The 576716-nt window shown below is 43.6% G+C and overlaps 8 protein-coding genes and 1 non-coding gene across 15 annotated transcripts; 4 read left to right on the top strand and 5 right to left on the bottom strand.

Annotated features, from left to right (window-relative positions):
- Positions 1 to 109429: 109429 nt before the first annotated feature.
- CAAP1 (caspase activity and apoptosis inhibitor 1) lies at positions 109430 to 174271 on the bottom strand. Of its 2 annotated transcripts, none has more exons than XM_040417184.1 (6): positions 173995 to 174271; positions 167222 to 167425; positions 153312 to 153396; positions 141142 to 141193; positions 132859 to 132929; positions 109430 to 109863 (listed from the first exon to the last, which is right to left on the bottom strand). In XM_040417184.1, exons 1-6 carry the CDS (start codon positions 174115 to 174117, stop codon positions 109526 to 109528), a joined length of 873 nt encoding a protein of 290 aa, XP_040273118.1. In that variant the 5' UTR covers positions 174118 to 174271; the 3' UTR covers positions 109430 to 109525. The 2 variants fall into 2 exon arrangements, with proteins under 2 accessions (XP_040273118.1, XP_040273119.1); XM_040417185.1 differs by having other exon boundaries at positions 174004 to 174271.
- On the bottom strand, positions 113366 to 113438 carry TRNAF-GAA. The gene has a single exon. It is a non-coding gene; the product is annotated as a tRNA-Phe (tRNA).
- A 61-nt stretch (positions 174272 to 174332) lies between the features above and the next one.
- Positions 174333 to 177880, top strand: GEMIN7 (gem nuclear organelle associated protein 7). 2 transcript variants are annotated; one of them, XM_040417188.1, is made up of 2 exons: positions 174333 to 174528; positions 177440 to 177880. In XM_040417188.1, the coding sequence occupies exons 1-2, from the start codon at positions 174496 to 174498 to the stop codon at positions 177791 to 177793; spliced, it is 387 nt and encodes a 128-aa protein (XP_040273122.1). In that variant the 5' UTR covers positions 174333 to 174495; the 3' UTR covers positions 177794 to 177880. The 2 variants fall into 2 exon arrangements, with proteins under 2 accessions (XP_040273122.1, XP_040273121.1); XM_040417187.1 differs by having other exon boundaries at positions 174334 to 174534.
- A 2289-nt stretch (positions 177881 to 180169) lies between these two features.
- PLAA (phospholipase A2 activating protein) lies at positions 180170 to 228135 on the bottom strand. Of its 2 annotated transcripts, none has more exons than XM_040417180.1 (14): positions 227984 to 228135; positions 220505 to 220698; positions 218754 to 218854; positions 216640 to 216760; positions 212693 to 212860; positions 203919 to 204054; positions 201967 to 202136; positions 201421 to 201578; positions 200217 to 200436; positions 199215 to 199277; positions 186047 to 186115; positions 184718 to 184819; positions 183199 to 183363; positions 180170 to 180875 (listed from the first exon to the last, which is right to left on the bottom strand). In XM_040417180.1, exons 1-14 carry the CDS (start codon positions 227998 to 228000, stop codon positions 180310 to 180312), a joined length of 2250 nt encoding a protein of 749 aa, XP_040273114.1. In that variant the 5' UTR covers positions 228001 to 228135; the 3' UTR covers positions 180170 to 180309. The 2 variants fall into 2 exon arrangements, with proteins under 2 accessions (XP_040273114.1, XP_040273113.1); XM_040417179.1 differs by having other exon boundaries at positions 227926 to 228126.
- A 204-nt stretch (positions 228136 to 228339) lies between these two features.
- Positions 228340 to 353879, top strand: IFT74 (intraflagellar transport 74). 2 transcript variants are annotated; one of them, XM_040417182.1, is made up of 20 exons: positions 228340 to 228359; positions 250468 to 250604; positions 252846 to 252981; positions 253736 to 253784; positions 255848 to 255946; positions 258409 to 258469; positions 261151 to 261210; positions 262497 to 262558; positions 295159 to 295297; positions 299179 to 299241; positions 311804 to 311947; positions 315889 to 315929; positions 319257 to 319336; positions 337689 to 337742; positions 339808 to 339905; positions 340132 to 340258; positions 346903 to 347066; positions 348797 to 348922; positions 350448 to 350508; positions 353490 to 353879. In XM_040417182.1, the coding sequence occupies exons 2-20, from the start codon at positions 250482 to 250484 to the stop codon at positions 353603 to 353605; spliced, it is 1803 nt and encodes a 600-aa protein (XP_040273116.1). In that variant the 5' UTR covers positions 228340 to 228359; positions 250468 to 250481; the 3' UTR covers positions 353606 to 353879. The 2 variants fall into 2 exon arrangements, with proteins under 2 accessions (XP_040273116.1, XP_040273115.1); XM_040417181.1 differs by lacking the exon at positions 228340 to 228359 and adding an exon at positions 247270 to 247328.
- LRRC19 (leucine rich repeat containing 19) lies at positions 264627 to 284617 on the bottom strand. 2 transcript variants are annotated; one of them, XR_005776242.1, is made up of 6 exons: positions 284379 to 284617; positions 282108 to 282182; positions 275646 to 276165; positions 274521 to 274715; positions 266938 to 268554; positions 264627 to 265917 (listed from the first exon to the last, which is right to left on the bottom strand). XR_005776242.1 is itself a non-coding variant. In XM_040417183.1 (5 exons), exons 1-5 carry the CDS (start codon positions 284544 to 284546, stop codon positions 268241 to 268243), a joined length of 1272 nt encoding a protein of 423 aa, XP_040273117.1. In that variant the 5' UTR covers positions 284547 to 284617; the 3' UTR covers positions 264627 to 268240. The 2 variants fall into 2 exon arrangements, 1 of the variants encoding a protein (XP_040273117.1); XM_040417183.1 differs by having other exon boundaries at positions 264627 to 268554.
- Positions 353880 to 362966: 9087 nt separating the features above from the next.
- On the top strand, positions 362967 to 490664 carry TEK (TEK receptor tyrosine kinase). Of its 2 annotated transcripts, XM_040417176.1 has the most exons (23): positions 362967 to 363142; positions 422419 to 422730; positions 424647 to 424757; positions 427565 to 427717; positions 439266 to 439397; positions 441962 to 442102; positions 442222 to 442347; positions 446141 to 446295; positions 447844 to 447988; positions 451892 to 452053; positions 452265 to 452405; positions 455321 to 455608; positions 456597 to 456893; positions 458687 to 458841; positions 463205 to 463415; positions 464302 to 464412; positions 466221 to 466411; positions 468592 to 468705; positions 469785 to 469855; positions 473534 to 473574; positions 474964 to 475060; positions 476601 to 476700; positions 490208 to 490664. In XM_040417176.1, exons 1-23 carry the CDS (start codon positions 363091 to 363093, stop codon positions 490280 to 490282), a joined length of 3381 nt encoding a protein of 1126 aa, XP_040273110.1. In that variant the 5' UTR covers positions 362967 to 363090; the 3' UTR covers positions 490283 to 490664. The 2 variants fall into 2 exon arrangements, with proteins under 2 accessions (XP_040273110.1, XP_040273111.1); XM_040417177.1 differs by lacking the exons at positions 446141 to 446295; positions 447844 to 447988.
- A 5231-nt stretch (positions 490665 to 495895) lies between these two features.
- Positions 495896 to 549009, bottom strand: LOC120990884 (RNA exonuclease 1 homolog). Its single transcript, XM_040419770.1, has 16 exons — positions 548868 to 549009; positions 539794 to 540971; positions 537888 to 537986; positions 536421 to 536619; positions 533178 to 533308; positions 531415 to 531552; positions 527142 to 527253; positions 526748 to 526810; positions 518356 to 518505; positions 518050 to 518163; positions 517893 to 517966; positions 513132 to 513242; positions 512937 to 513052; positions 510154 to 510292; positions 508609 to 508729; positions 495896 to 495984 (listed from the first exon to the last, which is right to left on the bottom strand). The coding sequence occupies exons 1-16, from the start codon at positions 549007 to 549009 to the stop codon at positions 495896 to 495898; spliced, it is 2976 nt and encodes a 991-aa protein (XP_040275704.1).
- A 73-nt stretch (positions 549010 to 549082) lies between these two features.
- On the top strand, positions 549083 to 575904 carry LOC120990883 (opsin-3-like). The gene is given in 4 exon segments (XM_040419768.1): positions 549083 to 549110; positions 566156 to 566332; positions 566335 to 566447; positions 575800 to 575904. Coding segments are annotated over 4 exon segments (423 nt in total).
- Positions 575905 to 576716: the final 812 nt, after the last annotated feature.

Below are 576716 nucleotides of genomic sequence, written 5' to 3'. Positions count from 1 at the left end.
CAATTAGAGTGAAGTGAAATGCCACCACAGAGAAGAGCCTTCTCTGCAGCAGCAGCGCAAGATCATGCTGCATCATGAGGCTGTGTGGCGAAAATCGTCACAGCGGGGAGAAACCTCCCATAGCAAAGAAGAGACTGACTAGCCACACCTCTGTGGCTAGTCACTTCAGATTGACATGTGTGGTGCCAAAAATCCTATTCATAAATTAAACTATGCGTTGCTCAGAGACACATGGCCAAGTAGAATGGCATGTACTTACCTAACTTTCGGCAGTAGCACGACCGGCGTCACTCATTTTCGATAGCAACCAGTCCTGCTGTCAGGGAACAAAGACACTGGGCCAATCAGGCTCAGCACCAGCTTCAGGTGCTTCCTGTCAGAGGGCTATTTAAACAGGCAACTGATCTTCACTTATTTCTATCTACCACCCTACCCATGCTCTTCATTCTGCCAATGACAACTAGCATCCTACATAATCTGAACTTCTCAGTCTTGTCTCCAACTCTCGAGCTGCACCAATTCTCTAGAATGTGCTACCTCAAACAATCAGGTTAATTCCTAATTTCCATGGATTTAGGCACTAAAATCCCATCTTTTAAGGTGGCCTTCTACACTCCCTATTCTAACTCTTCTCTATTCACCCCCATTCAACATTCTTTCTCAGAATCTGATCTTTCATCAATCATCCAACAGTATCCAACACACCCTATGCACTCTAAAGCACTATAAATATTGTCTGGTGACTGACTAATGCAGCTTTATATGTACCCCCCCCCCCCTTCCTATTTAATTAAGATGGCTGAATCATTGTAAAAAATACAAGCACTTTTACCATTTGTGCCACCGCTATCTCCTCATAGATTGTAAGCTCTTGCGAGAATGCACCTATTGTTTGAATTGTTGATTAGTTTGCTACACTGTAATGCCTTATTTTGTTTGTACTTTTACCCTCTGATTGTAGAATTCTATCAGTTTGTATATTTAAAAAAACAAAGCTATAATTTAAAAACTATTCTGTAATTTTTTGCAGTGTTAACAAAATAAAACTAAAAAAACAAAAGAAATAATCTCAAAAACAATAATAAGCTCTAAATGTCATGTGAAAAAATTGCAAAAAAAAGATTTTTACAATTCCCCAAAAAAATTTGTACCATTAAACCACTAAATGAGCTAAATCACATGAAAGTGTCTGGTCATTATAGGGTTAACCAGTGAGTGCGTTCCAGGCTAGTAAGCGAAAGTGGTTACTGGTTATTGCATAGCTCATGTCACACCTATAACCTATAACTGTGGATAAGAGGTGGTAATAATCAATGAGCACTGTCCTCTGCAGTGAAGGAGAGCGCTCATTTATGAATAGGAGGTAGGATGGCAGGGAAGGAAATGTCACCTCTTAAGCCGCTATTACACTGCACGGTTTTCGGGCCAATTATTGGGAACAAGTGTTCATAGGAATGCTCATTCCTCATAATTGGCCTGTATAATTGTGCGTCCAATCAGCCGATAAATGAGCAAAGGCTTGTTTGTTCTCTCACTTGCATCTTTCTACCGGATGAAAGTTTTACGATTATTGGCAGCACATCTACCTGTGTAATCAGGAATGTGCTGCTGATAATCAGTAGAACTGAATAAGGGAGGAACAATTGATGTAGCCCTCATTCCTCCCCCATTTTCTTTACATTGGCTTGTGTAATTATAGACCAATGCAAACGAGCACCAATCAACATAATTTTTGTGGCTCGTTCAAATAGATCAATGTGACTATGCGGTCCTGAGACCTAAAAAAGGTTTTTCACCCCGTGATCTAAGTATACTGCTTCTCAGATCCTTTACTGTTAAGTTGAAAGAGGTTCTATTGCATCAGTGACAGGAAACAAGGTCTGTTTGAAGCTGTTATCAGTAGACAAAATTTTTTATATATTTTTAACAGTATTTTTTGATATTTAAGTGACATGTTTAGATTGTATTCTTCTTTGTGCTTTATCTTTCATGTGCGTCTCAAGAAATGGAATACATACCGTCACTTCTTTTTTACTGATCACATCATTATATATTGGCTTATGTAGGTGGACTATTTAGTAATAAACAATAAAATGAGCAATTGTATCTAGTTTGCATTGAGATACAAGCCTTTGACCATTCTTTTTTATAAAAAGATTAATTACTTTGGAAATTAGTGTTTCTATTTTTATTTGCAGCTCATACTTTATACATAGCTTTCATTTTACAAGTGCAATTTCCATGAAACTGTATTATATGTTCAACATTATTTTTTTTTATTTCACAATTAATATCATTTCGAAAGCGAGATTATGATTCACCAACTGGCCAAGAGGTGGCACTGTGGCATACCAAATATATTATCTATTTATAATACAAATTTTTTAAGCACTAACAAAATCAGCATTTTAGGTTTAGTTTTGTATTTCCACGGGGTCCAATTATTTTACATTTCCAAACTTTATGAGTAATACAAATAAGACTTTTTGTCAGTTACTGAGATGAGCAAAGCATGGCATTTCAGTGTTTTTACAATGAGTGTAATATTTAACAGAATCTTCAAAGATTATCTTAGAGCCAATGCAAGAATTTAACAAATGGTCCATGTGAGGGTTTGGTAGTGTCTGGATCATTCATGAAATATGCAGGGAGCACACACAATGAATAATAGCTTCAGAATGGTCAGCTGCAATATGTGGCAATAACAAATGACTCTGACAATTGGGGACTAGTTGTTCAATTAGATCTAAAATCCCAGGGCTAAATACAAAATAAGGATTAATGGTATAACAGTGTGGACTGCTGGAAGACAACCACAGGTCTCTTTATTTTCCCCAGGAAAACAAGAACACACTATTCTACCAATACTGATATATGTTTTAGAAACTCTGATATTCATATAACTTTAATCATTTGTAACCAAGTCATGCATCATCTATCACTTTAGTTACAATACTATTACTGAACAATCCAATGAATGTCCAGAAAATAACAAAAAGTTAGATTTATTTCTAATAATAACCACAATATTTGTTGTAATACTTTAATTAATACACACTGCACAGACAATAGTATTGGGATCTTAATCAATAAAGTCAGATGTTTCATTCAGTCCCATTGCCACAGGTGTATAAAATCCAGCAACTAGCCATGCAGTCTGCCTTTCCAAATATATGTTAAAGAATGGGTCATTCTAAAGAGCAAACGGACTTCCAACATGGTACTGTAATAGGATGTCACCATTGTAACAAGTCAGTTCTTTAAATTTCTTCCCTTATAGATATTCCATGATAAATGGTGAGTGGTATTATTGCATAGTGGAAATGTTTAGGAACCACAGCAAGTCAGCCATGAAATGGAGACCACATAAACACAGCACAGTAGCCAAGTGCTGAGGAGCAGAGTACATAGGAGTCACCAAGAACTACAGAGTTCCAAATCACCTCTGCTATTAACTTCAGCACAAAAACTGTGGGCCGCAAGAGTCATCGCATAAGTTTCCGTGGCCATGCAGTTGCATGTAAGCCTTACATCACCAAGCACAATGCCAAGCATCAGATAGATAGTGGCCCCACTGAACTCTGGAGAACTGGAGACATGCTCTGTGGAGTGACAAATCATGCTTCTCTGTCTGGAAGTCTGATGAATGATCTGACTGCATTGTAACAACTGTACAGTTTAGTGAAGGTGGGATAATCTTACAGTGTTGTTGTTCAGGGGTAGGACTAGGCCCTTCAGTCCCAGTGATGGTAAATCTTAATGCTTCAACATACCAAGATATTTTGCATATAGGTATGCTTGGGCATGTGTAAGACCCTCTTCTGTTCCAACATGACTGTGTTCCAGTGCACAAAGGAAGGTCCATATAAGCATGGTTGGGTGAGTTTCGTGTGGAAACACTTCCCTGACTCACACAGAGCCCTGATCTTAACCCCACTGAATACCTTTGAGATGAACTAGAATGGAGCTTGTGAGCTGGGCCCTCTCATCCAATATCAGTATCTGACCTCACAAATGCTCTTCTGGATAAATGGGGAAAAATTCCCTCACACATTCTAGACACACACCAGATATTCCATACACTCCAGATACACACAAAAATCTTAAAGCCTTTCCAGAAGAGTGGAAGCTGTTTAAGATGCAATGGGGGACCAGCTCCATATTAATTTCTATGGATTAAGAATGAGATTAGGCAAGATAGTGAGATAGTCGGTTTCAGATATGGATCACATGAGGAAAAAATTGCTTTTTTACGCCGATGATATTATGCTGTTTGTGGGTTCACACGGTTTACTCCCGAGAATTTTCCAGATATTTGAAGAGTACAGTAAATATGCTGGACTTCGAATAAACTGGGACAAATCGGCCTGTTACCCGATTGAGCACCTAAAAAATCTAATACCAGGTCAGCTGGAAATTAAGAAAATAGATGAACCAGTAAAATATTTGGGGATCCAAATTACCCCCAATTCCAAGGACTTTATACATTGATATGTGCTCCGCAAAATAAAGAAAATAAAGAAAAAAATACAAATTTGGAAAAATTGCACGTATCAATGGCCGGTCCTATCTCCCTGGGGAAAATGTGTATTTTACCTATTGTGAACTATATCATGTGGAATGCGTCGGTAATAATTCCCAAGACAATACTTAAAAGGATAGTTTCTTTATTGACGGATCTGATATGGCGTGGTAAAAAACCTAGAATAAGAGCTCAAATGTTGTATATCCGTGAGAAAGAGGGCGGCTTATCCACCCCGGATTTGGAACTATATATATTTTTCTGGCCATATTAGAAATATGATAAATTGGAGTAACTCACAAAGATACAAGGCGATGCTAGAAGGGATTAATAAAAAATTACTTAACTGCAATATTTTTCAATTATTGGAAGCCGATATATTGATACAACAGCAAATAAATAAAATACCAATATTCTTGTTATGGACTAAAATCTGGAAGGAGGTTAGAGCTACCGTATGTGGTCTTATACGGGAGTGCACAAAGATACTTTATTGTGGGATAATAGTTATCTTGGAGAACTAAGGTCAATCCAACAAGAAGTCTGGTGGAAAAATGGAATCTTCAGATTAGGAGAGATGTGGAAGGAGGGAGATATAATGGGTTATTCAGTCCTTGGGAAAAGAAACATATATACATACCCTCCCACAACCTTTAGCCAAAATATCTAAACTAACTGCGAGCAAGAAGCTGATATCAAGGATATATCAACTTCTGCTAAAGCAGAGATCTGAAAAGAAAGCAGTTAATTGTTTGATGCATAAATGGCAGAAATCTTTCCCTCAGCAGACAGAGTTCTGGGAAAAGGTGATGCTGGCAAAAAATGGGGTTTCACGTAATTTTTATCACAGGGTTACCCAATTTAACATCTTATACCGATTATATTACTCCCCCAAGGACTTGATGAAATTCTACAAATATGAAGAATTTAGTTGTAAAAAATGTGGACAGATAGGTGCTGATGATGTTCACATTATTTGGTCATGTGGAGTAATTCAAGAATTTTGGGGGAATGTAAGTGAAAGGATAGAGGTATACCATGGGTTTAGAGTTCTGGCAGATTTTGAAATACCGTATGTATTTTGGGGGTAATGGAAGGTATAGGCAACTTAAAACATCAAGCAATAGCAACCAAACTTTTATTCTATGATAGGAAATCTATTACTGGTCGTTGGGGTAGCAGGGTGTCACCTACAATTAAGGAATGGGAGAATTTGGCCAGAATTTTGATCGCCAGTGAAAGATTCCATCTGTCATCGGTAAGCAATATAACTAGATTTAACGGACTATGGCAGGAATGGTTGAAATGAAGGGTCCGGGGGATGATTGGGGGAGGGTGGAAATTGGGGGACGGTGGAGCGGATTGTGGGAGATTTATTTATTTTATTTTATTTTTATTTTTTTCTCTTTTCTTCCCCTGCCATGGGATCGGCAGGTTTTGGGACAAACTGGGTGGTTACTATTAAGCTGTACAATTTTTGTTCACAATGTAAAAAAAGAAAAAATTAGTAATTGTTGATATTATAATATTGAAATAATAAAAATTTAATAAAATTAAAAAAATTGAGATTTTATAAAAGTTCATATAGTTGTAATGTGTAGGTGTCACAATACTTTTTATTTGATATAGTGCATATCTCCACATAAGAACCAATATTCCTAAATACTAAAATGGGCATTCTATTTTAAGTGGTACACCACAATTGTGCCATTCTGCACATTTTCTATAACATACCAGTACTAGATATGAAGCACAATGGGGAAGACTTATTAAGTGTGGGATTTCGTACTCCAGTCTTAACCCCTTCATGTATAGATGAATGCAACTATACTTTCTCCTGGGCATTTAACTCCTCGATAACGACCATGACATCTTAGCTGAGATAGAGCGTTCCATCTGTCCTGCGAAAATAGAAGCAATGATGTTACACAGCAAGCTTTCAAGACCACTCAGGAATAGCGACATGGTGTAATAAATGGACATTTGACAAACAACAGAATATAAAAAAAAGCTTGGAATATGAGTCCTTAATTAGCTTAGGCCTATTTCACACATGCGTTGTTAATTCCAATATTGAGATCTGGCAGAGGATCTCAAAACCGGAATTACACGGATCAGTTTTGATTTTGCACATAAGGATGCATCTGTTCCGTTAGGATACAGTTGTGTGAAATCAAAACCAATAAAAAGGATCCGTCACCATTGACTTACATTGTTTTTAGTAATGAATCAGTTTTTTCTATTTTTATGACTGGGTACAAAACCGCAGCTTGCAGCGGTTTTGTGTCCAGTCACAAAACAGAATGCTTAAAGACAAGAGTTGAACAGCACTCCTCATTTAGTATGGACGGTGCTCAGTGGTAAATATAATACCAATGTTAATAGGAAGACCACAGCACTCAAATAGAATGTTGCATAAATATCTTATTTATTTTCTTATATTTTTTTGTATATATACTATATATATATATATATATATATATATATATATATAATCCAGAAAATGAGCAGCACTCCGGTAAGTTAAGAGCAAATGATTCCTTTAATCACCCATGCGGTGCAACGTTTCGGCTCACAACTAGAGCCTTTTTCAAGCTTGAAAAAGGCTCTAGTTGTGAGCCGAAACGTTGCACCGCACAGGTGATTAAAGGAATCATTTGCTCTAAACTTACCGGAGGGCTGCTCATTTTCTGGATTATTTACTGGGGTAAGAAGTCTATTCCCTTGGAACGTGCACCCGATTTTTTCCATTTATTGCCAGTGCCGCCATTTTTCTCTGATCTATATATATATATATATATATATATATATATATATATATATATACAGTACAGACCAAAAGTTTGGACACACCTTCTCATTCAGAGAGTTTTCTTTATTTTCATGACTATGAAAATTGTAGATTCACACTGAAGGCATCAAAACTATGAATTAACACATGTGGAATTATATACATAACAAACAAGTGTGAAACAACTGAAAATATGTCATATTCTAGGTTCTTCAAAGTAGCCACCTTTTGCTTTGATTACTGCTTTGCACACTCTTGGCATTCTCTTGATGAGCTTCAAGAGGTAGTCCCCTGAAATGGTTTTCACTTCACAGGTGTGCCCTGTCAGGTTTAATAAGTGGGATTTCTTGCCTTATAAATGGGGTTGGGACCATCAGTGGCGTTGAGGAGAAGTCAGGTGGATACACAGCTGATAGTCCTACTGAATAGACTGTTAGAATTTGTATTATGGCAAGAAAAAAGCAGCTAAGTAAAGAAAAACGAGTGGCCATCATTACTTTAAGAAATGAAGGTCAGTCAGTCAGCCGAAAAATTGGGAAAACTTTGAAAGTAAGGGCTATTTGAACATGAAGGAGAGTGATGGGGTGCTGCGCCAGATGACCTGGCCTCCACAGTCACCGGACCTGAACCCAATCGAGATGGTTTGGGGTGAGCTGGACCGCAGAGTGAAGGCAAAAGGGCCAACAAGTGCTAAGCATCTCTGGGAACTCCTTCAAGACTGTTGGAAGACCATTTCAGGGGACTACCTCTTGAAGCTCATCAAGAGTGTGCAAAGCAGTAATCAAAGCAAAAGGTGGCTACTTTGAAGAACCTAGAATATGACATATTTTCAGTTGTTTCACACTTGTTTGTTATGTATATAATTCCACATGTGTTAATTCATAGTTTTGATGCCTTCATAGTCATGAAAATAAAGAAAACTCTTTGAATGAGAAGGTGTGTCCAAATTTTGGTCTGTACTGTATATATATATATATATCCATCCAAAAAAATTCATTCATAGTGGTATACTGGCCAATGTTTCGGTCTTATCCAAGACCTTGTTCACGGCCTGAGAGTTATGAGTAGTGGAGGCATAGGAGATAAGAAAAAAATATATTTATGCAACATTCTCTTTTGAGTGCCGCGATCTTCCTATTAACAAAACTGAATGCTGACGGAATGGAAGACATCCTGAACGGATCTCTTTCCATTCAGAATGCAAATTTTTTTTCCGGTATTGCAATGCTCTGCCTTATCTCAATATCGGAAAACAACTACTAAAATGCTGAGCCACAGGAAAATGTACCTTTTTCTCATTAATTGTGTGTAGTAGCCCAGGACACAATTAAGAGCAAATAAAAGTTGTAAATTAAAAGGCAATTTCAAATCTCAAAGAGCCAGAAGAATTTGGGAATCTAAATTTATGACACTGTTTGACACACTGAAAAAGGGGGTCTGCTATAGAGAGAGTGGAGGGCACCAGGTCTCTGAGATAACATCAATTTAGACATGTGAGAAATGGATAACATTTAGCATAACTGTTTAGCTGTGTATGTTTTTATATCTGTTGTGTGACTCTATATGTTTTCATGCCACTTTGTATAATGCCGTTCCATCTGGATCAGTAGGAGCTAATACACATTTACCTTTAATTCGAGTTAGCATGCTCCTGCTAACAAAGGTAGTGGTAATGAGGTTTCCTGTATGAAACACTAGAGACTCCTGGAAATGCATACACTCAGCAATGGCGTACATAGAGAAGTAAGGGCCCCATAGCAAGGATCAAACCAGGCCCCCCACACAGGACAGAAGGGTTTCTGCTTAAATCCTTTTTAATGACCCTTGGGCAATTTTCCCACTGCTTCATTTGCTAAAAGTTGTTCCTTTAGAGGGTAGAGTCCTGACCAAGTTTTCACCTCCAGTAGAAGAGATAATCCCAACTAAGACTGGGCCCCGTCTTGCCCTGGGCCCCATAGCATTTGCATGGTCTGCCGCTATGGTAGTTACGCCCCTGACTCTCAGACAGAATGGAACCTCCCCAGAGGGGTCTAGAAGCTACAGTGCCAGAGGATGAAGAAAATATTTCATAAACAATAACTCATCTGTGGTACAACTCACATAGTAATTATTGCAATCAATGCATTCTGTGTACTGTGGGCATCGTAGGAAGTCCAAACGTTGCACCCCCTGACAGCCAGCATTCCCACATAACCAGTATCTCACCTTCTGGGACAACCACACCAGTCATGTGTGGTATCAAAATGATCAGCCTGATAATATATATATTATTAAAACATGTCGGATACCGAATATCCATTAGTGTGGACGGGAAGTCATGTTTTATTAATATTTCATGTCTGCCAGCTGAGTAAGAGAGGTGGAACATGTGCAGTATCCCACTTATGTGTGTATAAGTGTTATCGCAATTCATGCGATTCTCTTCTTCTTGGTGTGGTGCCAAATCAATTAGAAGTATAAGTATGAGTGCACCATACTGCTTTCATAATGAGACCAGACACACAAGTTGGTTTCATCAAAGCATCTTCTCATCCCCCTGAACAAGAGAGCAAGAGACCTTTATTTAAGATACATTCACTTAAATAGCAGACATGACATCACAAAAGGGGTGTTCCTTAAGAAAAGGCTATTGACTCCCTAACGTGATAGGAGTGGTTTCAATAAATTCAACTTTGAGTTTCATTGGCACATTCAAAAATGGTAACCTAACTCCCCCTCCCCCAGTGACCTTAAGACAAAGAAATGCACATGAGGCTTACACATCTGGTGTGCTGCCATCTTGTGGACAGAAAAGAGTAATACAGTACATATATATAGAGAAATTAAACCTATCTCTCACAATAAGTGGTACCCTTAAATTTCTGTATATGTGTTTAATGTATTGTAATTCCTAAGTTCAGGCTGGCATTGTCATTGCATTTATTTGCCCCTAGGTGGTGCTGGTGCCACATACTATATATAGCTTGGGGTTTGCTGACTCAGTGTGGAGGAAGTGGTGAAGTAAAAGGGAGTCATGTAGGAAGCAGAGAGGAGAAGGAAGTGTATGGAGGAGCACAGGAGGCTCAGTCCAATATGTAGCTGCCTTTTCACCCTCTGGGCCTTGATCAAGCCTGGAGAGGACCAACCACGTAGTCACAGCAGCCCAGCAGAGACAAGTGAGTCTATGTACGAATATAGAGAAAGACTAGTGAAGATTAGAGCAAAAGTTAGCAAATGGACTTCATAAGCACAAGTGACCAGGTGAGACTTAAAAGTACCTGGACACAGCCTTCTGGGACATAAACCTAAATACTTCAGAAGAGCATCCTGCATAAAATAATGTAGCAGAGAGTTTGCCTGCCACAAGGGAGAATACCTTTATTGGATTGCTCAATATAAAGTAAGGAAACCATTATATTCCGTACCTGAGTGCTAGAGATTGGCCTTAAAGTAGGACTATCTACATAGAGAACTTTTGTTCTACCTGTAAAGTAGCAGCATTAGGAAACCTCCTCAACTGATAATTGCCAGACCTGTTGTAAGGATTATAGCTAAACTAATTTCTGAATCCTCCTTTATGCCATATAAGTGCACTGTATTGATGAACTGTACCAACGGTCCTGAGACATTTGATTTAAGTGAACGTTCAACTGCTTTATTACCACCGACTCCTTGTCTTTTCCATCACCAACATTTGCACCTTACGGTGCTGGTGTCACAAACACCACACTGCCCCAGCCACCAAAGCACCCTAAGCATATCTACTACCATCAAGTGGACCTCAACGAACATCTGGCTGGTGTTCCCTGCAATAGAGAGGAATTAGTGCTGACCTCCCTTCCACTGCACGCCGACTCAGGGAGCTGCAGAAAAGTGAGTACGACTACTACCCCCATTCGGCACACCACCGTAACACTCACTGTACCCTGTGGCCCGGACGTCGCACATGCACAGGTAATGAGGGCCATCCCAGAAGGCTGGGACAGAATAGGAGGGAAACTCCTCTCAGCTCTACCCTCTGCCAAATGGGGATAAAAATGAACGATTGGGAACATTTCAAAGACACAATTTGGGGATCCGATCAACATTGGGTTGTGTTCCACTTTCCTCCTGTCCCTGGAAACCAGAATGGACTCTGACCACACAGTAAGAACCATTCTGCTTTTTATCCTTTTATTTTTATAACTGTTTTGTGCATGGTTTGTATGTCTCTTATTTCTTAAATTTTTTGTAACTAAGTACTGTACCTTTTAAGTACATTAAAGCACATCTTTAATGGTTTTGCCTTGTGCTCTGAATGAACCCAGTAACCTCAATTTTTTTGTGTATCAGTGCGGTTTGCATTACCATGTATTGATAAAAGTGTGGCCTGTGCTACTGTAAGCCTGCTTGCGAGTGGGGCACTGTGGAGTTTTCTAATTAATTGGTGTAATTTAAATGTTTAATTTAAATGTTATATATGGTGGCAGTGTGTTGGAATGCATGAAAGGCTGTGTCAGGGTGTGATCGAGGCTCAATCTGATGCCTGTGTGTAGGGGGCGCAAGAGATTGAGTGCATGAAATAGATCGACCCTTGGCAGTCGCACCCTGGTCACATGACAGGGCGGTTCCTGTACGTGACAAGACACAATAAAACTTTCACATCACTTATCCGTCAGTTAATTAAGAACTCATTTTCCAAGCTTTATTTTATATTCTGTTGTTTTTCAAATGTCCATTAATTACACCATGTCGCTGTTCTTTTTGTATATATAGTATACAGTCAGGTCCATAAATATTGGGACATCGACACAATTCTAACATTTTTGGCTTTATATAACACCACAATGGATTGGAAATGAAACAAACAAGATGTGCTTTAACTGCAGACTGTCAGCTTTAATTTGAGGGTATTTACATCCAAATCAGGTGAACGGTGTAGGAATTACAACAGTTTGCATATGTGCCTCCCACTTGTTAAGGAACCAAAAGTAATGGGACAATTGGCTTCTCAGCTGTTCCATGGCCATGTGTGTGTTATTCCCTCATTATCCCAATTACAATGAGATAAAGATAAAAGGTCCAGAGTTCATTTCAAGTGCACTATTTGCATTTATAATCTGTTGCTGTCAACTCTCAAGATGACATCCAAAGAGCTGTCACTATCAGTGAAGCAAGCCATCATTAGGCTGAAAAAACAAAACAAACCTATCAGAGAGATAGCAAAAACATTAGGCGTGGCCAAAACAACTGTTTGGAACATTCTTAAAAAGAATGAACAAACCGTGGAGCTCAGCAACACCAAAAGACCAGGAAGACAACGGAAAACAACTGTGGTGGATAACTGAAGAATTCTTTGCCTGGTGAAGAAAACACCCTTCACAACAGTTAGCCAGATCAAGAACACTCTCCAGGAGGTAGGTGTATGTGTGTCAAAGTCAACAATCAAGAGAATACTTCACCAGAAGGAATGCAGAGGGTTCACCACAAGATGTAAACCATTGGTGAGCCTCAAAAACAGGAAGGCCAGATTAGAGATTGCCAAACAACATAAAAAAAAGCCTTAACAGTTCTGGAACAACATCCTATGGACAGATGAGACCAAGATCAACTTGTACCAGAGTGATGGGAAGAGAAGAGTATGGAGAAGGAAAGGAACTGTTCATGATCCTAAGCATACCACCTCATCAGTGAAGCATGGTGGTGGTAGTGTCGTGGCGTGGGCATGTGTGGCTGACAATGGAACTGGTTCTCTTGTATTTATTGATGATGTGACTGCTGACAAAAGCAGCAGGATGAATTCTGAAGTGTTTCAGGCAATATTATCTGCTCATATTCAGCCAAATGCTTCAGAACTCATTGGACGGCGCTTCACAGTGCAGATGGACAATGACCCAAAGCATACTGCAAAAGCAACCAAAGAGTTTTTTAAGGGAAAGAAATGGAATGTTATGCAATGGCCAAGTCAATCACCTGACCTGAATCCGATTGATCATGCATTTCACTTGCTGAAGACAAAACTGAAGGGTAAATGCTCTAAGAACAAGCAGGAACTGAAGACAGTTGCAGTAGAGGCCTGGCAGAGCATCACCAGGGATGAAACATAGCCTCTGGTGATGTCTATGCGTTCCAAACTTCAGGCTGTAATTGACTGCAAAGGATTTGCAACCAAGTATTAAAAAGTGAAAGTTTTATTTATGATTATTATTATGTCCCATTACTTTTGGTTCCTTAACAAGTGGGAGGTACATATGCAAACTGTTGTAATTCCTACACCGTTCACCTGATTTGGATGTAAATACCCTCAAATTAAAGCTGACAGTCTGCAGTTAAAGCACATCTTGTTCGTTTCATTTCAAATCCATTGTGGTGGTGTATAGAGACAAAAATGTTAGAATTGTGTTGATGTCCCAATATTTATTGACCTGACTGTATATGAATAAATGCAATAAACAAAGTGTTCTCTAAATCTGTTAAATAATTGTCAAATCTTCTTGCCCACAGTGCTTTTGGAAAGTCTTCAGACTCTTTCACATTTTTCACATTTTGTTATGTTGCAGCCTTGCGCTAAAATAAAAAAAATCATAATTGAGTCATTCTGCACTCAATATCCCATAATGACAAAGTAAAACAGAATTTTCAAAATATTTTTTAACCCCTTAAGTACTTAGGGCGTACCGGTACGCCCTGTTTCCCAAGTCCTTAAGGACTCAGGGCGTACCGGTACGTCCTAACTTTAACTCGCGATTGCGGCGCGGCGGGGGTTAATCGCAACAGGATGTCCGCTGAAATCATTCAGAGGGCATCCTGTCACAACGCCGGGGGGGGTCCCCGTCCCGTCAATTCAGACCTGCGGTTTGCGGCTTTTACCTTATCCGGCGGGCGGCGGTGCCATCGGGTCCCATGTGGCTGTAGGGGGGAACCGATGGCATGGAAGGCAGCGCGATGTCTAAGGAAGGCATCGCGCTGCCTTGCGGTGACGAGCCTGTGAGATCCAGCCCCCTGGACCTCACAGGCAGGAAGCTGTATGAGTAATACACACAGTATTACTCATACAGCCAATGCATTCCAATACAGAAGTATTGGAATGCATTGTAAGAGGGTTTAGACCCCCAAAAGTTGAAGTCCCAAAGTGGGACAAAAAAGAAATATACATATTAGGTATCGCCGCGTCCGTATCGACCGGCTCTATAAACATATCACATGACCTAACCCCTTAGATGAACACCGTAAAAAAAAAAAAAAAAACTTTGCTAAATAAACAATTTTTTTGTCACCTTACATCACAAAAAGTACAACAGCAAGCGATCAAAAAGGCGTTTGCCCACCAAAATAGTACCAATCTAACCGTCACCTCATCCCGCAAAAAATGAGCTCCTACCTGAGACAATCTCCAAAAAATAAAAAAACTATGGCTCAGAATATGGAGACACTAAAACATAATTTTTTTTGTTTCAAAAATGATATTATTGTGTAAAACTTACATAAATAAAAAAAAAGTATACATATTAGGAATCGCCGCGTCCGTATCTACCGGCTCTATAAAAATATCACATGACCTAACCCCTCAGATGAACACCGTAAAAAAAAAAAAAAAAACTGTGCTAAATAAACCATTTTTTGTCACCTTACATCACAAAAAGTGTAATAACAACCGATCAAAAAGTCATATGCACCCCGAAATAGTGCCAATAAAACCGTCATCTCATCCCGCAAAAATCATACCCTACCCAAAGTAATTGCCCAAAAACTGCAAAAATTAGGGCTCTCAGACTATGGAAACACTAAAACATGATTTTTTCTGCTTCAAAAATGAAATCATTGTGTAAAACTTACATAAATAAAAATTTTTTTATACATATTAGGTATCGCAGCGTCCGTAATAACTTGCTCTATAAAAATATCACATGACCTAACCCTTCAGGTGAATACCGTAAAAAAATTAAGATAAAAACGGTGTAAAAAAAGCCATTTTTTCTCACCTTACATCACAAAAAGTGTAATAGCAAGCGATCAAAAGGTCACCCGCACCCCAAAATAGTGCCAATAAAAAAGTATACATATTAGGTATCGCCGCATCCGTGACAACCTGGAATATAAAAATATCACATGATCTAACCTGTCAGATGAATGTTGTAAATAACAAAAAATAAAAACGGTGCCAAACAGCTATAGTACCAACAAAACTGCCACCCTATCCCGTAGTTTCTAAAATGGGGTCACTTTTTTGGAGTTTCTACAGTAGGGGTGCATCAGGGGGGCTTCAAATGGGACATGATGTAAAAAAAAAACAGTCCAGCAAAATCTGCCTTCCAAAGTCCGTATGGCATTCCTTTCCTTCTGCGCCCTGCCGTGTGCCCGTACAGCGGTTTACGACCACATATGGGGTGTTTCTGTAAACTACAGAATCAGGGCCATAAATATTGAGTTTTGTTTGGCTGTTAACCCTTGCTTTGTTACTGGGAAAAATGGATTTAAATGGAAAATTTGCCCAAAAATTGAAATTCTGAAATTTCATCTCCATTTGCCAATAACTCTTGTGGGAAACTTAAAGGGTTAACGACGTTTGTAAAAATCTGTTTTGAATACCTTGAGGGGTGTAGTTTCTTAGATGGGGTCACTTTTTTGGAGTTTCTACACTAGGGGGTGCATCAGGGGGGCTTCAAATGGGACATGATGTAAAAAAAAAACAGTCCAGCAAAATCTGCCTTCCAAAAACCGTATGGCATTCCTTTCCTTCTGCGCCCTGCCGTGTGCCCGTACAGCGGTTTACGACCACATATGGGGTGTTTCTGTAAACTACAGAATCAGGGCCATAAATATTGAGTTTTGTTTGGCTGTTAACCCTTGCTTTGTTACTGGGAAAAATGGATTAAAATTGAAAATTTGCCCAAAAATTTAAATTCTGAAATTTCATCTCCATTTGCCAATAACTCTTGTGGGAAACTTAAAGGGTTAACGACGTTTGTAAAAATCTGTTTTGAATACCTTGAGGGGTGTAGTTTCTTAGATGGGGTCACTTTTTTGGAGTTTCTACACTAGGGGTGCATCAGGGGGGCTTCAAATGGGACATGATGTAAAAAAAAAACAGTCCAGCAAAATCTGCCTTCCAAAAACCGTATGGCATTCCTTTCCTTCTGCGCCCTGCCGTGTGCCCGTACAGCGGTTTACGACCACATATGGGGTGTTTCTGTAAACTACAGAATCAGGGCCATAAATATTGAGTTTTGTTTGGCTGTTAACCCTTGCTTTGTTACTGGGAAAAATGGATTTAAATGGAAAATTTGCCCAAAAATTGAAATTCTGAAATTTCATCTCCATTTGCCAATAACTCTTGTGGGAAACTTAAAGGGTTAACGACGTTTGTAAAAATCTGTTTTGAATACCTTGAGGGGTGTAGTTTCTTAGATGGGGTCACTTTTATGGAGTTTCTACTCTAGGGGTGCATCAGGGGGGCTTCAAATGGGACATGGTGTCAAAAAAACCAGTCCAGCAAAACCTGCCTTCCAAAAACCGTATGGCATTCCTTTCCTTCTGCGACCAGCCGTGTGCTTGTACAGCGGTTTACGACCACATATGGGGTGTTTCTGTAAACTACCGAATCAGGGCTATAAATATTGAGTTTGGTTTGGCTGTTAACCCTTGCTTTGTAACTGGAAAACCATTATTAAAATTGAAAATCTGCCAAAAAAGTGAAATTTTGAAATTGTATCTCTATTTTCCATTAATTCTTGTGGAACACCTAAAGGGTTAACAATGTTTGTAAAATCAGTTTTGAATACCTTGAGGGGTGTAGTTTCTTAGATGGGGTCACTTTTATGGAGTTTCCACTCTAGGAGTGCATCACGGGGGCTTCAAATGGGACATGGTGTCAAAAAAAACTGTCCAGCAAAACCTGCCTTCCAAAAACCGTATGGCATTCCTTTCCTTCTGCGCCCTGCCGTGTGCCCGTACAGCGGTTTACGACCACATATGGGGTGTTTCTGTAAACTACAGAATCAGGGCCATAAATATTGAGTTTGGTTTGGCTGTTAACCCTTGCTTTGTAACTGGAAAAAATTATTAAAATGGAAAATCTTCCAAAAAAGTGAAATTTTTAAATTGTATCTCTATTTTCCATTAATTCTTGTGGAACACCTAAAGGGTTAACAAAGTTTGTAAAATCAGTTTTGAATACCTTGAGGGGTGTAGTTTATAGAATGGGGTCATTTTTGCGTGGTTTCTATTATGTAAGCCTCGCAAAGTGACTTCAGACCTGAACTGGTCCCTAAAAATTGGGGTTTTTTAAATTTCTGAACAATTTCAAGATTTGCTTCTAAACTTCTAAGCCTTGTAACATCCCCAAAAAATTAAATATCATTCCCAAAATGATCCAAACATGAAGTAGACATATGGGGAATGTAAAGTAGTAACTAATTTTGGAGGTATTACTATGTATTATAAAAGAAGAGAAATTGAAACTTGGAAATTTACAAATTTTTGGTAAATTTGGTATTTTTTTATAAATAAAAATGATTTTTTTTTTTAACTTCATTTTACCAGTGTCATGAAGTACAATATGTGACGAAAAAACAATCTCAGAATGGCCTGGATAAGTCACAGCGTTTTAAAGTTATCAGCACTTAAAGTGACACTGGTCAGATTTGCAAAAAATGGCTAAGTCCTTAAGGTGAAATAGGGCTGAGTCCTTAAGGGGTTAAGCTAATTTATTGAAAAGGAAAAGCTAAAATATTGCATTGATGTAAGTATTCAAAACCTTTACTCAATACTTAGTTGAAGCACCTTTGGCAGCGATTAGAGCCAAAGAGCCATAAGAGAGAACAAAAAATGTCAGTCTCAAAAACTTGTTATGTGGCCTTGAGCATCAATTACAGCTTGACAACAACGTCTCATGCTGTTCACAAGTTGAAACATGTCTGCTGAGGCATGGCATCCCACTCTTCTTATAGGGCGCCCCTTAGGTCATTGAGGTTCTGGGGTACAGATTTACAAGCCTCTACACGGCGACTCAGCTGATCCCATAGGTTTTCAATGGGATTCAGGTCTGGAGAAAGTGCAGGCTACTCCATTTGAGGTACCCTAGTCTCCAGAAGCCATTCCCTAATGATGTAACCTAGATGAGCTGGCGCATTGTCATCCATGAAGATGAAATTAGGCCTGTGTTTTACATGCAGAGGCACAATGACTGGATTAATGATGTTATTCTAGTATGGGCTTGTCACTGTACCGTTCACAGTGTAGGGCAGTTCTGTATTGGCTAGACACACCTGCCCACACTGTAACACCACCACCACCAAAGGCTCATCTGTGGCTGATGCATAGTGCTCTCCTTGACATCTCCAACATTGTTGGCAGCCATCATTTCTGCTCAGCGTGAATCGACTTTTATCAGTGAACAGCACTGAGGCCCACTGGTCCCTCGTCCAGCGTAGATGCTCCCTGGCCTATACAAGATGATGATGCCTATGTATGGTGGTGTGGTCAGGTACCCTTACAGGTCTTCTAGCACACAGAACACCCTGATGTAAATGGTTTCAAATGGTCTAAGGTGATACTTGGGTGCCTCTCGTCCCTCTTAAATGTAACTTAAGTTGTGTGGCATTCATCATCCAGTTCTGCCTCCACTGCCCACATAGTGTCATTCATACAAGAAAAGCTGTCAATCACTGTGTGTGGATGGGCGAATCAGATAGGGTGGCATTGGATCGATCTGCCGTAGAAAAAACATGTGGAAATAATTGATGCACTGATAAAAAAAAAGCAGTCTGCAATGGTAAGAATCCATTCAACACATAACCTGTTGGATGTACTTGAGGATCTGAGAGAAATTCTAAAGTATAGCAACTTTAAAATGTCTGTAGATATACTGTATACATATATAAATATTATATAAACCTAAAAATGTTGCTAGAAGAACAACCATAGAATGCCCAATAAAAATATAAATATTTTATTAAATCATCAATTGATCAAAAATTATTTAAAGACATTTTCACAGAATTACTATGGAGAAAAATCAGCAAAACAACCTGGATACAGTAGTCCCCCCTGTCGGTGCCTCAAAAGCCCGCCAAATAGATGATATACATGTCCATGCAATATGCAGTGAGGTAATTCACAAGCAGCAAATATCAGGTAAATACCTGCTACAAGTGACTGTGATATTCACCTCACTGCACAGCCCAGTAGAGAGTAGTGTGTACTGATGAGGCCCTAAATGGTAGTATTCTAGAGCACATAATCACATACCATCCGTTAAATAATTTCAAATGAATATACCCCTAAACAACAGGTCATGGATAGCAGACTACAAAATAACAAGCTATTACACAGAAGTACCCACTGGGAACGTGAACATACCCATAGACATGATGAAGGGCTGAGACACCGAACACAGGGCAGGCAAGAACTCCGACGCGCGTTTCGCCTCAGCTTCGTCATATAAATATTATACATGATGTTCAAACATTGCCATTTAATTGATCTAGCAATGGAGGATATTTAAACAGGTCTTTCTCATGGTTACAGCCAGAGCCCTTATGAAGAGCTATTTACAAAACCTATATGAAGTGTACCCGTAGATGTGAGCAGGAAGGATAAATCTTTCTGTTTAAATTAAATGCGAAAATTTAGATCTTAGGGTTTCTATGCAATTGTTACCTGCATGGCTGTTGGGAATAATTGGTGGAATTCTTTGATGGTGTTCCAGTGGATTTACAGTTTACAGATGTCTATACATGAATCTCCAGCGATGTGATTTTCCCTCTGCATTTCAGATGAAGAAATTCCTGGGGAGCTAACACCATAAACCATACTACACAATCTACCAATTAGAATGCATGTTCAGCTTTAAAATGTTATACTATCCAATAAGTTATCCCCCACATGTCAGAGGGGACAAATGGCATAACAAAGGAAGGAATGACAATGGGGTGGTGAAGAAATGGGATGCAAGAAGAAAGACCGATGAAGAGGTTACATGATGAATAAATTGAGGCAACATCACTCTGGGCATTAGGTACATTCATCCATATCTCACTGGGGCAACAGTTGGTGGGTACAAACGCAGGGAAGGTAGAGAGTAGAAACCTATAAGGATAGTTTCACATTTGCGGCACAGTCCAGAAGAGAAAAGCCTGCCAAAGTTCACCAGATCTGGCATTGTCGGATAGTGCCGCCTGCCTGCTAGACCATATTGACTATAATAGGATCCAGCGCAACTCTTTGTTCAAGAGCAACCATTTTTTTTTTATAAAACTCTTGACATGACAGATGTTTTGATCACTGGGCTATGGGTGCTCAGACCCCCACCGATTGATGAAATAAAGGGATATAAGCACTCAGTCAAGCCCTGTGCCCTTTAGACTGTGATTATATCTCCTCTACTATATGAGTCATCTTCAATTAATGAGGTAAGCTGATCACAACAGAATGGACACAAAGCATAGTTTAGTGCTTCTGCTTCTTTGTTTCAGTGATAGGTGAGGGTCTCTGCACCCCCACTGATCAAAATTTCAGAAATGTTACCAAGATATTACAAATGTTTTGTGAAAGTGCAATCATTACTTTAAATATATTTCTTCAAGAAAATTGAAAAATCTGTTCTTATAGCCCTAACTTCTATCTGGGCAAAATATCTGATATATATATATAGCTGGAGGACATGGAAAACAGCCACCTCCAACACGGCTACAAATGCAATGACATGTGCAAATTGTTTTGCAAAATAGCTAATGTATAGTTACAGTATACAAACAAAAGGGATATAATATAATAAACCATAATACTAAAACATAATTTTTGTGAAAAATGAAAACAAATATTAACATTACAAAGAGCATTCCCGATATTACAAACAACGAAATTACGGTAAACAAAGGCAATGTCAAAAGATAATGATGAGTAATTGAGTTTGTGTTTTCCGTCTTGTTTTGTGTTATGTATGATGGGCAGAAGGAATGGGAGAAAAAATAAAAAGAAATAGGCTTTTTACATTTAATTGAACTAACAGCATGTAATGACAGTAATAAATAACACAGCACTGGCAAAGCGACTAAATAAATTGGCTTGGAACAGCAATGATTCATCTTGTGTCTTTCATTGCCATCAGCATCTTCAATGCTATCCCATACTGAAGAGGGTGACAATTCAAAGTGATCTCATCTCCATGCAGACCCCTATTAATTTACTGCGTTATGTTGGATAATATATAATGAGAGTGAATAGGGAATGTCAGTGCAGACGAGCATTAATATCAGTCTTGTGCCTTCCTGAAAAATAGGGCAATGTGGTAGATTAAGAATTGAAAACAATGTGTAATTGATATGGATGTCTCTTTATTTGTGCTATATGATATACAGATTATCTTCTATCACACTCATACCTAATTACAAACCCTGTTGGTTACATGGTAATTTACTACATATAAGGCATATTGGTTGCTGTGTGCTTGTTAAAGGGCATCTATCAGCAGATTTGTACCTATGACACTGGCTGACCTCTTACATGTGCACTTGGCAGCTGAAGGCATCTGTGTTGGTCCAATGTTCATATGTGTCCGCATTGCTGAGAAAAATGATGTTTTTATATATGTAAATTAGCCTCTAGGAGCAACGGGGCATTGCCATTACTCCCAGAGGCTTTGCTCTCTCTGGAACTGTCATGCCCCCTGCACTTTGATTGACAGGATTAGGCAGTGTAAACATGATCACACCTGGTCCTGACTTCTAAAGTCAATCACAGTGCAGAGGGTGTGGCAGTTGCAGAGAGAACAGAGCTTGAAGTTGTAACAGCAACGCCTCCATTCAGACTCGGACTGGGCCACAGGGGAATCCCCCGGTGGGCCCCTGAGCAAGGTGGTCCCCTAGTCTCCCACCCCCTGCAAAAGTGGCACATAACACAGTAGACTTACTGCACCACATACATATATTCAATGTACAGCACCTCCACTAGCCTATGTTCATATAAAAAAAACTTGATAGATTATTAAAGAAACTCCCCAGTTTATTATTATAGACATGATCAGAGCTAAGATGACTTCTAGGTATAGAGGAAAGCTCGCCAGTATCCTCTTTTCCTCAAAGATGCTGCAGGGACCCCCATATTCAATCATCTGGTAGCATCTTGCTGCTATGTGAGCAGGTAATATTTGAATGTATCCGTACGGTGGGCTCCCAAAATACATTTTACTGGTGGGCCCTATGCACCCCAGTCCGACACTGCCTCCATTGCTCCTAGAGGCTCATTTGCATATACAGTTGTTTTCACAATAATAGCAGTCAGACATCACTAACCTGATCAATCACTGTTTTTGGTAGAAATGATATTTATACATGGCAAATCATTTACTAGCAGGTGTAGTAGAGTAAGGCTCCATTCACACGTCCGCAAAATGTGTCCGCATCCTTTCCGCAATTTTGCGGAAAGGGTGCGGACCCATTCATTCTCTATGGGGACGGAATGTGCTGTCCGCATCCACATTTGCGGATCCGCACTTCCGCATCCGTGCTTCCGTTTCCGGAAAAAAATAGAACATGTCCTATTCTTGTCCGCAATTGCGGACAAGAACAGGCATATTCTATTATGTCGGCAATGTGCGGTCCGCAAAATGCGGAACGCACATTGCCGCTTTCCGTGTTTTGCGGATCCGTGACTCCGTGTATCCGCAAAACACATTGCGGACGTGTGAATGGAGCCTAATAGAAACCCAACAGACCCAACAGTCATGACATGCATGCTGCTGTAATTCAATCACTTATTGAAAGGGGCATGTTCAAAATAATAGCAGCGTGGAGTTCAATGAGCGAGGTCATTCATTCTTTGAAAAACAGGTGGCAATTATTGCCCTTATTTAAGGAAGGAAGCCAGCAAATGTTGTACATGCTGGTTACAGTGCATTTATCTCTGAAAGTCTGAGGAAAATGGGTCGTTCCAGACATTGTTCAGAAGAAAAGCATACCTTGATTAAAAAGTTGATTGGAGAAGGGAAAACATGTAAAGAAGTGCAGAAAATGATAGGCTGCTCAGCTAAAATGATCGCAAATGCTTTAAAATGGCAACCGAAACCTGAAAGACGTGGAAGAAAGTTAAAAACTACCATTCGAATGGATAGAAGAATAGACAAAATGGCAAGGACTCAGCCAACAATCAGCTCCAGGAAGATCAAAGAAGGTCTATAGTTACCTGTGAGCACTGTTACAATTAGAAGCTGCCTATGTGAAGCCAAGCTATCTGTGAAGCCCCCACAAAGTCCCACTGTTGAAAAAAGACATGTGCTCAAGAGGTTACAATTTGCCAAAGATATCTGTGGAGGTTCTCATTTATCCAGGTCATGGTATATCTGTAAAGAATAAATCAAGGCAACTGGACTTACTGTAGATTTCTTGAAAACGTTTCACTCGTTCTTCCAACGAGCTTTCTCAATTCTGAGTGACTGTACAAGAATTCTCTGGGAATAAATATGTAACTAAATCAACATCTGGTAATTATACCCAGCATGGGGTCAGAGGTCATTATACCCAGCATGGGGTCAAAGGTGTCGAATCCATTATCCTAATTGGAGTCAGTAGGTGGCAATGACCTCTCAGAAAAAAGTGTCAAGACAGCATTTTATGTGGCAGACAATAGATGTCTAACCCCACCTCTGGTCAAGATTTAGCCGTGTACTTACATCTAAAAGAAACAGGTCACACCTTTGAAGACAGTCAAGTATGTGTGTTGGATAAGGAAGCCGATTGGTACAAACGAGGTGTGAAGGAGGCCATGATTTATTATTTGCCTTGATTTATTATTTACAGATAATTTGCCAAAGAGCAAAAAGAGACATTTTGTGGACTGATGAAAGTAAGATTGTTCTTTTTGGGTCTAGTGGCCGGAGACAGTTTGTCAGACGACCCCCAAACACTGAATTCATGCCACAGTACACTGTGAAGATAGTAAAGCATGGTGGCACAAGCATCATGATATGGTGATGTTTCTCCTACTACGGTGTTGGGCCTATTTTTCGCATACCAAGGATCATGGATCAGTTTGAATACATCAGAATACTTGAAGAGGTCATGCTGCCTTATGCTGAAGAGGAAATGCCCTTGAAATGGGTGTTCCAACAAGACAACGACCCCAAACACACCAGTAAACGTGCAACATCTTGTTTCCAGACCAACAAGATTAACGTTATGGAGTGGCCAGCCCAATCCCCGGATCTTAATCCAATAGAAAACTTGTGGCTGGAATACCTGTTCACAGGTGCCAGAAGTTGGTTGACTCCATGCAACACAGATGTACAGCAATTCTCAGAAACAGTGGTTAGACAACTAAATATTAGTTAAGTGATTCAAAGGAAAGCAAAATCTTCAAACATTTTTCAGTTTATATAGTGAATGTTTGAGTTTGTAAAGAAGAATACAAACACTGCTATATTTTGAACAGTCTAATATTCACTTTTCTTCAAATTTGTATTAGGAAAAACACAAATTTTATATATTTTTCTTCATGTTTTAATTTGGAATAGAATGTGTAGTGTTCCCAATGCATTTGTGTGTATGGAAATATAAGCTATTAGAAGGATTTTGAGCTTTATTCACTTTTTTAAACACACTGCTATTGTTTTGAACACAACTGTATTAAAAACATTTTTCTCATCAATGCACACATATAACATGAGACCAACACAGATGTCTTCAGCTGCCAAGTACACCTGCAACAGGTAAGCCTGTTTAATAAGTATAAATCTGCTGACAGATGCCCTTTAAGGCTTCTTTGCACAAACTGATGACAGTAGAAATTTTTGGAAGAAGCATTTCTAGGAATACTCTTTCCCAATAATTGTCCCATGTAAAGTTGCTTCCGATCAGCAGATTCATTCATCGGGTGAAAGCATTGTAGATGTGGACACCAAAATCGTTGTTTCTGGGAAGCAAAAAACAGGGATCTGCAGCTCAGAAGCAATAACTCTGTAGAGGGATGAACGATCACAGTAGTGATTATTTGTCCCCATACAGTGGAGGTGATTTCTGCATGTACAGCGCATTCAAACAGTCTTCAGACCCTTTCACTTTATTCACATTTTGTTATGTTGCAGCCTTGTGCTAAAATAAAAAGAAAGTACATTTTTTTCCCAATCATTCTGCACTCAATACCCCATTATTACAAAGTGAAAACAGAATGTTTAAAATCTTTGCTAATTTATTGATAAGGGAAAACTAAAATATTGCATTGACATAAGTATTCAGACCCTTTACTCAGACTTGGTTGAAGCACCTTTAGCAGCAATTACAGCCTTCAGTCTTCTTGGTTATGATACCACAAGGGTTGAACACATGGATTTAGGGATTTTCTGCAGAACGTCTCAAGCTCTGTTAGGGTGGATGGTGACCATCAGTGGAAATCCATTTTCAGGTCACTCCACAGATGATTAGGTTCAAGTCAGGGCTCTGACTGGAGCACTTAAGGACTGTTCTGTCTTCATACACGTTCACACAGTGTGCAGTCTGACATTCAGTATAAACCATTCCTGTCTTCCTGTTTTCTGTAGTCTAGCTTGTTTATTGGTCAGCAGGATTGTGAATTGGTAAAACTGATAGAATACAAATGGCTTGTATAAGTAAGGGTACTTTCACACTAGCGTTTTTCTTTTCCGGCGCTGAGTTCCATCCTAGGGGCTCAAATCCGGAAAATAACTGATCAGTTTTATCCCCATGCATTCTGAATGGAGAGTAATCTGTTCAGGATGCATCAGGATGTCTTCAGTTCAGTCTTTTTTACTGATCAGTCTTTTCAGAAAACCGTAGCATGTTGTATTTTTACCTCCGGCCAAAAATCCGGAACACTTTAACTGAACGCCGGATCCGGCATTTTTCCCATTGACTTGCATTATTGCCGGATCCGGCTCCGTGTGTTCCTTCAAACTGAATACGGCTTTTGCATGTTAAACCCGAAAAATGTGCAAAAAAAGTTAAAGGGCTTCTGTCACCCCCACTTTTTTTTTTTCGGGCTAGTTAAATTACTTATACTGCGATATATGAAAATATAATGGTCTTACTTACTTTGCTTCAGCAGTTTCTTATAAAAACGAACTTTTATAATATGTAAATTAGGTCTCTACCAGCAAGTAGGGCGTCTCCGCAAAAAAACGCACCCTCGTCGTGTTGATTGACAGGGCCAGCCGCGATCTCAGTGCGCCTGCGCCGATGACATCACCGAAATAGAAGACGTCATCAGCACAGGCGCACTGAGGGAGTGCTGAGGAGGCGAGCTGAACTGCTGAAGCAAAGTAAGTAAGACCATTATATTTTCATATATCGCAGTATAAGTAATTTAACTAGCCCAAGAAAAAAAAAAAGACTTTAGTGGGGTGACAGAAGCCCTTTAAAGTCCATAAATGGCGGATCCGTTTTTTCCAATGCATTCCTGATCAGGATTCAAATGTAATCCGCTTTCACATGTTTTTCCAGATCCGGCGGGCAGTTCCGGCGGCTAAATTGCCCGCCGGATTCAAACAACGCTAGTGTGAAAGTACCCTTAAACATATACAATAGCATGTACAGTAATACATTGACAGAGAAAGCATATGTCCAAAATGGCTGCCTATACATAGAATTGCATGTCTAGCTAAGAGAAATAACTCCCAGAGTGACTCCTATACCTTGCTAAACATTTTTGCATAACACAATGTCCCTGAAACAAAGGTAGAAGTCTTACCAGATATACTTGCACAAAGATGGTGGAGTTTAAGAAGGAGAACTGCATGGAACAGCTCTGCTGATGTCCTGTATTCTGTATGTAGACTAAAGACTGGGCTTCTCCTTCCCAAAATGCCTCGCACTACCCACAATGCCTAGCACCTCCCACAAAGCAATAATCTTTATTAACAAGAAAACAAGGTGCAATAAATTTTTACCACCGCTAGATGGTGCTGTTACCTAACTAATAACTACAGGAATACAGAAATTGCAGCAGAATGAATTAGAAATGAAATAGACGTGAACTGAAATGAATCTCCCTCTGCAGGAGGCAGAACAAGGACATTCACAGAGTTGTCCCTAACTCACTCCTGTGTTGTATCTCACTATATGCTTAGCATCATTGTCTTGTTGGAAGGTAAATCTTCATTCCAGTTTGAGGTCCAGACTGGATCAGGTTTTCATTAAGAATATTTCTGTACTTTGCTCTATTCCGCTTTCCTTCAACTCTGACCAGGCTCCATATCCCAGCCAGTGAAAAACACAAAGACAGCATGATGCTGCCACCACCATTTTTCACTGAAGTGATAGTATTTTGGGAGTGTCTGGTTTCCTCCAAACATGATGCTTAGAATTGAGGCCAAAAAGTTCAATGTTGGCTTCATCAGACCAGAGGATCTTCATTCTTACAGTCTGAGAGTCCTTTAGGTGCTTTTTTGCAAACTTTCATGTGTCTTTTAATGAGGAGATACTTCTATCTGGCCACTATGCAATAAAGCTCAGATTGATGGAATTCTGAAGTGATGGCAGACTTTCTGGAAGTTTCTTCCATCAGCACACAGGATCTTTGGTGTTCAGCCAGAGTGACTATTGGGTTTGAGGTTACCTCTCTTACCAAGGTCCTTTTGCTCCAATTCCTTAGTTTGATGGGGCAGCGAGCTCTAAGAAGAATCGTGGTCATTCCAAACTTTTTAAGAATTATGCAGGCAACTGTGTTCTGTATTCTCCAGTGCAGCAGACTTTTTTTGTATCCTTCCTTAGATCTGTGCCTCCACACAACTCTGGCCTCCACAGGCAGTTATTTCCTCAAGGCATGGTTTTTGCTATGAAATGCATTTTCAGCTGTGAGACCTTATAGACAGGGATTTGTCTTTCCAAATTCTGTCCAATCAACTGAATTAAACACAGATGGACTCCATTCAAGGTGTATGAACATCTCAAAGATGATCAAGATAAATGGGAGGTTCCCAGAGTTAAATGTCAAGTGTCATACCAAAGGGTCTAAAATACTTATGTCCATGCAAAAGTTTATTTCTTAATTATTTATAAATTTGCAAACATTTCTGAAATTTTCACTTTAAGGAGGATTGAGTGCAGATTGATAGGGGAAAAGTCGATATTTTTTTATTTTAGCAGAAGGATGCAACATAACAAAATGTGAAAAAAGTAAACGGGTCTGAAGACTTTCTGAATGCACTGTAAATGCAGCTCCCAACTCCACTTACGATCAGGCACGTATTAGGAACAAACAGTTCATTCCCAATTTTCTTAATAGTCAGCCCATGTAAAGGGGCATTTATACAATTTATGCAAAAAAAATATTTCTTTGATGTGGGTCTATTGAATTATTTTAGTTAATTAGTGGAATACCCCTTTAAGATATAGCCAGATAGTTTTTTTTAAGGGATAAAGGGGTATTGTTATTCACCATACATATTCACTGTTTATTTTATTAATAATACAACCTTCAGTCTATAAGTATGAGTATTATAGACAACAACTGAGACTGCTCAAGCCCCGATACACAACCAAAGCAAAAACACTGTATCTTGATAATAATCTAACATCAGTTTATTACATTATTAATACTAATTGAAAATAATTAATAATAATACATCATTAATTAATACAACATGAATTCATATGATCACACAAATATCGGTCTCTGGTGCCCCAATGCACATTTCAGCCTGCTTTGTCAGGAAACATTCTATGGATAAGTGGTGTTAAAGGGGTTGTCTGAGTTTATATGTACTTATGGTAATGTGGCTTATAACTTAATTAAAAATACTTTTATAATTTACTGTCTTCATTTACTATGTGGTGTTCCTGCAGGGCCGATGCGGGTCACCTGACCCCCAAAGTCATCCACCAGGCTCCTGTGCTAACATTTCGTGTACAGACTTATCCCTGCCCTAGGGAGTGGCCCGGCTGTGTACACGAAATATCAGAGCCTGTGGCCCGCCCCTCTCTCTGATCTGGCTGCCGGACGGCTCCTGTGAGGGATCGCACATGCGCGATGCTTACCAGTGCTGGAAGCCCTGTGAAACCAACAGCGCATTGAGACACTGGCGATCGGACCCAAAAGCCACTCGCCAAGACCATACACACAAGTAAATCCATGCCCATGATTTTATATATATATATATATATATATATATATACACACACAGTGGATATAAAAAGTCTACACACCCCTGGTAAAATGTCAGGTTTCTGTGATGTAAAAAAATCAGACAAAGATAAATAATTTCAGAAGCTTTTCCACCTTTAATGTCACATTATAGGTGGAAAAACTTCTGAAATGATTTATCTTTGTCTCATTTTATATTAACTGTACCAGTCAATTGAAAAACAAATTGAAATCTGTGGAACATGGCTTTTGTTGTGGGATGCGACTAAGAAAATTTCAGGAAAGACCAACTAGAGCAGCTGAACTTTATTTGGGGTTAATCAGAGGCACTTTACATGATGGCAGGTGTATGCTGACTTGTATGTATTTAACATGATTTTGAATGTGATTGCTTAATTCTGAACACAGCTAATCCCCAGTTATAAGTTGTAAGTTATGCAACCATATTATTTTATATTTCTATTTTTTCTTCCCTCTTCCTAAAAGATTTCAGTTTGTTTTTCTATTGCGTTGTACAGTTTATCGGTCACATTAAAGGTGAAAAAAGTTCTGAAATTATTTATCTTTGTCTCATTATTTTACATCACAGAAACCTGACATTTTAACAGGGGTGTGTAGACTTTTTATATTCACTGTATATATATATGATTATCGTGGGGATTCGCTCTGGTAGTTAGGACTAGCGGATGCAGTATAGAGGCAAAGTACACAGATCTTGAATCAAACAGCGGTGTTTATTCACACATTGGTGTATAACAAAATGCAGATAAGGTGTATCACAAAACGCAGGTGGCTTGGTGTTTGTTCACACACAAGGAAAGTCCATAAACAATAAAAGTCACCTTTTCTCCTGGGTGTTAATTCACACCCTGTTAGCAGTTCAGCCTCATGAAGTCCATAGGCGGCCGGTTCGCCTTTACAGGGGCCTGAGTCCTCCAGCCCGGCTCAAACCACAAATCCCAGCACAACCCTCAGTTCATAGCACACAGACTCCTGAACTCCACTGTCAGAGGGAGGTAAATCCACACACCTGGCAGTGCTGGCTGGTTTTTATGCCTGGCAAAACCCAACCTGGAACATGGGGAGTAGTCACCCACCCAGAACTTTGACTACTCACAGTAAGAGCCGTCCATGATCAGCTATGACAGCCATGCTAAATCTTAAGGTGTCAATTAGCAATAGCTGCTGCTGACACATAAAATACCGGCTCTTACTTCACTGAGGCCAGGAACCTCGGTGATACATATCTTCCATCCACGATGATTTCAGGTACCTTCTTACAATATATACAGTACAGACCAAAAGTTTGGACACACCTTCTCATTCAAAGAGTTTTCTTTATTTTCATGACTATGAAAATTGTAGATTCACACTGAAGGCATCAAAACTATGAATTAACACATGTGGAATTATATACATAACGAACAAGTGTGAAACAACTGAAAATATATCATATTCTAGGTTCTTCAAAGTAGCCACCTTTTGCTTTGATTACTGCTTTGCACACTCTTGGCATTCTCTTGATGAGCTTCAAGAGGTAGACCCCTGAAATGGTTTTCACTTCACAGGTGTGCCCTGTCAAGTTTAACCACTTGCCATCTGGGCCATTTGCCCCCTTCCTGACCAGACCTAATTTTGCAAAACTGACATATCTCACTTTATGTGGTAATAACTTTGGAACGCCTTTACTTATCTAAGTCATTCAGAGATTGTTTTCTCGTGACACATTGTACTTCATGACAGTCATAAATTTGAGTCAAAATATTTCACCTTTATTTATGAAAAAATCCCAAATTTACCCAAAATTTTGAAAAATTTGCAATTTTCAAAATTTCAATTTCTCTGCTTTTAAAACAGAAAGTGATACCTCATAAAATATTTATTACTTAACATTCCCCATATGTCTACTTTATGTTGGCATCATTTTGGAAATGTGATTTTATTTTTTTAGGACGTTAGAAGGCTTAGAAGTTTAGAAGCAATTCTTAAAATTTTTAAGAAAATTGCCAAAACCCACTTTTTAAGGACCAGTTCAGGTCTGAAGTCACTTTGTGGGGCCTACATAGTGGATACCCCCATAAATGACCCCATTGTAGAAACTACACCCCTTTAAGGTATTCAAAACCGATTTTACAAACTTTGTTAACCCTTTAGGCGTTCCACAAGAATTGAAGGAAAATGGAGATCAAATTTTAAAATTTCACTTTTTTGGCAGATTTTCCATTTTAATCAATTATTTTCTTTAACACATCGATGGTTAACAGCCAAACAAAACTCAATATTTATTACCCATATTCTGCGGTTTACAGAAACACCCCACATGTGGTCATAAACTGCTGTATGGGCACATGGCAGGGCACAGAAGAAAAGGAACTCCACATGGTTTTTAGATGCCATGTCCCATTTGAAGCCCCCTGATGCACTAGGGGATAAGGTGCCAGTTTAATTGCTACTATTTTTGGGTACATATGATTTTTTGATCATTCATTATAACACTTTATGGGGCAAGGTGACCAAAAAATTTGTTGTTTTAGCACAGTTTCTATTTATTTATTTTTACAGCGTTCACCTGAGGGGTTCAGTCAAGTGACATTTTTATAGAGCAGATTGTTACGGACGTGGCGATACCTAATATGTATACTTTTTTTTATTTATTAAAGTTTTACACAATAATAGCATTTTTGAAACAAAAAAATTATGTTTTAATGTGTCCATGTTCTGAGAGCTATAGTTTTTTTATTTTTTTAAAGATTTTCTTATGTAGGGGCTCATTTTTTGCGGGATGAGATGACAGTTTTATTGGTACCATTTTGTGGGACATACGCGTTTTTGATCACTTGGTGTTGCACCTTTTGTGATGTAAGGTGACAAAAATTGCTTGCTTTGACACAGTTTTTTTTTTTTTTTTTTACGGTGTTCACCTGAGGGGTAAGCTCATGTGATATTTTTATAGAGCTGGTTTTTACGGACGTGGCAATACCTAATATGTATACTTTTTTTTATTTGTTTCACTTTAATACAATAATAGCATTTTTGAATCCAAAAAAATGATGTTTTAGTGTCTCCATGTTCTAAGAGCTATATTTTTTTTTTTGAGAGATTTTCTTATGTAGGGGCTCATTTTTTGCGGGATGAGGTGACGGTTTTATTGGTACCATTTTGTGGAACATACGCATTTTTGATCATTTGGTGTTGCACCTTTTGTGATGTAAGGTGACAAAAATTGCTTGTTTTGACACTATTTTTTTTTTGTTTTTTTTACGGTGTTCACCCGAGGGGTTAGGTCATGTGATATTTTTATAGAGCTGGTTTTTACGGACGTGGAAATACCAAATATGTCTATTTTATTTTATTTTTTATATTTTATAAAAAAAAAAAAATATTTCTTACTTGGGGAATTTTTTTTTTTACATGTGAAACCTTTTTTCTATTTTATTTTTTCAACCCTTTATTTTTTTTTCTTTTATTTTACACTTTTCGTCCCCCATAAGGTCATACAAGACCTCTGGGGGACATTTGCTTCACTTTTTCTTTTTTTTTTCACTGTTGATTTCTCCTGTAACTGGGGATGACATAGTAGCCCCAGTTACAGAAGAAATGCACCCCCCAGAGAGGTTGTACAGCATAATTCTGCACTGTACAGCCTCAGAGCAGGGCTGATTGAGGTCTGTGAAAGACCTCACACAGCTCCTGCACTCTCTGGTCACGGCGGTCACATGACCGCCGGGCCGGAACAGGAAGCGCATAGCGCTTCCTGCTCTGCATACACAGCGCTCGGTGAGCGCTGTGTATGCAGCGATCCAGAAGGCAGGGACACCTGGGAACTGTCCCTGCCTTCTCTCTGGGTTGCCCTGATGTCACTGACAGCGGGCAACACGATCAGCATCTGCACGATTAGCGTGCAGCTGCACTTTCTGAACGGACGTTCTGGAACGTCCGTTCAGAAATAGAGAACCACCTCCCGGACGTTTATAGTCTATGGGCGGACGGGAGGTGGTTAATAAGTGGGATTTCTTGCCTCATAAATGGGGTTCGGATCATCAGTTGCGTTGAGGAGAAGTCTGGTGGATACATAGCTGATAGTCCTACTGAATAGACTGTTAGAATTTGTATTATGGAAAGAAAAAAGCAGCTAAGTAAAGAAAACGAGTGGCCATCATTACTTTAAGAAATGAAGGTCAGTCAGTCAGCCGAAAAATTGGGAAAACTTTGAAAGTAAGGGCTATTTGACCATGAAAGAGAGTTATGGGGTGCTGCGCCAGATGACCTGGCCTCCACAGTCACCGGACTTGAACCCAATCGAGATGGTTTGGGGTGAGCTGAACCGCAGAGTGAAGGCAAAAGGGCCAACAAGTGCTAAGCATCTCTGGGAACTCCTTCAAGACTGTTGGAAGACCATTTCAGGGGACTACCTCTTGAAGCTAATCAAGAGAATGTCAAGAGTGTGCAAAGCAGTAATCAAAGCAAAAGGTGGCTACTTTGAAGAACCTAGAATATGACATATTTTCAGTTGTTTCACACTTGTTTGTTATGTATATAATTCCACATGTGTTAATTCATAGTTTTGATGCCTTCATAGTCATGAAAATAAAGAAAACTCTTTGAATGAGAAGGTGTGTCCAAACTTTTGGTCTGTACTGTACATATATACAGTATATATATTGATCTATATCACTATAGATGGTATGTATAAATATATATGTATATAGAGATATAGATCAGTAAATCTCTCTCTCTCACTCTATATATATATATATATATAGATGATATATATAGATATGTACTGTATATAGAGATATGCTGATCTATATCTCTATGTACATATATATCTATATATATCATCTATATATATATATATATATATATATATTTACTGATTGATGTCTCTATATACATATACACTCACCTAAAGAATTATTAGGAACACCATACTAATACGGTGTTGGAACCCCTTTTGCCTTCAGAACTGCCTTAATTCTACGTGGCATTGATTCAACAAGGTGCTGATAGTATTCTTTAGAAATGTTGGCCCATATTGATAGGATAGCATCTTGCAGTTGATGGAGATTTGAGGGATGCACATCCAGGGCACAAAGCTCCCGTTCCACCACATCCCAAATATGCTCTATTGGGTTGAGATCTGGTGACTGTGGGGGCCATTTTAGTACAGTGAACTCATTGTCATGTTCAAGAAACCAATTTGAAATGATTCGAGCTTTGTGACATGGTGCATTATCCTGCTGGAAGTAGCCATCGTGCAAATTGTAGCCTCGTGCAAATTGTAGCCTCTTTTTCCTATTTGTAGTGGAGATGAGTGGTACCCGGTGGGGTCTTCTGCTGTTGTAGCCCATCCGCCTCAAGGTTGTGCGTGTTGTGGCTTCACAAATGCTTTGCTGCATACCTTGGTTGTAACAAGTGGTTATTTCAGTCAACGTTGCTCTTCTATCAGCTTGAATCAGTCGGCCCATTCTCCTCTGACCTCTAGCATCCACAAGGCATTTTTGCCCACAGGACTGCCGCATACTGGATGTTTTTCCCTTTTCACACCATTCTTTGTAAACCCTAGAAATGGTTGTGCGTGAAAATCCCAGTAACTGAGCAGATTGTGAAATACTCAGACCGGCCCGTCTAGCACCAACAACCATGCCACGCTCAAAATTGCTTAAATCACCTTTCTTTCCCATTCTGACATTCAGTTTGGAGTTCAGGAGATTGTCTTGACCAGGACCACACCCCTAAATGCATTGAAGCAACTGCCATGTGATTGGTTGACTAGATAATTGCATTAATGAGAAATAGAACAGGTGTTCCTAATAATTCTTTAGGTGAGTGTATATAGATGGTATGTATAGATATATATGTATATAGACATATCGATCAGTAAATAAATATCTCTATATACAGTACAGACCAAAAGTTTGGACACACCTTCTCATTCAAAGAGTTTTCTTTATTTTCATGACTATGAAAATTGTAGATTCACACTGAAGTCATCAAAACTATGAATTAACACATGTGGAATTATATACATAGCAAACAAGTGTGAAACAACTGAAAATATGTCATATTCTAGGTTCTTCAAAGTAGCCACCTTTTGCTTTGATTACTGTTTTGCACACTCTTGGCATTCTCTTGATGAGCTTCAGGAGGTAGTCCCCTGAAATGGTTTTCACGTCACAGGTGTGCCCTGTCAGGTTTAATAAGTGGGATTTCTTGCCTTATAAATGGGGTTGGGACCATCAGTTGCGTTGAGGAGAAGTCAGGTGGATACACAGCTGATAGTCCTACTGAATAGACTGTTAGAATTTGTATTATGGCAAGAAAAAAGCAGCTAAGAAAAACGAGTGGCCATCATTACTTTAAGAAATGAAGGTCAGTCAGTCAGCCGAAAAAATTGGGAAAACTTTGAAAGTAAGGGCTATTTGACCATGAAGGAGAGTGATGGGGTGCTGCGCCAGATGACCTGGCCTCCACAGTCACCGGACCTGAACCCAATCGAGATGGTTTGGGGTGAGCTGGACCGCAGAGTGAAGGCAAAAGGGCCAACAAGTGCTAAGCATCTCTGGGAACTCCTTCAAGACTGTTGGAAGACCATTTCAGGGGACTACCTCTTGAAGCTCATCAAGAGAATGCCATGAGTGTGCAAAGCAGTAATCAAAGCAAAAGGTGGCTACTTTGAAGAACCTAGAATATGACATATTTTCAGTTGTTTCACACTTGTTTGTTATGTATATAATTCCACATGTGTTAATTCATAGTTTTGATGCCTTCATAGTCATGAAAATAAAGAAAACTCTTTGAATGAGAAGGTGTGTCCAAACTTTTGCTCTGTACTGTACATATAGATATATACATAGATATCTATTTATATCATCTATATATATGTATATTGAGATATATATTTACTGATCGATATCTTTATATACATATATATCTATATATATATCATGTATATATACAGTATATGTATATGGAGATATATATCTACTCTCTCTCTCTATATATATAGTTCATCGATATATGTATATAAATATAGATCAGTAAATATATATCTCCATATATATATATAAAGGGAATGTGGGCAGCACCACTGTCTGTAAGGTGCAGTTGGAGTGCCAGCGGCTGAGGAGGCGATCCACCTCCAAAGTATAAAAATAAAGAAATTCCGCAGCACATCCAGGTAGTAGAGAAATAAAAAAAGGCTTTATTCACCAGGCATGCGACGTTTCAATCCTCTCAATGGGATTTTTCTCAAGCAGTGACTCAGTAGGCAGTGCAGAGTACATATTTAAACAACTTCACATCATTAAACAATCAATGAATAAAATACATTCAATAAAGATAATAAATTCAAAAAATACAAAACATAATGATATAGACAGTGCTGTCGATATGTTGATACAATCACATCCTGTCACGGATCTAAATGCAGTGATATAATGTTGATCATTCCCATAACCAATTCAACATAAACATATATAAAACAAAAATGCTTTAATTGTGACCATAATCCACACAGGTGTAAATCTTCTAGAAAACTAGAGTGTACAGGTGTACCTTCAGTGTAATGATGAACTGGATCACAGGAGTGGGTGATGGAGTCAATACACGTGGGTCCCAGCGTCTCAGACATGTCAATGCGCATGTCAAAGGACCTTCCTAAGGGTTCCGATCACATGATCACCTATTCAGGCCGATCGTTGAAATGCGCTTGTCCAAGGACCTTAAAGCATGTGATCATGACATGTGATCACTCATCCGATCATGTGACTAGATGTGTCACATGATCGGAGTTACCAATATAGGAATCCAGGTACTCAAAAAATATGCGGACACATATAGAGTATAGTTACACATTCGATCTTGTTCTTAAATGTATATATATCTCATGTCTGGAGCGTTGTCACACTCCTAGGGTACATCACACATAAAGAAAAGTAAAATCATCAAAAATAAAGGCCATAGACATCAGCATGAAAATGACAGAATATACATGCTTGCAATGGCCCTTGGTAGCGTCTCATTGCACTAAACACCGCACCGTTTCACACATGGAAGGCAATATCAGTGGGTCAACGATCAATCTGAGAGATAAAGGTGACTAAATATAGATGGAAGTACCATTACTATAAAAAGAGAAACAATAAGTATTAAGCGTTAGTGCTGCCGCTTCTCTTGTTGAATATTGAACTCGGTGTAATAATTATTAAGAGGCCCCCTAGTCTAAACGAGGAGTTCAGTTCATGTGGCTCATGCTGTCATCATGGAGCCACAAGCTGAATTATCCCCCCTGTCTGTGGGATACCATTCCTGGAAACCCCACATGGCAGACGCGGGATCATCCTCTAGATTCCGGGGGCAAACCTGTGAATGTCCATTAAAAGATCAAAGTGTCACCTATCTCCCTGAGATCGATGGCTCCAAAGGCCTATCCATATGTGAAACCAGAGTACGTAGACAGAGCAACCAGACACTCCCAGTATCCCACAGTTTTGTCACATATAGTCATATTCATGCATGAGGTACAGAATAGATAATACATAGTGCTTTTATAATAAATCAAATTGTTTTAAATTATTTTTAATTAATTTTGTATCCGCAAGAGAGTCTTCCTATGTATGGAATACAAAAACCTATGAAGTAAAAATTTGGGTCCCATCGTGATCCAGTAGATAAACCTTCCATCGCTCACTCCTAATGTGAACAAACACAATGTTCACCATAATCCTGAGGGTAATAAAAACAATGTATAAGATCACCCTGTTATATAAACAAGGGACACTACCACACATAACTCCATATAGAAACAGACGAACAGAATCATAAGCACACACATTCAGAACAATAACCAGGGCCTATAGTCCACATTTAATCCCTGTGGTCTTAGTGTGTTTAATTTGGCAATCCATTGCATCTCACATTTTTTAAGTAGGGCATGTCTATTGCCACCCCTACGTGGGGTGGGAATATGGTCAACCAGCATACATTTGAGGTCCCCTTCTCTGTGGCCCATGTCAGTAAAGTGTTTTGGGACCGGAAGGTCCATAAGTTTTTTGCGAATAGTATATCGGTGCTGGTTAATTCTACTTTTAAAATCTAAAGAAGTCTCACCAATGTATAACAACTGACATGGGCACCAGAGAATGTATACGACAAATGAGGATTCACATGTCAAAAAGTGCTTGATGTAGTATTTTTTCTGTGTCAATGGATGCAGAAAGAAGCTACCCCTATGCATATACCGGCAGTTAATACAATTTAAACAAGGAAAACTCCCCAATTTGGGACTACGTAAAAAGGTCTGGCCAGACTCTTTTTGTGTACCTATGTCAGTATGTGTTAATTTATCTTTAAGGTTCCTGGCTCTCTTGTATGACATGAGGGGAGGAAGAAGAAACTCTTCAATCCCCCCATGTCATATTTTCAAGACAGACCAGTGTTTCAACACAATGTCTCGAACATGTGTACTGTCCTCAGTATACACAGTGACTAGAGGAATTCTCTTCATCTGTTTATTGTCGGTTTTATCCCTCTTAGTAAGGAGGTCACTCCGTGATTTGTCTTGTATAGAAGTGAGATGTTGATCCAGTAAGGCTACAGGATAATCTCTATCTATAAAAGACTGTGTCATACATTTTAAGGTCCCTGACAATTCATCATTGTTACTCACTATACGCTTTGCGCGGTAAAATTGGCTCAACGGAAGGGATTTAACCATAGCCCTAGGATGTGCACTGTTGTAACTTAATAGCATGTTACGATCAGTGGGCTTGGCATACAAGCCCGTCGATAGCACACGATTACTCAAAGTCACAACAGTGTCCAAAAAATGTATTTGCTGGCAAGAATGTTCCAGTGTAAATTTAATGTCTGCATCAATAGTATTCAAAAATTGGAAGAACTCCATGAGTGCATCCTCCGATCCTGTCCAAATCAAAAAAATGTCATCTATGTATCGCCACCACTTCAGAACATGTCGGAAGTGGGGCGATACATAGATGTACGTCTCCTCGAGGAAGGTGACCGCCATGTTGGCGTAAGTGGGGGCCACATTGGACCCCATGGCGGTCCCCTTCCTCTGGAGGTAAAAGTAGTCCCCAAACAAAAAATAATTGCATGTCAGCACCAGATGTAGAAGTTGCCTTCCATGTGTGAACCGGTGTTTAGTGCAATGAGACGCTACCAAGGGCCATTGCAAGCATGTATATTCTGTCATTTTCATGCTGATGTCTATGGCCTTTATTTTTGATGATTTTACTTTTCTTTATGTGTGATGTACCCTAGGAGTGTGACAACGCTCCAGGCATGAGATATATATACATTTGAGAACAAGATCGAATGTGTAACTATACTCTATATGTGTCCGCATATTTTTTGAGTATCTGGATTCCTATATTGGTAACTCCGATCATGTGACACATCTAGTCACATGATCGGATGAGTGATCACATGTCATGATCACATGCTTTAAGGTCCTTGGACATGCGCATTTCAACGATCGGCCTGAATAGGTGATCATGTGATCGGAACCCTTAGGAATGTCCTTTGACATGCGCATTGACATGTCTGAGACGCTGGGACCCACGTGTATTGACTCCATCACCCACTCCTGTGATCCAGTTCATCATTACACTGAAGGTACACCTGTACACTCTAGTTTTCTAGAAGATTTACACCTGTGTGGATTATGGTCACAATTAAAGCATTTTTGTTTTATATATGTTTATGTTAAATTGGTTATGGGAATGATCAACATTATATCACTGCATTTAGATCCGTGACAGGATGTGATTGTATCAACATATCGACAGCACTGTCTATATCATTATGTTTTGTATTTTTTTGAATTTATTATCTTTATTGAATGTATTTTATTCATTGATTGTTTAATGATGTGAAGTTGTTTTAATATGTACTCTGCACTGCCTACTGAGTCACTGCTTGAGAAAAATCCCATTGAGAGGATTGAAACGTCGCATGCCTGGTGAATAAAGCCTTTTTTTATTTCTCTACTACCTGGATGTGCTGCGGAATTTCTTTATTTCCATATATATATATATATATATGTTACTGATCTATATCTCTATATACATATATTATATATATATTTATATACATATACCGTATTTTTCGCTTTATAAGATGCACTTTTTCCCCCCCAAAAGTGGGGGGGAAATGGCCGTGCATCTTATAAAGCGAATACTTCGCTGGCCGCTATGCTGCACAGCGCGGCCAGCGAAGTATCAGTGTGGAGGGAGGAGGCGGGGACACTCATGGCGGGGCCCGGTGCAGTGACTCTACTCTAATACACCGGGCCCCGCAACTGTTAAACATTCAATCTGATCTATATCTAATTGTATATGCTCTGTACGGTACTTACTGTAGTACCGTAAGTATAGCATTAAGACGGCGCAGACCGGCATCTCCCTCGGTCATGCGCCGCCTGCCGCAGTTCCCTCCTCATGCGCTGCCTGCTCCAGCTCCCTCTGTCATGCGCCGCCTGCCCCAGCTCCCTCTGTCATGCGCCGCCTGCCTGTTCATTTATAAAGTGAGATAAGCAGGCAGGCGGCGCATGAGGAGGGAGCTGGGGCAGGCGGAGCATGACTGAAGGAGCTGGGGCAGGCGGTGCATGAGGAGGGAGCTGTGGCAGGCGGCGCATGACCGAGGGAGATGCCAGTCTGCACCGTCTTACTGCTATACTTATGGTACTACAGTAAGTACCGTACAGAGCATATACAATTAGATATAGATCAGATTGAATGTTTAACAGTTGCGGGGCCCGGTGTATTAGAGTAGAGTCACTGCACCGGGCCCCGCCATGAGTATCCCCACCTCCTCCCTCCACACTGATGCATCTGATGGGGGATCTGTAGATGACACTTATGGGGATCTGTGGATGACATAAGTGTCATCCACAGAGCCCCATAAGTGTCATCCACAGATCCCCCATCAGTGAAATGCACAGATCCCCCCTTAGTGTCATTCACAGATCCCCCCTCAGTGTCATTCACAGATCCCCCCTCAGTGTCATTCACAAATCCCCCCTCAGTGTCATTCACAGATCCCCCCATCAGTGTCATCCACAGATCCCCCATCAGTGTCATCCACAGATCCCCATCAGTGTCATCCACAGATCCCCCATCAGTGTCATCCACAGATCCCCCATCAGTGTCATCATCCACAGATTCCCCATAACAGTGCGTCATCCACAGATCCCCCCATAACAGTGCGTCATCCACAGATCCCCCCATAACAGTGCGTCATCCACAGATCCCCATAACAGTGTGTCATCCACAGATCCCCATAACAGTGCATCATCCACAGACCACCATTAGTTCAAAAGCTACCAAAAGCACACCTTTTGGTTCAAAATATTTTTTTCTTATTTTCCTCCTCAAAAACCTAGGTGCGTCTTATCATCAGGTGCGTCTTATAAAGCGAAAAATACGGTATGTGTGTGTGTGTATATATATATATATATATATAGAGAGAGATCTACACATATAGTACATACAGTATATATATATATATATTTTTTATTTAATCCAATAAAGTACAAAAAGAACAATAATAGAACATTTAACAGTTACATAATAAAAAAAATAAAAAAAACATCAGGTATCAACCAAGAGGAAGTAAGCGTGCTTAATACAATTGCACCGATAAAATGTAGTAGGGTATTCGTTCCCCTACCACTAAAACATCCCCTACATGGAGATACTTAACCTATCCAATACATTACAGTAAATGCACACCACTTATATTGCCTTTAAACCTCATTTCCCCCCTCCCCCATCCCCCCCCCTCCCAAACCCATATCCCCCCCCTCCCAAACCCATATCCCCCCACCCTATATCCACCGGGAAAATTGGGGGGGGGGGGGAAGGACAAAAAAAACAAATAAGTAAAAAAAAAAAAAAAAAAAAAAAAAAATATAAAAAGAAGAAAAAAAAAAGAAAAAGAAAAAGAAAAAAAAAGAAAAAAAAATAAATAATGGCGGCACTGGAAACAGGTAGTATGGGTGCTACGTCCAGGGATATAGCTGCTTACCCCAAATAGACAAAGTAGAAACACGGACAGCACTCCAAGTAGAAAAGTGGTATTTAATCACCCATGCAGATGGCAACGTTTCAGCTCAAACAAGAGCCTTTTTCAAGCGCTTCTAGGACATAATCCGGGCGTTTTAGCTGAAACTTTCTTGAGCCATTTTGGTGTTATATATAAACGGTGTAATATCATAAACTGAGTTACCCTATGAGAGGGGTTCCTCAGATATGGTTTAAAACACCAGAATTTCCCCCACTGATCGTCTGTTATTATCCCTATATCATTCTCCCATTTTAATTTACTATTACAAATAAATCCCTCACTTCTAGTTTTTCGTATCTTTTTATACAAGCTTGACACCAATTTGTGCTTACCTTTCCAGCCTAATATATAATTCATCACCTTGTGTGATTTTATCACTATATCTTCCTTTTTTATAACCGTTTTAACAATATCCACCATCTGAATATATCTAAAATAACTTTGTCTATTTTCCCTTACATTCATTAATAATGTGTCCCTATCCTTCAGTGTTTCATTTTGAAAATATTGTGAAATATACCATAAACCCTTATCAGTCCAGTATTTGGCCTCTTTCAAAAAGGTAGCATTACTTAACCTCCTATTATACCATAGTGATGTGACTTTAATCTGCCCCTCTAAATTCAGTGATTTTTTGACTTTACTCCATACCTTCATCAATGATTTTACCAATGGGATTTTATATAGGTGCGTACTTTCCAGTTGTCCTGATTCGAGTAATGTAAATATATCTTGTAAGCCACCCTCACTCTTATATACCAAATGGCTCAGAAAGTCCACCTGTGTCCAATTCATCATTGTTGCAATATTAGCTACCATATAGTACAATCTGATGTCTGGGACCTCTAGTCCTCCTTGTTCGTAAGATCTTGTAAGCCAATACATCTTTTTCCTTACCCTTTTGTTTGACCAGATTAATACATTGAATAATTTCTCTATGTCATGAAAAACCGATTCCCCCAGGTAAATGGGACTGTTTCTAATGACGTAGAGCAACTGGGGTAACAGTATCATTTTAATTAGTCCAATTCGGTCTGCTTTGTTTATTGGTAGTTTATTCCAGACTTTAATCCTCTCCTTCATCTTATCAAGTAATGGTTTAATGTTCAGTGCTATAAATTTATTAGGGTCCTTAGATATTTCCAGGCCTAAGTATTTGAAGCTGTCTTGGGGGCTAAGAATCTTTAATTTTGCCTCTGAGATCACATTCTTGTCATTCAGAGGAAGCAGAATCGATTTATCCCAGTTAATTAGAATACCCGATTGTCTACCAAACTCCTCCACCAGCGACATGACACGTTGCAGATCCTTATTTGTATCATCCAGGAAGAAGAGCAGATCATCTGCATATAGAGAGATTTTGTCCTCACTCCCCCTTAGTCCATAGCCCCGCAGATCCACGTCCTGCCTGACCTTTATAGCCAGGATTTCTATTGTCAGGGCAAAAACCAAGGGGGAGAGAGGACAACCCTGTCTCACCCCTCGTTCTATTCGAAAGCTATCAGATAATATACCATTAACTGATATTCTGGCTTTGGAGTCTTTATATATAATCTTCATCCAGTCTATAAATCCTGAGCCAATACCAAATTTTGTCATAGCTTCCCATACAAAGTCCCAGTTCACAGAGTCAAATGCTTTATGCGCATCTAATGATAGAATAGAGCACGATTCTTTATTATTCTCTGTAAACTGGATATTTGCAAAGACCCTAAGCAAGCCCATTGTTGTAGACCTATCCGGAATGAATCCGTTTTGGTCCACATGGATCAGCTGTACTATGACCTTCCTCAACCTTTTCGCCAAAATCCTAGCCAGAATTTTACAATCATTATTCATAAGTGAAATTGGGCGATACGATATGGGATCCAATCGGTCCTTATCTTTTTTTGGGATTAAAATAATCGTCGCGTCTCCCATAGACTCTGGGAGGGATTTTGTACCTTTTGAGTATTCAAATACTTCCATAAGTCTATTTGCCCAGAATTCTTTATCTCTTTTATATAATTCATTTGGAATACCGTCCGGGCCTGATGTTTTACCAGTGGTGCTTCATTTATTGCTACTAATATCTCGTTTATGGATATAGGGCGGTCTAATGCTGTCTGTTGATCATCATTGAGTTTTGGGGTTCTTATTTCTCGCACATATTTTATCATCTCTTCTCCATGTATCTGGGTTTTTACTGAGTACAGTTCTTTATAAAAGGTCTTGAATATATCCCGTATTTTTTCCTGATCATTATATAGTAGGCCATCTTTTCCTCTAATTGCAGCGATATTCTCAACCGCCTCCATGTTCTTAATTATTTTGGCTAGGACTTTACCCGATTTACCTCCCTCCCAGTAATTTCTAGTTTTGACAAATAATTCTTTATTCTGCACCCTTTCCTTGATGTAGTTATCATAATTATTAACCGCTTTTATCCACTCGTCTTTGGTTTCCTGTGTTTTTTCCCTTGTCATCTGTGCCTCCTTATTTATCACCTTAGTTCTTAGGTCTTCCCAGGGCTTTTTTTCTCAGAGAAAAGGTGGTGGAACTCAGCCCCCCTCCCCTGGCCACGCCCTTACCCACCCCTAGGACCGCCCCCTAAAACCGCCCCTTTAGAGAACAGGGATGCAAGTAAAATTTGGGGGGACTATAAAAGTCCAGCCCAGCAAAGAAACCCCCCAGATGGGGATGGCACTGTTAATGGGGGATCTGGGGATGGCACTGTTAATGGGGGATCTGGGGATGGCACTGTTAATGGGGGATCTGGGGATGGCATCCGCAGAGCCCCCATCCTATAACAGTGTCATCCACAGACCCCCCCATCCTATAACAGTGCAATCCACAGACACCCCCACCCCATAACAGTGCCATCCACAGACCCCCCCATCCTATAACAGTGCAATCCACAGACCCCCCACACCATAACAGTGCCATCCACAGACCCCCCCACCCCATAACAGTGCCATCCACAGACCCCCTCTTAACAGTGCCATCCACAGACCCCCCCCCTTAACAGTGCTATCCACAGACCCCCCCCACCCCATAACAGTGCCATCCACAGACCCCCCCCCCCACCCCATAACAGTGCCATCCACAGACCCCCCCCCCACCCCATAACAGTGCCATCCACAGACCCCCCCTTAACAGTGCCATCCACAGACCCCCCCTCAACAGTGCTTTCCACAGACCCCCCCCACCCCATAACAGTGCCATTCACAGACCCCCCCACCCCATAACAGTGCCATCCACAGACCCCCCCCCCACCCCTTAACAGTGCCATCCACAGACCCCCCCACCCCATAACAGTGCCATCCACAGACCCCCCCCACCCCTTAACAGTGCCATCCACAGACCCCCCCACCCCATAACAGTGCCATCCACAGACACCCCCCCACCCCATAACAGTGCCATCCACAGACCCCCCCCCCCCCCCTTAATAGAATCATTATTCATTTTACACATTCTATAACAGTTACTGGAGCTGCGGGGCCAGAGCACAGTGAACGCACCGGTCCCCAGCTCCTCCTCCCAGTCCCTCCCCGCTGATACATCGCAGCCTGCGATGCTGGAGCATGGCAGGCTGCGATGTCAAAAGGTGGCGGAACGCCGTTCCGGTGCGTTCCACCAGAAAAAAAGCCCTGCGTCTTCCTCTTTTTTGTTATATCCTTTTTTAAGCTCAATGATCTTTTTATTTATCAATCCTCTCATGTAGGCCTTAGCAGTGTCCCAAACCACATTCACTCCAGCTGTATCCTTATTAATCTGGAAAATGAAAGTCAAGTCCTTTAATATTTGATTTTCTTTGCCTATTAAATTAAGCCATATGGGATTTATCATTGTCACGACCGCTACCCCAGCAGCAGTCGTGTCGCACCAGACGGAGGGGAAGGGGGACCCTTATCTATGGATGGGAATAGTATGGCCACCCCTGACTAACCCTAAGCTGGCACCTGTCTGCCCTGATACCCTAGACGGGGTGTGAACCCGTGCGGCGAGCAGGATGCCTAAACCCTCAGTCGCCCTAACAAGCCTAGAGTGGGGAAAGGCCGATGGGAGCACTAGTCACCATCACTCATGTCTAGGAGAACAGCAGGGGAAGACAGCAACAAACAAACTATATCAAAGATAGACTTATCCAGTCACGAGCAGAGAAGGCGATCCCAATCACGACAGTCCACGCTGGACAAGAGCTCCACAGCAACACCATCAAACGATCTCCTTCAAAGGTCAGAATAGAACTGGAAGTAAGGACTATATCTGGCAATGACTGCAAGTGAAAGTGAAACTAATATAGTAGCTGGGAGTGGCAGACAGGACTCACCTGAGAAGGATGCCTACAAACTCCCAGTCAGGACAAAAAGGTTCACAAGGCAAAACCCAGATGACATACCCTGAACCACGGAGCAAACTCATAAGCTATCGCGAGTAGCAAGTCGCTGCGACCTTCTCCTCCCAGACCTGTCTGGATCAGTCACAGTCGTGACAATCATGTAGTTTTTACGCTTCCCTTTCAGATTCTCAACCTTCAAACCCACCTTTACCAATACTGGAGAGTGATCTGAGATACATCTCGGTTCATACAAGACCTTTATATTTTTTTGTAATGTTAACTGATTACCAAATATCAAGTCTATTCTTGACAAAGAATCATAGCTCTTACTATAACATGAGTACTGTTTTGCTTCTGGATTCTGAATCCTCCATATGTCCCCCCACCCAAATTCTTGCATTAGTTTTTTCAGCGGGGTAACTACCGTTTTTTTGGGGGGGTTTTGACTTTTTGTTACTCTATCTAAGTCGTTATTCATTGTGCAGTTGAAATCACCCATTAATATTAATAAAGAGTCACCTTTATCTAGCAGAAACTCATATAGTTTTAAGAGCACCTGGTGTCTATAAGGTGGGGGAATGTATACCCCAGCCAGTACACATTTTACATTTTCAAAGTATCCGTATAAAAATATATACCGTCCCTCCACATCAATGTTCGTCGAGATTATAGAGCACATAATATCCTTATGAATAATAATGCTAACCCCCCTGCTATACCCATTGAACACAGAGTGGAATTGGTGAGCTATCCATTTTCTTTTAAACAAGTTTAGTCTGTCTCTAACCATATGAGTCTCTACCAGACAAACAAGCGCTGGAAGATATCTCCCAATAATATCAAATACTGCAAAGTTTTTTAATTTCTCCCCAAGGCCTCTCACATTCCAACATAAAAGTTTAGTATAAATCATATTTTTTACTTCTTATAGTATATATCCAAGGACCAGTGGTAGAAAAAAATAAAAAAAACATATACACTGCGTGCAGAATTATTAGGCAAATGAGTATTTTGACCACATCATCCTCTTTATGCATGTTGTCTTACTCCAAGCTGTATAGGCTCGAAAGCCTACTACCAATTAAGCATATTAGGTGATGTGCATCTCTGTAATGAGAAGGGGTGTGGTCTAATGACATAAACACCCTATATTAGGTGTGCATAATTATTAGGCAACTTCCTTTCCTTTGGCAAAATGGGTCAAAAGAAGGACTTGACAGGCTCAGAAAAGTCAAAAATAGTGAGATATCTTGCAGAGGGATGCAGCACTCTTAAAATTGCAAAGCTTCTGAAACGTGAACATCGAACAATCAAGCGTTTCATTCAAAATAGTCAACAGGGTCGCAAGAAGCGTGTGGAAAAACCAAGGCGCAAAATAACTGCCCATGAACTGAGAAAAGTCAAGCGTGCAGCTGCCAAGATGCCACTTGCCACCAGTTTGGCCATATTTCAGAGCTGCAACATCACTGGAGTGCCCAAAAGCACAAGGTGTGCAATACTCAGAGACATGGCCAAGGTAAGAAAGGCTGAAAGACGACCACCACTGAACAAGACACACAAGCTGAAACGTCAAGACTGGGCCAAGAAATATCTCAAGACTGATTTTTCTAAGGTTTTATGGACTGATGAAATGAGAGTGAGTCTTGATGGGCCAGATGGATGGGCCCGTGGCTGGATTGGTAAAGGGCAGAGAGCTCCAGTCCGACTCAGACGCCAGCAAGGTGGAGGTGGAGTACTGGTTTGGGCTGGTATCATCAAAGATGAGCTTGTGGGGCCTTTTCGGGTTGAGGATGGAGTCAAGCTCAACTCCCAGTCCTACTGCCAGTTTCTGGAAGACACCTTCTTCAAGCAGTGGTACAGGAAGAAGTCTGCATCCTTCAAGAAAAACATGATTTTCATGCAGGACAATGCTCCATCACACGCGTCCAAGTACTCCACAGCGTGGCTGGCAAGAAAGGGTATAAAAGAAGAAAATCTAATGACATGGCCTCCTTGTTCACCTGATCTGAACCCCATTGAGAACCTGTGGTCCATCATCAAATGTGAGATTTACAAGGAGGGAAAACAGTACACCTCTCTGAACAGTGTCTGGGAGGCTGTGGTTGCTACTGCACGCAATGTTGATGGTGAACAGATCAAAACACTGACAGAATCCATGGATGGCAGGCTTTTGAGTATCCTTGCAAAGAAAGGTGGCTATATTGGTCACTGATTTGTTTTTGTTTTGTTTTTGAATGTCAGAAATGTATATTTGTGAATGTTGAGATGTTATATTGGTTTCACTGGTAAAAATAAATAATTGAAATGGGTATATATTTGTTTTTTGTTAAGTTGCCTAATAATTATGCACAGTAATAGTCACCTGCACACACAGATATCCCCCTAAAATAGCTAAAACTAAAAACAAACTAAAAACTACTTCCAAAAATATTCAGCTTTGATATTAATGAGTTTTTTGGGTTCATTGAGAACATGGTTGTTGTTCAATAATAAAATTAATCCTCAAAAATACAACTTGCCTAATAATTCTGCACTCCCTGTATATGTTCCTTGGAATTCTATGTGCTCTCTCAATTGTGAATTGACTGGACAAGTTTTCCCTTCCTACCACTTCAGTAATCCAGTTCTGGATATATTGTACACAGTTCGTACCCTCCTCTTTTTCTGGTATACCGATAAGCCAGATATTACTTCTCCTATCCCTGTCTTCTAAGTCAGTGATCTTCTTGATTAAATCTGTGTTTACCGTTCTCAGAATTCTAAGTTCTTTTGATAATTCAGAAACTTGATCTTCTACATCACTAATTCTTTCTTCTGCCTGTTTTACTCTCTCGCCTAACTTTCTGGTTCCGGCTACCGATGTCTATGCTAGTCGCCTTGTGAAGGCCTTTAACAGGGCACACCCGGATAAGGTTGGTCCTGGGTGCCCGGAGGTCACCCGTAGAAGGGGGGTACTGTAACGCCCTGCCCTGTGATACGCCTGAGAAGATCTGACAGACTTGTAGCACGTGAGTCTATCTGACAGATTGTTCTGTTTCTCTTTGTTGTGGTTTTGGGCAGGATCCCACCTCCCAACATGTTCTGCTCATTAGCTATTTAGTGGTGCTATTTATACCCACCTCTCACTATAGACCTTGTGGTTTATATTTGCTTCTGGAATTCTCAGCTGGTGTTTGGTGGATCTCCTGCTCCCCGTCCATCTTAAGCTAAGTCCTACTCCTTCTCTTTTGTTGTGCGTTCTGGCTAGGCCTCAGGAAGATGCTGGTTCCTGCACCTAGCGCTAGGAACTGGTCATCTTATCTTCAGCTCCCTAGCTGAGGTTTTGTTACAGTTTCAGTTTACTACTTCCACCTTAAGGATTTGCTCATGTTGTCAGCAGTCAGGGAAAGGCTCAGGGATTGTCAGGTGGTGACCTTTCCCTGTTCCCTAGCTTTGGGGCCTAGCCTGGTGTTTTGTTGCTTTTGTTGTAGTTGGTTTGCTTCCCTTCCCTCACCTACCTGGTGCAAGAGTTCAGCTTGGGTCCCCCTTGCATTGTGGCCATGGCCTTTGTGTTGCCTGAGGCAGAAATTGAAACGGCACCCCCCCATGTCAAATTCTTGACCTAACCCCTTCCCTCCAGCCAGAGGTATCCTGCATGCACTTTCTATAATACTAGTGTCTTCTTATGTTGCCCAAGGGTCTTTGGGCCACCTCAGGCTTCTGGTTTAGGCCCCCTCAGGCTCCTGGGCCCAGTAGCTACTGCTGCCTCTGTACCCCCTATAGCTACGCCCCTGGCAGTTCACATGTATGGTGACCGTGTTTTGTGGACCACTATTTGGGTTACGCAATACGGGCGCCACAGCCATACCTTTGTGTGAAGGGGCCCTTAGGATGGGTTCACATCACAAGTTTGTCATCCGTTTAACCTCTTCCAGGCCAGAGCCATACGTGTACGGCACAGCAGGACGTAACTTGCCGCCCAACGCAGTAGGGGGCGCTGTGATCGGGTGGTTGCAGAAGTTGCGCCCATGTCGATCCGCGGCAGCTGACATAACAAAATGTATTTCTATTGTAAAAAATAGGAAAATAATAAAAAAAAATTATTGTCACGTCCGTAACAACCAACTGTTTAAAAATATCACATGATGTACCTCATCAGGTGAACTAAAAAAAACTAGATAAAATCCGCCCGATTTGGAAGAAAATATAGTGAGATAATGAGGATTACACCCAGTATACAGGACAGGAGATCAGTAATGTGTAGTGTCCATATATACAGGATAAGAGCAGATACTGAGAATTAAATCCAGTGCACAGGACAGTTGAAGTGGTACTGTGCAGTGTCCATATACACAGAATAAGAGCAGATACAGAGAATTTCACCCAGTATACAGGACAGGAGAAGTGGTACTGTGCCGAGTCCATATATGCAGATTAAGAGTACATAGTGAAAATTACACCCAGTATACAGGAGAAGTGGTACTGTGCAGTGTCCATATACACAGAATAAGAGCAGATAGTGAGAATTACACCCAGTACACAGGACAGGAGAAGTGGTACTGTGCAATGTCCGTATATACAGAATAAGATTAGATAGTTAGAATTACACCCAGTATACAGGACAGGAGAAGCAGTACTGTGCAGTATCCGTATAAGGGTTGTTGCAATACCAAAATTTTGATTCGATTTCGATACCATAAAAAAGTATTGCGATACTCGATACCATTCAATACCACGCGAAAAAAAAACACCAAAAAAGCAGCGTGCATTCCGCCCATAATCGAACAGTCCGATCCTATTTTTGGGGGGACAAGGTGACTAAAAAATGGCGAATCACAGTTTTTTTTTTTTCTGTTATGGCGTTCACCGCATAGGAGATTTTTTTTAAAATATTTTAATAGTTCGCACTTTTTTGAGCGTGGCGATATGTAATACGGTATGTCTATTTATTTATTGTTTATATATTTTATATGTAAAATTGGGAAAGGGGGTGATTTAAACTTAATATTTTGGTGTTTGTTTTTTAACTTTTTTTTTTTTACTTTTTATGTAATAACTATTAGCCCCCTTAGGGGCTAGAACCTGTGATCTTTTCATCCCTTGTCCTATTCAACCTAATAGAAATCTATCAGAGTGAATAGGACTCACACTCTCCCTGCTGCCTGTGCATAGTACAAACAGCAGCAGGGAGATTACCATGCTGGGGCTTCGATCAGAAGCTGCCACTGCACCACCAATGAGGCACCTGAGGGTTTAACTGCCGCGGTTCGCAGCGGCAGTAGCGCAGCCTAGTATCGGTAAATGTCAAATCCCGGTATCGAATCGATACCGGTACAAAAGTATCAATTGGGTATTGATAATTCGATACCCGCTACAACCCTAGTCCGTATATACAGAATAAGAGCAGATACTGAGAATTACACCCAGTATACAGGACAAGAGAAGTGGTACTGTGCAGTGTCTATATATGCAGAATAAGATCAGATACTGAGAATTACACCCAGTATACTCAGCTCATGTTTTGTATACTGTGTGTGTGACATATTCATTGTCTGTGTACGCTAGATGTATGATCATTTATTCGCTCTTGTCCACAACCATAGTTACACAGCAAGCACAATACTGATATGGGCTTGCTGTGTCTATCTGTCTCACTAAGAAGATATATATGTATAGTCTAGGAGTATACATGACACTAGACCATAAGAAGTGCTTTTGTACAGTGGTGGTACAGTATTTACCATAAATGTATATAATTTAGACAATATATATATATATTCTGTGTATCTGCAATGTGACAGAAAGATCTTCGGCCTGTGTGAGCTAGGAGAAGATAATGTGACTGTGTTTGTATGCAAGGTCAGGTTGTGCAGAGCAAGCAGTGCATGGGGCGGGGAAGGGCAGATTATTCACACCCACAAAGCTCAGGCATTGTTGTTACACGCCCCCACAGCTTTGCTGCAGCATGTAAACAAAGCAAGAATAACAGAACCATTCAAAGGTGTAAGTATGTGGTTTTTTTTTTTTTTAAAGAGATCAATCTTAACAAATGTATATGTAAGTCCTGATTAGTTTTATGTTTATTTTATTAATTTTTTCATTACTCGGACAACCCCTTTAATGGTTGGGTTTTACTAATGGCTTTAAGATCTAGCCAGATAGCTTTTTATTCAAGGGGTATTTTCACCATAGATACTCACAGTTTCTTTCATTAGTCATGTTTTTAACATGACATGTGCATGATGGAAACTTTGCTGCTGACTGGATTCTTTAATGAAATGTTCCCTGTCCGCACCTGAAGAAGCGGGGCAGGTGGCCCCCGATATGCCTTCTGAAGTGCACGCAGCTGATAATAGGGCGCCTGCCGCTACGGCAGCATCAAGCCTGATGCCACTGACCATGCCATATTATTTTGGGGACCCTGGTTCCCATGATATTCCGGGGAAGCCCATAAATTGAAGGACTTTAGAGACCAGATCCTGGCCTTATTCCGGCTCTACCCTATCTCTGCTGAGCAACAAATGGAGATCCTCTTAGCACAGTTAGAAGGGGCCGCCCGCAGGCCCCGTTCTGAAAAGAGTAGCCTGGAACAGATCTTTGATCGCCTCGGCACCACGTTTGAGGCCAGAACGGTGTCCGAAGTTAAGATGCGATTTTTCAGCAGGAAGCAACAGCATGATGAGTCACTCCGTGATTTTGCTTTGTCCCTGCAAGAGACTCTGAGGGCCGTGGTCCAGGTGGACCCCAGGGAGGCTGAGGACCAGGACCGGACTCTGAGAGAGCAGTTCATAGCGGGTGTAAACACTGAGCACTTAAAGGGCCTGCTGAGGATGCTGTCGGCCCAACACCCCAATTGTGCATTTTTGGACTTTAAAGAGCTGGCCATCAGTATCTGAGGCCAAAACCCGCCCACGGGGCCAGCGGCCTCCCTTGAACCTCAGGTCTGTCAGTCAAAGACTATTAATGTGAGGCGGAGCCAGGCTTGACGTGCGGAGCCAGTCAAGCCACCCAGGCTCCAGTAACAGATGTGCTGGCGGCATTAATGGAGCAAGTTAACCATCTCACTAAGAGCCTGGAAAAGGTGTGCAGGAAAATAGAAGAATGGGAAAGACCATTGTTATTGGAAGACGAGAGCCCCTTACCTCAAAGACTCCTCCCACCTGCATATAAAGAGGTATACTCCAAAGAACCGGGTGGACGGCCGAATTACCGGTCTAAGAACCGCAAGCAGCCTGTCTGCCACTATTGTAAAAAATATGGACATACTTAATCAATGTGTTGGCAGTTAAACGGGCCACCCCCGAGGCCGAGGACCGCCCCTCGGGAGGTAGAACAGTAGGTCCAAAGGATACAAGTTGGATGCCTAGATACGTAGGATCTCGTCCAAAGATTAACATAAGCATCAACGGGATACCTTTTGAAGCCCTGCTGGATACTGGGTCTCAGGTCACCACCATCCAACGACCCGCCTTTGATAAATTCTGGGATTCAAGTCTCCTCACCCAGCCACCAGAATCCTGGCTGGATATCATTGCCAGCAACGGCAAGCCGGTGAAAGTTCATGGGTACTGGGAACCTACCCTTCAGGTGGGAGAAGCCACCTTACCACAGCAAGGTGTGATTGTGGTGCAAGCCGGAGATAAAGGGGGACACCCCATGATCCTAGGGACTAATGTCTTTAAAAATTATTACTCCAAGGTTCTGGAGGCATTGAACCAATCCATACCTTCAGCTTCACCTGCTTCCAAAAGAGTCATTCAAAAGACTATCAGTGTGCTGAGTGCTCAGCAAAGATTCGCAAATGGAAAAGGAGAAATTTGTACTGCCCGGATCCGGGATAACCGACCGGTAATCCTGCCCCTGAATTCCCAGATCATCCTTTGGTGCCGCGCTGTACTAGAGATCCAGGGCCTGGACTATCAAGCCCTAGTGGAGCCTATCCAAATTGAGAATCATCCCTTCGTGCGAGCAGCCAAGAGCCTGGTGACCGTATCCCAAGGTAAAGTGCCTGTCCATTTGATTAATTTTGGTGATCACCCTGTTACTCTCTCTAAGCACTGCCCGGTTGCTCAGCTTTTCCAGGTATCCTTCCAGGATGTTATCCGTCTGCCTGCCACAGAGACGTTCCAGACAGCACAGAGCAGCAGCGCACCTGCCAGCGCCTCTTCAGTAACCTGGTGGGAGGAACTTCATGTGGGGAACGAATCCACCCCGAAGAAGCAAATAGAGGGAGTCCTGAATTTGGTGAAAGAGCACCACAAGGCTTTCAGCAAGCAATCCACAGACTACAGAGAGGTCAATGTAATCAAACACACCATACCCACTGGCTCTCATACTCCTATTAAGGAGAGATACAGACCCATACCGCCTACTACCTTTCAGTCCGTGAAAAAGATGATACAGGAAATGAAAGACTCTAATATAATCCGGGACAGTCATAGTCCCTGGGCTGCGCCCCTAGTTCTTGTTCGAAAAAAAGATGTCAGCATTAGGTTCTGCATGGACTATAGAAAAATTTATCAAATCACCCATAAAGACGCTTATCCGTTGCCACGCATTGAAGAGTCCTTGACTGCCCTGGGGTCATCAGCCTACTTCTCCACTCTGGACTTAACCAGTGGGTACTGGCAGGTACCTATGGCCCCAGAAGATCGGGAGAAGACCGCTTTCACTATGCCTATGGGTCTGTTTGAATTTAATTATATGCCTTTCGGACTGTGTAACGCTCCAGGGACGTTCCAGCGGTTGATGGAGCGTTGTTTAGGCCATAAGAACTTTGAGATTGTACTGCTATACTTGGATGACGTCATTATCTACTCCAAGACGTATGAGGATCATTTAAAACACCTGGCTGAAGTGTTTCATAATAATAATGCTGATGCCCTGTCTCGGCTCCCCACTACAGAAGCACCAGATGAACCTAAGGATGCCTGGGAAGAGGTAGAGATGCCGGCGTTTTACAACAAATTTGCTCAGCAGGATAATGTTCGCACTGAAAATCACTCAGCTGCTGATTCCTCTTCATCAAATATTCCTGAGTCCAGGGGCAAACAAGAAAGGTGGATTAAGCTCCAGTCAGAAAGTAGAGTCCTCGGTGAACTGCTCGACTTCCTTACTAGTGGGAGAACTCCTGAGAGAGTCCGCAGGAAGAGTGCAGACCCAGAACTATTGAGACTGTGGAGACATCGCCACCAACTCTTCCTTAAAAAAGGCCTGTTGCTTAGAAGGAGCCTGGATCCAGTGTCCTGCGATAGGGTGTACCAGATCCTCATACCACATCGAGACGCCAGTCTGGTGTTGGAGATGTATCATAACCAGTCCAGACAGTTCGGCGTGCAGAAAACTGAGGCCACCATTCGCAGCAGGTTCTATTGGATCGGGATGAGAGAAGACATTGAAAAATGGTGCCGGGAATGTACTGCCTGTGCCGTTGGGAGAAGTGAACGCCATGACCAGAGAGCGCCTCTCCATAATTGTCCGTAATTGGCCTACTCCCACCACCGTGAAAGAGGTGAGAAGTTTCCTCAGCTTTGCAGGATATTATAGACGCTTCATCCCGCATTTTGCACAAATTGCGGATCCGATCCAGGAACTCCTAAGGGGGCATCCCAAGAGAAGTCCAAAGACTCCTATCCCTGTTGAATGGAATGAAGAACGGGAGATTGCCTTCCAGCTCCTAAAGAAGAAGCTGACTGAACCCCCTGCCCTGGGTTACCCGGATTATCAGAAGCCGTTTCACCTCTACACGGATGCCAGTAAACGAGGCCTGGGAGCCGTGTTGGCTCAGGTGCAAGACAACAAAGAGAGGGTGATTGCCTACGCCAGCCGATCCCTGAGGGGAGCTGAGAAAAACGATCAGAATTATAGTTACTTCAAGCTGGAGTTCCTTGCCTTAGTGTGGGCTGTGACTGAAAAGTTCAAGGACTACCTTGCTGCCACTCCGTTTGTCGCCTTCGCGGACAACAATCCCCTGGCACATCTGAATACAGCCAAGTTGGGAGCTCTGGAGCAAAGATGGGCCTCCCGCCTTGCCAACTATGACTTCACTGTGAAATACCGGGCAGGCCGCTCCAATGATAATGCTGATGCCCTGTCTCAGCTCCCCACTACAGAAGCACCAGATGAACCTAAGGATGCCTGGTAAGAGGTAGAGATGCCGGCGTTTTACAACAAATTTGCTCAGCAGGATAATGTTCGCACTGAAAATCACTCAGCTGCTGATTCCTCTTCATCAAATATTCCTGAGTCCAGGGGCGAACAAGAAAGGTGGATTAAGCTCCAGTCAGAAAGTAGAGTCCTCGGTGAACTGCTCGACTTCCTTACTAGTGGGAGAACTCCTGAGAGAGTCCGCAGGAAGAGTGCAGACCCAGAACTATTGAGACTGTGGAGACATCGCCACCAACTCTTCCTTCAAAAAGGCCTGTTGCTTAGAAGGAGCTTGGATCCAGTGTCCTGCGATAGGGTGTACCAGATCCTCATACCACATCGAGACGCCAGTCTGGTGTTGGAGCTGTATCATAACCAGTCCGGACACTTCGGCGTGCAGAAAACTGAGGCCACCATTCGCAGGAGGTTCTATTGGATCGGGATGAGAGAAGACATTGAAAAATGGTGCCGGGAATGTACTGCCTGTGCCGTTGGGAGAAGTGAACGCCATGACCAGAGAGCGCCTCTCCATCCTATCGTGAGTAAAACTCCCTTAGAACTTGTTGCCATTGATCATGTGAAGTTGGAGCCACGTCGCTCAGGGTATACTTATGCCATGACCATTATTGATCACTTCACTAAGTTTGTCGTAGCAGTGCCTGTGAAAGACCTGACAGCCAAGACTGCGGCGGAGGCATTCTGGAAGCATTTCCTCCTACCCTACGGCTGCCCAGAGAGGATCCTCACCGACCAGGGGTCTGTGTTTGAATCACAGTTGTTCCAGGAGATGTGCCTGCTACATAATTGCCAGAAGGTCCGGACCACAGCTTATCATCCGCAAGGTAACGGACTCTGCGAAAAAATGAATCAAACTCTCATTGAAATGTTGAGAGCAGTGCCCCCTGAGACAAGGGGTAATTGGCCTACTCTGCTGCCACATTTCATGTATACATATAACAATACAATTCACTGCTCCACCGGGTACACACCCTTCTATCTGATGTTCGGCCGTCAAGGGAGGCTACCTGCTGACCACTCCCTGGATGTACAGGTGCCTGATGTCATCAATCCACTACCAAAGACTGATTGGGTGGTGGAGCATCAAAGACGTCTCCTTAATGCTAAGGAGATTATTCAGGAGCGCATGGAAAGTGCCCGAGAGCGACAGCAGAGAGACTATGACCTGGTTGCTCATGCGGAACCTCTAGCTTTAGGAGACATGGTGTGGTTGAAAAATAACCACCGAACCAGTAAATTGGACAGTAAGTGGGAAAGGACTCCCTACGTCATTTCTGCTATCCCTAATGCTGAGGCCCACATTTATCAAATTTCCAGAGAAGATAAAGGATCCCAAATTGTACACAGGAATCGTTTAAAACCCTGCATAGAAGGAGAAATTGCAGCAGGGGATATTGAGCCAGAGTCTCCTGAGCCCGAGTTGCCAGCCCAACCTGCTGATCCTATGCAGGCTGTTGAGAACCTGATACATGATAAAGAGCCACTTCATTGGTTCCTCACACCCTGGTTGAACTTGGTGGTACCAGCTCCAGTTCCTGCTAGTCCTCAACCCCAGGATGACCTGTCCCAGAGTGTACCTGAAAGAGCTCCTGTGGACTCCTCTGACCCTCCTGAACCAAGGCAGGAAGAACCTCTGCCAGTAAGAAGGTCCACACGGTCTACGCGGGGCACCCACCTGTGAGATTCGGAGACTACATTGTGGGCCAGAGTAGCCCCTCCCAGGAAACCCCTGTTTAACTATTTACAAGACCCGGGTACGGACTCATTTTGTTCTTTTGAGCCTCCAGGAACTTATGTTATATTTGCATTTTCTATCATTATCATTATGGACTATCCTGGTTATTCCTGATATGCTGTACCAGGTCAGCACCCCTGTTCCCTATTCTATCCTGTATGAAGAGAACAACGCCCCTTTTCACCGCACTTGTTCTTTTGCCAGCGGAGCTGCCTGATATATTTATACTGCAAAAGTTGTGTTCGTAGTATATGCCTGTTTCTCATTTTGTCTTTCAGGTTGCAGTTTCCAGCTGGGCGGGCCCCTTGTGTTGCGCCGAGGACGGGTAACGTCAAAGCAACGGGGTATGTAGTGTCCCACTAGGTAAATGTGGGCACTACACAAGGGTCAATATGGTCATTGTATTTTATATGATGTTTTATGTGATTTTCCTGTGTATTACCTGTATCAGGCCTGTTAGGGATTAGTTCCACCTCCTAGACAGTAGAGGGAGCTAGGGAACCCCTAATATATATAGTTAGGCCCAGACAGGAAGGAGGCACGGCAATGTAGTCCAGGAGGCTAGTGAGTGCAGTCTAGCCTGCCTGAGGTGCCTGAGTAAAGCAAGCTCAGAAGTTGCCCCACCAGGAGAAGGGTTTACCTCCTGAGAAACTAGTTTCCATCACAGAGCAAAGCAGAGCCAGCATTCCAGCTAGACAAGAGAGCTGAAGGGCAGAAGAATTTATATTGAAGCAAGGATATATACCTGAGGAAGTTTCCCTAACCAAGGATAAAGCCAACAATAGGGCGTACGGGCCTTGGGATTAAGACAGACAGGATTTCTGAGTCAAAGTATGGCCTGATCTGTAAGTGTGTTAAACCTCTGAGTATCTTGCAAGAACATTGTGCCTGCCATTTGCAGAACATGCTGCTGACATGTGGAGCTGAACAAAAGACTGTAAATAGTTAATTGTTTCTAGTAAAAGGAAGTTCTGGTTCACCACAACATCGTGTTCCTCAATTATTCCTATTATAAATCGGTGTGCCACCGTTACCGGCACTGGCGTCACGAACTTAAAGGGACCTTGCCACCGACACATTAAACCTGCAACACCCAGGGCACCTCATCTACCATCGGCCTGGTCCCTATATACAGAGAGTGCCCCAGAGGACTTCTGTGCCAGCCTCTCCATCACTGCTGTATGCTTGCCCAGGGTCCCATAAACTGTGAGTAACCAAGAGCAACCCTCGTTTGCCTATTAACCGTGACCTCACCATCGCAACACCCTGCAGGGCTGCGTACTGCATGAGATTCCCCTTCTTTTAAAGATGTTGGTTGCTCATATCTGGCACATAAGTCTAATACATAAAAATAAAAAAAAGTACAAGTAGTTATCTCATTGGGCTAAAATTTATGTTTGTAATTAGTCTTTATTAAAACTTTTCAGCAGTTTTTGTGATACTATTCTATATGGAGAATCTGAGTTCTATTAAAAGACTGTTCATGTAGAACTCTTATCTCTGATCTTGTGACCTCACTGATTTTAGCTACATTTTTATCAAACCAACAAGAATATGACTTTATGAGTGTTTATGAGGTCAGGAGGTCAGAGATAACAGCTATACATGTCATCTGACCAGACTCAGAGTAAACAGAAAGGGACAAGTAGTCTGCAAATAGACTAAAATGTATCACTGTATCACAAAAACCTCTGAAAACTTTTAATAAAGACCAAATGTAAACATCATTTGTAGCCCAAAATGAGTAGAATGCAATAATAAAAAAATATATCCCTAAAGGTGTTCATAGCCTTTAACACCCCCAACAGCTGCCCTACATGTATAGTGAACATTGGAAAGGATAATAATATTTTATCACAAATTTAATTGGATTGGTTCCCGAACTTTTTTTTTATCATAGTGTAAATAGACTAATCATTTCATACATTCCAGAACTAGGGTGGGGTGGGAGAGCTGGCAGGACAATCCCTTCCTCGCTAAATCAGCCCACTAGGAGAGTACTTCATTGACGCACAATGATACATACCCCTTTCAGACAGCGATTCTTAAATGTTATAGAACATAACTCCAACCAGATATGGAAGAGGTTACAGGGACAAACATTGTTTCATAAGTCACATCCTGAAAGCTTCAGACGTATACACCAAGGTTCTGGTAATTGCATTGACTAAACGTACATATATAATTGCCACAGCATAAAATTCTGCTATTTTCTGAGTTGTCGTTGTTTTTACAGCATTCACTATGTGGAATAATTGAAATATTAACTTTATTCTGTAGGGCAGCATGATTACTGCAATAGCAAATGTACTTGATATAACGAGAGGTACTGAGGGCACCGTCCTCCCACCTGAAATATCAGGGAACACAGTCCTGGCCTCCTCCGACCATCCAGGAAAGCGGGGTGCGAGGCTTGAACAGAATATATGACAAGATACGAGAAGAAAAGATAAGCCGCACTCACCATCCATGTTCACGCTTTTATTGCAGAGTATATTCCAAGGGCAGACTCACATAGAGCATCCGGCTGTTTAATCCACTCTGAGGATCGTGCGTGCGCTGACTTATAGCGTCATATGGGGGAGGGTTCACCGACCCATCACTCAATGACCCTTAACGCTGCAACAGCAGTGCACGCACAAGACACAGGTGCATAGACACATTAGTGCAGAATTTAAAAACAATAATAACATAGATGAAACAAAAGTTACAAAGAAGTGACACAAAGCTGACATATATGTCAGGAATGATATCTATGTCCACAAAGGGTGAGCTAAGTGCAAAATTTGCTGCTAATTCCCTACAGTAAATAATATATTTCAAAAGGAGACACATTCATATAACACCCTATTCAATGAATACTGATAAATCATTACGCTCGTTCAGACCCAAATAACCGGTAGTATCGGTTTTAATAATAAACCGAGCTTCCTTCTGGAGCAGGGTACGGTGTCTATCACCTCCCTGAATTAATGGGGGAACATGCTCCAAACCCGCAAATCGCAGGGCGCTCGCATCCCCTCCATGTTGGCACCGTATATGCTCGAGTAGGCGAGTACGTCCCTTGCCTGTTTTAATTGAGTTACGGTGTTCCCGTACCCGCTCCATTAGGGATCTTTTGGTCTTTCCTACATAAAAGGATCCACACACACAGATCAATACATAAACTACATATGTTGTTCTACAATTGATGAATTGGTGCACGCAATGTTCAATGCCTCCAAAGAAGAGATGGTGGCCTTGAAACATATAGCCGCACAGGGAACAGTCACCGCAGCGATAGTTGCCAACCGGCTTACCGAGTGACAACCAATCGCGCGGTTTCCGCTCGCTGTAACGGCTACGCACCAAAATGTCCCTAAATGTGCGACATCTTTTAAAAGCTAATATAGGTTTTTGATCTACAAGTTTACCCAGATCTCCTTCTGCTTTTAAAATCTCCCAGTTGTTCAATATGGTTCTCATTATACAGTTTGCCATAGGACTATGTTTGAACACAAACACAAATCTGTCCTTTTTCTCTGCATCATATTCCACATTTTCTGCGTTTCATCAATGATCATTGTGTGTGGGTTCTCGCCCTTTCCAAAGCTGTATCCAGTTGTTCTGGCGGGTACCCGCGTTGGATCAGTCTATCCCTCAGTTCATTCGCCTGTCTCAGGAATACTGTATCCTGACTGTTGATTCGTCTGAGTCTTAAAAATTGTCCATAAGGGACTGACTCTGTTACGCTACGTGGATGATAGCTCTCATGGTGCAGTAGGGTGTTGGTAGCAGTGGGTTTGCGATACCCTTCGGTATGTAGGGCACCATCTTCCACAACGACGCGAACGTCCAAGAACTCGATGGTCGACCCCCCAAAATTGAGGGTGAACATCATGTTCATATCGTTCGCGCAATTGAGATGGGCCACAAATTGCTCGCACTGCTCCTGTGTCCCCGACCACACCATGAAGATATCATCCACGTAGCGCAAAAATAGACGTATGCAACTGAGGAATGGGTTAGACGTTGAGAAGACATATCTATCCTCGAATCTCCCCAAGAATATGTTAGCGAAGGTACACGAGACAGGTGTCCCCATGGCAGTCCCAAAAGTTTGCCTATACGACTGATCATTAAAGAGAAACGTATTGTTCTCCAAAATGAACAGCAGTGACTCCTCTACAAATTCACTAAATAGAGGACCTCTCCCTGAATGCTCAATGAGTTCAAGAACTGCGTTCACACCTCCACGTTGTGGAATCCGGGTCTAAAGATTGACCACATCGAGGGACACCAAACTCCAACCATCCTGCCACTGGAAACCCTCAAGGGCCAGGAGGAAGTCGTTGGTGTCACCAAGATATGTGGGGAATCTAAATAAAATAGGATGCAGTAACCAGTCCAGGTATCTCGATAAGGATTCAGTCACTGACCCAACCCCCGACACAATAGGTCGTCCAGGGGGATGGGTCAGTGACTTGTGCACCTTAGGGAGAAAATACCAGGAGGGTCTATTGGGGAAGAGAGGAACCAATTTGTCAATGGTTGATCCATGGAGCACACCCGCCTCAATGTACCCCCGCAACAGGTCCACCAGATTGGACCTGATCTCAGGAACCGGATCCGAGGGTAACTTCTCATATGTGGAGGCATCATTCAGCTGCCTCTCCGCCTCAGTGACATAAAAGTCGCGTGACATTACAACAACGTTACCCCCCTTGTCCGCCGGCTTGATAATGAGGTCTGAGTTCCGTAGCCATTGTATGGCAGTAAATTGCCTTTTATTGAAATTATCCTTCTCTTTCGGATATAACAGGGCTTTTGTATCTCTCAGAATCCTCTTATAGAATACATCAATTATCAAGCCGGCGGAAGATGGTGCCCTACATACCGAAGGGTATCGCAAACCCACTGCTACCAACACCCTACTGCACCATGAGAGCTATCATCCACGTAGCGTAACAGAGTCAGTCCCTTATGGACAATTTTTAAGACTCAGACGAATCAACAGTCAGGATACAGTATTCCTGAGACAGGCGAATGAACTGAGGGATAGACTGATCCAACGCGGGTACCCGCCAGAACAACTGGATACAGCTTTGGAAAGGGCGAGAACCCACACACAACGGTCATTGATGAAACGCAGAAAATGTAAGGTGGAATTTGATGCAGAGAAAAAGGACAGATTTGTGTTTGTGTTCAAACATAGTCCTATGGCAAACTGTATAAAGAGAACAATATTGAACAACTGGGAGATTTTAAAAGCAGAAGGAGATCTGGGTAAACTTGTAGATCAGAAACCTATATTAGCTTTTAAAAGATGTCGCACATTTAGGGACATTTTGGTGTGTAGCCGTTACAGCGAGCGGAAACCGCGCGATTGGTTGTCACTCGGTAAGCCGGTTGGCAACTATCGCTGCGGTGACTGTTCCCTGTGCGGCTATATGTTTCAAGGCCACCATCTCTTCTTTGGAGGCATTGAACATTGCGTGCACCAATTCATCAATTGTAGAACAACATATGTAGTTTATGTATTGATCTGTGTGTGTGGATCCTTTTATGTAGGAAAGACCAAAAGATCCCTAATGGAGCGGGTACGGGAACACCGTAACTCAATTAAAACAGGCAAGGGACGTACTCGCCTACTCGAGCATATACGGTGCCAACATGGAGGGGATGCGAGCGCCCTGCGATTTGCGGGTTTGGAGCATGTTCCCCCATTAATTCAGGGAGGTGATAGACACCGTACCCTGCTCCAGAAGGAAGCTCGGTTTATTATTAAAACCGATGCTACCGGTTATTTGGGTCTGAACGAGCGTAATGATTTATCAGTATTCATTGAATAGGGTGTTATATGAATGTGTCTCCTTTTGAAATATATTATTTACTGTAGGGAATTAGCAGCGAATTTTGCACTTAGCTCACCCTTTGTGGGCATAGATATCACTCCTGACATATATGTCAGCTTTGTGTCACTTCTTTGTAACTTTTGTTTCATCTATGTTATTATTGTTTTTAAATTCTGCACTAATGTGTCTATGCACCTGTGTCTTGTGCGTGCGCTGCTGTTGCAGCGTTAAGGGTCATTGAGTGATGGGTCGGTGAACCCTCCCCCATATGACGCTATAAGTCAGCGCACGCACGATCCTCAGAGTGGATTAAACAGCCGGAAGAAGCGGTCGCACCGCGAAACGGCCGTCGCTGTAAGTTGCTGCTCTATGTGAGTCTGCCCCTGGAATATACTCTGCAATAAAAGCGTGAACACGGATGGTGAGTGCGGCTTATCTTTTCTTCTCGTATCTTAGCAAATGTACTTGTTTTAGTACTTTTGCACAATAAAAAAAAAAATATTTAAAATTATTGTTTGTTTTTGTTTTTTGCCATATTCTGAACAAGAATAACTTTTTTTATTTTTCCATTAACAGAGCTGAGACCTTGTATTTTTGTGGGATAATCTGACATTTTCATTATTACCCTTTTGTTTGGGGGTTCAAGTGACTTTTTGATTGCTTTTCATTCTATTTTTGAGTGGCAAAGTAACAAAAAAAAGGGGCTACATAGATACACCGTACTTAATACTCAGTGCCCCAACATAAAGCTACTGTACTCAAACTATTCTTTTTCCCTCCCACCATGTGGATCTGTGGCAGGAGCTGTTGCAGCTTCACTTCCTCCCACCTAGTCCTGAAGGCTTCAAAAGAGTGGTGGAGGAGGATGTGTAGGTGTAGGTGGAGAAGCCTGGCTCTACACATCATACAGAGAGGGGAGGGCTTGCCCTGGCTGCACTGCTTGCTTTACATTTATACAATAGGCAACAGCAGGCTACAGCCAGGAAGCTCCTCCCTCTCTGGATCCAGCCCGTGGACTGTGGTTCCCCCCACCATCCGCCCGTCTGAAGCCCCCTGCCCCATTTTCAGCCACTACCATGCTTATAGCTGCCTAGTTCCAAAACCTCCTACTGCAAATAGTAGAGGGAGAAGCCGGAGCATCTCCTCTCTTACACAGCACCACATACCTCTTACATCCAGTGATTTCACCTTTGATGTAGACTTATTTTTTCTCACCTTCTCCATTCAGACCAGACCGACATGATGATTTTATAGCTATCTCTCATCTCTGCAGAGATTGACAAACAGACATTAGTTTTCCACTTTCCCATCATCCTCTGAACACCCCATCCTGCCACCCCCAATATTGTGCTCCCCAATACTATACTGCAGAAACAGTCCCCCTGAAAATACTAGTGCCACAGAAATAGTGCCCCTTCAATAATTATTGGCACACAGTGCTCTAAAAAAAAAAATATGCACCCAGCAAATAGTATCCCGGACACTAATAGTATAAATATAATGTCCCCCAAAAATAATTGTGCTAAGCTGATACTGTGCCAGGGTGCCCACCAACGTAATAGTGCTCCCTAAAATCCCACCAATAGAAATAATTCTCTGCCAGATCACACTTAGTAGTTATAATGTCCCTATTGTGCCCATACTAGTAATCATGTTCACCATAGCCCCCCAGTAGTATTAAAGCTCACCATAATGCCCCCTAGTAGTAATAATTATCCTTATAATGTGACAGTAGAATGTACTAAAATGCCCCATTAAAATATGTGCCAGTGCAAAAAATTCCCCATAATTATGTTAACTAGTATAAAAATGCCTCCGTTCTGTGTGCCATTTCCAAAAATACCCCCTCTTAGTGCCCACAGTTGAAATAATGTCCCCATAGTGCCCCATAATGTATGCCAGTATAGAATACCCCTATATAGTGTGCCCAGTAAATTTCCCCATAGTGCCCCCCATAATGTGCCAGTATAAAATACCCCTTGTTAGGGCCCCCAGCAGATGCCCCTATAGTGCACCTCTCCCACATAGAGCCCCCCTAAAATGTGCCAGTAAAAAATGCCCCTTCTTAGTGCCACCAGATGCCTCCATAGTGCTCCTTTCCCTCATAGTGTCCCACATAATGCACAAGTAAAAAAAATGCCCATTTCATGCCATGGGGCCCTTACTCCTCTATGTACGCCAATGGTCAGAGGCATAAATTGGGAAATCCAATAACAGAGTGAACAGAGCCTTAACAAAATGGAACTACAGCTCTTCTACTAAATGTCGTTGACATGTGGCTTGTGTTGATTCATTTCTCGGAATCACTGCAGTCAGTTCTTGTCAACCCTGTCCTCCCTTGCATAGAAAATGGTCCCTCACACACAGCCCCAGCAATTCCTCTAATAAATAGGTCTGTAGAATGTAATGCCCAATTTTCTTCTCCACTGTTTAGATACGGATATAGCCATATATTTCTTTGAAGTAGGGATATTTCGGCCACTTCATGTGCTTCTCTATGAGATCATTACGTCAGTTCTCAGAGGAGCACCTCTGTCAGTCCACCTCTAAATGCAGGAGAAGGTGGACCAGAGGGAAAAGTAGCAGAGAGCACTACCAGAGAGGAAAATGTTATGTACATAAAAAAATATATATACACTGCTCAAAAAAATAAAGGGAACACAAAAATAACACATCCTAGATCTGAGTTAATTAAATATTCTTCTGAAATACTTTGTTCTTTACATAGCTGAATGTGCTGACAACAAAATCACACAAAAATAAAAAAATGGAAATCAAATTTTTCAACCTATGGAGGTCTGGATTTGGAGTCACACTCAAAATTAAAGTGGAAAAACACACTACAGGCTAATCCAACTTTGATGTAATGTCCTTAAAACAAGTAAAAATGAGGCTCAGTAGTGTGTGTGGCCTCCCTGTGCCTGTATGACCTCCCTACAACGCCTGTGCATGCTCCTGATGAGGTGACGGACGGTCTCCTGAGGGATCTCCTCCCAGACCTGGGCTAAAGCATCTGCCAACTCCTGGACAGTCTGTGGTGCAACGTGACGTTGGTGGATAGAGCGAGACATGATGTCCCAGATGTGCTCAATTGGATTCAGGTCTTGGGAACGGGCGGGCCAGTTCATAGCATCAATGCCTTCGTCTTGCAGGAACTGCTGACACACTCCAGCCACATGAGGTCTAGCATTGTCTTGCATTAGGAGGAACCCAGGGCCAACCGCACCAGCATATGGTCTCACAAGGGGTCTGAGGATATCATCTCGGTACCTAATGGCAGTCAGGCTACCTCTGGCGAGCACATGGAGGGCTGTGCGGCCCTCCAAAGAAATGCCACCCCACACCATTACTGACCCAATGCCAAACCGGTCATGCTGGAGGATGTTGCAGGCAGCAGAACGTTCTCCACGGCATCTCTAGACTCTGTCACGTCTGTCACATGTGCTCAGTGTGAACCTGCTTTCATTTGTGAAGAGCACAGGGAGCTAGTGGCGAATTTGCCAATCTTCGTGTTCTCTGGCAAATGCCAAACGTCCTGCACGGTGTTGGGCTGTAAGCACAACCTCCACCTGTGGACGTCGGGCCCTCATATCACCCTCATGGAGTCTGTTTCTGACCGTTTGAGCAGACACATGCACATTTGTGGCCTGCTGGAGGTCATTTTGCAGGGCTCTGGCAGTGCTCCTCCTGTTCCTCCTTGCACAAAGGCGGAGGTAGCGGTCCTGCTGCTGGGTTTTTGCCCTCCTACGGCCTCCTCCACGTCTCCTGATGTACTGGCCTGTCTCCTGGTAGCACCTCCATGCTCTGGACACTACGCTGACAGACACAGCAAACCTTCTTGCCACAGCTTGCATTGATGTGCCATCCTGGATAAGCTGCACTACCTGAGCCACTTGTGTGGGTTGTAGACTCCGTCTCATGCTACCACTAGAGTGAAAGCACCGCCAGCATTCAAAAGTGACCAAAACATCAGCCAGGAAGCATAGGAACTGAGAAGTGGTCTGTGGTTACCACCTGCAGAACCACTCCTTTATTGGGGGTGTCTTGCTAATTGCCTATAATTTCCACCTGTTGTCTATCCCATTTGCACAACAGCATGTGAAATTGATTGTCACTCAGTGTTGCTTCCTAAGTGGACAGTTTGATTTCACAGAAGTGTGATTGACTTGGAGTTACATTGTGTTGCTTAAGTGTTCCCTTTATTTTTTTGAGCAGTGTATATATATATATCCATCCGAAAAAAATTCATTCATAGTGGTATACTGGCCAACGTTTCGGTCTTATCCAAGACCTTGTTCATGGCCTGAGAGTTATGAGTAGTGGAGGCATCGGAGATAAGAAAATAAGATATTTATGCAGCATTCTCTTTTCCGGTACATTGTGTTGTTTAAGTGTTCCCTTTATTTTTTTGAGCAGCGTATATATTTTGTTGCATGTATATTGTAGTAATACCTCATTTGAAATGCCCTATTCTCTGCATAGCAATCATTCTCGTGGCATAACCCCTTTAATGCTAAACCCTTCTATTTCCTCAGATCAGCGTTACTACCTAATAAATCACTGTGCTATTTTGTATTTCCTGGGGTTATCATTTGCGTCTAAATGAATCCCACATTACATTTCATAAAATATGGTCATAAACATATAGTGCATATAGTGGGGCAGCAGTAAAAAATAGTGTGCTGGAAGACTTTATAGAACATGATGTTATATATGAAGAGCTTTCTTTCTTTTCTGTTTTTAATGGATCCATTTTATAATGGGTCTAAATGGAAAGACATGAGATGCTGATAGAAGACTGCATTACTTTATTGACGTCAGAGCGAAGTTATAAAAACTTTGATTCGGCTGCTTCACTGAATTTCACAAAGATATTCGCTTGGTGAAAAATTACTTCATCACGAAGCGCATTTCTTTGTAAGTAGTGGGCACAATGACGGGGAACGGAGATTGCGCTGACCCCATCATTAACCCCATAGGGACCGGGCTCATTTTCACCTTAAAGGGAACCTGTCACCGGGATTTTGGGTATAGAGCTGAGGACATGGGTTGCTAGATGGCCACTAGCACATCCGCAATACCTAGTCCCCATAGCTCTGTGTGCTTTTATTGTGTAAAAAAAACGATTTGATACATATGCAAATTAACATAAAAGAGTCATATCTTACTTGTGTGACCAGAGAAGAGTCATATTTTCAAGCTCTGACTCATCTCAGGTTAATTTGCATATGTATCAAATCGGTTTTTATACACAATAAAAGCACACAGAGCTATGGGGACTGGGTATTGCGGATGTGCTAGCGGCCATCTAGCAGCCCATGTCCACAGCTCTATACCCCAAATCCAGGTGACAGGTTCCCTTTAAGGACCAGGCCATTTTTTGCAAATCTGACCAGTGTCACTTTATGTGGTGATAACTTTAAAACACATTGACTTATCCAGGCCATTCTGAGACTGTATTTTCATCACATATTGTAGTTCATGACACTGGTAAAATAAAGTAAAAAAAAATCATTTTAAATTTATAAAAAAATACCAAATTTGCCAAAAATTTTGAAAAATTAGCAAATTTCCAATTTTCAATTTCTCTACTTCTATAATACATAGTAATACCTACAAAAGTAGTTATTACTTTACATTCCCCATATGTCTACTTCATGTTTGGATCAATTTGGGAATGACATTTTTATTTTTTGGGGATGTTACAAGGCTTAGAAGTTTAGAAGCAAATCTTTGTGAGGCTTACATAATGGAAACCACCCAAAAATGACCCCATTATATAAACTACACCCCTCAAGGTATTCAAAACTGATTTTACAAACTTTGTTAACCCTTTAGGTGTTCCACAAGAATTAATGGAAAATAGAGATACAATTTAAAAAATTTCACTTTTTTGGAAGATTTTCCATTTTAATCATTTTTTTCCAGTTACAAAGCAAGGGTTAACAGCCAAACAAAACTCAATATTTATGGCTCTGATTCTGTAGTTTAGAGAAAAAACCCATATGCGGTTGTAAACCGCTGTACGGGCACATGGCAGGGCGCAGAACGAAAGGAATGCCATACGGATTTTGGAAGGCAGATTTTTCTGGACTGTTTTTTTGACACCATGTCCCATTTGAAGCCCCACCCTGATGCACCCCTAGAGTAGAAACTCCAAAAAAGTGATCCCATTTTAGAAACTACACCCCTCAGAGTATTCAAAACTGATTTTACAAACTTTGTTAACCCTTTAGGAGTTCCACAAGAATTAATGGCAAATAGAGATACAATTTCAAAATGTCACTTTTTTGGCAGATTTTTCATTTTAATAATTTTTTTCCAGTTACAAAGCAAGGGTGAACAGCCAAACAAAACTCAATATTTATGGCTCTGATTCTGTAATTAACAGAAACACCCTATATGTGGTCGTAAACTGTTGTACGGGCACACAGCAGGGTGCAGAAGGAAAGGAATGCCATACGGTTTTTGGAAGGCAAATTTTGCTGGACTGGTTTTTTGACACCATGTCCCATTTGAAGCCCCCCTGATGCACCCCTAGAGTAGAAACTCCAAAAAAGTGACCCCATTTTAGAAACTACGGGATAGGGTGTCAATTTTGTTGGTACTAGTTTAGGATACATATGATTTTTGTTTGCTCTATATTACACTTCTTGTGAGGCAAAGTAACAAGAAATAGCTGTTTTGGCACCTTTTTATTTTTATTTACAACATTCATCTGACAGGTTAGATCATGTGGTATTTTTATAGACCAGGTTGTCACAGACGCGGCGATACCTAATATGTATAAATTTCTTTTTTATTTATGTAAGTTTTACACAATGATTTCATTTTTTAAAACAAAAAAAAATCATGTTTTAGTGTCTCCATAGTCTGAGAGCCATAGTTTTTTTCAATTTTTGGGTGATTATCTTGGGTAGGGTATGATTTCTGCGGGATGAGATGACGGTTTGATTGGCACTATTTTGGGGTGCGTATGACTTTTTGATCGCTTGCTATTACACTTTTTGTGATGTAAGGTGACAAAAAATGGCTTTTTTACACCATTTGTTTTTTATTTTTTTACGGTATTCACCTGAGGGTTAGGTCATCTGATATTTCTATAGAGCAGGTTATTACAGACGCTGTGATACCTAATATGTATACTTTTTATTTATTTATGTACGTTTTACACAATAACAGCTTTTTTAAAACAAAAAAAATTATGTTTTAGTGTCTCCATATTCTGAGCCATAGTTTTTTTCATTTTTGGGTGATTGTCTCAGGTAGGGGCTCATTTTTTGCAGGATGAAGTGACGGTTAGATTGGTACTATTTTGGTGGGCATACGCCTTTCTGATCGCTTGCTGTTGTACTTTTTGTGATGTAAGTTGACAAGAAAATTGTTTATTTTGCTTCTTTTTTTTTTACAGTGTTTATCTGAGGGGTTAGGTCATGTGATATGTTTATAGAGCCGGTCGATACGGACACAGCGATACCTAATATGCCAACTTGGAATGCATTGGCTGTATGAGTAACACAGTGTGTATTATTCATACAGGTTCCTGCCTGTGAGATCCAGGGGGGCTGGATCTCACAGGTTCGTCACCGAAACGCAGCGCCGATGCCTAAGGAAGGCATCGTGCTGCCTTCCATGCCATCGGGTCCTCCTTACAGCCGCACGGGGACCCGATGGCACCTCCGACCGACCGCCGCAACTCCCCTAAAAGCCGCAAACCGCAGGTCTGAATTGACCTGCGGCTCACGGGACCCCCCCGTGCATTGTCCCAGTTCCGATTACTGCCTGCCGGGCGGTGGTAATTGGAACTACACATGACGTATCAGTACGTCATGTGTCCTTAAGTACCGGGGACATCATGCTGTACCGGTACGTCATGTGTCTCCAACAGGTTTAAAACCCTTCAGATGCCGCGTTCATTGCTGATTGCAGCATCTGAGGCTACAAGTTAGGCCTTTCAGGGGTTAATCAGGGTAAAAATAATAATAATAAAACAAACCTTATCCATTTGCTTGCGTAGAGTCCGCACAAAATCTCAAACAGTGATGTGATGATGCCATGCATCACCACGCGCAAGATTTTGCGCAGTTTCTGCAATCAAGAAGGCCGCAACTGACTCTTTGTGCTCAAATGGATGAGGTGATTTTTATTTATTTTTTTTAGAACCATTTTAGGGAAAATTGACAAAGCGCGAGGAAATTTCCGGGTGCGGCCATTCGAATTTTTCCTGAAATTCGGATCAAGGTCAATTTGTTTGACTTCTATTCGCTCAACATTAATTATCACATTAGAGGGGTCCAAGTCCCAGCATCCCCGCTGATCAACTGTTTCGGTGAGCCGCTGCGCTCACCGGAGCTCTGGCGATGCAGGCTCCTGTCAGCTTTCCGAGGACAGCGCTGTACATGGTATAGTGGCAGTGCTTGGGATTGCAGCTCAGCCCGATTGACTTGAAAAGGGTTGAGCTGCAACTAGGCCATGTGACTGATGTACAGTGATGTTGCTGGCCAAGGAAGAGGCTGCGGCGCTCAAGGCCTCTACTAACAGCTGATTGGTGGGGGTCTGGGGTGTCGAACCCCTGGAGATCTGATATTGATGACCTATCCTGAGGATAAGTCATACATATCTTTTCCTGGATAACCCCTTTAAGAGAGTCTGGATGTCTAAAGGTTTAAGTGGGATCTGGTAAAACAGTAGTGATACACCGGCGCTTGCACTGAGTTAAACTGACGCAGCGGTACCGCAACGGTATCGCCACCGTTGGATATCAAATAAATGATGTGTGCAATATATATGTAGGTACTGCGCGACTTGTACTCCCTATTGCTTTCTTAATCAGAATGGGCACCATGAAGATACGCAGTGGTTTATAACAGGGACTTACAGTTTGGGTTGTGATGTCTTAATCCTAGATGTTCCTCTGTGGGCACTGTTCTTCTGCGTCTTTCCAGTTCTTTTTCTTTTTTCTTTTTTCTTTTGTTTTTGGTGCCGTCCGAGATGAGGAAAGGTTTTGGGGAGCTGGGCCCTAATAGTAACAACTGTTTTTAATAAAATTGTTTCTTGAGCTTGCCCCGGCCGGTGGCACAGCTCGTGGTTAAAAGAAGCCGCTTGTTCGCGCTCGCTCGGAGCGCTGCGTGACGTCACGACAGTGGCTACGGTGGACCAGGAGGACCAAAGTTTTCTCCAACGCGTTTCGATTAGTTCGCTAATCTTCGTCAGGGATGAATCCTCTGTCTCCTGATGTTACTTTTAAAGGTATGTGACTCCTCCCTTCCCTAATTCCTACATCCCTGGCTTGCTTGGTTGATGTGTTAGTTGAAGGCAAATAGTTTCTATCTCTGAGTTAAGACCCGAGGGTACCAGAGTGTTCAAGTTAAATATCCAGCGGCTTTCTGATCTGGACATTTTTTTGATGAAATCTCCTCCTCTTTTGTCTTTTTTAACTATTTTAATACCCCGGAACGTGGTGCCGCTATAGTTTCCTCCGTGTTTGTCCTTGTAGTGTCTAGAGAGTGGGTGGCCCTCATATTTCCTTCCTATGTTATAAATATGTTCCCCTATTCTTTTACTTATAGTTCTCTTGTACGTCCTATATACATTTTTTTGCATGGACATGTTATGGCGTATATTGCTCCCTGACTCCTGCAGGTTATGTGGTCTTTTATTTTATATGTTTCTGTGTCCCCTGTCCATTCATTTTTTATTTCCATGTTGGTGTGCTGTTTTTTATTTATTTTTAGTTTTTTACAGACACCACAAGAGCCGCATGGGACAAAACCTCCCTGGGATTTTGTTCCAAGGATGGTGTTTTGTTTCTCATTTTGTTTGCTCAAGCATTTGTTGGTGGGGGGCTATCATGCTGCCCACATTTTTGGCTTTTCTGTAAATAAATTTAGGATTTTTTGGGATATGGTCTCCTATTATTTTATCTTCCTTCAGGGTTTCCCAATGTTTTTTGATGATCCTTCTCAATATTCCTGCTTGGCTGGTGTATTGTGTGATAATGGTGGCATTTCAAAGGTTTCCGTTTTTGTGCCGTCTTCTGGTTTTTTCTTCTTTTTAATTAACTCCTGTCTGTCTAATTTTCCTACTAATTCTTTCTGAATTTGGTAGTTTTATTCATGTTGTAGCCTTTCTCTTCAAATTTTTTCAGCATTTTATCTGCCTCTGTTCGATATTCGCTTTCCTTTGTACAGTTACGTTTTAGTCTCATCAGTTGTCCCTTAGGGATATTTTCCAACCACTGTGGGAGGTGGCAACTTTCACGGGAGATGAAGCCATTGACGTCTGTAGGTTTATTGTATGTCCTGGTTTCTATTTTGCCATCCTCTATGTAAATGGTTAAATCCAAAAAGTTTATTTCATTCTGACTGAATATTGGTGTAAATTCTAGGTGGTAATCATTGTTGTTGATTTCTTCAAAAAATGTATTGAGTGCTTCTTTTTCTCCTGCCCAAATGAATATAATATCGTCTATGAAACGTTTCCACAGGACGAGATTCGACCGGAGCTCGCCGTGGGGGTAGATGACTTGATGTTCCCACTGTCCGACATATATGTTTGCGAACCCCGGTGCGAATCTCGTCCCCATCGCGGTCCCCCACTGCTGTATATAGAACTTGTCCTCAAATATGAAGTAATTTCTTTTTAGAATGAACATAATACATGCCCCAATAAAGTCTATTTGTTTCTCCGGGAGGATTCCCTGATTCTGTAAGCAGGTTTTTTGCTGCGTTACATCCTTTTTCATTTTCAATGATGGTGTATAGGGATTTAACATCCAGGGTGCCTAGAATGTAGTGTGGTTCCATTTGACCTGATTTAAGATGTTGAGGATGTGCTGGGTATCTTTCAAGTGTGTTGGTAGCAGGTCTACACATGGTTGCAGGAAGCGGTCTATATATTCGGATAGATTGCTAGTCAAGCATTCTACTCCTGATATTATTGGTCTTCCCGGGGGGTCTATTATACTTTGTGGATTTTTGGATTATAATAAAATGCGGCAATTCTGGGTTGTTTTGTTTCTATGTATTTCAGCCTCTTTAGGGTTGAGAATGGCTTCTGTTTTTCCTTTCTTGACTAGTTCACCTAATTCCTTTCTGAATCCTTCTGTTGGGTCACTTTTTAGTATTTTGTATGTTTTTTTGTCGCCTAATAGTTTGTATGCTTCCTGTTGGTATTTTACTTTATCCAGTATTACAATTCCCCCCCCCGCCTTTATCCGCAGGTCTTAGAATGATTTTGTCATTTTCTTGTATCTTTGTTAGTGCTTCCCGTTCTGCATGGGATATATTTCCTAGATGTTTTTTGTTTTGTTTCTGCTTTTTAGGACTTCTGATTTTTCGTATGTCCTTGGTGACCATATTCATAAAGCTATTAAGTGCCTGTGAATATTCTTGCACGGGATGGTATTTGGATTTTGCTTTTAAATCCGTATGTTTGTATCCCTTTCTGGATTGGTTGTCTTCTGTTACTTCTGTTTTTGTCGGATTGATAGATTTTATTAGTGTCTTTCCTATTAATATTATTTTTTTGTTGTTTTTTTATGAAATATTTCTTTAGCGCTAATCTTCTCATAAATTTGCGGATCCCTATGAACGCTTCAAATTTGTTGAACAGCGTACTTGGTGCAAATTTTAACCCTTTTTCCAGGATATTTTTGTTCTCCCTTTGTCAGTATATGTGCGCTAAGGTTAAAAATCTTATGTTCTGAACCCCTTCTGATCTCCTTTTGTTTTAATTTCTTCTTTTGGGCGAGTTTCCCTCCTCTGTTACCCCTCTTGCACTTTTTCTTCTTAGAAAAAAATCCTGTTTCATAGTTTTTTTAATAGTTGTTCTTTTTTCTCTTTGTTCATTACGTCCTCTTTCCTGCTCTTGAGATTTGTTTCTGTGTGTGTTTCTTGTTGCCATTGTTTGATTTGTGGTTCTTGATTCTTTTTTCCTGGTGTCGTGGTTACTTGTAGTAACCTTCACATTATTTCCATCAGTATTGAGTTCTTTCTTATTTTTTTTGGTGATTGTCTTCTAACGAGTCTTGTCTGTCTTTTTCTTGTGTTTTCTTCTGTTGACAGGAGGGAGTTATTTCTTCTTCATCTGTTTCATAATTCATTAGTACTTCATAGCGGTTGTCCGTCTGTATTTCATTTCTATTTGTGACTTCGTTTTGTCTTCTGATTCTGACTTCTGGGGTTACTGGTATCGGTTTGTTCTATTTGAATGTTCTCCTCGTCTTGGTAGTTCTCCTCTTCATGTACTGTGAAGATGGATGTATGCTCCTCCACTTGGCTATATCTACCTTCGTCCAGTGTTTGGAAGGAATCCTGGCTATTATATTCCGTGTGATTTTTGGTAATGCATCACGGTTGAATTTTCTGCTCTTCTTTTCTTTAATTTCCTCTTCTTTTTGGCGAATCCTTCTTTTATATTTTCTACCAGTTGATGAATACTCGCATGATCTTTCCAAGGTCTCAGTGTTTCAAATGTTGCCATTATTATTTTGTTGGTTTTGCGCAATCTTTCTCCCCTTTTGTTGATAATAAATTTGATTGCATTGCGGGAGAATTCATGGAACATGCGTTCCCATTCGTTGATTATGCCATGTTCTCCCATGTCCCCCTGACAGTGTCTTTTCTACTTTTAAATCCCTTGGGTATGATGTCCCATTCAAGGTATTTCTCTAATGAGGTAATTTCCCAAAGGTCCTTCATCTCGAGAATTAGTAGTTGTTCTAATTCTCTGAGTGTGTCCTTTACATATGTAAACTGTATGCCATTGTCTTGATTGAATACTTCGGATTGTCTTTTGTATGAACCAAAGAAGGTTTGTACCCTCTGTATTCTGTCTTTTCTGTCCCACCATAATTTTGACATTATTTCTTTATGTCGTGGGTGTATTTTACTTTTGTTGTCAGTGTTATTGTCTCCACGTTTAATCTTCTTCTTAGTTGGTTTTAGTCCTATTGGGCTGTCTGGAATTTGTATGGCGGTATATATTCCACACTATTTTGTTTCTTATGCAGTTCCTTATTTTTATTTTTATTTAATTTTTATTTGTGTTTTTCTATTTATTTATTTTTTAATTTATTTTTTGTTTTTATTTGTGTAAAATTGGTCTGTTTGAATTGTTTTGTTTTGTTTTGAAATTATAGGGTAGTTTATTTGTGTGCAGCTGGCCTAGGTGTGTTGGCGATATGTGGTAAAGGTAAAACAGTAGTGATACACACCGGCGCTTGCACTGAGTTAAACTGACGCAGCGGTACCGCAACGGTATCGCCACCGTTGGATATCAAATAAATGATGTGTGCAATATATATGTAGGTACTGCGCGACTTGTACTCCCTATTGCTTTCTTAATCAGAATGGCACCATGAAGATACGCAGTGGTTATAACAGGGACTTACAGTTTGGTTGTGATGTCTTAATCCTAGATGTTCCTCTGTGGGCACTGTTCTTCTGCGTCTTTCCAGTTCTTTTCTTTTTTCTTTTGTTTTTGGTGCCGTCCGAGATGAGGAAAGGTTTTGGGGAGCTGGGGCCCTAATAGTAACAACTGTTTTTAATAAAATTGTTTCTTGAGCTTGCCCCGGGCCGGTGGCACAGCTCGTGGTTAAAAGAAGCCGCTTGTTTCGCGCTCGCTCGGAGCGCTGCGTGACGTCACGACAGTGGCTACGGTGGACCAGGAGGACCAAAGTTTTCTCCAACGCGTTTCGATTAGTTCGCTAAGGACATACGAAAAATCAGAAGTCCTAAAAAGCAGAAACAAAACAAAAAACATCTAGGAAATATATCCCATGCAGAACGGGAAGCACTAACAAAGATACAAGAAAATGACAAAATCATTCTAAGACCTGCGGATAAAGGCGGGGGAATTGTAATACTGGATAAAGTAAAATACCAACAGGAAGCATACAAACTATTAGGCGACAAAAAAACATACAAAATACTAAAAAGTGACCCAACAGAAGGATTCAGAAAGGAATTAGGTGAACTAGTCAAGAAAGGAAAAACAGAAGCCATTCTCAACCCTAAAGAGGCTGAATACATAGAAACAAAACAACCCAGAATTGCCGCATTTTATTATAATCCAAAAATCCACAAAAGTATAATAGACCCCCCGGGAAGACCAATAATATCAGGAGTAGAATGCTTGACTAGCAATCTATCCGAATATATAGACCACTTCCTGCAACCGTGTGTAGACCTGCTACCAACACACTTGAAAGATACCCAGCACATCCTCAACATCTTAAATCAGGTCAAATGGGAACCACACTACATTCTAGGCACCCTGGATGTTAAATCCCTATACACCATCATTGAAAATGAAAAAGGATGTAACGCAGCAAAAACCTGCTTACAGAATCAGGGAATCCTTCCGGAGAAACAAATAGACTTTATTGGGGCATGTATTATGTTCATTCTAAAAAGAAATTACTTCATATTTGAGGACAAGTTCTACATACAGCAGTGGGGGACCGCGATGGGGACGAGATTCGCACCGGGGTTCGCAAACATATATGTCGGACAGTGGGAACATCAAGTCATCTACCCCCACGGCGAGCTCCGGTCGAATCTCGTCCTGTGGAAACGTTTCATAGACGATATTATATTCATTTGGGCAGGAGAAAAAAGAAGCACTCAATACATTTTTTGAAGAAATCAACAACAATATTACCACCTAGAATTTACACCAATATTCAGTCAGAATGAAATAAACTTTTTGGATTTAACCATTTACATAGAGGATGGCAAAATAGAAACCAAGACATACAATAAACCTACAGACGTCAATGGCTTCATCTCCCGTGAAAGTTGCCACCTCCCACAGTGGTTGGAAAATATCCCTAAGGGACAACTGATGAGACTAAAACGTAACTGTACAAAGGAAAGCGAATATCGAACAGAGGCAGATAAAATGCTGAAAAAATTTGAAGAGAAAGGCTACAACATGAATAAACTACAAATTCAGAAAGAATTAGTAGGAAAATTAGACAGACAGGAGTTTAATTAAAAAGAAGAAAAAACCAGAAAAACGGCACAAAAAACGGAAACCTTTGAAATGCCACCCATTATCACACAATACACCAGCCAAGCAGAAATATTGAGAAGGATCATCAAAAAACATTGGGAAACCCTGAAGGAAGATAAAATAATAGGAGACCAGATCCCAAAAAATCCTAAATTTATTTACAGAAAAGCCAAAAATGTGGGGCAGCATGATAGCCCCCACCAACAAATGCTTGAGCAAACAAAATGAGAAACAAAACACCATCCTTGGAACAAAATCCCGAGGGAGGTTTTTGTCCCATGCGGCTCTTGTGGTGTCTGTAAAAAACTAAAAATAAATAAAAAACAGCACACCAACATGGAAATAAAAAATGAATGGACAGGGGACACAGAAACATATAAAATAAAAGACCACATAACCTGCAGGAGTCAGGGAGCAATATACGCCATAACATGTCCATGCAAAAAAATGTATATAGGAACGTACAAAGAGAACTATAAGTAAAAGAATAGGGGAACATATTTATAACATAGGAAGGAAATATGAGGGGCCACCCCACTCTCTAGACACTACAAGGACAAACACGGAGGAAACTATAGCGGGCACCACGTTCCGGGGTATTGAAATAGTTAAAAAAGACAAAAGAGGAGGAGATTTTCATCAAAAAAATGTCCAGATCAGAAAGCCGCTGGATATTTAACTTGAACACTCTGGTACCCCTCGGGTCTTAACTCAGAGATAGAACTATTTGCCTTCAACTAACACATCAACCAAGCAAGCCAGGGATGTAGGAATTAGGGAAGGGAGGAGTCACATACCTTTAAAAGGTAACATCAGGAGACAGAGGATTCATCCCTGACGAAGATTAGCGAACTAATCGAAACGCGTTGGAGGAAAAACTTTGGTCCTCCTGGTCCACCGTAGCCACTGTCGTGACGTCACGCAGCGCTCCGAGCGAGCGCGAACAAGCGGCTTCTTTTAACCACGAGCTGTGCCACCGGCCGGGGCAAGCTCAAGAAACAATTTTATTAAAAACAGTTGTTACTATTAGGGCCCAGCTCCCCAAAACCTTTCCTCATCTCGGGACGGCACCAAAAACAAAAGAAAAAAGAAAAAAGAAAAGGAACTGAGGAAAGACGCAGAAGAACAGTGCCCACAGAGGAACATCTAGGATTAAGACATCACAACCAAACTGTAAGTCCCTGTTATAACCACTGCGTATCTTCATGGGTGCCATTCTGATTAAGAAAGCAATAGGGAGTACAAGTCGCGCAGTACCTACATATATATTAAGTGGGATCTGGTTGTATTTCTTGAAAAGTGTAATATTCATTTCCACTAGCAGAGATGTGGTCAGAGCAATGGTTTCCTTTAAGTTGAATGTACTGTAGTGGAATTCATCAAGATGGTGTCCTCAGTACCTCAGTACTGCAAGTAATTTGGCACCTGACTGACCAGGACATGAAGTCTGAGGAACCTTCCTCATTCTTCATCAATAAAAGAGGTTATCTGAATTAATTAAAAAGTGTAAGGAAAGCTATTAAAATCATTAATAAAAATATTATACTCATGGTCCCATAACCATGGTCCATTTCAGAGCTCTCCGCTCCTACCCTTCCTGCCACTGAAGCCAAAACATTACGTATGGCTGCCAGAGCGGAGGCACTAAAACGGAGGGAGTTTGGGGCAGTGTGCGTATTTTTTAATGATTCTAATTAGAGATTAAATTCATTTCGTATCCGATTTGTTTGAATTTTTGAACAAATTTGAATTGTGTCTGAATCTATTCTACACAAATCAAATTATGTTCCAATTGGCCTGGAAATTAGTATATGGTCTCCTAAGGTTTCATGCACAAGACTGTCGCAGGTCCGTGCCATATTGCAGCCCGCAAACAACGGTTCTGCAATATACAGGCACTGGCCGTGCGCTCCTCACCTATCACAGATGCGGACCCATTCACTTATCTCTTTTTTTTATTTATTTTTACAAATTTTTGCTCTTTCTCCTTCTCAACTCCCACCTTTACATTATTTAATGCAAATGACAGAAATAGCAAATAATGCAAGCATGACACTGACTTATATATGGGTAAATACATGGTTTCATAGTGTTAACAAACACCAATGTTTAACCACTATCGGGACACTGTCATTTTCATCTTTGCAAATCTGACATGTGTCATTTGACGTAGTAATAACTTTTGGAATGGTTTTACTTTATATAAGCCATTCTGATAAGGTTTTCTTATGACACATCATGCTTCAGAGTTAGTGATGAATTTTATTTCATAAGTTTAACTTTATTATATAAAAAAATCCAAAGTGTACAGCAAATGTGGAAAAAAAAATCACTGTTTTCAAAATTAGAATTTTATCCGCTTTTAAGAAAAGAAAGTGATACTCATAAAATAGTTGTTAATTAACATTCCCTACATGTCTACTTTATGTTGGCATCATTTTGCAAATGTCATTTTATTTATGTTAAGATGTTAGAAGGCTTAGAATTTAAAAAACTATTTTAAAATATTTTAATGAGGAGCCTGTTTTGGGACTTACGTGCCAAGTGATTTTTTATTTTTTTATTTTTTTCAGTTTTCCATCTATGTAGCCATATGAGGGCTTTTTTGTGAGGGTAAAGTTGTTGTTTTTTAAGGGTGTCATTTTTGGAGTACACATAACTCAAAATATTCAAAACAGTTTTTTACAAACTTTGATAACGCTTTAGATATTATAGGAAAATAGAGGTGAAAATTCAAAATTTCACTTTTTTTGCAGCATTTTCATTCTAATCAAAGTTTTTTCCTGTAATGCAGCAAGGGTTAACAGCAAAACAAACCTCAATATTTATTACCCTGATTCTGGCAGTTTACAAAACCCCATATGTGGTCATAAACTGCTGTATGGACACACCACAGGGGCTCAGAAGGGAAAGAGAACCATATGGTTTTTGGATTTGAAAAGACCCTAAGGTACCCTTACAATGGAAACCTCTTATAAGTGACCCCATTTTGAAAACTACACCCCTTAAGTTATGAAAAGAAATGAAATGAAAAAAATGAAAAACTATTTTTTTTAACCATGAACATTTCAGTGCTCAGTATACTATGCCCAGCTGGTGCAATCAGAGATATCCCACACTCTTTAAATTTTTTTAGGCAGCTTCTACTGGGTACAGAAATGTCATACATGTGGACGTAAACTGGTGTTTGGGGTACACTGCAGAGTTAGAAGGGAAAGACCACATTTTGGCTTTTACAGCACTGATTTTGATGGATTGGTTTACGGTACCGTGTTGCTATTGAACAGCCTCTGGGGTATTAGTTTAGCTATTTTCTGACAAGCATATTTTTTTTAAATCTTCTCTTGATGGTAGTGCGAGGGCTTATTTTTGGCAGGATAAGTTGGCATCATCATTGGTTCTACACTGAACAAAAATATAAAGCAGCACTTTCAGTTTTGCTCCCATTTGCATGAGCTGAACTCAAAGATCTACATACACAAAAGACCCATGAGGGGTAAATTAACCTACATGCTCTCAGTTGGAGTTCCTGAGAGCTTCAGGTAAGGCGAGCTTTGACAACTGTTCACATGGTGCGGGTGCTGCACGGGGGCCACTAGCTGTTTTTCTGGGCAAGGTTGGTGGGGCCCCAGTGCTAGGTTTGGCATAGTCAGGCAGCAGGGGTGCGTGTTTGGCTGATGGGTCCCTCCGCCGCCTGGAATGGCGCCATAGCGTCAGTGGTCGCCGTGCAGCGCCACTCCATTTTAGAGTAGGGACCCACTCATAGAGGCAACCTTGGCGTAGGGAGTGGGCTAATTGCCTTTTTGATCAAAATGTACACTAATGCCTCATTCACAAATGGAAGATTCGGTATATGATGTCATTGTAGGCGAAACCTTGGGATCTAGTGATCACCAGTCAGTGTGTTTAATATAAGAACTGTGAAAGAGTCCCACCCACACAAAAACAAAAGTTTTAGACTTTAGAAAAAACAGACTTTTCAAAAATGAAATTAGTCATAAACTGAGTCCTTATCAGACTGGAACGGATTACATGGAGTCCAGGAGAAATGGGACTACTTAAAAGGTGCATTATTGAGGCAAAGAACAGAAATTGCATTAGACTTGTCAGTAGTAAAGCAAAAAAAGGAAGAAGACCACTGTGGTACTCAGCAGAAGTGGCCCAAATCATTAAAAATAAAAAGCTAGCATTTGTAAATTATAAAAAAAAAACAGAGCAATGAAGATAAGGAAATCTACAAGATTAGGCAGAGAGAGGCCAAGCAAGTTATAAGAACTTCTAAAGCGCAGGCAGAAGAAAAACTAGCTCAGTCTATGAAAAAAGGGGATAAGACATTCTTCAGATATATAAATGAAAAAAGGAAATTAAAACAAGGAATAACTAAATTAAAAACAAAGGACGGGAAGGTCATGTAGAAGAGAATAAAGGGCTAGACCGACTGCCTTAAGAATACTTCTGTTCAGTTTTTACAAAAGAAAAAGGAGAAGGACCTCCACTAGAAAGGATGACTAATAAAATCGTTTGATGCATGTACTTTACAGAGGAAGATGTTCTAGTTTGCTGTCTAAGGTGAAGACAATAAGTCACAGGGGGCCTGATGAGATACACCCCAAAATTATTAAAAGAGCTTAGTGGTGAGCTGGCTAAAAAACCGTTAACCAGATTTATTAACATCAATTAGTAACAGGAGTCGTCCCGGAAGATTGGAAATTGGCAAAAGTCATTGCCCATTACAAGAAAGGTAGTAGGGTGAGGAATCGAGCAACCTATAGACCAGTGAGTCTGACATCAATAGTAGGCAAATTAATGGAAACCACTATTAAAGGATAGGATTGTGGAACATCTAAAATCCCATGGATTGCAAGATGAAAAACAACATGGGTTTACTTCAGGGAGATCATGTCAACAAATCTTATCGATTTTTTTGACTGGGTGACTAAAATAATAGACGGTGGAGGATTGCAGTAGACATCGCATATCTAGATTTTAGTAAGGCTTTTGACACTGTCCCACATAGAAGACTTATCAATAAACTGAAGTCATTGAGCATGGACTCCCATATTGTTGAGTGGATTAGGCAGTGGCTGAGTGATCGACAACAGAGGGTTGTAGTCAATGGAGAACATTCAAAACAAGGTCATGTACCAGTGGGGTTCCACAGGGATCTGTACTGGGACCAATTTTGTTTAATATCTTCAAAAGTGATATTGCAAAAGGCCTCGATGGTAAGGTTTGTCTTTTTGCTGATGACACAAAGATATGTAACAGGGTTGAATGTTCCTGGAGGGAAACGGGCAAATGGAAAAGGATTTAGGAAAACTAGAAGAATGGATCAAAACTCTGGCAACTGAAATTTAATGTGGATAAGTGCAAAATAATGCACCTGGGGCGTAAAAACCCAAGGGGCAGAATATAGAAGATTTGACACAGTACTGACCTCAGTATCTGAGGAAAGGGATTTAGGAGTAATTATTTTTTAGAAGACTTAAAGGTGGGAAGACAATGTAATAGAGCAGCACGAAATGCCAGCAGAATGCTTGGATGTATAGGGAGAGGTATAAGCAGTAGAAAGAGGTGAAGTGCTTATGCCGCTGTACAGAACACTGGTGAGACCTCACTTGGAGTATTGTGGCGCAGTACTGGGAGGCCATATCTCCAGAAGGATATAGATACTCTAAGAGAGGTTCAGAGAAGAAGCTAACTAAACTAGTACATGGATTGCAGGATAAAACTTACCAGGAAAGGTTTAAAGGACCTTAATATGTATAGCTTGGAAGAAAGAAAGAGACAGAGGGATATGATAGAAACTTTTAAATACATAAAGGGAATCAACTCGGTAAAGGAGGAGAGAATATTTAAAAGAAGAAAAACTACCACAAGAGGACACAGTTTTAAATTAGAGGGGCAAAGGTTTAAAAGTAATATCAGGAAGTATTACTTTACTGAGAGAGTAGTGGATGCATGGAATAGCCTTCCTGCAGAAGTGGTAGCTGCAAATACAGTGAAGGAGTTTAAGCATGCATGGGATAGGCATAAGGCCATCCTTCATATAAGATAGGGCCGGGGGCTATCCATAGTATTCAGTATATTGGGCAGACTAGATGGGCCAAATGGTTCTTATCTGCCGACACATTCTATGCTTCTATGTTTCTATGTTTCATTTAGCATGTAGCATAAGAGGCAGTACACATGCGCTATTTAGTGCTGTTTTCTGCAAAAGGAGCAGGGATGAGATCAAAGCATAGCAGTGGATGTGCGATTCATTTCTTTTCTTCTTTTTTATATATGAACTACATAGAATATTGCAGTAATACAATGTATTTGCTATCATGGGTAAAATAAGTCAGCTTTTGCAGTAAAATGTGTTACATCTACAATGTATATTGCAGTAATAGAATGCATTCACTGACATGGATATAAGAAGTCCGTTTTTCCAGTAAAATGTGTTTCAACCACACGGCATACTGTAATAATAGAATGCATTCACTAACACAGGTATAACTGCAACTTTTTATAGTAAAATGTGTTTAAACTACAAAGTATATTGTGTCCCTGCATAGCATGACATTAAATCAGGGCTCTCAGTATCAGAATGTGCAGGGACCCACCCCAACTGGAATAAATAGCTGGACCTTCATTGAAAACTGCTAGCAATTCATTCATAACTTCTAGAAGGAAAAATAAAGAAATGGCCTTACATAGAGCATTAAGAATAGATTTTCCAGAATTGTTATTACATGGGGAATGCAAGTAGTTGCTAAAACAGACATGTCAGGAGTGGGTACAAATGAAGACGAATAGGAGGGTTCCCGTAGACTCCACACCCAAGACAGTCAGTGTCAAATTAGTTGCAGCAATGATTGTTTCACCACCTTGATGAATTACACTACCAATAGCTTCAACCACACCTTTCAGAATCTTCTCTCTTTTTAGCATCGTTGCTTCTATCCTCCGTGTATCATGACTTAAGGGGATTCTGTCAGCACGATTTTTCATATCAAAGCTGCCAACAGGTTCACTGAGGTCTCCTTGAGTATGTTAGACATATACCTGTGTCTGACATATGAATGCTGTTGTTTGCTTAAAAAATATTTTATATTTAAGCTAATTACCTGTGAGAAAGGGGGCCCAATGGTTACTGGACCCCAGTCGCACCCATTCTGACTGAGCCCAGCCCCTTACTCATCGTGAAGTCCCCCTCGCGAGCTCCTCCGACGTCAAGCACCACCCTGCATTGTATATCTCGCGCCAGGCTCACAAGATGCCACTTGTCATTTTTAAGGCAAAGAACAGCATTCATGTGTCAAACACAGGTATAATTGTACAATCAGTGAACCTGTTGGCAGCCTAATATGAAAAATCGTGGCTGACCCCTTGCAAGGCTATGGCTACCTTTGAGGGGCAATTTTCTTTTTATTATTGCACTATTGCAGCTACTCATTTGTTTCAATTGGTCTTATTAAAACTTTTCAGCCATTTCCCTGTACATTTCAAGCTTCTGTGTATTTGCATAGTAGCAGGGCTTTCTGTTTACACGAATTCCTGAAAGTTGTTGTTCTAATAAGCCCTTATCTCTGAACTCTTAACAACTCATAAACACTCATTATAGCTATTTTCTGACCAAACTAATAAGAATATGGCTTAAATATGTTTGTGTAAGCAGGTAAGTATATATTTTTATGGTTCTAAGAGCTTCCCTGTCATTGATGGAGCGGCACAAGAGCGCGTCACGTGTGGTGTACAGGCATGTCCACCACTGCAGTCAGGAAAACAAAGCTAGCAGGGAGGGTGGATTGGCACTGCAAGAACAGGGGGCGAGTTCATGAATATGCTTTCCTATTTAGTTTAAAAGCATCCATGCTTTAATTTAATTAAGCATAGATGCTATTAAAGGGCTTGTTATACCCCCGGGTTTGTAGCTCCCAAAATCATTGGGTGTCCTTTTGACAAGCAGACCCTTCTCAGCGTTTACTGCACTGCACAAATTATATATTGAAAATCCCATAAAATAGCTTAAAGAGGACCTTTCAACACGGCTCCTGAAAATGCCCTGTTTTAATAGTTTTATGCATTCCCCGTATAAAAGAAATTCTGGGGCATCTGTTCTTATGTCTGTATATTGTGCCTTCCTGTATTATTTCTACTAGAAGTTATATATGAATTACAATTAGCCTCCTGTAAAGGGTACAGAGGGGAGGTAACAGTTTGTCAGTCTGTGCAGGTACACCCCCCCCCCCCCCCCCCCCCCAATCTGGTTACCTTCCTCTGTACCCTTACTGAAGGCTAATAGCAATTTCATTCATAACTTCTAGTGCATATTATAAAGGAACGGCACAACATAGAGCCATAAGAATAGATGCTCCAGAATTATTATTACACGGGGAATTCATGAAGCTATTAAAACAGACCTGTCAGGAGTGGTGAAAGGTCCTCTTTAAAAGTTTTTTTTTTTTTTTTTAAAGCATGATATATTCACCCCTTGCTTTAGTGATCTTCTCTGTGGAGCTCCTACCATTTGTTTGCATACAGCGGTGGTGACATGCGGGGATACGGCCGGGATTCCAACTGTGACATACACAGTGATGTGCAGGGATACAGCATATGACCGCTGCAGCCAATCACTGTCCTCAGCAGCCATGAGCCATATCCCAAACTGCTGTTTGTAATCAAATAGTGGAGGGAGCATTGTAGGAGCGCCACAGAGAACAGCGCTGGAGTAATGGGTGACTATATAATAGTATTTTATTGTAGAGGTTGTGTGAGATTTTTAATGATCTCAGACAACTTTTTTAATATTGTGACTTCCTTAATTCAAAACTTTATTGTATCGTGTACAGTAGATATTTTTCTAAATACAGTATATTGTCACTGAAAAGGCAATAAAATGCATTTCTCATCTTTTCCTTTTCTTAGTTTTTTTTAATAAGATTTCCAAATGATTATTTTCTTTTGCTATGATTCCAACTGCATAGTCTGCCACAATCCAATTTGAATGATCAGTCTAACCTTCCTCCACTTAAAAATAAGTAATTTAATAGACTTAAGAGCATTTCAGATGTATAAAAGTTAGTGGAGAGGTTTAAAAAGAGCTAAACTGGATTTAAAGATTATCCTTCTCTAGCAATTTGTATCTTTTGTATCCTTTACTGCGCTTTCTCCCTGCAGACATGATTTTATTGTCTCCTCTCTTTAGCTTGATTTGCACACTGAAATGTTTCTGGTCTAGGAGCAAGATAATGATATAAAATACCTATTTATATTCTGAGCAGCCCACATACTCCCATTTCTGTGATTATAAAAACACCTGCATTTAATACACAAGCCATAATAGAAGGCATATAGCTGGCAGCATGAAGAAGTAATCAAGGTAAAATATTACAATATTATGGCAGATCACAAAAGGTAATGACTTACCATTAAAAAAGTAGAGGGGGGGGGGCTGGAAACACAGTGACCTAAATCAATCAGGTCATGCAAAATTCTCATAATACATTCTGAGCGTCTTATCTGCACAGTTAGATGGCTCTTCGGCTGTATTCCCTACCACACAATTAGTTTGTAAAAATGTATTTCATATACTTCGAATTTATTAGGAGGAAAGGTATAAAACTAAGATGACATTGCCAATTCCAGGATGTAAAAAACCTAAATTTTTTTGTTTTCTGTTGCTTAACCTTATGACTATGGCTTTTGAGCAGTGCCTCGTTTGGGTCCAAGTGCCATCTTTTGGGCCATATACACAGCGTGGAAGCTGTTAGTGGAGTGGATTTCTTTGTGCAGCATTGACACCTAACTGGCCAGTTGGTTACCCATCTCATATTTAGCAGAGCTCATGGCACTTTAAGGTGCCTGGAGGATGTCCCTGAAAATGTCAGGGGAAAAGAAGGACCAGGCATGTTGGATTTCAATATACCGGATCATTTTCTCCTAAAGGGATTGTCGGTGAATACATAATTTGTAACAGGTGACGGCAGACTGCCTCCTGTACTGAAAGGATCAAAGTTACCTGCTCCCCTCAAGCTCTGGCGTCTCTATCTTCCAGTCCAGGGTTGGTTGGTTTTTTTCTCAACGGCATGGTCATCTGATCCTCTTCAGCCAACTGCTGGCTTCAGCGGTGACGAGTCTCTTGTGGAAACATCACTGCTGAAGCCAGTGGTTGGTTGAAGAGGATCAGCTGACCATGCCAGGGAGGAAGAAAACAAACCCTGTACTGGAAGATGGAGACGAAGGAGCAAACGTAGAGGACTGAAGCAGCAGGGAGCAGGAATGTATGATCCTTTCAGTATGGAAGGCAGGCTGCCAGCACCTGTTAGCAACGATGTATTCACAGACAACCCCCTTTAATGGGAAATAAGAGTCCCCTCTGCCCTCTTTCCCATTATTGCCCACCTCAGTCTTTTGTATTTGATATTTGCAAAGTTCATAAATGCAAAATCAATGGAAGTAAGATCCTTAAAAACAAGAAACACCAAGAAACCAGGGGGGATAAAAGATTAGGGGTCAAATAAATTGAGGTTGTTACATGAAAACACTGGCAATTTATCTTTTCGAGTGACACTTTGAAGTCTAATTATTGTTCAGCATTAAAATTAACATAAATAACAACATTGGATTCTCGCTCCAGGAATAATTGAGGCTTTGGCTCTCTCTGGGGAGCTGCGCTTTTGTTGTTTATAGAATAATATGAATGTGGGATTCCCAACCGAGAAGAAGCCTTTGTATAACACAAATTAAAGTTCTGAATTAGGTTTCCCATTAGGATGTATTACATTCTACAGTCTGATATTGTTCCTCGATCTCAGCAGGATAACCAAGTAAAGATTCAGCAGTATACTATTCAACACGCTCAGCCTGGGACTTTTCATTTTCAGGGAAAATAAAGTCACTTTTAATTTGTAGAATTAACCCATAAACAAAAATGATCTATTCTGCTTTTGTCTAGTGTATGGCAGCAGATTTTTGTACTTTGAGATGAGTCATGGGAGTCTAATCAAACAGAAAACCAATTAGTTATCTCTTTTTAATCCTATTACGTTTGCAGCATAAATGTCATAGTAGTTCAGCATTTACTGTACCTCCGTGGACTGCTTATTGAAACTAAAGAAGAATGGCACATTATTTACTATTTGGTGCTCTGAAACGTCCCAGGCAGTTTGCATTTGTGCTAAATATAAATCTGCCCATTATTTTACTATTTGACCTTTTTGATTTTCCTTGTAGGATTCTGGCAACTTAGCTCAGGTTATAAAAGTTATATCTGTGAAAGAGTGGATCATGAGGCTGTAATGATGGTTTACTGCACTTGCAAAGTTAGGTTAGTATAAAAGAGTGGCCCTCTACTGGTGGCTCCACAGTTCTAAGGTTCGTGGCCACACCTCTATTCCTAGAATCATCAAAGACAGAGGATGGAAAGTCAGTACACTATGTGGCACTGTTGCCAAGAACAGGTAATGAGGTGGATAAAGAAAAGAATAAAATTGCATGAGACCCTCTTTGTATTGCTGGAACGGCTGACATTTCTGCAGTATAACAAAAAGACTGCTGTAGCATTGTGTTGAAGTGGGAGTCTGGTCACTACTATCGCTCTTTAAACTGAAATGTTGTTTGGTAAAACTTTTGTGCCAAAAAGTCAAGAGGGAAAAATAGTAGATGATCTGGAGGTTTAATTTTAGGGTTGCATTGTATGTTTAATTTTAGGGGCCTGGTTTTAAATCTAATTAATTGAGTTGCCCCATGGCAAACACTTATCCTCTATCCACAGAGTTTTGAGTGGCAAAATTATAGTGGGAAAAATAAGTATTTGATACACTGACGATTTTGCAAGTTTTCCCACCTACAAAGAATGGAGAGATCTGTATTTTTTTTTATTGTAGGTACATTTCAACTATAAAAGACGTAATAAAAAAAAAATCCAGAAAATCACATTCTATGATTTTTAAATAATAAATTAGCATTTTATTGCATGGAAAGTATTTGATACAATAGAAAAACAAAACGTAATAGTTGGTATAGAAAGCTTTAATTGCAATTACAGCGGTCAGACGTTTCCTGTAGTTCTTGACCAAGTTTGTACACACTGCAGCAGGGATTTTGGTCCACTCCTCCATACAGATCTTCTCCAGATCTTTCAGGTGTCTGGGCTGTCGCTGGGCTACAAGGAGTTTCAGCTTCCTCCAAAGATTTTCGATTGGGTTCAGAACTGGAGACTGGCTAGGCCACTCCAGGACCTTGAAATGCTTCTTACGAAGCCAATCCTTAGTTGCCCTGACTGTGTGTTTTGTGTCATTGTCATGCTGGAAGACCCAGCCACGACCCATCTTGAATGCTCTTACTGAGGGAAGGAGGTTGTTGGCAAAAATCTCACGATACATGGCCCCATCCATCCTCCCTTCAATATGGTGCAGTTGTCCTGCCCCCTTTGCAGAAAAGCACCCCCCAAAGTATGATGTTTCCACCCCCATGCTTCACGGTTGGGAGGTGTTCTTGGGGTTGTACTCATCCTTCTTCTTCCTCCAAACACGGTGAGTGGGGTTGATACCAAAAAGTTCTATTTTGGTCTTATCTGACCGCATGACCTTCTCTCATGCCTCCTCTGGATAATCCAGATGGTCACTGGCGAACTTCAAATGGGCCTGGACATGTGCTGGCGTAAGCAGGGGGACCTTACGTGCCCTTCAGGATTTTAATCCATGATGGTGTAGTGTGTTACTAACGGTAATTTTTGAGACTGTGGTCCCAGCTCTCTTCAGGTCATTGACCAGGTCCCCTTGTGTAGTTCTGGACTGATTCCTCACCTTTCTTAGAATCATTCTTACTCCACAAGGCGAGATCTTGTATGGAGCAACAGTTGTTGTCTTCTTACCAAGCTGCTTGCCGATTGTCCTGTAACCCATCCTAGCCTTGTGCAGATCTACAATTTTGTCCTGGTGTCCTTAGACAGCTCTTCGGTCTTGGCCATGGTGGAGAGGTTGGGGTGTGATTGATTGTGTGTGGACAGGTGTCTTTTATACAGATAACGAGTTCAGACAGTTGCAATTAATACAGGTAATGAGTGCAGAGTAGGAGGGCTTCTTAAAAAAAAACTGGTCTGTGAGATCCAGAATTCTTGTTAGTTGGTAGGAGGTCAAATACTTATTTCATGCAATAAAATGCAAATTCATTATTTAAAAATCATATAATCAGATTTTCTGGAATTTATTTTTAGATTCTGTCTCTCACAGTTGAAGTGTACCTATGATAAAAATTACAGACCTCTCCATTATTTGATACACTTCCAATTTTGCAAGTTTTCTCACCTACAAATACTTATTTCCCCCACTGTATGTGAACCTTTGATTTCAGTATCTGGTGTGAGCCCCATTGCAGCAATAACTGCAATTAAACATTTCTAGCAATTGTTGATTAGTCCTGCACACTGGCTTGGAGGAAGTTTAGCACATTCTTCCATACAAAACAGCTTAAAACTTCAACTATGTTGATGGGTTTCCTCCCATGAACTGCTTGCTTCAGGTACTTCCCCAATATCTCTATTGGATTAAAGGGATTGTCTCAGCTCGCCGTTCCTAAGGCAAGATAGGACTAAGCCAGCTACAGTAATTAGGCTTGAGCGTTTTGTTCAAATACTCAGATTTTAATGCTGTTTCTATAAGCATTGAAATGTATTGGCTCAGTGAAGAAAAAGTTCTTCTTGCCAAAGGTTTGTGAGACTTCGGTGAATTCATACTGTATTCATATCCGTGTATTTAAAAAATAAGTAAAATAGCAATCCAAACTGGACTTTGGTACCGAGGTACAAGCCAGTACCAAAATAGTTTTTCAGTATGCAGATATGAATACAGTAGAAATTCACCGAAGTCTTGCGTGACTTTGGGCGAAACAAACTTTGGCTCGATGGACGCAATACATTTTAATGATGTACAGAAAAAGCATTAAAATCGAAGTATTTGAACTAATCAACTTCAGATCTATGATCTGAAGGTCGATTCGCTCAAGCCTAACAGTAATGTTCTTGAACCTGTGGTTCTCCAGTTGTTGTAAAACTACAACTTGTATCATGCCATAACAGCCTGTGACTAACAGAGCATAATGTGAGTTGAAGCTTTTCAACATCTCCACAGGTTAGAGATCACTACACTACAGAATGCAAAACTCTGTTCACTATTAGAAAAACACTTAACAAGAATCGCATTCATGGAAGAACACTACAAAGGAAGCTAAAAAAGTCCAAGAAAATTTGCAGTTCAGCTCAAAACTGCCCAAGACCACCTGGCACACTGCACACCAACACCAAAACATCCTCCAAACTGTGAAATATGGTGGAGAAAACATCATAAGCTTGTGGTTGCTTTGCGATGATTGAGGGAACAATGAATTCTAAGGTGTGTGAAAATATTTTATAGTGTATGGTTGAAAAAGAAAATTTGTATTTCAGAATCCTGAATTTAACCCTACCAAGATGCTTCGGTATCTTGAAGTGTGTATGCAAGACATTCCAGAAATATTGATGAACTGGAAGACATTTATAGGGAGTAATGGTCCAAAATTCCTCCTCAATGTTTTGCAAATCATATTTGCGTTTACAGGAAACTTTTAGGGGAGGTGATTGCTACTAAAGAGAGATCTACAGATTACTAAATTGAGGGGTTCAGCTACTTTTTATTCCTGCACTATGGAAGTACTCGATACATGAATGGTGCAACTGTTTGCATGTTATTAGTTTAGTTACCAAAAGTGGGGAAAAATGGCAGTGTGTCTTATAAAGTAAATATCACCTCATTAGTATGTAGAAGGCACAGGGAGTGCAGCACTGCTAGCGCTGGCTGTACTCACCGCTCCCTGGTCTTCTACTGGGTGCTCGCTGTGCTGTGTTCTGACTAGAGTTGCACCGGGTATCGAAGTATCGATACTCAATACGATATCGGGTCTTATTATTTAACGATACTAGGCTGCGCTGCTGCTCTCGGGCGCGCCATGTTATACTCCGCAGCACAGTGGAGAAGGAGGGAGTCCCTCCCACTGTGACGCTGCCACCAATGGGGATATAGCACTGAGGAGGGGAGGGACTGTGGTCACTGAGCCACCAATGAATGTAATTAACACATTAATTCATGTGCAGGATGCAGGTGCCGGCATCACATACCCAGCCACAATAACAGGGCAGGGCGATCCGCGGCAATTAATCCCTCAGGTGCGGGACCTGAGGGGTTTATTGCCGCGGTTCGGCGGATCGCATATCCTGTTATTGAGGTCGGGTGCTGGGTATGTGATACCACCGCCGGCACCCACATCCTACATTCGAATTAATGCGTCAATTACATTCATTGGTGGCGCAGTGCTCCCCCCCCCAAATATTATAACCATTGGTGGTGCAGTGCGCCCTCCCCAGTGTTATAATCATTGGTGGCGCAGTGGCCACAGTCCCCCCCCCTCGTTGTTATATTCATTAGTGGCAATGGTCACAGGGTCCCCTCCCCTCCTCTTCATTGGTTGCGGTGGCAGTTCCTATCAGGGCCCCAGCAGTGTGATCGCGGGGCTCCGATCGGTTACTATGGCTGCCTGAATGCTACTGAAGTCCTGGCTGCCATGGTAAGCTACCTGCTGCTGCGTGCACAAAGCTAAGGGCAGCAGGGAGAGTGTGAAGTCTTATTCACCCTAATAGAGCTCTCTAAGGGTAATTAGGACATGGGTTTTAGCTAATAGTAAATAAAAAGTAAAACAATTAATAAAAAAAAACACCAAAATACTAAAAGTTTAAATCCCTCCCTTTCCCAATTTTACATATGAAATTTATAAACAATAAAAAAAATAAAACACATTATTAATAATATGGTCAGTATCGCCAGTAAGTTTCAGATCTAAGAAACATACCATAGAGGAATGGGTATAATGGGTAAATTTTAGCGAAAACGGGTTGCCATTTGAGGAGCTAATCTTTATATGAATTTGTGGTTTTAACTACTTTTGATATTTTTTTTTGCACAAAGGGTAAAATAAATTTAATATGTATGCACTGGTCACATTCCAGCCTCGGTTTGAGATCCTGGGATTATTTCAGCTGTGTGACTGGTTCACACATGAGGTTACGAGTAAGGACTATCAAGTCCGAAACATGTCAACCTAACGGTGGAGGGAGAAGCTGTCCATGTATGTGAATTGTGACCATTATGAATAAAGAAAACATCTAGGTTTTATCCTGAATGCTGGAACTTCTCTTTTTCTTCGTGTTTCAAGTGAGGACTGGTCCGGTCTGTTCCATGCATGGGAAAAAGATATGGTGAGCTGGAAAAACATGTTTCTTTATACTTATAGTTGTTTAGGGCTAATCTTGCTTGAACATCCGGCAGTCTAATAGGACCTTTACTTTTTCTTGCAACTGTAGGGGATAACATTTTTTTCCTTTTTTTGTGCTGCTACTTCCTTAAATATGATTAATAACTATTGCTAAAAATGCTTAAGCCAATATATCTTACAACCATGCTAAAACTGGAGTGTTCTATGAAAGACTGAGTAGAACATCAATAGGCAGAATGTTATTATATGCCTCCTAACCAAAACCAATTTCTAGCTGCTTGGGAGATGGAATACAGTACAAGTTTGATTAGCTTTTCTCAGCATGTGACTCTGACCCTATATTCTTTGATTTTAACTTACTACATATTGCACTGTACTGTTTGGCTAATCAGTACACAGAGATAACTTTGGAAGAGATTGGAGGAATCAAAACAGATTATACTTTTTTATTATACTAAGTGTGAAATATACAAAATAACTGTTGGGAAACAGTGGGAGGCAGATGCAATGGTCTTTAACTTGACTATAAACACATTTGTAATAAAATTTTATGTGCAGTTCTACAAATAAGCCTATGATTAAGAAATAACAATTGATGCAATATGGCTCAAAACAAATGGTCTTTAACATTGATCAATTATACAGCTGATAATAGGACAAACTATTTTATTGCTATATAATGTACAAAGTATTACGCTTTATTTAAAACATTAACGTAAAAATCCTAGTGAACATTCCAGTTTATCCAGGATGCCTTCAGTTTATATCTTAAAGCTGCTGGTAAAAAAAAACAATGGTGGATTGGATTATATCTTGGCGGTTTGGGAGGTAGCCGGAGTATAGTGTGGGGCCTATGGCTGACCAAACTACCCACCATCTTGATAGAATACATACAAGCACCCTGTGCACAACCTGCACTTTAGATGTCTGTGACCTGTGTGGCAGTGGAGCAGATCAAAATGATGGCTTGTGGGGCAGAGAGTGATGACTTCACTACTACTGGACATGAAGTAAAGAATATCAACTGCAGCAGCAGAGAAGAGCAGAAAGTCTTGTCCCCCCCCACCCTTCCAGGTTAACTCTCACTGTCCAAGCCCCAAAGTAATCAAGCATGCCAGTAAGTAATCAGATAATGCTCTATATGAATGGATGGAGATCGATATGTGCATATAACAGGGTGTATGCATGTCTATGTATTTGTGCTCGTCTGCAGATATGTATAGTTATGTACATATATTCATTTATAATTCATGGGGTTGTCTCAAAAGGGCAACCATTATGATCTGAAAGGCCACCATGCATATTACATTTCTCCTGTAACAACAGTGTATACTTGTCAGGTACCCAGACAAGTATAAAAACCATTATATGTGTGTGTGTGTGTGTGTGTGTGTGTGTGTGTGTGTGTATATATATATATATATATATATATATATACATACATACATACACACACACACACATATATATATATACACATACACACACTGTTCTGCTCATTTTGTGCATAATAAATGGATGTAATGTGCTGTAAAGATTATACTGAAAAGTTATGTTTGACGTTGCTGCCATCTAGTGGTCAGAGTTAGTTTCTACTTCGCCAGAACTTTACAGGAAGTGTATTGTCAGAGGCAGTAACCTTTAACCTGGAACTGTATTTCCTCCATTTCATCACTGCTCCTGGATGTGGCAGGCTGCATGCAGAGGAGCTCTTGATCTATTCCTGGACTAATGATGGAATTGTCTGTGAGTACTCTCACTGATGGAGTGAGGCTGCTGTATTATATGTAATGTACTGACACATATGTTTTGTTTATGTTTATATTGTAGTTTTACAAAGTTATTCAGAAAAGAGAATACATACAGATCTGATGTCTCACGTTTCTTGACTTCTGAATTATTGTTAAGCTGTCTGACTAGTGTTATACAACAGTTCAATAACGCGAAGCAGAACAGTAAAAAGACAATCCACTTGGCGGTCTGGAATAGCCAGTAAAAAGACAATCCACTTGGCGGTCTGGAATAGCCAGTAAAAAGACAATCCACGTGGTGGTCTGGAATAAACTGAGACGCCATTACTGCAGCATGAGTCTAAGATCAGGAACAAAGTACCAGGCTGATGCCACGCTACCGCCGACACAGCAAGGCAGGGAGAACATTCCCAGTGCCCAGCAAGACGATGCAAAGTCGCATGTCTCTAGAACTTCACGGGCTAGCAAGATGTCCTCAGCAAGTTCCTCAGCAGTTAGAGTTCGTGCCAAGGCAGAAGCTGCCCGCGTCCAGCTACAGTATGCAGAAAAAGAAGCCATGATGATACAGGAGTTAGCAGCAAAGAAAGCTGCCATAGCACAAGAGAGAGCTAAGGAAGCAGCTATGGAAGCAGCTAGGGAAGCTGCCATAACACAAGAGAGAGCAGCTAGGGAAGCTGCCATAGCACAAGAGAGAGCAGCTAGGGAAGCTGCCATAGCACAAGAGAGAGCAGCTAGGGAAGCTGCCATAGCCCAAGAGAGAGCAGCTAGGGAAGCTGCCATAGCACAAGAAGAAGCGGTTTTAGAATCAAAATTGCTCATCCTGCAGCGACAGACTGCAGTTGCAGCTGCTGAAGCAGAGGCCGCTGCCTACATGGGAACAAGTCGGTCAGGAAGTGAAAAATCATATAAAGACTCAGAGGTTCCAGAAAAACCTCTATTCTCTTGCAGATCGTACAAGTGAGTACGTCCAGAGCCTTACTGATGCGCATACAAAGGAACAGTCTCTTAAACCTGAACAAAGGAATTCAGGCCGAGATCAACATACCCCCTGAGCAGGCCCAATCAACCACATGAGGTCAGCGGCTGCCAGCAAACCAAGAAGGAAGCACCAGAAACCCCTAAGAACAAAAAACAAGTGTTCCATCACCTCAACCTATAGATTACATACGCGAACAACAATGTGCAGTGGATGTCACCAAATATCTATCCGCAAAGAAATGGTTAGCTCAGGCTTTATCCAATTTGATGACTGTCCTGAAAACTTTTGGGCATGGAAATCTTCCTTTCTGAATGCCACTGAAGGTCTGAACTTATCACCAGCAGAAATGCTTAATTAATGATAAAATGGCTTGGTACTGAGTCAGCAGAGCATGCTAAGAGGATGAGAAGAGCAAACCTGTTCAACCCTGCAGCAGGACTCAACATGACCTGGAGAAGACTAGAAGAAACGTATGGATCCCCAGAGGTAATAGAAGGAGCACTGTTGAAAAAACTTGAAGTCTTTCCCAAGTGGGCTACAGAGACAACGTGCGGCTACAAGAACTAAGTGATCTTCTACTAGAGATAGAATATGCCAAAGAGGATGGCTACTTGCAAGGACTTTCGTATCTAGATACAGCTAGAGGCACTAATCCCATAGTAGAGAAACTACCCTCAAATCTGCAAGACAAGTGGATGTCTGTGGGAGGTAAATTCAAAGAAGATTATGGAGTCGCTTTTCCCCCTTTTTCTGTGTTTTCTAGGTTTGTCCGACAGCAAGCGAAAATCCGAAGTGATCCCAGTTTTGCCTTCGCCACCAGCGGCAATCAATCACACAGACCTGAGAGACCTCACAGACCTCACGGTAGGACCTATGTATCCACACACAAAACAGCTGTACCTTCAGAAGTTACTGACTACCAAAGCACACACAAGGTACACACCATAGAAAACCCTGATAGACATTGTCCAATACACAAAAAACCACATCCACTAAAGAAATGCAAAGGCTTTAGAAGAAAACCCATTGCAGAGCGGATGTTCTTCCTTAAACAAAACGGCATCTGTTTCAAGTGCTGCGGATCTACTTATCACATTGCCAAAGACTGCAAAATACCAGTAGACTGTACAGAATGTGGCAGTGAGAGACATATTGCAGCTTTACACCCTGGCCCTGCTCCTGCCCCACTAGAGACTGTAGAACCCAGGAAAGATCAGGGCAGGGAGCCACAAGAGACCCCACTCTCCTCTGTAATGTCTAATTGCACAGAAGTATGTGGACAAGGCAAGAGTGCACGATCATGCTCTAAAATCTGTTAGTGACTGTGTATCCCACTGGCAAGAGAGAAAGGGCAGTGAAAATGTATGCAGTGCTAGATGAACAGAGCAACAGATCCCTTGCAAAGTCAGATTTCTTTGATATCTTTAACCTTAAGGCAAGTGCAGTTCCATACACTCTAAGGACATGTGCAGGGACAATTGAAACCACAGGAGAATAGCTACTGACTTTACCATTGAATCCTTCAACAAGAAAGTGCAGTTCCCACTTCCTACCCTAATAGAGTGTGGCATGATACCTGATGACAAAACTGAGATTCCATCTCCAGAAGTGGCTCATCACCACCCTCACCTCCGCTCAATTGCTCACCTTATCCCAGTTGTTGAGCCAGATGTTCCTATCCTTCTACTTCTTGGAAGAGATATCCTGCAGTACACAAGGTACGCCAGAAAATCAATGGACCTTATAACGCCCTATGCACAGAGACTGGACCTGGGGTGGGTCATTGTAGGAGAAGTTTGCCAGGGGACAGTGCACCAGCCTGACAACATTAGCACTTTGAAGACGTCTGTGTTAACAAATGGACGCACATCCCTTCTCAGTCCCTGTCACAACAACTTCATTGTCAAGGAAAGCTTTGGCAGGTCAACACAACACTGTGACTCTCCTACACTATATGGTAAAGAAGAAGTCAATTCCAACATTGAGATAGACAATCTAGGGATAACAGTATTTCAGAAAACTAAAGATGATGATAAACAGGCCCTCTCTACAGAGGATCAAAACCCTGCAGATTATGCTACTAGGCCTACTCAAGCAGCATGCCTTCAGAACTCTATATGGTTCTCAAGCCCATCCTTTCTGTACCAACCACACTGTGAAGATAGACACTGCTAATGTTTTTCCACTCATAGAGCCTGAAGCTGACCCTGAAATCAGATTTGAAATTACAAGCTTCAGCACCAGAGCTTCTGAAGCCACACTTCACTCACATTGCTTTGATAGATTTTCTTGCTGGAAGATATTAGTTAAGACCCTAGCCAGACTCATCCATGTCGCTAGAACCTTCCAGAGGGGAACCAGCAGCAATCAGGTCAGAAGGTGGGAAAGTTTCCATGAACAGGTCAATCTAGAAGAACTTACTCAGGCAAAGTCTGTTATAATCTCTTCTGTTCAAAACAAACATTTCCAGAAGGAAATTGACTGCATCAAAAAACAAAAGACATTCCCAAAACTAAGCCGTCTTAGGAAGCTTAGCCCCTTTTTAGACAAAAATGGGTTGTTGAGAGTAGGTGGACGTTTGTCTCTTGCAGAACTTACAGAGGAAGAGAAACAGCCTGTCATTATACCTTATGATCACCACATTGCGACACTGCTTGTTAGGTACTATCATGAACAAGTAGTTCACCAAGGGAGACACATCACAGAGGGTGCAATTAGATCCGCAGGTTTCTGGATTCTTGGTGGCAAACGCTTGGTATCAGCTGTCATACACAAATGTGTCATCTGTCGCAAGCTGCGAGGAAGGTTACAAAGTCAAAAGATGGCAGAGCTACCAGAGGACAGAGTAATTGCTCAACCACCTTTCACCAATGTGGGCTTAGATGTATTTGGTCCGTGGTCTGTTTTAACCGCCGCACTAGAGGAGGCAGCGCAGACAGTAAACGATGGGCAGTCCTTTTCACTTGTTTGTCCACCCGAGCTGTTCACATAGAGCTACTTGAAACCATGTCAACATCAAGCTTTATTAATGCCTTAAGGCGATTCTTCTCAATTCGTGGCCCAGCAAAACTGCTCCGTTCTGACAGAGGAACAAACTTTGTAGGAGCCTGCAAGGAACTTAACATTTGTGCCAGCGAATCACAATTGCAAGACTTTCTCCAAGACAGAGGATGTACATGGGGTCTTTAATCCTCCACACTCTTCACACATGGGTGGTGTCTGGGAGAGGCTTATAGGTATTGCCAGGCGAATCTTGGACGCTATGTTGCTACAAACTAAAACTGCTCACTTGACCCATGAGGCTTTAAGCACCTTTATGGCAGAGGTTACAGCTATTATGAATGCCAGGCCTATAGTTCCTGTGTCCTCAGACCCAGATACACCTATGGTCCTTACCCCAGCAATGTTGTTGACTCAAAAAGTGAACTCTTTGTCTGCTCCATCCGGAACCATAAGTACAACACAAGTTCATGCAAAACAATGGAAGCAAGTACAATGCTTGGCAGACAGCTTTTGGAAAAGATGGAAGAGGGAGTATCTGTCAAATCTGCAACACCGTAGGAAATGGACTGAGGATCGCCCAAATGTAAAAGTGGGTGATGTTATTCTGTTGAAAGACAGCCAAGAGAGCAGGAACGAGTGGCCTGTAGGACTATTGTCAATGCTCTACCAAGCAGGGATGGCAAGGTTAGGAAGGTGGAGGTCAAGATTGCAAAGAATGGGACTTCCAAAATCTATCTTAGACCTATAACTGACATTATAGTTTTAGTTTCCGATTAGCTAGGATTCTATTTCCTGTTTATATGTTTTTCCTGCATAGCAGTAGTTATTTAGGTAGTGACATAATAATTATGCCAGACAGGGAGTGTTCTGCTCATTTTGTGCATAATAAATGGATGTATGTGCTGTAAAGATTATACTGAAATGTTATGTTTGACGTTGCTGCCATCTAGTGGTCAGTTAGTTTCTACTTCGCCAGAACTTTACAGGAAGTGTATTGTCAGAGGCAGTAACCTTTAACCTGGAACTGTATTTCCTCCATTTCATCACTGCTCCTGGATGTGGCAGGCTGCATGCAGAGGAGCTCTTGATCTATTCCTGGACTAATGATGGAATTGTCTGTGAGTACTCTCACTGATGGAGTGAGGCTGCTGTATTATATGTAATGTACTGACACATATGTTTTGTTTATGTTTATATTGTAGTTTTACAAAGTTATTAAGAAAAGAGAATACATACAGATCTGATGTCTCACGTTTCTTGATTTCTGAATTATTGTTAAGCTGTCTGACTAGTGTTATACAACAGTTCAATAACGCGAAGCAGAACACACACACTACTCCCAAAAAGTTAAGGATATTTGGCTTGTGGGTGGAATTTCAGGATAAACCTAAAATGCACTCTGACCTTTACAGGTGAACTTAATGTGACCTTCTCTAAACTTTTGAATGCACGTGTCTAACTGTTCAATGTTTCAGTTCTTTTTGCACAACTTGCTGTTCTCTAACAAGGAGCTTAAGGGCAAAATTCACAAGAGGTGTTTGATCCATAAATCGCCCAATAAATTTCCTGGTTCAATTAGAATTGGTATTTAAACAGCCCTCCTCATCATGCTGTCGACATTTTGACATCACGAGACCAAGGTGACACCTAAAAATTGATCAATAGTACCTCGCCATTGCGAGGCTTCAAGCAGGATGTTCTCAGAATTGGCCACTGAGCTGAGTGTCATCAGCAAGTTGCAGCAGAGAAATTGGAAGAGTCACAGAAAGGCAAAGAAGTGGACGTCCTTTGGCCACACCCCACACTTTTGACCGCTTCATTGTGTACAATTCCCTATGGAACCGGATGGTGGATGTCACACAACTCCAGGAACATTTAAGGGAGGTGAGACACACCCAATTGTCACGTCAGACCATTCGAAACCGTTTACATCAGCATGGTCTGCGTGGAAGACGAACTGCAAGGATACCTGACCACAGGTGTCATAGTCTTCGTGTGCCAGGGAACATCTACTGTGGATGAGGTATCACGCTGAGCAGATAAGATGGCCGCCAACGATGTTGGAGAGCGCTATGCATCAGCCACTGTTGTCACCAAACCAGCCTTTGGTAGTGGTGGTGGTGGTGTTACAGTGTGGGCAGGTGTGCCTAGTCAATACTGACCAGCCCTACACTTTGTGAATGGTACAGTGACAAGCCCATACTACTTGAATAATATCAGTAATCCAGTCATTGTGCCTCTGCATGAACAATACAGGCCTAATTTCATCTTCATGGATGACAATGTGCCAGCTCATCGAGGTTGCATCATTAGGGAACGGCTGGAGACTGGGGTACCTCAAATGGAGTGGCCCACACTGTCTTCAGACCTGAATCCCATTGAAAACCTATAGGATCAGCTGAGTCTCCGTGTAGAGGCTTGTAACTGTACCCCAGAACCTCATGGACCTGAGGGCCACCCTTCATGAAGAGTGGGATGCCATGCCTCAGCAGACAATAAGTCGACTAGTGAACAGCATGAGGCATTGTTGTCAAGCTGTAATTGACGCTCAAGGCAACATGACAAGATATTGAGACATTGACATTTTTGTGGTGGTGTACCCACCACTGTTGTTGGCTTTTGTTTCAATAAATTGTTTGAGATGAGAAAATCACCATTGCATGCTTCTACTTACATGCTCTTCTTTCATGATATATTATCACTGTAGTATGAACTTTTTACGGTTTCCATAAATTTCACCCAAAAACCAAATATCCCTAAGTTTTTGTGAGTAGTGTATATATTCTATTTGATGCGTGTTTAAAAGTTTTTATACTTGTCTGGGTACCTGACTTCGCCCAGAGACACTCACATGCACATCTTTATAGTTAGTCTGGTTCTCTTAGGGTCTGTTCACGCGTGACATAAATGCTGCAGATTTGTGTGCGGAAAATGCTCAACATTTTACAATACCAGCAATATAGGTGAAATGTTAGAAATCTTATCCACATTGTTGTGACTTAGATGAAGATCAGATCACATTTTATGACCAATTTGTGCAGAAATCCATATCATTCCAAGGGGTTCACATACTTTTTCTTGCAACTGTAGATGGCAATGCCACTGAGAAAACCTGCCGAATTTGGTTTTCCTTCCAATTTGCTGCAGATTTTCCCCTGCATAAAATCCATAGCTGGCTCACCATACATAAACCCATCCTTTTTGTATAAATGCAGTAGGAGATCGTTTTAAAACTTTAGAATGGTGGTGGCCCACATTCGTCATACAAACCATGGTCATTTTAAAGGGGTTTTCAGAGATATTTTTATTGATGACCTATCCTCAGGATCAGCTGGTTGACGATAGAAGGCCACGCGCCGTGCCAGCGCAGTTTTCCCTTCATTGTTTACCTGCTTGCCGTCAACATCACAGTGGTGAGCAGGTGTAATTACAAGAAGCTGTCCCATTCACTTCAATGGGACAGCTAGTTCTATCTGCGGGTATGCAGCCTTCCTTCTCTTCAAACAGCTGATACCCGGCACACCAACTGATCTGATATTGATGACCTATGCCGAGGATAGGTCATCAATATAAAATATATCGGAAAACCCCTTTAATCCATCACTGGTACAAAACTAACCTAAACACCTGGTTTAAACTGGTTAGGCTATTGCAGTGTGGCTATATTGCGCTTGGTGGATATCAGGTGAAACGGTGATCAGTCACACTGGAGTTATTCCAGCTGCTCCCACAAGCATGTACTGCAATGTTGAGTGTGACGGGGTCAATGTTTGTGTGATGGGCAGCCTTTTAAGATCGCAGAACACTGGAACACTTGCAATGGGCAAATAGATATTTTTTGACGGAAGGCAGTGCAGGTACTCAGTCTGCTGTGACATCTTATTGCATTGCTGCAGTTGAGTAGGGTTAAGGGCTGCTAGAGAACTCTTGCGCTAATAATCAGCTGTTAGTAACAGCTTGGGTTCTTAGAGCCCTCTTACACGAGCAGATAGAGTAGACGACAATCGGGAAGGAAGCATTCCCTCATGTCAATCGCCTGCTCACTAGAGGAGACTGCTGCTGCTATTACATGCAGCTATCTCCTCCTAATTATAAGGACAAGTGATTGCGCCGTGTAATAGGCGTTCTGCTGCCGGTAAACAATGACAAGCGATGCATTAGCGATAACTGGTCCCTATATTGTCTCATTGTTTGCGGGCAGCAAAACACGTATTACACTGCACTATCTGACGCTGGCAAAGCAGCATTTTTAACATGTTAAAAGATTCTGATTACCTGACAAATTCATCGGGTACTTGGCGACAGTATTACACTGCCAGATGATCGCTAACAAGCGTTCATACGCACGCTCGTTAGCAATCATCTTATCAATAATCTGCCTATGTAATAGGGCCTTTAGTGGAGGCTCCTGTTTCACAGCTGGGCATCGGAGGAAGCTCTGATCCTGGCTATTAATCCTTTGATCGTGTTATGGTCCATACCACAATAAGATCAGTGGGGACTCCCCCTATAGAGTTTTACTGTGAACACATTAGATTCACTCATACACACATATAAAAGGTATCCACATGACCATAATAACCAGAAGAATTTAATTATCAGGTTATTTACTGCAAAACATGAACAGTTTAAAAATAAATTTAAAAAGCCAAAAATCACTTTCTCGATATTTCCACAGCACAACAAGATTATATAAAATGACACCGTAATTTACATGTATCCCTAGAAAATGCCCAAAAAATTATAACGTTTCTCCCACATAAAGCAAGGCCTCAGAAAGCCATGACCGTGAACAAATTAAGTTATGGCTGCAGAAATGCGGAGTCAAAGGTGAAAAACGTTCGCTGGTCATTAAGGCCTTTTCAGGTCTGGCCATTGAGGGGTTAAATGGTTTGTATAATCAGAAAATGACTCATTGTTTAAATCACATTTTTATGTTTAACATATTTTTAAAGAATTTTTGGTGATGTTATTTTTAATTTTCCATGTCAATATCTGTATTTAAACAAAAACCATAAAATCCTGCAGTTTGTGCACTGGCCACTAAGGCTAATAATAGGCGTCAGTCTGTACAGATCACTTTACTGCAGTTATCTGCTTATCTGTCACTCATCCTGCCTCATATATCACCTCTGTATATAGATAAGACAGAATCCACCACAATTGGTTAGAATAGCTTATCTATTGTTTCCTTGTGCAATGACCTCTGCACAAGTCACGGAACATGCCTAGAAAACTCTCCCATAGAAGTCCCCTTCTGTCTATTGTGTCTATGGCCCATGGGGCTGTCATAAAGCAATTTTCTTAATGCTTTCTAAATACTGTTAGGAACAGCTCAGACAAGATGGCCGCCTCCATAATCATGTTCAGAAATATAATTTAAAAAAAATCTGCATTCAGGAAATAAAAACAGATTAGACAAAAAGATATCACTGGTTTTAACTGGAAGATAACATTTTGGTGACATTTACTTTAAAGGGGTATTCTCAGCACTGCAATAACAAGCATGGCCCACTACACCATAGATAGACTTGTACTTCAGGCACCTATTTCAAACATGGGAACTATTTCCCTACAGCTGATCGTGAGGTGTAGCCAGTGTTGGATCCCCACCAATCTGATACTGATGCCCTATCCTAGGATTGTTAACGTGTAACTGCCATTTTCTGTTTTTACAGTACCTAATAAGAGTACTTTTAAAAAATGCTTTTTTTTTTGCTTTTGAATTTTTCATCGAAAAATCTGACCCTGAAGTTGTCTTTTGCCTTACTCACTGTGCGACCATGCCCTCACAGCCTTCCTCATATATTCCCAAAAGTGGGCTATGAATGCTAATATATATATATATATATATATATATAAACACACTTCCAGGTCTAACATAAGTACACTGTCAGCAGTGAGTGCTGACAGTGTCTTTGTGATCTGTCTCTGTACAGCATTAAAATGTATGCGGTGCGCGGAGGCAAAATTTGTTAAGTCTGAAGAACTTCAGCCTTCGATTGAAAAACTTTAAAAACATTTTAAAACAGCAATCCGAAGTCGGCTTTGGTACCGACTGGATCCGAAACACGATTTGCTCACCCGTAGTACTGATGTTAGACCCAGTAGTATATAGATATATAGTATTCATGGCCAGCTTTAGGGTATATATGAGGGAGGCAGTGAAAGCAGGGCAGCAAGGGCGCGTCTTTGCTATTTAGTACAACAATGACAATGGGCAGCTCACATTTATCTAAAATCAATAAATAAAGTTCCACGTAAGAGTAAATAACAATTGTAACAATTCTGTCTGAGATATTCACAATATTTATTATGTCACATAGGATAAAAAATAATCTCAATAAAAAATAGATCCCTGAATAGGGAAATAAAAAGAACAGTTCTGAGTAGATCCACCCAAGCTGTAATACGGTATTCCCAATCTGTATACTCCTTGCGTTTGTAGGAGATTAAAGCATCACTGACTTAATCTGACATATATTAGATTATACACTAAGATGGTTAAATCCATTCAATGTAGCACTGTCACTTGTATTATTATTTATGTATTTATCTTAGTAGAGTGTATGTGACTGCCAGACTGAATAGAGTTGATGCATGTTACATTGATATTCTATAGCCATTAGGGCAATTTATATTATATTTCGTTGTGAACAGAATTATGACGGGTTTTCAACAGAAAGCAATCCTATTTCAACATTTCCTTTATGGACTGGTAAAAGGAGAACATTGGGCACAACATACCGAAAAAACACATCACACAAAAAAAAAAAAAAAAAACCCGCATGAAAAACGCATATTAATTACGAAACTGTGATTCTGGTAATTCCAGACCAGGTTTTGCGTTCCTCTTGAAAACTATATAAAATGGATCATAGGAAGTTGGGATTTGACCACTGAGGAAGGGGAAAGAGATCCACGAAACGCGTTTGGTTCTATTAAGTATATTTCCAACAGGATACCCTCACTGGAAGCTCGTGTGCTAACATTCCGATATATAAAAATTGGAGCGCTCCAGAAGAATAGAAAGAAAAGTCCGGAAGATTGGCTACCTAAACTCGGTCAGTATAAGTCCACTTCTCGCGAGTACAAGCAAAGGTCACGTGACCAGACCCGAGATTACGGCATAACGATCGAGAGGTAGCAGCTGCGCACGAGCAAGGCGAGACGCCGAACAATTTAACCACGGACGGAGGCAGGTTACCGTGAGTAAAAAACTGGATCTCTTCTCTCTATATTTATATCCATGTAATATCGGAGAAACACGCTATTGCCACTCTTATTAAGAGAACTAGCCTAATATACAGTCAACAGACTGATACAAACGCAAGGAGTATACAGATTGGGAATACAGTATTACAGCTTGGGTGGATCTACTCAGAACTGTTCTTTTTTGGGAAACTTTTTTATTCAGGGTTTTTCTTTTTTGGGAAACTTTATTGGACTTTTTATCCATTTTAATACCATATATTTGCTGCAGCAACTATTTTTTATCCTATGTGACATAATAAATATTGTGAATATCTCAGACAGAATTGTTACAATTGTTATTTACTCTTACGTGGGAGTGCCAGTCTCAAATTACATTATGAATACTTTTCTTGTTTGATTGAGTGAATCAACTGAGACTAGAGCACCCATTCCAGATTTGTCAGAGGGGTGAGCTATTTGCCAATACCACAATAAATAAAGTTCATTGAAAAAAATGTTCATTATCAATTGCCCTACACATTAAAAAAAAAAAAAATGGAAGTTACACTTTAAGTCCTGTAGAACCGCTTTAAGGTATGAAAAAAAAAATTAAGAGAAAAATGAGCTTCAAAAAATCCAGTTTAATCTATGTAGTGAAGTGTGGCTTTAGATATGCAAATGTTTAAAAGTTCGTGAAATAAAAAGACCATTGTGAACATTCAGGTTTTAATGTAGACAATACTCTGCTAAGAAAAATCTATTAAATATGTTTTTTTTCCAATGATTAATAAAAAAAATGAAATGGTCAAGTCTTCTTCACATCGCCAGCCTTCATCAAAGCTTTAATTGCACGAGCTCTCATTTCTAACTCCAACAGTTCAAGCTGCTGAGCTGAAGGCTGAATGTCCTCAGGGAGCACAGCAACGGGGACGGTAGGAGCAACTTCTTCCACTGGCTCAGCCAGACCCAAAATCTCATTCACACTTTTCTCAATATCCATCACAAGGTCATCAGGTTGTCCTGTGGCCTTATTACCAGTTGCAATGGGTGTCTCATGGATGCGATCTTCACAGCTTGCCCCTTCTATGTCGCTGTCATATGTATCAGCATTAATGCTGAGAGCATCATAATCTTCTCCCTTACCTGAATAAAAAGATAACATCACAAAAAAAAGAATGGTGAACTCAGAAAAAAGTAAATTACAGTTCCAGTATGGCTGGAAAAAAAAAAACTATGTCCATCAATTTCAACCAAGGGATAGAAAATATGACTGAAGGAAAGCAGTGTGCAAAACTGGAATTTTATACATTTTTATAAGTGTTTTAAACAACAGTCAGTCAAGGTAAATGTCCATCTGATGTTAAACATAAGCGTTTAAGTGTTTAACAGGTGCCACCAAGACAAAAAATTTTATTGGATGCCTCTATTTGGAATAGTGCAGGTGCGGAACTATTTCATAAAAAAATAAAATAAAAAGTACCCTTGATGGATATGGGCCTGATGGTGGCTAGAAGACATTTTTTTGCCTCCCTCCGGTACAAGCTCATAGAATGACCTCCTCTATGACGCCCATAAGCCCTAAAAGGGCATATGGATGGAAGTTGTCTTCATGAGACAGCCTCTTTATAGTGTTTTTTTTTTCTTCAGAATTTATAAATAACCTATACAAAGTAAACTTTAATATTCCCATATCTTATTGTATGTGTTGCCTTCACAACCAGTACTTGGACCTCATTGATAAACAATAAGGACCTAGGACCAGTGATACGGGATGCTGACCTAATTGATATACAAGTATGTAAAAGAGACGCAGTGATGTCCCCCAGAGTATGGGGACGAGCGATCGATAATACCACCGCTCTCCCCCCCCCCCCCCCCCCCCCCCATACTGAATTGTTGTTTCTCGCCAGCAGATCGAGTTTACATAGCATGATTTGCTGTCGGGAAACAAGGATTTTTGTGCTGCACTAACGATCCAATTACTATGAACGCTCGTTAGCGATTATCTTTTCAATTCTCGGCCTGTGTCAAGGCCCTTTAACTATGAGCAGCAACATCTCATTTGTCAGCATGGTTGTTAGGTGTGGGTGTTATCTAGTAAATCGCCAGCAAAATAAAAGAGGCTCACTGCCATCGTGTAACAGAGAGGAACATGGGAAGCAAATAAAGTGCAACACAGGAGGCTGTAGACCAAGGTGAAAAACAACCATTGAGGCAGAGAAACTGGAAAGAGGGATTATCTTACCGGTAATCCATTTTTCACAAACCCATAACGGCACCCTGGGGAGACCTCCCACAACTGGACAGGAAAACCCGGAGAAAAGCGGGAGATCACCTCTCTACACTGCAGTACTTGAGTCCTCTCACCATGGATAATGATGTCCATTTAGATATCTAAAGAACATTTGTTTAAATTTTGTTTTTTGCTTATGTGAACAACGCAAAAAAGAACGTGAATAATAAAGAAAGAGGGAGGAAAAGAATGTCAGGGTGCTGTCATGGGTTTGAGGAAACTGGCTTACTGGTAACAGATATCCCTCTTTTATCCTTCACCATATAAACTAGAACTCTTAGGACCTGAACTGAGGTGTGAAGAGGGTTGTCCCATGGGGAGGTGCAAAACAAACTAAAAATAACCCTCCCTAAAAACAATCTACAGCATCATCTGATTTTTGCGCAATCAGTAATCTAAATCAAGCCAATAATACAAAAGCAAATGTTCTTTTATTCAATGTTGTCCCCATGTCAACAATTATGTTTAGGGAATAAGTTAACTCCTATCCACAGTACTGGGGATAACTATTAGATTGGTTGTTGATCCTAGTGTTTGGGCCCCACTGATCACGAGAACAAGTACCCTCGGAAGCCCATAAATGGAGCAGCCGGTAGAGCACGTGCCCTGCCATCTCCATTCATCTCACAGAGACCGCAGAGTACAGAGCTTGTCTATTTCTGGAACTCCCAAAGAGATGAAGGGAGTGTCTGTTTGCAATATACAGGGTACAATAATACAGGGTACTCGTTCTTATGATCAGTGGGGGGTCCCAGAGGTAGGACTCCCCCACTGATCTAATAGCTATCCCCTATCCTATGGATAGGGAATAACTTACCAACCAGAATACCCCTTTAAACCATTTTTTTTACTCACTGACAGCAAACATCCTACTTAAAATGTAAAACACTGCTGCATCCTATATCAAGGAGCAGGGAAGATGAAATGGGATATTATATTATATAGAGAATATGATTTCATTCTTTTCTGTGGAGCATAAAAACATACTTGTCCAAAAGAAGAAGTGGAGACAGTTGACGTGTACGACAGTATAAACTTTCTAAACATGAATAGTCTTAATGAAATGTGGTTTAATACATCAAATAGACATTTTTGTCATCTCCCCTCAGCTCTGTAAGATGCTTATGGAAGACATGGTCTACATGCAGGTGATGAGCATCCTGATTATTCACAGAAATTATTCCGCCCTTTGTTGGCTCTTTAATATATCAAAGTATACATTATAATATTAAACTTCAGTAACATATAATCATTAGCTCATAAATCAGGATAACTTTCATAATCCTGGCAAAATCAGCATAGAAGTCGCGTCACAGTAACATTGCAAATAATAAGCTGCGCTTGTTTGCCTCCGTCCTCCTATGTACTAAATGCTCTACTTTTAATTATGTATAGTAAAACATCATCCCCATCACCAATCTGCAAATTTTTGCATAAAATGCCAGCTATTTATTCAGAAATTATGACATTTTCTGATTGGTAAGAAGTTTCCAGACATTCTGGGCCATTCTTACATAGAAACATAGAATGTGTCGGCAGATAAGAACCATTTGGCCCATCCAGTCTGCCCAATATACTAAATACTATGGATAGCCCCTGGCCCTATCTTATATGAAGGATGGCCTTATGCCTATCCATGCATGCTTAAACTCCTCCACTGTATTTGCAGCTGCCACTTCTGCAGGAAGGCTATTCCATGCATCCCTACTCTCTCAGTAAAGTAATACTTCCTGATATTACTTTTAAACCTTTGCCCCTCTAATTTAAAACTATGTCCTCTTGTAGCAGTTTTTCTTCTTTTAAATATTCTCTCCTCTTTTACCTTGTTGATTCCCTTTATGTATTTAAAAGTTTCTATCATATCCCCTCTGTCTCGTCTTTCTTCCAAGCTATACATGTTAAGGTCCTTTAATCTTTCCTGGTAAGTTTTATCCTGCAATCCATGTACCAGTTTAGTAGCTCTTCTCTGAACTCTCTCCAAAGTATCAATATCCTTCTGGAGATATGGTCTCCAGTACTGAGCACAATACTCCAAATTATGTCTCACTAGTGCTCTGTAGAGCGGCATGAGCACCTCCCTCTTTCTACTGGTAATTCCTCTCCCTATACAAGATTTTTCTGAAATTCAGAAATCTTCTGAATTTTTTAGTCCCACTGTATCATTTTGTCCTTTCCTTACTACTGCCTGATGTGAAAAGCCTTTCTTTAAACCTTTTTCAAGAACATCAGCACTTTTGTGAACTAGAAATTGCAAATACCTAATGCGGATTTGGTAAGAACACAAGAATTTGAATAATTACATCCATTCATGAAATATTTTCAGAAATAGCCGGCTAAAAGTCTATTTCTATCTGCCGAAATCCAGGATCGAACCAGGGACCTTTAGATCTTCAGTCTAACGCTCTCCCAACTGAGCTATTTCGGCCAGCTCCGAAGTCTGGAATAATAAATGTTAATTTACTCCGGAGCCATCTTCTAAAGGGGAAGCCAGCCTTGAAGGTATGTCCATGTGGGATTGGTGAGATGTAGGGCTGCAGCTATGGACTATTTTCGTAATCGAGTGTTCTACCGATTAATCTGATTGAGTACTCGAATAACAAAAAACTAATTTAAAGAACGTTTTTCTTTATAAAAACTCATTAGGATCCCTGTGCCATCAGGTCTCCCCCCCCCCCCCCCCTCTAGGACGGAACTCAATACCGGAAAAGAATAACACTAGTGTGAAAGTACCCTTAAGCCATATACTATTCACAGGACAACAAAGCAGGCAAGCTACTTGCACATAAGATCTAACAAAAAGCAGTAAAATCAACGATGCCCTTTCTAAAAAAAACTGTCTACTAAAGCCCACTTACACTCACCTAAAGAATTATTAGGAACACCTGTTCTATTTCTCATTAATGCAATTATCTAGTCAACCAATCACATGGCAGTTGCTTCAATGCATGTAGGGTTGTGGTCCTGGTCAAGACAATCTACTGAACTCCAAACTGAATGTCAGAATGGTAAAGAAAGGTGATTTAAGCAATTTTGAGCGTGGCATGGTTGTTGGTGCCAGACGGGCCGGTCTGAGTATTTCACATTTTGCTCAGTTACTGGGATTTTCACACACAACCATTTCTAGAGTTTACAAAGAATGGTGTGAAAAGGGAAAAACATCCAGTATGCGGCAGTCCTGTGGGCAAAAATGCCTTGTGGATGTGTTGAAGGAAGTGTTATATTTAAATATATATGTATATATGCCCTGACATATATACATGTATATTGGCCCTTGACTGTGGGCCCGTCCAGATGGGACCAGGGGATATACATGGAAATGTATGTAGGCCTCCTTGACAGGCATACATCTCTATGTATATATATATATATATATATGTATGGATGGGCTTATTGTCACGTGTGGGTGTATGCATATTTGTGGATGTGCCCCAAACATCCATGATTGTGCATATACTTATAATATAACTGTATATATGTATATGTATGTGTATGGATGTGCCCCAAGCATCCATACACATATAGTATAGGAACCAGACGTGCCGCCCCCCCCCTCATGCATCCCTGCAGGGGATGAGAAGGTCTCCAGATGGCTGGACAATTATGTCCAGCCTCTGGTGACCTCAAAAGGCATGGGATCAATAGAGATCCGATGCCTTTTGGTATTTAACTATCCCCAACCGTTGGGGATAGTTAACATAACAGAGAGAGGAACAAACGTCCCTCCCTCTGTTATCTGCACACCTCCGGCGCGATAATTATCGCACCGCATGGTATGCAGATGCGCTACAGGCGGAGGATCAAAGGAACCCTCCGCCTGGAAGCGCGCTCGGGATGCGCGGGCCGGCGCGGTGACGTCATATCACCGCGCCGGCCCACGTGTTCTGGCCGGCGGCGCGCACGTGCACGTCCGGACGTGCTGCCTCGGGAGCGAGCGCCGCCAAACTTAAATAGTCAGGCGGCGCTACGCTGAGGCACTTCTGTACAGAGCCCCAGCCGGAGAGGATCATCCCTGGACGAACGAGCAACCCCTGGACAACGAGCATTATACCTAAGTACCCCTCTGATACCCCCCTATTACTATATACCCCATTACTCCTTATATACCCCACTACGCTCACCCTCACTGTATACCCCATTACTCTCACTCCCTATATACCCCACTATATACCCCACTACTCTCACTCCCTATATACCCCACTATATACCCCACTACTCTCACTCCCTATATACCCCACTACTCTCACTCCCTATATACCCCACTATATACCCCACTACTCTCACTCCCTATATACCCCACTACTCTATATACCCCACTACTCTCACTCCCTATATACCCCACTATATACCCCCCTACTATATACCCCACTACTCTCACTCACTATAACCCTACCCTATATACCCCTGGTATATACCCCTGGTAACCTTACCCTATATACCCCTGGTAACCCTAACCCTACCCTATATACCCCTGGTAACCCTACCCTATATACCCCTGGTACCCTACCCTATATACCCCTGGTAACCCTAACCTATATACCCCTGGTACCCTACCCCTTATTACCCCTGATAATCCAACACCCCTAGTAATCCCTTCCCTGATTTACCCTAATCACCTCCCGCGGTATATTTATGCTTTATGGTTGGCTTACACTCTAGTAAGACCACCGTCAACCTTCGTCTACCCCATAGGGATAGTTTATAGTACTAGGTGGGTGGGCTGTTAATATTGAATGTGTGTATCGTATAGTTAGTTTGTGGGTGGAATTGGGACTGTGTAGTGTAGTTGAGTACTGTATATCTAGTGCTGTATTGTAAATGTATTGCGTAGTGTATTGTTAATAAATACTGTTATATTTGTATCCGTCGGTAACGTGTAGTTATTGGCGATAGTTAGTTAGTAAGGCGCATGCAGCTAGTGTAGCGATCAGTGTAAGGCATAGTGAAGGTATTGTTATTATTATATAAAGGTATAAATAGGCGGAGTTATCAATAGACGGCTCCTCCTATTTATGAATATTAAGTATCAATATTTGCATAAATATTGGTGAGTAATATTCCCCCTTTTACATTGGCGAGCCAGGCCCACTGCTAAGAATTTGTTTTCTGTGTTTGGTTTTGGCGAAAAGAATCGCTTACGCTGTGAACTAGTCAGGCGGGAGGGACGCGGTCAGTGGATTCTGAGCGTCCATTGCCTGATAGTTCGTATAGGTAAAGCGGTTTGTTCAATCAGAACCAGACACAGAGCAATCTCTACAGCAGAGAATCTAAAATCTTTTCTGATTTTCTGTATTAATTTTTTCTGATTCCCTTACACGCCCACTGGAGAGAAGTCATCACCTACACCACTGAAGAGAGAACCGTCGTCATTGAAGTCGAACATAAGTCGTCTGCTGGTCGGGGAGAAGGCGTTCCGAATATTGAAGGACCTCCTCCACGCAGCAACACAGCACAACAAACGACACCAATGAAGATGGCCTCTCGTCAAAAAGTAAGTATGAACTTCGCCACACTGCAACACCTCAGCAAACATAGCACATACAACCCCATCATTCCCACCACCTACAAATCCACTGAGCTGCTATGGTCCACTTTATTGGACCAGGCATACGCTCATGACAAACTCTGCATTAATCGCAGCATGTTTAAAAAAAACCAAAAAACGGCTCCAAATGTTAGCCAAATTGGTTCACACCTTTGAGGATATCATTTGGAAGCCGGAACATCTGGAAACACTTAACAGCACGGCAAAGGCAGAGGAAGTTTCCAACACTGCAAACTTCCACTGCAATTGTTGTGTTGAGAACATTAAACAGTTACACACATTACAAACACAACTACAAGAGAAATCCAGTGTACGGTCGAGAGGGGCAGGGAAATTTGCGTGTTAGAGTCTAGACTCTCGGACAAGGAGAGTTTCTACTCTGACATGGATAAGGAACTGCTCAGACTGTACACTGAGATAAACCAGTTCAGGAACAATACGGTATCTATGGATAACATGATTGTTCAACTCGAGAGGACCTGGCTGCAAAAAACGCAAACCATTGCGGATTTGCAGCAGGTCATCTCGAATCTGTCACGGCCTGGTGCTAACAGTATGGTGCCCACGAAACAGGTTTGTGTTTCGGAAACGGCACAGGGGGAGATAGCGGCGACAGCGCCAAGATCTTCCACGGATCAAACATCCGATACAGTAGACACTAGGGGACAGGTGGAACGGACGCTACAATTCACCCACACACCCAGGGAGAATAGTAGCAACCGATCCCAGGAACAGGGCAACGATTGGAGAGAGGAAAGTGGTTGGCCATTTACCACTTCCAATCCGCCAACGCGTCCGGAAAGACAGGAAGATTTTTATCCTAACCATTCCAGTATGGAAAGGATAAACTTCCTGTTACGGATCTGCAAGGAGATCCCAAAATACGATCCCAGTGTAGATCCGTTTACTTCATGTGATATCTTCGAGGGTCACTGTAACAAGTATTCAGTGGCTCACGAATATCGCATGGAGTTATTCAAGTTATGGTTACCTACACACCTAAACCAAAGGTATGAGGTAACGGGGAGGACGCAACCCATGAATGGACAGTTTTATGACAAGGAGGAACGTCTCTCCATACTCATGAGACTGGCAACGGGCCATTGGGACGTCACTCCGGATATCCTGTCCAAGTTCAAACCCACTATACATGACGAACCTCTGTCTATGTGTAGTCGGTTTGAAGCAATGTACAGAAGGGTTACGAAAGATCACGGTATTGGAATTCCACAGGGTATGATACGTATGTTTGTGGAAAAATTTCCATACCTTGACACTGCAATCCGGTTGAGTGCAGCTAGGGAGCCATCCCTCACGGATGCTGCTATGATTATTGAGCAGTGCAGACAGGATACACTGCTCAATAAGAAATCCGTCAAAGTGACGGAGCGTGCGCCTGTACACGATACATCTCAAGATGAACGGGTACAGCACACAAAAGGGAACTCGGCTATTCGCCCCACAGCCCCGCCATTGGAAAGGATGGGAGGCATTCGATGCTTCCTATGTTTACAATACGGGCACATAAAGAGGAATTGTCCACAATGGTCACGTAACAACCGGACAAATCCTGAGAGAACAGGCAATAATAACGGTTTCAAGATGAAACCTAATTATGCCAAACCAGTGGGGGAATATCTGGGACATTCACAGGTCCAGACACCAAAACGTGTGGCTGTTGTGAATGACCCAGCGCGTTCGGTAATGAGTGTGGAATCCCTGGAATCCACACGAAGGGTTCATAGCAAGAACCCACAAGTGGCAGTATGTACCTCACAGGTACCTACTGGGAGTCTGGTAGAAATTGATTGAAGATCAGGGATCCCTAAAGATCTGGCGCCAGTATGTCCCATCATACTGGATTCTTCAGGGAGACCCCACATAAAGGCCAAAATCAAAAATCAGGACGCCGAAATCATGCTTGACACTGGTGCGGAAATTTCCATTACCAATGTCAAACATGATTTACATCCCAACAGCCCTCAGTGTGTGGTGATCGGATTTGATCACCAACAAGGGGGGGTGAGGGCCCACAGAATAGAAGAAGTAATTGTCCAGATTACCAGTCACACGACCCTTAGGATCCCCATGTGGTATTACCCCGGTTCTGACAACATTATTGGAACCGACGTAATGACACAAAATGGGTGGATCTTAGATCTGGCAAATAGTATTGTATGGAAGGGTCCCAGACAATCCAAGGTGTTTGTCATCCAACGCCAGTTTCTGGGACCACCATTGCCAACAATAGATGACTCTACTGAAGTACTTGAACACAAATGGCCTGATATCTCACATAATCCAGACCTTGAGGCTATTGTGTATGAGTACCCCGATCTGTGGGCCCAGGGAAAAAACGATTGTGGCAGACTGATTGGTGTTCAGGTGGACATACAGGGTCCCGACCCTCCACCTCAACGCCAATACCGCTTTCCGCCAGAAGCCACCCATTCAATTTTGGACACCGTCCAAGAATTAAAAACTAGGGGGGGTGGTCATAGAGGGCAATTCTAAATGCAACAATGCCCTCTGGCCAGTAAAGAAAAAGGACACCAATGCATGGAGGCTCACCATAGACCTCCGGGTCCTCAACAAATACACCCCAATGTCCGCTCCAGTGGTGGCACAGACTCCTGACATCATGGCCAGAATAAGCGGCAAAAGTCGCATATTCTCAACCATAGATGTTGCCAATGGGTTCTTCTCAATTGAACTCACTGAAAACTGTAGGTACAAATTTGCCTTTACAGTAGGGGACAAACAGTACATGTTCGGTGTACTCCCCCAGGGGTTCCACAGTAGTCCCACGTATTTCCACCAGGCATTGGCGGCCGTTCTGAGTGTATTCTCACGGCCGGAATGCCTTCTGCAATACGTGGATGACCTGCTCTTACACACAGAAACCATAGAAGAACACTTGGTTCTGTTAAAAGAACTATTGGGACTCCTGGCCAAGTCAGGACTCAAGCTGAGTCCCCACAAGGCAAATTTGGCCAGAACAGAGGTAACTTTCCTTGGAGTCCAAATTTCTTTTGGAGCCAAAGGAATCGTGGCAGCCAGAGTGGAAGCCATGGTAAAGTTACCTAGACCGGGCACTCTACAAGATTTGAGAAAATTCCTGGGAGTTGCTAATTTTATGAGGGAGTTCATAGAGGATTTTGCTGCCAAAGCAAAACCCCTCTATGAACTCCTCAGAGGAGAAGACCCCTCAATCAAAGGTTGGTCTGATGCACAGGAAGGGGCCTTTTCTACTTTGAAAAGGGACCTCTCCTCTGCCCCTGTATTGGCCACTCCCCATCCTGAAGGGGAAATAGCCATACAGGCGCATGCAGGGACGGAGTCTATCTCAGCGGTCCTCCTACAGCAGATAGGGTATGACACTAGACCGCTGGGATACTTCTCCAGGTTACTTTCGCCTGTTGAACGAGGGTTCGATGAGTGTGCCAAACAACTGGCAGCCATACACTATGCCGTCAAAACCACTGAGCATATTGTAGGCTTCAGGCCCCTCACTTTACAGACTCCACACTCTCCATTGGCCCTCTTGCTCCGTGATACACTCCCTGGAGTCTCCCAACAGAGATTCGGGAGGTGGATTATGGATCTCAGTGGCCGGAGTCTGCAGGTGAACCACAAAGCCAAGTATGTTCTGTCCCAGTTATTGAACCTAACTGGCACCGAACATGACTGTGGCCAACCAGCGCATATCAACGCGCCACAAATTTTCAGGACCGATAAACATCCAGAAGACAGAGTCATCTTTGTGGATGGCTCTCGATTTTTCATGGATGGGACCTATGTCACAGGTTTTGCTGTGCTGGATGAGACCACAGGTACCCAGAATCTGGTCAAGTTACCAGGTCACATGTCGGCACAGCGGGCGGAACTGGAGGCGGTCAAGGAAGCCTTGCTTCTTCAACCCCCAGGGAAACGAACTATATATAGCGACAGTTCATATGTAGTTCGTTCTCTCACCCTGCACCTGGACACATGGAAAAGACGAGGATTTGTGGATAGCCAAAACAAACCTCTGGCTCATTTGTCGGTCCTGAAAGAACTTTGGGAATGGGGCATGGCACACACGGCGGAAGCAGCCATCATAAAAATCCCTGCGCATCAGAAAGGGGATGAGCCTTTGACGTTGGGTAACAACAAGGCGGATGAATTGGCCAAACTAGCGGCAGTGTCTGGGATCCTTCAGGAAACAGACACTGAGCCGTTACCAGCCTACCAGATTGCAGTTCGTACCAACCTGAGTAAAGGCCCGGTGTCATTTGAGGAGGAACAAGCAAAAGATCCTCTTCTAATGACACACCTCACATCTCCACAGCATCCCTGGTCAATACAGCAGGGGATCCTGTGTTACGATACCGGTACACAGCAACTTCCTCTTCCCGTGGTTCCACAGCATCTGCAAGCAGAGCTAACCAGATTGAACCACCAACTGTTTGGACACCTGGGCCGGGATAAACTCTTGTCTCTCCTGAGAGACAAATTATACTGGCCGGGAATGTCCAACACAGTAGAGGAAGTAACACAACAGTGCCTGGTTTGTGCTCAGGTTAACCCAAGGGCGTCAGCCCTGAAGCCGGTGTTGCAGCGAGTTCCTCCTGCAGATGGTCCATGGTCCGCACTACAAATAGATTTTATAGGACCTTTACCAACAGGAAGTCGTAACTATCGTTACGCACTGGTGGTAGTGGATGTCTTCTCTAAGTGGGTAGAAGCCATCCCCACGGTTAATGATTCGGCTACAACCACTGCCCGTGTTCTCTGGGAACAGGTTCTGTCACGATGGGGTATCCCCAGATTGATAGAGTCGGACAGAGGGACCCATTTCACGGGTAAGGTAATGAAAGCACTTTGTGGTCTTTTAGATATAAAGCAAAGGTTTCACGTGCCTTACCACCCTCAGTCTGCGGGCATCGTGGAGCGGATGAACCGGACCATAAAAACACGACTTTCTAAAGCACTACTGGAGAAAGGTTCCTCATGGGTAACCTCTCTGCCAGCCGTGCTAATGGGAATCCGAGCTACCGAGGCTACTAGTACCGGTATCACCCCATTTGAACTAATGACCGGACGCAAAATGCCCCTATGCCTACCCAATGAACCCCTAGTGTCAGAACCAGTGAAGAACGCCATCGCCAGAGACCTGTTTCTCCAACAGGTACAACTAAACCTGAAGGAGTTATTGCCTCATGCAGCGATACGGCTACACAGACCGTATCTACAGGGGGAAACGCCAATGCCCTCTGTAGGAGAGCTAGTGATGGTGAAAACTTCCGTCGGGCCGGCCCCTGGGATGCAAACTGGGAAGGACCCTATCAGGTCCTTGAAGTAATGGGTGACACCATGCTAAAGGTGCAAAGGCCGATGACGACCAAGAAAAAGTCACGTAGGCGACAGGGAGTTTTATGGATCCATATCGACCAGGCCAAAGCCACCCGAGCCTCCCCAACTCAATAACATGAACCCTCACAGAGTTGGGTGACCGGGGGGGAGGGGGGGGTGTTTTGGTGGGGTCGAAGGTGGATCCATGAAGCTAATTACATTCACATTGAATTAACAGATCACGGGAGGGAGACTCACCAAGGTTACGACTAGCCTGAAAAGATATAGAAATCCTCTGAACATGGCATATCCCGAACTTGTGGTACTGGTGGTAAGCATGATGATGGCAGGTTCAACCTCTTTGGGGGAGGGCCTGGGAGTTAATATAGATATGGCTGACATATCTATGAATAAACCCGGCCTTTTAATGGTGGAATGTTTGGAGGGCAAAATCCTGACACCATACGAGAACTTTTCATTTACACCAGGACAGTGGTATCTGTATGGTTTCCAGAGGGAGAGTTTTGCCCAAGGTGTAATTCAACATTATACCCCTGTGGAGAATGTGTCTGCCATACAACATGATTTACATGCACTCTGCCTCAAAGAATTCAGACATTTTCGGGACTCTGACCCTACTCCTATGAGATCCTTAAGATGGGTGTCTAAGGACCCTCACTTACATCCTTACAAACAAGTGGAAGCCAACACTACCACAGTGTTGTGTACCAAGGAGGGGGTTCTGAGTCCCGAGGATGTCACGGGTGCAGAGTATAGTGGCTGGTATATCCTTAAAGCTACCTTCATAAGGAGGGATAGCCAAGATGGGCTGAGGGTAAGGACATATTTTGACAGACCCATTCCGGTAAAGGGCACCCTAAAAGCTTATTGTATGTTAAGAGATTCCCAGATGATTATCACTAGGGAATCCAGTTATGTTCAAGGACATGTGTCCACAGATTACATACGAACCAGTATAGTGATGCTAAAGTTAAACTGCAGTAACTCTGGCCAGGCCTTATGGAATGACCAGAGTGGTCCGGTAAAACTGGAAGGCTTTTACCGAGCCACCGTTTTAAAAGTACGGACAGATGCCAAGGATCCCAGGTATGCTCAGTTAAAGGGATCTCCATCCATACGGTCCTTTATGATCACCATCATGAGAGACAATTGTGTTCAGGAGGTGACTGGATATTATTTCGTCACCTATGCCCACTGGGAACAAGATACCCAGATGGTAACCTTGGACACTAATCCCTGGAGTTGGGATTTAGTGTGCAATGGGGTGGATACCCCTACAGTGGATGTATGGATGGACGGTACCCCTATGAATGAGGAATACCGGGGTAGGTATGTGTCTTCCGATTGGAAAGACCCCAGTGGCAGGGATATTAACTTTGACATCAATATAGATGGTTCGTTTAGATGGCCTTTTTGCGAGGCAGTAGATGAAGGGTGCTGGACATTTACACAATGGGCCTATCTGTCTAAATCCAAACCCGTAGGAAAACTAGTGCTACAGGTTGGAGAAAATGACCAATGGTATCCGTTCAGAGGTAGAGGGCAAGTTTGTGTAACGGTGGTAAGGATCCCCTATGAAGCGACAGGTCTACAACCTGTAAAAATGCATTTAGACTCTTGCAACGCCCCTATCCATCAATTGGCAGATCCTATAGCTCCTCAACTGTCCTCCCCATGGAAGATCATCACGGGGACAAAATTCGTCCTATTTACTTGGAGAATTTCTGTAGATGACTTCCGAGTCGACCAGTGGGATCACAGATGTGGGGAGTTTGTGAGGAACCAAATTGACATGATAAGAGGTTGGATAGAGGCAGGGCAAGAGGTAAGAAAAGACGATCTCATACATAGAAATCACCGGGAAAGAAGAGATCTGATAGCCATGGGACTAGGCGGAGGTGCATTGGGAGTGGGCGCCCTGAACACTATGGATATGGAAGTCCTGAGAGGTAAACTTGGGGATGTTGCGCGACACGCCGGAGAAGGATTCGAGACCCAGCTTGATGTAAACCACGTCTTAGAGGGTTTGCAGCATTCGCACATAGATGCCACTACCTCCCTATCTTCTGCTTTACGAGAGAAGTTTAGAAGGTTAGTTGTGGGTCTCTTGGAAGAACAGGATAGAGCTCAGCTCGCTCTGGCGTGTACGCAGGTCCAGAGTGAACTCTCAGGCAACCTTAAACATATTGTATCATCATTGTACGGCGGCCACTTCCCATTTAACCTCCGCCAACGGGTAAGTCCTCTTATATCTCCTTTTGCAGCCAATCACACCAACTGGTGGGTAGTCCAGTGGCACGGCTGTAGGAATCTCACTTGCACTGCTTCATCATTGGCTCCTGTATCTGGCCATCTTAGACAGGGTTACAGTGCAATTAACTTAGGGATTGTCATAAATAACCAGACGGTGCTTCATCCACAGCTCCCCCCGGGCGTTCTAACCTATGAAAGAGGCCATCCTTATCTGTTAGACACAGAGGGATGTTGGAAGAAAGAGGATGCTATCCTCTGTCAAGGTAGTCAGGATCGGGTGTTAAGACACCAATGTTGGAGCACCGAGGGGTCCTGTGAGATGAAGGCCAGCCCAATACCCTCCTCCCTTAAATACTTGGGACAGGGGTATTGGTGCTGGTACCAAAGGCAAAACATGTCTTATACAATCTATGGAACTAACTGCACTGAGAGAGGAGAGCTCCTCCCTGGAGCGTATTGCACCCTTAGTCCCGTCCTAGGTTTAGATGTCGCAGAGTTACAAGGAAGGACACCAATCACCCCGGAGAAGAGACTCGACATCCGCCCTGACGTACCCGTGAGACTCCAGAAGATCCCTCTTGGCTTTGGGATAGAACTCAAACATCTCCTGCTAGACTTCAGCCAAGAAGACGAAATAATTAAGAATCTTCGAGAAACAGAGAAACAGGCCACCATCCAACTGATGCACGACAAGAATAAAATAACGGCAATCACAACTGCGTTGGACAAAGACTCCAAGATCTCCTGGTGGGAAAGTCTGTTCGGCTACAGTCCAAAGGCAACATCCTTCTTCAACCTATTGATTCATCCGGTGATAGTTCTTCTGGTTCTGGTAATCATCATGTACACGGGACTGTGTCTAATCTACAGGAGGGTCAAGAGACTTGCGGACCAACTAAACCAGAACCAGACAGAACTTCACGAAGTTAATCGTAGGAGGCTCAGGACTTAGCTCCAACAAAGTCCTGGAGCCAGAGATCGCATGGACATACTGTTTCCTATGAGGGTCGGGATGAAAAATCCAAAAGCCATCCTGTGACCTCATAGTATTGTGTGTGGGGGTGGGTGTATATAAATATTGTGTTGTAGTAGGTTTTTCCTATGAGGGTTCAGGGTGAACATCCAAAGCCATCCTGTGACCTCATAGCATTATGTACATGTATATCACGTATTGTAGAAGATTTTCGTAAGAAGGATAGGGGTATAATCATAGGCCACCCTGTGACCTCATCATATTGTGTATAGATTTACATTGATTATTTGTATATATGTGTCCTCATGTACCCATGGACACTCTAGGTGTAGATGTGCGACAGCCATACTACAATATGGCTGGACGCACACTTGCATCCTATAGTCGTTTCCCCAAGGACACAAAGGTCTGTTAACTACCAGTGTCTTGGGAGGTATAGAGAGTAGGCCAAGGCATGAGTCTCTATGGGTACTCACTGAATTGAATTGGGCTGTATTGGGAGGGATATGACATGTTCGTGTGAGTGGGGTAGAGTAGATTCCCTAGGGTCAGGCCCCTCATCTACTAAAGTATTTGCCGCTTTAATATCGACAATGGTGACTTTTTGTAGGGGTTGGATTGAATGATGGTAGTGCGGGGTTCTTTCCCGCAGGTAGAATTTAGGTACTATGACATCACCTCCCCCCCCCAGAAAATCTGACCTGCCTTGTATAAACCTATGTATCTGTCCATGGGAGAACCTCTCTAACAACTCAGTCTTCAATTAAGATGAAAATCATACTGGTGTTAAAAGGTACGGCCGTCCATACCCCATAAGGAGGTGCTACATGAATTACCGGCACTAACATTGGGGGTAACGGACGCCAGAAGAACAACACTGGCCAAGAGAGAGACGGCAAGGGTGAAGCCATTCCGGAGTCAGAAATAGACTACATAGGGAGTGGCTGACACCTGAGGAACATAATGTAAGATGCCGAGGAAGTTATCCAAGGAAAAGACGGTGTATTCGGTGGACGGAGGCGTTGGTGAAGGGCAGGTCGGAGATGTTAGTCATGACAGGTGATGTCTAGGTACCTAAGGGTCATACTACTTCAGTCCTTCCTGAATTGTCACCTAGAGTGCGATTGAGAGGGGGTAAATACCTCCCAACCCTTCCCCCAAAATGTTTATTGTCGTATTCCCGACAACAGGGGGATTGTTGAAGGAAGTGTTATATTTAAATATATATGTATATATGCCCTGACATATATACATGTATATTGGCCCTTGACTGTGGGCCCGTCCAGGTGGGACCAGGGGATATACATGGAAATGTATGTAGGCCTCCTTGACAGGCATACATCTCTATGTATATATATATATATATATATGTATGGATGGGCTTATTGTCACGTGTGGGTGTATGCATATTTGTGGATGTGCCCCAAACATCCATGATTGTGCATATACTTATAATATAACTGTATATATGTATATGTATGTGTATGGATGTGCCCCAAGCATCCATACACATATAGTATAGGAACCAGACGTGCCGCCCCCCCCCTCATGCATCCCTGCAGGGGATGAGAAGGTCTCCAGATGGCTGGACAATTATGTCCAGCCTCTGGTGACCTCAAAAGGCATGGGATCAATAGAGATCCGATGCCTTTTGGTATTTAACTATCCCCAACCGTTGGGGATAGTTAACATAACAGAGAGAGGAACAAACGTCCCTCCCTCTGTTATCTGCACACCTCCGGCGCGATAATTATCGCACCGCATGGTATGCAGATGCGCTACAGGCGGAGGATCAAAGGAACCCTCCGCCTGGAAGCGCGCTCCGGGATGCGCGGGCCGGCGCGGTGACGTCATATCACCGCGCCGGCCCACGTGTTCTGGCCGGCGGCGCGCACGTGCACGTCCGGACGTGCTGCCTCGGGAGCGAGCGCCGCCAAACTTAAATAGTCAGGCGGCGCTACGCTGAGGCACTTCTGTACAGAGCCCCAGCCGGAGAGGATCATCCCTGGACGAACGAGCAACCCCTGGACAACGAGCATTATACCTAAGTACCCCTCTGATACCCCCCTATTACTATATACCCCATTACTCCTTATATACCCCACTACGCTCACCCTCACTGTATACCCCATTACTCTCACTCCCTATATACCCCACTATATACCCCACTACTCTCACTCCCTATATACCCCACTATATACCCCACTACTCTCACTCCCTATATACCCCACTACTCTATATACCCCACTACTCTCACTCCCTATATACCCCACTATATACCCCCCTACTATATACCCCACTACTCTCACTCACTATAACCCTACCCTATATACCCCTGGTATATACCCCTGGTAACCTTACCCTATATACCCCTGGTAACCCTAACCCTACCCTATATACCCCTGGTAACCCTACCCTATATACCCCTGGTACCCTACCCTATATACCCCTGGTAACCCTAACCTATATACCCCTGGTACCCTACCCCTTATTACCCCTGATAATCCAACACCCCTAGTAATCCCTTCCCTGATTTACCCTAATCACCTCCCGCGGTATATTTATGCTTTATGGTTGGCTTACACTCTAGTAAGACCACCGTCAACCTTCGTCTACCCCATAGGGATAGTTTATAGTACTAGGTGGGTGGGCTGTTAATATTGAATGTGTGTATCGTATAGTTAGTTTGTGGGTGGAATTGGGACTGTGTAGTGTAGTTGAGTACTGTATATCTAGTGCTGTATTGTAAATGTATTGCGTAGTGTATTGTTAATAAATACTGTTATATTTGTATCCGTCGGTAACGTGTAGTTATTGGCGATAGTTAGTTAGTAAGGCGCATGCAGCTAGTGTAGCGATCAGTGTAAGGCATAGTGAAGGTATTGTTATTATTATATAAAGGTATAAATAGGCGGAGTTATCAATAGACGGCTCCTCCTATTTATGAATATTAAGTATCAATATTTGCATAAATATTGGTGAGTAATATTCCCCCTTTTACAGGATGCTAGAGGTCAGAGGAGAATGGGCCGACTGATTCAAGCTGATAGAAGAGCAACATTGACTGAAATAACCACTCGTTACAACCGAGGTATGCAGCAAAGCATTTGTGAAGCCACAACACGCACAACCTTGAGGCGGATGGTCTACAACAGCAGAAGACCCCACCGGGTACCACTCATCTCCACTACAAATAGGGAAAAGAGGCTACAATTTGCACGAGCTCACCAAAATTGGACTGTTGAAGACTGGAAAAATGGTTTCTTGAACATGACAATGAGTTCACTGTACTAAAATGGCCCCCACAGTCACCAGATCTCAACCCAATAGAGCATCTTTGGGATGTAGTGGAACGGGAGCTTCGTGCCCTGGATGTGCATCCCTCAAATCTCCATCAACTGCAAGATGCTATCCTATCAATATGGGCCAACATTTCTAAAGAATGCCATCAGCACCTTGTGGAATCAATGCCACGTAGAATTAAGGCAGTTCTGAAGGCAAAAGGGGGTCCAACACCGTATTAGTATGGTGTTCCTAATAATTCTTTAGGTGAGTGTATATGATTCAGACAAATTGCCAACTAATTCAAAACCTATTACACATCACTATACAATCTAGAGGGAAACAACCTCTCCACTCAACCACAGCAGCCATCAATAGATGCATATTTAGAATCTCTTCATCTCCCTAAACTAAACATATCCCAAATGGAATCTCTAAAATGCACCAATAAGCCAAAAAGAGGGCCTAACGACCATCAGTTCCCTACAACTACATAAAGCTCCAGGCCCACATGGTTTATTAAATATATATTATAAATATTATGGAGACATTTTGACACCATACTTGACTCATACTCTACAATATGCCATAGAGGAGGGAAAATTCCCAAAAGAAATGCTAGAAGCCACAATTGTTACTATAACCAAACCAGGCAAAGCCCCCCGATGTCCCTCAAAACTTTCGGCCAATTTCCTTGCTAAATTCAGACGTTAAAATATATGCCAAAATTCTCGCCAATCGTCTGGCCGCAATAATTCCACACCATGTATCTCCTGACCAAACAGGCTTTATAAAAGGTCGTCAGATTTATGAAAACACTAGAAGGGTCATTATCATATTAAATGATCTGGAAAGACAAAAAAAAAAAAACGCAGTGTTGGCAACATTAGACGGGGAAAAGACGTTCGACCGGGTAAATTGGTAGTTCATCTTTTCTGTTGTGAGACATATGGGGTTTGAAGGAGCGGGTCTCAATGCGATCTCAGCGCTCTATACGACCCCCTCCGCACGAGTATTAGGTAACTCTACCCTATCAGACCATCTCCCTATAACGAATGAAACTAGACAGGGGTGCCCCCTATCCCCTATTATATTTGTGTTATCCATCGAACCATTGGAACAAGCCATCAGAACTCATACGGACATATCCGGAGTGACCATAGGTAAACGCACACATCACATTTCTCTGTATGCAGATGATATAATCTTGTCCTTCAGTCACCCTAAAAGATCCTTGGGAATAGCTATGGATCTCATAAAAACCTTTGGAGAACTCTCTTTCTATAAGCTCAATGAAACAAAATCTCAAATCCTGCCCCTCAATATCCCTCCAACAGAGGAACATTACACCAAAAACAATTTTGCTCTACACTGGCAGACCCAACAAATAGATTACCTGGGCCTAAAACTCACCGGTTCCATGAAAACATTATATAAGTGCAACTATATACCACTGCTAGACACTCTAAAATTAGACCTATCATCTATGGCCCTGAAAGACATCTCCTGGATAGGTAGGATAGCTGCCTTCAAAATGATGGTGTTACCTAAGCTTTTGTACATCTTTAAGATTCTCCCTATCTTAGTCCCCAAATTGTTCTTTACCAAAGTAACTTGAATGATTAATGCCTACACATGGGCGGGTAAAAAACCAAGGATATCTGCTTCCTTGCTATACAAACAAAAAACTCATGGAGGCATAGGCGTACCTAATGTGTTTGATTACTTTCTGGCAACTCAAATACAACAGCTGCAAGATTGGTGGCAGGGAGATCTTAGTAAACATTGGTTGCATATAGAAGCGTCTTCTATCCCCCAGACATCCTTGAGGTCCCTACTGCTAGTGTCTCTCCTCCCTTCTTTCCCCTACAACCAATTTCCTTGTCTGGTGAGCGCAACAATAAAACACTCGAAAGCATTCCATATCCTAACCAAAGGTGACACCACACCTGTCCTAGAACTCCTGCCTCTAGACTCTTCTCGTCTTCTTTTTCCCATCTTGGACATGGGCAAATCTGGGCATAACTAAAATAGCCCAGGTAGCATCAACGTTTAATTTGCACCCTTTTCAAGACCTTTGTGACAAAAACAAACTCCCGACAAAGAATTTTACAATTATTTGAGACTACGTCATCTAGTTCACTCTGAACTTAGTGTACCTGTCAACATTAACTGATCTATAGTGGAACTTTGAAGAAAATGCCCCTCAGGCCTATATATGTCAAGCTGGGAAACAAAGAGACCTTCATTAAGTCCACACCTTTTATCTCTTGGGAGGCGGAATTGAACAAATCCTTCTCCAATGCTCAGTGGTCAGCGGCTTTACGCCTATCTGCCAGACTCCTTAAATGTTCTTCACATTATAAATCCATAATGAAGACCATGCTAAGGTGGTACTACACCCCAGACAGACTGACTATGTCATATGATTCCTGGAACATCAAATCAATGCTGGAGGGGATGTGGAGGTAGGGGCACATTAATGCACATCCTATGGTCTTGTCCGAAGATTGAAGAAATAGGGAGGGAAGTCTTTAAGATGGGCTCGGATTTAGCTGGTTATCCTTTGGCCCCTTCCTTAGCCCTAGTATACTTAGTTCTAGATGCCAGCCCCTGCAGAACCAGAGGAATCTTGGCACACCTAATTTTAGCTACGAAACTAGCAATTACCTTTAACTGGAAAAGTGATGCCATTCCTTCACTGGATGATATAGTACACAGACTCAACTCCACTTAGGGTACTTTTACACTTGCGTTGTGAAGATCCAGCAGGCAGTTCCGACGCCAAAACCGCCTGTCGGATACGGAAATCCGTGTGCAAACGGATAGCATTTGTAGACGGATACAGATCCGTTTAACAAATGCATTGAAACACCGGATCCATCTCTCCGGTATTACGGATCCTGTATTTTTTTCGCATTTTTAAAAGGTCTGTCCATGCGCAGACCGGATAAAAAACGGATCAATTTTGCCGGAACACTTGGTGCCAGATCCAGCATTAATGCATTTCAATGGAAAATAATGCCGGATCCGGCATTCCGGCGAGTGTTCCGGAATTTTGGACGAAGAAAATACTGCAGCATGCTGCGGTATTTTCTACGGCCAAATACTGTAAGAGGGACTGAACTGAAGACATCCTGATGCATAGTGAACGGATTGCTCTCCATTCAGAATGCATTAGGATAAAACTGATCAGTTTTTTTCTAGTATTGTGCCGCTGCTCAGTCCCGGCGTCCCACATGGTACAGCGTGCTGTATTCAAACTGTCCGAGTCTTCAAAGGGCAATTCATGCGGTGTCTGTGGAGTACTCCACGATGTTCCGGCAAGGCAATCTTTTTCTCGATGAGGAAATGGGTTATTTTAGTGGGTCCTGGATTCTATGTTATGGTTAGACGCGTTTCGGAGCTATGCTGACTCCTTCCTCAGTGGCCATGACGCCAGGACTGAGCAGCGGCACCACGTGAGACACCGAGACGAGCAACCACAACTGCGACATAGGTAACATTATCTGCACAGTATATAAAGATGCGAAGGTAGAGGTAAGTTCGATTGCTACCACGTGGGACGCCACGGTCGGTTAGCATTAAACCTGCAAATAGTGAAAATATACTCCTGATTACCATTGAAAGTATATCGCTAAAGAGAAATTGTTACCAGTATTAAGGTGAATTGGGAAAACAACAAAGGCCAGTAACGGCATGTTTATTGGTCCCATGACCTGTGTGCAGCTTAGCCCCACTCAGGGTGACTAGGCCTGGGCTGCAATAACACGCTGGGATTCTGTGAGGAGGCCGCAGCGCTCATGCAAGTGCTATGTCCGCTTGAAGCAGTTGATCACAGGGTGTCGGGAGTAGGACCCTTACCAAATCAGATATTAATACCATCAATACTCTACTCCTGGAAAGCACCTTTAAGCCATTTGATGCTATACTCCTGTGCAGTTAATAAAAATGAATGATTTCAACAGATAATTATTTCATTCCCTTAGAATGATTTATAAAGTTAGACTTTTCACAGTAGTATGACAATAAAGATAACATGATTAATGGCAGCTAAATGGGAATGGAGTGATTGGAAAAGCTGTTTAATATGAGGGAACTGAGACACAATAAGATTAATGAGATAACACAGATGAGAATACATTATCCGCCACTGCTTAACATACCACATTCAGTCCTGTTCTCAGTGGTTTTCCAACCTTATTATTAGTATTATTTTAACAAACAGTTGACAATACTTCAAAATGATAAAAGAAGTAATATTCCTTTTACCAATCTCCTCGGTAAGGTATTGCTCCTTTTGTTATTTTACGCTCCTGTTCTGATGTCTCCCTGGTCATCTGCAGGTCTCTGTTCACCCAGAAACCTAGGCACGTACTCTTTTCTAGTGTGCCGCAACACAACTTAGGCATAATAAATCAATAGAACACCTTTACCTACCTGTTTTCACATCTACCTCTTCATATCCGGAATTAGCCCTCAAGGAAGAAGTCATTTCTACATTATCATTTCTGCAAAAGAGGCAAATTATTAATACAAAAAACAATTAACTAATATGTTGATGAATCAAGGCAAACTAATCTAAATGTGGCTTTCCAAGGCGACAATTATTACACATAGCTGAAAATCTGCCATCCTCTTGAGGAGAATATATTTCTTCTATTAAGTTACCGTATTTTTCGCCCCATAAGACTCACTCCCCCCCCCCCCCCCCAAAGTGGGAAGAAAATGCCCCTGCGTCTTATGGTGTGAATGCTTCCATTTTACATGCGATGTATGAGTCGGGAGAGAGGAGGGGCGGGGCAGTCACTGTACTCTTACACCGGGCCCCGCCGCTCACTGCAGTATTTATGAACATTAATCCTTATCCTGTTAATAAGTTTAACTAAAGCTGTGCTCTCCCCTGTTCCCCGGTATCAGTACAGCACTTACGAACAAGCTTCCATAGCAGGCAGAGCGGACGGCAGCAGTAACATCACTCACTGACGTTGCGCGCCTGCTCCGCCTGCTTCATTCATAAAGTGGGAGGAGCAGGCACGCAACGTCAGTGAGTGACGTTACTGCTGCCATCCGCTCTGCCTGCTATGGAAGCTTGCTCTTAAGTGCTGTACGGATACCGGGGATACAGGGGAGAGCGCAGCGTTAGTTAAACTTATTAACAGGATAAGGATTAATGTTTATAAATACTGCGGTGAGCAAAGGGCCGGTGTATTGGGGGACACTTATGAGGGGGATCTGTGGATGACATATAGCAGTGTCATCCACAGATCCCCCACCCCATAACAATGCCATCCACAGATCCCCAACCCCACAACAATGCCATCCACAGATCCCCAACCCCACAACAATGCCATCCACAGATCCCCAACCCCACAACAATGCCATCCACAGATCCCCAACCCCACAACAATGCCATCCACAGATCCCCAACCCCACAACAATGCCATCCACAGATCCCCAACCCCACAACAATGCCATCCACAGATCCCCAACCCCACAACAGTGCCATCCACAGATCCCCAACCCCACAACAGTGCCATCCACAGATCCCCAACCCCACAACAGTGCCATCCACAGATCCCCAACCCCACAACAGTGCCATCCACAGATCCCCAACCCCACAACAGTGCCATCCACAGATCCCCAACCCCACAACAGTGCCATCCACAGATCCCCAACCCCACAACAGTGCCATCCACAGATCCCCAACCCCACAACAGTGCCATCCACAGATCCCCAACCCCACAACAGTGCCATCCACAGGTCCCCCATAAACCGTGCCATCCACAGGTCCCCCATAAACCGTGCCATCCACAGGTCCCCCATAAACCGTGCCATCCACAGGTCCCCCATAAACCGTGCCATCCACAGGTCCCCCATAAACCGTGCCATCCACAGGTCCCCCATAAACCGTGCCATCCACAGGTCCCCCATAAACCGTGCCATCCACAGGTCCCCCATAAACCGTGCCATCCACAGGTCCCCCATAAACCGTGCCATCCACAGGTCCCCCATAAACCGTGCCATCCACAGGTCCCCCATAAACCGTGCCATCCACAGGTCCCCCATAAACCGTGCCATCCACAGGTCCCCCATAAACCGTGCCATCCACAGGTCCCCCATAAACCGTGCCATCCACAGGTCCCCCATAAACCGTGCCATCCACAGGTCCCCCATAAACCGTGCCATCCACAGGTCCCCCATAAACCGTGCCATCCACAGGTCCCCCATAAACCGTGCCATCCACAGGTCCCCCATAAACCGTGCCATCCACAGGTCCCCCATAAACCGTGCCATCCACAGGTCCCCCATAACAGTGCCATCCACAGGTCCCCCATAACAGTGCCATCCACAGGTCCCCCACATGACAGTGCGTCATCCACAGATCCCCCATAGTAGTGTCATGCACAGACAACCATTAATTCAAAACCCACCAAAAGCACACCTTTTGGTTAAAAATATTTTATTTCTCATTTTCCTCCTCAAAAACCTAGGTGCGTCTTATAGGCCGGTGCGTCTTATAGGGCAAAAAATACGGTATATTAAGTTACATATATGAACAAATCAGCACAGTGGATGGGATTTATAAAAAAAAAGCACAAGGGAAAAGTGGAGTGGAGTTTGTCTTCTCTGCTCAAACTTTGCTCGTTGATAAACTCTAATGCGAAGCTTGTGTCCAAATAAATTTTATAGTCACAATTTACATTAACTTTATTACTAACTATAAGCTACAACATATTTGAAGGGTCCCACTCCAGATACAGACCTGTCTCGCAAGTCTGATTGGAGCCTTGCCCTGTTCCATTGTTAAGCCTCACTCACACGTCCGTGCTCCACAGACAGCACACAACCCCATTGATTTTAGGGTCCATTCACACGTCCGCAATTTCGTTCCGCAAAATTGCGGACCCATTCATTTCTATGGGGTAGCACGATGTGCTGCCCGGATCCGGAATTGCGTATCCGCACTTCCGGGTACGCAATTCCGATCCCGAAAAATATAGAACATGTCCTATTCTTGTCCGCAATTGCGGGCAAGATTAGGCATTTTCTATTAAGTGCCGGTGATGGACAGCAAAAAACTGACACATGGACCCAACACGGATCCTTTGAGCACCTTGAATGTAGAGTTATGTGAAGATGTGCAAAGGGGTTAATATTTTGCATTATTTAAAATTTTTATTAAAGGGAGCCTGTCATCAACTTTATGGTGTCCTCACTAAGGGCAGACACTGATTTTAAAGGTGTGTCATTCAGGAGCGGAAAGTAAGTGGTTGCCGAGAACTGAGATCATAATCTTTGCAGCCTGGGCCTGGAAAAGAGTCATGGCTTCCTGAGAAGAGTCATAGTTAATCTTTATCTTCTGCTCCCCCACACCTGCTGATGATTGCCAGCTCTCCTAGAGAGAAAACTAACGACAAGACAGTCAATCATCAGCAGGAGGAAGATCTCTAGCAGAAGAATAACCATGCAGTGACTCTTTTCCAGGCCCAGGCTGCAATAATTAAGATGCTTATTCTCAGCAAACATTTCCTTTTAGTTCATGAAAGACACACACCTGAAATCAGCGGGTTTGTCACTGAGTGAGCACACAATAAAGTGGATTAAAGGTTCCCTAGGAGCACCTTAACATGCTATTAGTGCAATGTTCTGTGATATTTTACCCTGCCGGAGGGAACAGATGTATCCTTCACTAAGCCACTGGCAGTTGTGCACTGCATTGCACGTGGGCAGGTTGGAGCAAGGTGTGGACAGAAGCAGCTCCCACCCACTGACTAAAAGTTCAGCTGAGTAGCCTCTCAGAACCATGGCATCTGGGGGGTTAAATAACAGCATCGACATGATCTCCAATCTCGGATGTTGTAGGCAGTGTCAGCTGTATAATACAGCTGGCACAATGTATGGAGCAGGCTCAGTTCCTGTGCCTGCTCCATATGCTCTCCACCCACATGACAGGAAGGGGTTAAAGGGCTATGAGTGATCATTCACAATCATTGCCCAGAGTAAACATGCCCAGTGATCAAAAGATTAACAATAGTGGATCATATCTTTTATGCCGACTAAAATCTTCACTAATCGACAGCCCATCCCTACAGGTAATCCGGCACCTGCCTGTCGCTTGTAATGCAGATTGTATGTGAGGGAAGTATGATCGTATTTATGAAAAAAAAATAAAAAATACTTGTGATTATTGTATTATAATAATGCTATTAAACGTGTTATATTAGCACTCAATTAGGGGCAAGTCCTCTTTTGGGCACCATAAATGGGGATGTCAAGAAGAAACTAATAAAAAAAATATATAATAATAAAGAAACTAAAGATACCACAACATATTCTTCTCATTTTCTCAATGCATGTCCTGCTCCTAGAATAGGAGGATGTAATACCCACCATGCCTTTTCTCAATGAACAAACTTCTGAGCTGTTCCATTACAAGAACCATCATTTCTATTACAGTAAAATGGGCAATAACTTGTACAAGATGCTATTACTTGCACACAAACTGATGGAATAGAGGAAACATGACCATCTGCTCTTTAGGTCTCTGGAGTGTTGTTCTGTATACACTGTTCCATACTTTAAAACTTGCTGCAGACATCATTTAAAGAACGGTACAATAAATGTGGAATACTAAAAAAACAAGGCCTACAGAGCCATCTACTGGCAGATCCAGCTATGTTTCTAGAGAGACACAGACCATCTACTTATCATATCTATAGGCAGCATTACAAATTCAATACGTAGAAATATAGAATTAGGGACCCAATTTGGAGAGTTCATTAAAAACACACAACAACACATATTACACATAGATTATAAAGATATGTTAGAGAAACACAATAAAGTAGCACTAGCAGATACTGATGTGGTGGAGGCTGCACCAGGCTAATTTTCCCAGGGTGGCAAGCCTAGCCAAGAAATACCTTTGTATACATGCCACGAGTGCCCCCTCAGAAAGGGCATTCAGCACCAGTCGCAACATAGTTACATGCCACCAATCTGCACTAAAGCCCGAGACTGTGGACAAACTTGTGCTCCTGGCAAAAAAACCTTGTCTGATGTGCAAAAAGTTTAATCACTTGGTTTATACGTGCTACTAAATGTATTGGTTATTTACATATAAAATTTAACGTTTATTTCATACGTTTAAAATAGATGCCTTGAACTCACACATTAAAACTATCAGTGGTGCCTGCCCTATTACAATGTATCTTATATTGTATCCTGTGGTGATATGCTTATTGACCACTGGGGGGCCCTTTACTGTTCTCTTAGCTAGTTCCTGCTGTCTCGATGCAGCAGTATTTCGCCGTTATTTCTGGTGCACTGTTAATAGCACAGTGTACTCTTATAGGTACGGGCTTGTTCCCAGATTGCTAGTTGGTATCTGCACACTGTTTTTCCACAATGCGCTCACTGAGCGGCGGGCTTTTTCCCAGTGTACTAAAAGTAACTAGTATGTGATATTCCTGCTACTTGGCATCGCACTCACTGCCTAAAATAACATACAACACACTCTGCCCCCCGACATGTTTCGCCAAGCTCTCTTGGCGTCTTCAGGGGAACGTTCTAATACGTGCTAATGGGTCGTATGTAATTTTCAAAAGTTTAATCACGGCACGCAAGGAGCATAAACACTGATGTTGTACAGTCATGTTCGTTTGCACTACATATTGCAAACAAATGTGTTGTATATTTACAGGGAACCTGTCATCAACTTTAGGCTGACCTAGAGGGCAGCATAAAACAGTGACAGAAATGCTGATGTCAGCGGTTTGTCACTCATGAGCTAAAAGTAAGTGATTGCTGACAGGGCCGGCCTTAGGCGTCCAGGCGCCCTGTGCGAGCTAACCTTGTGCCGCCCCCCCCCCCCCCCCAAAAAAAAACAAAAAAAAAACACTGCTTGTTGCTGGCATCATGGCATAGGCTGGCTGACTATCCAACCAAGTAGTTACCAGCCCACACACCCCAAAGGCCGGTGTAATGTCATACTTCCCTACCTCGTGAGATTTCCCTACCCTCGTCACTTCCGGTCGCACCGGACATGACGTGAGGAGGTGTGCAGCGCCGCGCAGGCGCACAACGTCAGGTTAGGGAAGTTTCACAGCAGAGTGCGCATGCGCCAGGAGTCTCGCCGGCGGTTAGGGTAGGGAAAAACTATGGGCCAGTGCGCAGGCGCAGTGATCGGATGGATGTTCTCAGCTGAACACCGGCCGACACTGCGCATGCACCGGGAGCCTCACCAGCGGTTAGGGAAGGGAAAAATTACGTACGGGCCAGTGCTTTTTCCCTACCCTAACCGCTGGTGAGGCTCCCAGCGCATGCGCAGTGTCGGCCGGTGTCCTGCTGAGAACATCCATCCGATCACCGCACCTGTGCACTGGCCCATAATTTTTCCCTACCCTAACCGCCGGCGAGGCTCCCAGCGCATGCGCACTCTGCTATGAAATTTCCCTAACCCATCGTTGTGCGCAGTGCGCCCCCCCAATATAATAAACATTGGTGGCACAGTGCGCCCCCCCAACACCCCAGTATAATAAACATTGGTGGCGCAGTGCGCCCCCCCAACACCCCAGTATAATAAACATTGGTGGCGCAGTGCGCCCCCCCAACACCCCAGTATAATAAACATTGGTGGCGCAGTGCGCCCCCCCAACACCCCAGTATAATAAACATTGGTGGCGCAGTGCGCCCCCCCCCAACACCCCAGTATAATAAACATTGGTGGCGCAGTGCGCCCCCCCTCAATATAATAAACATTGGTGGCGCAGTGCGCCCCCCCCAATATAATAAACATTGGTGGCGCAGTGCGCCCCCCCAACACCCCAGTATAATAAACATTGGTGGCGCAGTGCGCCCCCCCCCCCAACACCCCAGTATAATAAACATTGGTGGCGCAGTGCGCCCCCCCCAACACCCCAATATAATAAACATTTGCGCAGTGCGCCCCCCCCAATATAATAAACATTGGTGGCACAGTGCGCCCCCCCAACACCCCAGTATAATAAACATTGGTGGCGCAGTGCGCCCCCCCCCAGTATAATAAACATTGGTGGCGCAGTGCGCCCCCCCTCAATATAATAAACATTGGTGGCGCAGTGCGCCCCCCCCAATATAATAAACATTGGTGGCGCACTGCGCCCCCCCTCAATATAATAAACATTGGTGGCGCAGTGCGCCCCCCCTCAATATAATAAACATTGGTGGCGCAGTGGGCAGTGCCAATGAGGGTTAAAAAATAAAAAAATAATTAACTCACCTCCTCCAATTGATCGTCTTCTGTTCTTTCTTCATGACCTGTCAAAGGACCTGTGGTGACATCACTGTGCTCATCACATGATACATCACATGATCCATCACCATGGTAATGGGTCATGTGATGAGCTCAGTGACGTCACCACAGGTCCTGAAGAAAGAACAGGAGACCGGCAGCTACGCGATCAACTGGAGGAGGCGAGTTCATTTTTTTTATTATTTTTTAACCCTCATTGGCACTGCCCACTGAGCCACCAATGTTTCTTATACTGGGGGGGGGCGCACTGTGCCACCAACGTTTCTTATACAAATACAGGAGGCGGGTGCCGGAATCAAATAGCCGGCACCCGACCTCTGTGACAGGGAGCTGCGATCAGCGGCAGTTAACCCCTCAGGTACCGCACCTGAAGGGTTAACTCAACTGCAGCTGATCGCAGCTCCCTGTCACAGAGGTCGGGTGCCGGCTATTTGATTCCGGCGCCCGCCTCCTGTATTTGTATTTCAGGTCAGTTTTCTTCATTGGTGGCGCAGTGGCCACAGCTCCTCCCCTCCTCCTGTCTCTCTTCTTATTGGCAGCAGACAGGGGAGGGGGAGATAGAGGGGGCGCCCCGAGGGAGAACACAAGTACAGCCTCGCCTGCCGCATATTACATTGCGAGCTGTCGGCCGCACAGCCCGCACACCCCAAAGGCCGGCCCTGATTGCTGAGAACCAACATCATAATCATTGCAGCCCAGGTCTTGAAAAGGGTCAAATCTACCTGAGAAGAGTCCTGGTTATTCATAATCTCCTGCACTCTCACCCATCTGCTGATGATTGGCAGTTTTCTCCTAGAGACAAAGGGAGAAAACTAGGTAGAAAACTGTCGGTCATCAGCAGGTGGGTGAGGAGAACAGGAATTCATGAATAACCAGGACTCTTCTCAGGTGGCCATGACTCTTTTCCAGGCGCAGTCTGCAATGATTGTGATGTTAGTTCTCAGCAACCACTTACTTTTAACTTATAAATGACAGACCGCTGAAATCAACTCACCTATCTCTACTTTATACTGCTGTTAGTATGGGCATCATAAAGGTGATGACAGGTTCCCTTTAATGGAAAAGAAACCTGCTGAACTTGAAGGGTTTTTAGTTCAAATATGTGCAGCTTTATTTTTGTGCAATATAACTAAGTTATCAGGACAACAGGAAGAAATTGAATGTTTATTTTTTTTAACATTTTGCACTTTATTTTAAAAATTTTGTGTTTTACTAACACTTCATCTTTACAATGTTTGGAAAATGATCTGCTACACAATACACATCTTAAAAATTTCTTGAAAAGTGTTGTCATTTGTATACATACAGAAAAAAAATTATATATCGTGATATATTGTTATATCGCACATGCTTCAAATTATATTGCGATATAGATTTTAGGCGATATCACCCAGCCCTACTTCCAAATATGCCCATTAACTACTTACTGACTGTTTAGCCCCGCTCTGGAATTTCCTTCATTTTCTTCCTCGTGATCTCCTAGGCAAAATAAAAGGAAAACATAGCTATTTAGAGAATTAGGGGTCTATTTATTAAGCAGAATAAATAAATTTAGATTTCTGGCGCAGATTGTGGCGCAAAGGTCCTTTGTGCCGCAATCTGCAACTTTCCCCGCTCACGCCAGGTCTAAAAAGGTGGGCCTGGCATGGGTGGGGAAGGGGACCGGCCGGCAGACCAATCTCATTCACCATTTTCTATGCCTGTTTTAGGCGTAGAAAATGATGTAAATGTAAGACAGCTAGGAAGCTGTCTGACATTTAGAAGCAGCGGTGGATCTTCCGAAGTTATGCAGAAGCCGGCGCATCTACATAACTTTGGCGGATCCACCACCTGCGAAGGGGCATATTAAGACTGGCGTCTAAAACAACGGTGTCTTCATCCACAAGAGCATAACAATTTTTCCGAGCTAATGAGCCACCATGCTCTGCGTGTGCATGTAGGTTGCTGTATATAACCAATGTTTCTCAATGTACTAAATAAGCACTAAATGCAATGAGTCTACTGCAATTATTGCTGTAGCAGATGAGGGATGGTCAATATGTGCAGGGGAAGATGAAAATCCATAGAAGGAGATTGCTGAAGGTCATGGCTGCAGCTACAACTGACCTCCAACAACGACAAACATGACCAAAGTACTAGGGGACAAGTGGGGTCCAAGAGAGAAAAAGGAGTATGGTTAGTGCAGCCAGGTCAAAAAGGAGCCAACACCCTGGTCTAAACGTCAGTATTGAGAACCCTGAAGCAGAGGCAGGAGTGATTCCTTCAGCAACTGTGACTGCTACAAAATGAATTGAGACCACCAGCTAAGGCTACTTTTACACTGGCGTTTTGGCTTTCCGTTAGTGAGATCCTTTCAGGGCTCTCACAAGCAGTCCAAAACGGATCACTTTTGACCTAATGCATTCTGAATGGAAAAGGATCCGCTCAGAATGCATCAGTTCAGTCTCCATTCCGCTTTGGAGACAGACACAAAAAGCTTGCTTGGTGTCCGTCTGATGAAACTGAGCCAATCGAGGTCTCCTCTTGCCGGCCCTGTCTGCCATGGAAATCTCACACCTGCGCCGTCCCATTTAGTATTCGGCGCAGGCGCAGTGAGTGAAGCCGTCAGCCGGAGAGCGTCCTTCACTCACTGCGCCTAATACTGAACGGGACGGCGCAGATGCAAGATTTCCACCGCAGACAGGGCCGACAAGAGGAGACCAGCGCTGCCTGGCCCTGTCAATCAAGTGTAGCAGAGCGTGGTCAGAGGTGGGAGAACAGAGCATCTAGGAGCAGGAGCAACGCCCCCCTGGTCCTAGAAGCTAATTTGCATATTATAAAAGTTATTTTTTCCCAATGACGGCGGGACTCAGTGAGATGGCACTAATATAGTTATGTTCAGCTGACATTAGTACATCAATAATGTCAGCCAGGTTAATAACCATTTTCCTGCGGACAGAAACCCTTTAAATAGCAAGTTCCTGCTACAGAGACAAAAAATCTTTTTATTTAGATGTTTGGAGAAGATACTCAAATTATTGAGGCTATTATTCAGTATTATTGCACTGTACTCATTTTGAGCTAAAAATATTTTTTCAAATGGTCTTAATTAAAAATGTTGAACCAGTCTCTGCAGGCTGGAGTTAGTTTATCTAGTAGCAGGATCTGAATTTTCACTCTGTTCTGTCAGACAGCTCTGCTGACTGCTCCTTATCTCTGACCTTATAAACAATCATTGCAGCTCAATTCTCATCTTACTGATAAGAATGTGGCTTAAATAAGTGTTCTACAACCTTTTAGTTATTTACAAAGAAGGTTTATTAGATGACTGCCAGAAAGTAAAAGTAAAAAGTACGATTATACACAGCTAGAAAAACAGTTAACCCTTTGTGACAGAAAGGCTCAATATTTTTTAATAAAGACCAATTGAAAAAATTATTTTTAAACCAAAATGAGTAACATGCTAAATAAATGAATCTGCAGACAACATGTTGTAATTACCTTATAATAACAGCTTTCATTAATGTCCTCTGTCTCTTTCCACTGCTCCCTTAACCCTTTCACGCCCGATGACGTAGATGTACGTCATCGCTCGCGCGTGCCATAGCCGCCGGGTTTCTGCTATTTTAAATAGCAGAGACCCGCGGCACATGTATGCGATCAGCCATAAGGCTGATCGCATACATTTTCCCCTTCAGATGCTGTGGTCAGATGTGACCACTGCATTTTGCAGTCTGGAAGTGGAAGTTGCGCACTTCTGCTCCGGTAACAGCGCCCCCCCCCCCCCCCCCCCCCGACTGAGATCGGGGAACCTGTTATATCTATGAAATAGCCCGAAGCCTCAAGCAGGCTTCGGACCTTATTTCAGTACTATAACAATACAGGCCACTAGGTGGCAGCATTGTATTGGTATAGTGCAAATGAAGTGTTCAATAATGTCTATATAGACATCAATGAACACAATGGGCAATCTAATGATTGTCAGTTATTGTCACCCAAGGTGGCTTAAAAAAAAAGTAAAAAAATAAATAAAATAAAAAGTAAAAGTAAAAAAGTTTTTACAATCATAAAAAAAAATAAAACATAAAAATTCAAATCACCCCCTTTCCTTAAAATTAAATTAAAAATACTTAACCAATAGAAAAATAAACATCATGGGCCTCGCTGCGTGCAAAAACGCCCATACTATTAAAATATAACAATATTAAGGGCTTAAGGCAAATGGCGTAACGGGAAAAAATAAATTAAAACAGCCAATTTGAAATTTTTTGTCACTTAAACTACCGAATCATTTTTTTATAAAAAGTGATCAAAAAGTCACACACACTTCAAATTGGTATCACTGAAAAGAACAGATCGTCCCGCAAAAAATGAGCCCTCACACAGCCCCGTACACATAAAAAAAAAAAAGTTATAGGGGTCAGAAAATGGTTATAAAACGTATGTTTTTTTTTCCTCAAAAGGTTTAAATATTTTTTTCAGTATTAAAATGCAAAAAGAATTATACAAATGTTGTATTGTTGGAACCGTACTGACCTGGAGAATGAAGATAACAGTTCAATTTTATTGCGTACTGTACAGTGTAATAAAAAATATAAAAACCTTCATCAGAATTGTGCTTTTCCCAATTCTACCCAGTTTGGAAAAAAAATTCCCGTTTCCCACTACATGATATGCAATGACACCATTAGAAAGTACAACTTGTCCCTCAAAAAATAAGCCCTCTGAGGCTATGGGAACGGAAAAATAAAAAAAAGCTAGGACTATGGGAAGGCAGGGAGTGAAAAACAAAAACGCAAAATAAAAAAAGGCCCGGGACTGAAAGGGTTAAAAGACCGTTGCTATGGCTTGTCTGTCTCTGGCTAAGACAGGAAGACTGAGGGGCAGTCCTTTACACTGCATAAATCGCTGAAAAAAGGTGCACCACAATAATATGCGACTGACCATACTGGCTAGACCCTCACGCTGATGTTAAAAGCCGAGACTTTAGCCAATATCTTCCAGTCAGGAACATATCGGAGCCCTGCGCACCCCGTCAAGGTATCCCAGTGTGGCGTGGGTCCTACCGCTAAACTACCTATAGTGTGTGAACACAGTCTGATGGGTGCTAAGGGCCGACTCACAGCCAAGCTTCTACATACAGTGACTTGCAAAAGTATTCACCCCCCCCCCCTCCTTGACTTTTTTCGTATTTTGTTACATTACAGCCTTAAGTTCAATGTTTTGTTAATCTGAATTTTATGTGATTGATCAGAACACAATAGTCTAAGTTGGTGAAGTTTAAAGAGAAAAATATATAAATATCCCCTTTGTTAGGAAGCCCATAAAAAGCTCTGGTGCAACCAATTACCTTCAGAAGTCACATAATTAGTGAAATGATGTCCACCTGTGTGCAATCTAAGTGTCACATGATCTGTCATTACATATACACACCTTTTTTGAAAGGCCCCAGAGGCTGCAACACCTAAGCAAGAGGCATCACTAACAAAACACTGCCTTGAAGACCAAGGAACTCTCCAAACAAGTGGGACAAATGTTGTTGAGAAGTAAAAGTCAGGGTTAAATTATAAAAAAATATATCCAAATCTTTGATGATCCCCAGGTGCACCATCAAATCTATCATAACCAAATGGAAAGAACACAGCACAACAGCAAACCTGCCAAGAGACGGCCGCCCACCAAAACTTACGGACCGGGCAAGTAGGGCATTAATCAGAGAGACAGGACAGAGACCTAAGGTAACCCTGGAGGAGCTGCAGAGTTCCATAGCAGAGACTGGAGTATCGGTACATTGGATGACAATAAGCCGTACGCTCCATAGAGTTGGGCTTTATGACAGAGTGGCCAGAAGAACGCCATTACTTTCAGCAAAAAGGCACGATGTGAGTTTGCGAAAAGGCATGTGGGAGACTCCCAAAATGTATGGAGGAAGGTGCTCTGGTCTGATGAAACTAAAACGGAACTTTTCGGCCAAAGAAAATGCTATGTCTGGCGCAAACCCAACACATCAACCAAAGAACGCCACCCCCAAAGTGAAACATGGTGGTGGCAGCATTAGGCTCCATTCACACGTCCGTGTGTGTTTTGCGGATCCACGAATCCGTGGATCCGCAAAACACGGACATCGGCGATGTGCGTTCCGCATTTTGCGGACCGCAGATCGCTGGCACTTAATAGAAAATGCCTATTCTTGTCCACAATTGCGGACAAGAATAGGACAAGTTCTATTTTTTGGGGGGTCGGAATTGCGGACCCGGAATGGGTCCGCAATTCCGTTCGGCAAAATGCAGAACGAAATTGCGGACGTATGAATGGACCCTTATGCTGTGGGGATGTTTTTCAGCAGCCGGGACTGGGAAACTTGTGATGGAAAGATGGATGGTGCTTAATACAGGGATATTCTTGAGCAAAACCTGTACCACTCTGTGCGTGATCTGAGGCTAGGACGGAGGTTCACCTTACAGCAGGACAATGACCCCAAACACACTGCTAAAGTAACACTTGAGTGGTTTAAGGGGAAACATGTAATTGTGTTGGAATGGCCTAGTCAAAGCCCAGATCTCAATCCAATAGAAAATCTGTGGTCAGACTTAAAGATTGCTGTTCACAAGCGCAAACCATCCAACTTGAAGGAGCTGGAGCAGTTTTGCAAGGAGGAATGGGCAAAAATCCCAGTGGTAAGATGTGTCAAGCTCATAGAGACTTATCCAAAGCGACTTGGAGCTGTGATTGCTGCAAAGGGTGGCTCCACAAAGTATTGACTTTAGGGGGGTGAATAGTTATGCACATTGACTTTTTCTGTTATTTTGTCCTATTTGCTGTTTGCTTCACAATAAAATAAAAAAAACATCTTCAAAGTTGTGGGCATGTTCTGTAAATTAAATGATGCAAATCCTAAAACAATCCATGTTAATACCAGGTTGTGAGGCACCAGAATACGAAAAAAGTCAAGGGTGATGAATACTTTTGCAAGGCACTGTACCTCCATAGTAAGATCCCTAATACACTGGGAGGGAGGAGGAGGCTGCGAGTCCCACCTATAATAGGCCAACTGGCTGTGAGTCAGTCCTTAGCACCTATCAGACTGTGTTCACACATGATAGTTTAGCGGTAGGACCTAGGGTTGGGCGATATCAAAAATATTCTTACGATAATGATATTAAGAAATTTATCGCGATAACGATATATATCGCGGAAAAAAAAAACATTTAGCAGAAAAAAACACTTGGGGCCAAAAGGAGACATTACACTGTATGGGGGGGCCAAAAGGAGACGTTACACTGTATGGGGCGGCCACAAGGAGACGTTACACTGTATGGGGCGGCCACAAGGAGACGTTACACTGTATGGGGCAGCCACAAGGAGACGTTACACTGTATGGGGCAGCCACAAGGAGACGTTACACTGTATGGGGCAGCCACAAGGAGACGTTACACTGTATGGGGGCAGCCACAAGGAGACGTTACACTGTATGGGGGCAGCCACAAGGAGACATTATACTGTATGGGGCGGCAACAAGGAGAGGTTACACTGTATGGGGCAGCCACAAGGAGACGTTACACTGTATGGGGGCAGCCACAAGGAGACGTTACACTGTATGGGGGCAGCCACAAGGAGACGTTTTAATGTATGGGGTGGTGGGCCACAAGGAGACATTATACTGTATGGGGCGGTGTGTGGTAGTGTAGGGAAGCCTCTTACGATCCATCTAACTGGGGTAAAATCCTATTAGGATAATTCGTGGAGGAAGTCTTCTTTGGGAGATTTCAAAGAAGTGGACAGGGCTCCACATGGGCTAGAAGTGACAACTGGTATTGGGGGGGGGGGGGGGGGGGGGGTCATTCAGTGGTGATGTCACTCTCCACCCCCAAAATAGCAGTACATGAGGAAGCTGACTTCAAATATGAAGTTCTCCTACCCCTATAAATCACCCCAATGGACAGTGACTGCAGTCATTACCTGAAGGAGTAGTGACATAGCCAGGAGTTATGTTAGCAGTCAGTAGTGGGCTGTCTGTCACAAAGGGCGACGCAGATGAAAACACAGAAAACACCATCAATGTAAACCATCAGTCTACCGGAACCCAGTACACACGATATATACAGATATACACGTCATGTATGCTTATCACATCACAGGTGGACACTGGAGTGAAGACACATGCGTTGGTGACACATATTAAAGAGGACCTTTCATGGGTCCAAAGAATAGGAACTTCGTAGCAGGCTGCATAGAGAGGCACCCAGGGATCTAAGTGCACTTACTATTATTCCTGGGCGCCGCTCCGGCCCCCGGTAATTTCTCAACATTCGGTCCAAGTAGGAGGAGACACCAGTGTCTCGTCTTCTCCCTGACAGCAGCAGTGTCCAATCACAGCGCAGAGCTCAGAGCCAGGGAGTTTTTTTTTTCTCCCTGGCTCTGAGCTCTGCGCTGTGATTGGACACCGCTGCTGTCAGGGAGAAGGAGAGACACTGGTGTCTCCTCCTACTTGGACCGAATGTTGAGAAATTACCGGGGGTCACAGCGGACGAACGGAGCGGCGCCCAGAAATAATAGTAAGTGCACTTAGATCCCTGGGCGCAGCTCTATGCAGCCTGCTACTAAGTAGGGGTGGGCGATATGGGCGATATAAATTTGTGCCACGATATGGATTTTGTGCATATCGCCTATATCGCCGGACCGCGATATGACCACGGAGCGGTAGTGAATGATCGCGCTCCCGGCGCGCACCATGTTCTCCTGAGCCGGCACAGTGGAGAAGGAGGGAATCCCTCCCTCCCCACTGTGCGCGGCTGCCGCTGGCCACTAATAAGAACAGAGTAGGAGGAGGAGGGGAGGGACTGTGGCCACTGCGCCACCAATGAATGCCTGAATACCAACGTAGCGTTCATGTGCCAGCCATATCCCGGCCTCTATGACTGCACGCTGCGATCCGCCACAATTAACCCCTCAGTTGAGGGGTTAATCACGCGGATCACAGCGTCCTGTCAGAGGTCAGGTGCCGGGAATGTTCTTCAGTCTCTGCATTGGTGGCAGTGGGCAGTTCCAAACGGAGTCCCAGCAGTGTAATGCTAGGGCTCCGATCGGTTACCATGGCAGCCAGGAAGCTACTAAAGATCTGGCTGCCATGGTATGTTAGTGAGCAGCATTATACTCACGTGCGCCGTGGCCGCCGGTCGCTCCTTCTTCTGTCTGTGCGGCGCATTGCTAATGCTTATAGCATTAGCAATGCGCCGCACAGACCTATGAGAAGAAGGAGCGCCCGGCGGCCACGGCGCACGTGAGTATAATGCTGCTCACTAACATACCATGGCAGCCAGATCTTTAGTAGCTTCCTGGCTGCCATGGTAACCGATCGGAGCCCTAGCATTACACTGCTGGGACTCCGATCGGAACTGCCCACTGCCACCAATGATGGGGGGGGACGGGGGGACCCTGTGGCTACTGCCACCAATAATTAATACTGGGGAGGGAGGGGGGGGGGTGGGTTTGAGTTACCAGAGGGGGCTGATAAGAGGGAGAGGCTGGGGGGCACATGAGAGGCTGGGGGGCTGATCAGAGGCTGGGGGGCTGATCAGAGGCTGGCTGCCATGGTCAGCTCCCTGCTGTTGTGTGCACAAAGCACAGGGCAGCAGGGAGAGTGTAAAGTCCTATTCACCCTAATAGAGCTCTATCAGGGTGAATATGACAAGGGTTCTAGCCCTTAAGGAGGCTAATAGTTATTAAATAAAAAGTTTTAAAAAAAAAGTTTAAACACCCCCCCCCCCCCAAATATAGAAAACAATATATTGCGATAAATATCGCATATGCTTAAAATTATATCGCAATATAGATTTTAGGCCATATCGCCCACCCCTACTACTAAGTTCATATTCTTTGGACCCATGAATGGTCCTCTTTAATACAAAGTCTTGGTAAAGTTGCAGCAGATGGCAGCAATATCACTTACTGCTTTATATGTTTGCTGCCCCATGGGTCAGAGAAAAGTCTATTTGTTAGGTCCCACCGAGTTCTAGCCATATGTCACTCAAACTACTGCACTGACAAGAGGCGGAGGAGGAGCATAGAAAGGTGAAAGGCGGCGGCTGCGAAGCACCAGACTTGTGCGGCAGTATATGACAGGTTTATATAAAAGTGAAAAAAAAAAAAAAAGACTGCTCGTCCCTGCAGCCAGGTTCAGCCCTCCGCGTGCTAGTAGTAATGCAGGAGGCAGAGGCCAGTGACCGGGGAACATAAGCAGGTGGAATCGGACATTTTAGAAGTAGGTCAGCACACATGCGACCACTCCTATGACGTCATTAAATACAGCGGTTTTTCGGAAACAGTGATATCGCCGTATCGCTGTGTTTTAATATCGCGGTATATCGTGGATACCGGTATATCGCTCAACCCTAGTAGGACCCACACCACACAGATACCTTGACGAGGTGCACAGGGCTCCGATATCTTTCTGACTGGAAGATATTGGCTAAAGTCTCAGCTTTTAATATCAGCGTGAGGGTCTAGCCCAGGGATGGGCAAACTCGGCCCTGCAGCTGTTTTAAAACTACAAATCCCATCATTCCCAGTCTGCCTACAGCTATCAGCCTACAGCAGGGCATGATAGGATTTGTAGTTTTAAAACAGCTGGAGTATTAATTTGTAGCTGGAGGGCTGAGTTTGCCCATCCCTGGTCTAGCCAGTATGGTCAGTCGCATATTATTGTGGTGCACCTTTTTACAGTGATTTATGTATTTTAATTTTTTCATCCACACATTATTCTATCTTGTGCAGGATGTTTTTGTGGTGTATGTGGTCCGTTGCCGGCATCCTCCATTGTAGACATTTTTGCTGGGGATTGCCGTTCGCAACAGATCACTTGCCGGGGAATTGCTCCCCCGATTATAAACACACTACAGCATTTGGGATTGAGCATTTCCTCCCATTTAGGCCACTTTATTCAGTGATTTTTCTTCACACTGCATGCCTGTATTAGGCTTCAGAGTGAGGAGGCGTGTCCCAGTAATCTGATTGGCTGGCAGGGAGCTGCTGGCTACAGCAAGTGTGTATGGGAAGTGAGGGAAAGCAGTTTTGGCCTCAGAGAACTGGCAGAGGAGCCATCTTGAGATGGTCCTCACATTGTAAATGTTTAAACAGCCGTAGCTAAGGGAAAAACTCAAGGAAAACAGTGGTAAGTGAAGAAACTAAAGACTGTTTTATGCATAATGCTGCTGCAGCAGTAACATGTGCTAAAATTGATTTTTGATGAAAACATGACAGTTACTCTTTCGTGCACTGGCCTGTGCAAGAGTAGCATACGGTTATACAGCTCCATACTACTACTAGCCAAAATGGCACATTCATGAAGAGTGCACTCCCCCTCCACTCAGGGTGAGCGCACTCCTCTATACACTATGTCCAATGTATATTTTCTGTGCTCTGACTACTAGCTGCACAGACCTGTAGCTGTAATATACAGTGGGGGAAATAATTATTTGACCCCTCACTGATTTTGTAAGTTTGTCCAATGACAAAGAAATGAAAAGTCTCAGAACAGTATCATTTCAATGGTAGGTTTATTGTAACAGTGGCAGATAGCACATCAAAAGGAAAATCGAAAAAATAACTTTAAATAAAAGATAGCAACTGATTTGCATTTCATTGAGTGAAATAAGTATTTGAACCCTCTAACAAAAAAAGACTTAATACTTGGTGGAAAAACCCTTGTTTGCAAGCACAGAGGTCAAACGTTTCTTGTAATTGATGACCAAGTTTGCGCACATTTTAGGAGGAATGTTGGTCCACTCCTCTTTGCAGATCATCTCTAAATCCCTAAGGTTTCGAGGCTGTCTCTGTGCAACTCTGAGCTTGAGCTCCCTCCATAGGTTTTCGATTGGATTAAGGTCCGGAGACTGACTAGGCCACTCCATGACCTTAATGTGCTTCTTCTTGAGCCACTCCTTTGTTGCCTTTGCTGTATGTTTTGGGTCATTGTCGTGCTGGAACACCCATCCACGACCCATTTTCAGTTTCCTGGCAGAGGGAAGGAGGTTGTCGCTCAGGATTTCACGATACATGGCTCCGTCCATTTTCCCGTTTATGCGAATAAGTTGTCCTGTGCCCTTAGCAGAAAAACACCCCCAAAGCAAAATGTTTCCACCCCCATGCTTGACGGTGGGGACGGTGTTTTGGGGGTCATAGGCAGCATTTTTCTTCCTCCAAACACAGCGAGTTGAGTTAATGCCAAAGAGCTCTATTTTGGTCTCATCAGACCACAGCACCTTCTCCCAGTCACTCTCTGAATCATTCAGGTGTTCATTGGCAAACTTCAGACGGGCCTGCACATGTGCCTTCCTGAGCAGGGGGACCTTGCGAGCCCTGCAGGATTTTAATCCATTGCGGTGTAATGTGTTTCCAATGGTTTTCTTGGTGACTGTGGTCCCTGCTAATTTGAGGTCATTAACTAACTCCTCCCGTGTAGTTCTAGGATGCTTTTTCACCTTTCTCAGAACCATTGACACCCCACGAGGTGAGATCTTGCGTGGAGCCCCAGAGCGAGGTCGATTGATGGTCATTTTGTGCTCCTTCCATTTTCGAACAATCGCACCAACAGTTGTCACCTTCTCTCCCAGCTTCTTGCTAATGGTTTTGTAGCCCATTCCAGCCTTGTGCAGGTCTACAATTTTGTCTCTGACATCCTTGGACAGCTCTTTGGTCTTTCCCATGTTGGAGAGTTTGGAGTCTGCTTGATTGATTGATTCTGTGGACAGGTGTCTTTTATACAGGTGACTAGTTAAGACAGGTGTCCTTAATGAGGGTGACTAATTGAGTAGAAGTGTCTAACCACTCTGTGGGAGCCAGAACTCTTAATGGTTGGTAGGGGTTCAAATACTTATTTCACTCAATGAAATGCAAATCAGTTGCTATCTTTTATTTAAAGTTATTTTTTCGATTTTCCTTTTGATGTGCTATCTGCCACTGTTACAATAAACCTACCATTGAAATGATACTGTTCTGAGACTTTTCATTTCTTTGTCATTGGACAAACTTACAAAATCAGTGAGGGGTCAAATAATTATTTCCCCCACTGTACATCGAGAAGCATATTTAACTGACAAATCCACTTTAATGCCACTTTTGCAAACTTGATTTTGCGTTGAGGCGCACGTCCGTTTTTTTGTAAGTACGGTCCAGGTGAAACGAGGAAGGGTGTACACTAGTAGTTTATCCTTTAGTATGACTTGGCGATTTGGAACTCTCTATTTAGACTCTCTCTTTTCTGTGTTTCTCACATCTTCCTATTTTTGATTTTTACTTGTCATTTACAGTCCTCGCAATGAAAACACGCCTGTAACACAGCTGCTGCTTTGCAGATGCCATGGGCTTCTTGTAGTCACTGCTCCTTAGGGGTTTCCAGCTGCTAAGCTATATTCAGGGGGTACATTTAATTGGTGCCTCAAGCCCTTAGGGATTTTAACCCTCATTTCGCCTAGTAGGCAACAAGTAATTAAGCGTGTACTGATTTTAACTAGAATAACCAGCCTCAGAAGGTGGGCATCATGTGAAATAGCGATGTAAAATATCAATGCTAGTAAATATGTACATTGCACTACAAAAACAATCAATGGGCTTGCCTTACCCTGAAGGATCCTTAACAAACTTTCATCAGTTTCCATTTCTACTTGCTCAAGACAAAGCTGTTTGATCTCATCAAGAGATAAGTCCTACAATATAAAAGACAAATAAATGGATTTCCTCACACCAAACACATTTCACAAACAAACTTGCTGTACTAATCAACTTCAATGGTATGACATATAGGACCAGATTAAAGAAAGTGTATACACCAGATTATAGGAAAATGTACTTACGTTCTGAAGTGTATATGGGTTTTATAGATAACCATGGATCACACAAAAAGGAGATGACAGCGCTACACATAGCCATATGTCACATTTCTGGGTGACATATGACAGACACTATGGAACAGTGTGGGTTAAAGGCATCGTCTCACTTCAGCAAGTGGCATTCATCATGTAGAGAAAGTTAATACCAGGCACTTACTAATGTATTGTGATTGTCCATATTGCCGCATTTGCTGGTTTGATTCATATTTCCATCACACTATACACTGCTCATCTCCAGGGGTTATGGCCACCGCTGCAGCGCAGATACGAGGTGGCTGGGACGGGATCTGCTGCACATGCATGTTGGATTGCAGCGGTGGCCATACTTGCACACTATAGGAAAAACTGACCATGGGAGCACGCATGCGTAGCAACTGCCATCTCCGCCACCTCGTATCTACCCTGCACTGGTGGCCGTAACCCCATGGATGCGAGTAGTGTATAACGTGATGGAAAAATGAGTCAAGCCAGCAAAGGAGGCAATGTGGACAATCACAATACATTAGTGCCTCGAACTACCTTCACCAAGTTAAAAAATGTAATCCTTCAGTAGTTTTTTTTGCTTATCCCCACCCTCCTGATCCGATATTTATCACTCATCTTGTAGATAAGTGATAAACCCTTTAACAGATCTTCATTCCTTTTTCCTAAATGACAGAGACCACCTAACCAAGTTGAATCTCTACAGTCACTAAAAAATTAAGGTATTGATCTCATGACACTGCCCGGTTTGATCTCTGTCATAAGAGAAATATTGGTAGAGATTTAAAGGAGTTGTCCGGATAGGATAGGTCAGCAATATCCGACTGCCGTGGTTCGGACAGCCGATCAGCTGTGAGACGAGGCGGTGGTGCTGCTTCCGGGTCTGCGTGGCCTCCTGTGGAGCAGTGGTGTACTGTAATTACAAGCACTTGCTCCATTCACTTGACCAGCGAGTAGTTTTATTACACTGCACTTCTGAGACGAAGCGTGGAGCGCCTCCTCCTCTTCAAACAGCTGATCAGTGGGGGTGCCAGGTTTTAGATCCCCACAGATCAGATATTGATGACATATCCTAACGATAGGTCATCAATATTGACGGCTGGACAACCCCTAGGGCCGGGGAAAAAGAGATTCTTGCCAGTGGCAACCAAACTGATTTCAGCTCAAAATTTTCAGAGGACTTTTGCAAAATGCAACCAGCAGGATCACTGGTTGATATAGGCAGCTGCTCCACAAACCCCCCCCCCCCCCCCCCCCCCCCACCACCACTGGAAAAAAGTTCCCCCAGTGATAAATTTCCTCCATTGTGTGGAATTAAATCATCAAAAACACACCTAGGGCTGGGCAATACTGTTGTTTGGGCAGGGTGCATATTATGAGCTCATTTCTGGCAGGAGTGTAGGTGCAGAGGTTGGCAGTCACCGTGGTCCATGCAGAATTAAAAAACATCAATCCAGAGCCAGTATCTTACCTCACAGGCTCACATGACAGACATGTGATGCACATTTTTTTAACGGGCATCACATGTCTGTTTTAAGACCAATGGTAGTCTGTGGAGTCATTCACACGGCAGTTTTTTTCACTGTCAGTGAAAAACGGACGTCAAAAAATAGAACATGTTCTATCTTGTCCGTTTTTCACTGACAGACCGACCCCATACAATTGAATGGGTCAATTTTTAACATCTGTTTCTCAGAAAGACATCAGGGAAATAAACGTCCGTTAAAAATGTCCGTTTTTAGGAGACTTTTTTTTTCATGGTCGTGTGCATGTAGCCTAACTCCTAGTCAGTGCTACTGCTAAGCTAACCTTCTCTCCAGTTCAGACTCCACAACACAGTCATAGCAGTCTGAGTATAAAGGAAAAACAACTGTATATTACCGTACATTGTACTCAAGCGTTGAGTACATCCATGCATACATAATAAAATAAATATATATACGTCAATTATTTTTTTTAACTCGTTTTATTAGGAGTAAACAGCACAAGTATGGTTTAGATAAAGCATGATGTTTGCCCACGCAGGGGCCTCAAAGAATGTCAGTTACATGGAATTTAGTACATATTGAGCATCAACAATGTAACAGATCAATTAAGGTGAGGTTACAATAAAATTACTGAGATAGAAGGGACAGCATATCAGGCACACTACTACGAACAGAAAGAGCTAACTAAAGAGCAGTTGGGTCGTCAGGCCTAATTATCGGCCGCTGAGTACATATGTGTTGGGCGCAGAGTTAACGGGGATGAGCACCACTCTCCCCATACCTTTTGAAACTTCTGTGGGCACCCTCTGTGCTTAAAAACTAAATTCTCCAAAGAGACTGTGTGATTTACTAGAGAAATCCATTGCCCTAGTGTAGGACGTCTATCCCCCATCCATCGGATAGCTATGGCCTTCCTGGCGAGAAACAAAGCCTCCCCCAGAAAGGATCTGTGATAATGCGTCCAGGACTCCTCGTCCAGTACACCCAGGATACACAATTTGGGACATAAAGGTACTGTTACAGGGACCATGGTGGAGAGAACCTCTAACACCGATGTCCAGAATTGACGAATTATCTCATATTCCCAGGTCATGTGCCAAAAATCTGCATTTTCCTTCTCGCATCTGTGACACCTGTTATGGGTGAGACGTCCCATTTTGTGTAGCCTGGAGGGAGTGAGGTAGCTGCGGTGCAGTATGAATAGTTGAACCAGCTTATTATTAATGGAAGGCGATACCTTCGTTGGGACAGATAGAGCCTCACACCAATCCTCAGAAGATAAAGAAGGGATAGACAGCCTCCACCTATTCTCAACCGTCAATGGGAACACATTCATGCGATAGTTGAGCAAGTGTGTGTACAGCGCAGAGATAATGCCCTTCGGTCCTTGAGACCTTAACACTCCAATGATGGGATAGTTAGATATGCCTCTCCTCGCACCCTGGGACTGAGCCTGCAGTGCATGTCTTAATTGAAGATACCTATACAATAGCGTGCGAGGTACCTCAAATTTCTCTTGGATTTGTGTAAAGAAGCGCAGCTGACCCCCCTCATACACATCTCCCAGGGTCAGAACTCCGTGGCGTCTCCAGAAGGCGTGTGCGTGAAGAGCTGGAGCCCTCCAAAACAGGCCACAGCGTGTTCATTCGTAAATGATCATGCAGATAAAACTCAGCATTGGGCAGTGGGGCATTTACAATCCAGTGCTTCATAAACCACATTTGACTAGCTATAAAATAAAGGAAGAAATCCGGAAGGGAGGCTCCTCCCTGCAGCTTCGATCTCTGTAGCACCGAGAGTTAGAGTTTCCTTCTAGCCTTGCCCCAGACAAAGGAGGCGATCAGGGCATGAATGCGTTTGAAAAAACCCTGGGGTACCGGAGTGCAGGCATGTGACAGAAGGTATAGACCCTTGGGTAATAACACCATTTTCACTAAATTCAGTCTTCCCATGATGGACAATGGGAGGGCTCCCCAGGTTTTGATTTTATCCTTAAACACGGATTCTAGGGACTCAATATTCAGTGTGTAACACAAATGTGGTTCTTTCGTAATTATTACCCCTAGGTATTTGAAACGGTCAACCACCGGCAGGTTATGAAGATGCGAAGGCCAATCATGAGACCAGAGAGGCATAATGGCTGACTTGGCCCAGTTTATGTGTAGCCCAGAATAGTGACTGAACTGTTCAATAATCGATATCGCTCTAGGCAGAGTCACCTTAGGGTCAGACAGAAAGAGTATTAGGTCATCCGCATATAATCCTATTCTGTCCTCCCTGCCTTCCATGCCGATACCCGCATATACCTGATCTTGCATAAGGGCCAGATGTTCTATTGCTACCGCAAATAGTAAAGACGACAGAGGACAACCCTGCCTTGTGCCTATGTGGAGGAGGAATGTGTCAGAGTAGTTGCCATTGAGTTGAATATTGGCTGCATCAGGAAACTGCTCTTTGAACCATGATTCCAAGAAGGTAGCGGGATCCCTGCCCTCTGCTTTTTCCGGGAGACCCAGGATTCTGACGTTGTTACGTCGGGCCCTGTTTTCCAAATCATCGCATTTTTGCTGCCACTGACCAACGGAGCGCTCCAGCTCCTGTACTTTAACCGCTATAGGTCTGGTCAAGTCCTCTAGGGCAGACACTCGATCCTCCGTGTGCTTGACCCGATCTCTCAGCTGTTGGACGTCGTGTCTCAGCAGGCCCAAATCCACACGCACCTCCTCTATCTTCCCAGTTAGTGAGGTCTGGCAAGAGGAGATAGCCGTCAGGAGCTGCTCGTAGGCCTCCTTCAGGGTGAATTCCGGTTCAGCGGCATCTCCCGACTCCACTTGTTGGGCAGCTTGGCCGCGGGTAATAGCAGCGCGGGACGGAGTAGCTGCAGCGGCGCCATGTTGGGCCTCTGTATGCACGAACTCCTTAAGTCTCTCTGCTGCAGCCTGCTCTTTGTTGGGACCCATGGTCGGCGTGCGGGGTCTTCTCTTACGCCTGCACACCGTCCACTCAGTCGTGGGGTTCGACAGTTTGTCAGGATGATGCAGGATAGAGGAGTGGTATCGGAGCTGCACTCAAACACGTGCTCTCATGCTGGCTGCTGGCCACGCCCCTATATACGTAAATTATTAATAATAGGTTCATTATTAATAATCCATAAGGTTGAAAAAAAGTATTATTTTTTTTGAAGGCACACAAATGGCCCACCCATCGATACAACAATATTCACACCTATACATGTTCTATTGGGGCCAGATTTGGATGGTGCCAATTTTCATAATTTAGCCTCTGTATACCACTACAATGGAGAGAATTGTTCAACACTGGGACTGAAACAGTGCTGTCCATTGGGTGAATAAATCATTTTTTTGGAAGATTTTTGGAGTGCTGCTTCATTATATAGATAATAAATGGAGGTGAAACAAAGCCATCAAAATATGACTGACAAATAGGCCTTCAGTCTAATTGAAGGAGTTTTTAAAAAAAAAAGTTTAATAATTACAGCCATTTTCACAGGCTCAAAAGTAATTGGATACACTGATAAATATAAGGATTATTTGTGATAATTAGGTACAAATATAGTACTTTGGAGACAATAGCTGCATGAAGTCTGCAACCCAAAGACTTCACTAAATTTGGAGTTTTCTCTCTTGACATACTTTTCCAGGCCTTTACTGCAGATATCTTTAGTTTTGTTTTTTTGGGCATCTGAGCAGAACATACAGCTCTATAAACTTCGGAATTCATCCTGCTATCCACAGTCACACCAGTGACCGACACTGATGCTTGTACCATAACAGTAACTCCACCATGTTTGGTGTGCTTTGGACCAACAGCCCTTCCTTTCCTTCTTTATACTGTTCTCTTCCTATCATTCTAGTTAATCTTGGTTTCATCTGGACAAAGGATCTTGTTCAGAACTAAGCAGCTTTTATACATGTTGTCTAACAAAGTCTAATCTGGCCTTTCTGTTCTCAAGTTCCCAGATGTTAGCATCTTAGGGTAAACCATCTGGATTTACATTCATGAAGAAGTCTCTTGATTATAGACTTTAACAATGATGAGCTACCTCCTTGATGGTGTTCTTGTCTTGAAGTGTTTTTTTTTTCCATTACAAATTAAAGAATTCTGCAATCATTCACTTTATGTGTCTTTTGTGCTCTTGCAGGCCTTTTGATGTCACTGAGCTTCCAAGTGCTTGGAACCTTTTTAAGAATGTACCAATGATGTTGACATCTGCGTTGGAGTTCCCATGAACAGCTATCGAATGTAAGTTCAACACTTCATCTCCTTAATTCTTCATTAAAATAGTGAGGGAACAGTTAAATTACTATTGAGGTTGTGAAAATGGAGGGGACTATGTACAAAAATAGCTGCAATTCCGAAACCAAAGGATGCTCAACTGGTGGATCACATTCTGAATCTGGACCACAGATGCCAGCTGTAAGGAACCCTACGTGTCTTGAACTTTATCTGCCTCCTTAGGGGACACAGATACAAGGTGAAACTCGAAAAATTTGAATATCGAGCAAAAGTTAATTTATTTCATTAATGCAACTTAAAATTTGAATATTGTAAAAAAGGTTCAATATTCTAGGCTCAAAGTGTCACACTCTAGTCAGCTAATTAATCCATACCCCCTGAGCAAAGGGTACCTGAGATTGTGACTTTGGGGTTTTCATAAGCTGTGAGCCATAATCATCCAAATTATAACAAATAAAGGCTTGAAATATCTCGCTTTGCATGTAATGAGTCGATCTCATATGTTAGTTACACCTTTTAAGTTGCATTACTGAAATAAATGAACTTTGCACAATATTCTAATTTTCCGAGTTTCACCTGTATTGTTGAATACAAAGATGAAGCAGGGAGCTGTCAGCCAATGGTGGTTCAGTGCAGGCAGGCGTGATGTAGTGATGTCGCCGCAACACAATCACAGCATTGATCAGAGCAGTCACGCACCGCTCAGTTTGTCAGGGGAACATGTAATAGGGAAGGATTCAAACTGAAGGCAATAAAGGTTGTCACTCTGCGAAGAAGGGTAGGACATCATACTTAAGGTGACATCACACTGTGTGTGGGGCACTTAAAGGACATCACTCTTTTTGTAAGGTACTTATGGGGGCCTCAAATAGTATGGGGTTCACTTACCATTGCCCCACTCTTTGTGAGGGGCATTTAAGGGAACATCATACTGTGTGAGAAGCACCAGGGGTTCATCCTACTGCACAGATGGCACTTAGAGGCATCATACTGTGTAGAAGGCACTAAGTGGCATCATTATATTATGTGGGTATCTGCAAAGAAAAATGGGGTTAGTCAGCACCTCCCAATGCGCAGGTGCACGCTGCCATGGCTGAAAACAGAGGGAAAAAAAGAGGAATGCTGCATTGTCTTTTTTCCTCTAGGTCTTTGCCATGGCAGTGTGCACCTGCGCACTGGGAGGTGCGGACTAACCCTTTTTTTTTGCAGATTTACTATGCTGGAGATGTGGCACATGATTAGCCCGTCTGCCCCATAGGCTGATTTTAATTAGTCTCAGTATAAAGCTGTAGCCTGCTCTCACTACATTCATTGGAAGCTGTCTGGCACAAGGAAAGGTATAGAGTGGGCTCGGCATGCATTTTGGTACCTGCATCCCTTGTAATGGAGGCCATTATGGCACCAAAAATGGTAAAAGGCAGAGTGGACCCAGCATATATGTGGATCCAACACTCCCTCAATTTTATGGTGGCCATTAAGGCGCATAACAGGTAGTATTTAGTGTTAGGACCCGTCTAACAGAGATCGCCTTGATGTACGGCAGACGGGCTCAGATGGTTTTGTACAAAATGCATTGGCCAAGCATCTCACTTTATAAATAAGCGTAGCATTAGCACTATAATATCCTACCAGGAGGGGGCATTTTGGGTATCACTGCATGGGGAGGCACTAAGTGGACATTCATACTGTGTTGGGGCACAAAAGGAGCATCCTTACTGTGTGGGGAGGCAGACCCAAGTATATGGACCTTTACAAAAGGTATTTGAGTACTCCTGTCCAAAATGCTTAATGTAATAATTTTGTTAAACCTACCGAATCTAAGAGGAAAATGTAAACGTTAATCACATCTTGCTGCCTTTCCACTGTGATGGTGTAAGGATAAATTACTATAAATGTCAATGTCCATATAGTTCCGGACCTGACAAATAGAATTCCCACTATACAAGCTGGTTAGGATGTAGATATTGATGTGAATGAATCCATACAGGAGGTTTTGAGGTCACCACTTCACAACTGCCTCAGAATTCTAGACAGTAATACATTTAAAAAAAAATGGTTTTACATTTTAAGTGTTTCACTGGAAGGGCCTTTTCTATATCATTTTAAGTAGGAAGACTATTCCCTGTAGCTAATAGATAAGGGTTTAGACTGCACCTCCTTGTATTAAAAATGGGTGCTTAAAAAGAGTCTGTCAGCAGTTCTTAAAATGTTAAGTGTGGTCTGTGGACAGCAGAACAACAATATCTTCTGTTGACCTTTTATTATCAGGTGTAGCATGAATATCAGCTTTTACTCTACCAGATTCTGCTCCTGCAAGTGCTCAGCAGGTGGAGCTCAGAGCAGAGGGAAGGAGCTATGAAGCGGCTCCATGCAGAGAGCAGAGTGCACTTGCAGGGGCATAACATAATAAAAGTTCATATTCTCACTACTCCTGAGGAGAAAAGCTCCACAAAGGCATAGTTGTCCTGCTCTCCTGAGCTCCTTCCTAGTGATGTCAGCAATTTTTGCATAGTCAAAACTGCTGACAGGCTGCCTTTAACTGTAGTGATGCCTATGCAGATGCATGCTGACACGGCGAAGAGAACAGATATTGGAGTGTTCCAATAATAACCTGGATAGCATGAGGGAACTTTAACCTCCTCCCGACCGCCTAACGCACGGATGCGTCCTGCAGGCGGTCTGTTCCTCGTAGACGCATCGGCGCGTCATCTCGCGAGATTTCCTGTGAACGCGCGCACACAGGAGCGCGTGTTCACAGGATCGGAAGGTAAACGAGCTGATCTACAACCTGCCAGCGGCGATCATTCGCTGGCAGGCTGTAGATCCGATTTTTTTAACCCCAGAAAGGTATATCAGACGCCGTTTTGTTAACAGCGTCTGATATACCTGCTACCTGGTCCTCTGGTGGTCCCTTTTGCTTGGATCGACCACCAGAGGACACAGGCAGCTCTGTAAGTAGCACCAATCACCACTACACTACACCCCCCCCTGTCGCTTATTAACCCTTTATTAACCCCTGATCACCCCATATAGACTCCCTGATCACCCCCCTGTCATTGATCACCCCCCTGTAAGGCTCCATTCAGATGTCCGTATGTGTTTTGCGGATCCACGGATCCGCAAAACACGGACACCGGCAATGTGCTTTCCGCATTTTGCAGATCCGCACATTGCCAGAACTATATAGAAAATGCCTTTTCTTGTCCGCAATTGCGGACAAGAATAGGACATGTTCTATATTTTTGCGGAACGGAAGTGCGGACCCGGAAGTGCAGATCCGCAATTCCAGATCCAAGCGGGACAAAGTCTGTCCCCATTGAAATGAATGGGTCCGCAATTCCGTTCCGCAAAATGCGGAACAGAATTGCGGACGTGTGAATGGGGCCTAAGGGTCCCTTATCACCGCCAGTTAGCCACTTGTCAGGTAGTTAGCGCCCACCGCACCGCAGTCACTGATTAGTCGCTGATTAGAGTCATCGTTGTCGCTAATCAGCACTAGTACTATATAGTATCTGTAAGTGATCAAGACTGATCGCAATCAGATCTATATCAGTACATTAGGGTCACCTTAGGCTCTACAAAAAACGCAGTGTTCGCCCGATTAGGCCTGATCTTGTGCGCACACTTGCGTTCAGTCCGCCCCACCGCAGTGACAGAAATGTTTTTTTTTCTGATCACTTCAAAAACACCGTAAAATCGCTGCGGCGCTATAAAGATCACTTTTGAGCTTTTTGGATCTTTATTAGCGATCGCAGCTTTTTTTTTTTTTGCACATTTTTGGGCAGAGATTTTTTCATCCACATTGATCGATGCGAATGAAGAAATCTGTGCCGTTCATTTTTTCTTTCAGCCCAGAGGTTGAACGGAAAAAAAAAAAAAAATCTCATTACCCGTATGCTCAATATAAGGCCTCATGCACACGACCGTGCCGTTTTTTGCGGTCCGCATACCGCGGATGCGCAAAAAACGGAAGGCGCCCGTGTTGACTTCCGCAATATAAATGCCTATTCTTGTCCGCAAAGCGCGGACAAGAATAGGACATGTTATATTTTTTTTTAGCGGGGCCGCGGAACGGAGCCACGGATGCGGACAGCACACGGAGTGCTGTCCGCATCTTTTGCGGTCCCATTGAAATGAACGGCGGCTCGGATGCGGACCCAAACAGGGGTCGTGTGCATGAGGCCTAAGGAGAATAGCAGAAACTCCTAATGCTGGCCATACATGTAATGATTGTGGAGACCCTCAACTGCCAGGGCAGTACAAACACCGCACAAATGACCCCATTTTGGAAAGAAGACACCCAAAGGTATTCGCTGAGGGGCATATTGAGTCCATGAAAGATTGAACTTTTTGTCACAAGTTAGCGGAAAGGGAGACTTTGTGAGAACAAAATCAAAAAAATCTATTTCCGCTAACTTGTGCCAAAAAAAAATAAAAAATAAATAATCTTCTATGAACTCGCCTTGCCCCTCACGGAATACCTTGGGGTGTCTTCTTTCCAAAATGGGGTCACATGTGGGGTATTTATACTGCCCTGGCATTTTAGGGGCCCTAAAGCGTGAGAAGAAGTCTGGAATCCAAATGCCTAAAAATGCCCTCCTAAAAGGTACTCGTTGGACTTTCGGCCCCTTTGCGCATCTTGGCTGCAAAAAAGTGTCACATATGTGGTATCGCCGTACTCAGGAGAAGTAGGGCAATGTGTTTTGGGGTGTATTTTTACATATACCCATGCTGGGTGAGAGAAATATCTCTGTAAATTGACAACTTTGTATTAAAAAAAAAATGGGAAAAGTTGTCATTTACAGAGATATTACTCTCACCCAGCATGGGTATATGTAAAAATACACCCCAAAACACATTGCCCTACGTCTTCTGAGTACGGCGATACCACATGTGTGACACTTTTTTGCAGCCTAGGTGCGCAAAGGGGCCCAAATTCCAATGAGTACTTTCAGGATTTCACATGGCATTTTTAACGCATTTGGATTCCAAACTACTTCTCACGCTTTAGGTCCCCTAAAATACCAGGGCAGTATAAATACCCCACAAGTGACCCCATTTTGGAAAGAAGACACCCCAAGGTTTTTTGTGAGGGGCATGGCGAGTTCATGTAAAATTTAATTTTTTGTCACAAGTTAGTGGAACAATCAGGCAAGGGGAGAAGAGAGGATACGGCGGCACTGCCCCCACTAATATCACCGCTGTCAACTGCTTGCATGCGGTATAAAGAATCCGGTCTGCGGTGCTCAGCAACAAAGTATCATCAAGTGCAAGTAAATCATTCAAAGAGGAGAGGGTAATAGCGTTGAGGCACTCACCAGGATACAAATCGATAACTTTTATTGAAGCTTCCTTAGAAGAAGATACATAGGGGTCCAGGGGCGGACACACTGTTGCAGGCGGCGACGGCCGTTTCGCGCGTGGGATCGCGCTTCCTCAGGCCGCTCAATACGTCATGACGCCAATGCGTTTTATATAGAGGCGGGCAGGGCACGGCCGACGCCGTCATCCACAGCTGTTCGCCCCTGAGGTAAAATGACATATAAAAACAAGCGCACAGCAGTGACAATGTACATGCAATCAAAATAGCAACATAAATACAAGATTGGATATATTCACCTGCTTATACCCCCACACCATGGGACATGTATGCAAGGACCTGGATAAGTCAGGGAGACATAAACAAAGACAATGCATACTACATCCCTATGAACAAGGGGTGAAAGCGCGCACCAATGGCATAATCAAGAACAGACATATAACAATAATAAATTGTGTGGACAGAGGAATCAAGTATTGCGCAAAAGGCAGAAGAAAAGGCCTACAGCAGCGGGTATGAAGGAAAAATTGATACAAATAAATATAAATATACAAAATGGTACAAACTAAGAAATGACGCATAGTCGAGCGTAGAGGGACGCAGATCTATGAATATACACACAGATTCATAGAGCACGTATCGCTTACAGAAAGACAGACATATCATTTCTGTCGTTCATGCCTGCTGGGCCCATGGCGCCCGTCTGGATTATCCACCTCGCCTCCCTCTGCAGGAGTAGGCGATGCCGATCCCCCCCGCGAGGGATAGGACGGACATGTTCCACCCCTGCAAAGGAGAGGCAACGCGGATGAGCGTCATGGGCGATGCGAATATGATCGATAAGGCGAGGACTACCTCTGCCTGACCTAATAGAGCCGACATGTTCGCGTATACGTTCAAAAAGGGGACGTATGGTCTTGCCTACGTAAAAACGCCCACAGGGACAAAAGACCACGTAAACAACGTAGGACGTACGGCAATTGATAAACTCTCGCACTATGTGTGTGATACCCCCAAAAAATAAATGCTTGCTACACATATTAAGTGCGCAGAACGAGCAATGACCGCATTTGAAGTTGCCCTTAGGCTTACCTAGCCAAGTCTCGCCCTTGGGTGTGGAAAACACACTACTGACGAGTTTATCTTTAAGTGTAGGGCATCTCCTAAATGCAATCAGAGGTTTCTCGTCTGTCACACTACTGAGAGAAGAATCCCCTCTCAAAAGGTCCCAATTTTGGTTGATCACCTGCTTGACCATGTCCGCAGCGGCACTTATTTTTTGGGGGTATCACACACACAGTGCGAGAGTCCCCTTTTTGAACGTATACGCGAACATGTCGGCTCTATTAGGTCAGGCAGAGGTAGTCCTCGCCTTATCGATCATATTATATGTCATCTTACCTCAGGGGCGAACAGCTGTGGATGACGGCGTCGGCCGTGCCCTGCCCGCCTCTATATAAAACGCATTGGCGTCATGACGTATTGAGCGGCCTGAGGAAGCGCGATCCCACGCGCGAAACGGCCGTCGCCGCCTGCAACAGTGTGTCCGCCCCTGGACCCCTATGTATCTTCTTCTAAGGAAGCTTCAATAAAAGTTATCGATTTGTATCCTGGTGAGTGCCGCAACGCTATTACCCTCTCCTCTTTGAATGATTTACAAGTTAGTGGAATATGAGACGTTGAAAGAAGAAAAAAAATAAAATAAAAAAATAAAAAAAAAAATTTCCGCTAACTTGTGACAAAAAATAAAAACTTCCATGAACTCACTATGCCCATCAGCGAATACCTTAGGGTGTCTACTTTCCGAAATGGGGTCATTTGTGGGGTGTTTCTACTGTCTGGGCATTGTAGAACCTCAGGAAACATGACAGGTGCTCAGAAAGTCAAAGTGCATAAATAAATTTTTTTGCACCATAGTTTGTAAACGCTATAACTTTTACCCAAACCAATAAATATACACTTATTGCATTTTTTTTTTTATCAAAGACATGTAGAACAATAAATTTAGAGAAAAATTTATATAGAAATGTAGTTTTATTTGAAACATTTTACAACAAAGTGAAGAATGTCATTTTTTTTTCAAAAATTTCTGTCAATTTCGATTAATATCAAAAAAAGTAAAAATGTCAGCAAGGTGACGTCACTGGCCTAGGCAAAGTTTCAAGATGGCAGCAGCGCAACTGTGAGTGCCAATGCCTTCTCAAACAGCTGATTGGCAGGGGTCCCAGCTGTCAGACCCCCACTGATCAGATACTGATGACCTATCCTGGTTGCCAAGTAGATCTGTCATCGAAAACCAGGCTAGAGGTACCCAGTCTTTAAAGAGGTTTTCCGAGATTTTTTTTTAACTGATGACCTATCCCATGTGACCGATGAAGGTGACGTCACTGGCCTAGGCAAAGTTTCAAGATGGCAGCAGCGCAACTGTAAGTGCCAATGCCTTCTCAAACAGCTGATTGGCGGGGGTCCCAGCTGTCAGACCCCCACTGATCAGATACTGATGACCTATCCTGAGGATAGGCCACCAGTTTAAAAAGATCTTGGAAAACCCCTTTAACTATTTAAATGCCAATTCTGCAAAGTAATGTATTTTTACCTTTAGCATATCAGGAAGCATCTTCTTCAGCTTCCTATCCCCAAGTACCCGGAAGCAGTGCTCCAGCATCTCTTTCCTGTCAGAGATGTAAAAGCTTATAGGCTTCAGGGGCACACTCAGGTCTAGTCCTCCTTCTTCTATATCACTTAGCTCTTCAACATCTTCTTCTCTTGTTCCAGCAAACAGAGCAGAGGATTCGGGTTCCTGGAGACGATAAATAGTCTTTAAGCACATTAGTCTACAATACTCCGAGAGTATTCAAACCTATATTCAGTACTGTCAAATGTGACAATCCAGATGAAAGAAGAAACGGAATCATTAAAAAAGGAATACAATGATTCTCCATATGAATTTGTGACAGCTCAAAACATCTAGACTAGTGCTAAGTGGCCGTTTAGGAGTTAAAAAAAAAAAAACAATGTCGTCACCATGTGATCGCGCTGAGAGTGCATGGTGACGTCTTCACGCTTGAGCATCAAGAGAGGAGCGACTGCCTCTGTGCATACAAGTGAATGAGGGGTCATTTGGATTTTGTTGTCTAAAAAAAAAACTATTAAAAAACATAACAGTTGAGGAGACATTGGGGGACATTCTTACTGCTGGGGGTCACTATGGGGGACACTATTATGGCTGGAGGACATTCTTACTGCTGGGGGTCACTATGGGGGACACTATTATGGCTGGAGGACATTATTACTGCTGGGGGTCACTATGGGGGACACTATTATGGCTGGGGGACATTCTTACTGCTGGGGGTCACTATGGGGGACACTATTATGGCTGGAGGACATTCTTACTGCTGAGGGCCACTATGGGGGACACTATTATGGCTGGAGGACATTCTTACTGCTGGGGGTCACTATGGGGGACACTATTATGGCTGGAGGACATTCTTACTGCTGAGGGCCACTATGGGGGACATTATTATGGCTGGAGGACATTCTTACTGCTGAGGGCCACTATGGGGGACATTATTATGGCTGGAGGACATTCTTACGGCTGAGGGCCACTATGGGGGACATTCTTACTGCTGGGGGTCACTATGGGGGACACTATTATGGCTGGAGGACATTATTACTGCTGAGGGCCACTATGGGGGACATTATTATGGCTGGAGGACATTCTTACTGCTGGGGGCCACTATTATGGCTGGAGGACATTCTTACTGCTGAGGGCCACTATGGGGGACATTATTATGGCTGGAGGACATTCTTACTGCTGAGGGCCACTATGGGGGACATTATTATGGCTGGAGGACATTCTTACTGCTGAGGGCCACTATGGGGGACATTATTATGGCTGGAGGACATTCTTACGGCTGAGGGCCACTATGGGGGACATTATTATGGCTGGAGGACATTCTTACTGCTGAGGGCCACTATGGGGGACATTATTATGGCTGGAGGACATTCTTACTGCTGGGGGCCACTATGGGGGACATTCTTACTGCTGGGGGTCACTATGGGGGACACTATTATGGCTGGAGGACATTATTACTGCTGAGGGCCACTATGGGGGACATTATTATGGCTGGAGGACATTCTTACTGCTGGGGGCCACTATGGGGGACACTATTATGGCTGGAGGACATTATTACTGCTGAGGGCCACTATGGGGGACATTATTATGGCTGGAGGACATTCTTACTGCTGGGGGTCACTATGGGGGACACTATTATGGCTGGAGGACATTATTACTGCTGAGGGCCACTATGGGGGACATTATTATGGCTGGAGGACATTCTTACTGCTGGGGGCCACTATGGGGGACATTATTATGGCTGGAGGACATTCTTACGGCTGAGGGCCACTATGGGGGACATTATTATGGCTGGAGGACATTCTTACTGCTGGGGGCCACTATGGGGGACATTCTTACTGCTGGGGGTCACTATGGGGGACACTATTATGGCTGGAGGACATTCTTACTGCTGAGGGCCACTATGGGGGACATTATTATGGCTGGAGGACATTCTTACTGCTGGGGGCCACTATGGGGGACACTATTATGGCTGGAGGACATTCTTACTGCTGAGGGCCACTATGGGGGACATTATTATGGCTGGAGGACATTCTTACTGCTGAGGGCCACTATGGGGGACATTATTATGGCTGGAGGACATTCTTACTGCTGAGGGCCACTATGGGGGACATTATTATGGCTGGAGGACATTCTTACGGCTGAGGGCCACTATGGGGGACATTATTATGGCTGGAGGACATTCTTACTGCTGAGGGCCACTATGGGGGACATTATTATGGCTGGAGGACATTCTTACTGCTGGGGGCCACTATGGGGGACATTCTTACTGCTGGGGGTCACTATGGGGGACACTATTATGGCTGGAGGACATTATTACTGCTGAGGGCCACTATGGGGGACATTATTATGGCTGGAGGACATTCTTACTGCTGGGGGCCACTATGGGGGACACTATTATGGCTGGAGGACATTATTACTGCTGAGGGCCACTATGGGGGACATTATTATGGCTGGAGGACATTCTTACTGCTGGGGGTCACTATGGGGGACACTATTATGGCTGGAGGACATTATTACTGCTGAGGGCCACTATGGGGGACATTATTATGGCTGGAGGACATTCTTACTGCTGGGGGCCACTATGGGGGACACTATTATGGCTGGAGGACATTATTACTGCTGAGGGCCACTATGGGGGACATTATTATGGCTGGAGGACATTCTTACTGCTGGGGGTCACTATGGGGGACACTATTATGGCTGGAGGACATTCTTACTGCTGGGGGTCACTATGGGGGACACTATTATGGCTGGAGGACATTATTACTGCTGGGGGTCACTATGGGGGACACTATTATGGCTGGGGGACATTCTTACTGCTGGGGGTCACTATGGGGGACACTATTATGGCTGGAGGACATTCTTACTGCTGGGGGTCACTATGGGGGACACTATTATGGCTGGAGGACATTCTTACTGCTGGGGGTCACTATGGGGGACACTATTATGGCTGGAGGACATTCTTACTGCTGAGGGCCACTATGGGGGACATTATTATGGCTGGAGGACATTCTTACTGCTGAGGGCCACTATGGGGGACATTATTATGGCTGGAGGACATTCTTACTGCTGGGGGCCACTATGGGGGACACTATTATGGCTGGAGGACATTATTACTGCTGAGGGCCACTATGGGGGACATTATTATGGCTGGAGGACATTCTTACTGCTGAGGGCCACTATGGGGGACATTATTATGGCTGGAGGACATTCTTACTGCTGAGGGCCACTATGGGGGACATTATTATGGCTGGAGGACATTCTTACGGCTGAGGGCCACTATGGGGGACATTATTATGGCTGGAGGACATTCTTACTGCTGAGGGCCACTATGGGGGACATTATTATGGCTGGAGGACATTCTTACTGCTGGGGGCCACTATGGGGGACATTCTTACTGCTGGGGGTCACTATGGGGGACACTATTATGGCTGGAGGACATTATTACTGCTGAGGGCCACTATGGGGGACACTATTATGGCTGGAGGACATTATTACTGCTGAGGGCCACTATGGGGGACATTATTATGGCTGGAGGACATTCTTACTGCTGAGGGCCACTATGGGGGACATTATTATGGCTGGAGGACATTCTTACTTCTGGGGGTCACTATGGGGGACACTATTATGGCTGGAGGACATTATTACTGCTGAGGGCCACTATGGGGGACATTATTATGGCTGGAGGACATTCTTACTGCTGGGGGCCACTATGGGGGACACTATTATGGCTGGAGGACATTATTACTGCTGAGGGCCACTATGGGGGACATTATTATGGCTGGAGGACATTCTTACTGCTGAGGGCCACTATGGGGGACATTATTATGGCTGGAGGACATTCTTACGGCTGAGGGCCACTATGGGGGACATTATTATGGCTGGAGGACATTCTTACTGCTGAGGGCCACTATGGGGGACATTATTATGGCTGGAGGACATTCTTACTGCTGAGGGCCACTATGGGGGACATTATTATGGCTGGAGGACATTCTTACTGCTGGGGGCCACTATGGGGGACATTCTTACTGCTGGGGGTCACTATGGGGGACACTATTATGGCTGGAGGACATTATTACTGCTGAGGGCCACTATGGGGGACACTATTATGGCTGGAGGACATTATTACTGCTGAGGGCCACTATGGGGGACATTATTATGGCTGGAGGACATTCTTACTGCTAAAGGGCCACTATGGGGGACATTATTATGGCTGGAGGACATTCTTACGGCTGAGGGCCACTATGGGGGACATTATTATGGCTGGAGGACATTCTTACTGCGGAGGGCCACTATGGGGGACATTATTATGGCTGGAGGACATTCTTACTGCTGAGGGCCACTATGGGGGACATTATTATGGCTGGAGGACATTCTTACTGCTGGGGGCCACTATGGGGGACATTCTTACTGCTGGGGGCCACTATGGGGGACATTCTTACTGCTGGGGGTCACTATGGGGGACACTATTATGGCTGGAGGACATTATTACTGCTGAGGGCCACTATGGGGGACATTATTATGGCTGGAGGACATTCTTACTGCTGAGGGCCACTATGGGGGACATTATTATGGCTGGAGGACATTCTTACTGCTGGGGGCCACTATGGGGGACATTATTATGGCTGGAGGACATTATTACGGCTGTGGGGCCACTATAGGGGACACTATTATGGCTGGAGGACATTATTACTGCTGAGGGCCACTATGGGGGACATTCTTACTGCTGGGGGCCACTATGGGGGACATTATTATGGCTGGAGGACATTCTTACTGCTGTGGGCCAGTATGGGGGACATTAATACTACTGGGGCTCACTATATGGGACATTATTACTGCTGTGGGTCACGCTGGGGGCCACTATGGAGGACATTATTACCGCTGAGGGCCAGTATGGGAGACATTAATATTACTGGGGGTCACTATTATGACTTGAGGACATTCTTACTGCTGGGGGCCACTATGGGGGACATTATTACTGCCGAGGGCCAGTATGGGAGACACTATTATGGCTGGAGGACATTATTACTGCTGAGGGCCACTATGGGGGACACTTATGGCTGGAGGACATTATTACTGCTGAGGGCCACTATGGGGGACACTTATGGCTGGAGGACATTCTTACTGCTGGGGGCCACTATAGGGGACATTATTATGGCTGGAGGACATTCTTACTACTGGGGGCCACTATGGGGGACATTATTACTGCTGAGGGCCAGTATGGGAGACATTAATACTACTGGGGGTCACTATATGGGACATTATTACTGCTGTGGGTCACGCTGGGGGCCACTACGGAGGACATTATTACTGCTGTGAGCCACTAGGGGACATTATGTATACCGCAGGGATTGGGATTTTATTTTTTTAAAGCCATCCATTTTTAACAGCCATGAAAATTGGATGCAAAACACCCATTACAAATGGTGAGAAAACAGATGCAAAAATGGTGGAAAAATGCCCACAAAAAACAAACAGCGTGTCCGTTTTTCATGTCAATTTTTTTTTTTATGTCGTGTGAATGTAGCTTCTATCCACGGGTTAAATGGTGATGCATCTACTCAACATTAAATTTAACCCTGTATGCAGTCATCACTTTGGCTTACAAAACGGACGTTTAGGGCAAATCAAGGAAATGAGTCTGGAGACATAAACACTAGACCGGACATTCTACTATAACACTACTCATCTGGTCACCGGGAGAGGGGGCATAATCCTGAAACTAAGAAATGTTGTTTAGGCTACATGCACACGACCGTATGTGTTTTGCTGTCTGCAAATTGTGGATCCGCAAAAAAAAAATGAAAAAACAGATGACGTCCGTATGTCATCCGTTTTTTATTTTTTGTGGATCCATTGTAACAATGCCTAAAACGGACATGTTCTATTTTTTTTGGCGGGGCTATAAAACGGACATACGGATGCGTATAGCACATGGTGTGCTGTCCGCATTTTTTGTGGACCTATTGAAATGAATGGGTCCGCACCCTATCCTCAAAAAAAACAAAAAAAAAACGGAACGGACAAAATACGTTGGTGTGAATCTAGCCTTGAATGGATTTCCTAGATTTAAGAAAATAAAGCTTGAGCCTCATTCACACAGCAGTAACGTGGGGTTTGTAAACCCAAACCAGCGAGTTACAAAGCTTTCCTTTGCATCCCATAATGTGAATGAGGCTTTAATCATAATTTGTTTTGTTGTTCCAATCCCTCGCCATTTTCAATATCTCTGCTTGCAGTCAGTAAATTCTCTTTAATCTATAAGGAAGGGCTCATGCGCACAGATGTATTTTTTCCCGTTTTTTTCTTTTTTTGCGGACCGTATGCAGAACCATCAATTTCAATAAGTCTGCAAAAAAAGTGGAAGTTACTACGAGTGCATTCTTTTTCCGTATGTTCGTATTTCCGTTCCGCAAAAAAAAAAAAAAAAAAAATCGAACATGTCTTATTATTGTCCTCATTACGGACAAGGATAGTACTGTTCTATTAGGGGCGATCGGCTGTTCCGTTCCACAAAATACGAAATGCAAATGAACGACATGCGTATTGTTTGCGGATCCGTGTTTTGCGCACCGCAAAATACATACAGTCGTGTGCATGAGCCCTAAGCCTGATCTCTGTGCTCATCATATCATGAGGATGCAGTGCTCTATATGTTCATGCAGATTCTGCAGCATGTGCATGGACCTAGAGCAGTCCCCCTCCTCACAATGAATGTACCACCAGCACCCCATAAAGACCTGTTGGCTGGGCTCTGTGCTCCTCTTCTTCCTCTCCCCCTGAGAGCCAGGGTCACAGGAGGCTGACCTCCTCCTCTTCTTCTTTTCTTTGGTGCTCTTCTTCCCGCCGGTCATGGCTGTGTACTAGGAAGACCGAGCTGTGGCTGTCTCCGGGGGAGCACTCCACATGAAAACAACCAATTCCCAGTGCCACCAGCTACAGTCCTCTCCAGATCATCTTCCACCTATTACAGCTCTGCAGCGACATGTCCCTAGCGGTATCCCGTACAACGCGCGACGTCAACGCGCAACTGACGCACGTACTGGGGAAGCCATTGCAAGTGAGGGCAGAGAGGAGAATGAGGAAGCCAAAGCGAGGCACATTTGTATAGGAATTGCTGGTGTCTTGTCATTCGTGGCTTCAGTGCGTCTGCAGTAAATCTAAAGCTCACTGACCAAGAGCCGTTTCCGGTGTCCATAAGGCGTCTGTGACGTCAGCGTCAGGCGGAAGCGATGTCACGTGACTCAAGCATGAGCGAGAAGAGAGTGAGTGTATGTATGTGGACTGCTGCAGCTCGGTGTAGTCGTGCGGGCAGCAGATCTGAGAAGCGCTGCTGTCTGTCCTGTGTTTCACATGAAGGTTTAGGTACCCTTTAATAAGTATGTCCCTTAGGCTACATGCACACGAACGTTGTTTGTTACCGTGTCTGTTCCGTTTTTTTTTTGCGGATAATATGCGGACCCGTTCTTTTCAATGGGTCCGCAAAAAATGCAGACAGCACGCCGTGTGCTATCCGCATCAGTATGTCCGTTCAGTAGCCCCGCAAACAAAATAGAACATGTCCTATTCTTGTCCGTTTTAAGCATTGTTACAATGGATCTGCAAAAAAACAAACAAACTGATGGCATCCATTTTTATTTTGCGGACCGCAGAAAACATATGGTGGTGTGCATGTAGCCTTTGTGTGTGTACTGGAGGTACTGTACATGGAGAAAGCTATGGGCACCGACCTCCCACTCTCTATACATTAATATGGATGGGGTGTCCACTCTCCTGGGAAGGCTTTCTACAAGATTTTGTGGTGTTTGTGGAAAATCTTTGCTCATTTAGGCCTTATGCACATGAACGTATGTTCTTTCTGTGTCCGTTGCGTTTTTTTGCGGACCGTATACGGAACCATTCATTTCAGTGGGTCCGCCAGAGAAAGGAAGTTACTCCGTGTGCATTCCGTTTCCGTATTTCCGTTCCGCAAAAAAATAGAACATGTCCTGTTATTGTCCGCATTATGGACAAGGATAGGACTGTTTTATTAGGGGCGGCTGTTCCGTTCCGCAAAATACGGAATGCACATGGACGTCATCCATATTTTTTTGCGGACCGCAAAACACATACGGTCGTGTGCAAGAGGCCTTATCTAGAAGAACATTTGTGAGGTCGGTTGAGACGGCCGGCTCACAATGTCTGTTCTAGTTCATCGGGGTTCAGGTCAAGGCCAGCCCGCTTCTTCCACACCAAGCTCACCTGGCTATGCCTTCATGGACCAGTCATACTGGAACAGAAGAGGGCCTTCCCTAAATTGTTCCCACAAAGTTGGAAACATACACATGTTTGAAATATCTTGGTATCCTGAAGCATGAACTAAGGAACCTAGACCAAATCCTGATAACAGCTGCTCAGCCATGGGAACCTGTGATGGGAAGCTCCCAGTGCACAGTTTTTGTGCTGAAGTTAAAGGGGTTTTCCGGGATTTTGATTAGGGATTGACCGATTGATTTTTTTTCTTTAGAGCAGATACCAATAATCGGTGAACTTTCAGGCCGATAGCCGATAATTTATACCAATATTCTGTGCATTTTCATTTAAAAAAAAAAAATCCTACACATCAGTTGAAAATGAACCTTCTTAATTGTTAATGTTTAGCTTTTTTTTTTTTTTTGTAAATCTTTTTCATTTATACTTTTATTTTTATTTTTTTATTAACTATTTCCCCCCTAAGGGGCTAGAACTTGGGATCTTTTCAACCCTAGTAACATTCACCCTGATAGAGCTCTATTAGGGTGAATAGGACTTTACACTCTTCCTGCTGCCCGATGCATAGTGCACACAGCAGCAGGGAGATTACCGTGGCAGCCAGGGCTTCAATAGCGTCCTGGCTGCCATGGTAACCGATCGGAGCCCCAGGATTACACAGCTGGGGCTCTGATCAGAAGCTGCCATTGCACCACCAATGAGGAGGAGGGGAGGGGACCCTGTGGCCACTGCCACCAATTACTAATATTGGGGGGGGCGCACTGCGCCTCCAATGTTTTTAATACTGGGGTTTGGGGGGGCGCGCACCAATGAAGATAACTCACCCATTAATTCAAATACAGGAGGCAGGTGCTGGCTGCAGAATCATATAGCCGCACCCGACCTCAGGTGCTGCGGGGGTTAACTGCCATGGATCGCAGCTACTTGTCATAGAGGTTGGGTGCAGCTATATGATTCTGCAGCCAGCTCCCGCCTCATGTCGAATTTGAATGAGTGAGTTAACATCATTGGTGGCACAGTGGCCACAGCCCCTCCGCTTCTCTCATTGGTGGCAGTGGCACAGGGGGAGGGAGAGACTGCTTCCTTCTCCCCTGTGCTGCTGAGGGAACACAGATCACGCTGACAGCGGCGCAATCCTTGTTCCCGATTCATTATCGGCAAAATAGATGCTGACACCGATAACTTTGAAAATCCTGCATATCGGTGAAACCGATAATCGGTCGATCCCTAATTTTGATACTGATGACCTATTCTCTGGATAGGTCATCAGTATCTGATCGGTGCCCTGTGTCAGACCCCCACCGATCAGCTGTATGAGAAGGCAGTGGTACCGCTGCCATCTCACAACTTACCAAGCACAGCATATAGGCCTTCTCATAGCGCCGTACATTGTTTAGCGGCTGTGCTTGGTATCACACTCAGTCCGATTGAAGTGAATGGGGCTGAGTGCAATACCAAGCACAACTGCTGTCAAATGTATGGTGCTGTGTTTGGTAAGCTGCCAGAAGGGCTCTGGTGCCTTCCTAAATAGCTGATCGGGGGAGGGGAACCCCCACCAATTAGATACTGATTACCTATCCTGAGGATAGGTCACCCGTAGAACAATGTTTGTGGTGATATTAATGCCAGAGTAGGTTTGGAGCCTTGCAGTTGTAGCCAGCAGGGCACTGGGGACTCCTATGTCCTCTGCTCCTCAGCACATGGCTAAGATGTTCCTAAACGCTTCCACTCACAGCTGATCATGGAATGTCTGATGGAAGAATTCTCATGAGCTGACTTACAATGCTGGCATCCTATTAAAGGGACTTCTGGAGACCTATGGGTCATCTATGAGCCTCAGTATTGCAATTAAATATATATATATATCCCAGATATCTAGCGTACTTTTTTTGCTGTGCTTATGACATTATTATTTTTTCCTTTTAGGAACATCCACTTCTTCCTCAGGTTCCCATAATACGCCTTCCCCGGGCACCGTCGCCTTCCGGGCGTGGTTTTGATCCCTCCTCACCGCGGGCTTTGGCACATCATGGCTCTGATGGCTATCAGAAAGTCCGGTCCACTCTTCGCCTGCACTTTCTTCGCAGTCTTCTCGCCTCTTCAGGTCTTCCAGTTGCATTCACACTTTACCAGCGTGTCACCGTTTCTGCCGGGAGATTTAACACCTGTGACATAGAGGGACATAATTTTCAGGTCTCCAACCTGCAGACACCTCTTGGTGTGCAAAGTGAAGCGCTTATTCGTGGGCCAGATATTATTTCTTACTCCTTTCATCTGTAAGGACTGCTTCTTAATGTTTACTACCACTTTCTAGGCATGAGGGTGCAGTTGTAGGAGTTATGCTTTGCTATTACATATACAGGCAGCCACCATGTTGTTGTGTCTCATTTCAGTGTTGTATCCGCAGAGTTTCATGAGGAAACGTGGCTGCTGCGGTTACTGGCATGGACTCAGGGTGGGGCACAATGCCTGCGTCTCGGGGCCTAGATAGACTGGTATAACTTGCCAACCATGATGGTTTCTGTCTTGTGTATTAATTGAATTGATCACACGGTAAGAGTTAAGGGTGGATTCACACGTGGCACATTTTTTCATCACAGATTTTGCTGTATCAAATATGTCCCAATCTGTATGTTACGTGCAGATTTTATAGTGGTAGAGAAATGCACCAAGTGTGAATTCATCTGGAGGATAAGGCCAGAAATACTGTTGACTTGTGTGCACAGCAATTTAAAACATCAGTCATTTGAAGAAGTCTCATGTTCTGCGGAAAGATCCACAGCGTGAATTTACCCGTGGTACAGATCTTATAGAGGACCTGTCACCACTCCTGACAGGTCTGTTCTAATAGCTACATGCATTCCCCATGTAATAACAATTGTGGAGCATCTATTCTTATGGCTCTGTTATGCCATTCCTGTATTATTCCTACTAGACGTTATGACTGAATTACTAGCAGTCTGCAGTAAGGGTACAGAGGGGAGGTAACCAGTTAGAGGTGTGTCCCTGCACAGACTCTCTATCCAATCAGTGCTGCCATTGTCAGTCTGTGCACACCCCAACTGGTTACCTCCCCTCTGTACCCTTACTGCAGACTTCATTCATAACTTCTGGTAGAAATAATAAAGCAGGCATCCTCAAACTGTGGCCCTCCAGCTGTTGCAAAACTACAACTCCCAGCATGCCCGATCAGCCTAAAGCAGGGCACTGTGGGAGTTGTAGTTTAACAATAGCTGGAGGGCCGCAGTTTGAGGATCCCTGTAATAAAGGAACGGCATAACAGAGCCATAAGAATAGATGCTCCAGAATTATTATTACACGGGGAATGCATGGAGCTATTAGAACAGACCTGTCAGGAGTGGTGACAGGTCCTCTTTAAATCAGCAGCATGGCAATTTATGCAAAAATCACTCCTCCCTAAAAGCAATTGTCTTCTGCACTCGGGTTCATTATTCTGTGAGGTTTACATAGGGGTATTCCGGTTGTGACAAGTTATCCTCTATATACCCCCTCGGAGCCCCCCAAAATGAATGGAGTGGCAGGTTGAGCATGCACACTGCCACTCCATTCATCTCTACAGGAGTTCAAATACAGCACTTGGGTATTTCCAGAGCTCCAATAGAGATGAACGGAGTGGCAGTTTACATGGCTGACCTGCTGTTCCATTCATTTTAGAGGGGTATTGGGTCCCCATTCTTGCAATTCTACTGCTGGGACCCCCTCCGATCTAATAGTTATCCCTTATCCTGTGGATAGGGGGATAACTTGCAACAACTGGAAAAACCCTTTAAGGACTGCATGCCTACTGCAAACTTAAAGGGGTTGTCCGGGTTCAGAGCTGAACCCGGACATACCTCCATTTTCAACCAGGCAGCCCCCCTGACTTGAGCATCGGAGCAGTTTATGCTCCGATGCTCTCCTTTTCCCTGCGCTAAATCGTGCAGGGCAAAGGCATTTTTTGGAGATCTGGTGACGTACTGGGCTCTCCATGGAGCTGCCAGGAAGCCTGGTGACGTCACTGGCACTGATGGGCGGTATTTAGCACTGCCCTAGCCAATAAAGTTGCTAGGGCAGCGCTAAAGCACGCCCATCAGAGCCGGTGACATCACTGAACACACGGCCGGGCGGAAGTTACTGCCCAGCAGTGTGTTATTGTAAACAAAAGAGCCCGTGCCCTGCGTGATTTAGCGCAGAGCAAGGGAGCGCATCGGAGCATGAGATGCTCTGATGTTAGCCTCAGGGGCACTGCCTGAGTGAAAATAAGGGTATGTCCGGGTTCAGTTCTGAACCCGGACAACCCCTGTAAAGTATATTACTGAGTATTTTCCCTTATGAAGGGGAATGTGCAGCATAAGTCTAGCACTGCATGGAATAGGAATACCATTGATTACTTGCACAAGAAATCCTTCAAGTGGAAGACTATTGTCCCTCTCTCAAACACCATTCATGTCTTCCCAGTGAGTCTCCAGACGGTCCAGGACTCTCGCCCTTGATGGGTTTAAGATGTCATCCCTGTATACTACTATCGAGACCTATACAGTGAGGGCAGATTTGGTACATTCCACCACGGACCTGTCTTTTAGTGATGTGATTCATATACAACTAATGAAGGGTCAAATAGCATTAACGACAAAAAACCAGCAGAAGGCATACATTCAGTGCAAAAATTTATTTCCGTCAACTTATATTTTAAAGACTTGATAAACTGTCAGCATTCAGTGTATTCATGGTATGATAAGAAAAAATATGCTGTTGGAATACGCCTTTCTCCATTGGTGGTAAAAAGAAAAAAAACCTTAGAGAGTATTTAAAAGCAGCCGGCAGCACTCATTCACCTTGGCTGGTTCAGTGACGGACATGTATTTCTTAATCTGAGAGTCAACTCCCAGGGACTTAGCTAACTGCACGGCATTGGAATCATCACTGATCAGTGTCCCAAGGGCCACGAGAAGTCGAAAACCAGCTTCCAGGTCATGCACAACTTCCAGCACGGTGCTGATAGCGGACAGGCATTGGGCTTTCCCTTCTAAGTCACTTAATCTATGTAAACCGATGGCATAGTTGAGGATCAGTGTGGCCAGAGCCGTGTGGATATTCTTATTGGAAACTGATTTTAGTTCCATTGATTTTGCTATTACGCGGTCTCTTTGGGACATCATAAACTTTGCGCCTGCATCGACTGAAAAACAATTGCACAATGTCCTAAGGGCAAGCAGTTGGTTGGCTTGTCTGCCACCGGGCCGCATTACTTGGAAGAGGTAGTTAATGAATGCAATTCCTTCTCTTTCACTGCAGAACATTTCATTGACAGTCGGGTTTTTGACGGCTAAACGAAGAATATCTAATGCAGGGAAAACGATATCTGCAGGGGAAAGAAAAGAAAGCATTAAAGAGGTATTCCTGGACTTTACTATTGGTGACTGGCACCACTGCCCATGGCCTATTTTTCCCATCTGTAAAATCCACGGCTAACTCAGATTCCTGCTATGGACTTGCATTTAGCAACTGCCACAGGTTCACATGTGGATTAGCCCCATTCAACAGGGATAATCTGCAACTGTGGTTGCAAATTGTGGATTCAGTCCATGTGCATCCCACAGTTTTCGCAAACCTCCCTGTAACAATGCCTGTTCTTGTCTGCCAAACAAACAAGAATAGTACAAGCAGATGCTGTCCGCACTTTTTTTTCGCAGCCCCATTAAAGTTAATGGGGGCCACGTGTGATCCGTAAAAAATGCAGATCAGACGCGGACCGAAAATAAAGTTGTTAAATAGCCCCTAAAAGGTGTCCCTTCTTTCACTTTCAATTATGCGTCTTATGATTATCCATTGACAACAATGGGAGGTGGAGTTTAAGTGACTTTCGGCACAGAATACATGCAGAAATTCACGTCTGAACATAAGAGCTTCTTTCCTATGAACAATAACCTCCACTAATCACAGGAACAAGTCGGAGTTCCCAGAGTGAATAGAGCGGTGGTCAGGCATGTGAGAAGCCGAGTACAGGGCTTGGACATATCCGGCAGTCTCATAACATTCAATGGAGCGGCAGCGTGCATGGTGGGGACTCCGGCAACTCCTCTTGTGATCGGAGGTGGGTCCCACTGGTCAGATAGTTATCCCCTAGCTGGTGGACAACCCCTTTAACACATACTCAGCTATTTGAATGTCAGTGGGAATTAAAAGGGGCTGTCCCATTACAAACATGTAAGTATACTCCTATTCCATTCAACTCTATGTGACTGCCAAAGATAGAGCTGACAGTCCCATAGAGATGAATGAAGCAGTAGCGCACATGCATGACTGCTGCTCCATTAAAACAGGGATCTCATGATCGCGAGGGGCCCCACGGGTCAGATCCCAGTCAACCAGACACTTATCCCCCATCTTGTGCATGGGGGTAAGTGTTTGTAATGGGACCCCCCCCCCCCATTTAATAATGCTTTAAATTGCCTATTTCTTATCTTCTTCCTACTTTACCAACAAAGCTCCTTTAGGAACGGTGTCTGGATTGTTGGCAAGATGCTGCCTCTCTCTGCATTTATAGACTGTTTCTGCTCCCTCACCCCAGAATCCACATACAGCGCTACTAGTAGCCCCTCCAAGGTAATAATAAAGTAGACCTAGTAAAGCAGCATCTTCCTAAGGCCTCTTGCACACAAACGTTTTTTTTTTTCTTCCCCCGTTTACATTCAGTTTTTTGCGTTCTGTATACGGAACCATTCATTTCAATGGATCCGCTAGAAAAACTGAAGGCACTCCGTATGCCTTCCGTTTCCATATTTCCGTTCAAAGATAGAACATGTCCTATTATTGTCCGCATAACTGACAAGGATAGTACTGTTCTATCAGGGGCCAGCTGTTCCGTTCCACAAAAAAAACGAATGCACACGGATGTATTTTTTTGCTGACCGCAAAATACTGAAAAAGTCTTGGTCGTGTGCAAGAAGCCTTAAGCCAAGTCTCTAGGCATTTCAGTGCTGATGCAGCTCCTTCTCGCCTTGTCAGAGGGGAAGACTGCCATTGCACTCTCAGCATCTCCCCCGATGAGCAGAAAAGGTGATGTAGCACCAGTCAGTCTTCTCCCCAAACAAGGGATCCCTCTGTCTCCAGGACAAGACCTAGCATCACAACTGCACATGCACGTCCACCTCAGCACTGTTACTGAGGTGGACACAAAAAGGAAGAGCAACTCAAAGGGCATGTGGCGCTATACACAGCTTTTAAATTGAATGGTGAAATATGCATTTTTTTCAATTGGAAATCAGCTTAGATTTTGGTGCTGGGTTTAAATAAAACAATATTTTTGCAGAGTAACCCCTTTAAAAGGGTTCTCTGGGAATTAATAGAATGATCGACAATACTGAAATATTAGTTTTATAAATACATTGCCAAATATGTTTCAGTGTTTGTAATGGCTTATTTTGTCTCTGTGGAAATAGTCAGTGTCAAATAAAATGGCCACCGTTCAAGCAGTACAAGCCCATCTTCTGGCATACAGTCACCTGCAGGCAGCATTGTATAGAGCAGGAGATTCAGTATTCCTGTGTTTCATTCATTTTTATTTCCTGCTCTTTCTGGGCTTAGGAGTCCTGCGGACGGTCCGCCTTCCCCATATCAGTGTACATACAGTGATGGCCGTCATTCACCGATTAGGACATGAATTATTGGAATGCAAAGCTTACCTTCAGGCCACTTGACTGCCCTCCACAAAGTGTCTACTTGTTGAGCAGTGGCAGTTTCTCTTGAGATATTAACGATTAAGGACAGTAGTTTGTCAAGTGTAATTAAGTCATCCTCGGGCATTCTGTATTCTTCAGGAGCGGACTCGTTCAGTTGTTTCATTTTACCTATTTGCAATGAAAGACCTTGAACAATGATCCAACACGTCTGACACCTTGCACCTCTACCCATCAGGTGTAGTTTCATTGCTGGAAGTCGTAGTTGGGACTACACAGCACCGTCAGCTGCTCCCATCAAGTGGAGTTTTGGTGCCAGCTTCCAGCAACGGAGCTCCAAACAACTGATCGGTGGGGGGTGCACAGTGTCAGACCCCCACCGATCAGCTAGTGATGTATTGCACTTTGTGCACCTTTATGAAGTTTTTACAGATTCCCACATCATGGCCGGACCTGCTGTGATGATCATATTTGACGTGGAGCACGTGACCAGTGCAGCTAATCGCTGGCCGCAGCAGTCACATGTCGCCAATGCAGCACATTACTATCGTCACGTGCCGCATGGGTGACACTTCACTGCTATGGCCAGTCATTGGTTGCAGTGGTCACGTGCCCCACGTCAAAACGGATGTTGATGCGGGAAACCCGGGACGTTCAAAGTTGACAGGGCAGCAATGAAGCTGGAACTTAGCGGCAGTAATAAGGTAAGTATGATCATCTCTAGGTCCAGCCATGCTGTGGGGTCTGTAAATACATGCCCCCTTGCAACAAACTAAACACTATCATACCAGAAAAAGGCTGATTAAGTTTTGCGAGTAGTGGTACAACACGATATGGTCAGTCATATGTAGTATGAAACTATAATACACTGTTCACACTTGCATCATGGTTCCATTACATCAAATTGCCATTGCTCGATAGCAGCCCTGCACAGTGTGCTGCTCAGAGAACCAAAGTACCTGTTATAGGTAAAAATGATCCATTACAAAATCAATCTACTATGGATCCTTTCATAAAAACAGAGCCTTACACATCAGTTTTATATGTGGCACAATTTAGGAATTGACCCTAAAGGGAATTTGTCAACTCTAATTTCTATTTCCTGAACGTGATAATAAGGGCATCCATCTTGCCTGAGTGCACATGATTTACAGAAGCCACCACAATAGAGTGGAGGGGACTCTGATGGGAGAGTTTTCTAGGCATGCTCTGACCTGAGACCATCTCTTATTCTCAGTCACGGATGAGATCCTGCTTGTGAGGATAGTGAGATGACTGATGAAAAGTGATCTCTACAGAAGGTCAGTCTCTGCATATTAGACTTAGTGGCCAGTGTGAAAATTGCAGGATTTTTTTTTTTTTTTTTTTACATACAGATAGTGATATGGAAAGGTAAAAGTGACTAACTAAGAATTGTTAACAAATCGTTTTATATTAAACTTGACTGAAACCATATCATTTTCTGATTACATATCCCCTGTAATACCTACACCAAATGTGTAAGTCCGTATTACTAAATACTCACCCAAAATTTGTGCTGGGTTTGCCTGATCAAAAGTGACTGGCTCCTTCTTAGGAAAGTATGTGTTTGGAATCTGTCCAGCAACTGATCTGTAGGCATTCCTTCCTGCAAGGGAAACATAATCCTTATGTAAGCGTCTTTTGGAAACCTGCTGTGAGTAGTTAAACTATAGAAAAAAAATAGTTTTTCATTATATACAGTTATATAAGCGACTTAGTCATGTTATGGGATCAGCTGCGATGGCTTTATAGATGAGGTCTGCCCCCTTGTTTCAATACACTTCCTTCATTGACCTTATGGCGCTCCTGCTCAGACATGGCCACTGTTGGAGGGGCACATGATCAGACCTATCCATCAGCAGTCTCCATTGAATAACACTGCACACGACACTGGAAACTAGGCCGTGCGGTGTTATTCAATGGAGCTAATGAAGTTATATCGTTTTGAAAGTTTTGTTTAAGGGGCATCTGTCAGCAGATTTGTAGCTCTGAAACTGGCTGACTTGTTACATGTGCACTTGGAAGCATCTGTGTGGCTCCCATGTTCATATGTGCCCACATTGCTGAGAAAAATGATATGCAAATGAGCCTCTAGGAGCAACGGGGGCGATACCACTGCACCTAGAGGCTCTGCTCTCTGTGCAACTACTGCTCCCTCTGCATTTTTATCAACAGGGCCATGTATGATGGTGTTTACACTGCCTGGCCTGTAAATCAAAGTGGAGAGGGTGCAGCAGTTGTAGAAAGAGTAACGGCAAGGCTTGAATTGGTCCTGAAGGCTCATTTGCCTATATTAAAAGTTCACTTTACAAATCTGCTGACAGATGCCCTTTAAAGTGCAATTTTACAGCTTTGTGGTGCAATTGCAAGAAATAAACCCTGAAATGTACGTCTTGAAGTATATTAACATGACAGATGTGTTGCAGTCCCATATATCTGAATAGGGCTTTCAGAAATGCATGTAACTACCACGCCAAAACATAGCCATAGCATAGCAATTCTGGAGTAAGATTGTCCCCTTTTTTTTTTTTATGACTTTTTGGAGAATCACAGCTGATAAACCTAGAGTACATCTAATCAACATAGCTAATCATGCAGATCTTTACACTTTTTTGCAAAACTAGAGGCTCATTTGCATAAATTAAAACATCCTTTTTCTCAGCAATGCGGGCACATATGAACATGTGACCAACACAGATGTCTTCAGCTGCCAAGTGCACATGAAACATGTCAGTCAGTGTCATAGGTACAAATCTGCCGACATATGCCTTTTAAAGATGCTTAGAAGACATGAAGGATAAAACCTTTTTACTGATGTTTTACTAATAGTCACCTGTAAATGGGTCTCCTGCGCCTGCAGCAGGAATATTTGAAGATGAGCCAGGCATGTATCGACTGCCACCTACAAAGATTAAAAGATCACATAAAGGAGACAACAACTTTGGAAAAATTAACTAATAGTATTCTATTTTCTTACAAGAACAAGACAATGAAAACTGAGCACCTCTAACACATTGTGAAACAAAAGAATCGTGTAAAAAAAGAATACATAAAATAGTAATGTGCAACAATTATCTGCCATTTCCTAAAGGGGTTGTCTCATCATGGACAATGGGGGCTCCGTTCTCGATATAGGTGCGGGTCCCATCAGTGGGACCCGCACCTATAAGACAATGGGGGCATATCCTAGCGATATGCCCCCATTGTCTATGATGAGACAACCCCTTTAACTGCCACAAGTTCTAAATTCTATGGGTGTTAAAATGGAATTACTGGCATTTTCCAATGGAGATATTTCCACTGTTATTACGATAATGAGAACAACTCAGAAGAAAGCTAAAATTCAGTAAGAAAAAAGAAAAAAAATACAACAAAGTCTAAAATAAGACAACAGAAAGAAGTTACCTGAGAGCCAACTGGAGTTTAACCTACAGCAACCTTGCACACTATGAGCGGAATTGGTTTCTTTGAAGCCCGAGATGCTTTGATATACGGTATGGTTGCTGCCTGATCACCACTTTCTCACAATTTCCTATTCCCAAGAGACCTAATCAGCCTTCTGTCTACAGTCCTCCATCTTCAAAAGGAGTCGGGCCCTCCTGAGAAATGAGAACTTCTAACAAGCCTCATACGTTGCTGGTACAATATATGGGAGCATCCAAGAATGGATGATCTTCGGAGCATTTCCCAGCACCTTTCCTGAGGTTTACTGCACTGTTCATCTGAATATTAGCCACCACACACTTGGATCAATGTGTTTATGACACCCATATTTCCTTGTATCATTTTGTGTGTTTATCTGTATATAAACCAGTCATACACAACCTGGTTTTTGAGCTTATGTGCATACAGAGCCATCATTTTTTGAAGATCAAAAAACAAAACAAACATTCTATATAATGTCATTAAATATCTCACCAACATCTATCTGGGGTATATGAGCAGACACAGGAAAACAGTTTTTCCCCTTTAAATCAAACCTGTTACTATGAAAATACAGTGCATCTAATGTGTACCGCCACCTTAGAAGGAACCTGTCACTGGATTGTATTAATTTTGGCCTAAAAAGCATTCTTTCAATTAGTCTGGATAGCTAAATTTGTATCAGTTTGATAAGAATTTAGCTTAAAAGTGTGTGTATGACCTGTCCGGAGTTCAGAGATAAGGGTTATGGACTAAGCTGTGAAAACAGCTCCCTGATGGATTCGGCATGAAGAAGAATGCCCGATAGTCTGCACATTTAAAAAAAAAAAAAAAAAACAATTGAAAAAAATATATATATTTTTAGCCCAAAAATTTGTAGAATTAAATAATAAAAAAATAATAATCCAAAAAAGGTGTCCATAGTCTTTAAGGAGTTTTTCCGTCTTCTTTTCAGGAAATTATTTCTTATGAAGAGGTTCATTCCTTTTTTGCTACAAGGTGGAAAAACGAAACTTCGCACACTGGATTTATTTGATCAGTCTCCCCTATAGGATTGTCTCATTTAATTTTGTTTAAATGGAATATTATATATATTACACACATGACGTGGATAGTATCAGACTGGGTATGAACAAAAAGAGAAAATAAGTGGTAAAAATAGGCAAAACTTGGGCAGGATTGGGAGGATGCTTCAAGGGAAGAATAGATATAGTCAGTAATTTTGTCCGTGCTCTTTGGAAACACAGTGGGCCTCATTTATCAAAACTGTATAGCATAGGAACTAATCAGAGCTCACGTTTTTTTTTTCCTAAAGTGTTCTAAAGAAATGAAGGGTGAGATCTGATTGGGTGCTATGGCAGCTTTGATAAATGAGGTCCAGTGCGTCTGTGCTAGTTACCTGGACCCTTGGTAGTACATCTCATCTGCACCAAGTGTCCAAGGAACCCGCACATGCATATGGAGCTTGCGCAAGATTACTGATGGACAGAAGCAGCAAGGCTGTCAAATGAGAAGACTTGGCCAACCAGGGGGCTTTCCTTACCAATGTGAATAAACAGCATAAAACTGCTAATGACATTTTTTTGTAAGCTGGATGTTATCCTTATTTCCACACAGTCAACATTAAGTTCAGTCGTCAATGTCTTTAAATAGGAGGCATACTAAGGTAATGGGCCCCACAAATGTCTGTAGGTGTAATATTAAGACCTTTTTATCCAGATTTACAAGTTTTACTACTTTATAGTGGACGATTTACTACTTTATAGTGGACGAAGCTGGTTACTGCAGAGCTGCTCCCATTGACTTTAAGTGGGTGATTGAAGGGGTAGTCAGTTTTTTCTATATTGATGACATATCCTTAGGAAAGGTCAATTATATCAGATCGGAGGGAAGCTGACTCCCGACACCTCCGCCAATCAGATGTTTGAAGAGAAAGCAGCGCTCGTATGAGCGCTGCCTTCTCTTCACTGTTTACTTGCTCGTCGCCACAACTGCAGCGGTAATCAGGTGTAATTACATCTCAGCTTTCCCATTCCCCTCATGCCGATCTGATATTGATGACCTATCCTAAGGATAGGTCGTCAATATAAAAAAGCAGACACCACCTTTCAGCTGTAGTGGAATCGAGTGAAGGGTGTATGCAATAGGATTTTTGCGCTTACCTGTAAAATTATTTTCTCACAGAGTTCATTGGGGGGACACAGGAGACAATGGGTATAGCTGCTGCTGCCACTAGGAGGCGACACTAGGCAAAAAAAAGTGTTAGCTCCTCCTCTCAGCTATACCCCTCCTGCAGACACTGAGCAAATCGGTTTGTACAAAAGCAGTAGGAGCAGCCAGGAGAAACCAACAGAAAGCAAGAATAAGAAGAGAAGCGAAGACGGGTCAGAACCGAGGACATGTGGGACACATCAGGAAAAGCCAGCAATGTACGTACTGAGTGGGTGCTGTGTCCACCAATGAACTCAGCGAGAAAACGAGATTTTTGTATAACTTACCAGTAAAATCTCTTTCTCGCTCTTCCTTGGGGGACACAGGAAACCTTGGGTATAGCTCATCTCCATAGGAGGCGTGACACTAAGTGAAAGACTGTTAAGCCCCTCCTCCAGCAGCTATACCCTCAGCCTGGAGCGAGCGACTACCAGTTATGTGCCCAAGTAGTTAAAACAAAGGCAAGGATCAACCAAATTAACACCAACAAGTCAAAACTCCCGTCAGGGCAACCAAAACAATGGGTGGGTGCTGTGTCCCCCAAGGAAGAGCGAGAAAGAGATTTTACTGGTAAGTTATACAAAAATCTCGTTTTCTCGCCCAATTCCTTGGGGGACACAGGAAACCTTGGGACGTTCAAAAGCAGTCCACAAATAGGGAGGGACCACAACCCAAGATGAATTAAAGCACCATAGGCATTAAGGCACCGCCGCCTGCAAGACCAGGCGGCCCAAAGCAGCATCCGCCGATGCATAAGTGTTCACCTTGTAGAACTTGGTGAAAGTGTGCAAAGAAGACCAGGTGGCCACCTTACACAATTGTTCAGCCGAAGCTCGATTTCGCTGAGCCCAGGAAGCCCCGACCGCTCTGGTAGAATGAGCGGTAACACCAAAGGGCGGTTCCCTGCCCTTAGCACGGTAAGCCTCAGCAATAGCCATCTTGATGAAGCGGGCAATAACCACTTTAGATGCCGCCAGCCCCCTGCGCGGACCCTCCGGAACCACAAATAGAGAATCCGAGCGCCGCAAGGGTCTAGTTACATCCAAGTAGATCCTCAGAGCCCTAACAACATCCAGACGGTGAAGATCCCGTTCGCGAGGATGAGACGGGGACGGGCACAGAGGAGGAAGGACAATATCTTCATTCAGGTGAAAAGCGGACACCACCTTCGGAAGGAAATCCGGAGCCGGGCGGAGAACCACCTTGTCCTGGTGAAAAACCAAGAGGGGTTCTACGCAAGAAAGTGCCGCCAATTCAGACACACGCCGAAGAGACGTGATGGCAACGAGGAAAAAAAAAAAACTTTGCAAGACAACAAGCGAAGGGAAACCCTGCGCAAAGGCTCGAAAGGAGAAGATTGGAGAGCCGTCAGCACAACATTAAGATCCCAAGATGGAACGGGAGCGCGATACGGGGGAGCATAGTGAGCAACCCCCTGAAGAAAAGTCTTAACTGGACCGAGCGGAGCCAGAGGTCGCTGAAAAAGGATCGAAAGCGCTGAGACCTAAACCCAAGTCCAGACCAGACTGCAAGAAGGATAAAATCGTGGGGAGAGAAAACCGAAGGGGATGAACATCTAAGGTCTCGCAGAAATTCAAATAGGCCCGCCAGGTTCGGTAATAAATCCTGGACGAAGCCGGTTTACGCGCACGAATCATGGTACGGACCACGTCAGCAGAAAACCCCCGCCGCGTTAGGACCGCGGTTTCAATAGCCACGCCGCTAAACGTAGCGACCCTAAATGCTGGTGGAAGATCGGCCCTTGAGAGAGGAGGTCTTCTCTTAGAGGCAGAGGCAAGGGGGCGTCTGCCAGGAGCAACATAAGGTCGGCGTACCAAGGACGACGAGGCCAATCCGGGACTATTAGGATCGCAGGTGTGCCCTCCGCCGCGATCTTCCGAAGGACTCGTGGAAGAAGAGGCAGGGGCGGAAAAACGTAGAGGAGAGAGAACTCCGTCCAGGGAAGGACGAGCGCGTCCGCGCCGTAAGCGTCCGGATCCTTGGTTCTGGCCATGAAGGTGGGAAGCTTGTGGTTGAATCTGGAGGCCATGAGATCCACGTCCGGACGACCCCAACGGAGGCAAAGAGACTCGAAGACGTCGGGGTGCAGAGACCACTCGCCCGGGTCGATCGTCGTCCGGCTGAGGAAATCCGCCGCCCAATTGTCCACTCCCGGGATGTAAATGGCCGAAATGGCTGGAACATGAATTTCCGCCCAGCGAAGGATTAGAGACACCTCCCTCATCGCCGCCGCGCTGCGAGTGCCCCCCTGATGATTTATGTATGCCACAGCCGTGGCATTGTCCGATTGGACACGAACAGGGTGACCCTGAAGCAGCGAAGTCCAATGCCGGAGTGAAAGGAGAACCGCCCTCAGCTCCAGAACGTTGATCGGCAGTTTGGACTCTGATGGAGACCAAGTGCCTTGTACGGACCGAGGAGGAAACACCCCTCCCCCAACCACGCAGACTGGCATCGGTGGTAATCACCAACCAAGTTATCGGCAGGAAGGACTTCCCTTGGAGAGGGGTCCGTAACCACCAGAGGACAGAGGAGCGAACCTGGGGGGGGAGGGGAAAGTGCTGATCCAGACTTTCCTGGGACTTGTCCCATGCGGACAGAATGGCAGTCTGAAAGGTGCGGGAGTGATACTGCGCGTAGGGGATTGCTTCGAAACAGGACACCATCTGTCCCAAGACCCGCATGCTGAACCGGAAGGAAGGATGGCGGTGGGTCAGAAGGCTCCGAACCGACCGATGAAGGAGCTGGCGCTTCTCTGACGGAAGCCGAACCTCCGCTGCATCTGTATCCAGCAGCATCCCCAGAAAGATCAGTTGCCTGGATGGAACAAGAGCGGATTTGGGAAGATTGATAATCCAACCGAACCGGCGTAAGGTTTGTAGCGAGAGGTCCACACTGGCGGATGTCAGTGACAGAGAGGGTGCCTTGATAAGGAGATCGTCCAAATATGGAAGAAAAAAAACTCCCCTGGAACGAAGTAAGGCGAGGACAGGGGCAAGGACCCCACTGCAAAGCGCAGAAAGCACTGATGACACCGAGCGATTGGAATATGAAGGTAGGCGTCCTGGATGTCGATAGAGGCCAGGAACTCCCCTTTTTCCAGAGAGGCCACCACCGACCTGAGAGACTCCATCCGGAATCGCTGAAGACGAAGGAAACGGTTTAACCGTTTTAGATCCAGAATGGGACGAACCGAGCCTTCTTTTTTGGGGACCACAAAAAGGTTCGAATAGAACCCCTTGAATCTTTCTTCCATGGGAACCGGAGCGATGACCCCTTTGTCCAGAAGGGTGCGAGTGGCAGTAAAGAAATCGGCCGCCCCTTGGGAATCCCGGGGAACCCGGGAGCGAAAGAACCGAACTGGGGGGAGGGACGTAAACTCGAGTTTGTACCCGGAAGACACAACTTCGAGAGCCCAGGCGTCGGAGACGTGCGCCTGCCAGAAGTCCCTGAACAGGAAGAGACGTCCCCCCACCCGGGTGGGTGGGGGCGCACCTTCAGGTAGTGTTCTGCTTGGTCGCGGAAGGGCGAGCAGGCTGTGACTTGCGCCAGGAGGGCTGGGTCCGAAAAAAAGGTTTCTTACGTCTGTCTTGGACAGAGTTAGGGGATGGACCTGAAGAGGTGCGGGAGCCCTGCGGGAAGACCTGAAGCGAGAAAAAGTGGGACGGCCTCGAGTGGTGGTCCTAGTCCTAGATTGAGGAAGATGCGTACTCTTCCCCCCCGTGGCTTCGGATATGATTTCATCCAAGCGGGTCCCGAACAATCGAGAACCAGTAAAGGGAAGGCCAGTAAGAGACCGCTTTGACGTGGAGTCCGCCGTCCAAACCTTTAACCAAAGCTCCCTCCTGGCCGAAACGGCCAGGGCAGACGAACGGGCTATGAGAGCCCCCGCATCAAGGGATGCCTCACAGACGAATTTGCCGGCTTGAACGATAAGTTGGGCTAGAGCACGGAGGTCCTGAATAGGGACGTCGGATTCAAGCTCCTGATCCAGCTGAGAAGCCCACTCTGAAACCGCTTTTCCAGCCCAAGCGGATACAAAGACCGGCTGGAGGGCGGAACCGGAGGCTGCAAAGATACCTTTGGTAATGGCCTCTATACGGCGATCCTCAGTGGATTGTAAGGAAGAGCCATCAGCAACGGGAATAGCCGTGCTTTTTGCCAAACGGGCCACCGGGGGGTCGACTTTGGGTGGTGACGCCCAGTTTGTAATGCAATCCGCCGGGAATGGATAACAGATATCCAACTTCTTAGGCGGGGTAAAACGGGCATCAGGGCGGGCCCAGGCCTTGGAAACCACCGACGAGAAATCAGTGTGGAGGGGAAAAACTGCAGACGTCTGTTTATGGCGAAAAAAGGAAACAGTTTTTTTCAGAATTAGGAGGATCATCGTGAATCTTAAAGGTATCACGAATATTGTTAATAAGATGGCCCACAGCAGAAGCCAGTTTTGAAGGCAAGGCCGAGTCCATATCACAATCTGAATCAACTAGTTCCCCTTCAGAGGGCATATCCTGTATCGAGGAAGGGCCCGACTGAGAGCGCACCCTTGGGGGTGATACTGAAGCATCCGAGGATGATAGGCGCTCCGCCCTAGACCGCTTCTGGGGTTGACGGGCTCTGGAGGTGTCGCCTGGAGAGAGGGACTCAGACGGGTCAGCTAAGATAGCGGACCCGGAGGGCCCAGCAGGGGAAATATCCGGCTGCGATAAGGGCAATACCTCTGCAAGGCGGCCCACAACGTTAGAGAGGCTGACCACAGCCTGGGAAAGGGATCTAGCCCAGTCAGGGGGATCCAAGAGGCCAGGGGGTGACACAACAGATGGCGGACCCTGTAATGGGGCTTTGCAAGCCGAGCAATGCGGGTCAGGCTGCCCTTGAGGAAGGGGCGCCTTACATGCGGTGCAGGTGTGATACCAAGGACCGGCCGGCGCTGAGGGGTCAGACATGTTGGCTGAAGTAATATAAAAGCGTCCAGGCCAGAGGGGTGCAGAGCTAGAAGGGGTCAACAGTCCTACCAGGTCACAGTGGGAGCGGACGGCAACAGCAGCGGCAACACCTGAGGTAAAAACGATCCGTCCTGAGAGCAGGCTGGCACGAAGAGGAGGCGGGGCCAGCGAGGAGCGGGAAGAAGACGTCCGCACCCCCGACTGAATGTCTAACATGTACAGGAGAAGCGGAACGAAGCTCCGCCCCCCGCTGGAACTTTCGCGCGCGCGCGATTCAAACAAATATGCCGCCGAGAAAATATTGCCCCCCGACCACCTCCTTATACACCAGCGGCGAATGACACACTGGTAGCCGGCAAGAGAAGTCAGCCGGCAGCTGAACACAGCGGCAGCACTGGCCGAGATAACAAAAGGCGGCCCCAGATGGCCGCAGCACCTGAGGTAAACTTGTGCAGTAAACCCTCCCCCACAGCACCGCTCCGTCCTGCTCCACACACAAAGGGGGGAAGCCGACAGTAAGCCTTGTAATGTGACAAGGCTAGGCAGAGGGAACACAGAAGTTAGAACCCTAACAGAGGGGGGGGGGGGGGTTGGGTAGGAACGGCTGCATAGCCACCTCACCAGTCGACGTTTTCACCCTCAGTCCATCCAGCAGGGACGCCCCTTCAGCCACTGGCACCGAAGTGGCAGGAAGCTGGAGAGGGGCTTGCAGGCGGGCGACCCTTGTGCTGGCGGGATGCAGGGGAGCTGGGCTGCCCTGGTCCTCCTTTTCTTCTGTGGGGGAGGCAGCAGTGCGGATAGCCGGCACTGGCGCAGCTCAACCCCGGGAAAACAGAGAGGTCTTTGCGACTCTGTTGTCCCTGTTGAAAAAGGGAAAAAAGTTGAAAATAATAAAAAGAGAAAAAAATAAAATCTTTAGCAAAGACAGCTCTGCAGTGCAGAGAGTGTCTTGCCTCCTTGACACTAAGCAAAAAACTGGTAGTCGCTCGCTCCAGGCTGAGGGTATAGCTGCTGGAGGAGGGGCTTAACAGTCTTTCACTTAGTGTCACGGCTCCTATGGAGATGAGCTATACCCAAGGTTTCCTGTGTCCCCCAAGGAATTGGGCGAGAAAAGGATTTTACAGGTAAGCACAAAAATCCTAATTTTCTCGCTCGTATCATTGGGGGACACAGGAGACCATGGGACAGTCTAAAGCAGTACCAAGGGGAGGGAACAAAATCCAGAACAAAGCTAAGGCTGCCCATAAAGTCCCACTTTAAAATGCGGGGTAAGGATGCACAGGGACAGGAAGAGCATGAACCCAAAAGGCTACACAGAGTAAGGCCTCTTTCACACGGGCGTTGCGGAAAAATGTGCGGGTGCGTTGCGGGAACACCCGCGATTTTTCCGCACGAGTGCAAAACATTGTAATGCGTTTTGCACTCGCGTGAGAAAAATCGTGCGTGTTTGGTACCCAGACCCGAACTTCTTCACAGAAGTTCGGGCTTGGGATCGGTGTTCTGTGGATTGTATTATTTTCCCTTATAACATGGTTATAAGGGAAAATAATAGCATTCTGAATACAGAATGCAAAGTAAAATAGCACTGGAGGGGTTAAAAAAAAATAAAAAATCATTTAACTCACCTTAATCCACTTGCTCGCGTAGCCCGGCATCTCCTTGTGTCTCCTTTGATAAAGGACCTGTGATGACGTCACTCCGGTCCATCACAAGGTACGTCACATGATATTTTACCGTGGTGAATCACCATGGTAAAAGATCATGTGACGTACCATGTGATGACCGGAGTGACGTCATCACAGGTCCTTCATCAAAGGAGACACAAGGAGATGCCGGGCTACGCGAGCAAGTGGATTAAGGTGAGTTAAATGATTTTTTTTTTTTTTTTTTTTAACCCCTCCAGTGCTATTTTACTTTGCATTCTGTATTCAGAATGCTATTTTCCCTTATAACCATGTTATAAGGGAAAATAATAATGATCGGGTCTCCATCCCGATCGTCTCCTAGCAACCGTGCGTGAAAATCGCACCGCATCCGCACTTGCTTGCGGATGCTTGCGATTTTCACGCAACCCCATTCACTTCTATGGGGCCTGCGTTGCGTGAAAAACGCAGAATATAGAACATGCTGCGATTTTCACGCAAAGCATAAGTGATGCGTGAAAATCACCGCTCATCTGAACAGCCCCATAGAAATGAATGGGTCCGGATTCAGTGCGGGTGCAATGCGTTCACCTCACGCATCGCACCCGCGCGGACTACTCACCCGTGTGAAAGGGGCCTAAAGAAAACACAGTGGCTTAGACTGGGTAGAAAGAGGAAAGCCCAGTTAAATGAAGCCCAAGGGCTCGAGAGACTTCAGAAGATGTGGATAGCAGCACAGAATATCCACAAGAAGGATAAGTGCATCTGACGACTGAAGACAATGTCTGGAAGGTTCCTCTGGATATTGAGGATCAGAAAACTATGGTGAAAGCCCGGACTGGAAAGCCAAGATGTCTTGTATGACAATAGGCCACCTGATAAGGAAGAGTAGTGGATAGAGTATTCTGAGTCAGTGCAACACTCGACTCGCTTGATAGTAACCACAATATTCTGTTTTAGGGCCGACGCACTACATAATGAAGATGTGAAGTATGATAAACAACCGTGTAAGGTGGAGGCCCACCGGTGATGGAGGTATATAAATCCCACAAGTGTTGCGGGGTAACCCCTTCTCGGAGGACAGAGGCCGCCATGTTGGTGCTCAAAACCAGCACACAAAAATGAAGGTGATAATGTGGAAGTAGCCGCAGTATCCAGTGGTCGCACTCGTATTCCACCAGATGAGGAGTATAGGGCACTAGTAGGTACTGTCTTGCAACACCCCACCCGTGAAAGAGGAGGAATATGATAGGAGATATAGTATCTGGTGCTGTGGCGTAGTAGTCACAGTATCCAATGTTGGTGCAGTTACTTCACCCGTTAGTGTGATTACTCTAATTGTGGAAGGAGGTAATGCAGCAGGATGTACGGTAATGGTAATGCAACGTGCAGGACAGCATCTAGTGGTAGTGCAATTACTCCGCCTATGGAAGGGGGTAATGGGACCAGCTGTGCCGTAACCAGTGGTAGTGCAATTACTCCGCCTATGGAAGGGGGTAATGGGACCAGCTGTGCCGTAACCAGTGGTAGTGCAATTACTCAGCCTTTGGAAGGGGGTAATGGGACAAGCTGTGCCGTAACCAGTGGTAGTGCAATTACTCCGCCTATGGAAGGGGGTAATGGGACCAGCTGTATGGTATCCAGTGGTAGTGCAATTACGTTAACAATGGAAGGGGCTAATGCTACGGCAGGTACCGTATCCAGTGGTAATGCAACTACGCCACCTAAGGAAGGGAGGAATGCAATGGGGTAATGCGATAGGATGCACAGTATACATTGGTAGTGCAGTTATTCCTTCTATGGGGAAAGGGGGGTAATGCGACCGGATATACAGTAACCAGTGATAGTGCAAATACTCTGAATGTGGAAGGGAGGGTGGCATGATACAGCGTGTACCACATCCAGTGAATTGAAGGGAAAGCGCGAAGGAGTGACCGCATGAGGCGGGAGTGCACATGCATCAACTATAGAAGGGGTTAACTCTGTTTCAAACCCACGCTCAGCGCTGGCTAGCACCAGGGTTAACAGGGTTTTATTTATTTATTCTTTAAAATCAATAATTTGACATTTGATGCCCCACCCTCAAGTAGATGAAGAGACAGGAAGGGGTTACATTTTTATTATCTATATATGTAAAGTTGAAAAACCCAGTCACAATAGGTGCCGGCCTCACAAAGGTGGCAAGCAAGGAAGGGTTAACTTATTTTTTTCTCTCTTGAGGACTGTAGGCGGAGCTCAGCAGGCTCCTGAAGGAGGGGAATGTCTCGGCTTGAAGATTTGGCGCCCAGGGGCCGTGGACTTGCGTAGGAATGAGCCGGCCGGAAGTACTTCCGGGCCGGAACAGAGGACGGGACGAACAGCCGTGAGATGGCTGAATTCCGGATGAAGAAGCCTGGGATAGGCATACAGGACGCAGGCAGCAAGGTGCAGCGGTCACCCCAGGAGGGAATGTGACCGCTGGGAAATGCCACAGACGGCCTCAGAGGTGAAGGGGGTGGGGCCGCAAAGGAGAAAACCCAGGCTGGAAGGAAATGCAGGCTCAAAGGAGCATTTCAGTGGAATGGGGGAGGAAGAGAGTAATAGAGAGGTGGGGTGGAAATGACAGGGGGAGGTGGTGGGGATTATACTTACCCCCATCTTCCTCCTCTTCTCTCCACCCCCCCTTGGAGTGGAGGGGGGACTGCAGAAATACAGGTGACCAAATGGCTGGCGGGATGCAGGAGAGCTGGGCTGCCCTGGTCCACTTTGCCTTCTTGGGGGAGGTTGGGCGGTGAGGGAAACCGACACCAGCCTTACTCCCTGGGTAAACAGAGGCCCGGCGTCTCCGTTTCCCGTACCAAAAGGTGGAATAAAGTAAAATAAGAAAAGAAAATGGTAGCAGCGGCCATGCAAAAACAGGGAGGTCTTCCTCCTACAGACACTAAGCTAAAACTGATTAGCTCAGTGTCTGCAAGAGGTATATAGTTGAGAGGAGGAGCTAACACTTTATTTTGCCTAGTGTCGCCTCCTAGTGGCAGCAGCAGCTATACCCATGGTCTCCCGGGTCCCCCCCAAATGATACGAGCGAGAAATTCCCTTTTTACTACCCTCTTTTTTACCTTGTTTCTATAGTTTGATTATAGGGATCTACAACTCCCTATCCCCTCTAGTAACCTGACCTTCAAGACACTGCTATTATATAGCAGCAAAATATTTACTGTGATACCTGCCACTTATCATTTATGTTCAAGGGAGCCAAACCTACCTTTGTGGTCATGGAAAGAGGTCGAATTGCAGAGAAAACAAACTTATCATATATGCAAATAAGGATTCAAGTGCCCAGTGGGCGGTCCCAACCCAGACAGGTGCTCATACTCCCCTCAGTAAACCCTGCTCCGTGCCTTCCCCCTTGGTCTTGATTGACATTTCCACTGTTGCCAGTGCATAAGAGTGTGACGGGGACAATGCCGAAGCCATCAATCAAGGGGGAGGTGCTGGGCAGGGTTTACTCAGGAGATAGATCAGCTACTATAGTCTCAAGTTATACTGTATTTGACAATACTGTATCATCATTAAATATATATGGGTTCATTTATCAAACTGGTGTAAAGTAGAACTGGTTTAGTTGCCCATAGCAACCAATCAGAATCCACCTTTCACTTTTGACAGCTCCTTTGGAAAATGAAAGGTGGAATCTGATGGGTTGCTATGGGCAACTAAGCCAGTTCTACTTTACACCGGTTTTATAAATGACCCCAATAGTAATTAAACTTACCTGTGAATGGATCTGCACCAGAAGGAATAGAAGAGGAACTTCCAGGGATATAGCGGCCTCCACCTATGAAGAAGGATTAAGCATCATTTGTTTTATAAAGCCACAGAAGTATAGCTATTTTAGGCTTCCTTCACACATGGCGCATGCATTTACCATTTATTCACGGTGGGGTTTATGTATACTTCAAACAAGCGTATTTTCAGGTGTTACTCTAATATGATTAAGAGGAAAAACCTCAAAAATGCCATGGAGCATGCAGTGTTTTATTAAAGTTGTCAAAAATGCACAAACGAAACCCAAAAATGCCATGGAAAAATGTTTTGCCTGTAATGAATTTCATAATTCACTACAGACTTTAAAGAGAACCCGTCAACTAGACTATGCTGTAGTGAGAGACCCACTGATCAGTACTCTTATAGTACTGACATGCAGAACCCCTGGGAGAGGAGTCCGATTAGGCTGTCCCTGCCATTCCCCGTCTCCGGTGGATGACTGGCAGGTTAAACTAAATGCACAGTACACAGTAAAGATGGCAACTGTTTGAAACCAGCCTTACTATGGTATCTAAGATGGTCTTGTCATACCGCACCACCAGGACTCTTTCAGGAATATGCAGCTTTTCATGATGAGAAGAGACCGTTCATTTATGCTAACTTCTTTCAGAATGGTTGCTCATTGCTGTGGATACTACTTTTGATCAACTTAATTCTATACAATTTTTTTATGTACTTGCCCTACATTTCCTCCATTACAGCAGAGTTTCGCATCAACTAGAAGATCTTTGCAATTGTACTTTTCCCATTCCCTTCATATACTCCCCTGTCAGTAATAACAAAATTGTACAAAAAGACAGACGACTGTGTCCAACAAGACCTGCGTCTTCATACCCTGCACTTGTGAGTCACCAGGCTACGGTTTGTAAGATCCCCATCCAGTTACTAGGGGTGGTCAACTGCAACATAAAGAGAGCAATGGTATTTACAGTATTTCACTAAAATTTACCAGTGAATGGATCGGCAAACCCAGAATTTGTCGCCGTTATAGTCTGTCCAGCAGTGTTGTCAATGATGAATTTTGCAACTTGATCCAAGAACATAGCGTTCAGATCATTTTTCTGAAGGAAGTTGTGAGCAACCAGCCATGGATCTTCTGTAACATTATATGGCAGTTTGTAGGAAGGCCCAGATTCATTCACATCAATTGTGAACACATAGTCATACTCCTATAGTCAGAGGAAGATACAGATTTTCTTCAGTTTTTCTGACAGTACATGATACCAAATGCCACTGATGAACAAATACTAATGGGGTCATTTATCAAACTGGTGTAAAGTAGAACTGGCTTAGTTGCCCATAGCAACCAATAAGATTCCACCTTTGATTTTCCAAAGAAGCTGCCAAAAATGACAGGTGGAATCTGATTGGTTTCTATGGGCAACTAAACCAGTTCTACTTTACACCAGTTTGATAAATGACCCCATAAATTCCTATGAAGCTATATAGACTATGGAATTAAACAGGTAGTATGGTTTGCAATAACCAGTGTAGACAGATCCAGATGTGCAGTTATGTGCTGTGTAATTAGTAAGAAACTATACAACCCAATCAGAAATCCAGTTAAAATGACTTTCTGATCGTTTCTGGAATGAAGAGACTCTACAGAATTCTTAGACTTGTGTGTTACTGTAAGGGCTCATTCACACGACCGCAGGCAGTCCATGCCTGTATATACAGGCACCGGCTGCACGAATCCCGTATCACGGATGCATAGCCATTGACTTGAATGGGTCTGTAGTCCTCAAGATACAGCATGGTGCGGAGACATTGATCGGAAGCCCACAGAAGAACTACGAAGCACTTCTTTGGGCTTTTGGGGCCGTGCATCCGCACCACAAAAGATAGGGCATGTCCTATCTATTGCGGATCGCAGACCCATTCAAGTGAATGGGTCTGCGCCGCAATACGGGATTCGCACGGCTGGTGCCTGTGCATTGCAAACCGAAATTTGCGGTACGCAGCCCACAGTCGTGTCAATGAGCCCTTAACCTGACATAATATCCTGAGAAAATGACGATCAATTGGAATGGAAGTCTATAAGCTGTGCCAAAGGGGGTGTGATTTTCTCCTTTGTATCTATGACATATCAGAAGATCATATTTCACTGGATTTTCCATTTATGTTAGTAACAGTAAATGATGTCTACGTACTTTTCCTTCAAATAGAACCTTTCCAGATGTTTGCTGAGTGGCTCCAGAAGAGCCAACAACATCCCCAATCTTGATCCAGCGTCCTTCACTAACACTCCACTGGTAGGCTTCCACTTTGCCATCTTCGTTCACCAGACGTGTCTGTCCATCTTTTGTGCCTATACGTGTAACAGAAAAGAATGGTTTCAATGCTTCCGTGTAATAAAGAAGGTATGAAATAAACCACATTAGATATGGATAAAAAGAAGTGCAACCTCACCAGGCAACAGAGTTACATCTGCTATGGACAATATAAGCAGGTGTCGTCCCTACAAGAACACCAGCTGACTGTTGGCATCTTGCCAAGCAGACTGTATATTCTTGTAAGAGCAAATACAACCTATGCATAAACTTCGAAGTAAAAAAAATCCCCAGCAATAGATGGAGTTCCCTCTATATATCCCATTTCTACAAATGCACAGTTTCTATTACACTCCAAACATAAAGGGGGAGATTTATTAAAATTCTGATTCCAGATTAGTTTTTTCAAAGAAGCTCTGTATTTACCAGGTTCACTGAGATGCTCTTTTCCGGGAAGATCCTCTATTTTAATGTCTCCCAGGTCACCGGTTTTAGGATCAATAACTGCCTGGGACAGTTCATCTTCAAACGCCTGGATTTCTTCCGCGCTGGCCATGCGTTGCTGGGACTCCGTAAACACCCGGATAATACCATCACTAAAATAACAGATGCAGAGCACATTTAAATTAAGTTTGTACGTGATGTAAATGCTGCACTTCTGCTGCTGTGGATCTGCGTGCAGCAATGTACCAGCAACGTGGAGGAGATTTAAGTGCATCAATTTATGCTGCAGGTTTCACACAATGCATATGGTAAAACCCACAGGTAGATTTTGCCATAGATTTGGTGGGGACTTTTCTGTGTGTGACCATACCTTTAGAAACTGCAATATCACCTGATACTGTTATATTCGTTACATAATAGCATAACAGAAATCATTCATACCCTCATACTCTGACACTGTTACCCCAGCACACCAGACTCTCTCCACCATCCAAACTTTCAAAAGAACCTGAAAACTGACCTCTTCAGGAGAGCCTACAACCTGCAATAACACCGATGGCCCTATACTACCATCTGACCAGCATCTACCCTCACCTTCCCTCTTCTCTTGTAGATTGTAAGCCCACGTGGGCAGGGTCCTCTCCCTCACTTAGTCCATGCTTATTGTACCTGTACTATGTAAACCCCTTTTCATATGTACAATGCCATGGAAATAATAGGATTTTAAATAATAAAAGGCATGTATATTTATTAGAAATTGCTGACACATTTGCTCCCAAATCCATCCTTAAAGGGGTTGGCCACTTTCTGGTTACTGCTGACCAATGTGTTTGTAAGAGGATTATATGGCACTTACTAATATAGCCTTTGTTGAAATTCTACATTATTTTCTATATTTCATAAGGTATGCTCCCTTGTTTGCCAAGTCCTTTGTGCTGTCCACGGAGGACCTGTCCATAAGATGGCTGATGATGGAGGGTTATGTGACCAGGCAAATCACCTCCATGTGATGTCTCTGCCATTCAAACACTGCACCTGCACTAAACTCCCAACAGAACAAGTGCAGGCGGCAGGCGCAGTGTATATGAACAGAGGAGACATCACATGGAGGCGATTCTACATGATAAATGCCAACGTATACTACTGTATTTACACACACAAGTGAATTTGCAAGGTTCCCCGAGATGCTCTTTTCTGGGAAGATCATCTATTTTAAGGTTTCCCAGGTCACCAGTTTTAGGATCAATAACTGCTTGAGACAGTTCATCTTCAAATGCCTGGATTTTGCTGAGGAGCAGCCAATTGTCAGGAAGGAAGAGTTCCTTCCCGACAATCGGCTGCTCGTTAAGTGAAGGCCATTTCCATGCAGTGATCCCCTCCTCATCCTCATCCAGCTGCATTGTTTCTGGACTGCAGATGGTTGTTTAGACAGCACAATCTGCCGGCCAGAAACGATCATTTATGTGCCTGCACTAACTACAGGATCACCCGATAAATGAACGTTTTGCTTGTTTATCAGGTGATCGGCAGCACCGAAATCCAGCTTTACTAAGATCTGACCTTTGCTAAGGGCCTGTTTCTTTACTTTATATAACTGCTGCTGTATCTGTTTTATCACCGTCTATTATTCATATATTCACTTGTTTGAGCCTATTTATTATTCCAGAATCCACAGTAAAACACTGGAACAAAGTCAATACTTTATTACAGTGTGCACAGCTTTCTATCCTACAATATCTTAAATGACAGGAAGTGATGTAAACTGTAATAAAGTATGGCTGTGCGTTCATGCAGCTGTGCATGCACATCCACCTTACTGCTGTTCCTCTGGTAGACTGAACCTAGGACAAACAATTCAGAATGTGCGTGCCTCATTGATATTGCACTGGTAGACAACTTGCACGTCACTGAAGACATCCCTAATGTGCATGTACCTTGATCCCACAACAATGTCTTGATTCTCCAAGATACAGCAGCACCACACCGACTGCGCAGGTAGGCGAATTGTCTGAGTACATTCTCCTTTCCTCCAAATTCGCATGGATCTGTCCTCTCCCGTAGTCACAAAATCTAAAAATTATAAAATATACTGTACCGTCACTGTATAGAAAAACAGCATATGTTTTATACTATGTTTTACATTTAGTCATATTACTTCACCCACGTCTGTCATTTTAATACACCACAGTGCGTTAAGTTAGAACATGGCTATAGACTGTAGAGATTGAAGGGGACATCGAACCAGGAAATGCTTTCCAGAAAATGACAAAGTGTTGCCCAAAAGCAATTAATACCTTTAATGAATTAAAGGTATTTTATACCTTTTTCTTACTGATGATCTATCCTTTGGATAGGTCATCAGCATCTGATTGGCAGGTATGAATGTACGAATTCAGTGAATGCAGGAGAAGGTGGACCAAAAGGATAAACCGGAGAGGAAAACGTAACGTACATAAAAAAAACAATGGGGGAGATTTATCAAAACTAGTGTAAAGGAAAACTGGCTTAGTTGCCCATAGCAACCAACCAGATCCCACCTTTCATTTTCCAAGGGAGCTGTGAAAAATGAAATGTGGAAACAGATTGGTTGCTATGGGCAACTAAGCCAGTTCTACTTTACACCAGTTTTGATAAATCTCCCCCAATGTTTTTATTGCATGCATACTGCAGTAAAACTTTTTATGGGATAACCCAATTTCATAGTATGAGGCTATATTCACACGACCGTATGAATGGGTCCGCCTCCGTTCTGCAAATTTGGCAGGGGCGCAAAAACTAGATTTTTGTACTTACCGTAAAATCTGTTTCTCTTCCGTTGATTGGGGGACACAGGCTTGGCCATGGGTATAGCTGCTGCCACTAGGAGGCGGCACTAAGCACAAAAGTGTGAGCTCCTCCATCCAGCTATACCCTTCCTACAGGGAGTAAGCTAAAACAGTTGGTGAAAGCAGTATGAGAAGCAAGAAAAAACTGAAAAAAATAAAAATATCAAACTCAGAACCACGCAGGCCACAATAAGGCCCGTAAAAAAAAAAAAAAAAAAAAAAAAAAAAAAAAAAGAGAATGGGTTGGAGCTGTGCCCCCCAATGAACAGGAGAGAAACAGATTTTACGGCAAGTATAAAAATCTAGTTTTCGCATCCGTATCGTTGGGAGACACAGGCTTAACCATGGGATGTTACAGAGCAGAAACTAAGAAATAATCTTCCGTCCAATCAGAGAACCGCCGTCTGGAAAACTCTACGCCCCAGAGAAGCGTCAGAAGATGCAAAGGTGTGTACTCTGTGTGTACACGTAGGGAAACATGAACCAACCTCACAAAATCATGAGGGTGTCGTACGCCAGAGCCATGGGATCCTTGGACCGCGCAATGAAGTTCTCGACCTTGTGGTTGAAGTGGAAGGCCATGAGATCCACGTCCGGCTGACCCCACCACTTGCAGATGGCTTGAAAAACCTGCAGGTAAGGAGCCCATTCGCCAGGATTGAGACACACCCGGCTGAGGAAGTAGGCAATCCAGTTGTCAACATCGGGGATGTGAACTACCAACAGCGTCGGAACATGGCTCTCCGCCCAGGTGAGAAACAGTGCCATCGCTGCGGGGCCCCAGGTGCGCCCTGGTGATTGAGGTACACCACCGCTGTGGAGTTAACTGAACTCGAACCGGACGTCCCCAGGGGTGTTCAATCCAATGAAGCAGAGAGAGATAAATCGCTCTCAATACCAGAATGTTGATAGGGAGGTAGCGTTCTTCGCGTGACCACACACCTTGAACGGATAGATTTTCTATAACTCCCTCCCAGCCCCGGAGGCTTGCGTCCGTTGTCAACACCGTCCAGCAGAGGGGAAGGAAAGAGCGGCCCGGTGGGTTGGAGCAGGAAGACGTATGAGTCGATCCAGGGAGGCTGGGGATCGGTCCCAATTGGCCAGAATGGCTAGATGAAGAGTCCTGGTATGGAAGTGAGCATAGGGTACTGCTTCGAAGGCAGAGACCATGTGACCTAGAACCCTCATGCAGTGACGAATGTGAAGAGGACAGGCCCGCAACAAGGGAAGAATCTGAAGACGGAGAGTGGATAGCTTCTCTGGGGGGCAAGAATAGGCTGGGGTGGATAAAGACATGACTTTGCCCGGTTCAAGATCCATCCAAAGCGTTCCAGGGTGTCCAGGACAATACGCAGACTGTCTGCAGTTTCCAGGAATGACGGACCCTTTATCAGGATATCGTCCAAATATGGACTCTCTACTATACCCCTGGCATGGAGCAGAGCCATGACCGCCACCAGAATCTTCGTAAGGGAGGGCCACAAACTGTTAGTGAAAAGGACCCACTGCAAACCGGAGTAGGGTTGAGCGATATACCGGTATCACGATATACCGCGGTATTAAAAAAACGGCGATATGGCGATATCGCCGTTTTGTAAATACCGCGGTATTTCGTGACGTCATAGGAGCGGTCATGTACGCTGACCGCTTCTAAATCTGCGGCCGCCCGCCCCAGCATGAACCGATACAGGACATTTGCTGAGTACTTCTACTCGTGCAAATGTCCCCGATACCTGCTGGCCGCTTGCGGAGGCGCTCTTAGCAGTTCGGCCGGCGTGGGGGAGGGAAGGAATTCTGTCACTCGCATTTCCTGCACCCGACCTCTGAGAGGACGCTGTGATCAGCGCAATTAACCCCTCAGGTGATCACAGCGTCCTCTGAGGTCGGGTGCCGGGAATGTGGGCAGTGCCCCCCTCCTCCCTCCCTCCCCAGTATTAATCATTGGAGGCCACAGGGTCGTCGTCCCATCATTGCTGGCAGTGGGCCCCCCCTCCTCTCTCCCTCCCCAGTATTAATCATTGGAGGCCACAGGGTCGTCGTCCTCCTCCTCCCCCCATCATTGGTGCCAGTTTGCAGTTCCGATCGGAGTCCCAGCAGTGTAATGCTGGGGCTCCGATCGGTTACCATGGTAGCCAGGACGCTACTGAAGCCCTGGCTGCCATGGTATGTTAGTGAGCAGCATTATACTCACGTGCGTCGTGGCCGCCGGTCGCTCCTTCTTCTGTCTGTGCGGCGCATTGCTAAGGCTTATAGCATTAGCAATGCGCCGCACAGACAGAAGAAGGAGCGACCGGCGGCCACGACGCACGTGAAGAAACCTACGCTTTTTCGACTTGTTGAAACGCGCCCTGTTTTGTGGTAAATGAGAGCTCTTACCACCTGTAGTGTCAGAAATGATCTCATCCAGGCATGTGCCAAAAAGTCTGCTGCCGGTAAAGGGGAGGGCCGTCAAGGCCCACTTTGAGGCCACTAAAAGGGCTGAAGAGCGGGCCATTAGTCTGGCCATGTCCAGAGAGGCTTCACAAATATACGAACTGACAAGGGAGAGTTTCAGGGCAATACTGGAAAGTTCCTCCGAGGGATCCCCCGAGGAGAGACCCTGACGTAGTTTGTTTGCCCACTCACCCATAGCTTTGCTCACCCACGTAGAGTCAAAAACCGGGCGCAGTGCCATGCCCACTGCTTCAAAGGATGATTTTGCAAAAGATTCCAGTTTTTTATCCCTGTGATCAGAGAATGAGGCCCCATCCGCCATAGGCAAAGTGGTATGTTTTGCCAAGCGGGATACTAGAGGGTCGACAATAGGGGAGGACGACCAATTCTTAGCCAAATCCTCCGGAAAAGGATAAAAGGACATTTAAGCGTTTTGGCAAACGTCTGTCAGGAAAATTCCACTCCTTGGAAAGAGAGGAATCAAAATCCTGGTGGTTAGGGAAATATTTTGGGCGAGCGACGGGAACGCCTGAAGTATTTCCACAATGGCCTTGTTGGTATGGGAGATGTCCTGTACCATCTTTGACAGGGAGCGCGCCCACTCCGGTTCCATCATGGGCTAGGCAGTAGGGGAGACTAGGTCAGGGGGCGAGCCACTTGGCGGTGGAGCAGAGCACAAAGAGCAGAGGGGATCTAACTGACCGGATGAGAATTTTGAGCAACAAGAAGCACAAGAAAAATGGCGCATAGAAGTGACCACCTACTTTGGGGCCTGGGATCTGGGCTCGGACAGTGAGCGAGTACCCTGTAGTGACAGGTAGCGGGATGAGGGGGGGTAGGTTAGACCCTGTAGTAAGGGGAGACCGAGCTAACCCGGCAGCTTGCCCGGAGGTGCCTTGTGCCAGAGTCCCGCAGAGGTCCTCCTGAAGCAGGAGGTGGGCAGAGTGCAGAAAGAGCACCAAGAATTTGTGCCAGGATACAGATGGAGGGGGAGCAGGGTGAACTGCATGCCCCACCCCCACGAATGGAGTCGGTCCCCGGCGATAAAGAGGGGAAGCACTGTCCCGATTCATCTATCCTTCCTGAAGAGGTCTCCCACCCCCGTCAGTATAGCAGAGCTGCCGCTGCAAGCCCCGGCCGAACAGAGATGCCGGTCGGGTAAAAGTACCCGCGGGGAGCCGGAGCGGGAGTAGGTTGCAGAGAAGCCGGGGCCTCAATAACAAGTGGTCCCGGTGGAGGACAGGGCCGGGAACGCCGTGACAAAGAGAAAAGGCGCTGTAGAAAGAAGGGCATTGCACACCCAAGAAGCTTCCTCCCCCTTCCCCCCCCCCCTTACAGGAGAGTGACGGATGGAGGGGACAAGGCCTCAGTGGGGGTCATTCACATAAGGTAACCTGAGGAGGGGAGAAAGAGGAGGAAGGGGGGTTTGGGGGCCAAAAATACTCACCTGTCTGGCGTGTTCTGCCCCCCTGGTTCCAGCCGGGTCACCACCTTCGGTGTGCGACCCCTTGGGGAGGGCTGCTACACTGGAACAGAGGGGACTTAACTTGGGCGGCCATGGTGACCTGCAGGCTGGCGGGATGCAGAGCATTTGGGAACCTCTGGTCCCCCTTGTCTTCTGGAGAGCGGGAACGAACAGCAGTCTTAAGGACCCCCTGGTCTCCCCTCTCCCGGGTGGGAACACAGGTAGCTGGAGCTGCCTGTAACCCAAAGAAGAAAAGAAAAAAAAAAAAAAAAAAAGCAGGGAGGTCTGCCTCCTACGGACACCAAGCTAAAACGGTTTTAGCTTACTCCCTGTAGGAAGGGTATAGCTGAAGGGAGGAGCTCACACTTTTGTGCTTAGCGTCCACCAAGGTCAAGCTTGTGTCCCCCAATGATACGGATAAGAAAGATAAAGGAGAGTTCCGTTCCGTGGCCCACAATAAATATAGAGCATGTCCTATTCTTATCCGCAATTTCGGACAAGAATAGGCAAATTGCTGAACACACAGGTCCCGGTATCCATGTTTTGCAGATCCGCAAAACAATACGGTTGTGTGAATGTAGCCTTAACCCCTTAAGGACCGGGCCATTTTTTCATCTTAAGGACCAGACTGATTTTTGCAAATCTGACTTGTCACTTTGTGGTAATAACTTTAACACGGTTTTACTTATCCAAGCCATTCTGAGATTGTTTGCTCATCACATATTGTACTTCATGACAGTGGTAAATTTGAATCAAAATATTTCATTTGTATTTATAAAAATTAAATACAAAATTTACCAAAATTTTTTAACAATTCGCCACTTTCCAAATTTCAATTTCTCTGCTTTTAAAACAGATAGTTATTACTTTACATTTCCCATATGTCTACTTCAAGTTTGGATCATTTTGTGAATGCCACTTTATTTTTTGGGGACGTTAAAAGGCTTAGAAGTTTAGAAGCAAATCTTGAAATTTTACAGAAAATTTCAAAAACCCACATTTTAAAGGACCAGTTCCGGTCTGAAGTCAGTTTGTGAGGCTTACATAATAGAAACCACCCAAAAATGACCCCATTTTAGAAACTACACCCCTCAAGGTATTCAAAACTGATTTCACAAACGTTGTTAACCCTTTAGGTGTTCCACAAGAATTAATGGAAAATGGAGATGAAATTTCAGAATTTCACTTTTTTGGGCAGATTTCCATTTTAATAATTTTTTTCTGCTAACAAAGCAAGGGTTAAAGGGCTTCTGTCACCCCACTAAACTCATATTTTTTTGTGTACTTATAATCCCTATCCTGTGATATATCTATACATTATGTTATTAATCATTTTCGTTCAGTAGATATGTCAAAAAACATACTTTTATAACATGCTAATTACCTGTCTACCAGCAAGTAGGGCGTCTACTTGCTGGTAGCAGCCGCAAAAAACCGCCCCCTCGTCCTGTTGATTGACAGGGCCAGCCGCGATCTCCTCCTCCGACTGGCCCGGTCAGCATTTCAAAAATCGAGCGCCTGTGTTGATTCGGCGCAGGCGCTGAGATAAGGAGGCTCGCCTCCTCAGCACTTCCTCAGTGCTCCTGCGCCAATGATGTCCCCGAAAGAGAAGATGTCATCAGCGCAGGCGCACTGAGGGAGTGCTGAGGAGGCGAGCCTCCTTATCTCAGAGCGCCTGCGCCGAATCAACACAGGCGTGCGATTTTTGAAATGCTGACCGGGCCAGTCGGAGGAGGAGATCGCGGCTGGCCCTGTCAATCAACAGGAGGAGGGGGCGTTTTTTGCGGCTGCTACCAGCAAGTAGACGCCCTACTTGCTGGTAGACAGGTAATTAGCATATTATAAAAGTACGTTTTTTGACATATCTACTGAACGACAATGATTAATAACAATGTATAGATATATCGCAGGATAGGGATTATAAGTACACAAACATGAGTTTAGTGGGGTGACAGAATGCCCTTTAACAGCCAAACAAAACTCAATATTTATGGCCCTGATTCTTTCGTTTACAGAACCACCCCATGTGTGATCGTAAACTACTGTACGGGCACACAGCATAGCGCAGAAGGAAAGGCACTCCATATGGTTTTTGGAGGGCAAATTTCACTGGGATAATTTTAACTTGCCATGTCACATTTGAAGACCCCCTGATGCACCCCTAGAGTAGAAACTCCAAAAAGTGACCCCATTTTGAAAACTACGGGATAAGATAAAAGTTTTGTTGGTACTATTTTAAGGTACAGATTTTTGGTTGCTATATATTACACTTTTTGTGAGGCAAGGTAACAATAAAATTATTTTTTGTTATTTACAACATTCATCTGACAGGATAGATCATGAGCTATTTTTATAGAGCAGGTTGTTACGGACACGGCAGTACCAAATATGACAACTTCTTTTGGTAGTTTATTTCAGTTTTACATAATAAAGCATTTTTGAAAAAAAAAGAAAAAATTTTTGCGTCTCCATATTCTGAAAGCCATAATTTATTTATATTTTTTGGGCGAATAATTGGGCCCTAATTTATTTTTTGGTCTTATGTAGGGGCAATTTTTTTTCAGTATGGGATGATGGTTTGTTTGGTACTATTTTAGGGGGCATATGACTTTTTGATCGCTTGGTATTACACCATTTGTGATGTAAGGTAACAAAAAAAAAAAAAAGGCTTTTTTTTACGATGTTCACCTGAGGGGTTAGGTCATGTGATATTTTTATAGAGCAGGTCGTTACGGACGTAGCAATACCTAATATGTATACTTTTTGCTAATTAAGTTTTACACAATAACAGCATTTTTTTAAACAAAGAAAATCATGTTTTAGTGTCTCCATATTCTGAGAGCCATCGTTTTTTTATTTTTTGGGAGATACCCTACCTAAGACTATCATTTTTGCGGGATTTAGATGACAGTTTGATAGGTACAATTTTGGAGGGCATATGACTTTTTGATCGCTTGCTATTACACTTTTTGTGATGTAAGGTGACAAAATGGCTTTTTGACACAGTTTATATTATTTATTTATTTTACGGTGTTCACCTGAGGGGTTAAATCATGTGATATTTTTATAGAGAAGGTTGTTATGGACGCAGCGATACCTAATATGTATATTTTTTTTATTTTTTTTACATTTAACACAATAAAAGCATTTTTAAAACAAAAAAAAAATAAAAAATCATGTTTTAGTGTCTCTATAGTCTGAGAGCCATTTTTTTTTTTTTGGGCAACTGTTCTATGTAGGGACTCATTTTTTGCGGGATGAGGTGACTGTTAGATTGGTACTATTTTGGGGGGCATACCCCTTTTTGATTGCTTGGTGTTGCACTTTTAGTGATGTAAGGTGCCTATCGGACGGGGTGGATCATGTGATATATTCATAGAGCCCGTCGTTTACGGACGTGGCGATACCTAATGTGTGTGTTTTTTCATTTTTTTTTTTTGTATAAAATCAGGGGAAAGGAGCTTTTTAACCTGAACTTTATTTTTTTCTATTGAAAACACTTTTTTTTTTTAAACTTTATTTCTGTCCCACTCTGGGACTTCAACTTTTGGGGGTCTGATCCCCTCTGCAATGCATTACAATACATCTGTATTGTAATGCCTTGACTGTTATTGGATTACACTAACAGGTTGCCTAGGAGATGGGCCTGAGGCTGGATCTCCTGGACACCCATAGAAGGCAGGTCCCCATGCCGTGCAAGGCATTGGGCAGCCTCTGCCCAGCATCGGGCTGCCTTGTCACACATCGGGTCCCACGCCACAGCAGCGTGGGGACCCGATGCACTCCTTCACCCGCAGCTCCTGCACCCGCCCGATCAGCCCACCGTGTATTTACGGCTGAATGAGTTCTGGCACAGCATCCCCCGCCGTACATGCATGCCATTTTGCGTTAAGGGGTTAAACTACAACTGCAGCATCTTTTACTGTGCAAAGTAACTACAGTCTAGATTTTACAATATCTGTTAACACATCTAGATATTTCCTACCTTGAGAATTTGGAAAGAGACATATGCTATATATATAATTGGTGTGGCCATAGTAGATCTGCAGGCACTCTCCGGTAATTAGCCATCTCCTTACACTGGCATCATTGGAACAAGAGAGAAATTCAGCCTCGTTCAAGGCTGCCAGCCCTCGAACACAATCTTCATGCCCTACAAATCAAAAATGATGTTATTCTCTATAATCTATTATGCTTTTAGATGTAAGATCTCATCACCTATTACAGAATTTCTCTCCACATAAAACTGATAGGAAATTCTATGGTCATAAACTTCAATGCATCAGATCACTGGATTTTAGGGGCATACTGGAGAATGTAGTCCCTTACTACTAGCTCCTGGCTACAGCACTACTGGCACAAGCAATTCAGGGTGAAAGCGCCATGGTGTTGTTCTAGGGCTCCAGGGAACAGCATTTGTGTACAGTGTACCGATTTACTACTAGATAATCATTTGTAAACTATGTCAAATACAATCAAATATAGTTTCTATATGGTGTTGCTTTATCATGAGGCACTGAGAATCTGGGCGGATATACTGAAGGGTAACCAGTCTCTTTAGAAGATGTTAGAATGTCAAAATGCTACATAATTATGATGTTGTCTCTCCGTTTTGGTTCCTTTTAATACATTTTTGAGAAAATAAAGATTGAAGCTAACAATAATAAAAATTAGCAAAATGTCCAAAACTTAATGTTTCAATTCCTTACTCTGAGGTCTTATTCACAGGTCTGGGAAAAGATAAAAAAAAAAAAAAAAAATCTGCAATTTTAACTTTATTTTGTGGGATTTATTTTACAGCATTCAAAGTGTGGTATAAATAACATGATAACCCACAGAATATAGTTTTCTCGCTCGTATCATTGGGGGACACAGGACCGTGGGTATAGCTGCTTGCTGCCACTAGGAGGCGATACTAGGGCTGACCGGTGACGCTTATTCCACCGCTCTGCCTCCCACAAGAAGACAAAGTGGACCAGGAGGGCTTGACCTTCCTGCTTCCCCCAGCCATAGGGCCACCTGTTGCTGCCCTACAACCCGGTCCCTGTCACTTGTGCCAGGGACTGAAGAGGTGGCTCTGCTGGTCCATGTCAGAAGGGTGAAGAACACAGATGAAGGCAGGTAAGTATCCTCAGCTCCCCCCCCCCCTCATGGTCCCATGCTACTTCTGGGTGTCCTTAGGCCTCTCCCTCAGTTTTACGCTGGAGGAGCATGCTGTAGCTCCTACTGTACAAGGGGCATTTGCACCTCCACTACATGCTAGGGTTCCTACTGTACAGTCTCTTCATCAGATGGCGGTTTCTTCTGGCTCTGAAATTGGTATCCTCTACGGTGTGGCCTCCTCCTCAGCTGGAGTATGGCATTAGCATTACTCTTGTGGCTTCCCTTGTATGGGCTCCTCAGGCGGTGTATTGCATTACCAAGAGATTCTGTAGAGTGCCAGTCTCTATGGCAATGGGCTTTTGCCCTGGCCTCTTAATGCTCTACAATACTGTTAATTGACCGTTGCTCTGAAAACTGTTGTTCTTGTGTCGTCAACTCGGGCTTTGTATTGGCGTAAATGCCATAGCTATCAGCACCTTACTTTGGGTGCGCTCTACTGGGTAGCTTAGTCCCTGCGGCACTCGTCTACCACTACAGTGATACCTTTCTTCAGATATGATTACTGTCTGTGTCACCTCAAGCCGATGGTGGTTATTCCTTTCACTGCTCATTCCGGGGGTGGACTACGGGTCCCCCCACGCCGGGTGTCTGTCACGCCTTGCCACCACTGGTAGGGGTTTCGTTCCTGGAACGGAACACCTTTTCTTTCCTGTCCTTCCTCTAGCTGGATGGCTGACCATCTGCCCCTTCGGTCTACTCGACCGGTAGCAATGGGTTGTACGGCTATGGAATCCGGGATCTATTTTTTTCCACGAAGAGTATTCTCTTATCTTGGTCATCTGCCCTTCCAGGCAGTGTCTACGCATGGTCAATATATGTCACTTATGGGGCTTTCCATCACCGGTGATGCTCACCTTGGTTTTTTGCTTCTACCTTTATCCGAGGTATTGGTTCTTTGGCCTGCAGTTGAGCATGCCTGGCTCAGGAATTTTTTCTTTCTCAGTAGTTTCTAAAGCAGCTTCTCTCGCTAGAAGTCTTACCACAAGCCCGATGGCTCTAGGGGCATTAGTCTACCAATTTACTGCTTCCTAAGGGGTGTTCTTTTAACCAGAGGAGGATCCTGCGTACCTGGATTTTGGTTCTGCTTCCACAGTTGTGGCCAGCAGCCGGCTTCGTCCCGACGACCTGTGGATCGCTGGAGGAGTTTCAGTGAGAAACAAGCCCTCCCTTTGGAACGACTTCTCCTTTTTATTTCTAGGAAGGGGGCATTCCGGGTGACGGGATCTTCCATCCGGCGGCTTTCCGAGTTGATAGCGCCTTCTTGTACGTACATTTTTCCTTTGTCATCTGCATCAGGCAGTGCTCCGCCCAGTATCTTCTTTCTTGCAGAAGGTAGTCGCCGCTTTCCAAGTCATTTCAGACATGGTTTTCTCTCCTTTCTCCCTCGCATTTTAAAGAGCGGGCTCTCCATCAGCCATCTAATTTGGCCTCTGAGATTTGCTGGTCCATATCTAGTGTTTTCCGCTGTACGGACTTATACCTGGTTCTCTTGGAGGTCCTTGTCATAGCTGACGACTTCCAAAGGGATGTTTTTCCAGGGATGTCTGCCTGACAGTTGCTTCCTAGGATGTGGCACCGCCCAACGGAGTTATGGCCTGCCCGACCAGCGGTCGGCACTTCTCGGGTTCATCTACTCCAGGCATTGCTTCTAGAAGGCAGCGTCTTGGTCTTCCGGCACGTTCACCGAGTTTTACCGGGTGCTTTCCTAGGCATCGACGGATGCTGCTCCGGGCATCAAGGTCTTGCAGGTGGCAGCGGATAACACATCCTCGAGGGCGTTTTTCTCCATGGGCGTGTGATTTGTTTCCCTCCCCGTGGACTGCTTTAGGACGTCCCACGGTCCTGTGTCCCCCAATGATACGAGCGAGAAAACAAGATTTTTGTGAACTCACCTGTAAAATCTCTTTCTCGCGTAGTTCATTGGGGGAACACAGCTCCCACCCAGTGTTCTGTTTGCCGCAAATAATGGCGGTTGGTGGGCCAGTATGGTCCTCAGTTTTGGTTCAATCCGACTGATTGGTTGTTTACCGTATGTTTTTTTTTTGTTTGTTTTTTCTCCTACTCCTATTGCTTGGGCACAAACTGATATGCTCTCTCCAGGCTAAAGGGGGTATAGCCTGCAGGGGAGGAGTTATCACTTTTCAGCCTAGTGTCGCCTCCTAGTGGCAGCAAGCAGCTATATCCACGGTCCTGTGTTCCCCAATAAACTACACGAGAAAGAGATTTTACAGGTGAGTTTACAAAAATCTACAATTACAATGATGGCAAATTTATATATTGTTTTTGTTTTGTTTTTTTTATAGTTTTTTCTCTTCTCCCTACAACCTGTCAGCTCCCTCACTGCCCCCATCCTCTTCCAGGCTTGCTGAGATCACAGTCGGCTGAAGGGGAAAGGGTTGCTTTAACTCTTCATATCGTAGGCTGGGTAGCAACTAGAGATATGGGACTGGTCTTGTTTGAAAGCTGACAATCTAAGCTCAGAATCACAGCATTATCTCCTCAGATATACAGGTTAGAAATTGGGTCAGGAGTGAAAGCAGCTAAAACCCGCTATTACTTGCAGCTGCTATCACTCCAACCTGAATTCTAACAGCTATATCTCCCGATGTAGAGGTGATAATGCTGTGTTTTAGACTCTCAGCTTTCGAACAATACATACCTCAGAGAAAGACTTATTCCTCATAAATATGAGACAACCATCAAGAACTGACAAGTTAGCAACACATACCTGTGTGATTTTTTTTTTTTAAGCTTGTATATTTCACTTACCTACAAAAGTCCTCTCACATCGACCTGCCTTCCACAGCTTGATGGACCTGTCAGCTGAGCCAGTCAGCATCAGGCCCTGCTCTGGCAAAATTTTCACTGCCCAAACAGCAGCAGTGTGGCCCTACAAAAAGAACTGAAACTGAGCTTTCATTGGTCAATATGGACAACATATGGACACCTCAACAGAGCCAAATACCAGAGTTCATCACAAAATACTGCCCCAAAAACTTCTAGTGGCCAGCCGTGAGCAGGGCTCAGGCGGCCCCCTGGGCATCGGCCCACCAGGAAATTTCCCTGTAAGGTCTATGGACTTGTGAGAAATGTTTTAGACTTTTTTTTTTTTTTTTTTTTTTTACAGTCAGTTAGTTCCTGTCAAGCTGTTAACTAGTGTTGAGCGAACTTGTGTTTTAAGTTCGGCGTCTAAAGTTCGGGTTATCGAAGAATCGAGTTATGGATTCCGCTACCACGGACCATAACAGAATTTAGAATCCATAACGCGATTCTTCAATAACCCGAACTTTAGACGCCGAACTTAAAACACAAGTTCGCTCAACACTACTGTTAACCACTTCCTGGCACAGTTAATTTTCAATTTTTGCTTTCTGCCATCCGAGAGCTATATATGAGATGGCAAAGGAAGCCCCCATCTGTCTAACCACTATTGAACAGGACACCTAAAACTGTCAGAATCAGAGTTATCTGTGGCGCTAGCTGCAGCAGGTAGGTATCGCCCATATAACACATCCAATGCATGCAGTGTATTGAGAGCACTCAGCATCTAAGCCTAGACCATACATTCCCTTCTGATTTCCAACGTACATATATGGCAGAGAACGGGAAGGGGTTAAAATGGTACTCTGAAGATTGCTGCATTGTAGGGATCAGCAACCTCCAGGAACTCCAGCTGTAGTGAAACTACGACTCCCAGCATGCATACTTGCTGAGCTGCTCTTGTAACTCCCATAGAAGTGAATGAAGCACGCTGGGATTTGTAGTTCCAGGACAGCTGGAGTGCCTGGAGGTTTCTGATCCCTGTTGCAATGTATCTGTGTTTAGAAAAGATGAGTGATACCAAAGATTGTTGTCACTGCAGTTCACAAGACAAGTGCAGCATAAAAAGGAACAATTTACTATTCATGTCTAAAATCAAGACCATGAAAAAAAAAAAAATAATAATAAATAAATAAATGGGCCAGATTTATAGCAGTGACTGATGCTGGATGATAAATCTAGCGCACTTTTAAACAGTCTACTAGGCTTGAGCGAATCAAGATTCGGATCAGAGATCCGAAGTCGATTCGTTCAAACACTTCGTTTTAATTCTGCAGGAAGACCTCTCTCTGTACAGCATTAAAATGTATTGCCTGTGTGTATATAAACTTAGTTTCACCCAAAGTCGGGCAAAACTTCGGTGTATTCAGTATTCATTTCTGCATCTTTAAAAACATTTAAAATTAGGAATCTGAAGATGCAGAAATAAATAACGAATTCATTTGCCAAAGTCTCACGCGACTTTGGGTGAAACGAAGTTTGGCTCCACGGAGCCAATACATTTCAATGCTGTACGGAGACAGCATTAAAATCGAAGTGTTTGACCGAAACAACTTGGAATTGATGATCTGAAGCTTGATTCGCTCAACAAATACTGTCTACACAAAGTTTTTGCCACCTATTAGTTGGCTTACTTTGCATAAAAATTTTGTTGCAAAATTCTGTCGCAATGTCACCTCTTAACTTACATGCCTTGTCGGATGCAGCAGAAAAAGTGTCTAAAGCTCTTTGTGAAGGTGGCGCAAGGCATGTGCACTGGCTCATTTGAGACAGGAAATCTGCCAAGGTATGCCTATGACAAAAGAATGAGCTCTAATAGATCAAAGAGACTGGAGAAACTTCTTCAATCAATACAACCTATAAGGGCTGTTTCACACGAGCGGATGTCGGGCGTGTCATACACGGCATGAAAGAGAGCCAAGCCCCGCTCCGGACAGCAGAGACACGGAGCAGTAACATGATGGATAATGCTCCGTGCCGCTCTGTGATCTTTTTACTACAAATCAGATTTCAATTGATATACCTTCCATTTCTAGATTTCGCCTTTCATTTCTACATCTCACCTGTAAGGTCATCATGCACTTATCATTCAGCCACACTTTTCCAGTTGTATCCCATGATCCGCTTAGCAGGGTGCCAAACTTTCCAGACGAAAGACTGCATACTGGACATAAAAAACAGTAGATAGACAATATATTTGGATATAGGTATATATGTAGATATTTACCCAACCCAAGATATGTGTACACTTTATGATCTATGGAGGTTTTGAACTCTGTCTCCCGCCGTTCTTGAAAATGCGGGGCACACAGAGCTGGTTTGGTGCTGTGCCCCCTTTTAAGTTTTCCCTGCATACTGGAAGTCCCCTCTGCAGGGAGGTGCAACAATCAGGGCTCCAGATGGCGACCAAAATGGTCGCCAACGCGACTTGGAATTGCAAAATGGCAACAAGACTTTGTAGTCTTGTCGCCATTTGCGCCTAGACCCTCCGCTGTTCTGCCTCTTTAAGAAGAAAGGGCTTTCATCCAGCAGACACACGCGAGTTGCACTGACATGGCACGCGCTGCTCTCAGAGAGCGCCATGTTCTCCTCAGCAGCACAGGGGAGAAGGAGGCAGTCCCTCCCCCTGTGCCGCTGCCACCAATGGACTGATAGCAGGGAGGAGGGGAGGGGCTGTGGCCACTGCGTCACCAATGAATATAGTTTATTGCCTGAATACAAAAGCAGGCTGGGGGTGCCGGCCATATCCCATACACGGCACCCAGCTTCTATGACTGACCGCTGAGATCCGCCACAGGGGTTAATTGTGGCAGATCGCAGTGCGCAGTCATAGAGGCCGGGTATGGGATATGGCCGGCACCCACAGCCTGCGTTTGTATTCAGGCATAAACTATATTCACTTAAATGAATGTGTTAATTATATTAATTGGTGGCGCAGTGTACCTCCCCCCAACCCCAGTATTATAAATTATAATTATTGGTGGTCCAGTGCGCCCCCAACCCCCCCAGTATAACTATTATAATCATTGGTGGCGCAGTGGCCACAGGTGCCCCACACATTGTTATATTCATTTCTGGCAGTGGCCAGAGCGTCCCCTCCCTTCCTCCTCATTGGTGGTGCAGTGGCAGCTTCTGATCGGAGCCAGAGCAGTGTAATCCTGGGGCTCCAATCGGTTACCATGGCAGCCAGGACACTACTGAAGTCCTCGCTGCCATGGTCAGCTCCCTGCTGCTGTGTGTACTATGCACAGAACAGCAGGGAGAGTGTGAAGTCCTATTCACCCTGATAGATCTCTATCAGGGTGAATAGGACAAGGGATTAAAAGATCCCTTCCCCAATTTTACATATAAAATATATAAACAATAAAAAATAAACATATAACATATCTCCCCGCCCAAAAAAGTGAAAACTATTAAAATACTAAAAATATCTCCTATGCGGTGAATGCCCTAACAGAAAAAACACGCAATTTGCCATTTTTTTGTCACATTGTCCCCCCAAAAAATAGGATAGGACTGTTCTATTACGGTCCAGACGTTCCATAAAATGCAGAATGTTTTATTTTTTTCTCATGGTATCAAGTATCGCAATACTTTATGGTATCGAAATCGAATCAAAATTTTGGAATCGTGACAACCCTAAGTAAGACATGTCTTTTTTTATTATACCGTAATTATATGCATTTTAAATTTGGAAACAAAAAATTTAATTTGGCTCCTAAATTTTTTCGGAAGAATGTACTGCTTCGGGTACGAAAATACTACAGGAATTAGACCACCAGGGAGGTTAACCATGTAAAGGAGGGACACCTACCTGTGTTCTTGTGGCCTTTCAGAATATACAGAGGATCTGCGCTGTTAAGACTGAATACACAAATGTTGTGGTCGTTTCCGCCGGTGGCAATCAGTCCTCGTGGGTAGGTATCGCTTGGTGGGATGTAGCATACGCAGGACACAAAGTTGGAGTGTCCCTTCATACGATTCAACTCAATGAAACCTCTGCTGGGACTAAAAATGTACAATATCTATTAGTTAATCCTCAAGCTCATATTTAGGGTGGTCACATATAGCCATTACATACAGCACACAAATGAGATCCTGTACGAGCCATGAAATAGAATTCAAAGAGGTTCAACCCTATGTATTCAGACACACGGGTAGGGTCGATACTGGTGATTAAAAGAATACCTATCTTCTGAAAATCGGTTGTAGCATTCCTGAGGAAAAATAAAAAAAATTCTGCAAATTAGAGCTTTGGTGCACTGAGAGGCAAGGCCTAGCTCTGCTGTGCACTTCAGCTCCTCAACTTTCTGATGCTCGGGGCACTAAAGCCCTCACTTGTATAAAAAAAAAAATGAAAGTCTTTACCCACAACCAATTTTCACAAGACAGGTACCATTTCAATCAGCAGGATCAACCCTACAGGCAGCATGCCTGGTTTACTAGGGTTGATCTGGCTGACAGATGCCCTTTAAGCACAACTCTTATGTAGGGTTATATAATGTAGTCAGCATGGGTCATTGGACATGAAATCACACAATACATGTTCAAAACTTTGAAGCTGGCCCAAGGCACATTCACTGTCAGCTTGTACAGTGGTCTACTTTATTAAGGCGCTTTATTATGCTAGAAATTTGGGGATCCGCAAAAGACTGATCCCGGCTAAAAGCCTGCCACCATTTTATTTTCTTGTTACAAATGAAACTAAATAAAATAAAATAAAATAAAACATTAGTAATTAGTATAGTACCCCAAAAATGTGCAAACTAATAAAATATACAAGTATTTATCACATATGTGAACGTCATGATACATCAAAATGGCTGAATTGCCATTTGTTGGTTGCTTCACCTTCCCAAAAAATTTAATCAAAAATGATCAATACTGCGAGGTGGACATACAGTGAGGGGGTACAGTCACTGCGAGGTGGATATACAGTGAGGGGCTACAGTCACTGCGAGGTGGATATACAGTGAGGGGGTACAGTCACTGCGAGGTGGACATACAGTGAGGGGGTACAGTCACTGCGAGGTGGACATACAGTGAGGGGGTACAGTCACTGCGAGGTGGATATACAGTGAGGGGGTACAGTCACTGCGAGGTGGATATACAGTGAGGGGGTACAGTCACTGCGAGGTGGATATACAGTGAGGGGGTACAGTCACTGCGAGGTGGATATACAGTGAGGGGGTACAGTCACTGCGAGGTGGACATACAGTGAGGGGGTACAGTCACTGCGAGGTGGACATACAGTGAGGGGGTACAGTCACTGCGAGGTGGACATACAGTGAGGGGGTACAGTCACTGCGAGGTGGACATACAGTGAGGGGGTACAGTCACGGCGAGGTGGATATACAGTGAGGGGGTACAGTCACTGCGAGGTGGATATACAGTGAGGGGGTACAGTCACTGCGAGGTGGATATACAGTGAGGGGGTACAGTCACTGCGAGGTGGACATACAGTGAGGGGGTACAGTCACTGCGAGGTGGACATACAGTGAGGGGGTACAGTCACTGCGAGGTGGACATACAGTGAGGGGGTACAGTCACTGCGAGGTGGATATACAGTGAGGGGGTACAGTCACTGCGAGGTGGATATACAGTGAGGGGGTACAGTCACTGCGAGGTGGATATACAGTGAGGGGGTACAGTCACTGCGAGGTGGATATACAGTGAGGGGGTACAGTCACTGCGAGGTGGATATACAGTGAGGGGGTACAGTCACTGCGAGGTGGATATACAGTGAGGGGGTACAGTCACTGCGAGGTGGATATACAGTGAGGGGGTACAGTCACTGCGAGGTGGATATACAGTGAGGGGGTACAGTCACTGCGAGGTGGATATACAGTGAGGGGGTACAGTCACTGCGAGGTGGACATACAGTGAGGGGGTACAGTCACTGCGAGGTGGATATACAGTGAGGGGGTACAGTCACTGCGAGGTGGATATACAGTGAGGGGGTACAGTCACTGCGAGGTGGATATACAGTGAGGGGGTACAGTCACTGCGAGGTGGACATACAGTGAGGGGGTACAGTCACTGCGAGGTGGACATACAGTGAGGGGGTACAGTCACTGCGAGGTGGATATACAGTGAGGGGGTACAGTCACTGCGAGGTGGATATACAGTGAGGGGGTACAGTCACTGCGAGTTGGATATACAGTGAGGGGGAACAATCACTGCGAGGTGGACATACAGTGAGGGGGTACAGTCACTGCGAGGTGGACATACAGTGAGGGGGTACAGTCACTGCGAGGTGGATATACAGTGAGGGGGTACAGTCACTGCGAGGTGGATATACAGTGAGGGGGTACAGTCACTGCGAGGTGGATATACAGTGAGGGGGTACAGTCACTGCGAGGTGGATATACAGTGAGGGGGTACAGTCACTGCGAGGTGGATATACAGTGAGGGGGTACAGTCACTGCGAGGTGGACATACAGTGAGGGGGTACAGTCACTGCGAGGTGGACATACAGTGAGGGGGTACAGTCACTGCGAGGTGGACATACAGTGAGGGGGTACAGTCACTGCGAGGTGGACATACAGTGAGGGGGTACAGTCACTGCGAGGTGGACATACAGTGAGGGGGTACAGTCACTGCGAGGTGGACATACAGTGAGGGGGAACAATCACTGCGAGGTGGACACACAGTGAGGGGGAACAATCACTGCGAGGTGGACATACAGTGAGGGGGAACAATCACTGCGAGGTGGACATACAGTGAGGGGGAACAATCACTGCGAGGTGGACATACAGTGAGGGGGTACAGTCACTGCGAGGTGGACATACAGTGAGGGGGAACAGTCACTGCGAGGTGGACATACAGTGAGGGGGAACAGTCACTGCGAGGTGGACATACAGTGAGGGGGTACAGTCACTGCGAGGTGGACATACAGTGAGGGGGTACAGTCACTGCGAGGTGGATATACAGTGAGGGGGTACAGTCACTGCGAGGTGGACATACAGTGAGGGGGTACAGTCACTGCGAGGTGGACATACAGTGAGGGGGTACAGTCACTGCGAGGTGGACATACAGTGAGGGGGTACAGTCACTGCGAGGTGGACATACAGTGAGGGGGTACAGTCACTGCGAGGTGGACATACAGTGAGGGGGAACAATCACTGCGAGGTGGACATACAGTGAGGGGGAACAGTCACTGCGAGGTGGACATACAGTGAGGGGGTACAGTCACTGCGAGGTGGACATACAGTGAGGGGGAACAATCACTGCGAGGTGGACATACAGTGAGGGGGTACAGTCACTGCGAGGTGGACATACAGTGAGGGGGTACAGTCACTGCGAGGTGGACATACAGTGAGGGGGTACAGTCACTGCGAGGTGGACATACAGTGAGGGGGTACAGTCACTGCGAGGTGGACATACAGTGAGGGGGAACAATCACTGCGAGGTGGACATACAGTCTCTTACCATTTTTGAGGAGTATTTTTAGCCGATGAGGAGTACGAAGGTTACAGTAATTCAAATAGTTAATACGAAGGCCTACGTAACATTAAGGGTTTGCTATTTATGCAGGGAAACCATTACTAGTATTCTAGAACTGTCGTCCATGCATAAATAGCAAATTTAGACAATTTTTAATTTAGGTGACATCATAAACTAAACATAAGACCACTGCCACCTAAACAGTGCCACCAGTTTTTGCTGGTATAGACGCGAACAGTAGACTCCTTATTACAGTCATTCCTCCAACGCCTAAAGCTGGGGACACTGTTACATGAGAGCTTCCCCCTCTGCAGTGGTCTCAGATTGTAGTTAACTGCTTTTTGATAGAAAATGGACGTACTGCTATTGAAAACTATTAACTGCCTGAATAAGGTACGTTAAAAATAACTTTATTGTGTTCTTTTATAATAAAAAAAAATAATAGGTTCTCCACCAAATCTGGCGATCAGGCTAGTAGTGTGAACTGGTGTATAAAGGATATTTATAAATACTTCCTCCTCAACTCACACCAGAGTGAAGTATTTATAAATACCCTTTATACACCAGTTCACACTACTAGCCTGATCGCCAGATTTGGTGGAGAACTGATTTTTTTTTATAAAAGAACACAAAGTTGTTTTTAACATACCTTATTCAGGCGGTTAATAGTGGTCTCAGATTGGATGCTAATGCTACGTAGTCTTAGGGTGGCACAGAGAGCTCTGCAGAGTCAGGTTGGCACAGTATGAGGCTATGTAGGCTTAGGGTGGCACAGAGAGCTCTGCAGAGTCAGGTTGGCACAGTATGAGGCTATGTAGGCTTAGGGTGGCACAGAGAGCTCTGCAGAGTCAGGTTGGCACAGTATGAGGCTATGTAGGCTTAGGGTAGCACAGAGAGCTCTGCAGGGTTAGGGTGGTAGGCTAGGGAAGCACAGTGTGATAATGTATTGTATGTAGTGCACTGTTATACTATTATAGTGTACATAGTGTGATAATGTACTGTATATACTGTTATAGTGTACATAGGGATACAGTATACGGTATATAGTGTGATAGTGTCCTGGACAATAGTGCACATTGTTTAATAGTGTACGGTATATAGTGGGACAGTGATGCTTTTCCTTGGTCACTACTGTCTGTGTGTGAACCCGACCCTAACGCTCATACAGCCTCCTGTTCCATGGTGCTTGCAGCCTCCTCTCTTCTCCCCTGTTATCTCCAGGACTTGCATTGGCAATGAGAGTAGGGGTATCTGTAAGTCAGACATGCTGTGACATCTGTGTATCAGCCAGGAGGCATGTGCTGGGCCCCGCACCGGGTACACCGGCACATCACAGTCTGCTGCAGCTATAAGCTGCTCCTCCTTTATTTTTCTGGCTATGGGACAATAGAATGACCTGCCCTGAGGGTCTCTCTCCCGTGTCCTCGCTGTCTTGCAGCTGGCGGTCAGACCCAAGTCTGAGGTTGGTGTTGCTTGCTGCTGGTCTCCTGTTGGCGTGACCAGTGCTGAGACCCTCGCTGACTTCTATAAGCAGGAGTCTGAAGCCACTTTTCCTCACTGCTGAGCGCGGTAGTGAAGACGGTCCCCTAGACCTTCTATTGAGGCCGTCTTCAGTACCGCACTCAGCAGGGAGGAGAGACGGCGCTCGGCTGAGCGCTGCAGACTCATCACTATAGGGAAAAACAAGGCACTCAGATCCGGGACCCCCACTAAATTTCACTACACAGCAAGGCCACTTACCCCCGCCAGTGAGGATCGTGCGCCTGCTTCCTTACTTCAGAGCGGTGTGGCATAAGCTCCGGCAGCCCGCTCAAACTGACCAATCACTAAGCTCCTTACTGTAAGGAGCTTTGTTATTGGTTGTTTAAGGCAGCAGCAGCATCGCTGAGCTGCCTGTGCCATTCACAGCGCTTACTGCGCAGATGAATGGCAGGGAAAAGTCTAAGGCGTATCGGTACGCCTTAGACTTTTTCCAGGGAGTAAAATGGCCTGAACAGGCGTCTATGACGCTTGTACAGGCGTTATTGCGACCTCTGAGTGAGGGGGTACAATCACTGCGAGGGGGTACAATCACTGCGAGGGGGTACAATCACTGCGAGGGGGTACAATCACTGCGAGGGGGTACAATCACTGCGAGGGGGTACAATCACTGCGAGGGGGTACACCGAGGTGGACATACAGTGAGGGGCTACACCGAGGTGGACATACAGTGAGGGGCTACACCGAGGTGGACATACAGTGAGGGGCTACACCGAGGTGGACATACAGTGAGGGGCTACACCGAGGTGGACATACAGTGAGGGGCTACACCGAGGTGGACATACAGTGAGGGGCTACACCGAGGTGGACATACAGTGAGGGGCTACACCGAGGTGGACATACAGTGAGGGGCTACACCGAGGTGGACATACAGTGAGGGGCTACACCGAGGTGGACATACAGTGAGGGGCTACACCGAGGTGGACATACAGTGAGGGGCTACACCGAGGTGGACATACAGTGAGGGGCTACACCGAGGTGGACATACAGTGAGGGGCTACACCGAGGTGGACATACAGTGAGGGGCTACACCGAGGTGGACATACAGTGAGGGGCTACACCGAGGTGGACATACAGTGAGGGGCTACACCGAGGTGGACATACAGTGAGGGGCTACACCGAGGTGGACATACAGTGAGGGGCTACACCGAGGTGGACATACAGTGAGGGGCTACACCGAGGTGGACATACAGTGAGGGGCTACACCGAGGTGGACATACAGTGAGGGGCTACACCGAGGTGGACATACAGTGAGGGGCTACACCGAGGTGGACATACAGTGAGGGGCTACACCGAGGTGGACATACAGTGAGGGGCTACACCGAGGTGGACATACAGTGAGGGGCTACACCGAGGTGGACATACAGTGAGGGGCTACACCGAGGTGGACATACAGTGAGGGGCTACACCGAGGTGGACATACAGTGAGGGGCTACACCGAGGTGGACATACAGTGAGGGGCTACACCGAGGTGGACATACAGTGAGGGGCTACACCGAGGTGGACATACAGTGAGGGGCTACACCGAGGTGGACATACAGTGAGGGGCTACACCGAGGTGGACATACAGTGAGGGGCTACACCGAGGTGGACATACAGTGAGGGGCTACACCGAGGTGGACATACAGTGAGGGGTACACCGAGGTGGACATACAGTGAGGGGCTACACCGAGGTGGACATACAGTGAGGGGCTACACCGAGGTGGACATACAGTGAGGGGCTACACCGAGGTGGACATACAGTGAGGGGCTACACCGAGGTGGACATACAGTGAGGGGCTACACCGAGGTGGACATACAGTGAGGGGCTACACCGAGGTGGACATACAGTGAGGGGCTACACCGAGGTGGACATACAGTGAGGGGCTACACCGAGGTGGACATACAGTGAGGGGCTACACCGAGGTGGACATACAGTGAGGGGCTACACCGAGGTGGACATACAGTGAGGGGCTACACCGAGGTGGACATACAGTGAGGGGCTACACCGAGGTGGACATACAGTGAGGGGCTACACCGAGGTGGACATACAGTGAGGGGTACACCGAGGTGGACATACAGTGAGGGGTACACCGAGGTGTATACTTTGAGGTATATACAGTACTATTACACACAACGAACATAGTAGTCCGCATAGGCAGTGGTGTAAAAGAGAAGAGTATCAGTTCATTGCCATGGTTTCCTGGTGGGGTAACGGCAGAACTGGTCCCGGATGACAGGACCGGCCACTTCTCCCCCGGGGTCTCTCACCTGTCCGGCACCCAAAGGCGAGCGCTCCTGTCACGTGATACGGACACGAAACCCTCACCTGGCGACAGGGGGCATTCGACCACCCCACGTACATCCAGTTCGTGTCCGGGGACCGAGCAGCGCAGCCGGTAACACTCGGCCTCCGCCATGACACAGCAACAGCCGCACACAGTACGGAAATGATGCGGCGGAGCACAAAACCGGAGGCACCAACGGAAGTGACGGCAAAGACACTGCCCTCCTGGTGGGGGGTGGGGGCAGCAGGTGGCGGTGTCCCTGCTAATGGGTAGCCTGGCATGGCGCCCACTTCAGGGAGGCTCCAGTACGGTAAAATACGGGCGCGTACCGCAGCGATGAGGGCGTCACTGCTGGTCCATGACGTTGGCTGCGATATGCTCCCTATCAGACGGGATGGCTGTCCTAAAGGGTTAAAGGTGCACTACATAAATGCGTCCCCATGTCCTGTCTGAATACAATGATCCTCTGTAGTATTTGGTGCTGGTAAAAACGGGAGGTTTAGGCTACATGCACTCGACCGTTGTGTGTTCCGCAATTCGCAGAACGGCGTAGACAGCCATTGATATAACTGCCTATTCTTGTCCGCAAAACGTAGGAACAGGACATGTTTTTTTTTTTTTTGCGGACCACAGAACGGAGCAACGGATGCGGAGAGCACACGGAGTGATGTCCGCATCTTTTGCGGCCCCATTGAAGTGAATGGGTCCGTTTTGGCGGCTCGGATGCGGACCAAAACAGCGGCCGTATGCATGAGGCCTTACAGTGCGTTTTATGCAGGAAACCCCAGATTTTGCATGGCCACGTATGGATCCCTGCACACACAACTTTGGCCATAAGAACGTCCAAAAAACTGCATGCAGTCTTTTTAGGTTACCTGCTTTATTTTTATTTATTTTACGGTATGCCGAGTCATTTCCGTTTTATTTGTGGCCCCATTGCTATGAATGGTTTTGCATACGGGCTGCAAAAAAAAGTGTTCGTGTGCATTCGCCAATCAAGTACGTGATATGAAAATGCCTGAAAAGAAAAACCACGGCGAGAGCTCTAGCATGCTGCGTATTTTAAAAGACAGAAAAAACACCTGGAGCAAAAATTCTAAAGCTGCGTGTCCTGCGCCTCATATTTCCCATAGACCTTTAGCCAACATCTGGAGCTGGTGCTTTTACTGGAAACCCATGCGTGAACCCACCCTGTGAGGGATATTAAATGCAGGACAAACATGGCTTTATTGCAATGTTTTTTTTTGCGTCCGTAACATTTAGAATTTCTTTTCCTATTGCTGCATGCTGTGAGGCCTGTTTTAAAATCATCGTCAGGCAGGTGCCTAGATGGGCAAAATAACCTCAAAAACTGCGTAGAAAGGGCTTATTTTAGTCTCCATGTTTAACCCTAGCAGGCAGTATGCTTGGGTAATAGGGTCGATCGTGGTGACAGCTGCTTGTTAACCCCTTCCTACACCATGCTGTAAATATACAGCATAGTAAGCAGTCCATCAACGCCCAATGCTGTATGTTTACATGTCTATGGCAGCAGCTCAGGGACTAAGCTGTCACCTTCAGCAGTGGGTGTTAGTTGTACTATACATCTGACACTGCTGCAATGCCATTTAACCCATAGATGCCACTATCAGCAACCACCGCATCTAAGACGTTCACAGAGTGAGCCATCTACATCTCTTTCGATGCGCCTGCAGGATCCTGATGGTTGCCATGGCAGTCAGAGGCCTGCCATGTACCAAAGCTTGCCAGGCCCTGCCACAGGCAGAGTCTGGTAGGCAAAGTGTCAGTGTAAAACTGATAATTATGGCTGTGTACTGTACCAACCATCAGACCACTGGATCTTCAAGTCTCCAAGTGGGACTTAAAAAAAGTCCCACCTCTAATTATGTTACTTAGCCCGTGCAGTGAACGCCATAAAAAAAAAATTTAAAAACAATGTCAGAATTGCTGTTTTTGTTACCTCCCATAAAATGGCATCAAAAGCGATGAAAAAGTCATATGTAACCCAAAATGGTACCAATAAAAGCTACAGTCTGTCCTGCAAAAAAACAAGTCAATACACAGCTACATTAAAGAGGCTCTTTCATGGGTCCAGACACTAGAGTAGCAGGTTATGTAGGGCATAGAGCAGGGATCTAAGAGCGCTTACTATTTTTCCTGGGCTTCGCTCCGTTCGCCCGCTGTGACCCCGTTCACTATTCCCGCCTGGTATGCTGCTAATGAATAGCATCGGTACAGGAGGAGGAGACTGCCATGTTTCTCAATGGGAGTCTCCTTCCCCCGATCACAGCGGAGAGTGTCACAGCCAGGGACAAAAAAAAAAAACACCTTCTCCCTGGCTGTGACGCTCTCCGCTGTGATCGGGAGAAGGAGACGCCTATTGAGAAACAGGGAAGTCTCCTCCTCCCTGTACCGATGCTATTCATTAGCAGCATACCAGGCGGGAGAATTCAACAGGGTCACAGCGGGCGAACGGAGCAGGGCCCAGAAAAAATAGCGCTCTTAGATCCCTGCTCTATGCCCTACATAACCTGCTACTTATTTCATAATGCCTGGACCCATGAAAGGTCCTCTTTAAAGGGGTATCCCCATCACATACAATGGGGACATATCGCTAACATACCCCTATTGTCTGATAGGTGTGGGTCACACCTCTGGGAGAGCTGTGGCTGGAGGACCCTGGGTGTAGATATAGTATAAGGCTCTATTCAGACATCCGTATGAATGGTCCGTATCCGTTCCACAATTATGCGGAACGGGTGCGTACCCATTCATTTTCAATGGGGCCGGAAAAGATGCGGACAGCACACCGTGTGCTGTCCGCATCCGCACTTCCAGTCCGCGGCTCCGCAAAAATGTAGAACATGTTCTATTCTTGTCCACAATAGCGGACAAGAATAGGCATTTTCTATTATAGTGCCGGCCATGTGCACGTGGCCGGTGTCAGTGTTTTGCAGATCCGCAAAACACTTACGGACGTGTGAATGGACCCTAAGTAGATATGTTTGTATATATAGTGTGGGGTTTCGCTCTGGTAGACAGGATTAGCGGACGCAGTATAGAGGCAACAAGTTCTTTGGATCAAACAGTTCGGGGTTTTATTCACACTTTAGGCAAGTGACAAAACAAACAGTCATAATCAAACTAAAAGTCACCTTGCGGTGTTGGTGGTAATTCACACCATGTGGCAATTCTGCCTCAAAGAGTCATTGCTGATAGCAGCACCAACCTGTTTTCACGCCAAACAGGTAGCAAGCCTTCATCCAGACTTCTGAGCTCCACTGTCAGAGGGCGGTAAATCTACATACCTGGCAGTGTTGGCTGGTTTTTATGCCTGGCAAAACCTGGCTTGGAACATGGGGAGTAGTCACCCACCCAACACTTTGACTACTCCCAGTAAGAGCCGTCCCGAATCAGCTATGACAGCCATGCTAACTCTCGAGGTGTCAATTAGCAATAGCTGCTGCGGACACATAAAATACCGGCTCTTCCTTCACTGAGGCCAGGAACCTCAGTGACACATACTTTCCATCCACAACGGTCTCTTACTGTCACGAGGGTGTCAAGAGCCACGCCTGACTCCGTTATACCCGGGGTCAGGAAGTCGCAGCGGGTGGCTGCGCACTCTATGTCTAAAAACAGTGCTGTTTATTGATGGTAGCTTTCTGGGTTTGCCTTGCAATCCTTTTTGGCTCACTCAGGGATCCGTAGCTTCTCCTCCTCAGCTGTTTCTTGTCCAGCAATCCCAACCTCCTTATATTCCCATCTCTCACTTCTCTGGTTGCCAGATATAGAGCTTCCTGCCTGGACTTCTATACTGACCCACTGGAGCTGTGTAGCTGTGTTCCCTGGTTGTTGTTCCAGAACGTTACCCTCTGGATCCCTGTTGGGCCTTGGTGGTCCGCTGTTGTCGCCCACCTGGGATTATATGTTTGTCTGTATTGTCTGTCCTCTCCTTGGTGTTTTCCTCTTAGTGTCAGTGGTGCGGACTAGTGATCCCACCGCCCTGTTCACTACACAGGGCTCATCTTAGGGAAAGCCAGGGTTTAGGCACGTGATCGGCGTACGGGTGAGGAACCCGTCTAGGGACGTCAGGGCAGTCAGGTGCCAGCCGCAAGGTGAGTCAGGGGTCACCACCTTTCCCTCTCCCTTGGACAGGGCCTTCCCATTTCCCTCCCTTTGCGTGACGCCGGTCATTACATTTGCGCCTTCCTACAATAGGTATAGATATGTTTATATATATATGTATAGATACGTATAAGTAGGTATATGTGTGTGTATATATAGATATGTGTAGATATAGTATAAGTAGATATATGTGTATATATAGTGTGACAGAGTGAGAGGTTTGGTCTGGGAAAACAGGTATTTTCCTCCCTGCATGTGCTGCTGGGCTGATTTACAGCCCGGTGAGGTCAAATGCCGGACTGGATTTTAAATGCTGATCCCGGTTTTATCAGCACCTGACTGCTTGTTTTGTCACTTGCCTAAAGTGTGAATAAAACACCAAACTATTTGATCCAAAGAACTTGTTGTTGCCTCTATTCTGCGTCCGCTAATCCTGTCTACCAGAGCGAAACCCCACAATAGGTATACAGTCGTGGCCAAAAGTTTTGAGAATGACAAAAATATTAGCTTTCACAAAGTTTGCTGCTAAACTGCTTTTAGATCTTTGTTTCAGTTGTTTCTGTGATGTAGTGAAATATAATTACACGCACTTCATACGTTTCAAAGGCTTTTATCGACAATTACATGACATTTATGCAAAGAGTCAGTATTTGCAGTGTTGGCCCTTCTTTTTCAGGACCTCTGCAATTCGACTGGGCATGCTCTCAATCAACTTCTGGACCAATTCCTGACTGATAGCAACCCATTCTTTCATAATCACTTCTTGGAGTTTGTCAGAATTAGTGGGTTTTTGTTTGTCCACGCGCCTCTTGAGGATTGACCACAAGTTCTCAATGGGATTAAGATCTGGGGAGTTTCCAGGCCATGGACCCAGAATGTCAACGTTTTGGTCCCCGAGCCACTTAGTTATCACTTTTGCCTTATGGCACGGTGCTCCATCGTGCTGGAAAATGCATTGTTCTTCACCAAACTGTTGTTGGATTGTTGGAAGAAGTTGCTGTTGGAGGGTGTTTTGGTACCATTCTTTATTCATGGCTGTGTTTTTGGGCAAAATTGTGAGTGAATGGTCTCAGGATGCTTTACTGTTGACATGACACAGGACTGATGGTAGCGCTCACCTTTTCTTCTCCGGACAAGCCTTTTTCCAGATGCGCCAAACAATCGGAAAGAGGCTTCATCGGAGAATATGACTTTGCCCCAGTCCTCAGCAGTCCATTCACCATACTTTCTGCAGAAGATCAATCTGTCCCTGATGTTTTTTTTTGGTGAGAAGTGGCTTCTTTGCTGCCCTTCTTGACACCAGGCCATCTTCCAAAAGTCTTCGCCTCACTGTGCGTGCAGATGCGCTCACACCTGCCTGCTGCCATTCCTGAGCAAGCTCTGCACTGGTGGCACTCCGATCCCGCAGCTGAATCCTCTTTAGGAGACGATCCTGGCGCTTGCTGGACTTTCTTGGACGCCCTGAAGCCTTCTTAACAAGAATTGAACCTCTTTCCTTGAAGTTCTTGATGATCCTATAAATTGTTGATTGAGGTGCAATCTTAGTAGCCACAATATCCTTGCCTGTGAAGCAATTTTTATGCAACACAATGATGGCTGCACGCGTTTCTTTGCAGGTCACCATGGTTAACAATGGAAGAACAATGATTTCAAGCATCACCCTCCTTTTAACAGGTCAAGTCTGCCATTTTAACCCAATCAGACTGACATAATGATCTCCAGCCTTGTGCTCGTCAACATTCTCACCTGAGTTAACAAGATGATTACTGAAATAATCTCAGCAGGTCCTTTAATGACAGCAATGAAATGCAGTGGAAAGTTTTTTTTGGGATTAAGTTAATTTTCATGGCAAAGAAGGACTATGCAATTCATCTGATCACGCTTCATAACATTCTGGAGTATATGCAAATTGCTATTATAAAAACTTAAGCAGCAACTTTTCCAATTTACAATATTTTTGTCATTCTCAAAACTTTTGGCCACGACTGTAGATACATGTAGATATAGTATAAGTAGATATATGTATGTGTATAGATATGTATAAGTAGGTTTATGTGTATATATAGATAAGAGTAGATCTATGTATGTGTGTGTGTGTATACACTGCTCAAAAAAATAAAGGGAACACAAAAATAACACATCCTAGATCTGAGTTAATTAAATATTCTTCTGAAATACTTTGTTCTTTACATAGTTGAATGTGCTGACAACAAAATCACACAAAAATAAAAAAATTGAAATCAAATTTTTCAACCCATGGAGGTCTGGATTTGGAGTCACACTCAAAATTAAAGTGGAAAAACACACTACAGGCTGATCCAACTTTGATGTAATGTCCTTAAAACAAGTCAAAATGAGGCTCAGTAGTGTGTGTGGCCTCCACGTGCCTGTATGACCTCCCTACAACGCCTGTGCATGCTCCTGATGAGGTGGCGGACGGTCTCCTGAGGGATCTCCTCCCAGACCTGGACTAAAGCATCTGCCAACTCCTGGACAGTCTGTGGTGCAACGTGACGTTGGTGGATAGAGCGAGACATGATGTTCCAGATGTGCTCAATTGGATTCAGGTCTGGGGAACGGGCGGGCCAGTCCATAGCATCAATGCCTTCGTCTTGCAGGAACTGCTGACACACTCCAGCCACATGAGGTCTAGCATTGTCTTGCATTAGGAGGAACCCAGGGCCAACCGCACCAGCATATGGTCTCACAAGAGGTCTGAGGATCTCATCTCGGTACCTAATGGCAGTCAGGCTACCTTTGGCGAGCACATGGAGGGCTGTGCGGCCCTCCAAAGAAATGCCACCCCACACCATTACTGACCCAATGCCAAACCGGTCATGCTGGAGGATGTTGCAGGCAGCAGAACGTTCTCCACAGCGTCTCCAGACTCTGTCACATGTGCTCAGTGTGAACCTGCTTTCATCTGTGAAGAGCACAGGGTGCCAGTGGCGAATTTGCCAATCTTGGTGTTCTCTGGCAAATGCCAAACGTCCTGCACGGTGTTGGGCTGTAAGCACAACCCCCATCTGTGGACGTCGGGCCCTCATATCACCCTCATGGAGTCTGTTTCTGACCGTTTGAGCAGACACATGCACATTTGTGGCCTGCTGGAGGTCATTTTGCAGGGCTCTGGCAGTGCTCCTCCTGTTCCTCCTTGCACAAAGGCGGAGGTAGCGGTCCTGCTGCTGGGTTGATGCCCTCCTACGGCCTCCTCCACGTCTCCTGATGTACTGGCCTGTCTCCTGGTAGCGCCTCCATGCTCTGGACACTACGCTGACAGACACAGCAAACCTTCTTGCCACAGCTCGCATTGATGTGCCATCCTGGATAAGCTGCACTACCTGAGCCACTTGTGTGGGTTGTAGACTCCGTCTCATGCTACCACTAGAGTGAAAGCACCGCCAGCATTCAAAAGTGACCAAAACATCAGCCAGGAAGCATAGGAACTGCGAAGTGCTCTGTGGTCACCACCTGCAGAACCACTCCTTTATTGGGGGTGTCTTGCTAATTGCCTATAATTTCCACCTGTTGTCTATCCCATTTGCACAACAGCATGTGAAATTGATTGTCACTCAGTGTTGCTTCCTAAGTGGACAGTTTGATTTCACAGAAGTGTGATTGACTTGGAGTTACATTGTGTTGTTTAAGTGTTTCCTTTATTTTTTTGAGCAGTGTATATATATATATATATATATATATATATATAATGAAGAAAGACACCGCAGCACGTCCGTTTGGTGAAAAAAGTGGGACCCTTTATTCACCTGTGCGACGTTTCGGTCCGCTTACTGGGACCATTTTCAAGCAATTGCTTGAAAATGGTCCCAGTAAGCGGACCGAAACGTCGCACAGGTGAATAAAGGGTCCCACTTTTTTCACCAAACGGACGTGCTGCGGTGTCTTTCTTCATTCTACATTGTACACCTTGGTAAGGTGTTTTTCGCCGCTGGCACCCACACTTAACTACCAGGAGTGCTGCCTTGATTTTCTTTCCTATATATATATATATATATATATATAGCAGAAATAATTGACTGTAGACTTGTAATTGTTTAATAAATACTTTATTATTCAAGTACAGCATATGGTCTTTTGTAGTTGCCATAGTACAACATACGTAGTTCAGGAAAGGTAGAATAAAGGAAATAGGCAGAGTCGTCAAAAGCAGGTTTATGCCTATTTATTAATATTAATTATTAATATTAAGCCAAAATATTAATAATATTTCCTTTAACACTGCGCAAAATAAATCTGACACTTTAGTAAATGCGCGCTCTGTATTTAGTGCAGTGCCAGACAAAATTGGCTTTTTCTATTTTTATTTTTTTTGTGCATTTTATACAACAGGTGATCATCACACGCTATTTTGGTGAGTATTTGAGAAAACTTACATTTCAAAATTGTATTTTCATTGGTAATGGCTGTGTACAAACAGCATTTATGTGTGTATTTAAAAAAAAGTTACGCTTGCATCACAGACTGAGATTTGGTGTGTGGTAGAAGACAGAGGCATATTTGGTTAGGAAATGTTTGGCAAAAGAAAATGAGTAATTTCTAGGTTCATCCACTAGTAACGTGTCCGCTCCTGCCGCCACTGAAAACCCACCACAGCCAGACATCATCTGCTGCACCTTGTCTGTCATGTTCCATACTGTACTGCCACTGCTGCCACCAACTGCTGCTACCACCACACAGCCAAACATCTCCTGCACCTTGTCAGTCATGTTCCATACTGCCACTGCTGCCACCAACTGCTACTACCACCACACAGCCAGACATCTCCTGCACCTTGTCCGTCATGTTATATACTGCCACTGCTGCCACCAACTGCTACTACCACCACACAGCCAGACATCTCCTGCGCCTTGTCCGTCATGTTCCATACTGCCACTGCTGCCACCAACTGCTACTACCACCACACAGCCAGACATCTCCTGCACCTTGTCCGTCATGTTATATACTGCCACTGCTGCCACCAACTGCTACTACCACCACACAGCCAAACATCTCCTGCACCTTGTCAGTCATGTTCCATACTGCCACCAACAGCTTCTACCACTACACAGCCAGACATCTCCTGCGCCTTGTCCGTCATGTTCCATACTGCCACTGCTGCCACCAACTGCTACTACCACCACACAGCCAGACATCTCCTGCGCTTTGTCAGTCATGTTCCATACTGCCACTGCTGCCACCAACTGCTACTACCACCACACAGCCAGACATCTCCTGCGCCTTGTCCGTCATGTTCCATACTGCCACTGCTGCCACCAACTGCTACTACCACCACACAGCCAGACATCTCCTGCACCTTGTCCGTCATGTTATATACTGCCACTGCTGCCACCAACTGCTACTACCACCACACAGCCAGACATCTCCTGCGCTTTGTCAGTCATGTTCCATACTGCCACTGCTGCCACCAACTGCTACCACCACACAGCCAGACATCTCCTGCACCTTGTCCGTCATGTTATATACTGCCACTGCTGCCACCAACTGCTACTACCACCACACAGCCAGACATCTCCTGCGCCTTGTCCGTCATGTTCCATACTGCCACTGCTGCCACCAACTGCTACTACCACCACACAGCCAGACATCTCCTGCACCTTGTCCGTCATGTTCCATACTGCCACTGCTGCCACCAACTGCTACTACCACCACACAGCCAGACATCTACTGCACCTTGTCCGTCATGTTCCATACTGCCACTGCTGCCACCAACTGCTACTACCACCACACAGCCAGACATCTACTGCACCTTGTCCGTCATGTTCCCATACTGTACTGCAACTGCTGCCACCAGTTACTACTACCACTAGTTCCTCAACCATCCCCAGTACACAGCCAGACATTATTTAATATTCAAATCCAGCCTTGTCCATGATGTTCCATACTGTACAGCCATTTATGTTGATGCGCCACTGCTGCTTCCACTACTACACAGCGAGACATCTGCTGCTTTGCCCACATCATGTTCCGAACAGTATTACCGCTGATGACAACTAGCCACCCCAGCTATCACCATCACACAGCCAGTTATCTGTCGCCGTTATGTCCGCCCTGATCTCTTCTGTATTGGAAATGTAGGCAACACCCATCTAGGATCTGCGCCTCATAAAGGAATACATTTTGGAAGGCCATTAAAAAAAAAGCCACTTCATTTCTGAACAATAATCACAGCCACCAATTTTTTATCAAATTTGTGTAACAACTTCCTAGTTCTTAATAGATGGAAAAAGTCCTTTCGGAGTATGGATAATAGCCATTTCGATGTGAGAGACGGCTAAATCACATCCCTCAAACGGACCTCAGCAGTATGAATAATCCCTAGTACATAATAGATGGAAAAGGTCCATCTGGGGTATGTAAAATAGACAGTACACTGTGAGCCGGCTAAATACCATGCCTGAAGAGGACCTCAGCAGCAGGAAACCTCTCTGTATATAACACATAGAAAAGGTCCGTCTGGGGTATGGGAAAGTTGAATTAGTCTTACCGGTAATTCCTTTTTCGCGAATCCTCCATGACGGCACCTTACTTGGAGATTATCCTCCTCCTCCAGCCAGGCAGGGACAGGAAGGTTCAAAAGGGCCCGCCTCCTCACTTATCTTCAGTGTCTTCTGGACTTGACAGGCCCTAAACTTACACACTCATTCGTGACCTTCACCAGTTATTTATCCATTCTCTGTTATACATATTAAATCTCATACATATAACTCTAGACTAATTATTTAATTTTATAACTAGTCTTTTTTTTTTTTTGGGGGGGGGGGAATATAAGCGGTGCCGTCATGGAGGATTCGCGAAAAAGGAATTACCGGTAAGACTAATTCAACTTTTCCCCTCCCCTCCATGACGGCACCTTACTTGGAGAACTAACAGATTAGTCAATTAGGGAGGGACAACTGCTTGTAAAACTTTCCTACCGTAGGATAGGTCTCTTTTAGAATCAATATCTATCCTATAGTGTTTTACAAAGGTATGAGGATTCGACCAGGTTGCTGCCCTACAGATCTGATCCAAGGAAGCGGATGCTTCTTTCGCCCATGAAGTCGAAACTGCCCTTGTTGAATGAGCCTTGATATTTACCGGGGGTCGTTCCCCTATTGCTATGTAGGCTTCTGAGATAGCCGATTTTAACCAGCTTGAAATAGACGGTTTGGACGCTTTTAATCCTTTCCTACCCCCTAAGAATTGGACAAATAGGTTATTAGATTTTCTCCAGTTTTTAGTTTCTGATATATACTTCAGAACACACCTTCTGACATCCAAAGTGTGAAAAGCCTCTTCTTTTTTAGATCTGGGATTTTCACAGAATGAAGGAAGAACCACCTCCTCCATCCTATGGAACTCCGAGACAACCTTAGGTAGAAAGGAATTGTCGAACCTTAGAATTATTCTGTCGTCCCTGATCGCCATGAAGGGTTTTTTAACCGAGAAAGCCTGTATCTCATTAACCCTACGTGCAGAGGTAATGGCCACTAGAAATACTGTTTTAAGGGTCAGATATCGGATATTTGCTGACTCTAAGGGCTCAAAGGGGGGTTTAGTGAGACCGGAGAGGACAGACCTTAAATCCCACGGAGCGACCAGAGGTCTACTCCGGGGTCTGAGTCTGACGGTTCCCTTCATGAAGCGAATGATCCACGGATTAAGAGCTATTTTTTCGTCTAAATAGGCACTTAAAGCTGAAATTTGGACTCTAAGAGTGCTAGGTTTTAACCCTTTATTAAAACCTTCTTGAAGAAAATCTAGAATAGACAGAATACTCCCCACGGAGTTAGAAGAATTTTCTGAACACCAGGAAACATATCTATTCCAGGTTTTGCGGTAAATTTGATTAGTGACATCTTTTTTGCCGGCTAGCATGGTATTAATTACTCTGTCCGATAAACCCTTAGATTTTAAGACTGCCCTTTCAGGATCCAAACATAGAGATGCAGACTTTGCGTCTTTGGGTGGAAAACTGGCCCTTGACAGAGGAGGTCTTCCGACCAGGGTAGAATCCATGGATCCTCCTTGGACATCTTTGCCGGGAGAGGAAACCAGGATCTCCTCGGCCAGTTGGGAACAATTAGGATTACCTCGGCCCTCTCTTCTTTTATTTTCCTGAGAACCCTTGGAATCAGAGGCAGAGGTGGGAAACAGTATGCCAGTTGGAAATTCCAAGGAAGAGCTAGTGCATCTGTTCCTGCACTTCTCGGATCCCATGGATCTAGGGAAAAATAAGTGGGTAATTTTGCATTTATTTTGTTTGCAAAGAGGTCTATTTGGGGAAGACCCCACCTTTGTGTTAAGGTCTGGAAAATTTCCTCTTTTAAACTCCACTCCCCCGGATCTAATTTCCTGCGGCTGAGGAAATCCGCTTGGATGTTTTGCGTCCCTTTTAGAAAAATCGCTGATAGGGAGAGGAGATTCTCCTCCGCCCACAAGAAAATCTTGTTGGCTAGGACTTGAAGTTGTTTGCTTTTTGTTCCTCCCTGGTGGTTTATATATGCAACCACCGTCTTGTTGTCGGACCTTATTTGTACGTTGGACCTCTTTAATTCTTCTGAGAAGTAACTCAGAGCCTCCCACACCCTCAGAAGTTCCCGGTGGTTTGATGAGTACCTCTTCTGGGATTGTGACCACTCCCCTTGGGCTGACACTGATTGGAGATGTGCTCCCCAGCCCCATAGACTGGCATCCGTGGTGAGGATCAACTAATCTCTCACTATCCAAGGAACTCCCCTCTGCAAATTTTAATTTGATTCCCACCATTTTAGTGAGGACCGAATGGGATCCGGAATTGTTATTAGACTGTCTAGAGAATCTTGTCTTCGGTTCCATATTTTTAACATGAACGTCTGAAGAGGACGGGAATGTATTTGCGCCCCCCACTTCACTGCCGGGATACAAGCTGTAAAGGATCCTATCAGGGCCATCGTTTGTCTTATGGTGTGGGATCTTTGTTGCCTGAATTGTTTTACTTGGGATTGGATCTTTGTGATCTTTTCTGCTGGTAAAAAGCATTTTTGGCTCACCGAGTCTATGAGAATTCCCAAAAAAACTATTCTTTGTGTGGGAACTAAGTGGGACTTTTCCCGATTTAAAATCCAACCCAGTTCCTCCAGTTTGTCTATCGTTTTGGATAGATTGATCTCTAGGTCTTTCTGGGAGTCCCCCACTATTAAAAGGTCGTCCAGGTATGGGACTATCATTATTTTTTCCCTCCTCAGAGGGGTTATTGCCTCTAGCATAATTTTTGTAAAAAGCCTGGGGGCCGTCGTTATCCCAAAGGGTAGAGCTTGAAACTGGAAATGTTTTTAGATGCCCTTGGACCCATACCGCTATTCTCAAGAACGGTTGTGACCCTGGATGAATGGGTACGTGAAAATACGTATCTTTTAAATCTATGGATGCTAGAAACACCCCTTCTTGTAGAACTTTGACCGTGGTTCTTATAGATTCCATCCTGAATTTTTCGTACTTTATGGACCTGTTCAGGGCTTTCATATTTATGATGAGACGCATTTTCCCGTTTGTTTTTTTTTACTAAGAACACCCTGGAATAACAGCCCAGACCGACTTGGTTCGTTGGTACCGGAACCAAGACGTTCATCTGAACTAGCAGTTCGATTTCTTGTTCCATGCAAAGCTGGAGATGTTCCGAGCTCTGAACTGGAGTCTGAACAAATAAAGAGGGGGGACTTTTGACAAAGGGAATACAGTATCCTTTGTGGAGGGTATTTAGTAACCAGTGGCTGCATGAGTATTTTTCCCAGCAATCCACAAATTTTCCCAGTCTTCCCCCCACTGGGGCTCTGGCGTCATTTCTTGGAAGATTCCTCGGAACGGGGAGAGAACATAAAACCCTTCCCTTTCTGTCTTCCTGATCTCCAGTTTTCAGTTTTACTCCTTTTATTTTGAAAACTAACCTTTTTTTGGGGACGAAAAAAGGGAGCTTTCCTCTTCTTTTTATCCTCTGGGAAGTTCTTTTTGGAATCAGAAGCTTTCTCTAGAATTTTATCTAAGTCCTGACCAAAGAGAAGATTACCATAAAACGGGATGTTACATAGTTTTGCTTTGGAACCTGTGTCTCCGGACCAAGCTTTTAGCCAAAGTGCCCTTCTAGAGTTATTACCTAAAGCCGTAGCTCTTGCGGCCAGCCTGACAGAATCCGCTGTTGTGTCTGACAAAAAATCTACGGCCTTTAATAAAAGAGGGAAGGAGTCTGCAAAGTTTTCATATGGAGTATTGGATTTTAAGAGTACATCTAGTTGTTCCAACCAACTTTTTAGGGACCTAGCAACGGACGTGGCCGCGATATTGGGTTTACCTATGTACTTTTTCTTCCTTAATTTCTATGGTATCCCTGACCGCTTTCAATAGATCGTTTATATCGTCAGATGAAAATAGATAATTTTTAAAATCGCCATCGGAGTCAGAGTTGTTACTATCCTCATCACTATCTGAAGAAATATCAGAGGAGGATGAAGAGGTTTTTATGGGGGATTTTTTCCTGGGCTCCTGTTTTGATGTTGACGGAACGCTAGCGGCTGCAGAAAAATCTGAAAAAGCAGTTTTTATTTCCTGCTTAATCAGGCACTGCAATTCCTGTTTTAGGGATGGGACTTCTTCCCTAACAATGCTATCAATGCATTTTCCACACAGTTTTTTAGCGTAATTATCGGGGAGTTTGGCCGAACATACGCGACATCTGGATATTTTAGATTTCGGCGATATTTTAGGTTTTACAGAGCTATCTTTGTCACTCTTCCATACAGAAAAAGGGAAAAGATGAGAAAGACTTAGTAACAGTGCAAGCAGCATTCCATACTCACAACCTGGATGTCACTCACAGCTACAGGTTGGTCCATAGCTTCCTCCTGATCCATAAGTGCGGATATCTGAGGCTGCAGGAAACTTGCAAACTCTCTGGTCAGAGGCCGACATCCGACTTAACCAGGGCGCCAGTTTTTAAAACTACGTAGGCCGGAAGTCTCCCCAGGACCTCCGACGTCATCCGGCCCGGCAACTCTCCGGCTACCACAATTAGGCCCCCAGATGACGTCACCCACCGGAGCCGAGAATCTCGGGCAGCAGGCAGCCTAGAAACCGGAAGTACTCCTTTGAGTGTCCGGTTGCCGCGGCTAGTCACTACGCGCTGGCGCGCGCGAGTTTTGAATATGGAGAGGACCGCGGCAGGCTCCATGGAACGGCCTTACTTGCCCAAGGTAAGACCGTGGCTGGCGCAATGCACCCGCTACTCCGCGATAGCTCCTGACCGGAGCACGAACGTAGTCCTATCTTCCGCCTGGCAGGGACAGGAAGACACTGAAGATAAGTGAGGAGGCGGGCCCTTTTGAACCTTCCTGTCCCTGCCTGGCTGGAGGAGGAGGATAATCTCCAAGTAAGGTGCCGTCATGGAGGGGAGGGGAAAATAGACAGTACACTGTGTGCAGGCTAAATCCCATGCCTGAAGAGGACCTCACCAGCAGGAAACGTCTCTGTATAGAACATAGAAAAGGTCCGTCTGGGGTATGGGAAATAGACAGTACACTGTGAGCAGGCTAAACTCCATGTCTGAAGAGGACCTCACCAGCAGGAAACGTCTCTGTATAGAACATAGAAAAGGTCCGTCTGGTGTATGTGAAATAGACAGTACACTGTGAGCAGGCTAAACTCCATACCTGAAGAGGACCTCACCAGCAGGAGGACCTCTCTGTATATAACACATAGAAAAGGTCCGTCTGGGGTATGTGAAATAGACAGTACACAGTGAGCAGGCTAAACGCCAGGCCTGAAGAGGACCTCACCAGCAGGAAAACCTCTCTGTATATAACACATAGAAAAGGTCCGTCTGGTGTATGGGAAATAGACAGTACACTGTGAGCAGGATAAACTCCATGCCTGAAGAGGACCTCACCAGCAGGAAACCTCTCTGTATATAACACATAGAAAAGGTCCGTCTGGGGTATGTAAAATAGACAGTACACTGTGAGCAGGCTAAATCCCATGCCTGAAGAGGACCTCACCAGCAGGAAACCTCTCTGTATATAACACATAGAAAAGGTCCGTCTGCTGTATGGAAAATAGACAGTACACTGTGAGCAGGCTAAACTCCATGCCTGAAGAGGACCTCACCAGCAGGAGAACCTCTCTGTATATAACACATAGAAAAGGTCCGTCTGGGGTATGTGAAATAGACAGTACACTGTGAGCAGGCTACACTCCATACCTGAAGAGGACTTCACCAGCAGGAAACGTCTCTGTATAGAACATAGAAAAGGTCCGTCTGGGGTATGGGAAATAGACAGTACACTGTGAGCAGGCTAAACTCCATGTCTGAAGAGGACCTCACCAGCAGGAAACGTCTCTGTATAGAACATAGAAAAGGTCCGTCTGGGGTATGGGAAATAGACAGTACACTGTGAGCAGGCTAAACTCCATGTCTGAAGAGGACCTCACCAGCAGGAAACGTCTCTGTATAGAACATAGAAAAGGTCCGTCTGGTGTATGTGAAATAGACAGTACACTGTGAGCAGACTAAACTCCATACCTGAAGAGGACTTCACCAGCAGGAAACCTCTCTGTATATAACACATAGAAAAGGTCCGTCTGGGGTATGGGAAATAGACAGTACACTGTGAGCAGGCTAAACTCCATACCTGAAGAGGACTTCACCAGCAGGAAACCTCTCTGTATATAACACATAGAAAAGGGCCGTCTGGGGTATGGGAAATAGACAGTACACTGTGAGCAGGCTAAACTCCATACCTGAAGAGGATTTCACCAGCAGGAAACGTCTCTGTATAGAACATAGAAAAGGTCCGTCGGGGGTATGGGAAATAGACAGTACACTGTGAGCAGGCTAAACTCCATGTCTGAAGAGGACCTCACCAGCAGGAAACGTCTCTGTATAGAACATAGAAAAGGTCCGTCTGGTGTATGTGAAATAGACAGTACACTGTGAGCAGGCTAAACTCCATACCTGAAGAGGACTTCACCAGCAGGACACCTCTCTGTATATAACACATAGAAAAGGTCCGTCTGGGGTATGGGAAATAGACAGTACACTGTGAGCAGGCTAAACTCCATACCTGAAGAGGACTTCACCAGCAGGAAACCTCTCTGTATATAACACATAGAAAAGGGCCGTCTGGGGTATGGGAAATAGACAGTACACTGTGAGCAGGCTAAACTCCATACCTGAAGAGGACTTCACCAGCAGGAAACGTCTCTGTATAGAACATAGAAAAGGTCCATCTGGGGTATGGGAAATAGACAGTACACTGTGAGCAGGCTAAACTCCATACCTGAAGAGGACCTCACCAGCAGGAAACCTCTCTGTATATAACACATAGAAAAGGTCCGTCTGGGGTATGGAAAATAGACAGTACACTGTGAGCAGGCTAAATCCCATGCCTGAAGAGGACCTCACCAGCAGGAAAACCTCTCTGTATATAACACATGGAAAAGGTCCGTCTGGGGTATGTGAAATAGACTGTACACTGTGAGCAGGCTAAACTCCAGGCCTGAAGAGGACTTCACCAGCAGGAAACGTCTCTGTATAGAACATAGCAAAGGTCCGTCTGGGGTATGGGAAATAGATAGTACACTGTGAGCAGGCTAAACTCCATACCTGAAGAGGACTTCACCAGCAGGAAACGTCTCTGTATAGAACATAGAAAAGGTCCGTCTGGGGTATGGGAAATAGATAGTACACTGTGAGCAGGCTAAACTCCATACCTGAAGAGGACTTCACCAGCAGGAAACGTCTCTGTATAGAACATAGAAAAGGTCCGTCTGGGGTATGGGAAATAGACAGTACACTGTGAGCAGGCTACACTCCATACCTGAAGAGGACTTCACCAGCAGGAAAACCTCTCTGTATATAACACATAGAAAAGGTCCGTCTGGGGTATGGGAAATAGACAGTACACTGTGAGCAGGCTAAACTCCATACCTGAAGAGGACCTCACCAGCAGGAAACCTCTCTGTATATAACACATAGAAAAGGTCCGTCTGGGGTATGGGAAATAGACAGTACACTGTGAGCAGGCTAAATCCCATGCCTGAAGATGACCTCAGCAGCAGGAAACGTCTCTGTATATAACACATAGAAAAGGTCCGTCTGGGGTATGGATCCCATTAGTTAAGAGGACCTCCATCATGTGTATGATGGGGCAACATCTTGAACTTTCCTTTCACAATGATAACGGTAAAATCACAGGTTATCGACAAAGTCTTGCAATCTGAATGTATACTTTGGTGCGAACAGTTCACTGATAACTCTTGACAAATTTGCGCCCCATTGTTTATTTTTGGCTACTTTTACATTAGCGTTTTCAATTACGCTATTGAGATCCGTCATAGGATCTCAATACCGGAGGAAAACGCTTCAGTTTTGTCCCCATTCATTGTCAATGGGGCAAAACTGGGCTGAGCAAAACAGAGTCACTAGAATGCATTCCGTTCTGTTTGGTTGCACTCCCATCGCGGACAGAATAACTGTGCAAGCAGTCCGTCCTGACACACAATGTAAGTCAATGGGGACGGAACCGTTTTCTCTGACACAATAGAAAACGGATCCGTCCCCCATTGACTTTCAATGGAGTTCAAGACGGATCCGTCTTGGCTATATAAGACATAATACAACCGGATCCGTTCATGACGGATGCATGCGGTTGTATTATTGTAACGGAAGCGTTTTTGCAGATCCATGACTGATCCGCAAAAAACGCTAGTGTGAAAGTAGCCTTTCTCGTACACTGTACAACTTTTCAGTCGCTGTTAAATGCAGAAATTTGGCAGTAAATAGAGGCTTATCTGGAGTATCACAGGACTCAGGGGGTGAGGTGCGTCCATGATACGGATTCATGTTTTATGGTGATATTAAACTGTTGTAAGGCTTAAAATACGGATACAAACCTGATTTTCTACCACTCATCTGTTTCACTTTATTGGGCAAAATTATTTGTAACTGATCCCATAGCACAAAGGGTTAAGCAGGCCCTTACAGAGTACTGTGAATCAGCTAAGTCACATCATAGTTCCGGACCTGACCACCAGGGGGCGGAGAGGGAGTTTAGACACCTAGCGCTCTAGAAAACTCATCTCTAGCCGCACTAGTCACCACCGATTTACAGCTAGAGTCACGTGTCCTCTCGCGAGAATTCAGTACATACCGTCGTCTGCCGTTGGCTGAGTGTTCACACGTGATCTAGTTGCTAGGAGACAAGGGGACTCGGAGAAGCGGAGGGCTGCAGGGTGAGTGGTGTTCGCCTTTCTATGTGGTGTACTGTAGACGTCTCCTCCCGCACCTGGGGTGAGCTCTGGCATGGTGTGGACATTCTACCACAGTGCCAGGCTCAATTCTGCAAAGCGGGGAAGAGCTTTCGTCAGCGGGCTGTACCTGGCAGGACTAGAGAACCACGCCCCTTTTTACTGACCACCGGAAATGGGGTTTGTGTCAGTAACATGACAGCATGTCACTGCAGCATCCTGGCTACTTACCCCTTTGCAGTCCTATAATATGTCATTAGAGGGGCTTTCTAAGACCAGGTAGAGTGCAGGTGTTAAAAACCCAATCCCTAGCACTCCAGCTTTAGTGCAGAGATCCCTCCTCCCGCCATCTACATGCACATCGCTTGCTGGGCCTACATGTGTCCCCAGAGACCATTGATTGGCCGCAGGAGTGATGTGCACGCAAGGGCTCATTTATATGAACGGTATGGCTGCCATGCCCATGTTGTGGATCACAAACAGCGGGTCTACCATACACAGGCACCCCGTGCCTTCAGTAGGTGGTATTCATCATGTAGAGAAAGTTAATACAGGCCACTTACTAATGTATTGTTATTGGCCATATTGCGCCCTTTGCTGGCTGGATTCATTTTCCCATCATATTATATACAGCTCTTATCCAAATGACATGATAAATGCCATTTGCGGAAGTGACACAACCCCTTTAATGCGATTAAGCTGAGATTGACAAAGTATAAACTGCTAGCTGATCACACAACCAAGGTGGTGCCTCCTGTACTGTGGGCTCTGCAGCAGGGCATATGTTGAGGCAGGATCACATTAATGCTGGTTGCATCTCCGCTTGCTGTGGATACAGGCTGCCACTCCGGTGTTGTAACCGTCATACAGATGTTGGAGATTCTCCCGTGGTATGTCTTTCCAAGCTCTATCAACTTGGACCTGCAGTACATGGGAGATGCACTGCCCCGTCCAGTCCTAGACATTCTCTATGGGGGAGAGATCTGGTGTTCCAGCTGGCCATGGGGTCTACTGGATACCCTGAAGAATTCATGTAGTGTGGGCAGGCGAGAGACTAGTGTTTGGTTGGCAGGCGTCAGGATTTTAGTATGTCCGTTCCACTCTCACATGAGATAAGCCGGCATCAGAGGAGCTCCATAGTGCTCGTCTTCCCGTTGAGAAGGTTGCGGCCAACTTCTATTGCCGAAATAGTGTACCGTGCTACACCACCCACTCCACCAAAAAAATAAACTTGTAACCCAACAGAACCATTACAAGGGAAGACAGAATAGAATGGATGCATGATATCTGTCCTGCAACCTGTAAGACCAAAACCCATGACTCTGACAGTCTATGATGTGTCAAACCACCAACAAGTCAATGATGATTTGAATCATGTTGGCCAAAGGGAGATGGAAAGCATAATTTTGTTTTCAATCAGTTTGGAATGTCATACTGCAGAAAAAGTGAGAATCTAACAGGACAGAAATGCATAGTGACCCCAGTAGGTGGGAGCAAGTAACTATATCTGGTAGATAAAACCATCAGTAACTGAATGGCTTATGTAATATAATTTGGTTCCTCTTCAGAAGGATTTTAAAATATCCGTTGCAAGCTTCTATCTTGTGGCATGTCATAGTGTCAGTTGCCACAAGATGCAAGAAAGATGAAAAAACAAAGCCAAGCGCTCCATAGGACAGTTTATACATAGATGTATTATTGGTCACCTCGAAGAGTAATGCACAGGCACAACACTCAGCAGCAGAATGATAGGTCGCTAAAAGTCCATCTGCAAGGATAAAGCCAATGGAAGGAGAAAAGGAGAACCTCATGGGGCTGGGCTCCAGGTCGCTAAAAGTCCATCTGCAAGGATAAAGCCAATAGAAGGAGAAAAGTAGAACCTCATATGGCTGGGCTCCAGGTCGCTAAAAGTCTATCTGCAAGGATAAAGCCAATGGAATGAGAAAAGGAGAACCTCATGGGACTGGGCTCCAGGTCGCTAAAAGTCCATCTGCAAGGATAAAGCCAATGGAAGGAGAAAAGAAAAACCTCATGGGGCTGGGCTCCAAGGTCATTAAAAGTCCATCTGCAAGGATAAAGCCAATAGAAGGAGAAAAGGAGAACCTCATGGGACTGGGCTCCAGGTCGCTAAAAGTCCATCTGCAAGGATAAAGCCAATTAAAGGAGAACCTCATGGGGCTGGGCTCCAAGGTCGCTAAAGGTTTATCTGCAAGGATAAAGCCAATTAAAGGAGAACCTCATGGGGCTGGGCTCCAGGTCTCTAAAAGTCCATCTGCAAGGATAAAGCCAATGGAAGGAGAAAAGGAGAACCTCATAGGACTGGGCTCCAGGTCGCTAAAAGTCCATCTGCAAGGATAAAGCCAATAGAAGGAGAAAAGGAGAACCTCATGGGGCTGGGCTCCAAGGTTGCTAAAAGTCTATCTGCAAGGATAAAGCCAATGGAAGGAGAAAAGGAGAAGCTCATGGGACTGGGCTTCAGGGAAGTAGAAGTTGCTTTACTATTTTTCAGGGTATCCCCCCTTTTTCAGAGAGTGATAACATATTATCACTTTCTGAAGAAGGTCTAGATCCCCTAATATGTGTTACCTGGAGAGTTAATAAAAGATCCAGCAGTGAGGTGGAGCGGTGGTCAGACATGCTCCCTTCAGAGTCAGTGGGACAATAAGCCAAGAAGTGCCCCCAGGCTGCAGTGCTCTGTGGAGGTGCCGCTTTCTATAAATCTCAGACACCTCATTGTACGTGAAGCTGAATTGGCCTTTTGTGTAGAAGGTTGCTTGAGGTCTCCTGTGATGTAAATGTCTAAGAGACATTATTTAGTAAATTGGACAGGGTCAGAATTCAGAGACTCGTTGTGGGAGATTCATCACTGGTGGAAAGTAGAACTGGCTTAGTTGCCCATAGCAGATTCCACCTTTCATTTTTCAGAGTTCCTTTGGAAAATGAAAGGATCAATGTGATTAGTTTTCCTTTACACCAGTTTTGATAAATAACCCCCATAGTATCCTAAAAACATGCTGGGGATTTTTCTATAAAATTCAAGGAAATGTTCAATTAATTGCCGTAATTTTATTTATTCCTAACCTTATTTTCTATCTCTGTTTCCATCTATATATTCTTTCCACAGAACAACTAGTTAATATGGCAAGTAACCAGAGGCCTCCATCAGCACGTCCTATTTCACGGGCAGGCATAGGTTCCCTTCCGAACAGACCTCCAAGTGGAATTCGGGTTCCACCCACAGCAAGTAGGCTTGCAACATCAGTGAGTACACACTGTCCTTTTTAACTAAGGCTACTTTCACATTAGCGTTTTTTGTGGATCCGTCATGGATCTGCAAAAACACTTCCGTTACAATAATACAACCGCCTGCATCCGTCATGAACAGATCCGGTTGTATTATGTCTTCTATAGCCATGACGGATCCGTCTTGAATACCATTGAAAATCAGTGGGGGGCGGATCCTTTTTCTATTGTGTCAGAGAAAACAGATCCGGCCCTATTGATTTACATTGTGTGTCAGGACGGATCCGTCTTGCTCCGCACCACATCGCAGACAGAAAAACGCTGCTTGCCGCATTTGTCTGTCCGCAATGGGAACGCCACCAAACGGAACAGAATGGATTTTGGAGCATTCCGTTTCGTTCAGTTTTGTCATTGACAATGAATGGGGACAAAACTGAAGCGTTTTCTTCCGCTATTGAGCCCCTATGACGGATATCAATAGCAGAATTGAAAATGCTAGTGTGAAAGTAGCCTAAGTATATACTAACTAAGTACACTATAGAAATAAATGAGTTAAAAAGACATTGGTCCGTCAACTCCTTGTCTTCTCAGACTGGAAGAGGCCGGGCTTATCTACAGGGGCACACAGTGTGCTCACCTGTTAAGGGAAGATAGTCTGCTCAGCACTTCCCCCTCCATCGCACTGCCAATTTCACCGTTTCCACTGCACTCATGTGACTGCTGGGACTGGATGCGGAATCTTCAGCTAAGGTCCTGACGGGATGTGTTCCAGGGTCTTCCTGTTCTGCAACTAAAGAGGAAGACTGAGGACCTGAGCAGAGAAGTCCACATCTAGTCCTGGCGGCCATATGAGCACAGCAGCTTGACAGGTGGGTGAGTACTGAGCAGACCATCTTTCCTTCAGTGGTCAGCACACAGGAGGATTTTCACCAAAGCCTGAAGAACCCCTTTAAAGTTTTTTTTTAGAAATTCTTCTGTTTAAAGTTATGAATCACAGCTTGTATGACCCGATGAAATAGGGTCATACCCACCTTTTCCCTGACGCCCCAGCTCGACCATCTTCCTGTCCTGCTGGGGTACAAACATGGTCACGTACGCCACTGCAGTCAATGACTGGCTTCAGCATTGACATGTCACTATTCTAGAATGTAGGACCTTAGTTGTGCAGTTTCTTCTCCTTTATACATTAAAGGAGGTGTCACCTATAATTTTTTTTGCCAGTTAAAAGCAGATAGTATCATATCCTTTTTTTCTTTAATTCTATTTTCTGGACATGATTATGGGGGCGGCCATCTTGCCTGAGGTGTTAAAGAGGTATTCCCATTACAGACAATGGGGGCATATCGCTAGAATATGCCCCCATTGTCGGATAGGTGCGGGTCCCACCTCTGGGACCCGCACCTACAACGAGAATGGAGCGCGGAGCGCTGTGGCTGAAGGACACCGGATTTCCCAGGGTCCGTCCACCACCAAGCGCTGCTCCCATAAAAGTGAATGGGAGTGCACCGCGCATGCACGGCCCCTGCTCCTATTCATTTCTATGGGGCAGACAGAAATTAATGGAGGGTGGCTGCGCAAGCACAGTGTGCCCTCCGTTCATTTCCCCGCTCCGTTCTCATTGTTGGTGCGGGTCCCAGAGGTGGGACCCGCACCTCTCAGACAATGGGGGCATATCCTAGCGATGTGCATATCCTAGCGATGGTCAGGGATTGCTGATGGACTGTAGTGTCCTGGAATCACATAAGCAATTTTTAGTTATTATTGTAGATCCTCTTCCTATTGTGGGACACTCCCCCACCCCCCATTTATACTCTGTCTATAGCTGGGTTTTACGTTATGAGCAGAGTGATATATAGTTTTATGGGGAAAGATTCTATAAAACTTCCTGCTCATTCTGGGCTTTGAAGTCCAGGAGATGTTCCTATCAGTGACTGACAGCTATCTCTGTATACACAGTCATAGAGGGAAGGCTGTCAGTCACTGATAGGACCGGCTCTGTGACGTCTAAGCCCAGAATGAGCAGGAATTTAAATGGGTAAAATGGAAGTTATATTGAAACTTTTTCCTTGAATTTACATATGAATCTGCTCAGCTCCTCCTGCCTTCAGCTCGGACATCATGTTCAGCGTGACAGGTTCCCTTTAACCTCCGTGTGATCGGGTCAGAACCATAATACTTTATCCATATGGTGCTGTGCCTCTCAAACTGTTTGATAAAATGTTTTTATGAGAAATATTAATTCTTATTCTCTCCCTGCAGATGCCACCTGGTACTGCCAGACCAGGGACACGTGGTGGGCCTCCTGCAGCGGGCGGCGTTCTCTCAGCTCAAATAAAAGTAGCTGACCGACCGGTCACCCAGCAGGGTCTTAGTGGAATGAAAACTGGAATGAAAGGTAAAAACCACAGATGAATTCCAAAAAATATAGAAGCAGATTCTTTTTGTTTATAGATGAGTAGGGTTAAAGGGGTTTTCCACTTCTCAGGATAGGACATTAATATGTTATCAGTGGGGTCCCACTCCCAGCAACCCGCCGATCAGCTGTTTGAAGAAGCAGCCGCACTCTGGTGAGCACTGCTGCCTCCCTGGAGGTTAGGGTGGGTTCACATCACGCTTTATGTCTCCGTTTGACATATACGTCAGAAAAAAAAATATACAAAATCGCAGCACACCACGTTTTTGTATCCTGCACAGTGCGGGAAAAAAGTGTGGACTCTATGGTGAATGGATGCCACTGTATGACATCAGTCTGAGGCATCCGTTTTTGTATACGCTAAATGGATGGGAAAAACGTGATGTGAATCCACCCTTACCAAGCACAGCGCATTCACTTCAATAGGAATGTGCTGGAAGCGCATCATGTTGAAGAATGAACGTGACGTCACTGGCCTAGGAAGAGGCCTTGGTGCCCACCAGAGGGCTGCAGCCTTTTCAAACAACTGATCTGCAGGGAGTCGGACCCCCATCAATCAGATATCCTGAAGATAGGCCATCGTTATACAAGTCCTGGAAAACCCCTTTAGTAGGAATGAATTGTTTGACAGAAGAAATGCTTGGTTGGAAAAAACACAATTAGAACGTTGGAAATGCTAAAACGAAACTGAAGCATGGAGGGGTAAAGTTTATATTATTTGTCATTACTTTTTTAGGTCCCCAAAGGCAGATCATGGACAAGTCTTACTTTCTTGGGCTCCTTAGGTACGTTAAAGATCTTAGCAAGACATTTTAAGAATGGTAGGAGTTTGCTTTGTGTTTTCAAGCCTTGTTGTTAACTCATTGTTTTCCTTCATAAAGGCAGGTAATGTTAGTTCTGAGTTTACATGTCGGTATCCGTCATAGATCTGGATAATTGAAAATGCAGCTTGTTCTTTCAGGCCCTGTATATCCGAATAAGTTCTTACTTGATTGCAATTTAAAGTATACTTTTATTTAGATGATATAAGGGAGCAAATCAATCCACTTCTGTGGAGAGTATAATGCAAGGTGGTCGATGTGACAATATTCTGACATTTTGGTTAAGAACATGGACTTGGCCGCAGAGGAGGTAGTATCCAACATGATATGGCCCAGTCCACTGTTCTTCAGGGCCATTCCACATTGGATCCTCCTCTGCTCTCTCTGTGACTAAGGTACGTGCTCTGGACCAAAATGTCACCTTATTGTCACAGCGACCTCCTTGCATTATACTCTGCATAGAGGTGGATTGAGTTTCTACTTTATATCTTTTGAATACAGTTATACCTTTTAATTGCATCATACCTCCAGAGTGTGCAGTGGTTTACCTACAAACCCATTCCACGGGCACCCCTCTGTGGACGGACAGTACATCCCTTACTTTACATTGTCCTTACTTGATTGAGTATCCCTGCTATATATATATATATTACTAAACGAATCAGGCCAATATGAATCCGTTCTGACAGTGCATACTTTCCATGGGATTGGATGAGGTCATAGTTGTTATGGTATATTTCATTTATTGGACATTTCCACCTTATTACATACACTGTTACAGATCTAGAAGGGATTATTGCTTTTCAGTAAAACAGTCGTCTGGGCTTTGGTTCACGTTTATTAAGTGGTTTGGATTTATTTTCATTGTACGACTAAATAAATGTAATTAAATGTATTATCACATGAATAGTCTAAATCAGACATCATATAGTACATGGCAACCTCTTTCCAAAAAAAGCTAGAACCAGCCCTGTACCTCACATGGATCCAGAGATCTCCTCATTCATTGCTCTGCTAGATTTATATCAGGCTGACAGCTCAAGGGGAGTGTCTTTTCTGCTGCAGATCAGGTGGCGTGTCTTAGCTCTCCCTATCACAGCTCAGGAGGTGTGTCTCAGCTCTCCCCATCACAGCTCAGGAGGTATGCCCATGCTCTCCCTATCACAGCTCAGGAGGCGTGTCTCAGCTCTCCCTATCACAGCTCAGGAGGTGTGCCCATGCTCTCCCTATCACAGCTCAGGAGGTATGCCCATGCTCTCCCTATCACAGCTCAGGAGGCGTGTCTCAGCTCTCCCTATCACAGCTCAGGAGGTGTGCCCATGCTCTCCCTATCACAGATAAGGAGGTGTGTCTCAGCTCTCCCCATCACAGCTCAGGAGGTGTGCCCATGCTCTCCCTATCACAGCTCAGGAGGCGTGTCTTAGCTCTCCCTATCACAGCTCAGGAGGCGTGTCTCAGCTCTCCCTATCACAGCTCAGGAGGTGTGCCCATGCTCTCCCTATCACAGATCAGGAGGTGTGTCTCAGCTCTCCCTATCACAGCTCAGGAGGTGTGTCCATTCTCTCCCCATCACAGCTCAGGAGGTATGCCCATGCTCTCCCCATCACAGCTCAGGAGGTATGCCCATGCTCTCCCCATCACAGCTCCGGAGGTATGCCCATGCTCTCCCCATCACAGCTCAGGAGGCGTGCCCATGCTCTCCCTATCACAGCTCAGGAGGTGTGCCCATGCTCTCCCCATCACAGCTCAGGAGGCGTGCCCATGCTCTCCCCATCACAGCTCAGGAGGCAGTTGACAGATGAAACTGAGCATGTGTGGCCATCTCAGTGAGCAGAACAAAGAAATAAGAAATTAAGTGGCACTATACAGATATATTTATTAAATAACTCAGTGGCTATACAACATTTTTAATTACATGCAACTACAAAACTATTCAGATCCAGGTGATGTTTTGAAAACTGTAGAATATTTTTTGTGGGACAACCCCTTTAAATTGTTCAACGTATATTAATTTATTTTACCTTTAGGGGCAAACTCAGTGAACTTACTGGAGAAATGACGAAACTGAAAAAAGAGATTGATACATATAATCAGGAGAACTCTGTGTATCTGTCCTACGAGAAAAGGTAAGTTATGTCTTGACCTGTAGGTTTTGGGGGGAATGAAAATATTCTAACGAAGATAAAGTCCGAAAGTTGTAAGCAGCACAGCAGAAAACTTTGTAAAAGGGTGTGGAGGTGATCCAGCTTCCAAAAAGAGAAGAATTCCACTGCACTTCCAAGGAGTAAATTAAATAAAGTGTGTTTTAATCACCAGAGAGCAACGTTTCAGTCCTCTTAGGGTCCATTCACACATCCGTGTGTGTTTTGCGGATCCACGGATCCGCAAAACACGGACAGCGGCAATGTGCGTTCCGCATTTTGCGGACCGCACATTGCCGGCACTAAGAGAATATGCCTATTCTGGTCCGCTACTGCGGACAAGGATAGGACATGTTCTATTTTTTTCAGGATTGGAATTGCGGACCCGGAAGTGCGGGTCCGCAATTCCGATCGGGGCCGCACGTCGTGCGGCCCCATAGAAATGTATGGGTCCGCAATTCCATTCCGCAAAATGCGGAATGGAATTGCGGATGTGTGAATGGACCCTTACTGGGACTTTTCTCAAGCAGTGACATAGTACATGGGTGCTCAGTGCATTTAAATAGGATTGACAATGTGATTCATTCATTAACATAATTATATATAAAATTATCAAAATAAACATGATTATTGAAAAGGGGATAAATTCATAGTGTGTACATGATTATAAATCATCAAAGATCATCATAATTATTGTTGTAAAAGTGAACAAAATATATCCCTGTGTCCCTTTAGTTCATACAAATGCATAATTCATGATTATATAAATTCAACCCAATGTGTAGTGCACAGGTGCAGATTAAAAACTATTTGATTAAAAAAAACGATCATGTAAACACTTAACCAGCATGGATCCCGGCACAACAGGTGATACTTAGCGAACCGCGCATACATAGCATGCATATCCGCTTCCGTTACTGACATGGAATGCATCTTTGGAGCCCGATCACGTGATCGGGTTATCCGCGGCACACCTCATGGACCGCAAGCTGTACCATAGTAAGGAATATATAATCAAGTAATTAATGTTTGGCAAAATCCGATTATAAGGATCAAATATAGAGATATTCTGAATGCTAAATGTGATGTCACTTTCCAATATGCAAAGTTTGGATTTAGGGAACCACTGCTACATTATGTGTATTACAACATAGCATCACTTTCACTAAACACAATGGAGGAGATTTATCAAAACTGGTGTAAAGTAGAACTGGCTTAGTTGCCCATAGCAACCCATCAGATTCCACCTTTTTGTTTTTCAAAGGATCTGTGATAAATTTAAATCTTGCATTGACATAAGTATTCAGACCCTTTACTCCGGACTTAGTTAAAGCACCTTTGGCAGCGATTATACACTCCAGTCTTCTTGGGTATGATACCACAAGGTTTGCACACCTGGATTTGTTGCTATTCTCCCATTCTTCGCTGCAGTTCTTCTAAAGCTCTGTCAGGTTGGATGAGGACCATCAGTTGTCAGTCATTTTCAGGTCTCTCCAAGGATGTTCGACTGGGTTCAAATCAGAACTCAGACTGGGCCACTTAAGGACATTCAGAGCTGTCCCTAAACCATTTTTCCCAAAACTCATATTAGCACAACATTTGTGGCTACATATTTTGTTTCACCTGTTAGGCTACGTTCACATCACCGTTCAGCCTTTCCGTTCTCCTGCTCCGTTTAGGAGCAGGAGAATGGAAAGGATGGAAAAGGCACATAACTGACGCCAAACTGAGTCAAACGGAGCCTAAGGACCCCATAGACTATAATGGGGTCCGTTATGTTTCTGCTCAGAAGATGATTTTTAGCGGAGACAAAAGTTGTGCATGCAGGACTTTTGTCTCCGCTTAAAAATCATCTTCTGAGCGGGAACATAACGGACCCCATTATAATCTATGGGGTCCTAAGGGCTCCGTTTGACTCAGTTTGGCGTCAGTTATGTGCCTTTTCCGTCTTTTTCGTTCTCCTGCTCCTAAACGGAGCAGGAGAACGGAAAGGCTGAACGGTGATGTGAACGTAGCCTAACAGGTGAAACAAAATATGTAGCCACAAATGTTGTGCTAATTTGTGGTGGCATATGAGTTTTGGGAAAAATGGCCACAACCTGTTGGGTGTAGAAAATAATAAACTCTGAAATGTGTTCTCAGTAGTTGCTCCTAGACGCTCCCTTGTTCATCTGTGATACCTGGTCCATGTGATCTCATGTCACCTAACAGCCACAGACGGTCTGTTTTTATAGAAAACGTCACAGTGGCTTTCTGTTATTGAAGGATGTAGCCATATAATGTGATGCCACATGGACCGGACATCACAATGCTACCAGAGCACTATGAGCAACTGAGGCCTGCGAGAGGGAACAGGATTTTACTTATCTGCGTCTTTCATATTTCTGCTCTTTGTTGTATACAGATTGGAAAGAAACTGTCAATATTTTCTTCTATTCTTTCCTCAGAGCTGAGGTTCTCGCTCATGAAATTAAGGAACAGCAGGGGCAGCTCGCTGACTACAACATGGTATGTGTTTTTATATTTTGTAATCAAGTCAGTGACAAGTTGACATGGATACATGTGTTTAGGGGGTGTAAAAAGGCCACCAGAGGAGTCCAGTGTAAGTCTCTGTTAGGACATACCTTAGGTATGCCCTAACACAGCGGTCCCCAACTGCCGGGCCGCGGCCCAGGACCGGGCCCGACGTGCACATCAGAGTGGCCAGAGTCAGTGGGGAAATCCCTCCCATGACGCAGCCTCCGCAGAGCCCAATAAAATGAGCGGGCTCTGACGGTGCCCGCACCACTGCCACCAATGAATGTGTGGCTAATATTAAAGTAGGAGGTGGGACGGGGGACGGGCTAGTGTGCTCGGCGAACGGCAGCAGTGGCAGCCTCCTCCTTCTCCTGAGTCTTGTGTTCACCAGTCCCCAGCCATTAGTGCTCTGAAAAGCAGCCGGCGCGGTACCTAGCCCACACCCCGTCCCACACACTATTATTAATCTGAGGTACATGGTGGTATTACATTAGTACCCCCATGTATCTCACATTAAAAGTAAGTGGCCCCAAGCACCTCATTAAATAATGGGCAACATTGGGTTAACCATTAATGTGAGGTACACATGATGAGGTTACTTACTATTAATGTGAGGCACATGCAGGTCCAAATTGATAAAACAATGTGCCTCATATTAACAGCATGTACCTGATGCCATTAACCCTATCGTTATATAGTATTATATTTTTTAATATGCACCTTGTGTTTTATGTGTGTGAATCGGTCAGCGCCGACCAGCACCCCCTAAGCCCCGACCCAGAACCCCCCACCCTTGGAAAATTGTCTTGCATGAAACTGGTCCTTGGTGCAAAAAAAGGTTGGGGACCACTGGTCTAACAGATGCCTTTGTGTTTTGTAATGTCATTTTTATTGATTAAAAAGTATTTAATAGTAAGAAATATACACAAACTTGTAATGGCATATATAATAAAGTTATTTTGTCACTTACAGTAGATGACAAATTGCAAAACAACAATAAAAGGAAATACTTTGGCAGAATTTTATTTTTCATGCATTTGCCATTCGTATAAATGAGACATTTATGTAAAAATCGTTACAAAAAGCAAGATCCTAAACAGCCATGTTGACATAGAAATGAGAAAATTCTGGCTGATATGCTTTGAGGCAGAAAAGAAAAAAATCACGTGCTATTATAGCAATACATTTATATAGCTTTTGTTATGTTTTAAGGCTTCAAAAAATGAAAAACTTTTAATATAATAAAACAAACTTTTTATATTTCCATTTACTGAGCTGTGTAACGGCCCCATCTAGCTGATATTAGCTTTTTAGTGATACCGTTTTGGGTTTTGTAAGACTTTTTGATCACGTTTTATTAAAGGGTTTCTGTCACCCCACAAAACTCATATTTTTTTTTTGGGATAGTTAGATTCCTTATAGCGCGATATAGGAGAATATAATGCTCTTACTTACTTTCATGCGGCCGATTCTTTATAAAACGAACTTTTATAATATGTAAATGAGGGCTCTACCAGCAAGTAGGGCGTCTACTTGCTGGTAGCCGCAGCAGCAATCCGCCCCCTCGCCGTGTTGATTGACAGGGCCAGCCGTGATCTCCTCCTCCGGCCGGCCCTGTCAGTAATTCAAAAATCGCGCGCCTCTGGTCATTCGGCGCAGGCGCTCTGAGATGAGGAGGCTCGTCTCCTCAGTGCGCCTGCGCCGATGACGTCTTCTCTTTCGGTGATGTCATCGGCGCAGGCGCACTGAGGGAGTGCTGAGGAGACGAGCCTCCTCATCTCAGAGCGCCTGCGCCGAATGACCAGAGGCGCGCGATTTTTGAATTACTGACAGGGCCGGCCGGAGGAGGAGATCGCGGCTGGCCCTGTCAATCAACACGACGAGGGGGGCGGTTTTTTGCGGCGGCTACCTGCAAGTAGACGCCCTACTTGCTGGTAGAGCCCTCATTTACATATTATAAAACTTTGTTTTATAAAGAATCGGCCGCATGAAAGTAAGTAAGACTATTATATTCTCCTATATCGCCCTATAAGGAATCTAACTATCCCAAAAAAAAAAAAATGAGTTTTGTGGGGTGACAGAAACCCTTTAAATTTTTTCTGGAGGGGGAAAGCAAAGTGACAAATAAGTGGAGATTTGGGCATTTTTTTTTTCCATTACAGCTTTCACCGTGTGGGATAAATACTTCTTTATTTAGAAAATTTGGCCAGTTTCAGAATCAGCGATACCAAAGATGTGTGTGTGTGTGTATATATATATATATATATATATATTTATTTATTTTTTACTATTTTTTTTTTATGTAAAATTAGGAAAAGGGGGATGATTAGAATTTTTACATATTTTTTATATATCTTAATTTTTTTTATTTTCAGTCCCATTAGTGGGCTCAAAAGTGTGATTGTTAGATTGCTTCTACAGTAGATAGCACAGATTTTTCTATAATACAAATTCATGGTCTATCCATAGGTTCTGGTTTATGTTCGATGTTTGAAATCTTGATATTGTGACTAGGGGTCCTGTGCATGCACAGAGGTTGTTCTGCTAGGACTACCCTGTTACTTAATTATAATCAATTGTATAAACTATACCAGTTTATAGTCGAGGTGAAAACGTAAAAAAGTCATCATTTTATCTTGTTGGCGATGGTAAATCTTTCATTTCTTTTTCAGTTGGTAGACAAGCTGAATACTAACACAGACATGGAAGAAGTACTAAATGACTATAACATGGTAAGTGTTCCCAGTTTACTATGGATTTTATATTATTGGGGCTTTATCTGTTTCTTATTTTTTTTTAAACTAGAGTTTATCATTTTCTCAAGTTTGATGCATCTGTTTAATTGGCTTTTGTATTCGGTTTTTGAAGCCAAAACCAGGAGTGGATTCAAAAAGAGGTGAAAACTCATCATGTCTTCTGTTTACTATTCATGCCTGGCTTTGGCTTCAAAAACTACACCCAAAAAAACTTAACCATGGCAGCCCAGCCTTAAAGGAGTTGTCTACTTTCTGGTTACTGCTGACCAATGTGTTTGTAAGATAATTATACGACACTTACTAATATAGTGTCTGTTGAAAAGGAAAAGGATCAGAATGTATCAGTTCAGTCACCATTCCGCTTTGGAGACCGACACCAAAACACTGCTTGTGTCCGTCTGATGAAACTGAGCCAAACGGATCCGTCCTGGCACACAATGTAAGTCAATGGGGACGGATCCGTTTTCACTGACACAATCTGGCACAATAGAAAACGGATCCGTCCTGGCACACAATGTAAGTCAATGGGGACGGATCCGTTTTCACTGACACAATAGAAAACGGATCCGTCCTCCATTGACTTTTTAATGGTGTTCAAGACGGATCCGTCTTGGCTATGTTAAAGATAATACAAACGGATCCGTTTTAAACAGATGCATGCGGTTCTATAATCGGTGCGGATCTGTATGTGCAGATCCATGACGGATCCGCACCAAACACGAGTGTGAAAGTAGCTCTAGTGATGTCTGGTTACATGACCCTTCATCAACAGCCATTTTGTGGACCGGACCTCCCTGTGGACAGCATAAAAGACAACATACCTCATGAAATATAAGAAATGGCACAACATTGCAACAAAGGCTGTATTAGGAAGTGCCATACAGTCCTCTTATAAATAGATTGGACAACAGTAGTCAGATGATGACCGAGTGTAATGTATGAAGTCAGTTTTTCTTGAATTTGTGTTGGTGTACTTTGTGCCAAATTTATCAAACTGTGCATGTTGTTGGATCATTTTTTTAAAAAACTTTTATTAATCAAAATCATCAATTTCAATCATAATAAAAAAAGAAGCAAATATCCTCAAAACCAGTTCCAGTGATAAATCTGGAGTGAAACTCATTGACATAGCTAACCATGCCCCCCCCATCCACTTTTCAAAACTGGAGCAGGTGGTGTAAAATGTTTTGTGCAAATGACCTATAAAATTTCTAACAAAGTGATGTAACGTTTTTATAGAGGGGTATTTTTTGCTGTTCTAGCTAAAAGCACAGAATGATCGGGAGGCCCAGAGCATAGATGTCATTTTCACTGAGAGACAAGCGTAAGTAGAGACAACTTGGATGTGAACACTGATTTAAAGGGGTGTTATAGTTGTACCTGTTTTGTGTTATATTTTATTTTCGGATCCTAAACAGCCCCCTTAAAAGGGGTTGTCCCATCTGGGACACTGATGACGTATCACCAGGATATGCCGTCAATGTCAGGTTCAGACCCCACATAGAGGATCTGGTCCTGTCTAGAGAACGGGGCCCCCACAGTGAAGGAGATCACCGTGCAGGTGGAGGGTGGCCATGCATTCGCAGCTGCTGTCTGTTCACTTCAGGGTCCCATTGTGGAGATAGGTATGGGTCCCAGAAATGGGACCTGCACCTATCTGACATTGATGGCATATCCTAGTGCTGTCCCATCAGTGTGCCTGATGGGAGTACTCCTTTAACTTGACGTGAGCAGATAATTGTAAAATGCATTCAAAATACTGTTAAACAACTTGTGAAGTGAATATGAATTTGAAATGTCAAGTCCTGGCCTGGGATCCGTCAGTTCTACCGCTGTGGAAGTGATGGGGTGGCTCTTGTACTCTCTCACAAGATGCTGTTTAAAGGGGTTGTCTTATTTCTGTAAGTTGCATTTATTATGTAGAGAAAGTTAATACAAGCCACTTACTAATATATTGTTATTATCTATATTGCTTCCTTTGCTGGCTGGATTCATTTTTCCATCACATTATACACTGCTCGTTTCCATGGTTACAGACCACCCTGCAATCCATCAGCGGTGGTCGGGCTTGCACAATATAGGAAAAAGCGTCAGTCTCTCTGGTGGCCGGGACCATGGAAGCGCACATAGGCTGGTGCTTTTTCCTATATTGTGCAAGCACGACTACCACTGATGCATTGCAGGGTGGTCAGTAACCATGGAAACGAGCAGTGTATAATGTGATAGAAAAATGAATCCAGCCAACAAAGGAGGCAAATATGGACAATCACAATACATTAGTAAGTGCCTGGTATTAACTTTCTCTACATGATAAATACCATTTACTGAAGTGAGACATCCCCTTTAATGAGGTCCATGCATGGATGTTGAGTGCAGTTGTGAAACATGGTATTCAAAAATTAGTGCGCAAGAAAAAGAGGGAGACATGGGGCAAGCAGTATTTGTAAAAAATCTAGTATAATGTGAAAAAGATACGTATAAAACCACCCCCAGACTGCCGTGTCTTGGCTGTGTAGTAAATCTTTGTTTTCATACACTGCTATTGTAATAATTATTGTAGAAGGTACTCCATATTACAACGGATAAGGAACACTGTACAGTATTACAGCAGTTATTTCCCAGATGAAACATTTGTACAGTTTGTACATTATTGTGATTAATGGGGGTCCGGACAATACGCTCAGAACATGTCAGAAAAGGTGTAGCCAAGAACCTCCCTGTCCATTCACTGTATAAACCTTTCTATTAGTCAAGAATGTGTATTTAGTCTGTTTATAATATACCTTTCTTATCCGTATCATTGGGGGACACAGGCTTGACCTTGGGTATAGCTGCTGCCACTAGGAGGTGGACACTAAGCACAAAAGTGTGAGCTCCTCCCTTCAGCTATACCCTTCCTACAGGGAGTAAGCTGAAACCGTTTTAGCTTAGTGTCCGTAGGAGGCAGACCTCCCTGCTTTGAAGGTCTGCTGATTTTTTTTTTTTAAATTTATTTTATTTTTTATTTTTCTTTGCTTCTTTGGGTTACAGGCAGCTCCAGCTAGCTGCGTTCCCACCTGGGAGAGGGGAGACCAGGGGGTCCCCAAGAATGCTGCTCGTTCCCGCTCTCCAGAAGACAAGGGGGACCAGAGGTTCCTAAAGTCTCTGCATCCCGCCAGCCTTCGGGTCACCACAGCCGCCCACGACAAGTCCCCTCAGTTTCCGGTGTATCAACCCTCCCAAAGGGGCCGCACACCGAAGGTAATGACCGGGCTGGAACCAGGGGGGCAGAACACGCCAGACGAGTAAGTATTCCTGGCTCCAACCCCCCTCTCCCCCTTCTCAGGTTACTTGCTATGGATGACCCCTACGAAGCCTTGTCTCCCTAGGCGGGGAAAGGGTTAACAGTTGCATGGCGGCTCTTCTCTGGGCTTGCCAAACTTCTTTCTGTCGCAGACCCCATATAGACCCTATGTAGACAATCTCATTGCAGTAGTTATAGAAACCTTACAGGTTGGGGACACTACGCCCTCATCTGCCGGGTCTACTTTTTCCTTCAGGCGATCCTGTTGATTGCCAAAAGTTTTCCCCATCCATCCGGAGTTTGATTCCTCCCTTTTCAAGGAATGAAACTTCCCTGACAGGCGTTTTGCTTTGCCGAAACGCTTTGTCGTCTTATATCCCTTTTCAGAGGATTTGACAAAGGAGTGGTCCTCCTCTCCTGTTGTTGCCCCTTCAGTATCCCGCCTGGCTAAGAATACCACCTTGCCTAGGGCGGATGGGGCTTCCTTTGGAATATTTTGCCAAATCTGAAACGCCCGGTTTTTGCCTCTACATGGGTCAGCAAGGCTATGACCGAGTGGTCAAACAAGCTACATCAGGGCCTCTCCTCAGAGTAACTTTCAGATATTGCAGTGCAACTTTCCCACGCCAGCTCTTACATCTGTGAGGCCTTTCTGGACGCAGACAGGCTTTTGGCCCGCTCTTCAGCCCTTTAGGTGGCTATTCGCCGAACCCTGTGGCTATCTTGCTGGGCGGCGGATAATACTTCTAAACGGGCCTTGACATCCCTCCTCTTTGAAGGTAACAGGCTTTTTGGCAATTATCTCTGATGCTACAGGGGGTAAAAGCACCCATTTGCCGCAGAGTAGGACTCACTTCAACAGGTTTTAAAAGCACAGACCTCTTTTTCGGCCCTTTCGGTGTTCTTCCAGCTCGAAGCGGCCAGTCGACAAATCTGCCCCAGAGCAGAAGCGCAAGCCATCTTTCAAGCCTCGCCCTCTCTGGCGTCCTCGCCAGCAGGGCTCCAAGCCCTATACCCCCAAGTCCTCCTCTGCACGACGTGTGGTCTATGGCACCCCCCAGTCAAGTTGGAGGTCCGTCTTGATTTGTTCCAGCGTGTCTGGCTAGCTCACATCTCGGATGCCTGGGAAGTCCCCACATCCGTCCCGTTTTTTTAGCTCGTCCCCTGGACCTCTCCCTTCGCCGCCCATTCCTTTTTTCAGGCTATTCTAACCCTTCTGCGACAAGGAGTGATTTTTCCGGTTCCACTTCAAGATCGTTTTTTGCGGATTCTACTCCAATTTCTTTATGGTCCCCAAAAAGGAGGGTACAGTCCGTCCCATCCTAGACCTCAAAGCCCTCCGCCGTTTTCGGATGGAGTCCCTGCGATCGGTCATTGCATCCATGGACCCAGGGGAGTACCTGTCCTCAATAGACATCAAAGATGCTTGCCTCCATGTTCCCATCTGCTGCAGTCACCAGAAATATCTTCAGTTCGCAGTGGGATCTTTTCATGACCAGTTTGTGGCCCTCCCATTCCATCTTGCCACAGCTCCCAGGGTCTTTACCAAGCTTCTGGCCTCAGTCATGGCTCTGCTTCGTGCCAGGGGGATAGTGGCAATTCCGTACTTGGACGATATCCTGATCAAGGGTCTGTCATTTCGGACAATGGCGGACAGCCTATGCATCGTCCGGGACACCCTGGAATGCTTTGGGTGGGTTCTGAACCTATCAAAGTCATGTCTTCACCCATCTTGACAGCTGATGTTTCTGGGCATGCTGTTCGACACCGATCGGGTCAAGATATTACTGCCCCCAGACAAACTCTCCACTCTCCGTCGTCAGATCCTCTCATTGTTGCGGCCTCAGCCTCTTTCCATTCGCCAGTGCATGAGGGCTCTGGGCTACATGGTCTTTTCCTTCGAAGCAGTGCCCTACGCGCAGTTCCATACCAGGGCTTTTAAGCGGCATATTCTGACCATTTGGGACCTTTTCCCCGGCCTCCCTGGATCGACTCATCCGTCTCCCTGCCCCGACGCGCCGAGACCTTCGGTGGTGGTTGATGTCTCCGATGCTGACATCGGGCCTCTCCTTTCTTCCCCTCCGCTGGATAGTGTTGACGATGGATGCCAGTCTCCGGGGCTGGGGGGGAGATCTGGACAATCTCTCGGTCCAGGGCACCTGGTCCCTCGTGGAACTCTCCCTTCCGATCAATATTCTAGAATTGCGATTTGTCTCTCTGGTTCATTGGACGGACCGTCTTCCCCTCTGGGAGGACCTCTTGTCGCAGGGACCGATCTTCCGCCCGAATTTAGGGTCTCTATATTTAACGGCAGGGCTGTTGAAGCTGCCATACTAAGGGCACGGGGGTTTCTCGGATGCTGTTTTCAAGACCATGATTTGGGCTAGGAAGCCATCGTCCTCCCGGATCTATCACCAGACCTGGAAGTCCTACTTTAGTCGGTGCGAACGCCACCAGTTGTCTCCCATTCGGTTCTCGTTGCCACGACTCTTGTCTTTCCTGCAGTCGGTCATGGAGTGGGGCTGGCTCTCAGTTCCCTCAAAGGGCAAGTTTCGGCCCTTTCCATTCTTTTTCTGCAGAATTTGGCTTCACTTTCTGCGGGGGATAGTGCACGCAGCGCCACCTTATCGGCCTCCGTTGAATCCTTGGGATCTTAATCTGGTGCTCAGCGCTCTCCAGTCCTCTCCGTTTGAGCCTTTGTAGTAGGTGTCCCTTCGCTTCCTGTCCTACAAGGTGGCCTTTTTGGTGGCAGTCACTTCCATCCGTAGGGTCTCGGAACTAGTCGCTCTTTCTTGTCGGTCGCCCTTCCTTATCCTCCATCAGGACAAGGTAGTCCTTTGCCCGGTCCAGTCCTTCCTTCTGAATGTCGTGTCGGCATTCCATCTCAATGAAGAGATCATTCTCCTTTCCTTTTGTCCTGCTCCGTCTCATCCTCGTGAGAAGTTGCTCCATACTCTGGATTTGGTTCGGGGCATTCGCATCTATCTGTCTCAGACATCCTCTTTCTGACGGACGGATTCATTATTCCAAAGTTTCCATTTCCCGATTGATTTGTTTGGCCATTGTGGAAGCGTACCGCATCGGTGAGCTCACACTTTTGTGCTTAGTGCCGCCTCCTAGTGGCATCAGCTATACCCAAGGTCAAGCCTGTCCCCCCCAATGAACGGAAGAGATACAGAATTTACGGTAAGTACAAAAATCTAGTTTTTAATCAGAAATAGGCTCTTTTAATATGGTCACTCCCCTGCCCCTTCTGCTGGATTGTGGGGGAAAGTTAGCGGTATTTGCTGTTGGCACATTTCTGAGCGAGTAGGCGGTAGCAGCTCACAGAACAAAGAGCCCACTGCACTTTATACAGCATATGCATCTCCCACCCTGTCTGTACAAGTTCAGAATGGAAGAATATTTGCGACTGGTGCTGATAAAAACATATTAAGTATGAAAATATTAAAAAGTGTTAGCACTTAACGATGGTGATTATGGCAGGTCTCTAAAATGAAGTATTATGCATTTCCATTGTACAAGGAGCAATCTCCTTCATTTTAGAGGGGTTGTAGGCACTGAAGAACGACATCACAGGAAATCCATACCTAAGACAGCTACCATTATCTAGATGTAAGATAACTTCACCTATGTAATTAAAAGATTGACTTCATACATTATTCATAGTCCTTGAAAGAGAAAAACCTGTCTTTTAAGAGTTAAGCTTAACTCGCGGTTATATCATGTTCCTCTATAACTCGCTGTTATATCATGTTCCTCTATGTACTTGTCTTCTATAAATCCATCTTCTTCTGGCACAAAAGAATGTGTTTGCTCAAAGACCACAATGTCGTCCTGGTTTTTGTCATTGGTGCCCATATTGAAGTCTACATTGAACTCCTCCTCGAACATGTAAGGTTCTTCTTCTTTTAGACGCTGATGATGGTAGCTGAGGATGAAGTCATACCATCGTGGGAACTTGACTGCAATTAATATCAGCAATGAAGTAACAAGCCCGACAATAAGGACACCAACCAGAAATCTCCAGCTATTTCCTGTTGATGGAAAAATGTTAAAGCTGAGATCTGACTATCATGTCACACAACACAAATGATTCCCTAAGGCCTCTTTCACACTTGCGTTGTCCGGATCCGTCGTGTACTCCATTTGCCGGAAGTGCCTGCCGGATCCGTAACACCGCAAGTGAACTGAAAGCATTTGAAGACGGATCCGTCTTCAAAATGTGTTCAGTGTTACTATGGCAGCCAGGACACTATTAAAGTCCTGGTTGCCGTAGTAGTAGTGGGGAGCGGGGGAGCAGTATACTTACAGTCCGTGCGGCTCCCGGGGCGCTCCAGAATGACGTCAGACGCCACTACACTTTACCATGGCAAACATGACTTTAGCGTCCTTGCAGCCATGGTAACCATTCAGAAAAAGCTAAACGTCGGATCCGGTAATGCGCCGAAACGACGTTTAGCTTAAGGCCGGATCCGGATTAATGCCTTTCAATGGGCATTAATTCCGGATCCGGCCTTGTGGCAAGTGTTCAGGATTTTTGGCCGGAGCAAAAAGCGCAGCATGCTGCGGTATTTTCTCCGGCCAAAAAACGTTCCGGTCCGGAACTGAAGGCATCCTGATGCATCCTGAACGGATTTCTCTCCATTCAGAATGCATGGGGATAATCCTGATCAGGACAACCCTAAGGCTACTTTCACACTTGCAGCAGAGGAATCCAGCAGGCAGTTGCCGTATCCGGCAAAACGTATGCCACCTGATTGCATTTTAAGACTGATCAGGATCCTGATCCGTCTTAAAAATGCATTGCAAGAACGGGTCCGTTTGTGATACACACAAACCAATGCGTTTCGATTTTTTTATTTTTTTTCCCACATTTTTAACGGACTGCGCATACGCAGACTGGAAGGACAGATCCGGCATTCCGGTATTTTGAATGCCGGATCCGGCACTAATACATTCCTATGGAAAAAATTTGGGTTTTATCTTTTGCCTGATCAGTCAAAAAGACTGAACTGAAGACATCCTGATGCATCCTGAACGGATTACTCTCCATTCAGAATGCATGGGGATAAAACTGATCAGTTCTTTTCCAGTATAGAGCCCCGACGACGGAACTCTATGCCGGAAAAGAAAAACACAAGTGTGAAAGTACCCTAACATCTCTGAAATCAGATAAAATTAGAGTAAAACATAATCTACTGGATATATAGAGGTAGCGATCTGTTAAAAGGTTGGCGGTGCTCTTTATAGCAGATTCAAGCTCAGGCTCATAGACGCATGTGCCATCTGTCTTCAGTGAGATAATCCATTTAAATCTCATATTAATTTATGTTGTGTCTCAGCATCATACACACAACCGTGGTTTGGGTCCACATCCGAGACATATTTTTTGCAGATCGAATGCGGACCCATTCACTTCAGTTGGCCCACAAAAGATGCGGACAGCACACCATGGGCTGTCCACATCTGCGCGTCCGTTCTGCGGCCCAGCAAAAAATAAAAATAAAAATGCCCTATCCTTGTCTGTATCACAGACAAGGATAGGACTGCTCTATTGAGGGAGGTTCCTGTGTTTTGCGCAAAACGGATATGGTCGTGTGCATATGCCCTTATGCAGTGTTTCAATTATACTGATATGTTAACTCAAAGGGGGAGATTTATCAAACTGGTGTAAAGTAGAACTGGCTTAGTTGCCCATAGCAACCAATCAGATTCCACCTTTCATTTTTCACAGCTCCTTTGGAAAATTAAAGGTGGATTCTGATTGGTTGCTATAGGCAACTAAGCCAGTTCTACTTTATACCAGTTTGATAAATCTCCCCCAAAGTATCCACTAAGAATCTTCACTGGTTACCCCCTGCAGTTCAGCCCTACCAGGATTGGCCATGGGCCTCACAGGGAAATTTCCCGGTGGGTCGATGCCAAGGGGCCGCCCAAACCCCCATCTCTGCTGCTGGCTCGGTAGATAATAAGCTCTCAATGGTAATTAGCAATGTGAGAATCAGGTGCTCATGTACCTGGGCATCAACATTCTTTCCTTAAGGCCTCATGCACACGACCGTTGTTGGGTTCCGTGTCCGTTGTTCCGTTTTCCGTGATTTTCTGCGGACCCATTGACTTTCAATGGGTCCGTTGAAAACTCGGAAAATACACCGTTTGTCATCCGCGTCCGTGATCCTTGTTTCCAGTCCGTGAAAAAAATAGGACCTGTCCTATTTTTTTCACGGACAATAGTTCGCGGACCCATTCAAGTCAATGGGTCAGTGAAAAAACACAGAGGCACACAAGATTGTCATCCGCGTCCGTGATCCGTGTCCGTTTTTTTCCTATCATTTTCAAGGCAAACTTGACTTTTAGATTTTTTTTTCCACTTTTCATGTCTGGTGATCCTCCAAAAATCAAGGAAGACACACGGAAAAAAAAACGGAAACGGATAACGGAACCCCGTTTTGCGGACCACAAAAAAATACTGTTGTGTGCATGAGGCCTAATTTAACTATTTCCCACATCTTAGCTCCGCACCCTGCTCCATATCTTAATCAGACAACTGGAGGAGGAGGACAGAAATACGGAAATGAAAAAATGGAAAATTTCCGGGTCAATAAGGGGTTAATAGAAAACAGTTGGTCATATTTTGGTGACACATTCCCTTTTAAAGGGGTTGTCCGGTTTGCTATATTGATCTATCCTCAGAAACAGCTGTTCTCCTGTGAGTGCTGCAGTCTCTTCACTGTTTACCTGCGCGCTGTCTGCGCTACTATTGAAGTGAATGGGATGGAAGAGCCTTCATTACACAGCTCAGCGCTTCACTGCTGATAGCGAGCAGGTCAAAAGTGAAGAGAAGATTGCAGGAGCCCTGCTTCTGGGGGTGCCGATCTGATATTGATAACCTGTTCTGGATGGGTCATCAATATAGGAAACAGGACAAGCCCTTTTAATGGCTGTGTGTGATTTCTCTTCCTCACAGGAGAGCCAATAAACCTGTGACCTGCTGCCTGCTTTCCTTATCTTTATTACAAGAGGTTGGGTTGATGTGACAAACAGGTTGAACTGAAGTGAAGATACGAAGTGACAAAGTGTGTCCTGACTAAAGGCTGTATTACACTAACCAGCACTCTCATGAAGGCTTGTTAGCGATCACCTTGCAGCAGAGTAAGGCTACTTTCACACTTGCGTTAGGAGCGGATCCGTCTGGTGTCTGCACAGACGGATCCGCTCCTATAATGCAAACGCTTGCATCCGTTCAGAACGGATCCGTTTGCATAACCATAAACAAAAAAATAAATAAAAATCTTTTATTTTTTTTGTTCATGATAATGCAAACGGATCCGTCCAGACATTACATTGAAAGTCAATGGGGGACGGATCCGTTTGAAAATTGAGCCATACTGTGTCAACTTCAAACGGATCCGTCCCCATTGACTTACATTGTAAGTCTGGACGGATCCGTTTGCCTCCGCACGGCCAGGCGGACACCCGAACGCTGCAAGCTGCGTTCGGGTGTCCGACTGCTGAGCGGAACGGAGGCCAAACTGTGCCAGACTGATGCATTCTGAGCGGATCCGCATCCACTCAGAATGCATTAGGGCTGGACGGATCCGTTCGGGGCCGCTTGTGAGAGCCTTCAAACGGAACTCACAAGCGGAGCCCCGAACGCTAGTGTGAAAGTAGCCTAATACTGCCGTCGATTGCCCGATGAACAAGCATCGGGCAATTCTATGCTTATAAAGTAACGCTCACTGGCACGGCAGATCACGCTGTCTAATAGCAATCTGCCGCCAGCAAACCACTAGACAGTATGGAGACGAGCGATGGCATAGCATTCACTCCCCCGCGTTATGTGCATGTAATAGCAGCAGTCGATCGCTTCCCTCCTATCGCTTGCTCAATCGGCCAGTGTGATACAGGCTTTATGCTTTTTCTCTCTGGGAATGTACAGCACTGTTGCATGGAAGTGATCTGGCTGCTGCTGTCTCCCTCCCGTGCAGCTCTGCCTTCTTAGATTGCCTGCAGCGTATGAACACAAGTCTATCACAGGCTCACCAGGCAGCGCTTGCATGGAGATCTGATTTCTGTTATCGCTGGGATAGGCTACCTGCGCACGTTTACAGCAGCAAATCCACAACAACTTGTGATGAACTATCAATGCATGTGATCACTGCAGCCTGTAACTGGCTGCAGCAGTCGTCACATGGGACAGGACAGCACAGGAGGGTGGGTTATACAATGACTGGCATGGGAGCATGAACGGAGCCAGGGAATCGATGCAAGAGGAATTTGTGATCTGTAATTATTCAGACAGATTTCATGCAGAAAATAACATTTGGGCATTTTCTGCATGAAATACTGTATGTACCAGATCTGCAAAAAAATTTACATGCTGTGGATTTAAAAATCTGCTCCCCAGGTCACTTTATGTATGGACAATTTCCATACTGTGTACGAGAAATTCTGAAAATCTCATCTTCTTAGCTGGTACTGCATTAACCTCCAAATTTCCCAGACAAAAAAATCCACATGTAATATGCACTATGTACAGGTGGCAATACAAGGATTACAAAGTACAGACTAGTAGACCACCAGTGAGAAACAATTGTCAGGTAATTGCTGCACATATAGTGAGGAAGGGGGGAGGGGATTAGTATGAGGGAGCCCGGTGGGGCACTTTAACCCTTTAACTCAAAGTGACAAACATGTACTACATTTGCGTGTGGGGTATGTATAGTGCAGGCTTAATGAACTGACCCTACTCCATATGCGGTAATAACGAGGAAAGTAGATTAATGAGATCCCGGTCATTTAAAGGGGTTTTCCGACAGTTTTTTTGTTTTTTTTTAGTAATGACCTATCCTCTGGATAGGCCATCAATATCTCATTGGTAGGGGGTCCGACACCTGGGCTATCAGCTTTTGAGAAGGCACTGGTGCTCACTGTAGCGCCGCAACCTTCTCTCAGCTTACCTGGCATAGCGGCTGTGCTTGTTATTGCAGCTCAGCCCCATTCACTTAAATGGGGCTGAGCTACGCCTAGGCCGTGTGACCGATGAACGTGACATCACATGGCCTAGGAAAAGCTGGAGCAGTCAGCAACAATACTGAGAGTGCTGGTGCCTTCTCAAACAACTGAATGGTGGGTTTCCCAGGTTTTAGACCCCCACAGATCAGATACTGATGACCTATCCAGAGGATAGGTCATCAGTAAAATGCTGTTGGAAAACACCTTTAACTCATCAGATGCCATTGTCAATAGCGATCTCAGCTTCTGGATGGTTAGATCAGTCAACCCTGTAGTGAAATTGCAGGGTTCCAATTCGTTGCTAGGACAGCCTGAGGCCTTGTGAAGACTCCTTGTCCTAGGCCTTTCTTATTAAACTACTTGTTAAACCATGCCTGTGGTAAGATTTAAAAGGGTTGTCCCATTTGGACATTCATGACATATTGATATGATATGCCATAAATGACTGAAAGGTGTGGGTCCCACCTTTTAGGACCTGCTCCTATACAAAGAATGGGGCCCAACATGAATGAAGAGCATGACCCGCACCTATCAGACATTTATTGACCTGATCCTTAAAGAGTAACTAAACTTTTGTACTAACTTTTGATATGTTGTCCCTAACCCCCTAAAAAATCTTTTTCTAATATACTTTATTTATTAGTTTTCTATTTTTACCATACTTTTTCAACCCTAAAGCGCACCACTGGTGCACTAAAACTCAGTTCTCCCTACACTGCTGAGCTGTCAGCGGTGTATGGAGTACGGGCAGCAGAGCAGTGAGTACGGGCAGGAGCGCATATTGGACTATTACTAACTGCTGGCATGGTGTACCCATGTCTTATGCCAGGATTAGTGGAGCGGGCTCCTGCTTCTGCCTGCTCGGCTCAGCTAAGAGAACTGCATGTCAGTCCTCTTACACAGTATACACTTCAGATATATTATTGATATTGTTATTGGACAGGGTCTAAGATTACATTCAATATGTATTATAGTAATATCATACCTTGGGTAGCTGAAGCATCTGTTCCATTGATTGATGTATTCACAAGGGTTGAGTTTTCAAAGAGTGACGCTGGGGTCGATAAAATGTCCATGCCGCCTCTACAGCTTAATAGATCTGACGGTGCGTTATCGATTTCTTTTATTTTATAGTCTGCCATGTTCTTTGGCATGGCACACAAAGTAATGTTCTCATTTTCTGCAAAGATGGCAACATAAAGACTTAGTAAAATATAGAAAGAACTTCACTTTACACAGCTTAACTACTGGAAGAAGTATAATAGGGAGCGGATACAGATGAAGCTTCTGAGCCCCATGTTAATCTCCAATCTGTTCCTCTAAGAACTATGGGAGTCATTTGTGATGAGAAGTATGCCACTTTTTGCCATACTTTTGTTGCAGATTCGGTCGCAAAGGGTATTTGCGACAAAATCTGTGACTTTTCCCCGTTCACGCCACTTTTACGAGATGGCGGAAAAGGGGGCGGGTCAGCTGTCCAGACTCGTTTATCATTTTCTATACCTGTTTTTGGCGTAGAAAATGAGTTGAATCTATGCCATCAAGGGAACTAGTGTAGATTTAAGCAAGTCAGCGCCTAAGTTATGTGGAGGCCAGCGTATGAAAAATGTCAGCCTTAATAAAGGACCCCAAATGTTGACCAATCCTAGTGAGAGTCAGACTGCATGTAGATATTACTAAGGTGTTCCTCCCTAAAACCCACACACTCACCCGAGTGAGGCACAACAAGCAGGCATACACTAAGAATTTCAGATGGCTGAAAAAGCCATTTTAGACATTTTTCTCTGCCAACTGTCTGTTTTATGACACAATAAGTCTGACTGCACTATACTAAAAATAAACTGAAATGATAGTTACACTTAAATAAACCTCATCCACACGATGCATACAAAAACTGCAGCAAAAATAAAAAGACTTTATTCACCCATATGGCATGGCAACGTTTCGGCTCTATACAAGAGCCTTTCTCAATCTTGACAAAGGCTCGTATAGAGCCGAAACGTTGCCTTGCCATATGGGTGAATAAAGTCTTTTTCTCTTTGGTCACAAGTTTGGAGTGCTGCCCGCTTTCTATACCTTATATATAATATATCCAATCTGCTTTGCTTACCTAGAATAACAGTGCTGTTATTTAGCCAGAAAGATAGGCTGAGAAGGGAGCAGTTACAGTTCCATGGATTTCCACTAAGTGTTATATTCAGAGAGGTTCCCAAGTCCCTCAGCGCCTCTTTAATATCCAGGCTAGTCAGGCTGTTGTTTTGAAGGTTAAAAGCCCGCAGATGCAATGAAGGTATCTCGATGTTTGCTGGTAGGTGAGTAATAAGATTGAAGCCAAGATCCAGAATTTTCAGATTTTTCAGTCCAATAAATGCTTTCTCCTCAATAGATGTAATGTGGTTATTTCTGAGAATTAAGACCTCAAGCGTTGATATTGCAGTGAAGTAACCGCTCTTCAGCTCCGTAATTTCATTCTGAGAGAGATTCAGCTCTATCAAGTTAGAATAACTCAATAGGGATTGATGATCGTCCACAGTTAAAGAAATATTGTTTTGACTTAAAATTAGCTTTGTTACATTTTCTGAATTACATAAAGGGATGTGTGTGAGATTTCCTCCAGACAAGTCTCTTTCCTGTAGATACAAATAATCAGGAAATACGGTTAGGACAGTCATGATCTACACTGAAGAAAGCAGTGACCCCCTAACTTCTCCAGACATTAGTGCTCTTCCATAGTAATTGTTGACCCAAATGTATTATACAGCCTTTTCTGAATGTCACTCAGAATAATTCACTCATAATTAAAAAAAAGGGTGATCTACTGGTACATCCTGGGATAGCAGCGCCCTATTTATCAAACAGCGTGTGCTTACAGTATATGATGAAACGGGCGCTTACACACTACGATATCTCTTGACGGTACAACCATAGTACATATGCCTTTTTTTCTTTCTTTTTTTGTTGTTGAGGAAATCGACTTTTTAGTATTGTTTATGGCTAACATTTGTTATGTATGTGCCCCTGTGTTCTGGAGCATTCTTATCTACAGTAGAACACATTTATTGACCATTTGCTACAGGGGTTACTGCCATTTGCGCTATGCATGTCACTTTGTAAAAGCAGAGTGAAAAGTGGATTGGCCGGCAACTTTTTTAAAATTTTGCAAAATTTTTGCACATTCTTACTCCAGTAGGTAAGTGGTAGAGATGGTCGAAGTTTTCAAAAATTTGATTCAGTCGCTTCGCTGAATCTTTTTTAAAAATTTTCATTCGATCCGAATTAATTTGTCACTAAGCTATTTCCTGGCCTGCAGGGAGAGTGCATCTAGGTGTTCATCACTGTGCAGCGCAAAGACATGCATAGCTAATCTGTTGTAGTAGTGAAACTGTTACTGTGCATCAGTATGACAGGCAGGTGACAGGCGTCACTCTTAGACTCAGTCTAGTCTACGCTTCACTTATTTGGTCAGTTAGGGGTCAAAAACTGACCAGATACTTGTTGTGAACTCAGCCTTACAGGTCAAAGTTATTGTCAGGTGTAATGTACTTAACCGTGCAGTGGCCCAAAAATCTACTGTAGAGTGAAAGAGTGCTCTCCTTTTACACCGTCTGCTGATTCCACATAGATTGCTAGAGAACCAGTTCTGTTACATGTTGATACAAGTTGTGGCCTCGTAACAGAGTGGAGAGGGTGTCAGCAGTAAGTTTGTGTTGATGTCACTGTTTATTTTTCCCTTCTTTTGGTCCATCAGAAGAACAACCCCGAAAAACGGATCCTGTCTTTTGAGCATCAGCCTTCACACGGTCAGTATTTGGTCAGTAATTGATCAGTATTGGTAAGGCCAACAAAAAAAAAACAGGAGTGGGTCCAAACCAGAGATAACACTTGATGGGACCCACTCCAACTTCTGGCTTCCAAATCATGATCAAATCCTCATGCAAAATACTGACCGTGTAATAGAGGCCTCCTGCTCAGTTTGCAGGAGTTTTGGCTATTTGCCTCTGAAATTGGTTTTATTCAGATGGAAAAGAAGTCCTACATGCAGGACTTTAATGGCCTATTTCATACTATTGTCAACGCCTGATTCATCTTTAGAAAGGTTAATCTTTCAACATTTCCTGGTAACTATGCCCCCCTGCCGCACTAAACACCCGCTCTGATGCCACACTGGCTGGGCAGGAAAGCCCAGGGCAAAACCTGACAGTTGCGGCCACAAATCAAGTTTGGCTACCCAGTAGTCCAGGGGATCTTGGATCTGGGGTGGCAGTGTGCAGTCCAAGTATGCCACCACCTGGAGGTTCAGCTCCATGTCCTGCTGCTGGGTGGTTTCTTCAGTAGGCGGGTGAAGAAAAGTGCTCATTAGAGACTCCAGGCTTAAGTTCCTGCTGATGGAGCTGGTGCTGCTCCTGACCCCCCCCCCCCCAAGCAGTCATGGCAGTGTAGCGTGAGCGCAGGGGGTCCCCCCAGTCTGACTTTTGAGGATGTGCAATGGCGCACATAGGCAGCAACCACTATCGATAGTACTTGAGTTTTTCCTTCATTTTCAGCAGGTGGAAAAAAGGTCCCCATTTTGGACTAGTAGCGAGGGTCTAACATTGTGGAGAGCAAGTAATCATCCCTCTGCCGAATGGTGATAATGTGACTGTCCCTACGCAAGTAACTTAGCATGCATCTGGCCATTTGCACAAGGGATTTAGAGGGACTCCCTGCCTCCATCTCTACTGCATCCTGCTACGGTCTGTCGGGGTCATCTGCCTGGTCTTCCTTATCGCCTTCCAACTCCTCCTGTTCCTCCATGTCACTTGGGCAGATAAACCACCTATTTCTCTATACAAATCCTGGGCGTTTATGTCCTCCTCCTCTTCTGCCAGTTCAGCCGCCACAGGGCTCAGGTGGCTGTGAAATGTAGGCGCAACATTTCCTGTCCTCATGTCAGCCAGATCTATCAGCATCTGCTCCAGGATGTGAAGGAGTGGAATGACATAATTTATCCCATAGTTCTGGCAACTGACAAAGTGGCCTCTTCAAAGGGCCTGAGCATTTGGCAGGTGTCACGCATGAGCTGCCACTGGCTAACGTCGAAGTTACACAGGGGAGTACCCCTGTCCGCCTGTATCATCAAGAAATTGTTCACGGCCTTCCTCTGCTCATATATTCGGTCCAACTTTTGAAAGGTGGAGTTCCAACATAAGGCAATGTTGAGGAACATCATTCTGACTTTGCAGCTAAAGGAGAGCATGTTTTGCAGAGTGGCGAAAGTGCATTCACAGTTTCCTGGCCATTTTCAAGACGTCTTGCAGTTGGGTGAAAGACTTGAGGAACCGGTTTACAACCAGTTTAAAGACGTGCGCCATGCAGGATGCATGGGTTAGCCCTCCTTGATGCAGCCTCTTGTTATCAGTGACTATGGTTATAATCTTCAGTTGGCGAGGAGACAGCCAGGATTCAATTTCTTGGTTGATGATGCCGAGCAGTTCCTCCCCAGTGTGATTCCGTTCACCCAGTCTGGCCAGGTGCAGAAGAGGCGCTATGCTGGAGGACCACTCAGAACTGTGCCGACAGTGGAGGATGAGGAGCAGGATATTGGCACCGCAATCACAGCATGAGAACGTAGAGGCGGCATTGCCATCACCTGGCCAAGTTGGTGGTGTGCCTGTGCCGGAACTACATTTAACCAGTGGGCCGTAAAGGACATATATATTGTCCTTGACCATAGTTACAGCTCCACATGTCGGCCCTGCCATGAACTGTACCAGATAGCGATGGGCTCAAGGACTCGCCCACCTTCTGCTGTAAGTATGCAGAGCTGGTGCAACTTTTCTTTAGAGAAGTAGGGACGGCTTAGGACTCTCCACCTTGGCTCAGCACAAGCCATCAGTTCTCTGAAATGGGCAGAGTCAACCACATAGAAAGGAAGGGACTGTAGTACCAGAAAATTGGCCAGGAGTAGGTTCAGCTTCTGCACTGTTGGATGAGTGAACGCATACTGTCGTCTCTTTGCAATCGCCTCGGTGATCGATTGCTGGCGAAACGCATGACGAGGATTAGGAGGAGAAGCATAAGGACCAGTAGATGATGGGAAGGAAACACAACTCCCTTCTGCTGAGGTGGTGGAGCCCTGAAGGCTGGAGAAGAGATGGGTGCTGCTGGGAGATGAGTCAGGCTGTACGCTACATTAGTGCCATGGTTTTCTCAAGCTACTTTATGGTGACTCTTTACGTTTTGACGCAGGGCCGTGGTGCCAACATTGGCACCCTGGCCGTGCTTCATTTTCTGCCCACAGATCCTACATACAGCCACACTGATGTCCTCTAGCGACTTGGTGAAAATGGCAGTTTACCCCCACCACTGCATGATGACTGCCTGCTGTTGCCTCCATGAACCCGTGCACCACTAGTTGTTTCCTGACCCGTAGGCTCCTGAGTAGCAGATGGTCTACCCTGGGCACATTTGGCTCCAGATCTCACCCTGCTGCCACCGTGCTGGCTCACAGACACACTTGCATCCTGCTGCTGGCTCATGGGCAAGCTGTCACCCTCACCCCCTGATGATGATGGTGAAGCCCCCTCTTCACCTGGCTCCCACATGCGATCGGCTACATCATCATCCACTACTGTCTGCTGGTCACATGTCACCCTCACCAGTCTCATGACCGCATCCCTGACCGCTCTCAACACCTACTCCCAAGGCAGGTTCAGGGCAAAGCTTGTTCCTGGGCCATGTCAACTGAGTGTGGTGTCAGAGGAACCCACAGACTACCGGCTGTGGATGTCTGGTTTCAATTGAGATGGTGTTGAAGACTGAATCAACCATTCTAGGACAGCAGGATTGGTCGTCAAAACACGAATGCTAGATGACACTGGCAGCTCTAGCCTGTTGCTGCTGCTACTTCTGCCACTGCCCGTTCCTTTGGAGGGCCCAGGCACATCTTTGTTGGACATACTGTACGGTAACAGTAACTGTTTATGTAAAATAAGTGATTCAATGTTAATGTGGGCACCCCACTAACGGTTATATTACACAGGATATTCACCTCAATATTAGAATCAAGGCCTAATGGAATTGCTTATCTATGAAATCGGATAGACACCACTGTAACAGTTGTATTACACAAGTTATTCACTTCAATTTGAGAATAAAGACGTAATAGAATTGCTTAGATAGCTCTGTACCCTACACAGGAGATTGATGTAAACTCCTAAGGATCCCTTCAGCTTATAGAGCCTGCACTGTTCTGCAGTCTCTCTATGCCCCCCCCCCCCTACAGTGTCTGAAAACTCTCCCTATGTTCTCCCTGCACTATACCTATCCCAGATTATACTATTAAAAGCTTTGTAAAACACTTTCCCTAGCACTTGTCACATCTGTCCCTATGCTCAGTTCACTGTAAAATAGCGGAGACCGGGCAGGATTAGGCTTTTTAGGGCTGTGCCATCACAGGGGATCTGCTGATTGGCTGACTGCACGACATCATGGGTGATCCCTCTTTCCCCGGGCTTCTTTCATTTTGTGAAAAATATTCTTTACCACAAAGCCCGAGTAAATTTATTTGCAGCAAATAGAATTTTTCCTGAAATTCGGATCAAATTCCACTTTGTTAACTTTGATTCGCTCAACACTAGTGAGTGGTGTAAAAATGGAGGAAAGATTCCCAGACATATTTATAGCGATGACCAAGTTATGAATGTCATGCAACATTTTGATAAGTTTGACATTAATAATTCAAGTGAATGGAGGCTGAGCTGTAGTAACCTGGCATGACTACTACACTATGAATGGAGTTGTGCTTTCTGCACTGGAGTCTCCAGGGAGCAACTGATTGTTGGGAAAGCCCATTGTCGGACCCCCACCAATTTGATATTAATGACCCATCCTGAGGATGGGTCACCCGTTTCAAGAGCCATCAAAACCCCTTTCGATACCAAGAGAGTAGTTTGTGCCACCCATGCAGGTAAGGGTTTCTTAGTAGGTTTGTCACATTTTTAGTTGGCTGTGTGTAAAGTTGAGGAAAAAAAGAGTGGCAGCATCTCAGTTTGTAAAAACTATTTCATAAATGGTAGATTTTTATTACCTTACCTTTAAGAGGTCTTCCAGGAGTTGGTTCCTTTTTTTTTTTTTTTTAGGAACCGTAGTGCGTGGTACCTAATGAGAGAATCATACTTAACCGTTCCTCAATGGTCCGACACCCCGGCTCTGTTCAGCGGTCTTGCAGTCCCTAGCTTCTTTACTTTTAGCTGGGGTACAAATGAGGTCACATGCACCGCTGCAGCCAATATCCAGGTATCCCAAAACAGCACGTCACTGCTGAGTCACATGCTGCTTGGGTACACGTCACCAGTGAGGCCAGTCAAGACAACAAGCCGCAAGACGCAGCCAAGATCCTGGAGCCTTGGGGAGCAGGTTAGCATGATTCCATCATTAGGTACCACACACTAGGGGGGCAAATTCCGGAAAACCTTTAACCACTGATGTATAGGCATTTATTTGATAACAATTATTAGAGTAGATAAGATTAGAATATTAGCGTAAGTATTAAAAATGTAAATAAAAGTATGTCTATAACAGGGAGACTTACCTGTATATCTTGGCATCGAACCTGGTTGTAGAGGCTTACTATGCAGATCACAAGAATAATATGCATCTTTCTTTGCTGAGGAAAAGAATTTGAAATTATATATTTAACAATCCATATTTTACATTATAGATTTGGTCAAATAGTTTTGTATCGGTGTCAGTGGGGCTTAAAAACATAATAAACAGAGATGCTCATCTCCACCGACCCCTGTCACTGCGGTTCTGACGAACCCCATACAGACTGGCCCACACTTACTAATCTAGGTTTAGAAAGACTGTCTGCACTAAGCCCAATGAGGGGCAGTTATGCAACGTTCTGGCACGATTTTTCCAGCATCTAGGTGCACTCACATTAGTAAATGTGGGCCACTTTGTATAGGGCTTGCGCAGCATCAGAATCACAGTGACAGAGTTTTGTGAAAAGGTTCAATATTCTAGGCTCAAAGTGTCTCACTCTAGTCGGCTAATTAATCCATACCCCCTGAGCAAAGGGCACCTCAAAATTGTGACTTTGGGATTTCATAAGCTGTAAGCCATAATCATCCAAATTATAACAAATAAAGGCTTGGAATTAGAGATGAGCGAACTTCTGTTTTAAGTTCGGCGTCTAAAGTTCGGCTTCCGGTTAGCGGAGGATCCCGATATGGATTCCGAATTCCGTTGTGGTCCGTGGTAGCGGAATCAATAATGGCCATTATTGATTCCGCTACCACGGATCACAACGGAATTCGGAATCCATATCGGGATCCTCCGCTAACCGAAAGCCGAACTTTAGACGCCGAACTTAAAACAGAAGTTCGCTCATCTCTACTTGGAATATCTCGCTTTGCATGTAATGAGTCGATCTCATATATTAGTTTCACCTTTTAAGTTGCATTACTGAAATAAATGAACTTTGAACAGTATTCTAATTTTTCCCCAGTTTTCCCTGTAATTGTGCCACCGATCAGCTGATCAATAACACTCATTTATCAGCCTTTTTGCATCTTTCATCAGAATGAAAGATGCACAATTATCTCCCTGTATAATTGTAGTAATTATTGCTCTCCCGTATGCTTTGAATTGGCCTGTGTATTAGGAAAATGGAAGCCGGCGTCATTGATCTCCTCCTGCCCAAACATCAGGCAGTCTAATAGGCCTCTTAGTTTGCCCCATTTGTAGGATTAGTAAAGGGCCCATTAGATGGAGCTATTATTGTTTCAGTTTTTATATAATTGCTTGAATTTGAGAAATGATCTTCACTGGTAAAGTGATAAATCCTTTGTTCGTGTGGATCAGACAAACTTGACTGACAGGTTACCATTCACCGCCACATCCCCTCGTCTAACCAGAAGTCTGACATTCCTAAGCATGAATGAGGATGGCAGTGAAAATATTTAGCAATTATTGTGTATTATTTGGTGAAAATGACTTGCTAATTCATCGCTTTCCGCTCATTAAAGGGAATGTTTTTTCAGCAGGTTTAATTACAGCTCCTCTGTCCCTGAGGATAGGTCATCAATATAGCAAAAGCAGAGAACCTCATTAAACAATAGGTCATTTTTCTGATGACGCATTACCTTTAATGGGCCTGACAAATAGGACCCATAGGCTGGTTTCACATATGCGGTACAGCCTTCCGGCATGGAATGCTGGGAATCGGCCCGACAATTCTCTGAATATTCACCAGGTTGTGGCCAGATCTCCCCTGAACCCCATTATAGTTAATAAGGCCAGCGGGCATTGCAGTAGCATCCAGCAATGCTGGATCGGGAGAACTCCGGCGGGCAGTTCTATGCCGGAACAGCCTGGCATAATGTGAAAGTAGCCTTAGTCGGTGCCTATAGTGGGTCAGTGTACACTCTGGGTGCTGTCTGTCTATACTGTCACAGCACCCGCACTTGGACCTTGCCTGTCTGAATGAGCCCTTCTAATACTACAGTACTAACAATTGGGTGATCATAAATGAAGAATAAGTATGAAGACAGACGTCCTGAGTGACATGACTCTCTATGCGTAGTGAGAAACGTTTTATTAGTTATACGTCACATCAGGATTATCATCGTGATGGGTTTAGATATTGTTTGTGAATACGTTCTGATGAGAAAGACCTTCAGACAAGGAAGGGAAGAATGATGGTAAAAGTTGTCATGTATACACCTGAAATGAGTGTGGCATATTATACATTAGATGGATTGAGTAAACGGCACGTTTCACACAAGTATTCAAAGCGTTCCTCAATATGACCTGGAGGGCACAACAGATATCTCTAGCTGTCACTGTGTTCTCCTACCTTTTGGGAATGGAGTCCTCCTTCTGTGTGTAGGTTGCAGCACTGCCGTTTACATGGGGAAGGAGCACGGCAACTCCTTGTTCCGCTGTGACCTTTGTACTCAGCTTTACGTGTTAACACTTCTTTAGCAAAAGATTGACTAGTCGCTTCTTGTCCCGTATGGAACATAATCCAATCTTCAGCCAATAAGGAAGTAAAAGGACAGCTTGATGAGATCTTTCACTTCCTGACCTCTGCGGCATAATCAGGTCATTGGTAGCAAGGTCTGCTACATTACTGGACCCATCAGGTTGCCTGACACATAGTTAATTAGGGTTTGACTGGCAGGAGACATTAGGGGAGCGTGCACTCATCATGTACAGGTAATGCGGCATAACAATATGTCTTTGAGCTGATAGTTATGCCTGAATTTGGAACACGTTTAACATGACGTGTGCTAGAACACGCCAGTTCCCTAGAAACTATTTAGTTACTGTTGCATTACCTATGTATGTTAGAGAATGGGAAAGAGAATATTGGGGAGATTTCACACGATTAATAAAAAGAGAGGTCAACAACCAACTGTATCTGATAAGTGAGATCAGGAATCTGGTAGTTACGGGTATCGCTAATATCAGTTAGTACATTTGGTAAGCCGCCCACACTGTATCAGTTACTTGCATACTTAAAGAGGTTGTCCGGTCCTAAAATCAATTTTTTTTTAATGTACTCCTAACAACTCTCACCATGCATACATATGCCCCCAATATGTGTTTTTTTATGTCTGAGCTTTCCTTTCCCCCTGGAAAACATCACATTATCCTGGCAGATCTGATTACTTTCTCCCCTTCTTGTTTTGTTGAATACATAACTTTATTGATACACAAGCCTGGCTGCACTGCACAGAGATGAGTCACAGGTTGGCCACGCCCCCCACTCTGCTCTGCCTGCAGCAGCTACTCCATCTATAACTCCTGTGTGTTTCTACACCCAGACAGGAATCTACTTCTCACTCAGTGTCTAAATCCCATTACTGACTGTCCACAGGCTCTGCCCTCACATGTGTATCTAATCCTATCCTGTGTGATACAGCCTGATGAGCTTTGTATCTAAATCCCATCACTGACGTCCACAGGCTCTGCCCTCACATGTGTATCTAATCCTATCCTGTGTGATACAGCCTGCTGAGCTGTGTATCTAAATCCCATCACTGACGTCCACAGGCTCTGCCCTCACATGTGTATCTAATCCTATCCTGTGTGATACAGCCTGCTGAGCTGTGTATCTAAATCCCATCACTGACAGTCCACAGGCTCTGCCCTCACATCTGTATCTAATCCTATCCTGTGTGATACAGCCTGCTGAGCTGTGTATCTAAATCCCATCACTGACGTCCACAGGCTCTGCCCTCACATCTGTATCTAATCCTATCCTGTGTGATACAGCCTGCTGAGCAGTGTATCTAAATCCCATCACTGACGTCCACAGGCTCTGCCCTCACATCTGTATCTAATCCTATCCTGTGTGATACAGCCTGCTGAGCTGTGTATCTAATCTCATCACTGACCGTCTGAAGGCTCTTCCCTCACCATTTCCAGAGTGTGAAAAACAGCTTGAATCAGCAAGCGCATCCTAACACATCTGTATCTAATCCTATCCTGTGTGATACAGCCTGCTGAGCGGTGTATCTAATCCCATCACTGACAGTCCACAGTTGGACCCTCACTATCTCCAGAGTGTGCACATGACCGTATCGATTTTGCGATCCACATTTTTTGCAGTTTCATTAAGTGCCAGGGATTTGAGGTCCTCATTTTGAGGACCAGAATAGGACATGTTCTGTCTTTACTGGAACTGACATACGGATGTAAAAAACACACTGAGGACATCCCTGTGCTTTCCACATCCGTATGTCAGTTATGCAAAAGATAGAACATGTCCTATTCTGGTCCTCATAATGCAGATCTAAAATCCATAGAACTCAATGGGACTGCAAAAAAGTGAATCGCACACGGACAGTAACCTTATTTAGTGGATCCGCAACTTGCAGACCGCAGAACAGATACGGTTCTGTGCACGAGCCCTATCACTTATACTCAGCGCCCATAACAGTGATGTCCACGCTGCCCCCATAACAGTGACGTCCACGCTGCCCCCATAACAGTGACGTCCACGCTGCCCCCATAACAGTGACGTCCACGCTGCCCCCATAACAGTGACGTCCACGCTGCCCCCATAACAGTGACGTCCACGCTGCCCCCATAACAGTGACGTCCACGTTGCCCCCATAACAGTGACGTCCACGTTGCCCCCATAACAGTGACGTCCACGTTGCCCCCACAACAGTGTCGTCCACGTTGCCCCCACAACAGTGACGTCCACGTTGCCCCCACAACAGTGACGTCCACGTTGCCCCCACAACAGTGACGTCCACGTTGCCCCCATAACAGTGACGTCCACGTTGCCCCCATAACAGTGACGTCCACGTTGCCCCCATAACAGTGACGTCCACGTTGCCCCCATAACAGTGACGTCCACGTTGCCCCCCCATAACAGTGACGTCCACGTTGCCCCCCCCATAACAGTGACGTCCACGTTGCCCCCCCATAACAGTGACGTCCACGTTGCCCCCCCATAACAGTGACGTCCACGTTGCCCCCCCATAACAGTGACGTCCACGTTGCCCCATAACAGTGGCATCAAGTGCCCCTAGTGCCATCCAATGCCCATTTATCAGCCAGTGCCATCCAGTGCCCCCTTGTGCCATCAAGTACCCCCACTATGCCATGCAGTGCACCCTTTTTTGCCATCAATTGCCCCCTTGTGCCATCGATTGCCCCTATGTGTCATCCACTGTGCCCCAGTGAAATCCAGTGCCCCTATGTGCCATTCTCATTGCCCCAGAGTGCCATCCACAATTCCACCGTGCTGCCCCACCCTCCACCATCCTAATTTGCCGGTGAGTGCCCCAAGTGAGATCCTCAGCATAGCAATCAGCCTCTGTGGCTGATCGCTATGCTGTCACTCCTGCACAGTGCTTACATCGCGCTGTGCAGTAGTCAGTACAGGCTTCACATAGAAGCCTGTACACTGCAGAGAGCGGCCGGAGGTCCTGAACATGCGCACTAGCATTCAGCCTAGTGCGCTGTAAAGACTGCCGGCCGACGCTTTCTCAAGCAGGAGGCGGTGACGTCACTCGTGATGATCCGTCTCCTGCTGGAGAAAGAAAGCGAAGACAGGAAGATAAAAAGACTTGGATTATAATTTGTTTGGATATGGGATATCTTACTTTGTCTTAGCTCCAGTAATAGCAGGCAGTGCGGGGGGCGGCGCTCACTCACTGAGGTTACGCGCCTGTGCCGCCTAGTGGGAGGAGCGCCGCCCCCCGCACTGCCTGCTATTACCGGAGCTAAGACAAAGTAAGATATCCCATATCCAAATAAATTATAATCCAAGTAAAGAGCTCAGCAATGAGCAATGATTAAAGTTAAAGTAGTTACTGATTAGTTTATAAATATACTGCTGTGAGCGGTGTGGCCCTGTATATTCTAACCCCCAGGCAAGCGTCCCTGTCACCATGGGAACGCCTGGGGGTTAGAATATACCATCGGATTTAAGTTTTTACGATCTCACTGAGCTCGTAAAACTCAGATCCGATGGTATATTCTAACCCCCAGGCAAGCGTCCCCGTCACCATGGGAACGCCTGGGGGTTAGAATATACCATCGGATCTTCTGAGTTACTCAGCCGCAAAACAAGAGCCGGCTCTGCTTGGCCCCGGGCCAGCTCGGGGCCCCAACCAGCTCGGGGCCCCAAGCAATTGCTTGTTTTGCCTGTCTGTTAGCGACGGGCCTGGACCCACAATAGGAAGCCTCAGGCGACCCCCCGGAAAGGGCCAATCGACCCCCAAAGGGGTCGCGACCCCTAGGTTGAGAACCGCTGCTTTTAAAGGCTATGTACACCTTTGGGGGGCAATTTTTTTTAATTATTGCATTGTACTTATTTTGAGCTAAAAATCATTTTTTTCAATTGGTCTTTATTAAAAATATGGAATCCTTTTTTGTGTACAGAGCTGAGATGCTGTAGTGGCAGCCTGTGGATTTTCTGTCTTTTCCGTCAGATGGGTAGCTGACGGGCGCGTTCTCTGCTCTCTGACATTATAAACACTCATTATATCTCAGTTCTTATCTTCCTGATAAGAATGTGGCTTAACCCCTTAGGGACGCATGACGTACCGGTACGGCATGTTTCCCGTGTCCTTAAGGACCCATGACGTACGCCATGAGTTTAAAATTAGATTGCGGCGCTGCGGGGGTTAATCCGAACAGGATGCCGGCTGAAATCATTCAGCCGGCATCCTGTCACAACGCCGGGGGGGGGGTCATGTCATGTGGTCATTTCAGTCCTGCGGTTTGCTGCGCTTTCTGACGACCCTGATCCCCGCAGACCCTGACCGCGGGGATCAAACTTTAAAATGCCCCATATAAAGTTTTTTTCACCCCCCCCCCCCCCCCTGCACCCCTGAATGATTTTATGGCGGCGGGTGGTGCAGGGGGGGTGTTGCAGGCGGTGCGGCAGGCGGGATCGCGATCCCCCGCCCACCTCCTCTTGAATAATCATTGGTGTTCAGTAGGCACATTGCTGACACTTTAGTATAAACGGCTGACGGCTGTGATGCGATGGTCCGTACGGACCGCGGTATGGAATAGCAGAGGTTAACAGTCGGGAGCTCCCTCCCTCTCCCTCCCATCGCGGGGCTGCTGTGCCTTTGAAGCCCCCGACAGGATGGGGTGACAGAGGGAGGGAGCCCCCCTCCTTACCCTTCCCCGTCTGCGAAGTTGTGGCCACAACTGAGCAGACGGGGAAGGTTCCTATGGCAACAGGACGCCTTCTCAGGCATCCTGCTGTCCATGGTGCTGAACAGATCTGTGCTAAAGGCATAGATCTGTTCAGACAAAGTGTAAGTAAAATACAGTACAATACCCTATATAGTGTACTGTACTGTATTATACAGACATCAGACCCACTGGCTCTTCAAGAACCAAGTGGGTCTGGGTCAAAAAAATGTAAAAAAAAAAGTGAAAAAAGTTAAGATAAAAAAAAAAAACATTTATCACTGAATAAAAAAAATACACTACACATATTAGGTATCGCCGCGTCCATAACGACCTGATCTATAAAATGGTCATGTTACTTTCCCCGCACAGTGAACACATTAAAAAATAAAAACTATGAGGAAATTGAAATTTTGCCCACCTTACCAGAAAAGGTAATAAAAGTGATCAAAAAAGTCGCATGTACGCCAAAATAGTACCAATCAAACCGTCATCTCATCCCGCAAAAATCATACCCTACCCAAGATAATCGCCCAAAAACTGAAAAAACTATGGCTCTTAGACTATGGAAACACTAAAACATGATTTTTTTTGTTTCAAAAATGAAATCATTGTGTAAAACTTACATAAATAAAAAAAAAGTATACATATTAGGTATCTCCGCGTCCGTATCGACCGGCTCTATAAAAATATCACATGACCTAACCCCTCAGGTAAACACCGTAAAAAAATAAAAATAACGGTGTAAAAAAAGCCATTTTTTGTCATCTTACGTCACAAAAAGTGTAATAGCAAGCGATCAAAAAGTGTCATCTCATCCCACAAAAAATGAGACCCTACCTAAGATAATTGCCCAAAAACTGAAAAAACTATGGCTCTCAGACTATGGAGACACTAAAACATGATTTTTTTTTTGTTTCAAAAATGAAATCATTGTGTAAAACTTACATAAATAAAAAAATTGTATACATATTAGGTATCGCTGCGTCCGTGACAACCTGCTCTATAAAAATACCACATGATCTAACCTGTCAGATGAATGTTGTAAATAACAAATAAAAAAAGGTGCCAAAAAAGCTATTTCTTGTTACCTTGCCTCACAAAAAGTGTAATATAGAGCAACCAAAATTCATATGTACCCTAAACTAGTACCAACAAAACTTCCACCCTATCCCGCAGTTTCTAAAATGGGGTCACTTTTTTGGAGTTTCTACTCTAGGGGTGCATCAGGGGGGCTTCAAATGGGACATTGTGTCCAAAAAAACAGTCTAGCAAAATCGGCCTTCCAAAAACCGTATGGCATTCCTTTCCTTCTGCGCCCTGCCGTGTACCCGTACAGCAGTTTACGACCACATATGGGGTGTTTCTATAAACTACAGAATCAGGGCCATAAATAATGAGTTTTGTTTGGCTGTTAAAGCTTGCTTTGTAACTGGAAAAAAAATATTAAAATGGAAAATCTGCCAAAAAAGTGAAATTTTGAAATTGTATCTCTATTTTCCATTAAATCTTGTGCAAAGTTTGTAAAATCAGTTTTGAATACCTTGAGGGTGTAGTTTCTTAGATGGGGTCACTTTTATGGAGTTTCTACTCTAGGGGTGCATCAGGGGGGCTTCAAATGGGACATGGTGTCAAAAAACCAGTCCAGCAAAATCTGCCTTCCAAAAACCATACGGCGCACCTTTCCCTCTACGCCCTACTGTGTGCCCGTACAGTAGTTTACGGCCACATATGGGGTGTTTCTGCAAACTACAGAATCGGGGCAATAAATATAGCATTTTGTTTGGCTGTTAACCCTTGCTTTGTTACTGGAAAAAAACTGATTAAAATGGAAAATTTGCCAAAAAATGTAAATTCTCAAATTTCATCTCCATTTGCCAATAACTCTTGTGCAACACCTAAAGGGTTAACAGAGTTTGTAAAATCAGTTTTTAATACCTTGAGGGGTGTAGTTTCTAGAATGGGGTCATTTTTGGGTGGTTTCTGTTATGTAAGCCTCACAAAGTGACTTCAGACCTGAACTGGTCCCTAAAAAGTGGGTTTTTGAAAATTTCTGAAAAATTTCAAGATTTTCTTCTAAACTTCTAAGCCTTGTAACATCCCCCAAAAATAAAATATCATTCCCAAATTGATCCAAACATGAAGTAGACATATGGGGAATGTAAAGTAATAACTATTTTTGGAGGTATTACTATGTATTATAAAAGTAGAGAAATTTAAACTTGGAAATTTGCAATTTTTTACAAATTTTTGGTAAAGGCTCTTTCACACTTGCGTTCTTGTCTTCCGGCATAGAGTTCCGTCGTCGGGGCTCTATGCCGGAAGAATCCTGATCAGGATTATCCTAATGCATTCTGAATGGAGAGAAATCCGTTCAGGATGCATCAGGATGTCTTCAGTTCCGGAACGGAACGTTTTTTGGCCGGAGAAAATACTGCAGCATGCTGCGCTTTTTGCTCCGGCCAAAAATCTGGAACACTTGCCGCAAGGCCGGATCCGGAATTAATGCCCATTGGAAGGCATTGATCCGGATCCGGCCTTAAGCTAAACGTCGTTTCGGCGCATTGCCGGAGCCGACATTTAGCTTTTTCTGAATGGTTACCATGGCTGTCAGGACGCTAAAGTCCTGACAGCCATGGTAAAGTGTAGCGGGGAGCGGGGGAGCAGCATACTTACCGTCCGTGCGGCTCCCCGGGCGCTCCAGAGTGACGTCAGGGCGCCCCAAGCGCATGGATCACGTGATCACATGGATCACGTCATCCATGCGCATGGGGCGCTCTGACGTCATTCTGGAGCGCCCAGGGAGCCGCACGGACGGTAAGTATACTGCTCCCCCGCTCCTACTATGGCAACCAGGACTTTAATAGCGTCCTGGGTGCCATAGTAACACTGAAAGCATTTGGAAGACGGTTCCGTCTTCAAATGCTTTCAGTACACTTGCGTTTTTCCGGATCCGGCGGGCACCTCCGGCAACGGAAGTGCATGCCGGATCCCAACAACGCAAGTGTGAAGAAGGCCTTAATTTGGTATTTTTTTTATAAATAAAAAAATATATATATTTGACTTCATTTTACCAGTGTCATGAAGTACAATATGTGACGAAAAAACAATCTCAGAATGGCCTGGATAAGTCAAAGCGTTTTAAAGTCATCACCACTTAAAGTGACACTGGTCAGATTTGCACTGTTTATGACCTTTCAGTAGTTTACAGATAAGGTTTGTTAGATGACCTGCAGAAAATGAAAGTACCACACAGTTAGAAAAACACTTAAAGGGGTTGTCCGAGTTATGGAAAAAAATATATAGCACTGTAAATCTGATGGTTAGCAATATATAACTAAGCTAAGCAAGTTTTCGGCAAAAAAAAATCTATTTTCTCATTTCCCTGGTTCTCTTCTGTCCATTTGTTTACCTGCAATAACAAGAATATCTGCCCCTCCCCCTGCACTGCTAAGGGAGTGAATACAAGTGCTGCCCTGAGTGACATGTCTGCCTGCTGGGAGACTCAGCAGCATGTTGTATGTGTAGGACTAAAAGTCCCAGCTGTATAATGACACTGCTAAGGGAGTGAATACAAGTGCTGCCCTGAGTGACATGTCTGTCTGCTGGGAGACTCAGCAGCATGTTGTATGTGTAGGACTAAAAGTCCCAGCTGTATAATGACACTGCTGATACACACAGGATCTTCCAACCTACCTGTTCTTGTGCAATGCTCTGCAGAACTCCTCTGTCAGCTCATGTGCCCGGCATTTGTTTCCTCACTGCCTGCAGCTACTCAGTAAAGCCTTCAGCCCTGAGTTTGTGCAGCTGAAGGGGTTAAGAATTCAGGGAGAGGGCAGACAGCAGCAGATGGCAGTGAAGGGGGGGCGTGGCCAGAACAGTGATGTCTGGTGTACAGACTCATATCTGATCTGTCAGGCTTGTGCACTATTCATCAGAGCAGGGAGAGAAGCTGATATCACAGGTCATGGGATCCTCAGTCAAATCTGAGAAAGCAGCAACTGGAGATAAAGTAAGTGAATTGTAAAGTCCTTACATTTGCCTAGTTAGAAACATACAACGAACACAAAAATAACTCAGACAACCCCTTTAACCCTTTGTGACCGAATGTCTCTATTTTTAATAAAGGGCAATTGAAAAAATTAGTTTTAGCCAAATATGAGTAAAATGCTATCATAACCAAAAATTGTCACCAAAGGTGTACATAGCCTTTAAATTTGCCCTATGAAAGAAATCTGTTTTTATTCAATTTACACAGCAAATAGTCACTTCCAGTTCTAATCAAACTCGTCAAAAAAGCTGCACCTGCACCAGACACCTCTCTCGGATGATGATGTCCTGAATCAGACAGTCATGGACAGGCAAATGTCTCCATTCTTGAAACAGTCCTCAGTACCCAGTTTAGCTGACCAGCCACTTTAGATACCATGGCGCTCATTAAACCAACATCTGTGTCTTTCTCCACCACCCCCTTTCCTGACACATATGTATGCACGTTGAGTTGAGCGTTCATGTGTTCTCTATAGACAAGAATAGGCTCTTCTGGTAGCATTTTATCACCCCTGAAAACAAAATGGTCCAGAATCTTGAAATCTGTCTGCAGTTGGGAAAGAAGTGGGATACTCCTATCCACATTAGATGGTCAGCCAGTCCCTCTGAAATTGGTGGGTCCAACCGACATTTATTTAATGTATACATCCACCTTTAAACAAACACCAGGATTGTGGTCATTGCCGTAAGTTATGGAGATCATCATTGAGATTCGGAACAGAACATTGACTGATATGATTTGGCCTCAGTACTAATGTGAGCACTTACTAATCATTCCTCAAAAATATTCTGTCAAAAGTGGTGAAAACTGCTATCATAACATACTTTACTGTCATCTGACAAAAATACCTGATCTGTCCCACCATGCAATTCATTTTCTATGGGAAAAGTTGTTTATATTGTGGGCAATATCTGTTTATGTATGCCCTTATCCTGACAATTGACCTGGTCACAAAACTGTTGAAGCGCTCGTTGTATTAGTGGAAACATTCATGTCTGATTAAGAATTTCCTGGTGCAACTCTCAACCTCATCATGAGTTCAGGGCATACATTTTGGCCATTAATAGTTCCCATTAGTTAAAGGCGACCCGTCTAGTCCAAACCTAATATTTGACTATCCATGAGACATGTATAGTCAGCATACTTGGTGCCCCCTCTTCCTCCCATGCTGCTTCCTTACCTATTTTCTGGTACACCAGCGGATTCCTTTCATCATCTAAGAAATCCCCATGCAGAGCACTGTAGGAAAGTGTAAGGGTGTGTTCCACAAGAAAAATCCACTCAATAAACCGCTGTGTGATCAAGCCCTAAGAAATCCCCACAAACCCAATCCTTCACAGCCCTCAGCACTGATGACTTTTTAGGACAGGAGGGTCATGATGGTCTCTGATAACACAGGGGACAATCAATTGTGGGACATCTGACAGTATAGACTATGAAAAACGGATAATCTGGCCTATCTAGTGTCAATGCTTCTTTAAAGGCGCAGGCCCTGGACTATTATCTGTGAATGTTTTCTCATAGTTTCTGCATTCTCCCACTTTATCCATGACTTTGAACTGGACAGAAATCATGTGGGGGGGGGGATATAATGAATGTTCTAGTGTAGGGAGATGGCATATGTAGTCACGAGTTGTCTATATCTGTGCTTCTTGAAGTGTGGATAACTTCCTGATATCATATGGATCGCAGCAGCGTTATTTCCAATCCATTTAAACTTCAGCGATCCCTTAATTGAGTGCGGTACAAATATAGGATATCATCTAACACAATCTCAACAGCTTGCTAGTCAAGGTTTGTATCTATATAGTCGATAAGAGGCTTTCAGGATTTTATCTTGCCGGTACACTCTCTGAGATATTTGTCATCCTTTTTATCAGTATGTGCACTTCATGGTCGTTTTATTGTGTTACAGAAAAGAAGATCAGATTCGAGCAGTGGAGGAGGACATCGAACATGAGAAACGAGCGGCTGAAGACATTATTAAAAACATGCCAGAGGAGCGGCAAGCTATATACTTCACTGTAAAAGCAAAGAATGAGCAGCTTTTAAAGGTGCCCTTTCTAGAGACTTGACTTTAAAATGATATATACATTATTTCAAACATTCCTACTTCTTCTAGTCTGCCGATTGAGACTAACAATTAAAGGATAGAAATAGCCATCTAAATCTGGTCACACATGCTATGTGAACCCAGCCTAACTACTACACATCTGCCGTTTTGTCTCCAGCGGTCTGTTCCGGGGAAGGAAGAGACTGCTGGAGTGGACTGAATGGAAAAGGATACACTCAGAATGCATCAGTTTGCCTCCGTTCCGTCTCCATTCCGCTTTGGAGGTGGACACCAAAACGCTGCCTGCAGCGTTTTTCTGTCCACTATGTGGTGCGAAGGAAGACGGATCCTGACACACAATGTAAGTCAATGGGGACAGATCCGTTTTCTCTGACACAATAGGAAAAGGATCCGTCCCCCATTGACTTTTAGTGGTATTAATGACTGATCCATCTTGGCTATAGAAGACATAATACAACCGTTCATGACGGATACATGCGGCTGTATTATTGTAACGGAAGCGTTTTTGCAGATCCATGACGGATCCGCAAAACATGCTAATGTGAGAGTAGCCTTAGAGTATTAAGGACACCACACAGCATTACCTCATAAGAAGTCATAACCTTGATAATGTGGTGACATTGACTGTCTCTTCCTAATCTGGCTATCTTTATTGAGTTTAATAGTCTTACCCTGATTGATGTATAACTAATTAGATCTACAAGAACTTGGAAAAATGGGGTGACGATCACACCCTTGTTTCCCAAACGTTATTCTGACTAATAAAACGTTAAAGGGGTTGTCCTGTCCTGCTAGGTCATGCTAGGGGTTGTCCTGTCCTGCTAGGTCATGCTAGGGGTTGTCCTGTCCTGCTAGGTCATCAATATCTGATCGGCAGGGGTCCGACACCTGGGACCCCCGCCGATCAGCTGTTTAATGAGGAAGCGGCGCTCCATGCGGGTGCTGCATGTCCTCGCCTGTGGAGCGGCGGCGTAGTGTCATTACAAGTACTCGCTCCATTCACTTCTGAGATGACATGCAGTGTAATGAGGATAAGTTATCAATATAAATTGCTGCACAACCCCTTTAAATCAAATTTTAAAGGAGTTCACACTTTAGATGATCCTTGCTAGAAATAGATTTTATGTTCTGATTTGTAATTTTTTTTATTCAGTTTTTGTGATGATTATGTGGGCAGCCATCTTTCCTGAGCTTCTGTTACCTCCTAGACTTCCATTCTCATTTCCTAAAATGTAGCTAAACTTTCAATCATTTTTTTAAACTGTCCAAAATACCCTAATAATAAGTTTTCTAATATACTTTATTGATTTTATAGTTTTACAAGCAAAACAGGCCCCAAAGCACTTCTCAGAAGCGCTCTTTACTGCAGAACATGCAGAATCCGTAAACCACTGCCATTTATGCAGTGTATGGATTCTTTGTATTTAGTGCTGTACTGGCAGGAGCACACCTCACTGCTCCTGCCTCTGCCGTCTGCCATAACACATTGGTGCAGGATACCCAGCCCTGATGTGCTATGCTAGGACAGTCAGGACCTATAAATCAAGGCAGTACAATTATGGCAATACCAAATATGTGTAGGATTATTATTATTATTATTTTATTTTTATTTTTTTTATTGTCCCTGTATTCTGGGAGCCATAACTTTATTTTTCCATTAAAGTTGCTGTAAGAGGCCATTTTTATGCGATGAGTTGTTATCATTGGCACCATTTGTCCTCGGGAGTCTAATGCTGCAGACATTAATTGGCTGCAGCAGTGACATCCCATCTACTGGCATATCACTGTGTACATCAACGACACTGTGACGTGAGGTGTACAGCATGTCACCCCTGCAGCCAGTCATGGTCCTCAGTGGTACAGCTCAGGACAATGATTGGCTGCAGCGGTAACATGCCGTATACAGGGATGAAACTGCTGCAGTTTGTACACCAGCTGCAACAGGAGGACTGGATCTGTAATGTAGCTTAAGGGGTGAGTGTAACATGATTTTTTATTTTAAACTATTAAAGGGCTTGTCTGGGATTTTTAGTTTTCTTTGTCAACCCCTTTAAGGCCTTTTTAGATCTTTTCATAAAGGGGTTAACATTAACAGCCTGTGTCACCACAGTACAAGTAATAGTTACATTCTTAGCCTCAATTGAAAACCACTGCTTGTTCCACAGTAACTTCTATTTCACATACATTTAAAACCATCCTCAAAAAGAAAGCATGAAGTCCAAATATGTCTGTACGTTTTGTTAGTGTTAAGCTGGCAGCCCCTGTCCGCTGCTGTCCTGCTTTCCCGAGCAGGTGCAGGAATCTCTCCAAGCAACCTTTTGTGTATTGGGACTCGTGCTCAGTGAACTTCCTAACAGCGCCGCTGGTGTTAATCCTTCACTCTTGCTCTTTGTCCAGCAGCTGACTAAGGTGCTGATCAGCCTTCCTATTAGTTGGGGTTATGGTTCCACCTCTTTGCCTGAGCTTTCGGTTTTCTAGTGTCTAGTAACCATCTTTGATCTCTTGTCTAAGTACCCGGGTACCGTACCAAGTCTGACTACCGATTCTGCTCCTTGCTGTCTGCCCTGACCGTGGAATTGCCATCTGGAACACACACATATTCAGCCTTCCCTGACCTTGGACTATATTCAGACTTCTCCTTTTTCTGATCCCTTGGTGCTTTGCTTCACCAGGACTAATCTAGGAGGTAGCAACCTGGTTGGTTCCCTGCAGTGAAGTTCAAATCCCTGTACGGGAGTTCAAGGATGAATACTGGGGAACCACCAGGACAACACTTTTAGGTTTAGCCCAAAGTCCAACTGGTTAGTTGGCACAGTAGGTCCACACCACTGTCTGTTACAGTTAGCAACAGGGAAACCTACTCAGACTGACATTGTCTTTAGTCAGTTAGTGGGTACTAAGACTAAAGACCATGTTGGTCTGAAACGCGTCAACCGGAATATGTTTCCCGATTGATAACAAGATCTATAGATGTATTTGTGATTTTCTTTCTATGGCTTCCTTTATATGCATGTAAAATAAAGAAGAATGATTTCTTGACTGTGCAACAGGTGCTGGTTTGAATTAAAGCGGTTGTGCCACCAATATAATTGTATCCCGCCCAACAAATTATATATAATACCACCATTTATTCTGACGTAATTAGCCCACCATTGCACCCTGTATCAAAACTCTTTTGATATTCAGTTGTTGTCGTTTGCATTCTGCATTGGAGCCGTGTAATGTAGGATGCGCAGACATCATTGGTAAAGGGGCATGGTTAGTTTTGCATGTTCTGCTGATATCAGGACACATCTCTCTGCCCTAAAGCATGATGGGACAGCAGACAAACCAGGCAGTAGGATTCAAGCACAGGAGATGAGAGAAAACTGCAAATGAGGTAGATGTGAAAAAAATAATAATACAAGGAGGAATGGGAGCTACTGTAGCGTAAATGATGAAAGTAAACTTTAGAGTAAAAAGTAGTTTATTGAACAACCCCTTTAAGACTAAGGGTACATTCAGACAACCGTATGTGTCTTGCGGTCCGCAAAACATGGATACTGGCCATGTGCGTACTTCGTTTTGCGGAACGCACACAGCCAGCCGGTTGCGGACAAGAATAGGACATGCTCTTTTTGGCGGGGCTTTGGAAAATAAGTACGGATGCAGACAGCACACGATGTGCTGTCCACCTCTTTTGCGGCCCCATTGAAATGAATGCCTGTTTCAAAATTGCGGAACTGATGTGGACCATAAATACAGTGTGAATGTGCCCTAACACTGACAACAGGAGACCTGAAATGACGTGCCTGTGCTGAGTAGGGCTGATCAGCTATCTGCTTCAATATTTACCATCTTCCTTATATCTACTTCTTGTAGGAGCTGGAGATACAGCAGAAAGAACTAGATTCACTGAATGAGAAGAGGGACGCTCTGGAAGTGGTAAGTACTACTCTTGTATAGACATTTCTGTACTTTTTTCTTATGCAGATAAGTACTTTATTTTACATCCAGTAATCTAAATAATAAAGCATTCAGTGACCGGTATCAGCTGTACCCCGGCAGCTGAAGTCATCTTTGTTCTTCCCCTATGAGGCACTAAAGTGTCTACTAAAGTATCAGTACCAAAATTTAGCTCTAAGGGCATGTTCACGCAGCAGAGCTTTCACACAGATTTGTCGACTTTGCCGTTCATACAGCCATAGGGTTTTTGAAATCTGCATCAGTAAGTGCCGTCACTTCCCAATACAGTTTCTATGCGGAAACCACAGCAGATTAACCCACGGCAGTGGTTATCTCAAATCTGCAGCAGAATTCCGAGGGTCAGCCTGACATTTCTGAGGTGGAGCGCTCTGCTGTTTCCCAGCCGGGAGGTGGTTGGAACTGTGTCTCATCTGGCCTTAGTAACGGCGAGATAAGACAACTCCCCCTTTAAGGGGCCAGGCTGCTGTGGAGATCACTTAAGGGGGCAGGATGCTGTGGAGGTTACTGTTAATAGGGCAGAGCACTGGGGGGGTCACTGTTAGGCCCCTTTCAGACAAGCGAGTTCCACACTCCGGACTCCCAGCGTGAGTCTGCAGAAGCTCTCGTCCTGACCTCCCAGCACTGATCGGGTCACATAGCATTATATTGATTTATGATGCTATGTAACCCTTACAGTTCCGGAATGTATTGGATAACACTGACAGCATTATATCGCTAAACAGCACTGAGGCCCACTGGTCCATCATCCAGCGTAGATGCTCCCTAGTCCATGCAAGACGATGATGCCAGTGGTCTGGTACCCTTGCAGGTCATCTAGCACGCAGACCACGCTGATGTAACCGGTTTCAAATGGTCTGACGTGACACTTGGGTGCCTCTCACCTCCCTTAAATGTGCCTGGAGTTGTGTGACATTTATCATCCGTAATTTTGCCATTAAGCTCCTTGTTGGAGAACAGAAAATGTATTCAAAACGTACAGAAATATTGAACGGTTGGACATGTGCATTCAAAAGTTTAGAGAAGGTCACATTAAGTTTACCTGTAAAGGTTAGAGTGCATCTTAGGTTCATTCTGAAATTTCACCAAATATCCCTTTTTGTGAGTAGTGTCTCTCACCATCCACTACATCTTCAAACATGAGACTACCATCATTTTATAGAAATTATCTTGGCTATCTCGTGCATAAATTGGACTTGCAGCTATTTAGCATATAATTAGTTATGCAGATTCTTGTTTTGCTCCTAAAATTCAAAATTTACATTTTTAGTATTTTGTAAATCCACCTTTGGCTTTCAACACTGCCTGGACCTTCTGGGCATGCTCTCGATCAGATTCCTACATGTCTCTACGGAAATCTGTTTCCAGGTCTCTTCTACACGTTCCCATTGTTGGTGCATACTGGTAGACTCAGTTGGGTACGAATACAGCTTTTTCTTCAACTCTACCCACAAGTGTTAGATTGGGTTGAGGTCTGATAACTGTGGGGGCTTCGGGTTTTTGTACTGCTGGAACATTATGTCGTCCTTTTCATTTCCATACTCGAGTGTACGAAGTAACTCATCTTGTAGGATACTCACATATAGCTCAGCATTGAGACCAACATCGATCCTGGTCAAGTATTCAACGCCTTTGGTTGTGAAACAACCCCATATCATCATGCTTCCTCCACCAAACTTGACAGTTTCTTAAATTTCTCGATCTGTTAGCCCCCTTTTCTCTTGTTTTTTCCAGACCCATTTGCCACCATCAGAGCCCAGTCTATTGACTTTTGTCTCATCGCTCCAAATCACCCATTTCCAATCTTCTACTGTCCACTGTTCTTACTTTTTTTGCAAACTCGAGCCGACGCTTCTTATGACGATATTGAAGTCGAGGCTTCTTCACCTTTTTTCGGGCCACCATTCCAGACTTGTGTAATGCGCATTGCACAGTGCTTGCATGGACGTTAGTGATCTCACTATTATGAAGCATATGAGCCACCTCCACTGGCGTGTTTGTCATGCCAGAACTAATAGACCTTGTGATGAGCCGACTTGTTGACTCCAATATTGTCACAGACATACGGACGTTCCCGCGACAGGTGGCAGGAGATCTGTGATAGTGGCAACACGTGGTTTGATCTGACATGTTTTCCTTTTGGATCAAATGACATCTGTGTTGTTTCTGGTGCTTGCCACACCTTCTTTCCCCAGATGTGGCTATGTGGTCATTTAACCTTCTCTATTTATTGTTGTTTCTCCCACTATGCTATGCGGTTTATAGCTTCTGTTGGACTTGTGGTTAGCATGTGTTTGGTTTTCGGCTGAGTTCCTGGTGCTACCAAAGCTTCATAGAAGATAATTGTTTCCTTTCCCTTTTGTATTTTGTTTATATATACAGTGAGGAACAGAAGTATTTGAACACCCATGCGATTTTGCAAGTTCTCCCACTTAGAAATCATGGAGGGGGCTGAAAATCACATTGTAGGTGCGTTCCCACTCTGAGAGAGAGAATAAAAGAAAAAATTCAGGAAATCACATTGTATGATTTTTAAAGAATTTATTTGTCTTGCACTGCTGTACTTAAGTATTTGAACACCTGAGAAACAGCAAGAATTCTGGCTCTCAAAGACCTGTTACTGCGCCTTTAAAAAGTCCACCTCTACTCCACTCATTAATCTAACTTAGTAGCACCTGTCTGAGCTCTTTAAAGACACCTGTCCACCCCACAGTCAGTCAGACGCCAACTACTACCATGGGCAAGACCAAAGAGCTGTCAAAAGACACTAGAGACAAAATTGTGGACCTCCACAAGGCTGGAAAGGTCTACGGGGCAATTGCCAAGCAGCTTGGTGAAAATAGATCAATTGTTGGAGCAATTGTTAGAAAATAGAAGAGGCTAAAGACGACTGTCAGTCTTCGTCGGACTGGGGCTCTGTGCAAGATCTCACCTCGTTGGGTATCACTGATAATAAGAAAGGTGATAAATCAGCCCAGAACTACAAGGGAGGAGCTGGTCAATGACATGAAGAGAGCTGCGACCACAGTTTCAAAGGTCACTGTCGGTAGAACACTACGCTGTCATGGTTTCAAATCATGCATTGCACGGAAGTTTCTCCTGCTCAAGTCATCACATGCCCAGGCCTGTCTGAAGTTTGCCAATGACCATCTGGATGATCCAGAGGAGACATGGGAGAAAGTCATGTGGTCAGATGAGACAAAAGTAGAACTTTTTGGTCTAAATTTCACTCGTCGTGTTTGGAGGAAAAAGAAGGATGAGTTGCATCCCAAGAACACCATCCCTACTGTGAAGCATGGGGGTGGTAACATCATGCTTTGGGGGTGCTTTTCTGCGAAGGGGACAAGACGACTGCACTGTATTAAGGAGAGGAAGAATTGGGCCATTTATTGTGAGATTTTGAGCAACAACCTCCTTCCCTCAGTCAGAGTATTGAAGATGGGTCGTGGCTGGGTCTTCCAACATGACAACGACCCGAAGTACGCAGCCAGGATAACCAAGGAGTGGCTCTGTAAGAAGCATATCAAGGTTTTGGAGTGGCCTAGCCAGTCTCCAGACCTAAATCCAATAGAACATCTTTGGAAACATACAAACATAGAATGTGTCGGCAGATAAGAACCATTTGGCCCATCTAGTCTGCCCAATATATCTGAATCCTATGAATAGTCCCTGGCCCTATCTTATATGAAGGATAGCCTTATGCCTATCCCATGCATGCTTAAACCCCTTCACTGTATTTGCAGCTACCACTTCTGCAGGAAGGCTATTCCATGCATCCACTACTCTCTCAGTAAAGTAATACTTCCTTATATTACTTTTAAACCTTTGCCCCTCTAATTTAAAACTGTGTCCTCTTGTGGTAGTTTTTCTTCTTTTAAATATGCTCTCCTCCTTTACCGAGTTGATTCCCTTTATGTATTTAAAAGTTTCTATCATATCCCCTCTGTCTCTTCTTTCTTCCAAGCTATACATATTAAGGTCCTTTAACCTTTCCTGGTAAGTTTTATCCTGCAATCCATGTACTAGTTTAGTAGCTCTTCTCTGAACTCTCTCTAGAGTATCTATATCCTTCTGGAGATATGGCCTCCAGTACTGCGCACAATACTCCAAGTGAGGTCTCACCAGTGTTCTGTACAGCGGCATAAGCACTTCCCTCTTTCTACTGCTAATACCTCTCCCTATACATCCAATCATTCTGCTGGCATTTCGTGCTGCTCTATTACATAGTCTTCCCACCTTTAAGTCTTCTGAAATAATTACTCCTAAATCCCTTTCCTCAGATACTGAGGTCAGGACTGTGTCAAATATTCTATATTCTGCCCTTGGGTTTTTACTCCCCAGGTGCATTATCTTGCACTTATCCACATTAAATTTCAGTTGCCAGAGTTCTGACCATTCTTCTAGTTTTCCTAAATCCTTTTCCATTTGGCGTTTCCCTCCAGGAACATCAACCCTGTTACATATCTTCGTGTCATCAGCAAAAAGACAAACCTTACCATCGAGGCCTTTTGCAATATCACTTATGAAGATATTAAACAAAATTGGTCCCAGTACAGATCCCTGTGGAACCCCACTGGTAACATGACCTTGTTTTGAATGTTCTCCATTGACTACAACCCTCTGCTGTCTGTCACTCAGCCACTGCCTAATCCACTCAACAATATGGGAGTCCATGCTCAATGACTGCAGTTTATTGATAAGTCTTCTATGTGGGACAGTGTCAAAAGCCTTACTAAAATCTAGATATGCGATGTCTACTGCACCTCCACCGTCTATTATTTTAGTCACCCAGTCAAAAAAATCTATAAGATTTGTTTGACATGATCTCCCTGAAGTAAACCCATGTTGTTTTTCATCTTGCAATCCATGGGATTTTAGATGTTCCACAATCCTATCCTTTAATAGGGTTTCCATTAATTTGCCTACTATTGATGTCAGACTCACTGGTCTATAGTTGCTCGATTTTGGGTGTATCTCATCAGGCCCCTGTGACTTATTTGTCTTCACTTTAGACAGCAAACTTAGAACATCTTCCTCTGTAAAGATACATGCATCAAACGATTTATTAGTCATCCTTTCTAGTGGAGGTCCTTCTCCTTTTTCTTTTGTAAAAACTGAACAGAAGTATTCATTAAGGCAGTCGGCTAGCCCTTTATTCTCTTCTACATACCTTCCGTCCTGTGTTTTTAATTTAGTTATTCCTTGTTTTAATTTCCTTTTTTCATTTATATATCTGAAGAATGTCTTATCCCCTTTTTTCATAGACTGAGCTAGTTTTTCTTCTGCCTGCGCTTTAGAAGTTCTTATAACTTGCTTGGCCTCTTTCTGCCTAATCTTGTAGATTTCCTTATCTTCATTGCTCTGGGTTTTTTTATAATTACAAAATGCTAGCTTTTTATTTTTAATGATTTGGGCCACTTCTGCTGAGTACCACAGTGGTCTCTTCCTTTTTTTGCTTTTACTGACAAGTCTAATGCAATTTTCTGTTGCCTTCAATAATGCACCTTTTAAGTAGTCCCATTTCTCCTGGACTCCATGTAATCCGTTCCAGTCTGATAAGGACTCATTTATGACTAATTTCATTTTTGAAAAGTCTGTTTTTCTAAAATCTAAAACTTTTGTTTTAGTGTGGTGGGACTCTTTCACAGTTCTTATATTAAACCACGCTGACTGGTGATCACTAGATCCCAAGGTTTCGCCTACAATGACATCATATACCGAATCCCCATTTGTGAATACCAAATCCAAAATGGCCTCCCTCCGGGTTGGCTCCTCAACCACTTGTTGTAGAGATAACCCCAGTAGGGAATTTAGAATATCTGTACTCCTGGTAGAACTTGCTATTTTGGTTTTCCAGTTTATATCTGGAAGATTGAAATCTCCCATAATGATAACTTCTCCTTTCATTGTCATTTTAGCTATTTCTTCAACTAGTAGATCATCTAGTTCTTTAACTTGACCAGGTGGTCTATATATCACACCTACACGAGTTACTGCATGGTTAGCAAACTGCAACGTAAGCCAAACTGACTCTATGTTGGCCTCACCAACTTGTATTAGGTTAGATTTAATGCTATCTTTCACATACAGGGCCACTCCTCCTCCTTTCTTGCCTTCTCTGTCTCTTCTGTATAAAGAGTACCCTGGTATGGTTATGTCCCAGTCATTTCTTTCATTAAACCATGTCTCCGTAACAGCCACTAAATCTACATTCTCAGATGCCATTATTGACCCAAGTTCATTGATTTTTTTACCTAAACTGCGAGCATTTGTAGACAGGACTCTGAGCTTATCATTTCTTAACCTCTGTGCTTCTGACCTGTTCTGGCATTGTTTCGGGGGGCAATTGGACTCTTTTATTTTCCTCTTTTGCCCCCCCCCCCCCCCCTTCCTAGTTTAAATACTCTTTCGCAAATTCTTGGAGTTGTTCACTAAGTACATTTGTTCCTTTAAAAGAAAGATGCAAACCATCTTTTTTGTACAGTTCCTTTCTATTCCAAGTAGAGCTATCATGAGAAACAAAGCAAAATCCTTGCTCTTGACACCATTTACCAAGCCATATGTTGAACTCCTTTATGCGCCTCTGCCTATCATTCTGAACATTATGCACAGGCAGAACTTCAGAAAATGAAATGGTGGATGCAAAATCCTGTACGTCATTACCAAGTGTGATAAAAGATTTTTTCACCTCTGACACTTCATTGCAAGCCAGGTCATTTGTCCCTAGATGGACAAGAACATCCACGTCCCCTTCCTGCTTTGCTTGCTTAACAATATTAATAATACGTCTTCTATCTCTTCTAGCAGTAGCCCCAGGGAGACATCTCACAAAACCATTTTCTTTAAGCTCCACACTTCTTATGATTGAATCACCCAGCAACAGCTGCTTCCTTTGAGACTTCACTTTATCTTTTTTGTCCTTGGCTGCAGTCTTGCATACATTAGACATAGGAGTCGATGGTTTCACACCCTCTGTGCTTGAGTCCATATCCATGTTGTCCTTACATTCTGAGAGTGCTGCAAATGAATTATGGAGAACCACCGACTGTGGGACATGTCTTCTATCCACCACTCTAAGTCTTCCAGAACCTACAGTAACCCATCTGCCATTTCTGGGGGTCCTCTGTGGCAGTGCAGCAGTCCTAGCTGGAGTTTGTTTAACAGATAATTTAAATATTTCAGCTTTCAAAAATGCAATTTCCTGCTGCAGTAAGGAGAACTGTCTACAGATCTGACAGCATCCGAATCTCCAAAGAGTGGAACATGAAATAAATGCACAACAATTCCTGCACTGAACCAAGTCTGCCATTTTAAAGAGGAGGAAAAAAATAAAATAAAAATAGTAAATTTAAATCAAACAAATCTTACCTTTTTTTTTTTGTATTGTTTCCACCTTCCAGCCTACCTCCTGACTATCTCCTGCAATATCTCTTCACTGTACTTTAATGTAGAACTTGAAGGTAGTACTTGCAGCTAATGAATTAGGCCAGCTAATGAGTCTGTCTCAACATATACACACACTCCTCCCCCAGCAACAAATGTAACACCTTAGTGAGCTAGGCTCATTAGCAAACGCACAATAGGAAAAACCTGACCAAATTCCTTACCTCTTCTCAAGCAATTGTCAGCAAAAAAAACACAGATGAGCCAGTTGCAATCTCTTGCAGTGTCTCTTCAGTCTCCTGCAATATCTCTTCACTGTACTTTAATGTAGTACTTGAAGGTAGTACTTGCAGCTAATGAATTAGGCCAGCTAATGAGTCTGTCTCTATATATACACACACTCCTCCCCCAGCAACAAATGTAACACCTTAGTGAGCTAGGCTCATTAGCAAATGCACAATAGGAAAAACCTGACCAAATTCCTTACCTCTTCTCAAGCAATTGTCAGAAAAAAAAACACAGATGAGCCAGTTGCAATCTCTTGCAGTGTCTCTTCAGTCTCCTGCAATATCTCTTCACTGTACTTTAATGTAGTACTTGAAGGTAGTACCTTGGAGGTAGTATTTGGAGGGAGCTGAAACTCCGTCTTGCTCAGCGACAGCCCCGAAACCTGACAGATCTAGAGGAGATCTGTGTCGAGGAGTGGGCCAAAATCCCTGTTGCAGTGTGTGCAAACCTGGTCAAGAACTACAGGAAACTTTTGACCTCTGTAAACAAAGGCTTCTGTACCAAATATTAACACTGATTTTCTCAGGTGTTCAAATACTTATGTTCAGCAGTGCAAGACAAATAAAATTCTTTAAAAATCATACAATGTGATTTCCTGATTATTATTATTATTATTATTTTTTTTTATGTAATTCTGTCTCTGAGTGGGAATGCACCTACAATGTAAGTTTCAGACCCCTCCATGATTTCTAAGTGGGAGAACTTGCAAAATCGCAGGGTGTTCAAATACTTCTGTTCCTCACTGTCTGTGTGTGTTTCCTTTCCATGTTGTTTGTCATTAGGCCTGAGGGAGTCTACTGTTTGTCCTTCCCTTTGGAGGAACAGGTAGACTCAGTCCTGACATTAGTTCCAGGGTCCTATAGGGTGAGATAGGATTCTAGGTGTCCGGTGTATGAACTTGCCTACCTTTGGGGCCTGTTTATACTGGTAGTCTGTCAGGACTGGAGTTAGGATTTACTCTAGGAGGTGTCCTTCCTTCCTTAGTTTCCAGGCCTTATTCCGGTATACCCTTTCCCTCCTATGCTCGGTGTGGTGTTTTCCTCCCACACACGAGCGTGACAAATATTTTGCCTAGAAGTCCATAAAATGATAGGAGTCTCACGTTCGAAGCTGTAATGGATGGTGAGATATGGAGCCTGAAAGTCAAAAGTTCAAAATATTGTTACCCTTTTTCTCGTCAGTGTATGTTTTTATTATTCGTTGCATATACCTTCAATTGGTATTTTGTATATGTGTTGGACATAGACATATACATAGAAATGTGACAAGCTCCATTTGAAAGTAAGAACACACATAATTTTGTAGCCCTGAAGGAAATTTCAGATTTTCCACAGTTAACCCATTTGAGCAGTCAGCATATTTCAAGCTACTCTTTTCAGATTCTTTATTCCTCCAGTGCATTGATGATGATAAAGGCGTGTATTATAAGAAGTAGTGAACAGTGATCTGGATTATTTAAAGGGAGTCTGTCACCAGCATTTCACTTTTTTAACCCTTCCCACAGCTCCCTAGCATGCTTACAGTTAATATAAACGTTACCTCTGGCATCAATCCTGGACTTATAGAACCCTCAAAAACGATCTTTATAAGATATGCAAATGAGGGCTCGCAAGTGCCCAGGGCGGCGTTACTCTCTTAGGTGCCCTGCTTGCTCAGCCTTCTCATTGCGTCCCCCCGCCCCTTCCTACCCTCTGCCCGCCCATCCTTTCCCTCTGACCGCCTTTCTACTAACTTGTTATGCTGCCGATATCCGGCGCATGCGCACTGCGATGCCCATTCCTTGTACGGCATCACAGTAACTATTGCGCATGCGCCGGCTAACGACGATTTTCACGTCGTTAGCCGGCGCATGCGCAATAGTTACTGTGATGCCGTACAAGGAATGGGCATCGCAGTGCGCATGCGCCGGCCAAAGGAATGAGTGCGCCGGCGCTGGATATCGGCAGCATAACAAGTTAGTACAAAGGCGGTCAGAGGGAAAGGATGGGCGGGCAGAGGGTAGGAAGGGGCGGGGGGACGCAATGAGAAGGCTGAGCAAGCAGGGCACCTAAGAGAGTAACGCCGCCCCTGGGCACTTGCGAGCCCTCATTTGCATATCTTATAAAGATCGTTTTTGAGGGTTCTATAAGTCCAGGATTGATGCCAGAGGTAACGTTTTTATTAACTGTAAGCATGCTAGGGAGCTGTGGGAAGGGTTAAAAAAGTGAAATGCTGGTGACAGACTCCCTTTAAGACTTAACTTTTACTTTGGATATAATATAAAATAAATGAGATATATCCCTCAAAATAACTAGAAGCTGAATACACAATACAGTTTTCCACTGCCCCACAATCAAAGGGACTCTTATGGAACCAGTAACAGCTGTGTCCACACTTACACATTCAGTGTCGGACACTAGAAGGTAACAAGAGCTGGTATGCACTAATACCTAAGGTGCACAGGATCAAGGCAGCAGCAATCAGTGTATACTGACACCTTATGTGCACAATTCAGGCAATAATGCAGACAAGAGCATACAGCAGTGTATACATAATGCACAACGACATACAACAACAGAAAACATACAGTGATTAGGTGTTAGAAGTCTGCCAGGACCCAAAGTGTAGCGTACATGGAGCGGTGCTAAGTGCGCCTGCGCCAGTGGCCAGTAGTGGAAGTAGGGCACCGCGCGTCGCCTCTGATATATATGCTACAACTTGAGGATACACTGCTATTATCACCAGGCATCACAGTTCTCATGTTAGTATCGATAGCATGAGGGAAGGTTCCACAGTGTGAAAAATATAATCATGGGGGCACTTTCCACCAAATGCATACTGCGGACCCATATTAAGCATAAAACGGACACAATATAGATGCATATGTAGTCCGTGCATATGAGCGTTGATATGTGAGCACCGTATGGGTGTGTATCGGGATATATGTCCATACAGTGTACACCCAAACAACCCTGATATGGGTATATAATAAATGGAGAATGGTATTGGTGGTGGTTTAATATTTTAATTTCTTAACCTGATGAGAGGACTGTTTCTGCATGTTGGGATCTTTTCAGGGCTAAATAGGGAATGCAATTCCAGGGTTAGGTTCCGGACGGGGGCCCAATTAGTGGGACACCCCGTGGCTAGACCAACAGGACTACTGTAGGGTCTCGAAGGTCGTCTAGGGATAGAAAGGAACATCCTCCTGTGATCCCTCCACATCGTACTGACTCTCTGCTGTCAAACTGGACCACCCTAACCAGAAACATCGGAACGGAGGTGTCTGGAGAACCCACCATCTGTAGGGTAGGACACTGGGTTTCAATGGTGCCGCCGTGCACCTTATGATATGGGTGTAATTGTGCATGTTTGTTGCACGCTTTCTTCTAACACCTAATCACTGTACTGCTTCTAGTTATTTTGAGGGATATATCTCATTTATTTTATATTATATCTAAAGTAAAAGTTAAGTCTTAAATAATCCAGATCACTGTTCACTACTCCTTATGACTCATGCGAGTGATCATTTATGAACATCATTTTTTCTGAAAGGCGTGTATTACCATCATCTGCACATCACCGCTAAAATTTGAAGTATATAGAGACAGCACAGGTTTTGTGCTTTATATATTGTTGGTTACTGTTCCTTAAAGGGAATGTCATCACAATTGTGGACTATTTTCTGCAGTAATATAGGAGCGATACAGATTTTCTTACTGCCCCTGGTTCCTCCGCTGTCATCGCTCAAAGCTGTACTAACTTAATGCAGAGGACTCCAGTGCGCATGCACGGCAGTCCTGACAATGTATTTCTCTGCAGCTTTAAAAGCTGACAGCGGGGGATTGAGGGCAGTAGTAAAATAAGAAGTAGTGATCTGGACTCCTTATCTGCAGTATTAGGGCTCGTTCACACAAACATGTGATGCCCGTTGCCGTATCGCGGACTGCATTTGCGGATCCGCAATACACAAGCACCGTTCCGTGGCCATTCCGCATCACGGATGCGGACCCGCTCATTTCAATGGCTCCGCAAATCCAGAGACGCAGAACGGAACACTACGAAGTGCTTTCTGGGGTTCCATTCCGTGCTTCCACACTGCAAAAAGATAGAACTTGCTTTATCTTTTTGCGTAACGGAAGGATTGCAGACCCATTCAAGTGATCTGCGATCCCCATGCGCCTGCCCCACTGACAGTGGCCGTGCATTGCGGACCGCAATTTGCGGTCCACAGCACGGGCACAGGCTTCACACGTTCGTGTGAACGAGCCCTTACTCATGAATTACTGTAGATAATAGTCCAAAATCATGGTGACCGATTCCCTTTAAAGAGCCAGTCACCATGAAAAATCAGTGCAGTCTGCAGACATTATGTTATATATACTTGTATAGGAAAAGATTGTGTAAGACTTGGCATTTATTCACTTACATCCCAGCTCATTCCCGTGTGCAGTCTAATCAGGGATTGCATACAGATATAGCTGCCCACCACTGACTGGACCCCAAAGTCCAGAATGAGCAGAAATGTAAATGAATAAACTGCAGGTTATGCTGAATTCTTTCCTCTATATCAATGGGCTCAGCTCCTCCTGCTACTATGTAATATGACAGCTTTGCTATAAAGTGGACCTGTCTCCAGATTTCATTATTCATTCATATTCATTATTAATATATTAGTAATTAGTGGAACATTTGCTTGCTTGGTACTTAATTGAGCATCTTAGTATTCCATCTAGAGACGGAGGGCTGGGCTGATAAAATGTGTTTCTCTTCCAGGACAGTAGAGGGCGCTCATGTTTCTTCCATTTACAGGCCACTACTGACATTGCTGAAAACTCCTTATAGTCTCTAATAGGCTTTCATTTTCTATCAGGAAATGACACATTCCCAGATTAAACAGGAAGCCGTATTGCTGCATGAGAAGCTTCATGAATTAGAGACTCGTCGAGACCAAGCTATTGCAGAAGATAAGAGTATGGGCTCTCCACAGGAGGAGAGAGAGAAGTTATTGAAGCAGGTATCAGACAGAAAATACATTGCTGTATATGAAGTGGGAATCACAAGACACACAAGCTCCATGGTACCTTCTTAAAGGGTTTCTGTCAGCAGAAAAATGGTGATGTGCTAATGTCAGCTGAACATAACTATATTAGTCCCTTTTCACTTTTATAATATGCAAATGAGTCTCTAGGAGTGGGGGGGGGGGGCGTTGCTCCTGCTCCTAGAGGCTCTGTTCTCCCACCTCTGGCCACACCCTGCTACACTTGATTGCAGAGGCGGACTGAGAACCCTCAGGGCCCCAGGGCAAAATAGATCAAGGGCCCCCATCCAGGCCCCACCCATGTCCCGCCTCTAGCTGCACCCATGTCCCGCCTCCAGCTACACCCATATCCCGCCTCCACCCCCCGGTCGCGGTCGCACCGCGATCGTTACGCCCCTGATCCCATCACTACAGAAATACAGCGCCCCATACCTCTTACATACAGTGACGTCTCCATTGATGTAGATGTTCTCTGTTCTCGTCTTCTCCTTTCAGACCAGACCACCATTTTGTCGCCATTTTCCATCTCTTCAGTTTGACAAACAAAAAAATAAATCTTAGTTTACTACTTTTCCATCATGCTCCCATCTTCTGGACAAATCATCCTACTACCCCCAATACTGTGCCAATGTGCTCCCCAATACTATACTGCAGAAACAGATAATACCCCTGATAATACTAGAACCACACAGAGCCCCCCATATAAAATATCCCTTCTTTATGGCCTCAGTAGAAGCCCCCATAGTGCCCCATAATAATGTGCCAGTAACAAGTGCCCCCCATAGATGCCCCTAATCATGTGCCAGTAACAAGTGCCTCTCCATGCTCCCCCCCCCATGTGCCAGTAACAAGTGCCTCTACCCCCATTTGCCAGTAACAAGTGCCTCTCCCCTATAAAAAACAAACAAAAAAAACACTTACCTCCGCTGCGATGCAGGCCTCTTCCGGCCTGTGTCCCGCGCTGTATGGCTCAGGCGGCGCGATGACCTCCTCGGGCCGCGTGCACCGGCCTCTAATAGGCTGCAGGCCTTGTGCTGGCAGCCTATCAGAGGAACAGGGAAGGGAGACGCCTCGCCCCACAGCACAGCCATCTGTATCGCTGTCCTGAGGACGGCGATACAGATGACTATGGAGATGAAGACTTCCACAATGGAAGCGTTCATCTCCCTGTGACCTGCCACCGCGGGCCTCCTTCCCAGCCGGGCACTCGGACCATGCCCGACCGCTCAGTCCGCCCCGCTTGATTGACAGGGCCAGGCAGCGTTCACGTTTAGTATGCGGTGCAGGTGTAGTGAAGAAGGGATGCTCGCCGGCTGTGGACTTCCTTACTGCTCCTGTGCTGCATAGATCACAGTACACCCGAAAGAAGAGCGATGCTGGCATCAATGAAGAAGACAGTGTACTGTGATGTATGCAGCTGAATATTTCATCTGAACTCAGGGCCAGGCAGCATTCACGTACTCCTGCCTGGCCCTGAGTTCAGATGTCAATCAAGTGTAGCAGGGTGTGGCCAGAGGTGGGAGAACGGAGCCTCTAGGAGAAGGAGCAACGCGCCCCCCCCCCTCCTCCTAGAGGTTCATTTGCATATTCAAAAAATTCTTTTTTTCTAAATAATGGCGGCGCATAGTGAAATGGGACTAATATAGTTATGTTCAGCTGACATTAGCACATCACTAATGTCAGCCAGGTTAATACCCATTTTTCTACTGACAGAAACCCTTTAAAGAGAACCTGTCACTGCAAAGTGCAGCACAATCTGCAGTCAGCAGGTTATAGAGCTGGGGGGGCTGAGCAGGTTAATATATTTTTTTGGGGGGGGAAATCCTGCAAAACGTGTTATTTATACATTTAAGTATCTGCTTTTTCTGACTTCATTGTACACAGGGGAGGTGTTTATCAGTGATTGATAGCATTGTCTGTGTAAGTGTCTATACATCTATAACTGTTAGTCACTGATAGTTGTACATGGGGGAGGTGTTATTAGTGATTGATAGCATTATCTGTGTAATTGTGTATACAGACATAGCTGTCAGTCACTGATAGTTGTACACAGGGGAGGTGTTATCAGTTATTGTTAGCATTCTCTGTGTTAGTGTGTTAGAGATATAGCTGTCAGTCACTAATAGTTGTACATGGGAGAGGTGTTGTCAGTGATTGATAGCATTCTCTGTGTAGGTATGTATACAAAGATAGCTGTCAGTCACTGATAGCTGTACAAGGGGGAGATGTTATCAGTGATTGATAGCATATACAGAGCTAACTGTCAGTCACTTATAGCTGTACACAGGGGAGGTGTTATTAGTGATGAATAGCATTCTCTATGTAAGTGTGTATACATAGATAGCTGTCATCACTGAATGTTGTACACAAGGAAGATGTTATCAGTGATAGCATTCTCTGTGTAAGTGTGTATACATAGATAGCCGTCAGTTACTGATAGCTATACACAGGGGAGGTGTTATTAGTGATAGCATTCTCGGTGTAACTGTGTATACAGAGATACCTGTCAGTCACTGATAGTTGTACATGGAGGAGGTGTTGTCAGTGATTGATAGCATTCTCTGTATACAAACATAGCTGTCAGTCACTTATAACGCCTCTCATATGAACAATGAAATCAGAAAAAGCAAAGATTTAAATGAATAAATTGTAGGTTATACTGATTCTGTTCCCCCAAAAAAACTATACATCAATCTGCTCAGCTTCTCCTGCTCTATAACCTGCTGTCTGCAGAAAATTCTGAAAGCCCCATAGAAGTGAATGGAACGGTGGCTGCACAGTGTTCTTCCCATTCATCTCAGTGGGACTTACAAAAATAGCCAAGCGCGCTGCTTAGCTGTTTTTCGGCAGTCCCACAGAAATTAATGGAGGGTGTGCACGGTGCACCCTACGACGCTTTGCATGCTCTGTTCTAAGTATAGATGTGGGTCCCAGAGGGGAGACCCACACCTATCAGATACCGGAGGCATATCCTAGCGATATGCCCCCAATGTCCAAGATAGGAAGAACCCTTTAGGTCAGGCATCCTCAAACTGCGGCCCTCCAGCTGTTGCAAAACTACAACTCCCATCATGCCCAAACAGCCTACAGGTATCAGCCTACAGCAGGGCATTGTGGGAGTTGTAGTTTTACAACAGCTGAAGGGCCGCAGTTTGAGGATGCCTGCTTTAGGTAGACCAGATTGGAGTAATTTTTAAGCCTTGCCATGATATGCCTATTCTGCAGGTTCTAGACCTTTTACCTGTAGAAACCACTCTGTGGATGTCTTTCTAACTTGGTTAAATATCCATTGCTGTGTTATATGATCGCTAGGCGATCCATACAATAATGCTCCTGCCTGCTGCTTTTAGCCTATGACTGTAAGACATCGTATTGTTGTATTAAATAACAGCTTTGGAGCATCTTTTCTTCTAAATCTGCATTGTGTCATTACTCTGTTATTCTGGGAATTCATTATAAATTGATAATTGGGTGTTACCAGTTGGGTTTGTGTTCCTATTCTTGGATACTGCCCAATTAGCGTTCATTATGTAGGTACACACCCCTTCAATAGAGGAATCCTGATGTCAGTTTATTCATGCAGATCATTTTTGTCACGGTGTTGTAAGTTGGAGAAAGGAGTTATATTATTGTCATCATTTTACAGGCAGGTTTAGGGAAACTTCATAGTATGATTTTTAGGTTTTGAGTGGATGAAGGGTGGGTTGTCCCTTTCTTTTCTCCCAGAGTATTCTCCTTTGCCTATAAGACGAGCTATACTGCATTATTGCCCGGGCAGTAGTGACTAAGGTGTAATCTGAAGATGCTGGGCAGGCCTCTTATAATCGTCCGCTACTATAGTTTACTTTTTACAAAATGAAATATGCTTTATAGTATGACTTTGAATACTCAATATTTTACCATGATTATTTTAATAGGTGAAAGAAGATAATCAGGAAATAGCTAGTATGGAGCGACAGTAAGTGTGTTTTTCTCATTCCTATTTTATAAGGGAAATGTTGCCATCGGACAGCTGACTAGTCCTAAAGGGACATAATGTGCTAGACAGGACCCAGACTGCTTGGAAGTAATTGTAATCAGATGCACCGTGACCATCATTACCAGGAAGAAACAGGGAAAGCTACTACAGAAGATGGCTTTATGTTTATATAGTGCAACTTTTATGTAATGTATTTTATGCAACATTGGTTATTGGTCTACTGCTTCCATTTATACATGGAAGGTTCATTTTGTTAACAGTTATCTCTTAGTTAGGATGCTTTAAAGGGGTATTCCCATCTTAGACAATGGGGGCATATCGATAGGATATTCCCCCATTGTCTGATAGGTACGGGACCCGCACCTATCAGACAATGGGGGCATATCCTAGCAATATGCCCCCATTGTCTAAGATGGGATAACCCCTTTAACGTAGGTTTTTTTCGTACCATTTTTCAGCACTTTTGCGTTTTCATTCCAGCACAAGCTCCAGATGTTAGCTGAAAGTCATAGTCTGCATTCTCAACAGTGACATCACACTTTTCTCAAATTGACATCTGGACAAATGTTATTAATGTCCAGTTAACATTTGGCTCTTGAAATATAAGGAACAGTTATGGTATGAGCTGAAAACTGGTCAAGACATGTATACTTGGGTCTAAGGGTATATTCAAAGATTGTGTTTGACAACAGTGAAACTCTATTTTTCTTTCTTATTTTGATTATTCACTTGAATGTAATTCAGACTTCAAATGAATAATTTTGGAGCCACACTGTTTGCCAATTGATTCAAACAGACATTGACAGACCCCTTTGACTTTAACATCCCCCCAACTCATTTGCCTGACAGGAAAGGACAATACTGTTTTGCCCAACCAGGATTCAGGCTATATGGCTGCCAGGGGAGGAGGGTGCTTCTTGGTGCTTTGCTGGCTGAGATCGCAGCCAGCTGAAGAGGGGAATGGTTAACTTTAAATATCTCAGGCTACAATTGAGCTACAGCCATGATTGATCTTTTTTAAAGCTGACAATCTAAGTTTTAAAATATGACCAGGATCACGGTGTTCTGTCTTCATACACGTTCACACAGTGTGCAGTCAGACATTCAGCATAAACCATTCCTGTCTTCCAAATAAGAGGACTGTTCTTTGTAGTCCAACTTGTTTATTGGTCAACAGGAGTATTTGATTGATTGGTAAAACTATAAGAATACAAATAACATGAATAAGTATATAGCATAGCATGTACTGTAACATTTGCATAACACTGAGGCACATGGTAAAATGGCTGCCTAACATAGGACTTTATATCCAGCTAACAGCAGTAACTCCCTGAGTAACAATTATAACTAACTAAACAGCTCTGCATAACATAATGTCCCTGAGACAAAGATAGATCTATTACCAGATATGCTTTTACAAGGATGGTGGGGTTTAAGAAGGAGGACAGCTCTGCTGATGAGCCCTGGTGACTGGAAGCTTCTCTTTCCCAGGATGCTTTGCACTCCTACAATGCTTTGCACCACCCACAATGCAGCAGTCTTTGTAACAGGAAAAACAAAGTGTAATACAACTTTACACTGCTAGATGGTGCTATAACCACATTAATCACTTGAGAAATACCAAAACTCTGGCAGAATGAACTGGAATCATATTCCCTAACCCTGCTGGGTAGAACACATGGTGTTACATGGCATGAAACCAGAATCACAGCAATTAGAACAGGGTCCCATTGAGGGCTGCAAAAACCTGCAGATCTCACTCCTGACCAGATTTCTAAAGGCTGGATCTGTTTTTATGTCAGCAAGCACCACAATCCTGCTCTTGTTTTGAAGCTACGTTTCTCAGCTTTAAAACAACACCAGTCACAACTTTGCCACTATTGTAACCTGATATATTAAAGGGTAACTGAGTTTTCCAAAAGCTTTTAAAATTTCATAGAGACATATCAAAACTTTTGATCATTGATCTTCTGGGTGCGGATACCCCCATCAATTGCTATAACGAGGAGAGAGAATTGCTTGTGTGTCGTACTGTCTCGTCACTGCAGAGAACTTGCTCAATAGGAGTTTATGGACCCATCTCGCTTATGTCCTCCGTAGCGAGTAGAGAGAGCACGCTATGCACGCTCTTCTCTTTCTCATTTTAGGGATCAGTGGGAGTCTCAGCACTCAGACCCTTACCGATCAAACTTATAGATGCTACAGTAATAGCAATATTAATATATTTCATTTTATGAAATACCTATTTAAATGTTTTTTTTGTTATAATTATATTTTAAGCAATGCCCCCCAGCCTGCCTTCTAAAAAAGAAGATTTATACTTACCATATACATTTTCATTTTTCACTGATGTGTGCGGTCTGCATTTTTCACTGACAGCACGTACCCATTTATTTTAATGTGTCTGTGCACATATCAGTATTTTTTTTACTGATCGTGGGTCAGGGTAAAAAAGGACACATGGACCAAACACGGATCCTTCAAGTATGCAACTTACACAGAAATGTGAACAAGGTCTTAGGGTGCATTCACATTGCCGTATGTATTTTGCAGTTGGATTGACATCCGTGTAGCATCCGTTTTTGTTTTTTTTGTGGACTCTTTGTAACAATGCCTATTTTTGTCTGCAAGATGGACAAGAATAGGACATGTTTTTTTTTTTTTTGCGGGGCTGCGGAACAGACATATTAATGTGGACAGCACACGGTTTGTTTGTTTTTTTGTTTTTTTTGCGGGCCAGTTGAAATGAATGTGATCCGCAAAAAAATGTGGAACGGATGTGGAGCAAAAATACGGTTGTTCGGATTCTCTGCACTGCCTCCGCTGTCTCCATTTTCTGGTTCTGGCACTGTTTACATCCGGCTGGCTATGAGCATGGTCACGTGCCCTGCTCCAGCCAATGACTGACTTCACCAGCACGTCACTGCTCATTGGCTGGAGAAGTGCATGTAACCTGTGCAGAGATCAGGAGGGAATAGACAAGCTGTGATATCACCTATTGTAAATGGTAGATCCTGTGTTATCTACATAGAGCTGTCACCTGTCATTGTAACCTGCTAGTGATGATAATGAGGAAAAGTGATCTACACACACCAGAAAGTGGCGCCTTTTTAGGCTTAGTGACCAATACAAAAACTGCAGGATTTTAGAACTTCTTTAAAATACAGATAGTGGCACGAAAAATTATAAATAACATCAACAAACATTCTGTAACAATATGTTTAACATAAAAGCCTGATTTAGACAATAGGTCATTTTCTGATGACACATTCCCTTTAATCTCATTTTCGTTTTGTTTATTGACAGGTTAACGGATATTAAGGAAAAGACGAAGCAACTTAATGAAGAACTTGGAAGGCTGGATATGGATTTGGAAGAACACCAAGGTACTTTCATTTTCGGTTACCTTTCCAGAACTTAAGGATTCTAGGGGATACTTAAAAGTAATATTTGCTATATATAGACAACTGAAGAGCCTCTTGAAAAAGTTTTAGTATATTCTTAATCTCCATAAAAATTTTTTTTTTTAGTTGCCATATATAATAGTGCTTTGTTGTATTGTCAGAAAATATTGCATCACAAATTACATTAGCAGTAACAAAGTTCACCATGTCAGTGAAGAATTGCTGAACTCCAGCATTTTTTGTCTCTATAGTGCAGTACCAGTTATTATTGCAGAATAGTGTAGAGGCTTTTGTGTATGCCTTGTGTATACCTGTTTTAGTTTATGCGCCAGATGTTTTATATGGCATTCTGGCTCCCTCTTCCCTTCTGATATGGTTCTCCTAAGGGTACTTTCACACTAGCGTTTTTCTTTTCCGGCGCTGAGTTCCGTCCTAGGGGCTCAAATCCGGAAAATAATTGATCAGTTTTATCCTAATGCATTCTTAATGGAGAGTAATCCGTTCAGGATGCATCAGGATGTCTTCAGTTCAGTCTTTTTTACTGATCAGTCTTTTCAGAAAACCGTAGCATGTTGTATTTTTAGCTCCGGCCAAAAATCCGGAACACTTTGACTGAAGTGACATTAACGCCGCGTGTTCCGTCAAACCGGATCCGGCTTTTGCATGTTAAACCCGAAAAATGTGAAAAAAAGTCCTTAAATGGCGGATCCGTTTTTTTTCAATGCATTTTTTCATTGTGATCAAAATCCGGATCAGGATTTAAATGTAATCCGTTTTCACACGTTTTTCCGGATCCGGCGGGCAGGACCGGTGTCGGAATTGAACGCCGGATTAAAACAACGCTAGTGTGAAAGTAGCCTAATGCAGTCTCATGCATTACCTAATATGCCTCTGGCTCTTCGGAGACAGAGGGGAAGGAGTCTCATCTCACTGCATTTAACTTACTCTGCGTCCTATATAAAGGCAGCTACAAGTAGAGCTCAGAGAAATATAATTATTGCCCTTTAGTTTTATAACTCCCATAACACACTGCATGGTTCCTGTGCATCCTATGAGATGCTGCTTCATGCTGCTCTCCTCAACCTCCTAATTATAAGAACTGACATGAAGAATTCTAGCAATCACGAGAGCCACAGGAATGCGCAAGAAGTCTAGGATGATGAGAGTTGCACTGCCTTGTGCTGCTTTCTGTGAGTGCTGTGTGCTTAGAGCCAGTGTATTCCCTCCTTCCTGTTTGTGATTGATAGATGTCTCTCTGTCAGTTCTTACAGGAACGAAGTGGAAAGAGATCTCATGCATCTCATGAGATACACTGGTTAGGGTGGGTTCACACTTGCATTAGGGTATTCTGTTATAGGTTCTGTTATAACGGAATTCGTAAGACAGAATGCAAAGTTGAAGCCTTTAAGAGGCATTCCGTTTGATCCGTCATAATAGAAGTCTATGGGCAAGCATAACGGATCCGTCTGGTTTCCGTTATGCGGGATGGAAAACAAAGTCCTGTCGACTACTATTTTTCTGGTACTGCTTTGAAAGCAAAAACACACATTTGATTGGTCAAGATAATTTTCTGATATACACTCCTCAACATTGAAATTGCAACAAGAAGAAAAGTCAAGGAATTATGGAAATCACTGAATCAATAGACATACAAATGATAAAAGAAAATATTCAAAGCATCTTGATTTTTTTACCGTATGGAGTATGAGCGCGACACTCAGAAATACATGCGCTTACACACCTTTGAATGCGATCAGTGAGATTGTTAATGGTTATCTGAGGAATGTTCTGACATGCTGATTGCACTTGGGCTCGAAAATCATCAAGATCCGTTACTGACAGCTCTACGGACCATGTGGTAGTATTCGACCCCTCTCTCACACATCGCAATATACATTTTTCCCTCAGAGAGTGATAAATAAAGAAGAAAGGGAAAAAACATCTGATTCAATTGCTTCCTGCTGTGTATGTTTAGGAGGGCTCAATCCTCAGTTCCGCCATGGAATTCAATTTCCGTACGTTACCCCGCTTAGTATAAATACCCCTTTCTAGTTTGATCAGATTTGGGGCTATAGGTTCTAACCACATTGAGGCTATCAGTTTTCTAGATTCATAAAGAATCTTAACAATTGCCAACCCATCATTTTCCCGTAAGGCTAAAGCTCCTACAGATCCCAAGACACAAGTTAGTGGCTCTCTGGGTACTGCTAATTTATACACCCTTTTTAATCCTGTCCAGGACTCCTTCCCAAAACTCCTAAAATCTCGGGCAGCACCAGAAAACATGAAGCAAATCTGCCGGTGTGTTGGCACATCTTACACATTGGGCTGTATCCCGGACCCCTATTTTATGTAGGAATGCTGGCGTCTGGTATACTCTGTGTAGTAGATATAATTGAGATACTCTGTATGCTGGACTCAGGGATAATCGTGGTGTTTTCTTCAATAGCCATTCACAGATTTCAGGGGTAATATCCCCAACATCAGCAACCCAGGAAAGGCTCTAATAGGGTCTAGGGTAGGAGTATGCTTAGTTAGCAGGTGACTGTTTAATGTTGAAATTATTACTTTTGTGGACCCAACATTTTTCAAGATAACGTAAATCTGAAATCTGACAGGGATAATGGGTCTGAGCTTCTGTTGGAAATGCAGGGCTTGCCGCATTTGTAGATGGTAATAGAAAGATGAGCAGGAGATCATAAATTCCTCTTGAAATTGGGCAAAGGATTTAAAAATCCTTTCCTTATAAAGATTTTTCAAGTAAGAAAATACGGTTCGACCTCCATATGTCAAGCACCGGTAGTTTGTCTATTTAAGGCATTCTGTTGGTATACCACAAGGGTGTACAATCCAACCTGCTCCACATCCACCACTGTTTACCCCTATCTCACACATTATAGATGAGTTGAAAGACAGGTCTATTACTCCCTATCTGAATATTGATATCTGTTTCTAGTTTGGAAAAAAGGTTCCCCCACAACACAGCGTCATCCACAGATCTACACCTCCACAGATCCCCCACATAACAGCATCCTCCACAGATCTCCCACATAACAGCGTCCTCCACAGATCCCCCATAACAGCGTCATCCACAGATCTACACCTCCACAGATCCCCCACATAACAGCGTCCTCCACAGATCCCCCACATAACAGCGTCCTCCACAGATCTCCCACATAACAGCGTCATCCACAGATCTCCCATATAACAGCGTCATCCACAGATCTCCCACATAACAGCGTCATCCACAGATCCCCCACATAACAGCGTCATCCACAGATCCCGCACATAACAGCGTCCTCCACAGATCCCCCACATAACAGCGTCATCCACAGATCCCCCACATAACAGCGTCCTCCACAGATCCCCCACATAACAGTGTCCTCCACAGATCCCCCATAACAGCGTCATCCACAGATCTACACCTCCACAGATCTCCCACATAACAGCGTCATCCACAGATCCCCCACATAACAGCGTCATCCACAGATCTCCCACATAACAGCGTCCTCCACAGATCCCCCATAACAGCGTCATCCACAGATCTACACCTCCACAGATCCCCCACATAACAGCGTCCTCCACAGATCCCCCACATAACAGCGTCCTCCACAGATCCCCCACATAACAGCGTCCTCCACAGATCTCCCACATAACAGCGTCATCCACAGATCTCCCATATAACAGCGTCATCCACAGATCTCCCACATAACAGCGTCATCCACAGATCCCCCACATAACAGCGTCATCCACAGATCCCCCACATAACAGCGTCATCCACAGATCTCCCACATAACAGCGTCATCCACAGATCCCCCACATAACAGCGTCCTCCACAGATCCCCCACATAACAGTGTCCTCCACAGATCCCCCATAACAGCGTCATCCACAGATCTACACCTCCACAGATCCCCCACATAACAGCGTCCTCCACAGATCTCCCACATAACAGCGTCATCCACAGATCCCCCACATAACAGCGTCATCCACAGATCCCCCATAACTATGTCATACCCAGCCGCGTCAGCGGCTCATATGGCAAAATCCAAGCAAATAGACCTCTAGCACAATTCCCTTAAAATATTGCATCGCATACCGTTATCGCAATTTTTAGGGCCCTAATCGCAATCGCACAAAATTCCCATATCGTGCAGCCCTACTCCAAACATATCTTTTGGAATTATGCCCAAAAAGTTCAACCTTGGTTTCATCAGATCATAACAACTTTTCCCACATGCTTTTAGGAGACTTCAGATGTGTTTTTGCAAAATGTAGCCTGGCTTGGATGGTTTTCTTCGTAAGAAAAGGCTTTCATCTTGCCACTCTACCCCATAGGCCAGACATATGAAGAATACGGGAGATTGTTGTCACATGTACCACACAGCCAGTACTTGCCAGATATTCCTGCAGCTCCTTTAATGTTGCTGTAGGCCTCTTGGTAGCCTCCCAGACCAGTTTTCTTCTCGTCTTTTTATCAATTTTGGAGGGACGTCCAGTTCTTGATAATGTCACTGTTGTGCCATATTTTCTCCACTTGATGATGACTGTCTTCACTGTGTTTCATGGTATATCTAATGCCTTGGAAATTCTTTTGTACCCTTCTCCTGACTGATACCTTTTAACAATGAGATCCCTTTGATGTTTTGGAAGCTCTCTGTGGGATGCGACTAAGAAACTTTCAGGAAAGACCAACTAGAGCAGCTGAACTTTATTTGGGGTTAATCAGAGGCACTTTACATGATGGCAGGTGTATGCTGACTCCTATTTAACATGATTTTGAATGTGATTGCTTAATTCTGAACACCGCTACATCCCCAGTTATAAGAGGGTGTGCACACTTATGCAACCACATTATTTTAGTTTTTTTTTTGTTTTCTTCCCTCCACCTAAATGATTTCAGTTTGTTTTTCAATTGAGTGGTACAGTTTACAGGTCACATTAAAGCTGGAAAAAGTTTTGAAATGATTTATCTTTGTCTTATTTTTTTACAGCACAGAAACCTGACATTTTAACAGGGGTGTGTAGACTTTTTATATTCACTGTATCACCACACACCAGTCTTCTAATCAGACGATTCTTCAGTACAGAGGTTCACCTCTGTGCATTGGGGGCACACAACGATAAATATGGCTGACATTTCCTTTAGGATAAACCCAGGTCTCTCACTTCAAGGATTCTGTCCATCTCCGTTTGTGACAAATGGTGATAACTGGCATGTCAACTAATAGGAGGCATTGCGCAATTATCCAACGCAACTTAATCTGTTTTTTGAGGTTTCGTTTGGCTAAAATACTTTGCTTTCAATCTGGCTTTTATGCCCCTCCCACATACCACAGATAGGAGCTAGGTGTTTGAAAATTTGATCATTTGCATATCTTAATGATACCTGCAACTTCCTCAGTTTGTATAACTTTACAGCTTGTCTTTAATTTTGCACTTTCAATGTTGAGGAGTGTATTATAATTACATGCAAGGGCATCACATTGTGGTGAAGTCTGCGAGGGATATTTTTTTCTGAGTGAGATTCGCCTAATTTATTAATTGACAGATGCCTCTTAATAGACTTGAGCTATAACTTACGTCATACAATTACACCCTAGAGCCGTGATGGTGAACCTTTTAGAGACCGAGTGCCAAAGCTGCAACCCAAACCTCATTTATTTATTGCAAAGTGCCAACACAGCAATTTTAACCTGAATACCAGTTTAATATATCTTCCATTTACTTTATCATTTTTCTATAATATCCTGTCTACATTCAGTGCACTGCCTGTGCCGTACATAGTGCGCCCCACGCTGCTGAATGGCAGGAAAAGTCTTAGGGTATACTGGCACACCATAGACTTTTTCCAGGGTGTGGGTGCCCACAGAGAGGGCTCAGAGTGCCGCCTCTGGCACCCGTGCCATAGGTTCGCCACCACTGCCCTAGAGTATAACGAGGTTGCTATGCCACGCTTATAGTCTATATTCTGTTTTAACCATTGAAGTGTAACTGTCGATTTAGTTATTTTTAATATAGTGTGGGAGAAATCGCAGAACTGGTTTTCACTCCACCAGTAGGGATACATAGAGGATAGGTAATTAAACAAAAATCACAGCAACAAAGTCACCTCCCCTAAAAACATAACCTTTATTATATCAAAAAATCTAACAAAACACCAATTATTATTAAAATGTACTGGGATTCTGCAAGAGATATATGGTATCCCAGTCCACTTGGTCTAAGAAAGCAGGGAATCTCGCCCTACTCTGTCCTTACCTAAAGCGGAATAACCGCCCTGAAAAGAGTGATGTGGTCATGATGAAATGCATTCGATTTGGCTTTGTCAACGGGATATATTTTTTGAGGAGTTACCGCTGAAATTGTGCATTAGAACTTCTAATGTTGATTATCTAGAGAAGACCTGGTGTAATATTGCATATCCCCTAATGGTTGAACTTTATAGGGTGCTGTTTTTGGTGACTGAGGTATCTGTTCCTCCCCTCGGTCATAGGCGAGTGTTTCCCTCCCTATATCTTCCCCAGCGATGTTAGGGTTTGTAGGGATAGATTTGAAGGCAGTACCATATATCTCTTGTAGAATCCCAGTACATTTTAATAATAATTGGTGTTTTGTTAGATTTTTTTGATATAATTAAAGTTATGTTTTTAGGGGAGGTGACTTTGTTGCTGTTTTTTTTTATTTTTTTATATAGTATAGGGACAGGGATGTTTCTTTTTACTACAACAAGATATAAAGAGTCTACTTAGGCTCTGTATACACATAACCATCTTCAGCACTCATTAAAACAATGAATATGGACTCCTTAGCAATGCTCCTTTAAGGGAGACTCTTTAGACCCTGCTTTCTAGTAAAAGAAATGGCTTTTCCTAATAAAGTATATTTAAAAGATTTTTCTGAGAGGTTTTTTCCCTCTGGATAGGTCATCAGTATCTGATCGGTGGGGGTCCAACACCCGGGACCCCCGCCGATCAGCTGTTTGAGAGGACACCAGCACTTGCAGTAGCCTTTTCTTAGCTTACCAGGCACAGCGCTATACATTGTACAGAGGTTGTGCATGCTATTGCAGCTCAGCCATATTTACTTCATAGGCCTTGTGACTAGAGCTGCAGCTATCGACTATTTTTGTAATCGAGTATTCTATCGATAAATCCAACATCTAATAACAAAAAACTAATTAAAAGAACATTTTTCTTTATAAAAACTCATCAGCCCCTCTTCCCCGTGCCATCAGCTGCCCCTTCAGTGCCATCAGCTGCCCTCACAGTGCCATCAGGCTCACCTCAGTGCCATCAGCTGTCCCCCCCCCAGCACCACCAGTTGCCGGTGCCACCATCTTGCCGCCCCAGTGCCACCATCTTGCCGCCCCAGTGCCACCATCTTGCCGCCCCAGTGCCACCAACTTGCACCCCAGTGCCACCAACTGCCCCCCAGTGCCACCATCTCACCCTCCTAGCCATGTCCCAGTGCCAGTACTTACTTTTCCTGTAGGGGCGCCGCTCCACAGCTCCTCCATCTTCTTTCCTGTGCACTGCACTGCTGTCCTGACGACACACAGCGTCGGGTCATAGTGCTCGCTTACGTGCACTATGACCTGACGATGTGTCAGGATACAGTGCAGCACGGTACAGGCAGGCGGGTGACCACGGAGCGGTGAGTAATAGCAAGCGCTTCACTCCCGCTCCGTGGTCACATGACACAAACGAACCCTCGATGCAAAGAATTTGCATCAAGGATTTGTTTGTTGAATTAATCGATTCAATCGAGTAATCGTTTCAGCCCTACATGTGACCGATAAAAGCGATGTCACATGGTATAGGCAAAGCTGGAGAAGGCCGCGGCACTACTGATATTGAGCAGTGACTTAAACAGCTGATCGGCGGGGGTCCCGGGTGTCGGACCCCCACTGATCAGAGATTGATGACCTATCCAGAGGATACATCAGTAAAAAAAAAGAGTGTCAAAAAAACCCTTTAAGCTAATCACTTACTTGCCATTCCTAATCTAAACTCACGGCTGGTTTGATGGCAGCCTGTAGAAGACACATCTGTATATTCATTAAAAGGCCTAAAACCAATAGCGCCAATGCTAATCTGAAATGAAAACCTGCAGTGTTGGGCCTTTCTTCCACCACTTCATAGTTTGCTCTCTTAGTTTTTCTGAGTGCTTTGATAAATAGGTAGCCTGCATCTCGCTCTTCTATGTAAAGGACACAACACACATGTAATGTGCAGGCCATCTACTTTCACACTGGCGTTTTGGCTTTCCATTTGTGAGATCCGTTCAGCGCTCTCACACGCGGTCCAACACGGATCAGTTTGCATTCCAATGCATTCTGAATTGAAAAGTATCCGTTCAGAATGTATCAGTTTGCATCAGTTCCGTCTGATGAAACTGAGTCAAACGGATCCGTCCTGGCACACAATGTAAGTCAATGGGGACGGATCCGTTTTCACTGACATAATCTGGCACAATAGAAAACGGATCCGTCCTGGCACACAATGTAAGTCAATGGGGACGGATCCGTTTTCACTGACATAATCTGGCACAATAGAAAACGGATCCGTCCTGGCACACAATGTAAGTCAATGGGGACGGATCCGTTTTCACTGACATAATCTGGCACAATAGAAAACGGATCCGTCCTTTATTGACTTTCAATGGTGTTGAAGACGGATCCGCCTTAGTGTTGAAGGTATGTTAAAAAAGAAGTGTATTAGCTTAATCCCCAAATGAAAAGTTTATGTTCTTGTGCGGTTCTGTGTCAGTAAGGTGCAGTATATTTTAGTCATTTTGTAGTTCACATGCCAATATAAATTAAATGACTGTGAATATGTTATAAATGAAAGAAACAAAACTGCGTGTAGAATAATAGGAAACGTGTGCCGGACGAGACGGCCATCAATAGAAATAATTATTTTTCATGAATAAGGAAAAGGGGGATTACTTAATTTCTACATGGCGAGAAGGGAAGCTAGTAAGACATCCTACAGCTGCAAGGAAATAAATGTGTGGGTCCCACTGGAATGCCTTATTGTTTTATTCATAAAATTAAGGAAAGAGGATGTGGATGCCATCGTATCTCTTTAAAGTGCCTGCTCAGCATGAACTTTTTAAAGCAGTTTTTACTTTACTGGAAAAGAGAAACCTTAGAAAGTAATATATTAATATGGACGCGGGTTGAGGTCGGCCAACTCAAGTATTTTTTCTGAACAAAATAAAGAGATCTCTAAGAGTGTTGGATTTCCAAGTGATCCTGATGAATGTATAACCTTATTCCTTCAAAAATGAAATATATTTTCCATTGGTTGGACCTTGTGATATTCATTTCTTACAATGGGACTGAGTGTATATGCCTGATGGTATACAATATATACAGAGCCTTATATTGAGATCAGTTTAGATATGTAATAGGACAGGTCTGAACTACAAGCAGTTATACTGCTAAGTCTTAAATGGTACCTAAGCCTTTATTTTTCCGAATTGAGTAGTATTGGCGATCTGCATAAGGACTAGCGATCGTTAGTCCCCATACAGAGATGATTGCTGCTCTTCATTCTCGATAAATTCCTGTGAGTCTGCTCCAGGGCTGCGTATGGAAGATTGTGTATAGATGAACTAGGTAATGTTGACAGATCCCAGCCCTTTATTCCTCTTAGTTGCTTCCTAAAGGACTAAACAATTGAGCCTTAAATGAGCTATTAGGTGACCATTTATGCATCTCGGTCTATAAATGGTTCTTCAGATTTTTAGTTTGACTGAGCTCAGAGCGGGCTACCGTACAATATGGCAAATGAAAATGGCAAGGGCAGCCTAGAAACGCCACTTGTGGTCAAATTGTGTCACAGTTGCGTTTAAAAAGTCGCAAACACAGGCTTCTCACCTTATTTCTGCCAGAAAATTCATTTGTTGGCAGCACATCTCCTTGTGTAAAATATGCAAGCTGTAAGAGGGATGAACGATCCTGCTAATGATTGATCGTTCCCCATGCAGTTTGCACCAAGACTCGTTATGGCACTGCATTAGGCCACATCAGAGAACCCTAGAAGCCCCTTTACACAGGCAGTTATCAGGAATTAACCATTTGTTTCCGATCATTTCCATGCTCGTCACAGTAGGTGAAAGCTATATTTTACATCCCTCTGCGTGGGATGAGCAGTCACTACTGCGATCACTCTTCCCGATACAGATTCATTGTTTCTTGACAGCAGATACCTGTTTAAACAGAACAATCTCCTGCCCAGAAATGATGATTTTTGGCTTTCCAGGTTAAAGATGCTTTCGATGAACTAGCGATTGCGTGGACCTTCATTCCTGATAATTGGCCCAAGTAAAGAGGCCTTTAGGGAACTGATGATACAGGATGGAAACAATCAATCAGAATCATCCTATGTGAAAGGAAGTTATTTTGTGATAAACTAGGAAAGGTTTAGTCAAAGTAGGAGCCAATTGAAAGCATGTACTTCCTGACTCAAACTAAGAGGAAGGTAAACAGTCTCATGACTTTTCTCTAATCACATTTAGATAACAGCATGTTTGTCTTTTAAGTCATCAGAACTGCTTCACTAGAAAAGAAATGGGTGTTAGGCTACTTTCACACTAGCGTTCGGAGCGGATCCGTCTGATGTTTCATCAGACGGATCCGCTCCGATAATGCAGACGTTCGCATCCGTTCAGAACGGATCCGTCTGCATTATTACTTAGAAAATTTTCTAAGTGTGAAAGTTGTCTGAGCGGATCCGTTCAGACTTTACATTAAAAGTCAATGGGGGACGGATCCGTTTGAAGATTGAGCCATATGGTGTCATCTTCAAGCGGATCCGTCCCCATTGACTTACATTGTAAGTCTGGACGGATCCGCTCGCCTCCGCAACGCCAGGCGGACACCCGAACGCTGCAAGCAGCGTTCAGGTGTCCGCTCACTGAGCGGAGCGGAGGCTGAACGCTGGCAGGCGGATGCATTCTCAGTGGATCCGCCTCCACTGAGAATGCATTGGGGCCAGACGGATGCGTTCGGGGCCGCTCGTGAGCCCCTTCAAACGGAGTGCACGAGCGGACACCCGAACGCTAGTGTGAAAGTAGCCTAATACTGTGTTTCAAGGAAAATAACCAGATCAGTCTAAATATTTAGAGTGGAAACATGCTAGTGGGGCATCGTCTATGTCTAGAGGAAAGAAGGTTTCTACATCAACATAGGAGGTTCTTTACGGTAAGAGCAGTGAACTATGGAACGCTCTGCCAGAAGAGGTGGTGATGGTGAGCTCGCTAAATGAGTTCAAGAGAGACAGAAGTAGGGCTGCAGCTATCGATTATTTTTTTAATCAAGTATTCTACCAATTAATTCAACGATTAATTGAGTATTCTAATAAGAAAAAACTAGTTAAAAAAAAAACATTTTCCTTTTTAAAAAAACTCATCAGCCCCCCCAATGCCATCATTAGAACCCCATGCCATCAGCTTCCCCCCATGCCATCAGGATCCCCTTCCCCCAGTTCTTCACATGCTGCACAGCGTCAGGTCATAGTGCACGCTCACGTGAATAATGCAAGCGCTTCACTCGCGCTCCGTGGTCACATGACACAAACGAATCCTCGATGCAAAAAAATTGCATCGAGGAATTTTTTGTGTCGAGTTACTCGATTTAATCGGGTAGTCGTTTCAGCCCTAGACAGAAGCCTTTCCAGTTGTGCTACAGAGCACACTGCTGTCTATGAGAAAAACTTCTCAAACTAGAAACCTTTATTACCATTCATGTACAATGCACTGGTATCTACAGATACATCTCTGTATACCAGGACATTGGGATAACAATATAAGTCTAATTTATTTATTAATTGCAAATATGTAATGGAGCAAAATGAATTATAATAAAACACATTTAAAAAAAAAAATATATATATATATATATAATACACATGCAGAAGTATGTAATTATAATTTATTTTGCTCCATTATAGTTTGGTGATTACTAAATAAATTAGACTTCTGTGGTTATTCCAGGATTCAAACCCACAAATCTTGCGTATGGTAAACCAGCACCTTTCGAGTGTACTACGGGGTACACTTTATTGCAGAACTTCTCTAACTAAAATCCTTCATTAGTATTCCTGGTATAAAGAGATGGATATGTAGATACCAGTGCATTGTACAAGAATACTAGTAAAGGGTTGTAGTTAGAGAAATTCCACTTACAGAAAGCTGCGAAGCCTGTGGCTTGTAACAATGGCAGCCGCCAGCGTGCAGCACATCCTGCTATGTACCTCGAATTGCACACAAGGCTCCTCTTCTCCGCTGCAGGCTCCGGACCCGCTTTCCTGCACTGTCACGGGTGGCGACAGCTTCAGTTGCACCTTGTAGGAGGCGCACGCGTTCTGTTTCTTAAAGGGTTCGTGCACACCCCTGATTCCACCTTCTCTCTAATCCCAGCCAGGCACCACCTTTATATGGGTGCTTCCCCCTTCCTGTGATGCCTGAGCAATATTGTAGTTTTCTACAGCGAAGGTTCCAGCTTGTTTTTCCTGTGTTGTTATCCTGCTTCCGACCTTGGCCTGTATCCTGACCTCGTTTCTGCCTGATCCTCCTGTACCTCGCTGCTCTCAAGTGTATGATTCGGATTGTCGACCATGCCTCTGTCTGCTGTTCAGCTTGTTTCACCTGCTGCACCTGAGCTATTCAGCTCTGCTGTTCTAACAGCTCCAGCTCTGCTAAATCACTAACTCAGCTCTGCTTCATCTGACTCTGCTGCTGCGCTCCTTCCATCTAGAGACAGCTCGCTCCACCTGCCTGTATCCCCAGTGCTTGCACCGGGGCGTTCTGGCCTGCTCAGCCAGCTGCCACTTAACCGGGAGCATTCTTGCGGTAGCGAACCGGTGTCTCCCCTGCAGCTATGACCAGCTTCCGCATCCTGGAGCGAGATAAAGGGTGAAGACCAGGGGAACACTTAGATTCCGCTCCCAAGTTTGGCCCAAAGCCAAACCTGTAAGTGGCACAGCGTGTCCACACCCGTTGGAGCGTTACATGGCTCAGCTAGTAAGACTTTTGCCTCTGATACAGAAGGTCTCTGGCTCGAGAACCGCCAGTGACAATTTGGATACAAGGGGAATGAAAGTTTTTAAATTCACAGGGTTGTTCTCAATCACTAATATAATGCTGAAGACCCTAGTTATATGGGGGAATGACTTTTATTTTAACTCCTTCCCGACCTTCGCTATACATGTACAGTCTATGGGAAATAAAAAAAAAGTTTTTAAAACTATTTAAAACCTGAAAAATGTATAAAAATTCTAATTAGCCCATTTTCCCATTATAACAAAAAACAATAAAATATAAAGATCATTGTTATACACAAAATGCGCATTCTATTAAAATATAAATGTATTTATTCCGTACGGTGAACTCCATAAATGGAAAAAAAATCTAAACTACGGATTTGCCTTTTTTGTTGCTGCTTCTCCCAAAAAAAAGGAATAAAAATTATCAAAAAGGCATATTCTGAAATGGTATCATTAAAAAGAGATTGCCCCGCAAAAAAAACATGCCTACTTGGCTTGGCCACACCTTCTGCCAGTTTGGCTCCACCTACAGCATGGGGCCACTTCAACTTTTTTTTTCCAGGGCTACTTTGAGTTCCCAATCCGCCCCGTCACATAGGCACACCCACTCCACGTGACCGAGTCACGTGATGTGGTGGATCGGCCTCAAGACGCCGGGGCGGGAGGGGGCGCGCACGCAAAGTAATAGTGAACAATACTCAATGAATAATGCCTCCCCATTCCATAAATATTACAGTACACTATCAAATATTATACAAATAAATATTATAAAAATTGAAGATGTTCAGTGAAAAAAATCATATGTAAAAAAATATATATGTAAAATAAATAAATATAAAAAATATAAATAAAAAAAAAAGTTACAAATTTATAAGTGTAAATATTTGCGGAATAATGTATATATTTATATATATATATAAATAAATACCAGTATAAAAGTACATACCCATACTCATTCATATTATATATACATATCATTGAAAAACTGGGTGTTACACGAAGTGTATCCCAATAAATACCAATAAGAAATAAAAAAAGAAATGAAGTTGCATGGATGAAAGGGGTGGTTGAAAGGAAGATAGGTTGAACTGGATGGACATACCGGTATGTCTTTTTTTCAGCCTTACAAACTGCGTTACTAGTGTAATAAAATGTGTAATGGTTGATGAACAAATTTTTAGCTAGACCTTACTACCAATCATACCGTATCTACTGGGCATTACACTACTTAACTCGTACTACCAATCATACCGTATCTACTGGGCATTACACTACTTAACTCGTACTGGCTCCTCTTACAACATGCACACTTTTGCAGGGACCTCCAGCCAGTATTTCACCAGTAATAGTATGGGATTTGATCTGTCTCTGATTAACATTAGTCATTTAATATCATTGAACCATTGTATTGTAGTTTTATTATAAACAAACCCGTTTATATGAAATTACTTTTTCGCAACTGAGAAATGCAAGTAAAAAAAAATGTAATTATTCTATATGTCAGTGGTCTCCAACCTGTAGATATTTCAGCTCCCAGCCTGCAGCTTTTAAAAATCTAGAGAGCCTCAGGTTCGACACTATTACTTTGTGTGTTCTCTCACATTTCCCAATAAATAACTTTTCAGGCACACGTTTTACTTCATTGATCGAATGAAGCTGCATCTGCTGACTGTGCACTAGGGAGGGTAGGCATAGCTGGACAGAACAGTTCCACTATTAGGACTCATTCACACGACCGTATGGCCGTCGTGCCCGTGTTGTGGATCGCAATTCGCAAAATACTCCAAAAGACAGGACATGTCAGAGCAGAGGCATGGATCAGAAGCCCACGGAAACACTCAGAAGCCCTCTCATGGGCTTTCGGGTCCGTCTCCGCACTGCAAAAGATAGGACATGTCCTATCTTTTGCTGTATTTTGCAGATCGCGGACCAATTCAAGTCAATGGGTCCTCACCGCAGCACTTTCACACGGCTGGTACCTGTGCATTGCTGACCGTTATTTGCGGTCCACAACATGGGCACGCTGACCATACAGTCGTGTGAATGACCGCTTAGTCTGCATGTTCTCTTGCAGCAGATTGTGTTTGCCTTGAGCAGATAATATTGCCCGAAACACTTCAGAATTCATCCTGCTGCTTTTGTCAGTAGTCACATCATCAATAAATACAAGAGAACCAGTTCCATTGGCAGCCATACATGCCCACGCTATGACACTACCACCACCATGCTTCACTGATGAGGTGGTATGCTTAGGATCATGAGCAGTTCCTTTCCTTCTCCATACTCTTCTCTTCCCATCACTCTGGTACAAGTTGATCTTGGTCTCATCTGTCCATTGGATGTTGTTCCAGAACTGTGAAGGCTTTTTTAGATGTCGTTTGGCAAACTCTAATCTGGGCTTCCTGTTTTTGAGGCTCACCAATGGTTTACATCTTGTGGTGAACCCTCTGTATTCACTCTGGTGAAGTCTTCTCTTGATTGGTGACTTTGACACACATACACCTACCTCCTGGAGAGTGTTCTTGATCTGGCCAACTGTTGTGAAGGGTGTTTTCTTCAACAGGGAAAGAATTCTTCGGTCATCCACCACAGTTGTTTTCCGTGGTCTTCTGGGTCTTTTGGTGTTGCTGAGCTCACCGGTGCATTCCTTCTTTTTAAGAATGTTCCAAACAGTTGTTTTGGCCACACCTGATGTTTTTGCTATCTCTCTGATGTTTTTTTTTGTTTTTTCAGCCTAATGATGGCTTGCTTCACTGATAGTGACAGCTCTTTGGATCTCATCTTGAGAATTGACGCAACAGATTCCAAATGCAAATAGCACACTTGAAATGAACTCTGGACCTTTTATCTGCTCATTGTAATTGGGATAATGAGGGAATAACACACACCTAGCCATGGAACAGCTGAGAAGCCAATTGTCCCATTATTTTTGGTCCCTTAACAAGTGGGAGGCACATATGCAAACTGTTGTAATTCCTACACCGTTCACCTGATTTGGATGTAAATACCCTCAAATTAAAGCTGACAGTCTGCAGTTAAAGCACATCTTGTTTGTTTCATTTCAAATCCATTGTGGTGGTGTATAGAGACAAAAATGTTAGAATTGCATCAATATCCCAATATTTATGGACCCGACTGTATATTACGCTGCAGTTTTTCCTCACGGGAATCTGCACAGGAAAAAACGCACGTAATCTGAAACCTTTTTTTCAACAAAAAAAAAAAATGAAACACAGGGCTTACCAGAGTAGTAGATCCTCAGGGTTGCTACAGATTTGACTATGGCCTAAATCTGGATATGGAGTCTAGGGTGTTATACATTCTTCACCCTTAAATGAGGAAGTATGGACTTTAACTGTAGTATAAGTTTTTTTTTTCACTGAGTTAGGGTCCATTCACACGTCCGTAATTTGGGTCCGCATTCGTTCCGCAATTTGCGGACCCATTCACTTTCAATGGGGCTGGAACGGATGCAAATCCACATTTCCTGGATCCGCATACGCATTTTCGGGATCCGCATCTGTTTTTTCAGGATCCGTTTTTTCGGGATCCGCAATTTCGTTCCTGAAAAAATTAGAACATGTCCTATTCTTGTCCGCAATTGCGGACCAGAAAAGGCATTTTCTATTATAGTGTCACTGATGTGCGGTCCGCAAATTGCGTATCACACATTGCAGGTGTCTGTGTTTTGCGGATCCGCAAAACACTTACGGACGTGTGAATGGACCCTTACTGTAAGGATATCCCGCACTCTCAATATGTTTTAATATAATTTATTTCACAGCCTAGGGTAATTTGGTAAATGTTTTCAGTCCACCAATTATCCTAACATGTCCTGGGAATGGCACCGTTGTCAAACACACTTGTGCCACATGGTTAGAGTTGCTGGAGATTTTATCACCTTGTAGATGTTTATCTTCAGATTGCTGACCCATGGTGTAAACCCCTTACTAGGGTTTGTACCATAAACTACTTTTCACTCTAGGGTGTATTTTCATCAATTACTGTAGCCCCCACTCCTCCTTGATCATTACTATTTTGGTTTACCTCATATGCAGTTTTCTCTTATCTCCCATGCTTAAAACCTACTTCCTAGTTTGTAATTTGTCTGCTGTTCCTTAGGTCAGTGAGATGTGTCCTGACATCACTAATGATGCTTGTGCACCCTGCATTTCAAGGTTCCAATGCAGGACCTAACCTACAGCAACCGATTTGTCACAGGGTACAATAGCAGGCTAATAACTTTAGAATAAAGCAGTTTTGATAAATAGTGATATTTGGAGAAAGTGATTTAACAGCAATATCTGGCGGGCAAGATACATTTATATTAGTGGCTCAACCCTTTTACATTTATGTGGGTTGACAACAGATTTTTTGACAGCGGGAACTGATCTTAAAATTACAGAGCGAATGCTCCATGTGAGGCTGTTGGTTATCATACACCCCGATGAGAGTGAGTATTTCCAGCAACACCCCAGTTGTCATTATTTTCATACATTTTCTTTTTTACTGAGGGTCAATCCTTCCTGTCTACTATTTTTAAGTGGACACTTAATAAAGATTAAAGGTTCGATTTCAGACGTTCTTGACGTAAACCCTTATATAATTTTTCACTGTGAATTAATTACAGATTTAGTTTACTCTTAAAGAGGACCAGTCACTACTTCTGACACCTAGGTTTTAATAAATATTGGTATCCCCCATGTCATAATCATTCTGGATAACTATTCTTAGTACGCTATGTTGTGTCATTGCTCCGTTAGTCCTACTAGAGATTTATAACTGGGTGATGGGGTGTTTCCCTGCCACACTGTGGGGACACACCCTTTTGACAAGGAGAATGGTAACATCTGGTTATCTTAGGAGAAGTAACAGGTTTTCTTTAAGCCTTACGAAAGTCTTTGAGCGCCCTATTATGGTTGCGTACAACCCTCATGCACAGGGGCGTAGCTATAGGGGGTGCAGAGGTAGCAGTCGCTACTGAGCCCACTGAGCTACTGCCACATAAGAAGACACTGGTATTATAGAAAGTGTATGCAAGTTACACCTCTGGATGGACAGAAGGGGTTAGGTTAAGAATTTAGTATCGAGGAGGGGGGTGGGCAGTTTCAATTTTTGCCTCATGCAGCACGAAGGTTTGAGGGAAGGGGGGCCCAAGCTGAACTCTTGCACCAGGGCCCATGAGCCTTTAGCTACACCCCTGCTCATGCAATAAGGCCATGTACATACTTATGGCGAGTATATATAGTCATTAACACCTCTGTTTCTTTTCTTATTCTAGGGGAGAAGAAGCAAAAGTACAAAGAACTAAGAAAGCGAGAAGAAAGCATGGACGGTAAGTGAGGGATTGTCATATGAAGGCTTACTTGTTCATGTCACACCGTATTAAATCCATTTCCTACACAATTCCATACAGTATTTTTCCATGCAGTTTTTAATTGTACTTTTCCATTATACATGATTTATTATAATCTAACATAGGAAGCTTTCTGGAGAAAATAAGAGTGTTATGGCAAAATGTCTTGCGCACAATATGCTTGTTTACCTATATGGCTTCCTTTGAGAATTGGGATCCCATCGAAAGGAAGAAATAGTTTGGCAGGAAATTTAAGTTTCTTGTTTCCTGATATTTTTACATCCACAAGTCACTTTTCCTATGTGCCTTAAACAAAATAAGAGAGGCCATATCATTGTGCAGTAAAGCAAAGGAAGTTAGTAAGCCGGTACTGGTGAAGTAGGACTGAAATGAAGCTGGTAAAAAACATGGTTGTCATTTTCTAACTGAAGAATGTATACATTTTATAATTCAATGTAAGGCACATTTACTCTACACCGACAAGCAAACAATTATCGGGAAGCATTCCCTCCTGATAATTGCCTGCTCTTTAGTGGAGGTGACAAGCTACGGTTACATGCAGCGATGGCCTCCACCGTTTCGATCGCTCAACTTCATACAGATTCATTGTTTCTGGGCAGCAGAGGGCTCTTCACACAGTGTGATCTGCTGCTCAGAAACGATGATTGAGGCGTTCACATGAAAGATTGTTTCACCCAATGAATAAGCATTTTGCTTGTTCATCGGGTGGTCTGTAGCACCTTTACACAGGCAGGTTATCTGGAACGAATGTTCGTGCGACCATGCATTCCCAATAATCGGCCTGATTATCGGGCAATATAAACCCAACTTAAGTAAAGCTGCCCATACACCTTCAGTGTTTGATGGTGGACAGCTATTCCTCTTGACTAGCCATGCCCCCAATCTCATGCAAACTCGTGCTCTCAACAGGGAGAGGAAAATAAGCTGCTGTCAGACAACATTGGCAATGGGTTTATCCCATTTGAGAACAAAAGAGTTGGCAATAAAATTCGGCATTGCAATCCTTCCTGGTGGAGAGTCTGGAGGCCCCCATACACATAATATAGTCGGCCATTCCCACCAGATTGGTGGTGTTAGCCGACTGTTCTCTTATGTGTATGGGGGCTTTTAAGAGCCCCTCTTTTGGAATCCTAGTAATGAGACCCACAGCAATGTCTCAGAGTAACATTCAAATCTCAAATGGGACTGTTAAAGGGAATCTGTTACCAGTTTTCTGCTGCCCTCACTTTTAAATCCTAATCCCTTGCAGACGAGCGTTCCTCCCGCAGTGAGTCTGCATCGCAGTTCCCGGCCTGACCTCCCAGCGCTGACTGGATTCACATAGCATTATATTGATTTATGATGCTATGTAACCCTTACAGTTCTGTATTGGATAACACTGGCAGCATTATGCCAGTGTTATCCAATACATTTCAGAACTGTCAGGGTTACATAGCATCATAAAACCCATCTGCGGAAGCCACATTGACGTCTAGTAGATGGGCCAGACACACGTTTGATCAAAAATGTGCGCAAAGAGCTTCTATTTTTTAACTTAGAATGATCCCCATTTCTCAGCTCTATTGTTTGTATGTGAAATGTTGTGCAGCCATTTTTTTTTTATCAACCATGTTTACTTGATCGATATGCACCTGTGACTATGTATATGAATGTGCTAGTCAAAATTTCCTTGTAGTACCATCCTCAGGATTGTTAGTATCCACTGTATGTGTGCCATAGTAACCAGAATGGATCACACTTTGAGGCTATTTTCTCTTGATTAGTTCAAGAAATCCTAATCAAGTCCACTGTGATTCAGTGTTGTTACACACAAAAGGGAATCTGCCAGGCAGAATAAAACATAATATTCGCACTGCTCCTGATAATAAATACGCCACAAAAGATATGTAGTGTAGCATGGTCAAAACTGCTGACAGATGCCCTTTGAAATACAATGAAGTTGTTTTTTTTTGTTGGTCATAAATCTGTTGTTATGGTCATCATACAGGTTCTCTTCTGACAGCTTTGAGGTTATACTTTTCAGGGTTTCTTTCTACTTTTGAAGAAAATAAGAGTCAAGAGATGGAGAGGAAGTCTGAGATAGAAGCTAATATTGTTATGCTACTGGAACACTCAAGCAGGGTGAGTCCCTGTCAGTTGCCAGGATAGAAGGATATCCTTTGTTATATAGAGCTGTCTAGTCATGCCTGTGCTCAGACATTGCTTGATATACAGTAGTAAGTACATGACACATTTTCCATTACAAATGGGACATTGAATCTATATTTTCTTTGCATGATTTCCTTTATAAGTTCTCTGTTTCCTGCTAAAACTGCATTGAAGTTGGCACAGTTCTTATTTTCTACAGAATATAAATCGAATGAAACAAATCTCCTCGGTTACCTCTCAAGACCTTAAAATTATGCAAGAGGATCTTACTTTTAAGGAAACTGAAATGCAGAAATCTCAGAGCACTGCAAAGAATTTGACATCTGGTAAGAGGCATACTTCAAGCAATGGAGTCTTGTATTTACGCAAACATTTAGAGGGACATTCCATCCTCCTTTTGTATCACATATTAGCAACCTATCTATGTATTCTACATATTGTTGTATTTAAAAAAAAAAAAAAAGTGGATTTTTTTTTTTTTGGACATAACTTTTGGATCTCTCCAGAGTCTGTAACTGCCTGTTTGGACTTATAGCACACCATAGAGGCTAACTTAACACCGTTTGTCAGACCATCAGTCAGACCAGGGAGGAGTGAGTGTTGGGGACTCAGAGTATAAGACCCTGTTCAGGGCTTCCCACATAATACTAGTCACACCTCTCCTCCGTGCATTTCATTGTGAGAAAAATAAAGCTGTCCTTCTGTCAGTTATTCCAGTCCTCCACCTACTATTCTAATGAGAATTACCTTGTGGATAAACCCTTTTCTGTGCAGCAGTCATAAACTGAGATTTTTTTGCTCTCCTATTGAGGACATTTATCTTTGTGAAATTACTGCTACAGAAAAACAATAATTTGTATTTAACCCCTTAAGAAGCGGGCCAGTGTTTGTTTTTGTGTTTTCATTTTTTCCTCCCCACCTTTCCAAAGCTATAACTTTTTAACTTTTCCATTCTCGTAGGCTGCACAAGTTGTATTTGTAATAACATTGTTTAATGTACCGTATCTTGTATTGGGAAGCTAGAGAAAAATCTTGGGTGAAATGAGAAAAAAACGCAATTGCACAGTGTCTTTTTCAGTTTGGTTTTTCCAACACTCACTGCACACTAGAAGTGTCATGACCTTATTCTGTGGGTCAGTACGATTATGACAATACCAAATTTATGTAGTTTTTATTATGTTTTACTACTTTAAAGAAAATAAAAACCTTTTTAAAGTATTCTTTGCATTGCCATCTTCCCATACCTATAACTAGAGATGGGCGAATTTCATATTTTGAAATTCGTTCACACTTCCTTTGCTGGTAAAAGATGAATTGCATTATGGATTCCGTTACCACGGACCATAACGTAATTCTATGACGGAATGCATAACGGAATGCCTTTAGACCCTAAAGTTTAGAAGCATTCCATTATTCATTCCGTTATAATAGAAGTCTATGGGCTGCAAAACGGATCCGTCCCATTTCCGTTATGCAGGGGAGTCCTCTCCTGCAAAACTGAAACAGGACGGATCCGTTATGCAGCCCATAGACTTCTATTATGATGGCATGAATAACGGAATGCCTCTAAACTTTAGGGTCTAAAAGCATTCCGTTATGCATTCCGTCATAGAATTGCGTTATGGTCCGTGGTAACGGAATCCATAATGCAATTCATCTTTTACCAGTAAACGAAGCGTGAACAAATTTCATAACCTGAATTTCCTCACCTCTACCTATCATTTTTTATGTTTCCAATTGCAGAACTTTGAATCACTTTTTTTGGTCGGGCAAAGTGTCCGAAATCTTTCAGTTTTTTCAGGATTACAGTGTTCACCACACCGGATAGGTATTTTTATATTTTAATAGTTCGGACATGGAGATACCAATGATGTTTATTTTTATATGCATAATTTGAAAAGGGGTTGATTTTTTTTGATTTTTTTTATGTATACATATTTTGTTAAGTTAAATTTTTAGTGCCCTTAGGGGACTTGGAACATGCAATCAGTAGACTATTGCAGTCTATGCGCGGAATGCTTTCTATTAATTTCTATGGGACTTCCGAATAGAGCCAAGCAAGCACACTCGGCTATTTTCGGAAGTCCAATAGAGATTAATGGAGAGCACACCATACAAGTGCGGTCAACGCTCCGTTCACATTCGATGGGACTGCCAGAAATAGCCAAGCCAGCACCCGGCTATTTTCGGCAGTCCGCACATGCCACCAGTGTCTCAGATGAGACAACCCTTTTAACAAAGTTCCAGTAAAATGGAGCGTTTTTTCTCAGGGCAAGGTTATTATAAGTAGATATAAATGTGGATAGTTTAAATAAAGTGGTGTCTCATTCGTCAGCATGCGTTCATTGCAGTGGAGCGTGTTTGCAGCCAGACACTTAGATTTGGATCCAAACATTGTAGCCAAGGTGAAATTTGATCTAAGCATCTTTTAATGGCTTGCCGGTGAAAGAAAAAAAATCATCAGCAGCTCCGCAGAAGAAAAAGGAAGCTGCCCAGAGTAAACAATCTCACTAATGCTATTGTTCCACAGATGTTTTTTCTGGGGTCATGAAGTTTGGTCTCAGGCTGGATTGCTTTCTACATACCTTCTGCCACTTCTCAGCATATCTCAAGGAACCGGCCTGTATCCTCTTCCTGACTACAGTTATTATTTAGTTTTTATTCTTTAGCAGCAACTTCTTTGCTAACCCTGTTAGATTAAGATAAATTCTAATGCTCATAGGCTGATTTCTAAGTCGTGTCATTGCTGTTGATGGCGATACAAGAGAAAGGCTCCAGTGTGATGCCTGCCCGTGTTTTCCACATTCTTTACTGCTGGATTTTGCTTTCAAAGACTTGTTCTTGTTTCGTTTTTGCTGTTGATTTTCTTATTTTTAGTTTGTGATCTTTTACTGTTGTAAACCCAATGGGACATCACCAAAAAAAACTAGTACAGGCTGTACGCTGATAAATTAGAGAGAGTCAGAGTTCTGAACTTGTGGAATATTTATGTACAGATGCGCTGTCATTTTTCCTGATCTATAGTGGCAGCAGTGAAAATAGGAAGGTCAGCCATGTCGGTTGAGTTGTGAGTTTTGAACGAGCTTCCTGAAAACTGTTCTTCCTGTTGTCACTTTTACAAAAAAAATAAAAAATGCCACCAAAACAGAAAAATGCCAGTGCACTTTAACATAGAAGAATGCTCTGTTATTCCTCCTGGATGTCAGTGAATACAATGAAAGCTGTCAGGGTGTATTGGCATTTTTCTGTTTTTGTTGTGGTGGCCTTTTTAATTAAAGGGGGGTTTCTGAGATTCTAATACAGGATAGGTGATCAGTATCTGATCAGTGGGGGGCCAACACCCGGGACCCACACTGATCAGCTGTTTCCTAGGCCGAGTGACAACACGTTCATATGTCACATGGCCTAGGAGGAGTTCATCAAGTGAATGGGTCTGAGCACGATACCAAGCACAGTGCCATACATTGTATAACATTGTAAAGCAGGGAGAAGGCCGCAACGCTCACAGGAGCACCGTTGCCTTCTCAAACAGCTGACTGGTGGGGGTCCTGGGGTACCAGGGGATAGTTCATCAAGTGAATGGGGCGGAGCACGATACCAAGCACAGTGCCATACATTGTATAACATTGTAAAGCAGGGAGAAGGCCGCAACGCTCACAGGAGCACCGTTGCCTTCTCAAACAGCTGACTGGTGGGGGTCCTGGGGTACCAGGGGATAGTTCATCAAGTGAATGGGGCGGAGCACGATACCAAGCACAGTGCCATACATTGTATAACATTGTAAAGCAGGGAGAAGGCCGCAACGCTCACAGGAGCGCCGCTGCCTTCTCAAACAGCTGACTGGTGGGGGTCCTGGGGTACCAGGGGATAGTTCATCAAGTGAATGGGGCGGAGCACGATACCAAGCACAGTGCCATACATTGTATAACATTGTAAAGCAGGGAGAAGGCCGCAACGCTCACAGGAGCGCCGCTGCCTTCTCAAACAGCTGACTGGTGGGGGTCCTGGGGTACCAGAGGATAGTTCATCAAGTGAATGGGGCTGAGCACGATACCAAGCACAGTGCCATACATTGTATAACATTGTAAAGCAGGGAGAAGGCCGCAACTCTCACAGGAGCGCCGCTGCCTTCTCAAACAGCTGACTGGTGGGGGTCCTGGGGTACCAGAGGATAGTTCATCAAGTGAATGGGGCTGAGCACGATACCAAGCACAGTGCCATACATTGTATAATATGGAGAAGGCCGCAACGCTCACAGGAGCGCCGCTGCCTTCTCAAACAGCTGACTGGTAGGGGTCCTGGGGTACTAGGGAAAAGTTCATCAGTAAAAAAAATCTTGGAAAACCTCTTTAATACATTGGCATTAGGCATACTTTTAACAAAGATTCTCCAGCATTGTTATTTCATGGGAAATGCAAATATGTACTAAAACAGACATGTCAGAAGAGCCGATAGGTCTTCTTTAAAGGAAACCTGTCATCACTTTTTGCTCTATGCAACCAATGATATTGTGCTGTAGGCCATACCACAGCAAAATCATTGCTGTCTTTTAGAGCTCTCATCCTCAGCATTTTCATGTTAATCCACTTTGAAGATGTACCTTTCCATATGTAAATGCCACAAGCCTGCCCATCTCAATGCGAGTGACATCCCAGCACGTCTGAAATCTCGTGCATGCACCGTAAATACTCTTTCGCTTCTGCTCCATAACCGTAAGCTGGCGTGTACACCAGAGGCGACGAGAAAGAGTATTTACGCACATTCACGGGAAGGTTAGGGGGATGTCAGTCACAGTGAGATAGGCAGGCTTGGTGCGGTGACTCCGTGACTCGGGTAGTGTAGGACGACATCCTGATGACCCCAAGACCCGCAGGTACATTTTTAAAGTGGATTTACATCAAAAATGCTAAGGCTGAGAAATTGGGGGATTTATCAAAACTGATGCAAAGGAAAACTGGCTTAGTTGTCCATAGCAACTGGTGTCGAGCGAAGTGAGCGTCGGATTCCTCATCTAAAGTAGTTTTGTTGAAAACTTCTGAATACTACTGTATGGAGATCGATCTCCGTACAGTATGAGAATGTATGGGCTCCGATGAGCCAAAGTTCATTATTCACAAAGTCATGCGATACTTTGTTGAATAACTTCGGTAGTTAATTTTTTAAGTGGGAAACCATTTTAAAACTTGAAACTGAACTCGGCTTCGGTTCCGGCTAGTACCATGGAACCAAAGCCGAGTTCGGTTTCGAGTTTTAAAATGGTTTCCCACTTTAAAAATAAATTACTTCGGCGCCTATCGGAGCCCATACATTCTAATAGAGTATGGAGACGGATCTCCGTACAGTATTATTCCGAAGTTTTGAACGAAGCAACTTCGGATGAAGCTCTCTTCACTCAACACTAATAGCAACCATGGGATGTGCTGACCGCCCCCCACCCTTCCCCCCTCTTTGTTTTGTAATAACAACCAATCAGATTCCACCTTTCATTTTTCAGAGCTCTTTTAGAAAATGAAAGGTGAAATCTGTTTGGCTTTATTGCCCATCGCAACCAATTTTCCTTTACACCAGTTTTGATAAATCTCACCCAATGATTCTGCCGTAGTGTAACCTGCAGCACCATATCATTAGTTGCATATGGCAAATGTGATGACAGGTTCCCTTTGAATACAGTGGTCCCTCAAGTTACAATATTAATTGGTTCCAGGACGACCATTGTATGTTGAAACCATTGTAACTTGAGTAATCGGTACCAAATCCCCAAAATGTCATCCAAGAGGAGTGAAAATGAAGATTTAAGAAAAACCAGCAGATAACTAAGACAGATGAAACAAGTCCTTACATATAACAGTCAGGAACTAATCCAGCTATTTTACCAGAGAAGTGGCCTTGATTGGTTGGATCTGAGTCTGAGACATTGTATGTTGAGTCTGTCAACTTACGACGGGTCAGAAAAGACCATTGTATGTTGAAAATATTGTATCCTGAGGTCATTGTATCTTGAGGAACCTCTGAACATCGGGGTTTCATATTTAAAGGGCTTGTGCCATGAGGGTAGAAGACAACTTAACTGATTGTGGTGGTACCTCTGTCCTGATGGAGCAGCAGGTCATGCATGCCCCCTGCCACTGTACAAGCAGTCAGACCTCTACCAGTCCTCCATCCTGTCCAAGAAAAATGTCAGCCAGATTTCCGTTTTTCTGCACGACATTCAGTATGTATATGGCAATGGGAAATCATTTCTCTATACATCATGGAATTTCAAGTCCCTGGCATTTGGCTTGAACATTTAGACATTTTCAGAAGGTTTCTGACTGGAAGCCTGTTAGTGAACGATATGGACAGATCATCTGACTGTGCAAATTAGGATGAGGACTACTAGTTATTCACAAGGAGTGACTTCTGTAACCATGTAGAAGTATAAACCGCACAGGGTTTCGTATATTAACCTTCTGGTTTGTTACAGTTTTATAGCAGTCACTGCAACAGTATGAGGCAGAACAGAAGTTTTCAGTCATTTTTCAAGTATTAACCCCTTCCCACTCCAGTATGCAAATTCACCTCAATGCTTGACTGCTACCCCTGTACGTGTGCTCATATAGGGAAAGCTGTCCGCCCACATGACTCCTAAGCTTAGAAAGAACAGAGATTTAAATTAATCAAATACAATTTGCCACAAAGCTATGCATCAATCTGCTCAGCTCCTCCGTTTTAGCAATACCTTTCAAATAATGCATAGATTTTTTTTGCAAAGTGCGGCATTTTTCATTGTTTTCCTTTACTGGTATCATATGCATATGTTTTGAATATATCCTGGAAAATACTGACAATTAAAGCTCTTATCTATATGGTATTAACAGTGGACGATACAGAGACACTGAAAACTCAGAGAGATGTATTTTCCATCGTGCCTACCGTCTAATTGGAAAAGGTTAAATAAATGTTTAATACTGAATTATGTCCGTTCCCGTAGAGAGCCAGCGTTTACAACAGGATCTTCAGAAGGTGGAGCAGCTGGAATCTAAGATAAACAGCGAGATGACATCCCTGAAGGAGAAAATCCAGCAAATGTCTGAAGAATTAACAACATACAGCGACTTGGATGCCCTCAGGGCCTCAGCAGAAGACAAGAAAAAGGTACCGCTAATTGGTTAATATGTTTACTCTGCTCCAGGTAGAAGCTCATCCAAACTGTTACCAGGGCCTCCTCCCCGTCTGGAACGTGTCATCTGAAATAACCTATTGTTCAAATCATGTTTTTATGCTAAATATGCACTGTATTTTTTAGAGTATTTGGTGATTTTCTTTCATATATATATATATATATAATTATAAGCACCATTTTCTGTGGTGTTCCTTAAGTACTGCTGCTGCTCTTTATGTGCAGCCAATCGCTGTCCTCAGCAATCTGCAGTAGTCCGTGACATGCCTGGATTTAAAACCTCACCGCTGCAGCCAATCTCACTATTCTCAGCTGTGGACTGCTGGGAATTGTGATTGGCGGCAGCAGTCAAATGCTGTATCCAGGGCTGGAGTAAGGTATGATTATGATTTTTTCTTTTTTTTTTCTTCATTTTAACACATTGTAGGGATTGTCCAAGATTTTTAGTTGCTTTCTGCCATGAGTCCAGCAGTGAACGGCAGTATCCAGTAAACTCTGACAGGTTGTTGTCCGCTGGAAAAGCCTGCCAGATCAGGCTACCACACATCAGAATCAAATCAATGGGGGCCCAGCTTCCAGCACTGACCCCGGCCAATCAGCTGATTACATAGACCGCAGCGCACTGAAGCCAGGCGCAGCAAGGCCAACATTTGTCTGCTATTTATAGCAATAGCACTTGGAGCACACCCTCTTTACCAATATAATCCGCAATACCTTATACATATGATGATGCAGTGTCAGTTGCGTATTACGAGTACGTAGCATCAAGCATTTCTTTCATTTTACATCATTTTTGTGGCGGTGTTTGCAATTCTCCATCCCAGCAGTATATCTCCACCGTAATCACTTTGCTGCAGATAGGAAAGGCTATGTGTATAAAGTTTGAAAAGATAGATTTGCATTTCCCATTACCAGTAAGGCTTGCAATGTCATCCACCATTGATGATTAGAAGCGGAAATGGCGCAAATAGCGGTCTGCAGTGCACGGGCACCAGCCATGTACCTGCTGTTTGCGGTTGCAGACCCATTCACTTGAACATGTTCTATTTTTTGGCAGTGCGGAGGCACGGACTGAAAACCTGCGCTCCATAGTGCTTCCGTGGGCTTCCACTCCGTATCTTGCAGGTTGCGGACCCATTCAAGTGAATAGGCCCACATCCGTGATATGGAGCGCACACAGCCGGTGCCAGTATTTTGCAGACCTGCTGTTTGTGGGCCGCAATACGGGCAGGGGGCACACACATCCGTGTGCATGAGCTCTATCTGCAACCAAACTGATATCCAATGAATCAATGTCATCATCTAAACCGGCCACCAACATGCAGGGATAGCTTATTCTGCCCTTTATGTAACTCTCACAGATCTAAATGGAGAGGGTCATGCACAAGCTCCGCCATCTGGAGGAGGCAGGGACCAGCAGACTACCGCTCTCCTGAGATTTCCAGAGGAGAATATCCTTTGGATAGGCCATAAATGTTTAAGATGGGAAAACCCTTCTAAAATGAATTCATCAGCTTGGTTATTGTTCCCTGAGTGCTCTATATACAGTAATAGGCATAGTACTGCAATCCTCAAATACCTACCTTATGGACAGCTAAAGGTACCGAGGGTGGGGGGGTAACCTATCAGTTATGCTCCAGAGAATGGCAGGAGGTTACATGAATTTATGTAATAGACTGTAACTGGAAATTGTTTATTTTATCAGAAACTCCAAGAAGATAAAATAATTCTAACCAAACGCAGAGACACCTTTAAGAAGACGATGGCACAACTGAATGCTGAGAATGATAAACTGAAATCCCAACTGCAGGATAATGAGACACACTCTCAGGTGACTGAAAATTCCCCGTGATCCTGGCTTATGTTTTTTTTTTACTCCATTTGCTGTATCATGGGACGTTAGAGCAATGAGTTCTGGGGTCATATAACATCCACTCATATGATTTAGAGCTGTGCATGCTCTGGAGTGTCACAGAAAAGTATTAGGCCCCTTTCACACGGGCGAGATTTCCGCGCGGGGGCAATGCGTGAGGTGAACGCATTGCACCCGCACTGAATCCTGACCCATTCATTTCTATGGGGCTGTGCACATAAGCAGTGATTTTCACGCATCACTTGTGCGTTGCATGAAATTCGCAGCATGCTCCTCTTTGTGAGTTTTTCGCGCAACGCAGGCCCCATAGAAGTGAATGGGGTTGCGTGAAAATCTCAAGCATCCGCAAGCAAGTGCAGATGCGGTGCGATTTTCACGCACGGTTGCTAGGAGACGATCGGGATGGGGACTCAATCATTATTATTTTCCCTTATAACATGGTAATAAGGGAAAATAATAGCATTCTCAATACAGAATGCATAGTACAATAGGGCTGGAGGGGTTAAAAAAATAAAATAAAAAGTAATTTAACTCACCTTAATCCACTTGTTCGCGCAGCCGACATCTCTTCTGTCTTCATCTGTGAGGAAAAGGACCTTTGATGACGTCACTACGCTTATCACATGATACATCACCATGGTGATGGATCATGTTAATGACCATGTGATGAGCCTAGTGACGTCATCAAAGGTCCTTTTCCTCACAGATGAAGACAGAAGAGATGTCGGCTGCGCGAACAAGTGGATTAAGATGAGTTAAATAATAATTATTTTTTTTTAACCCCTCCAGCCCTATTGTACTATGCATTCTGTATTCAGAATGCTATTATTTTCCCTTATAACCATGTTATAAGGGGAAATAATACAATCTACACAACCTTGAACCCAAACCTGAACTTCTGTGAAGAAGTTCGGGTCTGGGTACCACATTCAGTTTTTTATTACGCGCGTGCAAAACACATTGCACCTGCGCGATGAAAACGGAACGCAATCGTAGTCAAAACTGACTGCAATTGCGTACCTACTCGCGCGGGTTTGCCGCAATGCACCGGGACGCATCCGGACCTAATCCGGACACGCTCGTGTGAAAGAGGCCTTAAAGTTCCCTGGAACTCAGAGTTTGAGCCTATGCTTCAAACACTTATCCTGGGGGAATGACCTTTGTGTACAGAGGCCTGGCTGCTTGTTCATGCAGGTGGCTGCAGCTGGTACTACAGCTCAGGCCTATTCACTTCAATGGACAACCACCCTTATGGACGAGCCATTGTGCATGCATAAACAATGAAGGCTCTTCAGCTAATCTACGAAGATCAAACATTGATGTCTCATCCAAAGGACAGGCCATCAATTTTAAGTCTTGCAAAAATCACTAAATGTCATACTAATCTTCCTGAGTCCTGACACCATGACCATATAATGGATTTCATTCCCCAAAAGCTGAGTTTCTACATAAATAGTTTTTTTTGTTTATTCTGTATTCACAGCTCACAAATCTGGAAAGAAAATGGCAACAGCACGAGCAGAACAACTTTGTGATGAAAGAATGTATCCTTTACATTATTATGTATTTAAAAGGGATTACATATGAAAATAAATTTATATAGTACATTAAAAGGACCCTGTCCGCAAAGACTTGCAGTGTACAAAGGAAAGCTGGTCAGATGGTAGTATAGGGGCATCGGTGTTATTGCAGGTTGTAGGCTCTCCTGAAGAGGTCCGTTTTCAGGTTCTTTTGAAAGTTTGGATGGTGGAGAGAGTCTGATGTGCTGGGGCAACAGTGTCAGAGTATGAGAAAACATGAGAAACCTTGAAGACAATGTTGTGAGTAGCAGACAAGAGGAGAGCAGAGAAAGAGGTCTTGTGAGGATTGGAGATTACGTGTGGGTATGTATTGGGGGACTAGGTCAGAGCTGTAAGGAGGGGACACATTGTGGACAGCCTTGTATGTTATTTTTAATATTTTTAGCTGTATTCACTGGGCAATGGGAAGGCGATGGCAGAGGGGAAGGTTGAATAGAAACATGGGAGAGGTGGCTTAACCAGGCAGCAGAGCTGAAGGTTGATTGGAGGGGTGTAAGAGTGTTAGATGGGAGGCCACAGGGGAAAATGTTGCAGTAGTCCGGTTGGGAGATTATGAGTTCATTCATTAGTATTTAATTAAAGGGTCTCTGTCACCAGAAATACCTAAATTAAACTGAATTAAACTAAATGTCAGCTGAACCTAACTAGCCTATTCCTACTTTTATCTATGCCCCCGTTACTCCAGAAATGTGACTCTTATAATATGCTAATTAGCCTCTAGGAGCAGGAAAGGTGGGGCGTTGCTCCTGCTCCTAGAGGCTAATTAGCATATTATAAGAGTCACATTTCTGGAGTAACAGGGGCATAGATAAAAGTAGGAATAGGCTAGTTAGGTTCAGCTGACATTTAGTTTAATTCAGTTTAATTTAGGTATTTCTGGTGACAGAGACCCTTTAATTAAATACTAATGAATGAACGCATAATCTCCCAACCCTGAGTGCATGGTCAATCTCGCACCTGCGCCGTGCCGTTCAGTATTCAGCGCAGGCACAGTAAGGAAGTAGGCAGCCAGTGAGCGTCCTGCCTTCACTTTTTTACAGTAGAAATTGATTTATGAAGTTGTTATGCGAAGTCTCATGAGACTTGGCGAAGTAATAACTTTGGCTCATAGGAGCCAATACATTCTAATACTGTACGGAGCACTTGCTGCGTACAGTATTTAAACAAAGTATTATGCGAATCGATTTTGGATGTTTCATCCGAAGTTGATTCGCTCATCCCTAGTAACCACTCTCCAAGTTAGTAAAGTGAGAAAGTCCTTACCTCATTTATTGTTCTGCTGTCCCTTGCCAAGACATAGTCATTCTTTGGTGTTTTCCTTGTTCTCTCTTCACTCATCAATGTAAGCTAAAGCTTTTTCTATGTCTCCAGTGATGTGCTTGCTCAGGTCATAAAATGTAGATGTTGGGAAATGCACCTGGGTAGGGTATATTGGACCCGACATATGCCAAAAGATTTTCCTTTTGGTATATATGCAGACAGTATTTGCCAGCAGTTTTTTCTGCATGGAAAATGAAACAGTTGACCATGCGTTTCAGTACAGTGAGTTACGATAAAATAAACTGGTATTACACAGCATCATTTTTTTTTTTTTTAAAGGATTGGAACATATGAAGCAGTCATGAGGATAGGTCATCAGTATCAAAATCCCAGAAAACCCCTTAAAGGAAAAACCCCTTAGAAGATAGAGAAGGGGGCTGCAACGAGTCCCTCAGTTCAACATTGACTTGTTCCTCGTGGTCGTGTGTAAAAAGTCTCCGTCTGGTATACAGTATCAGCATTTCTCATATAGGAAGTCTAAAAATACCAACATAAAGTACACATTAAAAACAAGAATGTTATCTACAAAAAAGAAACAAGAAGAATGATAATGGAAAATCAGAGTACTGTTCACTCTATTGTTAAATCATAGGTTAGGGTAGTGATGGCGAACCTTTTATAGACCGAGCGCCCAAACTGCAACCCAAAACCCACTTATTTATCACTAAGTGCCAACACGGCAATGTAACCTGAATACTATAGTCCAATATAGTAAATCTTCCATGTACTTTATCATTTAGCTACAACAGCCTGCCTACATTCAGTGCGCTGCCTGTGCTGTTCATAGTGCGCCCTGCGCTGATGAATGGCAGGAAAAGTCTAAGGCATATTGGTACACCATAGACTTTTTCCAGGGCGCAGGTGCCCACAGATAGGGCTCTGAGTGCCGCCTCTGGCACCTGTGCCATAGGTTCGCCACCACTAGGTTAGAGGAATAACTGATGGAGTTATTCAGGTCTGTAGGGGTACCAGTATCTAATGTAAATATCCACTTTACCACCCTCTGTGCCAGCAAATGCTTTCAATCTCCCCCTCAAGAATTTGTCATAACACTGTCAATTCCATGCACTTTAAACAAAGGTGGTGGTTTTTGGTGATTTTTCAGACAAATTTTGCACGCAGTGGCCCAGATTTATTTCCTACCCTTTTTTCCAACTGCTTAAATCCTGTTGGCTCTGGGCGTGGTCACATGCACCGCTCCAGCCAATGACAGGCTTCAGCAGTAATGTGCTGCTTGTGGCCACATCACTACTGAAGCCAATCATTGGCTGGAGCCGTGCATGTGACCACGCCCAGAGCTGACAGGATGTAAGCAGTGCCGAAACCTGAAGATAGAAAGAGTGGAGGCAGTGCGGGGGACTGGAGCAACATGGAGTAAGCAAGTATGAATCTTCTTTTTTAGGAGGTAGGCTGGGGGCATTACTTAAAATATAATTATAATTTAAAAAAAAAACTTTTAAAGTTTAAAATGTCCAGGAATCATTTTCAATTTGCCACGGTCTTTCTCCTCCCTTGCTGCTTCAATTCCCAATATGTGTTCCCTGATCCTCCGTCTGAGTTCTCGCAATGTAAGTCAAGTAAAAAAGTTAAAAAAATATATATATCTCCTTGACATCTCTATGCAGTCATAGCTTCAAAGAGCCAAGAGAGTGACTACAAGCAAGTGATGAAGAATGTAACTAAGCAGATAGCAGAGTACAATCAAACTCTTGTAGCTGCTCTGCAGAACTCCAGGAGCTGAACCTTCTAGTTCACCAATCAGCCGTTTAAAGAGACCACCGCACTCCTCTGAGCGCTGCCTCCTACTTACTATTTAACGCCATTCCGCCTAGCTGTTGTAGTTACTGCCGATACAAGGTAGACAGCTTGCAGTTAAACATCCAACAAGTCGCGGACTCTCACAGTTTATAAATCCCATGTACTGTGTTTGAATGTTTGATACAAATCATCTGATATAGTAGTCATTTCAGTTTGTAAAGTTGACAATTGTATGCAAAAGAATAAATACAAATTATTTCATTATCTGGGTGAAAGTGTGGGATTTTTTTTTTCGTTTTTCAAAACCGGACCGCAAAATCGCAGATGTGAAAGTAGCCTAAGCCATTGTCACGTAGTTTTTACAGACTCCAGAACATCAAATTTTGCTTTCATGCAGCAAGACACGTCTAGAGAATGAAACTCATCAATCCATTCGTATGACTGATGTAACCAAGTTGGTTGCTTTATGGAATTGTCATAATCATACAAAAATGATTTAATACCAACTAAAATACTAGAAAATAAATTTCTAAGAATATTCACTATAGTCCTAACAAATACAGTACATCTAACCTACTGCTGTTATTTCTGGGTGACGCCATCTGTTTTACAGCAGGACTAGAGTGGGCCACCTTCATGTCAAAGCGGGGCAATGGAGGACATTTATAAAATGTGTATGCCAGTTTTGTGGTGTATCAAAAATTGCATATTTTTTTAGAAAAATACTCTTGGCACCTTCTTAAAAATGAGCAGAGCTTGCCAAAGTGTATTTACTATGATTTACACCAGAAAAGGTTTTCAGCTTCTGGCACATGGACATCATATGCGACAAATTTATTAAGAGTTGAGAGGCCGCATCTTACGCCTTTTTACTAAGACTGGCATGTGAAGCACCATTCTTTAGTAAATGACCCCCAACATCTGAAATGTTTTTATAAACGCTGCTGATCCCAAAAAAAAAATAATCCTCAAGCTAAAGCTTTTCTATGTCCAGTGAATTAAATGAACCCTTCAGCCTTTTTACATGGCCACGTGCGATGCTTAGCACTGCTATAAAGTAATGCCAATGTGCTGTCAGCAAGAAGTAAAGGACGGGATGAACTGGCCACATGCCCGCTAGGTGTGACTGTTGTGAGGTATGATGGTCTGAACACTAGTCAGGCATACTGCAGGAAAAGGAGTGGGCAAAGCACTGGAGGAAGGGGAAGCAGAGCGTTTCAGGAACAGGAGCCGTAATAGAAAGGGAGGGACAGATAATACGCCTGCCACATCTGTGAACTGTCTGCCAGATACTAGCATCCCATTATATTAGGGTGGGTGAGAGATGACGCCTGCATTCACATATGACCCAGTTTGGAACAATTCAGACAACTGTAATGTTCTCAATAATATGAGTTTATTAGATAATATATCCTTTTTACATTCGCACCAGCAAACTGCAGAGCTGGTGAGTTAGCCCATTACCCATCACAAATCTGCTGTATATCTGACTTATCACATACTTATCGCATTCATATTGATATTCAGGTCTCTAAGTTTATGGTTGTCAGCGGTAATTTATAAGAGCTTCTAGAACAAAGGCTCCATACAACCCCCAAATATTAGTCTGTGTACTGCATACTATGCCTCCAATTTAAAAGGGTTATCCAGGAATTAATATTGATGACCTATCCTCTGTATACTGTAGGTCATCAATAACACATCAGCAGGGGTCCGATCTGTTGGAACCCCGACAATTAGCTGTAAGATGAGGCCAGGCCACAGCCTCTTCCTATGCCATGTGACGTCTCTGTACAGCGGTCACATGGCCTAGTTGCAGTTCAGTTCCACTCGAGTGTGTGAGGCACAACCCCTTTAAGTTGCAAGTACTGGTGCAGCCTGGCAATTAATTGTAACTTGCATGTGGTTACCATGGCCAAACCTTTTATTAAAGGTTATTCTTTCAGTTTCAAGTGTTCACAATTTTCAAGATCTCTGTTTGCTGCCATCTAGTAGAATCCTTTATGTTTTTGTTCAATTAGGATTACCATAATCATTATTATTTGCCAATAATGAGAGAGAGAGAATGTTTTAAGTCATTTTTATTACTTTCTGCAAAGTCAAAAGTTTACATACATTTCATTGATATTTGGTACCATTGCCCTTAAACTGTATGACTTGGGTCAAACGTTTTGGATATCCTTCCACAAGCTTCTCACAATAGTTGGTCGGAATTTGGGCCCATTCCTCCTGACAAAACTGGTGTAACTGAGCCATGTTTGTTGGTTGCCTTGCTCGCACCTGCCTTTGCAGTTTTGCCATACATTTTCAATAGGATTGAGATCAGGGCTTTGTGATGGCCACTCCAAAACATTGATTTGTTATCCTTAAAGGGACACTGTCAGGCCTTCTGAGCATATTTAGATCTTTATATGCCCTCCTAGGTCTTGTAATAAGTTTCTAATTCATATAAGTATTATACCTGTGCGCATTGTAAAACGTGAAAAATAATCTTTATAATCACCTGTCAATCAACTGTCCTTTGTGCGCAGTTACGCAGGCGCAGAATGGAGAGGCTGAAGCGGCCTCATAGAAACATAGGGGACGCAGGCGCGATGTGATCCCAGCGAGTGAGGGTGCCGGGCGCATGCGCAGATGATGCTATTGAGGCCGATGACCGTAACTTTGTATTGGGCATGCGCGGTATCTCCGAATGTCGGGGACAGGAAAATACCGCCCAGCGAAGTGAATTCTAATGAGATGGGCGTCTCTAAGGATCTGGCAGTTGGGGCGCGGCTGGGCACAAATGCGGCGCAAAGAACGCCCCTTGGGCACAAAGGACAGTTGATTGACAGGTGATTATAAAGATTATTTTTCACGTTTAACAATGCGCACAGGAATAATACTTATTACAAGACCTAGGAGGTCATATAAGGATCTAAATATGCTCAGAAGGCCTGACAGTGTCCCTTTAAGCCACTTTGTAACTAGTTTGGCAGTTTGCTTTGGGTCATTGTCCATTTGGAAGACCCATTTCCTCCCAAGCTTTTACTTCCTGGCTGATGTCTTGAGATGTTGCTTCAGTATTTCCACATAATCTTCTTTCCTCATGGTGCCATCTATTTTGTGAAGTGCACCAGTCCCTCCTGCAGCAAAACAACCCCACAACATGATGCTGCCACCCCCGTGTTTCACAGTTGGGATGGTGTTCTTAGGCTTCCAAGCTTCTTCCTTTTTCCTCCAAACCTAACGATGGTCATTATGGCCAAAAAGCTCAATTTTAGGTTTGTCAGACCACAGGACATGTCTCCAAAAATGTAGGTCTTTGTTCCTGTGGGCATTTGCAAATATTAATCTGGCTTTTAAGATAAGATAAGATGCCTTTATTGTCACTGTACAATACAATGTAATACAATGTACAATACAATGAAATGTTGTTTGGAGCAATCCTAGATGCCATGGACAGAAGAACAAGAACTGACATTTAAACTAAAGCATTAGACTAGAAAAAAACAAAACATTGCACTAGAAAGCATTACTATTCACAGTTCACTGCATATATATAGCAAGAGCAAGGTAGGAAGTGCTTCTGAGTATATATACACACTGATCAGACACCACTGCAGACAAGAGATCATCATGGGGTCACGAATGCAGCAGTCACTTTCAGTCTGTGGTAGTTTCTATCCTAGGAAGGCGCAATAATCTCCGAGCATTTAGGAGACTGATTGTTTTGGGGTAAAAGCTGTTCTTCAGCCTAGTGGTGCGGGCATGTAGGGCTCTAAGACGCCTACCAGAGGGTAGCGGAATGAAAAGGCTGTGGCCGGGGTGAGTTGGATCCCCGCAGAAAATTAGGGTAATAACTATGTAAAAAATAAGAAATTGGCATCTAAATGGAGAGCTCCAGGCTGCTGCGTCCATGCGCGCTGCCATCTTGAATTTTTTATGTTTCTTTTGGAGTAATAGCTTCTTCCTGGCAGAGTGGCCTTTCAGCCCATGTTGATACAGTACTCATTTCACTGTGGATATTGACACAATCTTACCAGCTTCCGCCATCATCTTCACAAGGTCTTTTGCTTTTGTTCTTGGGTTGATATGCCCATGTTGGACCAAAGCACTTTCATCTCTGGGACACAGAACCCGTCTCCTTCCTGAGCGGTATGATGGCTGGACATTCCCATCTTGTTTGTACCTGCGTATAATTGTTTGTACAGATGAACGAGGCACCTTTAGGTATCTTGAAATTGCATCCAAGGTTGAGCCAGACTTGTGCAAGTCCACAATTCTCTTCCTGATATCTTGGCTGATTTCTTTAGACTTTCCGATGATGCTACACAAAGAAGCAGCCTGTTTCAGGTCTGCATTTAAATACATCGACAGGTGTGTCTCTAATTAACTCAGATGTTGCCAACAAACCTAACAGAAGCTTCTAAAGACATGGCATCATCATATAGGGAGTCCAGAATTGTTTAAAGGCATAGTAATCTTAGTGCAGAGAAAAAAAGCTTTAGCAGCTCTCACCTCTAGCCACCTGCGTGAAGCACGGAAGGAAAGTGACTTGAACCTAGCCACACTTGATAAGTCCAAAAAACAAAGAGGTTGATTCCAGCTTTTGACGTATAAAAAGTATTCTTTATTCGGCTTGCAATATTAAGATCCAACAAGTGTCACATGGAGAGACACAAATAGATTGTGACGCGTTTCGGGCTATGGTATTGAGCCCTTCATCAAGACAATAGTAATCTTAGTGCATGTGAACTTTTGACATTGCAGAAAGTAATGAAAATGCCTTAAAACATTCTCTCTCATTATTCTGGCATTTGGCAAATAATAATAATAATTATGGTAATCCTAATTGTTCAAAAACAGGAAAGGTTTATTCAGATTTCATGTCAGATATTGAGAAAAACATACATACAGTCATGTGAAAAAATTAGGACACCCTTTGAAAGCATGTGGTTTTTTGTAACATTTTTAATAAATGGTTATTTCATCTCCGTTTCAACAATACAGAGAGATTAAAGTAATCCGACTAAACAAAGAAAACTGAAGAAAAGTCTTTTCAAGATCTTCTGTAAATGTCATTCTACAAAAATGCCTATTCTAACTGAGGAAAAAGATAGGACACCCTTGCCCCTAATAGCGAGTGTTACCTCCTTTGGCTGAAATAACTGCAGTGAGACGGTTCTTGTAGCCATCTACCAGTCTTCGACATCGGTCTGAGGAAATTTTACCCCACTCCTCAATGCAGAACTTTTTCAGCTGTGAGATGTTTGAGGGGTTTCTTGCACGTACAGCCCTTTTCAAGTCACCCCACAGCATCTCAATGGGATTCAAATCTGGACTTTGACTTGGCCATTCCAGGACTCTCCATTTCTTCTTTTTCAGCCAATCTTTGGTTGATTTACTAGTATGTTTTGGGTCATTGTCATGTTGCATGGTCCAGTTCCGCTTCAGCTTTAATTTTCTAACTGATGGTCTCACATGTTCTTCAAGCACCTTCTGATACACAGTAGAATTCATCGTGGATTCTATGATGGTGAGCTGACCAGGTCCTGCTGCAGCAAAGCAGCCCCAAACCATGACACTTCCACCTCCATGCTTCACAGTTGGTATGAGGTTCTTTTCTTGGAATGCTGTGTTTGGTTTACGCCAAACATGTCCTCTGCTGTTGTGTCCAAATAATTCAATTTTGGACTCATCTGTCCAAAGAACATTATTCCAGAAGTCCTGGTCTTTGTCAACTTTATCACTGGCAAATGTCAGTCTGGCCTCGATGTTTCTCTTGGAAAGCAAAGGTTTCCTCCTTGCACACCTCCCATGCAAGTTAAACTTGTACAGTCTCTTTCTGATTGTAGAGGCATGTACTTCTACATCAACAGTAGCCAGAGCCTGCTGTAGTTCTCGAGATGACACTTTAGGGTTTTTGGATACCTCTTTTAGCATCTTGCGGTCTGCTCTTGGGGTGAACTTGCTGGGGCGACCAGTCCTGGGCATGTTGGCAGTTGTTTTGAAAGCCCTCCACTTGTAGACTATCTTCCGGACAGTGGAATGGCTGATTTCAAAATCTTTTGAGATCTTTTTAAATCCCTTCCCAGACTCATAGGCTGCTACAATCTTTTTTCTGAAGTCCTCTGACAGCTCTTTTGCTCTCACCATGGTGCTCACTCTCACTTCAACAGTCAGGAGCACACCAAACTAAATGTCTGAGGTTTAAATAGGGCAAGCCTCATTCAACATGCAGAGTAACGATCTACTAATTATGTGCACCTGGTGTGATATACCTGTGTGAGATCTGAGCCAATTTAAGAGGGAATACATGTGAGGGTGTCCTATCTTTTTCCTCAGTTAGAATAGGCATTTTTGTAGAATGACATTTACAGAAGATCTTGAAAAGACTTTTCTTCAGTTTTCTTTGTTTAGTTGGATTACTTTAATCTCTCTGTATTGTTGAAACGGAGATGAAATAACCATTTATTAAAAATGTTACAAAAAACCACATGCTTTCAAAGGGTGTCCAAATTTTTTCACATGACTGTATGTGTATTGTTATATACAGGGAGTGCAGAATTATTAGGCAAGTTGTATTTTTGAGGATTAATTTTATTATTGAACAACAACCATGTTCTCAATGAACCCAAAAAACTCATTAATATCAAAGCTGAATATTTTTGGAAGTAGTTTTTAGTTTGTTTTTAGTTTTAGCTATTTTAGGGGGATATCTGTGTGTGCAGGTGACTATTACTGTGCATAATTATTAGGCAACTTAACAAAAAACAAATATATACCCATTTCAATTATTTATTTTTACCAGTGAAACCAATATAACATCTCAACATTCACAAATATACATTTCTGACATTCAAAAACAAAAACAAATCAGTGACCAATATAGCCACCTTTCTTTGCAAGGACACTCAAAAGCCTGCCATCCATGGATTCTGTCAGTGTTTTGATCTGTTCACCATCAACATTGCGTGCAGCAGCAACCACAGCCTCCCAGACACTGTTCAGAGAGGTGTACTGTTTTCCCTCCTCGTAAATCTCACATTTGATGATGGACCACAGGTTCTCAATGGGGTTCAGATCAGGTGAACAAGGAGGCCATGTCATTAGATTTTCTTCTTTTATACCCTTTCTTGCCAGCCACGCTGTGGAGTACTTGGACGCGTGTGATGGAGCATTGTCCTGCATGAAAATCATGTTTTTCTTGAAGGATGCAGACTTCTTCCTGTACCACTGCTTGAAGAAGGTGTCTTCCAGAAACTGGCAGTAGGACTGGGAGTTGAGCTTGACTCCATCCTCAACCCGAAAAGGCCCCACAAGCTCATCTTTGATGATACCAGCCCAAACCAGTACTCCACCTCCACCTTGCTGACGTCTGAGTCGGACTGGAGCTCTCTGCCCTTTACCAATCCAGCCACGGGCCCATCCATCTGGCCCATCAAGACTCACTCTCATTTCATCAGTCCATAAAACCTTAGAAAAATCAGTCTTGAGATATTTCTTGGCCCAGTCTTGACGTTTCAGCTTGTGTGTCTTGTTCAGTGGTGGTCGTCTTTCAGCCTTTCTTACCTTGGCCATGTCTCTGAGTATTGCACACCTTGTGCTTTTGGGCACTCCAGTGATGTTGCAGCTCTGAAATATGGCCAAACTGGTGGCAAGTGGCATCTTGGCAGCTGCACGCTTGACTTTTCTCAGTTCATGGGCAGTTATTTTGCGCCTTGGTTTTTCCACACGCTTCTTGCGACCCTGTTGACTATTTTGAATGAAACGCTTGATTGATCGATGATCACGCTTCAGAAGCTTTGCAATTTTAAGAGTGCTGCATCCCTCTGCAAGATATCTCACTATTTTTGACTTTTCTGAGCCTGTCAAGTCCTTCTTTTGACCCATTTTGCCAAAGGAAAGGAAGTTGCCTAATAATTATGCACACCTAATATAGGGTGTTGATGTCATTAGACCACACCCCTTCTCATTACAGAGATGCACATCACCTAATATGCTTAATTGGTAGTAGGCTTTCGAGCCTATACAGCTTGGAGTAAGACAACATGCATAAAGAGGATGATGTGGTCAAAATACTCATTTGCCTAATAATTCTGCACGCAGTGTAGTGCATGTAAACTTCTGGTTTCAACTGTATCTGTCCATCCATGTTGTCTGCTGCTTTCCAGAGATACCCTATTATACACAACCATGTTTTAAAGGGTTTGTCCGCTTTTTTTTATATTGATGATCTATCCTTGAAGTGAATGGGACGGCTAAAATGTAATTACACCTGCTCACCGCTGCGGTTGCGATGGTGAGCAGATAAGCAATTAAGAGTAGGCAGTTCTCATACGAGCACTACTTTGTCTTCAAACAGCTGATCAGCAGGGGTACCAGATGTCGGACCCCCGCCGATCTGATATTTATGACCTATCCTGAGGATAGGTCATCAATATAAAAGAAGCAGACAACACCTTTAAGGTATCGCTATACCTAGGCTACATTCACTTCTGCGCTAGTCATTTCCGTTGTTCTTCTCCCTTCGATGAGCAGCATCGATAACAGAAATGAATGGAGCCGAACAGACCCTATTGACTAGAATGGAGTCCATTTGTTTTTTATTTGCATGTAGGAATTTTTTTGTGTAGTCTTTTTGGCATCATCTGAGACAGAGGCACTGAATGGATCCTTCAGTGCAGATGTGAACAAGCCCTTAGGCTGGGTTCAGACCTGAGCGTATTTTATATGCGCGTTTAACGCGCGTTTTTGTTGCGCGTTTTTATGCGCGCTTTTTTGTCAATAGTAAACGCGCATTTGACGCGCGTTTGTGTGATTGACTGCAGTGTCCTATGGCCACAAACGCACGTCAAAACGCCCCAAAGAAGCTCAAGAACTTGTTTGAGCGTAGGGCGTTTTTCAGCGCGTTCAAACGCGCTGTAAAACGCTCAAGTGAGAACCAGGGCCATAGGGAAGCATTGGTTTTCATGTGTTGAGCGTTTTACAGCGCGTTTGAACGCGCTGTAAAACGCTCAAGTGTGAACCCAGCCTTATATAACAAACAATGGTCTCTTCCCTACTGTGTGTGTATGAGCTATGGTAGCAATTATTGTAATCAAAGAGTTTTGTGAACTGCCATAATGTGAGCCACAATTTTAACCCCATTACAATGGCACAAATATGTACTACAGCTGGAACACCTACCCAACCCATACTCTGGATTCCTCTCTTGAGTGCATTTTCCATTTTCTGTTAAAGCTGCTGGTACAAAATACCTTAAAGATCCTGCCTTTCACATCCTAATCTAAAAAGGAAACAGGAAAAAGGAACTTAAACTCCCAGTGCTTAGACAGCAGCGAGACAGTAGTATACCAGTGTCCATGGGAAAGCAGGGGGAAACTACGGTATGCTAGAGCAGCAGCAAACCAAACCGTCATAGTATGTCATCTGCACCAACTCTATGAACACTCGTGGAAATTGGATGGATATATTTTGGAAAGCATGGATTTTTTAGCACTTTTTGCTGTCTGTATCTCACAACTCCTCATTTCAGGTAAGACAATCCCTATTATATATGAGATTGTGGAGCGTGGTTTGTCTTCCGTTTTCTCTGCCACAACAGTTATGAGACCAAGCAAATCCACATCAAAAGTAAAATTCTGAACATAATTGACTATGCATAATAATAATTCTACACTATACGTACAGTAAATACTGGCAGCTGTCTTGTACAAAGAATAAGCGGACAGATTTTCAATATGTCTGAGACAAGTTCTATCTGTTGTTGATTTGTATTGCAATATGTTGTACGTTCTATTACTGTATGTTGTATGTTCTACTTGGAAAGGTGTTAGGAAATTGCATTAACAACTACAGCAACCCTGCCTCCAGCAGCAGGAGCAACCCACTGATAACATGCCAGACTGCCATGAATTTCAAGTTCATTGCAAAACTACAGGCTGCCATAAAGAGCAGCCTAGAGTCTGGATCGACACACATATTATATACATACTACTATGGTGGCCAGAACTTTTATTATTTTTTTTACCTTGAGAACACCATTTAAATTTTGCCCTTACTGTGTCAAACCACATGACAACGAGACCCTTAGCCTAGTAATGGCTATAAGATTCTTAAAGAGGACCGGTCCGATCGACCGACATGTCTATTTTACTGAGTAATTGTACTTTCTATAAAGGTGGGTTCTCACACAAGTTTTTGCTAGTGTTTTTCAGCAATATTGCGTTTTAAGTGGTATAAAAACACCAGCTCCGGTTGTTAGCTGAAAGTCTCTGGGAAAGGGGAAATGTAGGCCACACAAGGGTTTTTGTTAATCAGGTGACATTTTTGGGTCTCTGGGTTTTTTTTTGTTTTTATTTTAAAAACATAAAATGCGAAAGCTTTTTTTTTTTCATTTTTACATCTTCTCTATAGTTAAAAAAGCACATAAAATGGTTCACGCAGTCATTTAGAAAAAGAAAAGCTATAAAAACTTCATATGGTATGGAAAAAAGTTGTGAGCGGTTTCTGTGGTGTTTTGATAGTAGCAAATAATGGCAGTGCAAACTCGTGTGTAGGGACCCTAATATAACAATTATGGAGCATCTTTTCTTAGAAGATTATGTTGTACTGTTCCTCTGTTATTCAACTTAAAAATTTCTGAAAGGATTGACAACTGGAGATTTACACCTAGTTGTGGGGAGGCGACACACTCTGACACTGTCCAATCTGTTCTATTGACTGTAGGAACACACCCCTTTGACAAGGGGAATAGTAATGCCCAGGTGACGATTATTCATAAATATTCAGGAGGACAGCACAATGTAGAGGTACATATGAAATACCGTAGATGTTCCAAAATGGTTAATTGCTAGGGTATTTACTTAAATAGACATGCCAGGAGTGAAATCAGATCCTCTTTAACTTTATAGTTCTTAGCCCAGGACTTGCTCCTGGGTATATGGTTCAGAACATGGTAACAAATGTCAGTAATGCTATGATATCCCTGGTATCAATGGTGTAACTACTGCTGGCAATAGCAATGGAAGAACAAGCTACATCTTTTTTTGAGCCACTGGGAATAGACGTGTAAATCCATGTAACTTAATGCTGCATAATACGATAAAATGAAATATGGCCAAATGGAATCATTTGGAGGTTCAGACTGTAAGGCCTCTTTCACACGGGCGAGTTTTCCTCGCGGGTGCAATGCGTCAGGTGAACGCATTTCTATAGGGCTGTGCACATGAGCAGTGATTTTCACGCATCACTTCTGCATTGCGTGAAAATCGCAGCATGCTCTATATTCACGCATCGCAGGCCCCATAGAAGTGAATAGGGCTGCGTGAAAATCGCAAGCATCCGCAAGCAAATAATTTTAATGCATGGTTGCTAGGAGACGATCGGGATGGGGACCCGATCTTTATTATTTTCGTTATAAGGGAAAATAATATCATTCTTAATTCAGAATGCCAAGTAAATTAGGGATGGAGGGTTAAAAAAATATATATATAATTAAACTCACCTTATCCGCTTGTTCGCGCTGCCCGGCTTCTCTTCTTTCTTCTTCTTTGATGACCTGGGAGAAAAGGACCTTTGGTGACGTCACTGCTCATGGTGATGGATCATGTGATGGACCATGTGATGTGCGCAGTGACGTCACCAAAGGTCCTTTTCTCCCAGGTCATCAAAGAAGAAGAAAGAAGAGAAGCCGGGCAGCGCGAACAAGTGGATAAGGTGAGTTTAATTATTTTATTTTATTTTTTTAACTCCTCCATCCCTAATTTACTCTGTGAAGAAGTCCGGATTCGGGTCTGGGTACCAAACATGCTGAATTAAAACGCTTTGCACTCGGTCGCATTTTCCCGCAACGCACCAGCATCCTATCCGGCCCTCACACGCGACGCCCGTGTGAAAGAGGCCTAAGGCCTAAGGCCTCTTTCACACGAGCGTGACGGATTAGGTCCGGATGCGTTCAGGGTGCGTTTCATTGAAACTTGCACCATTTTGCAAGCAAGTTCATTCAGTTTTGTCTGCGATTGCGTTCAGTTGTTCAGTTTTTTCCGCGCGGATGCAATGCGTTTTGATGCGTTTTTCACGCGCATGATAAAAAACTGAAGGTTTACAAACAACATCTCCTAGCAACCATCAGTGAAAAACACATCACACCCGCACTTGCTTGCAGATGCAATGCGTTTTTCGCACAGCCCCATTCACTTCTTTGGGGCCAGAGCTACGTGAAAGACGCAGAATATAAAACATGCTGTGATTTTCACGCAATGCACAAGTGATGAGTGAAAAACAATGCTCATGTACACAGACCCATTGAAATTAATGGGTCAGGATTCAGTGCGGGTGTTACGCGTTCACCTCACGCATTGCACCTGCGCGGAAAACGAAAGGGGCCTAAATGTTGCATATTGCTTCCAAATTTTATGCCTTAGGCCCCTTGCAGACGAGCGTGTCCGGATTAGGTCCGGATGCGTCCTGGTGCATTGCGGCAAACCCGCGGGAGTAGGTACGCAATTGCAGTCAGTTTTGCACGCGCGTGATAAAAAACTGACTGTGGTACCCAGACCCGAACTTCTTCACAGAAGTTCAGGTTTGGGTTCAAGGTTGTGTAGATTGTATTATTTCCCCTTATAACATGGTTATAAGGGAAAATAATAGCATTCTGAATACAGAATGCATAGTACAATAGGGCTGGAGGGGTTAAAAAAATAAATAAATAATTTAACTCACCTTAATCCACTTGTTCGCGCAGGCGGCATCTCTTCTGCCTTGTTCTGTGAGGAATAGGACCTTTGATGATGTCACTACGCTCATCACATGGTCAGTCACATGATCAATCACCATGGTGATGGATCATGTGACGGACCATGTGATGAACGTAGTGACGTCATCAAAGGTCCTATTCCTCACAAAAGAAGACAGAAGAGATGCCAGCTGCGCGAACAAGTGGATTAAGGTGAGTTAAATTATTTATTTATTTTTTTAACCCCTCCAGCCCTATTGTACTATGCATTCTGTATTCAGAATGCTATTATTTTCCCTTATAACCATGTTATAACGGAAAATAATAATGATCGGGTCCCCATCCCGATCATCATCTAGCAACCGTGCTTGAAAATCGCACCGCATCCCCACTTGCTTGCGGATGCTTGCGATTTTCACACAACCCCATTCATTTCTATGGGGCCTGCGTTACGTGAAAAACGCACAAAGAGGAGCATGCTGTGATTTTCACGCGTGAAAATCACCGCTCATGTGCACAGCCCCATAGAAATGAATGGGTCCGGATTCAGTGCGGGTGCAATGCGTTCACCTCACACATTGCACCCGCGTGGAAATCTCGCCCGTGTGAAAGGGGCCTTAAAGGGGTTTTCCAGGATTTTAAAATTGGTGGCCTATCCTCAGGATAGGTCATCAATATCAGGTCGGTGGGGGTCCGATACCTGGCCCCTTTTGCCAATCAGCTGTTTGTAGAGAAAGCTGCACGCCGTGCCAGCACAGCCTTCCATTTACTGTTTACCTGCTCGTCGTTGACATTCAAGTGTATAGGAATGAGCTGTCCCATAGAACTGAATGAGACGGTTTCTTGTATTTACACCTGCTCACAGCTCCGATTTAGACGGCGAGCAGGTAAACAATGAAGGGAGAGGTCATATTAAAATCCCGGAAAACCCCTTTAAGTAATATTATAAGGAATGTTAACATAATAAGTCATGTGTGGGCAATTTTTTAGTAAAAAAAAATTTTTTGTTTTTTGAGCTTGACTGCAAACACACTTGGCTCTGTGAAGTGTTCTGATTTTGTAACCTCAGGAGGAGGGTTGACCTACATATGTCTCATCCATGAAAAGGAATATGTATGCAGAGCTGTGAAAATGAGTGAACAAACACTGGTCCTGAAATCAGCTCTAGGACCAATATGAAACTGACAGCATATTAATATATTAGAAGAGTTCTGGTGCTATACTGAATTGACTTTATCTACAACCACAGGTTTTATTTGTCTTCCTGTCTGAGTTCAGTTTTTTTTTTCTTAACTACATCAATCTGTTTTACGTCATAAAGAACATGATGTTAACAAGGAGTTTTAATAGGTGTAGTTAGCCCTGGTGAAGGGAATGGACTGATACTATAAGATGCTAAAGGGGCTGCCTCTGAGCTGATCATTGTAGGTCTGGCTTTTGAAACCCCTAACAGACAGCTGACATTACCCAAGGAAATTGCATCCAGGCAAACATGCTCAATGGTGGACAGTCACATACAGATGAATTGGTGACCATTTAATACATGTCTGAGACTAGTACTGCCTAGAAAAGCTCATTGTTTAATGCTATGTACACCGTTGGGGGTAATTTATTTTTTTATTATTGCATTGTACTAATTTTGTGCTAAAATATTTTTTTAAATTGGTCTTTATTAAAAATACTGAATCCTTTTCTGTGTACAGAGCTGACATGCTCTTGTTGCACCCTTTGGATTTTTTGTGTTTTCTGTCATCTGAGAAGCAGATGGACTCCTTATATCTGCTCTCTGAGATTATAAACAATCATTATAGCTCAGTTCTTATCTTACTGATTAGAATGTGGCTTAAATAAGTAACATAGTAACATACCCTAAAAAAGACATTTGTCCATCCAGTTCGGCCTGTTATCCTGCAAGTCGATCTACTGAGAGGTTTATGACCTGTTAGTAGTTTAGAGATAAGGTTTATTAGATGTCCGGCACAGAGTGAAAGTACCATTCACACAGCTAGAAAAACAGTTAATCCTTTGTGACAGAACAGCTCAATATTTTTAATAACTTCCAATTGGAAAAAAGATTTTTAGCCAAAAATGAGTAACATGCAATCATTAACAAAATTGCCTCTGAAGGTGTACATAGCCTTTAATGACTCCTTGATCTAGATAAAAGAGGGGTTGTCGACTAGAGGCACCTCTCTATGACGTTCATATGCTAGGGACTGAGGTTGTAACATTTGAAAGAGTAGAAGGTTTGTAAAATCCTGGAATTGTTTCCTGTTATCGAAACATCAATCAACACTCTGCAATGCATAAAAGAAATTGGCAATATCCATATGATGGTTACAGTCAAAACATATATCATAAATATACACAGTTGGATTTTGCAAGAGGTTTGTGTCCAAGGGCAGCCTGAAAAAAATGCACCTGGTCTTCAGAGTTGGAGCTAGATTGCAGTCTATGCATTGGGCATTGGTGCAGTAGTGTCCATTTGAAACGGATATACACATACATTGAACCTGTTACAGCAGTGGGCATGGAACCACTTTGTCAACCAACAGGTTTGACTTTGGGCTAAACCTAAGGGGGTTATACTTGAAGTCCCGTGTTATTCACCTTTTAAAATCTGTGCAAGGATCTTGACTTCACTGAAGAGGAACCACCAGACCACTACCTCCTGGAGTAGTCTCTGTGTGATTGACAGCTGACCCACAGGAATCAGATATACCTTTGCAGAACACAGAGGGTCAGACAAAATTGTAGTCAGGGACATGTCAAGGTCAGGGCTGGCGGAGTATGTGCTATACAGTAAACAGTCCAAGCTAAGGGTAGGCAGGAAAGGGTAAATACAGAGGTCAGGCACAGGTCAAGTCAAGCAGTGGAAGGTCAGAATCCAGTAAACAAGCATAAGTCGATACACAGGAAGACAAACAAATACAGCACACCTTTGCAGGGAACTAGTAAGCTATGAAACCTATTGCTCAAGCACCATCCCACAGGGGACGATTGGTTTTGCTTAAAAAACAATCCAGATATGCTACCTCATAATCGCTTTTACTCATGTGAACTAAATGTACATTCCCGGGGTAATAATCTTTAGGGGCGCATTTATCTCCACAAGGTATGTAGGTGATAAGTGTCTGATCAGTGGGGTCTGACTCCTTGATGAGTTTGGTACAGTTTTAAATATGTCTAAAATAGCAACATAGTATATAAGGACGAAAAAAGACATTTGTCCATCCAGTTCTGCTTGTTATCCTGCAAGTTGATCCAGAAGAAGGCAAAAATAAACTGTGAGGTAGAAGCCAATTTTCCTCACTTAAGGGGGAAAAAATTCCTTCCCGACTCCAATCAGGCAATCAGAATAACTCCCTGGATCAACAACCCCTCTCTAGTAGCTATAGCCTGTAATAATATTACACTCCAGAAATACATCCAGGCCCCTCTTGAATTCCTTTATTGTACTCACCATCACCACCTCCTCAGGCAGAGAGTTCCATAGTCTCACTGCTCTTACCGTAAAGAATCCTCTTCTATGTTTGTGTACAAACCTTCTTTTCTCCAAACGCAGAGGATGTCCCCTTGTCACAGTTCTGGGGATAAGTAGATGATGGTAGTGATCTCTGTACTGACCCCTGATATATTTATACATATTAATTAGATCTCCCCTCAGTCGTCTTTTTTCTAAAGTGAATAATCATAATATTGATAATCTTTCAGGGTACTGTAGTTGCCCCATTCTAGTTATTACTTTAGTTGCCCTCCTCTGGACCTTCTCCAGCTCTGCTATGTCTGCCTTGTTCACAGGAGCCAAGAACTGTATATAGTACTCCATGTGTGGTCTTATCATGGGCATCTATGTCCCTTTTGATGCAACCCATTATCTTATTGGCCTTGGCAGCAGCTGCCTGACACTGGGTTTTACAGATTAGTTTGCTCTTTATTAAAATTCCTAGGTCCTTTTCCATGTCAGTGTTACCGAGTGTTTTGCCATTTAGTATGTACGGGTGACTTGCATTATCCCTTCCCATGTGCATAACCTTACATTTGTCAGTGTTAAACCTCATCTGCCACTTCTCTGCCCAAGCCTGCAATCTATCCAGATCCCTCTGTAGTAGTATACTGTCCTCTTCAGTGTTAATTACTTTACACAGTTTAGTGTCATCTGCGAAAATTGATATTTTACTGTGCAAGCCTTCTACAAGATCATTAATGTATATAGTGACGAGAATAGGGCCCGATACTGAACCCTGAGGTACTCCACTAGTGACAGTGACCCAATCTGAGTATGTACCGTTAATAACCACCCTCTGTTTTCTATCACTCAGCCAGTTACTTACCCACATACAGATGTTTTCTCCCAGTCCGAGCATTCTCATTTTATATACTAACCTTTTATGTGGTACAGTGTCAAATGCTTTGGAGAAGTCCAGATATACGACATCCATTGATTCGCCGCTGTCAAGTCTAGAACTTTTTAATACACAACGGACCCCAAATGGCCCAGAACATATTCATTTATATAAAGGTTTCAATAGCCACAGGCTATCACATTTCTGTTTTTGGCCTTTATTTTACCATATAACTTTTATTACTTATATATGTTAAAATAATTATGTGAACAAAAAAAATTGTGCTCTTGTGATTTAAAAGTCTCAGTGAGCACCTACTGTAGTTTTATTAATGTGTTTTTATAATGATAGTATATGGCAAGGTTAGGTCTATGAGGGTATTTAATTCATACAGTACCTCTCTACTTATATTAGGCCTCTTTCACACTTGCGTTGTTGGGATCCGGCATGCACTTCCGTTGCCGGAGGTGCCTGCCGGATCCGTAACAACGCAAGTGTACTGAAAGCATTTGAAGACGGAACCGTCTTCCAAATGCTTTCAGTGTTACTATGGCACCCAGGACGCTATTAAAGTCCTGGTTGCCATAGTAGTAGCGGGGAGCGGGGGAGCGGTATACTTACAGTCCGTGCGGCTCCCCGGGCGCTCCAGAATGACGTCAGAGCGCCCCATGCGCATAGATGACGTGATCCATGTGATCACGTGATCCATGCGCTTGGGGCGCCCTGACGTCACTCTGGAGCGCCCGGGGAGCCGCACGGACGGTAAGTATGCTGCTCCCCTGCTCCCCGCTACACTTACCATGGCTGTCAGGACTTTAGCGTCCCGGTAGCCATGGTAACTATTCAGAAAAAGCTAAACGTCGGGTCCGGCAATGCGCCGAAACGACGTTTAGCTTAAGGCCGGATCCGGATCAATGCCTTTCAATGGGCATTGATCCCGGATCCGGCCTTGCGGCAAGTCTTCAGGATTTTTGGCCAGAGCAAAAAGCGCAGCATGCTGCGGTATTTTCTCCGGCCAAAAAACGTTCCGTACCGGAACTGAAGACATCCTGATGCATCCTGAACGGATTACTCTCCATTCAGAATGCATTAGGATAATCCTGATCAGTATTCTTCCGGCATAGAGTCCCGACGACGGAACTCTATGCCGGAAGACAATAACGCAAGTGTGAAAGAGCCCTTAATTGTAACGGTCTTCTCATTAGAGTTTACTATTCCAGCAATAGAGAAAGTACACTAGTGTATCCGTATCTCAGATTATTATTTTATACCACTTGTGGCTCAGAAGTCTCTCGTGTTGATACCTTCCTAGCTACATGGCCATTCCTATTCTGATATATAGCTTTTAACCCTATCCTTGCTTCTATCTCTTGTGTCTAAATCATGTTTTTTTCTCTGCCTGGATCGGTATACAAGGATGCCTGCAGCACGTCCCTCCGATCCTATACTGCTAGGTGCTCTAATTGACAATTTAAAAACTAAATACACTCTCCCCCAACATGTTTCGGCGTCTTCAGGGTTTAGGAACTGCCAACCAGAGCGAATCGGATAGCTGCTATTTACAGGGGACAAAGTACCGCCTCCCTCAGTAAGTTCCAACCCTGTCCTGCTCTGTTATTTGGACATTGTTATCTACCTATCCTACGTCCCCAGATTTATTCACCTTCACCTGATTGGTGCTCTTTTAAATTACGTCTTTTCTTTCCTCTGCTCGCGCTTGCACCGCCAAGATAGTATCTGCTTGCAATAGTCGCACTAGATAGCGCATGTTTTTATACGGTACTTTGTCATTTTTTTTACTCTTCTGCGCGCATGTTTTAGGACTTGGAATTATTCCTTGATCTATCTCTTCCAAGCGCATGTCTTCGAACATAGATTTTCTTCTTCTTAGTTATCCCTTTGCGCATGTTTTCGGACTTAGGTTATCACAACAAATAATATATCTCTTATTTATTAGTTCTTTTTATTAGGAGAACCTATGTATTGGAGAAATTCATGAAGGTTATACCTACTTTTAAAATTCAGAGTTTCAACATTCATCACAGCAGAAGAAATCATAAAATATATCTCTTATCTATTGGTTCTTTTTGTTAGAAGGACATTTTTACTCGATTCATTCATAAGAATTATCCTTATTTTTTATTTTCATATTTTCTTGATTCTTGATTCATAATTTACAATCAATTTTTATTTTATTATTAATTATTCCATGATTTTATACAGACTATCAGACATGATTTCAGATGAGCTGGTTAATTTTTGTCATCTATCATGATGAATGATTCACAGATCATTTTAGATCATGCTAGTGCAGACCTGGGCAAACTACGGCCCGCGGGCCGTATACGGCCCGGCGGACCTTTTAATCCGGCCCCCGGGCGGAGCCAGAGGCGTGCCAAGCAACGATACCCCTCCTCCGCGAATGAAGAGGACTTCCGACTCGGCGTGCTGCGTGTGGCATGGCGCGGTGGCAGGGAGGCAGCGTCAGCGGCAGTACTGTCTAGGTAAGACACAGCAGGGGGGGGGTGCCTCGTGCGAGCCGTACCCGGGACCCGGCCGGCCGCAATTATTCCCTTCTCTGTAACAGCGCAGCGCCCGCGGCTCTCATAGTATCGGCTGTGACTGTCTGACACTGACAGTCACAGAGCCGACAAGCATGAAGCTGCGGCCGCCTCCCCCTGTGCTGTGTGTAGTCAGTGTGACTAACACATGGCTGATCATCTCTGAGCATTACGTTTCTAAAGGCAAGGGGGGGGGGGGAGGGGTGTGTACTATTGTAAGGGGGGGGGGGGGTGTTCTGTATATGATGGGGGGGCCGGGGGGGTGTTCTGTACACAAGGGGACAATGGCTGGATTCACAGGGGACAATGGCTGGATTCACAGGGGACAATGGCTGGATTCACAGGGGGACAATGGCTGGATTCACAGGGGACAATGGCTGGATTCACAGGGGGACAATGGCTGGATTCACAGGGGGACAATGGCTGGATTCACAGGGGGACAATGGCTGGATTCACAGGGGACAATGGCTGGATTCACATGGGGACAATGGCTGGATTCACAGTGGGACAATGGCTGGATTCACAGGGGGACAATGGCTGGATTCACAGGGGGACAATGGCTGGATTCACAGGGGACAATGGCTGGATTCACAGGGGACAATGGCTGGATTCACAGGGGACAATGGCTGGATTCACAGGGGGACAATGGCTGGATTCACAGGGGGACAATGGCTGGATTCACAGGGGGACAATGGCTGGATTCACAGGGGACAATGGCTGGATTCACAGGGGACAATGGCTGGATTCACAGGGGACAATGGCTGGATTCACAGGGGGACAATGGCTGGATTCACAGGGGGACAATGGCTTTCACTAATATGAGTCACAAATAGTGAAAAATGTTCATTGTTTTGGGAAATTTTGTTTAATAAATTTAAATTTTTTTCTTGTAAGGCAACCTCACTTTTTCATTGTTTAACTATAACAAGTACTCGTACCAGTTGTCCAACAATGATATTTACTGCTTTTTATAAAGAAATACAATTGATTTTATGCAGTATTGAGTTTAGCCTTTTGGCCCGGCCCTCCAAAATATTTTCAGTTTCTCATGTGGCCCCATCGAAAAAATAATTGCCCACCCCTGTGCTAGTGTGTTATAACTCACCAGAGAAATATATTTAATCAATCATGATTTCTCCATTCTCCAATTATTATGCGCCAATCCTGTGGAACAGGGAGTCTGTATAGAGTCCTTAAATATCAGAAATAAGGGTCTGGCTATTACATTACTTAATTCTCATAGGATACGGGGGTGTATGCCATCTGGTCCTGGCGATTTTGTTTATTTTAATCTTTTTAAGACGCCGCTGTACTTCTTCCTGGGTCAAAAAGGGCACTTTTAATGGGGAATTAATTTTTACATTCTGCATTTCATCTGACAGTTTATTTTCTTCAGTGAATACAGTGGAGAAAAAAATATTTAATAGCTTTGTTTTCTCTTTTTCGCTCTCTGCAACTCCCCTCTCATTACTCTTACTACTTTTTGCCATTTATATAATTGAAAAACATTTTAGGGTTAGTTTTGCTCTCTTTGACAATTAATCTCTCGGTCTCCAGTTTGGCTGCTTTTATTTGTTTTTTATATTTTTTGTAGTCTATGTTTTTTCTCATAGTTTTTCAGTGCTTCCTCGCTACCCTCCTGTTTTAGTGATTTAAATGCTTACCTTTTTGTCACTTATTGCTTTCTTTACAGTTCTATTTATCCACATTGTTTTTTTCTTGTTCCTTAACCTTTTATTCCCATAAGGTATGTACCTCTCACAATTACATTTTAGGATGCTTTTAAAAAATATTCCATTTTGTGGCTGTATTTTTATTTTTGAGGACTTTGTCCCAGTTAGTTAGGCCTATGGCCTCTCTTAGTTGGCTAAATTTAGCTTTTTTAAAGTTTGGTATTTTTGTTCCTCCCTGAAGAAACACTCTTTTGAATGATAATTGGAAGGTTATTACTTTATGGTCACTATTTCCCAGGTGTCCCCCGACCTGCACATCTTTTGTTCTGTCAGGTCTATTGGTTAATACTAAGTCCAGTATGGCCATCCCTTTAGTCGGGTCCTGAACAAGTTGGGAAAAGTAATTGTCTTTGGTTATTTTGAAGAACCTGTTTCCTTTATGAGATACAAGTTTCAGTTTCCCAGTCTATATCTGGGTAGTTGAAGTCCCCCATAATAACCACCTCATTATGAGTTGCCGCCTCATCTATCTCGTTTAGTAGCAGATTTTCTGTGGACTCTGGTATATTAGGTGGTTTATAATAAACTCCTATTAGTAATTTATTATTGTTTTTGCCTCCATGTATTTCTATCCACAGTGATTCCACATGTTCATGTCCCTCACTTATATCTTCACGGAATGTGGGCTTTAGACAGGACTTTACATAAAGGCAGACCCCTCCCACTCTCCGGTTTTGGCGATTCTTTCTAAACAGACTGTAACCCTGTACATTAACTGCCCAGTCATAGCTATCATCCAGCCATGTCTCAGTTATTCCCACTATGTCATAGTCCTCCTCGCACATCATTCCAGTTTCCAGTTCTAGAGATGTTACTCCAGTTTTTGTAACACAACACCCCTACTGCTCCACCTCCTCCACTGGAAATCTCACCTGCACCTCATTAACAAAGCTAACCACATACACTTTTTAAAACTGGAGTGAGTGGTGTAAAATCCCAAAAAAATTTTGAAGTCAGATTTCTGGAATGCAGAACTTTATAAATCCATCTAGTTGCCAGTCCTTAGGACAGGACAGGCCTTAAATGTTTGATCGCTGGGGGTCTAAGGCTACTTTCACACTTGCAGCAGAGGAATGCGGCAGGCAGTTCCGTCGCCGGAACTGCCTGCCGGATCCGGCAAAACGTATGCCAACTAAATGCATTTTAAGACTGATCAGGATCCTGATCCGTCTTACAAATGCATTGCAAGAACAGATCCTTTACGATTTTTTTCTGTCTGCGCATTCCGGTATTTTGAATGTCTGATCCGGCACTAATACATTCCTATGGAAAAAAATGTCAGATCCGGCATTCAGGCAAGTCTTCAGTGTTTTCGGCCGGAGTGTTTTTTGCTGTATGACTGGTAACATTAAATGACCCATGTGCTCACACAAGAGTGCATTGAAAAAGGTTCAATGTGATGAGGCTTTATGCAACTAGAGTTTTAGGATGTTCAAACCTATGACCTAGGTTACTAAAAGGCATCATGTCATCAGCTACATAACAATTACACCTGTAAGGAATGTAGGACTTTTATGAAAACTTGTGCAGTTGGAAATTCGCTCTTACCATTTCCATTTTTGTATGTCAATTCCCTCCATTTCTTAATCTACTAGAGATGAAATTCTAAGTGCACATGTTGAAATCTGTTGCCCATCTCGGCAGCCATGTCAGTTTTCCTTCTTTTGTTACACCATGATTTCACATTTCCTACTGGCTTAGAAAAAGACAATGCTAAGTTCTTGGTGAGGTCAGAAAAGTAATCTTGACATTTTCTACAAGCACAGGAAGTAAAAAGGGCACAAAAAGGACAGCATTTTAACCTGTCAAGCTGGCAGTCAGGGTGTTCACTGCAAGTTGAAATACCAAGTATACCCCACCTTTGTTTTGACTGCTGTTGTTACTAGTTTACAAAGTATTTTGTACTTGAGCTATTTCAGGAGAGAAAGCCTTTTTTTAAGTCATGCAATGTGCACATATTGTACATCAATGTTGTACGTGCTAAATTTGTCTTGGCACAACAAAGATACAATCTGAGCATTCAGTAGACCAGACTGCTACCCTCCAAAATGATACACAGTCCAGTCACTGTGTATGTTAAAGGAGTTCTGTCACCACACTAAAGTCCAAATTTCTTTTTTGGCTACTTAAATTCCTTATACTGCGATATATCAATCTATAATGCTCTTACTGATTTTCGTTCTGTAGTTTCTTAAAAAAAACAGACTTTTATAATATGTAAATTACCTCTCTACCGGCAAGTAGGGCGGTTACTTGCTGGTAGCAGCCGCATCCTCCTTTCATAATGACGCCCCCTCCTCATGTTGATTGACAGGGCCAGCGAACGCGCTTGTCCTCTGACTGGCCCTGTCTGCGTTCAAAATATCGCGCCTGCACTGTACCGGTCTTCAGTCGGCGCAGGCACACTGAGAGGAGGACGCTCGCTCGGCCGCTCCATCCCCAATGCGCCTGCGCCAATGACGTCACATCTACACCCGGCGCAGGCGCACTGAGGAAGGAGCGGCCGAGCGAGCGTCCTCCTATCAGTGCGCCTGCGCCGACTGAAGACCGGTATGGCGAAGGCGCGAGATTTAAAACGCAGACAGGGCCAGTCAGAGGACGAGCGCGTTTGCTGGCCCTGTCAATCAACATGAGGAGTGGGCGTCTTTATGAAAGGAGGATGCGGCTGCTACCAGCAAGTACCTGCCCTACTTGCTGGTAGAGAGGTAATTTACATATTATAAAAATCAGTTTTTTTAAGAAACTACAGAACGAAAATCAGTAAGAGCATTATATATTGATATATCGCAGTATAAGGAATTTAAGTAGCCAAAAAAATTAATTGGACTTTAGTGGGGTGACAGAAGCCCTTTAACCACCTCAGCCCCTATGGCTTAAACACCCTGAAAGACCAGGCCACTTTTTACACTTCTGCACTACACTACTTTCACCGTTTATTGCTCGGTCATGCAACTTACCACCCAAATGAATTTTACCTCCTTTTCTTCTCACTAATAGAGCTTTCATTTGGTGGTATTTCATTGCTGCTGACATTTACTTTTTTTGTTATTAATCGAAATTTAACAATTTTTTTGCAAAAAAATGACATTTTTCACTTTCAGTTGTAAGATTTTGCAAAAAAAAACGAGATCCATATATAAATTTTGCTCTAAATTTATTGTTCTACATGTCTTTGATAAAAAAAAAATGTTTGGGTAAAAAAAAAAAAATGGTTTGGGTAAAAGTTATAGCATTTACAAACTATGGTACAAAAATGTGAATTTCCCCTTTTTGATTATTTAGATTTTTTTCTTACAAAGTCTCATATTCCACTAACTTGTGACAAAAAATAAAAACTTCCATGAACTCACTATGCCCATCAGCGAATACCTTGGGGTGTCTTCTTTCCAAAATGGGGTCACTTGTGGGGTAGTTATACTGCCCTGGCATTCTAGGGGCCCAAATGTGTGGTAAGGAGTTTGAAATCAAATTCTGTAAAAAATGACCTGTGAAATCCGAAAGGTGCTCTTTGGAATGTGGGCCCCTTTGCCCACCTAGGCTGCAAAAAAGTGTCACACATGTGGTATCTCCGTATTCAGGAGTAGTTGGGGAATGTGTTTTGGTGTGTCATTTTACATATACCCATGCTGGGTGAGATAAATATCTTGGTCAAATGCCAACTTTGTATAAAAAAATGGGAAAAGTTGTCTTTTGCCAAGATATTTCTCTCACCCAGCATGGGTATATGTAAAATGACACCCCAAAACACATTCCCCAACTTCTCCTGAATACGGAGATACCACATGTGTGACACTTTTTTGCAGCCTAGGTGGGCAAAGGGGCCCATATTCCAAAGAGCACCTTTCGGATTTCACTGGTCATTTTTTACAGAATTTGATTTCAAACTCCTTACCACACATTTGGGCCCCTAGAATGCCAGGGCAGTATAACTATCCCACAAGTGAGCCTATTTTGGAAAGAAGACACCCCAGGGTATAAGCTGATGGGCATAGTGAGTTCATGTAAGTTTTTATTTTTTGTCACAAGTTAGTGGAATATGAGACTTTGTAAGAAAAAAAAAAATAAAATCATCATTTTCCACTAACTTGTGACAAAAAATAAAAAATTCTAGGAACTCGCCATGCCCCTCACGGAATACCTTGGGGTGTCTTCTTTCCAAAATGGGGTCACTTGTGGGGTAGTTATACTGCCCTGGCATTCTAGGGGCCCAAATGTGTGGTAAGGAGTTTGAAATCAAATTGTGTAAAAAATGGGCAGTGAAATCCGAAAGGTGCTCTTTGGAATGTGGGCCCCTTTGCCCACCTAGGCTGCAAAAAAGTGTCACTCATGTGGTATCTCCGTATTCAGGAGAAGTTGGGGAATGTGTTTTGGGGTGTCATTTTACATATACCCATGCTGGGTGAGATAAATATCTTGGTCAAATGCCAACTTTGTATAAAAAAATGGGAAAAGTTGTCTTTTGCCAAGATATTTCTCTCACCCAGCATGGGTATATGTAAAATAACACCCCAAAACACATTCCCCAACTTCTCCTGAATACGGAGATACCAGATGTGTGACACTTTTTTGCAGCCTAGGTGGGCAAAGGGGCCCATATTTCAAAGAGCACCTTTCGGATTTCACTGGTCATTTTTTACAGAATTTGATTTCAAACTCCTTTCCACACATTTGGGCCCCTAGAATGCCAGGGCAGTATAACTACCCCACAAGTGACCCTATTTTGGAAAGAAGACACCCCAAGGTATTCGCTGATGGGCATAGTGAGTTCATGGAAGTTTTTATTTTTTGTCACAAGTTAGTGGAATATGAGACTTTGTAAGAAAAAAAAAAATAAATAAAAAATCATCATTTTCCACTAACTTGTGACAAAAAATTAAAAATTCTAGGAACTCGCCATGCCCCTCACGGAATACCTTGGGGTGTCTTCTTTCCAAAATGGGGTCACTTGTGGGGTAGTTATACTGCCCTGGCATTTTCCAGGGGCCCTAATGTGTGGTAAGTAGGTAAATGACCTGTGAAATCCTAAAGGTGCTCTTTGGAATGTGGGCCCCTTTGCCCACCTAGGCTGCAAAAAAGTGTCACACATGTGGTATCGCCGTATTCAGGAGAAGTTGGGCAATGTGTTTTGGGGTGTCTTTTTACATATACTCATGCTGGGTGAGAGAAATATCTTGGCAAAAGACAACTTTTCCCATTTTTTTATACAAAGTTGGCATTTGACCAAGATATTTATCTCACCCAGCATGGGTATATGTAAAATGACACCCCAAAACACATTCCCCAACTTCTCCTGAATACGGCGATACCACATGTGTGGCACTTTTTTGCAGCCTAGGTGGGCAAAGGGGCCCATATTCCAAAGAGCACCTTTCGGATTTCACTGGTCATTTTTTACAGAATTTGATTTCAAACTCCTTACCACACATTTGGGCCCCTAGAATGCCAGGGCAGTATAACTATCCCACAAGTGAGCCTATTTTGGAAAGAAGACACCCCAGGGTATAAGCTGATGGGCATAGTGAGTTCATGGAAGTTTTTATTTTTTGTCACAAGTTAGTGGAATATGAGACTTTGTAAGAAAAAAAAAAAAAAAAATCATCATTTTCCACTAACTTGTGACAAAAAATAAAAAATTCTAGGAACTCGCCATGCCCCTCACGGAATACCTTGGGGTGTCTTCTTTCCAAAATGGGGTCACTTGTGGGGTAGTTATACTGCCCTGGCATTCTAGGGGCCCAAATGTGTGGTAAGGAGTTTGAAATCAAATTCTGTAAAAAATGGGCAGTGAAATCCGAAAGGTGCTCTTTGGAATGTGGGCCCCTTTGCCCACCTAGGCTGCAAAAAAGTGTCACTCATGTGGTATCTCCGTATTCAGGAGAAGTTGGGGAATGTGTTTTGGGGTGTCATTTTACATATACCCATGCTGGGTGAGATAAATATCTTGGTCAAATGCCAACTTTGTATAAAAAAAATGGGAAAAGTTGTCTTTTGCCAAGATATTTCTCTCACCCAGCATGGGTATATGTAAAATGACACCCCAAAACACATTCCCCAACTTCTCCTGAATACGGAGATACCAGATGTGTGACACTTTTTTGCAGCCTAGGTGGGCAAAGGGGCCCATATTTCAAAGAGCACCTTTCGGATTTCACTGGTCATTTTTTACAGAATTTGATTTCAAACTCCTTTCCACACATTTGGGCCCCTAGAATGCCAGGGCAGTATAACTACCCCACAAGTGACCCTATTTTGGAAAGAAGACACCCCAAGGTATTCGCTGATGGGCATAGTGAGTTCATGGAAGTTTTTATTTTTTGTCACAAGTTAGTGGAATATGAGACTTTGTAAGAAAAAAATAAATAAATAAAAAATCATCATTTTCCACTAACTTGTGACAAAAAATAAAAAATTCTAGGAACTCGCCATGCCCCTCACGGAATACCTTGGGGTGTCTTCTTTCCAAAATGGGGTCACTTGTGGGGTAGTTATACTGCCCTGGCATTTTCCAGGGGCCCTAATGTGTGGTAAGTAGGTAAATGACCTGTGAAATCCTAAAGGTGCTCTTTGGAATGTGGGCCCCTTTGCCCACCTAGGCTGCAAAAAAGTGTCACACATGTGGTATCGCCGTATTCAGGAGAAGTTGGGCAATGTGTTTTGGGGTGTCTTTTTACATATACTCATGCTGGGTGAGAGAAATATCTTGGCAAAAGACAACTTTTCCCATTTTTTTATACAAAGTTGGCATTTGACCAAGATATTTATCTCACCCAGCATGGGTATATGTAAAATGACACCCCAAAACACATTCCCCAACTTCTCCTGAATACGGCGATACCACATGTGTGGCACTTTTTTGCAGCCTAGGTGGGCAAAGGGGCCCACATTCCTTTTATGAGGGCATTTTTAGACATTTGGATCCCAGACTTCTTCTCACGCTTTGGGGCCCCTAAAATGCCAGGGCAGTATAAATACCCCACATGTGACCCCATTTAGGAAAGAAGACACCCCAAGGTATTCAATGAGGGGCATGGCGAGTTCATAGAAATTTATTTTTTTTGGCACAAGTTAGCGGAAATTGATTTTATTTATTTTTTTCTCACAAAGTCTCCCTTTCCGCTAACTTGGGACAAAAATTTCAATCTTTCATGGACTCAATATGCCGCTCACGGAATACCTGGGGGTGTCTTCTTTCCGAAATGGGGTCACATGTGGGGTATTTATACTGCCCTGGCATTCTAGGGGCCCTAAAGCGTGAGAAGAAGTCTGGAATATAAATGTCTAAAAATTTTTACGCATTTGGATTCCGTGAGGGGTTCATGTGAGATTTAATTTTTTGACACAAGTTAGTGGAATATGAGACTTTGTAAGAAAAAAATAATAATTTCCGCTAACTTGGGCCAAAAAAATGTCTGAATGGAGCCTTACAGAGGGGTGATCAATGACAGGGGGGTGATCAATGACAGGGGGGTGATCAATGACAGGGGGGTGATCAGGGAGTCTATATGGGGTGATCACCCCCCTGTCATTGATCACCCCCCTATAAGGCTCCATTCAGATGTCCGTATGTGTTTTGCGGATCCGATCCATGTATCCGTGGATCCGTAAAAATCATACGGACATCTAAATGCAGCCTGACAGGGGGGGTGATCAATGACAGGGGGGGTGATCAATGACAGGGGGGTGATCAGGGAGTCTATATGGAAGGCTCCAGGGAGACGCCTGTATGTGTTTTGCGGATCCGATCCATCTATCAGTGGATCCGTAAAAATCATGCGGACATCTGAATGGAGCTTTACAGGGGGGTGATCAATGACAGGGGGGTGATCAGGGAGTCTATATGGGGTGATCACCACAGTCATTGATCACGCCCCTGTAAGGCTCCATTCAGACGTCCGTATGCGTTTTGCGGATCCGATTCATCTATCAGTGGATCCGTAAAAATCATGCGGACATCTGAATGGAGCTTTACAGGGGGGTAATCAATGACAGGGGGGTGATCAGGGAGTCTATATGGGGTGATCACCACAGTCATTGATCACGCCCCTGTAAGGCTCCATTCAGACGTCCGTATGCGTTTTGCGGATCCGATCCATCTATCAGTGGATCCGTAAAAATCATGCGGACGTCTGAATGGAGCTTTACAGGGGGGTAATCAATGACAGGGGGGTGATCAGGGAGTCTATATGGGGTGATCACCACAGTCATTGATCACGCCCCTTTAAGGCTCCATTCAGATGTCCGTATGCGTTTTGCGGATCCGATCCATCTATCAGTGGATCCGTGAAAATCATGCGGACGTCTGAATGGAGCTTTACAGGGGGGTGATCAATGACAGGGGGGTAATCAATGACAGGGGGGTGATCTGGGAGTCTATATGGGGTGATCACCACAGTCATTGATCACGCCCCTGTAAGGCTCCATTCAGACGTCCGTATGCGTTTTGCGGATCCGATCCATCTATCAGTGGATCCGTAAAAATCATGCGGACATCTGAATGGAGCTTTACAGGGGGGTGATCAATGACAGGGGGGTAATCAATGACAGGGGGGTGATCAGGGAGTCTATATGGGGTGATCAAGGGTGAATAAGGGGTTAATAAGTGACAGGGGGGGGAGTGTAGTGTAGTGGTGCTTGGTGCAACATATTCCTGAGCTACCTGTGTCCTCTGGTGGTCGATCCAAACAAAGGGGACCACCAGAGGACCAGGTAGCAGGTATATTAGACGCTGTTATCAAAACCGCGTCTAATATACCTGTTAGGGGTTAAAAAAATCACATCTCCAGCCTGCCAGCGAACGATCGCCGCTGGCAGGCTGGAGATCCACTCTCTTACCTTCCGTTCCTGTGAGTGCGCGCGCCTGTGTGCGCGCGTTAACAGGAAATCTCGCGTCTCGCGAGATGACGCATATATGCGTGACTGTGCGCAGGGCTGCCACCTCCGGAACGCGATCCTGCGTTAGGCGGTCCGGAGGTGGTTAAGTTGACCACTTCCTACTTTCAATGTCGGCAGCTTGTATTTCATGAAGGAAGTCACGTGTCATACGGTAAGCTGGCTTGGTGGGTATATAAGGTGTGCGATGGGCTATCTGCATATATATCCCTCACTGCTGTCATGTTTAAAAGGGGTGATTTATCAGAGTTGCAGAAAGGGAGGATCATTGTCTTTTAGGCCAAGGGTGGCAGTATTTCTGAAATTGCACTGTTTGTTACATAGTTAATTCGGTTGAAAAAAGACACAAGTCCATCAAGTTCAACCAAGGGACATGTGGGGACATGAATGTCCCCATTGTCTGATAGGTGCAGGTCCCGCCTCTGGGACCTGCAACTACAATGAGAACATAGCTGGGAAATGAACGAAGGGCGCACTGCGCATGCGTCGCCATCATCCATTCATTTCTATGGTGCCATCGAAAATAGCGGAGAGCTGGATTGGCTATTTCCATCTGCCCCATAGAAATGAATGGGAGCAGGGGCCGCGCACGCACGGTGCACTCCCATTCGCTTCTATGGGAGCAGCGCTTGGCGGTGGACGGACTCCGGGGAATCCGTTCTCGTTGTAGGTGCGGGTCCCAGAGGTGAGACCTGCACCTATCAGACAATGGGGGCATAACCTAGCAATATGCCCCCATTGTATGTGATGGGAATACCCCTTTAATGTTTTTAAAACTGTTCTTGCTGTGACCACGTCCTGAAGAAGTCTATTCCACAGATTCACAGTTCTTACAGTAAAGAAGCTTTGACACTTCTGGAAAATAAACTTTTTCTTCTCCAGTCGGAGGCAGTGCCCCCTTGTCTTTTTAGGGCATTTTACATGGAATGCTGTGTTCAAAGTGTATAGTTAGTGGACAAATAGCACCAATGCGAAAAAGTGATGTGGAAACCGCAGAGTCATTGATGTGAGAGGAGAATGTTGGCTTTAAACATGCACAAGTGCATGACACACTACACTACACACTGGAGCAGCTTACCACCAAAATGAACCAGGAGCCTATTGAACATGTGTCTAAAACAGTTCAGTGAACCCTACTGTATATACAGCTCTGAAGCAGATCCTCATTGCACCTCTGGTAACCACGTTGCATCAGCAGAAAAGGCTTCCATTTTCAATGCAGTATGGGAATTGGACCTTCACTGATTGGCAAAGGGTTGTTTTCTCCCATGAGCTATATTTTCTGCTTCATCGAATAGATGGCATGTCAGGTGAGAAAGATTAGAGAACAAACACCCTGCAACCATTGCTGGAAGAACACAAGCTAGTGGTTACAGCGTTATAGTTTGGGGAACGTTTTCATGAATTTTCTAGGCCCACTCATCCATATTGGAGGCACTCTCAACTGATTTGGGTATGAAACCATCCTTGCAGATGGGTGGAACCGATCTTCAAGCAAGACAATGCTACATGTCACACAGCTAGAAATGTCCAACACTGGTTTGAAGAGCATGACCAAGACTTTCAAATTCTACCCTGGTCCTCTTATTCCCCTGACTTGAACCCAATTTAGCATTTGCGGGAACACCTCAACCCTCATATTCACTTTATGGTTCCTCATCCACACACCCTGTAGCAGTTTTAGGATGCACTGCAGTCAACATGGCTCAAGATACTTGTGACAACCTCCAGGACATTATTGTGTCACTCTCAGCCCGTCTATCTTCTGTCCATGCTGCACATGGCCATTACTCAGGATGTTAAGCTTGTGGTCATAATAGTGGGACTCAATTGTATATAAATATCCTAAGATAATTCCCAAGTGTTGCTGCTTCATTATGTAGAAAATCTAATCCTTTACTAGTTTCATGCACTATAAAGCCATGTTCACATGTAGGGATACTTTGTGGATTTGCTGTTGTGGATTTTTCCCCCCGTATATCTGCAGTGTTGTGTAGAGTACCAGCAAAATGGATGAAAATTTAAAATTTCTTATCCATATGCTGTAAAAAAACTAGCGTATATTGACTTGCGTTTTGGAATTAAAATCTGCAGCAATTTCTTACAATCTATGTAATGGTTCATCATAAATGAGTTAAGAAGGCAATTAAATAGAGCACATTCAAAACTGATCAATATTCATTCAAAATATGCAATAAAATGCCAGATTCATCAACAGCAGCTTGATCAATTCTAAATAACAATAGATATTTTTTTACCACTGCACAGAGTAAGGGTACTTTCACATTAGCGCTTTTCTTTTCCAGTATTGAGTTCTGTCCTAGTTTTGTCCTAATGCATTCTGAATGGAGAGCATTCCGTTCAGGATGCATCAGTTCAGTCCCTCTTACGTTTTTTGGCCAGAGATAATACCGCAGCATGCTGTACTTTTCTCTCCAGCCAAAAATTCTGAACACTTGTCGGAATGCCGGATCCAGCATTAATTTCTATTGAAATGTATTAGTGCCAGATCCGGCATTAAAATTGACGCATTGACGGATCCGTTCTTTCGGTTCTCGCATTCGCAGACCTTTAAATCTGTGGAAAAAAAAAATACCGGATCCGTTTTTCCAGATGAAACCGGTGAGACGGATCAGGTATTTCAATGCATTTGTCAGAGGGATCCGCATCCGGATCCATCTAAAAAATGCATTAGTTTGCGTCCGGCGACGGAACTGCCTGCTGGAATCCTCTGACGCAAGTGTGAAAGTACCCTAAGATAAGCCAATTGATAAATACAGTGGATAATTAACTTATTTTTCCAAAGAATGTAAATGTTACCTTTGTTGACTTTATATAAACAGGTAAAGGTAAGCTTCCCTTTCAAGATCAGGAATGCCATCATTATACAGTGCCTTGAAAAAGTATTCACACCCCTTGAACTTTTTCACATTTTGTCATGTTACACCCACAAACTTAAATGTATTTTATTGGGATTTTATGTGATAGACCAACACAAAGTAGCAAGTATATGTAAGTCAAAAGAAAATTATACATAGATTTCAAATTTTTAATGCATAAAAATCTGTAAAGTGTGGTGTGCATTTGTATTCAGACCCCTGAGTCAATACTTTGTAGGATCAACTTTCGCTTCAATTGCAGCTGCACGTCTTTTGGAGTATGTTTATTTGCATATCTAGAGGCTGACATTTTTGGCCTTTCTTCACAGTCAGATTGGATGGAGAGTGTCTGTGAACATCATTTTTCAGGTCTTGCCACAAATTCTCTATGGGCCATAACACATGAATATTTTTTGATGCAAACCATTCCGTTGTAGCTCTGGCTGTATGTTTAGGGTCATTGTCCTGCTGGAAGGTGAACCTCTGCCGCAGTATCAAGTCACAGGTTTTCCTCCTGGTCTATTACATAAAATCCCAATAAAATACATTTAAGTTTGTGAGTGTCAATCTAGTGTAGCAGGGCATAGCTAGAGGTGGGAGAACGGAGCCTCTAGGAGCAGGGCAATGGGTCCCCTGCTCCTAGAGGTTAATAAGCATATTACAAAAGTTATATTTCTGGAGTAATAGCTTAAAAAAACGATATTTTAAGCGCCATCAGCGCTATCTTGCCAGTCAGCTTTAAGTCAAGGGGGCAGCAACTTCCTTGCTTCAAGTCAAGGTAATCACGCCCCCTAACCGTCCCCTCTCTTGTTTGTTTGACAGCCAGAAGTCTTGCGGTGCGCTTCTTGGTAAGGCGCGATCCCGTCTCCGGCTGCCGCTGTTAGCCGGCTTTCAGCGGCGCACCGCGCATGCGTGAAACTTCTGCGATCCCAGCCGCACTTCAGGCAGTCAATCAAACAAGAGAGGGGACGGTTAGGGGGCATGCTTACCTTGACTTGAAGCTGACTGGCAAGATAGCGCTGATGGCGCTTAAAATATCGTTTTTGTAAGCTATGGAGCATCAGACTACCGGATCAAACATATGATTCTGAACAGACTGGGGGCTACTATAAAGTAATGCTGGCGGTTTTATATGCGTTTTTGAGGTGACAGGTTGCCTTTAATTCTGGTGACAGAAACCCTGTAAGTAATTTCTCTAGAAACTATTAATCATAGTGGAATACAATACTGTCTCACAGCTGGCATAGGTTTCAGTTTGTGGTGTGTGAAAGCCTAAGGGCATCAAGTGGGCTTTACAGTAAGACCAGCTTCTGAAATGTCAGTCTTAGGCCACTTTTCTTTTGTGTCAGAGAAAACGGATCCGTCTCCATTGACTTAAATTGTGAGTCATGAAGGATCTGTCTTGCTCCGCATCACAGGACGCACTCAGAAACGCTGCTTGCAACGCTTTTGTGTGCGTCACGGGAACACAATGAAACGGAACGGAATGCATTTTGGTGCACTCGGCTCCCTTCAGTTCAGTTTTGTCCCCATTGACAATGAATGGGGACAAAACAAGCGTTTTCCCTCACTATTGAGATCCTATGATGGATCTCTATAGCGGAAAGGGACTTTCATCTCCCTACAAGGTCAACATTTTGGCTGCAGATGTACTGAAACTGAAAGCTGTAGATGAAAAACTGTTAAAAATATATAATAAAGGCCATTTGAAAAATGCTTCATTTTCCCGGTGGCGGGGATCAAAACAGTCCAAAGCAGACAATCCTCTTTAAAGAGGCTCTGTCACCTGGATCAACGCTACCCTACCTGGAATATAGCCTGGAGGGTTGATACTGCTGACGAAAATTATACCTTTCTTTCTGCTGTTGGTGGTCCTTGGTGGAAAAAAAAAAATGCATATAATGCATTTAAGCACCAGGAGGCGTGTTTATGTGGTTCGAGCACCACTCCAGCAACGTCCCTGGTGCTCCAGAATGATGCCTCTCTGCTGTAGTTCACGCCTCCTGCCTTTAGATTGATAGCGATAGACCCTTTGGTCTAGTGCTGAGATCCCACGCCTGCGCACCCATGCCGTGATGGTGCATGCACACTGTACATCTTCACAAGTCGGGAATGAAGCCAAAGATGTTGTGCACATGCGCCGTTCTGGGCACGGGATCTCAGAGCTAGACCAGAGGGTTTAGTTCAGGTGGTGCTTTACACTTGTATAGTATCCAAATCCAAGAAGAATAAAGCAAGAAAGTGTGGCACTCACCATAAACATCAATGTCCTTTATTAAATTTTTTCATAAAAATACAGCACAGGAAGGAAGGATGTAAAGAAGCAGGTTTTGAGGAAGCGTGAGATGCGTGAAATGGCCGTCACCTGCTTCTTTACATCCTTCCCGTCAGTACAGTATTTTATGAAATAATAAAATAAAGGACATTTAATTTTATGGTGAGTCCCACACTGTCACAGCCGGGCTCTGTTGTGTGCGCCGTGACACAGTTGCCGGGCATGCTGTTGCCAGTGGCAACGTGTTGTTGCAGCATGTAGGTGGCTCCTCCTTTCTCCTGGGTCCTTCCCTGTCTCGTGCCGGAGGGGTTAATTATCTGGCTGGTGTGGATTTAGGTGTGTCTTGGGTGTGGCCTCTTGGCTCTTTATATGTTGTGTTGTGAGAATGAGGTCAGTTACCCTCCAGCCTTTGTGTTAGCTGGAGTGTTGCTCCTTTCCTGGATATCCCATCTGTCCAGTGGGAGGGCCTCCTAGCTAGACATCGATGTCACCATGATGCCTCCCCTGTGTTCCCCCTGTCCTTTTCCCATCTTCAATTTTTGTATTGTTTGGTGTGGTTGCTGTTTTGGGTGTGTGTTTGTCTAGTTCGGTTTTCCATGTCTGGTATGTTTGGTATTGAATTCCAGCATGGTTGCTAGACATTTCCACTGTCTATCTGTCGTCCCTCTGGAAGGGGGTTTCTGGGTTCCTCGGAGGGGGAATCACATGTTGGTGAGCAGCTCTGCCTGGGGCTACCATGCTTCCTGTCTGCATGGGGGTCCAGTGGTTGTTGTTGCCGCGGTAGGTTAGTGCATGTTGTTTCTGGGCTCTTACCTGCCGATCCAGTGGCTGTTCACTGGCTGTCCCTTTCCTTGTAGCTAGGTCAGTGGAGACTCCTGTTCATCCTCGTCTGGAATGAACAAGCCGTCTACTGCTCCTAACCTCATTGCAGGGATCTTCAGGGCGACTCAGGGTCCAAGGTTCCCGTGTATGAGCCCACCTACCATTTGGGTCTGCTCATAAGGTTAGGAGTCAGGGCCAGTATTAGGGCAGCATTAGGAGGAGACCTGCTCCCTTTTCTTAGTGTTCAGGCCTAGCTGCTTCCCCATTTTCCTACGTTATACGGTGGGGAGTCCCCCCCACTCCCCACCGTAACACACTTTCTTGCTTTAGTCTTTCAGAATTTAAATCACCCCCTTTCCCAATTTTACATATAAAAATTAAAAATAATTGGTAATTGGTACTGCCATGTGCAAAAACCTCCAAACTATTAAAAATATTAAACCTGTATGATAAACTGTGACAGACAAAAACTCAAAATGGCCAAATTGCAATTTATGGTCACCTCACCCTAAGAAAATGAATAAAAAGCTATCACAAAGTTATATGTACAAAATTGCATCAATAAAGACTGCAGCTCACCCTACAAAGAACAAGACCTTACACAGCTCTGTAAATAAAAGTATGAAAAAGTTATGGCAATGCAAAATCGAAAAATTGTATTACCATAAAAACATAATAAACACTGTACAAATTTTGTATTACTGTATACTAAGAAAAAAATATAGGGGGTTGAGTCCGCACCACCTGCCTGCAGGTGCACATCACTATGGCGAAATACATACACAAACGGAAAATGCAAATGTGATCGCACACTGCATCCAGCACTCTGCCCTCCATGCTGGATGAGACATTGGTTTATATTTTGGCCAAAGCATAGTAAGCCACTCACCGCGTCAAGGTCGTCTCAATTGAGTGGTCCCTAACTCTTGTTCCTACCTGTTCATGGGCCATGACAGCCACATAAAATCCAGGGAATGCAGGTCAGCATGCAAGCCAAGTACACTTTGCTTGTAACCCCGTCCGGTGCCATTACAGCTTTCATCGGATCCAGGGATGCAAGTACCAACATGCATGCTGAACCCACCATATACTTCTCCTGGAGCCAGATGGCTAATGGTAGGTTCTATATAAGCAGACTCAGTTTTATACTGACTTTAAAACCAGCCTCCAGGACAGATTAACTGGTCAGGTGTGCTTGACTCAAAGGAGATCGCCACGCCTCCAATATCTGCTACAGAGAAAAAAATATAGGGGGTTGAGTCCGCACCACCTGCCTGCAGGTGCACATCACTATGGCGAAATACATACACAAACGGAAAATGCAAATGGTCACCTCACCCTAAGAAAATGAATAAAAAGCTATCACAAAGTTATATGTACAAAATTGCATCAATAAAGACTGCAGCTCACCCTACAAAGAACAAGACCTTACACAGCTCTGTAAATAAAAGTATGAAAAAGTTATGGCAATGCAAAATCGAAAAATTGTATTACCATAAAAACATAATAAACACTGTACAAATTTTGTATTACTGTATACTGAATTGGCTGTCATGTCATTTTTAGTGCACAGTGAATGTGGTAAAAGCACTTCTGGCATTTCTGTGCAACTACAAGCTGATGTAGGTTTGTGCTATAATTGGCTCCATTTTCTAGTGTACATTTTTTTAAATATGTGTCAATACCTGTCAGTGAAGCCAAGCCATTTTGAAAGTGTTTTCTCTCAAACTCTAATATTTTAATTCCTCTTCTTTGCTTTCTAGTATGCACTTCTCTATCTATTCTTCCTTCATTGGCTATTGAATACGTTTTAGCCTAAACACATTAGCCTGTTGTGCTCGACCTTCTAGACTTGTTCTCAGCCTTCAAAAGAGTTGACCACTCCCTGCTATTGCTAACTCTTTCATCCCTTCCTCATCACAGATTTATCCCTGTTCTGGGTATCCTCATATCTCACCAACTGAACATTTAGGGGGTCATTTATTTAGACCGGTGTTTTAGACACCGGTTTTAATAAGCCCCTGTGCTGGCAATAGATCCTCCAAAGTTATGTAGAGGTGCCAGCCTCTACATAACTTTGGCGGGTCCACCGCCGCTTCTAAATCTACACCAGCTACCTTGCTGGCGTAGATTTAGACAATATTTTATGCCTAATATTGGGTATAGAAAATGATGAATGAGACGGACCTGCCTATTCATCACCTTTCCCCATGCCCACTTTTTTAGACCTCCGTGAGCGGAGAAATCTGCGCTGCAATCTGCACCAGAAATACGCCTAATATAAACGTATTTCTGTTAGTAAATAACCCCCTTAGCTCGGCTCCATTTTTACCTTCAGCTTGGAAAAACTCAGACTTGGCTTTCAGTGCCATTTCTATGCTGATGACATTCGAATTTGCGATATGAGTGCTATGTGGTGAACAAAGAAAATGGCTGTACCGCTTTCTCTAGTGGATCTTGGTTTGACCCAGGTACCGCAAACCTTCACTACGCCACTGTATTCAGGTTTGATTATAAATAAGGTAACCAATAGGCTCATTCCCCTCTAGAAAGGGAAATGGTTACTGGTTATTGCATGGCATCTGTCACACAGATATAACCATAACTGTTGGACAGGAGGCTGTAATAACCAATGAGTGCGTTCCCCGCTAGAAAGGGAAACTACTTACTGCCAGGAAAATAAATCTTGCCACTTAAGGTCATATTACACTACATGATTTTCAGGCGAATTACTGTGAAAATCATTAAACGGGTTTTGCCATCTCAGACAATGGGGGCATATCGCCTTCTGGGTGATTGCCGTGACATGGTTGCCATGCATTCTGTTGCCGGTGGTTACGTGTTTGGTATACTTGTGTGTGCACTTCACCTTTAAGTGGCTTCCTTCCTCTGTCTGGTGTTGAAAGGGTTAACTCCCTTCCTAGTGTTTTGTGAACACTGGGTTTATGTGTGTGTGTGTGTGTGTGGCTGCTTGGGCTATTTAGCCTCTGCTGGATGCCTGAAGCTTGGGGTTCCTGGCTTTTACCATCTGTCCAGTGAGGGCCACCCTTGTAGTCATCAATGTTATCCCGGTGTCTCCTTCCCTTCCTGTCCCTATTTGTATGGAGTGGGTTATGTTCAGGGTTTGTATGTCTAGTTTGGTGTCCAGCATGTTTACTAGACATTCCCCTGTCTCATGTTTATTGCAGCTACTACTCCTCTAGTAATTCTGATGGGTCCACCGAATCAAAGATTCACCACTAAGGGTCAAATGGTAACCAGGATCCAGAATCTCTGAACAGATGAGCAAGACCATATCCGATGGTATATATCCACATCTTTCTGACCACACTTGGCATTCTGGGATATTCCCACTAAAAAGCCCCTATGAGGCAATATGTAGCATGGGCTATTTCTGAAAAATGCACCCTCTGACAGTCATATGTATATATGATCTAGGAAAAGATTAATGTGTAACTGACAGCAATTCTAATATCTTAGCATTATTATGGAATTGTGTATAATTTTTATTAAAAAACTGCCTCTAAAGTGTCACCTTAGCAACCCTCTTACTGAGTGTTAGTACGCCTTACTGAGGTGACTCTGTATTCAGTGTCTGCTGTAGCATGTGAGGCATTCAGTGATCAGCACTGGCAGATGACCAAATAGGTAGGAACTCCAAATAAAATATATAGCAAAACCCTTAGTAAAACATCTTCCATACAGGTAAGGTGGCAGGGAGAGGAGAGGCAAGCTGAGAAGCCTGCCTTTGCATCTTACAGTTATACAGATAACTAAGATGCAGAGGCAGGCTTCTCAGCTTGCCTCTCCTCTCCCTGCCATCCTACCTGTATGGAAGATGTTTTACTAAGGGTTTTGATATATATTTTATTTGGAGTTCCTACCTATTAGGTCATCTGCCAGTGCTGATAACTGACAGCCCCACATACTACACACATGGACACAGTACACTCAGGGCCGGCCTTTGGGGTGTGCGAGCTGTGCGGCCGCACAGGGCGCCATGGCAACAGGGGCGCCCGGCGGCCGACACAGCTCGCTGTCGGTCTCTGACAGTAGGCCGGCCCGAGATTGTGTGAGGCGAGCCTGGCGAGCTGACCCACTGAAGCTGCCAGGTCAGGTTCCAGAGCGTGGAGGAGGAGCTTAGGGGCGCAGGCGCAGCGTCCAAGTGCTGCGCCTTCACAGAGAGCCGCGGAAGGATCCGCTCAATGTGTGAGGGCGGCGGCCGGTGCTCTGCGGACAGGGAGGGAGCAGAAGACTTCAAATAGTGAGTACCTGTTCTTATTGTGTTTTTTTTTTTGCTGTTTTTTTTTTTTTTTTTTTTTTTACCAAATAACTTTCATTAAATGGGGACAGGATCTAATTAAGGGTTTGTTGTGAATTGGGACCACTAACTGGACAACCGATTGGTGCTCGTGGCCCTCTAGGCATGAATCCATGTTCGCCACCTCTACCACCCATCTGCCTCATGGGACAACCTTTAAGAAGTGGGGGATAACTAAGACCATCACGAGGCAACAATCCACCTCTCATGATACCAAGAAGGGACATCTTGCATGCCAAGGACATTTTCAGTTTGTTCCCCTGAAATTATTTTCCATCACAGAGCTTCACATGAGTCTTTTCTGTAAGTGAGTCCTTGAAGGAACTATTCCATTACCTTTTGGTTTACCAGTCTCCTTATCCTTATCTTACTGAAGCTCACTGCAGCTGCTCTCCACCGCTGCCCATGCCTCCATGGCCTCCCCTATTACCACGGCTCATCCCACCTCTGGCAAACGTGGCCCGCCCTCCGCCACAGGAATCTGAACCTCCATAACTATGCCCTTCAGAGCCAGAGAAACCTTGGTGAGGCTCCTGACCATATGTCCTTTATGGCTTGGGTGATCTGGATGTTCACTGTTCTGCTGGCCACAACCGCTGCTTTGTTAGCCATAATGACTTGGAGGCTGGCTGCTGTAGGTTGAAGTTGTAGATGGATAGCTTGTGGGAGGAGGTTGTTGCTGCTGTTGTAGTTGCAGTTGATAACCGCTTTGCTGGCCATAGCCTCTCTGCTGGCTATAACTTCCTGATTGGACATAGTTACTCTGATGAGTATACAACTGTTGTGCTGTCCATAGCAACTTTGTTGGGCATAAGAGCTGGGTTGGGAGTATGAGCTCTCATCTCAGCTCGAAGGCTCGAATGCTGAATAGCGTGTTGTGGGTAAGATGGAGGAGCACTCACTTGCTGTATTGGGTAGCTTGATGAGGCTTTGTGATAACTTGCTCTGACTATGCCCCATGTTGGTCTGAGCATAGGAGAGAACTTTAAGGAGCCTGAGTGGTATCTGCTAGTTTGCTTCCACCTTGAGGTCTTGCTGGAGAAGTAGTAGCATGATGTTGCCCCTAGTTAGGGTATGCAGGCTGGGAACTGAAAGCAGATGGTGCTGCATATGAAGTTTGGGAAATGAAAGTGGTTTCAGTGCTGCTATTATAGACTGGTGTTCTATAGCCTTGTATTGGCTGACTATATGCCTGAGGTGCCGCTGGAGCAGTATAACCAGTAGGAGGCTACCCATAAGCAGGATATGCTGATTGATCATATGTGTCAGTAGTTTCCGTCTCTGTGTACCTAGAATCAAGACCAGGATTAGACCCTCTTTTTTACAGATTTATATAGACTGAAAATGAGAAGCTAGAAGCTAGATTGATGGTGCAGAATCATTTCTGCAGCTGTATCTCAAGACATTGCTATAGACTCAGTATCTGCACCCTCAGTAGTGTGGTAGCCAGTCACCAAGGAGTTAAAGGGTTTCTACCACCACATTTTGACCTAATTAGCTGTCAGACACTAGCGATCTGCTAGTGTCTGCTGTACCTAACCATGCTATTGTAATTCCTTTCTGTGCAGCGGTTACCCTAAAAAACATAGTTTTATTGGTATGCAAATGAGCCTCTAGGTGCTATGGGGGCGTCTTTTCAGCACCTAGAGGCTCCGTCCACTCACTATTTCCGCCGCCCAGCGCGCTCCAGCCCGTCCCTCTCCTCTAGATTGACAGCCTACTTCTCTCCATCTCGGCTGAATTCTCGCGCCTGCGCCGTGTGCTTCTGTATTGTTGACCAAATAAATCAGTGGTGCTTATGATAGCACCTATCTAACCCTTCAGAACAATGTCAGGGATGTTCAAAGCCCTAAACTTTTAGGCCTCTTTCACACGGGCGTCGCGTGTGAGGGCAGGTTAAGATGCAGGTGCGTCGCGGGAAAATGCGTGATTTTTCAACGCGAGTACAAAACATTTTTAATGCGTTTTGCACGTGCGTGAGAAAAATCGGCATGTCTGGTACCCAAACCTGAACCCGGACTTCTTCACAGAAGTTTGGGTTAGGTGTTGTGTAGATTTTATTATTTTCCCTTATAACATAGTTATAAGGGAAAATAATAGCATTCTTAATAAAGAATGCTTAGTAAAATAGGGATGGAGGGGTTAAAAAAAATAAAAAAATAATAATTTAACTCACCTTATCCACTTGTTCGCTAAGGTGCCCGGCTTCTCTGAGTTAAATTATTTTGTATTTTTTTTTTAACCCCTCCATCCCTATTTTACTAAGCATTTTGTATTAAGAATGCTAGTATTTTCCCTTATAACCATGTTATAAGGGAAAATAATAATGATCGGGTCCCCATCCCGATCATCTCCTAGCAACCATGCGTGAAAATCACACCGCATCCGCACTTGCTTGCGGATGCTAGTGATTTTTACGCAGCCCTATTCACTTCTATGGGGCCTACGTTGCGTGAAAAACGCAGAATATAGACCTTGCTGCGATTTTCACGCAATATATGAATATGATTTTTGCATGCAGGACTTTCGTCTCCGCTCAAAAATCATATTCTGAGCGTACACTGAACAGAACCTATTATAATCTATGGGGTCTTTAGGCTCCGTTACGCTCAGTTAGGTCTCAATTATCTGCAGAATTCGTCCTTTCTGTTCTCCTGCTTCTCAACGGAGCCGGAGAACGGAAAGAGAAATGGTGATGTGAAAGGAGCCTTAATCTGATGGGCAGCAATATATAACTGAGCTAAGCAAGTTTTAGATTAAAAAAAATCTTTTTTCCTCATTTCTCTAGTTCTTTTCTGGCCCTTTGTTTACATGCCATAACAACAATCTCTGCCCCTCCCCCTGCTCTGCAAAGGGAGTGAATAAGTCTGCCCTGAGTGACATGTCTGCCTGCTGGGAGACTCAGCAGCATGTTGTATGTGTAGGACTACAGGTACCAGCTGTACAATGACACTGCTGATACACACAGGATCTTCCCCCTACCTGTTGTGCAATGCTCTGCAGAACGCCTCTGTCCACTCCTGTGCCATCACTACCTGCAGCTACTCAGTAAAGCCTTCAGCCCTGAGTCTGTGCTGTCGAATCATTATCATAGCAGGGATAGAAGCTGGCATCACAGGTCATGTGACCCTTAGTGAAATCTGAGAAAGGAGCAACTACAGATGCAGTAAGTGCATGGTAAAGCTGTTACATTTGATTAGTTAGAAACATATAAAGAACAAAAAAAATAACTCTGACAACCCTATAACAAAATGAGCATGCGAGGGAGGGAATTTTAATTTTACACATATTCTTCGGCACCCATGCATTTGGAGACACCTCCACCAGTGATCATGTTCTGTGAAGATTATGATATGGATAAACAAGATGGCTTCAACATTCATTTTTAACCATTTATGCACACTTCCAGTAGTTTAACCACCTCAGCTCCCTTAGCTTAAACACCCTTAATGACCAGGCCACTTTTTACACTTCTGCACTACACTACTTTCACCGTTTATTGCTCGGTCATGCAACTTACCACCCAAATGAATTTTACCTCCTTTTCTTCTCACTAATAGAGCTTTCATTTGGTGGTATTTCATTGCTGCTGACATTTTTACTTTTTTTGTTATTAATCGAAATTTAACGATTTTTTTGCAAAAAAATGACATTTTTCACTTTCAGTTGTAAAATTTTGCAAAAAAAACGACATTCATATATAAATTTTTCTCTAAATTTATTGTTCTACATGTCTTTGATAAAAAAAACACCTGTCATGTTTCCTGAGGTTCTACAATGCCCAGACAGTAGAAAAACCCCACAAATGACCCCATTTCGGAAAGTAGACACCCTAAGGTATTCGCTGATGGGCATAGTGAGTTCATAGAACTTTTTCTTTTTTGTCACAAGTTAGCGGAAAATGATGATTTTTTCTTTTTTTTTCTTACAAAGTCTCATATTCCACTAACTTGTGACAAAAAAAAAAAACTTCCATGAACTCACTATGCCCATCACGAAATACCTTGGGGTCACTTGTGGGGTAGTTATACTGCCCTGGCATTCTAGGGGCCCTAATGTGTGGTAAGTAGTTTGAAATCAAAATGTGTAAAAAATGACCTGTGAAATCCTAAAGGTGCTCTTTGGAATGTGGGCCCCTTTGCCCACCTAGGCTGCAAAAAAGTGTCACAGATGTGGTATTGCCGTACTCAGGAGAAGTTGTGCAATGTGTTTTGGGGTGTCATTTTACATATACCCATGCTGGGTGAGATAAATATCTCGGTCAAATGCCAACTTTGTATAAAAAAAATGGGAAAAGTTGTCTTTTGCCAAGATATTTCTCTCACCCAGCATGGGTATATGTAAAAAGACACCCCAAAACACATTGCCCAACTTCTCCTGAGTACGGCAATACCACATGTGTGACACTTTTTTGCAGCCTAGGTGGGCAAAGGGGCCCACATTCCAAAGAGCACCTTTCGGATTTCACCGGCCATTTTTTACAGATTTTGATTTCAAACCACTTCTCACGCATTCGGGCCCCTAAAATGGCAAGGCAGTATAACTACCCCACAAGTGACCCCATTTTAGAAAGAAGACACCCCAAGGTATTTCGTGATGGGCATAGTGAGTTCATGGAAGTTTTTATTTTTTGTCACAAGTTAGTGGAATATGAGACTTTGTAAGAAAAAAAAAGAAAAAATCATCATTTTCCGCTAACTTGTGACAAAAAATACAAAATTCTAGGAACTCGCCATGCCCCTCACGGAATACCTTGGGGTGTCTTCTTTCCAAAATGGGGTCACTTGTGGGGTAGTTATACTGCCCTGGCAATTTAGGGGCCCTAATGTGTGGGAAGTAGTTTGAAATTAAAATGTGTAAAAAATGACCTGTGAAATCCGAAAGGTGCTCTTTCGAATGTGGGCCCCTTTGCCCACCTAGGCTACAAAAAAGTGTCACACATCTGGTATTGCCATACTCAGGAGAAGTTGGGCAATGTGTTTTGGGGTGTCATTTTACATATACCCATGCTGGGTGAGATAAATATCTCGGTCAAATGCCAACTTTGTATAAAAAAATGGGAAAAGTTGTCTTTTGCCAAGATATTTCTCTCACCCAGCATGGGTATATGCAAAAAGACACCCCAAAACACATTGCCCAACTTCTCCTGAGTACGGCAATACCACATGTGTGACACTTTTTTGCAGCCTAGGTGGGCAAAGGGGCCCACATTCCAAAGAGCACCTTTCGGATTTCACCGGCCATTTTTTACAGATTTTGATTTCAAACCACTTCTCACGCATTCGGGCCCCTAAAATGGCAAGGCAGTATAACTACCCCACAAGTGACCCCATTTTAGAAAGAAGACACCCCAAGGTATTTTGTGATGGGCATAGTGAGTTCATGGAAGTTTTTATTTTTTGTCACAAGTTAGTGGAATATGAGACTTTGTAAGAAAAAAAAAGAAAAAATCATCATTTTCCGCTAACTTGTGACAAAAAATACAAAATTCTAGGAACTCGCCATGCCCCTCACGGAATACCTTGGGGTGTCTTCTTTCCAAAATGGGGTCACTTGTGGGGTAGTTATACTGCCCTGGCAATTTAGGGGCCCTAATGTGTGGGAAGTAGTTTGAAATTAAAATGTGTAAAAAATGACCTGTGAAATCCGAAAGGTGCTCTTTCGAATGTGGGCCCCTTTGCCCACCTAGGCTACAAAAAAGTGTCACACATCTGGTATTGCCATACTCAGGAGAAGTTGGGCAATGTGTTTTGGGGTGTCATTTTACATATACCCATGCTGGGTGAGATAAATATCTCGGTCAAATGCCAACTTTGTATAAAAAAATGGGAAAAGTTGTCTTTTGCCAAGATATTTCTCTCACCCAGCATGGGTATATGCAAAAAGACACCCCAAAACACATTGCCCAACTTCTCCTGAGTACGGCAATACCACATGTGTGACACTTTTTTGTAGCCTAGGTGGGCAAAGGGGCCCACATTCCAAAGAGCACCTTTTGGATTTCACCGGCCATTTTTTTACAGATTTTGATTTCAAATCACTTCTCACGCATTCGGGCCCCTAAAATGCCAGGGCAGTATAAATACCCCACAAGTGACCCCATTTTGGAAAGAAGACACCCCAAGGTATTTCGTGATGGGCATAGTGAGTTCATGGAAGTTTTTATTTTTTGTCACAAGTTAGTGGAATATGAGACTTTGTAAGAAAAAAAAGAAAAAAGAAAAATCATCATTTTCCGCTAACTTGTGACAAAAAATAAAAAATTCTAGGAACTCGCCATGCCCCTCACGGAATACCTTGGGGTGTCTTCTTTCCAAAATGGGGTCACTTGTGGGGTAGTTATACTGCCCTGGCATTTTAGGGGCCCGAATGCGTGAGAAGAAGTCTGGAATCAAAATCTGTAAAAAATGGCCAGTGAAATCCGAAAGGTGCTCTTTGGAATGTGGGCCCCTTTGCCCACCTAGGCTGCAAAAAAGTGTCACACATGTGGTATTGCCGTACTCAGGAGAAGTTGGGCAATGTGTTTTGGGGTGTCTTTTTACATATACCCATGCTGAGTGAGAGAAATATCTTGGCAAAAGACAACTTTTCCCATTTTTTTATACAAAGTTGGCATTTGACCGAGATATTTATCTCACCCAGCATGGGTATATGTAAAATGACACCCCAAAACACATTGCCCAACTTCTCCTGAGTACGGCAATACCACATGTGTGACACTTTTTTGCAGCCTAGATGTGCAAGGTGCCCAAATTCCTTTTAGGAGGGCATTTTTAGACATTTGGATCCCAGACTTCTTCTCACGCTTTAGGGCCCCTAAAATGCCAGGGCAGTATAAATACCCCACATGTGACCCCATTTTGGAAAGAAGACACCCCAAGGTATTCAATGAGGGGCATGGCGAGTTCATAGAATTTTTTTTTTTTTGCCACAAGTTAGCGGAAATTGATTGATTTTATTTTTTTTTTCTCACAAAGTCTCCCTTTCCGCTAACTTGGGACAAAAATTTCTATCTTTCATGGACTCAATATGCCCCTCAGCGAATACCTTGGGGTGTCTTCTTTCCGAAATGGGGTAATTTGTGGGGTGTTTGTACTGCCCTGGCATTTGAGGGTCTCCGCAATCATTACATGTATTAGGAGTTTCTGCTATTCTCCTTATATTGAGCATACGGGTAATGAGATTTTTTTTTTCCGTTCAGCCTCTGGGCTGAAAGAAAAAATTTATGGCACAGATTTCTTCATTCGCATCGATCAATGTGGATGAAAAAATCTCTGCCAAAAAAAAAAAAGGAGCGGAAAGGCGTGTGCCAAGACATAGGAGCTCCGCCCAACATCCATACCCACTTAGCCCGTATGCCCTGGCAAACCAGAATTCTCCATTCACATCAATCGATGTGAATGAATAAATCCTTGCCGGGATTTTTTATTATTTTTTTTATATACAAAGTGTTTGCCAAAGTATATGAACACCGCCGCCTCCTCATCTCATATGCCTCGGCAAACGTATCTTTTACTGCAGAGGAGAAATCTCGTCTTGCAGCGCCGCATACACCGACTTTTGTGTAATCTGACAGCAGCGCAATGCTTCTGTCAGAATGCACATCAGTGCTGCAGCTAGTCGATCGGTTGGTCCACCTGGAAGGTAAAAAAAAATTTAAAAAAACAGGCCGCAACGCAATAAATTTATTAATTTTATAATAAAATTTGAACGGAACATATAAACTTTATAAAACTTTTTCAACTGAACGTTAACTTTTTTGCTTACCGGTGATTTTTTTATTGATTTTTTTTAACCTTTATAGGACAAACCTCTCCTTCCCCATGGGACAATGTGCAAAGCGCCAATCGCCCAAAGATGTGGCGAAGTACATTATGCACTTTATCCCAGGTGAAAGGAGAGGTTTGCAGCAGCTGTGAGAGAAAGGGCCCTAATAGCCCTGTGTGCCTGTCCTGTGAGATGCAATCCCTATGCTAAGTGTACCTGTGTGTGGTACTTCCGGAAACACTCCCCTAAGCATAGGGCAGGGTGGTCAGGGCAGTCAGGACAGAAATAGCGGGTGTCACGCCTTATTCCACTCCTGCTACAGACACAACATCTTTTTCGGGGTGACGGTTGGGTTGAGGTACCAGCAACGACATTGGGGAAATGTCGCTCATGTAGACGGCTCACTACACTGGTGGATGGGGCCACGGAACCTTCTGGATACAGGAGGTTCTCGATGATCTCTTCCTGAAATTTGAGGAAGGATCCTGTCCTCCCAGCCTTACTGTAGAGACCAAAACTATTATAGGCAGCCAATTGAATCAAATATACAGACACCTTCTTATACCAGCGTCTGGTGCATCGGGAAACTAAATAAGGAGCCAACATCTGGTCATTGAAGTCCACCCCTCCCATGAGCGCATTATAGTCGTGGACTGAGAGGGGCTTTTCAATGACACGGGTTGCCCGTTCTATTTGTATTGTCGTGTCTGCGTGAATGGAGGAGAGCATGTAAACGTCACGCTTGTCTCTCCATTTCACCGAGAGCAGTTCTTGGTTACACAAGGCAGCCCTCTCCCCCTTGCAAGACGGGTGGTAACGAGCCGTTGGGGGAAGCCCCGGCGACTAGGTCGCTCTGGTGCCACAGCAGCCAATCTGTTCTAGGAACAAATGCCTGAAGAGGGGCACACTTGTGTAAAAATTGTCCACATAAAGATGGTACCCCTTGCCAAATAAGGGTGACACCAAGTCCCAGACTGTCTTCCCACTGCTCCCCAGGTAGTCAGGGCAACCGACCGACTCCAGGGTCTGATCTTTTCCCTCATAGATCCGAAATTTGTGGGTATAGCCTGTGGACCTTTCACAGAGCTTATACAATTTGACCCCATACCGGGCACGCTTGCTTGGGATGTATTGTTTGAAGCCAAGGCGCCCGGTAAAATGTATAAGGGACTCGTCCATGCAGATGTTTTGCTCAGGGGTATACAAATCTGCAAATTTCTGGTTGAAGTGGTCTATGAGGGGCCGACTTTTGTGGAGCCGGTCAAAAGCTGGGTGGCCTCTGGGACGGGAGGTGGTGTTGTCGCTAAAGTGCAGAAAATGCAGGATGGTCTCAAAACGTGTCCTGGACATAGCAGCAGAGAACATGGGCATGTGATGAATCGGGTTCGTGGACCAATATGACCGCAATTCATGCTTTTTGGTTAGACCCATGTTCAGGAGAAGGCCCAGAAAATTTTTAATTTCGGAAACTTGGACTGGTTTCCACCGGAAAGGCTGAGCATAAAAGCTTCCCGGGTTGGCGGATATAAATTGAGTGGCATACCGATTTGTTTCTGCCACGACTAACTCCAAGAGCTCCTTAGTCAAGAACAGCTCAAAAAATCCCAGGGCCGAACCGATCTGAGCTAAACTCGAACTCCAGACTGGGCGGTGAAAGGGGGAACTACAGGTGCTGCTGAAGTTGGGGACTGCCAATCAGGGTTTGCCAGCACCTCAGGGACTCTAGGGGCTCTACGGGCCTGTCTGTGCGGTGGCTGCGACGGGTTAACTATTGCACGTGCCACCGTACCAGCTTCAACTGCCCTTCTGGTGCTCGCCACTTAACCATGTTGTACGGCAGTGCTGGTACTAGATCCAGGATGGGCTGCGCTGCTGGTGTATGCCTCACCACGTAATCCGTCAGCGCCAGCCCCACTCTGCTGCCCTTGAAACGGATCCTGCACAACCTGTGGTCTAGCGACACGGGCCGGGTACGCCTGGTGCTATCAGGGACCTCAACCTCCTCGTGGGTCAGACTGCCACTGCTTTCTACAGGTTCATATTCTAAACCGCTAGATTCGTCAGATGAGGGTTCCCATTCCTCATCCGACTGGGTCAGAATCCTGTAGGCCTATTCAGAAGAATACCCCCTGTTTGACATTTGGACTACTAAATTTAGGGGTATTCCCTGAGACTACCCAAGAAAAAAAGCAAGCCTGTCTTACAAATGGGAGGCTTGCGAAGTACCGGAGGCTGCTGCGATTGCTAAAAAATATCAAAACTGATTTTTTTATTGCCGCAGCACTTGTAAAGTGATTGTGCAGTGATCAAAAAAATATATATTTTTGTCACTGCGGTGGGGCGGGCGTGGGTGAAAGCACGTGTGGGCGACCGATAAGGCCTGATCGGGCAAACACTGCGTTTTGGGTGGAGGGCGAGCTAAGGTGACACTAATACAATTATAGATCTGACTGTGATCAGTTTTGATCACTTACAGATACTATAAAAGTACAAATGCTGATTAGCGATACGCTAATCAGCGAATAAGTGACTGCGGTGCGGTGGGCTGGGCGCTAACCGACGCTAACTACCTAACCAAGGGACCTAAACTATCCTAAAACTATCAGTCAATACCAGTGAAAAAAAAAAAGTGACAGTTTACACTGATCACTTTTTTCCCTTTCACTAGGTGATTGACAGGGGGCGATCAAGGGGCTAATTGGGGTGATGGAGGGTGATCTGGGGCTAAGTGTGGTGTTGGTGGGTACTCACAGTGATGTCTGCTCCTCTGCTGGAACCAACCGACGAAAAGGACCAGCAGAGGAGCAGAGAAGCCATTTAAGGGCTCTTTCACACCTGCGTTATTGTCTTCCGGCATAGAGTTCCGTCGTCGGGGCTCTATGCCGGAAGAATCCTGATCAGGATTATCCTAATGCATTCTGAATGGAGAGTAATCCGTTCAGGATGCATCAGGATGTCTTCAGTTCCGGTACGGAACGTTTGTTGGCCGGAGAAAATACCGCAGCATGCTGCGCTTTTTGCTCCGGCCAAAAATCCGGAACACTTGCCGCAAGGCCGGATCCGGAATTAATGCCCATTGGAAGGCATTGATCCGGATCCGGCCTTAAGCTCCCCGCTCCTACTATGGCAACCAGGACTTTAATAGCGTCCTGGGTGCCATAGTAACACTGAAAGCATTTGGAAGACGGTTCCGTCTTCAAATGCTTTCAGTACACTTGCGTTTTTCCGGATCCGGCAGGCACCTCCGGCAACGGAAGTGCATGCCGGATCCCAACAACGCAAGTGTGAAAGAGGCCTAACACCTTATATTTATAAATATAAGGTGTTAGATGGCTTGTGATTCGATTTTTAAAAAATCAGCAACCTGCCAGCGACGATCATTGACTGGCAGGTTGCTGACGTAATACTCCTCTAACTTTTGCCGGCCCGCGATGCGCATGCGCGGGCCGGCTCTGACCGAAAACTCGCGTCTCGCGAGATGACGCACGGATGCGTCCAGGAGGAATGAATCGACCACCTCCAGGACGCATCCGTGCGTTAGGCGGTCGGGAGGTGGTTAACTGAATAAGGTGTATAGACCTGACTTCAGGGAACTTATTCTCACAGAAGTCCCACCTGGATCTATGTAGGCTGAGAGCTAGTCACTCTATCGTCAGTTGTTCCTACACACTACAGGAAGCCAGATATAAATGGTGCCGTCCAAGAAAAGCCAATTTTTCTCAAGGATTTACCACTCACTTTGCCACTAGGAGCTAGTAATAACTCATAAATGGTAACACGCAGACACCGACTCCTCAGCGCTCTGTCCTCTAACTCCTTCATTTTTTGTTCTTTATTCTCCTATTTTTTTTGTTTTAACCATGTGCACCAGCATATACAGTGGATATAAAAGTCTACACACCCCTGGGAAAATGTCAGGTTTCTGTGATGTAAGAAAAATGAGACAAAGATAAATAATTTCACCTTTAATGTGACCTATAAACTGTACCACTCAATTGAAAAACAAACTGAAATCTTTTAGCAATCACATTCAAAATCATGTTAAATAGGAGTCAGCATACACCTTCCATCATTTAAAGTACCTCTGATTAACCCCAAATAAAGTTCAGCTGCTCTAGTTGGTCTTTCCTGAAATTTTCTTAGTCGCATCCCACAGCAAAAGCCATGGTCCACAGAGAGCTTCCAAAGCATCAGAGGGATCTTATTGTTAAAAGGTATCAGTCAGGAGAAGGGTACAAAAGAATTTCCAAGGCATTAGATATACCATGGAACACAGTGAAGACAATCATCATCAAGTGGAGAAAATATGGCACAACAGTGACATTATCAAGAACTGGACGTCCCTCCAAAATTGATAAAAAGACGAGAAGAAAACTGGTCTGGGAGGCTACCAAGAGGCAAGTACTGGCTGTGTGGTACATGTGACAACAATCTCCCGTATTCTTCATATGTCTAAGCTATGGGGTAGAGTGGCAAGACGAAAGCCTTTTCTTACAAAGAAAAACATCCAAGCCAGGCTACATTTAGCAAAAACACATCTGAAGTCTCCCAAAAGCATGTGGGAAAAGGTGCTATGGTCTGATGAAACCAAGGTTGAACTTTTTGGCCATAATTCCAAAAGATATGTTTGGCGGAAAAACAACACTGCACATCACCAAAAGAACACCATACCCCCAGTGAAGCATGGCAGTGGCAGCATCATGCTTTGGGGCTGTTTTTCTTCAGCTGGAACTGGGGCCTTAGTTAAGCTAGAGGGAATTATGAACAGTTCCAAATACCAGTCAATATTGGCACAAAACTTTCAGGCTTCTGCTAGAAAGCTGAACATGAAGAGGAACTTCATCTTTCAGCATGACAACGACCCAAAGCATACATCCAAATTAACAAAGGAATGGCTTCACCAGAAGATTAAAGTTTTGGAATGGCCCAGCCAGAGCCCAGACCTGAATCTGATTGAAAATCTGTGGGGTGATCTGAAGAGGGCTGTGCATAGGAGATGCCCTCGCAATCTGACAGATTTGGAGTGTTTTTGCAAAGAAGAGTGGGCAAATCTTGCCAAGTCAAAATGTTGCAATGCTGATAGACTCATACCCAAAAAGAGTGCTGGAATAAAATCAAAAGGTGCTTCAACAAAGTATTAGTTTAAGGCCTCATGCACACGAACGTTTTTTTTCACGGTCCGCAAAAACGGGGTCCGTTGGTCCGTGATCCGTGACCGTTTTTTCGTCCGTGGGTCTTCCTTGATTTTTGGAGGATCCACGGACATGAAAAAAAAGTCGTTTTGGTGTCCGCCTGGCCGTGCGGAGCCAAACGGATCCGTCCTGAATTACAATGCAAGTCAATGGGGACGGATCCGTTTGACGTTGACACAATATGGTGCCATTTCAAACGGATCCGTCCCCATTGACTTTTAATGTAAAGTAAGGAGTTAATATACCATAGGATGGGAGTTTTCTCCAATCCGATGGTATATTTTAACTTGAAGCGTCCCCATCACCATGGGAACGCCTCTATGTTAGAATATACTGTCGGATATGAGTTAGATCGTGAAACCTCATTTCCGACAGTATATTCTAACACAGAGGCGTTCCCATGGTGATGGGGACGCTTCTAGTTAGAATATACTACAAACTGTGTACATGACTGCCCCCTGCTGCCTAGCAGCATCCGATCTCTTACAGGGGGCCGTGATCAGCACAATTAACCCCTCAAGTGCCGCACCTGAAGGGGTTAATTGTACTATCATATCCCCCTGTAAGAGATCAGGGCTGCCAGGCAGCAGGGGGCAGACCCCCCCCTCCCCAGTTTGAATATCATTGGTGGCCAGTGCGGCCCCCCCCCTTCCTCCCTCTATTGTAATAAATCGTTGGTGGCACAGTGTGCGCCCCCCCCCCCCCTTCCTCCCTCTATTATAATAATTCGTTGGTGGCACAGTGTGCGCCCCCCCCCCCCTCCTCCCTCTATTGTAATAAATCGTTGGTGGCCCCATCGGCCCCCCCTTCCTCTATAGCATTAACAATATTGGTGACCAGTGTGCGGCCTCCCATCTCCCCCCCCCCCCCCCCCGATCATTGGTGGCAGCGGGTTACTAGCAATAGTACAATAGTTAAAGATTCATACTTACCTGGGAGCTGCGATGTTCGTGTCCGGCCGGGAGCTCCTCCTACTGGTAAGTGACAGTTTATTTAGCAATGCGCCGCACAGACCTGAGGCTGTCACTTACCAGTAGGTGGAGCTCCCGGCCGGACACGAACATCGCAGCAGCAGGTAAGTATGAATCTTCTACTATTGTACTATTGCTAAGTAACCATGGCAACCAGGAATGTAGTAGCGTCCCGGTTGCCATGGTTACCGATCGGAGCCCCAGCGATTAAACTGGGACTCCGATCGGAACTCCGCTGCCACCAATGATGGGGGGGGGAGATGGGAGGCCGCACACTGGCCACCAATGTTGTTAATGCGTTAGAGGGAGGGGGGGCCGATGGGGGGCGCACACTGTGCCACCAACCTATTATTACAATAGAGGGAGGGAGGGGGGGGGGGGCGCACACTGTGCCACCAACGAATTATTACAATAGAGGGAGGGAGGGGGGGGGGCGCACACTGTGCCACCAACGAATTATTACAATAGAGGGAGGGAGGGGGGGGGGGCACACTGTGCCACCAACGAATTATTACAATAGAGGGGGGGGGGAGGCCGCACTGGCCATCAATGATATTCAAACTGGGGAGGGGGGGGGGATGTCTGCCCCCTGCTGCCTGGCAGCCCTGATCTCTTACAGGGGGATATGATAGTACAATTAACCCTTTCAGGTGCCGCACCTGAAGGGGTTAATTGTGCTGATCACGGCCCCCTGTAAGAGATCGGGTGCTGCCAGGCAGCAGGGGGCAGTCTTGTACACAGTTTGTAGTGTATTCTAACTAGAAGCGTCCCCATGAGTGAAAACTCAGCTTTGAAAAAGCTTTTATGCAGACGGATCTTCAGATCCGTCTGTATAAAAACTAACCTACGGCCACGGATCACGGACACGGATGCCAATCTTGTGTGCATCCGTGTTCTTTCACGGACCCATTGACTTGAATGGGTCCGTGAACCGTTGGCCGTGAAAAAAATAGGACAGGTCATATTTTTTTCACGGCCAGGAAACACGGCTCACGGATGCGGCTGCCAAACGGTGCATTTTCCGATTTTTCCACGGACCCATTGAAAGTCAATGGGTCCGCGAAAAAAAAACGGCACAACGGCCACGGGTGCACACAACGGTCGTGTGCATGAGGCCTAAGGGTGTGCACACTTATGCAACCATATTATTTTATTTTTATATTTTTTCTTCCCTCTACCTAAAAGATTTCAGTTTGTTTTTCAATTGAGTTGTACAGTTTATAGGTCACATTAAAGCTGGAAAAAGTTCTGAAATCATTTATCTTTGTCTCTCTTTTTGCAGCACAGAAACCTGACATTTTAACAGGGGTGTGTGGACTTTTTATATCCACTGTATACCTTATTCCACAGGATGCACTTGTATTGTTTTCGCAGTATACATTTGGAGTTTTGACTACTTCCATGTTGGTTGCACTCCCGCTTAACCATTCTTCTCTCAGGTTATTTTTAGTGTGACATATATATCTGAGTCTGCTCTCTCTACTCATTGGAGGCCTGCTGGAATAGCGTGTGGTAGCAAGTTGCAGCCTGCTGTCACAGAGAAGTAACAATTGTAGCGGACACAGTATACAAGCGGGTTCCACTTTCCTTTAATTTACATGCCCATATGGCATAGTGATGAGTAATAAATAGAGTAGTTTCCCATCCAGACTGGGGTCACCTTGCCGTGGTGGATGGCACAGAAACTTTTAGTCAAACTATATTTGCTAAGCGACTTGTGTATTTGTATGGTAATATGGTAGTAGTTCATATATAGATCATATACTTTACGTTTATATTGTGTGTTTCTATATTCTGTTCTCTTTTTTCTTTGTTGTAGCTACGTGCACCTACGTATGTACCTTATCATGCAGGATGTGCTGATTAGCTTTGTTTTTTGAATATTCATAGAAAATAATTTTGAAGAATTTTAGCTGTTTTTCTTTCTCATTACAACAGTACTATGCCACTGAAAATGACATACAAAGTTATTGTCCTTCTGTGGCAGTCAGCACAGAAAGATAAAACTCCTATATTGATAGGTAACCGATTGTCAGTTTACTGCTGCTGTTAAGTGAACATGTTATCTGCTCCTAAAATAGAAGATTAATAGAATTTGACATTATTACAGAGCTTAATAGGCCCAGATCAAAATGACCACAGAAGAGCATTATACTCATCAGTGTAATGTGTGATGCTCTAATAGAGCCACCCATCCCTATCCCTCTCTGGTCACAGTGAATGGACTGACTTAGAAATTCACGTGAGACTTTTAAAAGTCCAAATAAAGGAGGGTGTTAAAAGCAAAAACAGGTAGTAGAATACATGGAGTTACGTCAAAAACTTATATTCAGAAAACCATCTATCTGTTTTTTATTTAAATAAATTACCTAGAATATTCACATATAGGCTGTTAGTCCATAATAAAAATAATTATGGTAATGTCCCTTTAACTGTAAGAGACAATGTTCAGAGTGTAACATGCAAATACAAATTTTGACAGTGGAGAGGATTTGTGGGCTTGCTGAGGAGTTATTTCCTTTTGTCACAATCACTGTATGTATTACTGTTAGGCAACTCCCTAAAATAAGGAAGTCTCTTGGAGTGAGAAGTCCCAGTGAAAGTTTAAAGTGTAGAGGTTTCAGCCTTGAGGTCTGCATTTTTTTTGAGGAAGGAAAGTCTTATGGACAGGAAAGAGGAGGCAGGGTGGACTTTTTGGGATACTGGACATGGACCAAAAATTGAAAAAATGCAAGGAAACTGTCACACAGTTTAACTCATTGCTCTAGTATTGCAACTACTGGGATTTTATTTGATCATCCCGATATAATTGCAATATACTGATATACTGTAGGTAAAAAAAAATCTTCATCTTTTTTAAGTCTACACATTTCTGTCAACAGTTACTTTGATTGTTTTAAGATTCTATTATATATGGGATTATATATAGGAAGTAGAATATACAACTGTCTGATAAGTATGAGATCAGTTTGCAACTGATACGTACAATAGATGAAAAAAATTATCAAAAGTAATTTTGTGATACAACCTAAACTAAGGCTACTTTCACGGACGGATCCGTTCAGATAATACAACCGTCTGCATCCGTTCAGAATGGATCCATTTGTATTATCTTTACCATAGCCAAGACGGATCCTTCTTGAACACCATTGAAAGTCAATGGAGGACGGATCCGTTTTCTATTTTGCCAGATTGTGTCAGTTAAAACGGATCCGTCCCCATTGACTTACATTGTGTGCCAGGACGGATCCGCTTGGCTCAGTTTGATCAGACGGACAAAGCGGAATGGACACTGAACTGATGCATTCTGAGAGGATCCTTTTCCATTCAGAATGCATTAGAATGCAAACTGATCCGTTTTGGACCGCTTGTGAGAGCCCTGAACGGATCTCAGAAACGGAAAGCCAAAACGCCAGTGTGAAAGTAGACTTAGGCCCCTTGCAGACGAGCGTGTCCGGATTAGGTCCAGATGCGTTGCGTCTACGATCAGGGAAAATCGTGCGAGTGCGTACGCAATTTCAGTCAGTTTTGACTGCGATAGCGTTGCTCAGTTTTTTCTGCGTGAGTGAAATGCGTTTTGCACGCGCGTGAGAAAAAACTGATTGTGGTACCCAGACCCGAACCCGGACTTGTTCACAGAAGTTCGGATTTGGGTTCTGTAGATTTTATTATTTTCCCTTATAACATGGTTATAAGGGAAAATAATAGCATTCTTAACTTAATACAGAATGCTTACTAAAATGTGGCTTTAGGGGTTAAAAAAATAAATAAAAAAATAACTCCCCTCATCCTGTTGTTCGCGCAGCCGGCATCATCATCTTTATTCTTCTTTCAGGACCTGCAAAAGGAGCGTTGATGATGTAATCTGAATAAAGATAGAAATCTTCTATCTTCATTCAGCAGGACCTGCGCTGACGTCACCGCGCTCACCACGTGGTGAGCGCGATTACGTCATCAAAGGTCCTTTTGCAGGTCCTGAAAGATGAACAAAGAAGACGATGCCGGCTGCGTGAACAAGCGAATGAGGTAAGTTAATTTTATTTATATTTTTTAACCCCTCAAGCCACATTTTAGTAAGCATTCTGTATTAAGAATGCTATTATTTTCCCTTATAACCATGTTATAAGGGAAAATAATACAGTAAATTGACTTTAATCCCTATCATCTCCTAGCAACCATGCGTGAAAATTGCACCGCATCCGCACTTGCTTGCGGATGCTTGCGATTTTCACACATCCCCATTCATTTCTATGGGCCTGCGTTGCGTGAAAAATGCAGAATATAGAACATGCTGCAATTTTCACGTAATGCACAAGTGATGCGTAAAAATCAACGCTCATCTGAACAGCCCTATTGAAGTGAATGGGTCCAGATTCAGTGCGGGTGCAATGCGTTCCCCTCACGCATTGCACCCGCACAGAATTCTCGCCCGTGTGAAAGGGGCCTTAGTCTGCAATTAGTTTGAAGTGTAACTGTCACCACACAATGCAGTGTAATCTGCAGGCAGCAAGATAGCTGTCAGTCGCTGATAGTTGTACACAGGGAGGTGTTATCAGTGTCACTTCCTTAAGGGCCGGCGTGCATCACTTCCTGTGTTTTATGCAGGGGTGCACCACAAATGAGGCCATCGCCTCAGGCAGCACCAGGTAGGGGCAAGAGAGGGGCAGCCAAAGGTCTATGGGCTGAAGGAAAGGTGTTAGATTAAGAAATTAGCATTGGGGAGGGAGGGGCGTCATTTCAGTTTTCGCCTCATTCAGCAGAAAGGCTAGGTGAACCCCTGTTTTTAAGGGTTAGCTCATGTGACCCTGCTGACCAATCCTTGCCTCGCTGCACTATATAAGTGGCTTACCCCTCTTCCCAGGTGCCTGAGTGTCAAGGTCCTTGTGTTCTGCAAAAGTTGCTGATTTCTCTGCTTGTGTTCCTGTGTACCTCACTCGTGATTGTGTTTTTGGACTCCGTTACCTATTAGATCCCTGCCTGCTTGCCTTGACTCTCCTGTTGTCAATCCGGATTGCCTGACCTGTACCTGTGCCACCTGCCCTGACGTATTGTTTGTTTGACTTCACTTCTGCCTCATCCTTTGGTCCTGTACTGTTGCTTCTGGTTACAACTTGGCCTGCTGACTACGTCTGTACCTCTGGTACCTTGCAAAGGTACCTCCTGGTATGCCTGGACACAGCTGACTCGTTTGCCTATCCTCCTCAAGAGGTAGCGACCTGGTGTTCCCCTCGGGAATGTCTATCTCCTTAGAGACCTTAGAGGAGGTAGGACATGTGGCACAGTGGGTTCATACCCGCTGGTTCATGACAATAGCATTCTCTGTGTAAGTGTGTATACATAGATAGCTGTCAGTCACTGATATCTGTACATGGGGGAGATGTCATCATTGATTGATAGCATTGTGTGTGTAAAGGCACTATTATAATAGTAGATGTCGTACAGATCATGATAAACAATTGAAGATGTAGCAACTCATTAGCGACAAAACTTTTGCTTTATTATACGCATCGATAATCATTCATACCTGCGATTCTCCCTCGTACGCTTTTCAATCATTTGTTGTTTTTACCTGTAAAGATGGTGGACAGTAGCTTGGTCAAGAGGTTGGTCTTCAGGTGGAATAAAAGATGTGACAATGGATGACGTCGTGTTGATGGGTGTACCCCACCTGATAACCACCTACTGTACCACTCCCTGCATGTCCCATTTTTATTTCCATTTCAAGGTAGCCAATGGAAAAAACATGTAAATTTCAGACACATCTATTGCCACTCACCCAAGCCATGCTGTGGATCGACTAGACTACTAAATATTATACGAACGGATCTATTAACGAAGAAAAATAATTTTATAGCATGCTAAAAGATCACGATGGACGAGAAATTAGCGATTTAGCGCTTATCTTTCAATTGTTCATACTTCTTACACAATTCGCATTCATTTTCGCTTGCATGCACGAGAATCGGTACAATATTCACTCCGTGTAATAGTACCTTTAGTGTGTATATAGAGATACTGCAGTTATCAGTCACTGATTGTGTCACGGTATTTCCTACCTGGGTATGGCTTGACTCTTGGCTTCCTGGCTCACCTGCAATAAATTTGAATGTAGTCATAGTAACATAGTACATAAGGCCGAAAAAAGACATTTGTCCATCCAGTTCGGCCTGTTATCCTGCAAGTTGATCCAGAGGAAGGCAAAAAAAAAACTGTGAGGTAGAAGCCAATTTTCCCCACTTTAGGGGAATAAAAAATTCCTTCCCGACTCCAATCAGGCAATCAGAATAACTCCCTAGATCAATGACCCCTCTCTAGTAGCTATAGCCTGTAATATTATTACGCTCCAGAAATACATCCAGGCCCCTCTTGAATTCCTTTATTGTACTCACCATCACCACCTCCTCAGGCAGAGAGTTCCATAGTGTCACTGCTCTTACCGTAAAGAATCCTTTTCTATGTTTGTGTACAAACCTTCTTTCCTCCAGACGCAGAGGATGTCCCCTCGTCACAGTCACAGTCCTGGGGATAAATAGATGATAGGAGTAATAGAGGAATTTTCCATCAGAAATGATGTCAAGACCTTTAAATGAAGTTCAAACATTTCTTTACTTGACATAACTTGTATACAAGCAGTATACAGCTTTAGTCTCTTGGTCCCAGCAGGTTTTGGCAAGGATTGGCAAGAAGGAGTGCTTCTGCTTTGAATGTGACCTCTGCTGTGTGGGAGATAGACTAGCTGAGGAGGGAATAGTTTCTCCTAGGTCTCTGAACTTAACTCACAGATAGATTCTCAGGGGATTCTTTCTTCCAGGAATTCTGGAGATTGTCTGTGGTTTCTGCTTCTTCATCCAGCCGAGGCTGAAGGTGCTCAGACTGGGAATATGACCAAGTCTCAGCCGAGACTAGATCCTTGCTGTCTTCCCTATGCTGGGGAAAAACTATATCTGGGTCTAACAGTTTTTTCCCTCCCTTGCTGCAGGAAGAAAGAATAGTCCACCTCTCTTCAGAAGGGGGGCAGAATAGAACAGGATTGTTCCACTCTGAACTGCCATAACATTAAGGCTACCTCTCTGCCAATATATTGCTGCCACCTGTTGGTGAACCTGGAAAATTACAAGAACAATTACATTAAACATAGTTTTTATGCACATTTCTGAGGAACTTAAGCAAAATCACATCAGATGACAGTATAAAAGCTCTTAGAAGATAGTAGCGGGGTAGAGGCGTGTAGTAACAATAGCTATTGTAATGGGGTGTTACAATAGCTGTACACAGGAGGTGGTCTTAAAGGGGTATTTCCATCTTAGACAATGGGGGCATATTGCTAGGATATGCCCCCATTGTCTGATAGGTGCGGGTCCCACCGCTGGGATCCGCACCTATATCGAGAACGGAGCGGCAAGCTCTGTGGCTGGAGGACCCCAGATTTCCCGGGGTCCGTCCACCACCAAGCGCTAATCCCCGTCTCTCCCATAGAAGTGAATGGGAGTCTGCTGCGCATGCGCGGCCCATGCTCCCATACATTTCTATGGGGCAGACGGCAATAGCCGAGCCAGCGCTCGGCTATTTTCGGCGGCCCCATAGAAATTAATGGAGGGCGGCTGCACATGCGCAGTGTGCTCTCCTTCACTTTTGGGGCTCCATTCTCAATATAGGTGCGGGTCCCAGAGGTGGGACCCGCACCTATAAGACAATGGGGGCATATCCTAGCGATATGCCGCCATTGTCTGAGATGAGAAAACCCTGTTAAGTATAGAAATAGCAGAGATAAATGTAGAAATTACAACATTTACTGAATCTTTTACCAGAGAACTATATATCAATCTCCTCGGCTTCTCCTGCTATATAATATTCTGCCTGCCGATTGCACTGCATTTTGTGGTGCAGATCCTTTTTAATTGCCCCTGGTAATGTGGGTTGAAGATACTGGGGGAGATTTACTAAGCAAAATATACCAGAATTTGGCTTAAGTTGCACCAAAGAACTGGTGTACATGCAGTCTGTCAATGAATTATATATTTTAGAAACTTTTTACACATCACTAGACAGTTTTAAAAAGTTACAAACAAAAAAAGGTGTAAAATGAGACAGATTTTTAAATGGTGTGCACCATTATTTTTATGTGAAATATAAAATTTGGCATAAGGAAGAGAAAAGTGTCAAACATATCTAGCAAGATGCACCAAATATATCACACAGCGTGGCCCACTGTGATGGTCTGTATCTATTACTCCCAGTAAAGGGATAATAATCACAACCAATATCCAATAAGGATACTTGTGACAGCAATCAGGACTGAAATGTTGCACGCTGAAATATCGAAGGCGTTGTAATTTCATATGACACCATTTGGTGATGGATCGAACTTGGTTATGTGCTAATGTCCACATGTCAGGGGTATGTTGTTTGATTAACCATTTTTGTATAGGATGTTGATGTAATAGTCAATTCAAGAGCTTGTTAAATTTCAACACCCATTTGTAATTTTGCCATTTCACAGTTACCTGTAGATATAATCCCATTCTCATTTGCAATAAAAGCTGCTTCATATCTGAAATATTCATTTTTTTATTTTAGGGCTTAGTACTGTGTAAATGAATAAGATAATCTGTAGCTTAGACAGGGAGGAAGTATTATCTGTGTGCACATAATTGTGTAAGCAAAAGGACAAACTGCTTCCTTACTATGCTATGGGGCAGGTCCTTTCTCTGGCACTTCCCCCCCTAATACTTGACCACATACCTCTTACATCCAGGGACATCTCCTGTCATGTAGATCTTCTCTTTCCTCTTCTCCTCCGTTTGACCCAGACCGCCATGCCAAATTCTTTTAGCCGCATCTTGTCTCTACAGAGTTTGTAATACAGACACGTTAGATTTCTCAGTATTTCCATCAACCTCCTCATCCTGGTGTCCCCACAGTGTCATCCTGCTTCCACCCCCAATACTGTGCCCGTTGTGTCCCCCAATGCCTCAGGTACTATGCTGCTGAAAAAATAGTGACCCCAGTAGGCATAATTGGGGTCATTTATGAAACTGGTGTAAAGTAGAACTGGATTTCCAAAAGAGCTGTCAAATATGAAAGGTGGAATCTGGGCAACTAAGCCAGTTCTACTGTACACCAGTTTGTCCCTATAGTGTGTACAGCAGTTATAATGTCCCCTAGAGTGCCCCCAGTAATAACACCCTATATTGTGCTCCAGGTAATAATCCTTGTATAGTGTCCCCAGAAATAATAGAATTGCCCCTACAGTGCATTCCCAATAGCAAAACCCCCCACGCTGCCCCTATATAGTAATTTCCCCCACACGGCCCCCCCCCCCCATTGTAGTCCCCCCATAGTAATTTCCCACACACACACAGTAATTTCCCCCACACGGCTCCCATACAGTAATTTCCCCCACACTGCCCCCCCCCCCACAGTAGTTTCCCCCACACTTCCCCTATACAGTAATTTCCCTCATACAGTAATTTCCCCCACACTGCCCCCACACAGTAGTTTCCCCCACACTGCCCCATACAGTAATTTCCCCCACACAGTAGTTTCCCCCACACTGCCCCCACACAGTAATTTCCCCCACACAGTAGTTTCCCCCACACTGCCCCACACAGTAGTTTCCCCCACTGCCCCCACACAGTAATTTCCCCCACACTGCCCCCACAAAGTAGTTTCCCCCACACTGTCCCCACACAGTAGTTTTCCTCACATTGCCACCACACAGTAGTTTCCCCCACACTGTCCCCACACAGTAGTTTCCATCACACTTCCCCCATACAGTAATTTCCCTCATACAGTAATTTCCCCCATACTGCCCCCACACAGTAGTTTCCCCCACACTGCCCCATACAGTAATTTCCCCCACACAGTAGTTTCCCCCACACTGCCCCATACAGTAATTTCCCCCACACAGTAATTTCCCCCACACAGTAGTTTCCCCCACACTGCCCCCACACAGTAGTTTCCCCCACTGCCCCCACACAGTAATTTCCCCAACACTGCCCCACACAGTAATTTCCCCCACACTGCCCCACACAGTAATTTCCCCCACACTGCCCCCACAAAGTAGTTTCCCCCACACTGTCCCCACACAGTAGTTTTCCCCACACTTCCACCACACAGTAGTTTCCCCCACACTGTCCCCACACAGTAGTTTCCCTCACACTGCCCCCACACAGTAGTTTTCCCCACACTGCCCCCACACAGTAGTTTTCCCCACACTGCCACCACACAGTAGTTTCCCCCACACTGTCCCCACACAGTAGTTTCCATCACACTTCCCCCATACAGTAGTTTCCCCTATACTGTCCCCCACACAGTTGTTTCCCCCCCACACTGCCACCCCACAGTAATTTTATCCACACAGTAATTTCCCCCACACTGCCCCATATAGTAATTTGCCCCACACAGTAGTTTCCCCCATATTGCCCCATATAGTAATTTGCCCCCCACATAGTAATCCCTCCCATAATTATTTGCCCCCACATAGCAATCACTCCCATAAGTATTTGCCCCCACATAGTATTCCCTCCCATAATAATTTGCCCCCACACAGTATCCCATCATAATATTCTTCCCCCACATGTCCTCCTGTGTGTCCCCCCTATGTCCCCCAAAGTTGGCACATAAAATTAAAAAAACATAAAACAAAAAAACTAAACTAAAAGCTAAATACTAACCTGTGCTTGCTTGCAGAGGAAGGCGCGCACACTTCACTGTGCTGCTGCGTCCCGACATAGGCGTGTGCGATTACGTCATCACGCACGCCTGCGCCGGGATTTCACTACGGCATAGGCCTCAGGCCTACTAGGCCTGAAGCCTATGGAGGTGATCGGCGGCGGGGCAGGGAACTATGTGCTCCCGTGCCCCGCCACAGTATGGGGGTGTAAGCGCTCCAGCAATGAGCGCTTCCATCTGTATTGATGGAAGCGCTCATTGCTTCTGGTACCCCCCTGAGAGCTGGCACCCGGGGCGGACCGCACCCCCGCCCCTCCCCTAGGCACGCCACTGGGTGTTACATTAAAACTTAAGTGCACAGTGGTGACTTCGTTGTCACATAGACTGGTAATCTACACACAGTGGACACTTAGACTGGTAATATGCAATACAAGGCCGTAGCTATAGGGGAAGCAGCTGCTTTACGGACTGAACTCAGAAGAGGCCCACCCAGGAGGAAGACTAAAATATTTTATTGTCAGGTCCTCCTCAACAGTATTATACAATAACATTGACACTGTAGGAAACAGACATACTGTAGCAGATGCCAGGCCTTGTCTGAGAGAGCAATCTTGACAGTGGGGGTTGCAAAGAAGTTCTTGGGGAAAGGGGGCTGTTCAAAAATTTGCTGTGGGGTCCAGTCATTTCTAATTATGCCACTGATGCAAAAGCCACTGCAAAATGTATCTGCACCTTGCTTGGCACCTTGTGGCACTGGTTAAAGAGGGGAGGGAAACAGCAGCATCATTGGAGTCAAGGTTATCTCATGAGGAATACTATAAGTCCCAAACAAATTAATCCATGCTAAATATGTATAATGTACCTTCAAATATAATTAACACTACTGCAACATCACCAGATATTATCATCACACACAGGACAAGTAAATAATCTTACTAATCAGACTTAGTCACAGGAAGAATAACTGACAACTCAATCCAACATCTCATCACTCATTGTATTCATTCAATTTCCCATTCTTTCCATCTGTCCCAGGTTTCCTCCAGTTCTGACATGGATTATTGACTTCCCACGTCTAAAACACATACCCCATGACAGCCATAGATTACCCACTATAACAAACCTCAGTGCCACTATATCAGCTACAGTCCCTCAATAGCAGTCACAATAACAGCCACAGTGCCTCCCATAACAGGCATAATAAGCCCAAATAACCTCAGCCCTTACTTACCTCTTGTACCCAATGAGGGTCTTCCTGTCTGAAGTGCATTCTACCAGCTTCATTTTATTGGTTAAATAAAGAACCAACTAGCTAATTAAAAAGTGAAACTGAATAAAGTACCACAGTCTAGTTTACTGGTGATTGGTGTAAGCCCCTCTCTCTTCGACTACTACTATTTACCTTCAACGTGCTCTTTTTCATAGGGTATTTTTGGTAATACCACACTGAAGGACATATGATCAGTTGTTTTTTTTTATTACACCATGTGGATTTACTGTATTGCTACTGTGTAATATTGTACTTAGGCCCATGAGATGCATACAAACTATGGGGTTTTGCTTAGACCTTGGCTATGTGTGATCATGGACCATGTCTTGGTTTATCTGTATACAGGCAGGATTTTAATTGATTTCTTTGGCTCTAATAAAGTGTTTACATTTTCGTATACTATATGTGTGGATGTGCATTTTTTATACATTATCCTGTTTTGTTTGTACTTGATATAATTTAGTTTCTGTGTTACCTCTAAACTGTCCTAGCTTAAACCGCAGTATCATAAGTCCTCCTGTGGGCCCAGATTGTGACACAGATGGTCTCTGAGGTTTCTGCAGAAGAGAATTTCATTTTGATAAGACAGTGGAGGCAATCCCTTGCTAGAGTTAATTTACACATACTCAATGATAATGAAAGGACGTATGCAGGGTCACTAGGCTAGCTATTAGTGCTGGGTGTGGGCAGGGTTGCCAACCAGAATTTTTCTTTTTTCTGGACAACTTATCCCAAAATTACGGACAGACAATATTTTTTATGGGCGAATTGGAAAACCATAATGGGTGATAAATATTATAAGTAATCAATGTCTATAGCTCATTATACTGATAAGAACTCATTACCAGCATTTACTGTGAGCTGTAAAATGATGATAATTATCACCAAAATAATCCATTCCAGTACCACCAATCTCAAAAAAATCACAGATACGTATATATTTTTTCACGAACACTGGAAAAAAATCACCTTAGTTTTACAGACTTTCCAGAAATTTCTCGACGGTTGGCAACACTGCGGGTGGGGGGTTGAGTGTTGCCAACAATCCACTTTGCCTTGACTGGGTTATTTTTTAAACTGGACTTGGGTACAAAACTGAAACTGCCCCGGGTGAAGAAAAGCCTGACTATGAATATTGGCATAGTTTAGGATATAGATTAGACTAAGGTCATATCTGTGGTGAAGGTAATCCGGTAGTCTGTTCTGACAGAGGAACAGACTACTGGAGTTACTGTAACCAGCATACTGCCACACACCACCAGATCCCCATTGACTATACTGGGATCTGGTGGCTTTCCAGCAGACATGCCAGTTTTCGGACTGACAAATACTGCTGTAAATACTACCAGATTACCTTTAGCACACATGTAAACCAAGTCTAACATAGCACATTCATCAGCTCTATATAAACTGATAACAGCCTGTTAAATCATTTCCACTGGTGAATCCAGTGTACTCCAGTCTGACATAGCCTAGCCATATGCCCAGTTTACTTTTATGATAACGACTTGCATTAAACAGTGGAACTTGAAATACGTTTTATAATGTATATGGAACAATAAATTCCAATATAGCTCAGCAATACATGCCCAAAAAATCTGGCAGCTACATTTTTATCTAGTCATACCAGTGTGTGAAATGGAATGGGACTCTGTATAATGAAAGCAATGTACATAATAATATCTACCATATTGACTGTACAGAAAAAAAACACATGGCATACATTTTCGTAAAATTTTAACTATTTCAGTTATTATAATAATAGATGCTTCCTGGACTTCAGGGAAATCCATTTTTAAAACAATAGGCTGAATTTCTTGTGGAATATACCAAAATAAATTCTTGTGATGACCAGCCAAACTAAACTTGCTCACTGCTACAAGCTCTTTGTCCACTCCCCCCCCCCCCCCCCCCCCCCCCGCCTCCTGAGCTGATCGTTTATGCTCAATTCACTTCTAAAAATCAATTTTGCCCAACCAGACTAATTTCTAGCTCAATAAGGAATCAGGTTACATGCTGTCTATAGAAATTTATGGAGAGGGAAATGGTGAAGAGGAAGCAGCTGCAGAGTGAGATAAGACAATAGACATAGACAGAGATGCTACTGCTAGTTGTAGTAAGTGTTTATCTCACCCTAGTCCTGGATTCACAACTACACTACTCATTACTGTTCTATATTGTCCTCCATGCTGCTACAGAGAGAGTGAAAAGCAGTATCTCCTCTACACTATGTTTGCTATGTATGGGAGACATCAAAGTAGCTAGTCTCCAAACACTCTGAAATGTAAACCTCTCTAAAAGCGCTTTATATTAGATATTGTAATAATATTATTCATTTCTATCAGAAATATTGCAGTAATATATCATTTTTTTAGGTGGAGTGGAAGCCCTAAGAGACCTGATTTTAGTGAATTCCCTTCCATTAATTCCAAATTCTGAAACCGCTATGACTTGTATTGCCCCTCAGTGGAGTTCTCCAGAGACAATTGCAATTGCAAGAGACTTTGAAGCAGTTGTAAATAAGCTTCAGGATCCTCTAGAAGTCATTCAGGATGAACAAAGGAGATCAGTAAAGAAAGTCATCTGGAAAAAAGAAAAGACAAATGACGCCATTGGAGCCTACTACTGTGAGTGGAAATCACAGGAGACCGTGACACGGATACGGACTTTAAAAATGTCTGCACAAGGTAACTAATTTAATTATTTTCTTAAAGTCTCAACAGTATCTGATGTTCATGTTCACAAATGTTTTTCTAGGGATATGTAAAATGAATTTAAAGTGATGCCTTTTATTTTTACAAATCATGGTTCATGAGGAAGCATTCAATGGAAAGTATGATTTCAGTAGTCCTAAGCCTCCTGATCTTACATGCTGTGGGGGAAGATGTTGTAATGTTGAACAGGTCTTCTTATGAATACTACCCCTGTCCATATTCTTTATTAGAGAATTAGGATGTAACAATAGAAGATGTTGCTTCCCAGCTCTTGAAATTTCTTGAAATTTGTTTCGTATCTGATTTGCACAAATCGATTGTCTGCTTGTGTGGTTCTGAATAAAATTGTCCTGAATCGAAAGTGCCTGATTGCTCTGAAAGTCATGTATGACACTCTGAGGTCTCCTACGACTGTTTTCAGCTCTTTTAAGCTATTTAAAGCCAAGACAGTATTATTAATGTCATAACGACAGCAACATGTGTGGTTATGGGTAAATGGATGGAAGGCGGTGGTAACAAACAGCCTTTTAATAACACAATGCACTGTTGGTTTTAGACGCTGGTCTTGATAAGCCCTAAAGCTGTTGGTGGATTGCCGAAGTTAAGTAGAAGTGCTGGCCTCTACATAACTTCGGCGCATCCAGTGCCAATTTTAAATGGTAAGATTTCTATGTCTAAATCAGGCGTAATGGTGAACGAGATGGGCCTGCCAGCCTGGCCCCTTCCCCACCCACGCCACTGGCCAAGGAGCCAACAAGGTTCATGTGATCCTCTTTCATCTAACCTGTCCTGCTGTGCTGTCTTCCTGCCTGTAAACTGGAGGATGCCATTAACAGTGAATTATACTAAACAAATCAAAAGAAACAAAAGTTTCTGATTTGAATAAAATCCAACTTTTTGGAAAAATCATAAAATTCATTTAAAATCATTTCTGTCATCATGATATAATACTACATTTACCCAGATGCTGCAAGGGTAATGTAGGGATAGAAAAGGCATCCCCTAAAACAGTGATGGCGAACCTTTTACAGACGGAGTGCCAAAACTGCAACTCAAAACCAGCTTATTTATCGCAAGGTGCCAATATGGCAATTTAATCTGAATACCAATTTAGTATATCTTCCATGCACTTTTTCATTTAGCTATAATGGCCTGCCTGCATTCAATAAGCTGCCTCTGCTGTTCATAGCCTGATGAATGGGAGGAAAAGTCTAAGGCATATTGGTACACCATAAATTTTTTCCAGGGTGCGGGTGCCCACAAAGAGGGCTCTGAGTGCCGCCTCTGGCACTGGTGTCATAGGTTCGCCAGCACTGCCCTAAAATGAGAAGTTTGCCAGGAGTCAAACTGCATTCTGAAAGGAGCTGTCCCATCAGAGACAATCCATTAAAAAAATATATCACTGATATTTCAAATTCCCTGTAGTAAATATGAGATCTGATGACCAAGCTTCTAAGTTTCTATGAATAGAAGAGGTTACAAACTGCCTTAGTGGTTTTCTGGGACTAATAGACTGATGATGATGACCTTTTCATTCAACAACTGCAGTAGTCTTTCCACCAAAGGAACAGATTATCCGATTTACCGTATCTGGCATAGCCAGATACTGCCAAACACCACCAGATCCTCGCAGACTATAATTATTCAATGATATATGTACGGCCAAAAGCTAGCATTTACTGTATGTTGGAGAGCAGCTGGATCCCGGTCGTATGCCATTATAGCCAATGGGGATACTGCAGTGTGCTGCAGTATCTCCGGTAGTCTGTTCCTCTGCCGGAACAGACTACCGGAGTTGTTTGCCTCATATGTGAACCTACCCTGAGAGTATGCAGCAATCAGTGATTTACATATGTCACATGAATTTTCTGATTTACATGATTTTCTAGCTTCCTTTAATCCAACGTCATTGACTGTCACTGCAAGTAGAGGAGACAACGTGACACTAAGTTTTGTGAAGAAGTTTCCAAAGGATGAAGACGCTGTATTCTACAAGAACAGTGAGTCAGTCACCTAGTACTTGTACTTGTTACACTTGAGCCCTCAGATGAATTCATTATTAAAAGTTTAGACAATAATTTTTATATCATTCTGGATCACGATGAAGCCATGGGCATGCAACAGGGACTGTAATATATTATATGGAATGATTTGCAGAAAGATTTTGACATAGCTCCCAACATTACTTAAAAAGGACCTGTCACATCTTCCAAAATGTCTGTTTTAGTAACTACTTGTATTACACAAGTAAAAAAAAAATGCTGGAGCATCTACAATGCATTCAGAAAGCCTTTCTCTTTTTTCATATTTTGTTTAGAGCACTGGCTCTTTTTAGTGCTAATACCCCATTACCCCATAATGAGAAAGTAAAAACAGAATGTTCAAAATCTTAGCAAATTTTAGCATACCTGGATTTGGGGATTTATGGTCATTCTTCTCTTCAGATCGAATCAAGTTCTATCAGGTTGAATAGGGACAGTCAGTAGACGGCCATTTTCAGTTCTCTCTAGAGATGATCGATTGGGTTCAAGTCAAGGGTCTGGCTGGTGCACTCAAGGACATTCACAGAGTTGGCTGTGTGTTTAGGGTCATTGTATTGTTGGAAGGTAAACCTTGAACCTAGTCTGAGGTCCAGGGACTCTGGATTAGGTTTTCTTTAAGAATATCTCATTAAGGTTTCTATCAACCCTCACCAGTCTATCTGTCCCAGCTGCTGAAAAACACTCCTGCAGCATAATGCTGCTATCACCATGATGCTTAGAATTGAAGCCAAAACGTTCAATCTTGGTTTATTGGACCAGTTTCTCACAGTCGAGAGTCCTTTAGGTGCTTTTTGCAAACTTGCAAAGTGCTGCAGTGAAGGTTGACCTTCTGGGGTTTTCTCCCATCTGCACACAAGATCTTTGGAACTCAGCCAAAGTGACCATTGGGTTTTTGGTCACCTCTTTTACCAAGGCCTTCTTCCTCCGATTACTTAGTTTGGTGGGCATTCGGCTCTAAAAAGAGTCAGTGGAGCAGAATTTTTTTGCACCCTTCTCCAGATTTATGCCTTCACACAATCATGTCTCTGGTCTCTATGGACAGTTATTTCCCCCTCATGGCTTTCTTTTTGTTCTACTGTGTAATGTCAGCTATAAGACTTTATATAGACAGGGATGTGCCTTTCAAAATTCTGTCCAATCAACTAAATTTACGGGTGGACTCCAATCAAGCAACAAGAGAAATGGAAGGCCCCAGAGCTAAATTTCAAGTGTCATAGCAAAGGATATTTTAGTTTTTCCTTTTTAATAAATTTGCAAATATTTCTAAAATTCTGTTTTTACTTTCTCATTAAGGGGGATTCAGTGCAGATTTACAGAAAAAAGATAATTTTTTTTTCAGTTTAGCAGAAGGCTGCAACATGAAAAATGTGAAAAAGTGAGAGTCTGAAGACTGTCCAAATGCACTGTATTCTTATCATGTTGTGGCATTCCTACATTATTCCTGTTAGAAGTTATAAATGACTTGCCAACAATTTGCAATAAAGTTCCAACTGGGCGTTACTAGTTGGGGGTGTACCTGCACAGCCCAACACTATCCAATCACTGCTGCCAGTGTCAGGTTGGACGGGAAGACACCCTCTAATTGGTAACACCCAGTTGGACCTTTATTGCAGACTGCTGCCAGTTCATTTATTACTTCTAGTCAGAAGAAGATTTGAAGCACAGGATCTGCACTGAAATCAGCACAGGAAAAAACTCAGTGTAGACATACCCTTATTGTTGGAATGGAACTATGATCATAGTCGACTTCACTGGGCCTTTTTCATCAATTCTTCATTCTGCTGCTCCATGTATACATAATACAGCACATTGCAGATATGGCAGCAAATGGTTTTGCTCTGCCATGGCCTCAAGAATGTTACCTATAAATCCCAGTGAGATATTACAGTATTGATCTAGCCACCCTGATGAAGAGCAAATGCATCAATTATACATACACATTAAATGAAACATTTATTACCAACTTATTCTCAGGGAATTAATAAAATAAAATTACAGAAAATTCCTAAATATTACGTTATTATAAACACTTTCCCATAATGGCTTTTTTTTCTCTAGGGGGCAATCGTAAGGGGAAATAAAATGGCCACTGCACTATTAGCACACACAAAACCCATCCTAACAACATAGATGGGAGGGGATACTTAGGTAATAGCTACTTATTTATAACTACTCTTGCTGTCATAAATTTCAATCTTACATACAGCTGATAAAATATCAGCTGTGTGTAATAATGGAGGGAAGAGAAGGTACAGAGAGGAGGACAGATGGGTGGGGGATGTGGCTAATGAGTAGCAGTGCTTGTCTGCAGTCTGCTACATTACCAGAGCCCCACAGCAGACTGCCTTGTCCTTTGTCTCTGTACTTTCACATTGCTCCCTTACCACACACAGATGTATCAGTTTTGTCCGTATTAGTAGAGCATCGGCCATTTTGTTTCCCTTGATGCTTACCTCCTGGAGAAAACAAGACATTATGAAAGCTATGTGGGAAAGTGCTTATAATAAAGCAATATTTAGGTATTTTCAGTAATTTTATTTTATTAATTCCTGAAGAACCCCTTTAAGTTCTTTGAATAGTTACCAACATTTCAATCCCAAATCTTGGGACGTTATAAGTCCTGTTCTACTGGAAAATACCCCAAACAAGCAATTTTTATTTAATGTAATTATTACATTAATACAGAAATGATGTTGTAAAAATCAGAATTTCATGCCATTGTTATGTCAGGTATCATTTTACTAAATCTTCCTTTATATATTTAGATTCCTTTCTCCACTCCGTACCAAAGCATGAAGTGCCACCTCTGTTGGAATATTCTATAACAAATGTTCAACCCAGTGATGCAAGTACCTACTTAGTGCGTTACATCGGAGGCAATCACTTTAACACTGCTTTGACCCGATTAATTGTCAGACGTAAGTTTATCTATTACTGTATGTACTGCATATGTGCTTTTGGATTTAAAATGGTTTTCCAGGAGTTTTTTTTACTGATGATATATCCTCTGGATAGGTCATCAGTATCTGATCAGTTAGGGTCTGATAGCCAGTATGCCCGTCAGCTGTTTGAGAAGGCACCGGCACTCACAATAGAGCATCAGCATTCTGCAGCTTTGCCTAGGCCACTGGCGCTATGTGCAACGGTCACATGGCGTAGCTCAGCCCTATTGAAGTGAATGGAGCTGAGCTGCGATACCAAGCATAGCCGCTATACAATGTACGGCGCTGTGCTTGGCAAGTAGAGAGAAGGCCATGGCGCTACTGCAAGTGCCGGTGCCTTCTCAAACAGCTGATCGACGGGGGTCACGGGTGTCGGACCCCCACCAATTAGATGACCAGAGGATAGGTCATCAGTAGAAAATTGTACGAAAAACCCCTTTAAGACTACGAAATTTTAAATGTACCTTTTTCTTATTATGAGAGTGACTGTACAGTAAGTTAAAGGGGGCATGAAATTTTTTTTAAACTTTTTTCCTTTTTAGCTGTGTATATATGATATTATAAGGTCCTCTAGACTAGTTTCCATCATATATTGATGCTCCTCCTAGTTGTTGATGAGCCATAGCGGGGAGGTGCTTTTGAATTTTTTTTTCATATGCTGATCACTGTTTCTGCACAGGCCTTTTAGCTGATTTCTCTGGTTGCGCTTATTTTGATATAATTATACTGGATTTATAAGACTAGTTTTTCTATTTGTTATATATATATATATATGAGAAATCGGACAGCACTCCAGGTAAAAAAACTAAGATTTATTCACCCATGCGGCAAAAAAGGAAGCAACGTTTCGGCTCAACAATAAAGCCTTTCTCAAGCATGCTCTATTGTTGAGCCGAAACGATGCTTCCTTTTTTGCCACATGGGTGAATAAATCTTAGTTTTTTTACCTGGAGTGCTGTTCGATTTTCCTTTTATACATTTGGTCTTTGGACATATGCCCTGGGACATAGCACCCGCCGGAAGTTTTTTCGGTGCCGCCATTGTCTTTCTTTATTTATGTATATATATTTCCACAAATCTTTATACAAATTTACTACCTGAGCTTTCTCCCTAGTCATTTGACAGAGAGTTTACTGCAGGAAAGGAATAGGAAGCAGGGTTGGACCTCCCTTTTTAAGGTTCATATGCGTTAATGGATAGCTCCTTTAACGTCATGGAAAATAATGCACTAAAACAATAGATGCAAACATAATATATAGACTAAGCCCTCACTCTAATAATAAAAAAATATTTTTTATTATTAGAGTGAGGGCTTAGTCCATATATTATGTTTGTATCTATTGTTTTAGTGCATTATTTTCCGTGACTTTATAGATGTAGCTTTATGGATGTAGATCCACATATTTACTATCATATTATGCAGGATATTTTGCAGATCTTTTTTCTTAGATTTTTTTTGACAGCTCCTTTAACCCAAAATTCAGTGCCTGCTACTAGAGAAACTAAAGGCTGTGCAAAGTGGTTCCAAATTTTTAATAAAGGCCAATTGAAAAATATTGTACTTCATATAACCAGGGGAACTTGAAGTTTACCCTTTCAATATCCTAGATATTACTCATTTTCACATTACTCTCATTCACCAATCCCCTGCTGATGCCATTATGATGCTGCTTCAATCCCTGTTCCTTCCTGGTCTCAGCTCAACATGCCAGAAATGCCAGGAAAAGACCATTTGGTCAATAACCGACCTTAGTGATGACTTGCCTCAGACTATAATTGGCTGAGTTGACTTTCCTAGCATTTCCAGCATTAATTCTGGTTAAGATAAGTTGTCTACTATCCACTGGATAGAGGATTGCTCTTAGATCGGTAGGCACCCGACTGTTAAGACCCCCACCAATAACAACAACGGGGGTCCTGTGTCTCCTGTTTCAATAAAGTGAGCATGCATAGTGCCACTCTCTTAATTTCTATAGGACTGGTTGGGACCTCTAACAATCATAAAAATGTACTGTGCCCCTATTTACATGGAGTGGCAGCTCAATCAAGTACACTGCTACTCCATTCATCTGTATGGGATATAGTCTAGCTATTTCCGTCAGTCCCCTAGACTTTGAAATGAAAAGTGTCGCACATGCTTGATTATCACTCCATTAAAACAGGGTGGTGGTCACAACCTCACTTTTTTTATAGTTATTTTTTAACCAGTGAATAGGGGCTAACTTGTTCTGATCAGAATACCCCTTTTACCTTTACTACCTTACCCCTGCACTTCACTCCAACAGGCAAAATTCTGTCTCTCAATAGCCGAGAGTGGACAATCTGCAGCCCAGATCCACATGGAGCCTGTGATGCCATTCTGTGCCCCAACCATCTGGTCACACACATACTTATCTGTGTCTGGTGGCTGTTCACATGTATTTTCTGTATCAAAGAAAAGAAAAGAAAAGCGGCATGTAGTTTGAGAGCAGTAACTTGCAAGTCCTAACTGTGTAGCTTTTACTGGTCTTCCAATAGATCAGTCTAACCCCTGTGTGGGCCTCCAGAGAGGAGTAGATCTGGGGAAAAAGTGACCACCGTGCATAAGTACGACTATTCTCAGTGTAGATTTTAGGAGTAGTGAAATACTTCATTGTTTCAGGTAGTCACACACACTATAATGGAGAGAGCTGCATTCATGGTCGTACCCTTTTTTTGGAGAAGGAACAGGGAAAAAAGTCACCCCTATTCTCTCTATGGTTGGAAACCCAGAAAGTAGAACTGGCCCCTATCAGACATTTATGGGCTATACCTTTGATATGCTATTAATGCCTCTGATGTTTAGGTTTTATTGCTGGATGACCCTTTGGACTGGTAGAATTTGACAATGTAGACCTCGGACCAGAGAACGTTGTGCATCCCTGGTCTAAATTATGGACAATATGAAATTATTTATCTAAATACTGCATACATCTATAACTGGATGCTTAAAGGGGATGTCTCACCTCAGTAAATGGTATTTATCATGTAGAGAAAGTTAATACAAGGCACTTACTAATGTATTGTGATAGTCCATATCGCCTCCTTTGCTTGGCTTGATTCATTTTTCCATCGTGTGAGAGGGTGACAATATACCCTTAAGTGGACCTTCATGTGAACTGGGATTATTTGCAGGGTGCTATGAAACACACAGGCTGCATCAGTTCAGTGTTAGGAACTTATAGACTGTTATTGCCAGTAGTACTAACTCCAGCCACCAGATGCCGCTGTGTCTCTTGTGAGCTAGCTGGATTGTGTTCAAGGGCTGCAGGAAGTGAGAGACTCTGTTTGTGCTGCAGGACTCTGAGAGATTATTCAGTTAAAAGGGTTGTTTTTCTGAGGAGCTGTGCTGGAGTTCTGGATTTGTACAGCGACTGATACCAGTAGCTTCCCTATGATGACTTCAGGAAGGAAGGATTCCACCGCGAGCCATAGCAGATCCGGATCTGGTAAGTCGTGAACAGCGTGCACGCTAAAGGTAGAGGATCAACTTGTTTCTGTGTAGGCCTACACTGGTGACTCAGCGGCACAGTATCGACTTGTAGGCTCTGCTGTTAACGCCACCAGTTAGGTTTGTTCTTTCTCAGCGGCACAGTATCGACTTGTAGGTTCTGCTGTGCACGCCACCTCATTAGGTTCGTCCGGTTGGACATGAACAGTGACTTTGCATCTGGAGTATAAGGTACTCTGTGTATCTCTGTATTGCTGTGTGGTGTTTTGGTCTATAGCGTTTCCGGCAGGTCTGGGTCTGATACTCTGACGGGTGATAAGTTTGTGAACCCTGTGCTGTGCCACCGGCTGATGGCTCTGCAGACACTACAGTGGATCTATAACGCTAAAGGGAGATAATATAGTTCTGGCAGTCGTACACACGGTCTTGCCTAAAGTTAAATTGGGAAACACCTTTCACTACATATTCAAACGAGTGGCGCAGCACCAGGGTGAGTGCCCCTAGCACTGTAAATACATACATTGCCATACTGTTGTTTCCGTGGTGTTTCCTAGGTTTGATTTGTTAGGACTAAAAGTACAAAGTTTCCTTATCAACCCATATGGCCTTGCTGTATACTGGGGAGCCCTCCCCGTTCACAACTTACAACTTGGCATAGTTGGCAGGATACAGCAATCACCATGGACGGGAGTTCTGAAGGAAGCGGTCTGCCAGCGCCAGTGGCTCCTCCCCAAGCACCAAACCCAGCTCAGTTGGCATTAGCTCAGGCAGGGTACGCTCCAGTAGGGGCCCTATTACAGCATCTGCCAAAATTTGACTGCAAAAATATGACACTGCAGGACTGGACTGAAAGGGTGCGTAGTGCAGTTAGGACGTGCAACTTGACCCCTGAGCTGCGTGCAGAGATAGTGTTGAGTGCTTTAGAGGGCGACATTAGACGAACTGTAATGGTACGACCTGAGTCAGAAAGTGACACCCTAGACAAAATATTCGCACTACTGGAAGGAGCCCAAGGGAGGCGTGCCAAAGTAACACAACTGGGGAGTCGTTTCCTTAACCGACCACAGCAAGAGAGTGAGACCCTAATGCAGTATTCGACCGCCCTGCAGGAGATATTGAATGAGGTGCATCGGCGAGACTCTGAAGCCATGATAGCTTTCCGGGAGGTGGACCGGCTACTACAAGACCAGTTCATAGTGGGCTCTCCAACAAATTCTTACAGGACAAATTGCAAGAGTTGACCCGGACGACACCCAACATGACATTCTACAGCGTCTACCTAGCCGCCGTGGAGAGAGAGGAAGAGTACATGCCTGTGGCGGCGAGAGTAATGAGTCGCACCCATGCTACAGAAGGTCGGTCTGCATCTGAAGACTCAGAGTCCTTAAAGGATGTGGTCCAGGACTTGCGGACAAAATTGAGAGAACTTCGGCTGGAAGTGTCCCAGATGAAGGCAGGATCACCCCGGCCTCCATAAATGACCCCAGCACCCCGCGCCACTCCACCCAGGATAACTCAGGTGCGGGGGCTTGTCAAAAGAGGGCCCCTCTGCTGGGCTTGTCGACAGTACGGCCATATGGCCAGAGAGTACCCACAACAGATGAAGTCTGAGCCGAAGTTACATTTCTGACTGCCGCAGTAGCTGGGCGTCTTGCGGCAGTACCCCAGAAGATAAGCCCTATGCATGAGCAACACGACCTGTATGCCAGCAGCCCCATTATGGAAGCCGAGTTGGAAGGCCAAAAGGTACGCTGCCTAGTTGATACAGGGTTGGAGTGCACCCTTATGCCTCTGGAGTTCTTCGAAAAGACACTTTGGACATATGATGGAGCCGGAAGATGGGAGCATCATCAGGCTGACAGCTGCCAATAACAGAGAGATGGACGTCCAAGGGATAGTCTGGATGCGGGTCCGGCACTTTGGGCAAGACATCGGAAAGAAGGGGGTCGTTCTGGTGGACCATTCGTCCCAGAGAGGGATGGACGTGACGCTAGGTATGAACGTGCTGAGAGACCTAGGCCATCAACTCTATGCCAAAGAAGGGCCAAAGTATTGGCAACTGGCCACCACACACCGGACGACCCAGAAGGTTCTACAGCAGATGGTGAGAAGCTGTAGTCTGCAAAAGAGCAACATGTCCAGTCGGCCCATTGGACACGTGAAGGTGCTGCGGAGAACCCTCGGTGAAGATCCCACCTCGACAAGAACAGATATTGATCCTGCCAGTGGGGGCTGGACGACAACTGAATGGACTGGAGGTCCTGATTGAGCCCGCTTACCAAGAGGAAACGTAGACTCGCCCACTGGTAGCCTGAGCCCTCACTATTGTGAAGGATGGATGTGTGCCCGTACGCTGCCCCAATGTTGAAGACTGCAAGTTAACCATTCCTGGGAATACCTTGCTGGCCAAAATTGATGTGTCCGAAGAGGATATTCCTCGACGAGCTTCACGCTACAGCCAGAAAGGAGATCAGCCTGGACCTATGCTGTAGAGGTCCATCAAAGGGAGACCCTGACAGCGGAGTGGAACGGTCGAGTGATCATGGCCCGGATGGGGATGGACTACAAGACCCTAACTCCAGGACAATAGAAGTTGCTGGAAGACACCCTTTGGGAATTTCAGGTGACATTCTCGAGACATGATGAGGACTTCAGGTGTGCTTCCGCCATAAAACACGAAATCCCCACCGGCGATGCTGCACCGATCAGGGAACGTTACCGGCAAATCCCACCTAAAATGTACCAGTAGGTGAAGGATATGGTGGCCAGCATGTTGGAAAACCAGATGATCCAGGAGAGTCAAAGTCCTTGGGCTGCTCCAGTAGTCTTGGTGCGGAAGAAATATGGGAGTCTCCAGTATTGATATACCCGGACGACATAGTTGTGTTTGGGGCCTCCTTTGAGGATCACCTCCAGAAGCTGCAACAGGTCCTAGGAAGGCTTCGAGACCATCGGTTCAAGATCAAGCCCAAGAAGTGCCAACTGTTTAGACAGCAGATAGAGTATTTGGGACATTTGGTCACCCAGGAGGGGGTAACGCCAGCCCTCAGCTAGGTGGAGGCCATCCAGAAGTGGCCCCAGCCGCGTACACGATGAGAGGTGCGGGCATTCGTGGGACTGGCTGGTTACTACAGGAGGTTTATACCCAAATTTGGTCATTTGGTGGGCCCGTTAAACGAGTTATCAAGGGGCACTGTGGGGGGCCCAAAGAATTGTCCCATCGAGTGGGGACCCCGGCAACAAGAGGCCTTTGAAACAGTGAAGGAGCCCCAATCCTGGCTTATGCGTGGTTTAACACCCCATTCCTGCTGTACACTGACAGAAGTCTACATGGTCTGGGGGCCATGTTATCCCAATTCCAGGATAGACGTGAGAGAGTCATTGCCTATGGCAGCCGATCTCTGAGGGAGTCATAGCGCAACCCTGACAACTATAGCTCCTTTAAATTGGAACTACTGGCACTGGTGTGGGCCATGACCGAAAGATTCGCGGAGTACCTGACAGGTGCAGAGGTGACCATGATGACGGACAACAACCCGTTAGCACATCTGGAGAATGCCAAGCTCGGTGCGCTTGAGCAGAGGTGGTTGGCTCGCCTTTCTAAGTACCAATATCGCATCAAGTTTCGGTCAGGTATGGAGAACGGCAACGCCGATGCACTCTCAAGAGTCCCTGTAGGGTTGTCAACTCAGAGTGCCGATGAGGAGCTAGAGGACACTGACCTTGGTCGAATACCTATGTTCCAGGACGTGGCACATTCAAGTGGGGTGGCGTCCGGGATGTCCATGGTGCTGGGAAAAACATTGGCTGATTGGGAAACAATCCAGAATGGCTGCCAGGACCTGTGGAATGTGAAAGAATGGGTCCGGACCAAGATCTGGCCGAGGCCAGAAAAGCGGGCCCGTATGACTCCAGAGGGCTAAAAGTTGTTGAGGCAGTGGGATAAGCTGACTGTTACCTGGGGACTCCTGTGTCGGATCATATATTTACAGTCAGAGCTGCAGTACCGGCAACAGATTGTCATCCCCATGAGAAGCCCATGGGAGGGGCACCCATTTCGGGAGCAACAAAACATTCAAGTTGCTCCAACGGCTGGTATACTGTCCAGATCTGGCAGACATGGTGGCCGAGGCATGTCTTAAGTGTCGACCCTGCGGGCTGAGCAAGAGTACTGAACAGTGGGCTTCTGTCCAGGCCATCTGGACCTCAGCGCTCCTAGAGCTTCTAATGATCAATTATGTACTTCTAATGATCAATTGGGTACTCTACCTCGGGACGCTCGTACTGTCTAGTCATGACAGATCATTTCACAAAGTATGCAGTGGCTGTCCCCACCAGAGACCAGATTAAGCGGTCTGCAAACACTTTATACAGGTGTTCGGTGTCCACGAAGGATACATTTGGACCAGGGGGCATGTTTTCAGGGTACTCCAATGAATGAGCTGTACCAGCTGTATGGGATCGAACATTCCCACACCACCCTGTATCACCCCCTAGGGGAACGGGGCGTACAAGTGGTTCAACTGCACCTTGCTCCAGATGCTGCGGACTCTAAGGGACAGCCAAAAGGCTTGGTGGCCCGAGTACCTACCTGAACTGATGTGGGCCTATAACAACAGGGCACACAGTACCACCGGATACTCCCCACATATGCTTATGTTTGGGAGAGCCGGACGGGAGATTGAAGACCTCCACATGCCTAATCCGATGGAGCCACCACAGAAAAGTACTACCGCATGGATGCAAGAGCACCGCCGATGGCTGAGGGCGATCCACAAGGTTGTGGTGGAGCACCTGGGACAAATGGTGCACCCTAACTCAAGACGAGTGCAGAGGGATGGGTATGCCCCGGGTGATCGAGTGATGGTCAAATCCAAACGGCCATCTGGGAAGTTGGATGGGTGGTGGGAAGCGGTCCCATACATGGTGAAAAGGAGGGTAGACCTTGCCATCCCGGTCTATGAGATAGAGCTAATAGGGAATGGGGGACCCTCACGAAACTTTCACCGTAACATGTTAAGGTGTTGTAATTTTGATGAGCCTGTGTGCATGGATGAGATGCCTACTCCTGCTCAGAGTACAGAGTAAATCCCCTTTCAGAAGGAAGAGGAATGGTAGGTTGTGCCTGCCCCGGTACCCAAAGGGGCTCCGGCCGTCGCAAGTTTTTCACCCAGGAAAAGTGTTGAGCAGTCAGTAGCTCCTCCCCCCATTAGATGTGCCTGATGTCCCCAGTGCTTCTGAGCCTATCACTCTGTGAAGGTCAACCAGGCCCAATGCTGGTCCGCCCCCTTAGCTCTATGCACAAGACGAGTTAATTTGGGAAGGTATGTCGGGAACTCCAACCTCAAGTGGGCTGGCATGTGAGAGGGTGAGTATATACCCTTAAGTGGACCTTCATGTGAACTGGGATTATTTGCAGGGTGCTCCTATGAAACACACTGGCTGCATCAGTTCAGTGTTAGGAACTTATAGACTGTTATTGCCAGTAGTACTAACTTCAGCCACCAGATGCCGCTGTGTCCCTTGTGAGCTGGCTGGATTGTGTTCAAGGGCTGCAGGAAGTGAGAGACTCTGTTTGGAGTCTGAGAGAGATTATTCAGTGAAAAGTGTTGTTTTTCTGAGGATCTGTGCTGGAGTTCTGGATTCATACAGCAACTGATACCAGTAGCAGGAGCTTACCTGTGATGACTTCAGGAAGGAAGGGTTCCACCAGCACCATGAACCATAGCAGATCTAGATCAGGTGAGTCGTGAACAGCGTGCACGCTAAAGGTAGAGAATCGACTTGTTTCTGTGTAGGCTTACACTGGTGACTCAGCGGCACAGTATCGACTTGTAGGCTCTGCTGTGCACGCCACCAGTTAGGTTTGTTCTTTCTCAGCAGCACAGTATCGACTTGTAGGCTCTGCTGTGCACGCCACCGCGTTAGGTTCGTCCGGTTGGACAGGAACAGTGACTTTGCGTCTGGAGTATAAGGTACTCTGTGTATCTCTGTATTGCTGTGTGGTGTTTTGGTCTATAGAGTTTCCGGAATGTCTGGGTCTGATACTCTGCCGGGTGATACGTTTGTGAACCCTGTGCTGTGCCACCGGTGAATGGCTCTGCAGACACTACAGTGGATATATAACGCTAAAGGGAGATAATATAGTTCTGGCAGTTGTACACACGGTCTTGTCTATAGTTAAATTGGGAAACACTTTTCACTACATATTCCGGCGAGTGGCGCAGCACCAGGGTGAGTGCCCCTAGAAATGTAAATACATATATTGTCATACTGTTGTTTCCGTGGTGTTTCCTAGGTTTGATTTGTTAGGAATAAAAGTATAAAGTTTCCTTATCAACCCGTGTGGCCTTGCTGTATACTGGGGAGCCCTCCCCGTTCACGGCTTACAATCGCATTATACACTGCACATCTCCAGGGGTTACAGCTACTAGTGCAGAGCAGATACAAGGTGGCCTGGATGGGAACAGTTGTGTATGTGTGCCTATGTGCGCTCCCATGGTCTGGGCCACCAGAGAGCCCAGAGATTTTTCCTGTAATGTGCCACCTGTATTGCAAGATGGTCATAACCCCTGGATATGAGCAGTGTCGGAAAAATGAATCATTCCAGAAAAGGAGCCAATATGGACAATCACAATCCTTTAGTAAGTGCAGCGTATTAACTTTTTCTATGCCATTTGCTGAAGTGAGACGACCCCTTTTCTTATTATTAGTTGTTCTTTTTTCTCCCAGCTTAGAGAGATCAGTGCCCAGGTCACTAAGTGTCCAGCTCACTAGCTACAAGGGCGTAGAGGGAATATTGATTTCTATTCTACTTATAAGTAGCCAATCACTGAAGAGAACAGCCTGCCGGTCTTCTCCGGATCTGGCATTGGCCCCCTGTAATGGGGTCTGTCAGAGATCCGGCTGCTACCCAGCAATTATGCCAAGAATCAGCCGGACAAAAACCTCTGCGCTGTCTACCGGACCTGCCGGCCAGAACACAGAAGCCTAAACCCTATTCCTGAGATTGATAAAAGCAGTACCGTACAACCGATCCCCCAATGTGTATTTCAGAAGGGAAAACGTGGACGCTGTTCTTCTTTAACTCTTTGGATATGTGGAGAGAATCTCTAAATCGCACATCCTCATACCTATGCTTCTGATATACAACTGTTTTCAATTATCAGCATTTCTTATGATAAAACATGGCTATACAGCGATGCTATCAATCATTTGCTGTGCACTATAGAGAGGCAATTAGTATACAGTTTGATCAAAGCGCATAGGCCCACTTACCGCGACAAGGATGCCTCTTGTTTAAGTGGGAACCTACTCTAACCATGGCGCAGAGCCGTGCGGCGACCGACACGCCTCCACACCGCTCCAGCAGGCAATGGGATCCAGCAGCCGCACAGCAGCCCCACTATACAGTGAGGCCACATGGGCCCCGGGTCCCATCACTCCACCAGCACGGCACAGAAGCAGAGACGGCCGCCGTCCAGCGCCGCATGTGAACTGGTGCAAATGGCTCACCTGTTCACAGCCTCTCAGGAACTCCAACTGAGATGTGGTAGGAATATATAAACCCTTTGCAGACTTCTGCTAATTAAAAAGCACCTGAGCCACATGGGGAGGAGTGCTGATTCAGGGGAGGGGGGAAAAGAAGTTTATAGCCTAAATTGTATGGATATGTGGAGAGAATCTCTAAATCGCACATCCTCTTTAACTCTTTACCATTCTATGATGCACGTGGATTATTCTCATTTGAACGTGCATGTATGTCTTAGTGATGCATCCTAGTGATTGCATGGGGCTCTGCCTACTTGATCATTTACTGAAGGGCAGCTGTGATTATCCTCTGAAACACTGATTCACTACAATATGGCTACCTTAGTCACGTCACTATGAAAACTAGTGACGCAATCATCATGGCACCTTGGTCCAGTGATATTGCCTGTGTAAGGTAAGTGCTAAAAGATGTCTATGTGTATTGCTATATATAGTGTAAGCTTCATGAGATTATGCAGTCAGACATTTATGACAATATATAATTGCATACGTTTTATATTCCAGGATGTGGAGCTCAGAAGTGGGGACCACAGTGTAACAAAACCTGTCCTGAATGCCATAATAGCGGTGTTTGTCATGAGGACACAGGGGAATGTATTTGCCCTCCAGGATTCATGGGGACAACATGTGAAATGGGTGAGTAGTGATTCCTTAGTTTTTATGATCCATTAGAATTAGGGTACAGAAGGATATAGTATATCAACTAAATCAGTTACAACATTTTAACATCAATGGAATAAACAAGGCAGAAAAGGACATCATATGGGGTGCTTGTTACATAAAGTAGATATATGGGCATTCCATTGACAGAAATGACACTTTATGTGAAATAATTACTAGAACAAGTAAGAAATGGGCTGCTGCTAACGAAGCTATCAGAGTTTGTGTTAGCGAATTACAAGAGACCATGGGAAGATCCAGGTGGCATATAGTGGAACACAGTTGAAGATGTATTAGCCTAAGGCTGGGTTCAGACCTGAGCATATGCGCTGTTTACAGGCGTTTTTATCGGGCGTATTTTGGGGCGTTTTTGTATTTTGGAAACGCACATCGTACGCGCGTTCTTGCTATTGACCACAGAGGCGTACAATGAAAAACAGAGGTGTTACGCGCGACAATACGCCCCAAAGAAGCTCCTGTACTTCTTGGGGCGTAGGGCGTTTTACAGCGCGTTCGTACGCACTGTAAAACGCTCAGGTGAGAACCATGCCCATAGGGAAACATTGGTTTTTGCCTGTTGAGCGTTTTACAGCACGTAGGAACGCGCTGTAAAACGCTCAGGTGTGAACCCAGCCTAAGATGCCTTGAAAACAATCATGTCCTTTTCCTAAAGGCCCCTTTATGGAGCAAGATCTGTTGCCCGTTTCTCTTTTGCACACTTCTGTTAATTGTGAAGTGACCTTTGGTGTAGCTGTAGCAAGTTCTTCTCTTCACCTGCAAGTTCTTCTCTCCACCTCACCATGCTCACTGTTACATGAGGTTGAACCCGGGTGTAAAGCTGTGATGTGATCTGTGCTGCCACAATATGTACATTTTAGGCTACATGCACCCAATTAAATCCCGACCAAGTCCATTTTGCAGTCTGTGCTATCCACATTTTTTTTTGAAGACCCATTGAGTGGATATTTTCTATAACTTCTATAACGATGCAGACTCACTGATAATTTCAGGAAGGCCTGAGTGAGGCTCCCAAAGTAAGGGCCCTGCTTGCCAGGATCATGTACCTTAGCCTCTGCTTGTGAGGGCCCAGCAGAGCTGTATGTAGAATCTTGAGAACAAACATTAATTTTGTGTACTGCCATCAATGTTTTGAGTGGATCGAGGACTGGAGTGACACATGGAATGTAAAATCAAAACTGTGGAAGTTTTTAATCTTTGCTAGTTGATGTACGAAATCCACAAAAACAAAGAAAGGAGGAAATGGGACAATGGGACTGTTTATTAGTGGAACCATGGGTAAGACACTTTTCTTGATGGTTTAAGGTAATTTTTGGACTTTGAATGTCAAGGAATGCAAGTCCCTGTAAGCACAAACCACAAAATGGCTGAACCATAACATGTCAAGAACCATGGCTGAATATTTGAGAAGCCAGTCTGCTAATTATATCTAGAGAATATATAGCTGGCTACTACTGGAATTATCAGTATGTGTAGCTGGAGGCAGCTGTATTTGCGAATCGCTACCAGGTGTGTCCATGAGATTATAAGTGATGGAACCATATGGGAGAGTGGAAATTGACAAGTCCATGAACTTACCAGTGATACTGCCATATGGGAGAATGGAAAGTGAGTCCATGAGCTTACCAGTGATTCTGCCACATGGGAGAATGGAAGGTTAGTCCATGAGATTACCAGTAATGCTGCCTCATGGGACAATGGAAGGTGGATCCATGAGCTTACCAGTGATGGTACCATATTGGAGAATGGGAGAATGTAAATTGGCAAGTCCATGAACTTACCAGTGATACTGCCATATGGGAGAATGGAAGGTGAGTGCCTGAGCTTACCAGTGATGCTGCCACAGGGGAGATTGGAAGGTGAGTGCCTGAGCTTACCAGTGATGCTGCCACAGGGGAGATTGGAAGGTGAGTCCATGAGCTTACCAGTGATTCTGCCACATGGGAGAATGGAAGGTTAGTCCATGAGATTACCAGTAATGCTGCCTCATGGAAAAATGGAAGGTGGATCCATGAGCTTACCAGTGATGGTACCATATTGGAGAATGTAAATTAGCAAGTCCATGAACTTACCAGTGATACTGCTGCTGATGCTGCCACAGGGGAGAATGGAAGGTGAGTGCCTGAGCTTACCAGTGATGCTGACATGTGGGAGAATTGAAGATGCTTTTTTTTCTTACAGCATGGTGCTGTAAAAAGTGGCTTCCTCTTTCCGGAATGCCTCACTTCCTCCAGTGGTGGTTTAGGAAGAGCAGATGGGTGAATACTGACACCAAACTAAGGCACTAGATGGAGAGTCAATACACACAGAAAATAACATGATGGCAGGGTGGGGCTTAACTATGTGCCAAGTTTACTAAACAGATATCTTCATTTTGGAACTACTTAACAATGACTGTCTTTGTGGCACGTTCTATATGATTACTTTTTTTTAAATAAATGTGTTTTTATAGAAAAAGACAAGTATCTCATTTTTCTTACCATACATACAGTAAGCTTACCATGTCCAATGCTTTTCCTTAGCATGTGGTGAACACAGATTTGGAAGAACATGCAAGGAGACCTGTGGAGAAAAAGAAACCTGCAAGTCACAAATGTTTTGCCTCATAGATCCATATGGTTGCTCTTGTGCCTCAGGATGGATGGGACTAATGTGTGATGAAGGTACAATAGATAAAAGATGGCTTTTTGATAAATAAAACCTGGCATAGTACCACATACAGAAAGGCATTGTTCTACTTAGTAGCATTTTAGTAGCAGTAATGCTGACTGTTCTCTTTTAGCTTGTCCAGAGGATTTCTATGGCCCTGACTGCAAGCTGAAGTGTCTCTGCACCAGGGGGACATGTGACAGGTTTAAAGGATGTATTTGTTCACACGGATGGCGTGGGTTGCACTGTGAAAACGAAGGTAAAGCAAGGTAACACTGTATTGTTATATATTGTGGCAGGGCACAAATAGATATAATTTATGAATACATTTTCATTAAAGGTCATCTGTCAACAGATTTGTACCCATGAAACTGGCTGACCTGTTGCGTGTATGCTTGGCAGCTGAAGACATCTGTGTTGGTCCCATGTTCATATGTGCCCGCATTACTGAGAAAAATGTGCAATATATGCAAATAAGCCTCTAGGTGCCAAATGGGTGTTGTCCTTACACCTAGAGGCTCAGCTCCCTCTACAACTACTCCACCCTCTCCACTTTGATTGACAGGACCAGATGTGATGACATTTTCACTGCCTGGCCTTGTCAATCAAAGTCGAGAGGGTCGAACAGTTGCAGAGAGCATAGAGCCTCTAGGTGTAATGGCAACGCCCCCATTGCTCCTAGAGGTTAATTTGCATATATTAAAACATAATTTTTCTTGGCAATGTGGGCACATATGAACATGGGACCAACACAGATGTCTTCAGCTGCCAAGCGCACATGTAACAGGTCAGCCAGTTCTTCGGTACAAATCTGCTGACGGATGCTCTTTGACAAACTGAATAGATAAATCCCTGAAATGCTATCATACCCAGATGTGAATTTTTGAAAAAAACATCACTGACCCCAAAACACTACAAAAATACCAAAAACACATGCAACAGGTCAGCCAGTTTCTTTCTTAGGTACAAATCTGCAGATAGATGCCCTTTAGTGAGTTATAGAAGGACTCCAGCCATTTCAATTTTGACATATAATGCTAATGTAATTTGTTTCATCCCAGCGCAGTTGCATTCATGCTGTACATTTTGAAGCCTTTCATTATGGGCAGTGGCGCCATGTGATATTCAGTCTCACCATTAGTCCAAGGTTTGCTCTCCTGTGTAGACAGGAGATCACTCTCTACTGCATGGCTCACTTTCTGTGAACTACATGATTACATCATCATCTATCAAATTCTACCTAGAACCTTTCAGACACCTCTCCAACATGTTCTATCCTTCTTTTCCACCTGTACATACCTATATGCATATAGTGCTGCTGAGGATATAATTTCTGTTATCTAAAAGAGCAGAATTGCAATGAGATGTGTCTATACAATAATTAGCTTCAGAGTTATAACACTCCCCTGACTCATACTCTCTGTCTATACGATCTGTGACTGCTGTGTGCAGAATCTTCAGTGTATTTTAATGAGATGCAGCTTTACACTTCTTGCCCTTCCTCCTATTTGTAAGAGCTGACAGGGAGGAATCTATGACAAGCTGGGATCAGAGAGATAGGCTGAAGTTGGATCACGGAGGAATACACTGAGACCATGCAGTGTGAGTTAAGTCCCTTTTGCACTGCCCAAACATCGGGCTCATCATCGTTAACAAGTGTTAATAGGAATGCTCGTTAGCAATAATCTGTCAGTGTAAATGTGTCTCCGACTACCGATGAACGAGCTAAATCCTTGTTCATCGGGTAATTGGATCTTTCATGTGGTCACCTAAATCATCCTTTGCCAGCAGCAAATCGTGCTGTTAAAACAGCCTCTGGTAATGGCAAACAATGATTGTGTATGGGGACAAGCGATGACATTAGTGATCACTCTTCCCCATACTGTCGAGGAGATCGCTGCATGTAAATGCAGCAGTCTCCTTCACTGATAAGCAGGAGATTGTCGGGAAGGAGGAAGGCTTCCTTCACGACAATCGCCTGCTCAATTGAGCAGTGTAAAAGGACTTTTATGGGACAGAAGATCAAAGTCAGTGTCTATCACTTATAGAACTTATAGGACTCAGAGTAGAGCAAGTGCAGTGTGAGGAGGCATGATGTGAAACGTAGTCTGTGTAACATGATCCACATCAGAAGGGAAGAGGAAGGGGTATTATTCTTTAATAATAGATTATGTTGCACTATATAGGCATACAAATGTTGGAATCTTTTTGCATGCATCTACAAATATAGGGTTGCTGAATCCAAAATGCATCCCATGTGAAAATCATGTTGGCACTATAGCATACTCCTAATACACCTTTTAGATCTTCCAAAATACGCCATAGTCATGGTTTCAGTTGATCTTGAAAACCCTCTAACCGCATAGTAATTAATAACATGGTATATGCAATACTAAAATTAATTAATTTAATTCAGCAAAATATTTTGTTTAGCTGTGAATCCTATATAATATAATGATTCCTGGAGAGGAGGCTACTTTCACGCTAGCGTTTTTGTTGGATCCGGCAGGGTTCAGCAAAAACGCTTCCGTTACTGATAATACAGTTATGAACGGATCCGGTTGTATTATCTTTATCATTGCCAAGACGGATCCGTCATTAACTATATTGAAAGTCAATGGGGGACAGATCCGTTTTCTATTTTGTCAGATTGTGTCAGAGAAAACGGATCCGTCCCTATTGACTTGCATTGTGGATCACTACGGATACGTTTTGCTGGGCATCCCAGGACGGGAAGCAAACCGGAGTATGCTGCTGTTTGCTCTCCGGTATGAGAACGGAACAGAATGCATTTTGGAGCATTCCGTTCTGTTCAGTTACGTTTTGTCGCCATTGACAATGAATGGGGACAAGACGGAAGCGTTTTTTTCGGTATTGAGATCCTAGAAACGCTAGTGTGAAAGTAGCCTTACACAGCTATTTCTGCCATTACTATAGACTTGAATGGAGAGGCCTGCACACAAGTTCGGCCAACTCCCCATTGAAGTGTATGGAGAATGTGGAGGCTGGTAATCAGCATCATCTGACCCCAGATTTCCCTAGATATGTAGGTCTCAGTGCTGAAATTAATCCTGGTGTTATAATATAAATGACTATGAATGGAAGACCCATTTAAATTAATGTATGAACTATCAGTCATGCCTTAAAGGGGTTATCCCATGACTATTGTAAAAAATGAAATTCAGACATAGTCTAGTACATGACAAACTCTAACAAAGCTAGAACCAGCCCTGTACCTCACATGGATCCAGAGATCTTCCTATTAATTTCTCCAATTGTTCTGCTAGATTTACTTCAAGCTGTCAGCTCAGTGGTGGTGGGGGGGGGGGGGGGGGGTGTCCTTTCTACTGCAGCTGGTGGCAGTTGAAGGATGGCACTGAGCACGTGCTTCCATGTCAGTGAACAGGACAAAGAAATTAGAAAAAGAGCAAACAGCAGATGGCGCTATACAGATATATTTCATTGAATAACTCAGTTGCTATAACACATTTTGAATTACATGCAATTACAACAGTATTCAGATCCAGGTGCTGGTTTGAAAACTGTAGAATATTATATGTAGCTTAAGCAGAGTGGAAACTTACTAGAAGCCACAGCACTAGCGAGATGATGCTCTTTCTTCAGAGATACCAGTGTATCATGGAGTGCTTCCAGTACATCTCCATAGAGGACTGGTCTTTTTAAGAAGATTCAGCACCCTGCCTTAGCCACTTCCAAGGCATTGCACTGAGCCGGCCGAGTCCTATTTCGTACTGACGAGGGGCAAGCTCCCCGAAACAGGTGTCTACAGAAAAGTCGGATCATGACTCATAAAGTGCCACTTCCAAAAAGTGGCACTGGCGAGATGGTTCTCTTTCTTGGGAGATGCATCTTTGTACTTTCATAGTAGAAACACTTGTAAAAATTCTTCTGGAACAGATGTGGTCTTATCATACAGTATTTAGCAGTCTTATTGGCATGTCCATGTCCTGTGTCTTAGTAGGAGCTACAGTAATGAGCGGTGGATTATGCTACATGGTTTTCTCTATTGATAAGTGAATCTTATATTACAGGTAAACCATACATCCCGCCACAGATACAAGAGATGGAAACAACCTTAGAATTGAACTCAGGAATTGAGTTTAAACCGACCTGTAGGGTCAGTGGCTATCCGAAACCTTCTGTTCAAGAGTTTCTACTTTTCAAAGAGGATGGCACCATGTTTCAGGTTGTTTTCTTAAGAATATCTATGACTTTAAAGATTATTTTATATATATATATATATATATATATATATATATACATACACTTTATACAGTATTTATTAGCTATTCAAATATAATACCAATGATTTTTCGGTCATACATAGACCGTCATCAAACATAGATTGTTTTAGAGATGCTGTGTATTGTGGCAGCTCCTGCTTGTGTATGGCGCTCATAACTGGCTAATGGGTTAAAAGCACAACATATATCAATCATTGTGTATGAAGTCAATGGCACTACTGCATACTGCACAGGATGTGATAGCAGGCAATCTCAGATCTCAGGTGCTGTAAGTCAAATGCCATCTGCTCAGGCACAATGACAATCTCCACAAGCAGAAAATAACAAAAGTGTCCTATGCTCTCTTAACAAACATATATAAATAGCGGGCCATTCCAACAAACCCAGTAGTGGGCATAAAACTAAATTAAATGTGCTGTTCTACATCACAATTGCCCACAAAACATCACTGTCACAAAATAGAAGTACCTGCATTCCTGGCAGTACAATCTGAGCCAAACAGGTAATGAAGTTTCCTACATGGTGAGGAGCAGTTACCTAACCCTCATGGTCAGAGTGGTCATTAGGACCAGGAGCTCTTGTGGTCATGATCACAGACCTGCTCCAGATGTTGGCAGGCTCCTGAAGAGAGACTGGTTGAATGAGAGGTGGCATCACCACTTGGTTGGAGAGTCCAGGGGCACAGATAGAGGTATCCTACACATTTCATCTTCCTTCCCTCACTGCCATATAGGAAACAAGGATTTTAGGGATCCCTCACTGCCATAAAGGAAACCAGGATTTCAGGGATCCCTCACTTCCATATAGGAAACCAGGATTTCAGGGATCCCTCACTGCCATATAGGAAACCAGGATTTCTGGGATCCCTCACTGCCATATAGGAAACCAGGATTTCGGGGATCCATCACTACCATATAGGAAACCAGGATTTCAGGGATCCCTCACTGCCATATAGGAAACCAGGATTTCATCATATCCTTGGTTTGGATTGTACGGCCAAGAGTGCAGGTTTTGTAGCAGCGATGTTTATTGGACAGTTGTGCTGTAGATCGGCACATTTAATGCGGTTTTAGGCTCACTAATGGGTTTGTTGGACCGGGCCGATATTTATATATATTTGTAGAGGGAGCTCAGGTCGCTTTTGTTATATATCACCCACTGTACCAGATCCAGAGTGCCAGATCTTTGTTTTTGATTTAAGAGGATCTGTCAGCTTAATATACTACCCTATGTATAAACTATGGGGGTCATTTATTAAGATCGGCGTTGTCATATCTCATATGTATGTCATATCTTGATGTATATTTGTGACAAATTAGACTACACCCGCAAACTGAGACCTGTTGGACAATGGAAAAAAAAATCAAGAAAAATATGGCAGCTGGATTTCTGCCCCATACTCAAATCCATATCTACTCTATTTTTATATGTTGTTTTGTATTGCATTTATTAAATCCACCCATTATAGTAACTAATATTGATGTCTATAGGCTGTGTCAACCACTGAAATTGATCAACAGACAGTTGCCCAGTTTTCTGTAGGGAAGATTGTGCCTAGATTTTCAGGTTGGTGGATCTACAGTGTGAAGACTGCAGCGGGAACAGATGACCAGCATGTCCACATCTATGTGAAAGGTAGGAAACATTTAACAGTCATAGACAAAAGTTTTAAGACTGACATAAATTTTGATTTTCAAAAAGTTTGCTGCTTCAGTTTTTATGGTGGCAATTTGCATTATAGGTTGTTATGAAGAGTGAACAGATGAATTGCAATTATTTATAAAGTCATTCCTTGCCATGAAAATTAACTTAATCACAAAACCCCTATTTCCACTGCATTTCAGCCCTACCACAAAATGACCTGCTAACTTCATTTCAGTAATATTCTCGTTAGCTCAGGAGAAAGTGTTAACGAGGACAAGGCAGCTGATATCATTCTGTCAAGCTGACTGAATTAGAAGAGCAAACTGGTTGCTTTAAAAGGGACATATGTGGTGCTTGAAATCATTGTCTTCTTCTGTTAACTGTGGTGACACCCAAACAAACACATGCAATCAACTAGAAGTTACTAGGCCACACAACAAATTTTTGAATGCCCCCCTTGCAACCCCCCCTCCCTAGGAACCCTCCCTCCTGCGACTAGTCAAGATAATGCTCGGAGACTAGGCCAAGCAGCAACTCCGTCCATTTCCTACATGTATATACTGTATGTCATGTCACCGTATATACTGTGACTGTATATAATGTAATTTTACAATACTATTGATGGGCCCTGACAATAAAAAATTTCAGTCCTCCTCCTGGGCGGGCCCCTTCTGAGTCTGGGCCCTGCAGCAGCTGATTCCCATGCTTCCTCTATAGCTACACCCCTGTTTGCATCAAAAGGGCTTCACAGGCAAGGGCATTGCTGTTTGTAAGATGCCGCCCGGCCTAACCATTTATCAGATCATTAAGGACTTCAAGGAAAGAGATTCAATTGCTGTGAAAAAGGCTTCATGGCACAACAACAAAAAGTCCAGCAAGTGCCAGGACCATCTACTAAAGAGGATTCAGCTATGTGATCAGTTTACCACCACTGAAGAGCTTACTTCAGGCAGGTGTGAGTGCATCTGCATGCTTAGTGAGGTGAAAGCCTTTGGAGGATGGTCTGGTGTCAAGAGAAGCAGCAAAGAAGCCTCTTCACTCCAAGAAAAACATCAAGAACAAAGTATGAGAAAAAAAGCAGTCCAGCTCACCTCTCCTCTCCCTCCTTGTTGGTGGGTAGCCCAGCAAACATGAAATCGCATTCTTTTACAAAAATAATCTGAAAAAGCACACATAAAAATAAAACACCTATAGAGGACTGAAATTGTGACAAAATCAGAGCATGGTGGCATAAGTATACAGTAATAAGCAGATGCTATATCAATAGTAATCAATCAATGCCTGTTGGGAATTTAAGCCCCTAGGAATCTTTGTATCCAAACCAAAGATCCAAAAGGATTCTCTATTCAATAGTTTCAAGGAGTGGTCACTTTCCCAAATATTTTTAATAGCAATAAAAAAAAAATTAGACAAAGAGATTATACCATTATGGCATTCCCTATAATGTTTAGAGAGCATTGATATATTTACACCTTTTTATTAGCTATCGTACATCCGAAAGATGTTTATTAATCCACATTCTCAAGGTGCAAGTTGTGCAACCAACATAGTGTTTTTGGCAAATCAAACAGGAGGCTAGAATTGTCTACTAGTCCGTCAGGTATTGACAAGCCTCACATCTCATGTAGCCACATATCTAAGGCTACTTTCACACTACTTTCCGTTTGTGAGATCCGTTCAGGGCTCTCAGAATCGGTCCAAAACGGATCAGTTTTGCCCTAATGCATTCCGAATGGAAAAGGATCTGCTCCGATCAGTCTCCATTCCGCTCTGAAGGCGGGCACCAAAACGTTGCCTGCAGCGTTTTGCTGTCCCCTTGACGAAACTGAGCCAAACCGATCCGTCCTGGATCCGTTTTCTCTGACACAATCTGGCACAATAGAAAATGGATTTGTCTCCCATTGACTTTCAATGGAGTTCATGATGGATCCGTCTTGGCTATGTTACAGATAATACAAACTGATCCATTCATGACGGATGCATGCGGTTGTATTATTGTAATGGATCAGTTTTTGCAGATCCATGACAGATCCGCCCAAAACGCGAGTGTGAAAGTAGCCTAACATTTATGCGTTGGTAACCAAGTATGCTTAGTGGGGTTTTTGCATCAATACACTGGGTGATAGAAGCGAAACTAAGGTCGGTGCCCTTCTAGCTACCATCTTGATACCTGGGGCGACTATATTTGCCAAAGCTACATCCTGAAATAAAATAGGAAGATACTTCCTGACAATGTTTTTGACCTGAGTGAACTATCAACTAATGCTAGTAACAAATGTGACAGGTTGATGTGTGTGAACACTGCCACTCTTGGGGATAAAAGCTTTATCTGCTAACGGTTGTTAGTGGCTCTGCTGGGATGCCCTAATAAAAGCATTATGGAGAATCAAATATAGTAACCTCTGGCTCCTAAACGCTCCCACAATTTTTTAGATTCCTCTAGTAGAGCAATTCTTGTGAAGTCTTACCCATTCCCCATGCAGAATGTTATAAAAGACGGAATGAGGTTGACATGACGTAGCTAGCAAGGTAGCATTACCGGCTGTATCTTTCTAGTAGGTACCACAACAATATCTCTGCCAACCACATTGAGCTCGATATCGAAAAAAGGTAATGGATGAACCGCCCAATTTAGCAGTAAACTGTAAATTTATGGTTGTCATTAAAAGACATCTGTCAGTAGATTTGTACCTATGAAACTGGTTGACCTGTTGCATGTACGTTTGGAAGCTGAAGGCATCTGTGTGGGTCCCATGTTCATATGTGCCAGCATTGCTGAGAAAAATGTTTAATATATGCAAATTAAGGGCTCTTTCACACCTGCGTTCTTTTCTTCCGGCATAGAGTTCCGTCGTCGGGGCTCTATGCCGGAAGAATCCTGATCAGTTTTCTCCTAATGCATTCTGAATGGAGAGAAATCCGTTCAGGATGCATCAGGATGTCTTCAGTTCCGGAACGGAACGTTTTTTGGCTGGAGAAAATACCGCAGCATGCTGCGCTTTTTGCTCCGGCCAAAAATCCTGAAGACTTGCCGCAAGGCCGGTCCGGAATTAATGCCCATTGAAAGGCATTGATCCGGATCCGGCCTTAAGCTAAACGTCGTTTCGGCGCATTGCCGGACCCGACATTTAGCTTTTTCTGAATGGTTACCATGGCTGCCGGGACGCTAAAGTCCTGGCAGCCATGGTAAAGTGTAGCGGGGAGTGGGGGAGCAGCATACTTACCGTCCGTGCGGCTCCCGGGGCGCTCCAGAGTGACGTCAGGGCGCCCCAAGCGCATGGATCACGTGATCGCATGGATCACGTCATCCATGCGCATGGGGTGCTCTGACGTCATTCTGGAGCGCACCGGGAGCCGCACGGACTGTAAGTATACCGCTCCCCCGCTCCCCGCTCTTACTATGGCAACCAGGACTTTAATAGCGTCCTGGCTGCCATAGTAACACTGAACGCAATTTGAAGACGGATCCGTCTTCAAATGCTTTCAGTACACTTGCGTTTTTCCGGATCCGGCGTGTAATTCCGGCAAGTGGAGTACACGCCGGATCCGGACAACGCAAGTGTGAAAGAGGCCTACGACTCTAGGAGCAACGGGGGTGTTGCGATTACACTTAGAGGCTATGTTTTCTCTGCAACTGCTGCACCCTCTGCACTTTAATTGACAGGGTTTGACGAATTTGAGAATTGAGAATGTCTTCCACAGATTTACAGTACAAGTGAAGCCCTTTCAATTTGGGTCAAATCGATTTGGGCTCAAATGAAACGGTTGATTTGGTTCAGTGAGACCCAAATCAAATTTAAATTCACTCTCTAATCATATCTTTGCTAAATGTGATTTCTCTTGGTTTTAGTATTCAAAAAAGTAATGATTTCTATTTTTATTTTTTATGGACAGTTGCTCCGTATCCTAAGTATGAACCAATGTTGAATAAAAGTGGACCCAACTATCTTCACATACAGGTCAACACTGACTCCTATGGAGGAGATGGTCCCATTGTAACTACAACTGTATTGTATAAACCCTCAAAGAAATTAACTGGGTGGATTAACTTAAGTGGTAAGAAATAATTTAGCCTACAAATGTTTTTCATCCAATTTACAAAATTACATAAAAATATACATTAAAGAACAAAATATTCTGACTGTAAAGCAAGATTAAATTTACTCATTTTGGCATCTGGATGTGCATGCACTTTAATTATTTTGGTAGTTTATCCAACTACGAGAACATTCCCAGTCAAGTAACTCTCCCCTTATTCACTTTTTAGTACCTGTGACTTATAAAATTGTCAAACTTGAAAACCTGGAGCCAAGAACTGAGTATAAAGTTTGTGTTCAGTTGGGACGCAAAGGAGAAGGAGGAGTGGGACATCCAGGTCCAGAAAAAGTCTTCACCACAGAAGCATTTGGTAATTGGCTAGGCATGAGCTATCTGCACGTCGGGTGGTGTAGTTTCCTATGAGATGTCATTAATGATAATTCTGTACTTTTTTTTTTTTTTTTTACCTTCGTTGGCTTCCTTTCTTTATACATCCTGGTGGAGAAGCATGCTTACAGCCCACCACCCACATATTATTGTTCAAGCATCTTCATCCACATGTTAATATAGCATTAGACAATGCAGGACAGTTTGTGCAAGTCAATGAAGCTAGCCATACACATGAATGGCTCCCTAATAGCTAATAGCTCCCTAACCCACCATCATATTCAATGTCCTGGTAATGTGGGATTGGTTATTATTCACTTAATGGGGCATTATACTGTGCAGGGAGCACATGAAGGGGCATTATACTGCGTGGGGGGGACATAAGGGGGCATTTATTTTCAAAATGACAGGAAAAAAAGTAAAAAATAAAAATAAATGGATCAAACTTCAAAATGTGAAGAAAGAATTGGCATCTACCGTAATAACAATACCCCCAAAGACACAGCCCCTTTTTACCATGTAAACTTGGCCAGCATTCTTTGCTGGTAAAGGTGGCAATGCTAGTCGTAGTCCTTAACAAAATATATAAAAAATTACCCTAATGTATCTTAACCCTTCCCGACCAGTTGGGTCTTTAAAAATGGCGTCCGTTTTGGAGCGGGGCAGGCACAATAGCCATCAGGTTTCTGCTGATTCACGTAGCAGAAAAAAAAAATCAAAATGGCGGATAAGGGCACTTTCACACTAGCGTTTTTCTTTTCCGGAACTGAGTTCAGTCATAGGGGCTCAATACCGGAAAAGAACTGATCAGTTTCATCTCCATGCATTCTGAATGGAGAGAAATCCGTTCGGGATGCATCAGGATGTCTTCAGTTCAGTCACTGAACGGCGTTTTGGACGGAGGAAATACCGCAGCATGCTGCGGTATTATCTCCGTCCAAAATTCCGGATCAGTTGCCGGCATTAATTTACTGTACATTGAAATGTATTAGTGCTGGATCCGACATTAAAAATACCGCAATGCTGCATGCGCAGACCGGTAAAAATGTGAAAAAAATATATAACGGATCCGTTTCTCCGGATGACATACAGAGAGACGGATCCGTTCTTGCAATGCATTTGTAAGACGGATCCGCATCCGGATCCGTCTACAAATGCTGTCTGTTTGCATGCAGATTGCCGGATCTGGCAGGCAGTTCCGGCGACGGAACTGCTTGCTGGATGACTTTGCCGCAAGTGTGAAAGTAGCCTAACTGCTTTTTTGTTGGTTAGTTTTGCTACATAGGTAACACCATAAAAACAAAAATCTTTAAACTGTGGCGGAATTAAGTTTTTTTCCATTACACCCGATTTGGAATTTATTTTCTAGCTTCCCACTACATCATATGCAAAATGGTGCCATTAGAAAGTGCCCTCTGGTTGGAGAATAAGCCTGAGATATATTACAGCATATAATATAGCGGATGTTCAAAAATTTATATTATGAGACTCTTTCTTATTGTGATGAGGACATGCTCTCAGTTTTTTTCCTGAATAATTTTGTAATGTTCTGATACATTTAATAAGAAAAAAACAAGCTCTGCAAAATAAAAAAGTTATGGCTCTGTGATGCTGGGAGCGACAAATGAAAATGCAAAAGCAGATAATCACTCGGGCTAAAAGGGTTAAATTGATGTACTGAACCTAGTAGCAAATAATTACAAAAATAATCAGTTATATTGCTAATCAAGAGATTGGGTGCAACCAAAGAAAGTCACATGCTTTAAAACTGCCTCCCTAGATATGACTCACATCCTCACACTGTGCTGATGCATTTTACATCATGTCAGCACAGTCTAGTGATTGATACTTAAAGGATAACTGTCACACTTAGACCCTAATTTCAATTTTCATATATGTAGCTAGTAATAACATGATATTCCAGAATCAGTTACTATTAGACTGACTTACCCCATATTTAATAAGATTCAGCCCTTAGCAACCAGTCTGCATAAAACTGCAATTTACACTATTGCTTTTGTATTCATTTTCCATGTCACTGTATGTTTAAATAAAATCCTAAAATCCTGGAGTTTTCACGCTCACCACTAGGCCTAATGATATATTGGAATTTCCTGTACCGATAACTTTTCAGTAGACATTGCATTATCATCACAGGCAGAATTATAATGACAGATGAACTTTGTATAGATAACACAGGATGCACCACTTACAATAGGGGATATCACAGCTTATCTACTCCCTCCTGACCTCTGCACAGGTACAGAGCACTGCTCTGAAAGGACAGGACGTCTTGATATATTTTAAACCTAGTGGCCAGTGTGCATGAATTTTAGGTTTTTTTTTTTAAATACAGAGCGACATGGATGATTTTTTAAATCACCAAGAATTCTAAAAAAAGATATTTAACATAAAAAACATGATTTGCACACTAGGTCAGTTTCTGATTATATATTCCATTTAAAGGGGTTTTCCAGTTTGTATCAACATCCTTTAACATAATTATAATGATATTTTGTAATGTATTTATTTTACCTTTATTACTCTTATGTTTTGTTACATTTTGTGAGAAGCCGTAAACTAGATGGCGTTGTTAGGTGGCAATGCTGGCGCTGTAGTAGAGTAAGTAGAAGTGCATCATGGGTTTGGTTGGATACAGCAACAGGAAGTGCTACACACAGGATGGAAACAAACCAGAGTGATTGGTTTTAATGGTGAAAACCGGTCAGGGAGTACAAATTGTAAAAAAAAATGCATGGAGAAGATGTACATGAGGTAAACAACATCATGAGCATATCTACTAAAAACATTAGTAATCCCATGAATCAGGTACAAGTATATATCTGCAGCTTGTTGATAACTACTTTCCCACTACTACTTGTGTCTTACTTCTTATAGGCCTTCCTCCCCCAAAAGTGATCACAGTGACACCTAGCAGTCAAACATCTCTAAATCTAACTTGGTTACCAAATGAAGAAGACTCTGAAGAAGAACACGTGTATGAAGCAGAATGTTGCAGTCCAAACGCTGTAGACACAGCAATATACAAAACAACTCCAGGAAATGGTACTGGAATTATAATCGATAACCTGAAGCCAAAGACCGCATACCAGTGCAAAGTAAGAGTGAACACCAAGTCACAGGGAGAATGGAGTGAGCCAATATTCGCATGGACATACAGTGACCGTAAGTAGAAATGCCCACAGAATGTCATGTGAAAATGAAACACATTTTATCAGGGATATTCCTATTTGAACATTTATTGCATATTGAAAGGATATGCCATAAAGGTCCGATATGTGCAGGTCCCACATCAGGGACCTGCTCCTATCTCAAGAACAGGGGCCTAAAGTTAATGGAAAGCAAGTTGCACCTGCGTGGTACCCAGCCAGCACTCAGCTATTTTTGGACATCCCCTAGAGGTGAATGTAGAAGTGGCTGCACATACGCGACTTGCTCTATTTCTGAAAATAGCGTACTATTGGACATTTCTGACATATCCTAACAATACATCATAAATATCCCAAATGAGAATATCCCTTTAATACTTGTGGTTACGTAGTGATCCTGTTTTTGACATCAGTATACAGTACTTTGCGTCTCCAACAGGTTTTCAAAAATATTCTTATCTCTAGCTTTGGACTATGGGGGACATTTATGAAAGCTGCTACACCTGTTTTGCAAATTGTTGTGTTTTGGTTCACGCAACAATTTGCATAAAATTTGGCTACTTTTGGCTTCCCACACCACTTTGAAGTGGAGTAAGAAGTTTAGGGAAACAGATCACTTTTAGGATGCATGTATGATGTGTGACACTAGTAAATGTCCCACAGAATGTCACAGCCAGTCACAAAGTATGCCAGGTTACCCCCTGGTGTATAATCAGTTAAAAAGGCGAAACGACATTACACGTGCGGAAAAATTATAAAACCTGGAGCCATCTCATAAATTTGGGGCAGCACAAGAAACCAAAGCCAGACTTAAAAGTGGCCGAAAAAAAGCACAATTGATAAATGCCCCCTATGTATTTAGTAATAACTCCTAAGAGGAGAGGCCAATAAAATGGGCATCAGCTCTGTGTATTCCTTTTAATTATCATGAATATCATGAATACTATATAACCAAATGGTGAACATTACATTTAATGATTTATTTTATCTAATTATACTTACAGAAGTTCCACCACCACCCACACATATCAATATACTTAACATCACGGATTCCTCAGCGATTGTCACCTGGTCACTTGAGGAAGGACACTCGATTTCAACTGTTATTGTCCGTTATAAGATATTTGGAGATACAGGGTACAATCATGACATAAAGATCAGAAATATTACTATCACTCAATATCAACTGAAAGGACTGGAAGCCAACACTCCATACCTGATTGAGTTATGCACTGAGAACAATATTGGACAAAGCCTTCACAATCCTGTACGAGATGTAAAAACCCGCCAGGAAGTTAGAGGTAAGTTTTCATTTTAGCTCAGCCCATTTCACAAAATCTGGCTTCCAGATGCATGAATCACATACTTACCAACGTTTCTGTTGGTAATATCGGGGTATATAAGCCCTAGCCCTGGGAACCATCCAACCCCAACCTAGAACACCCAGGTTGTGTTAGACCCATCCTATTTCAGCCTGGGACATTACTAATTTGCCAGGACTTTCTCTGAAAATCAGGGACAGTCCCAGCAAATTCGGGACAGTTGGCAACTATGGAATCCAAGCTAAAATTGGTTACATGGATAGATCAGTATGACGGTATGAGTTTCTGAAGTACTGTCATTACACAACAGCATTTGTTCTGTTTTTTAAAGGGGTTGTCTAACTTCAGCAAATGGCATTTATCATGTGGACAAAGTTAATACCAGGCACGTTCTAATGTATTGTGAATGTCCATATTGCCTCCTTTGCTGGGTGTATTTATCACATTATACACTGCTCGTATCCAGGGGTTACGACCACCCTACAATCCAGCAGCGGAGGCCATGCTTGCACACTATAGGAAAAAGTGCCTCTCCGCATCAGGTTTTGATCCAAGGGTGTCTGAGCCCTTCTAATGGCTACAACGCGGAGAGAGATGATGAACGGAACACACCCACCCTTTCCCCAGCAGGCACGATGCAGTGATGTCATCAAGCCTGTTGCACTGAGGTGTAGAGCGCACAGGCCAGCAGGCATTACAACATCATGGCATTGCTCCTACTGGGGAGAGCATGGCCAGAGAATGAGGCCTGGGCCGTCATGGATGATAGACACAGAAGTCGGACCTTGATCCGAATTTTGGCATGTGTCCGACTGCTTTGTGTGACATCCATGACAGCCGGGGCCTCGCTTGACAGTACACACAGAGTGATGATTATGTGCGTACTGGAAGGTGATGCCCGTGTACCACTGCGGGCCCCTTAACAGACACTACAGCTGCTACAGTGGTGGATTCGCCACTGATTGTAGAGAATATGAAGCATCTTTATGATTCTCCACTCTGTGGGGTAAAGGAAAACTGGTCTACTTGCCTCTAACAACCAAACAGATTCCACCTTTCATTTTTCACAGCTTCTTTTGAAAATAAAAGGTGGAATCTGATTGGTTGCTATGGGCAACTAAGCCAGTTCTCCTTTGCACCAGTTTAATAAATCTCCCTCTATATCTGTATAAATTTGGAGAAAACTTGAAACCTTTCCTGTGATTACCTAAAAGATCTATGTTACTGCCATTTGGTTGCCCTTCAGTCACTTTACAGCCAAAGCATCTGCTGTCAGTCTAGTGACAGCCTAAAAAAGGGGCCTGAAGCCTATGTAAAACTATACCCTTCTGTAAAGAATGCCTTAAGGTCCCTTTAGACTGGATAACTCATCAGGCTATTGTCGGGAAGGAAGCGTTCGTTCCCGACAATCACCTGCTTGTCAGTGAAGGAGACCGCTATATTTACATGCAGTGATCCCCTCCACAGTATGGGAAGGAGCGATCGCTAATGCCATCGCTTGTACCCATACAGAACCATTGTTTTCCAGCAGCACAAAGTGATTAGACACCACAATCTGCTGCTAGCAAATGACGATTTAGGTGCCTACACAAAGAATGCAATCACCCAATGAATGAGTGTTTCGCTTGTTTATCGGGTAATCGGCAGCGCCTTTCCACTGCCAGATAATCGCTAATGAACATTCCTATGAATGCTCGATATCTATTATCTGGAGGATTCTTGGCCCATGTAAAGGGCCCTTAACTCTATTCATCTCTCCATTTGTCTCTCAGGGTCTGAATCAAAAGACAGCAATATGCTCCTCATTGCAATATTAGGCTCTGCTGGCATGACCTGTCTAACCATACTACTGGCATTTCTTATTATGCTTCAACTGAAACGTGCCAATTTCCAGCACAGAATGGCCCAAGCCTTCCAGAATGGAGTGGTAAGTTTTGTGATGCTTATATTGTGAATATACTGTATTAATATAAAGTATTATGAAATGTTTTGTTATGTTTCGCTCTAATTTTTATCTGTAAAGTAAAGCGAAGTACCATTGCCTGAAAGATCATTTCAGCTTATAATAGTCTACTTTGAACCAATAATCTAATCTCACACTTGTCCAGCTTGGATGTTCTAAAACAGTGTTTCTCAACTCCGGTTCTCGGGACCCACCTACCAGTCATGTTTTCAGGATTTCCTTAGTATTGAGCAGGTGATATAATTAGTGTCCATGCATCAGGACTTACCCCAATTATTCATTCTGTGGGATATTCTCAAATCCTAGGTGGGTCCCGAGGAACCGAGTCGAGAAACCCTGTTCTAGACCATTGAGGATCCCATTAAAAGATATCCAATAGCCCAAAGTATCTGTAGGGACACAAATATGCAATCCAAGGTCCCCCAGCCTGTCAAATGTTGAATATCATAGAACAGGGATGGCCAACCTGAGGCTCTCCAGCTGCTGTAAAACTACAACTCCCAGCAGGCCCAGACTGTCTATAACTATCATCCTACAGCAGGGCATGGTGGGAATTGTAGTTTTACAACAGCTGGAGAGCCTCAGGTTGGCCAACCCTGTCATAGAAGGTTCTAGTCTCTTTACTGCCTAAGGGCGTATTCACGTCAGTGAATCATGGACGTGTGCTGTCCATGTTCTCCATAGTCTGCACACAGATTAGTTAATTTTAGTGTGTTTATTCACGCATCCTATGGACAATGACAATTGCCAATAGGTCACTGTGCACAGTTTTGCCACAAGACCATGCCAGTGCCAATGGTCAGAAGAACATAATGTGTGACTATTACTTCAGTGCTGGCCCCAACAAGGCTTAATGATGATGTACGGGGCAGTATGATGGCACTGAGTATTACATCATGGTTTTATTGCACAGGACGGGACCAACGGGACACCCCTTCTGTGGAGCAGCAGACCTGTTTACAGCTGCAGTCAGACAAGCTGGTGGCCAGGTGACAGTAGACTGTAAGACTGTGAGCCACTGTCCTAGTTATGTACAGTCGTGGCCAAAAGTTTTGAGAATTACATAAATATTGGAAATTGGAAAAGTTTCTGCTTAAGTTTTTATGATAGCAATTTGCATATACTCCAGAATGTTATGAAGAGTGATCAGATGAATTGCATAGTCCTTCTTTGCCATGAAAATTAACTTAATCCCAAAAAAAACTTTCCACTGCATTTCATTGCTGTCATTAAAGGACCTGCTGAGATCATTTCAGTAATCGTCTTGTTAACTCAGGTGAGAATGTTGACGAGCACAACGCTGGAGATCATTATGTCAGGCTGATTGGGTTAAAATGGCAGACTTGACCTGTTAAAAGGAGGGTGATGCTTGAAATCATTGTTATTCCATTGTTTACCATGGTGACCTGCAAAGAAACGTGTGCAGCCATCATTGCGTTGCATAAAAATGGCTTCACAGGCAAGGATATTGTGGCTACTAAGATTGCACCTCAATCAACAATTTATAGGATCATCAAGAACTTCAAGGAAAGAGGTTCAATTCTTGTTAAGAAGGCTTCAGGGCGTCCAAGAAAGTCCAGCAAGCGCCAGGATCGTCTCCTAAAGAGGATTCAGCTGCGGGATCGGAGTGCCACCAGTGCAGAGCTTGCTCAGGAATGGCAGCAGGCAGGTGTGAGCGCATCTGCACGCACAGTGAGGCGAAGACTTTTGGAAGATGGCCTGGTGTCAAGAAGGGCAGCAAAGAAGCCACTTCTCTCCAAAAAAAACATCATGGACAGATTGATTTTCTGCAGAAAGTTTGGTGAATGGACTGCTGAGGACTGGGGCAAAGTCATATTCTCCGATGAAGCCTCTTTCCGATTGTTTGGGGCATCTGGAAAAAGGCTTGTCTGGAGAAGAAAAGGTGAGCGCTACCATCAGTCCTGTGTCATGCCAACAGTAAAGCATCCTGAGACCATTCATGTGTGGGGTTGCTTCTCATCCAAGGGAGTGGGCTCACTCACAATTTTGCCCAAAAACACAGCCATGAATAAAGAATGGTACCAAAACACCCTCCAACAGCAACTTCTTCCAACAATCCAACAACAGTTTGGTGAAGAACAATGCATTTTCCAGCACGATGGAGCACCGTGCCATAAGGCAAAAGTGATAACTAAGTGGCTCGGGGACCAAAACGTTGACATTTTGGGTCCATGGCCTGGAAACTCCTCAGATCTTAATCCCGTTGAGAACTTGTGGTCAATCCTCAAGAGGCGGGTGGACAAACAAAAACCCACTAATTCTGACAAACTCCAAAAAGTGATTATGAAAGAATGGGTTGCTATCAGTCAGGAATTGGCCCAGAAGTTGATTGAGAGCTTGCAAAGTCGAATTGCAGAGGTCCTGAAAAAGAAGGGCCAACACTGCAAATACTGACTCTTTGGATAAATGTCATGTAATTGTCGATAAAAGCCTTTGAAACGTATGAAGTGCGTGTAATTATATTTCACTACATCACAGAAACAACTGAAACAAAGATCTAAAAGCAGTTTAGCAGCAAACTTTGTGAAAACTAATATTTTTGTCATTCTCAAAACTTTTGGCCACGACTGTAGGCTGAGAGAGTACCTGCTCAAATTGGGACCAAACCGTTGACAGAGTGTCTGGCTGTCCTGAGGCTTAGGATAGGGCATACACTTCTGAACTTACCAGAGTAAGTGAACTAGTGGGACAAAGGGCACAATCACGATAGTGATACTACTATATTGTGCCAGAGTGAAATGTTCAACTGTCAACTTTGTGTTCTACAAGTATGGAGCACCCTGTGATCAAAAGTTACTGCTGCACTATTGTTTTATATTTCACAGTCCTTTAATGAAGCAGTAACCCACTAACAAGACCTTGGACTAGATCTGTATTTGTCACCCCATGTCTTGGGAGTCATACTAACTGTATTGTACAGAGTGCTATGCAGCATGCACATGTAGTCAGGATTGGATGGAGAGTAGTGGCGTAGGGACCCGCACAGCAATATCCAGTACCCGTAGGTTGCGTGTAGGCAAAGCAGGATGTGGAATCTCTCAGGGAACCATAGGGACACAGTAGGATGGGCTGACAGCTAACAGTCACTAAAGCAGATAAATTTGGTGGGTACCACATGACCCCAATAGAAAGATCACTCCAAAAGTTCACTTATTAATAAAGCTCTTTACAGTTACCCCATAGTAATGTGCAATACAATTACCTGTTCCATTCCCCCATATTACTCCCTCCTCCACTGCAGGCAGCCGGGAAGTTACATTAGGAGCTGTAGTATTTAACAGAAGTACTCTGCTGCAGATCATCCTTGTTAGGACAGTATAGGGCTTACTGTAGTGTTAAATAGGATTTCCCCTTCCAAAGGTCAAGGAGGTCCACATGTACAGTACAGACCAAAAGTTTGGACACACCTTCTCATTCAAAGAGTTTTCTTTATTTTCATGACTATGAAGGCATCAAAACTAACATTGTTTGATACATTTCATTCATCTATTGAAATAACACTTTTGTCTAGAGATGTTATTCCATTTTTTGTAAGCCACCTCCCCCCCCCTTCCCCCACTGGAGTAAGAAGAGTAAGTTTGTGACATTTTAGGGTACTTTCACACAAGCGTTATTCTTTTCCGGCATAGAGTTCTGTCAAAAGGGCTCTATCCCGGAAAAGAACTGATCAGGCATATCCCAATGCATTCTGAATGGATAGAAATCCGTTCAGTTTGCATCAGTATGCCTTCCATTCAGTCACTGTCAGGAGTTTTGGCCGTACATAATACTGCAGCATGCTGCGGTATTATGTCCGTCCAAAATGTCTGATCAGTCGACTTGCATTACAACTGAAGGACGGATCCGTCCTTCCGGTCTGCGCATGCACAGACCGGGAAAACTGAAAAAAAGACTGCAAGACGGATCCGTCCATCCGCATGACAAGTGGAGAGACGGATCCGTTCTTGCAATGCATTTGTAGACGGATCCGCACCCGGATCGGTCTACAAATGCTGTCAGTTGTCACACTGATCAGCGGATCCGGCATGCAGCTCCGACGATGGAACTGCCTGCTGGATCATACTAACGCTAGTGTGAAAGTACCCTTAGAAAGCCGCAGTTGATAAATCTGGCACACACCATACTAACATGGCTAACCACATCCACTTTCCCACCCACTTTTCAAAAGTGACGAGAGCAGGGTAAAATTTTAAAAATTCACAAATTTATGTCTAAAACTGGCGTGCTTCAATATTTGCAACTTTTTTCCACCAAAATTCTGGTGCAAATGTTATAATAAATTACCCCCGACATTACTTTTGTTCAGAGGGATGAACCAGTTGTGCAGTTTAATGCTGGAACACTCAATCATTTAAGGAAAGCTAAAAACAGTCCTGAGCCAGTGGAGTACCCAGTGTTGGAATGGAATGATATCAAGTTTCAAGATGTTATTGGTGAAGGAAATTTTGGACAAGTCCTTAAAGCTCGTATTAAAAAAGATGGTCTACGTATGGATGCTGCAATTAAGAGGATGAAAGGTATAGGAGAATGAAACCTTATCATTTAATACCTGTGTGTCTGTATTAAATGCTTTTATCCATAGCAAAATGAAGAGCATTATTCTTTAAGGAATCTGTTTTTATCAAGTTCATCACATAAAATTGTAGATAACTTGTAAAATTGCCTGCATATTCCCTCTGTGCTCATCAGCAGACAATAATTATAATGGCTCGTAACTTGTTCTCCATTTGTGATTATAGAATTGCAAACTTCAGTCAACCAGATATTTAAAGGCTATGTACACCTTTGTTGCCAATTTTTGTTTATGATTGCATTTTACTCCTTTTTGGCTAAAAAATCATATTTTCAATAGCCCTTTATTAAAAATATTGAGCTGTTCTATCACAAAGGGTTAACTGTTTTTCTAACTGTGTTGCTGGTACTTTCACTTTGTGCCAGTCATCTAATAACACTTATTTAAGCCACATTCTTATCAGTAAGATAAGGATTGCGCTTTAATGAGTGCTTATAATGTCAGAGAGCAGAGATAAGGAGTCCGTCTGCGCCCCAGATGACGGAAACAACAGAAAATCCATCCCCAGATGACGGAAACGACAGAAAGTCCATAGGCTGTTGCTAAAGCATGTCAGCTCTCTACAGAAAAAAAGATTACATATTTTTAATAAAGACCAATTGAAAAAAAGATTTTTACCTCAAAATAAGTACAATGCAATAATAAAAAAAAATGCCCCCAAACTTAAATACTGTATATTCATCATCACTGTTTAATTTCCTACTTCTATATAATTAACAGCAAATTAAAAAAAGTTAAATAAAATAACATGTATTTTGCTGCCATAGGGAAGAAAAGAGGTGTCTCAAACTTTCTTTAACAGCAAATATTCATATTTTTTATGCTATTAGAATATGCATCAAAGGATGATCATCGAGATTTTGCAGGTGAACTTGAAGTGCTATGTAAACTGGGAAGTCACCCCAATATTATAAATCTTCTAGGAGCATGTGAACATCGAGGTCAGTTTAAATATATTAATAATTCCATGTTCTGTGTCTTTGAGATCTTTGTTCTTGTTTGGCTTCTGACTCACGAACAGCAGCATTTAATGAGTACATTTTTTTCTGCCTTAATGCTCTATTTTAGTATATTACACACGCCTAATGTACTGGCATATACAGATATGCAAATACAATATGGTTTGAACAAAGGAAAACAGATCAACAGTAATAAAGCAGATTTATCATTATTAGTATTGAGTGAAGCGACGCATTCAAAGCGGAATTCTAAATAAATCAGAATTTCCTCGTGCTTCAGGGTAATGAATCAGGTTGTCTGAAAATGGCGGCTGCACACGTTACAAAGAGAAACTAAGTGTAGAGGAGACAATCCCAGGAATCGAGATCACCCATATTGCCGCGCAGCCGGCCAACCTGCAGATAGCCATCCTCTGTGATGTCACAGTACTATAAAACCCTGGAGACTTTGAAGGATGATTTAGAAGTAACGCTAGCAAAAGATGAGGATGGTCATCATTAAGACCTGCCCCCCCCCCTAAGGGGTGCAGACTGGATGGTATTGGTTGCCACGCTGGCACTGGAATAATAAAGGCTTCCATTTTATTAGTATTGGATTACATAATTTAGCTTACAGCTGATGTAGGAATAAGTAAATGTAGGAATAAATAAATAAAACTGAAGCTGCATAAGTCTCCCTACAGTCTCCCTATCCAATATCCTTCTATTAATCATTTTCTGCAACACTGTCCCTAGCACGTGAGCGCTTGCCACGTCTCTCCCTATGCTCAGCTCACAGGACAATGGATGAGACCCCACTGAATGAGATTTTTATAGGTCTGTGACATGACAGGGGAGGGCTATCTGAGGATTGGCTGGATGAACTGCATTATGGGTGATCTCGTATTCCCGGGCTTCTTACTTTCACTTTGTAACACGTGCAGGCGCCATTTTAGGAAAAACTGATTTGTTACCACGAAGCGTGAGGAAATTCGGATTCATTGCGAATCTTTGCTGTGCTCAAGAATAGTAGTCTCTATAGGATTGCCAGCTCACCCACACTTTTCAAGAGACTCTGGTGCAGAGCACCTAGGGATCAGGCAAAACCATGTTCAAGGAAAGGTTGAGGTCATGGAGGGCAGAGCATGAAATATACAGTAAAAGTCAGGACAGGCAACAAAGGATCCATACAGGGTATAGGCACAGCTCAGGTCAGGCAGCAGAGGGTCAATATGTAGAAAACAGGCAGAAACCATACACAGGCAGACAAACGAAATGCAGCCCACATAGCAGGATACTAGCAGTCTAAGAACCTATTTCTCAGGCATCTTCCCACAGGGAAAGGTGACTTAAGTACCTCAATGTGACCAGCTATTCGCAGGTGTGAAACACAATACTAGCACACTGGCCCTTTTAGACCTGGATGGATCATGTGCCCTATGGGAAGAGGAGGAGAGGCCATGCTGGCAAGCAGGTTGCAGCCTGCATGAAGGGACAGAGCAGCCCCAGGAGAAAGAGGGGGGTTGGAGACACATCGTGACTCAAAATTGTGAAATCACATTTAGAATAGCTGGTCATCTCATGACACACATATCAGAATATGTACAGTCTGTGCTATCATAGTATTCTAGGACATGGCAGTATGGGAAAAAAGACAGAGCTGCCAATATATCTGCTATTAACATTGCCTCATCTTTTGGTGGTTTAATAGGACATTATTAGATATATATGGAAATACAGTATGTATTTTATGTCTGGTGATCCAAACATATTCTAAATGCATCAAACTTTTCACCTCTTCTTCCTTCCAGGCTACTTGTATTTGGCTATAGAATATGCTCCGCATGGCAACCTATTGGACTTTCTAAGGAAAAGCAGAGTACTGGAAACAGACCCAGCATTTGCCATAGCCAACAGCACAGCATCAACCTTGTCATCACAGCAGCTTCTACAGTTTGCAGCAGATGTCGCTCGAGGCATGGATTACCTGAGCCAAAAACAGGTTGATACTTTGCATAATTATAAGTGCCATAAAATACAAGAGTGTGATTTAAAATAAGTCATTTATGAAATCCTGGCTGAATTATGACCTAGTTTGTACAGCAATTATAAATAGTCATAAAAATGGTTTATACATATATTGCAGCCTCATACTTATGAGATATTCTCCCTTACATAACATAGCTTAGCTCAGGTTCCTGGAAAATATTACAGATTTATATAAAGAGATGAAATTGGAAGCACCTTATAAATTACAGGCTGGCTATTGAAAGCTGTAAAGTATGAAGTATGTACCGTTGTAGGTATTTGTACGTACAGTGTAAGTCGTTTTGTAAAGATATTTCTAATTCCTCTACATACTTTCCCTTTTATATACCAACTGGAGGAACTTAAAGGAGTTGTCTAATTATGCCTGGCCTCTAGCTGAAAAGGACATCTTGGAGTAGTATAGAGAGCATATGCATCGAGTGTCAGTCTATACCTCTTAGCTAATCATATTACCAGAAACGGTCCTAGCTAGGGTAATTGTTTGAACTGATAAGAAAAGACTTTTCTTACAATGTTCCTTCAAAATGTCCTACCTTTGGCAGAATGTCCGGGTTAGTACACTGGTGAAGAATATTAAAATATAACATGAAGTCTGTCAATAGTTTTGACGATGCTAAGCTGCTGACAGTACTAAGTAGGGGCTGTGGAGGACAGGTCAAACATACCTTTTGTGGAACTTTTCTCATCACTAGTATTGAGAATATGAAGTTCTATTCTGCTAAATTCTGCTCACGTAAGTGCCCAGGGTGGGGCTTCACTCTGAAGTGCTCTTGGCATTGAGCTGCTTCACAACCCCTCTGAGTGACAGGAAACCACCCACAGCCATCACTTAGAAATAGCTCAATGCAGAGAACACTTCACATAGACACTTGAGAGAACAGCATTTGGCAGAATAAATCTTCATATTCTCACTACTCCTGATGAGAAAAACTCCACATATTGTATGTTTGTACTGCTTTCCCCAGCCCCTACCTAATGCTGTAAACATTTTTTTTGCATGGTCAAAACTGCTGACAGATTCCCTTTAATGTCACATGACATCATTACTAGCATATTTGGCATGCTGATCACTGCTAGTGAGCCCCAGTGGCTGTAACACAAAACTGCATCACCACTCTAATGTTGGAGGGCGGAGGCGCCTACAGCTAAGCCCTGTGAATAGTGCCATCAATGGAAGAAACTGAGGGGTTAGGGAACCTCTTGACACAAACTCCTATGAAATTGGCAAAATAAAAATCAATCTACATTAAACGCTAAGGTATATGTACCAAAAATGGCTACCTACAGTACAACTGGCCATGAAAAAAATAAAGCTTCATACAGCTACGTCAAACAAAAAATTAAAAAAATTGTGACTGCCTGAAGGCAAAGAGTAATTTTTTTTTTTAAATGTTCTGTTAATGAAATGTCTTGATAAATTTACGGTAAGTATTGTCATTATACTGATGTTACGTTTGTTGTGCCTATGGCACTTTTTTTTATTTTGTCTTCCTATAGTAGAATCAGTTATGTGTGACTGTATCTATTAAAATGGATCTGCCAACTAAATATTCTGCCCTGTGGCAGCAAAATACAGCCATATGGCTAATTAGGAGCACTGAAAGAATGCAGTGGATCCATAGTACAAGAGGACTTCGCTGCTCCCAGTGGTGACCGCATGCATATACCGCCAGTGCAGAGAGGGGTGTGGGGAGGCAAGGAGAGGCTCTATAAATCAACTGTGTTCTTTCAGCAGTCCCATTAGCATGTGGCACAACACCTTTTGTGCCCTTTTTGGCTATTGGCATGACTGGGGAACCTAGGCCCCGCTTGTAAAATTTATTTTGGGGGCCCACTGTATGGAGACATTCAAATATAATAAATAATATTTTTATATGAACATAGGCTGGTTGAGGTGCTGTACATTGAATATATGTATGTAGTGCAGTAAGTCTACTGTGTTATGTGGCACTTGTGCAGGGGGTGGGAGACCACCTTGCTCAGTGGCCCATCGGCGGATTCCCCTGTACCCCTGTGGGCCAGTCCGAGCCTGCCTGTAGCTGTGCTGCCTTACGTTGGGCCATATATTCAGCTGAAAGGTCCACGTTAAGCATTTGAAATAATAAGACTCATGCTTTTATTTTTTTTGTCTAGTTCATACATCGTGACTTGGCAGCCAGAAATATTTTGGTTGGTGAAAACTTTATAGCAAAAATTGCAGATTTTGGTTTATCAAGAGGACAAGAGGTTTATGTAAAAAAGACAATGGTAAGAATGTAGTTAAAGGGGATATCTGATGTGTGTAAAAAATGAAAATCTAGTACATGACAACCTCTTTCTAACAAAGCTAGAACCAGCCCTGTGCCTCACATGGATCCAGAGATCTCCCCATTAATTGTTCCAATTGTTCTGCTAGAATTATTTCAAGCTGGGGGGGGGGTCCTTTCTCATGGGTGTGTCCTTTATGCTACAGCTGGTGGCAGTTGAAGGATAACACTGAGCATGTTCTTCCGTCTCAGTGAGCAGGACAGAGAAAGCATAAAAAGGGCAAACTGCAGGGGGTGCCATGTAAATAGATTTCATTCAATAACTGAATAGTTATAATACAATTTTAATTACATGCAATTACAAAAGTATTCATATCGAGGTGCTGGTTTGAGAATTGTAGAATATTTTCTGTGGGACAGACCCTTTAAAGTCAATAGTCATCAAATACTGTATATTCTTGCATTCTCAAGTGTACATGCCCCATGGCACACAAGATCTCATTTAACAGAGGTTTTAAAAAAGGGGTTGCTTTGCCACTGCCTGGCCCTGTCAATCAAAGCAGTGAGGGAAGGGCTGGCCACAGAAAGGAGTGGAGCTTGGGTGCAACAAGAGCAACAGTGACACTCATTGCACCAAAGGCCTTATTTACATATTCAGAAAAAGCATCATAACTCAGGAACGGAGCCTCAGATCAACAAAAGAAAAACAGCGTTTAGTCGGATGGACCACAGCTATGTGTCAGTTGGTTATGGAGTTCGCTGGTAAAAGATTCCTTTTAATGGGTTAAATGTTCTTTGTTTACAGTAATTGAAGCACATTCCTATCTTCAAAATGTAAGCTTGTTCCGGCCAACATATAGGACTTTCCCATTCATTACTTTGCAAAAACTTTCTGGCATATAATCCTATAATTCTATAAAATGTTAATAGCACAATGATAAAATTGCTAATGGCTTTTGTGCTTTTAGCTGCCTTTATATTTGTTATGTCTAATGTGTCTTTTCACGTATGTCTTTTTCGTTTATGTCTGTTCACAATTTTGAATCTGGTATATTTATGTGATTTTATGGCTTTTTCTAGGGACGGCTTCCAGTTCGATGGATGGCAATCGAGTCCTTAAACTACAGTGTTTATACCTCAAACAGTGATGTGTAAGTGTACTGTCTAATCATGTATACTAATGTATGAATCATTTACAGTAAGTGTATAATATCAGCAGTGTTTATGTGAATTCAATGAAAGGTCAGTATAATAGGCCATAAAGATCTGATAAGTGTTGGCGGGCTCGCTCAGCTGTTGTTCTTTCTGATTTAAACTAGGTATACACTGTCACTTAAAATCTAAATAAACTGTTGTACATGAAGACCTTATACCTGTATTATGTATTTGGATGGGACTACATGTGGTAGCAAGATAATTTAACTTACACCCCATTCACAGCAGCATACTTTTGTGCAAAGTATTATAGACATAGGGGGTCATTTATTAAACTAGTGTAAAGTTAGAACTGGCTTAGTTGCCCATAGCAACCAATCAGATTCCACCTTTCAATTCAGGCAGCTGCTTTGGAAAATGAAAGGTGGAATCTGATTGGTTGCTATGGGCAACTAAGCCAGTTCTACTTTACACCAGTTTGATAAATGACCCCATACTGTATAAAACAGTTAAGAGCTTTAACAGCAATTTAAAATGGTTAAATACTTAAAGGGGTTGTGCAGCGATTTATATTGATGACCTATCCTCCGGATATGCCATCAATATCTTAATGATGGGGGTCTGACCAGTGGCGGATCCAGAGCCTGGTCTCGGGAGGGGCACTTCCCCAGGCAATAGGAGATTATGGGGCCCCTGTGTCCCCGCCCACCCTCAAGCCACACCCACACACAGCCCCACCCATATATCGCGCCCATACCTCTTACATCAAGTGACGTCTCCTTTGATGTAGATGTTCTCCTTCTTCATCTTGTCCATTCAGACCAGACCACCATGATGATTTCTTTCAGCCATCTCTCATCTCTGCAGAGTTTGACAGAGAGACATCTTAGTTTCCTACTTTTCCTCCCACCTTCTCAACATCCCATTATGCAACCCTAATACTGAAACGCTGTGCCCCCCAAAACTATACTGTAGAAACAGATAAACCCCCTGAAAATACTAGTTAGACACAGATAGCGGCCCCTTCCATAATTATTGGAACACAGTGCCCTAAAAAATAACTGCACCCAGCAAATAGTGCCCCTGACACTAATAGTGTAACCATAATGTCCCCCAAAAATAACTGTGCTAAGCTGATACTGTGCCAGGGCGCCCCCCCCCCCCCCAGTAATAGTGCTCCCCAAAATCCCAACAATAGTAGTAATTCTGTGCCAGAGTGCACTTAGTAGTAATAGTGCTCCTACAGTGCCCCCAACAGTGATTGTGTCCCAGAAGTAATAGTGCTCCCATAGTCCCCCAGTTGTAATAAAGCCCCTTATAATGTGCACCAGTACAAAAAAATGCTCCGTTGTGTGGCAGTAAAAAAAAACTCCTCTTAGTGCCCCCAGTAGAGTCAATGTCCCCAGAGTGCCCTCATGTGATCCAATGACCTGTACTGTGTGCCACTTCAAAAAACACTTAGTGCCCCCAGTTGAGCTAAGGTGCCCATAGTGCCCCTATAATTTGTGCCAGTATAAAATACTACTATATAGTGCCCCCAGATGATGCCCCCATAGTGCTCCTTCCCATCCTATATAGTGCCCCCTGAAGATGCCCCCATAGTGCTCCTCCCCGTTCTATATAGTGCCCCCATAGTGCTCCTCCCCCGTCCCCATAGTGCCCTTCATAATGTGGCAGTATAAAATGCCCCTATAGACTGCTCCACATAGATTCCCCCATAATGCTTCTCTCCCCCCTTCCCCATAGTGGCACCAAAATGGGTGCCAGTATTAAATGCCCCTATATAATGCCCCCATAGTGCTCTTTTCCCCCCTTCTTCATAGTGCCCCCCATAAAGTGCCAGTATATAGGGCCCCCATTAGATGCCCATAGTGCTCCCCCCCCCTTCTCCATAGTGCTTCCCCCATAATGTGCCAGTATATAGGGCCCAGGGGCGTAACTATAGGGGGTGCAGAGGTAGCAGTCGCTACCGGGCCCAGGAGCCTGAGGGGGCCCAAAAACCCTTGTGCCACATAAGACACTGGCATTATAGAAAGTGCATGCTGGTCTATTTACACCTCTGGCTGGAGGGAAGGAGTTAGGTCAAGAATTTGGCATGAGGGGGTGCCCTTTCAATGTTTGCCTCTGGCAGCAGGAAGACCATGTGCTACCCTGCCCCTTGCCAACTAGCACTAAGGGAATGGGGCCCCAAGCTGAACTCTTGCACCAGGGCCCGTGAGCCTTTAGCTACGCCCCTGATAGGGCCCCACCCCCCTTCTTGCCATACTGTACTAAAAATAATTAAAACAATAAACACTTATACGTACCTTCATGACACTGCGATGCGATGCAGGCCTCTTCCGGCCTGTGTCCCGTTCTGTACGGCTCAGGCGGCGCGATGACGTCATCGCGTCGCTTGCACCGGCCTCTGATAGGCTGCAGGCCTAGTACCTGTAGCCTATCAGAGGAACAGGCAAGGGAGACTCCTCCACAATGGAAGCGCTCATTTCTCCCTGCCGCTGCCACCGCTGCCAGGCCCGGAATGTTCAGTCCACTGTCCGCCCCTGGCTCTCACTACATTCTCGGGGAAAGGGGGGGGGGGATTGCCCTGTTGCTCCCCCCCTGAATCTGCCAATGTGTGTGACAACGGGCACCCCCGCTAATTGTCTGTTTGATGAGGAGGCGACGCTATATGCAAGTGCTACTTCCTGGTCATTACACTACGCATCGTCTCTATGGAGTGGTGACATACTGTAATTACAAGTACTCGCTCTATTCAAGTGAATGGAGGGAGTACGTGTCTTACACTGCACTTCTGAAACAAAGTGCAGTGTAATGATCAGGACGTGGCGCTCGCATGGCGAGCTGCCTCCTCTTCAACCAGCTGAGGATAGGTCATCAATATAAATCACTGCACAACCCCTTTAACTCTGACATGTGGAAGTAATATAGTAACATAGTTTATAAGGCTGAAAAAAGACTTTTGTCCATCCAGTTCGGCCTGTCATCCTGCAAGTTGATCCAGAGGAAGGGAAAAAAAACCCCTGTGAGGTAGAAGCCAATTTCCCCCACTTTAGGGGAATAAAAAATTCCTTCCCGACTCCAATCAGGCAATCAGAATAACTCCCTGGATCAATGACCCCCCTCTAGTAGCTATATCCTGTAATATTATTATTATCATGGGAAGATTTCCCTCTATTGGTCAGAGAGGAGAAATGCTCCAAAAACGGGCTCCTGCTCTGGAGAACTTGGTATAATCACTCATGAACTTCAGTGAGTTTAAGGCCTGTATTACACCAACAGATTATCTGACCAATATCTGTCCAATCAGACTAACAGTTGGTGTGTATAACAAAAGATCTGTGTGTGTAAATGGCCATCTGACCAATGATTGGGCAGAAAATCAGTCAGATAGTCTGTTGGTGTAATACAGTCCTAGCTCTTCGCTAGGGATTCTGGCAGCCAGACACCATGCTGATCAGCTCTTCATCACAGAACCTGCATCAGGATAAGTATACATTCTTTACCCCTAAACCCCTTCAAATATTTATATGTCCAAACATAAATCCATACTTCTTTAAGTGTCAGTGTTGTATTCTCCTTTAGGCATACATACTTAGAATGATAGCCTTTCAGTTACCTTCTATTCCCTTTCCTAAATACGAGCCAAGCAGTTCTCCTGTGTTTCATTTTAGGTGGTCCTTTGGTGTTTTGCTATGGGAAATTGTCAGTTTGGGTAAGTACAGTAAGTGGTACAGTGATAGATTACTCCATACTCCTGTCATGTGAGAACAGATAGTTCTCAAAGGAACTGTGAACACATTTACAGTACATAAAACAATGGCCCAAATTTACTAATCCTGTACATGGCATCAGCTTAGACCTGCAGCAGATTTATCACAGTTCCTCAGGCTTAGGGCTCATGCAGACGACCGTATGTATTTTGCGGTTCGCAAAAAATAGATCCGCAAAAAATACGGATGACGTCCGTGTGCATTCCGTATTTTGCGGAACGGAACAGCCTGCCTCTAATAGAACAGTACTATCCTTGTCCGTAATGCGGACAATAATAGGACAGGTTCTACTTTTTTGCGGAACGGACAAACAAAAATACAGAAACGGAATGCACACGGAGTAACTTCCGTTTTTTGGCGGACCCATTGAAATGAATGGGTCCACATACCGTCCGCAAAAAAAACCCAGAACGGACATGGAAAGAAAATAAGTTCATGTGCATGAGCCCTTACTTTGGTCTGCTTACTCCAGAACTGTGGCACAATTTTGGAGCAAAATTCAGCATCTTAGGCTCCATCCCTTTCCTGTGAAGCTCTGCCCTTTTCTGCTAAGCTCCACCCCCTTGCTGAGCGTGTCAGAAAATGTGTAGATACCCTAGATGTAGCAATTTGCACCACCTTTTAGACAGATTTTTACTGCACATTAGTAAATCTGGGCCAGTATATTTGTCATTAGATGTACATGATCGTTCAAAACTTTTATACCATTGACATTAAAGGGCTGTCTCACTTTAGCAAGTGGCATTTATCATGTAGAGAAAGTTACTACAAGGCACTTACTAATGTATTGTTATTATCCATATTGCTGCCTTTTCATGGTTATGACCACTTTCCAATCCATCAGCAGTGGCCATGCTTGCACACTATAGGAAAAAGTGCCGGCCTCTCTGGTGGCCAGGACCGTGGAAGCTCACATACTATATTACATAGAGGTAGTTTGATAGCTACGCAACCATTGAACAAACGATCATCTTGTGAACAGCCATCTACAGCTGTACACATAGTACTCCATACTGGGCGTTACAGTTGTTCAGACCGATCATACACTTAGGGAAGGACAAATTATCTTTTATTATGGAATGTTCTTTCGTAGAACAATTGTACCGCCAACTGTACCACATATAGTCAAGTACTAATATTCATCTTCATCTTTCGGGTCAGTTATGTGCCAAATCCAGTAGTTCCATGATTTCCATCCTTCTTTGGAGCAGAACAACAGACATCAGCACAAGTGTGAAAGATGCCTAAGAATGTAATTTTATAATAGACCAGTAAAGCTGTAAGACTGGCTTAAAGTTAGGAATGACACTGAAACTTTATTCTGCTTACAGGTGGAACTCCATATTGTGGAATGACTTGTGCGGAACTCTATGAGAAACTACCACAAGGGTACAGACTTGAGAAACCACTAAACTGCGATGACGAAGTGTAAGAAAGTTGTGCTATTCTCAGCAGTATCTGTTTATTTAGACCAGTCATATATGAAGACCCTGGCAAAATGAGAACTGGAAAACGATTTGTAATTCGTTTTGGGCTTCTGCTGACTTATGACATGCTGCCATAAATTTTGGTTGCCACAGACATATAGTACATACGGACATGTTTCTGTGTGAAACTCATTTGGGGGGACTTATCATAGACCAGATATCCCCTGTAGTGCCGGAGGATGCGCCTAATTTTTGAAGAGGGGCACACCGTGTCATAAATTAGGCGCATCCTCCAACAGTCTGGTTACCTAAAGTGAAATCTACACCAGCTCAGAGATGGTGTCAATTTCAGTTTTCTTGGGAAATTGGCGAGGGCGGTGTAGAAAAGCCACTTGCACTTAAATTTAGGCGCTATGGTGTTTGAAAAGTCGCAAACATGAGGTTTGCAATTTTTTTTTACAACAGAAAACTGTTGTGGGGTGCCTAGGGTGTTTGAAACCCGAGGTGGGTCCTTTCTCTGGCCCCCCCCCCAATACTTAAAAAAATGGTACTGGACTAGTTAAGCCCTCTCTGTGGCCCTTTCACAGTAGTAATTCCCTATCTGTGCCCCCTTCACAGATGTAATGCCATCTTTGTGCCCCCTCACAGTAGTAATGCCGTCTGTGCCCTTTATAGTAGAAATGCCCATTGTGCCCCCTTAATAGTAGTAATGCCCTCTGTGCCCCCTTAATAGTAGTAATGCCCTCTGTGCCCCCCTTAATAGTAGTAATGCCCTCTGTGCCCCCTTAATAGTAGTAATGCCCTCTGTGCCCCCTTTGTAGTAGTAATGCCCATTGTGCACCCTTAATAGTAGTAATGCTATCTGTGTCCCTTTGTAGTAGTAATGCCCTCTGTGCTGCCTTTGTAGTAGTGATGCCCTCTGTGCCCCCTCCATAGTAGAAATGCCCATTGTTCCCTCTTTACAGTAATAAAGCCCTCTGTGTTAAAAACAAATAAATAAATAAATACAAAAACACAGAAACTACTCACCTTGTCCCGTTCCTGATGCTCACATCCAGCTCTCCCCTCCAGGCACTGTGTGGGCGGGGTTTATGCAGATTCCCAGGCTGCAGGCTTCTCCCTTACAGGCCGGCAGCGCAATCTATGTCTGCAGGCTGAATGGTGGAGCAGGGAGCAGAAGGCCTCCTGCTTCATCATTCAGTGCAGGAGAGACGGAGTGCGGGGAGCTGACTGACAGGACCGCAGCTCCCGTTGCTCCAGCAATGAGCGCTTCCATCTGTATTGATGGAAGCGCTCATTGCTTCTGGGCTCTGGCACCCCCCTGAGAGCGGGCACCCGACCCGGTACAGACTGCCCCCCTTAGCACACCACAGCGTGGGGGGAATGATAAATATCCCCATTACCTTTTTTGCTATTCATTTTATTTCTACTAGTCCACAGATTTCCTTGCCCTCATTAGTGAACTTCTTTAGGTGGTTCCTGACATCATCAGGACCTTTGTTATATGGTGCAGTAACCTGTATTTAATTATTGTATTGAAGGTTTGACCTTATGCGACAGTGCTGGCGTGAAAAGCCATATGAGCGACCATCATTTGGGAAAATACTAGTTTCTCTGACACGAATGCTTGAGGAAAGGAAGGTAAGAAACATGAAACTGGTTTGAAACCAGTAACTGTGATTTAACATATCTTTGCACTTAACTTGGCCATGTAAAAGAATATACTGATTTTTATGCAGTAACAAGCTTATGAGCATAATTTTAAGCAACACCCATCATAATAATAATAATATTGCTACTAGTAATAATAATTATTTAGCAGCAACATATTTCGCAGCACTTTATAAATCAGAGGGTACATGTACAAATAGAATCAGACATTACATAGTAATAACATACTGTGACATTAAACGATTGAAAATGTAATTTCTCTGAGACTCATGTAATTGCCAGTGCCAGTTTAACAGGAAGAAATTTCAGCAAGAAAACCATATACCTATGATAACTACCTGCCATAAGCTGGCTTTATTAGAACTGTTTTATATGATAACATGATTATTCAACCAAAATTACATGGTATATGGTGATTCTTCTATGGAAGCAATGGTGCACCTCTGTTACAGGAAGAAATAATTGTGGTACATATGACTCAGGGATAGTGGAAGCTAAGCAAAAGAAGGTCCTTACTTTTTACCCTTTCTCAATTTATAATCTCCTTGGTATACATTTCCTTCATCAGCCACCTCTTCCTCCCTTAAACCTCATTTCACTTTTCTCAGTAGTGGTAATATTAGGGCCGAGGAATGTCGATGTTCACTTCTGAACATCAATTATAAATTGACCTTACTGGGTGCCTGCTAGCCCAAGTGCACCTTAGTTCAATGATTTCAACACATACAGTGGCATGCAAAAGTTTGGGCACACCTGGTCAAAATCACTGTTACTGTGAACAGTTAAGCAAGTTGAAGATGAAATGATCTCCAAAAGGCATAAAGTTAAAGATGACACATTCCCTTTGTTTTTAAAGCAAAAAGATTTTTTTTTATTTTCATATTTTCCAAAATAAGAAAAAAAAGGACGCAAAGCAAAAAACTTTGGTCACCCTGCATGGTTAGTACCTAGTAGCCAACCAACTCTTTCTCCAATTCTTGTTTGAGGAATTTTCATTCATTCTTCTGTGCAAAAGTCTTCCAGTTATGTGAGATTCCTGGGCCATCTTACATGCACTGCTCTTTTGAGGTTTTTCAATGATGTTCAGATCAAAGGACTATGGGAGCCATGGTAAAAACTTCAGCTTGTACCTTTTGAGGTATTCTATTGTGGATTTTGAGGTGTGTTTACAATCATTATCCATTTGTAGAAGATATCCTCTTTTCACCTTATTCTTCTATAGTTGTTGTTATGGAATTTCATTGAATCCATTCTTCCCTCTACCCATGAAATGTTTCCTGTGCCATTGGCTGCAACACAACTCCAAAGCATGATTGATCAACCCCCATGCTTAATGGTTGGAGAGGTGTTCTTTTCATGAAATTCTGTGAACCTTTTTCTTCCTTGTTTCCAAAATGCATCAGGCTTGTTTAGATGTTATTTTGCAAACTTCTGACACTGAATTTTGTGGTGAGGGCACAGAAGAGATTTTCTTCTGAAGAGTCTTCCATGAAAGCCATAATTGGGCAGGTGTCACTGAACAGTAGAGAAATGTTCCACAGCTCCAGAGTCTGCTAAACCTTCCTGAAGGTCTTTTGCGTTCAAGCAAGGGTTCTAATTTGCCTTTCTAGCAAGTAACTTCCGTTTTTTTAGCGGACCCATTGAAGTGAATGGTTCCGCATATGGTCCTAAAAAAAACCCGGAACAGACACGGAAATAAAATACGTTCGTGTGCATGAGCCCTAAAATTGTACAAAACCATAATAATACATTGATATTACTTGAAATGTTGAAAAGTATGTTTCATCTTTAACTTTATGCCTTTTGGAGATCATTAAATCTTCAACTTGCTTACTTGTCCACAGTAAAATGGGTGCCCACACTGAGTTTCTTATGTGTCATAATTTGACACATGCAGAGTGGAATGGTCTAAGGGCCCTGGAAATAGACAAATCAATCGTAATAAAACCCTCAGACAAGGGGGGGCAATGTGGTTATCATGGACTATGAGCAGTATACCCATATGTGCCTAAACATTCTGAATGATGGGTCCTGTTATGACATTCTCCCCAGGAATCCATCATTGATGGATTGTAAGGAACTCAGTGGGATTCTATCTGAAGCCCTCCAACTAAGACTTATCAACAACTATGAGCTGGGGTTCCTTTTACCACCACTTAATCTATTACTGACCCAAAGCACGTGGCAAGGCCCCTTTTAAACTTAGTTTATTTACAAATGGTCCATAAGACCAAAAAAAGCCTTTCTTATACCATTGTTCAATCATAAAAAACATAACCTTTATTTGCTCACTACTCTGCCCAAAACCCCTGAGGACGCCAGGTTAGCTGGCAAAACATGTCGGGGGCAGTGTTTGAGATTTTAGACAGCTAGTGCCTCTGGTTACAAAGTATCAGTTGATATTAAATTCAGCAGAAGCGCTGGGATAAAAATGAAGTGAGCCTCCAGCAGTGCTCTAAAATGACTCACTATATCCCTGTGTTTGCTACAACACACTGTGAACGCAACAGTGTTGGAAACAGATAACTTTATAAAGTATCCACAGACACAGCTGATATTTTTAAACAATTTTATTAAAGCTACTTTCACACTGGCGTTTTGGCTTTCCGTTTGTGAGATCCGTCATGGGCTGTCACAAGCGGTCCAAAACGGGTCAGTTTTGTCCTAATGCATTCTGAATGGAAAAGGATCCGCTCAGAATGCATCAGTTTGCCTCCGTTCCGTCTCCATTCCGCTTGCAGTGTTTTGGTGTCCGTCTGACGAAACTGAGCCAAATGGATCTGTTCTGACACACAATGTAAGTCAATGGGGACGGATCCGTTTTCTATCACACAATCTGGCACAATTGAAAACGGATCCGTCTCCCATTGACTTTCAATGGTGTTCAAGAAGGATCCGTCTTGTCTATGGTAAAGATAATACAAACGGATCCGTTCTGAATGGATGCAGACGGCTGTATTATCTGAACGGATCCGTCTGTGCAGAACCATGACGTATCTGCACCAAACGCTAGTGTGAAAGTAGCTTAAGTTAGTAGACATTTAATAGTGAGCAAATAAAGGTTATGTTTTAAGATTGCACATAGCACATGGTATAAAAAAGGCTTTTTTGGTCTTATGGACTATTTGTAAATAAACCCTTTTACCACCATACCCACAATTGGCCTGTTTCTATGGCCTTACTAAGGTCCATAAGGGCTTAGAACCAATTGTGTCAGGGGCAAACAGTCTGACGCTCCCTATCAGCACCTACATTGACCAAATTTGAAGACCATTTGTTACCTCTCTCCTATCTTATGTCCGGGACTCCATGAATGTCATCAAGAAGGTGGATGGCCTCCATGTGGAGCAGGACGTGATTCTGGCAAGTTTAGATGTGGAAGCACTATATAATTACATGATTTTCCTAGTTTATGACGTAAAGTCATGATTTTATGAACGACACGGAGGCGAGTATTGCATTCTCAATCTTTACTGTAACCATAGCAGCAAAGAGAAAAAAAACCCACAGAAATCATCCCACAAGGGTAACCCCTCCCATAGTCCAGTCCATAAATAGAACCTCCCACAGGAACTCTTCCTCTTTCTTTGTAGCGAAGAATCTTTAACTGTATCACCGGACCGGAAATAAAAACTCGCATCAACACGATCCAACAGGAAAACTCAACCAATCAGGATGGAACAAAAACTGGATCCGTCTGGAAAGTCATCCGAAACGAATACCACTGGAGGGCCTCGACCAGACCAGCCACCAGAATGCCACATGGAAAAACACGGCCGAGTAAGGTCTCAACCTACAGGAAGATATATAAAGGCACATGGTAATCTGCTAGAATATCAATTCTTTTTTGAGTAAATAAATAAATAATGAATACTGAGAGAAAAATACAAGATAGTTCAAAACATATAAATATATTGTAATGACAATAACTATAATTATAAATATAATAATGATATAACCATCAATGGAAGAACCACAGAAAACAAAAAGGGAGGGAACATTAAATTTTTATTAACAAGTAGTAAAAAAATAGTAGCAAAGGGAGGGGCAATACTCGCCTCCGTGTCGTTCATAAAATCATGACTTTACGTCATAAACTAGGAAAATCATGTAATTTTATATCACGACCGGAGGCTCCTATTGCAAGTTCAAAGTGTGGAAATAACAGACTCGAAAGCATGTGGAGCCGGCCTAAAATAAAACTCCCGGAAGGTAGAGGATCTAGACCAGTCCGCCAATCTCATGATGTCCTCCAAGCGAGCGCCCGCTAATACCATAGAAGTAGCCGAAGCTCCTCTGACCGAATGGGCGGAAAAAACGGACGTGTTCACTCCGGACAAGGAAAGGATCCATTTCACCCAGCGGGAAAGGGTGACACTCGTAACCGGAGGGAATGGTTTCCGAAAAGAAATGAACAGGTTAGGAGAAGAACTCCGACGGAGGAGAGAAGTACGAGATAAGTATTCCCTAAGACAACCTACCGGACAAAGGGCCGGAGAATTAGGAAATTCCGGATACCAAACCGACTTGATGTTCGTTTTCGTACGGCGGGAGATGTTGAAGGAAACGCCATCCGGGGAAAAAGAGAGAGCATTAAAGTCTAGAGCTCTAACATCCGAAACTCTCTTGCATGAAACAAGGCATAGCAGAGACACTAGTTTCGCCGAAAGCTGCCGTAGAGAGAGATCAGAATTGGAAGGCCACTGAGAAAAGAAATCTAGAACCAATCTGACGTCCCAAGAAGAAGAGAAACGAGGTTGTGGGGGACGAGAGAGACGAGAACCCTTGAGGAGACGACAAACTAGAGGGTGTTGTCCAACTGGAACACCCGCAAACCCTTGGTGTCGTGAGGAGATTGCCGACCGGAAAACATTCATAGTCCTGTAAGCCTTACCTTCATCAAATAGAGACGATAAAAACTGAAGAATCTCGGTCACAGGGGCCGAAACGGGATCCACACCCCGTCCAACGCACCAACGAGACCAGATGCCCCAAGCTGATCCATATGCCCGTCTAGTACCGGGAGCCCAGGCGTTATCCAGGAGGAACCTAGCCGTTCCCGATATTCCAGCGATCTCGTACTGCATCCCGAAACTCTGCAACCTAGGAGTCGGAGGGATCCGTCTAGCAGGAGAGGATGTTGTTGGTCTAGAGGGCCCAGGAGAAGAGTCCGGGAAAACGGGAGGAGACGAGGGTCCTCTATCAGGAGATCCAGGAGTTGGGGAAACCAGACCTGAGTCCGCCAAAATGGGACTATTAGGACCAATTCCGCTGACTGGCGGCGAATTTGAGATAGCACTCGAGGAATCAGCATGAAAGGGGGAAAGGCATATGAAAGGTGTTCTGACCAGTTCTGAAGGAGAGCGTCCACGGCCTCTGACAGAGGGTCCGGCCTCCAGCTGTAGAATCTGGGAAGGTGGGAATTCCAACGTGAAGCAAAGAGGTCCAGGGCAAAAGGACCCCAAAGGGAATCGATAGAGGCAAACACCGCCGGATCCAATCTCCAATCGCTGAAGTCCGAGGTGTACCGAGAACTCCAATCCGCGAAGGTATTGTGAAGACCCGGGATATATTCCGCGATCACCTTGACTCCATTGTCCAGGCAGTAGTTCCAGAACTCTTTCGCTAAATGAGTCAACATAGCCGAGTGAGTCCCCCCCATGGAGTTGACGTATCGGACCGCCGACACGTTGTCCATCCTGAGCTTGATGCATGCCGAAACCCTGCTGTTGGCGAAACTGCGGATGGCAAACGAACCCGCCAGGAGTTCCAGTGCATTTATGTGGAGATGGGATTCGACTGCTGACCACGGACCCCCAGTGGAGACTCCCTCGCAGTGGGCACCCCAGCCCAGAAGACTGGCGTCCGCCTCTATGATGAGATCCGGTTGAGGACCTACAATGGCTCTGCCATTCCATGCATCGAGGTTGGAAATCCACCATGTCAGTTCGTCCCTCGTCTCCTGGTCCAGGATCACCAAATCTGCGTACGCCGCTCCCGTCTGAAGGTGAGCGATCTTCAGTCGTTGAAGAGCTCGATAATGCAATGGGGCAGGAAAAATTGCCTGGATGGAAGAGGATAAGAGGCCTATCACCCGAGCTAAATGACGTAAGGAAACTTGGCGGAGTTTCAGAGTATGGCGCAATTCTTTGCGGATGGATTTCACTTTGGTGCTTGGAAGACAAAGACTCTGAGTGGACGAGTCCACCACGAATCCCAAAAACTCTATGGACCTGGTGGGTTGAAGAAAGGATTTCTCCGTGTTGATAATAAACCCTAGATCCGTGAGAAGAGTAATTGACATCTGTAAGTGAGACAAGAGGATCTTGGGAGACTGCGCCAGGATCAGGATATCGTCTAAGTAAATTATTAAACGAATCCCCTGAAGACGGAGCCAAGCGACCACTGGTTTCATCAGCTTGGTGAAGCACCAAGGAGCTGACGAAAGGCCGAAGGGGAGGCAGGTGAACCGCCAGACCTGACCGTTCCACAGGAATTGAAGAAGATCCCTGGAAGGTGGAGCAATGGGAACCGTAAGGTACGCGTCCTTCAAATCCAACTTCACCATCCAGTCGTATGGAATCAGAAGGTCTCTGAGTAAGTGGATACCCTCCATCTTGAAATGGCGGTATCGTACAAAATGGTTGAGGCGTTTGAGGTTTATGACGGGTCGAAATTGACCCCCCTTTTTCTGTACTAAGAAAATGTCGCTGATGATTCCTCCTTCTGGAATCGGGGCGAGCTCTATGGCTCCTTTCGTATGGAGTGAATGAAGCTCCGTGTTCAAACAAAGGCGGGATTGCCTTGAAAGCACTCTCGGGTGTGGATAGGGGAGGAATAAAGGAGAGACCGTCAGTTCTATATGGAAACCTTGGACCGTGGAAAGGATCCAAGGGTCGGATGAGATGCGGGACCAAGCATCCAAAAAATGTAGGAGTCTGCCTCCTATGCAAAGGTTTGAAGAAGACATTAGATTCTGGCAACTTACCAAAAGGGCGTCTGGAACCAGCGAATCCTCTGAAGGACCGGGATCTTCCGGATGAACCTCTGGATGGAAAGAAAGAGGATTGAGGCCTCTGGTCCTGGAACACCTGTCGTTGGTTGAAGGAGCCTCGACCGCTGCCGCGGGTCTGGAAATGGGCACGGCCGGACAGACGGCCCCTGGAACTGCCGGCCCTGGAAGAGACTCTCCCCTGAAAGACCTTACGCATGGAGCTTTGGGCCTTATCTAATGCTGTGAACGCTCCTACAAATTTGCCTAGGTCTTTGATAAAAGTATCTCCGAATAGGAGCCCCTGCGCCTCCTTGCCCGACTCAGTGAGAGCCATGTTGGACAATTTAGGTTCTATCTTAATGAGGATTGCTTTCCTCCGTTCCATGGAAAGTGAAGCATTCACATTTCCCACCATACAGATGGCGCGCTGAGCCCAGCCACGCAATTCATCTGGGTCAATAGAAGTGCCCTCAGATTTGGCGGATTCTGCCAATTCAAAAATTCTGGTTAAAGGACCTAGGCTATCCAGCAATTTGTCCTGGCAAGCACGAAGTGCTGAATCGAGACCTCTACGGGGATTAAATCCGGACTTGGCCAAAAATTGGATCATTTTCGGATCCACATTGGGGGTATCACAGACTTTGTTTGGGACCAAGGGACGCGGACACTCAGCTTTCAGTTTGCTGCGCGTCTCCTTAGACAGGGGTTTTCTAACCCTATCTTCTAAATATCTGGCCACATGTGGGGATGGTACCCACTCAGCGGACCGTGGATGATGTAAATTATCCGGGTCGAATAATGGTTCACCCGCAGGGTCTAACAGGGTAGTAGATGCTCCGAGGGTCTCAGGGGCCGTACTAGTTGACGGACGAGACCGAGGGATTTCAGGGATAAAATCCTGATCTTCCTCTAGGACCTCTTCTAGGTCTAGGTCAGAGGCACTGTGGCCATCACTATAAGCCTCCTCCTCGGACTCCACATCTGAGTCTGAACTGGGGACGGGCTGAGCCCGAGCCGACTTCCATGGGCGCGCTTTTTCTGCCTGGCGCGTGCAGGCTCGCTTGCGTGAACTAAGCACGCGGTCTTGTGATAGAACTAAGCTATCTGACACATTAATTCTGGAGGCATTAGTAGGAGGAATAGGAGCAGGGTTCTGAACCTTCAGTGCTTGGGCAATGGACTGTGAGATGACAGTGGACATGGATCCCATAGCACTGTTAATGGCCTCAGTGATAGATTGCTGTAAATTTGCCTGGGGCAAAGCAGATGAGGCTGGGATAGGCACTAGAGAGGGGGTAGCTAAATCGGACTGTGCAGGAAGGGACATGGTGAGGAGTTAGTCACTCCTGTGAGAACTGTAACCTGAAGAGATGAAAGATGCAGCGGCGCTGAAGCAGACAGGGAGCTGGAGAGCAAGCTGAGGTAAGACTCCGCCCACCAGAAGCGCGGGACGGAGATAAACACGCCCCCAATCCGGCTCTAGAGAAGAGGGCTGGATGGGGACAGAGCGCGGGAAACTGTGAGGCTCCGCCCACCAGAAGCGCCGGAACACGCCCCCAATCCGGCTCAAGAATCAGCTCAGAGACCTGTGAGGATGAAATCTCGTCTCGCGAGATTACGGAAGTATCGCCGAAATGGAGCCGGTGTCAGGGAGAAAAAACAGAGGTAAAAGAGAGGGGAAACGGCGCTGTAGTAACCCGCCGAGGCGGGTAAAGAAAGGAGGACAGTAGCGGTGGCTAAACCGGAGCTAGAGGGAGAAAATAACTCAAAAGGGAAGGAATCTATATATATATATATACGTTATCCAGAAGAAATCCAGTACATGGAGGAGATAACAATTCTAATACAACTAGTAATGACTAATACCATAAGTCAGCAAATACAAGAAAATATATCGCAATTCAGTAAAAAATAATAATATGTCAGTCAAAGGTACACTTATCTTGCCATGGAAGCAGCAAAGAAAGAGGAAGAGTTCCTGTGGGAGGTTCTATTTATGGACTGGACTATGGGAGGGGTTACCCTTGTGGGATGATTTCTGTGGTTTTTTTTTCTCTTTGCTGCTATGGTTACAGTAAAGATTGAGAATGCAATAGGAGCCTCCGGTCGTGATATAAAATTCGATACCGCACAACAAAGGATGCGAAGTAGTGGCCACCTTCTTGCGGAAGAGGGGTACTTATTTATGGCCTCCCAATGATTTGGTGCTGAAACTCTTACGATTCATTCTTGAACATAATACCTTCCTTTTCAATAATAAGTTCTGCCACCAGGTAAAGGGCGTTGAAATGGGGAGCCAACATGTGCCCCCACATACGCAAACCTTTACCTGGGTCGTTGGGAAAGGGAAGTAGTGTTCAGTGAAGAGATGAGTGACTTCACATTGTTGTTTATCTTATGGCTTAGATATATCGATGATATATAGATTTTTTAGCAAGGTGATAAGAACACCTTTGTTCAGCGGTTCAATGTTAACGACTTGGGGCTTTTCTTCACATCGGAAATCCATCCTTCCAGTGTTACATTTTTGGACCTCACTGTCTTTAAAGACATTGATGGCAATATAGGCACACGCCTTTTTAGAAAAAAGAACGGCCACTAATAGCTTATTGGAATGGCGGAGTTGTTACCCTGGGGCCCTTAAACGGGGTATCCCGAAGGGTCAGTATCTACGTCTCTGCTGTAATTGTTCCACCATGAGAGATTTCCGAATGGCTGCAAATGATCTGAAACTGAGGTTCCAAACACCGGTTTTGAATCAAGCGTATCATCAGGCTCTGAGTAGCAATAGGAAATCATTGCTAAATACTCGCACGCGGATGAAAGAATCCGACCAGATTCGGATCATTGGAAACTATGAAGAAGCCAACGGCCCTGTGAGACAAATCTTGTCACAATATTAGGGCATTCTACAAGCGGACCCCGGCATTTGATGGGCAGTACCCCCTCTACTACGTATTGAAGGGGTAGAAATATTAAGGACAGACTGGTTCACAGTTTCCATACTCCAGCTGTGCAGCCCCCCTTCTCCTTCAGGGACCTATAGATGTGGGGGGTGCATCGCATGCGCTCAATCAAGAAGGGTGGCACATTTTCGAGCACCGCTACTCGATACATCTATTATATCAGATCTTTCATAAATTGTGAATCCACGGGTCTGATATACAGTCAGATCCATAAATATTGGGACATCTACACAATTCTAACATGTTTGGCTCTATACACCACCACAATGGATTTGAAATGAAACAAACAAGATGTGCTTTAACTGCAGACTGTCAGCTTTAATTTGAGAGCTTTTACATCCAAATCAGGTGAACGGTGTAGGAATTACAACAGTTTGCATATGTGCCTCCCACTTGTTAAGGGACCAAAAGTAATGGGACAATTGGCTTCTCAGCCGTTCCAGGGCCAGGTGTGTGTTATTCCCTCATTATCCCAATTACAATGAGCAGCTAAAAGGTCCACAGTTCATTTCAAGTGTGTTATTTGCATTTGGAATCTGTTGCAGTCAACTCTCAAGATGAGATCCAAAGAGTTGTCACTATCAGTGAAGCAAGGCATCATTAGGCTGAAAAAGCAAAACAAACCCACCAGAGAGATAGCAAAAACATTAGACGTGGCCAAAACAACAGTTTGGAACATTCTTAAAAAGAAGGAACGCACCGGTGAGCTCAGCAACACCAAAAGACCCAGAAGACCACGGAAAACAACTGTGGTGGATGACCGAAGAATTCTTTCCCTGGTGAAGAAAACACCCTTCACAACAGTTGGCCAGATCAAGAACAGTCTCCAGGAGGTAGGTGTATGTGTGTCAAAGTCAACAATCAAGAGAAGACTTCACCAGAGTGAATACAGAGGGTTCACCACAAGATGTAAACCATTGGTGAGTCTCAAAAACAGGAAGGCCAGATTAGAGTTTGCCAAACGACATCTAAAAAGCCTTCACAGTTCTGGAACAACATCCTATGGACAGATGAGACCAAGATCAACTTGTACCAGAGTGATGGGAAGAGAAGAGTATGGAGAAGGAAAGGAACTGCTGATGATCCTAAGCATACCACCTCATCAGTGAAGCATGGTGGTGGTATTGTCATGGCGTGGGCATGTATGGCTGCCAATGGAACTGGTTCTCTTGTATTTATTGATGATGTGACTGCTGACAAAAGCAGCAGGATGAATTCTGAAGTGTTTCGGGCAATATTATCTGCTCATATTCAGCCAAATGCTTCAGAACTCATTGGACAGAGCGTCACAGTGCAGATGGACAATGACCCAAAGCATACTGCAAAAGCAACCAAATAGTTTTTTATGGGAAAGAAGTGGAATGTTATGCAATGGCCAAGTCAATCACCTGACCTGAATGCGATTGAGCATGCATTTCACTTGCCCCAAGAACAAGCAGGAACTGAAGACAGTTGCAGTAGAGGCCTGGGAGAGATGAAACCCAGCGTCTGGTGATGTCTATGGGTTACAGACTTCAGGCTGTAATTGACTGCAAAGGATTTGCAACCAAGTATTAAAAAGTGAAAGTTTTATTTATGATTATTATTTTGTCCTATTACTTTTGGTCCCTTAACAAGTGGGAGGCCCATATGCAAACTGTTGTAATTCCTACACCGTTCACCTGATTTGGATGTAAATACCCTCAAATTAAAGCTGTAAGTCTGCAGTTAAAGCACATCTTGTTCGTTTCATTTTAAATCCATTGTGGTGGTGTATAGAGCCAAAAATGTTAGAATTGTGTCGATGTCCCAATATTTATGGACCTGACTGTATCTAATGACGTGTATGTGGGCAAAACGATGAGAGTTCTGCAGACGCATTGGGGAACACCTCAATGACATTAAAAAAAGAGGCAGATACCCCGGTGGCAAGACGTGGAGGAATGCCATGCGAGTGACCCTGGGGTTGTTCAATTCCAGGGCATTGAATTAATTCGACCCTCACCTAGAGGGGGTGATTATGATAGGTGCGTACTACAAAAAGAGGCGAGATGGACCTTTTGGCTTAATACTGTACGACCAAACGGTCTCAATGACCATATATCCTATACATGTTTTCTATAGGTCATTTTGGGGTACCCATGTGTCTTCAGCGCTGGTCTGGTGTTCATTGATACTCTGACGGAACATAATAGGGCATACCCAATTGTATTCTTCCTCCGATTAGTACGGCATATTCTCTGTTGCTGACTTTAATATAGCAACCATGGTTATTGCCACCCCCTCATTTGAATACACTATTAGGGTTGATACTGCTGATGTGAAACTGCACTTATTATATGCCATACTTGTATTATTATTCATATACAATGGCATATCATTACCATCTGTTAGTGGGGGTGTATTTGTAAATACTTCTTTTTCTCATGTACATTTGTCCTTTATGATCGTGTGCATTGTATTACACATTTATGAATTTTTCTGTGAGCAGTATAATGAGCATTGAATCCCTCTCCCACATTGTATTTTGCTCCACAATGCCATTAGATATATCTGCCTTATGATCCCTGCTTTACCTAAAGGGGACATTTGGTCCTTCTGCATCTCTCCCTCCTCCTTGTACCGTAGTATGGGGTTCATAGCACGGCGCTTGATATCTTCAGCGCTGATTCCGGCACGGACCCGAGTGACTGGGAGGGCAGACTTGCGTCTGACATAAGGGTGGGTGGAGCCATGACATTTAAATAGCCAGCTTTTTGGCGGCCGTTTCACGGCCATCATAGTGTTGGAACGGTGCCCCTATGTGAGAGGGGTTGCGTGACTCTACTGCTACTATGTTCTAAACCACTGCTCATAGCACTCCTTTGTTTGGAGGAGGCATCTGATGCAGAAACGCGTCGAGCCAGCTCTACTTCATAGAAGGGCTATTTCGTTAGAGCAGGGCAAACAAGCTTTACTTAGCAAGCAGTATGTTTTCTGTTTGGACCGTTTAAGCCATGTCCCAACTGCACACATAGCAGTGACTGTGTGGGATTAGCCCGTGCTGTCTCCATTAATCAGAGACGAGTGGACACTTGCTTAGTTAGTAACTATGGTTCATTCAAGATTTATTTTTCTTCTGCAAGTGACTTTGGACTGTGGATTTGATCTTTTTATTTTCACCTGTCCATTGCCACTTGCGTCTATTATTGCACCAGTGTTCCAATTTTGGAATAGGGATTGGTTCAGAGTAGTGAAGCTACTCTCAGTCCCTGAATCACTGAGTGTGGATCCCTATATCCATTGATTTCAATGAGTTATACCTGGTGCGACTGGCACTATTTCCATGTACTCCTAATTTCTTTGGTTAATTGATGTTTAATAAAGACTTTTTTGTTTCTTCTCATTTAATCAAACCCCTTCTTATTTGATACTTGGAAATTATCATACAAAGAAGGAACCTAGCAGATAGGGTCTGATCACGATCAGTCCTACACTCAAACCACCATTTTTATCTGACCTGAATCTAATTTTTTTAATGCATCCTTTTGTTTCCTAGACCTATGTGAATACAACGCTCTATGAGAAGTTTGCATATGCCGGTATTGACTGCTCAGCTGAAGAGGCTGCCTGAAGTCCTATGAATTTTCTTAGAATGTCTTGGGTGTGCAATATCATGTTTGTCTAAGAATGTCTGTAATCTGTACAATAAGACTTATCTGGTGTTACAAATGTAAATGTTTCTACAACTATGTAAATAGGTTTTCTTCTTTACATTGGGATTACCATAGATTTCACTACTGATTTCTCTCCCAAATTCTATGAGCTAAATAGTTTTTTTTATCCTAACTGTAAACAAATTCTGACTATTAACAAATTACAAAATCAACTTTGTATGTACAGTATATACTGCTATAATTCTGGGTATTGTAATGTCTGTATCAGTGTCTGATAGTTCAGCATATTAAAGCGTGAAAGGGATGTCTAGGATAATTAACAGCAAATACAAATGATAAATAAATAACACAAAATCAAAAAATGTAAATAAACAAATAACCTGGTAAATCTCCTATTTCTCTGTTGGTCCCATGCAAGTGACAGTGGATTTACAGGTAATTGGGGTCATTTATCAAACAGGTGTCAAGTAAAACTGGCTTAGTTGCCCATAGCAACCCATCAGATTCCACCTTTCATTTTTGACAGCTCCTTTGGCAAATCAAAGGAAGAATCTGATTGGTTGCTATGGGCAACTAAGCCAGTTTTACTTTACACCTGTTTGATAAATGACCCCCAAATGTCTATTTTATAGCATTTCCTCCAGTTAGATATATATATTTTTTTTAATCCTGGACATCTCCTTCAAGAAATCTCTTCTATACAAGGAAAGGTTATATATTATGCCACTGGAAATATCTAAACTAATGTGCAGTGTATGGATATATGTTTTTATGTTTGACCTGAACTGAGTATGTTGGAATAAAGTATTTGACTTTAGAACAAATTATGTAATGAACACTTACAACACCAATAAGCCTGGATCTATCTATATATATATATATATATATATCTGCTCTGTAATAGAGACATATACCGTATACATAACCATGACAAGCAAATATATTCACCATATGTACATTTATAGGGGTTTTCTGGGATTATTTCACGGATGACCTATCCTCTGGATAGTTTATCAGTATCTGATCTGTGGGGGGTCTGAAACCAGGGACCCGTGTCGACCAGCTCTTTGAGAAGTCACCAGCACTCGCAGTAGTTCAGAGGCCCTCTCCAGCTTTGTCTAGTCCAGTGATGGCTAACCTCTGGCAATCTCGCTGTGGTGAAACTACAACTCCCAGCATGCTCCATTCATTTCTGTGGAGTTCTGAGAACAGCCAAGCAAGTGTACATCTTGGGAGTTGTAGTTTTAACACAGTTGGAGTGCCAGAGGTAGGCCATCACACGTCTAGGCCATATGATATGTTCATCAGTAACATGGCCCAGGCTGACTAAAGTTAAGCAAACCTGCCTTTCGACAGGTTCAAGTTCGGGATTTAAGTGAATTACATAATGGATTCTGTTCTCACAGGTAGCATTTTTAAGCTGCCCAATGTTTTTGTTGCATTATTATAAAAAAAAATTTAAATACATATATTTTTATCCCATAGAGAAGTCTATGGGAGACCTCCAACAGCCACTTCCAGCAAATGGACACCAACAGCATGCTGTGATTTAAAAAAAAAAAAAAGGGCAAAAAAAAAACAGTAAAACTATGAAACAACATGTTTGTATGGGGTTTTATATTTTACTATTGCTAAGCATCTAATATCTGGACACAGCAATTTTCACTGCCAATAAAAAATGCTGCAATTTTGAAAATAAGATGTAGTCACAACAACCCCAAAGGAACAGGGGTGTTTCTCCAGAAACAGAACCACTCACAGTCCAACAGGTGTGTCTAGTAGTTCAGCTCAGTCTAAGGCCTCTTGCACACGAACGTTTTATTTTTCCGTTTACGGTCCATTTTTTGCGTTACTTATACAGAACCATTTATTTAAATGGATCCGCCAAAAAAAACAGAAGGTACTCTGTATGCCTTCCATTTCCATTCAAAGATAGAACATGTCCTATTATTATCTGTATAACGGACAAGGATAGTACCGTTCTATCAGAGGCCAGCTGTTCCATTCCGCAGAAAACAGAATGCACACAGACATCATCCATATTTTTTTGCAGACCACAAAATACTGAAAAAGCCATATGGTCGTGTGCAAGAGGCCTAAATCACACGGGCTGAGCTGTGTTGCAATATTTACTCACAGAATTTATAGTAATTTAACAGAGCTCCAGCTCTCCTGCATAGACATGTATTTCAAAGATACTGTCTGCAGCCACCACTGGTCTTTATGATAAATTCAGTGCATTTCAATATGCAGTTTTTAAAACCGCTAACAATTTTTCCCCAACTCTGCTCAGATATTGACAAAAAAAAAAGTACCTAATAATTCAGCCTAAGGCCTCTTTCACACGGGCGTCATATTTTTGGCCCAGATAAGAGGCGGTGCGTTGTGGGAAAATGCGCGATTTTTCTGCGCGAGTGCAAAACATTGTAATGCATTTTGCACTCGCGTGAGAAAAATCGCACATGTTTGGCACCCGAACTTCTTCACAGAAGTTCGGGCTTGGGATCGGTGTTCTGTAGATTGTATTATTTTCCCTTATAACATGGTTATAAGGGAAAATAATACCATTCTGAATACAGAATGCATAGTAAAATAGCGCTGGAGGGGGGTTATAAAATAAAAAATTTAACTCACCTTAATAAACTTGATTGCGCAGCCCGGCATCTCTTCTGTCTTCATCTTAGCTGTGTGCAGTAACAGGACCTGTGGTGACGGACCATGTGATGAGCACAGTGACATCACATAATCCATCACCATGGTAAAAGATCATGTGATGACTGGAATGACACCACGACAGGTCCTTTTCCTGCAATCAGCAAAGGAGGAGACAGAAGAGAAGACAGGCTGCGCGATCAAGTGGACTAAGGTGAGTTTAATTTTTATTTTTTTAACCCCTCCAGCGCTATTTTACTATGCATTCTGTATTCAGAATGCTATTTTCCCTTATAACCATGTTATAAGGGAAAATAATAATGATCGGGTCCCCATCCCGATAGTCTCCTAGCAACCGTGCGTGAAAATCGCACCGCATCCGCACTTGCTTGCGATTTTCACGCAACCCCATTCATTTCTATGGGGCCTGCGTTACGTGAAAAACTCACAAAGAGGTGCATGCTGCGATTTTCACGCAACGCACAAGTGATGCGTGAAAATCACCGCTCGTGTGCACAGCCCCATAAAAATGAATGGGTCCAGATTCAGTGCAGGTGCAATGCATTCAACTCACGCATCGTATCTGCGCGGAATACTCGCCCGTGTGAAAGGGGCCTAAGTAGAGGTGATTTAGCCCTTCCTATCTTGGGCTCTATAGCAACTACCGTATTTTTCACCCTATAAGATGCACTGCTATTTTCCCCCCACTTTTGGGGGGGAAAAAAGTGCATCCTATTGGGCGAATGCTGCATTTTGCCAAATTTTCAATGATACGCCGCGGGTGTATCAGCTGAGAGGGAGGCGGGGCTGGCATCTGCTTTTATAATGACAGCGGGGCCCATGCAGTGACTGTATTCCACTACATGGGCCCCGCTCACTGTATATAATCTTATCTATAATTGTAGGCATTGTTAATATATACAAATTCAGGGTAATCAGCGCCTGTATTACAAGCGCTCAGTAGCAGAGGAGGCAGGCCGGGAGGACGGGCCCTGGCAGTGTGAGTCACTATGTCACGCGCCTGCGCCGCCCACGTTATGAATGAAGCAGGCGGCGTGGGCGCATGATGTAGTGACTCACGCTGCCAGCACCCGGCCTGCCTCCTCCCTGCTACTGAGCACTTGTAAGTAATGGGCGCATGATGTAGTGACTCACGCTGCCAGCACCCGGCCTGCCTCCTCCCTGCTACTGAGCACTTGTAAGTAATACAGGCGCTGATTACCCTGAATTTTTATATATGAACAATGCCTACAATTACAGTATATACACAGTTAGCAGGGCCCATGTAGTAGAATACAGTCACTGCACGGGCCCACCTGTCATTATAAAACCAGATGGGTCATTCACACTACAGGGACACTGTTATGGAGGGGATCTGTGGATGACACATAGCATAAGATGCTATATAGGTGTCATCCAGAGACCCCCCCCCCAATAAGAGCCTTCCAGAGATCCCCATAACAGTGTCACCCACAGACCACCATCAGTTCAAAACCCACCAAAAGCAGACCTTTTGGGTCAAATTTTTTTTCTTCTCATTTTCCTCCTTAAAAACCTAGGTGCGTCTTATGGGCAGGTACATCTTATAGGGCGAAAAATACGGTAAATATGTCGGCCTGGTCTTGTTTGAAATCTGACAGTCTAATTGTTTTAAAAAACAAGACCAAGATTGCAGGACCTACACTGGGACATATAGCCTTTAGAAATCAGCTTGCGAGTGAACCCAGCTTAAAGCATGTTTCAGCTGCTTTCACTACTGACTCAATTTCTAAAATCAATATTTCCCTACCTATAACAGCTAATGCTTTGCTCCTGTTCTTATTTTAAAGATTGTCATCTGGAAGAGGAGAAGGGTAAAGGGAGGATGCTGACACGTGTTGCAGCATTTTCTAGAGCTGATATCTATCTCAGCTCTAGAAAATGCTGCAACATCAAAAGAACACACCTGAACATAGACTTTAATACAACATCTTGAACTGCTGGCTTTTTGCCTAAGACAGGGATGCTCAACCTGCAGCCCTCCAGCTGTTGTAAAACTACAACTCCCACCATGCCCTTCAGGAATGATGGGCGTTGTAGTTTTGCAACAGCTGGAGGGCCACAGGTTGAGCATACCTAGCCTAAGTAAATGCAGCAAAAACAGAAGCGCCCAACAAATAAAAATGTTGTGTGACACTAGCATTAGAGGGATCAAAGGTCCCTTTAAATAGAATCATATTACCTAGGCTGAGTTCACACTTCAGGCATTTCCATCAGTGACTGTGAAACAAAACCAGTATTGAAGCCAATGCAGAGGTAAGGTCTAATGGAAAGATCTGCACCTGTTCTTCTCCTGGTTTTGTTTCACAATACAAGGATAGAAATAACCCAAGTGTGACCTCAACCTTACATGCCTTTTTTTGCTCAATAATTAGCATATTACTTTGTAAAACCTAACAGTACAGGTAGGTAATTTATGTTTGCACCACACTGTACAAGAACACAGCCTGGTGCCATGGTACACTATTCTGCCTACAGTAAATTGACACATGTTTAGTAATCTTTATTTAGAAATACAATGAGCCTTAAGTGCAACATCTACAAAAGCATACTTATCTATAAGACAGGAAAGTACAACCTGCTAAATTATTAGTCCAACAACATGAAATTGGAGAAACACGGACATTACCTTATGCAAATCTACAATTCACTAACACATACGTGAGCAACCTCCTGCACTCAGCTGTTCTTGGAACTAATACAGTGAATGCAGCATGCTGGGAGGTGTAGTATTCCACACCAGAGGTTGCTAAAGCCTCCATTTATCAAACTTTAATGAAGTCATGCACAAAAAAAAAAAATTGTCAGAAGCTTTTCTTTACACCGTAGGCACTTTTGCATTAAGGAAAAGGGTAAGTGCTCTTGTAGCCAATGTAGACTCATCTTCGTCCTTTTGTATCTTCTTTCACTTTCCAGATCATCAGTTCCATACATGCAGTAGCATCTTCACTTGAATCATGACCACTAACTAAAAGCAATAGAATACTAAATTTTTTCATGTAAAAAAAAAAAGTCTTCGCCCATTTAACAAGCTAATATACAGTAAAAACAACCCATAAGGCGTTGAGGATTTTGATGGTGATAACCTCAGAATAGACTAAGCCATCAATATCAGATGAGCAGGGGCCCAACAGCCCCACTGATAACTTCTAGATGTGGTGAAGCTACAACTCCCAGCATGCTCAATTCACTTCTATGATAGTGCTGAAAACAGCTAGGCAAGTGTGCATGCTGGGAGTCCGTTTCACCACAGCTGGAATGCCAAAGGTTGCTAATCCCCGTTGTAGGTGCCACTGCAATGGAGGCCATAAAAAAAAAAAAAAAAAAGGGACAAAAAAAACAACTTAAACCATCCACCGTTCTGGTGCTGCGTTGACGATATAGGAGCAAAAGGCACCAGTTTTATTCTCATGGGAAAAACTACCTCTTACCACATCTCACTATGTTACAGGTCATATTTTGAAACTCATTCACACTTCATTTGTTGGTAAAAAGGTGAATTGCATTATGGATTCCGTTACCAGGGACCAGAATACCTTTAGAGACATTCTGTTATTCATTTCGTCATAATAGTAGTCTATGGGCTGCATAACAGATCTGTTTCCGTTATGCAGGAGAGGACTACCCTGCATAACGGAAACAGATCTGTTATGCAGCCCATAGACTACTATTATGACGGAATGAATAACAGAATGTCTCTAAAGGTATTCTGGTCCCTGGTAACGGAATCCATAATGCAATTCACCTTTTACCAGTAAACGAAGTGTGAACGAATTTCAAAATATAAAATTTGCTCATCTCTAATTGAAAGCTATACATCTATATAATCCCTCATATTTGAATGCAAAAGTTGGCTGATGCATTCCTGTGGTTTTGACATTTCTTTAAAACACAGCAATGATTGTAGACATGTGTGTTATGTATGAACCCCTCACCGATTATATTGCAGATTCAATTATCTTTGCATAAGGACTCCCGAGCTACAGCGGTGCATGAAAATAGTTGCAATACATAGTATTCTCAAACAGTTGTGTGTTCTTAAGAATGTAGATTTGGGTCACATAGCAGCTACTTGCAGTGTGCAGGACATAGTGATGCGCAGGACTGATCTACTGTATAAACTTTACACACCTTGATAAATTATTTATATCCCATTTTGTATAAACGGCTTTAATGTGCGTTTTAGGTACAATTATATGTTTAATGCATTTATACAGTTTGTTTCTACCAAAGTGTAAAGCTTTTCATAGGTAGTCGGCATTCAGAATATATAGAATTTGTTGGTTCACTAAATTTAAAGGGGTGCAATTCCTGTATTTTATGCATTGCTACCATTTTAGTTTTATAGCTTAAAAGGGAACCTGTCATCAACTTTATGCTACCCATATTAACGACAGAATAAAGTAGAGACAGGCGAGTTGATTTCAACGGTATGATTTTTTTTAACCCCTTAAGGACTCAGCCCTATTTCACCTTCTGGACTTAGCCACTTTTTGCAAATCTGACCAGTGTCACTTTAAGTGCTGATAACTTTAAAACGCTTTGACGAAAAAACAATCTCAGAATGGCCTGGATAAGTCACATATTGTACTTCATGACACTGGTAAAATGAAGTAAAAAAAATATTTTTATTTATAAAAAAAAAATACCAAATTTACCAATTTTTTTTTTAAAAATTGCAAATTTTCAAGTTTAAATTTCTCTACTTTTATAATACATAGTAATACCTCCAAAAATAGTTATTACTTTACATTCCCCATATGTCTACTTCATGTTTGGATCATTTTGGGAAGGATATTTTATTTTTTGGGGATGTTACAAGGCTTAGAAGTTTAGAAGCAAATCTTGAAATTTTTCAGAAATTTTCAAAAACCCAATTTTTAGGGACCAGTTCAGGTCTGAAGTCACTTTGCGAGGCTTACATAATAGAAACCATCCAAAAATGACCCCATTCTAGAAACTACACCTCTCAAGGTATTTAAAACGAATTTTACAAACTTTGTTAACCCTTTAGGTGTTCCACAAGAATTAATGGAAAATAGATACAATTTCGAAATTTCAAATTTTTGGCAGAGTTTCCATTTTAATATTTTTTTTGCCAGTTACAAAGCAAGGGTTAACAGCCAAACCAAACAATATTTATGGCCCTGATTCTGTAGTTTACAGAAACACCCCATATGTGGTCGTACACCGCTGTACGGGCACACAGCAGGGCGCAGAAGGAAAGGAATGCCATACGGTTTTTGGAAGGCAGATTTTGCTGGACTGGTTTTTTTGACACCATGTCCCATTTGATGCCCCCCTGATGCACCCCTAGAGTAGAAACTCCATAAAAGTGACCCCATTTTAGAAACTACAGATAGGGTGGCAGTATTGTTGGTACTAGTTTAGGGTACATATGATTTTTGGTTGCTCTATATTACACTTTTTGTGAGGCAAGGTAACAAGAAATAGCTGTTTTGGCACAGTTTATTTTTTTGTTATTTACAACATTCTTCTGACAGGTTAGATCATGTGATATTTTTATAGACCAGGTTGTCACGGATATGCGATACCTAATATGTATACTTTTTTTTATTTATGTAAGTTTTACACAAGGATTTCATTTTTGAAGCAAAAAAAAATAATCATGTTTTAGTGTTTCCATAGTCTGAAAGCCATAATTTTTTCAGTTTTTGGGCGATTACCTTGGGTAGGGTATGGTTTTTGCGGGATGAGATGACGGTTTCATTGGCACTATTTTGGGGTGCGTGTGACTTTTTGATCGCTTGCCATTACACTTTTTGTGATGTAAGGTGACAAATTGCTTTTTTTGCACCGTTTTTATTTTTTTACGGTATTCACCTGAGGGGTTAGGTCATGTGATATTTTTATAGAGCAAGTAGACGCTGCGATACCTAATATGTATACTTTTTTTTATTTATGCAAGTCTTACACAATATCATTTTTGAAACAAAAAAAAAAAATCATGTTTTAGTGTCTCCATATTCTGAAAGCCATAGTTTTTTCAGTTTTTGGGCGATCATCTTAGCTAGGGTCTCATTTTTTGCGGGATGAGATGACGGTTTGATTGGCACTATTTTGGGGTGCATATGACTTTTTGATCGCTTGCTATTACACTTTTTGTGATGTAAGGTCACAAGAAATGGTTTATTTAGCACAGTTTTTATTTTTTATGGTGTTCATCTGAGGGGTTAGGTCATGTGATATGTTTATAGAGCCGGTCGATACGGAAACGGCGATACCTAATATGTAAACTCCCCCCCCCCCCCCTATTTTTTACAATTTTTTTTTTTACTTTATTTGGGGAAAATGACGTTTTGGTTTATTTTTACTTGAAACTTAATTTTTTTTTTTTTTGGTGGGGGGGGGGGAATTATTTTTTTTAACTTTTTTTCCACTTTATTTTTTGTCCCACTTTGGGACTTGAACTTTTGGGGGTCTAATCCCCTTTACAATGCATTCCATACTGTGTGTATTATTCATACAACCTCCGGCCTGTGAGATCCAGGGGGCTGGATCTCACAGGCTCGTCACTGGAAGGCAGCGCGATGCCTTCCTTAGACATCGCGCTGCCTTCCATGCCATCGGGTCCCCCCTACAGCCGCATGGGGACCCGATGGCACCGCCGCACCAGGTAAAAACCGCAGGTCTGAATTGACCTGCGGTTTCCGGCAATCGGCGTTGTGACAGGATGCCCGCTGAATGATTTCAGCGGACATCCTGTTCCGATTAACCCTCGCCACAATAGCGCTTTAAAGTTAGGGCGTACCGGTACGCCCTGGGTCCATAAGGACTCGGGAAACAGGGCGTACCGGTACGCCCTAAGGGGTTAAAAGTTAACAGTAAGTAGTTGCCAAGAACCATCACCACAATCATTACAGACTAGGCCTGGAAGAGAGTCCCGGCCACCTGAGAAGAGTCATGGTTATTCATGAATTCCTGCTCTCCTCACTGACCTGCTGATGACTGACAGTCTCCTACCTAGTTTTCTCCCTTTCTCTCTAGGAGAGAACTGACAATCAGCAGATGGGTGAGAGTGCAGGAGATTATGAATAACCATGACTAAGGTACCGTAGATTTGACTCTTTCCAAGGCCTGGGCTGCAATGATTATGATGCTGGTTCTTGGCAACCACTTACTTTTAGCTCATGAGTGACACCGCAGAAATCAGCATTTCTGTTACTAATTTAGGCTCCATTCACACATCCGCAATTGCGCTCCGCATTTTGCGGAACGGAATTGCGGACCCATTCATTTCTATGGGGCCGCACGGATGCGGAATTGCGGGCCCGCAATTCCGATCCCGAAAAACATAGAATATAATAGCGGACATGAATAGGCATATTCTATTCGTGCCAGCAATGTGCGGTCCGCAAAATGCAGAACGCACACTGCCGCTGTCCATGTTTTGCGGATCCGCAAAACACACACGGATGTGTGAATGGACCCTTATGCTGCTCTCAGTGAGGTCAGGATAAAGTTGATGAGAGGTTCCCTTTAACCGGATTTTTTGTTCTTCCAGTTCAAGATTGCTCATGAAAAATTACACTTTATATGCACAGACACCTTCACGTACTTTTGTGTCAAAGTTCTGTAGCGGCAATGGCAAATTATTTGAAATTTGATTTGGACTCAGGTCAGGCTGTCAATATCTAATTGGGAAGGAATCTTCACACCTCCACCGATCAGCTGTTCTGCAGCAGCTCCAGAACCACACAGCTGGCCACTGTTCAGCGCTGCAGTAACTACACAAATGGATGGAGTTGGAAATACTGCAGAACAGATGATTGGCAGGGATTATTTGGCTTTGAGTGTGATCAATGTAAACATTCTTAAAATTTACCTCTGGCCCTGATATTACAGCTCTGATTCTCCGCCTACATCCTAAAAAAAAAACTTAAGGGATTCTGTCATCTCGTTTTAGCCTATAGAGCTGCGGACATGCACAGCTAGATCGCTGCTAGCATGTCTGCAATATACCTGTCCCATAGCTCTGTGTGCTTTTATTGCGTTTAAAAAATTATTTTATAGATATGTAAATGAGCCTGGTAAGGATCCCAAGGGGCTGTACTAACCTTCTTGGAGCCCAGCCACGCCCCCTGTTAAGGAGCCCAGCACCACCTGCGTCCTCCGAATCTCCTCCTTGCTCACAGATTGACGTAATCTCGCTATGCGCAAGCTCGCGCATGCACAGTGCCAGCATAGTGTTCCTTCCCTGTGCTGGCATCAGCCTCAGGGAAGGAACTGCGCATGTGCGAACTCGCGCATCCCAAGATTCTGGCGATCTAACTTTGTGAGCAAGGAGGGGATTCGGACGACGCAGGTGGTGCTGGGCTCCTTCACAGGGGGCGTGGCTGGGCTCCAAGAAGGTTAGTACAGCCCCTTAGGCTCCTTACCAGGCTCATTTACATATACAGTACAGACCAAAAGTTTGGACACCTTCTCATTCAAAGAGTTTTCTTTATTTTCATGACTATGAAAATTGTAGATTCACACTGAAGGCATCAAAACTATGAATTAACACATGTGGAATTATTTACATAACAAACAAGTGTGAAACAACTGAAATATGTCATATTCTAGGTTCTTCAAAGTAGCCACCTTTTGCTTTGATTACTGCTTTGCACACTCTTGGCATTCTCTTGATGAGCTTCAAGAGGTAGTACCCTGAAATGGTTTTCACTTCACAGGTGTGCCCTGTCAGGTTTAATAAGTGGGATTTCTTGCCTTATAAATGGGGTTGGGACCATCAGTTGCGTTGAGGAGAAGTCAGGTGGATACACAGTTGATAGTCCTACTTAAATAGACTGTTAGAATTTGTATTATGGCAAGAAAAAAGCAGCTAAGTAAAGAAAAACGAGTGGCCATCATTACTTTAAGAAATGAAGGTCAGTCAGTCAGCCGAAAAATTGGGAAAACTTTGAAAGTAAGGGCTATTTGACCATGAAGGAGAGTGACAGGGTGCTGCGCCAGATGACCTGGCCTCCACAGTCACCGGACCTGAACCCAATCGAGATGGTTTGGGGTGAGCTGGACCGCAGAGTGAAGGCAAAAGGGCCAACAAGTGCTAAGCATCTCTGGGAACTCCTTCAAGACTGTTGGAAGACCATTTCAGGGGACTACCTCTTGAAGCTCATCAAGAGAATGCCAAGAGTGTGCAAAGCAGTAATCAAAGTAAAAGGTGGCTACTTTGAAGAACCTAGAATAGGACATATTTTCAGTTGTTTCACACTTGTTTGTTATGTATATAATGAATATGTAGAGAGAATCTCTAAATCGCACATCCTCATACCTATGCTTCTGATATACAACTGTTTTCAATTATCAGCATTTCTTATGATAAAACATGGCTATACAGCGATGCTATCAATCATTTGCTGTGCACTATAAAGAGACAATTAGTATACAGTTTGATCAAAGCGCATAGGCCCACTTACCGCGACAAGGTTGCCTCTTGTTTAAGTGGGAACCTACTCTAACCATGGCGCAGAGCCGTGCGGTGACCACCACGCCTCCACACCGCTCCAGCAGGCAATGGGATCCAGCAGCCGCACAGCAGCCCCACTATACAGTGAGGCCACATGGGCCCCGGGTCCCATCACTCCGTCCAGCGCCGCATGTGAACTGGTGCAAATGGCTCACCTGTTCACAGCCTCTCAGGAACTCCAACTGAGATGTGGTAGGAATTTATAGACCCTTTGCAGACTTCTGCTAATTTAAAAAGCACCTGAGCCACATGGGGAGGAGTGCTGATTCAGGGGAGGGGGGAAAAGAAGTTTATAGCATAAATTGTATGAATATGTAGAGAGAATCTCTAAATCGCACATCCTCATACCTATGCTTCTGATATACAACTGTTTTCAATTATCAGCATTTCTTATGATAAAACATGGCTATACAGCGATGCTATCAATCATTTGCTGTGCACTATAAAGAGACAATTAGTATAAAACAGTTGTATATCAGAAGCATAGGTATGAGGATGTGCGATTTAGAGATTCTCTCTACATATTCATACATGTTATGTATATAATTCCACATGTGTTAATTCATAGTTTTGATGCCTTCATAGTCATGAAAATAAAGAAAACTCTTTGAATGAGGTGTGTCCAAACTTTTGGTCTGTACTGTATATACAATCATTTTTTAAACACAATAAAAGCACACTGCGCTATGGGACAGGTATATTGCGGACATGCTAGCGGCGATCTAGCCGTGCATGTCCGCAGCTCTATAGGCTAAAACGAGGTAACAGAATCCCTTTAATATGGACAAAAATCCTTGTCCATGTCCCCATCAAATCCTACTTCGACTACTCCAACATCCTCCTCTGTGGTAACACTATTGCACCTCTCCAATTCATTCACAACTCCATTGCAGGCTAAGGGCTCATGCACACGACCGTATGTATTTTGTGGTCCGCAAAAAACGGATGACGTCCGTGTGCATTCAGTTTTTTTGCGGAACAGAACAGCTGGACCCTAAAAGAACAGTACTATCGTTGTCCATAATGCAGACAATAGGACACGTTCTATTTCTTTGTGAAACTTACATTTTTTGCAGACCCGTTGAAATAAATGGTCCCACATACTGTCCAAAAAAAAAAAAAAAACCTGAACGGACATGGAAAGAAAATACTTTCGAGTGCATGAGCCCTTAACCTGTTGCTCCTCTTGTTCCTCTGTTGCCTTTCAACTGCAATTTACTAGATCACCTATGCCCAGAGAAGTCATGGCAACAACATACAAAACAATACACACATCTCTGCCCTAATACACTACCCCCTACATGTCCTCTGCTCATGTAAATTCTCCATACTTGCTCTACCCTTAAAATGTCTTCCACCATGCAAACTCTTTAGAAAAGCCTACAACCTGCAATAAGCCTCTGCACTGCTCAACCAGCTTTTACCCTCACAATTGCTGCGGGAAGAGGAAAGACGTTCTGTAAGTGGGTAGAGACCTTTCCTTCTCTACCAGTCTTCCAGTTTGTAAGCTTGTGTTTAGTGAACACTATTGTTTATACACCTAATTTTAAATGTCCACATGGGAAAGGTTTCTGCCAAAGCACTCCGTTAATCGGATTACAGTTCTTAGTGAAACCCCTCTGTCTTTGTTAGATGTGGTCATAATATAGTCAATAAAACCAGAAAGATAAAAAGGTATGCACCATAGAACACTAAACACATTATAGGCTATGGATGCATTCCAACTAAACGTTTTATTGTTCATTTGCTTCCTAAATGCTAATTAAACAGGTTCAGGGTAATTTCGGTCTTTCGGACAAGACAGCTGAGGTGTTTGTCGTGTACATCAGTGGGTGTGAAGTGTGGAATCACTCACCCCTGTCTGTCCGCACAAGGGAGAAGAAATTTCTCAATCGGTACAGGAATTAAGTTTTGCTCACACATGAGCTATTGATGATCACAGCTTCCTAGATAACAGATCTCACATCCCACATGTATTACTGGGAGAAACAACCCCACATAAATGACATCTTAATCTGGGTGCAGGATGCAAACCGCATAGCAAGTAGTCAAAATATGAATAAAAATATAAAGAGGGAGATTTATCAAAACTCAAGCAGAGAAAAACCTGTCTTAGGCCTCCTGCACACGATTGTGCGCGCGCCGTGGCCATGCACGAACACAGACCGCGGGGCAGCCGCAGCGGATTGCGGACCCATTCACTTGAATGGGTCCGCGATCCACCTGTTCTGCAAAAAGATAGAACATGTTCCATCTTTTTGCAGAACAGAAGTACGGGTCGAAATCCGACGGAAGCACTCCGTAGTGCTTCCGGATTTGCGGACCCATTGAAGTGAATGGGTCTGCATCCATGATGCGGAATGCACACGGAACAGTCCCAGTGTATTGCGGATTCGCAATACGGCAACGGGACACCTACAGTCGTGTGCAGGGTCCAGCAAAAACGCTAGTTACTGATAATACAACCATCTGCTATGAACGGATCCGGTTGTATTATCTTTAACATTGCCACAACGGATCAGTCATGAACTCCATTGAAAGTCAGATCAGTTTTCTATTGTGTCAGAGAAAACGGATCCGTCCCCACTGACTTGCATTGAGGCTAATGCCGGATCAGTCTTGCTCCGCATCCCAGGACGGAAAGCAAAATGCAACATGTTGCGGTTTGCCATCTGGTCTGGGAACGCAACTAAACAGAATGCATTTTGGAGCATTCCATTCAGTTTTGTCCGCATTGACAATGAATAGGGACTAAACAGAAGCTTTTTTTCCTGTATTGAGCACCTATGACGGATCTCAATACTGGAAAACGTAGACGCTAGTGTGAAAGTAGCCTTAATTGCCCATTGCAACTAATAAGATTCCACATTTTATTTTTCAGAGCTCCTTTGGAAAATGAAAGGCAAAATCTGATTGGTTGCTAAGGGCAACTAAACCAGTTTTATTGCGGATTTGATGTGGTTTTGGTGCAGATCTCATCCTTCCATTGAAAAGGGTGGGGGGACGGGGACAAAAAAACTAAAAATGACATGCTTCAGATTTCAAAATCTGCATGGAAGAAAGTTTGTCTAATCTCATTCACTTTGCTGGTACTGTATTAGGCCTCATGCACACGAACGTTTTTTTTCACGGTCCGCAAAAACAGGGTCCGTAGGTCCGTGATCCGTGACCGTTTTTTCGTCCGTGGGTCTTCCTTGATTTTTGGCGGATCCACGGACATAAAAAAAAAGTCATTTTGGTGTCCGCCTGGCCGTGCGGAGCCAAACGGATCCGTCCTGAATTACAATGCAAGTCAATGGGGACGGATCCGTTTGACGTTGACACAATATGGTGCCATTTCAAACGGATCCGTCCCCATTGACTTTCAATGTAAAGTCCGGAGTCCCTTTTATACCATCAGATCGGAGTTTTCTCCAATCCGATGGTATATTTTAACTTGAAGCGTCCCCATCACCATGGGAACGCCTCTATGTTAGAATATACTGTCGGATATGAGTTAGATCGTGAAACCTCATTTCCGACAGTATATTCTAACACAGAGGCGTTCCCATGGTGATGGGGACGCTTCTAGTTAGAATATACTACAAACTGTGTACATGACTGCCCCCTGCTGCCTAGCAGCATCCGATCTCTTACAGGGGGCCGTGATCAGCACAATTAACCCCTCAGGTGCCGCACCTGAAGGGGTTAATTGTACTATCATATCCCCCTGTAAGAGATCAGGGCTGCCAGGCAGCAGGGGGCAGACCCCCCCCCCCCTCCCCAGTTTGAATATCATTGGTGGCCAGTGCGGCCCCCCCCCCCCCCCTTCCTCCATTGTAATAAATCGTTGGTGGCACAGTGTGCGCCCCCCCCCTTCCTCCCTCTATTGTAATAATTCGTTGGTGGCACAGTGTGCCCCCCCCCCGCCTCCCCCCCCCCCTTCCTCCCTCTATTGTAATAATTCGTTGGTGGCACAGTGTGCGCCCCCCCCCCCCCCCCTTCCTCCCTCTATTGTAATAAATCGTTGGTGGCAATCATTGGCCCCCCTCCCTCTATAGCATTTTCAACATTGGTGGCCAGTGTGCGGCCTCCCATCTTGCGCCCCCCCCCCCCCCGATCATTGGTGGCAGCGGGTTACTAGCAATAGTACAAGATTCATACTTACCTGGGAGCTGTGATGTTCGTGTCCGGCCGGGAGCTCCTCCTACTGGTAAGTGACGGTTCATTTAGCAATGCGCCGCACAGACCTGTCACTGTCACTTACCAGTAGGTGGAGCTCCCGGCCGGACACGAACATCGCAGCAGCAGGTAAGTATTAATCTTCTACTATTGTACTATTGCTAAGTAACCATGGCAACGAGGACTGTAGTAGCGTCCTGGTTGCCATGGTTACCGATCGGAGCCCCAGCGAATAAACTGGGACTCCGATCGGAACTCCGCTGCCACCAATGATGATGGGGGGGAGGGGGGGGGGAGATGGGAGGCTGCACACTGGCCACCAACGTTGTTAATGCTATAGATGGGGGGGGGGGCAATGGGGGGCGCACACTGTGCCACCAACGATTTATTACAATAGAGGGAGGAAGGGGGGGGGGGCGCACACTGTGCCACCAACGAATTATTACAATAGAGGGAGGGGGGGGGCCGCACTGGCCACCAATGATATTCAAACTGGGGAGGGGGGGGGGGGGGGAGGGTCTGCCCCCTGCTGCCTGGCAGCCCTGATCTCTTACAGGGGGATATGATAGTACAATTAACCCTTTCAGGTGCCGCACCTGAAGGGGTTAATTGTGCTGATCACGGCCCCCTGTAAGAGATCGGGTGCTGCCAGGCAGCAGGGGGCAGTCTTGTACACAGTTTGTAGTGTATTCTAACTAGAAGCGTCCCCATCACCATGGGAACGCTTCTGTGTTAGAATATACTGTCGGTTCTGAGTTTTCACGAAGTGAAAACTCAGCTTTGAAAAAGCTTTTATGCAGACGGATCTTCGGATCCGTCTGTATAAAAACTAAACTACGGCCACGGATCACGGACACGGATGCCAATCTTGTGTGCATCCGTGTTCTTTCACGGACCCATTGACTTGAATGGGTCCGTGAACCGTTGGCCGTGAAAAAAATAGGACAGGTCATATTTTTTTCACGGCCAGGAAACACGGATCACGGATGCGGCTGCAAAACGGTGCATTTTCCGATTTTTCCACGGACCCATTGAAAGTCAATGGGTCAGCGAAAAAAAACGGAAAACGGCACAACGGCCACGGGTGCACACAACGGTCGTGTGCATGAGGCCTTAAGCTGCAGTTTTTCCACGTGTGCAGGTAGCCTTAATATACGTCAGAATGATTATGGCAAAACTAAATGTAGTTTACTGTAGGTTTTATTACTTCTGCACAATACATACTGTATTTTTCGCCCTATAAAACTTTTTTCCTTCCCAAAGTGGAGGAAAAATGTCAGTGTGTCTTATGGTGCAAATACTAATTAGCGGTTCCGTCATGGAAATGCTCATTAGCACAGGAGGACTGGGGAGCAGTGAATGCAGCACTCCCTCGGGAAGTGCACTGGATCTCATGTCTGATTAACATGGGGGTATTAGAATCATTAGGGTGTCTGATCTGACATATAAATGAAAAATGTTTATTTTCCTCCTCTAAAACCTAGGTGCAACCTCTGGCCAGGTGATTATTATAGGGCAAAAAAATACTGTACATTCTTTTTTCTTCGTTTTTTTGTGTCAACATATTTTGAGAACCATAACCTTTCAATTTTTCTGCCAACAGAGCTTTGTGACTTGTGAGAGCCTGGTCTTTTTGCAGAATTAACTACTGTATAGTTATTGTTCCCATTTTGGAGTACACACGACTGCTTGTTATTACATTTTATAGGAGGCAGCTAGACCTCATGAACTCCTTTCCTACAGAGATTCAGCTGTGGCAATCTGTCGGTTGAGGTACAGGAAGTTAGCCTGTGTCTGAATGTACATTTACGCTGTGGTGCAGGACTCCATTATGAATAACTTGAGTTGCACTGTTTCCTAAGCAGCAGCCAGAGTATGAAATATAACTTGCATCCCCATTTTTTTTCTTTAGGCCCAACTGGTTTTAAGCAACAATCTTACCATTATCTTGAATAATGCGACGCAGGTAGTCGGCAATTAAACTTCTTAAGGCTCTTTTATAAGGAAAGCCTAATCTATGAGGAAATACTATTGATGTATCAACTACAGTATCATGAATTAACTGCAAGACAAAAGATAAAATGCTATTAAAAGACAGTTAACCACTGAAAACATTTGAAGATTGGGAGAAGTATTTATCACACAAGATGATCTAGTTTCCTGGTGTAAAAAAAAATTAAAAAATCACTAATTTGTGACTTTCACAGCTCTCGACACTTTAAAATTCTGCCAGTCTATTGGTGAACCCTCTCCCCTCCATCTCATCGTAGTTTTGTTTGTTTTTAAAGTGTTCCTAAACCTTTAATTATACGGGTACTTTATTAAAGCCTATCAAAATGCTGACAAATTTGGCACATCTTACTACAGCATACTGCGATTTAAGAATGGTATGTGAAAAAAGTCTTAACCCTTTCCTGACAGTTGCTGTACATGTACAGTATATGCAAGGTCTTTAAAGATGGCTGGACCTCAACAGACTCCATAGCCAGTGGGTGCCTGCTATTTTACACAGCAGACACCGGCCGACAGTCAATGACTGGAGGCAACGCAGATCATGGCCTTTTAACCCATCAGATGTTGTGGTCAATTGGGACTACAGCATTTGAGCAGTCATTTACAGCTGCTCCTGGTGATCAAACACCCCCAGGTCTGCCATAATCAAAGGGGCTCTGCCATTAAGACAGCATATCCCCAATACGGAGGTCTGACCACTGGGGCCTCATGAGAATGGGAGTCTGTACTCCCCATTTAGAGAACAAGACATGCGTGTCTGCCAGATAGCAGAATACAAATGCTTGGCTATCTCCAACAGCCCCATACAGCTGAATGAAGCAGCAGCACACATGAATGATGACAGCTCCATTCAAATAGGGGGATGGGGGGGGGGGGGGAAGCACGGCCCCCATTCTCGTGATAGTCTGATCATCGATCAAAGGGGCACTGCCTAAGGCCGAATGCACACGGCCAGTGTATTACTGTAGTGCAGCGGCGGCATAAAGCGCACGGCGTCATAGCAACCAATGACGCCGTCCGCTCCTGCTCTGAACAGGAATCCAGCCCGGCATACCACGGACCGCTCTCGGCCGCGGAACACGGCCGGGTGCATTCGGCCTAACATGGCTAGAGGGACAAGTTGCCTTAACATGTGATTTTCCAATAGACTGCAATGGGAAATGATGGCAGTCTATAGTAGGAGAGATCTAGCGATCACATCTTCAAGTCCCTTAAAGGGCGCCAAAAAAAAAAAAAAAAAAAAAGCTTAAAAATTCAAACAAATTCTAAAGTTAAGGCTCTTGGAAGGCTGGGTGTAAAAAAAAAAAAAAAAAAAAGGGGTTGAAGAATCAGTTTTTTTTTTAATTGCACGTTTTTCAATACATTAAACACATCCCAGTTTTTAATCAAATTTACAAAAGAGAAAAGTATTAAAATGCACAATATATCCAACAAATAAACAGGACCACGAGAACAAGCCAGTAGTTTCTATACCTTAAGTGCTGTCAAGTCATTTTCTAACCCATGTCCTATAAGGATGGTATCTGCACTGAACAGGTTGAGCATAATTGCCTGTACATCTCTAATGGATGTGGTTATATTCTTTAGGTTTTCTTCTGTGACACCAGATAACCTGTGCATGGTGATAGGAGTGGTATTTAAGTGTCCTCAAAAACAACGAAGTAAAACATTTTACAGCCCAGAAGGCAGAGAAAAGAACACTTTTGTGAAAGAATCTCAACTTTTTCCAAAGTGTCCATGTACTTCATTTGATATGTCATAGTGACATCAAAAGTTTGATTGGGGAAGGGGTTTCAAGTGCTGAGACCTCCACCAGCCGCTAGAATGAGAAAGAAGTGCTCTTGCTCTCTCTTCTTTCTGCACGTGATAGACTTCATTGCTGGAAGATGCACCCGGCCGGCACCCCCATAGATCTGCCTAGTCTTGTCCGTAATTGCAGACAAGAATAGAACATGTTCTTTTTTTCGGGAGCCGCGGACCGGAAGATCGGGGCCGCGCTCCGGAAATGCAGACAGCACACTGTGTGCTGTCCGCATCTCTTCCAGCCCCATAGAGAACGAATGAGTCCGGATTCGTTCCGCAATCTTGCGGAACGGATCCGAACCCATTCTACGGACGTGTGAATGGACCCCTATCATAAACTAGGTATGTACATTCTTCAGCTGTCAGCGTGCCTAGATTGGAGTAGTTTTCAATAGTCATTTACGCTGCTTTCCAGGCTAAATGTTATTCCTGCCACACCTCCACCACTCCCCATTGGCGAGAATAATAATGCAGTGTGACTAAAATATGTTGCACTGGTGTTTAAAAATGGGAAAACCAGGGACATGCAACTCATGCCAAAAACTAGTGTAGACTTAGTAAATGGCCCCCTACGATTTCGTTTCTAGCCTGTCTCCTACAGCGAATACAGTGAGCGCTTCTGTCTCCTCATTCTAGTGATTGGTGGGGGTTAAGCGACTCCCACCAATCAAAACCTTGAATATGACACATCCAGTTATATCTCTTTCCAGTTATTGTCCAGAATCAGTTCTCCTTTTCACATATCAGCAACTGCCATGAGAAAAACAATTACACTCTCTTAATTCTATGGCATCATGACAAAATCTGGTGCGTAGAAGGCAACAGCAGACTGGGAACTTAAAGTGGCCCAGGGGGAAAAAAAACGGGGAAAAAAAACGGGGAAAAAAAACGGGGAAAAACAAAAAAACAAAGAGTGGGCACATGTCATTGGTGGATCCAGATCGACAGTAAGCAAGGATAAGAGAATTAGGAAAAGCTAGCAGTCCCTTAGTGCAGCACAAAATAATGCCCCAGCAGAACCAAATATCACAGTGCCGCATTGCAGTATTCAACTATATCACTGTCCTCAGGACAGTGATAATGTTGAATTCAGGAGGACACCTGTGGATGTCAGCATGAGGCACAAGTACCTGATGCTCCTATGTATGGTTTATGGCTAGTCCACCCCTGTTAGGAGGGCTACAGGCTTCCATACACATAATAGCCGTCAGCTGGTCAACATTCTGACCAACGGCTGTCTCTTCTGACCCCTCCCCTGTACATACATGTTTGGTTTGGCTGAATGCATATTCAATGAGAAGGGTGAAAGCCTCTGCCAGACACTTCTGGCGGCGGGTTATCTCCTGGGAGAACAAATGGATCGGGTGAAAATTCACACTTGGCCAACTGTTTCTCTCTCCCAACATCATCCATCAGGGGAAAGTTAGGAGCTCCACACACACATTAGACCATGGATACCAAACTTATAGCCCACCAGCTGTTGCAAAACTACAACTCCCAGCATGCCCTGACAGCAGTCAGATGTCCAGGAATGATGGGAGTCGTAGTTTAGCAACAGCTGGAGGGCCACGAGTTTGACATCCCTGCATTAGACGGTCAGCCAAACTCTCCATTCTCAGTGGGTATAGGGGCCTTTAACCCCTTGACAACATGCGCAGTACATGTATGCACCAAGTAGTCTTTAAAAATTTCACCTGCTCCAGGGTGGGCCACAGCTGCTGGGTGCCTGTTTGCAAACATTGGCTCCTGGTCTCTGCTGTGTGAATCAGAGATCCCGGGGCCTGAATGGCTTCCGTGCACAGAGATCGGGGAAGCCATTCATTTTCTCTAATAACTTGGATCTCTCTGAAGAGTTCCAGGGTATTACAGCTGTAGTTCTTATGGAGGCCTGTATGTGGGAAGACTTTCAGCTCTCTTGACCATTTTCCCCACTTGTCCATCATTCTACAGTGTGAAAGATTATTCACATCAAATTGTTGAGAAATGACCTCATACCTTCCCAGATTGATGAGCAGCAACAATGGCTTCTTTAAGATCATTGCTGTTGCCTTTCCTTCTTGGCATTGCAAATACTCCAGACCAGCAAACTGTCAAAATGTTCATATATTAGGTGGTCACACTTGCTGATGACAGGTGCACTGTCCGCATCTTTTGTGGCCACATTGAAATGAATGCACCCTACATTGCATTATGGTGCATGCTACATAATACAAACAATTCTACTGCTGCATGACAAACTCCAATGGAAGCAGCACTCAAAGAAAAAATTGTGAATTTAAAACCACCCAATGGACAAGAGAAATTTCAGTTCCTCCATGGAACCATTTTTTAAGATTGAAAATGAGTCTAAGGAGGGACTGAGACATCACTGACAAATTCACGATTAGTTTTTTTAGTAGAACTTAAGGAACATTTAAGATACAGTACATCAAGACAAGTATTAAAATACATACCTGGTGTTATAGTCTATAATTTCATTATCAGGCTTAACAAATGTATCATAAACCACCTGCAAGCTAGGATCGACCACAGTCACTCTGGTAAGTTCCAGACCGAGAGTCGTGTAACACTACATACGGTATATAAAAAGACAATTAAAGACAATGAAATAAGGTAACCAGTTATTTTTTTTTACTATATTTGCTTACCATTTCACAATCCACTGAAAATATTCCAGGATTTCCATCCGATGGTTGAAGTTTCACAAAAGTTTTTATAAACCCATCAAGGTTTTCTTTTTGGCCATCATGTACATGTAGCTTCAGGGAGGAGAAAAAACAAACACACAAAAACACAGCTGACAAAATTTAAACAAAACATGTACAATTCCCAAATTTAAATGGGTTTGCAGGATTTTCACCATTGATGGCCTATCCCCAGGACAGGCCATTAGTATCTGATCTTGTAGGGAGGGTCTAACACCCTGCCCATCAGCTGTTTAGTGTTTGCTCCATCCAATGTGCAGTGGACAGAGCTAGTTACTGCAGCACTGCTCCCGTTGAAGTGAATTGGAGCCGTGTTGCAGTAACCAGTGCCATTCATTACATAGTGGATGAAGCTGTGTAGTTCTGGTGCTGGAGCTACAGCACAACTGCTGAAGGTCTTAGGCCTCTTTCACACAACAGGTTTTTTTTTCCCCCCGTTTACGGGCCGTTTTTTGCGTTCCGTATACAGAACCATTCATTTCAATGGTTCTGCAAAAAAATACAAATAAAAAAAATTAAAAATTTCCTTCGTATGCATTCCGTTTCCGTATTTCCATTCCGTTGAAAGATAGAACATGTCCCATTATTGCCCGCAAATCATGTTCCGTGGCTCCATTAAAGTCAATGGGTCCGCCAAAAAAAACAAAAAAAAAACACACAACACGGAACACAGAAATGCATCCATATGTCTTCCTTATCCGGAACCATCTATTGAGAATTTTATGCCCAGCCCAATTTTTTCTGTAATTACTGTAATATTTATATAGCAATATTTCAGTAATACCTTCCGCACTAGATAGACGTGCAGAGGTATAAGATCACTACTCAAACAAATAATCAGAATATCATGTGAACTGGATATCTTAAAACATAACTTTTACTATGTATTTTTTAAATGGGTTTTGAGTAAACCACATATGTTGTGAGACAAAACACAAATAAGTAAGAACGCCACCTGCGCGTTCAATAGGGTAAATGGAAAAAAGAAAAAGGGTGGATCTTACCAAATTCAGTAGGGAGATCCACACCTGATGGCGTGATGGTCCTTTTATGGATGACAGAAGGACAATTGTGACCGGCACTCAAGTGGTTGACGGCAGTGATGGAATCTCCTGTAACGCCCTAAAATTAAGGCCCTACCTAAATGGAGGGTTAGGGGCTATACAGGTCACCTGCCTACCAGACACCGAGCACCTGCCCAGATAGGTGCGACCCCATACGGAACCTGTCCCTGTATTGGGGCCTATTCCCTATTATACCCTATTTAACAAAGCCCTACATGCCATGTTTCATCCCGAATTGCCAGAACTCATCATGGGACTTCAATGAACTTAAGGGAATACTAAAGAAGAGAAAAAGAGGGAAACAAAAAATACACAAAATATTGGTCACTATCAGTCCTGTATGACGGACTACACATAGGAATAGCTGCTAGATCATAAATGTTAAGATCTACTTACTAGAATCGACTAAAGGCAGGTTCCCCGTAGTATTTGCTGTATGGACTTTTAATAACAAGCGTCCAAGTTCAGGTGTAGAGAAGTGTCCCCTATCCACCTGTGTCTCACCACCAATTGTGGTAGTTTGGGAGAGCGCCAAATTGCGCTAACTCCCCCATTTAAATATACTTTGTGTCCGGCTAATCTAACCCCTAATTACCCGCCTCACCTGGCTTTCAAAATGCGAGACTCGTGGTTCGCATTTGGAACACACGCCGTCTGCGTGCGTTCCACAGCACCGGAAGCAAGCATCACGTGATCGCGGGTTGCCGGAAGTGGGGTGGGAACCAGTGTGTGAACGTCGCCCGCAGCTTAGCAACCAAGCGACGCGCACACACACATCGCCCACGTATGCCAACAATGATGTTTGACAACTAGTAAGAGCTAGCAGAATCGCCATTTCTTTTGTTACAATGGATTTAAGAGGCAAAGTCGCTGAATACATTAAAAGGATACCGGTATTGCATATTACAAAAAGGGAGATGGTCACTTAATGTCCTAAAATGAAGGACAAAAAAGGTACATACAGTGGATTACAATGAGGCAGACTCACTTGATCTTAAATAAAGCAACTGCTCATTGAGACCTAGGGAGTGGGTGGTCTTCAAATAGAAAATCCATTTAGCCTCACACTGGAGTATTCTCTTCTCCAAGTCGCCACGTCTTACCCCTGGTTTGATTTTTTCTATACCCATAAATGAGAAGCAATCTGTCCTCCCCCCATGCTCAGTTCTTACATGGCGCGAGACAGAAGTGTCCCTGGCATTTTTCACGTCACCGATATGTTCGCCAATCCTCTTCCTTAATTCCCTTGTTGTCTTACCGACACTCTTTACCACAGTCAGAGGTGATTTTGTATATCACCCCTGTGGATTTACAGTTGATCAGATCCCTGATTGTGTACGTCTTATGGGTATTATTGCTCCTGAAAGTTTTGGCACACTTCATGTACCTACACGCTACAGGTGTGGATCTCCCTACTGAATTTGGTAAGATCCACCCTTTTTCTTTTTTCCATTTACCCTATTGAACGCGCAGGTGGCGTTCTTACTTATTTGTGTTTTGTCTCACAACATATGTGGTTTACTCAAAACCCATTTTAAAAATACATAGTAAAAGTTATGTTTTAAGATACCCAGTTCACATGATATTCTGAATATTTATGGTTCAATAAGATTATTATTATTATTATCAAATACAATCATAAGAGAACATCCCAAATTGCAGTATACATACCGCATACAAAGATACATTGCGACATGCAATCATGTACAGCAGTACAGCATAAAGGACAAGGTATAAGCATGTATCTGTATCTGTATAACAAACAGTCAGCTGACAAAAAGTCAGAGGAAACAAAGGCCCTAAAGGGCTTAATAAGGCCTCAAACAAATGATGTATAGGCCAATAATTCTAGACAAACTTGACATAAAAGGGGGGAAGACAGGGTGACACACAAGAGGAGGGGAGGGGGGGGGGGAGAAATCATAGGTCATATCTAGAGAATAGCTAGGTACTATTAAGGGAGAACCCCAGATGCCAACCAAACCGAAAACGACATAGATGATCTAAACCTGGACCATGGCTCCCAACTCCTAAGAAACGCCGGAATCTTGTTGTGATCAGAGGCATACATCTCTTCCCTGTGTAACAGCTCATCCAGTGCAGAGGCCCAAGTGATCCTTTTCAAACTCTCGGTTGACTTCCAATTGCGTGGGATAATTTGCCTCATGGCCAGCATAAAGAGCCGAAATGAACCTTTCTTAACATGTGAGATCCGCCCCGGGAAAATAGAAAGCAGAGCGATGGAAGGGGAAAATGCAATGGAGGCCCGGAATAGAAAATTATAAAGCTTGAAGACATCTTTCCATAATGGGTTAAGCCTCGGACAATCCCACCATATATGGGTCATAGTCCCCCTAGCACCATGGCATCGCCAACATAGTTCAGAAACCGAGGGGTAGAACCGATGCAGTTTCTCCGGTGTCCGATACCATCTGGTAAGTATTTTATAGTTGAGTTCTTGTAAATTACACGATATAGAGATCTTATGCGTGAAAAGCAAAGAGCGTTTCCATTGATCCCCAGTAAAAGTATCACCTAATTCCGTCTCCCAATCAAGCATAAACTTGAGTTTGGGGTAGGAATCTCCAGATTCGCTGCCCTCAGTCACCTCGGTGTTCAGCATGATGTAAAGCAAGGAAATAGCATGGCCAGGGGCAGCCTGAGCAACACATAGCTTTTCAAAATCCGTTAGAGATGTATGGGACCGCAAACCAGGCATCAGAGATCCAACAAATCCCCCCGAGTTGAAAATAGAGGAACCATCTTCCAGGAGATGATGGGAATATGTGCGATAGGTCCTCAAGAGGGCGTATCCCAGTAGAAGAACAGACGTCTCTCAGTCTGACAGTAGATGTGTGGGTAGTTCGGAAGGCGGGCACCTGTCTCAGACCCATAGGTAAATCTGGATGGTCAGTGAGCATTGAGAGGGGACCTGGGATCTTAGCCAAATTCAGTTTAGGTGCAAACTTTATCCATGAGGCTGCTAAAGTAGGGAGGAGCATATCAGATTGGGCATGCGGGAGGTTGCATAGGGAGTTAGGGGACAGCCAAAATATACCTGTTGCAAGGTGGGGATTCGTAACATGCTCTATTTCTACCCATATCTTAGTATTCTTATTATGAAAAAGATCTAAGACGCAGTTCAAGACTGCAGCCCTGTAATAAGTCGATATTCTGAATATTTATATAGCGCCACAATATTCCGCAGTTCATAGGGTTCATATACAAACAAAAATAACTGGATAATATATTGTATATGCCATACGGAAAAACGGAAACAAAAAACAGAACGGATCCGTGAACAACGGACCGCAAAACACTGAAAAAGCCATATGGTCGTGTGAAAGAGGCCTTACTCACAGCGATTTCCCATCAGTGCTTTTGAACCAAAACCAGCAATGGAGCCTACACAGCGGAAAGGTATAATGGGAAGATATCCTCCTGTTCCGTTTTTAAACCTGCCCCTGGTTTTGGCTCCCAATAACTGATGGAAATCACTGACCAAATACGGACTTGTGAGGTGTCAGATTAGATATTGATAGATTACCCTGGGGATAGACCATCAATAAAATAAGTCTGGACAACCCATTTAAAGTAGAAGTAATATATTAGTTACAGATAAACAAGTACAATAAGTTACCTTTGCCATTTGACATCCTGGTGTTCCTATAGCTGCTTCACAACAACTGTAGCGTGTTTCCATTCCACCTGGGACTTTAATTTTAAGCAGAAATATTGGGTAAACTAATGTCATTTTAGCCTACCGCTTTAAAAATTACTTATGAACGCTAACTTGCCTTTATGCTTTAAAACTTTACCAGAGTGATAGGTGCACTCTTCCTTACGTACATGCCTTCCTTGCGGGGTTATAGAATAGCTTTCGCCGCACCTACAGCACACGCGTCTTAACGCTAGGAAGAATAAACATTTGAGAGACATTTAAAATACACCGTCAAGCTGTGCTCAACTGCCAGGTTGGAGACAGTTTGCACGTCTCTTGCCATAGGGAACCGAGGAGGTTTGCTCCAGCAGTGCACCAGACATCAGAACAACCACTATGAAGCAATCACATTACGACACAAGGACACAGTAACACAACTTACCGTCCGTGCACATAGCTTTAGTTACTGAGCAATGAACTAGGGCACTACCAGGTTTATCAGGGTGTGGCCTTGGATAGCCATTCTCTATTAATTGGTCTTCGGAGAGAAGATAGTCCTTGAGTAGGTTGTACAGAGTAGGCCCAGCAAGTTCTGGAAAGCAAATGTGTTGTAATACAACTTAATATATTGCTGTATTCCACACAGATATCAGCCATTAATTCTACAGAATGATTATTCAGATTACCAATGAAAGGAGAATATGTAAGCAGTCAATAAATTTGGTAACATATTAGGAGGAGGTACAAGTATGGATTCTAAAATGGCAATTTTTAGCACCTTTTAATTCCATCAGTGACTGAGCCACAACCTGGTGTGGGTTAAAACAGGAGCAAAGCTTTCCCCTCACCCATGACGGCACCTTATGCGACTCAGGACCTCCCATCTGGACAGGAAACCTGAGAAGATAAAAAGAACACACCCCCACCAAGCACCAGTTCAGGTTTCCTGTCCTCCGGATGGGAGACCCTGAGAAGCAGGACAGCGGAGATCCGCCGCTGAAGACATACCTCATCACCACCTGCCGCTGGGGGAGGGTCTGTGGCCGGCTGCCGTAGGAGACCTTTTTCCCTGGGGAGCGGTAGTTCTGTGGCCGCGCCGGAAGCCGCTCCCCGCAAGTCTGCCTTCTTCCTGCGCTACTTTCCGGTCCTGCGGGGAGCCGCTGTGGCAGTGTTCAGGTCGGCTCCCCACTCTTGTCCCGGTGTGAGGGCCGCCGCTAGTACCAGGGATGGCGGCCTCGTGCATCAAGCGCTTGTGCGCATGCGAGCGGCTGCACTAGGATGACTTTAGGGGGGCGGGCCTTCGGGGACGCGGAACCGGAAGTAGAGGCAGAGACGCGTCTTTTAAATATAAGAGCGGCTGCAGGAGCAGGCAGCCAGCGTAGAAGGCACACAGTGTTTGTGCTGAAGAGGTTCCCAGCTTGGGCAGTATGATGGAACCTTCGGATGGACGCGCAGAACCCCTGTAACCCTTGAGGCCCGCAAGCCCGGGACCGGTCCTAAGGAGTGGGGAAGGAAAAGTTCCTTCGCTATGGGTGAGAACATTCTTTTTCCTTATTAATGGTATATTATTTGATTGTTGTAGACCTCAAAGCAGCCTAAAAAGTCTTCTAGCACGACCAAGCACAAGGAATGTGCAGGATGTAAAGTGGCCCTATCCGCCTCATATGTTAAACCACTATGTTCCGCGTGCATAGATAAGCTTGTGGCGGAAGAGTCCCAGAGTTTGACCAGGTCCATGAAATATTTAATTAGGTCAGAAGTGAAGGCTTCACTTAAAGCATTCAGTAAGGGCCGGATAGATCCACAGAATATGAAAGCGTGGAATTTGACTCTTCTGATAAAGATAAAGAATCAGGACAGTTGTTTTCCAGCAACTCTGATTCCTCTGACGATTATTCAGGAAGATCCTTTTTTCCCCCTGAAGATGCACAGCCATTACTGAAAGCTGTAAGATCCACTATGCAGCTAGAAGAAATTAGACTAGATCTGCTGCGGACCAAGCCTTCCAAGCTCTAGGCCCTAAGAAACATAGGGATTTTACTATGCACGAAAACTTACAGGCCCTTATAAAAAAAAGAGTGGAAGAATCCTGACAGGAAGTTTTTTTATTCCCACCTCAGTAAAGAGAAAGTATCCGTATGATGAAGAAGTATCCTCAATATGGGATAAGGCTCCTACAGTGGACGCACCAGTCGCCAAAATAGCAGCACTTCCCTTTGATGATCTAGGTTGTCTTTCCAATCCTCTCTAGATAAAGTTGATATTTATTTAAAACGTGCCTGGGAGACATCAGCCACTTGTCTCAGACCTGCTATTGCAGCCACCTGGGTATCCAGGTCTCAGTCTCTGGTTGGACCAGCTAGAGGTTCATCTTAAAGAAAAGAAACCTAGGGAAGAAATCCTAGCCTCCTTACCTACATTCTCTAAGGCGGCGGATTTTTTAACTGATGCTTCTACTGATGTTATCCGTTTCGCTGCCAAATCCTCGGCCATGACCAATGCCGCTAGAAGAGCAATTTGGCCTAAATCATTGAAAGGGGACCAAGGTTCTAATGCCAGACTCTGCGCCCTTCCATGTGAAGGCAACAGACTTTGGGTCTTGTCTGGATGTAATACTAGAGAAAGCCTCGGACAAGAAGAAAGGGTTTCCTACACCTCAGATGAATCCCTTTTTTAGTAAACCCCAGCAGAGTTTTAGAAGACAGAGGGGCAAACCATATGATAAAAAAGACAGGTTTCATAAAATATCAGGTGGATTCCTCTTTAAGACCCAGGATAATACCCCGAAAGGGAAGCAACAATGATGCCAGACTCCAGGTTGGGGGAAGGTTAGCTTACTTTTTCCCGGCTTGGACAGGGATTACCCAGAACAAGTGGGTCCTGGGGGGGGGATAAGGAAGGGATTCCGGTTAGAGTTCCTATCTTATCCTTTAAGTCTTTCACCTGCACTCCCCTTCCGAGAGACTACCAAAAGTCCAAGGTGCTAGAATCTGAAGTCCCTTTAATACTAGACAAAGGAGTAGTCTGCCAGGTACCCAAGAGGGAGGAAGGCAAGGGGTTTTACTCCCCTCTATTTATGGTCAAAAAGCCCAACTGATCCTTTCGCATGATCCTGAACTTAAAAAAAATATCTGTAAAGAATAAATCAAGGCAACTGGACGTACTGTAGATTTCTTGAAAACATTTCACTCGTTCTTCCAACGAGCTTTCTCAATTCTGAGTGACTGTACAAGAATGCTCTGGGAATAAATATGTAACTGAATCAATATCTGGTAATTATACCCAGCATGGGGTCAGAGGTCATTATACCCAGCATTATACCCAGCATTGATTCCATTATCCTAATCGAAGTCAGTAGGTGATAAAGACTTCCCAGAAAAAGGTGTCAAGACAGCACTGTATGTGGCACCTGTGTCTGTCTGGCTGTCGACACCTTTTTCTGGGAAAATCAAGCGGTGATCAGCCGGCACTCTGTTCAAAGAGCATGGTGCACGCGTCCGAGATAGAAATCTCACGTATATGACCGGCACTCACTGTCTTCTGCAAACTCTATGCTTTTTGTTGGTCACATATAATGTAGCGTTCTGTGACGCGTTTCAGCTCACAGCATGAGCCTTTCTCAAACAAGTAATGGCATACAAAACATAGCATACAGGATTTAAATAGACCGCCAAAGCGGAAGTGACATCAGGTAACCTTGGTGATGAACTAAACAAAAAGACAGTAACGTGAAGGAACAACCCAACTGCAGCAGCATCAACAAATACAAGAATAATATGGCATATAAGTAGTTCTCCAAAAGGGAGGACGATTTCAAGATGAGATGATGCGGTTGGGGGTTTCTTAATGTTTTCTGAAATAAAGAAAAGACAAGTAAATTAAAATGACAATTACATTATTAAAAACAATAATGGAGCTTGGAGATTACAGGAAACTGTTGAGATCATACTCCCAGTTCAATCCCCTGGGTTCAAGTGTCTGCAATTTGTGAATCCAATAGGCTTCACCTTTTTTTTACATTTTAAGGCTACTTTCACACTTGCGTTCGGTGCGGATCCGTCTGGTATCTGCACAGACGGATCCGCACCTATAATGCAAACGCTTGCATCCATTCAGAACGGATCCGTCTGCATAACAGCTTTTTCAGATCTGAGTTTTCACATCGTGAAAACTTAGATTCGACTGTATATTCTAACAGAGGCGTTCCCATGGTGATGGGAATGCTTAAAGTTAGAATATACTAAGAACTGTGTACATAACTGCCCCCTGCTGCCTGGCAGCACCCGATCTCTTACAGGGGGCTGTGATCCGCACAATTAACCCCTCAGGTGCCGCACCTGAGGGGTTAATTGTGCGTATCATAACCCCCTGTAAGAGATCGGGTGCTGCCAGGCAGCAGGGGGCAGTTATGTACACAGTTCTTAGTATATTCTAACTTTAAGCATTCCCATCACCATGGGAACGCCTCTGTTAGAATATACAGTCGAATCTAAGTTTTCACGATGTGAAAACTCAGATCTGAAAAAGCTGTTATGCAGACGGATCCGTTCTGAATGGATGCAAGCGTTTGCATTATAGGTGCGGATCCGTCTGTGCAGATACCAGACGGATCCGCACCGAACGCAAGTGTGAAAGTAGCCTTAAAATGTAAAAAAAAGGTGAAGCCTATTGGATTCACAAATTGCAGACACTTGAACCCAGGGGATTGAACTGGGAGTATGATCTCAACAGTTTCCTGTAATCTCCAAGCTCCATTATTTTTTTTAATAATGTAATTGTCGTTTTAATTTACTTGTCTTTTCTTTATTTCAGAAAACATTAAGAAACCCCCAACCGCATGATCTCATCTTGAAATCGTCCTCCCTTTTGGAGAACTACTTATATGCCATATTATTCTTGTATTTGTTGATGCTGCTGCAGTTGGGTTGTTCCTTCACGTTACTGTCTTTTTGTTTAGTTCATCACCAAGGTTACCTGATGTCACTTCCGCTTTGGCGGTCTATTTAAATCCTGTATGCTATGTTTTGCATGCCATTACTTGTTTGAGAAAGGCTCATGCTGTGAGCTGAAACGAGACACAAAACCTTTTTCTGGGAAGTCTTTATCACCTACTGACTCCAATTAGGATAATCGAATCAACACCTTTGACCCCATGCTGGGTATAATGACCTCTGACCCCATGCTGGGTATAATTACCAGATGTTGATTCAGTTACATATTTATTCCCAGAGAATTCTTGTACAGTCACTCAGAATTGAGAAAGCTCGTTGGAAGAACGAGTGAAACGTTTTCAAGAAATCTACAGTATGTCCAGTTGACTTATTCTTTACAGATATACCATGACCTGGATAAATGAGAACCTTCACAGACATATTGAACTTAAAAAAAGCTAAACAATTTCTTAAAATACAAAAAGGTTTCGTATGGAGACAATAAAAACGACCCTAGATCTGTTATTCAGGGACTGCTGGATGGAGAGCATAGATCTAGAGGATGCTTATTACCATATCCCAATTCATGCTTCCTCCCAAAAAATTTTGAGAACAGCAGTCTACATGCATGGTCAGCTTCTGCATCTACAATACAGGGCACTCCACTTCGGTGTCTCACAGGCCCCGAGAATCTTCACAAAGGTAGTGGCAGAGATGGTGGCCTTCCTCCGACTGTCCAGGGTAGTGTTGATAATTTATCTTGCCCACACAAAAGACCAATTACAGAAAGATCTAGTTCTGGTATGCTCCCTGTTAAAGGATCTCGGGTGGAAGTTAAATCATGCAAAATCTTGTCTAACCCAGTCTCAGAATTGCACCTTTTTAGGAATGTAGCTAGACTCCAGGTCCCAGAAGACAATCCTCCCACAAAGGAAAGTCTCGTCCACCACAGAGCATGTTTGGGCCCTGTTTCGTTCCTTCCGGTGTTCTTTCAGACAAGCAATGATGGTACTGGATCATTTGACGGCTATGATTCCGGCTGTACCCTTCGTGCAGATTCACACGAGACCACTGCAGGTGGATATATTGCAGGCTTGGAATGGACTTCCACAAACACTGGAGGAAAGGTTCCATCTTTCCTCCACAGCAAGATCATCCCTTCTGTGGTGGACATCCCAAAGAAACCTCTCGGTGGGAAGGCCTTGGTCTTTTGCAGATCCCATGATGATAACTACAGACACCAGTCCCTGGGGCTGGGGTTGGTGTGTACACTCCGAAAAAAGATACTGGCAAGGAAGGTGGGATTTAAAAACAAGAAAATGCACTTCAAACTACAAGGAGCTCAAAGCTGTAGTGGTGGACCTAAAGATTGCAATTCCGGAATTTTCAAACAGAAGACTGGTCTACTCAGACAACTCCACGACAGTGGCTTATATAAATAGCCATGGCGGAACAGTACCATCCCTTCTCTCCCTCTGCCTGGAGATTTTTCAGGTAGCAGAAGAGAGGAACCTTTTTCTATCCGCAATCCGCAAAGGGGGAAAGAAAATATTCTAGCCGACTTTCTAAGTCGATTCAAGCTCAGTCAAGCAGAATGGAGTCTGAACGAAGAAGTATTCCCTAAGATTGTGTCCAAATTTGGGTCTCCAACAATAGACCTCTTTGCCTCCCGGAAAAACAGGAAGGTGGAAAGATTCTTCTCCCTAAATCGTGAGAATCCTACAGCTATAGACGGTCTAGCTCAAGACTAAATCAGGAATACGAATACGCCTTCCCTCCCCTTTCCCTAATTCCCCAAGTCCTGAAGAAAGTCCAGAGGGAAAGAGCCTCCATAATATTAGTAGCCCCAAGATGGCCAAAGAGTGTGGTATTCAACCCTGATAAACCTATCCAGGGAACCCCCTTGGATCACTCCTCCAAGGAAAGATCTTCTCTCCCAGGGCCCTGTCCTACATCCCAACCCAGAGATTCTGCAGTTATAAGTATGGAAGTTGACAGGGATATATGGTTAGGGAGAGGCCTTTCCGACAGTGGTTTCCACTTAGGCAGCAGGAAGGTTACTACGGCTAGAAAGTATAATAGAGTCTGGAAAACCTTCTCTTCCTTTTTAGGATCCAGTCCAGATCCATTTAGTCCTCCAGAAGTCCCTAAGATCCTGGATTTCCTGCAAGCTGGTCTGGATAAGGGGCTCAGGGCCTCCACCTTAAAAAGGTGCAGGTGACTGCTTTGAGCTACTTTTTTTGACTTCCAACTAGCTGTCCACCCTTGGGTTAAGCGTTTTTTATCTGCAGCAGCTAGACTCCATCCTTCCCTAAGACCACTTTCCCCTCTCTGGGATTTAAATAGGGTTTTGACAGCACTTGCCCAAGAGCCCTTTGAACCTCTGTCTGAAGTTCCGATAGACATCCTGTCCAAAAATGGCTTTCCTCTTAGCCATCACCTCCGCTAGAAGGATATCAGAAATCCAAGCCTTTTCGGCTTATCCTCCTTACACTACAATTCAGGAGAATCAAGTAGTCATTAGACCACTTCCTACCTTTTTACCCAAAGTATTCTCTGATTTTCGCAGGAACCAAGATATTGTACTGCCGTCTTTTTTTCCTAACCCTTCCAACAGTTCAGAACAGAAATTCCATTAATTAGATGTTAGACGATGCCCGCTGGCCTATTTAAAAGCCACCTCCCCTTGGAGAAAGGACGAAAGTTTCCTGGTACAGTTTCTAGGCAAAAACAAAGGGTGCAAAGTGTCTTCCGGGGTCATTGCTAGATGGGTTAAAAAGGCCATAGTTAAGGCTTATATTTCCTTAGGGCTTCCTCCTCCATCTGGATTCGGGGCCCATTCCACTAGAGCGGTCTCTTTCTCCTGGGCAGAGAGCAGATGTTTCTCTAACTCAAATTTGTAGGGCAGCCACCTGGAGTTCTCCACATACCTTCCTTAAGCATTATAGATTGCAGCTTTATTGTGATGCATCCTTCGGAGAGAGGGTTCTTCAGGCTGTAGTCCCTCCCTAGGTTCCGATTTATAGTATCTCGCATAGGGTGCCGTCATGGGTGAGGGGAAAACAACATTGCTTACCGGTAATAGTTTCTCGATACCCATGACGGCACCCTCCAAAATTCCCTCCCAAAAATTTTTTTTAATAAATAAATAAAAAATAAGTATATATGTCTATATGAGGAAATATGGATATACAAGTTGAATGTTCTGGTACATAGGTACCACTTCTCTCTCCGGAGAACAATTTCTTCCACTGGTGCTTGGTGGGGGTGTGTTTATTTTCTCAGTCTTCCTGTGCAGATGGGAGGTACTAAGTCGCATAGGGTGCAGTGATGGGTATCGAGAAAAACGATTACCGGTAAGCAATGTTTTCCATTATACCTCATCTGTGTAGGCTCCACTCACGATTTTGGCTCACAATCACTGAGCAGTGTGAAAGTGGCCTAAAGCAGAAGGTGTGCTAGAGAAGATCCATCTCTTTTCCTGCATATGGATGTACATGTACAGTACGTGATGCAATAACCTGTTGTGTCGTCCAGGGTATTTTCTTTGAAGAGGCTATTCAATACAATGTATGTTAAAAATTAGGCTGCTCCAAATGGTACCCAATGGACTAAGCACTTAGGGTTTCTGATGTGCTCCACTTACTGTTCCTGTCCTGACACTGCAGGAAATGGCTGTGAAGGCTGTTCAGCCAGATGATGGCTGCAGGGACAGCGATTGGCATTCACAGCCATTTCCTGCCACGTCAGGACAGGAGCAGGAATTGTCAGAACAGCAGCTGCAGGGAATTGTTAAAGGTGATAACCTGTTATTTTTTTTTAAGCCCGTGGGCAAAGTTTTATTACTAGAATGTCCATTTAGCCAAGGTTATGTGAACCTGGCATCAAGAAAGGGTCACCTACCATTTTTATCAACTTGCTGTTTTGATCCACTTTTCATCTTTCTGCTGCCAGACTTCTCCAAACCTAAACATATAAAAACAATCTGACATATTAAACAGATAATCTTTCTTGCTTGTTGTTTTATATCTCACAGCTTAGGAATCATAAGCACCTAGTTGAAACCCTTTGGCTTAAGAAACCTCATGGAAAGCCAAAATACAAGACAAAAATAAGTCAAAGCATGAGCTGCTGCCATCAGGTTCATGAAAAACCTGTAGAACTGCGCCTACATTACTTAAAATAAGACTCGTCGCGTGCATGGAAGGAACTGAATAGCAGGGTCCACAGTAGAAATTCAGATTAAACAAGCACCTTCTACATTGGGCATTTAAATCCACAAGAAGCCATTTCTTACATTTCTGAACATTTCGCTGATCTCTTAATTTTTTGAGGCTGTTGACTGCTATATTAAGGTACATGTTTTTACTTCCACATCTATCATAAATTGACTTTTCTTCTACTAGAGCCTAGAGTAGAAAAAAAATAAATATAAGTCACATATAAACCTTGCAGCAAGTACATGTCCAGATTTGTGTTCAATATTTTGTGCAGTGCTGAGCCTCAGGATCGCAGGGTGCTAATTAGGGGTGGGCGATATAGACGATATGCGATATAAATTTGTGCCACGATATGGATTTTGAGCATATCGCCTATATCGCCGGACCGCGATATGATCCTGAGCCGGCACAGTGGAGAAGGAGAGAGTCCCTCCCTCCCCACTGTGCGCGGCTGCCGCTGACCACCAATGACAAAAGAGGAGGAGGGGAGGGACTGACAGTAAATCATTGAGTTTTCATGATCTCAGTGAGCGCGTGAAAACTCAAATCCGATGGTATATTCTAACCCCCAGGCGTTCCCATGGTGACAGGGACGCTTGCCTGGGGGTTAGAACATACAGGGCCACGCCGCTGACAGTAGAACATTTAAAAACTAATCAGTAACTTTAACTTTATTAATTGGTGATCTCTTTACTGTATACCTTACTAGGTCTTAGCTCCGGTAACTAGTGATGTCCGGTTCATGAACGAATCGTTCATTTGAATCGATTCAGTTCAGTGAACCGGAGGAGTCGATTCACTTGAATGATCCGATCTGTTTGAATCGGCTCAGCTCAGTCCCAGCACACAGACACTGCAGACAGAGACGCTCAGCTCACCTCACACTGGCAGCAGGAGCCTGAGGGAGGGACTGGGGAGGAGTCAGTAATATGATCTTAGAGTGGAAGCTGCTTCTGCCAGCCCCACCCCTCCCCGCCCACCAACCAATCACCGACCAGAGCTGAGGGGGCGAGGCAAGCACAGCACAGTAGCAGCTCTGACTCAGTCCTCGGAGTAGTGCAGGGTCAGGGAGTCTAAATGAATCGAATGAGTCACAAGAATCTAAAGATCCGACTCAGTCAGTGACTCATTCGATTCATTGAGTTAGAAGAGCCGAGAGTCAGACTGTAGAGCAGGTTACACTGATGCTGTGGCTCTTGTTGCAGCAGTGATAAGGAGCAGAGAGATAAGAGAAGGGACAGATGACACAGAGTTTAGATTACAGGATGAAATTAACCCTTTAGAATCAAATTGGCTTCTCAGGAGATATATATGTTAAAGGCATATATAGGCAGTACTACTGAATGAGATGCCTTTAACATATATATCTCCTGAGAAGCCGATTTGATTTGTGGATGGCACCGTTTAGGGGAGGGGGGGGATCTGTGGATGGCACCTTTTAGGGGAGGGGGGGGATCTGTGGATGGCACTGTTTAGGGGAGGGGGGGGGGGATCTGTGGATGGCACCGTTTAGGGGAGGGGGGGGGGATCTGTGGATGGCACCGTTTAGGGGAGGGGGGGGGGGGATCTGTGGATGGCACCATTTAGGGGAGGGGGATCAGCTCCCTGCTGCTGTGTGCACAAAGCACAGGGCAGCAGGGAGAGTGTAAAGTCCTATTCACCCTAATAGAGCTCTGTTAGGGTGAATATGACAAGGGTTCTACGTTCTAGCCCTTAAGGAGACTAATAGTTATTAAATAAAAAGTAAAAAAAAGTTTAAACACGCCCCCCCAAATATAGAAAACAATATATCGCAATATATATCGCATATCGCACATGCTTAAAATTATATCGCAATATAGATTTTAGGCCATATCGCCCACCCCTAGTGCTAATGCAAGTAGACCGATTTAAAATTTAAGCTTTTTTCTTAAAAAAAAATTTAATAAATATAAATTTTGACATGGGAAGGCTTGAGGAAACATTTTTGTATAAATATATGAGTGTAAACATCAGCATTTCATAGTAGAAGGACCCAGTGTTCTGCAAGATTCCTATACCTTGGCAGAATGCTATACCCGGAAGTGCACCGGGATCAGCTGGAGGAAGGTGTGTGTGGATCTGTGCAAGCACAGATCAACTGGATTCGTAAAAGTAATTGCACTGCCGCAGAAGAAGCACCTACTTCATTTCTATGCGCGAAACAGTACACTGCGTGTGCGCACTCAGTTCTGCCATGTGGTGACCCCACCACCCCAATATCATATCCTGCACTCAGCTCTGCTATGTGGTGAGGCTGAACTGCTCCAGATGATGTGTCCGTGCGCACTCAGGGGTAGGGAGATCTGATTGAACATTTTGCACTGAAAAATCTACCTACCCCTGAGTGCGCACACGCGGTGTACGTTTTCGCGCATGCAAATGAAGTAAGTGCTTCTCCCGCAGCGGTGAATTTTTTCTTTACGAAGCTAGTGGATCTGCGCTTGCGCAGATCCACACACCCTCCTCCAGCTGATTCTGGTGCGGCTGCGTCACTTCTGGGTAGAGCATTCTGCCAGGTATAGGAATCTGGCAGAACACCGAAACATGAACTGCCATAATGACAAGTGAAACGAGCTTCTTGCTCTGTATAATATTTGAGTGAAGAGGCAGGTTTACCTGCATGTACTGTGTATATTCTGAACTGTACAGTCAAACTGCTGTTCCATAGCATATTTTTTTCATTAGAATTTATCACCAAATCTAGCTCATCTGCACACTTGTTTTAACCCTTTCAGAACTGGGCCATTTTTTATTTTTTTTTACTCCCAGCCTTAACAGAGCCACAACTTATTTTTCCATTCACATAGCTGTATGAGGGCTTGTTTTTTGTGGGACAAGTACTTTCTAATGGCATCGTTTACAGATGCACACAGTTTAGTGGAAAAAAATCCCAAATGGGATGAAAAAAATTAAATAAAGTTTTGTTTTTTACAGCGTTTCCCATGTAGTAAAACTGACCTGTTCCTTTCATGTCTAGGTCAGTACGATTACAGCGATGGATTCTTGCTGGTCAGCTGTTTGAGAAGGTGGCAGCTCTCGCAGTCGCACCGCAGCTTTCTCCAGCTTTTCCTACGCCATGTGACATGTTCATCGGTCAGATGTTCTGGAGGAAGCTCAGCCCCATTGAAGTGAATGGGGCCGAGCCGATCAGCTTTTAGAGAACACAATGGCACTCCCAGTAGCGCCGCAGCCTTCTTGCAGCTTACCCTAGGCCAAGTGACAACACATCAGTCACATGGCCTTGGCGCAGCTAAGCCCCACAGAAGTGAATGGAGCCAAAAATGATACCAAGCACAGCTGCCATACAAGGTACGGCACTGTGCTTGGTGAGCACAGGAACGCAGGTGCCTTCTGAAACCACTCTTGGGCGGGGTTCCCGGGTGTCGGATCCCCACTGATCAGATACTGATGACCTAGCCAAAGGTTAGATCATCAGTATTTAAGTCTTGGAAAGCCATTAATCATAAAATAGGGGTGCAATAATGACAGTGGAGCACCTAAAGTGATCTAAAACCAGTCCATACAAACAACTCTTACTCCTTCTGAGATGCCATTTGCCTTATTGTTCGCTTTATAAGACAGCAGAAAATCTGAATATATATTTTCTAGGTCCTCCTTGGAGAACATGGTTTACTAGTGTTTTACTGAAGTAGAGGGGTCAAGGTCAGTAAGTTTAGGGTGTTCTGGGGGGAGGAAGAATAGTTTTGGTCAGCTCCTGTTACCCTTAGTATTTCATCTGCTGACCATTGTAACAACCAGTAATGGCGCAAGTGGTCATCTCATTAAAAGTACCTATCCAAATAAATGTGTCTCCTGTAATCGCTCTGTTGTGTCCTGCCATGCTGCTACACACCCACTGATCATCTTTAGTAAAAACTCACATTTCCCTACACTAGTGCTGGCTGTAGAGTCTTCCTGCTCCTGGGCTCCTCCCACTGACATCAAAGGTCCTTAAGATGCACTTAGAGGTAATTTATTTTCAGTACAGTGTAGGACCCTCCTCCCCAAGCACAGAACAGATGGTTCTCCTCCCCTGCTGGCTCTATCACAGATCAGGCAAAGTGCTGCATGTGTGCTATGCCAGATCATTAAAGGGGTGGTCAGGGGGTCTGGCCATGCTGATCTCCCTGACTTCGGTTTATAAGACGCAGGCACTTTTTAGCAAGATGTTTTGCTTACAGTGTGCCTTATAAAGTGAAACATACGGCATGTTTCACCAGGATATATGAGCAGGGATGGCATGTGCATCCTCTCTCAATTTGCCCTTTTCATCCTAATTGTGCACAAGTTTTACAAATATTAACCAAATAAGATTAACATCTAGTAAACCTTCTCAAAAGCTTCCTGAACAGTTGCCGATTCCTTCAAGAATTCTTCAACAAATGAGTTTACATAGCGCTGTCTGGTTTCATGGGGCACTTTACATCCACTTTCCACTGTAACAGACTGTTTTTTACGAGTAGGGATCTAAGACATAAAAAGTATTGTACATGAGAAATGTAAATCTCTTACGACTCACTGTATTCATTTCATGTTTTTGACTTTCAATAAATACAAATTGAACCATTAGACATAAAAAAGTAGGCATTATTATGCATTCACATACTGCTACCACCATGTCATCCTTGGTCACTGCCTTTTTACGAGATTTGTACTGACAGGCTAATCTAATTTGCCAAATCCGATTTATAGTCTGTGTTCCAATTGTCTACAGTGCCAAGTGCTCCCTGAGAGCTCTTAAATGGATTTTTTCCCATTACAAACACTTATCCCTTATCCATGGATAGGGAGTAACTGTCAAATCTGTGGCCTGTCACAACAAAAGTGCTGGGGGGGGACGTGGGGGACAGCATTGCCCCATTTGAATGTAGTGGGTGGTGGTGCATGTTCATGGCCACTTCAAAGGTCGGTCAGAGATGGTACAATACAGCTTCCGACCATTTCTAGCAATCCCATGGAGCTAATCGGGGATATGACTAGGGATGAGCGAATCAACTTCGGATGAAACATCCAAAGTCAATTCGCATAAATTTTGTAAAGTATTAGAACGTATTGGCTCCGATGAGCCGAAGTGGTACCTTAGAACTGAACCAGAGTTGGGAAATGTTTTTTTACAGTACAAATTAATTTATCAAGTTATTGAGCGAAGTCTCGCAAGACTTCACGAAGCAATAACTTCGGCTGATTGGAGCCAATACATTCTAATACTGTAGAGAGCTCCGTACAGTATTAGAACGAAGTTTTATCCAAAGTCGATTCGCTCATCCCTAGATATGACAGTCGTGGGAAAATACCCTTTAATGACAGTAAAGAAGTAAATCAGGTATTGGTCACATAGAATTTTAATTTTAAATATCAACCAAATATCTAATGCCCAATATAATATTTTTGTTTTCAGTTCACAGATTTTACAGCCACCTTTATGAAACTTAACAGCAGAGCTCATCACAGTAACATGTTTTTAAGAGTCTGGTGTTTCCTTTATGCCTTAGGCTACTTTCACACTAGCGTTCTGCTGTCCGCTCGTGAGCTCCGTTTGAAGGGGCTCACGAGCGGAGCAGAACGCTTCCGTCCAGCCCTGATGCAGTCTGAATGGATGCGGATCCGCTCAGACTGCATCAGTCTGGCGGCGTTCAGCCTCCGCTCCGCTCGCCTCCGCACGGCCAGGCGGACAGCTGAACGCTGCTTGCAGCGTTCGGGTGTCCGCCTGGCCGTGCGGAGGCGAGCGGATCCGTCCACACTTACAATGTAAGTCAATGGGGACGGATCCGCTTGAAGATGACACAATGTGGCTCAATCTTCAAGCGGATCTGTTCCCCATTGACTTTCAATGTAAAGTCTGAACGGATCCGCTCAGGCTACTTTCACACTTAGAAAATTTTCTAAGTTTTAATGCAGACGGATCCGTTCTGAACGGATGCGAACGTCTGCATTATCGGAGCGGATCCGTCTGATGAAACATCAGACGGATCCGCTCCGAACGCTAGTGTGAAAGTAGCCTTACAGCGTAAACATTGAATTTACAAAAGTACAGAAAAAACAAACAAAACAAAAAAACATTTAAATGAAATGTTTTTAGTAGGAAGGGTTACCTTCATTGGTGGTGTTGGCATAGTCCTTTTCGGTGGAACGACAGGCTTCATACAAGCACTTCCTTGAAACATGCCACCGAGTTGAGTTCTAGCAGGCACAACAGGTTGCACTTCCAATACGTTAAGACAAACTGCAACATAAAATACCTAGTTCAAGGAGTTTTCTAGTACTTCAGGAACGGTCATCAATATCAGTTCTGTGGGGGGTCCATTGCCACGCTCAGCTGTTTCAGGCAGTCAGATGCCAGAAGCAGAAGGGTCCAACCAGTGTACTGGCCATGCCTGAGTACTGTATCTCGGCTTCCATTAAAAAGAAAGGAGCTGATGAACTGCAGTACGCTGGCACTGCTGACTACCCAGTGGACAGATCCTTCCCCTGAATAGTTTCTGGCACCTGATCAGTGGGGGTGCAGGATGTCGGACCCTCACCAAATCATAGGTCATCAACATCCAAGTACCGAAACACCTCTAACACATTTTACTAAACAAGGAATTGGAGGACAAACATTTTCCACCCAAAGCCTAAAAATCATATCTGTAAAGCAAAGACAGAACAGTAGCCAACGTCTGGCAAATGTGTGACCCCCCCAAATATGGCTGCAGAACAGAGTTCATAGCTTTTCCAATAAAGAATCAGAAAATCTGAGCGATTCGTTTCTGATTCACATATCTCCATGTTAAACTATTCGGTTACATGGCTCCTGCTCAAAAGGATAACTGTCTGATACAGGGAAAAGAACGGTCCCCTTCACTTCTGCTAATAAAAGGAGAGTCCTGACCAGGAGACCCAGTCCACATTACAGAATTTTACAATGGATTGTTCGAGACAGACAACAGCTCGCTGTTAATTTAAAGTGTGCCAACTTTCAGTGCCATAGGCCCATAGCTGTTCTATGTCAGCCATTATTTGGTGACCAATTTCTAATTAAAACCCAAATTCTATGTGAAGACAAAGTGAAAGGGGTGATCCCATGATTGATTTAAAAAATGAAAAGCTGACATCATATAGTACATGACAGTCTCTTTATAACAAATCTAGAACCAGCCCTGTACCTCACATGGACCCAGAGATCTCCTCATGTATTGCTCTGCTAGATTACCTTCAGCCGGGCAGCTCAGGGGCATGTCCTTTCTGCTGCAGCTATTTTCCTCTAACTGCCACAGCTTCTGAGGGTGCCTACCCACTCGGCAGAAAACCGTGCGACTGAAAATCAGATCCATTCATTTAAATGGGGCAGCAAGCACATGGATTTCTGCAAACCCCATTAAAGGGGTTATCCAACGTGTAAAACATGCTCCCAATGCCTGGGCCCCAGCACCCATGTCACTCCTGCTCCCTGAACAGTCGCTGCTGCATCTCCCCATCACACAGATCAAAACATCCGGCGACAGGGTGTGGTGGGTGTTGAGCCATAAGCAGGCCATGACGGGGACGAGCCTCCCTTGCAATGCTAGTGAAGCTCGTCCCTGTCGCAGCTTGCAATTGGCTGCCCCCAAGCCCCCCTCCCGTATGTTTTGATCCACATGATGGGGAGATGCAGCTGCAGCCTTGCGGGAACAGGAACTACGTGGGTTCCGGGGAGCAGGGCAAATATGATCTATATGAGGGTCACGTTTTACATGTTTGATAACCCCTTTAGGCTACATGCACACTACATTTTTTTTTAACAGCCATCACAAGTCTGTTTTAAGACCAATGTAGTCTATGGGGTTATTCTCACTGCAGTTTTTTTGACTGTCCATGAAAAACGGATGTCAAAAAATGTTCTAACTTGTCAGTTTTTCACTGACAGACTGCCCCCATATGATTGAATGGGTCCATTTTTAACATTTGTTTCTCAGAAAGGCATCAGTGAAATAAACATCCGTTAAAAATATCAATTTTTAAAGTTTTTTTTCCCCACTGTCGTATGTATGTAGCCTTAAGGTAAATGGAACCGATTTTCAGTCGCAGAATTTCCGGCCACAAAATCTGCCTCGTGTGAAGGCCCCCTGAAAGAACATAATTACATGCAATTACAGAAGTATTCAGATCCAGGTTCTGGTTTGAAAAATGTTAGAATGTTTTGTGATGCAGCCCCTTTAAAGGGAATGAGTCACCATAAAATGACCTGTTTAAATCACGTGTTCTAAAAAATAATATTTTTTTATTTTTGGGTTTGGTTTCGTTTTTTTCCTGCAGTTTTCACACTGGCCACCAGGTCTATATGTTAAGACTTCATGTCTTGAGGAGCTACTTGACAGTAGACAGGTGGGGACCCTATTGACTTCCAAGGGAACAGCTTTCTAGGCATGACCTGTGCAGAGGTCAGGGGTGAGTTAGGCTACTTTCACACTAGTTTTAATATTTTCCGGTATTGAGAGCAGTCATAGGGTCTTAATACAGGAAAAAAAATGCTTCCGTTTTCTCCCCATTCATTGTCAGTGGGGACAAAATGTAACTAAACTGAACGGAATGCTCCAAAATGCATTCTGCTCTCAAACCGAAGAGCAAACCGCAGCATGCTGCGGTTTGCTTTCCGTCCTGGGATGCGCAGCAAGACGGAGCCGTCTTGACCCACAATGCAAGTCAATGGGGACGGATCCATTTCCTCTTACACAATCTGATAGAAAACGGATCCATCCCCCATAGACTTTCAGTGGAGTACATGACGGATCTGTCATTGCTATGTTAAAGATACAACCGGTTCCCTTCATAACGGATAGAGATTGTTGCATTATCACTAGTGGAAGCGTTTTTTTTGCTGAACCCTGCCGGACCCAACAAAAACGCTTGTGTGAAAGTAGCCTAAATAAGATGAGATCTCAAATTGTGAAAGGTGGATTAAAGAGGACCGTTTATCCGTTTAGCCCTAGTCTAATGAGGGTCTTAACTTATAGGGTGGCCCCCACTGATTTCATCGCACTTTTTTCCCGGCATTTGTCCGCTGTTGTCCCCCGTTGATTTCGGCACCTTATATTCTAATTAGCCAACTTGGTTAGACTAGGCGGAGGCTGGAGCAGTTCTCTTCTCCCTGGGTATCAGCGGTGCGCTCTGATTGGATGCGCTCAGCCGGGGGGGGGGGGGGGGGGAGGAATAAATAAATAAAAAAGTGTGATGACACTATAAAAAAGGTACGACCCTAATTAGACTAGGGTTAAACAGATGAAAGGTCCTCTTTAAGTTATATATATATAAATCTAGAGTGAGAAAATCTAGAGTGAACAATTTATACTGAAATAACTTACAGTAAAACTTCTTACCCATCTGGCTGTAATGATTAAAGGCTGGGGTTGAGTAACTGGCAAGTCTTTTCTGGGAGGTGGCTACAAAAGCCTGGCCATTTTTAACAGCAGATGTGATGTGTAACGCTTGCTGTTGCACATTTATTATCCTTGTGTGAGACATCTGCTGTGTAGCAGTACCTCTATAAGGTACAAGTATAGTGCTACTAGTCTTCGCCTGCAAGCGGAAAAGGAAAGTATACATATATGGATTTGCAGATAATCTTTGTGATAGGAAAAAAAATAAAAAATCTGCAATACTGCAAAAATCGATCAAGTGATCAATTGGAGTTCACAGCTAATAGAATAGTTATTTAAAAAAAAAAAGAGATTGAGGATTCATAGATGTGTTAAAGGGGTTGTCTCACTTCAGTAAGTGGCATTTATCATGTAGAGAAAGTTAATACAAAACACTTTATATTATCCATATTGCTTCCTTGATTCATATTGATTTATTTTTCCATGGTTACTGACCACCCTGCAATCCATCAGTGGTGGCCGTGCTTGCACAATATAGAAAAAAGCACCAGCCTATGTGCGCTTCCATGGTCCCGACCACCAGAGAGGCTGACACTTTTTCTTATAGTGGGCAAGCCCGACCACCGCTGATTGATTGCAGGGTGGTCTGTAACCATGGAAACGAGCAGTGTACAATGTGATGGAAAAATAATTCCAGCCAGAAAAGGGGGCAATATGGATAATAACAATACATTAGTAAGTGGCTTGTATTCCTGCAATCACCACTATGCTAGGCTTGGCAATCTAATTTCTCCAGATTCCAGATATATACACAGAATCCACAAGAAAACAAAGTGGCAGCATTATCTGACATGCAAGGTAACTAAGGCCCGTTTCACATTTGCATTATTTTCCGGTATTGAGATCCGGCAGAGGATCGGTTTAGCCCTCATGCATTCTGAATGGAAAGAGTCATTCAGGATATCTTCCGCTCCGGCACCATTCAATTTTGTGACCAGACACAAACCACTAGAAGCTGTGGTTTTGTGTCCGGTCATAAAAATTGGGGTGGGGGGGGAACACTGATCAGTCACCAAAAATAATGCAAGTCAATGGTGACTGATCCTTTTTTTCTTTTCTTTTTTAAAACGAGCCTATAGTTTGCACCAAAGTTGCTGCAGCATAAAGAGTGCGAACGTCCCCTTGTCATTAACAGGCACATAACAACATGTCCTACCTAGGCTAGGTCATAGCCTGACCACTAAATGTACAGAGTCAAAATATTCTGCAGTGCTGTAAGGAAGTTATCCAAACCTATTACAGAGCTAAGTGAGGTTCAAAATCTAGTTTGCTTCTCTCTGATGCAGTGTAAGCTCTTTGCAGATGCTGCTGTAAGCAAAAGGACCCACAATAATGCCAGGGCAACGATGACCAGCACCGAGCTGCATAATGCAGAATTTCTGACACGCACAGAAGGTGCACTCTTACCTCAGATTTTGCAGATGGATGAGCAACCCTCTTCTTTTGGCCAGGAATTTCATCACTTCCCTTGGCTTCTTGTATTTCTTTTTCAGACTGATCTTGAACCTAAAATCCGTAATATACTCACTTAAATGCAGTTTAATAAACAGTACAAGGTTATTGGGTCCATTATATAAAGTTCTCATTAGAAGTAGGACAAACTCTGAAAGACTTGTTTAAAAGAGTGCATACACCTCAGCCAGCCTATTTATTGCTCCAATGCATCAGAAATGCAACAATTAACCTACTTTGCAAACAGTCCACCATAGAGCTCAAATGCAGGTCTATATGTCTGCATGGTTACAGGCTTCAAAACATGTCCAGTTGGATCCTGCAGTCATGTGTTACTTTCTTCCATCTGCCCCTACTGCATGTGGGTTAGAAAGATAGGGTGACAGAGGAACTGGAGTAAAACAGGATTTGTAGCCTATAACCAGAGAACTATAGGTCTATACAGATGTTGCATATATATACAGATCAAAATAGTGTTAAGCAAGGCTTAAAACTATGCACATTTTCACCATTTTCTATTTTAAATGGATTACTAGAAGTGTACTTACCCTTTTGCAGTCTCACCAGGTCTTATAGCATGAAATGCATGCAGCTTTCTTTAGATTAAAGAGTGTCATCTTGATCAACCCTATTAAACCAGGTACACTGCCTGATAGGTATCATTTTAATCAGCATTATCAACCCTTTCTTTTGTCTGTATGATAAACAGCTACAGAGATATCTGCATTGTTATTCAAATGCAAATTAGCAAGTTGGAGCACCAGGAGGCATGCTGAATCCTTGGAGCACTGCTTTTTGTAATGCTCCTGTTCACACTTCCACCCCCCTCCCCTGTTTCACAGGGCTAGACATCAGCATGGTGGGTGCCCAAAATAAAAACCTCACCCAAAATACTCCTACTGAACCTAGTCTTAGACCTGTGTTGAAATGCTTTGGTGGCAATACTCTGAATGAATTTGCTGGGTCTTACTCAGGTTAATGCAAGAGAATATAATGCGAAAGGAAGCCAAACTCTTCCTGGCTATGAAGCACTATGCAATGTACGGCGCTGTTCTTGGTAAGCTTCGAGAAGGCAGTGGCGCTTAAAGAAGCGCCGATGCCTTCTCAAAACCGCTGATCAGCTGTGGACCCGGGTGTTGGAATCTCACCGATCAGATACGGATGATCTATCCAGAGGAATGGTCATCTGAATAAAAAGGTCTGAAAACCCTTAAGGCCTCTTGCACATAGCTGTTGTGTGCCCGTGGCCATATTGCAGCCCGCAAATGGTGGTCTGCAAAACAGGGGCACTGGCCCGTGGGCACTCTGCATCACGGATGCGGACCCATTCCCTTGAATGGGTCAGCAATCACAGATGCAGAACAGAAGCACAGATCTGAACCCCACGGAAGCATTAAGGAGTGCCTCCATGCTGCAAAAAAAAATAAAAAAATAGAACTTTTATTTTTTTATGGGGCGTACGGATCACTGACCCATTCAAGTTGAATGGGTCTGGATCCTTCGGGGCCACCGCACGGATGTTGTCAGTGCATTGGGGACCGCAAATTGCGGGCCCCAATGCACGAAACAGCCGTGTGCAACAGGCCTAAATGTTTTTTTTGCTGCCATGTTAGATTCTATACAGGAGTGCAATATGTTGCTCATATTTTCAGTGACCTTTCAGAATTATGAATGTTGGTTTTTTAATAAAGTTGTAATTTAATATAATAGTCACTTCCTAACCCCAAAAACACTACTAGAAAAAAAATAAAAAATAAATGATGTATATGTTTTCACATTCAATTTTTAAAACATCTGACCTCTGCACCTTTGGGGGCTAGAGGGAGTGCTAAAACCCCATCCCAAAACAAATACGACACACCTGGGCAGATTTTTTCCTTGCTTCACTCTCCGTAAATTCATTGAAAATTCTTCGGCATTCTTCTATTGGATCATCAGAATCAGAAAGATCTGTTTCTTCATATGTGCTGTCCTCCGTGTCAGATGACGAATTTACAACAATCACTTCATCTTCTACACTTCTGACTACTGCCTCACATTTCTGTTCATCAACGGTTAATAGTTCAGTACTATTCTCACCCAAAATTAGGACTTCCATATCTTCTCCATCATTGTTTGCATCATCATGGAAGAACTGACTTTGCTGTGTCAATGAGGTTTCTTGGTACAAAGGTTGGCAGTCATCTTTACAGTCAGATTCCACACCAACAGCCATGGCCTCCTCAACATTTCTATCACTACTTACAGTAACATGTCTCTCATTTGTCTCAAGCTCTTTTATGTCCAACGACTGATCCAGCTCCAAAGAAGCACAGTTGCTAAAACTTTCAGTTATTTGACCATTGTCGTTGGTATGAGCAGTAATGTCCATACTGGAAGGGAACGCTTCAGAAATGGTCTTTACATCAACAGCATGTTCTGCTGGAGCCACAAGATTTTCCACAGCATGGACAGGAACTTTTACTTCATCTGGTACTTCTGCATCATCAAATATCAGTAAGTGCTCTTCTTTAGGTCCACATCTGTTATGAGCTCTTTGTTTCTTTGAGACTTCCAGAAGTGGAGGAACATCAATGACCAGCATATCTTCATCATCGGACTCTTGAAGCTTTATTTCTAACCTAATCGGAGATGCAGCTCTTGGTCTTTTTGGAAGGTTATTCGACTCCTCCTCGCATTTGCGCTTTGATTTATTTTTGTTGTTATTCTCCTTTTCTTTTGTAGTGGAAGCACAGAAGCCTGCAGTATAGTTAAGCAAGGGATCATACTCCAAATCAGTGGCTGGACAGCTTCTATCAATGATATATTTTTTGGGAACTGGGTTACTGCTCTTTGCTGTGGAAATCTTTTTGGATGAAGTGGGCATTTTCTCCACCACATCATCTACAGTATTGCAGTTGCTGTCCACTTTGGTGGCAGGATCTTCTGTGTGTGGTGCTCCACTGGTGTACAGCAACAGAGTTTTTTGTTTCTCTTCAACTTCATTTTTTATAGCCTCTATGGCTTTATTAAGTTGTTCTAGTTCCTGCAGGTTTTTGCCTTTTAACAAAGAAAAAAAAAAGAAAAAATAATAGAAAATGTTTTGTGGAAGCAAGAGTAGTCAGTCTCAACAGAAGAGATTTAGGGTATGGCCACACAAGCTGTAGATTCTTGGGAGTCTCCACAGTGGAAGTTCATGTGGAAAATCCATGGCATTTAGGGGCCATTCACACAGCAAATTTTACCCCAGGAATTTTGGCATACATAACATTCCAGCAGCGGTCATCTCGTGTTCTGCCTCCCATTGTTTCCAATGGGAGGCAGCAGTGAAATTAATATCCCGGCAGTTAAAGACATCACAACTATCTCACTGGCCTGGGTGCAGCTCAGCCCCATTCACTTTAATGTAGCCCACGGCACATACATAACTGTGATGTCACTGGCATGCGGGAAACAGTGAGAAGGCTGCAGTGCTACCATGAGGGCCACTGCCTTCTCAAACAGCTGAACAGTGGGGGTCCTGGGTGTCGGACACCCACCGCTCAGATACTGATTTTTCCAAAGGAAAAAAGTACAGAACCCCTTTAAAGCAGGGAGAGATCTGATGTCATTAGAACTGCAAAGACTGGCCCTTTAAGGTTTCCACAGTGGTGCACTACAGACAGAGCTGAAGCAGATGTGAACATGGCTATAAACCCACAGGCAGGTTCGGTCCGGGAAACAAGCTCTGTGTGATGGCTGCATTTCACCGACAGAACACTGCTCCTCTAACCCAAACTCACAGCATCCTCAGTCTATGGTGCTGCGAGGTTCTGCCCGACCATGGGTCTACTGTACCGTGCCATTATCTATAGAGGATCTGGGCTAAATAAAACGCAACTTTTACTACATCTTAATAAAAGACAAAACCAAATAATCAAATCGTACTTAACTGAGAAAACTAAATAAAACATACAGTACTCATATGCACCTCAAGGTCTGGACGAAAAGAACAGTCTTACCCAGGCCAGGATTTTGTTCGACAACGGGTGCCCGTCTGTTGATTGACAAGAGTTAAATGGAACTCATGATGTGAATGGCAAAAAAGGGAAACCATCAACCCTATTAATGTTACCCCATCTATCAAAGGGAAGGGGGGCTAGTCATCCCTACCCATCACATACAGAGCACCCTCCCAGATAGGGGTGATCCAGTCAGGAACCTGTCCCTATATGGGGCCTATTCCCTACAATTGTCCCTCACTCGCATCCCATGAATAGGCCCCATATAGGGACAGGTTCCTGACTGGATCGCCCCCATCTGGGAGGGTGCTCTGTATGTGATGGGTAGGGTGTTCTGTATGTGATGGGTAGGGATGACTAGCCCCCCTTCCCTTTGATAGGTAGGGTAACATTAATAGGGTTGATAGTTTCCCTTTTTTTGCCATTCACATCATGAGTTCCATTTAACTCTTGTCAATCAACAGAGACTGTCACCCATTGTCGAACAAAATCCGGGCATGGTTAAGACTGTTCCATTTTTTTCATCCAGACATTGAGGTGCACATAAGAGTACTGTATATTTGATATAGCTTTCTCACTTTTTTTTTAGCACAATTGATTATTTGGTTTTGCCTTTTATTGAGAAGTAGTAAAAGTTATGTTTAATTTATTTAGCCCAGATCCTCTATAGATAATTGTATATTGATTGGTGGGGGATTCAATTATCCGTACAATTCTATAGTGTGTATTGGATATCAGGATCTACTATACTGTGCTCACATAATGCCCAAGTACAGAAAAGCTGCAGCCAGCCAGGAACTGACAGCATCCTAAGCTATTAAATATTTTTTTTCTCCACTGTTTTCACTGAAGAAAATAAACTGCCAGATGAAATGCAGAATGTAAAAGTAAATTCCCCATTAAATGAGTGCCCTGTCTGACCCAAGAAGAAGTACAGCAGCGTCTTAAAAAGATTAAAATGGACAAATCGCCAGGACCAGATGGCATACCTATCCTAAGAGAATTAAGTAATGTCATAGCCAGACCCTTATTTCTGATATTTAAGGACTCTATACTGACGGAGTGTTCCACAGGATTGGCGCATAGCAAATGTAGTGCCAATATTCAAAAAGGGTCCAAAAACAGAGCCCGGAAACTATAGGCCGGTAAGTTTAACATCTGTCGTGGGTAAACTGTTTAAAGGTTTTCTAAGCGATGCTATCTTTTCCTCAAGGAAAATAAGCAATAACACCATATCAGCATGTCTTTATGAGGGATCGGTCATGTCAAACAAATTTAATCAGTTTCTATGAGGAGGTAAGTTCTAGACTTGACAGCGGCGAATCAATGGATGTCGTATATCTGGACTTCTCCAAAGCATTTGACACTACCGCATAAAAGGTTAGTATAAAAAAAAATGAAAATGCTCGGACTGGGAGAAAATTTCTGTACGTGGGTAAGTAACTGGCTGAGTGATAGAAAACAGAGGGTGGTTATTAACGGTACACACTCAGATTGGGTCACTGTCACTAGTGGAGTACCTCAGGGGTCAGTATTGGGCCCTATTCTCTTCACTATATACATTAATACTTGCATATTATAAGTTATATTAGCAAGAATTAGTCTTTATGTAGAAAACTGATTTAAATCAAGCCTTACTGACTAGTGATTTAAATCAGTCTGATTTAAATCAAATCCACCGTGACAGTACCCTGAAAGATTATCAACATTAGGGTTATTCACTTTAGAAAAAAAAGACGACTGAGGGGAGATCTAATTACTATGTATAAATATATCATTGGGCAGGACAGAGATCTATCCCATCATCTATTTATCCCCAGGACTGTTACTGTGACGAGGGGACATCCTCTGTGTCTGGAGGAAAGAAGGTTTGTACACAAACATAGAAGAGGATTCTTTACGGTAAGAGCAGTGAGACTATGGAACTCTCTGCCTGAGGAGGTGGTGATGGTGAGTACAATAAAGGAATTCAAGAGGGGCCTGGATGTGTTTCTGGAGTGTAATAATATTACAGGCTATAGCTACTAGAGAGGGGTCGTTGATCCAGGGAGATATTCTGATTGCCTGATTGGAGTCGGGAAGGAATTTTTTTTATTCCTCTAAAGTGGAGAAAATTGGCTTCTACCTCAGTTTTTTTTTTGCCTTCCTCTGGATCAACTTTCAGGATAACAGGCCGAACTGGATGGACAGATGTCTTTTAGGCCTTATGTACTATGCACTCTGAGCTCTGTTTAGGAAATGCCATCACACAAAGCATGTTTTCTGGACCAAACAGGCTTGTCCACTAGTGTTTACATCATGGTGGTTTACCCCTATAGAGAAGATGTGTTAACACCTGAGAAAACCATAAAAGCTCAAGCATGCTTCCTTTGCTGGCTAGATTCATTTTTCCATCACATTACATACTGCTTATTTCCATGGTTACGACCACCCTGCAATCCAGCAGAGGTGGCCGCACTTACACAGAAGAAAAAAAAATAAAAAACGCACCAGCCTTTGTGCATTCCCACCAGCCACCAGAGAGGTCAACACTTTTTCCTATATTAGGCAAGCACGACCACCCCTGATGGATTGCAGGGTGGTCGCAACCATGGAAACAAACAGTATATGTGATGGAAAATGGATCTAGCCAGCAGCAGAAGCAATATGGACAATCAGAACACATTAGTAAGTGGCTTGTATTAATCCTCTCTTTAAACCTTTCTAGATCAAGCTAGTTTTTACCTTCAGGACCAAGCCACATTTTCCAAATCTGACATGTGTCACTTCATGTGGTACTAACTTTGAAACACTTACTTATCCAAGCCATTCGGAGATTGTACTTCATGTTAGTGACAAATTTGAGTCAATACGTTTTACTTTTATTTATTAAAAAATCCAAAAATCGACAGAAATTTTTTAAAAATTTGCAATTTTCTAAATTTGAATTTCTCCGGTTTCCTGACAGATAGTGGTACCTCACAAAATAGTTATTACGCTCCTGCGCACGCCCAATCCCATCACGTACATGCACGTGAGGATACGGCAAGGAGTCGCATTCGCTCACGTACATGATAATGCAGGAAGGGGTTAAAAGGGATTATCCAACCCCTATAATGCCCAGGCACATCATACAGGTTATACTTACCCAGCTCTCCAGCACTCACACCGCTACTGATCTCCGCATGGCTGCTGGTGTCAGCCGCGATGCCAGGGAGGCTCGTTCCCGTCACAGCCTTCAATTGGCTGCCCCCCCCCCCCCAGTTGCCAGATGTTTTGATGCGCACAACAGGAAGATTCAGCAGGGAAGTTGCATCAGTTGCAGTGCAGGCATAAGGAGCGACACAGTGAGCGGGGCAAGTATAACCTGCATTAGGTGCACAGGCATTTTGGGGGCATTATAAGGGTTGGATACCCCCAATTAAGGTCGCATTTTTTAAATTACATGGAAATCTGCACAAATGCCACACATGACATGCACCAGATAACGCTAGGGAGGCTTGTCCCTGTCCCCGCCTGCCATTGGCTGCTCCCTCAACACGGGATGCTTTCATCCGCGCAAAGGTGGAAACTGCAGCGGCCGTGCAGGGACCCCCCCCCCCACAGATCAGCATTTTTCAGCAGCCGCAGGCAACGGAAACTTAACCCCTTAGTTAGTTACCAGCCTGTTTTGGGCCTTACTAACAAGCGTTTATCTTCCTTTTTTTATCGTCGCGTTCCAAAAGCTATAACGGTTTTATTTTTCATCTATATAGCTTTAGGAGGGCTTGTTTTTTTTGCAGGACAAGTTATAGTTTTTAATGGCACCATTTTGGGGTACATAACTTTCTGATTAACTTTTATTAACTCTTTCTGGAAGGGAGACTGGAAAAACAGCAATACTGCCACTGCGTTTTTACGTTATAAATTTTAAGGCGTTCATTTTTCGGTATAAATAATAATATCTTTATTCTCTGGGTCAGTACAATTACAGTGATACCAAATTCCTTTTTTTTTTTTTTAACATTTTACAACTTTTTTTGCAACACCCTTTTTTTTTAAAGAAAAAAAAAAATGTGTTTGCATGGCAGCTTCCCAAGACCCATAACGTATTTATTTTTCTTTCTATGGAGTTGTGTGAGGGCTTGATTTTTGCAGAATGACTTGTATTTTTCATTGGTATCATTGGAGTCAATGGCGCTTTTTGATCGCTTGTTATTACGCTTTTTCGGTGGCAACTAAGAATAAATGAGCAATTCTGTCTTTTTTTACGACTTTCACCGTAGGGAATAATTTACATAATATTTATGTAGTCCTAGTAGTTACAGACGCGGCAATACCAAACATGGGGGGAGATTTTTTTTTTAATGTTTTTTCATTGAAAAGTGTATTTTCAATGAAAAAAATAATAAAAAAGAGTCTTTATGGGATTTTTTTTTATTTTTTTACCTTTTTAGGGTACTTTCACACTAACATTTTTCTTTTCCGGCACCAAGTTCAGTCCTAGGGGCTCAGTACTGGAAAAGAACTGATCAGTTTTATCCCCATGCATTCTGAATGGAGAGAAATCCGTTCAGGATGCATCAGGATGTCTTCAGTTCGTTCACTGAACGGCGTTTTAAACGGAGGAAATGCTGCAGTATTATCTCCCTCCAAAATTCCGGAATGCTGGATCTGGCATTAATTTACATTGAAATATATTAGTGCCGTTAGTGCATTAAAAATAGCGGAATGCTGGATCCGGTAAAAATGTGAAAAAAAAATTGAAACGGATCCGTTTGTCCGTATGACAACCGGAGAGACGGATCCGTTCTTGTAATGCATTTGAGAGATGGACCCGCATCATGATCAGAGACGGACCCGCATCCTGATCAGTCTACAAATGCTGTCCGTTTGCGTGCAGATTGTCCAGTGATGGAACCGCTTGCCGGATCACTCTGCCACAAGTGTGAAAGTAGCATTACCACTTAATATTCCCACAAGGGGACTATAAAAGACAGCTCTTTGATTTTAAAATGCAATGCATTATCCCTATAGTGCATTGCATTTTAATGGCAATGCTATTCTAACATTGACCAGCAGGCTGCACCAGAGAGGCACAGCCTGCTGGAAATTACTGAAGGCTGGTCTGGGGCCTACATCAGAGCCCTGCCAGCGTTCACACACATCGGCACCCCGTGATCGCAGTTGCGGGGTGCTGATGGAAGACAGAGGGAGTCCGCTCCCTCCGTCAGCACTTTACATGTAAAGTGTTAAACAGCCAGGATCGGCACTCCGATCTGGGCTGTTTGAGCAGAGCCGCGGCTCTCATGTGAGAGCTGGGGGGGACCCGTGCAGCGCTTAGACTTTTTTACGGCAGCCCAGCCTAAGGCCCCTTAGTGACCGCCGGAAAAACACATATGGGTGGTCACTAAGGGGTTAACAGCGGCCGGAGTCAGAAGCAGGAGGTCCCATGCATTGTGTAACGGGCATGTCAGCACGCTGCAGCTCAGCTCCCTGCATCCGGCTCAGTGTACTACTTAGTATCTGTCGACTGCCTGACCTCCACCAATCTGATCACTAAGGGTCCATTCACACGTCCACACAGTGTTTTGCGGATCCACGGATCCGCAAAACACGGACAGCGGCAATGTGAAGAATAGGACATGTTCTATTTTTTTCAGGAACGGAATTGCGGACACGGAAGTACTGCCCCATAGAAATGAATGGGTCTGCAATTCCGTTCCGCAAAATGCGGGACGGAATTGCGGACATGTGAATGGACCCTAAAGGTTCCTATACATGGGACAATTCAGCAGGCAATTGTCGGGAAGGAAGCATCAATGGAGGAGACCTATTACATGCAGCGATCTCCTCCACAGTATGGGGAGTAGAGATGAGCAAATTTCATATTTTGAAATTCATTCACACTTCGTTTGGTAGCAATAGCAGAATTGCGTTATGGATTCTGTTACCACGGACCATAACGCAGTTCTATGACGGAATGCCTTTAGCCTTCATTCCGTCATAATATCCGTCCCGTTTCCGTTATGCAGGGTAGTCCTCTCCTGCATAACTGAAACGGGACGGATCCGTTTTGCAGCCCATAGACTTCTATAATGACGGAATGAATAACGAAATGCCTCTAAAGGCATTCCATCATAGAATTGCATTATGGTCCGTGGTAACAGAATCCATAACGCAATTCACCTTTTACCAAAGTGTGAACAAATTTCATAACATGAAATTCACTCATCTCTACTGGGGACCAGTGATCGCTCATGCCGTCGCTCGTTCCTATACTGACTCATTCTACGCCGGCAGCAGAGGCCGCCTACAAGACACAATCTGCTGCCGGCAAATGACTTAGGTGCCTAAAGAAACAAGTGTTCACCCGCTCATTAGGTGATCAGCGGCACCTTTACACTGTCAGATAATCACTACCAAGTGTCCCCATCAACCCTAGTTAGCAATTATCTGCCAGATTCTCAGCCCTTAACATATTCTGGAGAGCCCCTTTAAGAACAACTGCAAAACCAAAAGCATATATTCACACTTGGAGGTTGAGGCACAGTTAACATTGCATCAAAACAGCATGCGGTTTTAAAGCAACTCACTGCAGTTTTGCAAATGTTACAGATAAAAATAAAATAAAATAAAAAAGATAAAATAAACCTGTTTAAAACTAAAGTCACACCAGTAGCAATGATTCCAAACAGAAGTTTCAGATTACAGCAAAGGAAATGTACTTTACTGCCTGAATAGGCCATGCAAACTGGAAACCCCAATGACTGACACCCATTATATCACTGGGGATCCGCCAGATCTGAACCTAGCCTGACCTGTAAAGATAAACCGCACTTGTGAATATGCCCAGACTACTTCAGGTTGCACTGAACAGCACAGCAGCAATGTGTCATGCCGGCCTTCATACAAGCTGCCAGTACACGGGGTGCAGCTAGCAACTGTCATAGGAAACCGTTCACACAAGGCAAACCCAAGCAGCTAGATAACGCACAGGTATTTTCACCACCGCTCTTCTGCTCCCCATCTGCCCCAGGAGCTACGTGGCGGAACTGGCAATGAGGCCGGGTACAAACGCCCGGCTTGGCGGTAAACGGGCAGTCCACGACACGGAAAAACCCCGCGGAACGCAGCATCAGTCAGCCGAGGCGCCCCACAGCTGAGACCTCCGCTCAGCGGCAGAACGCGCGAGAGGCGGGCTCTATAACCATGACGTCATCTGCAGTCCTCCAATCAGGTGCTTTGGAATCCCTTCAGTTGCCAGAGTCTGGCGACTTGTTACGGTCAAACGTTTAGCGTGCGGTTTGTGTGTGGTCTGAACTGACACAAATGACCAAATACTATATTAGGACAGCATTACTGCAGGTAGGGAGCATTCAGGGCTGTTTAACTACATATACTGTAATTGGTTAAGTTATCCTATAACTTAGTATTGGTGAAATGGTCCCTGTCAGAATGTAAGCAGTCAGCTGAAAGTGAGATATAAAATGCACCGAGAGTAAAGGGGGTCATTTATCAAACTGACTGATTCACACATCCGCAATTTCGTTCCGCATTTTGCGGACCCATTCATTTCTATGGGGCCACACGATGTGCAGCCTGGCTCCGGAAATGCGGACCCGCACTTCCAGGTCCGCGTTCCTGAAAAAAATAGAACATGTCCTATTCTTATCCGCAATTGCAGACAAGAATAGGCATATTCTATTCAAATGCGGAACGCACATTGCCGCTGTCCGTGTTTTGCGGATCCATGGATCCGCAAAACACACACGAATGTTTGAATGGACCCTTAGGCTACTTTCACACTTGCGTTTTTGCTGGATCCGGCAGGGCTCAGCAAAAACACTTCTGTTACTGATAATACAACAATCTGCATCCATCATGAACGGATCCGGTTGTATTATATCACTGCCAAGACGGATCTGTCATGAACTCCATGGAAAGTCAATGGAGGACGGATCCGTTTTCTATTGTGTCAGAGAAAACGAATCCGTCCCCATTGACTTGCATGCTGCGGTTTGCTCTCCGGTATGAGAACGGAATGGAATGTATTTTGGAGCATTCTGTTCTGTTCAGTTACGTTTTGCCCCAATTGACAATGAATGGGGACAAAACGGAAACGTTTTTTTTTTGGTATTGAAACCCTATGACGGATCTCAGTACTGGAAAATATTAACGCTTGTGTGAAAGTAGCCTAAGTGGCCGATCAGCAACCAATCAGATTCCACCTTTCATTTTTGACAAATCTTTTGGAAAATGAAAGGAGGAATCTGATTGGTTGTTCTACGTTACATCAGTTTGATAAATGACCCCCAAAGTGTTTATTTTTTGTGAATTGAGATGGTCCCTCAGGTGAATGCTGTAAAAAAAACAAAAACAAAAAAAACTATGCAATTTTTTGTCACCTTGCCTCACAAAAAGTATAATACCAAGTGATCAAAAAGTCTTATGTACCCCAAAATGGTACCAATCAAACCGCGGCATCTCATCCCGCAAAAAAAGAGCCCCTACCTAAGACAATTGCCCAAAAAAATGAAAAAAAATATGGCTCTCAGAAAATGGCAACACAAAAACAAGATTTTATTCTGTTCAAAAAGGCTTTTACTGTGTAAAACTTGAAAAATAAAATAATAATAGACACATTGGGTATTGCCGCGTCCGTAACAATCTGCTCTATAAAAATATCACACAAGATGGCCCCTAAGGTGAATATTGTAAAAAAAAATAAAAAATATTCCAAAACAGCTATTTTTTGTAACCTTGTCTCACAAAAAGTGTAATACCAAGCGATCAAAATGTCTTATTTATCACAAAATGGTACCAATAAAACCGTCACCTCATCCCGCAAAAAATGAACCCCCATATAAGACAATCACTCAAAAAATTAAAACCAATGGCACCCCTAAACCAATCCATCAAAATCTGCGCTGCAAAAGCCATTTGGCGCTCCTTCCGTTCTGAGTCCTGCCATGAGCCCCCACAGCAGTTTACCACTACATATGGGGTGTTGCCGTATTCAGGAGAAATGGGTAACAAATTATGGACTGCTTTTTCTCCTGTTACCCCTTGTGAAAATGAAAAATTTGGACTAAAGCAACATTTTATTGGAAGAAATGAAGTTTTTCATTTTCACAGCCAAATTCCATAAAACACTTAGGGGGTCAAAGTGCTCAGTACCCCCCTTAATATAGTCTTTAAGGGGTGTAGTTTCCAAAATGGGGTCACTTTTTAAGGGGTTTCCACTGTAGGGGTATGTAAGGGGCTCTTCAAATACAAAATGGTGACTAAAAACAATTCTAGCAAAATCTGCCTCCAAAATCCATATGGCGCTCCTTTCCTTATGACCACTGCCACGTGCCCATAGAGCAGTTTACCGCCACATATGGGGTATTTCTGTAAACTTCAGAATCAGAGTAAGGCCTATTGCACACGACCGTATGGCTTTTTAATTGTTTTGCGGTCCGCAAAAAACGGATCCGCAACAAATACGGATGATGTCCGTGTGCATTCTGTTTTTTGCGGAACAGAACATCTGGCCCCTAATAGAACAGTACTATCCTTGTCCGTTATGCGGACAATAATAGGATATGTTTTATCTTTGAACGGAATGGAAATATGGTAACGGAAGACATACGAAGTACCTTCCGTTTTTTTGCGGACCCATTGAAATCAATGGTTCCATATACGGAATGCAAAAAATGGAATGGAAACGGAAAAAAAAACGTTCGTGTGCATGAGGCCTAATGCATATTGAGGTTTATTTTGCTGTTAACTCTTGCTGTGTTGAAATAAAAATTGACTAACATAAAAAATCTACCAAAAATCAAGGGTTAACAAAGTAACATCAGTTTTGGATAATTTAAGGGGTGTAGTTTCTAAAATGGGGTCATTAATGGGTGGTTTCCATTATGTAAGCTTTATAACTGAATTGGTGCTTAAAAAAATGGTTTGGGAACTTTTGGTGAAAATTTGAAAAATAGCTTCTAAACTTCTAAGCCTTCTAACATCCTAAAAAAATAAAATGACATTTACAAATGTATGCCAACATAAAGCAGAAGTATTTTATAAGGTATTGTGAGACAGTGACAGGTCTCAGGCAGGTTGGAGGCAAGGAAGGGGTGGATAGTTCGGTCCACACCCCTATTCCACCACAGGCGAGACCAGCTGGAGGTAATCAGGCTGGCACAAAGCACGTCCCAGGGTGTCAGCAAGGGGGGAGTGTGTTACCTGTGGACAGAGGCCTGGAGGCTCTGTCTGTGTGGTCTCAGCCAGGAGGGCTGAGAGACCACGATTCCCCAAGAGACACTGGACTGGAGACAGTGGGCGTACTGTGCTCTGTACAGCCAGGAGGCTGTGGGACATTGGCTCAGAAAGCCGCACGTGTTCACAGGGTGTGAACAGGACTTAGGTGAGTCAGGGATCTATTTGTTTAGTTAGAGCCCAGCCGGGCGAGTGTTTATTTTGTATCATTTATGTTTGGTTTGCTGAGGTGCCAAATAAAGTGATGTTTGGACCTGAAACTTGGTGTCTGGCGACGATACTTGTGTGAATCACCCCTGAAGAGCTAACCCCCCACAGTATTATTTGTCTTAAAAGTAGAGCCATTCAAATTCAGAAAATTGTGAAAATTTTTCCAAATTTTGGGTACATTTTGGATTATTTTATAAATAAGGTTGAAATATAATGACTCAAATTTACTGCTATCATGAAGGACAATGTGTCATGAGAAAACAGTCTCAGAAAGGGCTGGATAAGTAAAAGCGTTCCAAAGTTATTACCACATAAAGTGACACATGTCGGATTTGCAAAAATCAGCCCAGAATTTAAGAAAAGTGGCTCGGTAGTGAAAGGGTTAATAAATATGCCCCTATATTTTTACTAAATTTATCAGTAAGCTACAGAAATAAAAACATGGTTTAACTTCTGCCAATCCTATCCCTGGGTTCCAGGAGCTACGGTATATATTGTAAAAAAAAAAGTACCTGGAATCATCGTGGATGGAAGGTATGTGTCACTGAGGTTCCTGGCCTCAGTGAAGGAAGAGCCGGCATTTTATTTGTCAGCAGCAGCTATTGCAAATTGACACCAAGATTTAGCATGGCTGTCATAGCTGATCCGGGACGGCTCTTACTGGGAGTAGTCAAAGTGCTGGGTGGGTGACTACTCCCCATGTTCCAGGCCGGGTTTTGCCAGGCATAAAAAACAGCCAGCACTGCCAGGTGTGTAGATTTACCTCCCTCTGACAGTGGAGCTCAGGAATCTGTGTGCTGTGAACTTTGGGCTGTGCTGGGATTTATGGTTTGAGCCGGGCTGGAGGACTCAGGCCCCTGTAAAGGCGAACAGGCCGCCTATGGACTTCATGAGGCTGAACTGCTAACAGGGTGTGAATTAACACCCAGGAGAAAAGGTGACTTTTATTGTTTATGGACTTTCCTTGTGTGTGAACAAACACCAAGCCACCTGCGTTTTGTGATACACCTTATCTGCATTTTGTTATACACCAATGTAGGGTTGTTTCGATTCAAAATTTTGATTCGGTTTCGATACCATAAAAAAGTATTGCGATACTCGATACCATGCGAAAAAAATAAAATGCCAAAAAAGCCGCGTGCATTCCGCATTTTATGGAACGTCCGGCCCATAATCGGAACAGTCCTATCCTATTTTTTTTGGGGGGACAAGGTGACTAAAAAAATGGTGAATCGCGCAGTTTCTTTTCTTTTTTTTTCTTTTACTGTGTTCACTGCATAGGAGATTTTTTTTTTTATATTTTAATAGTTTGGACTTTTCGGACGTGGCGATATGTACTGTACTATTTTATTTATTTAATATTTTATATGTAAAATTGGGAAAGGGGGTAATTTATACCGTACTTAATATTTTGGTGGTTTTTTTTTTTAAACTTTTTTTTTTATTTTTTTTAGTTTATTTAATAACTATTTACCCCCTTAGGGGCTAGAACTTGGGATCTTTTAATCCCTTGTCTATTCACCCTAATAGAGCTCTATTAGGGTAAATAGGACTTCACACTCTCCCTGCTGTCCTGTGCATAGTACACACAGCAGCAGGGAGATTACCATGGCAGCGAGGACTTCAGTAGTGTCCTGGCTGCCATGGTAACCGATCGGAGTTCCAGGATTACACTGCTGGGGCTCCAATCAGCAGCCACCACTGCACCACCAATGAGGAGGGAGTGGACCCTGTGGCCACTGCCACCAATGTTTTTAATACTGTGGAGTGGGGGTAGGGAGGGCGCATTGCGCCACCAATGTTTTTAATACTGTGGAGCGGGGGGGCACTACCAATGATGATTAACGTTAAATATACAAATACAGCCTGTTAGCGCAATTCATGCGCTTCTTCTTCTTTGTGTGGTGCCAAATCAATTAGAAGTAGAAGTATGTGCATGCCATACAGCTTTATAATGAGACCAGACAAACTAGGTGGGTCATGAAAGCATCTTCTCATCTTCCCTGAGCAATGGTAGAAGAGGGGGCAAGAGCTTTTATTCACAGTACATTCACTTAAATAGCAGACATGACATCACAAAAGGAGTGTTCCTTAAGAAGAGACTATTGGCTCCTTAACCTAATAGGAGTGGTTTCACTGAGTCTATAGGTGTATTTGAAGACTGTAATGTAATCCCCTCTTCCCCCTCCATTATTGACCTTCTCATACATATGGTTTGCAGCCATCTAGTGGACAAAAATGTGTACTACAGAATGTTCTAATTATATATGCGTATAAAAATAATAAATCCTTCTCTCACAAATCCCTCCTTTTGCGGGAAATAGACCAGAGGTGAACAGGCAAAGTGAGGTACTCTCCCAACGCCCTAAACAGCGAAAAGCTGGACTTTCCTTATTGCTTCACCAGGTCCCCTCAACTCCCTTTCGGGTTTGCCTTCACCTTGTCCTATTTACCCCGCAACCATCAACAAGGTTTTATTTACTTAAGGATGGAATAATCTTTGTCTTTGACAGGGGCACAGCACATATACATAGTGTGGGCATGGATGTATTATACATTTTCAAAAACAATTTTCCTAAAATGTAGAACTATATGACAGCCTGTTAAAACCAAATTCTAATAACATTGTAGTCGCTGAACCAGTTCCCAAAACATTATTCTGGCCATGATATTAATTTCAGAATTTTTCCCATCAGTTCATTTGATAAAGTTCATCAGTTTCTTCAGATCCTTGGTGATCCTTCCATCAGGGGCAGTGTTGTCCGGTATGTAGATGCAGCAGTTCCTGTAGACCCCTCCTTTTTCTGCTGTCAAGGACCAGTCGGTTCTGTAGAGTCATCACTGGAAAAGAGCTCAGTTGTTCCACCATTCTCTGCACAGCATCACCGATATAATTCACAAATCTCTGTTGATGACAATAGAGATGTTAATCCAATCAAAAAATTATTATTAATTTTTTTTATACTACTAATCATGGGAATTAATGACTCGAATCCTGCAACTATCTGACTTTTAGCTTTAAATTAATCAGAAACTCTTCTACAGATTCCTATGGCATCCATGTATCCATGTATAAACGTGAGTCAAAAGATGTAGGGAGTGACCTCCTTAGTCGTGACCGGACATTGTTTTCTGATTTGATCCTACTCAGGAGGTGAGAATAGAACCGATGGCATCAGTACCCGATCAGGACTTGATCAGGGTACATTGACCACTTCATTCCACCTGCATCCTGGGTCGGAGTTTCAAATCTCCACACAATCACCAGATATCTGCGTTTTGATCATTTTGGTTGATAAACCAACTGTCAGAGTAAACATTAGAGTCACTACTTGTCTTCTTCAGCTGAATTATGTAAGAACAATATCCTGGAGGGAAAACACCAAAGGGCTTTCCTGTATAAATCCTGTCTCTAAGGTCAGTTTGTCAATATATATATATATATATATATATTTTTTTTTAAATTGGCCAAATATTTAACGCCAATTATAGGTAAGGATGTAACAGCCACAGATGCTACTGAACTTTGAGGTTTCTCTCTTACCAACATTCTAAATTTGCCTAGGGGATCTTTGTCACTTACACATGCTCCTAACACATATATCCCCAAATCCTGTTCGATAGGATTTCTAATGGACAGGAACAGAGGATTACACTCATCATGTTTACAGCTGTTTGGTGGGGTTCCCTTCAGGATAGTCATTCTTTGCGACAAACCTTCAGCTTTTCTGACTCGAGAGGTAGTTTCCACTAGTTTATATTCACAACACTTCAGATTAGTACTCCATTCTGTTAATTTCCAATATCCACAGTTGGTATGGTCATATTTAAATACAATTACCATAGACTGGGTCAGTCCCCGTCACACAGATGAACTTATCAGACCAAAACCAAGTGTCCTATCTGTCATCTGTCTTACAGTCCACTATACTGCAAAAGTCAGCTTAGTTGTTCCTGACTCATCTTGATAATATAACACCGTTGGAATTTGATTTGACTGTGATTTCCCCTTTGTACAATATGGAACAAACAATAAGGCATGAAACGACATTATGGCTCTTATAGTCCTGACACTTGATTGCAATACGATCAGTTTCTCCTTGCAATTCGACAGCAGTGGCGGTGGTTATCAGGACTTGATGTAGATCTTCAAACCGTAGCTCTAGGACTTTCCGCCCGTCTCTTGTTTCATCACTATCCAATCTCCTGATTGTAAAGAATGAATCGCTTCTATACAGTCTGGATTCTAGGAAACAACTAAAACTTGGAAATACACATTAGACAATAACTTGTGCAACAGACAACATAATTTGGAAAACTACTATGCTGCATCTGGAACTATTGGGGAAATAGACACCTAATCCAGGAGCATTCCCAAAGAGTACTTCATGAGGATTTAGGCCTATCTTCCGGTTAGATGTATATCGGAGGAAGAAAAACCCCCGGGATAGGTACTCTCACCTCAGTCAGTATCTTTAAGCTGTAGCCTTTGCTACAGGCCAAATCTCTGAATATCCTGGAAAGAGATCAATATAGACAGACATATTCACACTGTTCCACCTTTGTTCTGAATGTAGTCAATCCGCAGTCTCTGAAATGGGTAAGATGACCTTGGCATATGCCTTCCTGGAACTCCCATAGTTCTCCCATCATTATTACAGCATTCACCTTCAACTAACCTAGTGGCAGCATTGTTGAACCCAGGAGCCGTCCTCTACAGAACCCAATCACACCTTCTCTCTCTCGATTTGCCCATGTTCTAAATCCATCCTTTTTAGGTGGAGTGCCCTCTGAAGGAAGAGTTTATTACTCTCCAGAGTCCTATTACCACTTCTATTACCACTTCTACCTTTTATCCTTTGATGTTTCCTTTCAGCCTCTGTAACCTGTATCTGAAAAAGGCAAACTTTTTGGAAGTCCACTGGCCTTAAGCCATCCTATATCACACAGATTTCCACTTAGCGTAGACTTCAGGTAATAATGTAACCTCTACCTTCTCGGCAGCATCAGGGCATCAAACATCTTTCATACACTCAGCATTCATTGATGGGCTTAGCCATGGATCCAACAAAATCTCTGCTTCACTAGATTAGACCATAATAATGAGTGATACCGAAGGCATACCTGGATGTTAGCAGTCTTACCCTCAGCCATCTTACCAACCTCAGCGAGTGTCTTCAGCTCTGTCTCCTGCACTACCATTGCTGGACGGAGTGGTTCTTTCTTGACAACATCAGATTAAGTAGGAACAGCATATCCTGTCCGAAATTATCCATCTTCCAGGAACCTGAAATGATCTACCAGAAACTCAAAAATGTGGTTATTAATTGGAGACATTAAATTTGAATTTGAATATTTTTATTTACTACTCCCAGAAAGCACTTTTTATTTTAATTTACAGAGGTGGGAAAAAGTATTTGTATTTACTACTCCCAGCCTCCCCCCTTCCAGATGCAGCAGAGTAATCGGATCTAATTTTGCACACCCTCAAGACAGTGATTAATTGGTGAGAGGAGTAGGAATTGCATTACTAGATGCTCCTACACATGTGATACTACCCTCAGTCATGAGAGATCATGGAACATGTTTGCTATGAGGCAATGTAATTAGATCCCAAGGATTATATAAATAATAGGGATCCAGTATTTGATTCTGGGTTGTTAATTCCCTATGGGTGTTTCATTTGAAGGGGCTGAACATTTGTCTTCCTCCCACAGGCGAGGAAGTGGGCAAGTACATACAAAGTCTTCCTCCCCCCCCCTTGTGGGGAGGACTGATAGGCAGCCACGCCCGCCTTAGGTCTTTGTTTGCTTTAACTTTAACAATATGACAAAATAGGGACAAAATGAACTTCTCTCAAGCCTAGCCAACACTAGACCTTTCTAGATGATTCTCAAGATCATACACAAAGGCAGTACTTAGGATTTTCTCATGCATAGCTAAAGTAATCTCAAAAATCCAAATCCACCCAACTTTCCTGGAGTCTAGTGAAAACTTTCTCCACACTTTCTGTCCTGATGACAATGTGACTGACTGATGATCTAAACACTTCATCACAGACTCACTGATCTTCACTATGCATTAAATCCCCAGCTCTACATTGGACTCAATTTTCCAAATCTCATAAATAATATGAGAACTCTCCATATTTTAACTAGTTTTCTATAAAGCAGCATAAGTCCTCTGAATTGGGAATTCTATTCATCATGGCAAAATTGATGTTACTACTGGGTGTAGTATATGTCATACATTATATGATGATGCAGATATCCCTACACTTTCACTCATATTTGAATAAGGACTTAGAATGGGTGCAATCTAGATTGAGTAGACTGGCCTGGAATATTTCTAGTAGGCATCATAGGGGCAATTACTGCAGGTACATTTTTAACTGATGGGACATACAATTGGGAAGGGTTATTTTCAGACATCACTGGATATAATCCAGTGTTGGAAACTATGATAGAAATTGTGTCCTGTCTCTGAGATCCACAAACAAACAACATGTTACTCGCACACACACTCCCATCCCCCATAAGGCCTAAGGAAAGAGTTTTTGGGGGGTGGGGAAGGGCTAGAGGGAGCAGAAGGCACAGTGGGTGGTGCTGATTAGCACATTCAAGCACCTGGTGTAGAGGAGGGGCTGACAGAAGAAGCAATAGGTAGTCTTTGATGGACCACAAGACCCAGGATTACCCTTTTTTTTTTTTTTTTTTTTTTTTTTTCATGAAAGCAACACATGTAGTGGGGGGGAAGGGATACCACATGGCAAACTTCTTTGTTCTCTGTTCCTTGTTCCCTATCACACCCAAATCCTCCATTTTACTATCAATTACTTTCAACTTTCCATCTACAGTTTTCCACAAACTTTAATTTAATCTATCTCCTACTGCATTTGCAACATCTAGGGTGAACTTTTACACAAAACTGCATATTTCCGGATAATACCGGAAATCGCTGCTACTTAGTATGACAGAATGCTTTCAACTTTTATTTCTAACTGAAACTTTTCCTTTCTTTTTCTCTCATCAACTGAGCCGCTGTTAATATCTCTTTTCACTCTGTCCTGCAACATTAGAATTTCCCATTATTGTAGCTGCACGAAGCTCAAACAATTGCTACTTATCAAACCCGCAAACTTAAGCGTAGTTGCACAAAGCTCAAACGAAATCCGATTACTATAAGTAATCGCCACTGAACCCACAAACTTAAGCGCAGTTGCACAAAGCTCAAATGATATAATAGTATTGAACCCACAATCTCTCAAAGTGAAGACCCCTAGTCAATTCACCGGGATACAAAATCTTAATAACTTCCAATTGCCTATGACAATTGGTATTAACCCTTTTCTCCAGATTCTTGTCAGAATCTTGGGCTGGGAACCAATTCTACGTCACAGGATATCCGGCTCAGCCGTCTAACAACTTCCGTTTAGTTCCAGCATGTTCTACCACACAAAGAAGGAATATTTCAACAGGTTCTTTCTAACGGACAGATCAGCTATAACTTGAACCCTTTTATCGCGATAACACCAATTCAACTCTTGAGAACCCACAAAAGCGGAAGTTACAGAGGAGATTTGTAAGAAATAAAGCTTTCTTACCTTGCCGGCATGTGATCTCGTCTGATGGTTCCGTTTGAGTCGCTCTCGTGGCGTTTGAATCGGAAGTTACGCAAGCTTTCTGCCCCACGCTCGGCGCCATTTTGTTAGCGCAATTCATGCGCTTCTCCTTTTTTGTGTGGTGCCAAATCAATTAGAAGTATAAGTATGTGCATGCCATACAGCTTTATAATGAGACCAGACAAACTAGGTGGTTTCATGAAAGCATCTTCTCATCTTCCCTGAGCAATGGTAGAAGAGGGGGCGAGAGCTTTTATTCACAGTACATTCACTTAAATAGCAGACATGACATCACAAAAGGGGTGATCCTTAAGAAGAGACTATTGGCTCCTTAACCTGATAGGAGTGGTTTCACTGAGTCTATAGGTGTATTTGAAGACTGTAATGTAATCCCCTCTTCCCCCTCCATTATTGACCTTCTCATACATATGGTTTGCGCCATCTAGTGGACAAAAATGTGTACTACAGAATGTTCTAATTATATATGCGTATAAAATAATAAATCCTTCTCTCACAAGCCGGTGGCAGAAACACATTGCCAGCACCTGAGGGGTTAATTGTCGCTGAGAGCAGCGCAATCCATATTCTCTGATACTGGGCTGTGCAGTAGCACAGCTTAGTATCGACAAAAGACAAATCCCAGTATCGTATCGATGCAGGGCTAAAAGTATCGATTGGGTATCGAAAGTTCCAGTGTGTGAATAAACACAGCTGTTTGATTCAAGAACTGTGTACTTTGCATCTATACTGCATCCGCTAGTCCCCTGCCTCACCTCGAAAGTGACCGGTGCTGACCAGTTCAGCACCGGGCACCTCCCCCTGACCCGCCCCGATGCTTGTGACAGCTTCCTGCGCTGCGATGTGCCGGTCTTCATTGACCGGCCAATCGCAGCGCTTGGAGCTGCAGGGGGGCGGTGCAGCACCATGTTGCCCTTACCCGGCATGGCTGCGATCGTGTCCCAGTGCTCGGCGGACCTTGCGCCGTATGTACGGCGCTGGTCCTTAAGTCACGTCCGGTTGCGCTGGTCCTTAAGGGGTTAAAGCCAAAGTTTTTCAGTATGGTGTCTACTTTCTGTGGAATCTGAGTAAGGCAATCTAACAGGGGACCATGGAGTATACAGGTAGCACACAGAAGGCACAGCTAGTAACATAGTAACATAGTACATAAGGCCGAAAAAAGACATTTGTCCATCCAGTTCGGCCTGTTATCCAGCAAGTTGATCCAGAGGAAGGCAAAAACCCTGTGAGGTAGAAGCCAATTTTCTCCACTTTAGGGGAATAAAAAATTCCTTCCCGACTCCAATCATGCAGTCAGAATAACTCCCTGGATCAACGACCCCTCTTTAGTAGCTATAGCCTGTAATATTATTACGCTCCAGAAATATATCCAGGCCCCTCTTGAATTCCTTTATTGTACTCACCATCACCACCTCCTCAGGCAGAGAGTTCCATAGTCTCACTGCTCTTACCGTAAAGAATCCTCTTCTATGTTTGTGTACAAACCTTCTTTCCTCCAGACGCAGAGGATGTCCCCTCGTCACAGTCGCAGTCCTGGGGATAAATAGCTGATGGGATAGATCTCTGTACTGACCCCTGATATATTTATACATATTAATTAGATCTCCCCTCAGTCGTCTTTTTTCTAAAGTGAATAACCCTAATTTTGATAATCTTTCAGGGTACTGTAGTTGCCCCATTCCAGTTATTACTTTAGTTGCCCTCCTCTGGACCTTCTCCAGCTCTATGTCTGCCTTGTTTACAGGAGCCCAGAACTGTACACAGTACTCCATGTGTGGTCTGACTAGCGATTTGTAAAGTGGTAGGACTATGTTCATATCACGGGAATCTATGCCCCTTCTGATGCAACCCATTATCTTGTTGGCCTTGGAAGGAGCTGCCTGACACTGGTTTTTGCTGCTTAGTTTGCTGTTTATTTAAATTCCTAGATCCTTTTCCATGTCAGTGTTACCGAGTGTTTTACCATTTAGTATGTACGGGTGACTTGCATTTTTCCTTCCCATGTGCATAACTTTACATGTATCAGTGTTAAACCTCATCTGCCACTTATCTGCCCAAGCCTCCAATCTATCCAGATCCCTCTGTAGTAGTATACTGTCCTCTTCAGTGTAAATTACTTTACACAGTTTAGTGTCATCTGCGAAAATTGATACTTTACTATGCAAGCCTTCTACAAGATCATTAATAAATATATTAAAGAGAATAGGGCCCAATACTGACCCCTGAGGTACTCCACTAGTGACAGTGACCCAATCTGAGTGTGTACCGTTAATAACCACCCTCTGTTTTCTATCACTCAGCCAGTTACTTACCCACACACAGATGTTTTCTCCCAGTCCGAGCATTCTCATTTTATATACTAACCTTTTATGTGGTACAGTGTCAAATGCTTTGGAGAAGTCCAGATATACGACATCCATTGATTCGCCGCTGTCAAGTCTAGAACTTACCTCCTCATAGAAACGGATTAAATTAGTTTGACATGACCGATCCCTCACGAAGCCATGCTGATATGGCGTTATTTGCTTATTTCCGTTGAGATGCTCTAATATAGCATCTCTCAGAAAACCTTCAAACAGTTTACCCACAACAGATGTTAAACTTACCGGCCTATAGTTTCCAGGCTCTGTTTTTGGCCCCTTTTTGAATATTGGCACCACATATGCCACGCGCCAATCCTGTGGGACATTCCCTGTCAGTATAGAGTCTGCAAATATCAGAAATAAGGGTCTGGCTATGACATTACTTAATTCCTTTAGGATACGGGGGTGTATGTCATCCGGTCCTGGCGATTTGTCTATTTTAATCTTTTTAAGTCGCTGATGTACTTCTTCCTGGGTCAGACAGGACACTTTTAATGGGGAATTTATTTTTGCATTCTGCATGTCATCTGACAATTTATTTTCCTCAGTGAATACATTGGAGAAAAAAATATTTAACAGCTTTGCTTTCTCCTCGTCGCTCTCTGCGACTCCCCCCTCATTACTCTTTAAAGGGCCGACACCTTCAGATTTATACTTTTTAACATTTATATAATTGAAGAACATTTTAGGGTTAGTTTTACTCTTTGGCAATTAATCTCTCGGTCTCTAGTTTGGCCGCTTTTATTTGTTTTTTACATGTTCTATTTTTTTCCTTATAGTTTTTCAGTGCTTCCGTGCTATCCTCCTGTTTTAGTGTTTTATATGCTTTCTTTTTGTCATTCATTGCTTTCTTTACAGTTCTATTTATCCACATTGGTTTCTTTTTGTTCCTTAACCTTTTATTCCCATACGGTATGTACCTCTCACAATGAGATTTTAGGATGTTTTTAAAGATATCCCATTTTGTGTCTGTATTTGTGAGGACTTTGTCCCAGTTAGTTTGGCCTATGGCCTCTCTTAGTTGGCTAAATTTAGCTTTTTTGAAGTTTGGTATTTTTGTTCCTCCCTGTAGAAACGCTCTTTTGAATGATAATTGGAAGGTTATTACTTTATGGTCACTATTTCCCAGGTGTCCCCCAACCTGCACGTCTGTTGTTCTGTCAGGTCTATTGGTTAATACTAAGTCCAGTATGGCCGTCCCTCTAGTCGGGTCCTGAACCAGTTGGGAGAGGTAATTGTCTTTGGTTATTGCCAAGAACCTGTTTCCCTTATGAGATATACAAGTTTCAGTTTCCCAGTCTATATCTGGGTAGTTGAAGTCCCCCATAATAACCACCTCATTATGATTTGCCGCCTCGTCTATCTCGTTTAGTAGTAGATTTTCTGTGGACTCTGGAATATTAGGTGGTTTATAGTAAACTCCTATTAGTAATTTATTGTTGTTTTTAGCTCCATGTATCTCTACCCACAGTGACTCCACATGTTCATGTCCCTCACTTATATCTTCTCGGACTGTGGGCTTTAGACAGGACTTTATATAAGGCAGACCCCTCCCCCTCTCCGGTTTTGACGATCCTTTCTAAACAGACTGTAACCTTGTACATTAACTGCCCAGTCATAGCTATCATCCAGCCATGTCTCAGTTATTCCCACTATGTCATAGTCCTCCTCACACATCACTAACTCCAGTTCACCAGTTTTATTAGTCAGGCTTCTGGCATTAGTATACATACATTTGAGAGGTTTATGTATATTTTTTACCCTATACCTTTCCTTATGAACTGTTCTAGTCCCTCCTTCCATTCCTCCCCCAGTCTCTATCTGCAATATCTTCCCCTCCTATAACGCAATTACCCTCCCCCCCAGTCCCTAATTTAAACACTCCTCCAACCTTCTAGCCATCTTTCTCCCCAGCACAGCTGCCCCTTCCCCATTGAGGTGCAGCCCGTCCCTACGATAGAGCTTGTAGCCGACAGAGAAGTCGGCCCAGTTCTCCAGGAACCCAAACCCCTCCTTCCTACACCAGTTCTTGAGCCACTTGTTAATCTCCCATTGCCTTTCTTGTGTGGCTCGTGGTACAGGCAGTATTTCGGAAAATACTACCTTTGAGGTCCTTGCCCTCAGCTTTTGACCTAAATCCCTCAAATCATTTTTAAGGACTCTCCACCTACCTCTAACTTTGTCATTGGTTCCGATATGGACCATGACCGCTGGATCGTCTCCAGCCCCTTCCAGTAATCTGTCAACCCGATCCGCGATGTGTCGAACTCTAGCGCCAGGAAGACAGCACACTGTTCGGCGATCACGGTCTTTGTGACAGATTTCCCTATCTGTTCCCCTAATAATGGAGTCTCCCACTACCAGCACCTGTCTGGCCTGCCCTGCTCTCCTGGTTCCCTGCTTACTGGAGCTGACATTCCCCTGACTGGCAGAGGAAGTGTCTAGCTGCAGCAGTGCCGTCCCCGGACTGACATCCCCCTCATCTGCCAAACGTGCAAACTTGTTGGGGTGTGTCAGATCAGGGCTAGCCTCCCTGGCACTCTTCCCTCTACCCCGCTTTCTAACTTTTACCCAGCTAGCTACCTCACTTTCCTCAGCCTCCTCTCTGTCACCCTCCCCCTCATCTACCCCAAAGAGAGTGCTTGCTCGGTGAGAAGCAAACTCTTTTGCAAATTATCAATGCCTCTCAGTGTTGCAACTTGCCCATTTAGAGACTCGATCTGCGATTCCAAACGGGTAATTTGCTCACATCTAGAACAAAGATATACACCCTTGAACTCCTGTTCCAGGACTGCATACATCATGCAAGATGTGCACTGGACTGCATTGTAAATTGTGCAACACATACTAAATGGGGATTCCTACAGTAAAAAAGTAAAACAGTTTAAATGAATTAGATTTAGACCCTGTCTGCTGTAGTCGAAGGACCACGTAAAATTAAGCCAACAACACACAGGAAATTATATCCAACCTTAGTCTCCAAACTCCTTTTCTTAAACTCCTTGTTTTTTAACTCCACTTAATAAGAAGCCACTTAGTAGAGCAAGCCTCAGAAAGAGCAGGCTCTGAGGAGTGTAAGTGGGTCAATTTATAGCACCTGGTTGCCCCGGGCACTCGCCTTAATTAAGCAGAGAAAAAAAAAGGGATTTTAAATAGCAGTACTAGAATACAAACACTTAACTTGCAATGATCTCTGCTGCAATCCACACTCAGCCACCTGCAATCACTCCCACAAAACCACACACAGCTCTAGAACTCCTTGTTTTTTAACTCCACTTAATAAGAAGCCACTTAGTAGAGCAAGCCTCAGGAAGAGCAGCTGGTAGACCTCAGGGAAGAGACCAGTAGATCTTGAAGTTAGGAAACCATGCTGTTCTTCTACACAGACTTATTGAAAACTGCAGACTCGAGGTTCATGTTTCTGTGTGCCTGTCACTTTTTATTGATATGCTGTGTCCATAATAGTGACAGTAGACACATATAATTAGTTATTGCTCTCATACCATAGCCATGCCTTCTTCATACATGTGGTGCTCGTCTAGAGATCACAACAATATTTGAGACCTACACTAGTTAATGAAACCCGCCAATGAGCATATCAATAAAAAGTGACAGGCACACAGAAACATGAACCTCGAGTCTGCAGTTTTCAATAAGTCTGTGTAGAAGAACAGCATGGTTTCCTAACTTCAAGATCTACTGGTCTCTTCCCTGAGGTCTACCAGTGTTCACGGTCTACTCTTTTGCCACCAGTGACCTATTATTTGTGTATGCATGTCATATTTCTGATATCACTTATTTGCTTTCCAGGTAATGTGTCAATTGTTACAGTTACGGTGATTGCTTATCGGCGGTACATTCATGTGGCATGTAACAAAGTCATTGATTTCCCATGGTCATGGCAAGCAATATCTTACATATGGATATATTCACTAGCCTGGAGTTCAGCACCATTACTTGGATGGAACAGATACACTCTGGAACTCCATGGCCAGGTTTCAGCCAGGTGTCTTTTGTTCTTCTCCTCTTCCTTGCTTTTCTAGTAGCCCCAGCAAGCATTATGGCATTTTGCTATGGATACATATTGTATTGTATCACAATGGTGAGTATGATGTGTAAAAGGCAATTTCCAGATAAGATATAACACAATTCCATAGTTATAGTTTAGAAGGTGGTGGAAGGTGAATGGTGTCTTATGATCTCATGTCATCCATGCATTAGGGTACTTTCACATTTGCGGCAGGACCGATCCGACAGGCTGTTCACCCTGTCGGATCCGTCCTTCCGCTATTTTGCCGGACCGCCGCTCCATCCCCATTGACTATAATGGGGACGGGGCGGAGCTCCGGCGCAGCACGGCAGTTCGCGGTGAGAGGCCGTCGGACATGCAGGACTTTTAGTCCGGCGGCCTTTCGCCGTGCTGCGCCGGAGCTCTGCCCTGTCCCCATCATAGTCAATGGGGACGGAGCGGCGGCACGGCGAAATAGCGGAAAGGACGGATCCGACAGGGTGAACAGCCTGTCGGATCCGTTCTGCCACAAGTGTGAAAGTAGCCTAAGGCATATATATCCTCAATGCTCGAGTGAGTATTTCACGTCCATTTCACTAATGTAAAAAGTTATTTCCTTCTGCCACACAGAAACAATCAACAAATTGCTGTTCACAGATCTAGTATTATTGTCAAATAATACTAGATACAAGTGTTGGTTCATTAAACCTTGAATACCCAATACATTAGGTATCAATGCACTTAGAAGACAGTATAAATGTGTATGTGATGAGAGGATATTAAAGCAAAATATGCTGTAAAATGTAAGGTTATGGTGTGATGGAAGAAACAAAAGTTATTTACTTGGAGTAATATAGCAATTATATTTTCTATTGGCCAAGGATTTGTTTTCTTCCATAAACAGTGCTACTGTTGTCCATGTGGTGTGGCAGGTACTGAAGCTTATACAGTTAGGCCCATATATATATTTGGACACTGACACAAATTTAGTTTTTTTTTTTTACCAGTTTACCGAAACATATTCAAGTTATAGTTATATAATGGACATAAAGTCCAGACTTTTAGCTTTCATTTGAGGGTATCCACATTAAAATTGGATGAAGGGTTTAGGAGTTTCATCTCCTTTACATGTGGCACCCTGTTTTTAAAGGGACCAAAAGTAATTGGACAATTGACTCAAAGGCTGTTTCATAGGCAGGTGTGGGCAATTCCTTCATTATTTCATTCTCAATTAAGCACATAAAAGGCCTGGAGTTGATATGAGGTGTGGTGCTTGCATTTTGAAGATTTTGCTGAGAAGTAAACATGTGGTCAAAGGAGATCTCCATGCAGGTGAAACAAGCCATTCTTGATCTGCGAAAACAGAAAAAACCCATCCGAGAAATTGCTATACTATTAGGAGTGGCAAAATCTACAGTTTGGTACATCCTGAGAAAGCACTGGTGACCTCAACAATGCAAAAAGACCTGGACGCCCACGGAAGACAACAGTGGTGGATGGTCGCAGAATAATTACCATGGTGAAGAGAAACCTCTTCCCCCTTCACAACAGCCAACCAAGTGAACAACACTCTCCCGGATATAGGCGTATCAATATCCAAATCTACCATGAAGAGAAGACTGCATTTAAGTAAATACAGGGGGTTCACTGCACGGTGCAATCCACTCATAAGCCTTAAGAATAAGAAGGCTAGATTGGACTTTGCTAAAAAAAACATCTAAAAACTAGTACACTTCTGGAAGAACATTCTTTGGACAGATTAAACCAAGATCAACCTCTACCAAAATGATGTAAAGAAAAAAGTATGGCGAAGGCATGGCACAGCTGATGATCCAAAGCATACCATATCATATGTAACAACACGGCGGAGGCAGTGGCACTGGGTCCCCAGTGTTTATTGATGATGTGACACAGGACAGAAGCAGACGGATGAATTCTGGTGTTTTCAGAGATATACTGTGTGCTCAAATGCAGCCAAACTGATTGGTCGGCGTTTCATAAAAAAGATGGACAATGACCCAAAACATAAAGCCAAAGCAACCCAGGAGTTTATTACAGCAAAGAAGTGGAATATTCTTGAATGGCCAAGTCAGTCACCTGATCTGAACCCAATAGAGCAGTCATGCTCAACCTGCGGCCCCCCAGCTGTTGCAAAACTACAACTCCCAGCATGCCCAAACAGCCCACAGCTATCAGCATACAGCAGGGCATTGTGGGAGTTGTAGTTTTGCAACAGCTGGAGGGCCGCAGGTTGAGAATGCCTGCAATAGAGCATGCATTTCACTTGATAAAGACTAAACTGCAGACAGAAAGGCCCACAAACAAATAGCAACTGAAAACCGCTGCAGTAAAGGCCTGGCAGAGCATTTAAAAGGAGGAAACACAGCGTCTGGTGATGTCCATGAGTTCAAGACTTTAGGCAGTCATAGCCAACAAAGGGTTTTCAACCAAGTATTAGAAATTAACTTTTTATTTACAATTAATTAATTTGTCCACTTACTCTCAAAATCCCCTGAAATGAAGGGATTGAGTTTAAAAATGCTTTAGTTCCTCACATTTTTATGGAATCATTTTGTTCAACCCACTGAATTAAAGCTGAAAGTCTGAACTTCAACTGCATCTGAATTGTTTTGTTCAAAATCCATTGTGGTAATGTACAGAACAAAAATGTGAAAAATGTGGTCTCTTTCCAAATATATATGGACCTAAGTGTATACGTATTAAGGAGAATGGGGCTGAACTGCAATACCGGACATATTTACAGTATATAGCATGTTTTGTCACTCATATAAGTCACTTTGACCATTGGTGCTTGCAACCTGAATTAAAAGGGTTGATTTAAAGGGCAAACTCTGTGCAGATGTTGCCCTTGGTGAGGGTCAAACTAAGGACTTCAGTGCAGCAAGGTAACAATGCTAACCACTGAAACACCATGGCTCATGTAGAATATACATTTAAAGGGGTTTTCTGATATAGATGACTTCTTTAATGACTTTGGTCATTAAAGGGGTTCTCCAGAATTAAGAAAATGAATATAAATATATTTCCAAATAACTTTCATTATTTATTATGGCTCGTTTTGTCGGGGGAGCAATCATCAGGGGAAACAAAATGGCGCTGTCCTACCAGTACACACAGAACCAGTCCTAATCACACAGGAGGACAAGTTACTTCACAACACTGAGGTAAAGAGCTGCCTTATCCTGTCAGGGATTATGATCCTGAATACAGATGAGATAACTTTAGCTGAATCTGTGGGGAATTTAGTTTAGAGGAGACATGAAGTACAGAGAGGATGGACAAGACAGACTGTAGTGATGTGGAGCTCTGGTAATGGAGACTCATTACCCCAACCTTCCTCTCTGTACTTCATGTGTCCTCATTATTTCCATTCCCACAGAGCAGAGAGGATGATGAGGCAGCTTTTCAGCTCAGTGTTATGAAGTAACTTGTAGGGATCTCAAGTCTCCCGGATGTTCAGGGAGTCTCCCGCTATTAGATAGCAGCTCCCTGACGCCCGCATGTGAAACGATATATCCCGGAAAGGTTCATCTCAGTCAGATAGCAGAGCAGAGAGATAAGAGAAGTGACAGATGACACAGAGTTTAGATTACAGGTTGAATTAACCCTTTAGGGTCAAATTGGCTTCTCAAGGAGATCTATATGTTAAAGGCATCCCTTCTGTCTCATTCAGTAGCTATAGAACTATTGAGAGATGTATTTAAAAAAAAAATACATTTACACATTTAACCCTCCATTTTAATTATATTATTTACCCCAGTGTTAAATTCACACCCCCTGGATGCTTTAATCATATACATAAATATGATAATTTGGGGCAGGGTAATGAGCCCAGTCCTCCACACCATAAAGCAAAGTGTGCAGATACTGCATATGTTTGGAAAATGTAATAAAAAGTTTGAAAGAAAAAAAAAAAAAAGGGAACCTCCCTGAAATTAGTTTTTGCAGGTTGGGATGTCTGAACTTGTCCTCCTGTGTGATTAGCACAGATTCTGTGTGTAGTGATAGGACGGCGGCCATTTTATTTCTCCTAGTGATTGCTCTGCAGACAAAACGAGCTATTATAACTAATGAAAGGTATTTGGGAATATATTATTATAAAGTAATATTTAAGTATTTTCTTTTTCTTAATTCCCAGAGAACCCCTTTAACCACCTCCGGACCCGCCTAACGCAGGATTGCGTTCCGGAGGTGGCAGCGCTGCGCACAGTCACGCATATACGCGTCATCTCGCGAGACGCGAGATTTCGCTCAAAGCGGCCCGCGCATTGCGCATCGCGGGCCGGCAAAATTAAAAGAAGTATTTCGTCACCAGCTGCCAGCAACGATCATTGGCTGGCCAGGCTGGCGATTTTCAAAAAATCCAATCCAAAGTCATATAACAGATCATATTAGAAATATGATCTGTTATATGGCTTGTCTGCTCCTGTGCTGGTCCTTTTCGTCGTTGATCCAGCACAGGAGCAGACTGAACTGTGAGTACACCAACACTCACCTTAGCCCAGATCACCCACCTGCACCCCAATTAACCCTTTGATCACCCCTTGATCGCCCATGTCAATCACTAGAGAAGGAAAAAAAGTGATCAGTGTAAACTGTCACTTTTTTTTTTTCACTGGTATTGGCTGTTAGGTTTTAGGGATTGTTTAGGCCCCTTGGTTAGGTAGTTAGCGTCAGTTAGCCGCCCCCACCCACCGCACCGCAGTCACTTTTATTCGCTGTTTAGCGTATCGCTAATCAGCATTCGTACTTTTATAGTATCTGTAAGTGATCAAAACTGATCACGGTCAGATCTATAATAGTATTAGTGTCACCTTAGCTCGCCCTCCACCCAAAAACGCCAGTGTTTGCCCGATCAGGCCTGATCGGTCGCCCACACGTGCGTTCACCCACGCCCGCCCCACCGCAGTGACAAAAAATATATATTTTTTGATCACTGCACATTCATTTTACACGCACTGCGACGATAAAAAAAATCAGTTTTGATATTTTTTATCAACCGCAGCAGCCTCCGGTACTTCGCTAGCCTCCCCTTTGTAAGACAGGTTTGCTTTTTTCTTGGGTAGTCTCAGGGAATACCCCTAAATTTAGTAGTCCAAAATGTCAAACAGGGGGTATTCTTCTGAAGAGGCCTACAGGATTCGACCCAGTCGGATGAGGAGTGGGAACCCTCATCTGACAAATCTAGCGGAGGTCAGAATATGAACCTGTGAAAGCAGTGGCTCTCTGACCCAAAGTTCGGACGGAGGAGGTGGAGGTCCTGGTAGCACCAGGCGTACCCGGCCCCATGTCGCTAGACCACAGTTACGCAGGATCCGCTTCAAGAGCAGCAGAGTGGGGCTGTCGCTGCCGGATCACGTGGTGAGGCATACACCAGCAGCGCAGCCCTTCCTGGACCTAGTACCAGCACTGCGTACAACCTGGTGAAGTAGCGAGCACCAGAAGGGCAGTTGAAGCTGGTACGGTGGCACGTGCACTAGTTACCCCGTCGCAGCCACCGCACAGACAGGCCCGTAGAGCCCCTAGAGTCCCTGAGGTGCTGGCAAATCCTGATTGGCAGTCACCAACTTCAGCCGCACCAGTAGTTCCCCCCTTTCACCGCCCAGTCTGGAGTTCGGGTTGAGACGGCTCAAATCGGTTCGGCCCTGGGATTTTTTGAGCTGTTCTTGACTGCGGAGGCTCTTGGACTTAGTCGTGGCAGAGACCAACCAGTATGCCACACATTTATAACCGCAAACCCGGGAAGCTATTATGCCCAGCCTTTCCGGTGGAAACCAGTCCAAGGTTCCGAACTTAAAATTTTTGGGGCCTTCTCCTCAACATGGGCCTGACAAAAAAGCATAAATTGCGGTCATATTGGTCAACGCACCCAATTCATCACATGCCCATGTTCTCTGCTGCTATGTCCAGGACACGATTTGAGACCATCCTCCGTTTTCTGCATTTTAGCGACAACACCACCTCCCGTCCCAGAGGCCACCCCTGCTTTTGCCCGGCTCCACAAAATTCGGCCCCTCATAGTCCATTTCAACCTGAAATTTGCAGATTTGTATACCCTGAGCAAAACATCTGCGTAGACGAAGTCCCTAATACATTTTACCGGGCGCCTTGGCTTCAAACAATACCTCCCAAGCAAGCGTGCCCGGTATGGGGTCAAATTGTATAAGCTCTGTGAAAGGGCCACAGGCTATACCCACGAATATTCGGATCTATGAGGGAAAAGATCAGACCCTGGAGCCGTTCGGTTGCCCTGACTACCTGGTGAGCAGTGGGAAGACAGTCTGGGACTTGGTGTCACCCTTATTTGGCAAGGGGACCATCTTTATGTGGACAATTTCTACACAAGTGTGGCCCTCTTTAGGCATTTGTTTCTAGAACGGATTTGCGCCTGTGGCACCGCGCGAACTAGTCGCGTGGGCTTCCCCCAACGCTATGTAACCACCCGTCATGCAAGGGGGCAGAGGGCTGCCTTGTGTAACGAAGAACTGCTCGCGGTGAAATGGAGAGACAAGCGTGACGTTACATGCTCTCCTCCATTCACGCAGACACGACAATCCAAATTGAGCAAGCAACCGTGTCATTGAAAAGCCCTCTGTGTCCACGACTATAATGCGCTCATGGGAGGGGTGGACTTCAATGACCAGATGTTGTCTCCGTATTTAGTTTCCGCAGAACAGACGCTGGTAATAAGAAAGGTGTCTGTATATTTGATTCAATTGGCGCTGTACAATAGTTTTGTTCTCTACAGTAAGGCTGGGAGAACAGGATCCTTCCTTCAAATTCAGGAAGAGATCATCGAGAACCTCCTTTACCCAGGAGGTTCCGGGTGGCCCCATCCACCAGTGTAGTTAGCTGTCTACACGAGCGACATTTCCCAGTGTCGTTCCTGGTACCCTCAACCCAACCGTCACTCCGAAAAAAGATGTCGTGTCTGTAGCAGGAGTGGAATAAGGCGTGACACCCGCTATTCTGTCCTGACTGTGCTGACCACCCTGCCCTATGCTATGGAGAGTGTTTCCGGAAGTACCACACACAGGTACACCTAGCATAGGGATCACATCTCACCAGGACAGGCACAAGGCTATTAGGGCCCATTCACTCACAGCTGCTGCTATCCTCTCTTTCACCTGGGATTAAAGTGCATAAACGTACTTCGCCACATCTTTGGGCGATTTGCGCTTTGCACATTGTCCCATGGGGAAGGAGAGGTTTGTTCTATAAAGGTAAAAAAAACTAAACAACAAAAAAAAATACCGGTAAGTAAAAAAGTTAAACGTTCAGTTAAAAAGTTTAAAAAAGTTTCTATGTTCTGTTCAACAGTTTATAAAGTTATTGCTTTGCGGCCTGGTTTTTTCTTTTTTCTTTTTTTTACCTTTCAGGTGGACCAACCGATCGACTAGCTGCAGCACTGAGGTGCATTCGGACAGAAGCATTGCGCTGCTGTCAGATTACACGCAGTCGGTGTATGCGGCGCTGCATGACGAGATTTCTCCTCTGCAGTAAAAGATACGTTTGGCCGAGGCTATGAGCTGAGGAAGGTGGCTGTGTTCATATACTTTGGCAAACACTTTGTATATATAAAAAAAAAAAATTCCGGCAATGATTTATTCATCCACATCGATTGATGTGAATGGAGAAATCTGGTTTGCCAGGGCATACGAGCTGAAGTGGGTATGGATGTTGGGCGGAGCTCCTATGTCCTGGCAGACGCCTTTCCCTCCTTTATTTTTTTTGGCAAAGATTTTTTCATCCACATTGATCGATGCGAATGAAGAAATCTGTGCCGTTCATTTTTTCTTTCAGCCAGAGGCTGAACGGAAACAAAAAATCTCATTACCCGTATGCTCAATATAAGGAGAATAGCAGAAACTCCTAATGCTGGGCATACATGTAATGATGCGGAGACCCTCAATGCAGGGCAGTACAAACACCCCAACAAATAACACCATTTTGGAAAGAAGACACCCAAGGTATTCGCTGAGGGGTATTTGAGTCCATGAAAGATTGAAATTTTTGTCCCAAGTTAGCGGAAAGGGAGACTTTGTGAGAACAAAATCAAAAAAATCAATTTCCGCTAACTTGTGGCAATTTTTTTTTTTTCAATGAACTCGCCATGCCCTCATTGAATACATTGGGGTGTCTTCTTTTCCAAAATGGGGTCACATGGGGGTATTTATACTGCCTGGCATTTTAGGGGCCCCAAAGCGTTGAGAAGAAGTCATGGTATCCAAATGTCTAAAAATGCCCTCCTAAAAGTAATTTTGGGCCCTTTGCCACCTAGGCTGCAAAAAAAAGGTCACACATCTGGTATCTCCGTACTCAGGAGAAGTTGAGGGAATGTGTTTTGGGGTGTCTTTTTACATATACCCATGCTGGGTGAGATAAATAATCTTGGTCAAATGCCAACTTTGTATAAAAAAATGGGAAAAGTTGTCTTTTGCCAAGATATTTCTCTCACCCAGCATGGGTATATGTAAATGACACCACAAAACACATTCCCCACCTTCTCCTGAGTACGGAGATACCAGATGTGTGACACTTTTTTGCAGCCTAGGTGGGCAAAGGGGCCCACATTCCAAAGAGCACCTTTCGGATTTCACAGGTCATTTACCTACTTACCACACATTAGGGCCCCTGGAAAATGCCAGGGCAGTATAACTACCCCACAAGTGACCCCATTTTGGAAAGAAGACACCCCAAGGTATTCCGTGAGGGGCATGGCAAGTTCCTAGAATTTTTTATTTTTTGTCACAAGTTAGTGGAAAATGATGATTTATTTATTTTTTTCATACAAAGTCTCATATTCCACTAACTTGTGAAAAAAAATAAAAACTTCCATGAACTCACTATGCCCATCAGCGAATACCTTGGGGTCTCTTCTTTCCAAAATGGGGTCACTTGTGGGGTAGTTATACTGCCCTGGCATTCTAGGGGCCCAAATGTGTGGTAAGGAGTTTGAAATCAAATTCTGTAAAAAATTACCTGTGAAATCCGAAAGGTGCTCTTTGGAATATGGGCCCCTTTGCCCACCTAGGCTGCAAAAAAGTGTCACACATCTGGTATCTCCGTACTCAGGAGAAGGTGGGGAATGTGTTTTGGGGTGTCATTTTACATATACCCATGCTGGGTGAGAGAAATATCTTGGCAAAAGACAACTTTTCCCATTTTTGTATACAAAGTTGGCATTTGACCAAGATATTTATCTCACCCAGCATGGGTATATGTACAGTATGTAGTGGGAATGCATGTACAGCACAGAATAAATTATCTAGATCCCTCTGGTATATTACTATCGTATCATAAAGCAATGATAGAAACTCACAAAACAGAACTCCGTACTTTCATGCTCTAATACATGTCTTGCTTCCATTATCGGCTGCGAAGACTACAAGATTACCAAACTGGTTCTGCACTCAGATTAAAGGACTACGAAATTAAAGTGGCTAAAATGTGCGCCTTGATGATCTTGGCATATCAAATTTTTTGGATGCCGCCTTACATTATGTCTCTGCTGGTGATATGTGGTTGAAAGGACATAATGACTTCTACAGTCGCCATTGTATCCGAATGTGTGAAGCCCGTGCTGTAGACCGCAAATTGCGGTCCGCAATGCATAGGCACCGTCCGTGGGGCAGACGCATGGGGATCGCAGACCCATTCACTTGAATGAGTCCGCGATCCTTCCTTTTCACAAAAAGATAGCGCAAGTTATATATTTTTGCGGTGCGGAAGCACAGAACGGAACCCCAGAAAGCACTCTGTAGCGCTTCCATAGTGTTCCGTTTGGTTCTTCTGCACCGTTCCGCATCTCCGGATTTGCGGACCCATTGAAATGAATAGGTTCGCATCTGTGATGCGGAATGGCCACGGAACGGTGCCCTTGTATTGCGGATCCGCAAATGCGGTCCGCAATATGGCAGCGGGCATCACACGTTCGTGTGAACGAGCCCTTAGTGAAGCGGGGTACAGCTGCAAACTCACTCATCTACATATTAACAAGCAAGAAGGTACTATTTCTATATTATGAATCATTTTCCATAGCATCATTTAGAAAAGGTTTTATTCCTTTATACAAAAATTATGGGGGTAATTTATAGGCATATTCCAGGCGCAGATGACGGTGCAATGGTTAGTTGCGCCACTAGCTGTGACTTTGAACCGCTCACACCAGGTCTAAAATTGTGGGTGTGGCGGGGGACGGGCCGGCAGGCAGGCCTGTTTCAGGAGTAGAAAAAGGTTTAAATGTAAGACAGCCTAGAAGCTGTCTTCCATTTAGAACTGGTACTAGAGGCGCCGAAGTTATGGAGAGGCCGGAGAGGCCAGTGGTAATACACTTACTGC

The sequence above is a fragment of the Bufo bufo genome, chromosome 2 (assembly GCF_905171765.1).
Source record: "Bufo bufo chromosome 2, aBufBuf1.1, whole genome shotgun sequence".
NCBI lineage: Eukaryota > Metazoa > Chordata > Amphibia > Anura > Bufonidae > Bufo > Bufo bufo.
Note: the sequence above shows the minus strand (reverse complement) of the source record. Positions and strands in the feature narration are given on the sequence as shown.

What these genes read in the sequence shown, in the direction of transcription:
- CAAP1 (XM_040417184.1), bottom strand. Translation starts at nt 174,117, where the DNA reads ATGACCGGCGGGAAGAAGAGCACCAAAGAAAAGAAGAAGAGGAGGAGG. An exon ending in TTTGTTAAGGATCCTTCAGG is followed by an intron (nt 141,194 to 153,311) that starts GTAAGGCAAGCC and finishes TATTTTGCCTAG; the next exon opens with GAGATCACGAGGAAGAAAAT. An exon ending in AGAGGTAGATGTGAAAACAG is followed by an intron (nt 109,864 to 132,858) that starts GTAGGTAAAGGT and finishes CTTTTTATTCAG; the next exon opens with GTAAGGGAGAAGATTATGAT.
- GEMIN7 (XM_040417187.1), top strand. Translation starts at nt 174,496, where the DNA reads ATGTCACGTGACTCAAGCATGAGCGAGAAGAGAGTGAGT. An exon ending in TGAGCGAGAAGAGAGTGAGT is followed by an intron (nt 174,535 to 177,439) that starts GTATGTATGTGG and finishes TTTTCCTTTTAG; the next exon opens with GAACATCCACTTCTTCCTCA.
- PLAA (XM_040417179.1), bottom strand. Translation starts at nt 228,074, where the DNA reads ATGGCGGAGGCCGAGTGTTACCGGCTGCGCTGCTCGGTCCCCGGACAC. An exon ending in AGAGCATCTCAGTGAACCTG is followed by an intron (nt 201,579 to 201,966) that starts GTAAATACAGAG and finishes TTACACGTATAG; the next exon opens with GCACAAAAGATGGACAGACA. An exon ending in TGGTGCAGATCCATTCACAG is followed by an intron (nt 186,116 to 199,214) that starts GTAAGTTTAATT and finishes TAATCTTTGTAG; the next exon opens with GTGGCAGTCGATACATGCCT.
- IFT74 (XM_040417182.1), top strand. Translation starts at nt 250,482, where the DNA reads ATGGCAAGTAACCAGAGGCCTCCATCAGCACGTCCTATTTCACGGGCA. An exon ending in AGCTCGCTGACTACAACATG is followed by an intron (nt 258,470 to 261,150) that starts GTATGTGTTTTT and finishes TTTCTTTTTCAG; the next exon opens with TTGGTAGACAAGCTGAATAC. An exon ending in CAGCAGAAGACAAGAAAAAG is followed by an intron (nt 347,067 to 348,796) that starts GTACCGCTAATT and finishes TTATTTTATCAG; the next exon opens with AAACTCCAAGAAGATAAAAT.
- LRRC19 (XM_040417183.1), bottom strand. Translation starts at nt 284,546, where the DNA reads ATGTTCCATACGGGACAAGAAGCGACTAGTCAATCTTTTGCTAAAGAA. An exon ending in TAACAGCACTGTTATTCTAG is followed by an intron (nt 274,716 to 275,645) that starts GTAAGCAAAGCA and finishes CCATCTTTGCAG; the next exon opens with AAAATGAGAACATTACTTTG. An exon ending in AGATGCTTCAGCTACCCAAG is followed by an intron (nt 268,555 to 274,520) that starts GTATGATATTAC and finishes TTCCATCAACAG; the next exon opens with GAAATAGCTGGAGATTTCTG.
- TEK (XM_040417176.1), top strand. Translation starts at nt 363,091, where the DNA reads ATGGATTTTTTAGCACTTTTTGCTGTCTGTATCTCACAACTCCTCATT. An exon ending in CTCACAACTCCTCATTTCAG is followed by an intron (nt 363,143 to 422,418) that starts GTAAGACAATCC and finishes TCATTTTTTTAG; the next exon opens with GTGGAGTGGAAGCCCTAAGA. An exon ending in GAATGCTTGAGGAAAGGAAG is followed by an intron (nt 476,701 to 490,207) that starts GTAAGAAACATG and finishes TTTGTTTCCTAG; the next exon opens with ACCTATGTGAATACAACGCT.
- LOC120990884 (XM_040419770.1), bottom strand. Translation starts at nt 549,009, where the DNA reads ATGCTGCGTTCCGCGGGGTTTTTCCGTGTCGTGGACTGCCCGTTTACC. An exon ending in TAATCATTACAGCCAGATGG is followed by an intron (nt 533,309 to 536,420) that starts GTAAGAAGTTTT and finishes TTTATGTTGCAG; the next exon opens with TTTGTCTTAACGTATTGGAA. An exon ending in TTCAGGAAGCTTTTGAGAAG is followed by an intron (nt 527,254 to 531,414) that starts GTTTACTAGATG and finishes TTTCTACTCTAG; the next exon opens with GCTCTAGTAGAAGAAAAGTC.